This window comes from Osmia bicornis, chromosome 12 (assembly GCF_907164935.1).
Source record: "Osmia bicornis bicornis chromosome 12, iOsmBic2.1, whole genome shotgun sequence".
Lineage (NCBI taxonomy): Eukaryota > Metazoa > Arthropoda > Insecta > Hymenoptera > Megachilidae > Osmia > Osmia bicornis.
Window position 1 is genome coordinate 5,553,772 of NC_060227.1, and position 462,158 is coordinate 6,015,929.

Here is a 462,158-nt window from a genome sequence, read left to right on the forward strand (position 1 = left end):
TCGATGCTCGCGAGTCGCGTTTACGAGCGCGCTCGTAAAAACGCCCGCGTCCCCTTCGCGGTTGAATGATCTGCAATCTGCATGCATCGTATACTGTCCAAGTTCGCGTAGATCGATGAAAATTTCACGACTTTGCTAAACTTTCGTCCTATCAAGACCATCATCTAAATTCATCCTTATCAGAGGACTACCCTCTTCTATAGGAGTTGTTCGAAGAGTTAAATTTTCAATACTTAAAGAGTAATCCCTAAGAGACGATAAGAACGTAAGAAATGTTCTTTTATTTTTCACGCACTTTTGCATTACTTTTCGGAAGATCCTGGTATGCTTGTCACGCGGCTAACAAGGCCGATAACTCGTCGGTTTGTTCTTACTTTCGAAGGGGAAAAGTTTCCGAGGCTTCGAGGCCGACTGGTTTGAGCATCGCGTACCAACTTGGCACAAATCGATTTCGTTTCGACGAGCAACTTCCAACTTTCTCAGCCACGTGTCCAGCATCGAGATCAATCCATCGAATCTCGTAATTCTGCGTTGTCTGCCGCGGCTCGGATGCCGAGCACTTTAAAAGTTAACCACTGAGTAGATGCGCCTTTGAGGCGGATCAATTTCTAAAATTGGCAACGCTTAGCGAACGACCACCTCGCCTCGCCGTGAGATCAGCCCCGCTTCTCGTTTAGCCTAATTTTACGTAGCAGATCCTTGGATGAGAGTTGGCTGATCCCGCTTCTAAACGACGACGATTTTAACGAAGTTTCATTAGTGAAATTCAGGGGAATTATCAAGACTGAAAATTTCAGAGATGGAATTATTTCGTGGTATGAATGTAAGAGGGGAGATTATATCGCGATCAGAAATTCTGACAACACTTGACTCGAGAATAACAATTACCACGAACAGACAAGAAATTATTTAACATGTTAACGAATGGACTTGTATTAGCATCACCCTCGAAAGTAATGAAATTGAAAACCCTTCATTGTTTTCATACTCCCACGGGCAGACTTGAAATTTCATGTACAAAAGGTCAGGGAAACCCTGAAACTTCGCGGTGTTTCCTACGTACGTTTTAATTCTGTAGAAGAAGAAGAAAAAGAAGGAAAAAATGGAGAGGCAGCTTTCCCGATGTCGTGAGAGGTGCTCTACTAACTACCCAAGTTGAAGCCATAAAGTGTAGGAAGCCTGCTTTTCACGTGGCTCGCCAGCAAATTTGAAAGAGCGATTTAAAAACTTTCTACTTGGGGGATGAAACCCTTTTCGGAGGAAGTTGAAATCGACGAATTGTTCTATTATCGAATGGTGAAACAATAAACTTACAGAGTTTCGATCGCCACAGTAGAAATATCAGCGCATGGTCAGACAAGGAATAGGAAAAATTGAAATAGAATGAATGAAATTCGATTTATCATCGAAACACTAGACTTTTCCATCGATTACAGCATCGAACGGGTAACTTTGTGGCAACAGCGACGATCGCAAGGTAAACTTCGTTACATCGATGTAACTTTGCGTTGCCACGATGATGGAGCAGCAAAGTATCGTATTTCAAGCGAGAAGAAGATAGCGCGTATCCCCGAGGGACACATAAGTCACAGGATGAAGATAATTTAACAAAATAGGCAACGAAGCCTCAGCTTATAAGCAAAATACAGATATTCTAGAAAATCTTAGTTCGCAGTGTCGTTTACTTCCCCTTGAAAAGCGTCGTTAAATCGAGCTGGTCGAGTTTCAGTCTTACAAACAGACAGTGAGATCTCGTTTCCCCAAATTGCGGCCATCTTTTCGAGCCTTTACGACGAAACCCTCTTACAGAAATTAATTAACCCATTTGGTGGACTCTTTTTTCCGGTAATTCGAGGACTCCTAATGGTGACAGACGGTCGCGTTTAAAAAAGAAAACGTTGGAAAACAGGCAGAGAAACGGGTGAGAGAGCGTAAGAAAGTATTGGCAAGAAGGTGGACCACTCTGGAAAATTTAATAAACTTCCAGGAGCACCCTTGCACGGACGAAATCGACTTTGACGTAATTGCTAGCAGACCCTGGATTATATGGAATAATCCGATTGTCCGGTTGATCCATAAAAGGTCTTGTTATTCCAACGAGAAATATCCGAACGAGAATCGTCATCAATTTTCATCGTCTTGCGGATCTAATCTGTGTCGTAAAATCTCGATGTTAATCGTAACAACAGAGATCACCACATTTTAGTCGAATATTTTTCCTCTCGGACATAAAATCAGAACAATGTTCTAGTTTTGGACCAGTGCCACCAAACAGAAACACGAGACTCGGATCGCAAAAGAATTCCTGTAACCAGAAGTGATGTATGGCAAGTGGAATTCATCGAGTTCTCGAGATATCTCAAGATTCTGGTATTTCGTATCGCTCGAACGACGCGATTACGTTCAGAAATGAAAATATTGCGCGAATTCAAGATGCTGTCGCCGTAAATCGAACATCTGATCCGTATCCGACGAACGATGAAAAATTCCTAAGAATTTTATTTGTTAATCATACAGTTCATGTGATTTTCCGGGGAAAAACACGATGCTATTTTATTGACCAGTCAACGTCGAAGTCGTTTCATCCCGTTTACAGGATGCAGTCAATTTATACCGTCAATCTGTCGTCGATAAAACGCGATCGCGGCCTCGAACGCTCTTTCGCATAGAATCTTCGTCGAGAAATTCAATTTCTTCGTCGGATTATTAGGAAAAATTAATTTCGCTGGCTTGTTTACGCCACGATAACTGTCACATGGCCGGACGCCGTTACGCTTGTCTCCTCTCGCGGGTATCTGTCTTCTCGACTTATCGATTTCGCGTCTATCCTCCTTTCAGTTTCTACAAGGAACGGCTTTGACTGACTTTTATTAGCTCCGCCTGATGAACACTTCGTGTATCTACTTTTTATGCAGCCGTGAATTTTCATGGACCGCCTTTGCATTTTTTCCATCGAACGAAACTGCGTAATGCGGATGCAAATTAAGAGAAGATTTATTCTATAGGAAATTAAAAATGAACGAGATACAAAAAGGCAATCTTGAACAAGTTTTCCCTTTTTTTTTTTTTTTCTATAAAAGCATCCGAGTCGGGCATCCTGCATTTTCGAGGAGGCAAGAAAAATCTTTGCAATTTAAACTCGTTTCTCATGGGTTTAAGATTGCCACCCTTCTGGCACACGGGGCAAAGAAAAACGCAACGGTACGCGTACGCGTTCGCGATGAAAAATTATGTATTTGCTGGAACGTAAGTGGTACGCGATTACGAATGGAGAAACGATGGAAAACAAGACTGGGAAGTTGGTTTACGACGTATTCTATACGTCTTCATTTGGTCCCTCGATTTGCTTGCAAAGTTTCAACGTTGTACGACGCGTAATCGATTCATTTGTATCGGTTACAAGGCTCCCGACGCCGGCGACGCCACCGACGACGACGACGTTCGTTCAGGAGGTCATCGTTTCCGTTTTAACCAACGATTCGTGATATTACTCTTATTGGTAACGGAGTTGTTTACGCGGACCTCGCCGCTGTTCGAGAATTCTATTCAACAGGAACGGGAATTCACGCATTGTTTCATCAGGGATGAAGGAAACGGCGTGACGTTATTATGGTCGAATAATAACAATACGTCTCTGTTGGAGCACGGTTGTATATCATACACAAAGTGATACCAGCTAGTATAATAGGAAGGATTAAGCATTAAGCCGAGCTACCTAAACTACCATGCGTCAAAGGACACAGTAGGATATTTCATGGAGAAAATGAAATGAAAATTTTAATCACCGTCGTTTCGAAATACGTTTGAAAATCGGATGAAATTTAGCAAGGCGACGAGATGATTTAAATTTTGTTACTCTATAATGAGACAATTGCATTCTTTTTAGAATCAGTTGTACTATATTAGCACAGCAGTTGCTATTAATTAATACAAACAAACAAATTGGCACAGTTCATCCGAGTTGAAAAGCTTCGGATATCGTCGCATTAGTTCTCCTCTGTCTGCAAATAAACGAACGAATGCATTTGTTTCCATTCAATTACACGTATAATTACTCTTTGCCTGTACGATGGAGGACAAATTTCAATACGTGTCCCTCGGACCGAACTTTTCATATCCGCCCATCGGATCGATGGATCGAGAATTCATCGTGGACGGTGTAACGAGCGCGTTCGTGAAACATCCTTGATCAATATGCAAACGCTCGCTTTTATTCCGTCCTTCGGCCGCTCTAGTTTATCATGGCACATTTACAATCAATCGGAAGTTTCACGGTGTCGCGTCGGAGGGAATCGTTTCATCTACTTCAATCGCTCAAGGACTGTGTACCGAAGTGGCGACATCAGCCAACCCTGTACACTCTCCCAGTTTCTCTCGAGTTTCTACTTTTAGTGGCCGCTGGTCGCCGAGCTACGCTGCTAATTAATTTCACCGACCATCTCTTTCCATCCCTCTCGAGGGTGCCCTCTTTTTTTCCCTACTGTCATCTCCCTCCGTAACTTGTTTCATCTCCTGCACTCTAATGAAAGATACGGATCCTGATCCTTGAGCGACACGTGTCCAGTACTAGAATTCTTTTCTCTCGATAAACTTGAACGCGGATATTAAAATTCAAACTCCGCTTTATCGTTTGAAAAAGTGTTCTTTACTTACTTGCTGGACTGAATTGCGAAATCGTCGCTCGGTTCAAAGGAACACCATTCTGGCTGAATGGATTCGCAATTTCCAGCTGGATTTCAGTAATGTAACAAGCATTCATGAATTAAACCCGCGAGTAATATAGAATTAAATTTATCGAAACAACGTATGTATGCCTGTTCATCAGCTCGTGTGGATTGCAATAAGGGGGAACGAAATTTATTAGCGAAGCTCCAGTTAATCGCTCGTGTCCTCTGTCCTTTGCCATTTCGAACGCGTATTAAATCTAGGTGAACGCGAATTGTAAACTGGGATCCATCTTTCGGATGGACCGGTTTATTACACGCGATACTAATATGTTTCTCTGTCGGCTACGTGTCATTAAAAGCGCAGCCGGAAACTCGCAGGAGGAACGTTATTACTTGCAGTATTTTTCTAGCACGTGACACGCGTACATGGAGGCAATAAAATCCGGAAACGAAGCTCCTGCGCGTTTTTTCTTTTTTCTTTTATTTTCTACCAGAATAAAATTGGTAACTTTCCAACGTGGTGTTTTTATTTCGGGTGCAACGATTTAAATGCAATAACATCCACTACCGGTCAGAGTTTCCAGCAGTTTTATACGATTTTTGGTTGAAAAACATTGTTACTCTCGTGTCTTTGGATTTGATTAAAAAACAGGCTAGCTCCGCAGCTTTCGAACGTTTCGAAAATGTTTGCATCGTGCAGAAACGAGATAGCCACTTGTCGAGTTTTAATTATACGCGTTTTACTGATAACTCGAATTTCAATGAACATTTTGCAGAAAAATCGACGGCACGGTAATGTTTGAACTCACGGACGCGTTAAAACCGTGGATAATCTTTCGTATTGGATACCGATAATGATTCCCGTTTAATGAAACTCGGCAACACGTGGCGTACGAGTTGAACGAAAATATGGTGATACGTTTCCTGATTTTAAAAGTATAAGCTAATCACGTCTCCGTTTGCGATGATAATCGTGATATTCACGAAACTACCGTGATTGCATTTCTATCGAAGAAAAAGATCAAAGTATCCGCGTCGTCTATTAATAATAAACCTTTGAAACTGGGGATAACGAAATGAAAATCCTTGATAAATTTTAACGCCCTGATATATTTGTTAACAGTTTTCTAAGTTTGAAAAAAAAAAACGTTCTCATAATCGTAACAGGTGCTAGCAATTAAAATGCAAATATGCAAGTACGATAGAACGTTTAAAAGTTTCTCGTGCGGGTTATCTTCTGTTTGAACAAACTAGCATTACCCTCGCAGGGAAAAAAGTTTCGAGTTCGCTGATTATAGTTTTAAGGACACGCTGTGTAGTTTGCACATCGTTAAAAAAAACTTTGAACCAGATTCCCAAATGGAAAACACGTGCTTTGTTAGAGAAATCTGGAAACCAACACGGAACGGGCCGTAAAGGTAACGTTTTCCTTTGTATATTTTTTTTTCCATCGCCATATATTTACAATAGTCTGAATAAAATGTAGCTTCCGTTGTTTCCGCGACACAATGGTACGGAACAGATTGTTTTTAAACAATCGATTTTACCGAGGATAGAAAAGCATGAAAATAAATAACACGACAGAAAGGAATTTTAACTGTTAACTAGGGTGGAATTTTTTACCTTCATTGAGCTAGTATTTGTTCAATTATTATAAAAAGAAAATTAAGAAAAGTTAACTTGTGTCTTTCGAGACGAATAATAGAGTTTCCATTATTGTACTTTCCTAAGAAATATTTCCAACGTTTTCTGCCGTTCAAATAGAAGCTGAAGATGATTTATTTTCCCCAATCATCTTCCCAAAAGCTGGACACAATCGTGGCAATTTTTCCTGGAGAATCCCTCGAGAACCCTCGGGCAAAAGCTGAACAAAGTTGATTACTTTCTTGATCTCTCGTGTGAGGTTTTTGATAAGTTCTACCGATTGATGAAAGCAACACCGCAAAAAAGCGGACAACACCGCTATTCAAAGCAACATGGTTTATCGAAGGGACACGTATAGCCCTTTTCCTTCCACCGGGAGACGTTTGCGTTGTTCAAAGTGCGTTCTGTAAACAGTCGCGTACTTTTACAAGGTGGAGTTGACGAGTTTCTGAACTGGTGCACCGTTTGCACAGCTCGGTAACGCGCTTCCTGTAACGCAACGAGAGCTTGCGGTTACCTCAAAGCTTCCGCTCGTCTCGCTGGCTTTCACGGAACAACGCGGATCACCCTAACAGCTCGTTTCTCGGAATCTGCCCTTTCCACTCTCCATCATCCCCTTTGCTTACGCACTTAGCTTGTCAACAAGATTCTCGCTCCAGCTAGCCGACTGTTTCGCGAGAAATCTACAATTTGCTTTACGAGCAAACAACTCGTTTCCATCAGCATGAAATATTCATAACTTGATGAAAAGAAATGTTTCCAGCTGCAACCTCGTATAGCTAACAAATATTTGATAAGATTTAAAATAAAATCTTGCAAAGTTACGAGGCCGTATTATATAGAACTTTTCATTTAACTCGAAACTTTCATGTTAAATCAAGCGCGATTATTTGCCAGGGTTGCCTCCCTGGATAAAGTATCCCCGAAGCGAGATAAACTTAATAACTTTTCCCCCCTGAAAAGTATAGCCGAAAAAAAATGAACCGATGATATCGCACAAGTCAGCCGGCACAAATTGATTTTATTGTCCGCAATAATTGAACGGTCGCTGGTGTCTCATTTTCGAGTCTGTCGAAGCAGAAGGTTCTATCGTGGAAAATCGCATGGTCCGCGTTACCGAGCTCGGTAAATCCGGACATTATTCGGAGTTGGGCGAGCGAATGGAAAGCGCGACACTCGAGAACGCTCGAGAACGCTCTCGAACGAAGATCCACGGCGTCTAAGGAACTAGGCTAGCGACAGCGTTTAATCGATGCCGGGCGAACGGCCTCGAAGATGTAATCTGCACGGTAGCCGAGTATAATGGCCCTCGTTGACCCGTAAAAAGTCCAATCTTCAATCGGTCTGACGCGAGAGCGTTCCCGTTCGAGAGCGCGATCCTCTTCGAACCATGACTCTATCGCACCGTCTCAAAAGCCGTCTTTTATTCTGTTCCAGATTTCCTGCTCGCGAAGAAAAAAGAAGAAAGAGAATACCGTAAGAACAAGACGATCGTAATCGTTGGTAACTCTCGTCTTCCGGATTATCGCGTCGCCGGAAGCGCAATCGTTCGACGTTTGACGAAATGACGCCGACCCCATCCCCTGTATCGCCCTCGTCGACGCAGCAGACCTTCGTCTCTTCTCTGTTTCGCAATAAAATACGAGAAACGTGCATTTAACCGAATCGTGCCGAGACGATCGAAGCATCGCGACCCAGTGAAAGAGGATCCCTACTGAATAAATTCGAGAAAATTGCCCGATATCCCAGCGATCTTTCTACGCCGAGTGATCGCCTCCGGATTTCAGAAGTCGTTTATCCTTGATCCATCGCCTAAGAAGCTTCTCAGGCGGAGATAAACGCGAGAAAAAGAAGATTTACGACAGAATCGTCGAAGCAGAAGAAAGAAATACTCGAGGCACAATGAACAGCACGGTAATGAGCACCACCAGCGCTATCGATTACGCTTGGAAACTGAGTCAAGAGGACTCGACGATTCAGAATTGCGAGGCAGATCTGCCGATCATCTCGTTGGTTAATCAGATTCTCTATTCGGTCGTCTGTATCGTAGGCCTCCTCGGTAATACCCTGGTGATATACGTGGTTCTACGATTCTCCAACATGCAGACGGTGACCAACATGTACATCGTCAATCTAGCGATAGCTGACGAGTGTTTCCTGATAGGTATACCCTTTCTGGTTACCACGATGAGTTTGCGTAGCTGGATATTCGGCAAGATCATGTGTAAAGCTTACATGACCACCACCAGCATCAATCAGTTCACCAGTAGTATCTTCCTGTTCATCATGAGCGCTGATCGTTACATCGCCGTCTGTCATCCGATCTCTTCACCGAAGATACGGACTCCTTTCATCTCGAAAGTGGTTTCACTGACCGCTTGGCTTACCAGCGTCCTCTTCATGATCCCCATATTCCTGTACGCGAGCGCGATGGAATCGGAAAGAGGTATCAACTGCAACATCTACTGGCCAACCGACATAGGAGGTCACACCACCTTCACTTTGTATACCTTCATCCTGGGCTTTGCCATTCCTTTGATTCTTATCTTAATCTTCTACTTCCTGGTGATCAGGAAGCTGCAGACGGTTGGTCCGAAGAATAAATCGAAAGAGAAGAAACGATCCCAGCGTAAAGTTACGAAATTAGTGCTGACAGTGATCACTGTCTACGTACTATGTTGGCTACCTTACTGGTTGATGCAAGTGGCTCTAATTTACACACCGCCCAAACAGTGTCAAAGCAAGATCACTATTACCAGCTTTCTATTGGCCGGTTTCCTAAGCTACAGCAACAGCGCGATGAACCCGATCCTCTATGCATTCTTGAGCGACAACTTCAAGAAGAGCTTCCTGAAGGCGTGCACCTGTGCAGTTGGCAAAGACGTGAACGCCACCCTGCACATCGAGAACAGCGTGTTCCCACGGAGGAACAAAGCGAACGCGGAGAGGCTTCAAGCGAATAGACTAGCCGCTTCAGGCCAGTCCAGGTTGGAACTGGAGGACGAAGACGCCGAGAGGGGACTGTTGATCAGTAAAACTTCTACGACCACGGTGACCATGACGTCACGATCCAACATCACCATAGGGAACGACTCGAAAGATCAATCGCAAAGAGAGAAGGATTCCATGAAGAACGGAGCACAGCTGACTCTGTTGACCCAGGTGTAAAGATGCTACTTGATCATTCGACGAAATAGAAACAACGGGCTAAGAACGGCCTCTTGGTTTCACCCTCATTCTCAGCCTCGATGATCTTTCATCGAAATCAGAAGAGGGAGAACCTTTTTTAACGTTGATCAGTCCGAGATCGTGGATTCTCAACCCCAACATGATTGTCCATCGAATTTTTATCAATTCTTCGTGAGTTTCTTCAACCGAGTGTTGAACTGGTTAATCGCGAGTGTATGTTTTCTTCGATCTCCTGATTCATTTTGAGAGTCATAACTGAAAAGCAGTACGATCTTGGTAATCGTTCGAGAGACGAAATCGACGCTTATTTCATCTTCGACGAGGAAAATGGATGAAAAGCCTTCGACCCTTCGTTCGACCGGATCTGAACGCGATAGAAGGCGGGGAATCGTATGAAGACCTCGATGTTGACAAATGTACGATAACGAAAAGCACTTGTTCGGCCGAGGAAAAGATTAGAGTGATTGACTTTCTTATGAAATCGACGCGTGTGAAGAAGTAATCCTTCCAGAAGAGGCGTTGCCGAAGAGACCGGTCTTATTTTCTTATGGAAGATTCTTCAAACGCTCGTAATTAAATTTAATTGTAAGATATAAATTGAACCAAACAACGCGAAATATTGTGTGTGTACATAATTAACGATAATATTAATTATTGATTTGCTAGAAGGGCCAATTAAAAAAGAAATAATTAATTTTTATTGTAACTCCTCGAAATTCAAAGATCATTAACTAAATTATACAAGAATACAAATTTTTCCATTGCTAAATAATTGAATAAATAATAATTTTTCTATTCAGACATTCTTCTAGCAAATTAATGATGTACCAATTAAATAGGGTCAAAGCGTGGTTCACTGTGCCAAAGGCAAGTCGTTAGTGAACTGTTACGTTTCAGAAACGATAGTCTGTTTTCTTACAAATAGAAAAGGAATTGCTGTAAAGGATTCGCGTTATGATGAAGCAGAATAAGAAGAGAGGAAGTACAAAGATCATCTTACAGACGTTTCTTCTTCACCTGGAAGAGAAGAAGAACGAGCTTCCCCAGGGACTCGCGTCTACAATAATCTTCTCTCTTATCTCCTTGCTTTCTTAATTCCCTCTTCCACCCCATCACGACTCGCTCGAGATATGTTCTCACACGTGACGAACAGCGAATTCATTCCGAAAGCTCTTCAAGAAAAACACGATCCGTCTCGTTTATTTTCAAAAAATGGAAAAGTACTACTGGCTTCACCTTACAATCAGCAACGCTCTTTTATTACAACTTCCTATTTCATGGTATAAAATTTCAACATGAATGAAAGGTACTCGTCTTTGTTCAACATCTTCGAAGTCTTCGTCGAAGCTCTGTGTTTATTTGAAAAGTTTAGTTTCAAAATTGAGTTGAAATAAATAATTTGATGCACAAAACTGTCCAAATTTTCTACGGAAACGGAATGAAATTTCTAGTTCAATTTTCTACGGATCAATGTCTCAATTTATGAAGAGTGTATTAGATCACCGAAGAGTTTTCGGTTTATGTTGAAAAGAGTAATTCGTAAGAGTAACAGCGAATGGGTGATTCGGATTAAGTACCGACGAAACGCGTCGTTTCGTAAGCTCTTCTCTTTTTTTTTTTTTTTTTTTATGGCAACCTTCGAGCCAAAGGGAATTAGCTTATGGTTGTTCACACGTGCTCGAGAAATACGAGCTCTCCCTGCGTCACAAGCTACTTCTGTTTCGGTTCGCTAATTTCAGTCTACACATCGCGAAACACGAGCGAATCCGCTCGTTCGTAATTCCAAAACGAGAATAAAAGAAAGAAACATCGACGCGTGTGGTTGTAAAAAAGTACTTTCTCGAAATTGCGCCCGAAGAAAGAGGATTCTCTAATGATTCTCCGAACTTTAGCGTAAATCCCGTAAAAACACGATGTTATTTAGTCTGTGAGACTTTTCGATTTTTCATCTTGTTAGCGTTTGATTTTCTACTATCTCTTCCTTCTTTTAATTAAGCTCTAGATAATCATTACTTATCGAATCGTCGATACGAACGGGTAATATTGGAACGAAGTTTCTGAAATGTTCACTATTGATCCGTGTTGCTTCATAGTTCTATTTAATCCTTTTCAAACGCTATTGGCAACGTTATCTACGTTAGAAGATCTTTATTTGACAATTTAAGCCGACACGGTATTACGAGCATCGATAACGCGGAACTATTCGTAATCTAAAAAAATTAGACTCTTCTGATAGCGTGGATCAAGAGTGCAAGTTAAATAGCGGAACCACTCGAGAAACGAGAAGGAAGTTTTTCGAAAGTTTTCCTGCAGTCCTCTCGTCTTCCCATTGATCGGTTTCCAAGTCAATTTTATCCTAAGATATACATTGGACCAAGAAGGTATCGGTTCACCTTGCTTTTTCCAACGATACCGTGTTGCTTATCAACGTTTATTAAAATAAAAAAGTGAAATTTCTGTCCACCTTTTTCGAAAATTTCATGCAACAATGTATCAAGTTGTATAATCAAGCGTTAGAACTAAAATAATTAACGAGCGATAATAAAGTTTGTCAGACTCGTTAAGTGGAAGATGATATTAATGGTTCGCTAGGGTATCACCGAAATGTTACAACAACGATCGTAAACGACAAATATTTGTTATGTCCGTTAATCCAAGCCGAAGGTAGTACGATATTGTGCGAAGGATAATCTCATTTTACTTACCTCCGCTGGAGGTGTATCCTTGGTTGATTACAGTCACTGCTTATGGGGTTAAGCCACCTGGATACCTGCAACATTTATGATTTTCAATTTCCATCGGGTTCAGACAAGTTTCCAGTAACTTTTAAGCCAAACAATTACATAGTAAAATTGCACAGTTAATGAAACACTTGGAAAAACATGAAAACGCTTCGTGCAACAGCCAGTACTCGAGAAGGAAGATTAAACTTCTTTTTTATTACAAGACTCTGACATTCTGTTGTTGCATTGAAAATGCACCTTCGACGGCTTGCTATTTTCTAAAACTCAATTACATATTCCCTTTCAACGAGGTCGTCCAATTAAAACAGGAGCGCATACTAAAAAGCTGTATAAACCTGACGATGAGAGTAGCGTATCCCAAAGGAAGCGCGGGATGAACCGTTCAATACTGAATTTCCGAATAAAATTTCCGCGGTAGAGAGAAGAGATATAAGTGTTCGACGAGGGAAACAGCAAGCGTGTGCGCGGAGAAACATATGTACAATCTGACTGACGAATTAACGTTAATCACGTACGAGCAATTAACGCGTACTCGCTACAGAGGTGTGAATCGAGCAATCAAACGAACATGGAAATTTTATCGCCGCGGAAAACTTATTTCTCCGCTTCGTTTTGTTTCCCTCGATTCTTCCAATCGTTCCATTTCGCATTCATCCTTTCTCTAGAAAAAAAAGTATACTGTTCGCAGGAAATATAATTGCTATTAGAGAAATATTGAGAATTTTCATCGTTAGCTGTTTAAACGATCGTCTGCTTGATCGACCGGGTAAATACCGAGTCGAGTGTCGCGAATCGCATCAGCCAGGTGACGCGTATCGATGTATCGATGGTATTTGATCGTAACGAGTTAATTAGATTACAGGAGCCCTCTTAACGGTGAGGAAGAGGTGGTTTGTTAAAACAAGGCGAAAGGAGGCGCAACCTTGGCTACACGTTGGCCGTTACGGTCGTTAAGCAGCGGCTAGCGTGGAATTCCTATTTAATTTCGTTAAACGAAACTGCAGTCGCATTTAAATTTTAATGCTCACGATGCAACGTTACGTTGCAGACTACGAGAGCGGAACGTTTAATCGAGACGCTTTTTAATACCGGTGAAAGCGAGACAGGAAACGATCGTATAATTCCTTTTCGAGATTAAAACAAAGTCTCGTTTGCAAGGAAACACATTAAACGCGTCACGCGTTTTACGAGCGATAAACTTATCTTTCCAATTATGAATAATTTTATTGAATACTGGAAAGGTGATGGGGTGAAAGAATTTTCATTAAGGTAGTCTACCAGACTCGGTACTCTACATACATTTACTACCACAAACAGATAGTTATAAACAACATTTTGTGAATTTTGAAACGAGCAACGAGGGAGAAGCAGACCTCATACCAATCATGTAATAGAATGTTTAATAACAGAATGTTTACTGTAAGGAAACTGTTCATACGAGGCGTTTCCCTAAAGATTTTCACGCAATTTCCATGTAATCTCAAAGATCCGCTCTAGAACAGCTTGCTCACGGTCTCGGTAGGATTCAATCTTCACGTGGCTGCGATTAAATATCCTGCTGACATAAAGGTGGATCGTAATTCTCGGCAGCGAAGTCAAGTTTGATATTAAAAGTCCGTAAATCTGCTTCGAGATTCTCTAAGCTAGATTAAGTGGCTACGAAATCGGAATTTATTGTCAAGTTACGCCCAAAGTATCGTCGATTACCAGAAAGTGTATTAAACGAAAATCCGATTTCGTCTGACGCTTGGCACTCACTTAATTGTAGAAGCGAATGTATAAAATTGGAAGCTAAGGCGAACACCCACGCCAGGATCAGTTTAAAATTGTTTCTTTTTCTTTCACGCGATTGATATTGATGGTTTATTTTCGTTTTCAAGAGAAGATCGTCGTAATGTTCTCTTGCTGCCTTGGAGTAGTTAAAAAGAAAACAGAAAAGAAAGAACGTTACTTCTTTGAATAAATCAGAAAAGAATTTGTTGATTTTAATCAATGGATAATTTGTCTTCTAGATCAAATTGCAAGTGATGTAACCCTTTCTATGTTACCTTTCTATATGCTTTTAATAATGACATTGTTTGGACATCAATACGTTTCGTGAAATCAACTGAGAACACTTTGCCGACAGAAAGGAAAAAAGGGTCTGCTTCGATTTATCAAAGGAGCTTTCAACGACCTCCATTTCACCGATATTATGTGTTTACCGACACGTGTTCGTCCATATTTTCCTTTTCACAATTTGGACGCGACATTTTTCAACATGAAAACACAAAAACATAGCACCTTGTACCTGGACATACATATCTAAAATTTAATTAAAAAATCATTAATAACGTTGACACGATTAATATTGGCACGTTTCATTGAAAGGTTCGTTGATTAATCGAAGCGGAAAATGGCTAGGTGTTCCATTTTCATTCACAAAAACGACAATGAACTGTAGCTTGCCACGGTTCACCAGTGATTAATTCGCAATCAACACTGCCCCACGTACGGATCGGCGATCATTTCTGTTTCTTTCATCAAAGATCCCTTAAAAGCTCGCCACGGAACAATAGCGAATGAGAAACGTGAAAAAGAAACCGAGGCAGAAAACCACTGGGTACTCTATTTCTGTTTACGAAGCGAAGAAAAATACCTAAGTAAAGGTGCTTGGAATTGTATACAATTTTAAGTATCATAAATTTCAAGTGGATATAATCTTGAAAGATACATCTTTGCGGGGTTAATCTTTCGAAGAGATTCGATGAAAGATAAAAATAGACGAATGGAATGGTTCACCCTTCGGAGGAAGGAGCCACGTATTTCGAGCGATCGTCGATGCTTTCGGGACCATTTCGCCCAAGAAATTTCCCAGACATCTGTATCAATCTTCCGAGCGATTCCAAAAATACACCATTCGAATAATCTTCTTTCAATTGGGGAAGAATAAAATTTATGGGGTATTGATCGTGAAAGAAACACGAGTTTGCAGCAAACTAGAAAAATTTTCAATTCTTACTCGGTCTCGCTGTTTCTTGGGACGAGTTTCCGTTCGGACTACACAGGACTTATTTCCAGTAGAATTTCCTAAACCGGAAGGACGCGAAATCGTAGCCACGGTCACGTGAACGACCGTGCTGTGTCGAGTGTTGAGCAAACTGGTCGAGCATGACCGACTTTCCTGAACAAGGCGAATAGCATGGAACATATGTGCAAATAGCAAGATATATCGCGAACGCATTTGCTGGACAACTCGAGCTTGCAAGTAACTCGATTGGCCAATAAATAAATCCTTCTGGTTTTCCTGGAATATTGAAATCAGAAGTTCCTTAAGCTACTTGGAAAGGCAATCTTTACTCTTTGACGGTAGATTCTTCAAGAAGCGGAATTTTTGTTTCATAGTTCTCAATTTCATTTCAATTTTAGCACTTGAACTTTGATTAATATTTTTGCGACTAGAATAAATATCATTGCAAAATTCCCAAATTACCGCGATTCAATCAGCACAGAAAAATTATTGAAATCAAACGAGTTCGACGATTATTTTTACACCGAAAGGGAAATATTTTCTGAGGTAAGATTCATCGATTTTCTTTCCCTTCCTAACGGCATTGATCACCGGATAGCAGCGTGAATGAATAACTAAGCGAAACGATCCGTTCGGCTAATCCGGAGAAAGTTATCGGCCCTTTCTTCGAAATTCGATTACCGAGCAAATGAGATTCGGATCATACATATGCTGATTGCGGAATAATCAAGCTCGTCTTCTGATTACGGCCTGCTTTTATTCCAGAAATAAAGGGGAAGTTCCTGAATGGAACGACTCGATCAGATCTCGCCTGCCGAGTGACGAAAATGGGGAAAAGCTGATTCTATAAAAATAACTAACAGACGTATGTATATCGCGTGTTTGGTTAAACATTCTACGATAAAGTTCTTTCGTTAGAGTATAGGAGAAATCCTCCACGGAATTGAGAAAATCGATTTTCTTCTGCTACAGTAGGTTTAATCTTTTCCGCCGTGGATTTCTGTTTGAACAGTTGCTGTACATACAGTAAAATCAAGGAAAATTTCTTATGTATTTTGTTGATCAAATTTTAGAGACAGATTATGGAAATAGAGGGTACAGGTGCTCTCCAATTGCCACGACTGTTTGCCCAAAATTTGCCCCGACTACTGAATCGAACTTTCCTTGTCAGTGGTTTCAGCTGTCCCGGAACTGACTAATGCGAACTGCATTCAGAACTTGCTAATGGAGCGTTAACCGCTTTATCCGATTTCATTTACCGAGTCCGTTTAATTCTTGCTCATCGATGATTCCTTAAGTTCCTACAATCATTGTTATTAATCGGAGACAGAGTGGTCTCTTTTCTGTTGCTCGAAAAACAATTTCGTCATTCGTCTTAGAAGATGAATTTAGAAAAATTTTCAATTTTAAAGTCCAAAAAAATATATTCGAGACGATTACCCGCCGTTTAATAGGGAACAGAATGAACTCTAGAACTCTGTGAAACACGATCATTGACGTTGCGATTCATCATAATTTGTCTGGATAAATTGGTACAAGCGTCGTTTAATAACGAGTTACGTGTACGGAAAATCGACGAATACACGACAATTATCGTGTGACCGAGCTCTCATCGTCCATTCAACGAACGACATTGATGTTGATCCGTTAAACCCTCTCCGTTCGACGATGTAACGTGTAACGAGATCGTGTTGTCCTAATAGTATTGCATTGTTTCTCGTTAAATTTACGAACAATATCGATGCTCATATTCATCGATTAGTAATCACGCGACAAAGGGATTGCAATATTTTCTTTACTACAGTTCATCATTTTAATCTTAACGAAGCGTATCCAGAATGTCTTAGAGCGGATTCAAGCGGAAGGTATCGCGCGAACCAATTAAACGATCAATCCTAATGGGAATCGGTGCATAATTAATTCGTGATAGGATGCAGTAGAGCGTGTTTAGCGAGAACGAATCATCGAACCGATACCGGAACTTACGTTACGTTTCCCTCCGAATTCTAACCACATTCCTCGCACGAGCAACCCTCGGAATTCTCTCGAAGGAATGCGAATGAACCGGTAGTGAAATTCCAGAAATTCCATGGCTTCTGCTTCTGCCAACTCGAGTTCACACTCGTAGGTTTTCAGGCAAACTGCGGATACGGATGTTCAACGCGGGTTAAGATCTCCAATTCTGGTAGATCAATTTCACAATTCTTCATATCCAATCGTAAAAGCAAAATAACGAATTTATTTTCTATACCTTCCAAGATATCATGTATAGAGTATAGAGTACACGCAGCAATCCTTGAAGAATAAGGGACAGGGACACCGGAAATTGAACCCACGTCTCTTGGCGTTCCTAGCCGACTATACCGGCAGTCCATTATCATTCCTACTTCCACGATTTCTCTTCCTACGAGGGTTCTGTTCCGATGTATACGGTACAAGTAATGGATTTTTGTACCAGGAGATGATATAGATAGATCCATTAAAGAAATTAAGTTGTTTCTTCAAACGTCTTGCAAGGTTACACAAAGTAGCGACTGCTACAGTTACAAGTCGGTTAATAAATAAAAATTCTGGAATTTTGGAATCCTAAAATTTTAAGATGGTAAAGATCCACGTTTTTCTGGAGGGACCAGTCCAGATTTTTAGGAGAGCCTGGCCCACCCTGACCCTTGCCTAATTACACCAATGATGCTAATTGCCGTTCGTATCGACATTATCTTAATTTCGTTTCACTGTATTGAATAAATAGTGTGAAGTTAAGATTAAAAAATTTGCTAGTCTCTGCGAAAATTTGTAAAATGTGTGTATGTGTGTGTGTGAAATGGATACGAGTGATTTGTTTAGAGGACTTTAAATGCCTATTGATAAACCTGTATTGTAACTACTAACGTCATCTTCATCGAAATTGCCCAATGGCTTCTATCTTCTCGAGAAAACCCTTTGTTTGTGAAATCAGAACGAATAAGAAATGTACATTAATTATACGTTATTAATAAGTCGATCAATTGTGTATATGTGTAATAAGTGTACACACGTGTACGAGGCACGTGTTTAAACGAAAGAACATAATTGTAAGTTAATTATATCTTGTACAGCATTTAGGTATGAATCATTCGTGTTTATCTGTATCAATGAAAACACAGAACCAAGTTACCCAGCGATGTTTTAGAATATAAAGAAGATGAAATCGAGGATAACGAAGAGGATAATTGCGATTGTTCGCCAGAAATCCGATTTAATATAAACGATTGTAAATACATCTCGATGTTCCCTGTGCGAGTCCATCTTAATTTCATGTGTAAATTACGATTAACCATGATGTGGTACACAATTACAAAGTTTATCCCGACTTGTTCTAATTCGTTCCTTCAACCACTAAGAATTTCTTACATTTAAAAAACAAAAATTACCAAATTCCTTAATTTCTTAATTAAAATTCCTGTCTTCAGTTCGCCAAAATATTTTCTCTTCTTCAGGTGAGTATCTTGTATAATGTAAATTAGATGTAAGTTTATCTGATTAGAATCGTGTACTATGCAAGATTGAATTGGCTAACACAGATATTGGATATTAACATGGATGAACGAGGAAAGTTAGTTTCCTAACAATCAAGGATGCATATAAGTTTAATTATCTTCGACCATTGGATATAATCCAAATGAACCTGTTGCATAATCAATTTGATGTCATTAACCCATTTCAGCTGATTGTTCTCGTTCGAGGAGGATAACTCTTTTATTGTATTAACTAGAGCTGTATACTTGCTAATTAGGAGTAATATTATCACTTAAAATTTCGTTCTGTTAAATTTGCGATGCTGGTCACCAGGGAAAAATGTGTTAAACTATGAGATTATTTATTCAATAGGTTAAATTATTTCCTTGTTTGTATTCCAAAATGATTGCAACTGGCCAAATGAATACAGACGAGATAGAATACGAAATTGCAAACATAAACGAACAGCGTGCTTTTCTTCGCGGTGAAACAAGTATCGGGTGAGAAATATTCATCATTTTCATTCGACCTCGTTCTTCTTCTCGCTACCCATAAAACGTGGAGTTCCCGTGGAGCAGCAATATTCCTCGAGTACTTTCATACCGCTTATATTTATGTAAACTGTAATACAGTCCGGAGGAAACGCAATTGTTTCGTTTCTTCGATATTCAAATGGCGTTATAAGTAGAAAGCTGCTTGCGAGGAAACAACAGAAGAGAAGATGAAACAATCCTGTCGTTAATAATTTTATGAAAATGTTTCTAATTAAATTCTCGTCAATTGGAGTTTGGTCAAAAAGATAACGCTTCCTTTTCCCGTTTTCACGATCAGAAACATAATTAAATCGAAGACCAACCACAAGTTCTTCAGGCAATTAAACTTTCTCTTCTTCCCTTCGTTTGACCTGTTTCCCTCTCCAATAAAATTATTCCATTTGATAAAATCAAAATTGTTTCACGCAATAAATGTTTCTTAACGCGACAATTTAACTAAAAATTTTCGCAAAAGATAATTAAAATTATTACTCAATTTCTTTTTTTTTTCTAAGGAACGAAAAAAGCGATAAGTACATATTGGCCGCTCAATTTTCCTTGAAACTGTAATAAAAACGATTAAGGTCATAAGCAAAAGTTTGTAGAAATTTTCCTTAAAAGCTTGGCAAATATAAATATACGTGTATGTACACTGACTGCCTGCAATATCCACGTTGCGAAATAACAAACTTGCAGCTGCTCGAAACGCGTCGAATTAAACGACCAGTGAGTTTGATGGAGTTTGGTAAGTTCCGGCTTATATGCATAATTCGATGAGAGACAATATCGAAGAACGAGGATCCTCGTAAAGAAGCAACGATGAAACACAAGTAAACCGTTTGGCGCGTGTGTATCAACGAGAATCACACTTTTTGCAATCACATTAATCAAGTTTCGATGCATCTGCTGCAAAAAAATTATCAAACGTGAAACGTATAGAAAAAAATTATCAAATTTGTAATCTTTCAAAGTAATAAACTAAAGGTATTCGATTGCAAAATAATTATTCTCAACACTTTGACAAATTTTGCAACTTCACTGCATTAGAAGAACTCTAAAGTGGATCATCATCGAGTGATTCTCTTTCAATTACTGGCACATTGGTAACAGCGGGAGAGAAGAGCAAATAAAGCAGCACGGTTTACAAATCAATAATAGGGGCGCAAATTGATATGCGTCGAGCACGATAAACAGCGAATGCAATTCACGTTCGGATTAACACGTCGAGCAGTTTCTATCGGCGATCGAATGCATCGGGCTGCACACATATCGCTACGTAATCTATCGTCATTAGGCGGCAGAGATTCCCAGCAACGTGACGACACTCTTCGAGTCATGATTTTCATTCTACTAGCCGATGTGAGACAGAGAATCAGCTTGACAGCGAAACGGATCGACTTTCGATCGAGGACGTCGCGTCGGGACGCGGCGTGCATTCGAACAACGTCGAATTTCACTTCGATTCGAATCAACTGCCATTCGATCCGACACGATTCGACGTGTCGACGGATGCTTCTTAACATCTTAAAAATCGTGTTTCTCTGGTAAAACAAATCGAGGCGTCGATTAAAATTAAATTTCAAATTGGTGCCTATATTGTTCCTTCATCGATTTCAATCAAATTATCTACGGAACAAATACTATCAATTTGGTAAAATGTTTACAGAATTTACAGCTAACAAACCAGCTGCAGCGGTGTTGGTTTCATTTCCTGATCGAAACATGTAAACCGGATGGTCGACCAAAATAAACAACCCCGATCAATTACAATAGAAGAAATTGAACGATGCTTGGTCTGAATACAAAATAAAGGGAAACACTATCGAATTAGGTTCAACATTGAATTGCAAAGGATTAAAGAAAAAGGGCGTGTTCGATCGCACGTGTACAACAGCCTGGAAAGCTTGAACGATAAAGAAAGCAGGTTCGGCTGAAAGGGAAAACATGGCTCGTAAAGGAAAGAAAGTAATGGACCATAAAGTGGAGAGCTTTTAAAAATCCGTGAAACTTATTCATATTAATTTTTTACGGCGTAAATTTCTTTTGGACACAATAAAAACGAGAGATCGTAAAAAAATATGCGAGCACAGGTTTTCGTCCCCTGATCGAACCTCCCTTACCGAAAAACGGGCAATAAACGAACGGCATTGGACGATCCAGGAAATCCAGTCACGTAAAATTGGTCCATAAGCTTCTTAAAAAGCGTCAGCTCCCAAAAGAAAGAAGCGTTTAAAGGTTTCCACGAAGGGTGAAAAAGGTATACAAAATGAGAAAATATACCACTCTTTATTTTGATATTTGTATCGTTTATAATAGTGCTAAAATATACCTTGCATTCTGTAACAAGCATGGTTAAAAAATTAATTGTAAAGGACCGATTTCCTTTTACTCCCCTGAAAGGGAACTCACAAGACGGGGTGTGCGAAACAGGGTAAATCGGATAAATCGTTTTGCAAGAAAAGATAACGAGGGCTGGTACGTAAGTCAAGATTCAGCTTCTCGAACGGGAGGCAGCTTTTTCGAGGGGTTAAAGAGGGGTCACGATCGCTTTTTCGTCAAGGCAAGAATGTTTCGAGGGTTGGATACGAGTATTGATTTCCAATTACCCACCGCACACCGCTCTGTTCCAAGGGAGGGTGGTGGGTGGATAGCAGCGGATGGAATCGAAAAGGAAAGAAGAAGATACGCATAATTAATTAACGAGTCTCATCTCGACCGTGCTAATTTCCCACCACCGTGCTTCCAATCTCGATTCTTTAATCGCGCCCCTTGCTTTACCCCTCTGTAACGTAATTACAAATTTCTCTATTAGAAAAAGGGAAAAATACTTGGACACCCCATCCTCTTCTTCTGATTTTATCCCCCGGGTTACGAGCCGGATAAAATGTAAAGAGAAAATGTTCAAGTAATGCCTAACCTTCTTTAGCTTCCTTTATTTTTTCTCTAGGATGATTAAAACTTTCAATATCCTGTGTTTCACAAAATTTCCTCGTCAAAAGTCTCTTCTTTTATTGACCACTTTCTGTCACTATCAAGTAAGGCAACAAGTTTACGTAACAGCGTGGATCCAAAAAGTATTCAGCACGCCTTGCTATCTCTCAATTAATTTATTCAAATGAAGCCAATATCGTATTACATTACAATTTCAGCCACCAATAACCATCCTTAACAGTTCATGCGTTAATTATTATTCCCATCCATCGATTTCCCGTCAGCTCGCGTTAATAACACAAAATTATTCGATATTACGCAAACTGACGTTTATCACAATTTTCCTGGCAATCGTTGTTCAACGATTCTTCAGTTCGCCCTACAAATATTAAAGGATAAATGGCAATCGTACAGAGACATTGTATAAAGGAACAGGAACATATTTATCGTTCAGATGACAAGATAAGGAATACGGTTAATGAAGTTATGCGAACACGAACACGGTGACTTTTCTCTCGCTCTCAAACACGACGATTCTCAATTAATTGTTCTGTCCGACTGGCGTTTATAAAGATCTTGTAATATTGTTCGGTTCGGCCAACCGAGACGAAGTAATACTCATTACTAGTTCGTTCGAAGAAAGAAATCTTAACGAGGTGTCACTGTAATTAATGTCTCTGTTCGTTCGAAACGTTTGTAAATACTTTTAACTGCACTTTTTGTGTTATTATTGAGTCGATTTAATTTTTGGCATGATTCATTACCGACATTATTGCCTATTAGTCTTGTAACGCCTCTCATTTTAATGCGATCGAATAATTAATAAAAGATATGGAAAGACAAGTTTTGAACGCCATTGCTATTGTATTATAAAAGTAGATAATGTGTTGAAAGCTTTAAAATTGAAACTGAATTATTTCATTTCCAAACTGCTAATTTTTTAACAAAAATTCTCATAAAACTGCTCATCGAGTCTTACGGTTTCAAGAGCATTGAAGCTGATTCAATACGAGGCTCGTGGCGCCATCTTTCTTTCGGCTCGTAAACGTTCTTCTATTATCAATTTATTAGAGACTACCATTGCATCAATAACGCAAATATACAATTTTTTATTACTTTTTTCAGTAAACAAAATATTTCATCCTTTATCAAATACAATATCGAATTTCATTTTGATTCATACTTCTATTCAATTTTTTTAATTATATTGTCGTAAAATGCAAATAATTGAGTAATTACATATGCTCAAATATCTTTTCTTTAAACAATGCATCATTTTTTTGTAACATTTTCAAAGATGTTTAATAATTTGTAGTAATGTTATCATATATTTAGGACATTAATTTCATAGTAAAATCAATTGCAAACGAAATAGTTACCACGGGCTAATTAAATCCGACCCATCCTTTGAACAATCACCCATTTCGATCGATTTTCCGAACCGCGTATCGCCATTGTGAGTTAATCCTTATCCGCCACTAATTACAAATCGTTAGCAAATAGCATTACCAGTAGTCGGTAGGGTTGTCGCTAAATTACAGCATCGAGTTCATCGATTCCAGAACGATCAATTGTTTGCGAAGGATACGATTACATCTCTGTTTGATCCCCTTTGGAATTGCAGAGACGTTTAGTTTGCTCGAAAACGATTATCTCCTTCTTACAATTGATATAGATAATTAATTTTCGAATTGAAACTTTCAACTTCTTTATATCTCCCAAAGTAGTCAATGTAATAAATAGCAAGCTGTTACGAACACCGATAAAAATGAAATAACGTCGTCAAATGATAACTTACAAGTTCCTTTCAGCGAGGGTAAGATTTCTGAAATAATTGGAGCAAAACTTCGCGACCATTCGTAGAGGCATTCGTTTAAATTGAAACCCAAGAAAATGAAAGCAGAGCGATAAAGTAAATTTTAATCAAGCTCCTTGTCGGCTTCCGTTTCAGGAAGAAACGTTTCTTCGCGGAAAAATATAGAGACGCTCGAGGCGAAAGGTCGAATGGCAAAACGGGTGAAAGTTTTCAGCTCGCCATCAGCCAGCCGAACGTGGCCCTTATTAAAGAACTTTTGAAACTACGCGAACAGGAGATTCGAGGAGATATACAACCGTGATAAGGCTCGGAGCGTTTTATCCGTGTAACACGCGTCGAACGACCACGATCAAGCGTACCTACCATAGGTATACGTGAGCAGAAATGCGAAAGGGACGAGACGTGTAAGACGAAATGTATTGCCAGGTTATAATACAGCCGAAAAATTATTATCAATATACGGTCGTAATTTTCGTACAACACCGTTTACGGTGATCGCCGGCAGGTTACAATTATCCGGCTGAATTATTGGCAGCGATATTGAAAAAAATGCACACGAAAACTGGGCAATCGTGGCCAACGAAATTTTACTTCAGACATACGGGAGCAACAGGTGTCATTCAAGCGCCTTTTCAGCTACGATGAAATCAATAAAATCAATATACTATGTGTAATCTATTTATATAAAATAGAATTTCTATTTGTACATGCTCGATAGACACCCGAACCATTTTTAGAATAAATGTATTAAAATTCTAAGAAAACCTTGAAACTACACCCTCACCCTCTGATTTCATCCCTTATGCAAACCAGAACGTGTGTATCTAATTAACACTTAAACCCTTCCACCGATTTGGGCCAAATTTTGCATACTTATTTTCTAAGATTCCATGACTACCACGAGATTCGAACTTCCCCTAATTTCATCCCTTATGTAAAACAGAACGTCTTCCTGTATCTGTTCAATAAATTCTTGTTCAATTTGAGCCAAAGCATAAGCACCGTAGCGATGTTCGTTCTGTGCAATTGATTTGCCTGTCTCTCGTTTGGAAAACAGGAAAGAACGCAATACCGTAATGTGCTTTTCCCCGTTCTCTATGGACATATTTACCGCGAAACTTCCCCAGGAATACCGGCTACCGATCCGATCCGAGAAAAGAGCAGTTTCATATTTCGTATCTGGATGATAAAAGCAAGCGAGTTGGACGTTCGCCAGCGGAGGCTGCGAACAGTTGTAAATGACGAGAAAGTATCGGTAAAAAGGGCCGAACTTTTCGATGGTCACGTATTCCCCACGACACAATTCCTCTTATTTCTTCGCCGATACAGAGAGCAGAGTGGTATGTATCGGTGATCGGGAGTAATTTATGGTCAAAATGGCTGGACATGCACGCTCGCCACGGATAATCGGTGCAATTACGAGCGATCGGAAAGCAAGCCAATTCGGGTGGTGCATTAACGCGTGCAACGAAATTAACGCGAGTATTTTTACGTGAGAACGCTTCTGGATAGAGTTTATTCTTCATTTTTTTTTTTCACAGTTAACAACTTCATTGCGAAGGTTGCCAATCGATCTACGCGATGTACGAAATTCGATGATCGATAGCCTTTCACGTCATCCGTGTCGTCTTTTACAATGATTTATGACCGAGCTCATTATTGTTATTCTAGATTTATTTACATCTTTATTTGTTTTCTTGAATCTCCCCTGTATGATTTTGATGAAATATGGATCAATATGACGGAACAACGATAGCCGTAATAATAAAAATGATGAATGTTCCGTACGTGTCTGCGTTCCATAAATAAAATCAAAAAACAAATTAAAGATTTATGGTACCGTGTGACAGGATTGATCGTTTCCTGGTCGCTTCAATTATAAAGTAAACAGAGAAAAGAATAATGGTGGAACAAAGAAGATCTCGTGATGGCAAAAGTAAAGAGGGACGGGCATTAAAGTGCACTAAAAGGCAAAAGAAATAAGAGGATAGAAGCCGCCTTAATTACGAGGGGAAAAACAAACAAGCGGTGTACGAAGACGAAAGCGTCGCTATGGTGGTCGCATTGTCGCCGTTGTAACGAGATCCCATTGTCCGGACACGAGGACAGCAATTACACGGAATTTCCTCTTTTTTTCCACATATTCGACCGCGTTATCGGCACGAAAACGAGGCGTAACGAGCGTTTAATGGCCGGTCCCATCGCGATTTCGATTAACGAGCCTCGGCAAAAAGATTTAATTAACCGCGCACACGGGAAACTGGGTCGCGCGATAATGATTCACTAAACCGAGGGCCAGACGCTTCGCTGCTCAACGAAGGAGAGAAAAATCCTGAAGAATAGCTAAGTGACTGGAGAAGACGGCGATTACCATGCTAACCGGACGATTTGCCTCGTGATCGAGCGTGAAAGGGCGTGTTCTAGCTAATCCAGAGGAAACTTTCACACCCTCCGGATGATTGAATCCTTCTTCTTTCTTTTTTCTTTCTCAGTTACGCCACAGGCTGAACGATATTTCACGACATCGTTACGCCAGAAGGGAATTTCAAATGACTTTTTTTTTACTTGTCGAATTACGGAGACCTTCGACAGAAATTAGACACGAGCCCCCTCGAGCGAATTAACAGACGCCTGTTATGCTAATTATTCGGATACTTTTCTTCTACCAAGGATCATTATATTCTGATGGTCTCACGATGAAAATCGACTCACAGTCATCACTGTTTCTCTGTAAAAAAACGTCAATGGTTTCGAAGAAACGTTTCGATGGCAAGTTTTGCCTCGCGTCGCGACGCGACCAGCCACGCTTTTGTCCCAGTACGTAGAAGTACCTTTCTCCAAAGCAAGTCACGCGCGAGTTCCGCGCGTTCTTACGCACTTGCGTAATGCGTAATCGTCGGACTTCGCGAAAAAAAGGGTTATCCGAGTCTCGATACCGTATACCGTGTCCCTCTTTTCCCCTTCGCTGTCGATCTATCGCGAATGCACACCGGAGAACACCATAACCATACGATCGGTACCTTTCAATTCGGCAATGACAAGTTTTTCGTCAGACAATCGACTGACTGTCGAAAAATTATCGTGCCACTGGTCACCGGGGACTATCGATCAATCGTCTCGTTTTTTTTTTTTGTTTTTTTTTTCTTTAAAACAGAACGCCTTTGTTTAACGAGGTACATCGATAGGATAATTTATCACCTGTATGTACACCGACTGTTTCGACTTTGAAATTTTCAGTCTCTTTTGATCTAGTTTTTGTCGAGATCGAGTATACATAACGGCGCAACAGGGAACTGTCCCACGAATAATTTCATATTTGCACGTCTCTTTGCAACGGTGCTGGATTTCTTGAACTTTTGAATTATGTTGCACACCAGTGTAGATATTTTACTTGCAATCTCTGAGATAGAAGATTCCTCTGTCCCTGGTCGATAGCGTAATTCAAGATGCTGAATAAAGATAAGATAAAAAAGGAGAGCGAAATAAAGTTGATCAGACGTTGGTCCAAGTAGAAGTGTGAAAAGCTTCAGTAAAGAAAATAGCAAGGAAAAAGATGTAATAATCTTTTCCGGAAATAGAATCAATGTAATCCTCGTGCGAGGCTAAAATATTTCATGCCGATAATCCTTTGTCCCTGACTTATGAAAATTCTTATAAAAGGCGACCGTTCATGCATAACAAAATACGAAGGGAAAAATCCTTTCAGACATTTTACCAGGAAAACGTGGTGGAACGTGTGCGAAGGATCGATCCGTACATTTCTCGACGTAGCATGAAACGAGATTCGAAAGTTTTGCTTTTTTCAAGTGCCGATGCAAACGCGAGGGAGGATCCTCCATAGGATTAGATTATTTTCAAAGAACGCATAGCGTTCTCCAGGGAACATCCTATTCCTCTTACCCTCTGCTTCTCCTAAAGGGCCAAGAACGAGCCTCCTCTATTTCCACGACCCTTTAATACATGGTTTTATTTGTATTCGACAAAATCCCGGTGCTCAACGTCAGTACCATTTTCAAGAACGAAACGTTTACGAAAGCATCAGCTTGTATTATCCTGATGGAGTACGAATTTTTATTTCTTTGATCACACGTTCACCATCCTAAGAGCTTGGAAAATTTGCAAACTTTCCTAATCTTCTTATTGCATGAACGTTTATCTTAAGTACTTGCTACGAACATCTATTATACATTTTACATCTTACTCTACATTAACCATCCTCTGATATTCGAGTATTTCTCAAGGGAACCTTCAGCCCTTTGAACCTTCCGATAACGGAATTAACCTGAGGCACTTCCGCAAAAGGCACTTTCGTACCCGATAATTGTACGAATATTTATTGAGATATTTGAATGATCGAAGATCAGTGAAAGTAAACGCATTTCGTTACCAACAAATCCGACAGAGGATAGAAAAAAAATTCGAGAACAATCATACGAGTTAATTGTGTGTCCCACCTTTTTGAAACGTTTTCACGGCTAGTGCTCATGCGCCTGAGCAACGCATCGGTGCCCACGGAGTAGCGTCGGTGACTGTGAATGGAACGACGACGCCGACGGCGACGACGCTCGACGTACGAACGCTACGAGGGAAAGAGGACGAGCTGAGAGAAGTCAGTCTGGCCGCGCGCGCCTACGATCACTGTCGACCGCCGGTTTCACGTCGTTTTTGTCGCACCGGCGCGGCGGGACGATCGTTTCGATTTCAATCGTTCTCTGCTACCAATTTTCCACAATTTTCACGCGAGTTTCATCTAACTTTCGTTTCCATCATTTTCCAAGTTATCACAATTTCGAGCATTTTCATTATTCCCGTGCTAAGATAGACAGAACTGATGAAAGAATAAGTAAAAAGAAAATATAGTCGGCGTCGGTGGTTTTCATTTCTTTGATTTACCGTCGCGATTACGGGCCACATTCTTGCACGCTCTGTATCGCGTGGACCACGCGGCAAGCCGCGAATTTCAATTACGAGATTCTAGTTCGTTGCCACCAGGAATGTTTTAATTCCTTCACCGTTATCGCGATCGACGCCTGTTCCATTGCCGTTGTTGTTCCATGGGCAAGTTCTCGCCGAGAACTTTTCTAGGAATGAAATTCCGTGTGTCGGTCCAGTTGTTGGAGTTCGACAACGCTTGAGAGGAGGCTGCTCGTCTGGCAAGAAAGTAATTAAACGGGAATACAACGAACGAGGTAAGAAATAAGCTCAGACACGATATTTCAAGGGTGCAAGAGAAGTTAAATATTTTTTCGAAAACAGTATTCTTTATTTTTTATCAAATTTGCACTGGTAGACGTTTAGCGAATCGATGGAGCTCGCATCTTTGAAAATATTATTATGCTGCCCTGAACCTTCGAACTTTTAATTAGTTCGCGAAAGATAGTAGAATTAAAAGTAGGCCACGAAACAACGGAGACATGCGAGTGACTAGCCGAACAGTGTTTAGAGAGTGGCAACGTTCACTAGGCAGAGGATAAAAAAGAAAGCGAATCGAAGAAGACGATGAAAGGTGAAGGTGAAAAGGATTGTGGCGGGTTGTGAATGACTGGCGGTGAACAAGTGTTGCCGCCACGTGCCGACGAAAACTTGGCCCGATAAATCACGCTAGGGTCTCGTGAACGAAACAACTCGTAAACCGCGCTCGATTCAACGACCGAACCGTTCGAAAATCTCGAAACTCGAGGAACTGCTGTCAGCGATGGCCTATCGAGGATCGCGATCGACGCGTTCGATTAAACTTTATCGAGAAACGTGTCAGACGTTGAGAATACCACTTACCGCCGTGTCTCTTTTGGCGGACTCGTTCGAAAGTATATTAACCGAGTTCGACGCTCAAAGGATGTTTACGAGTATAAAACTGTATCTCGGATGTTAGATGGATCCACCTTTTTTCTTTAAAGGAAAGTTTCTTTCGACCGTGACACATCGGGTTTAATTGAGATACCCTTTATCTTTGTCATTAAGCCCGATACACCTGGTCGTGCTTTCGGCGAAATCCTTTTCATGCCTTCGGATAACCGACTTTAGGCTTAATGGCAATCGAGTGTTGATACCTGTTCTCGATACCTTTGCTTTTCTACCAGTGTCCGGGTATTAAGAAACGCGTTTCAGGTTGCAAAATTCAGTCGATGTTATTTAATTTATACGGTAATTATCATATTTTGCTTGCGAGATAAAGATCATGTTCCAGACCTCACAGGTTAATTCCCGTGCGTCGCCAACCTTCCGGACAGATTCTCGGTATATCTACATATAGAAGTACATGCCTTCAGGAGTACCTCCAGGCAGAGGAAACAATGTCTAAGTACCTATTTCGCTATCTGACGAAACAACAGTTGAAATCATAGTCCCGGAGTCAATAGCCGAGAAAAAGAATGTCAGATGGATGTTGAACTCGCGTCAAAGCAACGTTAACTGCGTGGGTGCACGGTGATTTAATACCTCGCGCGTAAACATAAAATAGAAACGCGTCAAGTTTGAACTACACGTTTATCGCGAAAACAAAGTATCGTCTCTGATGAGTCGTTTCTTTCTCGAAACGAATGATTCTCGTGTCGCTGAAGAGAGTTTCGCGAAGGTGTTGCGTAAAATGATAGAAAAAGACGAGCAAGAATTACAAGAAAATCCACTTCGATACAAGATGAGAAGAAATCAGGCAGCTTTAAAAGTTTCTCCAAGAGTAGATGGAATGATGTTTTGAAAATTACAACCAGACCTCGTGCAACGAGGTGTTCTTGATTGGAATAGAAACAAACAACGACCCAGTCCCCAAAGACTTTCCCTCTAGCCCGTCTACAAAAATAAACGGAACGTGAAATAACACGAAAATAGAGCATGTATCTCACGTATGGATGACCGCTATTTCGATTTGCACACAATCACCGTTGACACCTTGACACGACGATCCTGATAGACGATTTTTCCAATCATCTCCAGGACTTCCATTCGAGTCAACGTTTCGATGATTGATGCGTTCTCGACGAATGACACTGTTAATCGTGCTGCATTTAAGTGTTCTCTCATCAATTATTCTTCGTACGAGCTTCGCGTTTATCCGACGATTATGCGCGGCCGTTGATCGTCGACCATTCACCGTACAGTTACGTTGACTAATTAGAAAATGAACGTCGAATAGAAATTGAACGCATAGCCCGAGGTCCCCTGTCTGTCTCGGCGTTGACGCAACCGAAAAACCGAGGCGTGCCTAAAATTCTCTATGTAACATCATGTGACACAGATTCGAGATCACCTTTTTCGAAAGTCGGCCCCCATGATCGCGTTGAGTCACTTTCTGTTTCGCTGTGTAGCTGAGATCCCCTCGCGAATCGGCCCCCTCTGATCGCATACACGCGTGTTCGATTCGAAGTGAACGTACACGAAAGTACTCATTCAAATAGTATGTTTTGGAATAAGATATATCTATCTTTCTTTATTTTCGATAACGTAACGTTTGCGATGATGACATATCGAGGAATGTACGTATGTTTACACCTGTGTAACGTTCCGCTACACCTGGATATTCTTGAGTAATATTTGCTACATCGATTATAAACAGGTAATTTTGAATGGCAAAGGTTTTTGTAACTTGATACATATTTTTCTAACTAAATGAAAAAAGGATAGAGTCATATTCTTCCCTACGTCATTCGTACAGTTTCCTTCAAACAAGGACCAACAGGAATATACCCAAGGCTACCCAACAGCGTTCCTGGAAACTTTGTTACTCATTCTCATAAAAAAATGCTATGAAAAAGAAACGGACAAAAGAGATTGCTTGGTCCTGCTGCTCGATGGACCTTGTCAGATTCCATCGAGCTGCAACACAACGAGATTGTCGACATGCAAGCTATTCCATGAACCTTACGACTTGCTATTTCCATATATTCCAGAAGAAAAATCACGTTTCACCCTGTACGTAGAAACTCTAAATTCAACGTCAATTTAAAAAAATATTGAAACCGGGTTAATTATCAGTTCATTAGTCCTTTAAGTTGACACACGGAAGCGCATACGTACAAGTTCAGTGTCGAAACTGAATGTTGATCCAGTTGATTGACGAAGGACGGCAACGTGCTCGTCAACGTGCGTACACGATTGATTCACCGATGATTTCGCGATACGTCCACGTTTTTCCTTATGCACGGTTCACCGTGTAACGTTCGCCATCGAGAAACTTCTAAATATAGTGTGTACAACGTGTTCCACATATGTAATAGCAAGAGTGGCACATGTGTGCGGATAGAAAGAACATGGTGAATTGTAACACGCTGGAAGAATACCCGAGGCGATGGTGCCCCGAGGAAATATGTACAACATAGTATCACAATAAAAACGTGCAACCAACCATCGGATTGCTTTCTCTTGCAAACTTCGTAAAAGTCGAGTAGAATCGGGGACTTTGAAAAACCTCGGATTTTTCATTAATTACATTAATCACGAAGAAAAATGATTCGATTACTGCCGAATACTATCGTACATGTAGGATCTTCCGTTACTCGTTTCATGAAAATCCCGCGGGAGGAAGTTTCGATGGTATCGCGGTACACGTATGGCACCGCGCGATTATTCGTGATAAAGCACGCGTTAGGAGGAATACTTATTTAGAGAGGTGGGCGATAAGGGCGGGAAATTTATCCGGGACAAGCGGAAATACGCGGCATGAATACTGCGTCGCCGGTGTGGGCTTCCTGTACGATACATTTCCGTGTTCGTCTTTTCACGTTACACACCTGTCGCCCGCTAAATCATCTCGTTCGTTCCGCACGGTTTATCACGGCTAAAGAATTGGATACTCTGTTGTTTAGATCAAAGGATCCTCTTTTTTCAGGAAGAATTTTTGTTTTGAAAAAGCAATTAACTTGTTCAATTTTTTAATTTTTCAATCGTTAAATGTTTCTTCTGTTATGTATGTAGCAATAATATATCGACACCTCGATGCGATGCAACGCAAGATAAAATAAAAAATTTAAAATGCTTCAAAGATCCGGCTTTCAGCAATCACGAGTATCGACAACTGCTCCACGCCGCCATAAATCCGTTTCTTCAGCCTTTTAATACCGCCTTTCTTTATACTCGGCGTAAGCATTTCGCAGTTTCTTTCGCGCGCACCGAATCAGAGAACATCTGTATTTAACCGGGGTTATAAACAAAGTAAAATGCACGACGTACACTGGTGGATAACATATGAAAATCAGTCGGCTACGCAAGATTCACGTGCAACTCTCACGGCATGCACTTGTAGCACGGTCCGCAACATGCCTTTACGTTCAATTTAACGCTCGTACTTCAGGCTTCAAAAAAATTTAATGAACGGACATAATTCCATTCCGATGCAAGATTTGATTTCGGCCAAGCGATAGAAGAAAGGTGATAATTCCTTGTTAATCGAGGGATACGTAACGGTGGCAGAAATGAATGTGGGTTGCGATAAACGAGAACTGAGATATCGTAATAAGACGTCATGTAGCCGATTTAATTGATCCATACGTGTCTTCGCACGCGTTGCAATTGCACTCTCTTGTACGAATTAGTTCACGGTTAATTGGTGTAGGTGTCGTACGTTCCGGGTACTTGTTACCGCGAAATAATTACTGCCTTTATTTTCTAAAAAATGAAATCGTATACTTCAGAGAATCTGATCTAAACTTTTAATGAAATTCTACTTCCTACGTGAAAATGGTTTTTCATTAGATAATTATAATTTTAAATTAATCTTTCGTATGAAAATAGCTATATGACACTATGTAGAGAATATGCCGACCTAACTCATTGTTAGATACGTTTCAGCCAGAAAAGAGCTCTATGTTCATGTACATACGCCTTCTAGAAACGATGATCAGCAAACGGGACTCGTAATCCCGTACAAACCGACGTTCCCACGAATGGGAAAATAATCGTTTACACTCGGTTTAGATCGTTGGAGTAAAGCCGGCGTTATTTATCAATGACGATGACTCAAGGAATCGGTTTTCCTTTCTTCTTTCCCGACGCGAGCACGTCCTTTCCTCTTGTCAGCGTTCGTCTTCTTACGTAATTGCAGCCGAGTTTATTTAGAATCCTGCTAGGCTACCGTGTGTTTTTTGACGTATTATTAAAATAGATCACTATTAATAATAAGTCGAAGAGAAGAGACCGGGCGGTATTCTTGGAAGAGACATTTGTCGCCCCTGCGTTCAGTAGAATGAACTTTCTTCCCGTGTTTGACGGTGAAAATGTAAAATTCAATTGAATTACAAACATAATGCTGAAAATATTCAAATTGAATGATTGTGTAAAAGGTTAACGCAAGATTTTTGACAAGAGCGCAAGAGATAAAAGCGTTTCTCAGGCTCAATTTCAACACGATAATGAATCCATCGTGACTTTCGCTTCCCCATCGCTGATTAACGAGGTGTACACCTTTATTAAGTGCACGCGAAAAAAGATACGAGGCTGAGAAATTAATTTCGCCGAGGGTGAATCGTCACAGGTAGCGAACCGATCGATAATATCGCGCACCTTTCGAAGGAGTAAATGAATCGGTAAGCAGACAACGTACCCACGGCGTCGTACACGTCACATATCTCGATACGTCGCATAGTAATTAACGAGATTAAAATCTTGACAGGGTATTTCGTTCATGCGTCAGCTATGAAGACATCATTTTCCATATCGATGGATTTATCTCTTCTCTTGGAATGATTGCTCGTCAATCCTTCAATTTGTGTAACTTTTCATTATTTCTTAATCAATCTCATCAAAATATTATGAAAAAAAAAAATAAAAATTCAGTGACTCGAATTCGATTGAACGCTATTCCGGTATAACTTACAATTCGAATTACAATTCGAGGAAAGAAGAGAGAATTTTCTCGTTTGCAAGCTGTCGATAGCGTGCTCCATCATTCGGGTACACAATAGTTTACGAGAAAGTACGATACGTACTGGGATATAGTGGTCGATGAACGATGGAGAAACGTAGGAAGAGGAAGTGTTGAACACCATAGGAGATTGATGGTGTTTATTGCAACCCCGTCGAGTTTACCGCTTTCATCCATTACCTTCCCTATATCGTTCGCCCGCAAGTTTGTGCTTTTATTAGCTCGTGCTTGCAAATAAAAAGCACTGCACCAGACCAGCGGTACACGAACAGAAGATCGAGCGGCTTGTTCCATAAACGTGTTTCAAACGAACTTTTAGGGATTATCAATATAATAAAAAGAGAAAGTAATTATGCCGTGATGTTTGATTTCGCGAAGGTTTCGTGACTGGGCATGCTACTGGCAAACGCGGAGAGGGCTTGTCTGTTACTAACGGCGATCCACGTTTTACTCGGTGATAAGGGCACCGACGCGGAGACCTTCACCCTCGGCTACATCACCGGGTCGAAGAGACGTCCAGGGGACTTGGAGTATCAGCGTCCTGGTTACCGGATATCCGGCGCTATATCACTCGCCGTAGAAGAGGTAATAGAATCACGAATGCATCAGGTCGACCACAACTAGCACGGAAGTCGTTAATTAAGCGTAATTAAATTTAGAAATCTCCCATTCTTATCGCTGAAATTATCCTTAATAATGGAACAAAGAATCTGTACGTCTTCGGTGACAAAAATTCTAAGGAAAATTTCGCGAAAAGTTGCCTCGGCAAATTGTTAAATAGGACCCATGGGAAAAAATTGAATTTAATTCGTTCTGCGAGTTGAATTACTCGGTTTTCTCGACTTTCTAGGTGAACGCGGGTGAGCTAGGTCGACGCGGACACAAGCTCGATTTCCTGGTCGCGGAAACTTATGGCGAGGAGGAGACCAGCATCCTGATGACCGCTGATCTCTGGACGAAGAACGTCAGTGCTTATATCGGGCCCCAGGAAACCTGTGTTCACGAGGGTAGAATGGCAGCCGCCTTCAACATCCCCATGATATCTTACGTGAGTTAACTTATAGTATTAAATTTTCTAACAAACTTTTCCCCTTCAAATGATACAGATTCATTGATCGTACATCCGCGACGATTGGTATAAAGTGAAACATTTTTCTCCTGATGCTTCGAACGGACAAGAAAAATGCACATTCTTCTTGTTCTTTAGTGGAAAAGGCTTTCTCGGTTACGTAACCGTAGAAGCATTGCCTTAAGAACTTGTACGTTACGAGCGAATGCAGCCGGACGAAATCCAGGAAACCACCCCTTAGCGCTAGCCTTTTTCCTCCACCCCATAATGTGTACTCTAACCTCGGGAAACACACCCACTTCGGTCAGGTTACCGCGTGCATGCTTTTAGTTTGAAGCAACTTTTATTGCGCTTCCGCTACCTTAAGTCTACGTGGATCGATGAAATCGATCGTCCGGAAACACCGAAACTTTACCCCCTACCTGGTTAAGTCTCCTCTTAGATTCATCCCTTCCATATGCTACTCTACGAGAGATGGAACCAAATTCCATATCTACTCGAGAATCGGAATCAATTTTAGAAGAAAAATGTCGCCAGTTCGTTTCATTTAAACGGAGAACCGTGCACCTATGCGATAGCACAACCAGTACACCGTTCTTCGGCGTTTCGTTCAATCGTTTTTTTCGCTTGTTCCGACGTGATCTGGCGGTGCAATGCGCGTTTTAAACTTCCACCAGCAACAGACCCGACCGAGGAAATAAATTATTCGCCGACTACCGAGGAATACGAATGTACAGAGCCGAGGTTACGACACGTTTAACCCGTTCAACGTCACCGAGGGCTCGGCTACGCTAGACCTTCGACGTTTTTCTTCATTTCGCTAACCACTCTTGTTTCGATCGGAAAGTGATGAATAATTTCAGAATTTCGATGTTTCAATGTCCTCCGATACGTGATTGAATAATTCCTTTTACGTCTAGTCACGATAAAGTGGCTCGAAAAGAAGTATTTATAATCGACAACAGACAAGTCAGATAAATGAGAAGACTATTATTTCTGTCTGTGATTCATAAGATTTCTTTTAATCTAACTGGCTTGGAGACTGTGCTATCGGCAGAGGGAAACCAGGAAAAGAAACCATTTATCTTCCCAGCGAATTATCCGGATCATTGAATAATTTCCTCCTCCAAGTCGAACCATATCGACGAAAAATTACGGGCAATTCTGCCGTTTGCGAAATACAGCTTTCGAATCGAGCGGCGTGAAATTAATTGGTTCTCTATTAGAAATCAACGTAATGATTTATAAATTAAGCCGTTGATCATTATGATCATTATTAAATCCGGTTCGCGTATCAGTGAATCGGTAGGTATCCACCGTTTTCGTAGCACTTTTCCATCGGTTTTCCCTCGCCCGTTATATCACCAGTCCAGCTGACACACTAATCACGCACATTACGTGTACTAGGCTTTCCAGCCTAGTAATAGACCAACCTAGAAACCCGATGCAAATTTGAAACCGGCTCGTTGCGCGTTGTATATAATTTATCTTTACATTTATCTCTGCATCTCCCCTAAGATCAGGTGAAATACAAGAGACGAGGATGATCGCATTCAGGTCGCGAATCGCATTCGTATGCTTTCAGTTTTGCACTCATCGCGAGTCCTCCAACAAGAAAGAGTTTCCTACGTTTGCCAGAACCAGACCACCGGATACCCAAATCTCGAAATCGGTCGTTTCCGTGCTGATGGCATTCAATTGGACAAAAGTGAGTAACAAAATTCATTTTTTAAATACCACCTTAACTATCAAATTATAAATATAACGCAGAGTGTAGTCCGTTTCTAGGAGAAATTTTTGTCAAAATTAATTATTCAATCGTGGAAATCACTTTGATCAAATAAGGGTTATTAATTTGTATTATCGTATGCCATGGTAGACACGTGCGTTTCTACTGTTCCAATCAACGGGTTAATTGATTTTCACTCAACAACAGTTAACATCGAAACTCTGTTACCCAGCTTCCCTTCGACGAACCGTTAAATCAATGACCCGAGCTTACGTTTCGATACCGGAATGTTCAGGTGACGTTCATGTACATGAATTCTACGCTGTTCGAGTTCAATAAGATGTCCACGATCGCGGAGACGATTTTGTCGTCGTTCGAGGCTGCAGGCGTGACGGTAAACTTTCTTCGTTGTTGGGAAGAACCGTATCACGTCACACACATGACCAATCCGTTCCACGAGCACGTCAGCGAGACGTATCGAGAAACGCGAAGTGAGTAAATATATTTTACTAGACGTTTTTATCGACTTTATGAAAACCATCGGAATCTCTGTAACCCGCTTTCTCGACTTACGACAGTCGCGCGATAATAATGAAACAATCGTACAACCCATTATTTTGATGAATCGTATTCGTCGATTAATTTGGAAACAAGCCACCCGCATTTTCATTATTTCATCGAGGTTACAATGTTTGTACGAGCGTGTCTAGATAACCCGCATGCTTCGGTCGTTGGAATTCCGCGCGGTGAATAGATACTGCTCGTAATGTCCCTTGTCTATTTTCGTTTGTTCGTTTCGCTAAAAATAGCATCGCGATGACCCGTTTTTTTAACAGTTAAGATTGAAAATAATAAAAGGACGATTTGAGAAGTTGACTGGCTAGAAGGTGTACCGTTCTGTTGCAGTTTACGTGATTCTAGGCAATTATTACGAGCACATGGGCCTGCTGATGGCTTTGGACGAAAAGAAGCTATTGGAAAAAAGGTATAAATCTGCTGTAATCTAAACCAGAGAGCAGCGTCCCTAATAGTAGCTTAATTGAAACCTCAAAAATTCATAGGATTATTCAAACTTCGCGTTCGTTCAGCAAATCTTAGTAACGAGAGTTTAAAGAGTAACGAAATAATAACGAAAGAAATGAGATTATTGAAAAGAAATCAGCAGCTTGCTGTTACTTCACGCAAGTACCCTTAACGAGCTCATAGATTCCTCGTTAAGCTCTCGCTGTTTGAGAGAAAACATATCGCGAAAATTCTTGCTGCAGGGGAATACTGGGTGGTCGGCGTCGACATCGAGCAATACGATGAGAAACGACCGGACAAGTACTTCCGTGGTTTATGGCAGAAAAAGACAAACTCATCGATTTTGAGAGCGTATCAAAGCTACTTCAGCGTGGTCGCAACCGCGCCGAATTACTCCAAGAATTTCACCAGCCGAGTGAACGAGTACAGACAAAAGCCACCCTTCAACTTCAGCAACCCCCTCGCGAACGTCGGTGGAATCGTTCAGGTGACTATTATAATCGCTTGAAAATCATTTTCTCTACCAAACATAGTGGCTGCAAACGCGCAAAGTGTTCGGTATTCAATTTTTAAACGTAAAAATCGCGTTTTTCTGTTATAAGGCAGATCGTGCCAGAAACGGCGTATCTTTATGACGCGGTGCATCTCTACGAGAGATCGTTGCTGAAAGCCCTGGACGAGAATCGTGATCCACGAAATGGTCGAGAAATGGTGGCAACTCTTTACGGCGTTCATTATCGAAGCGCCATGGGGTACGTAAGAAATCGTAATGATCCAATGAAAATCGAATCGTTCTGCATGCTAATTTACTTCCATTACCACGCGAAATTGACCGATATAGTCAATCGTTAACGTCAATTCGAGCGATTTGTAATTTACATTAAGAAACTCTCGACAAAAAGAAATAAAAACGTGTAATATTTGAGGATATTTAATCATGGATAAGACTTTAAAATACGCGAGGCAAATAAAGCAGAGAGGAGGATCGTAGTAGTGACGCAAGCGTCTAGAATTACAATTGACCCGAGAAAATAATTAAGGCTTTCACGTTGCGAACATACTGCTATCCGTGATCTCGGATTCTAGCTCCCACGTAATCTTCTCCCGAGAATGATCGATACGTATCGTCGCGTTCAATGCCAATCGCGAATCTGTTATATAATATTCGTAATCATCGTTCGACGAGTGACGATTACCCGTAACGAAGGTAAGATGAATTACAATGAGCGAACGAGCGAAAGAAAAATGACGGGATGAAACAAAAAGGAATCGCTGGAAAATATACGGCCCGAGGAGTTACTTTGCGCAATTTACGAGGACGTTTTTGAAGGTGGCCGCAATAAGAGTACGTTACGACTGTTACGCTATTCGAAGATATATCGTCTGTTCAGGTACATGGTTTATATGGACGAAAACGGAGATGCTGAAGGCAATTACACTCTGATTGCGTTGGACAATCGGCCGACAAAAGGACACGGTTTATACCCTATAGCGTATTTCGTGGGGAAAGAGAACGGCACGAACCTGCCAGTAAGACATTAACTGCTTTTTCAGCTGGTCGAACCTTCCAGTCTGCTTATTGATTCTCTTTCTCTTACAGAAACTCCGATTGACCAGAGATATTTCGTGGGTCGGCGATGGGCCACCTATCGCGGAACCTCATTGCGGATACCACGGCGAGAAATGTAAATGTACGTACACCGATGTTTTACCCTTCTTGTTAACAATAATAAAGGATTGGTTTTCTAATCATCTACTCATAAGACTGTTTTTATATATTCTTATGACTGACACGTTTCTTCGTAATGTATGCTAATTTTCGCAGGGAATGAATACTCCTAGAAATTAATTAACTAGTTTTATAAATCTTAACGACTCTGTAACAAATGTCACTGACCATGAACGACACGAGATGGATTAAAATAAAAGTTAGAAAGCCTGAAGGTAATGTTTCCCCGATGGCCGAATATTATCCACGGTTCGTGGAAACGCGATCAGGGTAGGGACCATTCTCCTTCGAATTACCATTCGTCAGCTTTCTCCGGTACCTTTAAGGCCGGTCGTCGCGCGAACCGATCGTTCGAAAAGTACATCGTAAAGTTTGCCAGTCGACCTTAAAATTTACATATGTAAATGTTCGTAAAGGGGACCACCTTCCGCTTGTTCCCGCTGCCACCCTTTTCATTTCCCTTAATTGAGATCGAATACGAATTTCGTACCCAGCTAACCGTACACGCGATTACATATTACGCAACAACGATCGCCGATCGAGCTTCTGACCGATTTAACCGTCCTCAACACGAAACCTTCAACGGTAGGGTAGAATTAAAAAGGTACAGACAGAAATGGACATCTGCTGACCGAAATTTTTCGAATCGCTGCTTACGATCTATAAAATTCGAAATTTTTTTTCGTCTCGTTTCCATCGGCTTACCATCTACCGTAAACTCGGAATCAATTACATTGTAAGTTTCATTGAATCATTCAGCTCACACGGGAGAGATCGTGGGTGGAATAGCAGGAGGATTTCTACTGATCATCGCGACGGTACTCCTGGTGCTGTACAGAAACTGGAAGTACGAACAGGAACTGGACTCGCTATTATGGAAGGTGAACTACAAAGACATTCAGATCAAAGAGCAGAAAGACGATTCGGCTGGAGTCAACGAGGCGCCTACCAAATGCAATAGCAAGGTAAATGCTCGACTTCGTTGCTACATCCTTCGTATTTTTCTCCTCGATGTCTTGCCCTTTCCTATTTCCCTCGATTTCCTCCGACCCAATTGATCCTGAGACTTTCGGAGATTACGCTATCGGATGTTGAACGATGGGACGGTAATTTTATTCAATTTTTATTCAGGAAGCTTCTTATCGAGAAAAATAACATTTCCCTGAATGGTTTTTAGAAACGAGTCAACCTTCTTTGATTTCCCCCGATCTAGGGTAAAGAGGATTATTCGATAAGTTCCTTCTTGATCGAAAAATGATTCATTCGACGGATTAAACGTCACCCGCGTCCCCAAAGTAAGCCATGAAAATCTTATCTCTCGCAGACGACGACCCAGCCGATCGTGAGGACCAGCCAAGTCTCTCTAAGCTCAAATCCGGACGCTGATTTCCGATATTCTATGATTTACACGCAAATTGGCGTCTACAAGGGACGGATATTCGCGGTGAAGAAAGTCCGCAAGAAATCGATCGAGATCACCCGCGAGATGAAAAAGGAGCTGAAAGTGGTGAGTACCACGTGAGCACGAAGAACACACGAGACCCAATTCACGACACCAAAATTAAAGGATCGTTTCTCTAGATGCGTGACTTACGACACGATAATTTGAACGCTTTCATCGGCGCCTGTACCGACCCACCGAACATATGCATCGTGGTCGAATATTGTGCACGCGGCAGTCTCAAGGTAATCATCCGTACGGACAGTTTGTAATTAAGCAGACGGAATATCGTGTTCGAAATTCCCGTAATTTTCTTCCATTCTCTTTTTTTTTCCTTCATTTTCCTAGGACATTTTGGAGAACGAAGATATGAAGCTGGATAACATGTTCATGGCATCCTTGGTCGGCGATATAATAAGAGTACGTAAGACACTCTAGATCATAGAATTTTTTATCGTTTTTTTAAAAGAATATTTCTGTCCAACAAAATGTGTTAAACTCGAATAAAAATTTTTTCTATAAAAATCCGCGTACGATCGCGTAAACTTTATACTCGCTCGCGGAAATTCCGTCGAAACTTTAACCATGGAACGTTTCAAACTTTTCTACTTGGAAATTTTTCTCTACTCGAGAATGCTTGTTTCTTACAGTACCATTAGAGTCGTTCCTGAGATCTACTGAGTTTCAAACGTTTTCTAGGGTATGATCTATTTGCACGAGTCTGTGATCAAGTATCACGGCGCGTTAAGTACGTCGAATTGCCTGGTGGATTCACGATGGGTCGTGAAATTGGCTGATTTTGGACTGCACGAATTTAAAAAGGACGCTGAATGTGAGCCATGCGATGTGATGAAGAAATATCATGGTATATAACGAATATACACCATCGGTCAAAAGTTTCAGACCTATATTTTAAGCTTCTTTATTATTGCGATTTCCTGCAATGGTCTCAAATTTTTCACCAATAGTGTAATTCAAATACTTCGATTATACTAATTTAACTGAATGAAATTTCCTAGGTTTGCTGTACCGAGCACCCGAATTATTGAGATCCTCTAAAAGCCAAGAACCAACGGCTCGTGACTACCAAAGAGGGGACGTTTATTCCTTCGGGATAGTATTGTACGAACTTCAAGGACGACACGGTCCATTCGGAATTATGGAACTATCCGATTCGGAGATACTGAAGAAGGTGATCGCGAATGAACCCGACACCGAACCGTTCAGGTATTACGATTAAAGTCACGATCTGTCTACGGCAGAAGTTACTTAAATTTTATGTGCTTTTGTTTTCCACCCCTGTCAGCTACTCTGTTTTCCTTGAATTATCTCAGACCACCGTTGGGCCAATTGGAGAACTGTTTCCAATTCGTGCGGGATTGTCTGATAGAGTGCTGGGCCGAGGATCCTGAGGCACGTCCGGACTTCAAGGTGATAAGGAACAAACTAAGGCCACTGAGGAAGGGCATGTGAGTTTTCTATCAAAGATAATGCTATAAGAGCATTGTTAAATAATATTTTCAAATGCCACGACACTGTTTCAACCATCTCTACCCAGGATCTAAAACTTTTACAGTTTCTCTAACAGTTCCATTAAACTGACACGTTCGTTTCCAGGAAGCCAACATATTTGACAACATGATGGCATGATGGAGACAATATGCGAATAATCTGGAAGCGCCTGGTCGACGAACGGACGGACCAATTGACGGAGGAGAAGAAAAAAACAGGTCGTGCAAGCAACGTTCCGAAAGTCTGAACGAATTTAATCAGCCTCGCTATCGCGTTCCCCTTTCAATTATACTTAAACTATGCTTCGCCTTTCAGACGCGTTGCTTTATGAAATGTTACCACGATACGTTGCCGAGCAATTAAAGCGAGGACACAAAGTCGAAGCTGAATAATTTTCGACTGCGTCACCATATATTTCAGCGACATCGTCGGATTTACTCGCCATGTCCGCCGAGAGTACACCTTTTGCAGGTAACTTATCATTATAATTTCCCACGATAATTACTCAATTATTATTTCGATCGCTGTGATTATGGGTTCTCAGGTGGTGGACTTTCTCAACGATTTGTACACCTGCTCGATTCCACCATCGAGAATTACGACGTGTACAAAGTTGAGACTATCGGAGATGCTTATATGGTGGTACGTTAGATTTATTCATTTATTCGGACAATTTTTCATTCGATTTATTATACATTTCGAACGGTTTTAATCGCGGAGGAATCAATATTCTTCCATTTCTCGAACAGGTAAGCGGTCTACCTATACGAACGGTATTCAGCACGCGGGAGAAATTGCAGGTATGTCCTTGTGCCTGCTGGATGCCATTAAACAATTTACCATTCGACATAGGCCGCTGGATATAAGCTGCAACTTCGAATCGGTATACATTCCGGTAAGCAACCGACGTGAAAACCACAATACGATTTAGGATTACGCCTGTTACGGTTTGACATACTTTTACTTCTCGTACAGGCCCCGTGTGCGCCGGTGTCGTGGGTCTAAAAATGCCCCGTTACTGCCTGTTTGGCGACACCGTGAACACGGCCAGTCGAATGGAATCTACAGGTTCGCGTAAGTATTGCACTTTCGAAAAAGAATGCGAAACGAAAATGCCCAAAAGAATAAAATCGTACGGTCTTTTCGTCTCTAGCATTAAAAATTCACTGCAGTAGCGAAACGAAGCAGCTACTGGATCAGCTCGGTGGATTCAGGGTGATGGAAAGAGGCCTGGTATCCATGAAAGGAAAAGGCGAACGTCTAACCTACTGGTTGATAGGCGAGGATCCGATGTTGAGGGAAGAACGAACCAGAGAGCGGGAAAATCGACGGAACGGTTACGAAAGGAAGAACAGCAGCACGAATCCTCTGATACCGCGAAGTTCTTTAAAGAACAAGTCCCTAGTGAGGTCCACCTTCATCAGGTGTTCCAGTGAATCACCGAAACGTCTACGTTTCGCCAGCTCCGATCAGCTGGACCAGAAGTGTTCCCGAACGAACAGCCAATTAGAAGCAATAGCCGACAACAGTCCGTGCAAACCGAATATCTCTTGTGCAAACAGACTGTCGTGCGTGGAAAATTGGAGATCTTCCAGTAATTCTTGTCCGTGCGTGGAACAGTTGGGGGAGCAAGAAACACCGATAGACCCGAAGGTATTGACTCAAAATCGGTTTGCAACCAGACGTTAGAGATCGACCGCTTCCTAACAGCTGGGGTATCGGAAACGAGCCGTATTTCCCGCGAACGGGGGCCAAGAACTTCCGTCTTGGATCGAGCGGAATCACAGAGACAACTTGTCGTTCGGCACCCAGCAGTCCCAGACACAGTACTCTGATCTTAAATTGTCAGAAGAGAGCGGCACAGTCGAACGAAGAGATTGACGGATGGGATGCTACTGCACCACTGATTTATTATCCGACAGGACGATTGGATTAAGGAACTCTCGTCGGCTATTGAAGAATTTTATACGTTCATTTCGGCTACGACCTGCTCGTCTCAACCTTAGTCGTAGAACAGTGTTCATATTGATCATGATCAAATTACGGTGCTGGCAGATTGAAGGCCATCAGAAACAGTGAACAGAATTTTAGCTGGTGTGATTGTTTTGAACTTGTGATTGGTTTTTCAGTTCACACGATTCCTCGTTGATTAAGGAAATTCAAGGTAGGACGTATCGATTGGAATCTTATTATCTGGACGATCATAGTTCAATATCCTTCGATCGGAATGAAATCACACCAAGATTTTATTCCTAAAGCGGGGTTTACGTTAGATAAGCTTTGATCAGCTGCCCGAATGTAAACATCGCTTTAACCCTTTCGCTACTAAAAGGTACTCGCTACTGATCGAAGAAATAATGAATAAACTTAATTAAGTAGAATTTACTACTCGTAGGAATAATATCTTTCAATTGATATTATCATAGCGAAAGGGGTAATACGATCAATCGACTCGACAATCATTTTTCATACATCCATTCTGATCGATGTTTCATCGAACAATTCAACAGACTGCGATTGGTCAATTAACGAACGAACAATTAACCGGTGAGCAGCATACGATTTTAAATTATGACTTCCTCCTCGCTCGAAGTACACGTTGTACCAAAGCACACCGCACGTACAAACCAAGATACCTAACAGACGTATTTATATACATTATTTATAGCATATGTAACTTGTGCACTGAAAGCAGCACGTCGTAACGGTATATTCCACGCATTAGCTTAGACAATCAAGAAGGCTCGTGCTTTTTATTCTACGTAAGTGTCACTCTAGTCAATTTGTTTTAGTTCGAACGCACGGTTTTCCTTCGAATCGAAAAATGGAAAAATGAAAAAAAAAAAGAGAAATTTAATTGTCCTCAAAAATCATCCTAACTTACCCTATAGTATTTAACCATACTGTTTACCGCCGGCGTTTTTTTTTTTTTTAGTACTTAAGGCAATTATTTATAGAGTAATATATAACAATGACGATTTGAAACGTACTTATGAATCGTTATGAAACTATTTCACGATAATGTGTATCTTCCGCTTAAGAAAACCGATCTGTCGTAAACGCGACACCGCGGGGAAACATGTGTAAATTTAATTATCCATCTTCGAAATAAAGAAATCATTAACGAACCACGATTATTTTCCTATCGAGGGGTGAAACAAAGGTCCAAGATCATTGCGGTGCTTATGGTTCTTTTTCTCCCGTTCAAGTGCAACGTCTCTCATCGACGCGACGGTTGAAACGAAAGCACACGAGCACGATGCGTGATGAAACGGTGGTGATAACGCACCGAGGTTCATTAAATTATTAACAACGAAGAAATTAATTGAACGCCAGCCGAGAAACGCATCTTTCTCTCCTATGACCAGTTTATCTGGCGGTGCACGGCTGAATGGCGCGGCAACGCGAGGAGATGATCGTGAAAAATTGGAAAAAATCGATCAAAGTCGATCGTGTCTGAGAGTGTTGGACGATACACAAACACGAATGCCCGATTAAAATTTACCGATCAGTCTTTCCAGTCGTGGATCTTGTGGAACGTTTTATCGAGCTTAAACGTTTCGAACGATCAGTACCGAGCGCGTCAAAGAAAGTCTAGTTGCGGTCATTCAGGGATGTTAAAAAATCCGCTCGTATTTTAAACTCGGCGCGAAATCGCGTCACGTTCTGACAATCTGTCAAGTTTGTCTGTCGATTCGTGTTATAAATTAGATTAGAAAGTCCTAGCGTCTGGATGGAATAACAAAAGGGGAAGTAACGTTTAACGATCCCGGCATACCCGTCAACGTTCCATTCCATTTGAAACGCGTGACAGTACTGTTACGTTTATTTATAACGAACGTACGGGGTCGCGCGCCATCCCGATCGCGAAAACTATAACTAAAGCCGTTAGTGGCTCGACGGCTAACTAAACTCTTCATTACTTTAATTTGCACGTCTCGTTACGTGCGTGTTCGGTACACGTGATCGCTCGCGGTACACCGCGTTCGGTTCGAGCTACTCCGGTGCGAAACACTCGTGCAAATACGAGAATGACTTCTGAATTTATTGCGCAATTTACTATTCGAAGCCTTTTGCAAACGAGACGGAGCAAATGAGCGTTAAGTTTCGCGGAGAAAATTCATCGTTTCGTTTCCCTTACAATTATATCTCCGACGCTATAACGTTGAACGATGCTTTCCAAAATTTGCACCAGAAAATTGCGAACAAAACCGAGTTTTTACAAATTCGATAACGCAAGTATCCATGATTTTCATTCTATTATACCAGCAGAATCAAGCAAAGGGAAATATAAAAATCGGTAGTAGTTTAATAGAAGATAGAAGGAAAAATCGAGCACCCTGTATAACGAGGCGACTCTTATATACAGAATGGGGTACCATCTTATTTACGGTGAAGTGGTTGTCGGCCAACTTAGAGGAGCGGCCATCATTCAATCAAGCCGGACAATTTAAACAGCCTGATTCACGCAGCGAAATCATTTAATATTTGACGTCAAGCACGATTATCGTATAACGGTGCGTAATGGCCGATTGTTTATACAGGTTGCAAGCGGCGCCGCAATTTTCAAATGGTGTATCTGCCTCCTGAGAACGATGTTGTTGAACATCCTCGGCTCGGAGCAATGTTGCAAAATGATCCGTCGTTAGCGGCAGACACGAGTGACGAGTACAATTACTCTTCTCAACCAGTTGCTGCTAATGGTCGAGGAGGCTACGAGCGTGGAAGAAAAGTAAAAGAAACGAAACGAAATGAAAGAAGAAGCTTCTGGTTCGAGCTTCCCTGCTGCTTTTTCATTCATGCAAATCCATCCCCGTCGTAATTCCCGCTAATTCTGTAGGCTCGTATCAGCCGATCCTCGTGTTTTAATATTAATCGCCGCATCGCCTCGCCTCGCCTCGGTGTGGACGTTGTGTTCGTTTAGCGAGTTCGAGTTGAAACGCGTACACGGCCTCTCTAGAGCGTACTTTTATTGGCTTCTCCTTCTGCCAGCCGCGGCTCTATTTATAGAGTCGGAATTATCTTCATCCGCCGTAGAACAATGCGTACAGAGCGGTAAAAATTCTCGATACGGGAATGTTAATCTGTGCGGTTCATCGCCGTCAACCGTTTATGACAAGGAGTGGCTCGATCGTTCGGAAATGATATCTTTCTGACGCGATTAAATAGAGAGGTATAGAATCGATAGGCAAGTTTCACTGACAATTCGAAAAGAAATAATCATTTCCGATTCTGATTTAACGAGAAATCGAGAAATCGAAACGTTCGCGTTGCATCTCATCGTCAGCGTAACGCACGCACCTGCGACAGAAACGACCTGTTGTGTCCACGCTCGCACGCACGCGGTTATTTTACATAAGATATGCGCGAGCTTAGATCGAGCTGAAAATAAACTCGTCGTCGCGATTCGACGCGTTCGATCGTGACGCTACGCTAGTTGTCATTTAGCCTGATTTCCATCGACACGATTCGCGACTCGCCAACCGGCTGCTTCGAATGCTTCGCGTGCCTTTTTCCCCGACGTATCTCTTCCCTATGATCGCGAAATTCCTTGGTACATCGACACGACCGATCCATAGGAGCAAAAGAAAAATTATATAACAAGGGACAACGAATCTTCTTATTACGAAAAGAAATGGATTCCTGCTTCGATAATGTAACAAACAATAAGTACTCGATCGACAGCGATCGACAATTCGATCAACGGTCTATTTTCGATAAGGTGCCAAGGATGACTGGCATCGATGGACTTTTAACTCGCTCGAATCGGAACGATGGTTACGTTCGAGCAGAGAAATGATCCGCGAATGAGGTGGGAAACGAAGAAATTCTCTTACACGGTACAAAAGTTACACGCTCCGTGTACGTTACACATATTGTACAAGAAGCGACGAGTGTTGACACTCACGGGGAAAAAGATAAGATAGCAACTGTTTTAGCAGCCAATCGCCGCTTCTGTGCGTGGCCGTCTACGTCACTGTTGCTAACTGTGGTTGTGTACACACGAAGACCGTAGTAAATTCATATTTCTCCTTTTCTCAATAGTTCGATCCCCGATTCGTCCGCTGTGAACGCGACGACGCGGCGTTCCGGCAACGCGTGTTCCGCGCGAAACAAATCACGCCCGTGGTATTCGAAGTGGAAACGGACGATCGAAAATCGGCCGTCACCTTTCCATGGGAACGAGAAGGAATTTTATCACGAGCGCAGGAAAATTTATAGGAAGATAGCGAGAGGAAGAGAGGTACAAACGAAACCGGCCAAGAAATTAATTGAACGAGATAGGGAAACGATCGGATGCTCCGAGAAAGGAAGGTCTTTCGCGCAAGAAACCTTTCCTTTCGGTACTTTTTCTTTGTTGTCACAATGTCACATTTTTTCCAATGTATTCAAGCAGTGTTAATCGTTCTTTGTGACCCACCCTAATCATAATTGAAACATATTCGAACATTCGTAATATCAAAAGAAAAGGAAATTGAAAGTTCACCAGCTCGGAATGAAAAGATCGAGAGCTGAATTCTTGGAATTTTGATTTCGCTTTTATTATCGACTACCACTTCGAAACGTCGCGATTTGCATTATCATTCATAGCATTTGCGACGAGGTGCGCGTGCATTAGCAACGTACGTGCATAATAAAGGCATTCGCGTATTACCACGCTATTACATCCTACATTAAACGCGAATAATCGTGCGTTAGCATTATTGCCGGTTGTGCATTTGTTCGATGAAATTTCCACGGGTAGATGTATAACAGTGATTTATCGAACGTTATGACGGTTAATTAAGTCGATGGCGAAACGATGCTATTTTTTTTTTGCTTCTGGTAAAAAATAAAAAAGAGATGATAAAATAACGTATGTAGGTGCATGCATTCCTCGCTGATAAAACAGCTTTCACTATCAATCGCGGTTACCGTACGTAACAAGAAACCAAAGTGTTGGTAGAAATAAGTAAATACGACTAGATCTCTTAACTTCAACTTGTAAACAAGATCCCATCTAACAGATCCCATCTACGGACTTGCAAATAATTAGAATGTAAACAGCACCTTCGACGCGTTGTATCTTGTAGGTCGTCGAGTATACGCGTACCAATGTTTCATAAAATTCTGATTTTATTAAATTTCTAAATTAATTTCCAGATAATTGAAGGGACAAAGTAATAGAAATTATTTAAGAAACCATAAATATTTCAAAAGTATAAATTGCACACCTGTTAATTTTTTATTTATCTGCGTTATTTCATTGGGATAAAGGAAGACTTTTAAACGCGTAAAAATGCAGAACGACAAGAGGAATGTGATAACCGCGTGGTCGCGATAAGCCAAGAAACATTTGGCTTTCTAAAAATATCTTCAACTTGTCCCGACCGCGAACCGATGACGAAATTCACTTCTGTAGTTCTTGTCATTGCCCGAAGCTGTTTACAATACAATTTATTTAACCCATTACAATACTTTAGCTACTGACTGAATATCGTGGAACACACGCGACGCTTGTGTTTCCCTCCAAATGCAATACATTTTTTCTAACATCCGCCATCTTGGCAAATTTTCATGGACACGTGATTCTTACAAATTCTATTTTCTAAGATTTTCTTAACACCCAACACAATTAACAGTATGTTTCTTAATGATTGTAATAAATAGCTTGAATAGAAGCTTGATAATGTAGAAATAACATAATTTTGAAATTGACAAGATTTTAATCGATTGATGCAAAGAAATCATGCGAAAACAGTTGCAGTGCCACCTACGTACGTAAAAGAATTTATCATTCGACTAGATTAGACATCTTTTTGGCGGGAGATAACCTATACCGCTAAGAATGAGACAAATCACTTGTCACATATCCTACCTCCACAACGAATACAGGAATACAATTGTACAAGAATACAAATGAAATCAGCCATAAAATTCGATGATGTTCATAAATTATAGCAAATTGACTTACATTTTGTCGGTGAACAGGTGAATCTCGTGGTAGCGTCTGTAATAGGTTGACAGCAATGTTGCAGACACCACATAACTTGTCCTGACAGCGAACCGATGACGAAATCCACTTCTGTATTTCTTGTCATTGCCCAAAGCTGTTTACAATACAATTTAATTGACCCATTACGATACTTTAACTACTGACTGAATATCGTGGAACACACGCGACGCGTTTCCCTCCAAATGCAATACACTTTTTCTAACATCCGCCATTTTGGCAAATTTTCATGGACACGTGACTCTTATAAATTCGATTTTCTAAGATTTTCTTAACATCCAACACAAGTAACAGTACGTTTTTTAATGATTGTAATAAGTAGTTTGGATAAAAGTTTGATATTGTAAAAATAAAATAATTTTGAAATTGACAAAATTTTCATTCGATTGATGAAAAGAAATCATACGAAAACAGTTGCAGTGCCACCTACGTACGTAAAAGAATTTATCTTTCAACTGGATTAGACATCTTTTTGGCGGGAAATAACCTATACCGCTAAGAATGAGACAAATAACCTGTCACATATCCTACCTCCCCAACGAATACAGGAATACAATTGTACAAGATACAAATGAAATCAGCCATAAAATTCGATGATGTTCATAAATTATAGCAAATTGACTTACATTTTGTCGGTGAACAGGTGAATCTCGTGGTAGCGTCTGTAATACGTTGACAGCAATGTTGCAGACACCACATAACTTGTCCTGACAGCGAACCGATGACGAAATCCACTTCTGTATTTCTTGTCATTGCCCAAAGCTGTTTACAATACAATTTAATTGACCCATTACGATACTTTAACTACTGACTGAATATCGTGGAACACACGCGACGCGTTTCCCTCCAAACGCAATACACTTTTTCTAACATCCGCCATTTTGGCAAATTTTCATGGACACGTGACTCTTATAAATTCGATTTTCTAAGATTTTCTTAACATCCAACACAAGTAACAGTACGTTTTTTAATGATTGTAATAAGTAGTTTGGATAAAAGCTTGATATTGTAGAAATAAAATAATTTTGAAATTGACAAAATTTTCATTCGATTGATGAAAAGAAATCATACGAAAACAGTTGCAGTGCCACCTACGTACGTAAAAGAATTTATCTTTCAACTGGATTAGACATCTTTTTGGCGGGAAATAACCTATACCGCTAAGAATGAGACAAATAACCTGTCACATATCCTACCTCCCCAACGAATACAGGAATACAATTGTACAAGATACAAATGAAATCAGCCATAAAGTTCGATGATGTTCATAAATTATAGCAAATTGACTTACATTTTGTTGGTGAACAGGTGAACCTCGTGGTAGCGTCTGTAGTACGGTTGACAGCAATGTTGCAGACACCACACAACTTGTCCTGACAGCGAACCGATGACGAAATCCACTTCTGTATTTCTTGTCATTGCCCAAAGCTGTTTACAATACAATTTAATTGACCCATTACGATACTTTAACTACTGACTGAATATCGTGGAACACACGCGACGCATGTTTCCCTCCAAACGCAATACACTTTTTCTAACATCCGCCATTTTGGCAAATTTTCATGGACACGTGACTCTTATAAATTCGATTTTCTAAGATTTTCTTAACATCCAACACAAGTAACAGTACGTTTTTTAATGATTGTAATAAGTAGTTTGGATAAAAGCTTGATATTGTAGAAATAAAATAATTTTGAAATTGACAAAATTTTCATTCGATGATGAAAGAAATCATACGAAAACAGTTGCAGTGCCACCTACGTACGTAAAAGAATTTATCTTTCAACTGGATTAGACATCTTTTTGGCGGGAAATAACCTATACCGCTAAGAATGAGACAAATAACCTGTCACATATCCTACCTCCCCAACGAATACAGGAATACAATTGTACAAGAATACAAATGAAATCAGCCATAAAGTTCGATGATGTTCATAAATTATAACAAATTGACTTACATTTTGTTGGTGAACAGGTGAACCTCGTGGTAGCGTCTGTAGTAGGTTGACAGCAATGTTGCAGACACCACACAACTTGTCCTGACAGCGAACCGATGACGAAATCCACTTCTGTATTTCTTGTCATTGCCCAAAGCTGTTTACAATACAATTTAATTGACCCATTACGATACTTTAACTACTGACTGAATATCGTGGAACACACGCGACGCATGTTTCCCTCCAAACGCAATACACTTTTTCTAACATCCGCCATTTTGGCAAATTTTCATGGACACGTGACTCTTATAAATTCGATTTTCTATGATTTTTTTAACATCCAACACAATTAACGGTACGTTTCTTAATGATTGTAATAAATAGCTAGAATAGAAACTTGATAATGTAGATATAAGATAATTTTGAAATTGACAAAATTTTCATTCGATTGATGGAAAGAAATCATGCGAAAACAGTTGCAGTGCCACCTACGTACGCAAAAGAATTTATCATTCGACTAGATTACATGTTTTTGGCGGGAAATAACCTATACCGCTAAGAATGAGACAAATAGCTTGTCACATATCCGATCTCCGTAACGAATACAGGAATACAATTGTGCAAGCATACAAATGAAATCGGGCATAAAAATTCGATGATGTTCATAAATTATAGCAAAGTGACTTACATTTTGTCGGCGAACAGGTGTACCTCGTGGTGGCGTCTGTAGTAGATTGACAGCAATGTTGCAGGCAGCACACAACTGTCTTCGAAGTCGAATTAAGTTGCAAATACTATCCGTCCGCTTCCGAACTTGATTTCGCATTAATTTGAGGATTATTCTTACAGGAAAAACGAAAATTTTTTAGGAACTTTTTGAAGACTCCGTGGATGGCCGATTTCGATCGAAGCGCCGCTCGGGTGGCTCCATCTACTGGGCATGCGCAATCACTATGCACCGTCGGAATCATGTGTTCGCTCAGTATATTCCGGTCTCTGCTTGCGTACGGTCGTTTATAAAGTAACGATAGTTTTGCTATCGTGGTGGCGCGTTTAATAATCGTCAAATCGAGCCCGCGTTTCGTCGTCGATCGTGTATCACGCGTAATTAAATCGTCGAGTGGTGTTGACCGTGCGTTCCCCGGCGAGCAGTGCACGTACTCGTTCGAAGTAAAGCGGGGGAAAAATAAGAGAACGACGACGAGACACTCGGCTAAAATCGAAGTGCGTCTTGTTCGCGCCAGTAAAGGCGTCCTTCCGCGTTCTCTTATACACGAGTGTCGCAGCTCGTCCCGCGAGTGAGTGATATTTCATTTCCAACGAGCAGTGCCCCGAAGAGGAGGGAAAATAGCTGTTAAGTGAAGTTCCTCGACTTTTTCGCGATCGGTCAACGAGAGATCCGCGGGGATGACGAGGTAGCCCCCCATCCGAGGGATTGGATTACCATGCTGGACACGGCCACGAGTCACAGGTAACAGAGAACCGTGTGCGCCCCGTGTAAAGACTCCCCACTCGTTCTCATCTTTTCTTCTCTCCTCTTCTTTCTTTGCTTTCTTCTCTTCTCCGTTCCCTTGCTCCGTTTCACCGTACATACTCTGTGTCGCTCGACACGTTCCGTCTCTCTTTCTCTTCTTCTCGTACGAGAACAGAACCGGCGGGAATAGTTGTGCGGTACTCGCGAGCGAATAGAGTACGGTCTCTCTAGTAGGCATTGGCTAGAGTAAACGATTGGATGGACGCCAGTTGCAGAGAGGAAATTCCTTTGACAAAAATTCCCCGCTGTCACTCGTCTCGATCTACATGGCCGGGATTAGAGTTGGGTGAACGGCGAAGATATACATATATTAATGGTGGGATGTGTTTGCCGCGGCGGAAAGGTCGATTCCTTGCCGATAAGAAGGGCGCGTGTCAAATCTCTTACGTATGCGCATGAACAACACTAAAGCGGAGAGATAGCGCGCGAAAGCTGACGATTCGAGTAAAGTGCATCCACGGTGGCGATTCACAATGTTCCAGATGAAATTTTTCGTCGCATGACAAACGCGTTGTGATGGAAATCTGAAATATCTTTGTGCACTTGGTCCCTGCGGCGTGTATTTCCGGAACAACGTGCGTCGTTGACGTCTCGTTTTCCTCCGGCTCCGATTCAGGGACGACAATCTTAGTGATTAAAAAGAAAACAAAAAGAAAAAATGTTGAAATAAATATTGAGAATGTGAAAAAAGTTCGATGCATTAATTGTTCCTGTTCGTATCAGGGCAACGTCGTATTTTCGTCGCTTGGCTCTGATACACAAATCTCTGACGTACATATAGTAAAAGCAAACCAAGTGGAGCTGGTACGATGATGCCTCGGGTCCCGAGAAATTACTAGAGCGACAACGTCTGTTGTATCGCGCCAGGGTCCACCGTATTCTAACCATTAACCGTTTACTTAACGAGCAGATAAGAGAGCGCAGGGGAAAATTTCCATCGTTGCTTTCCGCGTTCAATTCTTCGTTCCCGATGCACGTCCATCCGTTCTTCTTCGTTCTCCTATTGGAGCAACGCGTTGTCTCGTTCCTCGAAGTCGGAGGAAAACGAATTTTCTTTTTCGATTCACACGTGCCTCGACTTCTCTACTAAACTCTAGTTTCTCTGTGTCGTTACCCGCGACAATTTGGCTGAATCATTTCTGATACTTTTGTACGTCAGGAAATTTCGTTCAGCTTCTTATCTCTGTTTGTGTACGGTTTTAGACAATAATTGTACGAGAGTCAAGGCAAATGTAAACAGTGCAAGTTGTACGATACGAAGGTTGTACAATCATTGATTGATTATTACGAATTTCCTGTACAGTAGGATATTGAATATTTCCTATTACAAGCTTGCAGGCGATATCTCGATAAATCTTCAAGAATCCCTGAAGTTAGAATTTAAATAAAATTCGAAGCGATTCGAGACGCCCGGGGATCGAAAATAGATCGATTATCGATTACCGAGTCTTGTTCGGTAGATAAGTGCATCTCGTTGGACAGGTTCCTTCACCGTGGATGCACGAATAAAAGAAGTAAGACGATTCGACGGAAAGTAGAAAAGCAAATTGTTAGTTGGAATCGTATGTAACGTGTCGCGTTGAATCGTGTGATTTCTTCTCGCGTTAGAACGGCATCGTGTACGTCGTTCGTAATTCGAGAAAATAAAATTCGCTCGCAGCTACGGAGCAAAGGTTGCCACGATAAATATTGTCCAGGAGAGATGCTCGCCGTTGTCGACGGCCAAACAATAGCTTTTCATCGTGCTCCGTTCAAAAGCGACTCGGTGGAACGACCGTACCACAGACGTTTAATGAACTTAATTATTCCGAACGTCGATGCTTAACCCCTTTGTTGACCGCTATACCACTGTTAAGTAGCAACATTGTTAGCTCTCGAACAGGTGGCTCCCCAACTACGTATCAGATTATTTTGTTTTATACACAAATTTCCTCTTCGTATCTCCGAGTCGTTATCAGTCAAGTTTCATTCGCAAGATTTCTTTCTCTAACAGTGGCTCATTTGCATACAAATAAAGCAATCTCGTCGGAGATAGATTAAAAAGCAAGACGAAGAAAAATAGGGCGCGTGTCGCTAGAGAAGGAATGGAGAACGATGATATGAATCGAGGAGAAAAACAGAGTAGGAGGATTACAAGAGGGAGACGCGCGAACAACACCTGTAAAAAGGCTATTTAACAGCTTTATTAAAGCTGACTTGCGCGGGTCTATCTCGCGAACAAACCGATCCTGTTCAAACGTGGAACTTGGTTGTCGTTAATGATGCTTGTGCTGGTGGGTACGCACACTTAGCCGATATTTTATAATGGGCCTCACGATAAAAATGCCACTTGTCGAGCCGCGACTGTTTTGCATAATTTCAGTTCAGGCTACACGCGCGTAAATTGCGCGCACCGCCAATAAATCTCGAGGGAAACCGCTACGCTTCAGCTACGTTCTTTTCTCTCTTTTTCCCTCCTTCGATAGCCAATGATAGCGAACACACACACGTATGATCTACGATACATCTAATGACAATTAATGCGAACGATCTAATATTATTGCTACTATTTATTTCACGAGATACGCTACTTTGTACACGTTTTCGCTCGAACATTGATGTGCTCCGATCGGATTAATGACGATAATTGTTTATCGAAGCGTAACACAAGGTTTTGTTTGATATTTTCTATCAGAGGTAGGCGCGATTAGTCAGCAGGACTGATTTTCTCGCGAAACGAGTAACATATCGAATCTCGTACCGGTATCGATTATCCGCGAGAACAGATACAACCGTAGAAATCTCGAAGAGGTTCAGCCACGATACGGCAGCGATCAAACTTGCTTTCTAATTAATCAGTCAAGTTAAGCATTCGCCTTGGTTAATGGTCGTAATTAGCCCTACATGCTTCGCGCGAGCACTGAAATTACACGATTGACCCGTGCCAGCCTGCTTCGGGGGAAATTAATCAAACGTTGGATGACTTAAGAGATCGTGATCGCCACGGTTCGCGCGAATCCTCTTTTCGAAGAAACGACACGTTTTTCAATGGAGACACGGTTACTTCGAAAGTTTCATTAGCAGTTCTCTAATTTATATCGCGAATACTATATTTAGTTTCCCTTGTTGGACTTTCGATTAGTACTTGTTGGCAATCTTTCACGATCGAGCTCTCGTGCGATAATCAAATTTTTGGCAAGAAAAATTTAACGCGAAATTCTTCGAAAGAACCGGGGAAGGTTGATTTGAGAAATCTTCTATCGAAGCGAAGCTATTTTGCTAAGTAAACAACTTAAAACCGCGGAAACTTTCAGGATGACCCGATAGAATTTTATCGTTATCAAACAACGTGGCTCGTTATGCAACACGGTATATTCATTTAATACTCGCACGTTTCGTTTACACTGTTTGAACGTGACACAGGTACATAATCTGGAAACGTCAGTCTCCTTCCTTGACGAAATTTATGCAAAACGTATGATAAAAATAAATCGTATTTAAAAATAAAAGAAGGTTACGATGAAAATAAGTTCCTTTTTAGATAATGGAATTTCAATCGAGCAAACATTTTTCCAACCGTTTAATTAAATCCGTGACAGTAAAAGAATATCGAATAGAGTGCAGGATATTTAAAAAGAACAAGGCTCAGAATTCGTGACTCGATTAATAAATATCCTGTTCGATTCCGGAAGTACCGACAGCTTTTCAAATATTATAACGAGAGCAGAGGTGTGTTTAATTTTCATTTTGGCGGCTCGCGTGATCCGTGGAATATCAAAGAGCGTTTTACTATGTGCAAGGGTGGTTGAGTAATGACTAACGAGTAATGCGCCGACATAAGTAAGCATTAAGTAACGAGTGCCACTTACACGTGCGCACGCAGCCCGATGGTACACTTGGCTGTGCAACGAGATTACGACTACGGTTGTCTCGGTTGATCATGATGTTCCTTTCATTCAGACCCCCGATTAACGATCTGCAGATGTATTTAACGAGTCTAAAAGCGGCACTACGGTTTACCGAGCTCTTCTCGATTCGTTTCAATCTCAACAAACCCGATACTTCTCTCATCATTGGTGGCGAAATTTTCGTAAATTTTTGAAAAATTAAAAATCGACCCGCACGATCCTGTGTAATCTCGTAATTGGAGTAGAAGATCAGCCCCAAGGTTCGGCAGGTAAATCCGGTCGCAACCCTGCGGGTTCACCGAAAGGTAGGGCTCTTTTGTCCGAGGAAGAAAAAAAGGGGCGGTCGGACGGGGGAGTTTCGAGGGAAAGGTAGGAAGACGAAGAGACAAAGGCAAAGTGGGAAGATCGGTGGTATCGGCGACGATCGCCTTGCTAGCCTGGAAATCCAGTTACTCCAGAAGGGAGCCTCGAGACAATGCTCGGAGTGCAAGCCGTGCAATGCCGCCTCGGGAGAGCTGGTTGGGTGAGCACGACGAAAATAACTCCACCAGGAGAATATTACGGCACTTTGCAATGAGAAGAGACCGATGAAAAGAGAGGAAGATGGGTGAAAAACAAAGATGCAACGCGTGGAGGAAAGAGGATAAATTGTAAGTGAAAAAGAGGGGAAGGAGAGAGAAGAATCACGTGGACGTGGTGTATGCATGTGTGGTGCATACACGATAAGGAGAGACGAGGAAGAAAAGGAGGGTACGAGAGGAGAGGAGAGGAGAGATGGTCGCCACGAATCGACTCATGGCGAACCATTCGAAACGAGCGACCGGCGGTCGTCTTCTTTTGGTTCGTGACGCGATTGGCCGATCGGCCAATGACTGCTTCTCTCTGCACTGGCCAATGTGCACTGCCCCTCCTCGCCGATCAAGTGCACTCGCGACTCGTGTACAGTGCACTTCATTGACGGCCGCAAAACTGGTCCATCGCGCGGCATAAAACTCCGTTAGAACCAGTTCCCTGCTAACCGGGCTTAACCCCTTTTACCCGTGCTCCTCCTCGGCCAAAGGGTTTTCGTCGAGGACATTCGGTAGGACCGCAGGAACCTCCTCGACGAATCATCGAGGCTCGTTAACGCTAATTTCTTGATCCCTTTCGTTCCTCTCACCTTCGACTTTCTGCTCCAAGAATCAATGCCACACGGAGATTTTCCCGATTTTCTACAAGATCCTCTAATCGATAACAGCCCTCTGTTACGACGATGTTAAGAAATCGTTTTCAAGAAGCATTGCTCCGCATCCGGTTCCAATGATTCGACCCGTAACACGGCGCAACAGCCGCGATCTGTAATCGGCGCGCGGCGAAACACGCTTTTCTTCTTCCCTTTCACGTACACCATTTAACTTGCACGAGTACCGGGAAATCCTGGTGCTGCCAGCATGTCTGCCAGTGAGATCGGCAAGAATCCGAGCGTTCACGGAATCCTACGAACGATTCCGATTCCGATTCCGAGTTTGTTAAGAGATGAACGCGCGCGAGCGCGAGGCCAGTCCCATAATACCGTAAACGTCGATTACGCAATGATGTAATATAATAATGGATATTGTCCCGGCAATGGAGATTCCAACAGATAGAGTTTCTTATTGCTTCAGTGAAACACGGTCACAATTGATACTTGACGGGAGACGGACGTCAGTCATGCTACGTATGCTTTTTGATTTCCATCCTTCTTTTTCTTGTACATCTAAGATTTTTTTTTTTTAATTATCATAATAGAAGAATATATTTTTACGCGGAGCATTGCATCGTTGTGTCACGCGTAGATAAATATTAACCCTTCTATTCTTACCCTTCATCACTTCAAAAAATTTCCCCCAAATCATCGGAAGGAATGCGTTATAAATTGCTGTTAAATTATAGCACTCGTTTCGAGGCTATTGTACAGCTTAAACGACACGAAAAGGGTTTACATTCCTCGGCCGTTTAAGAAGTAAAAACGTAACCGATAGGAGAGGCTTGTGGTTTGTCCAGATCTCGTAAAGATATGCTTATTCAGCCTAATGGTAGGTTGTCTACATGGGCACGCCTCTATCAAAGTCGTCGGTATCTACAAAAGAGGCTGTTGAAGATTTTCTTTTCGTTCCCATCGTGTTCTACCGCTGACGAGAGCGATCCTCACCCTGCCGTCGCGTCGTGTTGGTTGAAACGAAATAGGACGGGACTCACCACCAGCAGCGAGACACCTCTAATATTTCACGGAAGCCAGGTACACACCGTGGTCGATGTTATCGACTTTGCGGTGCGGAGGGTAGCGATTTTAACAGATACTTTTTGCTACGCCTCGATCTCGTGTTAAAATAAACAGCGCGCGCGGATGAAGTGGAGTAAAAAGGGGTAGAGAATAACGAGGACCGAGCGGTGGGAGATCATGAACGAGAAGGAAATGGAAGGAAGAAGGGAAGGCGCGGCAAAAAGAATGAAAAATCCGATGGAAAAAAGGAAGATGAAGAGAGGACGAAGAAAAGTGGCCAACCGGCTGGCCGCAACGAACTTGAAGTAAACCAAACCTACCGGTCCTACCGCTCGACAGCTACCACTACCACCTACTTACACCAGCTCTACATAGTCGTGTAATCAATTCTGTCCCTCAAAACAAAATATATTTTTTTTTAAATAAAATATATTGAAAATTGCTACTGCAAAAGAACTACGTCTAGAGTCATTAAACGAAACGTCAACCTTGCTTAGCATAGAAGCATCAGTCCGACTCTGTGTCTCTTATCTCTTATCAGACTCAAATCACCTTACCTTTCACAGCTATGTGGGTGTTCTTTGGTTGTCCCGCGACGATACTGATTCTCAACGGTCTCCGAAGCGTTGTAACGAAAATTGTTACGCTTCCTTCGTCAAGTTCCATCGGAAGAGAGAGATGGTTCGTTCAGAATCAAGATCGACGGGAGAGGGTCCGATGGTTGGCACTCTTAACGAGCTTCACGAAGAAAACGCTCGGATGCCTTTGAACGTCGTCGGTACAGAAGGAGGCACAAACTTCCTTGCTTCGGACAAAGGAGAACCGCGTTAAGAATATAGCAGTTTAAGAGCTGGACCTTGCTCTATTAGCTCTAGCTTGAAGTTGCACCGTGTTCGGTCCAGTTTTTGCTGGACCTTCAGCGCAACCAGAAGGTTACATCAAGTCTGTAGTTTTGCTGAAGTCTTTCTTCTTTGTGCTTCAACTTCTTATTCCACGTTGATCCTTTTAATCCACCGAGTTATTTAAGATCTTTTATGGTTTGTCTGTATTTATACTGTGTTAGCTGAATTTTGATTGGATCCGGGGATGGCTATCGCGCCCTTTCTAAAGGGTTGCATCGTCATTTTCTTTGCATTCATTCGATATCCTCCAGATATCACAGGACAATGTCGTACGAATGGTTGCAGATGGTAACCGCGATACGAATGAAGCTGTTAGCTAGCTGTCGCGGAGCGGAAATCCAGGTAATCTCGTTGATCCGCGTGTAAATCAAAGATGCAATCGAGCGATGCGAGTTTTTCTCATGGCCGCGCGGCGACGCAGCTGCTGCCATGCCGGTGTAATTAATACAAGATCTTCTCGATCGCGGTATTACGTAAATCGCGGACGAAAGAGAGAGGAAAAAAGAAAAGACAAGGATCGCGGGGAAAAATGAAATTGAAAACGAGCCGGCGCGCCGCGGCGATTCGATCGAGAAGCCGGCTTGGGTGTTCCTGTAAATCGATCGATTAAAATCGTCCGCGTGCCAACAGGTGACATAATCTGGCTCGCAGGCTGGCACTATTAGAAATCCGCGAATGTTACTTTAATTGACGGGATTACATTAGCGGGCAACTCGTCAACGTGACGTGTACGAAGTACAGGAATTGAATCGATTCAAAGTGATTATTGGAGAATCGGTAATTCAGAACGATCGACGGGTGGATTTTTTCAGCTTGTCGTCTAACGATTCGAAGAAGCGCGGGACGAAATAGCGTAGTTTGAAATTACTAGCAAATACCTGATGCTCTTAACTTTCGACGCTCTGTTTTTGCAGTTCAGCTGAAAATAAACGCGTAGCGAGAAACGCGATTGGAATTCCTTTTTTCAGGTTGCCTTTACTTTGAACCGTGTAGTCGTTTGTTTATCATTCGAACACTTTACTAACTTCTGAAGGTTTTACGATCCCTGGGAATAACTTGGTGCTTAATTAACGACTATGTCTAATGATAATTAAGAAATTACCGTATCGGTTGTCTCTTCTAACGCCGTCCTGCTGCTTAATTAACTCATCGTCTTTATGACAACTCGATTATCATGAGTTTATCAGTACATTCCGCTGGGAATATAGTAAGTGCTGTGCGTATGTTCACGAATAGGAAATTTATAATTATTAAATGATTATTCATTGATCGTTTGAAGATAGAAGATGATGATCTAAAAACCTGTATCTATACCCAGCAGAAATTAATTTCTTTAATAAAGTAATTAACATCATCGCGCGCTTCATTGGAGATAATAACTTATTTATGATTTTTTTCTCATAATTATAGATGGATTTTAACGTTATGTTTCAGGTGGCTGTCAGAAGTTGAGGCTGAAAGTGCGAAGAGTACAGATTGGGAGCAGCATGCTGGCAATATAGCGTTCAGACATCAACGATCTTCTCCGTAAAGTCACTCTGCCATGTTGCTTAGGTAAATTAATCCTTCCTGTTTCTAATCATCGTCATTACTACAAATTTCCCGTTTGTAGCACGCTTGTTGCATTGAAAACGCTCGCGATAAGAAGGTTGCAAATGTGATTTTTCTTCTGCTTGCAATAAGCGTGTAGTTACATGTAAACGACCTCTAGAGCGGCGATTAAAAGTTCCGTTTTATCGTTTTGTCGCGGCAGTACGCATGACAAACTGAAACTGATTTTTCACTTCTCTATTTCTCTCGTATCTTCTTCTGGTCGACGAGCAGAAGGGAAGGGTGTTGGCCGTTTGAATCATTGCAATTATAGAGAGAGCGCGAAGCGCGCGATTTAATATCGCGGCGAGGAACGACACTGCGGCAGATATTCTAAATACGTGTTATCGTTTGTTGGCGTACTATTTTAATGCGTTATCTCGGTCCACGTCCGCCATAGAACCGCAAACACGCCCGTTCTTGTGTCCGCGTGTTGCTTGCGCGTGCTTTAAAGCTCGCCTTAGCATCCTCTGCTTTGCGACCGTTCCCGCCGCGGAAAAAACACGCGATGTAAATGCAAAACATTTCTTTCTCAAATTTTATTCGTTGCAGACGGTGTAAATCATGTTTCGTGCGATCAGCGTGCCGGATTTTCCTCTTACGCCGTCATTCTTTCAAAAATTGCAACAGGTGTCGCACCGTTTTTTCCTTGTAAGTTTCATACCTCCGACGGTGTCAAGTGCATTTCCTTTTAACAGAAGATGCACCTGCGTTTCCCGAGTGCATCGTTGCACTTAGCTAATCCAAACATATTCCCCGTGCATTTTGCCAACAGCAAACGACGTGTATCTAAAATATTTGCTGCACAATAAGTAGCAGCGTTTATTTAGCCAAAAATATTATGAATCATTCCTGAAACTCGTGGAATTTTCACAATCCCAGCATTGCAACCTTGCCTGTTGCTATAACGTTTAACAAAGAACGACTAGCAGTACTCATTGTCTGCCGATAATATTTGTCTGGCTGTTTTTCCTTTCCGTCAAAAACATCGACGGCTCAGCCATGAAACTGGCTTCTTAAAATCGAAACGTCGCGTCGTAACCTTGCGTCGTGTTTCTAAAACATTTAGCAAGCAACCAGTTTTTCCTCTTCAGTGTTGTTCGGCTAAAAATATCGCGGGTCAACCGTGAAACCCGTATAATATTTAAAGCGCGATAAAAGGCATTAGGGTATTGCGATATCGTTGTACAGCAATCGTACGGCTAGAACAGAAGTTCGGGTAAACGGAATTCGAATAATCGAAGCTTCCGCTGCCGAAATACCCTCTCGCGGATTCGGATGCATTTCGCGTGCATTATGAACGCGTGTTTTCGCGCGATCGCCGCCGTCTGCGGTTTGCAGCGACGAGGTACGAAGGGCCCGAAGGCGATAAACGAACATTGTATTTACGCAGGGAAAACATACGATAGCCGTTTCTGCAGAATTCTGGCGTACGTCAGCGTGTGTATGCGTGTGCGTGGATTACACGGAAGCCCGGAACAATGCAATACCATTCATGGTAAAAGAAGAAGCGGTTGAATCACCGCCCTCTCCGATTCTACAGGCTTGTTCAGACGAAACGCGACTCCGATCGAAAACTTTGCCGCCGTTTCATTTACAGACGATTAAATCCCCTTTTCACCAGTGCCAGCGATTAGTAGGTATATCGGAGAGTAATTACAGGAAGCGTGAACGGTCTCGATCGAATCGTAACGATAACAGGCGAATTTATCGAAACGCCTCGAAGATTTCGAAGCAAATGAGTTCCCGATCGTAAAATTTCGCATCGATTCCACTTCTTAACGGTTGGATCACCTTTTTACAGATGCTATCAACTCGGTAAATGATTAAGTATTTCTGATCATTAGAGAAGGCATAAACCTTCGCAGTGGAATTATAACGATATCAAACGAATTCATCGATATGCTTGGAAAATTTCAAAACAAATTCTGCTTTGATCGTAAAATTTCATGATTTCCTTCCGTTACGATTGCATCTCGTTATCCGACGATACTGATTCATTTTATTGGCAACTTTTCGATGCATTTAGCGTCTATCTCGATGAAATATCGTGTTTATTGGTTCAGCAAGGAAACTGGAAAATCGCGAACGTATGCGTTTGCTCGGTAGTAATAACTTGTTGCGGTCTATGACTGAGAAGAGGGAAATAGTCGGGTATGTTATAAAGTTACGTGCTGATCGCGGTAACGCGATACACTGCACCAGCAACGGTAGGAACTGTAGTTAGAGATCTTGCGGGTGGAAAAAATGGCGTGGCGGTGAAAACGGCATATTGGATCGCTCGTGATACACACGTCCAGCTGTGGATGATAAAATTGCATCGCGCTCGGGAACGCTCGATTATGGGTTCTCCATTAGCCGCTAACGAGCCGCTGCTCGTTTCGCTACCGACTTCGAGATTCGTACTTTGGATCGTTTTCTCTTTTTTTCTCTCTTCTTATACTGCTCTCGATTCTCTCTGCCCTCGCCAGTTTTCGATACGAGATATTATTTTTAGACGATACCGTATGTATCGCAAATTTCTACCGATTACATTTGCATCCTCCGACTGTGATAACAATTCAACAACTTCATACTTTCGCGTTTGATTATCAAACGATTTTTTCATTCATTCGCGAGGGTAAAAGATTTTTCTACTCAAGTCACGAAATAAAATATATCCTGATATTCAGATGTATATTCAAGAAAATTGATTAATATGTATGTTAATCAACGCTCCAACTGCTAATCTAGCTGGTCTTGAACTCTTTCAGATTCGCTTGTATCGATAATAAAATGGTTCGAAAATTAACTAAAGTGGTGTTTGTAGAAAATTTTCTACTGGCAAACACGGAAAGACTCGTTATATAATTATTTAATCATTTTCGAGCGCCGTTCGTTTCGGAAGCGTTCAGTTTTATTTTTCTTTTCGTAACACGTGTAGCTGTTTCGTAATTGCACAGGTGCGTCAGGCATATGAAAGATTCAAGGCACTGCGGAAAAGCAACTATCGAGATCTATTAATAGAGTCGGTGGCGATTTTTCTATCCATCGATAGTACCGATTCCGAGTACATACGTAGCGCGCTATCGTTCGAGCTGTCAATCAGCTTTTGCGTTTAGACTTCTGATCTGTCCGTCGACTGTGTGTTCGATTCGATGGAATCGGCTGGCAATTAATCACTGAAAAAGTATTCGGTCCGACCACGTCACTCTGTTCGTTTTTAATTGTATTCGTCAGGCTGTCTCGCGGTGACTGATACATACACGTGTTTCGATCCAAGTACAAGACTACTCGTTTTGCCTTCTGCACGAAGCACTTGGGAAAACGCTGATAAAACGGCGATTTACGTAACTCGTTATGCGTAATTTATACGAAAGTGGAATTTCGATAGGCAAATTGAAATTTCAACCGCTAACTCGAATCGACGATTCTAAAGATAGAAGAACCGGAACATTTGAATTTCATCGCGATTCCGCTTGCTTTTCGTAAGCATTCCGAACGCCAACAATACGATTCGATCGAAATACGAATCTGCTTGCTTTCGTTACTCGCATAAACGGTGGTCAGTCGTGTAGAAGGTGAATAATTCCCTCCCGGTGATGTTGAATCGAAGGGAATTACGGACGCGCAGCGTGCAACTTTGGATTCCCGCCAACCGTTTCGCGGCCGAAACGAAAACGTGCTGGTGTGTAAGAATCCGTGGAACATCCATCGCGTCGTTTGTAAGTGGGTCGTACGAGGCGGATCGAAATCTCGGGGAAATTAAGAAAACACACGGGGAACGTTGCGGCGGATCCGAGTGGCGACCGGCCAACTATTTCCTGGGAACGCGAATGTTTATGGTCGCTTTGAGTCCTGTTCCAAAACTATTTCCTCGCTTTTGATTCGAGCATCGCGTTCTTTGAACGTACACCTCGCTTTCCTGCTGACGCGAAAGGTTCATTAACTAAATTAATTAAGCAGACGTATCGCACAGGAATTACGCACATTGGCTACCAATGTACAGTCATTAGCAACTCCATTTGTTATTATAATCCTTTCATCGTTTATTCTTGTTTTTCTATTCCATTCGAAAGATTCTAACGCGTTTGAAAATCGTTATTACGAAAACTGTATGGTGTCCCGGATGATTCATAAACGCCTCGCCATTTCTTTGATCTATTAGCAAGTGATAAAAGTTACGATATTGACGTTTGATGCATGGATACACGTAGAGTTTATATACTTGGCGTAACATGGTTAGTATAGAGAAACTTGGAAGATAAATTTATCCCATTTGGCTCCGTTCTCTACTGATTTTCACAGCATGTGTCGTACACATGCAATGGATGCCTATAACGTGCTACAATTTCGCTATCCCTTGCTGTTTGAATTCCCAGTTTCTAATCTGGGAAATACAATCCGGGTAACTATAGTTAATTTCCTTCGATTCATCGAATCGTGATCGTCTGACGAAAGATTCGTAATATTTACATGCTACAGAGTTCGTGGAAATAAATGTTATGATCTTATTCGAAGAAATCGTCATTCAGATAATTATAACTGGAAAAATGATAAAAGGATGACACAGTTGGTTATTCGTACATTCCAAGTTTAATGTTTAGCATTCAACGTCGTGGACGCAAGAAGAGAGTTCATGCCAGGATATCCATAGACAAAAAGCAACAAATGGAGATCGTTCTTTAAGTGCAGTGATAAAACGATTTTAAACACCATGCTTCCTGGTTTTATTGGAGATTTTGGAACGTAGCCAGTTGCTCGATGAGGATATGTATCAACTAGCTAAATCGGTTCTTTGTTTCGAAAACCGTGCGAACATTACACGTTTGAATTCTACGTTTGATCGTTTATTATCTAAGTACCTATTTCAGAATAATCTGAATCAAATTTTGTTAGGATTTATCAACAATTCGCAACTGAGACATTATTAATAATTCTTGCGAGAGTGATTAAAAAACAAATTGAAAAATTCAGTAATCTTTCAAGCTTAATTTGTGAAATTAACACCCTCGCCTCCACAGTAGAATTAGTAATATCCAGCGCGGTGTACTGGATGGAAAAAATTAATTTTTCAATTCTTAATAAGTGTTAATATTGCGTTAGTCACGCGAGGTAGCAAGTGGAAAGTTTAAATTGAAAAATGAAACAATCGCGTCCAGCGTACACGTATAACGTGTCTGACCACATGTCCGTTTTCACTGTGGCATGTGATACGTTCGTTAGCCCGAGAAGGGTGATCTTAGCTCCGCCAAGTTTTCGTGCAAGATAATTCTCTCTTAACAAGCTTGTTAGAACGATCAGTTTATTAAAGCAAATGCATCACAACAGTGTTACAGGAATCAGCTTCGTCGCACTGCTCGTGTTTCTGTTGGTCGTTGCATCCTGAAACTCGTGCGCAGGACCGTAACGTGAACGTAGCAATCTTGTAAATCATGCAATTTATAATGATCACCTCTGCACTACAATGTAGCATGCACCGCGTCGCTTAACATTTTGATTACCACCTTAGTTTTATAGAGAGATCCGACCAGGAAGCGATTTTACTTTCTAACAAATGTAATTTATCACCGAGGCGGAGGACGCGTGCTTCGATTCGAAACTGGACAACGTGTTATCATCAATGATGCTTTAACGCGTTAATTATCGCGGGAGTCATTGGTGATCCACGGGTTGGATTTTGTAAAATCGAATCATTAGTCAAAGAAATAGCTTTAGTATTACAGTAATATAAAATTGACATAATTCACTGTTAATTAAGATAAAATTGTAGCGTTAATAACTAATGATCATTATAAAAGTGTTGAAAGTACACGTGTGTTCGAATAGAACCGTATCGCCATAGTTGGTGACACTTTTTTCGCGATCACCTTGCGCTTAAAAATAGCTCGAGTATTTTTAACATTCATTAAAGTGCGCTACGTAACGTTTGCATCGTTGTCTTCTGGTTTGTCGGTCTTTCCGCGTAGTTGATCGTCGCTGTGTATTTGCACGCGATCACAAAAAGAGCACAGTTCCCGCGAACAACCGAGTACGCGTGTATGTCGTGTTCTCGTTGTGTAATCGCGTGAAATGACGGCACACAAATTGGCGGGAGTAGGTGTAATTCGGTAATCCCAGTTCCGATCCCCGTGTTTCCAGCGATTCTCCGTCGATGAAAAATCCAACGAACCGTCGATTCGCGTTGCATTTCCACGTAATTGCTAGGCGAGCAGTCGTGGAATCGTTGATCGCGAATGGGAAACAATGCGAACGTTTTGCATAGTGTTTTACATGACAGAATTTCCTTGTCATTCGAACGCGAACGGTATCTTTAGAAATATCCTAACATCGAACGTTTAACGTAGTTCCGATAGATCGATGCACAAAACTGTGCAATTGCACACGAAGAAAAGAAAAAAAGATGCAATCGTATCCTCGAGTCACATATTTAATTAAAGGAACGAGCATAGGAACAAAACCGTTGCCTTAGACATAGCAATTAGAGGCCTTCTTATTTCCTCATCCTTCCTGGATCTTTGCCTTTCTTTTCGAGCTCGTTACACGATCATCGCTGCCGTTTCTGATTTATATCCGCTGGTCTTATGTTAATGTCCGCCCATTAATGTTCGTATTTAATCTAACAGTCGCGTATCCTTCATTTATCCAGGCAGTTATCGGTCTCAAAAACATGTTCGCCTATCGTGGTTCGACGATCGCCATTGAATAATCACCGTTTTTCGTTGCAACATTCATTTTCTAACGCGACGAGCCAGGGAGAGAGACTTGTATCGGATATCGAGACAAAAACAGCGGGAAACGGTCTTGCAGGAAAGGTGACATCGAAGTAAATCGATGAGGACTGAATTAACACGGAACAGAGAGTCGTTAATTAATGTCTGCGACGAAAGGACGCTGTTAACTCGGTGTATTAATATTCCGTGCCTTTACGGAGCACTAATTAAACTGACGAGCCGAACCGTGCGTAGTCGCGAGATTCTTGCAATTTACACCTGACTATGCCGTACCGTCTCGAGCGTAATAGACGCACGCGTGCGTGCGTGCGTTCAAGGTAACCATCGTGCCACTTGAATTCGGAATCTCACAAAAATTAATTTTCACAAAAATGTGAAAAAATAAAACCGTTATTTAACCCAAAATCTCATCGAAATGACTACATAAACCCTTCGTTAATATTCAAAGCAGTATCACTGCGTTAACTATTGGTCAAACGAACCGTCTACTAATTTATACTTAAACTAACAGATAGAGAGAAAAAAAAAAGAAATCCGTATACAGGATGAATTGCAAATGATACACACACCTGTGAGGCTGTATCCTGTGGTAAGCAACGTAGCCACACCCCTGAACGTTTACAGTAGTAACGTGATATATTATATCGACACGAAACACTCTAATGTACTGTGTAGCTGCGATAATGACAATGCCCACGCGTGCACATCTTGTACTACATATACGCGTATCGTTCTTCAATTACCCCTCGTAACACGATATACATACCGTAGAGACGAGGCGCGTTAGAACCCGTATTACACGTATCACGTGTGGAAAACAAACTGTTAATACAGGATAACGCGCTTCGATCGGATGTTCAACCTTAACGTTTTCACTGGTCAAATTTCCCTCGTCGAATCAGTTCTCACGGCATGGACGTTCGATCTCTTTTTAGCAATCTATGTTTAAATTTAAGCTTTCCTCGCATATATAGATTGCCAAGAACCACTTCGAATAGAAGCTAAAGCTTTCTTCGAGTTCTAACATCTGGTCCCCTGAATGTCCGTATCAATTCGACGAGAAGGAAAGATCAGTATGTAACGAGCCCGGGACAGAGGAGCGAATTCCAAGCGGAGAATTATCACTGTTTATCTAAACGATATGCACCGCGAGTGTTGACCCTGGGTTGCGTAAACGCATGTCTGACTCGTACCGCTCACTGATCTCACTTCCTGTCTCGATTCTGACCGCGTCGCGGCCTGATCAGCTCGACGAAAAAGGCAGTGGAAACGCGCTAGAAAAAGGACCAGTTCCTCCTCGATTCCGAGATATGTACTCCATTAAGGAGAAAGGTCGGTATCTCCGTGTGTCATGACGGAAATAGCTGTTTCAAGGGTTTCATCGTTGTTTCCTTTGGCATCCCCTGACAGATGTTGACTGATACGCGTCGACCAGTTCTCAGGTTACTAACAACATGCTTGGATCGAGTGTTGATACTCGAGGGGATGAATTTCAAGAATAATGAGATTTTTGCTTTCAGGGTTATTCGATATCCGCTGATTCTGTTATCAGTGATTACCGAATATAGATAATAGAACAAATGGTTTTCTATTTCGTTAACTGTGACTTAAAATTGACAAAGCGCTTCAATGTTCTATATGTACTTATCAGTTTGAGTAGAATTTATCTCGGTGAACCAAAGGCAACGTCATTGACAAATGATGTAGACAGTTCCACGAGGACGACGCTATTCTTAGAGTTTTATCAGGCTGAATTTGCTTTAGGTATCAGGTCTGTGTTAAAAAGATCCTATTTGCTTTGACAATCTTTCATGGGAACATAATGGCTTTAAAGTGAAAATAAATTCGTCTATAAAAATTACACGAAAATTTTATTCTACTTTATCGTTATCACTGGCAATTTCAAAATTCAACAAATGCCTGTAGATTGGTTAGTTTGATGGATCATTTGTCTTGGATTATTGTGACACAAACTGTCAAGATTCAAGAAATACGATCTTTGTCCATAAATATAGGCGTGACTACGTTTACAAAACCGTAACCGTTCGTTTTAAAACGAAACTCTGTTACATTTTGCTATACCTAACTAAATATACTCTGTATCGATTACATACGATGATATCGGTGTTTGATTTAGTATTTGCGTCAAATGGTTAGCGGCTCGTAGAGTCTGTTGCTGGAAATTTGGAAAATTTTCATTAACCGGTGAAACGCGTTTGGAGCACGGGTTACGGGGAACCTGTTGCTACGCGTTAAATACGCTAATCGGATTGACAAACAACTCTAGAAATAAACAACACCGTGACGACGCGACGCGACGCGACGCGTTGTTGGTGAAAATTGTCCACAGAAGTTGTGTCTCTCGTTTGCAACGTCTCGACGATGTTCTTTGCCCGATCGAAACTGGTCCCGGCAGACACGATCGTCCAACACTGTTCTATCATTCGACGAGAAAAAAATCGGCGGGAGAAAGTACAGCTTGCAAATAAATGACACGTCGGAAGTATATTGATTAAAAAATTATTCAAGATCGTAAAGAATAAAAATTTGAATGTCCATCGTTGACCAGTTGAGAAAAGAGCAACCGGTATATGAATTTCAAACTACGAAAGGATTAACTCATCTTCTAATTCAGCATCCGTATAAACGAGGTAGAACGAAACGCGGAACAGATTTGTCGCGACAAGTATTAGCGTCTGACTACCGAGGACGGTGTCGGAGGGTGCCGTCACCTGGTGCTCGTTCCAAAGTGGCGTCCCTTTGACGTCGTGTTCCGGGCGTCAAATAAATCCGTCTCGGTGACTATTTAACGACACTCGGCCATAATTAAATGCGAGTTAGAAAGGTGGAACGAGTGGAAAGTTACACGGCTCGCTTAGCGAACGACGACAGCGTGCATCAAGCCGGGGAAGACGCGTTTATTGTTGCGGGCTAACGTTTAACCCGGTGTGTCGCCTACAGAGTCCGCGTACGACTTTGTTACGTAATTGCAACAGGTGTGTCGGTCCCTCGTTGGCCGGCCACGTGTTCCCGCCAAGTTTCTCGAGCCTCGAACACGGAATCGTTCCATTCGTTCCGTGAGACGACTACGTTATTTTTCTTCGGATTGATTGCAAAATTGCATCCGATATTGTTGTCGTTATATTAATCCTTAAGAGGCTTTGTCACGGAGTCATCGCATAAGCTATTCATCTACGAACGCAACGCAATTAAAAAGACGGAAATATTTATTTTTATTAAGATTAAAATAAATCGCGGATCTTGTTATGTCTCATTGCGCGGCGTTTCTCGAATGCTGAACATTATCGTACGCAAAGTTAACTTTCCATCGAACAGTGAATACCGATGGTAGCCTGAGGAATTTTAACATACCCGTTCTCCTTCCTGCTCGTCCTTTCACGCGTTACTCTCGAAGATCGCGTGGCCTCCGTGTAAGACTTCCTTAAAATCGTTCCACCAAGGTTGCAGCCGTGAAACAATAGAAAGCGAGTCGATTCCGCGTGCACTGAGGTCTTCTAGATCGACGTGTGCACCGTTGCGAATGAATTATATCGATGCCAGGAGGGGAAAATCATTCATAGACGATCGTGGCGAACGATCGATCGCAAATTGCCCACGTTTTATTCCGAGCCCTGCATTTCTGACGCAACGTTTCCTGGAGATCATTGATATCCGATTGACGAGATAATAGCTTAATGCGCAATGGATTCTTCGATGAACGATCTGACTCATTTCTAGCCTGGAATCTAAGAGCGAGGCTACAGGCCACGATTACATCGGAATACGCATCGTTAGCGGATAGATAATTAATCGCGATCGATTTAAGATAAACCGAAGGAAGGAATCGTTGCAGATCACGGCGTCGATGGCACGCGCGTTAAATATCGTACTCGAGCTGTGCTTCGCGCGTTCTATCGTTTTAGGGATATCAGTTATTATTAGCCTGGCGCAGATGGCACATACGATGAGTCAGAGGAATAAATGCCGACCGATGATAAGTGTATTCAGCCAGGAAGATAGCGTTGAAACGACACTTCTAACAATAAGTTAAGCGTTTTCTATCTAATTGCATAGCGGATTGAAACTGGTAAAAATAAAGTTAGATAAACGGCTAAACACACGCTGCAAACATCTTGATAACCAGTGATATCGATCTGGATGGAGAAACGAGAAGGAGGATTAACTCCGGTTTCCTTTTTTAAAATCGAATTAGTTATCACCTATCTAAGAATGACAGGAAATTTCTTCTCTGACATTCCTCACCCACGTGCTAACGAAGTAATGTGCTCGTAGAAAGCAATCAGCAGGTGACCGTGCTCCGAGGAAACAGTTCCTACCACGGTGCGAACAAAATGCAAACACGTTCGCTCGGTTGTTTAACGTCTCGGGCTTGGCACCTTCTATTTTCCTAGGTAGAAATATGTAGGGTTGTTTAAAGGGAAATTGTTTTAATTGTAGGTGAGCGGGAGGGAGGCGGTGCTGACCGGTGGCGGCGGCGGCCATGCGCCCCGGCCCGCCAGTACAGCCGAGCCGCCGCAGGCCTCCCCGTCGCCAGGAACTCCATCAGGAACGAAATCGACGGCACCGGCAAGATCAGCTGCAACCGCGTGGCCCACGGCCGAACGGGAGCAGCTCACGGGCCCTGCTGGTGTTGCTGCTGCTGGCCAGCAGCCCTCTGGTCCTGGGCCTGGCCGAACCGCCAGGATTACCCGGGGCCGAGTGGCAGCAGGCACTATCCAGGCAGACTTATCCGAAATCCACCTTCGGCAGAAGCATTCAACCGAGGAAGCAGCAGAATCTTACCATTGGATACCTCACGGCTATCAAGGGCGGCCTCAAAGATCGCCAGGGACTCGCAATTTCGGGTGCCTTCTCCATGGCCCTTGACGAGGTAAGTTTCTTAATTAGCCGCATCAACAGTTTGCGATTCAATTAAGCACGTAACGGTTTCTGTTTCATTTCGTTTTTAACTCGGTTCTTCGTTTTATCGATGCAATAACGATACCACGGTGACCCGAATGACGCTACTGGCGAATCGAGTGTTCAGGTTAAATCGAATAACAATTATGCAAGGTGTCCATTCGAAATCTAGACGGCAAAGTTTTCAGTCGTATCGATAGGTGTGTCCAGTAATCTTCCTCGACCATTTATCTAGGCACGCGTGTCTTTAATCTTCTTTACCAGCCGGAAGTTGTACAAAGAGATTATTAATTCACAACACATGTTCGAAAGATATTGTTGCAACGATACGAAGCTGCCCTCGGGGTCGGAATATTTATAGAACCAGAAGAATCTCTTATTTATCCCGCTGTACTTGTACGCATATTAGACGTATCAGTAGACGAAAATACGATAATTCTCCTTGATCCTTAAATTCGATTCTTCCGATCAAAGTAAAAAAGGATCGACGGTACATTTAGCTCGTTAGTTTCCAGAAGTATAGTTGGTTGCCGTTGGAAATCAGTTTCGAAAGGAGTAGTCGGAGCGTGTCCTCCTGCGAGTCGCCCTTAATTACGGTAGCGGTCCCTTCGGTTCCCACGTAGTCCGCGGCGAATCCTTGGCTCGCCGAAAAGTAAGGTCGGTAATATCGTGGCCCCTGTCTCGGGCTTTTTTCCTCCGGGCGGTCACCGTGCGGCGTGGCGTTCCACGCTCTGGAAGGCTCGATAATTCATTGGAGGATCGGCGCGTACGCGGTCGCGAGTGAGCGAGCGAGCAAGCGAGCGTCCTGGGACCGTGAGATCGTTTTCGCTGGTGGAGCTCGCCGGTGAGTCTCTGCCCGGTCGAATAAGAGAAGAAAAAGAGAAAGGTGCTCGCTGCAGCGGGAGCTGCAACGTGCAGAGTGACCCGGCAGATCTCTCCCCGGAGATGCCGATTCGTGCGAGGGTTTAAAAATACAAGACCGGCATTATTCGCCGGTCCGCCCACGCGTCCGCCGACGAAACTGCACTCTCGTCGCAACCGTGAGAAGAATTCGTTCGCGATCGAGAAACCTTCTTCGATCCCTCTTATGCACCTTCCTCCACCTCCTCCTCCTACTCTTCTTCTTCCCTCTTCCTTCTCCCTTTTTCTCCGAAACCTGCCTCCGCACACTGTTTTGCAACTTGCAACCGTGGCGCGGCTCCGGGCTGAGAAACCTCTGGGAATCGTCGAAATGACCGGCACACGATCGTATCGCTGCTACGTATCCGGTTCTACTTGGAAATAACAAGTTACGTCAAAGATGGATTGCGGTTGCGCCGATAATTATTCGGGGATATCGGTATCTCGCCGAGCCGATCATGGTAAAGCGGAGTCAACTGCCGAATTCGGTTTCAGCCGGTCTTGTTTTTCACGCGAACCGAACCGTCTTCTCCTCCTTTGAAATTGATAGCGATAGAAATATGGGATTTCGAAGCGATAAGTAGCGATGCATTAACTTGTCGAACACGCGTGCTCCGAGTTTATGAGAGATTACAAAAGGTCGGGGCAGTCTCGACTGCACAGTAGAAATGAACGTGTGTGGTCAGACACGTTGAAATTCTAATTAACACCTCGAGTATCGTTGGGTTGCCGGTGATTCGCGTAGGTCGTTGTTAATTTAGAAGAAGCGACAGATCGAGAGGAAGCGAGATTTTCAAATCGCTTCGCTCGGAACAGGTCGCGAGTGCTAATCGCGTAACGAACGAGCGGTGTGGTCGATGCAGCTCGAAAGGTGCAGGAAACGAGCTTTGCGCCCGTTTATTTGTGTACTTCGATATGCCACGCAAGAGTAAGCATCGCGATCGCAATGTCGGCCTCTGTGCTCGCAGTTAGCGTTAAGCTTGGCTCACACTCGACCGTAACAACGAAACGCTGCGCAGATATGTATTTTTACCTTAAACATAATATACACGGCTGGCGATCTCGTTTGGAACACGGCTATTTTCGTCCATGTTTGTCAGACAACGTTTTTCTTTCATATACCTTTTCAACGAACGACTGGTAACGAGAAAATAAATACGGTCTGTATTTTTAGCCGGTGAAAGTTTTTCCGTGATCGGAGACGTCCGTGTCGCGACTGTCCACTTCTAATGTATTCAGCGAAATATTGCTGATTTTCAAGTTTCACTTTTGAAAAAAATTAAGTGAAGAATTAATCTCTTGTCATTTGAAACCTTTAAATTTTCCTAATTATTCGGGAATTGCTTAATTAATCCTCCTCGAGGATTATTAATTGACCGAGAAAATCAGAGAGCGGGTGTGAATCGAGCTTTAGACGTTTACCTGGCCGCTCGCTTCAACAGTGTGTGCAGGTGCACGTTGGCCGGCTTGCTGCCGGCGATACTTGTTGAAGTAAAAAAAAGAAAAAATAAAGTTGGAATTTGCTATGACGCACTCCCACGATGTAAACTAGTTTGGCGCGTATACTTGTAAATACGACGCGAACAGTGATTGGCGATTTCGCGTAGTAAAGTATCCTCGAACCTTCCGTTCTCGAGTCAACAACGGATCATTTGCATTCGCGTGCGATATCGTCGATTGAGACCTTTCTTTTTATTTTTTTTTTTTCTCTCGACCAAGCGAATCGTAGCAAAGCGAGCAAAGTCGCTCTGATCGTCCCTGAAGGTTGCCATTCGTGCCTTTGCACAGCCTTCCACGACCGGACGCCCTTCAATTACTCGAAAATAAGCTGATTGGTGAAACCCTGCCACTCGTAACAAGCGCTGTTAGACGCTTCTGTTGTTGCATTGTTTCACGCTTAAACATCTCCCCAGAGAAATCAACGCGCATCGTTGTCGTGCATTTTTCCGTGTTTTTCCGGCTTCGTTCGCAGGATATAATAGAATTTTTTAGGAAAATTCATTTATATTCAACATCCTTGCTAAGCAGAAACCTGCGGATTCCACCAAATAAATAATTAAAACGCGTTTACAGCGAGTGTACATTATTATTTGCATTCCATGGAACGTATTCGGTAGCCGACGAGGCAGGTGCAAAATCAGGAATGCGAACCATCCAACGGGAAGAGCAATGATTTTTTATAACGTTCCTTCGAAACCGCTTTAACGGTTCGTGCGATCCGAGGCGAGGCTACGAGAAAATTCGCCCTCTTCCATATGAAAGTTGATTTTTTAATGAAATTTCTAATTGCATCGGCAGCTCCTTCGTAGAGTGTAATAACTATTTGCGAGAACAATAGCTAGAGATGCGCGAGTATAATTAAGCCACTGATTCGCGATCAGGTGTCGGCTGGAATACATTAAACCATCCGCAGAAAATAATTTTTCACGACGTCAGATCGAAAGGGTTAAATCGTGTACTTTTCTATCGAACAGGAGAGGAACGAGTTAACAAAGTTCTCTCGTCTCCGGTTCACTTTCAGTGGTATTTCTTTCTAGCATCGAATGGGAATGAATATCTGCCCGCCAGGAACGTCGATTAAAGTTCAATTCATAATGTTACTCGCGATGTCCTGTCCCGGTTCTTCGCGAGCGTTCCTCTAACTCTCGCGGCGTATCCGGCTCGGCTACACACATCATACGAGCCACGAGATTGCTTATTATGCAAATATGATTTCCAGCAAACAATACTTTTCCAAGTAGTCGCATTATCGTCACGTCGATTTACATGCTCGATGAAAAGCTTGCGCCCACTGTACAGATCCTTTCACGGATCGATCTCGTTCCGATAACGTTTACGAACAGGTGAATATCTTAGCGTAAAGATCGATCCTAATTGCGAATCGTGAGATTAACGGGTAATTAGTACGCGTCAAAATAAATGAACCGTTCCTTATTATGCACGCGAGGGGGGGCGAGGTGTTTTCTAATTGAAAAATGACTCAGTTAACAAGTTAACGATAATTAGGAAGACGTTCTAATTACCGACCGGTCGTTGTTTCATCGCTTGGTTATTGTTCTCTTATTGCCAGGCCATAGTTTGTGTATGTACATACACCGATGGTTGTCGACCAGAATGAATATTCATGACAGAAGTTATGGTAACGTAATTAGTTCCATTAAAGCATCGGTTGACCGAGTGTGCTGCGGAAAACAATTACACGAGATAAGTAGGTGAACGTAGTGTTTGTGTACGATGATCGCTGTCAGTATCTTGTCGCATTATTCTATCTGATCCTTATTATTCGATATTGTATGACAATATGGGACTCGGAATTAATTACGATTGGATTATAAAAATGAATTGAAAATGTTTGCAACCTTTTATTATGAAAACTTGAAATGTGTCGACTATTTCTTTCAGATCAACAACGATCCAAACATATTACCGAACGTAAAGCTGGTGATGCGATGGAGCGACACGAGGGGAGAAACGGTGGAAGCCACCAAGGCGATGATCGATATGATCTGCGACGGGGTCGCAGCTTTCTTTGGACCAGAAGGCTCGTGCTACGTCGAAGCCATAGTCGCTCAATCCCGCAACATACCCATGATTAGTTATGTAAGTACTTTTAACACTGTTTAAGATAACGCTTACTTTGCAACTGCTCGACGAAACAAGATTTACGTTATTTGCTAATATTATCAAGAAACGAAGATAATATTGGCCGAGAAACATTCTATTCGAAAAAGTATCTACCTTTCTTGTAACACCTTGTAACAATGAGTTAGCAGTACTGAAAGTAACAGCAATTGTTGCATCGTCAGTCAAAGCGAATTTTCGCCGATTATTCGATGTAACCTAAGAGACTTTCGTCCGTCGCCTCGTGAGAAGATCGAGTTTGCCAGGGTGACGAAGGTAGCGTCGAAGTTGTCGAAGGTGGATCGAGCCAGAGATGGTTAACGAACGCGGGGGAGGCGGATGTGTGCCGACAAATTGAACACCCGCGGCGTGACAATATAATTACAGGCTGCTTCCGCGTGCGAGTGTGTGCGTTACGTAGCTTTCGTACGTGCTATGTTAGGGAACACGCGATGCCTCCGCTTCGGGGCTTCGATCGACCGGCCTGAAAAATTAGCATCCAACCTTCTCTTTGGACCTTCTATCATCCGATCTTCCTTTTGGAAGGAGTATCGTGCCGATGCACTCACCCTCGCTTAGCTTCATTCGTCTTCATCGTGACTTTTAAAAGAAAAAAAATTTTTCTTCACTTTATTTATATCAAGATCAGAAAATAGTGTAGTGATAAGATTTTCTTTGAAATTCTACATAAGTTTATCGTCCTCAAAGGGTTAATATACGAACGCTTGTAAGACGTTAAAGAAATTCTAGCAACTGGCTCTACCCAAGGTTGATTCGTGTTAACCGCGTAGGTTGTGCCTTGAACCATGCTCGAGCTATCTTGGGTCGGACTTATCGCGTGCCCAAGATATTTTAAACAGCAGATTAACCTAGGTCTGAAGCTCGGCAACACGGTTGCTTGAACAGGATCTACAGAAACGCATTGATCACGGCCCGGTACTGAATCGAACCGGTTGTGCACTCGATCAAAGTGGACAAAGCACGATTTACGCGCAATCGGATCGGGTTAGATCTTCCTATGCCCGAATTGCTTCCATAATAGTTTCTTCCTTTCTAATCGCGGCGCGATCCTCTTGAATCGTCTTCGTGTCTATTCTAAGCCGCGTCAGTCCTAAGATTAGACCTCTGATCCCAATTAGGATGCTTCGCTCGTTGATAAATGGACGGTCCTGGTGCTCGTGAAATCGTACCACCGATGGAATGCACTTTTTTATAGAACAAGACGGTTCGTTCGCTTTCGTTCCGACAGGCTATTTTCGTGCACGCAAACGTAGCAGAATCATCATCCGATGCAGTTTCATTCGTTGTCACGGAATCACGAATACAACCACCTCATCGTTGTGCCGTTGATATCGCATATTCTTCCTTTATCGTTTGATAACAGGATTAAAATCGTTTTTCTTAAAATTACGTTTAAATTTTCGCGTCTGACCATCCGACGGTTAATACTACTTAAACTTCTATTACTATTCGAAGGATGATGGGAAAGGAAAAGAGAAGAACTCTCGAGTATTAGAGTGTCACGGGGTCAGGGAATAAACTACTCTCTCGTCAGGGTCGGGACGGAAATTTCGGTATCGTAGGTTATTTATGGACGAAATTATCAAGAAACGGAGAGTCGAACAGAAACCTCGTGTCTGGTGTGGTAGCAGTTTATAATAAAAACACATGTCACGAAGCCGCGCCTATTTTTAACCGGTTGATCAGAACTGCTCGTCTGCTTGTACGATTCGTTAATCGTCTGGAGTGTTCAGACCACTCGTTTGCGTGGAATTCGCCGTTCGAAAAGTAGCACGTTCGAATTTATCTGTCTTTCAACTTTCCAGTAATGTTTCCACTTGTTTATCGATCAAGAATTTTCGTTCATTCTAGAACAAATATTCGTTCGGTACTTCGTACAAAAATACCACAAGCATTAAACGCTTTCACAGTATCTGGATTTTTTCCTATCTGTATTTTTATTGCCACGTATCTTACTTGTTAATACGTCGACTACTGTAGTGAAAATGGACGGATGTGAAGACACCTTATTATATAATTCATATAGCTATTTTATAATTTGTTATCTATGCACATATTTTATTATAATCTATCTAATAGGGTGTCGCGCTAGATATGATTATTTCTACTGTAGCAATCAACCTTTTCATAATTCTTACCGATGTGAGTCACATATGGTTGTTTTCACTGCGGCAACCAGTGTTACCACGTTCACTGCCACAGTAGACATGAACACGTGTAATAGAACGTATCGGGGCTCTAATTATTAGGAGGGAAAGAAAAAGAAGAAAGAGGTAGAGCTACATATTTTCCACTATGCTTCCACGAAGCTGTAAGGACGCAGAGTCCGTGGAGGACTCTCGCTCGATTGCCGGATAATTCGAATATGAGAAAGTGGTACGCGAACGTAAAAAGGCCTCCAGACTAATTTATGTTAATTGGAGGTCGTAAGAAAACGAAACGTCCAGGCGAGAACGGCAATCGTTTCGCTGGCAGATGAGAAGGAAGGGATTAAAGGCACGCGGAGGAGGTGCGTTCGCGATTCGAGCGTAAATCGGCCCTTCTCTCGCGGACCGTTCCGCTGGACGTTAGCAGCTGCATATAAGCGTAAGGAGAGTCTACCCAGCTTCTTACTTTCACCTAGTTTCACTCGTTAACGGGCGCAGCGGAACCGCATCGAGCGGCGTCACGCGGCCACGCGTCGTTGAATTTCGTCGAGACTCGCGGTTTTTCCTTCCGCCGGATGTTTGCGTGGCTTCTATTCGCCTTTCCGTCGGATTGTATTCTGCCTACTGCTATAACGTATCAGTCGACCGTAACACGGTCGCCAGAAACCTGCTGTTCTTCTGTATGAATTTTTCAAATGCCCTCTTTTCGACCCGATATTTTTATCCATTTCTTCGAAGGAACACGCGAAACGCGTATAAATCCTGGCCGCGGCGGAGCTCGATGCTTTTCCGATGCACCGAGACGTCATCGTCTCGGGCGGCGCGCTGCAATCAACAGGTGGTTGCACCAACCACGATGCAGTGACCCGCGTGTGCGTGGACGAGCGTGCGCGCGGCTGTACACGCAAGCAGAGCCGAGAGAGTCCACTTATCGAAAGTTCCCACTAACTCGTGGTACCCGCATACGCTCGTTACGAGATCTTCGCCGTTGCATAGGTGGGCATTCAGGCTCTGCATCCACCTACAGCTATGCACCTAAATAGGTATTCTTGCTTGTACAGGGTGGTCCACGCAAACAGGCTCGATGCGATTTGCATTTCATTCGGTAAGCATCCGTTACTTCGTTCGGCTTTGAAATTCTTTGGAAAATAGTTAACATGGTACACCACTCTCTGACGCTAACAAGAAATACGCTTATGATCTTCGAAATTCTTGATGAAACCTTGCGAATTCCAAGGAACTCTCGTGGCTTTGATATTTCTGACGGAGAGAAATAGATTGCAATTCTTTCGGGATGAAAGTAGATTAGAACGTCGGTGGGTTTCAGGTAAACTGGAAGAATAATCACGAGTTCTGCTAGGAATCTGTGGCGAGATTGTTCGCAATTTCGCGCGCAATACTCCACGAGGGTCCGCGTTAACGGCTCCACGTCGAATTACCCTTTGAGACCTTGCGTAACTCGATTTGAAACGTTCACTACGGCATGTAGGATGCATTGAAACTCGAGAGGAGAATCGCGCGTGTAAACGGGTGAAAATGACTACTAGCCACGGTTAGACTGGCCATAAAGTCCATTTACCGTGCGGCAGCGAACGTATCGTTTCGACGGTAACGCGTCACCGTATAAAACCGACATTGTAACCAACTTGGACGACGAGTTTTATCGTGAAACGCGGAGATAGAGAGAGAGACGATATTCGTCGAGGCATTTAGTGTGTCATACTCTCCTGTGTTCACCTCTGCGCGGAAATCTCCAATTCAAATTGCCTGGCCGCTTCGATGATAAAGTATCGAGCAAAGGCACGAAGTAAACAACACGAATTACGAATACATACGCTGCTAGTCAAAAGTGTTGAACGACAATTCGAAACATTTTAAGAAATCATTCCTTTTCAACATTTCTCGCGAAAAGGACTTGGGTCACAGAATGGAATTTTCCTGACACTCTCGGCCAATTTTAGACTGGAGTTATCGTTGTAATACCGATCAGAGAGGCGTTTAATCCGTGGCTTACTCGACCAAATCTAAAACAGATTAAATCGTAACGATTCCGCAACTGGAAACCAACGAGAGTAACCAGAGCTCTGATCAGAGCTCTCCGCGAAAGGAGCAATATTATTCCATCGATGCCGCATTTGCATGAAAACTGCTGATTCCCCTGACCTTCGCGGTCTATTTATAGCCAAGCCTGTTGATGCCCCACGCACTCGAACGGACGCTTACCTGGTCCGGCTCTTGGTGTCAGTCCGTCGTTGTCCTACCTGGTCGACGACTGACACCGGTTACCCTTTCTTTCGGAAACTCAGCGCGATCTACCGTTCCTGATCGACCTCCTCATCTGTCGGTCCTCAACTTTCCTTCGTTTTGATCTTTGTTCATTTGAACATCTTTTATACTAGTGTCTTATCATTTTCTTCAAAGGAAAATGAATTTTAATTTTTGCAAATATTTTCCTTTGATTTTAATTAACGATACTGTCGTTGACACGGACTAATTATGCACACAAAGTAAACATAGAGTGATGGAAAATAGAAAAGATTAAAACACCCGGTATAATATGCACAACTATCGAACTGAAATTCTTATTATCTTTGAGTAATGAATATTTGCAATAAAATAAGGACTTTGAATGAAAAAGCATCTTAAAATGAGCTCCTGCACCGTCGTAACAGCATCAACTTCTTTATGGAACCCGGGGTGCATTTATCTGAAATGTTATTAACACATTCCATGGTAATGAAGACGTTCGAGATGCGTCTCGTCCTGTTTGATTCTGCAAAACGACGGTCCGCGATATTGGCAACGATTCATTTAATAGAATAATAACTCGAACGGGAATATAGAATTTTCTCGCTAGACTGGTCGGTAAAATGATCCAGAAAACTGTCATCCGAGACGAGAAACGTTCTCGTTGAGCATATAGATTTCATCGGGAGAACGTGTGCAGAATTCTCTTAACACGCTCGATCTCGATGATGTCCGATCTCATACGGATCGATCGGTCGTTGTTGAGATCGATAGAAATATCGTTGCGTTAACGTTCGAGAGTAGTGAATATAAATAAAAGATTTCGGCCGTACAGTCTCGCTTATCGAGGATCATCGTCGTGGCTTTCAGAGATTCCCTCGGATGTGTAGGCGCGAAATAGCATTGCGATACTTTCATCTTGTGCAATAACAGTGTAATAATAGCGCTTCTGCGGTAGCTATCGGTCCGGTAATAGCGGACGGTATGCCCGTTTCGCGTCTCCTATGCATTATTTATGTATACACGCGTAATACGTGACAGTTGTAAAAAGTCTATCACAACGATCGCAACGAAGAGTGACGTTCCTCCGAACGATTCACAGCGGAGATGACTTGTACCACTCAGGCCGTACGATTCGACATTTGTAGCTTCCATTTCATCGTCTCCCCCGACACCCCGACCCACATTATATCTTTACGTTTCGAGTGACGTTACGTGATTTCCACGATGAAGTAATCGTCCGGCTATCTTTAGCCACGCACGACCACCGATCATCGACTACCGGACCATTCTTCGTCCCGTCTGCCAGCGTTGAGCAACGCGTTCACGTGGCGTTAAATCGTGACTTTTTGCTACCGTATCAGGAAATACGTCACGATTTCTGACGTTTCTCAAGACCGCGAAGTCGCGTTTTACGCGACACTGGATTCGGTGGCTTCAACCTGCCGTTATCGAGCAATTTCTTTCACCTTCAAAGGGTAAAAAAGGATGAAACGAGCGTTGAGACGGCTGGAAAGCCGGTCGATTGCTAGCTAAATACGTTGCTATCTTTAGCAACGAGGAACGAACCGAACGGAGCGTGAGAATACCGGTTCCCTGCGAAACGATACGATTTGTTTGCCACATTATCGCCAGGTTAAATATATCGCGATAGCGTGAAGAATTTACGAGCGAGTGGACGCGCCATTGGCCGAGCCTGGCGTCGAGATCGCGTAAAAGCCACGATATTACGTAAAATTAACGCGGTGCGTGCGCGCACCGGTACCATTTTTCTTTTTTCTTTTTTTTTTTATCAGGGAAATACTTGCATGCGTTGCGATTAGCCGGCTCGGCTCGACTGCGATTACGCAAGATGAACACGGATGACATAACGTTGAGAAATACATCAATAATGATTAATCCGACTCGATTCGATGCCACTTATTCCTTCTTACATGTCGTATCTTGATTTCAATGATTTCCCCCGGCGACAGAGCAAGCTCGATGAGTTTGGGGTATCTCTTCTTTGTCTGTCTCTTAATTGGTATAATAACACTGATGAACGAGTAATTAGAGGATCGTTTACTCAACATTTTAAAGGCTTAATGTGCATACCACATTCCTCGAAGCAGTGATCCTCTGATTCAGAGAATCATTGTTGCTCTTATCATTATTGTGCCTTTATACTACTTAGGAGTGTCAATTAAGTGTTTCTCTCTGATTTTAATTAAACTTGGATTTGAAAAAATATTTTCGTCCGTTTCCTTTTAGGGGTGAATATATACGAATAGATACGAATCTAGGGGATGAAGTCACCCTTAAATTTATGGTAAGGGCGATGCTGAAGACTACGATGGTATTTTCGAGGGGAAGATACTAACAAATTTGATCCGACAGTACCACTGTCTCGACCCAATAAACCTAATGCTCCAATTTACAAACCACCCTCGAAGGAGGCAAGATCTCGGGGCCAATAACACGTTCACGTTTCTCGACAAGTGGGTCAATTGGTTTTTACATAACGAGAGAGAATAGAAGGAAGGTCTGATGTTCTGTTGAAGCATCGAGTAGGTGTATAGGTGTATTCTGTAATCCCGGCCGGTGGTTAAGAGAGGAGAGGCAACGGTCCATTCATCACGGACAGAGGAGAAACACAACGCGGACGTTTTTACTGGAGTAGACTCTATTTTTAGAGGCGGGAATAAAAGAGTGAATAGAGTGTGAGAATACTGGTTTAGCGGGCGAGCAAGTCCGACTCGTTTGCCCCGTCATTGGCGGCTCGTGTCCGCTTGTGCGCCAACAGCGGAAAAGAAAAAAAAGCCCAGGGTGCAACGTAATGGGTTGCTTTTCCATCGGGTCGCATATAAGTAATCTTGATCCTCCTCTGGGAAATTGCCACCCCGACTACAGAAGCGATCTTCTTTTCCCTTTCATTTATTTATTTGAAAATTTCAAATTTCTTTCCTCAATTCTTTTATCAATATTATTCCCTTTTACTTTGGCCTGACGCTCGATGACGCTTCTGGTCTCGGTGTCCCGGCTAGCTACTAGAGTTTCGTTCGCTATAAATTTTCCAGCCTGGCACAGCTTCTAGGCATCATTCTAGTTTTCCCGATTGTGTATCATCGTGTGATTCACGGTACACGCTTCGATCGAATCGTGACTAACGTGTTTTTTAACCTTGGCTCCGACACTTTGTCAGCGTTCAAGGATCGTTCTTTTCGAATTAGCCGCCACAGCAGCAGGTGTGGATGTAATATCGAAAATATTTCTAGCGCGCTGATAATTCCGGCTACACCCGGATGTCCCATAGCTTACGCACACTGATCGGCAACGAACTCTGATCTTTCGTTCGTTTCAGGACGATCGGTCCCGAATATTGAGAATATTCAAGACGTTCTTTCTACTTAAACTGCCTGATGTCTGCCGTTCGAAAATAGCTGTCGTTTAGAGTCAGCGATTCGCTCGTTCGTGTATACACAAACAACCATCGTGTAAAAGAGAAAGAGCAAGAGGGAGAGAGGGGAAAAAAAGAGGAATTCCTTAACGACACGCTGGAAACACGTGTCAGCACGCTGTTGTAAAGATCCAACATTCTCCACCTTTTTCCGTGCACCCGGCTGCTGCTTGACACCCATAAAAAGGTTAATGTACAGGGGATAAATCGATACACCAGGAATAATTATGTTCGTCGGGAGATCGGTAAAGGAGGAGACAAGCGAAACTCGATTCACAAAGTGGCGAATCCTTGGTAGACACCCGACGTTATTTCGACGATGCCGTTGCAGTTCGGTTTTAATGTGGGTGCCGCCTTAAGTAACGACGACGCGGCTGGTTTCAGGCTAAAATACACTCAATTAACCCTTAATTGGCCGGCACCAATTATGGGCCCAGCGTACCGACGCGTATTCATTCGGTCAACAAGAATGTATGGTCGACCGGCGTTGTTCTTCCCTCGTTTTACGACGACGAGCGACGACGACGACGACGTCGTTCGTGCCTCCTCTGGCACGCAGATAAACGAATTTCTTCTTCACTAGAGGAGCTTATCCGAAGATTCGAGCACGTGATCAGCACGTTTGATCATCTTGTCGCGTGGAAAGTTCGCGCGTCGACATCTACTACTATATTTATCTAACGTTTACAACTTAGACTACACATTTTTTTTTTTATCTTTTTTGTTGTAGGAAGTAGTATCTTTCGAAATGAACATATTATATTTGGAATGCGAACGTAACTGTCAACGAAGAAATATCTGGCCGTTAAGTCAGCCATCGAGATACCTCTGAGAATTAACGTTAAGGTCAAGTTTTACTGCTCGTACATCATCCTTTTCGCGATAACAAGATCATCGGACTTCCTAGTTGATTTGCCAAGATCGAGTATTTGCGAATAACTTGGTCGGCTTTCGTTTCTCTTCCGCCTTCAACCGCGCGCGTCTGTTCGCATTGAAAGAAAGCGCGGCAGAATCTAAAATCTGTTCGAGAAAAATGAAAAGTACGCGTTTTATCTTTCGAATGATAATCCTCGTGGTACGCCTCCGTACGATGGAGAACGGTTTGAATTACAAGTACGAGGATCTTGGTGAAATCTTGAACATAAGCCGTGCTTTCAAGTGGTCGTTTCCCGCGATACGCGAAGTGCGTGCGATTTAACGAGCTAAGACATCTTCGTCGCAATCGCCTTAATTTGTCGTTTGCTAAGCTCGTTCTATCACCAACGTTTAAACCTAATGTTACATTCTAAATATAATTTCCGTGCAACGAGGCCGATCATTCGCGGAACAAGCGGCTAGTTTCTCCTCTCTCGTTGGTGAACGACGGTGTAGAAAAACGAAGTAGAATTTCTGTTTATCCATTTGTTTTCATTCGTTTTTCATTCACCTTGGGAAACGAAAGAATGCTCGAATGACGATATTTATTGTTGCAAGGTATTTTTAAATGGAGAGTGTCGCCGCGTTTACGTGATCCGACAGGAATTTCGCTCGACGGTTTATTTCTGTGATTATAATTGCTCCGGATCGGAGAGGATTCAACGCGAGAGTTTGCCTCGTTATCTCCGACGACGTTCGTTCGTAAAGACGACAGAAAAGTCTCTGTTAATGGTGGGAGCCGAATATAAATTTCGCGACAAACGCGTCCTTATCAACTTGCTTGCTTGCTTCGTTGGTTACTTACCCTTTAAATTCGTGCACCGTTCTCTATCAGTGTCTGTCAATATTTGCCGCTAATCGGTCGACGAAAACAACGTAAATCATATAGTATTACGACGGTGTGAACGATATTACAGCAGCCGTATTACAACGACTATCCGTTATCAGTCGAGCATATGTCCAAGTGTCTGTGTTTATCGGTCCCGACTATATTTAGATCGGGTATTGCTTTGTCGAGCAACACGAATCGAATCAAGGAAGGAAAGTAGACAATTTATTCTCCTTTCGAACGAAATCACGAAAACGAGCCACGGGACCCGTTAATCAGACGCGCCGCGCTACAAACAACATCCCAAGGATTTACTTTTGCTCGAAAACCGTACAAAGTCGGCATTCTAATCGAAAACAGATACGAAATCGTGTGCGACGACGTATTCCCCGCGGAAAGTTCAACAGCTTCGTTACGCGTCATGCAATATTAATTAGCCATTACCATAAAACGAGCGTTAACATCGGCTAGAGCGCACCGGTCGAAAACGCTAATTACGTTTTAACACGCCATAACGACCATCCCAATTTTCACGTCGCACACTTTCATCGATTCGTGTACGTGGGCAAAATAAAAATGTCAATGTTTGGAGAAATTGAGATGGTATTTTGCAAACACTACCACGACGGGAAAGTACCTATTTTAGATTGATAAGAAATAAGGGGAAAGGCAGCGAACTAATTTACTCCGCGTTCGAGGGTTCGTTTGGGATTCACCGACCCTTCTGCTCCTTTTCGACCTGGCCGGGATTCTTGAATGGTTGTCAGGTAGGACCGAAATCCCACGGCGTTACAGGAGAGAGAGAAAGAAAGAGAAAGAGACTGGTGTATCCGGCGTCATTCGAGTATATCCAAGGATACCGACGCCACTATACACCGTGGCTCCACTAACTGCCTATGTTTATCGCCAGGCTATATTTAGCCTGGGCTATTGCTTTGCCAAGCGACAGACTGAACGAACCAGCTACAACCAACACGGGCAGCACCGGCATCGGCATCAGCATCAGCAGAGGCAAGCAGAGGCAGTTGCCTTCCCATCTCTTCGATTCCTCTCGTTCTCTCTCTTTCTCATCCTATCCCGTCCCATATACGAGCCTACACCATCCGTATGCTCGTCTCTCGGACTCCCAAGCAGAGTTGTAACCTCGTCGGCCAGCGACACCCACCGTAGAACCGATCTGCCTGGATCACGACGAGATCATTTCCCAACTTCACCGTCAGCTTTTCCGCGGTGGCGGTGCCGATTCGCGAATCCAAAGATCCACTCGAATCCGTCAGCAAACTCTACCGAACCGATACGACTAGTTGGCTCGAGGGAATTACCCAAAGATTGTGTGTCGCTGATGTTCGGAATGGAAAACTTTCCGGAGACGAGGATTAAGAAGGCAGATAATTATCGTAGACCGGGTGTCTATGACCCTGACCGAACGCGACCGGGCGCACCGCTAAAAGTTGTCCACGTGCTCGACGAAGAGAGTACACAATCGGCTGCCGCGGTGGTTCGTGTCTGATTTTTCATCGGTCCGCATTAATTTCCATTCGATTGTTTCGCCATTCAAGGATACAGCGTCGCGCGCACAACTATCGCTATTTGTCCGTTGGGTACCTATAAATAGACGCTGTTGATTTATGAATAAATGAAAGCACCGCCCTGTTTCTGTGCCCGCGCATCCCCCACCGCGGTTTCACCTAGCGTACGCGCATGCGTCCGCGCTATTTCCTCTAGTACGCATGCGCCCGTGCGTAAAAGAGTTGTGTACTCTCCCCACTCGGGCGAGTGGTGCACGCGTTCCTGGTGAACAGGGCCGTCGAGCAATGATTCTCCGGTTTAGAAATGTATTTTTAGATTGTGTACCGTTCGTTGGGGCACAATTTGAACACCTTTCTCGAATGATAAATCTTCCAGAGAGATAGCGCGCGGATTGCGAAACACAACCGACTCGACTCGATTCGACCCGGCCGTGTTTTAGGAACACAGCTTGAACTTTCTCTGGTTCGGTTCGGTTACACCAAAATATTGTTTCGCTTTGCAAAATTTTTACCATTTTTATTGCCGCTGGAAGCAGAAGGAGTGCCCTTGGTATATGTCTCCGTCTCTATTATAAAACCAGACGGTTACAACATTCTGCTTCTCATTCCTCAAATTAGAATGTATAATGGCGTCTTGAGTTAGTAAATACACTCTATTATGTGTTTATATCGGTGCTCGTGGTTGTATGCGCGGCACGAGGCTAAATATAAATACGTCGGATCTAAATATTGTTCAACACCTTTGATCTCTTCGAATGAAGTTCCATATTCAGTTCGTTCAATCGGTTATCTATACGTTGTTGTTTTTCCCCTTCCTTTAAGTTTTCAATCTACACCGTGATAAAGTTGCATTAATTCCTCGACGGTCGGAGAAGAAATCTCCCAGAAGAAATCAATTTCACTCGCTGGAATGAACGATTTGCTCGAACGATAACGCGTTTATCGTCGTATTACAAAAAACTATGTATATGTGAAAGAAGAGGAGAAAAAGCTTCTCTGGAACGTTAATCATAGCGTCATTAGCGTAAGATCGAATCAAACCTATCCTGGCGGTTAACGATTTCATAACAAGTTAATTAAAGCGTTTAATCCGCCCACTTTCTGATTGCACCCTGTTTCTCGAGCTCCTCGTTCATCCGCGTTAAACCTTTTAACGATTGCGTAAGATACAGAAAAACGATGTTATCACCGTGGTCGCGTTACGATTTCCACGGTCCCATCTTGTTCACCTGGTTGGCCGTTAATTATTCGCGTCTTCGGGCCAGTTTAATTGGCAGAAGGGACGATTGCCGGCGCGAAACACTGTCACCTAATAAAAACCGAACGATCCCGTGCGATGAAACGAAGCCGAAAAAACGAATCGTCCTCCTTCTTACTGTTTAACGAGCACCCTTATCGATCGACTGATCTTCGCCTCGCAATCCGGCTATCGACGATCATCCTGGAATCCAGAATATCGTTGCGTTAACGGTATAATTTAGGAAGTTATGGCCGATGGAAAGTAAGAAACGGAGCAAACGCGTCCAGGAACAACGACCGAACGAACGACCGACCGACACTCTCTTCGTAGGGATTAGCCGAGAGCGAGGGGCTTTAATTGGCGTAAGGCTGCGTCCCCCGTGGCTTCAAGTTCAATTATCTAATGGCGAGCTCGGCCGCTCCGCTCTTTCCCCGGCTGCTTTCTAATTCCTTGGAAAGAATTCGCTCGGTCAACGAGAGTCTCTCTCCTCGTCCCTTTTTTGGTCGTGTTCAGGGTATCGGGTCGGGTCGTTAACATCCCGGACAACGGTCGCGTTTTCACCGTGTCCCGCACGCACGGTATCGTGAAAGAAAATGTAACTTTTCATCGGGGAAAGGAAAAAGAAAGGGGCGACCAGCGAACCGTAACGTAGGAAAGAAGGAGAAAGAAAGAGTTAACGAGCCAAGAGGATTATCGATTGATATTCAAGATAAAGGAGGCACGGTTACGTTTCAACGGCGGAGACCTCCGAGAGGAACGAATTTATCTGCGACACGGAGCGTTGTCGTTTGGCAAGATCTTGGTGCACGTAAACGGTCTCCCTCGAGAACACTAATAGCCACCATTAACGGGCCAGGACGTGATCCGTTCACACGCTCGCGAATTCCGGGAAGCTATCTTTCCGTTCTGCCGTGTGGTAGCCAGCGTGTTGTATCGGGAAGGGAGGTATTTCTGGCACAACATTACCGTTGTTGCTTGTCACCTTCGGCCAGAGAGAAATGTCGCCTTGCCAGGCCGGCTGAAAAGCGACTAACCGGACACCGGGGTGAGGACACTGGCCCTAACGATTCCGTGTAACTTCTTCGATCCTGGAGCACGATAAACGTTTCGTTGCTTAAGATATTCAGATCTCGTTGATTAAGTCTGTAAAACGATCCATGGAAAAGTCGCGACGCGACGCCTCGGCTGTTCGGAAATCAAGGAGTCTAGATCCTAATCAATCATTTTTCACCGCTTCTGGAGCAGTTCTCGTAAACGATTCGCGACATTGTTGACATTCGCGATGCGACGCTGTCAAACGATTAAACGCTAAATCAATATTCCGACACGTTCTTAACTTCCTTTCGAGTCTTCCTCCTCAGGTGTGACTTCCGTCTCTGGCAAACACAGGAAGGGGATCGTAGAGTGCGATGAATAGAAGCTTGTTTTCCAGCCGAGCATCGCGATCGTTCGTGATTTCAGCAGGCCAAAGCGTTTGACCGGCGCGGCGCGACGATTTGCACGATTAAAGTGACTCGAAAGATACGTACAACGATTGCCCCATTGTTATTCAGCGAACACGACGATTGTCGATGCGCCGGGACGAGCAGCCGTCGCCGCGCCGCGCCGCGTCGTTCCACCACGTAAAGACGAGTTTAGAGGCATAATTTTGAGGGACGACGCGGATCACCGTGCAGAGGCGGAAAGATGAAATATCCACGAGTCATGTTTTATGGATGCGGCGAACAATTATGAGACAGTAGGACATAAATTTTAAAAAATACCGCAAAGAATTCGCGATGAGACGATGCTAAAATAATCTTGCCACCGGTCGCAACCGTTGTCGACACATTGTTAACTTGACGTGTAATCATTTTTCAGAAACTCTTTCGTTTACCGAGATATTTGCTTTCAACTTTACTATAACTCCGGAGTAACAGAATCTGTCTATGCATTCGTTGAAATAGTATCGTGGCTCTCTAAACCTTTCCAATCGGAACACCCTCCATAGTGATCACAACTTCCAGGGAAGCGTTTCAGTACAAGCATAGACTCGTGGAAAAGTTGAACGTCATCTTGAAAAAGTTGAAGAAAAACGGACACGAACAGGAATTCCTTGGTCAGCTTTTCAAAGGATCGCGACTTTGTTGCACAACTGTATCAGCGGATAGAGAAAAGGCTGGTGTGTAGCAGTCCGCGGAGAGCACTCAAGCTCTCGCGAGCTCCCTCAAGGTGGTCTCGTCTAAATATAGCCGGGTAGAGCCCAGAATAACAGCACGTCGCGAGCCGGCAATGACCAAAGCCCGCCTCGTTCACCAGAGGCAACAGAATAACCGACCAGGTTGGTCAGTTTTGTCTACCGGTCCGCGACTCGTTCTTCGGCCGAGCCCGGAGAAGCATCGCTGCCTTAAAACAATACAATTCTGGCCCTGTGTTCCCGACTGCCTTCTCCTTTGTTTGTTGGCCCCGGTTCGACAGGAACGAGGGGACTGGTTTCTAAGCCAGACCAGTTTCGTCCACCGGATCATCGATCACCGCGGGCGTTTTATGCAAAACCTGGGGACACGACACGTTGCGTCGTCCCCGCGTCTTAGTTACGTACGGTTGCATCCTTTGCCTCTGACGCATCCTTGCATCTCCAACCTTTCTTACCAGCAAATTCAGATTCACGTGAAGGCATCCTTTCCGAAAGGAAATTGCGAGAAGCCAAAGGTAGCCTCCTTCAACATTTTCGTAGCCAGTTGCATAAAAGTTCCATTGTTTGAAACTTATTATCAGTTCTCAGAAGAATCGCATTACTTAGAATGATCTAATAATTTTGTTATTCCTATGCGTCTCGATTGACTTCCTTCCGTCGAAGCGAAGCCGGATCTATTTCGTTCCTTCTTCCTTTCTTCAATGGACAATTACAATAAGCTTCGCTATCGTACGACGCAGAAGTCAACTTCCTTTCAGCGAATTCAATCGAACGAAGCCGTCGTTCCTTCGTTGGTCGTGCGACGCCAGACATCCGGTCTTCAGAGAGAATCCTGCTGAAAGAGGACTTCAGAATTTGCCTATGTTTTCCTTATTCTATCCGGTCTCGTCCGACTGGCTATTTCTACTCGAAATCCGGATCGAACAAGAAGAAAAATGAATAATCCTGATCAGATGAATTAATTGCCGATGATGGCGACTTCCTGGAATCGTGGGAGGACGGTCAGAGGACGTCGAAAAAACAGAGCGTTTATATCTTAATCCTCACGAAACTGTAATTAATTTTTAGGCTGAATAATTGTTGCCCTAATTACGAATCTAAGGAGGTCGATGTTGTAACGATAGGAGAATGGCAATGGAAACAGTCGCTATGAATTTCGTGGCTGTGCTGTTCGATCGAGCAGAACAACAAAAGGGAAAAGCAGTCGCCTTGGGAGGGGTAGACAGGGAGGAAAAAGCAACGGAAAGTAGATCGTGGCCTGGCGGTGGTCGCCACGGTTAAAGTAGAGCTGACCCCCAGTTGTCACGTTTAATTTATATGTTAATGAGCGCATGTCACATTTCAACGGTACGGTGCAACCGCCCCGCGTGCATTTCTGTGCAAGCACGAGAAGAGAGTTGCCCCGTTCATTCCACTTCTCCTCCTGCCCTCCTTCTTCGTGGTGGCTGCCACAGGTTTATATTTAACCACGCGCCACACACCATGGCACCCGGCGCAGCCCACTTTACTCTCTTACATTCTACTCTCTTTCGATCTCTTCTACTCTCTCTTTCCACCTACTCCTTTTCGTTTCTTTTACCCTCCTTCGTTCCCACCTTCCTTGAATATCCTTCTCCTCTTCTTCCTTCAATTTTTTCGCCTCTTATTCCTGCCACCCATTCTTTCATTCCGACGTTTTTATGCTACTTTTTTGTTCAACGTTGTACCTTTTGTTCGATGACTTCGAAAAGAGAATTCTCTGTATTCTGAGCTTTATCAGCGGGATCGTGGCTTCTAGTTTTCATGCCCCTATTTGATCTTGGAGTTTACCAAGGTCTCTTGGTATTGATCTGCTTTCATATCTTGATGTGCTGGGAGAAGCTTGATACACACGAGTTTGTTCAAACAATGCCATTTCTGTGTCTAGTCCCTTTCTGTTTATGGGGTAGAAGGTATAAGTTTGATTGGACGTAATGGAATTGCAAGCTAACCAGTGTCCCATCGAATATTAGAGAGTGGTCCAAGATACATAGATTCAAGGGATGAAAGTTTTAGAAAATTCATTTTCCTGAAATTTTCAAAGCTCGAGTCAGTTGGAGCACGAGTGGTGTTAACATAAAGGGAAGCTGCTAACTCGCATCGAATTCTCTGGATTGCAGAAATGCTCGGACTACAAGGCATCGAAGGTGAACACGTTCGCGAGAACCGAGCCACCGGACACGCAGGTGACGAAGTCGGTGATCGCTTTGCTGCTCCATTACGGCTGGAACAAATTCACCATCATCACGGAGAGCGCCTGGTCGACTGTGGCACGTTCGTTGGAGGAGCAGGCAACCAAGCACAATCTAACCGTGAACCATTACAAGACCGTGGAGGACCGTCACACGTGTTGCGAGGAGAGGCTACCGTGTTGTCAAGTTAGCGTATGGTTTCAGCTTATACAGGAGACCAAAAATATGACTAGAAGTCAGTACCTTAACTTCTTTTTTCGTTTCCTCCTGGAACAACCATCGCGTTACTAGAACGGTCCATTCAGTTTATTGCTTTTCCAGACTACCATTCGTCGACAGTTGGAACTTGTTCCCGTTTTGTTGATTCTGAATGTTCCTTTAGGAACCACTATGGGGTTGCAACGTGTGAAATTTCTCGGTTTTTTCAATTTGTTTGCTGAAACGATTTTGTGGTCTGAAGAGTACCATTCGAGTTAACCCGAATAGGAATTGATAACGCGGTGAAACGAAATTCTAGGACAATTAAGTCCAGAATTGAAAGTGACAGTTTTCAAGCGAACCAACAAGGATCATAGGTCGAGAGACATGTGCTTCTGGCAGTACCTATTTAAAAATTCCTACCCCAACTCGCGGGGATCAAGGTTCAACAATCGTACGGAACAGTTCGAAATTATCTAACGTCTAGGAAATCTACATCGACCCGAACAATTATAACTCGCTCGCGGACATATTTGTCGCGTTACGATCCAATAGTTTCGTCGAGTATTTTCGTGGGAACAGGTACATAAGTGGTTTCGTTCGATGATCTCACCGATAATCGTAGCAACCGTGTGTTTCCTCGATGCAATAAAATTAAAGTCGTGAAAGTACGGTGTCCGTTCTGGAAATCGGTCGGTGGTCGTTCCTCGACACCGGACGCTCGTTCGAGTCTAACGGAAGCTGTAAATCTCTCTTTCTTTAGTTTATATATTCCTGGGAACGGCTATGTCGCTGATCGACATGATGAACGCTATGCAAAATCAAAGGCTGTTGGACAACGGGGAGTACATGGTGATACACGTGGACATGATGACGTACTCGCCGCGCGAGGCGCAAAAGTACTTATGGAGTAAGTAGCATCGAAGAGAAACACCGAACGAACGACTCGTGAAATTCAATTGACCCGATTCCTGAACGCGTTTTTCGCGCCTCTGGCGTTCCTTGACCAACGAGCAACGTGTCTATGTACACCTCGTTATCTCATCATTTCCGTATCTAATCCCGGATTAAAGCGAAACGTCGTGGGTCAGGCTTGGCCCGGTTTCTACGATACCGTATTTTCATCCACGTTATTCTTTCACGAGTATCCGTAAATAAAAATCCTGATTTTCCATTCTGACGCTGGACACGATCGACTTACAGAACCGGAACACTTCGACCATCTAAAAAATTGTCTGGAGCCAAAGGACTTCCTGAAGAGGGCACGCTCGCTGATGGTGGTGGTGTCCACGCCACCCACGCAGAATTACGAAGAGTTCACGAAGAAGGTTCGCGAGTACAGCAGTAAAGAGCCTTTCAACTTTGTAATACCCGAACTGCTGAGGAAGTACGAGAAGGTAGCTGTTCCTCGCCTTGAACCCGGTCAACCTTGAAACGATTTTAAGTAATTGATTCATCCGATTGATTCTGCTTTCAGTACGTGTCGATTCACGCGGCGTATCTTTACGATTCCGTGAAACTGTACGCGAGAGCTTTGGACCAACTACTGAGGGATCAACCGGAACACACGCTCGAGGATATCGCCAGCAATGGCACTCAAATCATCGAAACGATTATCAGGAATCACACGTATCAAAGTAAGTAGGTCTTAATCTGGATGAGGATGAGAATTGCTTAAACTCTTGTGAAGTGGTACTCACTTGTCGATCCTTCGATAAGACTAGATCTGATTAGAAACAAGTGGATCAGACCTACTTTTTACATAATTTCGATCGTTTTCTATCTGTTACGAGTGACGATTATGAAATCGATCGATCGATTATAGATCGGAGACGTTCGAGGAGATGACTATATAAAAGAAATATCCCAAAGTATTTTGAACATTAATACCGACATTTTGATATGCAACGACCAAATAATTAATGAGCTTCACGAGACACGTTGCATTTGTGCAAACAGGTGTCAGCGGCGCGACGATCAAGTTCGACAAGTTCGGCGATTCGGAAGGAAACTTCTCGGTGTTGGCCCTGAAAAAGGATCCCTTCCGTTTCAACAACTTCTCCTGCGACTACCAGATGAAGCCTGTTGGCCAATTTCAACAGGGTGAAACTCTAGTGAGTGAGTTGTTTACAGCATTCGTGCAGATCCATTTTCTCATCTCTGTGTTCAGACAGCTGCACTGCGCCCAAAAGTGATATTAACAGATAATAACGAACGGTGGTTATCGATTATGCACAGGTATACAGACCGTCGGAGGCGATGGACTGGCCGGGGAAAAACAAGCCGGAAGCGGAACCAGGTTGCGGTTTTCTCAATGAACACTGTCCCAAAGACGATACTCATCTACGTAGCATCGTGGCCGCCGGTGTTCTGGCTGTTTTATTGTTCTGCGCTGCGGTGATCACGATGAGCATATATCGAAGATGGAAGATCGAACAGGAAATAGAAGGATTGCTGTGGAAGATCGATCCGAGCGAGATACACGGTTATCCTCATCTTGACAACATGATGTCCTCCCCTAGTAAGGTATGTCAATCACTCGTCCACTTTTCAATCAATATTTCAATATTTTGTGAATTAATAATGTACCAAGCTTTTAAGCTCTCTACCTTGAAGACCAAGTTGAAAATTTTCAAAGTGCAAACAATTTCATGCCAATATTCGTTCTTTTAAATGAATTACAGTTAAGCTTAGTTAGCGCAATGTCCTACGAGTCAAGATGCGGGGGCCAGGTGTTCGCGCAAACCGGACATTACCACGGGGTAGTGGTGAGGATAAAAGAGCTAAAGTTTTCAAAGAAGAAAGACATATCGCGGGACGTGATGAAGGAGATGCGTATCCTTCGCGAGATCAGACACGGTAACCTAAACTCTTTCATCGGGGCGTGCGTGGAGCCAATGAGGATATTGTTAATTACGGACTATTGCGCCAAAGGAAGTCTTTATGTACGTCACCGTAATATGCTCGGATAAACGTGTGTATAATCTGGTCGGGATATTTCATGGAATAATTGTGAACTGTACTCGTGTTTCAGGACATCATTGAGAACGAAGATATCAAGTTAGACGATATGTTCATCGCATCATTAGTTCACGATCTCATTAAGGTATGCTTATAATGTTTTGAGAGACGAATCGATGGCAAGCGTTACCGGTACGGTGAGAACGGGTTAAGAAAATGATTTTATTTCGACACAGGGTATGCTGTACATTCATGAGTCATCTGTGCTAGTCTGTCACGGTAATCTGAAGTCTTCCAATTGCGTGGTGACCTCGCGATGGGTACTCCAAGTCTCTGATTTTGGCCTGCACGATATGAGGCACTGCGCCGAGTCCGATAGCATTGGTGAACATCAGTATTATCGAAGTACGATGTGAAATTATATGAAATTTTCTCCTGTATTTTAAGATTCGTTTAAGTATTGTTTAATGGCTTTTATAAATAGAACGAATTCTAACGACATACTACACCGAGAAATGATCATTTATCATTTACAGACTTATTCTGGAAAGCGCCTGAATTATTAAGAAACCCCAATGCTCCGATCAGAGGCACGCAAGAGGGTGATATTTACTCGTTCGCGATTATATTGTTCGAAATGATTGGACGTAAGGGACCGTACGGTGGCGTGAATCTAGAACCCAAAGGTAATTACCCGTGTATTAGTATGTATGTAGATCGTGTTCGTTAGTGATGTGTCATTCGTTAATCGGCATTTGCCAAAAGGTATAGCTGCAGAAATATAAATATGAACGTTAACAAATTGACAGAAATCATAGACCGAGTGAAAAGGTTCCCAGAAGATGGTGAACCACCGTTTAGACCTAACATAGAGATACTGTCCGAGTCTGAAGCAGATTGTGCTGAGTATATAGTTACTACGATAACCGACTGTTGGGCGGAAAGTCCAGAACTTAGGCCCGACTTCAAAATGATTAGGACAAGATTAAAGAAAATGAAAGCGGGAAGGCATCGAAATATCATGGACCAAATGATGGACATGATGGAGAAGTATGCGAACAACCTCGAAGATCTAGTCAGTGAACGTACACGCCTTCTTTTCGAGGAGAAACAGAAAACCGAGGATTTGCTTCACAGAATGTTGCCTGAGTTAGTTGAATTTTCTCATTTTTAACAATTAAAAGTGATATATGTACAAATGTATTTACCCTTTACAGACCCGTCGCTAATTGTTTAACAAATGGAATCGGAGTGGAACCGGAAGCTTTCGACCTGGTCACTATATACTTCAGCGATATCGTTGGTTTCACTGCAATGTCAGCAGAAAGCACACCTTTCCAGGTACGATCACCGAACGATGTAGCATAATTTCTCATACTTACATTTATCATTCTATTTACAGGTCGTGAACTTTTTGAACGATCTCTATACGCTATTCGATCGCATAATCAAAGGTTACGATGTATATAAAGTAGAAACAATCGGTGACGCCTACATGGTGGTAAGTATTTATTGCACCTACTGACCACCAGCTGTTCCCTAATTTACATAATTATACAATTTATACATCGCTTCAGGTCTCTGGTTTGCCAATCAAGAATGGAAATAGACACGCCGGGGAAATCGCATCGATGTCTTTAGAATTACTTAATGCTGTGAAACACCATACCATAGCTCACAGGCCTCAGGATACTCTTAAATTGCGTATTGGAATCCATACAGGTAACGTGTCCTACGATACAGGCACCCAATAAAATCCGAAACAGGTTTCTATAAATGTTAGGAATAATGTTTTAGGTCCTGTGGTAGCAGGTGTTGTTGGTTTAACGATGCCACGATATTGTTTGTTCGGTGATACCGTGAACACAGCTTCGCGGATGGAATCTAATGGTGAACCATTGCGTATTCACATAAGTGAACAGTGCAAGGAAGCCTTGGACAAGATCGGTGGCTACATCATCGAAGAACGTGGACTAGTTCACATGAAGGGAAAGGGAGAAGTGAAGACTTACTGGCTCACAGGAGCCACCGAGAAAGCTATCCAAAAACGAGAAGTCAGTATATCGACGGATATTAATGCTTCTGCTTAAATCAAGTATATTACTTCAACTGATCATCCCTTTTAGGTCGACGTTGGTGATCTTCCACCACTCTTCTGTAGACCAAGAAGAAGTCCAAAATTAAATTCAGATTCCCGACAGGCTTCGTTACTAGGCGGTCTAGGGGGAGGAAGTCGCAGACAATCAAACGTTCCACGGCCAACTCCGGACGATTCGTCGTCTCAGTGCGGGGGATCTAGCCCAGTGCCAAAATCGTTGAATCCTCGAAAATTTGAACGATCTCCGTTGTACTTGACTGATAGCGTATCGAAAACAACACTGGAGAACATTGCCTTGCCGGACGACGTGGATAATCGTGCGGCTAATATCAAGATGGCACTCGATGACTTCTTCATCGACACCAGGCCAAAGTTTAGGAAAAACGCGAGGGTTCTATCGACGATCGCCTCGTCATCGTCGACGAGTGATCATCCGTTTCATAATATAATTAGAGAGTCTCGTTCTTTAGACCCGTTCCCCTTGGAACTCTATAGCAAAAGGTTCGAGTCACCGAATTTCTCGTGGAAGGAACCGAAGAAAAGTTTCAGGTCGTTGGAGAATTGTGAAAAGTGCACGAGGACGAACTCGAAAACTAATATTTCTGGTAAAGTGTTGAATAATAATTATCCTAACGGTAATGTGATAATAGTGCCCCACACCGATGAATCGCCTAACGAGGCAGAAACACCATTGCTAGGGGATGAAAGTGGCTGCATGGGAGAGATCGTGCCTGTTAAGCGATGGAGGTCTCTCGATCAAGTGGTATCGGTTCCTAGTACCGACAGTGTACCGGACAAAAAGTCTTCTGCGAGGAATTCGATCAGAAGTTGGCTAGTAAATTTATTCAATGGCAATGGGTTACGTAACAGTGATGTTTCTTTAAGAAGGGGTGTGATAGCGGGTTACGATATACAGTCAGAACGTGAAAGCATAGTTTAATACATCAGTTTTTTTTTTTTTTTTTTTCTCTCAAAGACAAAAGGAACAAGGAAAGAAACTTCTGCTATGAAACGTACGAGTGCACAAACAAACGTTATTACATTTATGAAGTCATAAGCATGATGATGATGTATTGTTGCCATTTTTTTTTTTAGCGTATAGATATGTACGTGGAACGTATGGGTATAAAAGTTACCGATCGTGTATATTTTTAATACCTAGATATTTTATAACTTGTACTAAAATACGCGTTGTATTTGACGGAAAATGATTCTTTTTTATTTACATAGTGCGAGATTTACGTGTTAAAATTTTTAACCCGAGAGCATAATGAGAATACGATAAACTATTTTATAAATATGATTCTAACCAAAGTATATAGAAAAGCAGAGGTCACACGAAGGTGTCTATCTCGAGTTAGCACAAACGATTCCCTGTACAATGCGAAAAGGAAAAACAAAAAGTTACAGTGTACATTTATGCAAGTTCAAATATGCTCGATTCAGACATATGTATGTATATACATGTATGTATGTATAATTTCTATACTTGTTCACTGAAGGAAAGCAAATTATCCGTATGGCTGTGAAAAGTGAACTAGATTGTACCTAAGGTGCTTAGTAATATATCATCTTGTCAAATGTATATAATTGAATAATAATATATCAATGTAAAGATAAAATGTAAATTAAAAGAAATATTATCTTCTATAAGAGCTGATTAAAGATTCGTCTTTCCAAATAATGTATAAATCGGATTTTCCTTTTTCTCTTTAAATAAACAGACAGATTTTGTTTCCCTTTCTTATTTTTATTTTATGATCAGCTTTTATACACACAATGTATACATCTTTTAGTAACTTATATTTTGTACATTAATTTCTTTAATTATCTACTACATTAATGCTATTAGAATTAAATACAAACTTCACTCCTGTCCTGTAAGAAATTTTGACATAAAATCTGTTGGCTTTGGTTCCCATGTTTCCTTCCAATAATTCATAACACTTCCATTCGTTTTCCATAACATAGCCATTTCTTGAAGATCCATTTGTCCCTATCATAGTAAATACGAAAATTAATACATTCATCAATGATAATTATACTTTTCATACATATTATTTTTACCTTAATAATGAGCATATCTATAACTCTTAAATCTCTAACAGTACTATTACGTCTGAACTCTTCTTTCAACTTTCGTTTACATTCTTCTTCTGTTTTTGGGATATCATAACCTAATTCTGAAAGGAAAATGCATATGTATGAGTTTCATCAATGCATAAAATAATGACTATTTTTGTCATAGTTAGGTTAGGTAACAATATACACCATTATCACCAAGGTGAAATTGTAAAATGTTTGAAATACATACTGATATATGGAATTTGTCGATACCATGCTTTATATAATGTTAAAGCTCTTCTACGAGCATCTGTTGGATTAAGTGACAAAAGAGGTTTGACTTGTTTTAGTGTTGCTTTCACAGGTGCAGCCATTATTACGCAGTACACTCAGAACCAAATCAAGTTTTCTTTAATTCAGTCAATGACTACAGATACAAAAAGATAGGACATGTTTCTGTTCTCGAGGGGTCACAAATACCCCGAGATAAAGGTAGGTCTGCATGTACAGAGCATAGTTGGTACAACAGTCGTGCCTGTTTTATCAGTCCCTCTTCCATCACACCTCGTAATTTCCGATTATAAATTGAAGAATTTATTTGTAGTTTATTTATTTTTCAAGATTTTATTTCCACCGTGCCGAAAACGGTACAGGTAGTACCATCTAGGGCTTTAACAAAGCCTTTAAATGATGAAGTATTTTTCTACTGAAGTGTTTTTTCTACTTTCTTTCCTATATTTTGGTGCCATAAGTCGAAAAAGGTAATCTTGACTTTATTTCAATACGGCATCGATAATTTTGAATGAACCTTTCTGTTAAAGTTTCGAAGCAATTTGAAGTTTCTACCAATAAGTGTGATTGCATTATAGGGTTAGTGTACAGAGTGTGTCAAAGCAGTGTATCAGTCCTTTTGGAAGCTTCGTCCGTTTTACACGCGTCTGTAAGAGGTGAGATAAAATTATCTCTTGATATTAAATTAATTTGTCTTTCAAGCGTTAACAGTACAAAAAACAGAAAGAAAAGTCGAAGAGAAGTCCCGATTTTTCATTTTTGACATTAATTCGGCGTTTTCTTCAAAAATATATGTATCGAAAATTTTTGCTCTTGTCGCGAATTCACAATGAGATTGGAATAACAGAATCTTAATCATTTATTCTGCGTTTATGACGATAATTTATTAAATATCATCAATATCTTATGCTTTTTTCTACTCTTTTTCCTATATTTTGTTGCTTTAAGTTGAAAAAAGTAATCTTGACATTATTACAATATGGCGTCAATAGTTTTCAACGAACCTTTTCCTTATTTTAGTATTACAGTTTCGAAGCAATTTAAAGTTTCTACCAATGGCTGTGATTGGTCGTCTGTTATTGCGTCTTACCATATCGACCAATCAGATTCATCGTTTAAGGGTTAGGTGTGCAGAGTGTGGTGGAGTGCATCAGTTCTCTTCGAAGCTTCGTCCTTTTGGCACGTGTCTGCAACAGGTAAGATTGAATTATCTTTAAATATTAAATTAAACTGCCTTTCAAGTGTTAACAGTACAAAAAACAGAAAGAACAGTCGAAGAGAAGTCTAGATTCTTAATTTTTGTCATTAATTCAACGTCTTCTCCGAAAATACACGAGTTGAAAATTTTTGCTCTTGCCGTGAATATACAATGAGATGGATCAGCAGGATCTGAATTAGTTTCCCTTTTATATTGCTAATTTCCTAAACATTATTAAATGTTTTTAGTACTGTTTCATACAATTTGCTGTTTTTAATTTAATAACGTTCTTTCTTGAGCATCGTAATATTACTCCTGTTTAAATCTGTTCGTGTACTTGCTTAGGTACGAGCCGATAGTGGAAAAGACCGAACATTGCCGAGCGTTGCCGAAGTGCCGACCGGTCTACGATGGAAAGGAAGGTCTCGCCATTGCTCTCTCGAGCGTCGAAGCAGTAAGACGTGTTGAGGGCGTCCTCCTGTACGGGTAGTTCATAGGTACACGCAGTTTACTATTCAAATATTTTGCATAAATTATGAAGCTCGATCATTTGTTAATCATAACTTTATTGCTGTTGGTTAAATTTCATTTACATAAATTTGTATTTTTTATTTGTTACAGATATTTCCTTGATATTGAAAAAATGCCATGGTAATTGATACTGGTTTCAAACACAATTTCGTAAAGAATTGGTAACGTTTTGATTTATTGTAATCAATTGGTAATATTTATTATTACTTTCTTTTTGTTGAGTCATTGTTAATTGTAACCATTTTTGATAATTAATTATTGGTACCAAGGTCAAGGAAGAAAAGATCAGAGGAATGTTTCTTTCTTTGATCAATTAATAGAAAAAGGATAATTAATTTTTCATTTTATTGAATAATTTTAACTAGTAGTTTCATGCATCTGTTAAAAATTAGAACAAAAATTGAAACGGTTTGTATTCTACTGCAGATAATTGCTTCTCTTGTGCAATTATTTAATTATATTTTGATTATTTTAAACAATCTGTTATCGTCAAATTGTAGTAATTGTATTATAATATACAGCTTTCGGTGCAAGTTTAAATTAAAATAGAATCACGTTATTAAATCTCATGCTGTTTAAGCATGGTTAATTATTGGACTTTGCTTATTGTAAAGAATTAGATAATTTATAAATTACGCCGTAATAGAATTTCCAACAATTTTTAATATGCTTACAATCTTAACAACAAAAATCCTCTGCTTTAATACAATAGTCTATTATCTTTATTACAACATGATTTTCTATCGATGTAATATTCATTGAAATAATTATCAACAATTATTTAAAACATTTCATTTCAATCTAGGATCAATATTCAGATTTAACAATATTTGTGCTCGTCGAATATATTTCACGAACATAGATATTTTCATTTACAAGCCATTAATAACAGTATTTCCGTTACGAACAGTCAATAAGAAGAATGTTGTTTTGTATATTTCCACCCAGCCCATCCCTGCTCACTAAGTTTTTCTTTCAGGAATTGTTGTGGCCGCGCGCAATGCGGTCGGTAGAGTCAGTGTTTGTACGAACATACTTCCAATGTTTTGATTTTTGCAAGGGCGAACTGGCCCTGAATAGAGTTGCGTTTGTATGATTAGGAATCACGCGAAAGTAGAGTCAATGTTTGCTGCGTATTATAAAATATTTTCTAGAGCATCGCGGCTCTGATTTTTCTTTTTCCATCGCGAAAGTAGATTCTACAATTGTTCGCCGGAAATTATTCACGGTCGCGTTACTAGTACTTTATATCTTTATTTTTATTTTTAATTTTTTTTTTTTATTGCTCGATATATTCGGTATTAGAGTCACGGCACCACTGAAGAGGAGTCTTGGGCGTTGCTCCACAAGGAAAGAGTGTAAGTATCTTATTACTTTATTTAATTAATTTTAATTCAAGTAGAATAATTTACAATTTCAACACTTGATAATTGAGAGTTATTTTTCATTGCTAATATTTGATAAAATCCAAATTTATATATAATTTTATTACAATCAGAATTGATAATTCTGAAAATTAACCGTGTTTCCTCTTTTTTTGTTACAGATGAATTTTTGAACTTTGGCGAGTTCCTGGACATTCCTGATGGCTTCCGTCTTCTCCTGTAAGGCAACCTCCTACCTGGTGTGCATCCTCCTACCTGGTGTACATCCTCCTACCTAGTTGTTGACTGTCGGAAGAAGAGTATATCTGCGAACGGTGAGTCGCATGTTTTATGGTTCCTCCGGTGCCCAGTCATGTCGTAGGACGAATGGTCCTAATCGACACGGGTAACTGGTTGTATACGTAGTTTGCTAGCACAGTGACCATGGGTATGATTATACTCATGAGGAGTAACATGTTTATTGTGTTTTATTTTATTTAGTTCAGGCTAGGTCTTCTTGTACGCCGCGTTTTAATATTATTTCAATTCCAGATATTCCAATAGATATTTTTGAAATATATGAATGATTTTAAATGTTTTTAAATGTGGAATATGAAATATTTTAATACCGAAACAATTTCATTTAGTTTGTTTGACTTAGCTATTGCGAAGGTTCAGAGCAATACAATATTGATAGTATTATGTAATATGTATACTGGATATACATATTAATGATGCTATTACATTGATTTAATTACGTTTTATACATTGTAAATTCAAATATAATTTGAGAATTTTTTACGCGTAGTAAAGTTCAATTACACGTTCATGAAAAATTGAACAATTTATGTGCAAGAAGACTATTCGCGACGGGTAGGTTTCCAAATCAGAGTAATCTATTTGAACACCTTTTTTGTATTGAAAATTTACTCTGAGGAGGGAGTCGCCCGAGGATGTTTTATTCATTGTCACAATAAATTCTTTTTTCATAATAAAGAATTTTTAATTAGAGACATTAAATTCTTTTTTATTAGAGATTTGCAATTATTAAATTAGTTCTAGCGCGAGAGTAAATATGACGATGCACTGACTAGTATTCGGTGGGAATCCTTTTGGTTTTTAAACTCAATCCAATGTATTATTTATTTAATGAAATTAGTTACAAGGATTCCGCGGCCTGAGACCGTGAACACCATCTCTGGGAGATATACCCATGCATTACTAGGCCTTTGCAGGCGCAGTTTTAGAATACGGAACATATGAAAATATGTTACCATATTCTAAACTGCCGTCCTTTTGTCTATACTATGGGCGTCCGTCAATCTGACACCGTTGGATGCAACGTGTTGGACGGGCGGGTAGCGCTCTTAGCGAAGGGGTGCACTCTGTCCTGGCGTTACGACGTCCAGGCGGGGTGGGTGGTATGTAGCGTCTGGCGTAAGACTAGGGGGCGTGAGACCCTTCGTTGCCAGCTGATATTAGCAGTGCACCATGTTTGTGTCATAGTTGCTCTATTTCGTTTTTCAGTATTTGTTCTTAAAGCTTTATATTTACAAAGTCGAGTCACTTTTATTAAATTAAAATAGTGAAATATTAGCCCGTTAGATGTTTATGTACTAATCATGTTTCTAGATCAGGATTTTCAGGTTTAACCCCTTCCGTGTTTATTGCCAAAGCCCGTTCACGTGCCCAGGTGCTACTTGGACGGGTAGAGGCAATGGGCACGATGACCTAGTTCATAAGAATAATAATTAATAAGCGGCTGGCATTGTGTTAGTATATCGTGCACGACGTAATTTCCACATATGGTGTGTGTGTTTTTAGGCTGTGGGATTGCGTCGGTTTAATAACCTTTTCAATTAAACTTTTAATTTGAAATAATATTTTATTCAATAAGATATACAATGAACATACAAACCAAATAGTATTATTACCATTACTATTACTATATTGCCATTACTATTACCATGATTATTACCATTATTATGAAATATTCTATATCAAAGTAGTTAATTAAATTTTGTAATTATCATTATACGCAATGATTGCTAGCCTTGCCAGACGATTTCAGTGAAAAATGGTACGTACCGTAGAGTGTGATGTGAGATGAAACTCGGGCGACGGAGGCGTCCCGGGACGTTCTCCCTAGTGTAGGCTCTGCGCCCGGGTGGAGTGTATGGGGGTCGTGGAATGAATTTTTGTGAGAATGTGATTTTGCCTTTTTTAAATATAGCGTTAGGTAGGTAGGTAGTATACCTTCTGGTGTGTGTGATAGATTGTAAGTAGGTAAGGCCGGGACAGGTTGTCACAGTCTCTTGGTCGGGTAGGCGCGATTTCGCGTGATCAACCTGTACCTGGAATATATTTGAAGAATTGACGATACGATCGATACGAATGGAGTATGCCGTTCGCCTTTGATCTATCTGTACAATTTTTCAAATTTTTGGCGACTTCATAAGTCGTCATACGCGATCGCGATGGCACGAAACGCACAAGTTCTGCTCGAGCACGGCACGTGTGCACGAACAACGACTTATATAAAGTCCTTTTTCGTCCACGTGTCAATTAGTGTTTCGCGATATTTCTTTTTTGTTGATGGTTTTTTTTTTGTTTTGCGAATTTGCAAGTCTCGAGCTTTAGATATAAGTTTCAGGTGGGTGGACCGCCCGAAGAAAGAAAAGGCTATATGCCGAAGCGCCCCGACAAACTGTCTTTCAAGAGGGGAACTACTAATGATTTTGCATCCTTTTGCAAAAAAGGATTCGAAATCATTATCGTTACTACTTTGTCACTGTGCTCGCCTGTAGTTGTAGTTTTGTAATTTCAGGACAAGAGGGGGCCCGTGACCCCCATGATTTTGGGCAAATCGCGTTTTTAATTTAGTGTTGCGAATATTGACCACGGTTCAATTTAGTGTTGCGAATGAATATCGATCACGGTTCAATTTAATGTTGCGTATGCATGATTATCGCGGTTTTCATTTAGTGTTGCAAACTTTAAATATCGCGTTTCTTTCTTGCATTGCTTTACAATAGAATTTAACTTTTCAATGTTGATTGCTTTAAGATTTTTGAGAGTTTTGCTTTTTAATGTTGATTGCTTTAGTGTTGCGAGTAAAAAATTCACGGTTTGAGAATCCCCCATTTTTGCATTTTAATTGCATGTCTCTTAAAGGTAGCGTTGCGAATGACATTAGCGCGATTGTTTCCCAGTGTTGCGACTTATAAATACGCGATTGCTTTGCATTAGTTTATAGAGTTCCCTGCTAATTAGTGTTGCGATAATGAATATTCGCGTTTTGCATTAGAGTTGCGATATATGATGAAATGCCCAAAAACGATCCAGTGGAGTTGCCATGGTCCATAAGGCAGCTATGGACCAGCTGCCGTGATACAGCGTTGGATTGGCTATACCCCTTTTTTAGATTAGTGTTGCGTCTTACAAAATTCGGTAAATTTGAGTAGTGTTGCGTTACAGTTCGCGTTTTCTCTTTTTTTCTTTTTTTCAGCTTAGTGTTGCGTATAATGGAGCAGCCTTCACGCGTACGCTTTTGTACATATTATATAATTAATGAAATTAGTGTTGCGAGTAAAAAATTCACGGTTTGAGAATCCCCCTTTTCTGCATTTTAATTGCATGTCTGTTAAAGGTAGCGTTGCGAATGACATTAGCGCGATTGTTTCCCAGTGTTGCGACTTATAAATACGCGATTGCTTTACATTAGTTTATAGAGTTCCCTGCTAATTAGTGTTGCGGTAATGAATATTCGCGTTTTGCATTAGAAATGCCCAAAAACGATCCAGTGGAGTTGCCATGGTCCATAAGGCAGCTATGGACCAGCTGTTGTGGTACAGCCTTGGATTGGCTGTACCCCTTTTTTAGATTAGTGTTGCGTCTTACAAAATTCGGTAGATTTGAGTAGTGTTGCGTTACAGTTCGCGTTTTCTCTTTTTTTCTTTTTTTCAGCTTAGCGTTGCGCATAATGGAGCAGCCTTCACGCGTACGCTTTTGTACATATTATATAATTAATGAAATTAGTGTTGCGAATGAATTCGCGATTGTTATTAAATTAGTGGAAGTAACTATGACTCACATTCGGTGGGAGTCCTTTTAAGGATTCCGCGGCCTGAGACCGTGAACACCATCTCATGGGAGACAAACCCATGCATTACTAGGCCTTTGCAGGCGCAGTTTTAGAATACGGAACATATGAAAATATGTTACCATATTCTAAACTGCAGTCCTTTTGTCTATACTATGGGCGTCCGTCAATCTGACACCGTTGGATGCAACGTGTTGGACGGGGGGGTAGCGTCCTTAGCGAAGGGGTGCACTCTGTCCTGGCGTTACGACGTCCAGGCGGGGTGGGTGGTATGTAGCGTCTGGCGTAAGACTAGGGGGCGTGAGACCCTTCGTTGCCAGCCGATGTTTTGTCATAGTTCAGAATGTTTGCAATTTTTAAATTAGTGTTGCGTGTGATTTCGGTTTGTTTTATAGGGTTTGCTTAGGGATTGCTCTTATGGGCAGTCAAACTTTTCTTTTCAGGTTCCCCTGTACCCTTCCTCCCACTGCCCGCCCCCATTGTCTTTTCTTCCCTTTTTTTAATTTTGAAAATTTTGAGCATTCGGTTGTCGGAAATACTGTTAAATAATATATGAATTTATTGTTTTCAGAATATTATTAAATACGATAAAGTTTTAAGTAGAGTTTTATTCAAAGTTTTATTTAAAATGAAAATTCATTTTATTTTGTGATTGGTGATAAATTATTTCAAAGAATATTTGTTCATTTGAAATAGCTTATTAGATTTTTATTCTGCTTTATTTAAACAAAAGTAGATGGTTGTTGTTGAAGTTGTTTAGTTTTGATTTTTGGTCGCGATGTTTCGTTTCAAGCTTACGGAGAAGCTAATTAAATTACTTTTATAAATTTTCAAATTCTTTTCCTGAAAAGCAAAGTCCACTCGTGATTTTCTCTTCAGTTTTTCCATTTACAATAAATTTGCATTGAAAAGTGTATCGAATAATATAATGCAATAAAGTCAAATAGAATCATGGTTGTACTTACGTATATTGCAGTAAAAGACAGTTGTTTCAATTAAAATTTTATATATTATTGGTTACTAAATGAACTAATGTTAAATATTATGCAATAAAATGAAATAATTAATGTTTCTAACTGAAATCACTTACTTAATAGCAATTTTTTTTATAAATCTTTTTCTGCTTTTATTTTGGTACTGAAATTCGTTTTTAATTAATATTTTGTGTCTAATTGATGTTTTCTTATTTGGAAATGACTCGTTAACCATTACTTTGATTTTTGTGAAATTTTATTGTTACTAATTTATCTTCTTTTCAGGTATTACATTTTTTTCTCTTTGTATGAATTCGATTAATGAGTTTCTGTTGCAGAGAAATATCTTTATAGGAAGTGTGAATTAATAATATCAGATAATAGAATGGAAGAAATGTAATATAAAATCTAGCATCTATAAATGGAATTCAATCTATTCAATTAAGTAAAACAAGGTGAAAATGATTGAAAAGGGGAAGTGATTCTGAGTGGTAATATCTGAACCGTATTATTTTCGAAAATTGTATTTAATCCTTTTTTGTTTATTTCAGGCAGGTTGTAAATTTATGATTATGGCTACATGAGCCTCATTATTTTCTTAAATTATGTTTAATCCTTTTCAGTTTGTTTGAAGAAGTATTCTGGCGAGGACAACAAAATCAACAAATTCAATGTACTTATTTATGTATATCCCTTTAAATTTTTATATAGACTATATACGACGTTATAATGACTTTATGGTGATTAAGATATAATCGTCAAACACTGCAGTGTTTAATTAGGAAGCGTTATGTTTAAGTGAATTTTTAACACTAAACGTATCATGACCGGTTGTAAACTTTTGATTAGAAAATTCGCATAAAATGTTATCGCTTTTTCACATTTGTCTTCATGACTTTTTCTATTAAATATATACAATTAATTTTACTTCATTTATTTATATTTTTGTTTGTTGTGGTACAAATAGGTATATATTAAATCTCGGTACGTTTAGTGTTAATATAATTACGAGCGCTCGTTTAAGTAGCCATTCTTAGTAATATAAGTATGTAGGACAAATATGCAATTGCATATTTATTAATTACAGATCTGTAACCAAAATCAAAATTAAAAAATGTTGCGATAGGAATAAAAAGCAAAAATAAAAAGTAGATATATGTATAGATAAGTAGATAGGTAGGTAATAAATAAAAATGATGCTCCTTTTGTTGTTCGTTTGCACAACAGTCAAAAACGTTTTGCAAATGTACATCAAGAGGATGATATTAAATGAAAATAAAAATTTGCATAAATGGAGGGTGGATGGGATGAGGTAGGGCGGGTCTCCAAACCGCAGCAACCTCCTCGTGGTGAGACCTGGGCAATCGTTATTATTTGATGGGTAATTAATAACTGTATCATTATTTCTATGGTACGTTTATTAATTATACAGGAAATAATACGAGCGAATTGGCTGCGAGGTTTGTAGGTTGTTTTTCTATTTTATTTCTGCTATATTTATCTGTTAATTTTTGCACTTTACATAACTGAAATGATAGAAAAGTTTAAGTCAATCAAATAAATAACTCAGTTGCTTCTTTAAAATGATTTATTTACCAAGGTGTATGGAGTGAATACAAGTTTGTGAAGCAATTGTAATAATAATTGTTCAGTCTTGTGCTGTTTTTGACTGGTTTCTAAAAAAAGAAGAATCAAAGAGTGAAAATTAGGTATTTTCGAATGTCAGTCTGCGGCGCGGTAAAAGAGGGACTGGTAAAACAGGCGCAATTATCATACAGGCTATGCTTTCTGCACGCAGATGGTAGCCCACCTTGGGGTATCTGGGACCCCGTAAATCATGTCGAGTCTTTTGTATCTGTAGTCATTGCTATAAGCAAAATTCTGAGCAATGAGTAGGTTGGAGTAGGTATAGGTATAACCTTCACATCCTACAAATGTTCATTCTAGATTTTAGCCGGTGTCCCATTCTGTCAGGGAGAGATTTTATTATTTATATGTATCTCTAATATTTCAATAAAATACGTAGGAAAAGCTTGTTAAACTGTGTGAAGTGAAGAATTTGTTGTAAAAATATACTTTTTTGCAAAACACTTCTATAGGAATTAATAACATACTTTAATAAAGTGTAAGAGTTTATTATTATTGAAAATGGTAGTCAGGAAGTATCAGGAAGAATTAAATTATTTAGAGAAAATATCTGATGTGTGTTGGAGAATAAAGAAAGGTTTTCAGCCTAATATGAAGGTAAATATTCTTGGTTTCAATAAATTACACCAAGTTTTGAAAGCATTCCGAACTGATGTGCATCTCTATTTGCAATTTTCATAGGTTGAAGGTGTATTTTATGTAAATGATACATTAGAACGTTTAATGTTTGAAGAACTACGTAATGCATGTAGGCCAGGTACAGTAGGTGGATTTCTCCCAGGTATGAAACAAATTGCTAATGTAGCTGCTCTTCCTGGAATTGTTTGGAGATCAGTTGGGTTGCCTGATGTTCATTCTGGATATGGTTTTGCCATTGGTAACATGGCAGCATTTGACATGAATGACCCAAAATCAATAGTATCACCTGGTGGAGTAGGTTTTGATATAAATTGTGGTGTTCGTTTGTTGAGAACTAATTTATTTGAAGAGGATGTTACACCAGTGAAAGAACAATTGGCTCAAAGTATGTTTGATCATATTCCTGTTGGTGTTGGGTCAAAAGGAATTATTCCTATGAATGCACATGATTTGGAAGAAGCATTAGAAATGGGGATGGACTGGTCTCTTAGAGAAGGTACTAACTTGTATGTTTATTAAAACGAATTTTTTATTAATATAAGATACCTTGCATAGGCTATATCTGGGCTGAGGACAAGGAGCACTGTGAGGAGTATGGTAGGATGCTTAATGCAGATTCTTCAAAGGTATCAATGAGAGCCAAAAAACGTGGTCTTCCACAGTTAGGAACATTAGGAGCAGGAAATCATTATGCTGAAATTCAAGTTGTAGAAGAAATCTATGATAAGTGGGCTGCTTGTAAAATGGGTATCGAAGAGAAGGGTCAAATTTGTGTTATGATTCATTCTGGTAGCAGAGGATTTGGGCATCAAGTTGCAACTGGTAATATAAATGTGGTGTGATTATCAGTAATCACAATTTGTTTCATTGTATGATGTATTACAGATGCACTTGTTCAGATGGAAAAAGCTATGAAAAGAGATAATATTGAAACTAATGATAGGCAGTTAGCTTGTGCTCATATAAAATCTAAAGAAGGTCAAGACTATCTAAAAGCAATGGCAGCAGCAGCAAATTTTGCATGGGTTAACAGAAGTTCTATGACGTTTCTCAGTCGTCAGGCATTTGCGAAACAGTTCCAAATGTCTCCCGATGATTTAGATATGCATGTTATATACGATGTTTCTCATAATATCGCGAAGATAGAGGAACATATGGTAGAGGGTAAACAGAAAACCCTTCTAGTACACAGAAAGGTAAATTAAAACGCGAGAGACATTAGTTCACTTTGTGTAAATATTTTTTAATCGCGTTTGCTGTAGGGATCTACAAGAGCATTTCCACCTCATCATCCTTTGATTCCGGTTGATTATCAATTAACGGGTCAACCAGTTCTAATCGGCGGTACTATGGGAACTTGCAGCTACGTTCTTACCGGTACCGAACAGGGTATGAAAGAGACATTTGGATCAACGTGTCATGGAGCTGTACGTATTTCAAAATTTACTCCTGCTATGATCGAGGTATTAATCTTCAAATCAAATACAAATTCTTCCTTTTAGGGGCGAGCTTTGTCTAGAGCTAAATCACGTAGGAATTTGGATTACACGGACGTACTAGAAAAATTAGAGCGACAAGGAATATCAATTCGGGTTGCTTCGCCTAAATTAGTGATGGAAGAAGCACCCGAGTCTTATAAAAATGTAACCGATGTTGTAAATACATGTCACGCGGCCGGTATCTCTAAAAAATGTATAAAATTACGACCAATCGCGGTTATCAAAGGATAATCACTTTTTCAGGAAATATTTCTGAATTGTTAATGATGACTGAATTGCTGCTTCGATTTACAGCATAACATCACGTTTATTTATTATTGAATTTGTATGATTTGTTACATATATTAAATACTCTTTACTTTTTGTAAATTATGTAAATGTAGGGAATATCTTATAATTAATTTGTAATAAAAATACCTGCAAAATTATATTTAAATATTTTAATATTTACATATGTCTAATTTCTACTTCGTTTATTTTTTAAGGAACTGCTAAATAATGGAGACCACTTTAAAAATATTACATTAGCGTTTTATTAGATAAAATGTACAGTTACCTACTATCGAAGTAAGAAAGCTATATTAGACTAATTCGTTCGACTTTACACGGAAATTAAATTCGCAGTGTTACGCTGAACAAATCCTCCAGTGACTAAAAGAAGTGGAGAACAGAACAGAACAGAACAGAAGAGAACAAAAGGTAAGGTACTTACATACATAGGAAGACAAGGTTTCTCGTGTACGTAGATAATGGAAGCAAACCATCACCATAAATAGTAAATATATCTATACGTATATCTATTTAGATCGAAAATTCAGAGTACAGAGTATACAGCAGCGAACATATTCGACGCGCTCAGATTGTGAACCCTCGAGAGAAGAAAAAGTATGGAAGACTAGTCGCTGGAGGAGTTGTTTACAGAAATACAAGACCGACCAGCTGGATGAAACTGGTCTGTACTGCATTTCATTGACAATTATAAAATTACGTTATAAAATAATAATTATCCTAGAAAACTTATGATAGATGATAGTCAGGAGATGGTTCAGCTACAGATTCAGTAGTGAACAATGGATTTGGGAACTCTGGTGGGTGTGGCAGTGGTCCAGCAGTCTTTGGCTGGCGACGATACGCCATTAGCCAGCAGGAGACAGCAATAGCTACAGCTACTAGTGCCAGCAGTGCTGTAATTACTAATGCTATCACAAAGCCGACCATAGATACACAAATGTCTTCCACTCTTTGAGCTGAAGCAACTGTAACAAAAGCAAATTCCATTTTAGCATACCAAGGTTCTCTTTTATTTTTTACTACAGAAAGAGTAATAAGTTATCTTACTTTCAGTTGGATCTGCTGTAAACCTCTCTTCTCTCCTTTCCAGAGTGAATATCAGATTCGACTGGATTGTTATTTCTTCTCGAAGTTGACCTTCGTAGTTGTCTGCGATGCTCAAAGAAGTGTCGTTCGTTTCGGAATCAACGTCTCGTCGGCGACGACCGAACGCATTGTATCCTCGACAGTTTACCTATAACATTCATTTAAGTATTATCATCTACCTTTCCTTCTTTGTTACTTCAGTGTACTTCATGGTAATTAATTGATACTTACAGGTTGACAGCGACCGAAGCATACACGGATATTGCACTGGAATCGAATATTGTTGCTGCTTGGGAACTTGAATGCGTTGAAGCTGGCCATCAGCGTCTGTGTTTCAGGGTTCTGTTCCCATTCGCCAAATATCGTTGGGTCTGTCGCACAACCATTCTCGTCTGTTACTATGTACTCGTTTTCCAAATTGTCTTCCATCGTTTTAGCCACGCAATTTCGAGCAAATCCACCGTAAATAGCTGGAATGTTTTAAGCAGGTGTTGAAGTTTTGAAAAACTCGTGAAATAATTTTTCTTTTTAATGTATACTTACTTGACGGCTGAACTTCGACCTGCAACATTAGGTTGTCTCCAATTTCGGCCGAGTTAATTTCGTTTCCATTTTGAGTGACGATCTTCATCAAACAGACTGGCGGTGGACCAGTATTGGCGATGGTTCCAGCGGTTGTTAACATGGAGACATTAAAGCCAAGAGTGACATTTTGTTCTCCTGTTTGATATATACATTTGATGTGATAAGCCTGGGTCTTGTATGTCATCAATTTCGGGTGCTTTTGTATGACCAGTACAAAGCTAGCTTGTCCCTGAAATTATATAATTTTGTGTTACGTATTGTAATTATATCTTCGATGAACGTTTCTAAAGATAAAACTTACGTTCACGTGTATCAATCCACAATTTCCAAATGCCACTTTGAATATCTCGGTCTTGTGCATCGTTTCTACAGGAATAGAAACAACTCTTCTGCATTGTTCGTCCTTACTATGACCTTTAACATATAGTACTCCATCAAACTCTTGGTCGTGAAGATGTATTTCGACCTGCACTCCATCCGACAAGCAGCTGACTACCATTTCTGGTTTTGGAAAATCGGTTCGCCATCGGTTTTTGTCACCTATTAAATAAAAATTTTATTCATTAATTTTACCGTTTATATCAAGAAATTCTTGTACGTAAGAACGATTTCTTACAGCATTGTTTGTAAGCATTTCCAATGTAGCCGTTGATGCATATGCAGATAGCTTGATGTCGAGTAGCATTGCAAAATGCATACGAGCCACACAGTTGGCTCATACAAGGATCTTCGCAGGTTTGACTGGTTTTGTCACAGAATCTATTGTCAGCACAGTCGTCGTCGTGTTTGCATTCAATTATGTCGGCTGTGAAATAAAGATACTATTAATTCAACAGATCCATAGAAGTATGATTGATATAAATATTAAATTTATCTTGCATCTTACCTAATTTACAATATCCATTGCCGTCTAGTCTGTATCCGTGTTGCGTTGGACAGACACACCGTCCATATTCGTCGATGATCATGCCATTTTCCAAAGCACACACGCAATATCCTTCGTTGTTAATGATCATTCCAGTTTGTTTGTGGCAAGGTATGCACACTTCGCTCTCGTCCTTAGCCGTTCCAGGTGGACAGATACAATTGCCATATTCATCAAGGATCTGACCCTTCTCCACTGGACATACATTAGCTAGAAAAGGAAAACGTACATTTAGATAGATTTCTACATCAATTCTTCCTTTTGGAACATGTTTAAGGACAATTACTTTTTTCACAATGAACAACCGCGTTTCCTCTGTAACCAGGAATGCACTCGCATATCATAGTCCTCACAGGAGTTGTATCCAGGACTTTGCAGTCCGCATTCACTCCGCAAGGCTCGATTTTCACGCAAGGATTAATACATTCGCCATTGAAGCAGGCGGTTTGAGATGGACACTCGTTGTCTGCCTTGCATTTCTCTGTCACTGAAATCAAACCAGTCGAAAATAAGCCAAAGTCTAATAGATTAAAAAGAAACTTAATAGATGAGCTTATTCTTACATTTGGTGCATCCCAGTTTGGCATCACCGATGTAACCAGGAGGGCAAGCGCACTCGACCACATGGTTGTACACGTTACAGTCCATGTTCCCGGTGCAAGGATTCACGGCACAAGGATTCTCGCATCGATTGTTGACGCAAGCCTTGTTCGTCGGGCAATCCGAGTTGGTCCTGCAACCAAGAAGAACACAGGCCGCTCTTGGATTACCTCCATAGCCAGGTGGACATTCACAGATGGCCTTGTGATTGATGCCATGACATTCTGCGCCTTTTCCACAAGTGGACAGGGACGGCGAGCACACTGAAACGCAGTTGTGCTGTATGCAAGCGTGTGATCCACTGCAATCTCCATCCGTGCGACATCCGGCGACTGAAAAAATAAATGCAAGTTCGCAATAAAGAGTAACAAGATCGTTCAACGAGTAAAATGAAGAAGAAAAGAAAAGAAAAATTAATCCTTACCCTTGGTACACACTACGTCAGGATTTCCATCGTAACCCAAAATACAAGAACAAATTGGCTTGTGATTCGCGACGCTGCATTCTGCGTTTGGTCCGCAGGCGCAAGGATTCTTACATACAGCGTTCACGCAAGATTTGTCCAATGGGCAATCGCTGTCTCTGGTACATTCGACCTCTAGAATCGGCTTGGTGGCCTTGCAGAGTCCACTTCCGCTGCTTACATAGCCACTAGGACACACGCAAACCATCGTGCGAACAGGGTAAGTCGGTAGCACCCTGCACTCCGATGGTTCGCTGCATGGTTGGATCACAGAGCATGGATTCTGACATTTGTTGTTAAAGCAGGCCAGCGAATCTGGACAGTCTCCGTCTTCCTTGCACTCTGGTCTCTCTTCCGGTTTGCAATTCACGTAAGGATTGCCTGTGTGCTGAGACGGGCAACGACAGATTGGCAGATGGTTGAAGACTCTGCATTCGGCACGCGGTGAACAAGGGTTGCTATGGACGCATGGGTTGATGCATTGCATGTTGATGCAAGAGTGATCGCCGGGACAGTCGCCATTGCTATAGCACCCTATCACTTTGCAGCGATCCAGAGCATTTCCGTGATAACCCTTACGGCAACGACAGTCGGCTTTATGGTTGTTAGGGTAACATTCGGCGTTCACGCCACAATTATCGGACACTAGGCAAGGATCGACGCAGTTGTTGTTCACGCAAATCTTGTCCAAAGCGCATTCACTGTCTCGTCTGCACTCTACGGAGTAGCAGGCGATGTCTGGGTTGCCTTGGTAGCCTTCCTCGCAAGAACAGATCGGTTTGTGGTTTCTGACATAGCAGGCAGCGTTGGTACCGCAGTTGCATGGGTTTCTGCATTGTCTGTTGATGCAGGCATCTTTATCGCTACACTCGTCGTTCGTTGTACAGCTACCGATGACTGCTATTTGAACTGAAACGAGGAAATAGAATATTATTCGAGTGAAATTGTTAGACTGTCACGTATCGAATTGGTCGTGTAATATTTTCTTACTTGGTCTGCAAACACCATCGATGTCAGTGGTCCAGCCTTCTGGACAAGTGCAGGTCATGGTCCTCACTGGAAGCGTATCAAGAACATTGCATCGTGCGTTCTCCAGACATGGTTTAATAACCGGGCATGGATCGATGCATTTGTTCTTGATGCACACCAGTTTGTCGGCGCACTCGATGTCGATTCTGCATTCTGGCTCGTCAAGTGGTGTCGTTGGACGATGCTCGCAGTAGGAATAGGGATTTCCAGCAGGGATGTTCTCGGGACAGCGACAAGTAGCCAGGTGATCTTGAACGTAGCAGACAGCATTCTGAGCACACGGTGAATCTTCGATGCACGGATTTATGCAGCGTCCGCTGCTGCAGGCGAGATTTCGAGGACAGTCGTAATCAGCGCTGCACTCGACCCTCTCGCAATGCACTTCCGGATTGCCGAGGTAGCCTGCACCGCAGCGACAAACGGCGCGATGCTTTTGACCGTAACATTCTGCATTGATTGCACATTTGTTCTCCAGAATACAAGGATTCACGCATTGGCCGTTGTAACAGGTGGCTGCGTTGTTGCATTCGCTGTCCGACTCGCAATCCACTATAAAGTGAAATGTTACGAAATTAAACGATTAGATAAAAATTTACATGGAATACTGTAAAGAGGTGTAACTTACGTTTGAAACAACCCAATTGAGGATTTCCAGAATATCCAGGTGGACAGGAGCAGGATGGATAGTGATCGACGACGTTGCATTTTGCGTTTGGACCGCAATTGCACGGGTTGATGCACAAGTTATTGACACATGCAGCATTGCCCGCGCATTCGCTATTCGAAGTGCACTCGGCCACAATTTCCGCTGCAAAGAATCATTGTTGGTGAATCGCGTAAAAGTTAGTCTAAATTTTTATTAATCCTCGTTTGAGCAACTTGATATCCATTTGATAATTTCTCGCCCTGTACTTACGTGGTACACAATTGATTCTCGCATCACCAACATAGTTAGCAGGACATCTGCAAACTGGATTATGATTATCCACGTAACACAAGGCATTTCTGCCGCAGGTGTCTTCAACAACGCATGGATTCACGCAAAGAGCGTTGATGCATTGTTTGTCATTTGGACACTCGCTGTTAGCGTAACATTCTGGACGAACTGGTGGTAGTGGCACTATAGGAACTAAACGTAGAGGTTTTATTATGCTTGTGAATGATCCGAAGTTAATTAGAATTCCTACGAGTTGAAACTTACGTCTGATGCACTCGATGTAAGCATTGCCGGTGAAATCAGACGAGCATTGACAGATTCCTGTGTGGGACGTAGATTTGCATTGTGCATTAAAACCACACTGAGTGGTAAGACAAGCCTCAATGCAAGTTCCATCGATACATTTATCCGAATCATTGCAATCCTGATCTTGATGACACTTGACATCTTCTAACACTGAAAGATATTTTTTATATCGTTTAAAAATATGTCCAAAAATGGGCTAAAATCATTGCTTCCCCAAAGTATCAATATTTACCAATTTTCTTGCACAGTCCATTGATGTCAGTGATGGTATTCGGTGGACAGCTACAAATCATTGTTCGAAGTGGTACCGTGTTCAATACCTTGCATTCTTGCTCACCAGTGCACATGTTCGAGGACAGACAAGGATCTTGACATTTTGTATTGATGCATGCCAAAGATGGTGGACATTCGCTATCCTCTTTGCACTCCACTTCGATGGCCACACCTGATTAAATGAAACACATAGTAGAATCATTGATTTTCCCAAATACCTCGATTACATTATATTTGTTAGCGGTTACTACTTACCAGTGCATTCGACGTAAGGATTTCCAACAGTTCCTACAGGGCAACTGCATCTCGGTTGATGGTCTCTAGCGATGCACTGGGCGGTTTCGGCGCAAGTGTCATCTTCGCAAACAGGTCGACAAACTCTGTTCAGTCTGTCGCAGGCTTCGTGATCAGCACAGTCTTCGTTGTAATGACAAACCGCGGAAATGCATGCGATTCGAGGGTCACCCTGGGTGCCTTTAGGGCAAACGCATTGTGCTCTGTGCGAAATTGCAATGCACTCTGCACCGCGACCACATGCAATGTCTCCGACCAAGCATGGAGTGACACAGTTGTTGTTCTGACAGGTCTTGTCGTAAGGACAGTCGCTGTCTGACTTGCACTCGGCTGAAAAGAGACACATAGTTTGTTGTAGCTTTGTCTCATTAAGATAAATTTTAAATTGATCATTATTGAGTACATACGTCTGAAACATTGCATTTGAGGATCACCGGCAAAGTTCTGTTGACAGTGACAAGTTGGATGATGATTGACAGTGATACATTCTGCGTTCAATCCACACTGAGTACTGACACACGGATTTTGACATAGTTCGTTTATGCAGGCCTCGTTGGGTGCACAATCGGTATTCCTTATGCACTCTGGGAACGAATCAGTGTCTGCGAAAGTTCAAACAATTTTATTCACGATACCTGTTACAGAAATATAAATCCATTATGTTACTTTCATTCGCTATTCGAATAGTTACCTCTGTAACAATTTACGAATGGATCACCGGCCGTTCCTCGAGAGCAATGACACTGACGGTAATGATTGTCAACAGAACAGTCCGCGTTCGATGCACATGGACTGATGATGCACGGGTTGATGCACCGCTCGTTCAAGCACGCCAAATTCGAAGTGCACTCAGTGTCAGCTTTGCAGATTGCTTCGATTTGTTTATCCACTGAAACATGAGAATATTAAATCAATTATTTCAAATTTGATTTCACTCGAAACTCTGTTCACTGTTGAATGCAATTGATCTTTACCTGGAATGCAAGCTACTGTTGCATCGCCAGCGAAATTCGGTAAACATTCACAGACCATAGTTCTCATAGGCAAAGTGTCCACTACAGAACATTTTGCACCAGCAATACAAGGTTTCGTTTCCATGCAAGGGTCTTTACAGATTCCATTGAAACAACCCAATTTACTGGGACAGTCTCCATCCACCTGACACTGAGGTTGTGGTTCTATCGGTTCTGAAACAATCAATTAACTTGTTAGTTAATTCTCAATATCGTATAATTAGGCCATATTTCTTGAAATTGAATTATTACCCATTAGACAAGACTTGTATGGATCACCAGTGTAACCTGGTGGGCATCGACACGTAGGACGATGGTTAATCACAGAACACTGCGCTGAAAGTGGACAGTCGCAAGGGTTCACGCATTTCAAGTCGCGACACGCCAATGAAGAAGGACAATCGTTGTCATTAGTGCACTCTGGTCTCTCGCATCTCTGATACGGGTTACCCAGGTATCCTTCAGGACAATAGCATCGTGGTCTGTGATATCCGTCGGACGAACAAAGTGCGTTGATACCACACTGTGTCACTGAGCATGCATCCAGGCATTCGTTGTTGATGCAGGATTGGGTCAATGGACAATCGCTATCACTGCGACATCCAACTGTAGAAACGAATATATAAGTGTTAACACTGAAATAAATTTTTTAAGTGGGTGAAAATAATAAAATTGTTTTATGAGACGTACGCTCGCGACAGTACTGTTGAGGATTGCCAGTGAAACCTTCGTTGCAGACGCATACAGCCCGGTGCAGTTGCACGTGGCACCGACTGTTATAGCCACAGGAATCAAGGGTGCAAGGATCGACGCATTTCTGATTGTAACAGGTCTTATCGTTTGGACATTCAGAATTTTGGGTACATTCCGGGGTCGGTTCTTCAACTGTTGGGATGGTGCACTGGATCCTAGCGTTGCCAGTGAAACCAGATGGACACGAGCAAACTGGCTTGTGGTTGACTGTCTGACAAAGCGAGTTGATTCCACAGGCACCGATGCAAGGATCCCTGCATTTCTGGGCGAAACAGGCCTTGTCTCGTGGACAATCAGAATTGATGACACATTCTGGATAAATGCATATTGCAATGCCGTTCTTAACTTTGCATTCACCGTTGTAAGTGCACGGTGATGGATTGCAGGGGTCAGTTTCTGGAAAGGAATCGTTAAGTTATAGCACAGCATGTTTCGATACGTAAAATTAAATAAATATGATTATGTTTTAAATACCAATTTTCGTGTAGCATTCTTCGAATGGATTGCCAATCAAGGGAGATGGACAGCTACAAAGTGGACTGTGATTGATCGCCTTGCAGTTTGCCTTGATTCCACAGACGTTCTGGGTGCAGGGGTTGATGCATTTGTTGTTGATGCAAGCCTTGTCTCCTGAACAGTCTGAACTGATCACGCATTCTGGGTGGCAACCAGTGATACTCGATGGGATTCCTTGTAGGCCAGGCAGACACTTGCACGCTGCATTGTCGCCGATCTTCTCGCAGATGGTGTTTGGACCACACGGTGACGGTGAACAAGGATCTCTTTCCTTTGGAACTGTGTTTCATTCAATTAATAAATTATGTGCCCAAATTTAATTTGTGTTACTTGAGTCAGATATTTTAATTAGTATTTATTACCTTCAGGGAGTGCTTGACAAAGGGTGAACGCATCTCCGATGGTAGGAGCAGGACAAGAACAGATAGGGATGTGATTGGATACAGTACAGATCGCTCCAACGCCACACGTGCCAGGACAAGGATCCTGGCACTTGGTCCTGATACAAGCTTGTGATTTTTGACAGTCGGTATTGACCAGACATTCCGGTTGACAACCTTCGTACGGATTTCCTCTGTAATCAGGCAGACACTCGCAGTATGCTGTATTGTACCTTTCCCTACAATAGGCGTTGATGCCGCAAGGTGAAGGACTGCAAGGTCTCGATGGCGTTGGTGGTGCAGGTGTGACTAGAATAAAATTACAAAATAAAATTAGTACCCCGCTTTAGACATCGATCTATTCATTAATTCACGAAACAGAGTAAAGAGTTGTTAATTTACAAGAAAGCTAGCTTGAAGACTATACAGAAGAGATGTACATGAAACTGAAGAGAATGAAGAACGTGTATGAACAAAATGTATGTTTGATAAAAATTCAAGAGTATCAAAATAGAAAGTAGAGATTCTGTTGTCTATAATTGACATGCAATCGTTTGTGTTTGGTACAATCTTTATATACAGTATTTACAGATGACTGAAAAATTCAATTATTATTCAAATCAGGCATCTCTGAATGTCTCTCCTTTTTTAATTGAAGAATATTTTTGTTTTAAAATTGCGACATGGGATATTCCTTACTGTTGGTCACGGAACAAACTGTGAACGGGTCTCCGGTGTATCCCTCGGGACACACGCAACGGATGTAATGCAGGGTAACTTGACAGAGAGCATTAGTGCCGCACAGTCCTGTACAGGGATCGGTACATCTCTGTCTAACGCAGGCTTGATTGCCAGGGCACTCGCTGTTCACGAGACATTCGGGTCTACAGGTGGGAGGAGAGCCTACGAACTCGGGCAAACAGGAACAGGAGGCTTTATTGTCTGGCGACACTGTGCATTGGGAGTTTGGTCCACACGATGAGGGTTTGCATGGGTCCTGGCTGGGTTCCTCGTCCTGCGTTTCTGTTTTTCGACAAACGTTCTCATTGGGTTAATATTATTTGAAAGGTATAACATGCGGACCAGTGCTGTCCAAGTTCTAAATATAATAAAATATGTCTATAAAAAATGAAATGGACTTTTATGGTTTATCAAGATACTTTGTATTTTCTAATTATGGACAGCACTGAAGTAGACTTCTTTGGGGTACTTACTCATAGGGAAGCAGCTGATGAATGGGTCACCTGAATACTGAGGAGGACAGCTACAAATGGGGTTGTGGTTTCGTACGGTACACAATGCACCCTGACCACAAGCGTTTTCGCAAGGATTCTGGCATTTCTCGTTCACACAGGCCCTGCTCTGTTCGCAGTCAGAGTTCACGAGGCACTCGGGTCTGCAGCTGGGTGGAGTTCCAAAGTATCCAGGGAGGCAGGAACAGGAAGCTTGCTCACCATATTCGCGGCAAATGCTGTTCGGTCCGCAGGGTGAGGGTTCGCAAGGTTTCACACGTTCTATCGTCACGTAAGATGGTTATTAATCAATTGAATTTTAAAGGAATTTTTGTTTAAAACTGGCTGACCAATGAAGGCTACACTCACTTCGGATCGGTTTACAGAGGGTAAATGGATCGCCTTCGTGATTTTCCACGCAACTGCACGTGGGGATGTGATTCACAACCATGCATTCGGCGTTCTGACCGCAGATTCCGGTGCAAGGGTTCACGCATTTGTTGTTGGAGCAAGCTCTGTCATAAGTACAGTCAGAATTTTGTACACACTCTGGTCGACATCCTTGATAAGGATCGCCATGATATTCGTTTATACAGCTACAGATTCCGTTCTGACATAATGCGTTTGGTCCACAGGGTGAGGGGTTGCATGGGTCTGATGGTACTGGAAGGATAGCTGCGATTCGTGAAAGCAAGGATAATTATTAATTATATGTATAATGGCCTAAGATGTCTTGATATCACTTAATTTCATGTATTCTTACGTGTGGGCATTGGACGACAACTGGTGAAAGGATCACCCGTGTAATCTCTGGGACAAGTGCAAATCGGCGTATGACTGATAACGTTACAGAACGCATTAGCTCCACAAGATCCTGGACACGGGTCTCTGCACTTTTCTCGAATGCATGCCTTATCGCTGGTACAGTCTGAGTTAATGGAACACTCTGGGCGACAGTTCGGAGCCGAACCGACGTAATTCGGTAGACAAGAACAGGAGGAAATACCTCCTATGTCTTGGCATTGTGAAAATGGTCCACAGGGTGATGGTACGCAGGGATTCGCAGGAACCAACGGAACCATGGCTAAAACGTAGTCTCAAGTTAAAGATTGATTGAAAATATATCAAGTAAAGTGGAGCAGGTTGATGAGTATTTCACTTACTGGTGACATCGAAGCATTTAACGAATGGATCTCCTGTCTGACCAGGATTACAGCTACAAATGGGACTATGATGGAAGGTCTCGCATCTAGCGCTTATTCCACAGACACCAGGACAGGGATCAACGCATTTTTGATTCACGCAAGCCATGTTGCTAGCACATTCCGTGCTAACTACACACTCTGGTCTGCACCTTGGAGGAGTGCCTCTGAACGTAGACAAGCAAGAACAGCTAGCTTGACCATTGACGTTGCGACATTGGCTGTTGGGGCCGCAGGGTGATGGGTCACATGGGTCGGTAGGATTTGGTTCGACTATTTAAAACGCAATAATGTTACATTACACTCTATCTAAATAGAATATAAATCCTGAAATTTTAGGACAACTTACAAGGCTGTTCAAACAGATTACAGTATCTGAAGGGATCTCCGGTGTATCCTAATTGACAGCTGCATGCTGGGATGTGATTAACGACCTGACATACAGCGTTGAATCCACACGTTCCTGGACAAGGGTCTTGACACTTGTTTCTTATGCATGCTCGGTTAAATGGACAGTCTGAATTGATGAGACATTCGGGTCTACAGTTCTCGTATGGATTTCCATAGAAATCGGGCAGACAAGTACAAATAGCTGAACCATAAGATTCGCGACAGACAGCGTTAGCCGCGCAAGGAGATGGCTGGCATGGATTTACTTTCTGTGGAATGTCTTCAACTACAAATGAAATTAAGAGATTACGTCAATCTCCTTTAACGTACCCCTACAAAGAAACTATGAACAAACAGTCTTACTTGGTTGAGGAAGGCACTGTATGAATGGATTCCCGGTGAAACCAGTGGCACAAGTACACATGGGAGTGTGGCTAATGGTTCTACATTCGGTGTTACTTCCACAGGAGCCAGGGCAAGGGTCTCTACACTTTTGATTGATGCAAGCCTGTTGTGCTGGACACTCGGTGTTGCTTACGCATTCGGGTTTACAATTTGGTGGATTTCCTATGAATTCAGGGAGGCAAGAACAAGAGGGAGCATTATTGTTCACCTGACACACGGCGTTTGGACCGCACGGTGATGGTTGACAAGGGTTCACAATAACATCTGGCTCTTTTGCTGAAAAAGAAACATGTTTATCATAACTGTAGCTCTCAATTAAACGTCCTCGTTAAATAAAGTCTGATTCTTACTGTATGGGACACATTGGACAAATGGATCGCCCGTGTACTGTTCGAAACAGCTGCACACAGGATTGTGATTAATCACAGCACACTGTGTTGATAATCCGCAAGCACCAAGACAGGGATCGATACACTTTTGGTTACTGCAAGCTCTGTCTCGTGGACAATCAGTGCTGACGACGCATTCTGGCCTACAGGAAGGTGGAGTTCCCTTGAATCCGGTAATACAAGAGCAAACAGCTTGGCCGCTGGAGACACGACAATGACTGTTTGGACCGCAGGGTGATGGATTGCACGGGTCAATGGTACTGATTTCTGTCATTAAAATATTTTTTCGTTAGTGTCTTTAAAAAGTGTCAACATAATTGAAAAATAAAAAGGCGAACCTTGTACAGGGTTACAGGATAAGAACGCATTGCCTGTCGTGTTTCTTGGACAACTGCACATAGGCAGATGGTTGATTACGTTGCACTCAGCGTTCACTCCACACGTGCCTACACACGGGTTTCTACATTTGTGAAGTATACAGGCCTCGTTTCGGGAACAGTCTGTGTTGATAACACATTCGGGACGGCAAATGGCGTAAGGATCACCTAAATAACCGGGTACACAAGTGCAAACACCGTTGTCGCACTGGGCGTTTGGTCCGCATGGCGATGGGTTGCACGGGTCTGACGGGGCTTCGGTTACTGGAACAAATGGACAATTGTATACGTTCGAAAATAACAGAGCAGTTGAAGGGATTATTGGTATTTTCTTCTTACTAGATGGTGAAGGTATCGGGGTACAGCTGGTGAAAGGATCACCGGTGTATCCTTCAGGACAAGTGCAAGCTGGTGTGTGATTCATAACTGTGCAATAAGCAGCAACGCCACAGGAGCCAGGGCAAGGATCTCTGCACTTTTCTCGAATGCAAGCTCTGTTCGCTGTGCAGTCTGAATTGATAGAACATTCTGGTCGACAGTTGGGGGGTACTCCGATGTAGTTGTTCATACAAGTGCAGACTGGCGTGTCTCCAACAGCCTTGCACATTGCATTTGGACCGCATGGGGATGGAACGCATGGGTCTTTCGGGTACCGGTCATCTGGTTTAGGTACTGTAGAGAAAACTCGTTAGAACAGATACGATTAAGAATAAATTTGAAGAATGTTCGGTATCTCAAAGTTAGCTTACTTGGAGCCGGGAAACAGTAAACGAATGGATCTCCTGTCAGGCCACTACCACAGCTACAAATTGGACTGTGATGGACAACTTTGCATTGGGCGTTACGGCCGCAGGTGCCAGGACAGGGATCTTTGCACTTTTGATTTATGCACGCGAGATTGGAATTGCATTCTGAGTTCACTACGCATTCTGGTCTGCAATTAGGTGGAGTGCCTATGTACTGAGGCATGCAAGAGCATACAGCTTGGCCATTGACGTTCTGGCATTGGCTGTTGGGACCGCATGGCGATGGGTTACACACGTCGCGTTCTTCTTCTTCGACTGTAAAACCTTGATTTTTAATAATTTGTTCAAACGAACAGGGAAAAAAATGAACAGATCACTACTCACGTGTTGGTATCTTGTACATGCAATTGACGTACGGATCACCGGTGTATTGAGGAATGCAAGTGCATACAGGTAGATGATTAACGACCTGACAGTTGGTGTTGGCACCGCAAGAACCGGGGCAAGGATTCTGGCACTTGGATCTTATACATGCTAACTGCGAAGGACAATCCGAAGAAATCGTACATTCTGGTCGACATCCTTCGTAAGGATTGCCGACGTACTCGGGCAAGCAGGTGCAAGAGCTAAGGCCATTTTGTTCTCGACAAATAGCGTTAGCTCCGCAGGGGGATGGTTGACAAGGTCGTGCTGGAATCATTGTTTCCGCTAAAAGGAACAATAGAATTATTAAATTCGATTAAATTCGATCACTGCACTTGATGCAGTCGTTGCTAGAACACTCACGTTGCTTAGCTGTGCACTGAACAAATGGATCTCCTGTAAAGTCCCTCATACAAGTACAAGATGGAATATGGTTTACAACATAGCACTCTGCGTTAGCGCCACAGGAACCTGGACAAGGATCTCGGCACTTGCGATTAATGCACGCCAATTGGCCACTGCATTCGCTATTACTGATACATTCGGGTCTACAATTTGGTGGTGTTCCAACGAACTCTGCCTTGCAAGAACAGGATGGAGAGTTATTAATCACTCGACAGTCTGCGTTCGGTCCACACGGGGATGGCTGACATGGATTTGTTGGTTGAACGGGTTCCTCCGCTTTAAAAAAAGTAACAATTGAATTGTTGCCATTGGACCATCTGAGACTAGAATAAATGACACCTACGTCTGGGGAAGCATCGCACGAACGGATCACCAGTGAATACAGGAGGACAACTGCAAATTGGGTTGTGATTCACCACTTGACAACGGGCCGATACTCCGCAAGATCCAGGACATGGGTCCGTACACTTTAGATTCACACAGGCCTCGTTTAACGCGCAATCACTGTTAACGAGACACTCTGGACGGCAAGCGGGAGGGTTTCCAATGTAACCAGGGGCACACGAACAAACTGCCTGTCCACCGATGTCCTGGCATCTACTGTTGGGACCGCAAGGTGACGGGTTGCAAGGTTCTACTACCACTGGGTCTGTAAAGTTAAGAACACTTGTCTGTATTCTGTCGCATATTCGAGACTTCATTTTTATTCCTGAATATTTACCTTTGGCTGGATAACACGCGGTGAACGCATTTCCTGACATGCCATCCGGACAGTTACACATGGGGGTATGATTGATTACCACGCATTCAGCGCTTTGACCGCAAGCGCCAGCGCAAGGGTCGAAACACTTGTTGCGATTGCAAGCTTTGTCCAGTGGGCAGTCTGGATTTTGGACGCATTCTGGACGACATCCGTAATACGGGTCACCGTGATATTCAGGCAAACAAGAGCACACCCCATTGCGACACAGTGCGTTCGATCCGCATGGCGAGGGGTTACAGGCGTCTTGAGGAACTGGTGGTGATGCTACAGAGATGAATTTATTAAAACAGTTCCGAACCAGCTGCTTGCGATACAGATATGATAATAAATGCTTACGAGGTGATTCTAAGAAGCAACTGACAAACGGATCGCCAGTGTATCCTTTTGGACATGTACATACAGCCATATGGTTCACGACCAAACACTGAGCTCCAGTGCCACAGGAACCTGGACAGGGATCCGTACACTTTTGCCTCAGGCAAGCTCTGTTGCTGGTGCACTCGGAATCGATGGTACATTCTGGTCGACAGTTCGGTGGAGTTCCTATGTAATTGTCCATGCACGTGCAGCTTGGCAATTCCGCGTTACCAAGCACACGACACACAGAGAAGGGACCACATGGTGATGGGACGCATGGGTTTACACTTTCAGGCATCGCTGAAGAAAGATATCAGTTATGAATCGAATTCCCTGGAATGAACTTTGAAGGTTCAGGACGAGATACTCACGTTGAAGTTTAAAACATCTCACAAACGGATCACCAGTGTGACCAACGTTGCAGCTGCAAATCGGACTATGATTGATCGCCTCGCATCTCGCATTGATACCGCAAATTCCGGGACAAGGGTCGACGCATTTACGATTCTTGCAAGCGCGATTTGTAGCACAGTCCGAGCTAACTGTACACTCTGGTCTACAGAATGGTGGAGTACCGACGAATGTGGGCAAACATGAACAAATAGCCTGTCCATTGGATACGCGACATTGACTGTTCAGACCGCAGGGCGATGGACTGCAAGGATCAGCTGGTTTCGCTAAAAGAACGTTCACGTTAGATATTGATTAACAATCGATCATCTTCGAAATCTTCAAGTCCCGAGGACTTACGTGCTTCTTGGACGACATTACACTGAACGAACGGATCACCGGTGTAACTGAATTGACAAGTGCAGAGTGGAGCGTGATTGACAACCTGACAGACAGCGTTGTAGCCACAGAATCCTGGACAAGGATTCTGACACTTGGAGTTAACGCAAGCCTGATCGGCTGTGCAATCAGAATTGATGATGCACTCTGGTCGGCAGCCTTCGTAGGGATTGCCGATGTAATCGGGAAGACATTTACAGGATGCAGCGCCATTCAGTTCGTTACACATCGCGTTCGACCCGCAGGGTGTTGGTACACACGGAGTAGGTTTCTCTTGAGTGTTTTCCATAGCTAGGGAATCGTTTGATTCTTGTTATAGGTTCGTTCATCTTTTCAAATGGAGGCATTAACACTGAAGCATCGCTTACCTGGTCTTGAAACGCATTGTATAAACGGATCACCAACGAAACCGTAGGAGCAGACACACATCGGTGTGTGACTGATCACTCGGCACTCGGCGTTTGCGCCACAGGAACCTGGACAAGGGTCACGACACTTCCGATTGATACATGCCAAATGCGTAGAGCACTCGCTGTTGCTGATGCACTCGGGTTTACAATTTGGAGGGGATCCGAGGAATTCGGGCAAACACGAGCAAGATGGTGAATTGTTTATGACTTGGCATCTACTGTTTGGACCGCATGGTGATGGGACACATGGGTTTAGAACTTGTGGTTCTTCCGCTGTAGGGGTGATCAAAAACATGTGAGTTTGATGATTACTAATCAATTTTTAATGTAATATTGAAATACTCACGTTTTCTAATGCACATCGAGAAGGGATCGCCTGTCAGATCGGGAGAGCAACTGCAGATCGGATTGTGGTTCACGACCATGCACTCGGCTCTGATTCCACAAGTACCTGGGCAAGGATCTACGCATTTCTGGTTGTTGCAGGCCATGTTTGATGGACAATCTGAACTGAGAATACACTCGGGTCTACAATTCGGTGGTGTGTCTAGATAACCAGGAATACAAGAGCAAACAGCTTGGTCGTTTATCTTTCTGCACTGACTGTTGGGTCCGCAAGGCGAGGGGTTGCACGGGTCTTTAGGTGTTAATACTGTTCAGAGATGGAAAATATGGTGAATTAAACGTTATATAATATAACTGGATGCAATTAAAATATCAATGATTCAATTATACCTTGAAGAGGAGAGCAAACTACAAATGCATTTCCGGATGTTCCTGGAGGGCAAGTGCAAACTGGAATATGATTGACGACAGAACACACAGCATTCTGGCCACAAGTTCCATCGCAAGGGTCGTTACATTTATTCATAATGCAGGCTCTGTCTCTGGAACAGTCTGTGTTCAGAACACATTCTGGTCGACAGCCTAAGTACGGGTCTCCCTGGTATTCCGGTAAACAAGTGCAAATTCCATTGAGGCACTGAGTATTAGCTCCGCAATTGGCACACGAATCCACTGGTCTCTCTTCTTGTACTAGATCAATGGCACGTTACAAGGAGTATTTAAAGTATGAAAATAAAACGAGGGATTTGATGAACGATAGATACCTGGAGCAAATGAACATCTAACGAAAGGATCGCCGGAGAATCCTTCAGGACATGTACAGATTGGAGTGTGATTGATTACTGAACACTGAGCACCTACACCGCAGACTCCTTCACAAGGATAACGACACTTCTTCTGAATACAAGCCTGATTGCTAGGGCACTCTGAATTTCTTATGCACTCTGGTCTACAATTTGGTGGGGTACCCATGTAATCTGCTAAACAGGCACACGAGGCCTGTCCATTTATGTTGCGACATTCTGAATAGGGTCCACATGGCGAGGGTGCGCATGGGTTCACGTACGATGGTACTGGTACAGGTTTGTCCACTACAATGAACATTTAAAAATTAAATCTATTTTCTCTTAAAACAAATCAGAATTTAGTAGATACACTCTGATAATGAGACTCACTTGGTATATCGAAACAGGAAACTAATGGATCACCAGTGAATCCTGGCTGACATGAGCATATTGTTCTATGATTAATCGTTTCACACCTAGTGTTGGAACCACACGATCCAGGACAAGGGTCGCTACACTTTTGATTGATACAAGCAAGATTGAAAGCGCACTCGGCGCTTACTGTACATTCGGGTCTGCAAGCTGGTGGGCTGCCTATGAATTCGGGTAGACAGGAACAAACTGATTGTCCATTGATTGCTCTGCACTGACTGTTAGGTCCGCAGGGAGATGGATTGCAAGGACGGCTGATTGCTTGACCGATTTCTATAAAGCATTAATCAGTGGGTATTGTCTTTAAAGTTGAAAAAAATTTCTCATTTTTCAGGAGTATAAAACGTACCTGGCTGAATAGGTGAACAAAGGACAAAAGCATTGCCTGTATGCCTAGGATAACACTCGCATACCGGCAAGTGATTGATAACGTGACATTCAGCGTTGCGACCGCAAGTTCCAGGGCAGGGATTTCTGCATCTGTTGTTCATACAAGCCTGATTCGAAGGACAGTCGGTGTTCAGGAGGCACTCTGGTCGGCATCCTTCGTAGGGGTTACCGATGTAATTTGAAAGACAGGTGCACGAGCCTGCGCCATTCAGTTCTTTGCAAATGGCATTAGAACCGCAAGGAGATGGGTTGCAGGGATCGACAGGTGTAAGTATATTTGTAGCTGTAAAGTTGAATGTTCATGATTCATATTATATCACGGTGTAGGCGAATAAATGTTTTCAAATTATAATATTCTTACGTTCTTTGAAGACACACTGAGTGAACGGATCACCAGTGTAACCACTCAAACAGGTGCACATTGGGGTGTGACTGACAACGTGGCAATTGGCACTAGCTCCGCAGGATCCTATGCAAGGGTCCTTACACTTCTGATTGATACATGCTAACTGGCTAGGACATTCGCTGTTGCTGACACACTCGGGCCTACAATTTGGTGGGCTGCCAGTGAATTCTGGCATGCACGAGCACGAGGGTGAATTGTTGATGACCTGACACTGGGAATTCGGACCGCAAGGTGATGGCTGGCAAGGGTCTACTACTGGTTCTTCCACTGAAATAAATAAAGGTGTCATTTCTGCGTTCAAGGAATAGCTGATGATCTTCACATTCGATGAATTATTTAAAAAGGCAGTGATTTCTTACGGAAGGGCATGCATTGGACAAATGGATCCCCGGTGTATCGCAATGGGCAACTGCATATGGGATTGTGATTGACAACGTTGCACTGGGCTCCAATTCCGCAAGTTCCTGGGCAGGGATCGATACACCTTTGGTTACTACAGGCCTCGTTTTGCGGACAATCTGTGCTCACTATGCACTCGGGTCTACACGTGGGTGGGCTTCCTAGGAATCCTCTGATGCACGAGCAAACTGCCTGACCATTCACAACGCGACATTCGCTGTTAGGTCCGCAGGGTGTTGGGCTACACGGATTGACGGGTGTCATATCTAATGAAAATAAAATCACGGAGTTATTCTTTGCTTTGGTAAAAAACGGTATGCAACAGATGATTGACTACCTTGCAGAGGGGTGCACTGACTAAACGCGTTGCCGGTCATGTTCCCAGGACAGCTGCACATCGGAACGTGATTGATAACTGTACAAATGGCACTGATACCACAAGTTCCTGGACAGGGGTCCATACACTTGTTACGCAAACAGGCTCGGTCACGAGAGCAGTCTGAGTTTAGGACACACTCGGGTCGACATCCTAGATACGGATTCCCTTGGAATTCTGGCAGGCAGGTGCAAACACCATTCGAGCATTCTGCATTGGGACCGCAGGGTGTTGGGGTACATTCGTCTTCTACTGGTGCTGGAGTGGCTGTAAAGGCAAATAACTTGTAATAATATTCTACAGGTTTTGTGTTGATACGGTACGGTAGATCAGGAGAGAGTGATGCGTTCTTACGTGTAGCTGGAAGTAATTGACACAGAGTAAATGGATTCCCGGTGAAACCTTCGGGACAGTTACACACGGGAATATGGTTAACGACAGCGCAAACGGCACCGGAGCCACAGGAACCAGGACAAGGGTCCCTGCATTTCATATTTATACAGGCCATGTCACTCTGACATTCAGAATTAATCGTGCACTCGGGTCTGCAGTTGGGTGGTTGACCAATGTAGCCTCCTAAGCAACTACAAGCAGCCGAACCACGGACATTCCTGCACTGCGCGAAATTACCACAAGGAGATGGTACACACGGGTCTTTCTCCACTGGGCCAGGGACCATAGCAGCTAAAAATTGGGACGAATCTCGTTAACCATCATCTTACTGGTGCAGACAATTAAAATATTATGTGCGACTGGTAAAACATTGTCCTTACGTGGAATTGGTGTACAAGTGGTGAACGGATCTCCACTATATCCTGGCATACAACTACAGATAGGACTGTGATTAACCACAATGCATTTGGTGTTGAAACCACAGGGGCTCGGGCACGGGTTCACGCATTTGTAATCCTGGCAGGCGAGTTGGGTGGGACACTCGGAGCTAGCTACGCACTCGGGTCTACAAGCAGGTGGAGTGCCAACGTAGGTGGGCAGGCAGGAACACACAGCCTGACCAGATACCTCTTTGCACTGGCTGTTGGGTCCACAGGGTGACGGGCTACAGACGTTCTCTTTCGGGACTATTACTGAGGAGCAAGGTGCATTTCGTTAATAATTTCCTCGAGGACGTAAGGTCTGTTCTTTTGGAGTACTGTTCTGACATTTTGTCAACGCTAGACTTTATTCAGAACTTAATAACTCTAAATTAAACACAAAGACGTTGAAACTATATTCCAAAAGAACTTGACCCACGAGCATTAACAATTAGACGTATAAAAGTGTTTCAGATTTTCAGGAAAACGTAATTAGACGTAGTTTCAGGCAAAACCGATTCAACTTACTATCCATGGTACACATGACAAATGGGTCCCCAGTAAAACCGGGTCTACAGTTGCAGAGGGGTTGGTGGTTAACGACTGCACACTCGGCATTCTGACCGCAGGTTCCAGGACATGGGTCTTGGCATTTGTTTCTGACACACATTTTGCTGGACGGGCAATCAGGGTTAATGACGCACTCGGGTCTACATCCTACGTAAGGGTTGCCAATGTATTCAGGGGGGCAATAACAGATCCCGACACCGTCTCGTTCTCTGCACAATGCGTTTGTGCCGCAAACACCTTCGGCGCAGGGTGAGGGTTCCGGGTCACGAACTAGAACAATGAAAAATTACAAAGATTAGTTTGTTACGAAGATAATTACGAGCACGCTTTATATTCTCCGGTTCCTTACTTATTACTGAGCAACGCGTGTATGGGTCGCCCGTGAAACCGGTCGGACAGACACAATTGGCTATGTGGTAAGTCACGTAACACTCTGCACTTTCGCCACAGAGACCTGGGCAAGGGTCCATGCACTTTTGTCGAACGCACGTTTGGTGGCTGGGGCACTCGGAGCTTGAGATGCACTCGGGTCTGCAGTTGGGCGGGTTTCCTTCGTATTCGGGCAGACAGGTACAGGACGGGATGTTATTTACCACTTGGCATTGAGAGTACGGGCCGCAGGGTGACGGTTGGCAAGGGTTCGTGGGCACTATTACTTCTTCTACGGAAAAGTAAATTTCCATCGTTACCAAGTGACCTATATATAATCTACAACGTTATTTGTTCGTCGCCTTACTGATCATTTCACATCTGACGAATGGATCCCCTGTGTAACGCTCTGGGCAAGAACACACGGGGTTGTGGTTCACCACCAGGCATGTTGCCTGAACACCGCACGTTCCTGGACACGGATCTCTACACTTCTGGTTTACGCAAGCCTGACTCTTAGGACAATCGGAACTAATTGTACATTCTGGTCTGCATAGAGGTGGTGTTCCAAGGTAATCTGGGACGCATGTACACACGGCTTGATCGTTCACTTCTCTACATATGCTGTTTGGACCACAGGGGGATGGATTGCATGGTCTAGTCGTCGTGGGCACTGCGATTCAATAATTTCAAAATTATCAAAACGTTTAAAATATGATATTGACTATGAAATATAATCGACGTTTAAGAAACAGGAAAGTAATGTGTACCTCGTACAGGCGAACATAGAACTAAGGCGTTTCCACTAGTTTGTGGAGGACAACTGCACATAGGCGTGTGATTGATGACATTGCACACAGCATTTTGTGCACAAGCTCCTGGGCAAGGGTTAACGCACTTGTTCCTGATGCAAGCTTTTTCGCTAGAGCAGTCTGTACTCAGCACGCATTCAGGGCGACAACCAACGTATGGATCTCCAAAGTATTCGGGTAAACAAGTGCAAATGCCATTGTTGCATCGAGCGTTTGGTCCACATGGAGAACTACTGCATGGGTCTGTCACGGGTTCTTCGACAACTGTTTAAATATCATAATTCGATTAACAAAACTGTCTAGGTTTTATCTTTCTTAAAGAAAGATAACTTACGCATTGGTTTGAGCTGACAAATATTAAAAGGATCTCCTGTATATCCCTCCAGACAGGTGCAAATTGGAACGTGATTATGAACAACACAGGCACTGTTCAAACCGCAGGATCCTGGACAGGGATCCTGACACTTCTCACGAATGCAGGCCTGATTTCTGGGACAATCGGTGTTGGTAACACATTCTGGACGGCAATTTGGTGGAACACCAACGTAGTTCACCAAACAGGAACACGAGGGAGAACCATTGATGGCGCGACATTGAGAATTTGGTCCGCAAGGTGAGTTAATACAGGGATCAACCGGTGTTTCGACAACGGCAGTGGCTAAAATGGTACAATTAACTTTATCTTTCTCAAATGTTTCGGTAATTGAAGCAACATAAATGTCGAAACATTGTGCTTACGTGGACTGTAGAAACAGTAGGTGAATGGATCGCCAGTGAACCCTGGCTTGCAACTGCAAACTGGGCTGTGGTTCACGACTCTACAGGTACTCTGTTGACCACAAGAGTTGGGACAAGGATCAACGCACTTATTATTCCTACATGCAAGGGTCAGTGGACAGTCAGAGTTAACACTGCATTCTGGTCTGCAATTAGGGGGTGTTCCAATATAATTTGGCATACAGGAACACGTAGCTTGACCGTTTGTCTGTCTACATTGACTGTAGGGTCCACAGGGTGATGGTTCGCAAGGATTGACAACGTTAGGTTCAGGCACTGTAATAAGGTTATCGATTACCAATCTGATTGATCATTTGTTCACGTTTAGATCGTTCTCATCGAATATTGTCTTACGTGGTTCTCGCATAGGATTGCAGTAGACGAAAGGATCGCCAGTGTATCGTTCAAAGCAACTGCAGGTAGCTGCATGATTGATCGCATAACACTGAGCATTCTGACCACAAGTTCCAGGACATGGGTCTCTACACTTGGATCTGATGCATGCTTGAGTGGATGGACAGTCAGAACTGAGGGTGCACTCAGGTCTGCACCCTTCGTAAGGGTTACCGATGTAGTCGTTCTGACAAGAACAAGAAGCTGAATTTCCTTGCACCCGACATATCGCATTTGCACCGCACGGCGATGGGGTGCAGGGATCCGGTCTACTGACTTGAACGTCGACTAGAAATATGCAAATGCCATATTAATATCTTGATCCGTTATAAAAATAGGAACGTTCAAAATGTAAAGATTCTTACATTGCTGTGGTACACACTGTGTAAACGGATCACCTGTGTAACCATTCGTACAAGCACACATTGGTGTGTGGCTAACTACGTTACAAACCGCGTTCAGACCACAGGAATTTACACAAGGATCTCGACATTTCTGATTGATGCACGCTTGTTGATTAGGACACTCGCTGTTGCTGACGCATTCGGGACGACAGTTTGGTGGTGATCCTATGAATTCTTGAAGACACGAACAGGATGGTTGATCGTTGACCACCTGGCACTGTGCGTTAGGACCACAGGGGGATGGTTGACATGGATCGATTGGTGGTTGTGGTCTCTCAGCTTCGAAGTTCAGAAAAATCTCATTAATCTTAGCGGAATTAAATGAAGCAATCTTTCAATATTACGTTAAAAAATTAATCCTTACGCATTGGATAACACCTGACGAATGGGTCACCGGTCATTCTTTCTTGACAGGTGCATACAGGATTGTGGTTAACGACATTACACGCTGCGTTAACTCCACAGCTTCCAAGACAAGGGTTTTGACATTTTTGGTTGGTACATGCTTCGTTCAGTGGACAGTCTGAACTAACTACACACTCAGGTCTGCAAGTAGGTGGTGCACCAATGTATCCGCTTATGCAGGAGCATACAGCTTGCATGTTGTTTTGTCTACATTGGCTATTAGGTCCACATGGCGATGGATTGCAAGGGTCACTAACCGTTGTTACTAAAAGCGATTCAAGAATATTTATGATAACGACCCTTTTGCTGACTTTTCGATTATATTCCAATAGTTAAGTTACCTTGAATGGGAGAACATAGCACGAAAGCGTTTCCTGCCATTCCCGAAGGACAACTGCACATGGGCACGTGGTTGAACACGTTGCACAAAGCATTCAGTCCGCAAACACTGGTGCAAGGATCAACGCACTTGTTTCGAACGCAAGCTCGCGTGGTTGGACATTCGTTGCTTAAGACACACTCTGGTCTACAGCCAGAAAATGGGTCACCAAAGAACTCTGGCAAACAGCTGCAGACGCCATTGTCGCAACGAGCGTTCGATCCACAAGGCGAAGATGCACATGGGTCAGTTTCGACTGGACGAACTGTAACATCTTGATGTTAACACGGAATTGAAACTTGAAATTTCGAAAAGAAGAAGGATAAATCTTACGTGGTTCTATGAAGCAGTTGGTGAAAGGATCTCCGGTGTAACCAGGAGGACAGGTACAAGTTGGTACATGATTGATAACACTGCACTGAGCTTGAGATGCACACGAACCAGGACAAGGATCTCTGCATCTTTGTTGCATACAAGCTTGATTGGGTGGGCAGTCTGAGTTAATGGTACATTCGGGACGACAATTTGGCGGACTTCCGGTGTACGTGGGTAAACAGGAACAAGATGGTACTCCACCAATGTCCCGACATTCTGAATAAGCACCGCATGGAGATGGAATGCATGGGTCTTTTGAAATGACGTCGCTTTGACCAGGAGGTGTTACTAAAATTGTTGATTATAATTCATTATCTCATCGTGGCTATTAATTACTGAATTAGACAAAATAAAACGAGCCATGTTACTTACGCGGAATGGGGAAACAGACGGTGAAAGGATCACCAGTGTATCCTCTCGAACAACTACAGAGGGGTGTATGATTGATCACCCTGCAATCTCCATTTTGTCCACAAGAAGATGGACAGGGGTCTTCGCATTTTTGTCTTTTACACGCTCTATCAGAGGCACATTCCGAGTTTGTAACACATTCTGGTCTGCAAGATGGAGGTGTACCCATGTAATTTGGCAAGCAAGAGCAAACTGCCACTTGATTTACTACCCTGCATTGACTATTCGGTCCACATTGAGCATTGCCACATGGATCAGTGACAGTGATATCAGAAACTGGGAAATATTCTTGATTAATTTTAACATTCGATATTCAATGGGTTGTTGAGAGTGTAACTCGACTTACCAACTGGTTGAATGGAACAATATCGATAAGGATCACCGGTGTAACTAGGATAACACGAACAAGACGCTCGGTGGTTGATTACGCGACATTCAGCATTGGTTCCACAAGTTCCTGGACAAGGATCGACGCATTTCGAACCGATGCAAGCTCGAATGGGCGAACAATCAGAGTCTAGGACACATTCTGGTCTGCATCCTTCGTAAGGATTTCCTAGGTAACTCGGAAGACAAGTGCAGGAGCCTGCGTTATTTCTTTCGATGCATTGTGCATTAGGACCGCAAGGAGAAGGCAAGCATGGATTCACTTTCATCGTGGTGTCTTCGACTAGAAATGATAAATGATGTTATCAAATAGTTTAATGGATACGTTCTGAAATTCTGAAAATAATAGTGTTCCAAAAATCTTACTGGGCGTGATGAAGCATTGGGTGAACGGATCACCAGTGTATCCTATATCACAGTAACACATTGGAGTGTGGCTGACTGTTCGACACTGAGTGTTTGTCCCACAGGATCCAATGCAAGGATCTTTGCATTTCTGATTTATACACGCTTGATGACTAGGACATTCACTGTTGCTGATACACTCAGGTCTACAATTCGGCGGGGTTCCAATGAAATCGGGTAAACAGGTGCAAGAGGGTGAGTTTCCTGAGATTTGACACTGAGCATTCGGTCCACAAGGTGATGGCTGGCAAACGTTTATGGGTTCTGGTGGCACTGGTGCTATAAATTTTATTATTTAAACAATTGAGTATCATTGCTAAATGATATCTGCGTGATAATAAAGGAAACTTACGAAGTGGAATGCATCTAACAAACGGATCTCCTGTGAATCCTTCAGAGCAATGGCATATAGGATTGCGATTTGCCACTGTGCAACGTGCACCTAGGCCACACGAGCCGATACAAGGGTCTCTGCACTTTTGATTGCTACAAATCTGATTGAGAGGACACTCAGAGCTAACTATACACTCTGGACGACAATTTGGCGGATTTCCTAAGTAACCTGGTACACAGCTACAGATCGCTTGGCCATTGTTTGCTCGACACTGGCTGTTAGGTCCGCAAGGTGATGGGGCGCACGGAGTAGATGGAAGCTCAGCTATCAAAAAATCATCAGATATAAAAATCTAATCTTATTCAGTCTTTTGAAACTTGACTGCCAAAGTGGTAATACAAAATGCTAAAATATACCTATAGCGGGACGACAGTATGCGAATGCATTCCCTTCGAAACCAACTGGACAGCTGCACATGGGTACATGATTGATCACGTTGCATATCGCATCGCTGGCACAAGTACCGATACAAGGATCTTCGCACTTGTTCCTGACACAGGCTCTATCACGAGGACAATCATTGTTCAGCACACACTCTGGTCGACAGCCAAGAGTAGAGTCTCCATAGTATTCGGGTAAGCACGTACAAATTCCATTGTCGCATTGAGCATTCGGTCCACAAGGAGATGGATTGCATAAATCTACCTCAGCTTCGGCTAATTTAAAAAGTTTCATACTATAATACATCGGAACAGCAATAATTAGAGATAAATGGTGGAACACAATTACTCACGAGGTCTAGTCTGTTGATTGCAATTACTGAAAGGATCTCCAGTGTATCCTTCGATACAGGAACACATGGGTACATGATTGAACACCGTGCATTGAGCATTAAAACCGCAAGATCCTGGACAAGGATCTCTACACCTTTCCTGAATGCAAGCCTGATTACTGGGACATTCTGAATTGATGGTACATTCTGGTCTGCAATTTGGTGGACTGCCACGATAATTTGGTAAGCAAGTGCATGCTGGAGTCTGGCCTACGTTCTGGCAAATAGCGTTGGGACCGCAGGGCGATGGTGAACACGGGTCTCTTGGCACTGCTGGCGCAGTTTCCACAGGAGCTTGTTGAAGAACATTGTTCGTTAATATCGTCAATTTTAATTATAAATCATGCATTTCAGATATAAGAATGAATTGAAGCTTTAATTCGTACCAGGAGCAGGGAAACAGGCGGTGAATGGATCACCAGTGAATCCATTGTTACAGAAACAAATGGGACTGTGATTAATAATCCTGCAGTTGGCGTTTACTCCGCACGAGTTGGGACATGGGTCGATGCACTTTTGATTCACGCAAGCTCGAGTCAAAGGACACTCGGTGCTGACCACGCACTCGGGTCTACAATTTGGTGGACTGCCGATGTAAGAGGAGAGGCAAGAGCAGACTGCTTGGTTGTTGTTCACGCGACATTCGCTGTTTGGTCCACAGGGTGAAGGGTTGCATAGATTTACTATCACATCCGCTTCTAACAAGTGATAGAAGGGTTATATATTTGTTAAGAACCACTTGGATTATTTAATAATGAAAAGAATCAATCCTTACGGTTCATTGGACTTAGACTGCAATATTTAAACGGATCGCCCGTGTATCCTTGAATACAAGTGCATACTGGTAAATGATTTACAGCATTGCACATAGCATTCTGTCCACAAGCACCAGGACAAGGATCTTGACATTTCGATCTCACGCACGCTAAATTCGCCGAGCAGTCGGAATTCACCACGCATTCTGGTCTACAACCCTCGTAAGGGTTTCCGATATAATCGGGTAAACAAGAACACGCGCCTGCATTTCCTGACACTCTGCAAACCGCGTTAGCGCCACAAGGTGTTGGCGTGCAAGGTGTGGGTCTTTCATCGGCAACTATACAGAAATGGTTCGCAAATAATGAACATAGTTATAAGCAAATTCAATGTTCAAATTAAATCAAAGGGAGAGAACTTACTTTGAAGAGGAGTACATTGAGCAAAAGGATCTCCCGTAAAGCCCGAACGACAAGAACACATTGGAGTATGACTGAACATGCTGCATTCAGCATTAGCTCCACACAAACCGGGACAAGGATCCCTGCACTTCTGATTGATACAAGCCTCGCGAATAGGGCACTCGCTGTTACTAACACATTCGGGTCTACAATTCGGTGGCGATCCTGTAAATTCTGGCAAACAAGAGCACGAAGGTGCTTGATTCACCACTTGACACTGAGCGTTTGGACCGCATGGTGATGGATAACACGGATTGATCGGTTCTGGAGACATTTCAACTACGGAAGAAATAAAATGATCAGAAGTAGTAGAAAATTTCTGAATCAAAATCAGACAGTTCATCTGTTAATTTTCTATCGACTCTCACCTATATTTGTGCAAGCAGCGAAAGGATCGCCAGTTAAACCTTGGGGACACCTGCATATAGGGTTGTGATTCACCACAGAGCACTCTGCTCTCAAACCGCAGGTTCCTGGACAAGGATCTCTGCATTTCTGGTTGATGCAAGCTTTCGATAATTCGCAATCAGAACTAACGACACATTCTGGTCGACACATAGGTGGATTCCCTGTGAAACCTTCTATACACTTGCAAACTGGGATTCCGTTCACTTCTTGACAATGACTGTTCGGTCCACACGGTGATGGGGAGCATGGATTCGTAACTACGTCTTCTAATATGGGAATAGAAGAATTAGATTAAATTAAATTCTTCTAAATCGTATCAAAAAATATGAAGAAGAAAATATTGTACCCTGTACTGGGGAACAAAAAACGAAAGCGTTTCCTGACATTCCAGCTGGACAGCTGCACATGGGAACGTGATTGATTGTTTGACACTGTGCGTTTTGTCCGCATGTTCCTATGCACGGATCAACGCATTTGTTTCTTATGCACGCCCTGTCACGAAGACAATCGTTGTTCATGACACACTCAGGACGACAACCACTGTAGGGATCTCCTTGAAATTCTGGAAGACACGTGCAAACACCATCGCGACAAAGGGCATTCGCCCCACATGGTGAAGGGTTGCAAGGGTCTGTCACTGGTTCTATGGCTGTAATTTCAGAAATTTAACTTCAGAATTTAAATTTGATATGTGATAAAAGCCAACAGGAAAAGAGGTCTTACGAATAATTGGTTTCGGCACACAACTGCTGAAAGGATCTCCAGTGTATCCCTCAGGACAAGAACAAATTGGTACGTGATTGAGAACAGTGCACCTGGCTCCGAAACCACAAGATCCTGGACAAGGATCCGAGCACTTTTCTCTGACACAAGCGAGTGCACTGGCACATTCAGCATTTATCGTGCATTCTGGTCTGCAATTAGGTGGAGCGCCAATGTACGGGGGTGAACAAGAGCAAGAAGGATTTCCAGCAATGTTTCTGCACTGAGAGTATGGTCCACAGGGTGATGGTAGGCAAGGATCTTGCTGAACAGGTCTTACTGCCTCTGGTGGAGGACCTGCAGAGTTTGAAAATGAATGCAAACAGTCCCAAACAACTCTCTGTTTCATAAAACACTCGTATAGATACACACGTGGAATTGGGAAGCAGATCGTGAACGCGTCTCCTGTGAAACCTTGCTGACAAGAACAGATTGGACTGTGATTGATGACATTGCAAATTGTATTTCTTCCACAAGGATCAGGACAAGGATCAGTGCACTTCTGGTTAACGCATACGCGATTCGAAGGACACTCTGCGCTCGTCACGCACTCTGGTCTGCATCCAGGTGGAGAGCCAAGGTAGTCTGGCAAACAGGAGCAAACTGCTTGTCCATTGTTTTCTCGACAGACACTGTTGGGTCCACAGGGTGATGGTTGGCAAGGATTTTTCACGCTTGGTAAAGTGACTGTCAAGTAAAATGAATTAAATATTTGCATAAATTTCGGATGTAAAGAAAGATTGTTCTCCACCAACCTATGTCTTCCTCTCTACAAAATCTGAAGGCGTCACCAGTGAACCTGGGCAAACAATTGCAAGTTGCCACGTGATTGATCACCTGGCAGACTGCATTCTGCCCACAGGTACCAGGACAAGGATCCACGCATTTCGATTGAACACAACTTTTACTGGGGATGCAGTCTGAATTTAGAACGCATTCTGGTCGACAACCCTCGTATGGATTACCCAGATATCCTGGCAAACAGGAGCATGCTCCTACACCGTTTCGATCACTGCAGATAGCGTTTGCTCCGCAAGGAGATGGAACACAGGGTCTTGGTACGTACATTGGTATAACTGTAAAGGGAATTTAGTGTAGTGAAACTTTTAAATTTATCAACTTTGAGTAACTGTAAAAGATTCTTACGTTGTTGCACGACACACTGGGTAAATGGATCACCAGTGTATCCAGGAGAGCAAGTGCACATGGGTGTATGGGACACTGTGTTGCAAATTGCATTCGTGCCACATGATCCAGGACAAGGATCTCTGCACCTCTGATTGATGCATGCTAAATTACTCGGGCATTCACTGTTGCTTATACATTCTGGTCTACAATTAGGAGGTGAACCAGTGAATTCTGGTAGACAGGAACACGATGGGGAATCATTGATCACTTGACATTGAGCGTTCGGACCACATGGCGATGGTTCGCATGGGTTTTGCTGTGGTGGTATTTCCAATGCTAAAATACAGTTTAAATGCAATTTAAATGCATTCAATGCATTACAATGCGTTTCCAATTCGAACCAATGATTATTCTTACGTTTTTCGGTACATCTCACGAATGGATCACCGGTCATACTAGGTGGACAATTACAAATTGGATTGTGATTAACCACTTGACAGGTTGCCCTGATTCCACAAGATCCAACGCATGGATTGCTACATTTCTGATTAATACAAGCTTCAGTTGGTCCGCAATCTGTGCTTACTACACATTCTGGCCTGCAAGTTGGTGGAATACCGACAAAGCCTTGGATACAAGTGCACACGGCTTGCCCGTTCGCTTCTCTGCACTGACTGTTTGGTCCGCAAGGTGTTGGATTGCAGGGGTTTGTCACGATAGGGTCTGATTAGGAAAGAAAAATCAATTAATGATCGTAAATCTTCTTCGATAAATTACAGGCTTCCTATCAGAGATCGTACCTCTAAATGGAGTGCAAGATACGAATGCATTGCCTGTCATTCCAATGGGACAACTGCACATAGGTACGTGATTGTAAACATTGCAAGTTGCACCTTGTCCACAGGTGCCAACGCAAGGATCAATGCACTTGTTGCGTAGGCAAGCTTGATTCAAGGAACAATCAGTGTTCAAAACACATTCTGGTCGGCAACCCACATAAGGATCGCCTTGATACTCCGCTAAACAGGTGCATAGACCATTGTTGCACTGTGCATTTGCACCACAAGGCGATGGGTTACACGGATCTTCGGGTACTATTGCTGCAGCTACAATCGTGATATCAGATGTTAATTATCGGAATAATTAAAGAATAATTTATATTGCAATATGGATATGAAAAATCTTACGTGGGGCAGGAGAACAACTGCTGAAAGGATCACCAGTGAATCCCTCGGGACAAGTACAAATTGGTAGATGATTGAAAACTGTGCACCTTGCTGACACACCGCACGATCCTGGACAGGGATCGGTACATGTTTGTCTGATGCACGATCGGTCACTGGGGCAGTCTGAATTCACCGTACACTCTGGTCTACAGTTCGGTGGGCTACCAAAGTAATTAGCTAAACAGGAACAAGATGGTGCACCACCGATATCCCGACATTCCGAATACGGACCGCAAGGGGATGGTACGCAGGGGTTTTGAGGTAGATCAGGTAACGTTGATTGAGCTGTAGAAATGATTAATTGTGTAAATGACTGTGTGTTTTATAGTGGACTCAAATTTCGTTATAGGAAACTTACGTGGAAGAGGGAAACATCTGGTGAAAGGGTTACCAGTATTTCCGTCTTTGCAGGTACAAATAGGACTGTGATTGACGACTAGACAATTAGTGTTCTGTCCACAGGGTCGCGGACATGGGTTCACACACTTCTGATTCACACAAGCACGATTCGAGGGACAGTCTGAGCTTACGACGCATTCGGGACGACACGAGGGAGGACTTCCGGTGTATTCGGGGAGGCAAGAGCATACGGGGTTTCCAGAGACCACGCGGCATTGACTGTTTGGTCCGCAGGGCGATGGAACACACGGGTCTATTTCATCTTCTATGTCTGGAGAATAAAATATAATAATGTCTTCAAAGTTGTTCACAAAGCTATTGCAAATTAAATTGCAAGCTACAGGTATACTTTACCAGGTTCTCTCGAAAGTTGACAGTATCTGAATGGATCTCCTGTGAAACCAGGAAGGCAAGTGCACATAGGTGAATGATTAATGACCTGGCAGACAGCATCCTGTCCGCAGGTTCCTGGACAAGGGTTCTGACATTTATTTCTTATACAAGCGAGGTTCGATGGACAGTCTGAGCTAACTGTACACTCTGGTCGACATCCTTCGTAAGGATTGCCAATGTATTCCGGTTGACAACTACAAGATCCAACTCCGTTTTGCTCTTTGCAAACAGCGTTTGAACCGCAGGGTGACGGTGTGCAAGGAGATGTTGGAATCGCTAGATAATAGAAGCAAAATTTATGGTAAACTGATTTCACTCGATGAAATCGATAAATTTAACTAAATTTCTTACATTCTTCAAATTGAACGCATTGCGTGAACGGATCACCCGTGTACCCATTGGAGCAAGCACACATGGGCGTATGGCTGACCACACGACACTCAGCGTTCGCTCCACACGAGCCAGGACATGGATCTCTGCACTTTTGGTTTATGCAAGCGTGATGGGCTAAACATTCGCTATTGCTGACACATTCAGGACGACAGTTAGGCGGAGAATTGATAAATCCAGGCATGCAGGTGCACGATGGTGAATCATTCACCACCTGACACAAGGCGTTAGGACCGCACGGCGATGGCTTGCATACGTTTATAATTTCTGGTTTCGTTTCCACTAAAAATTGTTTTACAAATAAATAATGGTCTAAGAAATACGTTGTACGGTGTGTTTATAAAAGAGAAATATTCTTACTGATGGGGTCGCATCTGAAGAAAGGATCCCCGGACAATCCTGCAGGACAACTGCATATGGGATTGTGATTGATGACCTGGCACTGTGCACGAATGCCACAGCTTCCTATACAAGGATTCACGCACTTCAAGTTACTACAAGCTTCGTTCCTGGGACAATCTGAGCTCACTGTACACTCTGGCCTACAAGATGGAGGGCTTCCAACGTAACCAGGTACGCAAGAACAGACTGCCTGTCCATTGACATTACGGCACTGACTGTTTGGCCCGCATGGAGAAGGATTGCAGGGTGTTTCCGGGCTTACTTCTACGAAAACATCAATCAGAAAATTACCAATATTGCTTGAAGCAATGATAAAAATATCTTTATGGAAAATCAGGTACCTTCCATCGGGGAACAAATCACGAAAGCGTTGCCACTGGTACCAGGTGCGCAACTGCACATTGGTATGTGATTGAAAACATTGCAAATAGCATTCTGTCCACAAGTGTTGATACAAGGATCGGTACACTTGTTGCGGACACATGCCTGATTTGTGGGACAATCAGTGTTGAGGACACATTCTGGTCGGCAGCCTACATAAGGATCACCTTTGTATTCAGCCAGACAAGAACAGATACCATTGTTGCATTCTGTGTTCGATCCACAAGGTGATGGATTGCAAGGATCATCAAGAACTGTTGGTTCTAGAAAATGGAGATAACGTGAGTATCGAATTGACTATGGAGTTAGGTTTAAAATATCAATGTCTTACGTGCTGGCGGTTTTGGATAGCAATTGGTAAAAGGATCTCCGGTGTAACCTTCTATGCAGCTACAAACTGGCAGGTGATTAAACACGCTGCACTGAGCAAAGATGCCACAAGAGCCAGGACACGGGTCCCTACACTTTTCTCTCATGCAAGCTTGATTAAGTGAGCAATCAGAGTTCACTGTACATTCTGGGCGACAATTTGGTGGACTGCCTATGTAATTTTGTAAACAGGAGCAAGAAGATAGGCCGTTGATGTCGCGACACTCTGCATTCGAACCGCAGGGTGAAGGCACGCAAGGATTAAACGGTACCATTGTTGGTAGAATTTCTAAAAATCGTTACATTTTAGTGAAAATAGCATGCTCTTGATTAACAGAAATTATTAACGATGATAACTGAGAATAGTTTTCTCACCTGGCATTGGGAAGCAACGTGTAAACGGATCACCCGTGTACCTTTGTCTACAGGCACAGATGGGACTATGATGGATGACGTTACATTCTGCGTTGACACCACAAGGTCCAGGACAAGGATTTTTGCATTTCTGATTAATACACGCGAGATTCGATGGACATTCCGAGCTAACCACGCATTCTGGTCGACATCCAGGTGGAGTACCAATATATTGCGGTAAACAGGAACAAACTGCTTGATCGTTAACAACTTGACACTGACTATTTGGTCCGCAGGGTGACGGGGAACATGGATCTCTCCTATCTTCAACTGTATGATAAAGAGAAAAGAGGTCATGAAATTTGTAATAGAAACTAAAATAATGTAAAAGAAGATAAAGTCTTCGTTTACCAGGCTGTGTAATTGGTTGACAAAATTGGTAAGGTTGTCCAGTGTAGCCAGGGAAACAGGTACAAGTTGGTAAGTGATTGACAACTTGACACTCGGCGTTCGTACCACAAGCTCCAGGACATGGATCCTGGCACTTGGAACGAATGCAAGCGCGTGTTGACATGCAATCGGAGTTCATGACGCACTCTGGACGACAGCCTTCGTAAGGGTTGCCAATATAGTCGGGTAAACAGGTGCAAGAACCCACTTCACCTTGCTCTTTACAAATAGCATTCGAACCACATGGGGTTGGAGTGCATGGAGTCGAAATAATTGGCTGTACATCGTCTAAAACGCATCGTTAATGAATTACCATGCTCTTAGAAAACATTGTTTTCAAAAAATTGAAATCTTACTTTGTTTCTGAATACACTGAGTAAAAGGATCTCCCTCGTAACCAACAAGACACATACACATCGCTGTGTGACTCACTACGCGACAGTCGGAATTAGCCCCACAAGAGCCAGGACAAGGATCTCTGCATTTGTTGTTCATGCATGCCAAATGATTAGGGCATTCGCTATTGCTGATGCATTCTGGTTTACAGTTTGGAGGTGTCCCCGTGAATTCAGGCAAACAAGAACACGAAGGTGAATCGTTCACCACTTGGCACATCGCGTTGGGTCCGCAGGGCGAAGGCTGGCAAGGATTGATAGGAATTGGCGGTTCTTCCGCTGTAATAAGGATGAATAACATTTTACAAAGATTGACAGACTAGATATCTATCCTTTCACTCTATCAATAAACAACTAAGCTCACGTTTTAGTTCGCATCTGACGAAAGGATCACCGGTGAAGCCTCCTGGACAGTTGCACACAGGATTATGATTTATCACTTGACACTGAGCCCTAACGCCGCAGGATCCAGCGCAAGGATTCATACACCTCTGATTGCTACAAGCCTGATTCTTTGGACAATCAGAACTGACAGTACATTCTGGTCTGCACGAAGGAGGTGTTCCAATGAAATTAGCCACGCAAGAGCAAACTGCTTGCTCGTTAACTACGCGACAGACACTGTTTGGTCCGCAGGGAGATGGATTGCATGGATCTTCGGGTCCTAGAATGGGTAGAATTTAAGCTAGATATCTTATTGTGGATAAACGCTCGTAGATACATACCTCTGCTTGGACGACAAGAAACGAAAGCATTCCCAGTCGTTCCAGGCAGACAGCTACACATGGGAATATGATTGTAGACATTGCACTGTGCATTCTGACCACAAGTTCCAGGACACGGGTCCACGCATTTATTGCGAATGCAGGCTTGAGGTAAAGGACAGTCATTGTTGAGAACACATTCGGGTCGACAACCAGCGTAAGGATCTCCTTGATATTCTGGCAGACACGAACAAGTACCGTCTGTGCACACAGCATTCGATCCACAAGGGGAGGGATTACAGGGATCAGCAGGTATCACTGGTTCTTCTATTGCTAAATGATTAATAGCTCAGTTACTATAATGATTAATATTGATCGAAATGAATACTCAAACAATTCCTTACGTTTGGGATAACAATTCGTGAATGGATCTCCCGTGAAACCGTCTGGGCAAGTGCAAGACGGTGTATGATTGATGATGTTACAGGTAGCTGATAATCCACAAGATCCTGGGCAAGGATCCCTGCATCTCTCGTTTATGCATGCCTGACTACTTGGACAATCGGAATTGATAGTACATTCAGGTCTACAGTTAGGTGGGCTGCCAATATAAGATGACAGACAAGAGCAGGAGGGTGTACCCCCAATGTCGCGACACTCTGCGTAGGGTCCACAAGGCGAAGGCACACAAGGGTTCTGTGAGACTGGGCCAGGTGCAGGTCCTGAAAGATTCACTTCGTGAAGCAACTGGAATATTCTTCCAGAATAGTGATCAAGTGCTTCGAGTTATCTTACTTGGTACAGGGAAACATCTACTGAAAGGATCTCCAGTGTAGCCCTGTTTGCAACTACACATTGGGCTGTGGTTCAAGACCATGCAGTTGGTGTTTGATCCACACGGTTCAGGGCAAGGGTTCACGCACTTGTTGTTAACACAAGCCCTATTAGTAGGGCATTCTGAGCTCACTACACATTCTGGTCGACATCCGGGAGGACTTCCAATGTATTCTGGTAGACACGTGCAAACCGGTTGATTGTTAACGACTCTACATTGACTATTTGGCCCACAGGGAGATGGATTGCATGGTTCTCTTGTAACTGGTTCTGGTATAGAAACAAAGGATGACATTTACCACTTGATTGCTCCTTCTACTAATTGAATTCTTGAATGAATTATGTAATTACCGGATTGTACGATAAGATTACAATATCTAAATGGATCGCCGGTGTAACCAGACATGCAGGTGCAAGCTGGCGAATGGTTGATCACTTGGCAGACTGCATTTTGACCACAAGTTCCTGGACAAGGATCCTGACACTTGGAACGAACGCAGGCCATATTGGACACACAGTCAGAATTCACGGTACACTCTGGGCGACAACCTTCATAAGGGTTTCCAATATAATCTTGCAAACAGGTGCAGGAACCTGCTCCGTTTTGCTCTTTGCACAAAGCATTTGCTCCGCATGGTGATGGTGTACAGGGTGACACGTTCTCGACAATCGTTGCTACAATGATACATTATATGCAAATCTTGACTTTAACATAATTGAATTTCTATTAGATCTATCTCTTACGTTGTTGCATAAGGCACTGAGTGAAAGGGTCTCCAGTGTATCCACTGAGACACACGCACATGGGCGTGTGACTGACCACACGACATTCCGTATTCGATCCACAGGCACCAGGACATGGATCTCTACATTTTTTATTCATGCAAGCTAGATGGGCAGGGCATTCGCTGTTGCTGATGCACTCTGGTCTGCAATTTGGCGGGGTTCCAGTAAATTCGGACAGACAACTGCAAGAGGGTGAGTCGTTCACCACACGGCACTGGGAGTTTGGTCCACAGGGAGACGGTTGACAAGGGTTCACCGGTACGAGTGATGTTTCAACTATTGGATTTTAGAATTAAAATTTCGAATTGAAGAATCAGAGAAAAATCACGAATAAAATTAAGGTCACTTTAATGGATCCTTACTTATTGGGTCGCATCTGGTGAAAGGATCCCCGGAATGCCTTGGAAGGCAGCTACAAATGGGATTATGATTGGCAACTTGACACTGTGTCCTTAGACCACAGGTACCTAGGCAAGGATCTATGCATTTCTGATTGCTACATGCTAGATTGCGCGGACAGTCGGAACTGACGACGCATACGGGTCTACAAGATGGTGGAGTGCCTAGGTATCCCTGGACACACGAACACACTGCTTGATCGTTCACCACACGACACTGACTGTTCGGGCCACATGGAGAAGGTCTACAATGGTCCGACGGTCCTGGGCGTGCTAGATCTATGAAAGGAGCATTAAATTGTTTAAAACAAAAGCGATCTATAGAAACTAAAGAAATATATGAAACAGGAACTGATTAGGTGATATGCACCTTGTAAGACGGAACAGATTACGAATGCATTTCCGGACATCCCAGGTGGACAGCTGCACATGGGGATATGATTGTACACGTTGCACACTGCATTTTGACCGCAAGTGTCGATGCAAGGATCTGCGCATTTGTTACGAATGCAAGCTCTGTTCATGGGACAATCGGTGTTCAGAACGCATTCGGGTCGACAGAGTTCGTATGGGTTTCCTTGGTACTCGGGTAAGCAAGTACAGACACCATTATTGCATTCTGCGTTTGGGCCACAGGGTGAGGGGTTGCAAAGGTCTGATGGAACGTTTAACGCTGTAAAATGATTAGAGTTCGTTTCGTAATAGTCTATAAGTAATTCGAAGCCTATTAAGGAATCAAAAAATATTAAACAAAAAGTAAATAATTAGAAGAAAACTTTAAATTAAAGAATCTTACGTTGAGGCGGCAATGGCTGGCAATTAGTGAAAGGATCTCCTGTAAAACTCTCGGGGCAAGAACACGCTGGAGTATGATGAACCACGTTACAAATTGCGCCAAAACCGCACGAACCAGGACACGGATCTCTGCACTTCTCATTTATGCAAGCACGATTGCTGGGGCAGTCAGGATTTATCGTACATTCTGGTCTACAATTCGGTGGACTGCCCATGTAATTTGGTAAACAGGTACAAGATGGAGAACCTCCGATATCGCGGCATTCTGAATACGGTCCACAAGGTGATGGTACACAAGGGTTTTCAACGGGGCTTGGCAATGGTTCTGAAAATAATTTGTAAGCTTTACTAAATGTTAGATGACTAGTCTGGCTATTAATTTTGGAGGGGAAAATTCTGCTTCAACAGGGTCAAGTTATTTTATTTGGGTAATTAGGGAATTAATTGGTAAACGAAGCTGTTCCATTAGCATAAAACTTGAACAATCAAACCATCAATGAAGTTATTCTTACTTGGTGTTGGGAAACATCTGGTAAATGGGTCGCCAGTGAAGTCCAGCTTGCAAGCACAGATAGGACTGTGGTTCATGACTCTGCAGTCGGTGTTGGTACCACAGCGACCGGGACAGGGCTCGGTACACTTCTGATTAACGCAAGCTTTGTCCAAAGGACATTCTGAACTGACTACACATTCCGGTCGACATCCTGGAGGGCTGCCTACGTATTCAGGGAGGCAAGAACAGACAGCTTGGCCATTTGTAACACGGCACTGACTGTTGGGCCCGCATGGCGACGGGCTACACGGGTTTCTTTCGAGAAGGGCTGTAAGTCGTGAACGATTCCTTTCAGAATTGATCTTATTCACACGTTTGAATCCCACTCTAAAGGCGTTACTCGTTGAAATTAGTGTGTTAATGGCAGGTACAATTGGCCCGTAGGCAATTATTACGATGGAAGCGACGTAATGAAGAAGCATCTCTAATATTATTTCTTCTCTATCGAGCAGCGTCCATGGTATGGCGATGACAATGATAAATGACCACATTGCTGAAGTATAAACTTACGAGTCGTCGGTTGAACGTAACAGTTCACGAAAGGATCACCCGTGAATCCAGCCAGACAAGTGCAGCTTGGTAAGTGATTTATCACCGCACAATCAGCGTTTTGGCCGCACGTGCCAGGACAAGGATTCTGGCACTTGGATCTTATGCAGGCCAAGTTTGAAGGACAATCGGAATTCACGGTGCATTCCGGTCGACATCCTTCGTACGGGTTTCCTATGTAATCCGGGACACAAGAACAGGATCCTGCTCCGTTTAGTTCTTTGCATATCGCGTTAGGACCACAGGGTGATGGTGTGCAGGGTGACTGCGGCGGGGATTGAATTTCAGCTAGAAAAAAGGGGTCACAGGGTAAGAATTAATGTTCATCAACACCAAATAATCGAATTCCCATAAATGTTAATGCGATTATACAACTACTTCAATCCTCGTGAGCGATACTACAAAACACCAGGATTAGGAAATTATTGTGTTCTTGTTGTGGTGTGTCTTTTTGTTCTTCTTTTTTCAATAAAAAATTTGTCTTCTGAAAATCTTACGTCGTTTCAGGAAGCATTGGGCGAACGGATCGCCTGCGTAGCCACTGAGACAGGCGCACATCGGTGTATGACTGACCACGCGACACTCCGCGTTCGAACCACACGAGCCTGGGCATGGGTCTTGACACTTTCGATTGATGCAGGCCAAATCGCTTGAACACTCGCTGTTGCTCACACATTCCGGTCTACAATTTGGCGGGGAACCGATAAAGTTGGGCAAACAGGCGCAGGATGGTTTGTCGTTGATCATTTGGAACACGGAATTGGGACCGCATTGACAAGAGGCACACGTGTCTTCCGGTGGTGCGCTCACAGCTACAGGGATAGAAGGAGTATCAACAATTTTACTTAACCGTTTAAACCATCTCTGAATTAATTCAGTAGGGAAATCGATAAGAGGGTCTTACTGATGAATTCGCATCTAGTGAAGGGGTCGCCTGTGAAACCAGATGGACAGCTGCACACAGGATTATGGTTGACGACTTGACAAAGTGCTTTCAGGCCACAAGTACCCAAACAAGGGTCGATACACTTCTGGTTGTTACAAGCTTGGTTCCTAGGGCAATCTGAACTGACCACGCACTCTGGTCTACACGAGGGTGGAGTACCAAGGTATCCTGGCACGCAGGAACACACGGCTTGCTCGTTTATTGCTCGACATTGACTGTTGGGTCCGCAGGGGGACGGGTTACATGGGTTCACCAGAACTGGTTCTAAAGCAGGAACAATATGAATATCCATCAACTCTTATCAATGTAATTATGGGCTGCGATCATTTTCCGTACCTTCCATTCTATCACAAGAGATGAACGCATTACCACCCATTCCAGGTGGGCAACTGCACATGGGTACATGGTTCAGGACATTGCATACCGCATTCCTGCCACAGGTACCTATACACGGATCCACGCACTTGTTGCGAACACAGGCTCTGTTCAGAGGACAGTCGTTGTTAAGGACACATTCTGGTCGACAACTGGTGTAGGGATCACCCTGATAGTCTGACAAGCAAGTGCACGCTCCTGCGTTGCACTGTGCGTTTGGTCCGCATGGTGACGGATTACAGGGGTCTGATTCAGGAGGTGGTACTGCAAGAATTTGTGTAAATTGGTACGGGAGCTGGCGCAAACGAGAAAAATCCTGATTAAAATCTTACGTTGGGGTGGTGTTGGGTAACAATTGCTGAAGGGATCTCCGGTGTAACCCTGAAGGCAAGTGCAAATAGGCACGTGATTGATCACGTTGCACTGGGTTGACACTCCACAAGATCCTGGGCAAGGATCCATACACCTCTGTCCTATGCAAGCTCTATTGCTAGGACAATCCGAGTTTATGATGCACTCCGGTCTACAATTGGGAGGGCTTCCCATGTAGGTGGGCAAACACTGGCAAGATGGACCACCATTAACTACGCGACATTCGGAATTCGGACCGCAAGGAGAAGGCAAACACGGTTCGACTACTGCGGGTGGTAGAGATTCTGTAAAATCAAATTAGTTGAAGAGGATATCCTTTGATCTTGGGCTAGCTTTTGTTACTGTGAAATACGAGAACTTACGTTGCATGGGAAAGCATCTAGTGAATGGATCCCCAGTGTACGATTCTCTACAGGCGCAAATCGGGCTATGGTTCCTGACCACGCAGGTAGAGAACGTGCCACACGAAGCAGGACACGGATTAGTGCATTTTTGATTAACACACGCGCGATCCTGAGGACAATCTGTATTCAGAACACACTCGGGACGACACATGGGTGGGGATCCTGTGTATTCCGGTAGACAAGAGCAAACTCCTTGCCCGTTTACTACTCGACACTGACTATTTGGTCCACAAGGCGAGGGTTGGCATGGGTCCTTGTATTTGGTTTCATCTTCTACGAAATTTTAACCTTCTTAATAAACTGTCTCGACATGTTCATCAAACAAAATGATTGAAAGAAACGATGTATATACCTATTTCGCGTATCAAAATACAGTATTGGAATGGATTTCCACTATATCCAGGGATGCACGTGCAGGCGGGTCGATGATTGATGACTCTGCACTCGGTGTTTGTGCCACAGGTGCCTGGACAAGGGTCTTGACACTTGGAACGTATGCAACTGAACGTAGGCGGACAATCCGAGTCGAGAACGCACTCGGGTCGACAGCCTTCGTAAGGGTTGCCGATGTAGTCGGGTAAACAGGAACACGAACCAACACTGTTCTGTTCCTTGCATATCGCGTTGAAACCGCACGGTGACGGTTTACAAGGAGATAGATCAAAGGGTACAGCTGAAAGTTCTCAATGCGATTAATCGAAGAACTTCTGCATTAATTGAAGAAGAATTCAGATATGTTTCGATCCTTACGTGGTCTGGGAGTACATTGAGTAAAAGGATCGCCTGTGTAGTCGTTAGGACAGACACACATGGGTGTATGACTGACTACGCGACACTCTGCATTGGCTCCACAGGATCCAGGACAGGGATCTCTACACTTTTGATTGACACAAGCCAAGTGGCTAGGACACTCGTTGTTGCTGATGCATTCTGGTCTACAATTAGGAGGAGAACCTGTAAATTCCGGCATACAGGAACAGGAAGCTTGGTGGTTCACGACTCGACACTGAGAGTTAGGTCCACAAGGGTTTGGCTCGCATACGTTTACCGGCAAAAGGTTCATGGGAGCTAAAAATATATCGTCAGTCAGAATCAATGATCGATCATATTGGTAAAATTAAATTTTGCGATGAAAGATCTTACGTCCTTGAGAGCAGTCATAGAAAGGATTGCCAGGGAATCCTGGCGGACAACTGCATACAGGGTTGTGATTGACTACGTTGCAAAGAGCTTTGAGTCCACAAGTACCAGGACATGGATTTATACATTTCTGATTACTACAAGCCTCTGTCAGAGGACAATCGGAGCTGACGGTACATTCTGGCCTGCAGGTAGGCGGTACACCCAAGAATCCTGTCACACAGGCGCAGACAGGCTGCTCGTTTATCTCCCTACAGACACTGTTTGGTCCGCAAGGCGAAGGTGAGCATGGGTTCCTCTTTACTGAATCTATGATCGTAACAATGATACAGGAATTCAGAAAATATAAATTTCGCGAGCTTAAAGGGAAGTGATAAGTAGTACCTTGAAGGACAGAACATCGAACGAAAGCATTTCCAACCATTCCATTAATACAACTGCACATGGGTATGTGGTTATGCACCAGACACTGTGCATTTTCGCCACAGATGCCTGGACAAGGATCAACGCACTTGTTCCTCACACAGGCACGATTCTGCGGGCAATCCGTATTCAGGACACACTCTGGTCGACAGCCTACGTAAGGGTTACCCTGATACTCGTCCAGACAGGTACAGACACCATTGTCGCAACGTGTATTAGGGCCACAGGGCGACAGGGCGCATGGGTCAGTGACAGCTGGCATAGCTGTTAATGGAACAAACGGATTAGCCTTGATTTCCTGTAAATTGAAAATTTATAAAGAAGGAGTAAATTGAGTCTGGTCCTTCTTACTTGGCTGGATGGGCAGAGGGTAGCAGTTACTGAAGGGATCGCCGGTGTATCCTTCGGGACAGGTGCACATGGGCACGTGGTTGTAAACCGTGCACAAGGAGGTGACACCGCAGGATCCTTGACAAGGATCTCTGCACTTCTCGCTGGAACACGCGAGGTTCATGGGACAGTCGGAGTTTACGCGACATTCTGGTCGACAGTTGGGCGGGGATCCGATATATCGTGGCAAACAGGAACAAGATGGAATTCCGCCGATATTCCTACACTCTGCGTACATACCGCAAGGCGATGGCACACAGGGGTCTCTCGGGACTGGGGAGCAGTCGCACTGAGGCGGTTCTGGAATTCATTTCTGAATATTATCTTTGAAGCTCTGATGATTATCTATGATGTTGCGAGGGTGATCGTTTCACGAGTGATGATAATAAATCCACTCAATATGCAATTGCTTAGAAAAGTCAATCAGTAGCCAGGGTGAAGCAGATGAAATGATGAAATGTTTGATGGTCAAGCTGATAGAAGAAGAAATATTCTTACGTGGAGCAGGGAAACATTTGGTAAACGGGTCTCCAGTATATCCAAGATTACAGATGCAAATGGGACTGTGGTTGATCACCTTGCATTGCGTGTTGATACCACACGAGTTGGTACAGGGTGACGTGCACTTCTGATTGATGCACGCCAGTTCCAAGGGACACTCGCTGTTCACCACGCATTCGGGTCGACAGTTCGGTGGATTTCCAATGAAATTCGCCAGGCAGGTACACACGGCATGGTCGTTCACGTTTCGACACTTACTGTTCGGTCCACAGGGGGAGGGACTACATGGTTCTGAAGGTATTAAATCTGAAACAGGGGGCGGAGTACAATACGCAAAGGGATCGCCAGTGTATCCAGGGTTGCAAGAACAAACTGGAAGGTGATTGATCGTTTCGCATCGGGCTTGCAATCCACAGGTTCCTGGGCAAGGGTCTCTGCACTTTAAGCCCATACAGGCCATCGTCTTGGCGCAATCGGAATTTTGGGTACATTCGGGTCTGCATCCTTCGTATGGGTCACCTATGTAGTCTGGCAAACAGGAACAGGAACCAACGCCGTTGTTTTCGCGACAAATCGCATTTGTACCGCATGGGGAAGGCTCGCATGGTTTCCTAAGGTCTGGGGGTGTATCTGATGGAAAGAAAAGAAATACTTTCTTCTTTAGTTTCACTGATCGTGCAACGGTGGTCGGTCAAAGCTTGTGCAGTGGCGTGAACTATTTCTTTGTTCAAAGTTTATGAATTCTTATGGCTCTGAAAAGCGGAAGCTTTCTTGAATGATTCCAGAACTGGAAATTCGGTAGTTCGATTGTAGCTTGCTCTAGTTTTTATTGTTAGAGTATTCTGATTCATGAGTGTGACTGTTCATGTTTCATTAATTGGGTTTAATTTCGTTAAGGGACGTTATGATAATTCCATTAATTTTCCATTAAGCGTGTTTTCGGGATTAAGATACATTTCTATAAGCATGTTTATATCCCCAGTTGGGGAGGGTCAGGTAAGCTGGTACAATATTCTAGGGGTTAATTATCCGTGTCCAGGTTTAACGAGGGTGCCTATCAAAGGGACGCAAAATACGTTCTACCTCCAGGCATGATTTGGGATGATCAGTGCGTGCGATGTTTTTCCTAATCAAAGGGTACTAGTTGGTTATCGGGTATCAATCAAGGGGTGAGTGCAATTAAGAGCCTATACTCCATAGGCCCCGCCACCATTCGTTCTTTCTCGGTTATTTTCGAGGGTAAGTACGCAAGGGGATTTCGAAGGCGTGCTGTTCTTAACGAACTCGTTAATCGCATGGGGTGATTCGTTTGCTACCGATTTTCATCATAAGTGCAAAATCATTTCTAAGGCCCCGCCACCATCGTGACGCTTTGTCACTTTGTTAGGGCCATTCGTTAATTCAATTCTCATTGACGACGACGATGGTTTCTTGTTAGATAACGCAATGAATGGGTTAAAAGAAGGTTGAGCAAAAGCACTTACCTGCGTTGCCCGCGTGCAAAGGGCAAATATTTTGCGCGGAAAAGAAAAAGAATAGCAAAAATCTGTTGCGGTTAACTCACCCTTGGTGAACGGCTCACAAACGCTGAACGGATTTCCGGTGTAACCTTCGACACAAGCACAGACCGCGTGGTGATTCACTACCGAACACTGCGCGTTCAAACCGCACAAACCAGCACACGGATCGCGACACTTTTGTTGCATACACGCTAAATGCGGAGGACATTCCGGATTGATCGTACACTCCGGTCTACAATTTGGCGGAACACCGATATAATTTTCTATACACGAACAAGCTGGACTGTCGCCTCTCACTTGACACTCTGCGTTTGGTCCACACGGAGATGGTTGGCATGGATTCGTTGGTACCGGCGGTGTCTCTGTAAATAAATCACAAAATGTTAACAAGGCGTTGAGAAACGTTGGGATCAAACTTTTATAATATTAAAGAAACTTACTGGGCATCGGATAACATCTGGTGAACGGATCGCCAGTATGTCCATCGTGGCAGCTGCATATTGGATTGTGATTGACCACTTGACACCTCGTGTTTTGACCGCAGGTACCAGGACAAGGATCCTGGCACTTGTTGTTGAGACACGCCTGGGTCAAAGGACACTCTGCGCTGACCACGCATTCTGGTCTGCAGGCAGGAGGACTGCCAATGAATCCTGGTTGGCAAGAACAGACTGCATGATCGTTCGCTACTTTGCAGACACTGTTCGCTCCACAGGGAGACGGGGTGCAAGGTTGTTTTCTTGGTTCTGAAGTAATGAACACTTAATTAATCATTTTTCTTTAAATTGCGCAAGATATTTCAATACGGTCCAACTTACCTTCGGGCAGATGCTGACGACAAAGAGTGAATGGATCTCCAGTGGTTCCTGGAGGACAACTGCACATAGGAATGTGATTAACCACATCACACCTTGCACTCGTTCCACACGTGCCAACGCATGGATCCACGCAGTAATGATTGACACAAGCTTTCACTCGAGAACAATCCGAATTCATAGTACATTCTGGACGGCAATAGGAGTAAGGATCGCCAAAGTAATTTGGAAGGCAAGCACAAAGTCCGTCGTTGCATTCTGCGTTCGGTCCGCATGGTGATGGGTTGCAACGATCTTCGGGTGTTTTTGGTTGTTCTATTATCTGCGAGCATAGCGTGAAAGGATCACCGGTGTATCCTGTCTGGCACAAGCAAACAGGAATATGATTCTGCACCCTGCAGTCTGCGTTCTGGCCGCAGGATCCGACGCAAGGATCTCGACATTTCTCTGAAATGCACGCTTGATTCGATGCACAGTCCGTGTTGACGACGCATTCGGGACGACAGTTCGGCGGAAGTCCGATGTAGTTCTTTAAGCAAGAGCAAGCGGCTTGATCACCGATTGCCCTGCACTCTGCGTACAGACCGCAAGGACTTGGTGTGCAAGGATCACCCGCTGGTGACATTGGTGTCACTAAATAAAAAATAAAGCATTGTAAAATTGTTTCTCGCTGAATAAAATGGAAACATTCTATTTCAACCTACCTGTATGAGGGTAGCACCTGGAGAAAGGATCCCCAGTCATTCCTTGAGGACAACTGCACAAGGGATTGTGATTGATCACCCGGCAATTGGCTCCCACTCCGCAAGTTCCAGGACAAGGATCGGTACACTTGTACTTATAACAGGCTCTATTTTGAGGACACTCGGAGTTCACGACACATTCAGGTTTGCAATTTGGAGGGGAACCAACGTAAGATTCCTGACAAGTACACACGGCTTGTCCATTAATGGCTCGACACAAGCTGTTCGGTCCACACGGAGATGTGTTGCATGGGTCAAAAACTGTGGGTTCCGTTTCCGGGCTTAGCGGCAGAGTACAACTGGTGAAAGGATCACCTACGTAACCAGGCTGACAGGTGCAGGTTGGAATATGGTTGATGACTGAACATTGAGCCTGGATGCCACAGACTCCTGGACAGGGATCTTCGCACTTGTTGCGAACGCAGGCCTTGTTGGTTGGACAGTCGGAACTGAGGATGCATTCTGGCTGACATCCTTCGTAAGGATTTCCGTGGTAGTCGTCGATACAGATGCAGGCACCAACATTGTCGCGTTGCTGGCAGATGGCATTAGGCCCGCAAGGTGATGGTTCGCATGGATTAATCGATTCCTCTGTAATTTAGAGTGATAATTAGTCAAAGAACACAGGAAGCAAACTTTGTAACGAAGGTCCAACAAACGCACCTTCCAACACGATGCATTGGACGAACGGATTTCCCGTGTAACCGGATGTGCACGAACACGTAACGGCGTGGTTCACAACCAGACACCTGGCGTTCTCCGCGCAAGATCCTAGGCAAGGATCTGTACACTTTGAGTTAATACACGCCTTATCGGTGGGACAGTCAGGATTGATGAGACACTCTGGACGGCAAGATGGAGGTGTTCCTATGTAGGAAGGAAGACAAGAGCATGATGGATATCCATTTGCGTTCTGGCACTGAGCGTTTGGTCCACAGGGTGAAGGTTTGCAAGGATCTCCCGTGTCTTTGCCGTCTGGCGGAACTGTGAACACGATTATCAGGTTAAGTAATTTTAAAGAGCGTATTTATATTAGAAATTTAATTGGTGAGTCTTACTTGAAATGTCATAACAACTCTTGAAGGGATCTCCAGTCTGACCAGGAAGACAACTGCAAATTGGCGAATGGTTGATCACTTCGCACCTAGCGTTTAATCCACAGGATCCTAAGCAGGGATCTGTACACTTTTTGTTGATACAAGCACGAGTTGGTGGACACTCCGAACTGACTACACACTCTGGTCTACAAGACGGCGGAGAGCCTAGGTATCCTTGAAGACAGGAACACACAGCATGATCCTCGATGTTGCGACACTGGCTGTTTGGTCCACAGGGTGAAACGGGCGAGCATGGATCTTTCGATGGTTGAGGAACTGCAACGAATTGCATAATTTAAGTATTGAAATCGTATCGATGTATATTTTGTAACACTAATCGTTGGCTGAAATATTTACCTTGTGGTTGAACTCGACAGCTGACAAACGGATCTCCAACGTAACCAGTCAGGCAAGAGCAAACAGGAATATGATTCACCACGTCGCAAACCGCGTTCTGTCCGCACGTTCCTGGACAAGGATCCTTGCATTTATTTTTCAGGCAGGTATTGTCGCGTGGACACTCTGAGTTAAGGATACACTCTGGTCGACAGGATTCGTATGGATTGCCGATGTATTCTGGCAGACATTCGCAATCGCCGTTGTTGCATATTGCGTTTGATCCGCAAGGTGATGGACTGCACGGATCACTAACAGGCGGTAAAGCAGCTGAAATAGAATTGAATATCATTACAGATCATGAAACCATTACTAGGCGATGTTAAAATTTGAATTGTTGTTTTACTTGGAGGAATGATTGTGCACTGCGTGAATGGGTCGCCGGTGAAGTCTTCCATACACGTGCAGACGGGTATGTGATTGAGAACATGGCACTGAGCGTTGACACCACACGATCCTGGACAAGGATCTTGACACCTCTGATTGACACAAGCGAAATGACTCTTGCATTCGGAACTCAATATGCACTCTGGTCGACATTCTGGTGGTACACCGATGTAATTTGGTAGACAGGAACACGCTGGGTTTCCGGATATGATATGGCATAAAGAATTTGGACCACACGGCGATGGAGTGCAAGATGGTGGTCTTTCCGTGGTCGAAGGGACGTCTAGAGCTATCGAAAAAACGATAAAAGATTAATCGAATTCAAAGGTGATCAGATATAAAAATACCTGGATAAATTATTCTTACCATAAGGAGAACATTGGGTGAAAGGATCTCCTGTAAAACCAACTGGACAGGTACAGATCGGATTGTGATTCTTCGTGGTGCATTGTGCTCTCAATCCACAAGTATTCGGGCAAGGATCAGCGCATTTCTTGTTCAGACAGGCTAAGTGAGGTGGACATTCAGCATTGACCACACATTCCGGCCTACAGTTTGGCGGAATTCCTCTGTATTCCGGAAGACAGGTGCACACTGCTTGACCATTCACTTCGCGACACTTGCTGTTGGGTCCGCATGGTGATGGTGAACATGGATCCAACGGAGGTACTCCTTAAAATTAATAAAAAAGAAGCGTGTATTCAAAACTGTATTTGTTTATGCTGGTATTGAATAAGGCATGATATTTACTTGTCATTTCTTTAATTTCACAAGCGTAGTATGGGTCTCCAGTGTATCCAGGAGGACAAGTGCACACAGGAACGTGCTGTTGAACTTTACAGATGGACAGTGTGCCACAGGTGCTCGGACAAGGATCTGAGCACTTGAATCCAACACAGGCTAACTGTGGAGCACAGTCGTTGTTCGATTCGCATTCTCTGTGGCATCCCCTTTCGTTGTCATAAGGATCTCCAATAAAGTCTGGTGGACAGGCACAAGCTCCTGCACCATTTCTCTCGCGACACTGTGCCTTTGGACCACAAGGATTCGGTGAACACGGATTCGATACACTTATATCTGTAGCTGAACAAAAAAATAACAAAAGAATTAGGTGAGAAATATGATACACGAGAGAATAATTTGATGTTAGAATAGAAACTTACTTGGTGGAGGCGCCAGGACGCAGCGGACACTAGCATCCCCTTCGTACCCTTCAGGACACGTGCAGATAGGTACATGGTTCTGAACCGTACACCTAGCCAGCTCTCCACAGGCACCAGGACAAGGATTCTTGCATCTTTGATCTATACAAGCAGCCGAGTGGAAACAGTCCGAATTATCTGTGCACTCTGGCCTGCAGTTTGGAGGTCGACCAACGAAGTTCAAGAGACACGAGCAGGCTGGCTGCGAACCGATGACTCTGCACTGTGAATTCGGACCGCAAGGATTCGGAGAGCAAGGATTTCCTAGATCTTTGAACGGTGGCTGGGACACGTTGAACCTGGTGCATTGTACCAATGGATTTCCAGTGTAACCGTTCGCACAGGTACAGATAGGGTTGTGATTGACCGTCAGACACTTGGTGTTCAAACCACAAGACCCTGGACAAGGATCCGCACACTTGTTGTCGATGCATGCTTTGTTTTGAGAACAATCAGAGCTGACTATGCACTCTGGCCGGCAGGTAGGTGGTACTCCAACGAATCCTGGTTGACACAGACACACTGCATGTTCATTGTGTACACGGCAGTTGCTGTTAGGTCCGCACGGCGAAGGCTCGCAAGGATTAACCGGCAATGGTGTTACTTCTATTCCAGTGCACGCGTTGAAAGGATCTCCGGTGTATCCAGGCAGACAGGAGCAGGATGGAGCGTGGTTGATCACTCGACAAGTGGCTCCTTGACCGCAGGTATCAGGGCAAGGATTCACGCATTTGTTGTTGAGGCAAGCCTTGTTACGCTCGCAATCGGTGTTTGTGACACATTCTGGTCTGCAACCTGTGTACGGGTCGCCGATGTATTCTGGCAGACACGTGCAAGACCCTACACCGTTTCGTTCGTTGCAAACAGCATTCGCACCACAGGGTGATGGATTGCACGGTGTACGAGGTTGTTCGGTCGTGGTGGGTTCTGTAAAGGAACGTACATTTTATAGAAGTTGAACCATTGAACTATCTAGACCGTAGGAGGTATCTTTTCGAGTGACAACGTACCTTCCAGTATTGGTACACATTCGGTGAACGGATCTCCAGTATATCCAGTGTTGCAAATGCAAACTGGATTATGCTTCACGACGTTGCAGTAGGTGTTCACACCACAGGAACCTGGACATGGATCCACGCATTGTTCATTCTGACAAGCAAGGTTTCCAGGACAACCCTCGTTGATTACACATTCAGGTCGACAATTAGGAGCTCTGCCTACGTAGTTAGGTGAACAAGAACATGCGGGGAATCCATCTATCACTCGACACTGAGAGTTCGGTCCACAGGGCGATGGAATGCATGGGTTGCCGCTTGGTTCTTTTCCAGGCTGTTTTGCTTCCGCTTTAGAGAACAACGTAAGTCTTTGTTAAAAACCGCATATGTTACATTAGATAAATCATTTTCATACGATTCTTACGTTCTTTAACGCATCCGAAGAATGGATCTCCAGTGTATCCTGACGTGCAGCTGCACACAGGATTGTGATTGATGACTTGGCAATCAGCGTTTTGGCCACAAGTGCCTGGACATGGATCCCTGCACGTTTGCGCAATACACGCCGTGTTTTGAGTACAGTCGGTGCTGACCACGCATTCTGGGCGACATTGCGGTGGACTGCCCACGTAGTCTGGTTGACAGGAACAGACGGCGTGATTGTCAATCACGCGACAATTACTGTATGGACCACACGGGGATGGTTGGCACGGATCACCTGGCAATGGTGTTACTGAAACGAAATATACAATTAATTGATTCTCTATAAGCAGTCAGTAGATTTCATAAAGTGCTAGACTTACCAGATGATATATGACAAGATTTTAGAGGATCCCCAGTGTAACCGGACAAGCAACTGCACGAAGGCTGATGATTAATCACTTGGCACTGAGCATTTATGCCACAAGCGCCTATGCACGGATCCTTGCACTTGTTGTTTATACAAGCCTTCGTGTGAACGCAATCAGAGTTCTGAACGCATTCTGGTCTGCATCCCTCGTAAGGATCTCCCGTGTAATCAGGCAAACAGGTGCACGAACCAGCTCCGTTTCGTTCTTTGCAGACTGCGTTTGCACCGCACGGTGATGGATCACAGGGTAATTCAAGAGGGAAAATAACTACAAAGATAATAAATAATAATGTTGACAATTCTAATTAGAAAACTTGAAATATTAATTAAAAAATTAGTATCGTTACCTTTGCTGCAGCCAGAGAAAGGATCCCCTTCGTAGCCCTGATAACACTGACACATGGGACGATGATTCTGTACAGTGCAGTTCGTGTTGAACCCACAAGACCCGGCACAGGGATCGACACACTTTTTCTGAACACAGGCCAGGTAATTTGGACAGTCCTGATGGATCAAACACTCTGGTCTGCAATTTGGTGGAGCTCCAAACATTCCACTGATACATGTACAGACAGGATGGTTCTCCTGCACGCGACAGTCCGCATTAGGACCACAAGGTGGAGGCAGACAAGGATTTTTTGGTCCTGGTAGTGGCGTATCTAATAAAGAAGATAATATCATTTTTCAGGGACCCGTTATAAGGGGTTAAGTTAACATCCTGGGCCAGCAAATTAACTTACCTTCCTTGACACAGTGGGTGAAAGGATCACCAACGTATTCCGGAGGACAGCTACAGATAGGGTTATGATTGACGACCTGACACAACGCGTTCTGACCGCACAAACCAGGACAAGGGTCTCCACATTTTTGCCCGATGCAAGCCAGGTGTGCAGGACATTCCGAGCTAACCAGACACTCTGGACGACAGGATGGCGGCGTGCCATGGTATCCTGGGCTGCAGGAACACACTGCACGATCGTTCATCACACGACAGATACTGTGCGGTCCACAAGGTGATGGCATACAAGGATTTTGAGGCGGAAGAGCTGGAAGATTCAATCAGACGTTCAGTTTCAGCAATGATCCATCGATTCCAACAAGAAGAATTTCATTTCTATAGATACTTACGAGACTTCTCGACTTTACAGGAGCTGAATGGATCCCCTGTGTAGCCAGGCAAGCAAGAACAGACTGGAATGTGTTCAACCACTTCGCATTTCGCGTTTGAACCACAGACACCTGGGCAAGGATCTCTGCAGTGCTGGTTGAAGCACGCCAAATGATTTTCGCAATCCTGGTTCACGATGCACTCTGCCTCACAGCCGTCTATATACGGATTACCAATGAATGGTGGCACGCATTTACATTTCGCTGCACCATCTTCTTCGATGCAGATTGCGTTCTTTCCGCAGGGCATCAGCAAACAAGGATCAGGCACATGGGCTGGTGGTGCTAAAAATGAACAAATTTTTTCCCATATTCCGGTGCTCTCCTTTTTACTATTAATGGAGTTGCCATTGTTTTAATGTTCCTTACCAGCACAGCTTTGATAAGGATTTCCAATGGTGTTTCCGGGACAATAGCATGGTGGTATCCTGTTCGCGTCGCATTTGGCTCCTGGTCCACAAGGATTAGGATCACACTGATCGGACTTTGGCACGCATCCTCTGATCGTGTTAGGACTTTCGATATATCCTGGCAAACAGGTGCATTTCGAAAGACCGTTGTTCAAAACCGAGCATTGAGTGTTAGGTCCGCATGGCGATGGCTCGCAAGGATTAGTAGGTAGCGAGCAAGGAGATTGAGGAGGATTTCCTTCGTATCCTGGCAGACAGAAACACCTCACTTGTCCTGATACTACTCGGCAGCCAGAGTTGGTACCACAAGGATTGCCTTGGCATTGATCACCCTCTGGAACTGGACAAAAGATTTTGAAATTAATTGCAAATTGTTCTGATCATAAATCCTTCAAGTTTATCGTACTTACTGCATTGCTCAAAGGGATTTCCGGTTAAACCTTTCGGGCAGAAGCATATTGGATTTCCGTTGTCATTCTCACACATGGCGTCCAATCCGCAAGGATTTGGAACACAAGGATCCGTAGATCCTTGAGTGCAACCAACGTGTGGATTCCCTTGGAATCCCGGCAGACATTTGCACTGTGCTTGATGATTCTCTGGATAACAGTTAGCGTTAGCACCGCAGTCTGTTTCCAGGCAAGGATCAATGCATTTCCTGTTCAGACGATCGCAGTACTTGCTCGGTGGACAATCTTCGTTGTATTGGCAGATGTTTTTGCCCTCTTCTTCTTCTAAAACCATCATAGAACATTGTGCATTGGTATTTCTAAGTAGTCGATCCATTTATAATTAATTAAAGATGAAGTACCTGGTGCACAGTAGGAGAAACCATTTCCGTGGTAACCATCCTCGCAACTGCAGTCTGCTTTGTGATTCGTGTTAACACAAATCGCGTTGTGGGCACACGGGTTCCAAACGAGACACGGTTCCTGACAAGTGCCCTCAATGCACGCCTCTGTCAGCGGGCAATCTTTGTGGCTAGTGCAACCCGCTAGAGAAAGATTGAGAAAGCCCATGTAGCCCCAAGGAAGTGTGCAAGGGTACAAAATATAGGGTGACAGGCTCGAGTGTATTATAAAACATAGTGTATCGTGTACGTGTGTCGGTGTGCTAAAGATTCAAGATCGTATCGAACAATCGTGTCGTCGAACGAGTTTCATACTCGATAATTGTAACAGTAAAGAGAAAACTATCGATAGTTAAGGCTCGGGATTCAGAAGAAATCGTGAACCGAAGAAATTCTCGATTGATACGTGTGGAATTGAAAGTGAAATTGCACGTTGTTGGATATATGTACAATATATATGTACATATTTACAGAATGAATATACGCTGTAAAAAAAGTAATAATGTGGAAGATGAGGTTGAAGATTCTTGAACAAACCTTTCACGCAAGTGTACGTCGCTGGGTCACACTGCATGCCTGGTGGACAGTAAGGGCAATCTGTATCGTTCGTTATATCTGAGAAAATTGAGAAAATTCCATTTTGGTAAATTTGCATCAATTGATTTTCTGTATATCTTTGATAATTTGTTTTTTACCTTTCACGCAAACGGGTCTGTGATCTTGAACATGACACACCTCCACGAAGTCACATGGATTGTGAACAGTGCAGGGGTTCAAACACTGTTGATTAATACAGGCCAATTGGGAGAGACAGTCGTCGTGCGTTGTGCATTTGGTATCTGATGAAACGAATGAATATTAGAAGCTCAAAATAACGATCCATAAATTTTTAAACAATTCTAAGTCTGACTTTCTACCAATATTCTATCACAATCTAATCAATTATGATTTACTTAATGATCCCTTTAAATTTTCAACAAAAAAAAAGTTCTTGAAATTATACACATATGTTTGATAAAAAATTATAATGTATTGTACTATACTAAACATAGAAAATAATATACACAAAATCCCCTAATTTCTAGAACATATATAATGGTTTCTGTGTTATATGTGTGAAGCCCAGAAACAGTTGTTAGTTGGTCCACTTATAAAAGAAACTCCATAATCCATAATTATTATTTAAAAGAAATGTACATTAAAATTATCAACCAAAACTAGAAGTTTCCTTTAGAAGTGGATTTCTTAAAGGAATTACAATTAATAGCTACATATAAGTCAAGCAAAAAGAGATCGTGCAGAAGCACAATAATAATATACAACATGCAAAGAGCGCTAATGCAGCAGGTCCATGTCTGCACTGGATTGCAGCAGTGTACTGTAATTTTGATAAACATTTAAATGTTTCGTTCTTGTATCGTTTCATAATTGAGACCATCCGATAAAATGGTCAATGATTGATCAAACGATAACTCTCCAGAATTGGTTGCCTCCAATTTTTATCTGGATACTGGATGATTGTCACAACATTGGTGAACACGAGAACATTTACAACACTCCCGACAACAGAAATCTTTACCTGGGAGTATGCTACAATTAGATGTACTCTGGTTGACTGTTAGGTTGAAGCACACGGGCCGATGATTCGTTACATTCCATTTAGTTTCATTTAAACATGGATTGGTATGGTTAAAACAGACTTTGCAGTCTTTACTGTCAATGGTTTCATTGCAACGTGTATATCCAGTTGTTTCTGTGGCATTTGTAGGTGTTTCTAGAGTAGAAGATTGTTCTGATGTTGGCATTTGTTCTGTAGAATATTGTTCAGTTGTTGAAGGCTGTTCTGTAGAATACTGTGTGATTGTTGAAGGTTGTTCTGTGAAATATTGTGTGGTTGTTGAAGGTTGTTCTGTGAAAAATTGTGTGGTTGTTGAAGGTTGTTCAGTAGAATATTGTTCTGTGGAATAAGATTCAGTTGTTGAAGCTTGTTCAGTAGAATAATATGTGGTTGTTGAAGGCTGTTCTGTAAAATACTGTGCAGTTGTTTTTTGTTGCTCAACAGAGAATGGCTCTGTAGAATGTTGTTTAGTATCAGAAGGATGCGTTGTTGATTGTTGTTCAGTTGTTAATTCAGTGAAATATTGTTCAGTCGTCGACGGTGTTTCAAATGTTGTTTCTTGTTCTAAAGGATACTGCGCTGTTACAGTGATCAACGTAACATCTTCCGTTGTCATCAAATTCGAACTTTCGGTAGTCAAATGCATTTCAGTCGAGCTGTCTGCAAATGTAACAACCTCAGTTGTACTCCTAGACATATCTATAGATTCAGTAACATCTGTTGTCGTTTCCGTAGTGTATTCTCCTACGTATACCGGTGTAACTGTAACAACATCTCCTGATGATGGTATCTTCTCCGTAAAATGAACATATGTAACTGGAGTGACTATTTGAACCCTATCTGTAGTAATACTTTTTGTACCATCATCATAGGGCACAGTTGTTGTTTCAAGGGTTGTATAACTGGTTGTTTCAATATCTCCTACCGTTGGAACAACATCCGTGCTTTCATCTGAAATGTCTTTAACGCCAGGTACCTCTGAAGAGATCAAGGTTGTAATTTCGTCATACGAAGTTGTATCAATATCTTTAACTGTTATAGCAGCATCCGGGAAAAGTGTCGTAGAAGTTTCTGAAGTATCAGTAACAACTGTTGTCGTCAAAGTCAAGTTGCCTTCCACAGACACAGAACTACTTTCTTCAGCAACAGGAGTTGTGGTACCCTCGGTCGAATACGAAATTGTTGAAGTTTCCTCGTGAATGGTGGATAAAGTATATGGTAAAGTATCAACGTTGGGTTGTGTAACTGTCGAAAATGGTTCATCGGTTTCGTGTGTTGTGTAATCAATTGTAGACGATGTTTGCGTTGTAGTGTATGTACAAGTGTCATCCTCGCAGCCACAAATTGGCCTGTGTGCTTTAACCCTACATCGAACTGGCAATCGACAATGATCGACGCAAGGATCAACGCAGGATCCATCGACACACGCTTCTGTGTCGCTGCAGTTGTCGTCGGACTCGCAGAAATAGTCTGGCGTGTAGTCGTGAACTGCTGCGGATACAATATAACATCAGCACAATGATCTCAGCCAAGAGAGAAATTGAACAGAACATGAGAAGGCTGAAAAAACGTTCAAGCGTCTGATTAAACTATACTACTGATATCGTACTGTTTACTCCAAGTAATCTACGAATTAATATTAAGATTAAGTTATTGGCATGCTCGCACGTATGATAAATAGACAAGCTATCAATCAGAAGTATCATCGAATTAGGTCTTTGCAGAGACAGATGTAACGGAGAAAAAAAAAATACTCGTCGAACAGTAAGAATATCGGCAGAGTAGAGGCGGGAGAGTATTCTAGGTTTCGAGGGGTGGTGAACAGTTGTATCTGTGGTATTGGAACCTGAAACGTTTTGTCATTCAGACAACGGAACTGTGCTCGATCATTCATTGACGCTAGGTATTAAAAACTAGATTACATTGGTAAATTGGTACTCTACCAATTTGATTCAGACTTCAAAGAGTTATCTCGGCGAACTCTGTATAGTTGAACCTTTTTGAAAGGATTCCACTGTCTGAATGGTCGGAAACCTGAAAAGTAGCAACTGGTATGTTTGGTGTGAGGCGGTAGAGGCGAGAAAAATATTGTACAGAGAGATACAATCGAGATATCGGTAAAAGATATCATCATCGGTGGCAGCTATTATCATAGTCGAGTGACAGGCAAACAGAGAGATACAGAGATACGTGAGAGCAAGAGCGAGATAGAGAGATAGGTGGTGAGAAATGGTGTTTACCTTTCATGCATCCGTATTTAGTATCTGGCACAAAGCCGGGGGGACAGAACTTGCAGATAGGCTTGTGCTCCTCCACGTAACAGGGGGCATCAGCCGGACAGGTGGAGTTTCTGCATGGGTCCACACAGCGATAGTTGCGGCACGCCAAGTCTGGAGAGCAGCCACTGTCTCGCAGGCAAATGGAGAGGGAGGGATTGCAATTTTGTGTGCATATACAGACGGGACGGTGGTCCAGGACATCGCAGGTTTTATCAGCCGGACACGGCTTTTTCTTTCTCACGTTACACGGATTCTGGCATTTTCCATTCACGCACGCGGCGTTCGACGGACAGTCGAAGTCCCTGGTGCATGTCAACGTGTCGGGGGCGCATGTCAGTTCACCGATCTCGTTCACGACGAAACCGTATTTGCATACGCACATCGGCCTGTGGTTACGCACCTGGCATCTCTTGTTCACTTCACATGCGTATCGAGAGCTTAAACACGGGTCACGACATTCGCCCGTTCGCGTGTGACACGACAAACTCTCTGGACAGTCGCGATCGGACGAGCAACCGATACTCGGTGTAGGTCTGGGATTGAGCGTGTCGCATTTAGGATCTGGATGACAGGCCGTGTGGGGCATACCGATATAGCACTGCGGACAGGAACATCGTGGCTTGTGCAGAACCACACGACACAGAGCGTTGATCCCACAGGCACCGCGAAGACCGCACGGGTCCACGCATTGCAGATTTATGCAGGCTTTTTCATTGGGGCACTCTAGGTCACTGGTGCATTCGCGCTCTATCTCAACCAAGATTTTCATGTTTTTTTTTTTTTTTTTTTTTTTTTTAATTTTTGAATCGTAGTGTCATTGGTGTAGAGTCGGTGGAACGGTGGGTGGTGGTCGTGGTGGTGGTGATGGGACAGGAAAAAAAAAGAAAAAAGCATATATAAGAACTGTGAAAAGAAACTTTCTCACAAATAACATAAACCACATGCTTTGTATTTATAATACGGAAATAAAATAGGGTAGCTCTTGTGAAGAAGTAAATAGAGAACTTTACACTCTTTTACGACAACACGAGGTACAACCCTTTGGTTGTCCAAAGAAATATATATACGTGTGTATATATATATGTATGTACCGTAAATTGGCAAGCAGCGATATTTACAACACAAGCCCCCATAGAATTCAACAAGAAAATAAGAGGAAAATAATGTAACAGTGGATAAATCCAGCAAAAAAATAACAAGCATGGGTATATGAGAATGTCCCTTTCGCAGTTCCCAATCTGTATCATTAAATCCTATGTCTAGAAATGGATCATCGGTGTTCACTGTGAATGTGTACCTTTTTTGTTGTTGCAATCAAATGCAGTCTATATGTCTCTTTCTCTCTTTCTATATATATATATATATACTTTCTTTTTCATTAGCATTTTGCTTGATAATACAGTTTCCTCAAGACAGATTGGATACTGAAATAAACATTCTACATATGAATAGTTATGTGTGAGACATGTGTGATACGTGTTTCTTCTTTGGACACATTATGTACAGTATGCCTAACTGTCTATATATGTATATATATATGTACAGGTATATATGTTGACCATTGTGAGTAAATCCAGTGTCGTATAATATAATATGTATAGAATCTGGTAACTGGTCCAATCACATCTGTCTCTCGATTGTTAACGATTCACTGGATTAATACATCTATGTATTACTTCAAGTCCTACTAGACGATACATGGTTATTCTACGGACCATGTTCCTCTGATCGTCAGTATTGCTCGCTAGTCACAAATGCTGTACATGAAATTAATAGATCTGCCCGGTTAAACAGTTAGTAGGTCGTCTCTTACCTGTGGTGCACTCAACGTCTGGAGATCCACTGGTACCAGGTGGACATCTGCATACAAATATTGTACCGTCACGGATGCACTCTGCACCCTTACCGCAACCGTTCGTGCGACAATCGCCTAAGCTCTTGTCTGTGCTACCTGTAATCGGAAATTAGATGTAAATTTAAAATGGAAATCTTCCAGACCTAAGAATGAAAGGAATCGTGGAAATTAGGGGTAAGGTAGCACAAATGCAATATCCTATGAAACAAAAACTTACAAGCATGCATCGGATCGCCAGATGGATAGTTGGCTGGGCAGTAACATTGGGGCTGGTTGTTGTAAATGCGACAGGCAGCATTCACTCCACAGCGAGCATCCTTGCAAAGTTCTCCTCCGTCGCAGATGCAAGCCTGATGAGGATCACCGTGACATCCAGGATCGCAAGTGCACTCGAATCCGTTCAAAGTCTCCCTGCATTTCGCGTTCACGCCGCAAGGTCTTCTCAGACATTCGTCTCCTCCTGAAACATCGAACGAGTCCTTTAGAGGTCCTTAAACATTTCGAGTAATCAAACTGCAGCTTTCAATACCTTTCTTGCAGTTGATCTTAGGGTTTCCATAGTGTCCAGGTGGGCAGGAACACTGAGCCTTCCTATTCACCACCCTACATTGTGCGTTGAAACCGCAAACACCGTGTTGCAGGCAAGGATTCGTACAAACTCCATCCTCGCTGCAACGTTTGTTCGCCTCGCAGTCGTCGTCTCGGTGACACTCCAATTGATAACATTCTTCACTTGGCTCTCCCTGGAAACCTTCTGGACACAGACACACTGCACGATGATTGGAAACGCGACAGAGTGCATTGATGCCACAAGGAGATCCGTTTGCAGAACACGGGTCCACGCACTGGCCACTCACACAGGATAGAGACGAGGGGCAGTCGGAATGAGTTCGACAACCGACGAGACACAGTCCTCCGTCACAAACGTAACCCTGGATTGAATGACAGTAAGTTAGGCCAAGTTGGGATCGTTAAGAAAACCTGAAATAAACCAATACTACCTTTGGACAGTAATTATTGATATCACACTTGATGCGACATTTTCCAGAATGACAAACTTCTCCACAGGAACATTGGTCCTGACTGGAGCAACTCTTTGTGCAGAATCCAATTTCATCGCATTCGCAAGAGCTATCGCAAGGAATCATAGACTTGGAACAGCTGATTAATGCATTTCCATAATAATTAGCTGGACAGCTGCATTGTGCTACATGGTTCACCACGCGGCACCCTGCACATTCTCCGCAGGCTTTGCCGCCTTCGCATGGATCTATAAGTAAAGCCATCAATTTTAGAATCAATTAATTTTCTAATATCAAGATCGTTATGCAGACGCATACTTCTGCACTTGTTGTTCACGCAGGACTCGTCGTTGGGGCAAGTATTGTCGCTGCGGCATCCGATATCGCACAATCTATTCTGACAGATCTGATTCGCTGCACAATGATCGTCGCTGTTGCAGATAGCCTTGCAAATTCCAGCGTCGCATCGTTCGTCGCTCAAGCAATTAGCATCGCTATAAAATGATTTACATATGGCAACCAGTTCGCGTAATGAACAACAAGATACGCTTCAAGGATTAATCGTTTTACCTTCTGCAGGTGGCGTAACAGGATCTGCCGTAACAAGTTTGGCCGGTCGCGCATTCCAGTTCCGTGTTGCAAGGCAGGAACGCTTGTTTGCATCCAATTAGCGGATCGCCAACCAACGGTGCAGGGCAAACGCATAACTTCCGATGATTCACGATCGAGCACTTAGCGTTCACTCCGCAGGCATCGGAGAGCAAGCAAGGATCTATGATAAGAAAAAAAAGGATGAACATTGAAGATGTCGAACCATAGATCAGAGTAATCACGCACTGTAAGATTCCAAAGATTTCTTACCCTGACATTGATTATTTAGGCAGGCGTAATTTTCCTGGCATTCTACGTCCGATCGACATCCAATCACACAGACGAGTCCCTCGCATATCTCTCCGCTCCTACAATCCTCGTCCCTCCTGCACAAGGATTTACAGATGCCAGAGGGATCGCAGCGTTCGTTGCTCAGACAATTCAAGTCCGTAGAGCAGACAGGTGTGCAGACACCTCCGATACAAGCTGTTCCAGTTGAGCAGTCCCTGCTCGCCTGGCAGACAGGTCCAGGTGATCTCAGGCAAGCCACTTTCGCAGTTGGATTAGGAATGAAACCCGCAGGACACGAACAAGTGGCTCGTTGATTGAAGACAGTGCACTTTGCGTTCGGACCACACGGAGTTGCTTCACAGGGATTGGTGCACTTGTTGGTAATGCAGGCCTCGTTAGCGTTGCAGTCCTCGTCAGCGCGACAACCGAAGGTGCACATGTTGTTTAGACATATGTGACCCAGGAAACAATCGTTGTCGAGTCTGCAGGTCAGCAGACAGTTGCCACGGATGCATTTCTCGTTGAACGCGCACTCGGTGTCGCTATCGCAGATCGGTAGACACACGTTGTCGCGACAGGTGTTTCCCTCGTTGCAATCGTTGCTATCTTTGCAGGACACCGGCACTGGAATGATCAAGTATCGTGGGATTAGATACTGAGGTAAGAATGGAGGATACTGGAGGTCGAGCGATAAAGATCGTGTGACCGAGAATGATAGTCTAGGAACTTACGTCTCACGCATTCCACTTCCGAGTTCCCAGTGAATCCCGGAGCACAACTGCACTGCTTGATGTGACTCCTTACGTTGCATTCCGCGTTTATTCCGCATGCGGCTCTTACGTTACAAGGATCCAAACACTGTCCACTCAGGCACACGTCCGATAGATTGCATTCCTCGTCGGATTGACAGAACGCTGGAGGAGTTTCAAATGAATTTTATTTGATTCACGGTTCGATGAGGGAACGATGCCCTGGATGATTAGATAGTACTTACGTCGACAGATTCCTTCGTAACAGTAAGTATTGGTCGAGCAATCTGTGGCTGATGAGCAACTTACTGGTTTCGGTCGACAACCTATACTTAAATTGTTTGGATCACCCTCGTAGTCGGATCTACACTGGCAGGCTGCTGCGTGATTAGTGGCAACGCAATCTGCGTTCGGTCCACACTGTGTACGTGAACAAACATCTGGAAAATACAACGTAGAAGCAAGATTAAATATGAGAAAATTTTTATTCGTACCATAGAGATTGCTTTGGAAAAACTACACACCGAAACACTTTGGTATATTGTTGACGTTTATGCATTTGGCAGTTAATGGACAGTCGTCGTCGTGTAGGCATTCGACTGGTGGTTGACAGCCGCTGTTGTACGGGTCGCCAACCATACCTTGTTGGCAGTGACACTTATAGGATCCTCGGGAATTCTCACACACAGCTCCGGGAGCACATGGTTCGTTCAAACAATAGTCGATCAATTGACAGCCATGCGTTGGTTCCCCTGTGTATCCTGGTTGACACGTGCAGATCTAAAGGATAATATAGAATTGTTGGAAATATAGTAATAGCGTGTAATATCTCTCTTATGAATTTACATGCCAGAATAGTTACCTGAACGTGTTTCTCTGCAGTGCAAATAGCATTAACGCCGCAAGGATTGTGGGCCAAGCACGCGATCCTACACTTGTGAGTATCACAGATTTTCTCTCCGCTGCAATCATCGTTACTTTCGCACTCGATGGGTTGACAGCCGATTTTGTCGTCTTTGGCGTTTCCGAAGAAACCAGCTTTGCAAGAGCACACCGCCTGGTGATCATTGGCTCTGCACTCAGCGTTGCGTCCACAAAGGACCAAGTCGCAAGATTTCTGGCATTCTGCTTGTCCAATGTTGTTTTTGATGCACCTTTCGTCGTAAGAACAATCGTCGTCGGATGTGCAACGCAATTCTTGTACGCAGATGTTGTTGTGACAGTACTGATACTCTGGGCAACTGGAATTACTCTTGCAGGTGGGTTGGCAGAGACCATTGATGCAAAGTTGGTCACCGATACAATCCCTTGTACTGCCACAGAGTGCTACAGAAACACGACACAGATAAAATATCGTCTTAAATTTAAACCACCCTGGTGTTGGTTCATTTCTTTGCAATTTTTATTCACCTGTACATATGCCACCGCTGCATGCCGAACCCGTTGCACACTGAGAATCCGACTTACAGTATTGAACAGGTGTACAACCTAAGTTTGGATCGCCTGTACCACCTGGCTGACAAGTACAGACAGCACTGTGATTCAGGGGTGAACAATCTGCTCCTTGACCACAAACATTCGATAGAGAACAAGGATCGACGCACTTGTGATTGTAACACGCGTCTGAAGGATTACAGTCACTGTGGTAGTTGCACTCCAAGTGGACGCATTCCACCTGAATTTGTAATTTTATACTTAAATAAGAGCCTCTGGAAGGGATTCAATAAAATTTATCTACTTACCGCTGGATTTCCAGTGGTCTGTCCAGGGCACTTGCAAAGGGGAACATGATCCTGAACGAAACACTCTGCACTCTTGCCACAAGTAGTCGAAATATCGCAAGGATTCTTGCACCTGTTGTCAACGCAAGCTGCAGAATTCGGACAATCGGTATCCGTGAAACAATCACCGGGTTGCTTGCAACCAGACTTGAAGGGATCTCCCACCAGACCATGTGGACAAATGCATTCGTACGATCCTTCTGAATTTTGGCAACTGCATACAAGAATGCACTATTATAATCAGGACCTCCAGACCTCATGATAAATGTCTCTATTTTACTTACACTGCAGAAGGGTGGCAAGGATTCTTCAAACACTCGTTAACGTCGACACAGATATCATCTGCCAGCACGAATCCTGGATAGCATTTGCATTTACTAGAGTGATCGTAGGCTACGCAATTACCGTATCCACAATCGACTTGATTACAAGGACCTAGACAATTTCAAACAGAATATCACGTCATCTTATAAAGAACCATCAGAAATTATTCAAGAATCTATAAATCCATCGCTTACCGCTGCATTTGTTGGTATCCTGGTTGCAATATTTATCTGTAGAACAATCGTTATTGGAAAGGCATTCCACCTTGAAGCACCCAGAGGAATCGCCGATGTAACCAGGTTGACACTGACAGGCAGCAGTGTGATCCAGTACAGAGCAAACCGTGTTAGGTCCGCAATCAACCAGAGAGCAAGGATCGGTGCAATTATGCTGGATGCATGCTTGTGAATCCGCGCAATCAGCATTGACGGTGCATTGATGAGGTATCACACAGCCAGATCCCACAGGATCACCGGCAGTGCCTAATGGACAGACGCAGCGATAGGATCCTTGAAGATTGACGCACTCCGCGCTCGAGTGACACGGTTGATCCTCGCACTCGTTCACATCCAAGCAACGTTCTGGACCAGCAACGAAACCGTGACTGCATTTGCATTTGTTGTTGATGCACACTTCGTTGTCCTTGCAGCCGACGTCGGAAGTGCAGCCCACTTCGCACACTCCGTCGATGCACAATTCGCCGGGCAAACAATTGCTGTCGCTGTAGCATATCTTAACGCAGATACCGTTCTTGCAGCGTTCTCCTTCAGCACAGTTGTTCTGTTCACTGCACTGGCATTGACAGAATCCAGAAACACAGACGTGCTGGCTGGGGCAATCTTGATGACCATCGCAGATGCCTGGTACTCTGACACAGCCCTGTTGCGGCGTGGGATTTCCGTGGAAACCAAGTGGACAGGTGCAGGTGATTGCATGGTTGGTGCAACTGCAGATTGCATTTGGACCGCAAACGTCTTTCCTTTTGCATGGATCTATAAAAAAAATAACTCGTATGAAACCATATCATAAGTTAAGGGACTATTTTTGTATTCTTGAATTGTGTACCTTGGCACTTGTTGTTGATACAGGACTCAGTTGAGGGGCAGTTCTTATTGCTCCTGCATCCCAGAATACAAACTCCATTGACACAGGCCTGATCATTCTGGCACTGATTATGAGTGACGCAAGGAACCATGCACTTATTGTTCAGACACTTTTCACCGATAGAACAGTCATCAGTCGCTCGGCAGACAGCTGTAAGGAACGTATTTCTTAAAAACAAGAATCTATATTAAATTCAAAAAACCATTAAAATATATCTTACCTATACACTGTCCATCTAAACATACGCTTTCATCGCAATCAGCATCGACGGCACAATAGTTCTTCGCCCGGACGCATCCATCTTGCGGTCCCTTCGAAGATGGAACGAATCTGTGAATGCATTTACAGGTCGGTTGTCCATTGACGAGCTCACATATGGAATTCGGTCCGCAAGCATCTTCACAAGGATTGACGCAACGATGGTTGTGGCAGATAGAATGAACAGGGCAGTCCTTGACGCTAGCACAGTAGCCTTCAGGTTGACAGCCATTGCCATAGGGATCGCCGACGAAATTGGATGGGCACTGACAGATAGGATTATTTGAAGGTCCTGGAACGCATATGGCCGTCTCGTGACAGGGATTCGGGTGACAAGCTTCAATGGCAACGCATTCTACGTCTGGCACAGGATTAGGTCGAAGTCCAGGTGGGCATTGGCAGATAGCTCTATGGTCGTCTGCGATGCAAACAGCGTTTGCTCCGCAGGCATTTTCGTCGCAAGCATCGTAACACGTGTGTGTTAGCCTGTTGCACAGTTGAGTAGGTGGACAGTCGATGTTGTAGACACAAGGAACAGTGCGACATCCTTTAACCACGTCGTTAGGATCACCGGCATAGAGACCAGGTGGACATTCGCAATTGGCGACATGATTGTGAACTATGCAGAGAGCGTTTGGACCGCAGGTAACAAAATTGCATACTGGTTGACAGGTCAGTAGTCCTTCCTCTGTGCTTCTGCAAGTCTGATCCTCCGGACACTCGCTGTCGGTTGAGCATTGATCCTTTCTGGGTGTCTGACAACCCTGACGATCATTTGGATTACCGATGAAGCCTGGTAGACATTCGCAGCGACCGTGATGTCGTTCGGCCACGCACTGAGAGTTGATCGCACAGGTAAAACTACGGCACACAGAGATACACTTTAGCACACCCAAAGCGTCAGGTCTACAGGCTTCAGTCGAATGGCAGTCATCGTCCGAGATACAATCGGGAACAGATGGTTTCTCGCAGGAGGACAATATCGGATTCCACTCGTATCCATCTTGGCACTTGCAGGTGGCATGGCCAGGGATTATGTCCGGCTCGCACTTCTGATGGGCACCGCAAACCACTTTGCTGCATGGATTCACGCACTCGCGAGTACCACTGTCCATGCCGATACAGAAAGAACCTTCCTGGCAATCGGAATCATGACGACATCCCGGTGTAATGACTGACTTGGATGGCTGACAACCTTCTACCAGGTTGCTGGGGTTACCCTGGTACCCGTCGATGCACAGACACGAGGACACATGATTCTGAGTGATGCACAATGCGTTCGGACCGCACTGCAGCTTGCTGCACGCGTCGACACACTTTCGAACACCTTTGCCAACTTGGAAACAGATTTGCTGAGGCTCGCAGTCCAGGTCGTTGGAGCAGTGGCCGTGAAGATGGCAGCCTTTGGTGAGGTCGTTAGCATTGCCGCTGTATCCCGGTGGGCAAACGCAGGCACCATCTTGACAAACCGATCTGGGACCACATTTCACGTCGCTGCATTTGTTTATGCACTTGCCTCCCACACAACTGTAGTCGAATGGGCATGGAACGGTGTCGCTGCAGGTACAGGTTGAAGGATCGGTGCAGGGGCCCACTTGGACTTGCTGACAACCGATGAACGGGTTGCCGAAGAAGCCTTCCTTGCAGCGACAGTCGTAGCTCCCGATGGTGTTGATGCAAACTGCATTGTTTCCACAAGCATTTCCATTGCATTCATTGATGTCTGAAACAATTAACGCGTGTGTTATACGTCGGTTTAAACATACAAGTTTGTCACATATTTGCTTATACCAACCATGACACTGAATGTAGGGGTTCCCTGCGTATCCAGGAGGACATAAACACTCAACAGCATTCGGTCCAGCGTTGCAGTGTGCATCTTTGCCACACGATGCGGTGGAACAATCAGACTTGTCTTGTATACCGCAACCGTGATACGGATTTCCAGTAGTTCCAGGATTACAGACACATTTTGATTCTTGAAGAGTATACTCGCAGTGGGCGTTAGAACCACAGCCGGGATCACAGACAGCAGGATTGATCGCTGCCAGATTATAGGTAATTAATTATTTTGTCTGTAAAAAAATTGTCAAATTGTCAAATTCTAATGGTACTTACGTGGCATACAGAGAAGATCAGGATTTCCAATGAAGTATGGATTGCAGACACATTTGTTCGTAGACGGATCGCAAGAAGCACCCACACCACAGACTACCCCTTCGCAGCGGCGTTTACACCTTCCACTTATGCAGACGCTTGGCTCAGCGCAAGGAACATCCGGTGAACAGACGTCCGGTTGGCACTGTCCACCAGGGAACGGATTGCCCATGAAACCTTCGATGCACTTGCAAGTTGGTCCGCTGTAGCTCACGATGCACTGTGCTCCAGAGCCGCATACGAAGCCATCGCATTCTATAAACAGATAAGTAATTTGTTAATTAAAAATCAGTTGAAATATTTTGTAATTATTTATATACTCACGAGAAACACATTCGTTGTTTTTGCCCTCCACGAATCCGATCACACATCGACACCAAGCAGCGTGCTTGTCAGGTTCGCAATAGGCATTTGGCCCACAAGGTATGTTTTCACAAGGGTTCACGCACCTTCCGTTTACACAAGCGAAAATATTATCACAGTCGTCGTTGGAAGAGCACTCGTTCTTTGGAATAGCAACTCCCGTACAACCAGCACCATAAGGATCACCCACTGTTCCCTTTGGACACTCGCAGATATGGTCGCCCTTAGTGTTGATGCAGTAAGCACCGTGTCCACAGGGATTGTTCGCACATTCGTTGACATCGACGCATCCATGTTGAGGATCTCCCTCGTACCCAGCCTCGCACATGCACCTTGGTGGATCGCTTGGGGTACACTTCGCGTTCATACCACATGGGAAACGATCACAGGGATCTGAAACATTCGAAAGGAACGTCAGTTTAAAAAATTTCTCGACCAACATATTGAACATTCCTTTTCATGAAATTTACTTTTACAAAGGTTGCCATCGAGAGGGTCTGAATAAAACGGTGGTGGACAGACGCATTCACCAGGTTGCACACACTTCTCGTTAGCTTTGCATTCGTTGTCACTTGTGCATCTTTTCTGGGCCGGAGAACAGAGACCGTTGTATGGGTCTCCACCATATCCATGCGGACAGACACACTGATGGGAACCAGGCAAATTGATGCACTCCGCTCCGTATCCACAAACTTGGTGCCCAACGATGCATTCGTTAATATCTGTGAATCAATGTCAATTAAAAAAAAAATGATATGTGAAGATTAATTTTAAGGTAAGATAGAAACGATACAAACCCTCGCAAGAACCATCAATTTTGGTAGTGTACCCTTTAGGACAGGCACAATAGCTGACTCCACCAGCGATCGTTATACATTCAGCACCACTGGGACATTTCTCACCCTTGGAGCACCCAGCCAACATACACTTACCATTAACGATCTTGTAGGGAGGCTGACACTGACATTCGATGCTGTTGCATTCTGTAATTAACGTAAATCAAAATTTACTGAGAATCTAACTCGAGGATTTTTTATGAATTCAGCATAGCACTGAAAGTGTACCTTCGCAAAGGGAGAAGGGGTTCCCATTGAACCCAGGTGGACACTGACATTCATAACTCCCAGGTAGATTCTTGCAAATAGCATTGACACCACAGGCAGGTTTCTCCCTGAGCTCCATACACTCGTTGATGTCTCTGCATTTACCAGTTTCATGGTCACGAGTGTATCCTCTTTGACAAATACACACACTACTGCCCACGAACTCATCTTTGATACACTGTTCCCCAGCTGGACACGGGGTGCTGGGTCCACAAACGTGTGGGGACTTAGATTCCTGGCAACCACCACTGTAAGGATCTCCAGTGGTACCGCTAGGACACTGACAAGAAAAGGAACCAGGCTCGTTGTTGCAAATTGCACCCTGAGGACACGGATTGATCGCGCACTCGTCGATGTCCCTGCAACCACCCTTAACTCCAGGCTTTCCTGTGTAACCACTGCGGCACAGGCAGGTTGCCACGTCGTTAGATAACATGCAATGTGCATTTGGTCCGCAAGTCAAGTCCTCGCAAGGATCTGAAAGAAACACATAAAAATTTTCATGAATATTATTCTCACGAAAGGATCCATTAAATTAGGACTCAGGAATTTTGAATGCTCACGTCTACAGTCATTTCCAACGTTGGGCTCCGGACACAGGCATCGTTTCTGTGGGTCGCAAATGGCATTTCCAGGACAGTCTCCGTCAACCTCGCAGGTAACTATACCGACACACTTGATGTAAGGATCAGGATCCGGTATGGTTTCTTCTGGACAAGTACAGGCGTAAGAACCTTCTGTATTTGTGCAGGTAGCACCGTGACCACAGGCATCGTGTCTGGTACACTCGTCTACGTCTATATTAAAACTCAAAATATTATCGAAATTGTCCAATAAAAAAAGAATTTTCTTTATTCATTTCTTATATACCTAGACATTGTTTGAAGGCATTTCCAGCGAATCCAGGCTTGCACTGACAACTGAAGCCACCCAGAGTGTTAGTGCAGATTGCGTTTCTTCCACAACGACCCGAAGGGCCATTTACAGCGTCACATTCGTTTATATCTAGTTGGAGGAACAAATTACTTATGTTGTCGCATAAGAAACGAATTGTCGATGTCATCAAGCCTTTCCTTACCAACGCAGCCAGCTGCAATGTCATTTGGATTGAAGGTCCAGCCATCCTCGCAGATACAGTACGCTTCGTGACCATCTGCCTTGCAGTACGCATGGTCTCCACAAGTTACTTCGTCGCAAGGTGCTGCCAAAATTAAATCACCCGTTCGATTATCTTTCTGCAATCAATATTCATCCCCAACTGCAGTCGCTTGATTTTAATTTACCTTTGCAGGGTATGTGCGGCGGAGTTCCAACAAAACCAGACTCACACTCGCAGTGATAACTTCCTCTGGTGTTGCTACAAATAGAAGCAGGTCCGCAAGGATTCGAAAGACACTCGTCCAGGTCCACGCACTCGGCTCCTACAGCCTTGAATCCATTCTTACAGAAGCATTGTCCTTCTATGCACTCGGCATTATTCACGCAGTCGAAGTTCGATTTGCAAAGTGTAGTCACATCGGTCTGTGACGAATTTTGTGTTAGATAAAATCATTTGGATTTAAAGTAATATTAATTACCTGTTCACAAGCAACTGTCGGATTAGGATTGGCACTATATCCCGTCGGACAGATGCAATTGTACCCAGGATCCGTGTTCTTGCAAATCGCGTATCTTCCGCAAGGATTCTCCAACGCCGTGCATTCATCGATGTCTAAGAATCATTAATATTAATGTCAATGGAAATGATCATTCAGAAAGGATTGTGTTCTCTGTTACCAAAATTTTTCATTATTCAACAATTTACGTTTCTGAACGCTATGCTTCTAAATAGAAGAAAAAGGAAGACTATGATCTTAATTGCTAACCGCTGCATCCCTTAAAAGGATCCCCAGTGTAGTCCGCCTTGCAACTGCATACGAAGCTGCCGATCGTGTCGCTGCACTCGGCGTTTTCGCCGCAAGGATTTCTCTCGCATTCGTTCACGTCTGTTAATCAACACGGTTAATCGCATGTTATCGTATGTTACTGGATTATTTACAATCGCGACAACTAAACAAGTGTTTCTTTTCTTTTACAAGAGTTAGAGAGGAGAGACTGACTTTCGCACAATGTTAGTCCTTGACCGATGAAGCCCTGGGGACAGATGCACTTGTACGATCCCGGCACATTGATGCATCTTGCATTCGCCGCGCACGCATCCGTCCGACTGCACTCGTTTACGTCGACACAACCGTGTGTGGAATCCATCTGATAGCCAGCACGACATCTGCACTCGAAACTACCCTCTGTGTTCACGCAATCAGCGTCCGCGCCACAGGCTGAACCATCCTCGCACTCGTTTACATCTGTTACCGCGATGTTAGTAATTTTACTTTCATTTCTCGATTAATCACAATCAATCATTAATCGTGTTATCCGATGAATTTTATTTAATTGTTAAACACAGACAATTATTAGAAAAATAATTTCAACATCTACTATGTTTTCTATATTTTTCTCTAAGACTTACCACACTGAGATTTCAGTTTAACGATACTTTCAGCTGAATGTTATAACTTGTGTACTAATGTTTCAGATAATTAGGAACGAAGTTACTCACCGTGGCAGCCGATCCAAGGATCGCCGCTCATTCCTTCCGGGCAAGAGCAACGGAAACTTCCGTGCACGTTTGTGCACTCAGCTGAACGACCACAAGGGCTGCGCGAACATTCGTCGATGTCCAGGCATTCCTCTTCGGGGCTGCCGTTGTATCCTTCAGGACACTCGCACTTGTGAGCACCAGGTAAATTCACGCACAAAGCACCCCTTCCGCAAGCACCCTCGTATTCGCATTCGTTGATATCGATACACTATACAAAGTCACGATTAAATTTACAAAAACTCGTGAAGTTACGAAGAAGATAGGGTACTTACACTTTCGTACGGGTCTCCCGTGAAGCCATCTTGACAAGCACAGGTGTAATTTCCAGGGATGTTATGACAAACGGTGTTGTCACCGCATGCACCAGGTATCGCACACTCGTTTACATCCTCGCAGTGCACCTCCCCGTCGCCGATATAACCGGATTTACACTTGCATAGGAAATTCGAGGGAAGATTACAGCATTCTGCGTTCTCCACGCATCTCGAGGCGAAAGCCGGGTTGTCGCACTCGTTGATGTCTGCAGATACGTATCAGCGAGCAATGAGGAAACGTGGAGGGAGCATGACAAACATACGTGAGAGAAAGAATTATTGCTGCATACCTTCGCAGTAGAAACCGTCGCCTTGATAGCCAGGGAAACAGGAACATTGAAAACTACCAAGAGTATTCGTGCAATGCGCGAATATATCACAGGGTCGGTACTTGCACTCGTTCTCGTCTGCAACGTGTTTCAGAATTGCATGATGCATTATCCTGCGTCGCTAAGCCATTAACCCTTCACGGACGATTAACCCGTACATATGTTCGAGCAGAATCGTCATGGGAAGTTGTAATTTTGGTTAATTAATTTTCTAATTTACTCACCTGGTACCTGACAATTACAACCACCAAAACCATCGTTGCAATGACAAACGGAATTCAAGCAGACACCGTTCAGACACCTGGTTCCGTCTTCCTTCGTGCAGTCATCTATTGTCGGAAGCAGAAGAGAAATCAATTCGTTATTTGTCGTGGGTAAACACAACACGAACCCTTAGTCATCGGTGAGAAAATACCGCGAGCCGTGTAAAAATGTTGATTGCGATGAGTAATTCGTTTCCCAGCGGGTTACGTAACGTGTTCATCATCGACGAACAAACGTTGATTACGATGAGAAGAAGAATAAAAAAAGATCAATGTCGATGGGATTAATTGCGCAGGAAGAACTTGATGGAAGAAAACACGACGACAACAGGGTGCGCTACTCCTAGTCGTTAAAATAATTAATAGGGATGGGATTCAAGTATCTTTGCTCGTGAATACTTTGGAAAAGAAAATCTAAAAGGGACAATCCTTCGTTTATCAGCTTGCATTTTTTGTTTATTGAAATTTATTGATTCAAAGTGATTGCTTTCTTATTACTAACCATCCTCCGAGTGAGGAGGAGGCGTAAACTTGTGTTGCGGTTTCGCGTGAGCTGCGGAGGAATCGCTTGGCTGGCGTAATCGCGTCAGGAACAACAGAATGACGTAAAGAAACAGTGGAGATCGTAACGGTAGCATAGTCGAGTCGTGGAACATGCGAGGAGAGCCTCTTTTCCTATTCGCCGCGCCTGCTCACACGACCGTGCAACTTTTCCGCCCGGTTTTCCTCGGCTGCGAGGAACTTACCTGTACACTTTAATCTGTCACGTTGCTCGTCCGTGCCCTGGTAACAATCGACGTGCTCGTCGCACAACTTGGACAGCTGGAGGAGCTGCAACACGTCCGTCGATTCGTTCACCTGGCAGCCGAAGTAGCCGTCTTCGAGGTTCAGGAAGAATACTTCTCTCCTCAATCCATGCCCGACCCCTCTGAGGGATTCGGCCTGGAACGCGTGTGAAAATATGGATCAAATCGTTGCGGATCGAATAGGAAATATAAAAAAAATAGAATTACATACTGGACACAGGAATAGAAGTATCCACACCACCAACGGCCGAAGATGTTTCATCTTGGCTGTAACAGAGGGGAACGAAATTAATCACTTTTTTAATTAACTAAAAATTTCAATTTTTTCAGGACCAACACACCCACGATTCTTCAACAATTACGTCGTTTATATTATATCATTTTATTGCGTTCCAAATAGATGTAACAGGATCTCTTTAATAGATTAAAGAACGTCGAAAAATCCAAACCCTTGTTTGACCATTGGAACACTGTCGACCTACTGCTGTTCATGAAACAAGGGAACTGATGCAGAAGCACCTGTTCGACCAACTTCCCGGTAACATGTCGGCATTTGCGACCCTCATTCCCGAACCTGACTGTATCAACTTACGGTTTAGCCCTGGCTCTAAGAACCCAGTTTCCTGGTTGCCATGGTGTTTTGAAATTTAAGAAGCACAATCAACTGCGAACACATGTTACCTACCTATCGTTTAACGAAAGATGAGAATAAAAGTGATAAACTGAAGAACACGGTGTAACAGAAGATAAGGATAATTAAGCAACTTGTAGTTTCCCTAATCAACTGAACATTGTCGGATTTAATGACACATCAAGAAAAATCCCGTGGGAAGAAATGTAACGCTAATTATCTGCTGAATTAACCGCGTTTTTTATCGAGCTACCTTAACATACGTATGTTACAAGCCGGTGCAAAGGTAGGGCAGGTAATTGAAGGTTAATTAGTTACCTTCGTGACTGAGGATCGTTAGATTCGGTTAGAAAACGAAAATCATAGATATACACCGTCGAAGAGGGAAAGAAACTTTGTAGAATTTGCTGGGAAATATTATTCGCAATTGAAGAATCGTAATCGACCGAATGAAGAGGGAGAAACGTTCGTAAAACGTTCGAGAATCGCCGTCGAGATTTCACGAAGCACCGGAAGTGGAATGTTCAAGGGACACCGGTGCACGCGATTCGCGGAAGACGTCTTTTACGTGCGCCGCAACTTATGGCGAACATTCATTCGAACGGACGCATTGTACGCGAGCACGCGGCGAAATGTTAACGACTGTACGTGCAGCCGGCAGGATTCACCGAGCAGGAAGAAGAGGAACGTAGAAGAAAGAACGACCGAAAGAAAATTAGAGGGACAATTAGAGGAACGAGCAAGAGGAACGCAGAAAGACAGCCTAGAAAAACGAGCCTTCGAGAAGGAAACTGTTGAGGGAGAACGTGTGGTCAGAAGGGAAACAAAGAAACTAATTGTAAGATAAGGAGATTTAAATAATAATTAGTTCCTGCTATTTCATGCATACGAAATAAGTGAAATAGAAAAGAGGTGATATGGAAAGAAAATAATGTAAGCATTTGAATAATTGCTCGAATGAGGTGCAAATTTCGGTTAATACTAAAAAATGATACTAAACATGTCTTCAACCCGTTACTAACGAGCGTAGAATTGTAGAGGAAGCAAGAGGGACGGAAAAGAGAAGGAAAAAAGACACCGAGGAACGTAATAAAGGAGGGCGTGCGAGTGCGATGCACCTGTGGCCCTCCTGCCCCTCCGCAACAAGTCGAGTCGACCATCAGTTCCTTCTTGTACCCTTAACTCGTCGCCGACTAACAGCTACACAGCTGGTCAGGCTATTTTGTCCTTGTGCTGGAATTTTCGTCACGGAAATTGGCCACCCTTGCCGCGTCCACGAATTTCAGATGCACCGACACCGCGCCACTTCCGCCATTCCGCTCGTTCGCGGAAGTAACTCGTGAATAGTGTGGCGTAACATAGTAATAGCATCGCAGGCTATTGATTTCGGAATTCGATCGGTTACTATCGAGTGAATTTCAATTAATTAAAGAGGGTACAGGGTGTGAAATGTGGGCTACTCTGGATTAATGACTCCTGCCGCAAACGATGATTAGTGCTTTCCACGTGAAGGGACTTCCCATGTACCTATTCTTCAGGGATGACCTCGAAATTAAAAGCATCTAACTCAAGCCGACTCTAATGATGGCTTTGTTTTTCTTTTTAATATCAATTTGATCTATGGTCGACAGGAAGGTCATCTTTTCAATCTTAATTTAATGACTCCTCGACGGTGATGAATTATAATGTATGTATCATCGAGAGGAAACTCTAATGATTCAAATATGATCTATCATCGGATGTTCACCTGCAGCCAGGATGTTGAATTAAGCTTCCTCCGCGTTTTAAGATCATTATGAAATGACGCTAATTAGCGTACGGTAGCTGAAACAATTCGCGACGAGAAACACCGCAAATTGCAGAAATTACCACGACGATTATGTTGGATCTTAACTGAAGTCAGGGTCATTGCTTTGCAAACAGTGATTAGTCAATTGTTAGAGATTAAATCATTTTAAATAATTAATAGGCTTGAAATCACTTTTAAGCAGCCTCGTTTACGGAGATGTTTTCTCGAATTTATTACCGAACAACTTTCATCTGCTGACGAAGTTTCACTTAATTTGCAAAATTTAAGATTCACCAGTGCACCGTTTTATGCGAATTCGTGTCCAGAATCCTAGACCGGTGATCTTTACGATGACCGTTATCTTGTTTCCTCGGGTACAGATTTGTGTCAACCAGTGACACGAAGTTCCAACGTAGCTGCATTTCTCTTTTCTTGAGATTCGTGCGAATCGGATTCCTTTTGCAAGAGAAATGCCTGGCCAAGGAGAGAGCCCCCTGACGCGTAACTTTTACCGCTAAATGGCACGTCGATTAATAAATATTCATTTTCGCGAACCATACCGCCAGTACATCCCACAGTTTACTCGGTGAAGAAGCGAACAGCTTAATAATTAAGACTCTGTTTCTAGCTTCACGCTTCTCGTTAGCCGGCTAACTGTATCTCAGAAATGCTTTTTCCAACAGAAATTGATCGCTGTCGGATATCGTTAAATTACAGTGTTGCGTTCGTAGCAAGGAAGAACTTCCTTCAATATACCAACTATCAAGTCCGTGAAAATACCTGTTTTCACATTTTTTTGCTTCGTAATTATTAATATATAAGATCACGATTTTTTGGAGTAACTTCGACCTTTCAATATCGCGAAACCGGACATATAACATTGACGTAGCATCGAAGGCATTAAAATTTCAAGAAAAAAATTTCTTTTCGACGTAAACATCTTAAATCTTACAAAATACGATGCGTGGGACGGTCGAAGAAGTATAATATAGAAAGCAAAAATGTAGAAGCTGTTGGGGCAAGATGTACCGTGACACATTCAAACGCTTTCACGGCGCTTAACAAATACGCTTCCATGAAACGAGAACATCGTGGGCGAGGCGAAGGAAAAATCTATGAAACTATAGTAACTATGCTGACGAGAATAATTATGAAGGTCCTCGACGGGTGCATGATAATTAATTAAATCGATTAGGTCATCAGTACGGGGTCTAGGAACACGTTCGAGGAATGTCGAAATCGTGTTTGCTTCGAACGTTCTTCGATAAATATGGAGGGAAACTTGAGGCAGAGGTGGGTGGTGATTGTGGAGTCCTCGAATTCAGATCCTGTCGCCAGGATCTCATTATACTATTATTAATAAACAACTTGTAATGAAAGCGAATATCATTCGAAATTGGGTGGTTTTTAATTGAAATTTCCAAAATGATGGCATGTTTGTTTAAAAAATTGAGAGGATTCGAAGTAGGCCAGCGAAAATGAGTTCAGCAAGCATCGCATTAATTCCTCCTTTCTTCTCGGCGCGTTTCGCAACGCGCATTGTGTGGGAGTTTTGCGTTATTGGTAGAACAGATATGTGCAGAGGCGCGCGTGTCAGCGAAGCTGGCGTGTGTACGACGCCGACTAATTGATACCTTTTGTCATCGTTTCCTTCTGTCTGCCTACCGGATGATATCATTGACACGGTAACACATTTCACGGCGATACCCTTAGCGAGCAACACGAGTTGCAGGGCATCGTTTGCATAAAATGAACGTTTATTGTGGCATCTCTGATGGCATGAAATATAGAGAGCGGTGTTGAATTACGCTCTCAATTTGCGAAGTTAGACACGGTATTATTGAACATCAGAGACGAAGGAAGAAAATCCATGGGATGCTCGTGCGAACCGAGCCAGCCTCGGTTGCAACGACGTTAGGAAATTCCTATTCTGAACACGATCCGACGTCCATCTTGCCCGCCTGTGGCAACATCCGGCATGAATCAACAAAGTATAAAACCGGCAAATGATTCGGGCCTAAAACTGACGCCCACCACAAGGCGAAACGAGAGAGCGGCGAACCAGCCAAGACAGAATATAATTCCGTTGCAAAGTGAAAGTTCTTTGGTGTTACCGTAGTAAGTTACAAACGAAACTGGCGTAACGCGTGGGTCTCTCATCGCCCATGCTCGAACATCGAATTAACTCTGACACCTTCATTTTTTTTTTGTTTATCTTAAAGATTGCCTCTTATGTTCTACTCCTAGTCGTTCGCACGGTGTCTTCACTTTCAAGGTTTTGCCAGCAATCAGTGGATCGTTGAAATTGAAATTTCTCTACAGTATTTCTCAGACGATTTAATCTACTCCTTTTTTATCCTGTCTCGGAATTAAACTGTAGGCTAATTTATATTTGCAGTCTGCCTCTTCCTTATGTGCATTTTTACATAATGTATCATTGGCAGAGGGGTTAATCAAAAGGCAGGAAGTTTATTGAATACCCCTCATTCGTATGCGAAGCATATGAACTCATAAGATAGCAGAGGCAACGAACGATTCCTGTACAACAACCCGAAGCTCCTACCGGTCGCGAAAGCTCGAGGGGAAAAATGTGAAAAACAGAGGCGCGAAATGAAACTCGGTGCGCTCATTGTCTGACGAGGTTTGCGTCATCGACGAATGCTAATGAAACGTTTATCTTTGCGTTGTTTCCAACGAATTAATTTACCGCGAACAGCCTTGAGCATGGAGGACGTGGATCGTCCGGTAGCTCCTCGCCAAAACGTAACTTGCTTCATCTATGAAAGTTACAGTTCCCTTTATACTTTTGCAAGGCCATAAATTCTACTGAAATCTTCGCGATTTTTCCCTCGTTAGAACTGAAACGTTAGACCTTACGCCACGCGAATCGTGGAATATAAATAAGGCTTGGAGAACAAGCTGCTAGCATACGCGAACACCCGGTACCGTTAAGTTTTCCACGGATTTCGCGCTGGCCCCCGTTGTTACGGATCCAGTGGAAAAGACGCCTGGCGTCGTAAAACGGCGTCTAACAGTAAAGGTCCCTCGTAACGCGAGCATCTTTCGCGGGAGAGGCAGAAACGGTTCCGCGAGGAACACCCATGTCGACGTCCTGCAGCGATCGAAATTCTCCCGGGTGCGTTCAACCCGTCACGAATAAAGAGACCGATCACGTCGACCTGCCTTTCCAGAAGGTCTCGTATCGATCACACGGTTACGTCACGGACGAGAAATATTGAGCGACAATAATGAATGGCCGACGCTAGGATTGCCATCTTTGGAAGAGACAAGGCGATGACGCGAGGTGAATTAGCGTGTCCAGGATGATTAAAACGGGTCGCGGGTGCGTAGGACGTGAGAAAATCGAAGGAAAATCGCCGATGCTCGATGCTCGCCACGCAAAACGAATGAGAGCCAAGGTTTTCGTGTCTGCGGCCTCGATCGAAAGTTGATTCATTTCAGCTGCAACTGGGTGCAATCAGAAACTACCATTCTTGATTCTGGTTCTCGTCGTTTTTATTCGCACAGCATAGTTTCTTTTCTATTAGACTATTATTTAAAGATAATTCAGGATTTTATCGAGGATGTTAATTTGTGAAAAGAGAACTTCACAGTCTGATTCCTTGGGAGATAATATGATTACAATTGAAATATTTTTATTAAGGATATTCGTTTTAATTTTCTAGTTCATTCATCCGTAGTTGAAGAAACGAGTACATTGCTCCTTCGATGCAGAAAGGATACGTCTGTGATTAATAATTCAAGATGTATCCTCGCACGAAACTTAACAACCCTTTCATGCATAATGATGAAGCTTATCAAGCATGAAAAACGTTTAACGATAAAACAACCGCGAGACGTTAATTAGCAAAAGGACGTGAAGCGTTAATTATCCACGTCGTAAACAGTCTCGACGAAATTCCTATGGGACTGTCCACGATGAAGACGTTATAATCGAATCGTATCGTTGCATGATTAGTTGCCAGCTAACTTTCCATTTACTTTAATCGTTGCACGATATTGCTCGGCGATCATGGCATCGCCATATTAGACGTAACAATTTTCTCGCGTGAGTCGGCCATTTTTTCCCACGCACGGTGATCTTGGTAACGGTATGGTGTTCTGGTTGTTCGATCCGTGAGAATCCGCTAGATAATCGCTAATAAAAATCTAGGCTCGTCGGTCGATTGATCATCATGAAATTTCATTGAACGATTTCGTAACTCGTTACGCGTTCATCGAATGAACAGAGATCTTTAATCCTCTTTAACCCTCGTAGCAGCTGAATCAATCGCGACCCAGACCTCTGGAACGGTGCATCAACTGATCAGACGGTGAAATTTTTCAATGATAAAAGAATAATAAATTCCCACCGTGAAAATTTACACGTTTTTCACCTTCGAAGGTTAATTCTAAGTTTCAAACGATTAATTTCCACCTTGGGAAATTTTTTTCTTTTAGCACGTGTTGCATGCGCAATCAGTTAACGGATGCTTTCCCTAAACATGGAAATACTGGTGACACGATTGTAATGGAGCACGACGTTGCGTGTGCTGTCTGTTGCAAGCATTGAACTCTCCGCTCGGCCACTTAAGGCGCACGATCTGTAAACGTGTCACTGGTTATTCGCACAAGGGGCACGATGTTGTTTCATTACCACGTAATACGGGTATAAATTCTAGTTTCTTTGTAATACAATCCGTACGATAAATCATCGCGAAATGAAATCATTTTATGAAATCCCTCCACGAGAATCTCGAACTGCCTAGAGAAAGTTTTTAAACGAGGCGCGGATAAAAGTAAAACTGTTACAGTTGTCTATATCAGGAAACGTTCTACTTATTAGTCGTATCGATTCGAAGCATTGGAACTGATAGTTATTAAATCATTAGGTTGGTAAATACATTCGCAGTATTTCAAATCAATTGCAAATTATTAAACAACCAATTATGGAGAAATAGGGAGAGGATACGAAACAAAATTTAACGGATAATAATTCGAATCATGGCTCGATGGACCATTTAAGGTACAAAAACGACGGCATTATTATCGGTTTGGAAGAACCGCGTGCGCACGCCTAGATGACTACTGCAAAATGCTAAAATTACAGCAATTTTCCTGATCGCCGTCTAACACGTGTTGCGATTGTTAACCGGACAAATTGATCGTTGCGAAAATTCACCGTTCTAACGTTTCTCGCGCCGCTGCTTATTTTTTTTCCCGTGTAAAACGCACCGCGCAGAAACGGGAAACGGAATTGACGGATAAACGGGAATTATACACCGGCTATCAGTTACTCGAGCCACCACGAAGTTCTTAACGTTGTTAAATCAGAAGGGTCAGTCGTTTCAATGATGGAGTCAAACGTCCATTTTACTTATCGTGCCTTATTTCGCCGCCATTTTGTATCTTTGGTAATGTGTTAATATTCGCGATCATAGATAAAGGTCTTTGCCGATTGAACAAAGCTGTGAATTTATTCGTCCGAGCGAAACATAAGCGGATAGTTTGCAAATGTTTTAGGCGTTCTAGAATACGCGCAACCTTGGCTGTTCCCCTTCAAATGATTTAGCTGGTGTAAGCATTTCATCATCGTCCAGCAATGGCTATACTTATAAAGTGCAGTTGCAAAAAAGTCGACTTGGAGAATAAACGCAGGCATAAAACATCATCGATGCGTTTCATTTTATACGCTTCTCGGAAAGTCCGAAGCTTCGCTGATTTCGAATTCCTCTCCTTTGGGAGGAGAAGGCAAGGTCAGAACGCGAATGAATATAAGGAAAAGACGAGGAGTTTCCTGGAGAACGACGAAAGGAAACCATCTCCTCGCGTAATGACTCTCATTATCGGCGTCACCGCACGCTCGCTCAATGAAATGATAAAATCATCATCGTAATGATACCGTACGTGCGTGTGCGAGCGTAACGGAACCACGGAAGGTGGCTTGAAAAGTAATTTGCACCGTGACCCGTGACACTGCCATCTCGAAGCTCGAATAATTGCACCATAACCGTTAAGGGGTGGAAGGTCGTCGACTAAGCATGTCTGCGACTCATCGAGAAGAGCCGTGTACGAGCGGGAAAGAAATATTATTGGTAGAAATTGTACCGTGAGCAAGCCGGCTGCCGTCTACGGTGGACATTCATCATGGCTCTTTATCATAAACAATCAATCGTTCTATAGACAGGCATTCCCATAGACGCGAACAGTTCTTAGATGCTCCGTGACGATGATTACAGGCTTTTGCTAATGTCTTCCGGCAAGCAAGCGAAACCAGGATTTAATGAATCCACTGTTTTATTTCTGTTCGCTGCAAATAGGATCGTCAATCGAATTCTTCGATACCGTCATCTAGGTATCACGACTATTTTTGTTCCTTCTCTTTTATGGAATTAGAATTCTAAAGGATTCAAAGAGATAATAGTTTTTCCTAGACTCTCCAAGTTCTCCCAAGACCTAAGAAAAATTAACCTGCTCATCATTCACCCCGTATATTTTCGTCAATGTTTGACATACTTTTTCTTTTTTACGTCCAGGTATTAATGCGTTCGCGTTTACACTGCCAATACAATTTACGTAACGCGTTCGACAACTTCGCCAACTATTTTACGCAATCGTCGATAATTTTATTATTGACACTGTTCAGTCACGTCATCGCAACGGTACAAATCGAACCTCGGTTAATGCATACACCGGTAATCAATACCGTAATTCTATTCTCACAGACGTTTAACATTTTTATACGCAAGGAATAGAGGTTTTTCAGGAAGATCACGTTCGCGAGATCTGGCTACGAGAGAATTCGAATAACAGGTTGTCGCGAATTCGTAAACAGGGAGAAGACGGATTTACGGTTAGGCAAATATCGGGCTAGAAATTATTCGCGAGTCAGGTACGGTCGACTTGCAGAAAGCTAACATTTGTATGCAAATTCGACGCATATATTTAGCCGTACGTTGATCACCCAGACCATCTGACTTTTTTACGACGTGCAACAGAGAATGTACAGTTCGCAATTAAACAACCGCTATTCTTTGTTTACAACGCTGACATGGTTTGTTTTAAAATTATGAAATTCATTGTTCTCGAAATAATATTTTGCACAAGGGGTTGAATAATTACGTAGGATTCTCTGGAAACGAATAAGAATTCGCGGTGCAAAAGGAATGTTTCCAGAGAACGATGGTACTGCAAGAAAGACAATTTATTATAATCCAGAGCGACAAGTTGCTCGCATGCTTCAGCGAATTTAGAAGAAACGTGACAAACGGGTTTCGTGGTTGACTGAGAAAAGCAAGAGTGACGCTTTCAGACGTGTCATCCCGGCTACGATTTACCAAGAATCTTCCAACAGCCCTCCATAAGTTCCACGGTAACCATGGTACGAAGGAACGAGGAAGGGACTGGAATAATCGATATTTATTAAATTAACTCGCGTTATTAACTTGACAGGTGTTCCTCAATTACGTACCACTTTGCTCGGGGATACGTGACGGCGTATACCTTCAACGAAGACAATGGCCATGACATTCTGACCCGAGGGGTTATTCAACAAGAAACGATTACCATGGAACGAGCAAAAACCGAAATCTCAATCGACGGCAGGTAAGGTCGGTGATTAAATCTGTTGCTGTTTTTTTCTTGCCGAATAATGGACTTTAATTCGTTGAAATTATAGGTACGAACGATCTACATATTATCATCCGGAGGATCTGGCAAGGTTTTAATGACTTCGATGGCCATATATTTTATAAATTCTATGGGCCCTCGGGTGTTTGACTTATTTTGATAATTTCCAGTGAAACGAGGATATAGTAGTAGTCAGTTCAGATTCCGAAAGACATAGGTTGAAAAATTAAAGTATTCACAGGGGGTTGATTTCTCCATGGCGGATGTGCACGGGCAGAAAAGTTCCTCGGAGCGAAAGCAACGAGGAGGGAAACGTGGTACGAACGTAACATGGAACGATACGAAAGCGATTCCCGGAGACAAAGGAAAACGTGTAGCTACACGCCTGGTTAAAAGGAGCGACCTCCTTGAGAACGGTCCTTGACTCGTAGAGACGGACAAGATAAGCAGAAGAAGGAGAAACGAGTAGTCGTAGAAGTAGAAGAAGAACAGAAGGAGATGGTACAAGAGGCACAACAGGATGAGCTGAAGAAGAAGAAGAAGAAGAAGACGAAGAAGAAGAAGAAGAAGAAAGAAGGGAGTAGGGAGACCCGGAGGCAAGTAATGGCGCCTACACTTGGTGGCCGCGAAAGGTCGAAGAATATTCTGCTTCCGAGGAGCCAACGGAATAACGTTGCTCGCATTCAGGCCAAGAGAAAGAGAAAAATGTATACAGTAAGAGTGTAACAATCATTTCTCTTCTCCCACGACTTTCTTTGTTAATTAAACAATCGGCCTGGGTTCCTTTGACAACGCGCAATGTACACACGGAATCTGTTAAATAGCAAACGAAAATTCATTTCTGAAAAAATCAACCGAAGCTTTGAAGTTACCTAACGTTATCCAACGATTCGAATTACAACAAGGTAGAAGGAATACTTCCTCGAGTTCGTTCAACTGCCTGCGCTAGCTTAAATAATTGACCCCCATAATTTCATTCAATTGCACACTTTTCCTCTCCGTACTCCGCCGAGTCATTAATATTGTTCTTGACGTCTGACCGTGTCGTTATTTTAATCGTCTACGGTATAGATTAACGCATTGACAGCCAGTGTGACATCTTCTATTGAGAAGCAATAATTATACGATTTATATATCTGTTTTATATATAAAGAAGAAGTGCCATCGAATAATTCATTTTCTTTTTGTAGTGAAAGAAGAGGAACTCGATATTCAAACAGGAACTATCCGGTCTCCAGGTATATACTCGAAGCCACGAGCAGAATGAGAAATGAGCAAACAAGAAGAGACGAATTCCACTGTATAGAATCCTAATATTTCCTCCCTTCGAGTTACAACTGCGCTCGAGCGACCATTTATAAAATTCTCGCTAGAATATCCGCGTGAGGCCGGACAGGAAGGTGCTATAAATTATAAGGTGAATCCTTTGAAAATTAACGATTCGATCCGGAGGATACGGTTTAATGTACACCAAAGTTCCTCCATCCTTCTCTTGAATGATACCTGGGATCATGCAGAAGGTCGTGGGGTGTACTCATTCGTGGCGAGAAAAATTCACCAAGGGAAAAGAAACGAAGAAGACCGGAGAAAGATACATCCTCGCACGTATGCTGTCCCGTCTACCTTTCTCTCTCGTAGACAACTTGGAAGAGGAAAAAGAGGAAAGAGAAGAGACGAGTGGCGTTTCGAGAAACGAAGGATGCCTATAATCGGCAATGGACGACCGCACCTCGCCACTTTCGCGTTGCTTGACGTGGATACCGGTCTCCACCGATCGATCGACCGATTTAATCATCCTCGTCTTCAGTAAGCGTTCTATCATCTGCATGCTCGCGTATTTATTATACGGTAGCCGAACGGTGATTTCGTGAGGGCCAAGGTCCAGCCCTCCGGACGGCTATGATTTAATTAACACATTAAGCGGCGCGTTAAGACCGTAGAAAATCATTCGGGGTAATCATTTTATTTTCAGATCTTTCCGCTCGACAGATCAACAATATTATCTGTAATTAGTCAAATGAGTGATAGAACCTTATGAAAACTTATGCATCACCTAAATGCAAAATGTTGAACTAACGATCGTCCTTGAACGTTGGAAGCAACTTTCCAATGGGGTTATCTGAAGAAAAGCGCGAGCATACGTTCCTTTGTCTTTTTTTGTTAATTTATTCGAGAAACGCTGATGCAAATCCTTGAGAAACACGCGAACCACTTACTTTTTTTCTTTTCTAGTTAAACGTTCATCGTACACCTCATCTCATCAGGCGTGCCCTCGCATTCGTAATAGAGAAGCACGGCTAAGATTGCAATTGGACCGAGGAAACCGCCCGGAGGATGCATAATTGAATGAAGTCCAAGTTGAATATTACTTGCGAAACTCATAAATATGCACTGATTACACGGCAGCTTGTTGTGCAGCTCGTATTCAGACCATCTTCTCAACACACTAGCAAAAAGACACTTCTATACCTGCTCAACTATGCGCTGTTAAGTTCCATTACACGAGGCAGACATTTCATTCTTTCTTTTCTAAACCGCGAATACCTGCGAAACCTTACGATCGAATTAAATTTCTTCTATTCGAAGAAGAAAATTACCTCAGAGTTATCGCGAATAACGATTTCCTGGTCATCTTGATTGAGTTCTCAGTTATGCGAACGTAGAATACAAGATGGAACACTGTATTCGAATGGAAAGAAGAGACATCGGTTTCGAATGATTGCAGGTTGCTACGACGCGGAGTCATGCGACAGAAGATCGCTAGTTGAAGCAATTTAATTACACTTTCTTAATTGTCGAGGAATTTTCACATGCGCTGTATCAACGCATCAGAATCTAGATTTCCCTCTGATAAACTCGCTTCCTATGTATCCTCCACCGTGAGAAGTAATATTTCTGCCCTCGTTAGAGACAAAAGTAAACCAAATTGAATTATTACCATTTTTCTAAGCGAACAGCGATGCCAATGTTCTCGGACAAATATTCCAGGCGATTGATCAAACGCTGTCAAGGATGATTCTGTATTATGCTCATTAATTAGTTCCAGTAGAAACGACGACCAGAACGTACCTGAATAACAGGCCTCGCGTGCGATACACATTTTCATTGCATAATCTGTCAACGTAAAGTTCGAACGGGGTCATAAACAGTGAATGAAAAAATTGCGGACGATTGAAATTTAATAATTTGTCAAATTAAGCGCGCCTCTCTTTCGGAAGGGATCAGATAAATATGACAAACGATTATTATTTTCATCTGAGTCTATACGAAAGGTGGCAATCTTCTGCTGCTAATTAATGACGACAAGTAATTTATTCAAACGAGAGAAAATCCTCAAGTTCCTCGACTCTTATCATCTCCAAGAATCTACAAGATGAAACCACTGATACGTCATCAGGTATATTGTCGTCGTTCAACCTACGATCTCAATCGAACTTGTCTCTCACTTTCATTCTGACAAATGTTAATTAACGATCCTCAGCATGTAAACTACGCATCTCTCGCGTTCTTCGTATCCTATCTAGAGCACGTAGTAACTAAGACCGAGTGATTAAGCAACATATCAACCTACATCGTTTCGTGTACCTACGCATTTTGCTCTAATTTCGATCGTTTCCACTTTGTAACCGGGAAAATGACGGACCTGTGCACCGTGACCTCAACAATACCTTTCCCTATCGATACAACTGGTCGCGCACCAGTTCGATCGGTGACATAAGAAACAATCACCGTTGAAAAATAATAGAGTTTTACTTTTCAACGCGCTTCTTCTATACAAGGTACGAGGGTTGACGATGTAACACGTGTGATTAACCATTCAGTATTGGAAATCACCTGGATTATCGACGTATTTTCACGTAAATGACGCTAATCTCCTAACAGCCCCATCGTTGAAATAAAATGGCTTTGCAAATTGTGTTATGAGTGGAACTCTCGCTTTCGAGAACTCACGTCGGCCTATTCGAAGAAGGTAAACGATGAACGAGCAAAAATATATTCTTTCGCTTTACCGCATAAAACGTGGAATTCGCTTGGCGATGTTTTAAACCCGGTGAATCGGCACGGGAAATTGCTAAAACAACGATCGCTCGTCGTATATAGCTTCATTGTACATCATCTTCGCGGAGCTAGAGGAATTCCAGGAAACCAGCCACCGGTAATCGATTTTAACCGGTCGCGAAACGTGAACGGATCACAGAAGCAAACGATCGTGTAATGTATTCGGAATACATTTGCAAGATAATGGCATCGCTCGTGAAAATAGGTTCTTCGGTACCGTCCAGAAGGAATCGTCTAAAATGCTGAATTGTGAAACAGCCTAACAAACAGCCTGCCCAATCGACGCTTTGTTCGGATAAAAAAAAAATATATGTTTAAGCTTCGGGCATAGTTGCCTTTCCATTCGTGCGGTGACGGTCTCAATGGCATTTGAATCAACCAAGCGAAAATAGGGATAATATCTTTACTATCACTCAAATGGAATTATATAATTTTCGCACGCAACACAGTGCCATTTTATTTTAATATCGATTCGAAGAAAAATTTTTGCTAATTTACAAAGTACTAAACATGCGCTGCAAATCTACAAATTGCCAAACCACCTGTTTAAGGTACTCGAGTGAAAATGACGCTGTTTTCCATAATTAGTACCGAGCAATCTTCAGCGGATTTACAATCTCGAACCCCTTAATCATCCGTATCTTTACATTCCCCACAGAACTTACGCAATGGCCGGCAGGTAGTTCGTTGGTAAAAATAGGTACTTGCGTTACATCCAGAGACGGTGACGCTGTCGAGGTCCATAAAAGTGCACCAAAGCAACACTCTCCCCTGTCACTGTTGCATATCCATATTTTTTTTTCTTTTTTTTCTTTAATCCATCAAACTGCTCACTCACTCACGACTCGCTGCACTCGCGACCCGTTTTCGCCGCATAATCCTCCTAGAATCCTTTTTGCACATCTCCTGGTTTCGACGTCCCGTGAAAGCACGCACTCGCGTCCGCAAAACCGGATTCAAGCAAACGAAGAAGTTCTATACTTGTCACAGAAAGTGTTCGCTCGAATTCACTGCACCTTGGATCACGTACGACCACGATTTGTACCATGAAACTTCCCTCGGTACTTTCAACCCGTCCCTCCTGGAAGGTATACTCGAATAGGATAAATGCCTATCCTTTAGAACGATTGACCTTTCAAATTAATAAATTTAGAAGAGGAGAAGCAAATTTTTTATGGTACGTTCATTATTTTCTGTCATCTATAATTTCATATACTCGATTTAAGTGTTTTGTAATTACAGAGGCCTTGAGATACTTATTTAGACATTTTTAAGGTGGTTTGAAACCACACTGGGTCCAAGGTTAAGAAAGTGGCTTTCAAACGAATTAGATGATAAAATCACACTGAATTCTAATAGCAAATCAATCGTTCTTCTCATGAGAGAAGAACATAAGGACAAATGATCATAATTGAATCCAACTTAAATGTGCAACGATACGATTGAACCTTTTAAGGGAAGCCGTTACGACTTTTACCTCGAGTACTTTCTAAAGTAGTTAACACTGACGCTGACGAAACCGGAAGTTGGTCGTCGAACGTATGAAAAGTCAGCAGGATGCAATCGAATTAAATGATCGCCAAATATATGTACGTGCATACAAAACGAAACCATGGAGGAAAGAAGAAAGCGCGAGGAACGGGAGGTTGAAACGTGACGGGCAAACGAAAATGGAGGATTCATTTTAGCGCGCAAAAACGCAACCGGTTCGCGTTACGCCCAGGTAGTCGCATAATTTCTGATCGGTACACTCGCACACCTCGTGCATATCCTTGACACCATCTGCCTAAAGGATGTGCTAAAGGTCGAAGCTATCATTGCGCTCTGACATAACGCCGTTTGATCCGACATCGGATAAAAAGCATTCCCTCCGAAACTGCATACGCGATCTATCCACGATTCTAACTATATTTTCAACGTTTTCACTGATATCGAGGTGTCTCGGTCCACAGAACGCGAGATGAAAGTGATGCAGCGTCAGCAACAGCGTTACACTTTTCCACGGAAGATCGAGAGGCAAAAGACTTTCGATATCCTTGGCAAACGCTTATAACAAAACGAAAGTCTCGGTAAATATACGGTGAAAATTATCCGCATCGTCGTCCGATCGGATTGCACCGACGAGCGACGGGTTTTCTCGAACGAAAGAGGACGTCCATTTTGGAGAACCGTGAAACCATTCGATCACCCTAATTGACACGTTTTTTTCGCAGCATCCTTGAAGACTACATAGTTTCAAAGTGACTCAGACTGATGAACACTCGCGAATGATCTTTCGAGTGACCTTGACTTCGGAGGAGACCAAACCCGTCCCCAGCATCCTCGACAGCCCAGAGCAGTATCCCTGGAATTTCACCGCCCTCCTCTCTACTTTATCGACTAAAATTGATACTTTCCGTCGAACCCATAAGATCAGCGATCTTGTAACAACCAGACAGACGGAAGTGGAGACCATCATCGGGTAATGTCAGCTGTAAACAGATCTCCGGTCTGTTTATCTTCTTAGAAAGAAGGAAGAGATGACTATCGAGGTAGCGAAAGGAAGAAGAGCTATCTGGTAATCGATCGAAGGGGTTAATATTATGATGATCAATGGCACGATGTTGGACGATGTTGAAGTATCGAATCCTCGAAGCAGACGGTTGGACCACCGGATCACTTACCCGTCCCCATGGCTGATAGCAGCCTCCTCCTTCAGCCAGGATCCTTCCTTCTATCCGTAGTCCAATGTTGACTGATTTCACTGGTCGACTCACCAAATAAAGAAAGAAATAATAAATAAATAAATAGCACCTCTTAGGGTGAAAACGTGGTGAAAAGGACGAACTTCTCGTCCAGCCGGGAGACCGCGGACGAACTGGTGGCTGGTGAAGACTTTTCGTGAGACTTGGACGTGAGACAACGACGACGTCATCGCCGGCCTGCTGTCTCATTGGTCGACGATCCTTCTCTTTGCTCGACTTGCCTCTCTCTTTTTACAAGTCTCCCTACTCTCCTTTTTCCTTCAACGAACACCTCTCTCACCTTCTCCTCATCTGCCCTCACCTCCGCCGTCTTCCTTTCATCTTTGTCTTTCACCTGGTTCCGACGCGATCAACGCTCACCCGCTCCGACTCGCTTCCATGGTTCACAGCTAGAGCTTTGCCTCTATACGTACGAGTCGCTCTCGAAAAGCTGAAACCGATCTACCTAGCTTGATTCTAGGTGTAGTGGAAAGGCTTGTACATGGTATACCCCGGCTATACTTAGCCAGGCTGTAGGTTAAGTATCTTAGAGGACAGATGATCCTCTTGCCAGAGGTCAGTCGAACCTGGTGAGCTGCAGTACGCTGGAATTTCGCGGGCATTTCGATGCGTTTGCGTTCGCCAAGGTTGATCACGTTTCAAGCGGGTCGGTAGAAAGGTGATGGTAATGAAACGAACTCGTGCAGCCTTGCTGATGGAGCTAGGGATGGTATCAAGTTCAATACAAACGATTTATTCCACTGAATTCGAATACCACTTAAAACAACGGGCAAAACTTCGGAACGAGCATACCCGCGTCGATCGAACGTTAGCTCGTGCATAATTCACGAGAAGAGGCGTGAAAGCGACATTCGTGTATTTTTCAACCGATCGAACCGATTTCCATAAGATTCACGAGCGCATTGAACGTTTGGCACGCGTTTTTTTCAAATACCATAGCAGGTTTTTCTTGGATCACAAATCAACATAAGACATCGAAGCGTTCCTCTGGTGACGCTTCGATTCGTTTCCACGCGCTATTTTCCTCTCTATGAATCGTCGCTGCCACGGCAGGCCGTAGATTAAGCGTAATGGTGCAAAGTATAGAGCTTCACGTCCGTGGATTCTTCTCGTGGCCTCCGCCTGTGAAGTGCCTCGAGGCAGCGGGGTTCAGCGACACCGATGTACCCTGGCTACGTAGTACCTAGTGTCATTAGACTCGTGCAAAACGCGTGTACCTGCCTGAACGTTTCCTTCAACGACACTGCACGTGATTTCACGGAATCGGTTGGACGTCTCTTTGATAGTTTTCCGGGTCGTTCAATGGGAATAAGAAGTATATACGGGATACAGCTTTTGATTTACGTTAATATTACAAGATAAGAGAGGAAACGTTTCGGGTAATAAAATAGATACGCGAGTTTCTTGTTGGGTACTTTGTCTACCGTTAGGTTGAATTAAAATAACTTGAAATTTTCTTGATTCTTAAATATATTCGGTTCATTTTTAACGTCAAGTATTCAGCAATCATAAGAGATGTCCAACAATGTAATCTGAAATCGATTTATTTGTCCATTACTCTGCAAATATTTGAGAACGTTTCACTCGACAAAACGGAAGATAAGATTTCTCGTCGACATCCTTGAAACAATTCAGTCCCCTGTTTTTCACTCCTTCCTGTCTTCGTGCGTTTGACGCACAACAATTCCCGTCGAGATTCCCGGATCCCATGAATTTTTCCTTCCGTCAGATCGGATCAACGATCCGTGAGCCACGATGCAATCTTTTAAAGCATCAGGCACCGATCCATGAGACCCTGTCGGGGAATCTGGCTTCCGTGAATCCAACCTATGATCCCTTCGCGATACAAAACGATTTTGACTGATTAAAAAGAGTAAACTTTGCCTTTCGCTTAGATCTCATTGTTTATCCCTGCCTCGTCCGTAACGAGGTTGCACAACAAGTGTATTGCGTTAATCTGGGATTCACGATTGCACGCTGAAAACAAGGATTTCTGAGATAATGTGGGTTCACAATTAATTTACATTTTTAATTTAACCCTCGACCATCGGACAGCATCGCGAGTGAACAGAGTGAATTTTATTTTTATTCGTTTAGAAGGGATTATTGTTCGTGAAATATAATTTGGACATGAAAGTTAACCATATCGGGGATTCTAAGGTGTCGTACGATTTTCCAGATGGTGGCACAGGATCTCAGACACCTTGGAAACACACCTTATACCTTGGAACTCGAGCTGGGCATAGTATAGGTAACGGGTTCGTGAGGGCACGCGTTCATTTCGTATTCTTTTCGACGATGCCGTCATCCGCTTGGCCAACTGCGGATAACTTCGATCGCCAGACCGGGGCGCGATCGATTGCTCGATCAAATTTCAAAAGATTCACCGTCAGCCAACCGAACCACCTTGTAATTAGCCCTTGTACATTTTTTTCGAACAAGTTCACAGCACCCCGTCCCTCCTGGGGTGACGAGAATGAATGCTGACACCGTTTCAGAGCCCGAACCCTTCGGTAATAAATACGTGCATGAAGATCTCTCTCTTTGCTACGTTTATTCGCTTCTCTTCTGAGAACAGTGATCTCTTCCTTTTTTTTCTTTTTCGAAAAATTACACTCTAGACTTTGAGACTTAAGATTTACAATTTGGTGAAATAGGAAATTAGAAATTCTTTAATTTACTCCTTGCAAGGATCCGTCCGAAAAGTCGGCGACGCACGGCTCTTTGCCTTTGAATCTTAAAACTTGTGTTAAAGATCAATAATTATAAAGATAGTTTAATCAGCAAGTGGATATTGTAGATATTAAGTGGGTGCAAATGGCTCGATTAAAATCGCCGGCTAATATAGTCGGAGGTCGTGGTAATTGAACAATTTGCGAGCGCACCAGGCACGTGTCGCCTGACGACGTGAATGATCGCCGTTCCCCGTTGATTCATCACCGGTTACATCACAATGCAACCGCACGCTTCGAAGGTCTGTGCGACATTCGATAATGTACATTTCCGTTGGGCCTCGTGTAAGAGGAATTCCTCGATTTGCTGGAGGTCGCGTAATCTCGCGCCTCCATGAATATTTCCCGTTGATTAGGCGCCACGTAAAAGTGTTTTCCTTGATTAACGGGATGGCTTACCCATGAAATAAAACGATCGACCGTTTTACTCGATCCCACCGTCTAATAGAAAGCATAAAACCGCGACGTGGCTCCATCCAGCATCGGTTTTCCTTTCCGTGCTGATTTCACGTGAAACCAAACGCAAACTTGCGTGACAGGAATTAACGAAAAAATGGAACGGAGTTTGTTTTGTGTGGTTCATTTACAGATGAAAGAAATATTGCTTGGGAAAACAGAAGAATATTATACTTTCTATTGGTGATAAATATTGGAGAAGAACTTGGAAAAGTGAGCCTGACTTTTTTCTTATCGGACTTGGACACTTAAAATGAATATAATTCCAGGATACAGTTTTTATTACTACGCTTCTCTTTACATCGTCTTTTTTAATTTTCAGAATATTGAAACCGGATTTTCTCTAAATTTATCATTTCTTCGACCTCGATGCTACTTGGAATCTCGAGGAACATGTAATCCAGCAAAACGCCTCGTCACGCCATCTTAAACATCATTAAACAGACTTTTCCATGCGTTGCGGATTTAATAAGCATCGAGAGGCAACGTCGAAGAGCCATGAACGGGAAACGAAGGATCCAGCGAGTTCGATCGATTTCAGACCGAACGTACCGCTTGTGCGGGCATTGAAATCACTCGAGTTACTGATCGCCGAAGGCGAACGACCGGCCAGCCAGTAATTAAACCTATTAAAACTCGTCTTTTTTGCATAGTACCTACACTGTTGCTATAAATATTATTTTTCCGATTATTTTAAACAACGAGTTTGTAATCTTATCGCGTCAGAGCATCAATTACCTAATGCCGTAATAACCTTGATTGTATAATTATTCGCAGGAGAAGCATCTTCCGTCATTTATTACACTTCTTTTTTCTATGCAAAAACGATTCCTCTGTGCTCGGTGGCGAAAAGGAAAACCTCCTCCGTCGTTGATGATCCTCCGCTACACCGCAATTACACGGAACGCTGATGGAAATCAAGGCCGCTCTTCCTGAATCAATCTTGCCTGTCAATGAGATGAGACAAGTTCAAGTAAACTCTTGTTTATTTTCTTTGATAATTAATTAGAAACTCGCGACATAACGACGCCTTTTGATATCACAAAATTAATTTCTAATATTATTACATATTTCAGCTTAAACTTCTCACTTGCTATCTTACAATATTACAGTAACGTCCAGGGTATTTAAACCTATTCTGTGCATCGTTCATTAACACAAATTCAAATTTGTCCTTTCATCACAGAAACAACGTTACTTTCGAAAGCATTTTCGAAAACCTTGGTATTTTATACTCGGATATTAACCGTGTGGGTGTGGTAGCGCATCCCACGCTCCGCCATCTCGATCGCACCAAATTCAGCATCGATATCTGGTCAAATAGGACCAGGAACCCTACACAAAAGTCCTTGGGAATATTTCCGTAGGTACACCCTTTCCGATTTGCAAAAAAGAACAGGTTATCGTGAATTTTAATGACAGTCGTATAATCGGTGTGCAATCAAAGAAGGAATCATTGGCGTAACCAGATAGAAACCAAAATAATTCTGATCTTCGGAATACAGACTAACCCTCTCCATCAACAATTAATTTAAATAAATAAAAGGATATTCGTTTACTGAAGAAATCTGATCTTAATGGAAATAAATTTGGATCAAATACAAAATAAAAAATATATAATAATCTTTCAAATCCCACATAAAAGACTTACTTACGCCAATGGATGGAACAACGATCAATTATAGACTAAAACCTGAAGAAAATACCAAGAGAACGATCGTTAACAGAATCATTTAAAGCCACTCGAAGTTTATGGCCGGCATTAAAGTTGCTCATCTCTGTCTAATTAAACTTATCCGTACATTTCCCTGGATCAAGTATGCAAGGATCGTCACTGATTTCCGCGGGAATAGCAAGGAATCCGTGGATCTAGCGAAGCAGAGCAACATGTTTAAGATTAGCCGGATTGCCACTCGAGATCGGTTAAATTAAAACGTTCTTAGACCGCAGGTTGCGGCCGTTAAAGGTTGCTCGTTTTAAGGATAGCCGTCGGAGATGGGCTGGAACAGGAATAGCAAGGGTGACGTAAGCACCCGAGTCTCCACACGAATGGTACACGGGTGTTGGTGACTTCACCGACGACACATCGGTTCAGTCACCACTGCAAATAGCCGAAGAAATCGATGCGAGCCGTTCCAGCTACGAACCACATTCACCGGTTCTCGCGAAAAACACTTTGGTCAAAAGAGAAATGCTCCGTGTCGATTTTCAAGGAACGGTCGATCCGTCAACTGACAGCAGAGAAACCGAAATTGCATTTTTACGCAAGAGACCTTCGCAATTTCGCGGTTGTTCGAATGGAGAACAATTTTTCCAAAGGGAAGCCATTTCCACGCTGATTTATCTTTTGTACATCGGGTTACGCAAAAACGTTGCAGCTGTTTTTTGTTACCCGTCACTTAATTCTCCACCGTTTTCAACCACCTCCGTAGCCAGTTTATTTGCACGTTATTTCGTTTCTTTACGAGCTATTTACAAGCCCGATCGCCATTATCAAAGACGTAGAATCAATCGCACGGAGTGGCAAGCGGTAAGGTTCGTGCATCGAATAGGAATTAAAGTTGTCTCGATGGTTGAACAGTAAAAAAATCGCAATCAAGACCACGTAGAAATCCTACGAATAACGAGGCAAACATTTACTTTCACGGTGTACTTTTGCTTTTACAACCGCGATGATGTCGCGTCGCTAAATAAACATTTTTATTTAGCCTTGAAATCCATGAATTTCTCTTAAGAGAATACTCTGGCCATACACGAACACTGGACGTATAATTGAATAGCAAATTTGTGTAAACATTCAGTGCCATACAAAAGTACATATTTCGCCCGCATCCGATTCAAAGTGACGCACCAACAATCAAATGACCGGATGCATCGATGGTAATTTATCCGCTGTTAAATGAATTTGTCCTTCGATGCTAGTTCATCTAGCGAAAGTCACGGGACTAATCAAAAACTCATTAACAGCCTGACTACCGAAATCGCTCTTGAATGGAGAACGTTATTGATTTAAATTCACTTGGGATCAGAGGACGACCTTGCTGGGTGGTCGTCTTAGAATTTGCAAGGAATTTTTTTTCTGAATATATCAAGTCGAAAAGACTGTCACGACAAATAACTTTCATGGGAGTATGCACGTACGGCGTTCGCGATTGCGTAGGCTAACTTGTGTGGGTAGACTGGCCTTCAAAGTCCTTCGCTGGAAAAGTAGGGACCAGGATGGTCGTATGCGTAGGCTTCCGGTAGGTGGGAGGACTGGATTAAAGGCATCTCTCCATTACGTGTAACTGTACCTACAGGCATCGAGAAAGTCAACGATTCATACTCGAATCTTCTCTTATTTATGCTCATCTATATTTGATAGATAATGATTCTTCTTCTTAATGTAACAGTAGGGTGAAATAGAAAACGATAAGATATATTACAATGTTAATTTATTGTTTCTTTTTTTTTTGTTCACATTTATTCCGCAGATTTAGCTTTCTTCTGTTTGCGTTCTTCTTTGCGTTTTTGCTTCTCTGAAGCATCATGAATGCGCCTCTTCTTGCGGAGAAGCCATACTTCTTTAGCCCTCTGCTCGCGACCTTTCATCATGCTTCTGTACAAATTCTTGTGTTTCTTCTTAACCATTCGTTCACGTAGTCGGTATTCTTGCCGCTCTTGTCGCTGTTTCTCCCATGGATCTTCCTTCGTCAACTCTCCGGTTTTTACTTTCATTTGCTTTTTCTGTAATTGCAAAGGTGAATTGTAAAAAATATTGTAACTTCAAAAAAATATAACCATCTCTGATGGTTGTCTACCTTGAGCAATCGATCCCGTTGGTGCTTTTGTTGAACTTCTGATTTACTTTCCTTTTCATCTTCTTCATTCATCTCGACTTCTTCGTCTGAATCTTCCTCCACATCTTTTTCTTCATCTTCTTCTTCTTCGTTTTCTGATTCCTCTTCAGACTCTTCTTTATCTAAAAAATGTAAGATACTTCAATGTCCATTTTTTACCATTTACTGTTGCTTTATTATGGAAAAACACTAATATATACCATCAGTCAACTTGAACTCGGGATCCATAAGCGCACGTTCCTCTGGTGGAATGTATGTTTGATCTTGACGATTGTCCGAAAATGGTGAAAGGTGCGGTGGAAGCACAGAGCCCATTAAATATTTTTCCACGGGTAACAATTCTCTGGCATTCACCGAATCAAACACCCACTGTGGCTGCACGTAGTATCTATAGAAATATATAATAATTAGAGAACAATTGGGAACAAATCGATAGTAAAATTAAAAAAAGATTTCGAAATATTACCTAGAAATATACTGTTTAGTCATACTAGGTCTATCCACTATCTGATGTGTTATCGTTTCGTCACTTTCATCAAACGTTGCTCCAACAAAAAGTAACTTATCCCAAGATACTTCAGCACCAAAACAACGCAGAACAAAAACTAAAGGTTCTCTTGGTACTTCTCTGTTTAAAAATACTTTCAAACCTTTAAACAGGGTTTTCAATTTTTTAACTTTTTCTGCCTCTAATCTGGCTTCTTCTAGTTTCGTGGCATCACCGTCCTAAAATAATTATATGTTATGTATCTTAAAAGGAAAGAACACGATATTACTCTTATGCATACATTTGTGAATTGATCCATTTCCATTTCTTCATCCTCTGCAACTTGGGTAGAGGGATCTAGATTAACTAGTGGCACATTTAGTGCTGCTATCCTTTCAGATACATATGTATCTTCATCCACAAGTGACTTCTCAATATTTTCTACATGTTAAACATTTATGTAATATCACGGTAAAATGGGTAATCTATATAAATATACAAGGAAAACATCTTACCAGCACTACTGAGTTTGGGTGGATAATATAAATTGAGTGTATGATAAAGCCTATAATTAACAAAACCTAACATTATGATATAAAATTCTACAAATATAGACATGAGTTTGAAGTCTACATCCATTCTTGCTTGGGGTTCAAAACAGAAATGATGGGGTACTATCCATGTTATTGTTTGACCCTTAATTTCAGCTTGATAGTAATAGCCTTTGATAGACACAAACACTTTTCTTAGAGCCTTGGCATTAATTACAGCATGTAAAAATTCAACTGCCAGTCTCCTACATAATAATGACTGATCTCTTGGTATATGGTTAAGAGATGGGAAAGTACTGAACAAGAAACACAGGGTCAAGCAATCATCTAGATCTCTGAGAGCATCAATAAATGTTGGATAACGTTCTTTGACAATATGATCTAGTTTCAAATTAGGATGATTACTCAGGTATCTCTTCATTTCTGAAAATTCTTTTAAAGCTCTTGCTCTTCCAACTTTTCTATTGAATATCTGAAATATGACATTTTATTAAATTATTCATTCTGTAACATTTGGTACCATGATAGTAATGAATTGATTTGACATACCTTGAAATCTCTCAATTTCCATATTATTGGTTCGTGCATTAAAAATTGAATATCTTTCTTGTGATACAATATTTTAATACCAGGTTCTCCTTTCTGTGCTCTTTTACGATTACGTGGTTCTCGAGGGTATATACCTTTTAATATACACAATCTACGAAAATCATTCAAGGAAAGCTGCAATTTCTTCAAAGCAGCTTTCCTTGACATAAACTGGGCCCCCTCTCCAGACTGATACTGCGAATTAAAAGATACAGTTTAATGATAATAATAATTGAAATAATATTTCATAGAATTAATACTGTAATATGTGCTGGAAATGTTTTTAACCTCAATGACATTACACAAGAATCGCTGTCAAAAAAATCGTAAATAATATTAATGAATACCTTCTTCTTTCCTATTACGACCATTTTGCTGTGCAACTTTTTACAATTAAAAATATGAAAAATACTTTAGCATATAATAAACAAATTGAAAACGAATCCACGTGCTCCTCTATGGTAGAAACACACTTGAGGAGACTGATCGCAACTGATCGTAGTGAAAACATAAAAAACAGCGCCACCTTATGTCATTATAACTAATTAACTTCATTCAAAATCAGCAAAGAATTCACGCGCTTGTATTTAGTATTAAGGATGGTCAAATTCAAACAAATTGGTTTTCAATTTCGTTATTAATATATTTTTGATTGCGCACAGCACAAATATATACAAAGTTGTATGTTAAAGTATTAATATCGCGTTTTTAATCATCGCTCTCTACATCGCTTTCTCCATCGCTTTCATCTTCTAATTCCGGCATAGGAAAACGTAGTATAGCTGCTATTCCAGTAATTTGTTCCAACTCTATATAAAAGGTAATTAAACATATAGTATACATGTTCGCAAAAATTAAAGACTGAATAAATTCCAAATGCTAACTTACGTTCACCGGATACGTGTAAGCTTGAAAAAATCTTCACTTCCCCGCCAGATTCTCTCACATTTTCGACTATTTCAACATATTCTTTTCTTGTAGCGACATCTTGACATCTGAATATGATTGTTACAGTAACAAATAAAGAAATCAAGTTTAATCGGAGGAAAATTTATTTACCTAAATAATTTATCTGAGATGAGTAAGGTTTCAATAGCTTGAGCTTCATTGGCTTTCTGAATATGCTTTTTCCCATAAAATGCTCTGGGAGGATCAGTCTGTAATATCGTGAAAAATGTTTCTAGAGCTTTTACTTCACTTGCTGCTTTTGTTTCAGAAATCCGGGAAACAACCGCAGGATCAGCCAAAATTTCTGTTACCAAAAATTATATAACGATGAGTTACTGTATTTTCTTAACTTATCTTAAAGCGCTTAATATACCTTTCAATGAATGTTTGAAACCAGAACTAGAATGCACAAGCAGAAACTTGCTTTTATTTTCGAGTATTATTTTGTTATCTGATTGAACGGCTTGCTGTACCATATAATCCATATACTGATCTTTAACGAATCCGGGACTAGCAAGAATAACACACTTCACAATATCAAAATTGATGTGTCTCAAGATTCCTTGCATAACACTTTCATAAAATCGTGTTAAACCCTAAAATAAGTTATATATTAATATCACGAAAACTTAGGAGAATTCGGTAAAAAATAGTTTTATAAATGAAACCTTTTCATGCTGTGAAACATTTCCTTTTCTTTTTCTAGGAATTACTTGATCTATTTTTGCACGGACTATTGTCATATTAGAAGTTATTAAACAAATATGTGCTATACCCTCTTGCATTACCACAGCAGCAACATCTGCATTCTAGAATCAAACAGTATTTTGTTGAAACAATTATTGTTATTTTTATCCTTACAATTTTACCTGTGTAGGATCACATGCTGTATCAACTCTTTCTAAAGAAATAGAATCCCATTTTGCTTTAGTAATTGTAAATTTTCTGTTCTGTTCAACATCCAGTGTGTGATATGCTCCTGTCTAAACAAAATTTCAGCAATATATTAAACATCTTTTTTGTACTTTACTGAATAATTCTAAATCAAATTACCTTAACATATTTATTTTCTTCTACATTTCTACCTTTTAATCTTAAAACACATGCCTGTGTATCAAAATCAATACCTTCTACACATATAGTAAGGGTAGTTCTAACTCTATAGCTATTAGAACTTCCAGTTGCAGATTCTGTTTGCACCTTCCTATAAAAAATGTGACATTAAATATGATATATGTTTTCTGATATTTGTTCCATAGTAACTGATTAATGATATTAACATATTTACCTTATAGTAGAACAACTAACAAAATCACCTTCACTAATAACATTATATGCATGCCACATATCTTCAGTATTCTCAGGGACAAGGGATACACTCCTAATAACATTTTAATTCAATATTTCATTATGTTTTATTTTTAATATTATAATTTACTATTGAAAATAAGTTTCTCACCCTTCTCCATCTTTGTCAATATTTTTTCCTACTAGCTTCATTTTTGCAATTTATTTTTATTTATTATTTCTAAAAATATAAAATGTTGAACTTAGTAATGTACTAAATTTGAGTAACATTAATTTCCACATATTTTAAGTAAATTGAATATATCTTTTCAGAATACAATATTTTTTCATAAACGATATTTTAAAATAATTCAAGCAATAAATGGAAAACAAAAAAGAATGCAACACATAGAAACAATTTATTTAATAAATCATTTTTACAAAACGTTTTATATACATGTTAAAGTTAACACCAATATCGTATTAGGTTAGGTTCAGGTTACGTTCAAATAACGTTTCATGATCTTCGACAAGAAGCATGTGATTACCTTAAAAAGAATTGCACAGATTTGTATTTTAAAAAAATCATACATTCCATGTTCTACGTTTAATTGGAATGATGTAAAAGGAGATATGCCATATGTCAAACATATCGACGGTCACACTCATGGTCGACAATGACTTCAGATCCAACAAGGCTGGACATATCTTTATTTTCGAGGAGTTATGAAGCCTTTGGTGGCGTCAGACGTTAATTATAAATTAATTGCAAAATTAAATTAATTGCAATTTTGACTTCCTTAGATACTATTTTTTAGAAATCATTCTAAATCAGTATAAGACTGAACAATGATTAAAATAATTGTTTGACAAACTTGTATTTTAAAAAGACCGCCATACATATTTTTAAAATTTGATCCCATCGCCATCTATACAAAAGTGGCGCAAACTACTCAACAACTTACCGATCCATTTCCCGGAACTGAATTATCAACTAGTAAGTTGTCAAGTAGTTTCCGCAGTATTTTAATAGATGGCGCTGGTGTTCCCAAATTCAATTGCTTTTCAAAAATCATTAAAATAATTGTTTAACAAATTTAACTTCAATTACTTTGGAAAATAAATCGTTTTAGAAAAGCAATAAATTAATTAAAGAATCGAAGAGTATTTGTAACTGTTATTATTGTATAACGTTTAATAACTATTTGATGAAAATCAAATTTATATTAAAACAATAATTATTTCTTAATATTGTATAAAAATTAAATAATTCAAACAAATTTATTAGATATCCATGTATAAAAGTTACAAAAATAATAAATTTCAATAGATATAACAATAATTTGATTAATAAATAATTGTAAAATTAAAAATAGTAATTAAATAAATTTTAATAGAATAATTAAACAAAATTTTGCAATATACCCACGCGAAAATGTAAAGAAATAAACAATTTCAATAGATATAACAATAATTTGATTAATAAATAATTGTAAAATTAAAAATAGTAATTAAATAAATTTTAATAGAATAATTAAACAAAATTTTGCAATATACCCACGCGAAAATGTAAAGAAATAAACAATTTAAATAGATATAACAATAATTTGATTAAAAAACAATTGTAAAATATAAAATAATAATTAAATAAATATTAAAAAATATCAGATAGAAATACTTAATTGTAGCTGGCCGCGGAACCGCTGAAGCGGAATGCTTGATTGGGCGCGCCGGTACCCTATTGTCAACAGCTCGACGAAGAGCGACCTAGAGAGGGGTTAAATCTAGTCAGTCTTATCGCGACCGCTGAAGGATACGGATTGATCTGTCAAACATATACCGGTACGGGTTGATACCATGGATATTCGTGCATGGATTTATTAGTGTGTTACTACATGTGTTAATGTGTGTGCCTATGGTGTTTCCTATGGTGTTTCCTATGGTGTTTCCCATGTGTTTTGAAATATTTATACGGATATATTAGTGCGTTTAATGGTGTGGTCACCCATGTACCTGCATGTGCTTTATTGTGTTTTATGGTGTGGTTCCCTATGTGCTTTGACATATTTTTACGGTTTTATGGAGTGGTATCCTATGTGTTTTGGCATATTTATACGAATTTATTAGTGGCTTTTATGTAGTGGTACCCTATGTATTTTACTATGATTTTGCAAATATTTTATGTTTTATGTGGGAGGTTGGGACTAGGTGTTAGGGTGGGTCACAATCGTAGCCACCTCCACGTGGTGTGACCTGGTAATCGGTATCGTCGTCTAAACATTTATCAGATGATAATTTTTAGAAAACGATATCGAGCTGAGCGCTACAATTCGGTTAACGGTTTTCGAGCGAACACGCTATTTTTTTATTCTGATTCTTTTCTTCTGAAAGATCTATCGATCCTTTAATCCCGATGTAGGTTCCAAGATTACCGTTCTTAGCAAAATTCAGATCTACTAGTATCAGCCATCTACTCCTAGATGGCTCAGCATTCCAATGTCCTATAACCACCCCTATTTCACACCGCATTGAAATATAATAATTTAATTATTGGTTTTAAGGTTTAAAATAAATTGTGACAATCGAACGCTTTCGAGAATTGCTATAGTTCGTAGTTTCTTCATTGTTCGAAAAAGAAATTTTCTTTTGGGATAATCTGTTTCGCTCACTGTTAGATGGCACCAATAGTACCATTTTCTTTGATATAATAAAATACAAATATTAGAGGTATCGGTTTCTGTGATCGATATTTTTATATTTATTCTATATAAACACTCACAGTGAGCACTGTGACCGGCTTGCTTAAATATGATTTAACATATATTCATTTATCTAATAATTTTGATAATTTCTTTTTCTCTAACTGATCTTTTTCTTTAATGGCTACAGAGAATGCCTGTAGCTCTTTTTCAACTGCACTTTGTAATGCAGGATCTAATCCAGTTGCTCTTCTTAAATCTTTAATAGCTTTTTCTTCATCCCAAGCGCCTATATATGCTTTACCTCTCCTATATAGTGCTTTAACATTATCTAACAATTACAGAAATATTAATATCTGGTTTTTTATGTATACAAAATGATGGATGTATAAAGCAACAAACCTGGATCATGCTTAAGAATTGTAGTACAATGTTCTATAACTGCATAATACTCCTTCTTAATTAATTTACATTGGGCATAATTTAAAAGCAGTGGAGTTTTTAACTTATTTAGAGCTAGCCATTCCTCTTCATTTGGTTTCTCACTGTAATACAGATGTATTGATTAACTAGTACAAAAATTATATCAATATGTAAAATACTAACGCAAGCATAAGTTGTTCCAATATTCCAATGCCTTTAGCATACATTTCACAAGCATCATCATATTTCTTCTCTTGAAATAATGCATTTCCTTTCTCTTTTATTTCTGGAATACTCTTTAATTTCTCATCTTCGGTCATTTGCCATGATTCTTTTTCATATTCATCTGGTAAAATTACTTGAACAAGTTCTAAAAAAATATAATTGTGGAGTTAAGAAAAATATTGTTTTAAAATATAATTATTTTAGATTGATTACCAATTGTAAATTCTAAATCTTGAGGATATTTAATAAGTTCATTCAAATCATCATATCCAATTCCTTCATTTTGCAAAGTTACACCACAACAATGATGACTACGTTTTTCTGATTGTGGTATTCCAACTTCTCTTAGAGTTTTAGACACAAAAGGGTATGCTGTAACTAGCTGAAGCAACAAGTATTATTAAGTATACATTCAACTGTATAATATACATGTTTATATTAATGTAAACATACGCTTTTATCAATTCTAAAGCATGCCACTTCATTTAATGCCATTTTTTGAACAATAACTTCCCAAACTTCTAGTTTGAATTTTTTGCCCAGGACCAATTCCATTGGTCTTCCCATGGTTTTGCTATCATCTATCACTGTTTTCTCTGGATCACATTTTGTTGTTTTAAAGTGAAATACAACCTAAAAATTGTAATTTGCTACTAACTACAATTATTAGATGATTAACATAAATTGAAATTTGTATTTAAACGAATTAGAATAAAAAATATTGAGAACAATCTATGCATACTTTGGTTCCAGGTACAAAATTAATGGTTTTTGTTCCTGCATGAATCACAGTCTTTACTATATATTCCGTGTTCTCCATTTTCTCACAATGCAAAAGGGTAGAGAATTTTAAAAATAATCTGAAAGAAAAGAAAATTTCTAAATTATTATGAATCATTAGGTATTAATATTTATTTACAACTAATAATTTTAAAAATCTTACCGTATTATTTTACGGACTAATTAGTCCATACATTTAAATATTTTAAAATATTTTCTTATACTATTGTTCATTGTCCATTTCATTCTTTTTTCTTTAATATTCTGTCATCTTTATATTAATAAATTAACGTGAGTGTGTAAAACACATTTCGGCTTCAACAGTTAATCACACATGAAATACAAAATAGTTTTATTATCCAATGCTTTTTTGTGTCTCGCATCTCAGGGGCTCTAGAGCTCCCTTATCATTTTATGTCACATCCTACTATACTGCTAAATTATCGTAAATCAAACTTTATGTAATTATTTATAAATCGACAACTATAAGAAAACTTGCAGATACTTAATAATTCTTATTGTTATTTTATAACACATTCTGTATTCTGATCATACAGAGTTAATATTTAGTAATATTGCAAGCAGTTTTGTGTTACAGTATTTGAGAAATTGTAACGTAGGAACAGAACTTACATAGAAACAATTAGTAAAATAATATAGGTAGGTGAAAATAAGTGACGTAAGATCACGTTTTTTTCAAAGTGTGCTGATTTTATAAAAATATTTAGCATTGCATAATTATTTGCACTTTGGTCTATCTAAATGACTGGCATCTTTGTAGCTTTACTGTATAAATTTTGTTGTGTACTTTTAAATTACAGAATATATAGAAAGGTAGGGTTATCTTTCAACCGAAATCTCGAAAGGATTTTTAATCATAAAATATTATTTCAACGTTAGACAAATGAGTATAATTAAGAAGAACAGTGCTTCCACTGAAAATATAAATGGACATAAAGCACCTAGTAAGCCAACATTTTATATTCTGATCTTCCACTGTGACATTAATTTATTATTAATCATACCAATTTATAGGTGTAAATGAAATTCAGATACCTGTGCCATGGGGTCACATAAGCGGTCAGTAAATGTTGTAATTCAATGTATTCCTTTTTGTGATTGCAAACATACACATCAAGTTATTTTTAACCTTCTACTTTAAAAGATTGTTCAAATTACCTTAGTATAATGATAATAAATTTAGGCATTTGGTGGGGACCAATGGAAGAGCAACCGATAGTGGCATTACATGGCTGGCAAGATAATGCTGGGACATTTGATGCTTTAATTACATTATTACCATCAGATGTATCCATTTTAGCCATAGATTTGCCTGGTCATGGTTTTTCATCCCACCTTCCTAGTGGACAATATTATTATATGTTTTGGGATGGGCTTTTTGCACTCCGTAGAGTTGTTAAACATTACAAGTGGAACAAGGTTAGCTAACAAACAGGAGTTATACAACGATCTTTACATAGTTTTAATTTACATATCAATTGTCACTCTTCTTATATTTGACAACTAATAAGTTTAATTATAATTTTGATACTCAATTAAAAATCTCCAGATGAAAATAATGATTGATAGTTATAAGCAGTTATAATAGGTATGAAACCATTCTTAAATTTATTTTGTACAAGGTTGACTGTTACACTCAGTATTACCCTCAATATTTCATTATTGTTGTGATTCAGATCATATTTCAAAATAAAATGTACAAATTGTTTTAATATCGTTGTATAACTATAAATTGGAGATGAATTTTTGAGATTACAACAAATTTTTGTAAGTCAGCTACAACTTTGTTTCATTTCATAAGAATTATTAATATTCATAGTGACATATTTAAAATGGTTATTATCAATCGTTTAGAATTTCTAAATAATCATTTCATCATAATATTGTCACCTTCAGGCAAATGGTGGGGTCCCACTGGGATCCAACCAATAGTGGCACTTCATGGACGTCAAGACAATGCTGGCAGTTTTGACACTTTGATTCCTTTATTATCTGATGAGATTTCAATACTTTGTTTGGATATGCCTGGTCATGGTTTATCTTCCCATTATCCAAAGAGTCAGTACTATTATGTTTACTGGGATGGTATTATTCTACTACGTAGAATTGTCAAGTATTTCAGTTGGAATAAGGTTAGCGAGTGGATTAAATTTTACCACTCCTTGTATAATTTAAATGCACTAAGATTTATTATAAGATAATGTAACAGTCACCCTTGAAAGTTTGCACTGCTTAATTATGCATCATATAAGAGACATACACGTGTAATGAAATTAAAATGTATAGTGTAAATTGTACTTTCAGTTCACTAGCACACAGTGATAATTTCATTGTAAGTGTCAATTACAAATTAATGGTATCGGAAATGTATGTTTGTGTTGAGAAATTAATTTAATTAATAATATCAATGTTTGTCCTAACACTTCATTACATTTTTTTTCAATTGAGCATATTTTATCACACAATTAATTATTTGTTACTGTCATAGGTGAAATTACTTGGACATTCTTTGGGAGGAGCAATATCATTTCTCTATGCTGCATCATATCCTGATGAAGTAGAGTTCATGATAAGTTTAGACATTGCAAGTCCGAGCGTAAAAGACATAACAAAAACTCCTACCATCACCGGTGACATAATCGATAAATTTTTAAAATATGAATTGCTGCAATCTGATAATATTCCGTCTTACACGTACGAAGAAGTGCTTGATATATTAGAACAAGCTTACAGTGGTTCTATAACTAAAGAAAGTGCAATGATACTAATGAAACGTGGTATACAGCATTCCTCTGTACCTGAGCGATACTTCTTTTCGCGTGATCCAAGGTTAAAGGTAACTATTTTACTGACTTACAATACATACATTATGTTTTATGTGTTTATAATATTATTCAGGTTTCTACATTGGGTACATTATCTTTGGATTTAGTACTTGCATATGCCGCACGAATAAAATGCGCTTATCTTAATATTCGTGCTGTGCCTGGAATGGAATTTGAAATTCCTGAAAGTTATGATCAAGTTTTGAATCAAATAAAAATAGGTGCTGAAAGATTTGAATATCATAAAGTGGAAGGAACTCATCATGTACATTTAAATAATCCTGAGAGGATTGCACCTATAATTAATAATTTTATAAGTACTTAATGATAGAGAAATTTAGATGAAAATCATAAAAGTAAACAACAGTTATGGTAAAAATTAGTTTCATGCAAGCTATATTAGCTGGTGGAAGTATTTAATTTAAATATTAATTATTTTAATAATTAATTTCGTATTTTGTATGTATTACATAATGTATTATATACAGATACTTGAAAGCAACAACATCTTATACTTTGAATGAACTAATTTAATTTAGCAAAAGTATATTAATTTATAATGAAATATTTTATACGTATGTTTAGAGTTAATGTTGATCATTAAAAATTATTTAATACAAATATACTATTTTTTTAAATAGTAATAAAATGAAAGTATTTTCAAATGCATCAACTTGTTTATTCAAAAGAACAACTTTACAGATATTTTAATTACAATATTGGTTTCTTTCTATTTTTTACTTCCCAATTTATGTGCTCGTCGCGAGTTACAAGCACCTCAAAAGAATTAATTAATCTTTTAAATGCTGTGTAAAAAACAGCAATGAAGCTTATTTTGTAATATTTATAGGTACATTATTGTTTTAATGGCTACTTCGTTCGGTTGACAACGGTGATAATACTATAATGACCTCGTAATGCAGCGCAGTAAACTTGTATCAGTTTATGCTTTCATACATAATTCGGTAGTAAATGACCTCAAGGTGAAATTACGCTATCGTTACGCTCTATTTTGTTGCAACTCTTTTCTGAAATATTAACAAAATTTATTTTGTACTTAATAATAGCAAGTGTGGAATTGTAATACGCCTAAGCATGAGATTGTTGTCTATAATTTATTACGACAAATTATTTATTGCAAATAAAAAAACATTTTACAAAACTTATTACTTCGGTTCTTCCCCTAAAAATGTTATTGTTAATTATAACATTTTTTGAGATTACAAAAAATAACGTTATCGCTCGGATTAAATGACAAAAGAAGTAATACACGAAAGATAAAGAAAGTATTGATACAGATGTTCATCGGATCCCTATAACGATCAAATCTAGAGTTACCAATGTCAATTTATTTATTCAATTGGTAAAATGATGCCACGTAAAAATATAAAGTTATGTAGCAGGACTTTATTCGTTGCAGCTGTTATGTATCAGTTCTTCTTAAATTTTTGATCAGTATAGTGTGATTGAGGGAGAGATTTATTAAAGTAATTTACAGTATTTTAAATATCTGCTGTGTTATATATTTTTTTTTGAAACGTTTTCGCATCATAATTGTCATCCCGAATGTTTCAATTTAATTCACAAAAAAAAAACGCGTTAAATGATACCAGTATATTTTAATATTTCCACAAAGGTCAAAATATAAATTCATGCTTGGCTGGAATATAACGCAGAGGTATTACATAGGTTTTTGACGAATTATTAGTTTAGGTCGTTATCAGGTAACTCCTGAACGAAGTTATCCTATCGTACATATACGGTCTGCGTGTCAGTAATTACGAGCGATGATAATGTCGTCACACGTAGAAAATGAACATGAATATTCCATTTCAACAGGTGAATACTGTTCGTACTTGACTACGTGTTCTTTTATTCTTTATTCTTATTAGAACTATTGTTCTGTACCATAGAAATTATTAGAATACCATCATTTTATTGTAAGTATGCAACATTCTTTATTCTATAAAATTACGTAACAATTCAGATAAAAGAATTTTATTTTCAAAAAGTTTATCGATCAATACAGATTCTTATATTTTCTTATTGTCAATCTAATGACAGCGTTTGAATTATCAGTCTGATCCATCGATCCTAACGATCAACAAACTTTTCACTTGAAAGTTTGTTCGTTCGGCTCGAGTTATCATATTGAAAGAATATTCTTCGCTTTTAATAAGAAGTTAATTCATTATTACGAGGTACTGAACTTCGGGATAGACTTCTGACAATATTTTCGGTAATCTGCTGCACGTTGTTGTAATTCTTGATCAGTTGGCGTATATGCAGCGTAAGTCCTCAACCGTGCTTTTGCAAACTCCAAGTCCTGTATTTAAAAACTGTTTTTAATTTGTAACATACATATTTAGTTATAATAGACTATCATTATGCTGATTACGTAATATATTTCATTTTCAGTTTAAAGCATACATGGTATACAAATATTTAATTTTAATAATCATATTTATACCTTTATAAATTTCTGATTACGAATCAATGATTCTGTTGAATTAATGTGAAAAATAGGCGTTAAACATCTTTTGTCGTTTTGTTCTTTCGAAGAGGTGTTATTACTGCTCGCCTGTATCGATGCCGCCATTATTTATGATTTTTAATATTCACGATTAATTAGTTTATGCATATTCATGGTGTATTGTAAATACATACACATCCGGTTTCATTCGTATGTGTATGATTATTGTCGTTGCATTAAATTGTCACATATTCTTCAATTTATCAATAATTTGATATAAAAAGAATGATTGATCCTATTCGTAATTTCAAAATTTGATAATCAGAACTAATAAATCCACTATTCTAAAGTTAAATACAATTATTTCTAGTAATTTTCAATTCTTAATTTACAGTATAATTGCAGATTTACATCTGTTTTCTTTTCTAAGCACGTATGTGTAATACAAACGACATTTTAACACTTTCTGAAAGTGTTGAAAGGGTATATACAACACTCCTTCTCTAGAAACGCATACCTGTTATTATACTAGAATGCGCGAATATTTGTAAATTTTAGAATAATATATTTATAGAATAAAAAATACTAATTATATTACTTACGAATGAATGATTATATTATATACTGAACAGCTGATTTTACGAACTTATCACATGATCCTGCATCTATATATGCTCACATAGACATGTTTGAAACGTCAATGTCACGATGACATTTTACGTTCTAAATGTTGTAGAATAATATACAAATTTTATTATTTATCGTTTAACACGTAGTAATATTAGTAATAACACGTAGGTGCGTTTACCCGACATATGAAATTAATATAATAATGTTAATGCAAAATTGCATAGGTTATTTAATTGTTGTTAACAACGTTTTTAGAAACAGTAGTTAATATGTAGTTACAAAACGATTAATTACGTAAGCGAATAAAAAAGGTATTACATATTTTCTAGAAATCATGTTTAAGTTTAACAGTTTGAATGGAAAATCATTTGTAAATTCCCTCTGTAGTCCATATGTGGACTTTGTGTATATAAAAAGATCTAAACATCAACTTAAAAAATGGTATCAAGCTCTAGAGGTTTCAGAAGATTGTGAAGATGAAGCATTAAGGCTAGCATTTGTTTATCTAGCAAAAAGATTTCATCCGGATAGTGGTACATCAGAAGCTAATGCAGCCAAATTTTCTGAGGTATAATATTTTGATTGAAAATCATGTAATGTAATGTAATGTAATGTAATGTAATGTAATGTAATGTAATGTATAATTCTGCTTTCCATAGATTGAAAATGCTTATAGACAGATCAGAAAAGCCAGAATGGAACAGAAAGAAAATAATGCACAGTTACCTGAAGTTGAGGAATTTGATATTAGAGTACGTATGTTATACTAAATCATGTAATTATTTCAGTATATAACATTAAGCGTATATGTACGTATTTGCAGCATACTGCACCGCAACATCGTCATTATTTAGCATATAATGTAGGGGTTGGAACCCCTAGTAAAAGACAAAAATGGTATACTATAGAAAAAGCTCAAAAAGCCGTCGATAATGTAATGGAACATAGATTAAAAAAATTACAAGCTGAAGAACGTAACACGTTAGTTGGGATGGATAAACAACGCGCAAAAGATATTAAAACACGTTTAGGTATGGATCGTCTGGTGGAAGATTTAATTCAAGAAGCAATGAATAAAGGTGAATTCAAAGATTTGCCAGGCATGGGTAAACCATTAAAAGAAAATATAAATACCCGGAATCCATACGTTGATTTTGTTACGTATAAATTGAACGAGGTATGAAAAGTTACTTGCTCTTAAAAATTTACAGACAATAATCCACATATTTAAATTACAGATATTAATAGAAAATGGATTCACTCCTGAATGGATACAGTTATCTAAGGAAATTAGAGAACAGATACAAGATCTTCAAAAACAGTTAGCAGAAGCGCGAAATAACGTGGGTCCTATTCCATTAGATTTTAAAGAAGAAGAAACTTGGAATAATATTCTAGATGAATTTAAATCTACAATAAAACAAATAAATAATAAAATTGATAAATACAACTTATTGGTGCCTGTACTTCAGAAACAAATGTTTCATATTAAATTAGACGATCTCGCGAAAGAAGCACTTGCTATAGCACCCAACAAAATAAAAAAGTATTCTTATTCAAAAAATAAAGATTCTAATTTTATTGCTAACAAAGATGGCAGCATATTTGGATTTATATTTTCAATTTTCAATAAAAAATTGCCTTAAACAATAGATTTACTTCCTAGAATTATGTTTGTTTAGCTATTTATCTTGAACATTTAGTCTTAATAAAAGTAAATAAATGAGTAAGAATTATTTATACTGAAATAATTAAACCAAGTTTTGAGTTTAGTAATTCCATACAATTGAATTATCTTCTTTCAATTGTATTCTTTCGTGAGCTAAATATTTTAAAGCAAGAGGAAAAATTCGATGCTCTTCTGTTTTCACTCGTTCTTGAAGAGATTCTACAGTGTCATCTGGTAATACAGGTACTGCTGCTTGCTCAATAATTGCTCCAGAATCTATATCAACCTGTAACAAATATTTTTGAATATATAAAGAAAGTATTTTACTAATATTGATCCTATTAAAAATGTTTCATACCTCGACGAAATGTACTGTACATCCTGAAATGCGTACTCCAGCTGCTAAAACATCTTCATGTGCATGAGCGCCTTTAAATGATGGTAACAATGATGGGTGTACGTTTATTAAAGCACCACGCCATCGAGTAACAAAACTGTCTGACAGAATACGCATAAAACCAGCAAGACAAACTATTTCAACTCCAGCAGCATCAAGTTCTACATTCATTGCTTCATCAAAAGCTTCTCTTGTAGGATAATCAGTATGTTTAATAACCTGTTATCATACATTAAACATAAATGGCATATGGATATTTTATAGCACAACATCAAAGAAGGTAAAATTAGAAGAATATTAATTACCACTGTCTTAATTCCAACTCTTTCAGCTCGTTTAAGTCCTTCTACATTTGGCTTATTAGATATTACTAGAACAATTTCAGCGCCAATATGTAGTGATGGATCTTGAGTCGCATCAATCAACGCTTGCAAATTGGTTCCGCTACCAGATATGAGAACACCTACTCTTTTTAAATGTTTACTTAATCTTGAAATGATGCCCGGTATGTATTGTTTCATTTCCAATTCTAACACTTTTTCAAAGTTCTTAACATTTACTCTGATTTTACTATCTGAAATATTTTAATACGCGTAATATAGATCAAATCATATTTAAATTATATCAGTTGAATCTTACCTTTGTAACTACTCGTGTATCCAATAACTTTAGGATTTTCTGTTTGTAATTTAAGTAAAACTTCATCTTTATTTTTATTTGAACAAATTAAGATAGCCCCAATACCACAATTAAATGTTCTCAACATTTCCTCTTTATTAATTCCACCTGAAGAAGAAGAATTTTGGAAAAAAAAAGGTATAAATGGAATAGTAGCTACGTAATTTACGGTACACTTTGAATAACTTCTCACCAACAGCTGCTAGCCAACCAAAAATTTGTTGAATCTTCCACGTTGTTGCATCTAACACAACTCCCATATTTTTTGGTAGAACCCTCGGTATATTTTCTGTAAGACCTCCACCAGTAATATGCGCAAACGCTTTTACTAAATTCGTTCGCAAAACAGGAATTACCCCTTTCACATATATTTTTGTCGGTTCCAACAATTCATCTCCTTTAATGCATAGCAAATATGAATAAATTAATTTTATGATTATGAGTTAAGGTACACTACAAAGAAGAAAAGAATAGAAAACAATACCAATTGTGCGACTATTTTTAGAGAAAGGTGCTCTGTCCGAATACTTTTTACTTGCAAACTTTAGAACTTTTCGCACAAGACTAAATCCATTGCTGTGTACTCCACTTGATGGAAGACCAATTACGATATCACCTTCTTCGATATCATCAATGCGCGGAAGTAAATCATTTCTTTCAACCGCGCCTACAGCAAATCCTGCTAAATCGTATTCTCCGGTAGAATACATATCAGGCATTTCTGCTGTTTCCCCGCCAATCTAAAAATATTTTTGTTTCTCATAGTAATTTTTATATTTATCTTTAAACAAAGAAACTATGTGTACTTACTAATGAACATCCAGCTCTCTTACATCCTTCACCAACTCCACTTATAACTTCGCGAGCTACAGAAACGTTTAGTTTGCCGCAAGCAAAGTAATCGAGGAAAAATAATGGTTCTGCATTATGTGCAAGCACATCGTTTACACACATCGCTACTAAATCTATACCTATCGTATCATGTTTGTTGCATTCAAATGCTATCTACAATTTGATACGTTAAATCAATCATAATTGTAACGATGTTTAATGTAAATATAAAATTACCTTTAATTTGGTACCAACACCATCGGTACCAGATACCAAAATTGGATCTTTATAACCAGCAGCTTTTACATCAAATAAACCACCAAAACTACCAATTGAACCCAATGTACCCAAACGCTGAGTCGAAACAGTTGCTGGTTTTATAACTGAAACTAATGAATCTCCAGCTTCTATATCTACTCCGCTACTTTTATACGTTAATTTGCCGTGATATAAGATAGATCTAAAAACATTGCTTGATTAACATTGTTTTTCATCTCGTATATAACATCCGCAACATACCTTGCGATTCCTTTATGTGCTATGTCGGTTCTAAATTGTTTCCCTTCAAATGATATGCTTTGTGCAGCATATGTTGCTGTTGCAGCAGCGGCAGCTAACGATGGTTGTACACTTACAGTAATTAAAACTCTTCCTCCTAATAAAAACAATCTTCTTGAATGAAAAATATTAAATCTATTTATACGTAATATCGATGAAATAGAGATGTACCATTAGTTAGCAATTTCCCTTCAGGAGAAATACTTGTTCCACTATGGAAAACAAAATGATTTGGTTTGCTCAAAATTTTATCGACGCCTGTTATAACTTGGCCTTTCGACGACGATGCAGGATATCCTCGAGAAGCCAAAATAACACCCACGGCAAATACATCTTCTTCCCACATAACTTGAGATTCGACTAAAGAACCCTCACAACAAGCCTGCATCAATATAAATTAAATTAATTTTGGCTAAAGGGTTTTATATTACAATATGAATTACCTTCATAATTGTAAATAAATCTGATTTCAGTAGCGGAAGTACTACTTGCGTTTCTGGATCACCAAATCTACAATTAAATTCTAACACTTTCGGTCCATTTCGCGTCAACATTAACCCAGCGTATAAGACACCTACATTTTTAACACAAATTTCTTGTAATGTTATAATTATTTTTTCAACTATACATATATATGTACTATATGTTACAAACCAACAAATGGTATTTGTTCTTGTCTAAGACCATCAATTGTTTTCTGAAGAACATTTGATTTCACAGAATCATAATCTGTTTGATTTAACAAAGGACATGGGCAATAAGCACCCATGCCACCAGTATTTGGCCCCAAATCTCCATCAAATATTCTTTTATGATCTTGTGCAGGTGCCATTGGTACAACAGTTTTTCCTATGGATTAAAAATGTTTTAATTTGACAAAGTCTGATCAAAAATTTATTTAAAGCTTCTACTATTATACCATCTGTAAATGCAAGTACAGAGATTTCTTCTCCTTCTAATAATTCCTCTATAACTATTGACTCCCCAGCAGATCCAAACTTTCTGTTTGTTAAAATTTCATCTATTGCATTGCATGCTTCTTGTTGATCTTTGGCTACTATAACACCTTTCCCAGCTGCTAAACCTGAAGCCTTGATTACAAGTGCTGGAAATTGTGCACTATAAGAAATTATTATACATGTACCAGCTTTCTTTTAAGAACATATATCTAAATAAAACTTCACATTTACTTTACAACAAATTTCTTTGCTTCCACAGCATCCACAAATCCTTTCCATCTTGCAGTAGGGATTTGATGTTTGTCCATAAACTCTTTTGCCCAATATTTGTCAGCTTCTATTTTAGAAGCTGCCTTTTGTGGGCCAAAACAATTAATTCCTACATCTTTTAATTCATCTGCCAATCCATTTGCTAAATATTCTTCTGGTCCAATAACTACTAAATTTATATCATTTTCTTTGCTCCATTTTGCTACTTCCTATAAAGTAGACAGCTTTTGTTGAACTTTAATGTAATTCATGTATCCATTCATGTTTCCATAATAATATGAAATGTACCTTATTATCCTTCACATTTAACTTTACTAAAGAAACCTTATTAACTAATGAGATTCCACTATTCCCAGGAGAAACATAGATTTTATTTACCTAAAAAAAGATAAACTTTAAAATAAAATATTATCAAAAACTATATTACTGTTGAAATTAACCTTTCTGTACATGTATATATAATACTTACATGTGGAGACTGTGAAAGTTTCCAAGCAATGACATGTTCTCTACCACCACCACCAATAACTAAAACATTATACTGCATAGTGTCTAAAAATACAAAACCTGCCATTAATTATAATAAAAAACATTATAAATCATAATATAATCAAAATTATTAACTTTACTGTAATGTTTACATATAAACTCAAACCATACATGTAGTACTAAAGGTACAAAACATTAATAAATAATTTAATCATTGTTAAACTATATTTAGCATATGCATATTCCAACAAACAGTATCTATTATGTAAACCTATAACCTCTGTGGTTATAATATTTCACGAAACTTGTATATTTTCTTGATATTAGGATTAATCGGTGTCTGTCCAGTGTATATTTTCTTAACTTCTTCACTTTGTTATAATAAATCACACCTGATACGAAATTTTCCGCGATTAAGTATGCTGTATTTAAATGATATACCTTAGCTGAAGCAACAGGTGGTAATAAGTTTAATTGAGATGAACAAACAGCTTTTACGTATGTTCATATATTAAAACGCAAGATTTTTAATAAGCAATTGATGTATTCCGATTCGCATAAAGAAAAGACTACTTCTTCGCGGGGGTTAATCCATTATATCCCATATACAGAGCGATAACTTTTGACCTTTTATATACATAGCACGATATTTAGAGTATTCTTTATCATGAAATAAGTAGTTCCACAATAGGATAAATATTTGGGAAAAATAAATATTTATAACGTTGATTTAAAAAAACATAAAAAGATTGTTTAATGCTGTATAACATACTTCATATTCAAATTTATTTTTGTAACTATTACTTACGGGTGTTGGGACAGTAAATACATGATAGAATTACTTTTGGATTGTTAAAGTTATTTATTAATACAATATTTCTCAATAATCTTCATAATATTTTACAAATTAATAAAACTAGTTATTCAAATAAAATACACAGATTTTACGGAACAAAAACAACACGAAGATAAATAACAAATTCTTTAAAAGAAAAGATAGCAGCAAGTGCTTATTATCATTGCAAAACTTCGATGTTATGCACGCGTATCAATTTATTTACGTCAGTAAACTTTTAGTATATCTGTTTTGCGTGAATTTTAACAATTTTAATTCATCAATACATCTTGCTAAGTTCTGAAATTACTAATTATCTTCATTTTCTGGCAGTCAAATCGTTCCGAATAACTATGAAGTTCTTTCGAAACGATGATCTTTTGTTTCTATCCTAACGAAGAATCATATGGTCATTTTAAAACGAAATGGTTGAGAGATTTGAAAAATGAAATATACCATTGTAGCCTGACGTGACATTTATGAAAGGCTTCTCATAAAATACTTTCTTATAAATATGTTTACCCACAAAATCGTCAGTCATGCGAGCCAATTTTGGTCTTGTACAATTACGTATCTCCGTCGAAGTAATGGTTATAGAAGTCATCGATTTTTGTCCAGCGCCGGAAATAAAGACGAGAAGCAGTTATCGGATAAAGGAAATATCATTAAAGCAGAAATGAAGAGCATGAAAGAATGCAAAATACCTCTAGATGTTAGCGATTATAAATGTGGTCTTCCACAATACCTACCTCAATACTTTTTCATTTTTCTATCCTTTCTCTTTGTTCAAATTTTTCGAACTTATTTAGGAGAATAAATATGTGTTTAAAAAATAGAATGACAATATCGGTTAATTTTTAGCAACGACTACCAAAGGAAAAACCAAGACTCCAGACTGTCCGCATATATCGTTGGAACCCAGAAAAAAAGAATGTGAAACCGTATATGCAACAGTTTAGTGTGGATTTAAATAAATGTGGTACAATGGTATTAGACGTGTTGACGTTGATAAAAGCAGAATACGATCCTACGTTGTCTTTTCGAAAATCATGTCGAGAAGGAATTTGTGGAATTTGCGCGATGAACATAAATGGAGTCAATACCTTGGCTTGCCTCACGTAAACCGAAAGAAATATCTTTACCCTTTTGATCAAGTTTCTTACAGTCATTTAGAAAAAAGTTGCAATATTAAAATAGAATATTGCTACCAAAGTACTTTTATCATGAAACCGTATTACTATCTTGCTTCTTTATTCTTAGAAAAGTGAAGGAATCGCCGAAGCCTATAGTCTTGTATCCTCTGCCCCACGCCTATATAATTAGAGACTTAATACCAGATTTGTCGCACTTTTTGAAACAGTACGAGGAAATCGATCCGTTTTTAAAGCGTCCAGGAGAAGAAAATTTCATCGGGTTACGGCAAATATTGCAGAGTCCAAAAGATAGAAAGAGGTTGGATGGCTTATACGACTGTATACTTTGCGGATGTTGTACGTTCGCTTGTCCACCGTATTGGTGGCTCGGTGAAAAGTTCTTAGGTCCAGCATCTCTTCTGCTGGTACTTTATGCAAAATATTGTGGAAACGTATTTCAAACTTTAATTGCTTAATTTGTTAATGATATGCATACTTGTTTCATTTAGGCTTATCGGTGGATAATAGATTCACGGGATATGGGTCACAAAGAAAGACTTACTAAATTGAGGGATTATTACTCGGTATATCGGTGTCACACTATTTTCAATTGTACCAAAACATGCCCGAAGGTAGAAAATATAAAACATTATATAAAGAATAAAAATTGCAATGGTTATATTTAAATATATGAATGATCTTTTAAGGGTTTGAATCCAGGAAAAGCTATAGCTCAAATAAAACGATTGTTAGCGGGACTTACTAAGAAAAAGAGACCGGAAATGGATACTTCGCTACCAAATCCTTGCCATGGTGACGAGATATACCCGTGTAGGAAGGAATAGACTCGAGGAAGAGAAAAAACTTGATTAATAAAACATTATTCTTGAAATGATTTGTCATTGTATATATATTTATTTTTCTTATTTTGTACAAGATCTTGTTTGTTTTAAGTAAACAAATTATCGCGACAGTCATTTTCCTGACACGGAGATTGCTACTTTTATCATACTAAATTTGCGTAGAAAAACATAACACATATTCACATATATATTTAACAAACGTTTAATACTGTTAGCGATTGAGAATGTGAAGTACAAAAATAATTCTTTTTAAATAACTATTTGAACAACATTTAGGTATACATTCATACTTTTTTTTACTAAATATCTTTACAATCAATAAGACTTAATTTTATCAATACCATAACTGCATTAGTAAATTAAATCAGTTTAAACTGTAATAACGTTTCATATCACTATCAATTAATCTAAAGAATTATAGCAGAGTATGTTATTTCTGATTTTATATTAATTTCTGTGTAATAAAACACATGTAACAAATAAATTAGAGCTCACATAATTTGAATAACATTCTTTGGAACAGATTTCTTTACAAAAATGAAAAACTTTACCATTTTATTTACTGAAATCAACCTGTAATAATTAACTTCAAAAAGGCAGCTCTTCAATTGTATATTACTTAATCTTATATATTTATACTTATAATTCCAATCGTGGACGTTTTATTAAACTTTGACACTGTTCATTTTTACGCTGGATATTAGCGAAATTATTTGCAGGTGCTATATTTTCATTATGTTCTTTTAAAATCAATGTATCCACGGTATCTCGAAGTTCACGATCTTGTAACCAAGGATGTAACAATACTTGCTTTATTGTTATACGTTTCCTCGGATTCGTCGTCATCATTCTCTTAATCTAAAAAATCATATTGTTAGAAATTAAAGATATTTCATATCGCAAAGTTAATAATATTGAGCTTATACCAAGTCTATAGCTTTTTCCGTAACGTCCCCAAATTTGGAAACAGGAAAACTATAATATCCTCTTTTTATTTGTTCCTGTAAACTGATATTTTTATTTTGGGCATTAAAGGGAACTGAGCCACTTAGACAAGCATATAATATTACTCCTAAGCTCCAAACATCTACCTGATAAAATCAAAAACATTATAAAATATGTAAGCTTTTCATTTTTGTTCACTTTTATGTGAATAAACATACTTGATTCGTGTAAGAACCACGTCCTATGGTGGATAATATTTCGGGTGCAACATACATAGGAGTTCCACAAAAAGTTTTCATCATAGTTTGTGCATCAACTAATTTTGACAAACCGAAGTCAGATACTTTCGCTAATGTAATATCCGAATTACAAGCTAATAATATGTTTTCTGGCTATATTTAAATGATAATTATAGATTATTTTTATTTTGCAGGAAAATTTTGTGCAAAACAGATTTTAACAGATACCTTTAAATCTCTATGAGTTATACCAGAGTCATGAAGATAATTAACAGCCAATACAACTTGATAAAAGATTAATTTTGCATGTTTTTCTCCCAGTTTGCCTCTGCTTTTTATTCTTTCAAAAAGTTCACCACCTTCCATTAATTCCAGAACTATGTACACTGCTCTTGGAGTATCCACAATTTCTTCCATTTTAATTATACAAGGCTAAGGGACAAAATATTTACTAATTACTAGTAATTATGATAACTTGAAATATATATTAACTTACATGTTGCAGAGCTTTTAATATTTTAACTTCATTTAAGATCTTGTCTGGATCATTTAATGGATGCCTTTGCCCATTTGTTGCAGTACCCATTTTCATGATAGTTTTCATGGCAAATTTTTTACAGCCAACTTTAGAAAAAACCATTTTCACCTCCCCGCATGCCCCAGATCCCAATCTACGTGAAACTGCATATTTATTTTTGAGTTCTAATGGTAAGTCATTATTTTCAAATGCTATTGTGCTCATGAATACATAAACTGTTATAAACAAGAACAAATATAATTAGAAGTTACACCATAAGTAAATATATTAAAATGTTTATATTGTACAAGAAATAACAAATGTATTTACCAGTAACTATTGGCTGTGCTAAAGATATAACATCATTACTTTCAATTACTACTTTGTTCCCACGTCCTACTTTTTCTTTATTAATAAAAGTCCCATTTTGACTTAAGTCTTCTAAATAAACTACAGCATCATTAGTACTACCATCAATAAATTCTCTAGTTATTCTGAAATGTACTTTACTCATTACACTAAGCCACTTCGGCTTCAACTCATTTTTGGTCACGCAAATATCACAGCTCTCTGAACGACCAAGTGTATAAATATTCTTGGTCATTTCTACAAAAGTAATTAGTTATGCGTTATACAAATTATGCTGGTAAATCATAATTAATGTAAAATGAATGTGTATATTTACCCACTGTTTTAAAGGGTAACTTAATGGGACATAATCTTCCCCATACTGTCATATTCTTTTTTTGTGATAATTCTTGTGATTGAGTCAAAAATACTGAATCCGCGTTTTGTGTATCAGGTAATGTCAAAACAACTTGTTCATCGATCATAATTATATCTTGGTTGGTTTAATACAAACCAAAAATCTTGAAATCACGTCAGAATAGGTAATAATACGGAAATAATTACAAAATGAAACATAAACCCCACTAACCATAGCAGAGCTATTTTGCTATTATTCTTAACTACAATATTGTCTAGTTTTTGTAAAAAAAAATTCAATTAGTATTGCAGGACTTTATAACGTACATATCTCACAACGTAAACAAGTTTTCAAAACTAAGCCCAATTCGCCGATAAAAATTTCACGTGCAGAGTATCGATAGTTTAGGTATCTACTATATCCATATATAGTTTCGAAATTTCAACAATAATGTATAAATTTAAAATTAAATAGCCATCATTATGATATTTTTCTGCGATTTACTATTAAATGTTTCATAATAATAGCTCCTTTTAGTATTAATGATTTCTTCTGTAAATTGGAAATTCAGGTTTTTCATAATCAAAAATTTAATTAAAAAAATTATGAAAGTAAACTAATATTTAACTTTAACTTTCATAAGATTATGTACAAGCAGATAAACGTTTATTAACCTTGGATATAATCATTAAATATTAACAGCATTACATAAAATTAAAGTACTGTTAAAAAATATGTGAGTAAATGATAATGTATAGGATTATTTTTATGTTTACTATCAAATGTTATTATAGTACAGAATCTTAACTTGTATACTATTACATCTTTCTTTTTATTCTGTCATTTGATATAAAAGTATTTAAATTCTTTGTATTATAAATACACTATGCATCATACTATGCAGAATATACACTAAGAAGAATTTTGATAATACAAATATTTGCAAAAGAAAAAAAAAATGAAGTAAAACAAATTTTATTTAAATACGTTTCATCTATTAAAAATAAAACATCATTACCTATTTATGTATGAGTAAATAATTAAATCACAGTATAAAAGAGGATTAATTTGTTCCAATAATTTTGAAGATTATTAACAATATTCTCTCACATTATGTAAGGTTTAGTGAGTAGTATTTTACAATTGTGTGAAAGTAGGTTCAATGTCAAGATAGTCGTTTGTCATATTGTAGAATTTAATTGACAATATGAAATTATACCTAGTTGGACAAAAAAATTCTTGAAATTTGAACGTATCTATAGTTCAGAACCGCAAGTTTAAATATCAACAAAAAAAATCACTCGAACAGTCACTTCACAAACTGGCACTGGTTTAAAATGTTCATAAAGTCTTTGTAGCAGTGTACGCAATTTCACGTTACGTTTACTAATGTAATTAATAGTATATTTCTAATAATAGTATCGTTATTAGTATTATTATCACTTTAATTAGAATTCGTTATTTTGGCAACTTACGGTTCAACGGAAATTTCATATATCTTTACATAGCCGCGATTGTACAGCTTATTCGACATTATGTTTTGTCGCAGTGTCACAGTTGATTCACATATATTTCGTTTCTATTTTTTACTGGCATTACATTTAACTTGACTTTACAAAAATTTATTTATATATATTTACGAAAGTAAGAAAATACGAAACGCCACTAAGGAATTATCGTTCAATGATAAACATAAACATTTCAAATTACAGGGCTTTTAGGTATGAAGGGTGGGGCTAGCTTTTGAGCAGGAGGAACTGGGAAGTTAAGTTCATAACTATCAATATTAAGGTAATAATCGTACAGATAATTTTTTTGCATTATGTATACGTGTAAATTAGTTTTTTAGTTTATTATGTAAAAGGTGAGCTGCATGTATTTCCTTTATGTTCTTCGTATCGATGGATGGTACGTCAGTGGCGGTGGTATAAACTTGATAGAAGTGTGTGGTTTTATCTTTTCTTTTCACACACACTCTGCCTCCCTTTTTCTGTTTAAGAATGGGTCAGGCTTTATCCGTTTTTAGTGGCACTGTTATCCATAAGCTTAATGCTGAGCATCGGTTTCTTTCTTACAGTGCTTACGGCATCCCTATACGAAATTGAAAAGTTTATTTAATTTCTATAGCATAAACATCTGACTTGACTTCGTATAAATAATTATAGAATTTACCAGAATTAAATAAGTCTTTCCATTTGAATAATTGTTCATCTCCTACAAACACTCCTCTTGGCTTTTTCTGACACACCTCGCCACCTTTCTTTTAAATTCTGTATAACTTTCCCTCCACTCTTTCTGCAGTAATAAAATTTCATATTTATATTACGTTTCAAGACTTGAGTAACTGACATCAATGCTTATAAATCCCTGCAATGCTACTTACGGCTGCATCCACATTAGCAGGACTTTCATCATTAGGATCTGCAAGCATACTAATAACGCTTATAAGAATGGTCTCAACTGTATGAACTGGTAACCACCGTTCTGATGCTTTTTCATAGCCCCACTTATCATCTCCAGGTTCATGCAAAATCGATATGCATACATTACCATTCTTCTCAACTAAAAATATAACACAGTTTTATATATAACTTTATTTTATTTTATTCATATAACAATTCATTTAAATAAAATACTTACTATTCGGGTGCCAAATCTCTGTTATGAATTTCATTCTTGGTGGCCTAAGTGGATATTCTTTTGGAAACTGTAAGTGTGCTTTGAAAAACCCACCCTCACTAAAATATAAAAGAATATTTATATACATTGTTCTCAATTAATGACTACTTAATCATGTCATATTTTATTACAATTAAATAAATTGATTTCTTACTATAATGTGTCTGGAGGTCCAATAATGAGTACTTCCCACTGATATATGTCATTGTCATCTATAAGGCCTGCTGAAAACCCTTCTACTGGGTTTTTATTTAATTCTATAGAAAATAAGAAAATTTCAATGCAATATTACTTGTATAATAAAACAACTTACATATAAGCAAATAAATTTAAAGAATTTCATAGTAGTTTAAGTTAAACTACAAACATATGTAACAAAGAGGATAATACAATATGAAAACACTGGATGTATTGCTCATATTAAAAAACACAGAACCGTTTGAACATATAATCAGTCATACTTTGACCCAATGACAATGAAAACATTCAAAGAAAACCGTTAACACAACGTTACATATTATTTCGAAAACTTTTGTCATTTAATGTTTATAGGTTAGGTTAAATCGAATCATTCAATAACCGTCAAGCACCGACAGGTTAATCGGCAAGTGCTAGAATATCACTTTCCATAAAATTAAAGCACAAAGCTTGATTATGAGACAAAAGGATGAAACTTAAAAGACTAAAGAAAGAAATTTTCAAGTATTTTGTTGCTTCGGTTATTGGACAAAAGTAATATAAAAGTTGTGGCCCAAAGACGGTTGACCTTCGATGGTCGTTGCACGGCATGGTTTTCTCTGTCTCTTTTTTTTAGTCGAAACCGCGTCGTATACGGTGACGCGCGAATTGCTATAAATAACGTTGCCTGCAATTATTTTCGGTAACAGCGAAAACGGCCTTCGCTGTACACGAAAACCACACACGAGACAAATCCAATTTAATTGGAGTATACGAACGGGTAAATGCGATACTGAATGCTAGGTTAAACTTATTCATGGGAGGCACACAACGGTTCCGTAGCCGTATTGATTTTCACGCCCTAATCAGGCGCAGGGCCAACGTGTGATAACGGTAGGTTTAATCGGTGCTCACATAAGGTTATAGAGGTCTCAAGAAACTGATATCTCAGGAGAAAAAATGTTCACAAAGCCAATCCCGAGAGTCGAAGCACGACGATGACGAGATCGCACGAGTTTGGAGTATAAGAACGGTTCCGGCTTTTCGTTGAGCCTGAATTTACGGCACGGATCACACTTAGCACTTATACTGTTTTTGCTGGGTACCTGCTAATTGTTTTCGTAGTAGAAGCGCGGACTGTGGCTCTGACATTAATAAAAGTTCCGTTAAATAAGACTAAAGCTGAAAACAATCACTTTTGCTTGACTGGAAAGATGGCTAGGTACGTCGCGGAAGCAATGATTGCGCATGCGTTACTGCTTAAACATATGTTCTTCCGTCTCTCCTATGCGCCGGTCTGATCAAACACATACGCTATCTGCTGGATATTTTGCAAGCATTAATCATTTCTTTCTATCGATAAACATTTTATGTATTTGTAGAAACGTAGATGGAAGGTCTATCCTCTACCTCGTTTGTGTTATCAAATCAAAGTAGAATAAGACAGTAGCGATATTGAAACGTTACGGATATTTCTTAATAACTGTCAATATTATTGCACGTTGTTTTATTCCATTTGTTACTTTCTTTATTGCTAGAATGAAACATGTTGGTATGGGGAAAGCAGCAGTTCTCAAAACTTCCAGTTGGGAACGACAAGAAACGAATGCATATACAATCATTTTGTTTGATAAAATTGAAATCGATGTATATAATTCTTTTTATTGCAGACGCCGACAACAGCCAAACTTGCTCCGGAATCTCGGTCAGGAAGTTGTCGAGCAGTTTCCGCCGTCTTTGAATAGATAGCGCAGCGGTCGAATTTCTGAACAAGGCTTCATCAGTGACTACAGATTCAACAAGATTGGATACGGTTTTTCATTTCGGTTGTTGTCAGTGTTTCAAGCTCAGCTTTACCATATTTCAGCAACAAAGGCATGTCCAATTTTGTTCGATCTGTAGTCGCCGAGGATTTTAAAGATATTACATGCCAGCAAGGGGAGAATGATCGAGATCACGGCTTCACCACCAAAAACCGGTGGGCCGGTTTATGAGCTTATCCTTATAGCATTGCATCCCTCACATCACTGTCTTCCTTACATCTCCGGTTCTTTTCCATCCCTTAATTCTTTACACCCCTCCATCCTTTACATCTCTGCATCCCTTACATCCCTTATGTCCCTGCAACCCTTATAGTACTGCATCCTTCACATCACTGCCTCCCTTGCATTTCCGTATCCTTTACACCCCTTAATTCTTTACATCCCTCCATCCTTTACATCTCTGCATCCCTTACATCCCTTATGTCTCTGCAGCCCTTATAGCACTGCCTTCCTTACATCACTGCCTTCCTTCTCCGTATCTTTTACATCCCTTAATCCTTCACATCCCTTCATCCTTTACATCTCGGGCAACCCTTGCATCCCTTATGTCTCTGCAACCCTTATAATAAATATATTACAAAAACTAGTTCGAGTAAAAATAAGTAAAGGTAAGTAAAGGTAAGTAAAGGTAAGTAATTTTTGAATTTTTGAATTTTTGAATTTTCAATTTTTGGCCCTCTAGCGGCAAAAATGTGAACTAAAATTTCGACCTCCGATCAGCGCCATCTGGTTTCCGAAAAAGGAACTAAATTTTGCAAATTTTTTGGCCCTCTAGCGGCAAAAATGTGAACTAAAATTTCGACCTCCGATCAGCGCCATCTGGTTTCCGAAAAAGGAACTAAATTTTGCAAATTTTTTGGCCCTCTAGCGGCAAAAATGTGAACTAAAATTTCGACCTCCGATCAGCGCCATCTGGTTTTCGAAAAAGGAACTAAATTTTGCAAAATTTTTGGCCCTCTAGCGGCAAAAATGTGAACTAAAATTTCGACCTCCGATCAGCGCCATCTGGTTTTCGAAAAAGGAACTAAATTTTGCAAAATTTTTGGCCCTCTAGCGGCAAAAATGCGAACTAAAATTTCGACCTCCGATCAGCGCCATCTGGTTTTCGAAAAAGGAACTAAATTTTGCAAAATTTTTGGCCCTCTAGCGGCAAAAATGTGAACTAAAATTTCGACTCCCGATCAGCGCCCTCTGGCGACAAAGAAAGGAACTAAATTTGTAACTTTTTCTTACTCAAAAACAGCTTACGGATATGACGGATGTGAAAGATATAAGGGATAAGGGGTTTAAGGGTTGCGGGGATGTAAGGGTGCAAAGATATAAGGAAAGCAGGGATGAAGGAATGTAGGGTTGTAAGGGATGAAGCGATGAAAAGAATGTAGGGATGAAAAGAATGTACGGATGTAAGGGATGAAGAGATGTAAAAAATGTAGGGATGAAAAGAATGTTGGGATGAAAAGAATGTAGGGATAAAACAATTGCAGGGATGTAAGGGCTACAGAGATGTAAGGGCTACAGAGATGTAAGGGCTACAGAGATGTAAGGGCTACAGAGATGTAAGGGATTTAGAGATGTAGGGGATGTAGAGATGTAAGGGATGTAGGGATGAAAGGAATGCTAGGATGTAAGGAATGCAGGGATGTAAGGGATGAAAAGATGTAAGTAATGTATGAATAAAAAGAATGTAGGGATTTAAGAGATGCAGGGATACGAAGAATTCAGGAATGTAAATTGCGCGATAGATTCTGTCTGCATATCTATATATCATCTTGGGGTGTCAGGGACCCCGAAGCACTGGTGGCAATCGTTGTGTACCGACCTGCTTCGATCCTGGGGTATCTGGGACCCCGAAGTACCAACGACATTGATTGCATACTCACATCATGGCAGTCGGGGTGTCAAGGACCCCGAAGCACTAGTGGCGCTCTTCCGTTTTGAAAAATCGATCGATAAATTGTCAATAAATTTCAATTGCTGTGACATGGGTATAATAAATGATACTAACATTTGATAAGTCGTTTTTGTTTTATTATTCTGTAATATAAGATACATTGTTCGACAAACGATTATACAGACGTACAATATCCAGTAATTCGTTTCCCCTCGTATTTTACAATGACGTCGAATTCGCTCCCACATCGTTCAGTGTTTTAGCTATTTACAAAGTATTAATTGATTCTTATATTTGTTACATGACACCAATTAAAACAATGGTTTTAAAACAATTGTTTTCTTTGTCTTTTTTTCTTTTACCCTTTTTCACACGTTTCCTCGGTTGCTTTCTTTATAATTTACATACGCTCTTCTTTTCCATTTTGTTTTTACATGTATTACTTCAATAAAAATCAACTATTATTACCTTAAAATTTCAATTATAGTGAATTAAACGATGTATTAACTCAATTAATAAAAAAATGAGAAACTAGAGTTAATGTAACATATCAATTTTCCTGTACAAAGATTTACATTTCATAGATAATACAGTTTACTCCTACAAAGTATGCCAGACTATTCTTTCAGAATATTCAGAGATAACAATTGATTTTCAAGAAATCATTTAATTTTGAATTCTCTCTTGATCTGTAATCCCTCACATCGCTACCTCTAGATAAAACCGATCAAAAGTGAAAATACAGAATCCATGATCAATGTTTCGAATAACATTCCTCTAACATTAAACGTGAATCGTCATTAATATCATACAACGTTCAATTCTATGTACAATGGTAGTATAGAAAATTCAAGTTCAACCAATGTCCACGTTTTCGGTGTGTCATTAATCAGCCATTACTCGTTCGATGATCTCTTCTAAGTTAATATTACACGGCATGCTCGAAGAATGAGTTACATTCGAGAAAATTACATTACGTTGCAATTTCGTATAGGATTCGCTGAAACGGAAGGACGGCAGAAGCAAATCCCGCCGATTCGACACAATTGTGAATACTGAATCAGCTCTACGCTAATTTTAATGATTTTACTCAACTGGTTGCTCAGGCAATCGACAAACGTTCTCCTTCGGATCTGCTTTCTCTTCAAATTTCATTCATAGAAGAAACATGAATTGTTACGTTCACCCGGTAGACATAGAATCGGTTAAGTCAAATTTCATGACATAAAAGTATCATCGAATAGAATGTACGATACATCAATTTGAAGCTTAAGATCTAAGGAAAATTATCGTGTAAATTATTTAACGATTGTTTTAATACGAAACGGCTGATGGATAATAGTAACGAGGCAAATGATACTTTGAAGAATTCGTCGTTTCGAATCGTACATTGTTTGTTACAATAAATAAATAGGTCTTCTCATTTGCAATAATTTAATAATAATTGTATCTGTGTCGATAATGTTTGTTTCGCACGTTGATATAAAAGTGTAGCTTAATTCTAATCGAAAAAGTCCTCTGTTATCACTCGAAAGTATTCTGCAATGTAATTGACATTTTATTCACCGACGTTATCACTGTTAAATTTGATTGTTGGTAGAAACGATCATGTATTTTAGATGTACAAAACGTTTAATTAATCGATGGAGGATCAAAATATTCTATTTTCAATCTGCGAAACATAAAGTTTTATCGATCTTTTCTCGCAAAACTGTCGCGCTAAAGTTTCCTTCTGACCGACCAGCGTTTTGAACTCTCTGATATTTCCCCGAGGAGGAGGCGAGCAGGAAGGGAAAATCTTAGGAAATAAGAAAACTCCAAGTCTTGGAGTTTTTGCAATGGGAATTCATATTGGAGCTAAAGGTAACGTTATACGTATGAAAAGGCTTCATTCCTCGGACCATTATATCACATTTACGAGTACACGAAACTTGATAATTAAATTTCCAACGAATTTCAATATTTTATGCCCTTTCTTTTATTTCAACGACAGGGAAGAAAAACGAAACAGCTGTCTTTTTATAGATCTATTATTAAGATCGTATAACCCTGGGAAGTAATATAAAAGCTTATTATTTTCGCTTTTTGCAAATGAAATTTTTCAATAAATGTCCCCTGTCTTACTGGTGTTAATACTTTTCCAAATACTAGAATAATTTTAATTTAAATTTCACTGCAAAAGAAAAATTGTTTCACGCCAGTCAGACTTTTTAAAAAAGAAAACTTTCCTGTTTCAGTGCCATTGCACGTTCATAATATCAAATGGTCAGAGGAATCGAAGAAAAGTTACAGGCGGTTATCCACAACAAATTGTCCAAGCGTCAGCTTGAAGGAACGTCTCATAAAATGAATGGAACGAGTGTGAGGAAGTTTGCTCGGTCAGCCCAGGTTGGATCGATGATTCGGATTGGTTGGTCGCAAGCAGGGAAAGTAAAGTTTGACTTGGCCGGTAGCCACGAGCCTCCATCGAATTGGCAACCGAGTGATAACGATAACTCTAGTAAATGCTCGAAGATAATATGGATTGTCATTAGACACCGTAGGAAATTCGCTTGCCTATTCGCGACACCATCGGAAGTAAACCAATGCACGGGTCAGAGCAACGTGTTGTCTTCTTTCATTTCTTCGTTCCTTTCCTCAGCGCAGCACTTCAGCCTTTCACCTTCCCTTATATCTTATGATATGTTACAAGAAACAGAAAGAAGGGACACTTTTTTTTGTTACGTCGCTACTGATCGTGGTTCTTTCCTCGTTTGTACAGAGCAGACCCAGTGGATGCACTTGAATGCACTTTAATTTTGTAATGTTTTTAGTTAAATTTTTTTTTTAACACAAATAAAATATTATTTTATATTTATATACCATCAGTCATGTAATACTATAATAATAAACAATATTTATTGAATTGTAAATAATTAATAATACTCAGACTGATAATATTGTAAAAATTTGATAGATGGATTATTTGTACATCTTTCATGTCATTACGTAATTGATAAGAACAAAATATGTATAATAATGTATGTATATACAGGGTGATTCTAGGGATAAAAATAAGACGAAAATCAAGAATAACGAAATAGCGTTTACGGCTTTGTTTCCCAGTTATTAACGTTTAAAAATTCGAGTAAAAAGCGCCAGAAACCTGCAACCCGCTCAGCACCGACGACCGAACGTCAGGTCAGCAGGGGTCGGTACAGTCATAATAAAGAGATCAAAATATGTACAACAGTTGATAACTTTTTATTATTTGAAGAAGAAAGTCCTGTTAGGTCTGCCCTATACTAAAGAGATCATTATTTTACAGCTAATTCACGACCATACATTACGCACCTCGTGATATCACGAAATACCGATATTAAACAATGTGGATAATTTTATATGCAACACTCTTAAAGATTAGTGCCTAGTCGCAACAGTAGTTTAGTTATTGTTCTTGAGCATAGAATTCGAATGTGATTTTTCTTTCACCGATTTTTGCGTCTAGCCAATGGACGTACACTTTATTACGAACAATTGATTAAAAGTGAGCCACGATATTGCTGTAGAAAATAATTTCTTACAAGAACGTTTTAATAGTAATCGATGATAAAAATAGATACATACAAAGATTAAAGTTATATTAAAACGTTGTAAAGATTTTCATTCTAGAAAAATTCACCGGTTACAAAATATCCTTACAAATGTTTTTTTTTTCATATTAAAAATTCATCTCGGCAGTGTCGTACTTTAATTCATAAATGTAATGTACAAAAAGAATGTTTGATGTACGTTCCATCCTACGAACTAGACGCAATAATCCACTTAATTAGATTACAGACAAGAATGTGTTTACCACGTGAGTGCTTAAATGCAGAAATATAAAAACTATTACAAGTTTCTATCTAAATAGGCGTGTAGAAACATTGAGTCGATCTCGTCGTTGGTTGAGAATGTCATTTCCAATATTCGCAAACTGAAAATAAATTATTTTAACACGATGACCGCCGTATTTACCATAGGAATTATTTTACTTACTTAATTATACTTCATCCAACGAGACAAGACAGTAAATGCGAAAAAATTCACGTGTTCGAAGCAGGCCCGGCTCACAGTACAGAAACCTCGACCGAACCGTTTGAAGAACTGGAGACAACTGAGCCCCGATTCGACCTTGCGTCGAGCGCGGGAATTTGTAAATATAACCTGACTCGTCTCATTGGACGGATTATAGGTACTTGAAATTATGAATAATTGATAAGATTTGTTAAAAATCAAATACATACCATTTGATAAAATTTCCAACTTCACCTTGGCAGTCAATGTGTTAAAAGATTATCGATATTTCTTAATTAGAAACGTGAAGTTTGTTTGATATTATTTTGTAATTATAATTTCACTGAAAACACAGATTTCGCGTTCTCGCGATACGGCGTTTATTAAGAGTAACGCAGGATTAGCGCAGAAATGTCTGCATGAAGTTCAGGACATTTAGGAGACGCTTCATATATCCTGGGAACATCTTACTTAGAAGTTGCGCAATGCCATTATGACTTAATCAAACAGGATATTCGTCGAAAGGGATTAAGTTTGTTTTGCTTTCCTATTATTTCGTTTTAATTAATTTACCGAAAGCAAGAAACTACTCTAATGATTTCCAATTAACGTCTATCAAATAATTTTCTAAAAATCTTCTAAAATCATTCTACATCGGAAACGACATTCGAACCGTTTTCAAATATATACTTTCTTTGAAATTTCCTGCCTCTCTTCTATTCGACGAGAATGTATCTTTATACATTTCAATTCTCACCGGTTAGCGTTGAACCCGGAAAACTACGCGAAAGTAGTCCGTTAATGGTTTACCTGTTCATCGGACTCTGTTACAACAAAAGATCTTTTCTTCGTTCATCGGTTCGAATTACAAAAAAAAGACACTTTATGAAAAGACATAGAAAAACTGTTAAGTCACTGATTCTCGACGCCTGAAATCGACGACGTACCGAATTGAAAAACGTTCTCTCAGTTTTCTCGTCGTTAATCGAAGCTTACACTGTGTCACTGCTTCTTCGTTTTGTAACACATACATATTCATCGAGTGTACCTATCAGGAACATATTCCTCAAGAACGTCCTCGAACCCATTCAACAGGTTCTTTCACTTCGTTACTTTTATCAAACATCAGACTTGGGGGTGGAACAAGGAAAAGAAAAAAAATAAACGATACAGTTTTACATTTCAGTGTTTTCTTCGGCTTCCTCGTCGACCTTCGGCAACATATAGACACCAGGAATCGGCGGTACGTGATCCTCGAGCTTCAAGATCGGCTTGCAGTCTCTAGTGACGTCCACTTGATTGAAAGAGTCCTTCAGGATATTGATTTCGTTCTCGTGGGCGAACAAGCTGGTCGGTGGTTCGGTTCCACATATGTCGTTCTCGTCGGTGCCGTTCCTGTGGCACAGGTTGCCTGATGGAAATTGTCACGAGGTCAACGCGAAGGGATCCGTGGACAGTTCGTCCACGCTCGAGCTGGCTTTAACTGGCTCCTGCTTCTCCGCCTGATGGCTCAGCCTGTGCACGATCTCGTCGTGGAGGATGTTGAAACACATAGCCGTCAACGCCATTCCGGACATTATGTAACAGGAGCAGAACCAAATGGTCTCGTTCCTGGACTCGTAGAGGCTGTGCCGTGGGTAGGAACCGGGTACCATGTCGCCGAACCCAATTGTGCTTAGGCTCATGAAGCAGAAGTAGCTTGCATCTAGAGTTGCATGAAATGGATAAATTTCATTATTAATTTGACGTAGTGAGGGGCTATTGAACCTGCAATTTGAAAATTTGAAAATTTGAAAATATCTCAATTTCCTTGATGTCTAATTTCTAATTTCCCAATACCCCAATTGTACATATAATTTCCAACACCCCAATGTCTGGATTTTTCAATCTCCTAACTCCTTAATTTCTAATTTTCCAATTTTCCAATTTTCTAATTAATGCAAGTTATATAAAATTAGCCTAGTATTCAAAGGGGTTAAGTGACACGCTTACAATAGCCTGGTCGATAGGCAGACCTTTTGGTAGAAATCTAGGATCTCTTTTGGAACGTACCCACAAAGGACCAGCCGTCAAACTTGTAGAGAGTAAAAGCTCCTGCCACTATGTAACAGAGCATCGTGCCCAAACAAATGCTGATTGGTGCGAGTATGGTAACGTTGGGTCTGTCACCGGAACCAAGACTCGACACTTCATCCTTCGGGCTGGCCTTAATTTCCACCGTGCTCGTGAACGTCGACGCGTTTGCACGCACGTAAAAGGGTTCCTGCAACTGCAATTGCTGCTGCTGTTGCGCCAATTCCTCCTGCTGTCTCTTCTTCCTCATTCGTCTTTCTTTCTCCTGCGTTCGCGACAATTACAAAGCAATTTTTAAGATCGATGACAGAAAAAGAGAATGACACCGTTTTATCTGACGCGTTATTTTCAAAAGCACGCCTTTGAAAATTTACTTTAAGATCGACGTGGATTTTTATATCCTTCCATCGGACAGAAAGTGGAAAACAATGGAATATTACAATCGTTTGCATTGAAAAATTATTAAAACTGTAAATACAGTACAGTGATCCAGGTCGATCTTGAAGTTGTGTTAGTGTTAATTACTCACCTCCATCCGTCTTTCGTCGTAGCAACAATAACCGCAATTCGAACAAAGACAGCAACAAAGAGCACGCGTGAAAACCCCTCTGGCACACCTGGATAAGAGGCCTCCGGCACTTGACAGGTAAACCAAAGTCAAGGGGATCCCCAGACTGGCGTAACCCATGGTTGCGATCTTACCCCATGTAGACTTTGGTGTAACGCTCCCGCAACCTGAAAAGTGTCATAAATTAGTTCAAATTGAATAAAAATCTGAAAATTCAAAAAATTTGATCAAGAAGTTTCTTTTCAATACCTGCACCACCGTGTTCATCGATGTTATATCAAATTTCATATTAATTAATTGTAGTATAATAGATACAAAAATATGTAACGTTTCGCGAAAGTAAAGAGAAGTGGGTGGTATTTCCCGATAGGGGAGAAACGACGGGGGAAAAAGGTGGAGGCGCGAATCGATCGGGTCGACACCGCTTAAGATAATGGATCGCCTATTGGAATTGCTCTGGACTGTGCATGATAGCAGCTTCGAGTGCATTGCCGATGGAATTGCGCTAACGGAAAGCTCGCGTTTTCCCCACGGAAACCTATTCGTCACTGTCGTTTCGCCTTATCGTCCACGACGGCGTGTGACCGCTTTCCTATCCGTTATTTGTTACCATTTATTAGGGTCTGCGGCAGATTGTCACCTACCGTTTTGTTGGTAAAATAGTGTTTCAAATAAAACATCGAAATAGTTCGAGGTCGGAATAGAGGACTTTGGATGGGGAACGAGGGAGAGCCTTTGGACGTCTAAGTTGTTAAAAGTTTCTTCTTAAAATTCTAATTAAAAATAAATTCTGGATCAAGTAATTCCCTTGCGGATTCATACGATCTATTGAATCTAATTTACTGAAAGAAATACTGGACCGAGAACTTTGCGCAATTAGAATATATTTACCAGCAGTTGCATATAGCTACTGTGAGAAGACTTCCTCCTGTAAACTCCGGAAGTTAAATTGCTGAAAGTTTCAATTTTAAATCGAGGAGTTTCGAAAGTGTCCGTAATTCTTAGTATCTTTAACTTACGAAAGAATTTTCAATGGGAAAGAGATTGCACTTCTAAAAAGTGCATATTATTCCAGATATTATAAACAGATAATGTGGATGAAGCTTGAAAGATTTTCCTATGATTCTTTTTTTTCTAATTATTCTATTTTCACTTTTCCTCTCGGTTTATCCATTAATAGGGATCCAAAGTAATCGCAGGGTAATCAGAAATACTGAAGAAACTTCGGGTTTGTTGGGCGGCGCATATTCATATCTGAATTTCTTAATGCAAACTCGATGCATACGAGATACCATGCATATTTATGCAGATTCTTGAATTATATTCGCGCAACAGACTTCACAAGTATGCCACAGCAAGGAGCTTGTGAAAGTTATAAAAACTCTTGTATCGCTATCGGTTCAATCCCTGTTTGTAGTAAAAATTTTTCTCCCTGAAATTTCTTGATAAATTCTAAATACGAAGAGGAAAATATTGTCTTTTAATTCTCTTTTGTTATTACATCTTTATTAGAAATGATATGCAATTAGCAATATCATATGTACCAACTATAATTTCACTAGTTCCCTGATTTGAATTTCTATTGAAACTATATTGTTGTAAAATAGAAAGTTAGCTGGAAGATCGTTTACAGTTAACAGAATCAGGCGTTAACGCGAGACTTGCGGATCCGAATTCGCTTCAAGTGAGACTTGGCAAACTCATTGGGAACATGTCCAAGTTTGACAAGCTGTCTTAGACCAAGAAACTTGTCCACAATGACCTCGTTACGCCCGAGTTGAACTCTCACCCGTTCCGAGATAATGAAGACTTCTCGTCCGACAACTACAAAATTGTGAGTATGGTTTGTTATATACAGTGCCATTCAAGTATAGTCCGAAATGATTGAATACTCCTCTAAATACTGTCAAGACTCACTAAGATAAAATTGTAAGGCATCCTGTAAATTACCGACGATGAGATCATTGCTGTTTGAAATTTCCTACATGAATCATTTCAACGTAATCATGTTTTACAAAATTGTGTTGTTACATTATTCAATGATGTTTAATTATTTATTTCGACCCAGAGAATTTATTTAATTTTATGGTAATCAAGGTTTAATTGGAGATCAAAAATCATTTATTCATACAAATTTAACACATAAATTGAATATGTTGTTTAATCGTGGTACTGATTACTTCTGATTGAAAATGATCGAACAAAGTGATATGAAATTATAATAGTCTTCAAAGATGAAACTGTGAAAAATAAATTACGTTCAGATGATCAATTTATTCTAGACGAAATATATGAAATTTCACGTGAAATCTAATGCTTTTTATTATAGTGTAATTTTGGGTAGCTGCGAACGAAATTATACAAAATGTACGTAGTAAAAATACCGGACCGTTGGTTTCATAAATATCATGTTGCTCATTACGTTTCCTCCTATTCAACGTTCTCTTAATTTTCTACACACGACAGTTTTATTCTCTTTTCATTAAATTGTGTGTCATTCAACGTAATACTACTGCAAAATGTTACACAGACACCCAGTCGTTTCTAATGTATTATTTAATAACCATTGAGAGCTCTTTTTCTAGGCGAAGTAAAAAGGACGAATCTCAGTTCCGAAATTACGATTTTAATTACTTTGAAAGTTGTACGATTTCATGGATTCTTTACGCTCGAAATGTTGAGTATAAAAAAAAAAGGAGAAAAAGAAAGAAATCGCCTTTGACGAGAACGTTTTACCCTTCCCATAAATGGAAAAGTGTTCGAAGGAGGCACGGTGATTGGATTTCGGGGCATCCTGCAGGATTTCCAAAAGTACGAGGAAACTTTAAGATGTGCTACTTAGCTAACCTGGCCGTCTACTTTCGGTTTTAAGTATAACTACCCGTGATTATTGGAAAAGTGCTGGTCCGTGAAACTTTCAACGACCTCTCTTCAACTTTTCAACGTTCGAAAATGAATCGCTTAATGTTAAGTTTAAGGAAGAAAAGAAATATAGAAGAATTCTTCTCTACCTTAAATAGAAAAAGAAAAATCAAGAAATTTCTAATTTTAACTTACCGATATATAAAACGATATCATTGACTACTACGGTAAGATTAAATTTAATTGATTAATCACTTGTTAATTACTGTTCAATAACTTTGCAGTTAACACTAAAACGATGCATGTATCGCGATTTTATTGCCCTTTAAACTGGCTCGAACCTATTAATGACACACCTATTTCACAATTATGGGGATAATAATCAATCATCTTAACAGTTTCTATTACCAGCAATTATGAATCTATCTTACCTATAACTATCAAAATCGAGTAGTAATATTCATAGATGTTTAGTGATAATTACTTTCATTGCATATCTAAACATTTTGAGAAATTCGTTTTCTCAATATTAAATTTTCATTAATATATTAATTAAATATTAATTTTTAGCCTTATAATATTTTTGTCAACTCTAATTCACTAATATAAAAATAAAAATAAAACCAGTTTCGAATAAAAAATATTTAATTTCAAAAGGTGTTAATATTTGATTAAAACATGAAATTATCCATTTACCAGAGTTCGTGTTAAAACTATCCACACTTCTCTAATTAACTCCATGACACGATTGAATACTGTGCTTCGCTTTTTCAAAAGGATTAATTAACGGATTATAAATTCTTAATTACTGGGAATGGTGGTACAACTTTTGAAACCATTCAGTGCATGTTATAGAGATACGATAACATCATGAACAGTTGTTTCGAACTTTACCTGGCAACATCACATCGTCCTATGCTTTCCACTATGTTGTCGGAGTTCGACTATCGGTGTACGCGTCGTCGTACAGGGTAACATAAAGACGTTTAATTGATTTCTCATCGCAAGTTGTTACCATCGACCAGATTTCGATGCCACAGCCCGAAACTACGTAGCTCGAACATTAAACTGGATTAAAACTTGCTTATTAATATACCGACCGCGTGCGTTATCGTGTAAAGGCTCCACTTTGTCTCCTTGCATCTGACGCGTCTAAAAATTCAATGTGAATGCTCTTCATAAAAAATAACGACGGATCGTTTATACAGTAGATTTTGTCAAACTTTAAGCTTTGAATTAATGTATCGCAAGTGCTATTTAGTAATACTTTTATGTCATGAAAATGTCTCCAAATACAACAATGAAGCTACATAATTGTTTCTTTGTTTCCAGCAGGAAACACAATGTCCTCTGTTCGTTATCAAAATATTCTTGCTCCGCTTTCGATAAACGAACAAACAACTTTTCATCCGTCGTTTTTTTTTTTTTTTTTTTCAAAGACAGTACACGTATGAATGAGAAAAGGGAACATGATGTTGAGACAAGAGGAAGGGGATAAGCCAGTACGATGTAACGAGATGACAGTATCGTGATAAAAAAAGGTAGCAGAGTAACAGACAGGAGACACACGAAGCGGAACGAAACGAGAAACGGAAGAGACTCCGGGGATTATTTATTTTGCACAGTGACCGCAATCCGCGGCTGCATTTTCCACGAGACGACCGACCAAACTGTCTGGAAAACGAGGAGAAATTACATCGGTAAAAATAATAGACGGTGGCCACCATTGGTTGGAGCCGTAACCGATTTACGCCAGCACGATGAGCAGCGATGCGATAAGGATGTTCTTGTTTCACGCCATAAGGGACGAGAAGACTCTTCATACTTTCGGCTTCATACTTTTTTCGACGAAAAAATTGACAGGGATCGACCCCGTTTCTAAAAATATTAATCCTTATCACTCTACTTTGCTCTTGTATTCATTTTACTTCAGTTAATAAATTATTATACATTACTCCGTTTCCAAAATTATTTTGAAAGTCTAATAATACAACATTGCCAAAACCCTAAGCATGCCAGAATATCATAAACCCGCTATAACTCCAACATCGTATCCACCCTTAAATGAGAAAATGAATTCCCACTTATATTTCCCTTTTTTATATCTTCCTTCAGTGGGAGCTTCATAATGAAGAAGTCGAATAAATTAGGATTACAGTCTCATCGTGTTGGGTATATACCAGGAGAAAGAGAAAGTGTCGTTGAGAGAACAGACAGAAGTCATTTCGTTTTGTGTAGACGAGATTACACTAGGGAGGAAAAGTTTAGGGCAGGGAATAATGCTTTAACTGATGAAACCTGATTCCAAACGGCGTAGCCTATTAGAAAGGTCGAAACCACTCGAATCATTAGGGAAAATGTATCCTGAAAATCTGTTTCCTTTTCCTATCATTGTCATTATTAAGCCTTATTAAGATACTTTCATTAGACGAAATAGATACATCAACGAATCAAGTGGTTTGAAACTTTTGAGTGACACTTTATCCGGCCAGCAATTTACGCCGTCGTAGCTTCAGCTGTTTAATTTACCGCTCGAAATAATTTGCATATACGGCTAGCACGGGTAAAGGGGTGCTTTTGGTAGTGCAATAACATCTCGAAGATGAGCCGTGTGCCACGTTAGGGTGAATGCATTCTATCGTGCGCTAGCCTGACTGGTATCCTGGGAGAGAAGTGAACAACCTCCTACTCTCTCGCCATCAGCCACCCAGCCCAGCCCACCCCCGTTTTCACCCCGGGCTTGTCGACGTCGTTCTACGGTGCAGGCTTGTCGGGATACCCGACGTAACCCCCGAGGTCGTAATGGTAAGTCTCTCTGCGAGAGGACCTGAAATTAATAACGCGGCCTGGCGCAAATACGGCGCACATAATTAAAGCGATATTACGATCTGGGACAGCCGGGCTGTATCGTCTAGCAGCCGGCTGCCGCCGCGTCCCGATGTTATTTAGCTGCGTGCCTTGTTTGCCGCGCGATTGAACCTCTCCTTTCACTCGTCATTTAGGTTTCACTTATTTCTGAGAATTAACAATTCGTTTACAACGATTGATAGCCATTAACGCGGCTTCTTCTGGATATAAATAAAAGAGAATTGCATGCAAAATTTATGAAAATTTTTCAGACAAACCGTAAAATGAATATTATGGAATCGAGACCCTAATAAAAAAAATCGCAAAAATAGCTGTTACAGTGGATTTAAAGTAGACATTCAAGATCACTTTTGTTACTTCAACCCCTATCTTTCGCGGATTTTTACAGCATCATAAATAGATATCAGTATCAGTGCGTTCGCAGGCCCTCTAATAAAATTTATTGCAATATTGATGAAATGTTGGAAACTTTTATAGAGGACACGGTTTATACCCGGAACCCTCGAATACTATAATTTGGTTAAAAGATAAATGTATTATGTTATATCGTGCAGGTTAAAAATCTCCTTTGAAAGTTGAACCGATTCCAGTGACTGGACTTAATTACCATTCAGGGCAATCAGGAAGAAAAGCAGAGGGTTCGGTGGGCATTAAAGGGCATTAAAGCAAAGGTGAACCGGATACTAAAGGTCGCATTCTTACCGCAATAAAGTGGTATTACCTTTACGAAGTAAAACCACAACCTCAGGAATCCAAGCTCTCCCTCCATTACGGTCACCGACGAATTTTAAACATTTAATGCCTCCTCGGTAAAATATAAAAATTATGGCGCGTTTAATTCGAGAAAAACTGAAAATTAACATCGGCGAACCGAGATGAAAATGGATAAATAAAATTGGAATCGAGGAAAACTGATAATAATATTCGTTGAAAAGAGAATAAAATAGAGAAAAATAAGAAAAACCGACGAAAAGATGGAGTAAAATGAAATAGAAAAAGGGATGCAGAGAATGTTCGAGGCTTCGTAGGGACGATGTATGTCTCTGATGTATGAGATATTTCTACAAGGTTGCCTCTACTACTCCCTCGTCAGGGAGATGTTTCTCTATAAAATATATCTCGCATGTTGGCTTATGCGAGAAGCAAGGCAGGCAGCCAGGCAGGCAAGATGTTTCTACTTCATGGAAACGCACATCTTCTGGGTGAACGTGTTGAAGGTGACACGACGAGGGATAAGGTCGACGATAGGGTTGGAGTATAAACCACTCGGGGGTTGTTCGATGCTTGGCTACGTTTCGCAGCTTCTGTGCCTGGGATTATCGTTGCAGGAAATTATTGACGGAATCTCGACGTCAGCGCGTAACCGCATCCTTTGTTGAGGATTATTTATGTTACATGGAGTTATGGCTGCTCTAGGCAAGATTTACATGGTTGATAGAAGGGGCTCAGGAAGATGAAGTCAAATAAATAATAGTAGAATTGATATAGACAATTTTAATACAATATTATTAGAATTAATTTATTAATTTTGTTTCCTTTTCTTTTTTGAAGCTTCTATGATTTCTATCTTTTCATCCCTAAAACGACCTTATTAATTTTGAAGTTATTTTCTTCAATTTTATCTGACTTGTGGCATTTCAGATTTTTTAATGGACTATCTGGTAGCTGCTTCCTTCCAGCTGTTTCATTTGATTAAATATCTTACAATCTGAAATTCCATCTTTTATATTTTCTCTGAACATAAAACTCCTCTTCGAACGTAAAAATATCTCTCTGATGAATCTTTAAGACTCTGTTTGCCTGCTGGTATACCTTTTCACAAAATCCTTATTTTATGCCTTGTAGATTTTATTAATAACATCATCGTTTCTTCTTCCGGAATAACAAATTGAACCTCGGAAGAAGGCGAATACTGGAAATTACGTAATACATTTGTACGAGAGGAACGGAACGAAGAGTTGATTGTATCTGCAGGATGATCCTAGAAATACGAATCGGTTCGGTAATAATTCCAGAGACATCGCGGGTATGTCGCGAAAATTTGGAAGCCGACCAAGAAAGTTCCCCGAAAGATATCGTGTTATACTCTATCCTATATTGAAACTTGCGCAGAGCCGAATCGTTTATCAGATTCAAACTTGGACCCTGTCCACGATTGGTTAACATGCAGTTTAATAAGGGGACGTGTATCGAGGACGATCTTATAGGAAAGTTCGAGAACGACGGGTGAAAGTGAGAAACTTTGTTAACCTCTGGAAACAGTTACGCTTTGATACTTAACGCGAGCATATCGGCCAAAGTGACGCATTATTCGGAACCGTTTCCATTAGATGTGTCACACGTGTTCGAAATGGCCACACAAGGGACCACGATAAAATTCCTAATAAAAGCTGGAAACGGTGGATGAAGCTCCGTACATCGGAAAGCAACAAAACTATTATCTTTTAAGAAAACTATAAATAGATATTATCGATTTTTATCATAGTTGTTGGAGGGTTAACTTTAGAAAGAATTCATAAGAATGAAAAATTCGAAGTGTCTTTCCTTTCGTATAACAATTTTAGGGATGGTTGTGCAGATATTAAACGACACCCATGAATTCTAACTCTATTTCGTTGAACGTCGACATTTCGTGAACTGTCCCCTTGCAATAAGAACCGTCACTGAATGTCGACAAGGATCCCGAAGAGTGCAGGAAAATTCCATGGGATCCGGGAAAAATTTATGGCCTCGGATGTTTACCGAGCTGGAATGTTCTCAAGCCTCTTCCAGACAGCGAGAGAATAGCCTGGTTCTACTTTGTCTCACTCCTTCACCCCTCATGGGATGGCTATTAGTAGTAATTACTGGAACAATAAGTCTCTGCCTAATACTTCGTTCGTGCACCCTTTCATCTTTCACCCAGCTGAGATGATACTCTCTTACCACCATCACCTTTCCTCCCTCTAAACTGTCCTCCACTTGTGTCTACCACGTTTCTGTATAACGTTTCTCTAAAACGTTCTCACGCGAATGGCGGCCATTTTAGATAAGGTTGAAATGAAATTGTTGCAAGGAATTATTGCTTGAAGCTCAGTGTCGCGTTAGTGGATTTGTTTGAAAATTTGTTTCAGCGAAAATCTCTTTCGCGTTTACTAATCTTTTTATCCCCTTTGATCGACATCGTAATATATCAATCGATATTCTGCCATATCAGAACAGAAGTTTTTGTTAAAATAAGAATAAATGAAACGTGAAGCTTTCAGTTCATCTTCTTCCCATCGTGTTCATTAGTCTCCGTCAGAAGCTGCTGTAAATACAGCTGTGGTAGTCGTCTGTCGATATTATTAATAGTAATGTCGATACAGTATCATATTACGTAAAAGTAATACTAAATTGTAATTTAATTAAGCACGGGCCATTGGTATCTTTAATCCCATATTTAAATATTATCACAGCTTCGAAATTTTCCATGTATTCAGTAATTAACGCATTTAAAGGTAAAGAGGATAATCGCATTTAAAAATAATTTAATTTCGGTATACAAATCGGCGTTACCTACCGATATACCGTCGGTTAATTGCACGCAATATCGGATTAATTCAACGACAAATTCCCGAACTCACGTTGAATTTGTTAATTTTTCATTTCGCAAAAGTCCCCAGTATAACGATCATAAAATTTCTGTGGAATAAATATTATTTTCGATAATACCACGTGTATGAATAGAAATTTATTTCACATTGATGTGTGAGAAAACCGTGTTCCCTTTTTCATAGGTGTCACCCAGTCTACGTTTCGTTGGAGGAAAATGATTTTCATCAATTTCGACAATGAACGAATTAATAGGTGTCAGAGTAAAATCAAAGTTATTCAAAGCGTCAATCATTTGTTTCCTTTTGTGAAGGTTTAATGAATTTTAAGGAAGCACGAAATTAAATGTCACATTATCAAGAGACCTTATTTCTTTGTATATACATGTATATAATTATTTTTCCTAGGAAAATTAATTGCGATTGCTACGAAATTCATTAATATCATGGTACAAGAAGTTCCAAGCGTAAAAGTATTAGTCATCTTCGACTGACATGAAATGTTTTTAACGAAAGCCAATTCACGATCGTTCTCAGGCAATAGAAGACCGGTATCGCGCACACGACAGTTTCCGACGCGAGGCGATTTCCGCATTTTCTGCACGGATGCTTTCTGCTATTGCAATTTTGCAATGTCACGTTCTACGGAACGGATTATAAATGTGTTTTCACGAACAGCACGATGACGCCATCTTTGTGCTCGCGGCATTGTTTTTATCGTACATTTTTAACTCTCGTACAAACCCCGTCCGCTATCCAATACAAGCTTTCACCGACAATTTTTATTGAAGAAGACGGCTATATTGTATAAAAAAGAAAGAAATTTCTTTTTCTGTTTTTCTAAAATTTAAATCAGCAGTCTCCGAGTATTTATAATGCCTGGAAAATAGCGTGGTTTTAATAAATGAATCAAGCGTGGACAAAATTTAAAACCACGGGTCATATTCATTTACACTTGACAAACTTTGTCCACTGAATTGTGTCAAAAATGGTAAATCATCTGAAAGATCTACAACCCTGAAACTAAGGGTCTAATGCTCATGACCTTGGATAATAAGGTCGTGACAGTGACCTAATGACCGTAGACTAATGATTCAATGAGTTCATATACTGATGCTCAGTATAGGGGAAAAATAGGGGTTGATATATTTTTCTTGTAATAAAAGAAGCTTCAAAATCAAATATTAATCTTAAATTGATTTTAAATTATTAGAAAATTATTTGTACGAAATCGGTTTCTCCGATCTCTGTATAGCCCGAGAGCAGTAAATATTCTTCAAGAGGCAGTAACGATCGTTTGTCGGTTTCCACGATTTCTAAGCCAATAAATATCGTCCGTGAACGTTTTCGCGTGGGAAATCGTTGATCTAACCCACTTCAATTCGTTCTTTAACGATCTTTAACGATTGAGAAGCAATCGTAGAAACTAATTCACCATTAGTGGTCTATCTTCATTACACGTACGAATCTAACGATAAGATAAAACGTATTTCTATTCGTTAATTAAGTCTGTTCGTGTATTACAATGCTCTCTACTTCTAAAAAGAAATAAAATACAGCCCCATGAATAAACCTGAGAGACAGATTTTTTTTCTACTTGCAATAATTCAAGCTCGCAATTCAAACACCGAATATATTGTTATCTTCTCACTATCTATTACATTCTCTCTTTCGTTCTTCTAAATTCTATCGCTTCCATCCCTCCACTTTTTCTCACGTTTTCATTTTCTCCTCCCCCTTTTATCTTTATGTATCGTTTTCTCGCCTGATTCGATTTCCTCGTTTTTCCGCTCTCGAAACGAGCTTCTAACCGGCTGTGCACACACTACCGATAACGAAAAGCTTCTACACACATGTACGGACACACGTGTGTAGGTGCGCGTACATCGGACACAAAGCAAATATTAAGCCTCTCTAAAACCATTGGCTGACGTCAACCGATATACCAACGAAGAAAATCCCTTGTCAAAGTTGATGAAAAGAATCGAGGAACACCTTTGCTAGTGAAACGAAATTTCATATGTGGCTGATAAACCTTTCGCTATGAGTCCACCAATACGTCTTTTATAAATGAATAAAATAATTCTAAGCATAAGTGATTTTGTTTTCTAATATTTCATATCGTACTAATATTTCTATTATTTCTAATATTTTATTTCGTATCGGCTATCTTGAAATATAATAATAGCGAAAGGGTTAAGAATTGATGAGTTATTCTTATGGCAACGAGACACCTTGAGTATTTAATTAATTTTACCTTCATTCGAAGCTTCTACTATTAATCACGATGTATATAAAACGAATGGCTATCTAATAACTCCCAGTAAGTCATCTTGGTACCAAACCTAAACGCATCGCACAAGTGCAATGGGCATGGAATGGTTTCTGGTCGAAATATTGGTTGGTCCTGCAGCCTTGATCAATCGGTAGGGTGCTCGAATTCGGTCGAGACCTGTGCTGTGGATTCTACTATACGGTTAGACCCCTTTCATCGGAGACTGGGAAGTTAATGGATTCTATCGCAGGGACTCACGGATGCGTCGTTTCGTAGCTGTCGATATTCTTGCTCCGACTCTGTCTCATGCCCTGGTAAGTCGCGATTTGACTATCCTTTGACCCAAAAGGGTTAGGACCACTTTGCCGAAGACCACTCTGGTCATTGATGGGTCGCTGGATAGTCGGTTCGCGTGGTAATTTCATTTAAGAATCAAAAAGGTAAATGATCTTTTTGGACAAAATAATCGAGAATGAATTTCTAGAAGGAACATCGACGTTTTGGTTCAGATTCAGGGTGTGTCAGACCTTTACCATATACGGTGGATAAATGTAACCATAAGTTTCTATCGTTACGAAGTTACGGGTTAAGGAGAGTCAAAACTCATCACTGAAGTTGCTAATAGTTCGACGATGGGCGGTTTGGGTCTGGTGATTAGGGTGGGTCACTTTCACAGACATCTTCTCGTGCTGTGACATGGTAATCGATACTATTTCCTAGAAATTGCAGAGAGGGAAATGTTTAACCCCTTTGCTGTAGCTATTTCTACCAGAAATAATAGAATAATAAAATTCTTCACCTATCGTACTTTTAACACTTAACAGATATCTGTTGGGTTAAAGAATTTAAAAGTCAAAAAAGAGGCGCGATAACTGGTACGTAATAAATCTGCTTGGTAGATGTATTTTTCACCGCAGTCACTTCGATACCAGGAATATTGTTTGTTATTTAAAACAGGATATCGAGTCCAGCACGCGTTACGAATACGGATCGAATGGAATTGATCATAAATTATTCCAAGGAAATATCAATCGATCCTATTTCCACTGGTGTTCCATAAACCACCCCACTGAAAAAGTTCCAGGACGAGTCAATTTAAAAAAAATGTGGTGAAAAGTTATATCATCTTTTGTTCTAATTTTGTTCTAATTACTTATTTTAATAATTTTCGACACAGAGTCCAAGGAACACTCTGTTCTCTACCTTATTATACAAACGCTTTGAACGTAACCAAATAGAAATTAATGAATAAATGAATAGTTCGTATTTTATTTGACTTCGCCTCTAACTTTTTGAACAGAGTAGCACATGTATGTACCTACATACACGAGAAAATGAAATGGTCGAGGAAGTCAAAGGGCTGCAATTTCAAGAGGAAACGTTGTGCAATGTCCAATGCTGGTTGATTTTCATTTGCTGACAAATCGTTTTTCTCGAAGGGTTGTTGAAATGTTTTCTACCTATTTGTATTTGCAATGCACTTGGGACACACAACGTTTTGTTTTTTTATGTAAATGTTGGTCAATTTGCATAAAAAGTGACACAGGAGACATTCGACAAACATTACCAAATAAAAAAAAATTATGCAAAACAGCCAAATTATTTAAATATGAAAAATTCTCCAAAGATAATTTTGCCAAAGATCTGCAGTCATTGCAAATAACGATTTTGCTATTCAGGTAGCAATTCCTACCTTTTCCCAAGCATGCCGAAATACGAGCACCAGTAGCAGCATCTATTTCATAGATTTTCCAGGAGAAAAAGCGCTAATTTGCGGACGGCTGTATAAGGTGAGCCATTTACCAATTAGTTCTCACCCCAGCCCCTGTTTTTTCATCCGTGCAGCACTGTACTGTCGGTACGTTTAATGCAAGTACCATCTGCATAATATCCACTCGTAAATCCAGGAAAAGCTTGCCCCGCTGTCCTGGCCGTCCTCTCTCTGTACATACGAGACCGGCCGGATGATCCCGGGGATTTTATTTTCTGGATCTCCCGGGGATATGGGGAACGATGACGTCGGGATAGCCGGCGAACGGGTGAGAGGTATAATAACGGCATTAATTATATCATCCTACGTGTAATAAGCAAACCGCTTTACTGCCTAATTATTTTGTGATTGGTCCGTCCCTTTCGAGATGCTAATGGCAACCGGGATATTACAAGCTGTTATACTTTCTCCATGCTCCTTCTAACGACCGTGTAAACACCTTTGATACATCATTTTTGTTTAACATCGTTCTTTTTACGCGTTGCCTCGGCTGTTCGAAAATATTTTATATTCGAATTTTATGTGCGAAATATTAACTCGTAATGATATTTTTGCGCGTTTCAACTTCCTCCAAGCGTAACAATTGACGGAATTTTATTGCAGGTACATTAATTTTACTTGACAAATAAAATCCTGGTATTGTAAAACATCAATAGTAATTAATATTTGAAATTCGTTCGTTTCAAAAAGCCTCTGTCGAATAATACTGGAATAACTGTCCGTTAACGATAAATATTGACGCGTTTTGTGCGGTAATAAAGAATGATGCATCGTCGGCTTTTATTTTTTATATTTTCAAAATAAATAAAAGAATATCGTGGCTAAATAAATAACTGGTTTTTCTACTTATAACTGCTTCGGACAGTTAACAACATTAATTAAAGTCTGTTGCCTCTGATGTGGAAGTTAGGGAAAAATCTTAATGGGAAACCACGAAAGTCGGGGCAACATGATTTTCTAAGGAAACCACGTGACACTGATCGATACCTAGAACTTGGTTAAAGTGTCGCGAAGCTTGAGATAATACGAATATACAGAGAGAATCTTCTTCGCCTTTCTCAGAACCAAGTTTTCTCCATTCAACCCCGTTGTCTAACCACGTGGCAGCAAGCTACCCTTCCTCGCCAAAAGTTTACTTATCCCCCTGGGACAGATCGAAATACGATCCAAAAAGGACAGATACAAAAGCTGGCAAAATATCGTTCGACTTCTCCAGAAGAAACGACTTTTTTCTTTTTCATTCAGAACCTGGAGAAATCCTTATTCAGCTATCTTAACAATGTAATAAAAAGGATCCTGGAAAATTATGAATCATTCAAGATTTATAGTTTGATAAGAGATTTCGATAACACTAACTGACTTGCATAATATTCAAAGGAGGAATATTTTTAAAACTGTCTTCTCTATAAAATCTTTCAAGAAGATTGAATAGATAAATTCATTACATTTGAATACCGTTTCCTTTTCAAACTAATATTTTCACCTCTTTTCATGGGGCTTTCTAGTAAATGCAAGTCACGCAGAAATTTTTTACCGACCTTTCTATATCCTGAAATATGCTGTCAGTCGAATTATGCAAATTCATTGCTATAAAAATATTACCCATTTACCATTTCGACACGCAGAAAATTACTGGACAAAGGGTGGTTTATGGAATCTATTCATGATTAATAATTTATATAGCATAATGGAAGACAATATTTGAAGAAAACATTCATCATGTCAATTGCTGTAATTTAATTAATTTTAATAAAATAAAAAAATAAAAATAAACGATAGATATTTAAACATACAATTATCTTCCTTGTTTAATTAAATATTTCAGTCGTAACCTGTTTTCAAATTAAATAATTCAGTTCACCCTTGGTCCAGGCAATATCCAACCTGTTAAATGGCATGCCCATTGATATTTAAACACCATTGGTCTACTGTACTGAATAAATTACCTCAGGTGAACGCATCTAACGAGAAGAAGGGATTGGGAAAAACGAGGGGAATCGTTCGTTGTACCGGAAGTACAACACAGAAGAGTTACGGGGCGAACGCGACACCGTTCGCTCAAAATCATTTCGACCCGTCCGGAAATTCGATTTGATCCGAAGCGTTGTTTGTTAGTTTTTATTTTTATTGCTCGCCTTCGCCGACAGTGTATTTGACACCGGCTGAGAAATGTGCACATCGCGCTACGAATTTTCCAATCTGCGTCGAGAGACCTGGTTGCCGTTTAATTCATCGAATTGAACGAGGCATTCCTTCCGTTTTTCCCCCCGTGTTGTATGGAACTCACCGTATGGTTTTGTGTAACAGCGGCCCATCAATCGTCAAATGGGCAAGCTTTAAGAAATAATTTAACAAGTTCCACTAACAGAGTGGAAAAGTTCGCGCGTAGTATAAAATTGGTGAAAAAAATTAATTCTCTTAGTAAAATTTAAATAAACATTACAAATTGGAAAATTACACATTCGTTCCTGAATGAAGCATGAATGGTTAACGAGTGCTTCTACATTTTTCAAGCAAGCATTAAACATTACACAGCTTAAGGAACAGCAGTTTCCGTGTCATTAAATATGTATGTGACAGAATCATTTTGGCTACCCCCGTGTCGTACATTTTTAAAAGATTCACTGTATTATTAAATTCAGGACAAACCTCATTTCCAGATCTCTTATTCAATTCAGCGAGTAAAAAGCTTAATTAAAATTGTTTAATGTCTTTAAATGCCTATGTAGAGGGTGTTCGATTAGGGTTGTAGTCTCACTCATAAATAAAAAGTAATCTTAATTAAGCTGTAAAACAAATTTCTAACATACTGAATCATCTTTTATATAGAACAAAGCATGCCAAATTATCTTAATTCGAGCAAGTAATTTCTTCTCTGATAACGTGCCATTGAAATCATTTTCATATTGCAACAATGTGGTCGACCGGTGCACGATGCACCACTACATTATAAATCACCGTCCACGAGTAATTTCCTTTCAAATTCCTCGGCTGCCGTTTGTACACGTGGAAGATCGCAATATTTCTCCGTTTTCCGTCGGAAACTTCACCGGACCGAAGGCAAAAGCTCGGCCGATTATTCTTCATCCTAGCGGCCAGGGGGATAGGTAAAGGAGGGAGGAAAGGGTGGAGCAGGAACTTATTATGCCACGTTGCTTTCTGTCGTGGTTTATTTGAATATTGCTACGTGACCGTAATGCATGTCAGTTGTCGGTGTGGGCGAGCGCGTGCCTGTAATGTTTGCACCACCATGAACTCGATATATAGGGTGTCGAGTAAATCATGAGTTTTCTATAACAATCGCGAAATTAATAAAAATCCGAAAAATCGCAAATTAATCTGTCTCTAATAAATATAGTAGAGACTACCAATAGGTAGATTTACCCAACTGGGCTTGATCAGCCCTATAAGGGTGACACTTGAATTTCTCTAAGAATTTGTTATCTATATTAATAGATATTTTTTCAGTTGCCTAATTAGAAATATTAGATACCTAAAATTATGCGTTATGGCATTTACTATCTCGAGACTTCGATTGGTACAAAATTCTAAATATTACATTTGTAATCAGAATTAGTTTTGTAAATGTTCACCCTCTATACGTGCGTACGGGAACTCAATAACACGGCAAGGAAAGCAAGGGGTTGAAGGGGAGGTTACGCGATTTGCGACAGTCAATAAACTCCGTGTATTTCTGGGGAAAAAGGTTTTAACCCCCGCGAGCTGGATGTGAAAGCTGGCAAATCTTTCTCTATTTCTCTCGTTCTGTGTCGCCCCGCGTGACAGCATGTCCGAATAATGGAGAAAGGCGTCCGTCGACGCCTCGATCGTATCGTTTCCGTTCGCCTTCTCCCCTGATTTATCGATGTTCCGTTCCCTCTTCCAATTGGCTTCGCGGAGGCAAGGTATTTTTGAGATTTCCGAGAGAAACGACGGTAAGGATCAAGGATCACGCGATGGATTCACGGAACGTTTGCATTCGACGAAAGACAATCGTATCGGACATCGACGCGTTTTCTACGCTCAACGTGGACGTATACGCGAACCAATCGATTCGAATGTCAAAGCCTGTCTTTTGGTTATCCCCGATGAAATTGCCCCGAGGATCATTTATCCATGTTGAAACTTCCGGTTAGAGGAAAAATTGGATTATATGGAAAGATATTATTATGCAGCTGTTTACTCAGTAGAAACTACATTAACTTCCTCTAAATTGATTTTAATATCGTGAAAATTAGAATTTCAAGAATTATTATTCCAACCTATTTTTAGCCTACAAAGTTCTCCAAATTTAAATAGCAAAAATAATTTTCCAAGGTTTATAATTTTGTCGGTACTGATCCTTCCATCGTTTAAATTGTAATTTTTAGAATATCGTGTACATAGAAGACATAAAAAAAAAGAGAAAAGAAGCGCACAGAAAAGAAACTAAATGCTACCTGTTCTGCATAGACTTCCCGCGAAAGGTGTATGTTTTTTCTTTTCAGAATGCTTGCACAGCAAGTTCGTGTTCCACTGTCCGAATAACGTACAACGCATAGTTACAACTCTACACCCCCCAGCCCTTGCAACACCCTAAATCTGCTTTCGGTTGTTCGCGTTCCGTGTTCCTGTCACTTTGTTTCTTTTTAAAATATGCGACGAGAAACGTTTTGAGAGCCAGCTGTTCTAGCTGCGCGAGATTCTAACGAAGAAACGGTATCCGAGCTTAAGATATTAACCCGATAAATTTTATCAACGAAATTCTTGTTTGACGCTATTGAAATTACACGCCACCTGTTACGTAATATATGAGTATCACCTCTCAACGAAAGAATTAAATAGTTGAAATTTATTGCTCGAGCCATCAGTTATGTTTCTCTAGCTGAAAGAATTTAATTTTCTTCCGGATGATCTTAGTTCATTAAAAGTTTCTTAAAAATGGACTCTTCTCGCGTGACTGTCCTATTAATCACGAAAGAAAGTTATTACAATAAAAGAGAAAACACTTTACGTCAATTATTCGCATGTAGGTATATTAAATTGTACGCGCCAGCAATTTTAATTTCACGAAGGGTACAGATATACAACAATTTCATCACTTTTTTTATTTTCATTCCATTGTTTCAAACTGGCAGCACTTTAACTCACGGATCGCGTTGAATTTAACACGTCATAAAATCAATATTACCAACACGTATACGGGATGTATTATGCAGGTGGTAGAGATCCGCGAGCACAAATGCGATTCAGTGAAAATGCATTTTCAACGAGCAATAGGCATGGCCCCGTTTTATCATCCAATAAGTTTTATAACCTTTTGCCGGAGTAATGGAGAACCAAAGGGACCTATAATATCAATAACCTTTTCTACCGAAGCTACTCAACCCTTTGTCTTTCCTGTTTCACCCCCTCGCTTCAGCCGCCCTTGTCACGCCTGTGGCTCTTTGACTCTCACTTTGATTTACTGGATTAATTTCCTCTCTGGCCTCCACTCTTCTCCTATACCTATACGTATAATCCTTATTTCGTGATATTTGATTTCAGAGTTTGTCAGAGGGTGATAAATTAATTTCATCGCGTTTCTATTAGCGCCTTTCTCTTTTTCCATCTCTACTGATTTCCGTTCCTTTGTATTCACTGACGGATCAATGCAAAGCTTTAGTTATTTAATTTGTTAATTTGAGAATTTAATATTAAAAATGAACAACTCGTTTTATTGGGTTGTCTTAATGATAGTTAAGAAAATTTTCAAAGTGCTAAAAAGATATATAGATATATATAGAAGCTTTTATTCATCCCCTTTTTTCGAATATGTAATTTGATCGAAATGAATATTTCGATATTTTTCATGGGCGAATAAGTTGAAAAGAGGGAAAGGATGATAACGTTAGGTACAGGTTGTTCTAGGTTCGCTCGTTTTACGCTATTACAACGGGGATGTTGCCACGGAAGAGAGAGCCACGAAACCCGTCGGGGGTTTTCCTGAAACGAGCCCCGTGGATTGACATTAATTTTTATGGAAATTCACGTACGACCCTCGGTTAGCTAGAAACCGGAGCGTGACGCGGCTGGGAAAGCGAAAAACACGTCGCTTACACATCGCTTCCGTGTTTCCTCGTGTCTCTGTTCTGATCGCGTGTAGTAGTGAGCACCCTTTTAACTTTTAGAGTGCTGCGAATGGATATACACTGTGTCCTGTAACTGATGGCTCAGAGAATAAATCAAATTTTTTTTTTTTTCATATGAGAATCCCTTTCTCGAAAACCAATTCAGAAAATTTCAATCCCGCTAGTAATATGGAATATCCATTTTATCTGTTGACCTACAAAGACTTGAAATAGTACAAAAATAGAGACGAATAATTCTAAGGAATTTTATGTGAATATAATTTTTCTCTAGGGTGGAGAAATTTTAAAAATTTGGAATTTTGAAATGTTGGACTTCTACAATTTTAGAATCTGAAATTTGCAAATTCTGGAATTATAAAATTGTGAAATTTTTTCATTTGTAAATTCTAGAATGGTGATGGGATCAGTCTCCATTTTTGAGGGGCTAAGCTTACCCTTATCTAGTTACACCAATACGAATTTACATAGGTGTGACGAATTTCCCGTGTCAATGCAACATTTTGCAATCTATGGCACCCGCGGTGACGTTCGTGGTCGAAAACCAACGGCAGATGAAACGAGAGGCGGCGTATTCAGTTCGAAAATAAATAATAGCATTCAACCGAATCGTGATCTATTTTCTTTGAATCCTAGCTACATTCAATACTCCTGTGAAAGATGGTCATCGCTTTGCTTTCGGTTTACAACCCCAATCACACTGTTAGCCATTGATTTCGATGGCTATGGCGACACATTCGTTACGATTTTGAGCTTTCACGTTTAGACTTTGGCTTATCGATAGCGATCCTGCAGTACTTCGGTCAGTTTCAATTTTTCAGCCGAATCGGTAGATTTAGTTAAAATAAAAATTCAAAGTAACTACTATGGATACAACATTTTCAAACTACTCTGTTAGGCAACGTTTAAACCGTCCTCTCTTGTTTCATTTCCACCCCTATATTTGATTTTGCGAATCGAACGTTTGCGGCACTCAATTGATTGCAATTTACGAATAGCACTTGGCTCAATTTCATTTGTAGACTGTGCACTTGGCACGACAGCCTCGTAATACCATAAGCCTTGAAAATCTGATGAAATAGCGTACACGAATCGTCCTTTGAATTTGTTTAAATTTGCACAAGCGAAAGTAGCCAATTGTAAATTTATTATTAGCTTTTTGAAAACTTTCAACATTCGAAGCGTGAAGTTATTCTAAAAAAAATAACGATGTTTGAAAAGAAAAGCAAACGAAGAAGTAGCTGGAAGCGAAACGTCGTTTTGCACAAACAGTGAAAATCCAAAGGTTTGAAGATTTCAAAGTATATCCATGATAAAAAGTTTCTCTACACGAGTTATATCGTTCAATCCCTTTTCATTCGTACGAAATGCTTTGAAAATTGGCATCAAAGTTAATGATTTCCGTTACTTTCTGCCCTTCTATTGAATCCGGCGAGCTTCGCAGATTCTAAGGATGCACAGGCCACACGTTCGCGTTCCCCAAAGCTTTAGAATCGGAAAGGAGGCGTCTGCCTTTGATAGCTGTTAAGGTGAAAAATATTTCTCTTGGCAACAGCATTTGGAAGAAGGATGCGTTCCTTTCGCCCCCCCTGCACGCCGTATATCTTTCGCCATTTTCATTTCCTTCGTTCGTATGACACCCAGAAAATTTCTTGGAAATCATTTAACAGGCACCTTCGTTCAGCATTTAAGCCAATTACAATTCAATCAATAAATAATTCAAAATCAATGATTTGTCAAAAATTTTCAAGTGAAACGACGAGTCCAAATATGATATCGCTTCTACTATTTTAAATTAGTCTGTCAATTTACAGGGATGTTAATCGATACTCATATGCATGCATCAAGATTAATCTCACGTATCATTCGTTGATCACATCTACTAGTGTATCAGAGGAACGACAAGTTAGCCGAACAGTCGAATTCGGAGGACTGTGTGGTCATTATTGCAGAGCAGAATTTATGTAGGCAATCGAATCGAAACGAGGAGGAAGGGGTATTCCGAGCAATAATTAATATATGCTGAGAGTCGCTTGTTGAACCTACCGACCGGTTGATTATGCTTGCCACTGTCGTAACAGGGAACAATGTTAGGCGAGCAGAACTGGTTTCAGTGTACATGCACTGGATGCTGCCAGTTCATTATAGCCTTAATTACTGAAATATATAACACTGGGCAAAGCTATCTATTCTGATTGGAACAAGAAGCGAAGAAAGAAATACAAATATAGACGAAGTATGCAAATAATAAAAAATTGAGGACAGGAAAATATTTAGAATTCTATGAAAAATATATTAATTATTTAAGAACAAATTTTTAATTATTCCTCCTTTTGGAATGCATAAGATTAACTGCAGTTTACATAGTAACTTACAGAAGAATGGAAGATGCTATGTAGAAAGTGTATCACTCTTTAGGGAAATCAAACGCCACTCTAAGGGGACTCGTTTTACGATGATGTATGACTGCAATGTTTAGAAAACTAGGTTTCAAGGGGTACATATATGTATAACAAATCATCTATTTGCACCTCTTTCTGCGATCGGGATGATAGTATTTAGAGGTGAATGTTCAAGCACGAGGTAGAGTTTAGGAAGAGAAGTCATTAAGGGAAAAGTTTGGAAAGAGGGTGAGGAGAGTTGAGTAAGAGGGTGAGGGTGAAGAAGTTGAGGGTGCGAGTTTAGTATCGTGTAGTAAAGAGCTCTTTGCGTCACTCAATTGTTATTATCTTCGTTTTACATATACAGGGGGATAAAATAATGGAAACCATGGTTTTCTTTAGTTAACACCTTTCTACAACCTTCTATTGATAAAGTTAACTGTAATTTTTAATTTTATATTCTACTACAATGATATCATTAGAGGTTAATTTTGAAAACTTCGGTTTAGACAATGTAGCAATTTAATTTACAACACTAGAACAGGATGTTCTGAGATTTCCCTGCCCAACTTTCCACTTTTTTTCGTGGCTTCATTAGCCTAATTAGGAAGCAGACCTCAACAAGAAAAGGAGGGGCAGACGCAAAGTGCTTGGTGACTTGTGAAATTCTCCCAGGACTCTTAAGACTTTGGAGTTTCTTGACGAATACTAAGGAAAAATAACTCTTTGATAGTAAAGACTACTAGTGTCGTACAGAGGCGACGTTTCTTTCAAATTCGAGAAATTGATATTTGGTAGAATAAAACAATTATTTGTTACGTTGATTTATAGTATCTACAAGCAACGAATAAAAATAACATCGATCGTCTATATAATAAATAAAAGGCTATACTATTTTTTTGTACATGATGCACCTGTCAAAACACTCTCCTCGGTTATTCAACTTTCCAGGTGGCGCGTATTTATCCGCCCCATAAATAATCACGAAATACCATGTCAGCATGGAAAAAGTTTACCGTGAGCGTTTAATTCCTGCATCGATAGCTCGCAAACAGAAGCGAATTTCTGATGCGAATGTATTGTTCAACGTTTAACCCTTTAGTTAAAAACGAGCAAGGAATTAATATACAGGATGGACATTTTAGAAATTTTTCTGTTAAAGGGTTATTCCGATGATAAAACGAGAAATTGGGTCAACGTCGATACGAAGGAGAATCATTCGAAGCCTGATTTCATGACACGGTCTCGACGAATGGGAAGAGGAAATAAGAATGGTTCCGCAATGCGCGCGCGTGCGTGGAGATCCGCCAAGATAATGAGCTACGGATAATTAAGCCCACCGTTACGGAATTTTCTTTTGTTCCCGGCAGTTTTAAAACGACGCGAAATGCGAACGAACCTCTGACACGTATTAATTTTCCCATTGCAACGCTGTTCTCGCCTTCTTTAAATCCCGAATGAAAAGCATCTAACGAGCTTGTAAAAAAATTACTTTCGCGCCTGCACATTTTTAAAATGTGCCAGATATCGCGAACGGCGAATCGTTCGAAAGATTTCTTTCCGAATGATAACGACGGTTGAAGCCCATTTAAAGCAGCAACGAAGCCAAGTGGTAATTAAAGCTGATAATGCAAATGCGCGTGAAACTGAGGGAAGAAGGAAGCGGGTCTGGAGATACTCCGTAGGCAACAGTGCCACCGGAAGTCCCGTAGATACGCTACTGCCGGAAATATCGTCGAAATATGCTAAGAGCCGACCTCGTGGTCTTAGCATAACAACGGCTTGGCATTCGGTGCAAAACTTTTGAATATGGAACAGGCCGCGCCGAAAGCCCGGAATTAAAACGAGATCCACCCTCGTTCGTTGCGTTCCACCCGCGAAATGTATCGACGGGATATCCTGTCTTACCTTGTCGTCGAATCTGTAGACATCTCCAGAAGAAAGTCTACTGCTTGTTTCGAATTTGTTTCCGCAGGCTGGTTAAACAGCGGATATCGAGTGAGAATAATTCCAGGTTCGTTCCACTGCTGAACTTCCGGAAGCTTTGATTCGAACGGAAGCAAACGGGACGGTGTTTGATGAATCGTTAACTCGTTTGACTCGATGTAACTTGTTTGACTCGTTTGTTTAACTTTACGGATCTATTTGAGATGAAACGTTTATTTTTTTAAGGGTTAGCCAATGACGTAAAAGTGTTGGTCTAAAAATCTAATTATGTTAAGGATTAATTGAGAGAATTTATACTCCATGCGTAGAAATTCACGTGCTCACAGCAGACCCGGCACGCAGTTCACAAACCTCGACCGAAACGTTCAACGAACCGGAAACAACTGAGCTCCGACCCTGCGTCGAGCGCGTGAATTTGTAAACATATCCTGATACGTCACGTTGGATGGATTATAATACTTCAGAATTATTCTTCTAATATATGTGAAACTTTTCGGGAGAATTATTTGATAAAATGAAAATTAATTTGGACAAAGATAAGACGAAAGTAACCAAAGGAAAAATTCTTTCTTTCTCAAGTACCATTCTTCTCCATCGAATTAGCATTCGAACTGGTTGAAATGCCAGCCGTTGGCATGTCTTTGACCGTAACAGAAGAAACGAGGATAAGGTGGCGAAAAGTTCTAGATAGTCGGGAGAAGAAGAAGTCCGACGAGGCTACGTGGAACCCACACCATGAGTTTGTGGCCATTAACATGGCAATGGCGATTGTTACGGCGCGCCGCGGCGTCGGTATGGTCGAACGACAACTTTGTCCTCGTCGACGGCTGTGGTTGCGAACACGAAGAACTTGTACACCCAGGGGAATACATTAACGATAATCTCAGCCTTCGTACTGGAAAATAGCGCCCTTCCATCCTGGCTATTGCATCGTCACGCTCGATTATCGTCAAACTAATGTTTCTTTATTCAGGTGAAAAAATTTCGTAGTTTTAACACTTTATCAATTCGGAAATTGTTTTTCTGCAGGATAGAACGAATGATGGATGAAATTTTGCTTTTACGAAGAAGACATTTTCTGTATTTTTCACGGTGTTCTTTGATTTTTTTCCATAGAAAGCACCTCGTTTTGTAAAACGTCTCCCTATTATGCGCTTCTGAAGTTTGACTCCGATTTCTTTAACACCTTGTATACATATCAGGGAGCAGGATGGTACATGGAAATGACATACTGAATAGAAGTCAGTCGAGTAGGTAGAAATGAGCCAATCTGGCAATGACACAATCCCATGGCGACGTTGACGTGCAATCACACATTGAAAATGCATTCTTTCCACGAGTTCAACATTTTTTATCGTCATCCATAGAACAGATCTAACGACAAATGCATTACACGGAACACCGATTGTCGGTATTCGAAATAAGTCCAACTCGCTTTTTTCATTATTTCGTGTTTTTAAAAATTTGAAAAGAAAACGTTCGAAATGTTTTCTTCTACAGATTCCGGGTGTTCCCTGTTTCATGAAAAATTCCAACGAATAATATTGTCGTTCCATTTCCTCCACTCCTTTAATGTTTCTTTAATGTTTCTATGGTACAGTTTCGAATGTATTTTTGATGCACGGCATGGTAAATACGAACGGGGATGGAGAAATTTCGTGGACTGCATTCGTAAAATATTTCTCATTGAAATAATACTTCTCCAATTTTAAAATACATTTTCCTTTAGGAAATTTCAACTTCCGGTTTAACCCATCGATACTTCAGTATTTGGTGCTCGCAAATTTTACGTAAATATTTGTAAAATATTGTAAAGAAATTTTTAATAAAATCTGATGATTTGAAAACAGAGGACAGTGTTTAATTTCTTAACAAAATACCTTGTTATTCATAGACTCAATGCTTAAAGCAACATGAACATTACATTTCAATATTATTACAAAGTAAATTCAATGGTTTTTAAATAAAATCAATACGAAAGGATTAATCAAAGCTCCTGAATTTAAATAGTAACATTTTTCAATCCATTTCGACGTTCCTATTAAAACAAATATTCTGAAATGAATATATTTTAAAATATTTCACGTGACTTCGTTTATCAAAGGGATTGTGTTATTTTTAAATGAAATATTTTACTGCATTTGTCATTTTTTGATGTAAAAAGGTATTATCAAGGAAAAATACATGTAACTGTGTAGAATTTTTAAAAAACGTCGAAAAGAATTTAATTGGAACATAAATATTGTACATTGCATATTGTTGCAAAATATTTGTTTTAATACGAATATTTTTCATTTATGTAATTAAAAGATTTTCTACTAAAATTAGTGACAGATTTCTATAGAAACATGTTAATATTTGCAAAAGAATTATATAAATTATTTTATTATCCTCCAAATAGGATTGGTTAAACCATTTCGTCTCAATGGATTGATCGATGTGGTGGATCGTTTCGTAGACGTGGACACAATTGGACAATCAACCCTCTAGGAGAAAAGGGTCGACGAGGGTATTGTAGGGACGAAGAAGGAGAAATTCTCGTAAAAATGTTTATGTGGAAAAAAGCTGCAAAGGACATGGGATAAGAGCCTAAGGTACTTAAACTGGACTGATTTACAACAGTCTGCAGTTGTTCATCGAAATTTACTGATAGAACTGATCTTTCTCGTTTTACGTCGGTAAAACTTAACGTCGTTTAAAGACAGTAAAGTTCTAAATTTTAACTTTCAAACCCAATAATAAAACTAATTAATCCTTTAGCGAAATACCTGGCACACTAATCGATCATACAATAATTTATATAATCTATAATTTTATTATTATTTCTTTGTATCAATTCAAAACTTTAAATTTCATTAAGAAAGCTATGTAACAAGAGATGCAATAAAAAGGAAAATCGAAATTTTACAAGAAAATCTGAAAAGTCAAATTGTCTCTGCTCTTATACTTTTATTTTCCTTTAACGTTTCTGATTTCGCTTTTAGGAACGTCAGTTTCTCGTCGATCGCCAGCGTTCCTCTGAAAGAGGTAACACTATCAACTGACACGGGCAAAGGTGCATCACCCTTTCAAAAGTGCTTCAATAATCCGTGGACGAAAAATCTGTACGATCGTGAAAGCACGCCGATGCTCGACTGTCGGAATAGCAAATCACGTGCCCTCTCGTCCACCGTTTGTTTTCGATCACGTTCGCTTCGCGTTGCCAGTCTTTTCGCTTTGACATCGATTTTGTATCGGACAGGTAATTACAGATTTCGAGTTATCTATGCGAATCCATCGGCAGAACGTGCCTGGAATTATTAGCACGCGTTTCGTCCCCCAACATCCCTCATCCCCCTGTTTGCCTGTCCATGCCCCCTGTCCACTTTATTCCTTGTCGCGAACCACGTTCACTTGCCGGACCGTTTCTCTGCTCGTTTATCGAAAGACGTATTACTTGTTCTCCTTCGATGGAGACATTTCGTTTTCTTCTTCTATTTCTGTCCGGCGACTTTCCGGAATTATTCTAACTTTCTAATAGAAATGCCAAATTTTGAGATCCATTGATTTTCGAAAATATTTAAAACCTAACGTTTGAAAATTAATTAATCACATTTTTTTCTAAGGTAATAGCAAACGTGTTAATGAACTTTACTCCTCTATTATCATATCTATGAATATCATTCTTTGTTTAACGAAACTAAATAGAGAGGAATTTTCGAAGACACTGGTAAGAAGAAGATAATACAGATATATCCTCGTGAACGAAACGCTGCTGGTAGCTCGATGTACAATAGGGGTGAGTGACCGGTCCGGTGAGAGTTGGGTGGTCCAGAGGGTTGGGCGCCATGGGTGCGGCGGCGAGTCACGAGAAAGGGGTGAGTTTATTTTCGCAAAGCCGTGATATACGTAACTTCCAGTCCGACGGTGTATCTCGAGCATTAAGGGAGCATTCGCCGTGAAAGTTTATCGGATAGTGGCATCGATTTCTTCGATCCCTTCAGCCTTTTCTAGATCGCGACCGGCCCGTGAACGGAATAAGAAACAGATAGGATATTTCTTCTGTTTCGCTTCTATTTTTAGTACAATTTATTCTTTCTTCTACGCTATCTTTTTTACTATTTCATAGTTCACACAGTTTCATTTAATTCTATTAAGAATGTGAAACTCGGACGGCGGACCATGAAGAGAGCCTCGATTTTAATTTGAAGAGAAAGAAAATCTCAGGTGATAGACATAATCGAATCGACCCCATAAACAAAAAGGCGACGAAAGGCGGAGGAAGAAGTGTCCGGTTGAAGACAGAAAGGTTTAATCTCGTTGTCGGTACAGTAATCGATAGCAGCAATTGAAGTTTCTTTGCTGCGTGGTGAAATGAAAAAGAAAAGGGAAACCGAAAGATCCGTGGGAAAGATAGTCGTATCTTATCAGCTATAGAAGAGGATGCCAAAGGCAGTTTTCATCCTTTAACGTCCGAAACGGATTACCGTGATAGATATAACGAAATTGAACGCTTCTTCTTTGCTACTTCATCCTTGATGCTACTTCCAACATCAATGATACGATTATTTCAAAGTACATATTTTGTATTTTCAGCAAAAGTAGTCTAATTTCAATTGGTTTAATTATTTGAAACCCTCAGAGATTCGTGTTCATTTCTCTCTAAATAATAATTAGCTATTATCAGATTTATAGATTTTTATAAATTCATTAGATCTCGTTTAAATGAAACGATTTTGATCCATCGAAATTCGACGGTGTCCCGTTGACAGTTACAATTTGTCGATGAATTTCGAACACGATCCCCCGGGATTACGGTCACGGATTGTTTTATTCCGTGTCGCGGATAGCTGCGTGGCCTCTGCGTGATAATAATTAATGAACGAGCCGTGCTTTGAACTCTGGTAATTACGTTATAATTGCATTAATTGTTCTGTAGAAATTCATAATGAGATTTGCTCGCCGGACTGGTCGCTAAACACTGATTGATTTACACCAATCCCGTCCATTCGGAATTATCGAACTATTCAAATCGGCTGCCAGGAGACACCTCCTATTGATTCTCTACTGTATCAGTTATATTATAAATCAGATTATTGATTCTACGCGATATTCCACCAATCACACCACGATCTTTAATTCAACTATGCAATTAAGGTGTCAACTATGCGTTCAAAAAAAATAAATTATATCGCAAACATAGTTGGAATAATTTACCTTTTCCTTTGATCGAGCAAAGCAGATTCTCGGTAATGTCAGAGCTTAAATATTTGTTGTATATTAGCTGTACCCTACGGAACTAGAGTAAATAAATTAACCGTCTAGTACTTGTACCGATTATTCCCTTAATTAGCGTCTTTACTGTGAAACATGTAAATTTGCTGAGTTCTAGTTACAAATATCAGTGTCTTAGTTATCTCAAACTGCATGTTTACTGTTGCGATTGTATCTATCATTTGAAGACGAATCTGACTCGAGTTTAACGACTTGTATACAGTTATTAATTACGTATTTAGAGACTGCGGATGTTTAAGCATAATTCGAGAACTTCAGTATGTACGAGGACTTTTAATAAATAAATTTCAATCAATGATACATTTATATTGCAAAGGAAATTTTTTACTTTCGGTAAATCAACTCATTCGGTCAATCATTTATTCATTATTGTGGATCTTTGTAAAGGATCGTCGGAACAACGTATTCAAACTCAGTCGACGATTTTAATTACCCTTAACGCGTCGTTTGCAAGACGAAACAAAGCTCGCATCGCGGTATTCTGAGAAGGAAACGAACGTGGAAATTTCACTGAATTTACATTTCCCTGAGTCCCGGTAGACAGGGAATATTACCGGGGAAGGGCGGTTCAGTTTGATTCCTTCTTTGCGTTTCGCAGCTCTGGGATTCCTCGAAACGATGATACGTCAAGAACTTGCCAGATATTTGCTCGTTGCAAACACGTCTTGACAATTTTCCTTCTCAAATTTTACACTACCGAAAGTCATTATTAAGCCTCGAAAGATGGTTGAAATGATTGTTATAATGACCGATGGAACTTTATGTCGTTCAATCAGAAATTCTGTATGAATTATGCTACATTGCTGTTTCCATGTTAGTCTTTTTTTTATAATTAAATGTTAACTTCATTTCACTTCACTTCATAAGTTTCCCTCTATTGAGGGTGGTGTAATCTAGGGACTTGGATCTATCCTTTTTTGCCTAACGAAAAGTTATCGGCCACGCGCATTATCGCGCCATTTTTAATTACATTATTTATGCTATATGCTTCTGTACTTTTAAATCTCACACTCTTTCTGTACTTTTAAGTCCACTCATCTTACTCGTTCCTTTACATCCCCCTTTTAGTCGCCTCTTACGACAGGCAGGGAATACCGTGGCCGTATTCTAAGCCCCCCGAGCCACAGGGGGTAAATGTTAACTTCGAAAACCAAATTTAGCAAATTATGGGGCCCTCGAAGATCTGATAGTCCTGGGGTTTCAAAAATCTTAATGCAGTCAACTTAAATAAATTTTCTATATTTTTGTCTATGACATATTGTGGCAAGTACAAGAATGTGTGATTCTTCAATTTAATCTTTCAACTGGCTACCTCATATTATTGGGGTAATATCAATGGTATTCGCTCCTTCTTTTTTCCGATTCTTCGATAAAATTAATTTCCCCATCGGTGGTTATCGAACACGCCCACCACGTTCAACGCGTTAAAATAATATTTCTCGAATACCAATGTAATCGAATAATTAAAAAAGAATGGAAAGATAAAAATGGATATGAAGTTACTCGAGAAAGTTACAGAGTATAATTCAGTTAATACCAGTAACCAATGGGAAATTCCATGGAAGGGGAATTTAGGAAAATAACGATTCTGGGCAAACAGGTACTTTAAAACAGATGGCGGTCGGAGCGAGCATTGCTTTACAGAAAAATTGCAAAGGGGTTGAATGATGTCTACGTGAGAAAGGAAAACTAGGATAGGTGTCTTTGATTAATGCGGCTCGCTTTTCGCGAGGAAACATAGAACCACATTTTCAGGTGAAAACACTTCCTGTTCCGACTATAATAAATTCCAAATTCTATTCCGAATACTTTTTCTCGATGTTACATCTCTTTCTATGTTCACAAAGTTATACCAAACATCAATCAAAGTGAGCTTTAATAAGCAAAGTGTGTCAGATATTATTTGCTATAATTGACAATTAATTATTACTCAATAATTTATGTAGTCATTTTCTTCGAACTTTAAGCTTTAAATTGATATATCATAAGCGTTATTTTATAATACTTTTATGTCATCAAATCTTAATAGTATCATAATAAACGTAGATCAGGGTAAGCTTCCTAATAATAACATAAATATGACGGCTTACCCAAGCCCGCATTATTCCGTAAAAATTATTACGACAAAATCCAGCAGGTCTCGCTTAATACCGCGATATATTCCATAAAAATAATCAGACTTGTACATGCACCATCGTACCTCGCCAAACACATTAACCATCCATCTGGATGCTTTATTTCTTCATATAATCTTCTGTGGTGGAAAAACTTAGCCGTGTAATCCGCCGTGTTCCCCTTAACGTTTCCCACAGACGGTGTGAACCCCTTCCATACCTTTTTCCCCGGGACATTTTCCCGAAGGATGGCCGTATAAATTCATAAACAATGAGCCAATACGGTCGCAGAGGAAAAACTCGGGGATGCGAAGCATCTGGACAGGAAATGTCGTCTGTCTTTGAGTAGTTTTACTTTTAGAAAGGGACTTTCACAATTTTTATTTCGCTTCTTTTCAAATAATATTTTCACCAACGTAAAACTTCTTTAATATTTCACGACCTCTTCCCCTCTATTTCTCTACAGTTAGCTTTCATTAATTTTGATTTGTTAAAAAGTAGGATTATTTTTAACGCGCTTTATGGGAACAGTTCGAGATTAATACTCTCGATGCTCTTTTCCCGAGTTCTACTTTAAGAAATAGGCTTACCGAAATACCCTGTTAATAATATGGTCGAAAATGAATTTCGTGGGAAATAAAATCATGGAGAACGTATTACAAAATTACGACTTTAAGAGGAGTTGATTTCACGCGGCTGACCACTTGGTTTATTCTGCTTGACCGTCTACCCATTGCTAAATCTATTCTCCTGAATTTTCTCCATGATTTAATCTTTTAACTGTGCATTTTATGGAATGTGTGACTCTATTAATCTCATGTTTTTTTTATACTTTGAAGGTCCTAATACATTTTCTGAAAATATGAAAGATTCTTTAACCCTTTTCACAGCTTACTTTTCAATATCTTACATTTCAGAATGATAAACAACTCTTTAAATTGGAGCTACTAATTTTCCTCGAATCCTGTATACAAAACACCATGGAAAGAAATTTTTTTCCTGTCCAAGGGGATGAAGAAAATAGAAAAAAATCATGCAACGTGGCTGAAACAGCACGAAACATGTACGTTTCCACGAAACAGGGAAAATTAGAAGAAATATATTTCTTCCTAGACGTTCGTTTCAGCTATTCAATATACAATTTATGAGGCACGATTCTTCACGGAGGAAACGCAATCGAAAAGTTATCTGCGGCCCGAAAATGTCGTGGAGAACGAAGAGAAACGTTAAGACGCGGGCAGAGGAAGGATGGGACAAGGAAACGAGATTAAAAAATATATCCTGCGAGGCGCACAATTCCACTCGAGCGACGATCGATCATTCCTATGTATCAGCATTCCCATGGTCGAACTACGATGGAACAGAGAAAGAGAAAATCCATCTTCGGCTGGCGTTTGACGTCGACATAGACGTCGAGAAAAGGGAAGGAAGATCTTGAAATTCCTTGAGACTATTCGAATGGAAAATAAAAGTGTCGGCTCCTTTTGAATTCGACCGCGTATCCAGTTCCCCCTCGCCCACGATTATTATCTCCGTTTTGGGTCTCGATAAGGTTATGCTGGGGATGAAGACCCACGGGGTGTATTTGGATTTTTTCAATTTATTCATAAAATGGAACTTTATTATAAAATATAATAATTTCAAACGATACTTCTGTTATTTTATTGCGAAGAAAGTATAAAAATCACAGTAGCTGGAAAATAAATCATGAAAACAGAAATTCTTTGTTACCGAGTGTAATCAAGGTGCAATCGGGATGATCTGGAATTTCGTTCGATTCGAATTTGAGGTTGTATCGGTTCGTTTGGAGGGTCAGAGAAGAGAGAAAAGGAAAGTAGTAATTGTACGTGGTAGCGAGAAGAGGAAAGGTGGAGAACGTCTTAGGAGGTTGACGTGCTGCAATGCTTGGAAGACGAGAAAAGCGAGAAATTCGAAAGAAAAGAGAAAAGAAGACAGGCGTGATTCGAATCCAACGAAATACGAAAAGAAAGAGTTAACCTCTTTAACATTTCGAGACTTCTCAACAACCTCCTTCAAACTCTTTTCTCCCTTTTCTTTTCTCTTCTTTATTCTACTTTTATTGAAATTGATTAATGCTTACGATTCCTGAAAACATACCAATAAAGTGAATCACTGCAAATTTCTCATAGTTCAACTCTTGAACGATAGATCACCGATACAGTGAAGATGAAAATTTAATTTTAAACCATATTTCATTTTCTCTAAATAAACCTGTCAATAGAGAAACGCGATCGGTTTTGTAAAAGAGGAGAAACGAAAGGATTGGAGTGTCGCGAAAGGTGGAAGAAAATTGCGATCAGTTCGCGAGCTGTTCTCGCCTAGCAATCCATTAACGGACCAGTGAAAAGGTCGAACGTCTCTGCTGGTCGTCTTAGAACCTACCGAATCCTCTGATTAAAATTCGCGAAACCGGCGAGAATGAAAGACCGCCTTTGGATTCAGGAACACGAACCTCCTGCTTCTTCATTCCCTTCGCGTTTCACCAAGTGCGAGTCACGAGAGTCGACTGAAAACGGCGGAAGAAATTATAGTGGCGGTACGAAAAGGGCACAATGTAGCCTGGCAAAAAAGAACGGGTACGTCGAGAAGAAGCTGACACCGGGAAGAAGACGAGAGAACGTGAGACTACCTTAATGGTTACACAGCCAGAGAAAGAACGAAGATTACGACGACACGTAAGTAACCATGCGAGATGATTAATGGATCGTTGTTCGAACTTCCTTTTTGACGGGGTCAAGATAAAACCATTCGTACACTACCCTGTTCGTTGTTATGTTAGGGGAAGTCGAAAGAATTTTTCTCTTGGACCTACTTTTGTACCTTCAGGAATAATAATTCTTTGCTTATATAATAGCTGAATTTGTGGAGTATTTAAAAAGAACATCTAATTTAAAAAAAATGAAAAGAATATTTTAAGAGCTTAAAATTTTGAGATGAAAAATTTTTAATACACCTAAAATGTTAATAAATTGCTCGGTTGGTAGTAAATGACTGGTAGCTGGTTAAAAATAGATAAAGTATCAGACACTCAAGGGAACCAAAGCATGAAATACCATGGCTCTTGAGGATCAAGCTGGATTTTATCCTCTCTAAGCTCCCGTATCACCTATTCATGTAGTTATTCCGCTGTATCTACTTAACTTGCACATTCTCCTACATAAAATTTCAAGCTTTTCCATTTTGAAATTTCCGATATCGCACAATTTCGAAAAAGTGTCTCTCCTATGTTCTGAATAATATTTCATCGTATTGAATTTATTACCTTTCCTAACTTTAGTTTCTATCCTTTTCGAGTATTATTTTTATTTCACCTAACTCTGTTAGAGATACCTAACTAACAAATTATTTCTTCTTTTCATCTTTATCAGTAATTTTCTACCCCTCCTACGTTCTTCCTCGCCAAAATACTTGTATCCTTTCTTCAAGAACACTTCCTTTATTCCAGAAGAGCGTTGTCTTCGAACGAGACAGATAATAAAAAGAATTTCTCTGCTACCAGGGTCTCGAACGTGCCTAGCGACTGCTCGCAGATCGCAAAATCCATCGACAACGGCATCTCTATTCCCATGAACGTATCAATCTTGCAGATAAACACGGTGCTTCCCGAGGACTTTGTCGTGCGCGTCCCATCGACGAAAAGGATAAAATATTTGATCCCGTGAAATTCCATATCCGAAAAAGCTCACCCCGATAAGGCGGGCTAAGAACGCGCGCGCACGTAGAGGCCAGGTGATATGGGAAGAATATTTCGCGAAGGGGATCGAAATCGGCTACGATCTTTCCGATCCTTTTTCTTATACTCTGCTTATACTCTTTTGGTACTCGTCCAGCTACCTTCTCGGACCATTTTCTTGAATACGTAACTTCGGCCTTGCGGAGAAGCAATCGGCCGAAATATTCATGCGACCTCATTTCATGGAATACAAAAGGACCAATTCGTGTCTAACGATACAGCGAAGTGGATTAGGTGATCGAAAAAATGGTATAGATTGCCTGGAAATGTGTGAAATTGCTGGACATCGATGATCGTATATACAGAAAGGATTTTGGAGAAGACATTTCAAGGAATCACCGTATTGAGATAAATTTCCTTAAGAAAAATGATAATACGAGAGAGGAGGACTCGTTACTCGTGTGTGTAAAAGTTTATTTCAGAAAATTCAGATTTTCAAGATAGTTTTCATAAACTACACGAATATAAAATGAGAATAAAACGAGTTGAAAGAACACTGATGCAAGAAATTCCAGCAAGTAGACTGGAAACGTGTCTAATGAAGAAAGTCGTCTACGCGTCAGAGGGTTGTTTGCATGTCGGTGCGCCTTTAATGGAATGTCAACGTCCTGTCGTCGAATTTCTTTCTTTTTTCTTTTGTCAACTAGACAGGACTTCTGTTCGTGTCTCGGATAATTACAGAAAATTCAAGAAATGCGACAAGAAACGAAAGGTTTCGTCTGGTGGATGCATTGTGGGCGCGGCTCGTCTTGCATTTTGTGGATCGATAAGCTGTCGGAATGAAACCCGTCACAGGAAGTAACGCGACCAAACCTTGTTTACGTGCTTTCTAATTCTCTTGATTGATTATCGATTAGGAAATTTTGATATTACAACTACCCTTCGAAAATTCTAATCCAAAGATTTTTTCTCTTCAGTCATAAAATTCGATAAAATAATTAAACCTTTCTCTTACAATTTAATTTGAACACCAAAAATACTATTTTTCTAAAAATAGTGAAATATTGTTGTTACACTTTAATTCATAGCATGCATTTTCCAATACCGTTTTTTAAAACTGCAAACACTTGACAAGATTTTTCTAACCAGTAAGAAAGTTGAATAATTACAGGACTTGTCATGAAAACTGATGTTATAACTTCGTCTATTAAATATAATTATAGTACCCTTCGTGTCGTTCCATTCGCAAAACGATCACATTTTTCGAGTGGAGTGGCGACCAATTAAAAAGTTTGTGTTCCACAAGAAGAAATAAGACGATACCCAGTCGCTCTTGTCGAAGCGAAGTTTCTATTTCAAAACTAAAAGTTCATTTTAACAGTGCGGTTACAAGGGCTAATAATTAACTGCTATACGCGAATGCTAATTGCTTTGTAGCGTTAATTGCGCGTTGCTTGTTCGACTCGATGTAATTTTCTCTTGAACGGCGCAAAAAATAATTAAAACTTGATTGCTGTTATTCGTAGTAATATACCGATCGGAGAACGAATCAAAAGATAATTTTCATTACCGTTGAAATTATACAGTAATAAGATGAAAAGAAGAAAAATTAAAGAAAATTTTATCAAGCAGTTATTTGAAGAATAAATGAAAATTGTCTCATCGAATAATTAAATAACTGCACAATGATCAGCGATATCAATTTATCCCAAACTGGTTTTGGATAGAAAGACGGCTGTTTTTCAATTGAGGACATAGACGAATGTATTGTACACGAAATGGTGTTGAGTTCAATCGACTATAAAACACGTACGCACAATGTTCACGCTGAATGATCTACGTTTTAAAAAAAAAGGGGTAGATTTTTGTTGTAGAGAGGGATGGTCGAAGCTGAATTGGTTCTTTGCTCCGCAATATCGGCGGGAACTATCGTTTTTGTAGTAATGGCGAACATTCAGTCATTGAAAGCACGCTGGGTTTTTTGTTTTTCGAATTTTTTTCCACACGCTTTTTAAGGCTGTTCTTTTCACAAAAATTCGCGTACCTTCGAACGCGAGTCGAAAGCAATTGAATAATTGCAAAATTAAAGATTTAAAATGTTACAAATTAATTTTAACGTTTCATTGTTTCTTCCGGAATTGTTTCTTTAAATCTCTCTTTTTCATTCTCTCAATTTTCTGTTCTTTTCGTCCAATCCTCTCCCTAACTCCTTTTTCAACTTTCTGTCAAACCTCCCTTTACTTTAATCCTTTCTCTAGCTCTCGCTTCAGTTTCCGTTGCTTGCTTTTCGAGATTGAAAGTAGCCAGACGTGAAATGGGACAAACTCGAGCTTCATCTTAAACTTTCCGAATAATTGTACGTACGTATACAATTTCAAAGGTACATACATTACACGTGTTCTATAAATTATCCATTGTATACGAACGTTTCAAGAAAGTTTATCTTTTGCTCGTTTTCTAATAACGAGAATGCGAGAAAAGAAAAAGAAAAGGATGAAAGTGGCGCAGAAAATTAATTCGTTTCCAGAATTCTCAGACTCAGTGTTTTCTACCTTCTTTCTCCTACCGTCGTCTTTTCTTTACAGAAAGCCACTCAAGTTCTTGTCAGCAACGACGAACATGTCCGACCATTTCTTCCTTCTCTTTTCCTACTTTTTACACTAGCTTCCACTTAATTACGAAAAGCATCGTCACGCTTTTCATCCGCTCGTTTGAGCAGCAGAACACCGCTTTCAACGAATTTTCTTTTCTTCAAACGTTCAACTTGAACACGAGGGTCAATTCGAAATGATTCTGAATGAAAATGCTAACTAATCGATTCAATTGTGATAATATAGATATTGAAATATCTATCACATAATTATAACTTTGGAAGACTTTAGAAAACTTTGAAATAAAATAATAAAATAGCCATCGAGTATAATTTCAGTTATTTGGAACAGGAATTATTCGACAAAAAAATCAATTCAATTTCCGGTACTGATTTCAGTCTATCATTTAAAGTATTTATCTCCTAGTAGTTTATAGTTCTAATAAAACGAAGCTGACTTTATCCAAGTATTAATGATCGATTTACGATCACGAAACAGTTAACTCCGTCGTACCGAATATTGCGTTCTCAGGATTAAACCGTACGTCAAATTTTTTACATTTTCCTCCCTCTCGCACACACGCATACGAGTATTAAGAGCATCGAAGCTGTTAGCGTGGTGAGTTTTCACGGCAGGAACAGAGAAATTGTCGATGCATTAGAAGGAAGGGAAGAAAAAACGAAGATAAAACGTATATTGCAACGATAATTCGATAAGCTGCTTCGTATTCCCTCGTTGTTTCCTCCTGTTCGTTTCTCGTCTCTTTTATTTATCCTTCCCTTCTCTCTCTCTGTCTCTCTTTTTTTTCTGTAATATCCACAAAACTCATAGACTTCCAATCTGTTTCAGTAATAACCAGAGTAAACGATCGAACGTGACGTCACTGGGTTCGAACGCCAGTAAGCCGAAAGGATTGATATTGTCAAGCTTTTGTACAGGTATAGCGAACCGTTTCTACATGTAAAACGGACAACAGAAACTCTCTCGACGCCACAGCCATTACACGTTAATGTTGGACTTTGTTTGCCTTGAAAATTGATGCCCGCTATACCAGCCACCCCTTCTGCTTTCACCCCTTTCGACCTCGCAACCACCGACCCTTGTTGCCTCCACGCTATTTTGTTTCTATCTTTTTTTTTTTTTTTTCATTCTACTCTTTTCGGTCGCGTATCTGTCGCGCGTTGCACGTTTTATCAGGCATCGTTCGAACGTAAAATTCAACCTCGTTTCGTTTTGCATTTACCGAACAGAGGTGGCTGGAAACCGCGATACCACGTTCGGAATTTCAATGTTTGCCGTTTCGATTAACGTCTGATCTGTCCAAGGTACCCTAGCCTGGACCCTAACGTTAACTCTAGCCGGAATTCCCTTTCGTGAATTCTGTCTACCATTTAACTACCGGGACACACTCGTTCGTTTATCAGCCGGATCTACCGTAATCTTGGACCGTAAGCAACGTTGTAGGATTCGTGAAACGGTTAGGTGGTCAGATTTAGGATTACGGTCAGGGTCTACAGGTGTTTCAGATTAGAATGTTATCAGCTGAGTGATAATTTCGATTGAAAAATAGTCGGAAACATGGTGAACGATTAATAATTGTCTGACGAAACGAAAGGATTCAAATGGAAAACTAAAAATTCATTTAAGTTTCTAGACTTCTACTTCTTCATTTTTCACCAATTAAGAAACTTTAACTTCTACGTGACCGTTTCCAAGTTTTAAAAGGGATCTGCACTTTTTTAATTGATTTTCACAGATATCATATTTCGTTTTGTTCCTTCCGTTTTGTCTCAATAAAGGAATCCTTCTGTACCGTTTCAAAGTTGAAATTGATTGCACTGAATACAGGTATCGCTTTCGGATAATTTTCGATCAGTCATCCGTATATTCGCAGCTGAAGGATTTATTTAATTGTTCCCGACACGATTTTCAGTCAATATAAAATTAGCAATTAGAGAATTTGCGTTTGATATTTTTCAATAAAGTTTAAACTTTAACTAATTTTGATTAAACTCGTCGAAATGATAGATCATAGAAATCGTTAATTAGAAATCAGTAATCACGATTCGAGTAAAGGATAATTGCACGTGTCTCGAAAGTAAGCATGCATCGAACACCGGCAATTTCAGCGTTAATTGCGAATTCCACGTGCAAACGGCATTAAAAAGTGAAATGTTAATTTTCATTAATCACTTACCGATCGTAGTCAGCACGGTGAGGGAGTACAAGAACGCTTTGGCAAAGTTCCACTCGTATTCCGGCACTCGTCGTTCTGTGACAGGGTCGCTAGCGGAACTTCCGACGTATGTTCCGGCGTTCTGGGTCGCCATCATATCCTCGGTGATCCTCTTCACCAGTTGATCCTGAAAACGTGCGATCTCCTGGGCGGCCAACCTCGTCCAGTTCTCACGGTAGAGGATGTTCAAACTCTCCGTGATTATCCATATATTCTCCACGGTCTTTGCTCGAGCCTCGTGATTAACCTTAACGTCACACGAATGCTTTGTTAAAAGATTCAAGGTACCATTTTGTGGATATATTTTGAGAACGGAATGAATTAAGATTGAGTCTCTCTCCATGGTCTGCCGTTCGAAAATTAAATTGCATAAAAAGTAATATATAAGCTCTTTTGTTACTGATACGATGAAAATAAGAAATACGTATTCTACCTGGGAAATAAAGAAACCAGAAATATCTCTTCGAAGCAGAAGACTCTATGAAACAGGTTTCACTTTAAAGAAACGGAGAAACTAGATGGGACGTACGATCGATAAAACTTCGTTGATACGAACGCCAACGCCAGAACGCACCGATAATTCGATTGACTTCGGGTTCACTGAGGTCATCTCAGCTAGAGGAAACCGGGATCAAGCCGGAGATGCGACGATAAATCGAGATTTGCTTCGAACGATACCATTCGTTCCTTTTAACCGATGGAAAAAAAAATGTCAAACACCTAGACGTATTTAGTGCGAACAGCAATTTCATGGTGACAGAAATATTTGGTCGTTTATCGAATGAAACTTTCATTTCGCAAAGGTATTCATGGATATCCTTTCTATAAATCATTATATTAAAAAATTATATGAAACTCACGTCCGAGAGGAACCATTAATTGATATACGATGTAAACGTTTGGAACAATGAAAAATAGATTGCAATTTTTACAGGCGATCAAAATTGAATCGGCTCGATATTAATTTGACTATCAATGAAATGAACATTTTCGTAATTTATATCTGTCTCCCTAAACGACAGAAGTAATATATTTTTCATATCTTTTAATAAAAATATACCATTAAAAATCTTTACTGTCCAGAATAAACAAAATCATCTACAATTTAATAAAACAATATCCTTTTGATATTGATCTCTAATTTAAAAAAAAAAACCACGGAGAGATCCCTAAATTTTGCCAAACGATTTTTGAAAGAATAACGTATCGACGAGTGCGTACTGTTCAAGTGATACCCGTTCGAAAAGAATGTAACAATAGAAGGTAAAGACGCGAAGAAGAATGTAACTGGTAGAAATCGATGCAAAACTCAGTTACCTGTTTCATCCAAGCGGTGGTGTTCCGTCTGGTAGGCTGATTCCCGGCTATTGTTGTGGCAAGTGTCCTTTGTTGTATCCCGACGTCGGCGCCGCTCTCGATGGCAAGAAAGATGAAGCTACCGAGCAAAGTATAAGCGACGAGAAGGGCGCATATACCGAGGTTTATAACAAAACCCTTCAAGAAGGAGTGCTGGCTAGCCTTGTCCGGCACGCCGCCGAAGCACAGGCACCTAACTTGTCTCGACGGATGCGTTTTCGAGCGATCCGAGGTGGACCTCTTCAAGGACGACGTATTCCCATTGTTCGCGGGCTTGAAGCCCTCGTAAGCTCTGTAATGTCTCGCGTTCTCTTTCTCCATTCTATCTCACTTTTTTCCTCCCCTGGATCACTCGAATTCTGCCTTTACTATTTGTCAGCGTCCTTCGATAGGATGAGCAAGAGAAATAGGGAGATCAACAACGGTGTCCCCGGTATTCTTCCAGCTCCCTCTGACCTCCAGTCACCAGCCACGATTTTCATACCAAGAATAATGCGGTCAACGGTAGATCCTTTCAGAGATCTGTCTCGTGAAGAGAAATCAGTGTTTCTTCAACGATGATCGCGAACAACCTCCTCGACGATCTTCTACGCGATCGTCTTCGCGATCTCTGCATCGCGGAACTACGACTCCTTGAAACACGAACCAGTCTTGAACACTCCATTGGACGGTGGAATGATTTACGTTCGAAAGGCCGTGTCACCTCTGGGAGCTTCCTTTTTCATAGACGCAGGCTTTCGATTATCCTTTCGGAAAATGCTGGCCAAACGCGAGCAGATCGCCGAAAGACGTTCCAGGATCGTTCGAGTATTCGATCGCCATCGGGGTCATTTTTCCAAAGGGCACTCGCGTTCACTGGAATTCTTTATTTTCTAGGATATTAATCCGTTCCTCGAAGATCTACGACTTTTCGGGGATATTAGCCTCCTCACGCATGAGTTGAAGAGATATTTATAGGCTTCCGGGTTGCTTTTATTAAACGATTCGTCGACGTAATGCTAACCATAATTCTGCTTTACGGCTTTCAACGAGGACACTCCAATCTCTGGATATTCCATGGTGAACGAGATTTGCGTAGATCGTTGGTTCGGTTAAACGTTCATTTTAGAGGTTCGTCGGTGAAGGAGATCCATCGATTAAGCCTCGATGCGCCGTCAGAGAGGTGAAGCACGTCACTGACTAGGCCGTAGCAGCACTTCCGCTTTTACCCCTTTCTTTCCTTTAGCGGGAAAATAGAAACTTAAGGAACGGTGCGGAGGGAATTTCAAGAGTGTCTCCATGAGTCACTTAAACTTTCTTCCGTACGATGTAAAGCTACCGACCTCCTTTTTCTTCTTCTTCTTCTACCTCTTCTGCCCGTTCGCGAAGAAAGAATGAACGAAAGAAAGAGATAAATGTAGCCGCGAGCGAAGCTGCAGGATGCAGACGGAAACGCGAGCGGTGAGCAAGTGGATGGCAACTTCAAGGCTTCATTCCAACAAACAGGATTTCCGGAATAAATGTTCCCGATGCAAACCGCGACTGCGTGCTTCGACGAACCCCTCGTACCCTCTTCGTTTGGTTGTTGCCGTTGCTTCGTCTTCTTCTCATTTCTCGCCGATCGAACTGGCTCGCAGTTCGCACGGAAAGCCGATTAACGCGGTCAGCCTGGATACACAGTAATTTACTCGAATCCTCCACACACGAGGCTCGTGTTTTCGTTTCAGAGCCTCGCGAATGAATCAACAGCTTCGAAGCGCGTCGTTTCTCTTCCGCCTCGCCGAGGTAATCTGTAAACAGAAGCGCGAGATGGGGGATTAGTATTCAAGTTTATACCTTTTGTTTTAATTTTCAGCCAGATGCGTATACCGGTTGGTATATTATTTAAACGAGAATCAATCAGAGTAATTTTTACCTATTTTCTTAACGATTATATACGATATAATAATTATTGAATTATTTGCCAAAGGATCCTTCCGCAGCGAAAAGGTTAACTCCATTGATTCATCGATAGGAAGAAATGACGAGAGATCGATAGAATTCTATGGACGACCATTTTTATCACTCTCTGGTCCCATGAAATTTCGAAAAGAATCCGAGATTCAACGAAAGAAACCACAATGGTCCCGATCTCTCGAGGAGAGACAGTTGAATCCAAGGTGGACGTAGGACGTTGAATTATCGAGCAACGTCCTCTGGGAAATCGTCTGGAGAAGTTCCATGGAGTTCCGAAGAGAATCTAGCGGCAGGGAGAGCCATAATCGACGATCATCCTCGAATCCGCTAATACAGAAGCCACGAAAATCGTAGAAAAGGAAATGCAACGAGGCCATCGGATAAAAGATCGAGAAACGTCGAACTCGTCGCGGAAGAGGAAATCGCAAGGTATAGCGTGTTCTTTTCGACATCCATAAATGCATAGCAAGATCAACCGTTTCAAAGCCGTGAAGAGTTCTCTATATCCGGGCGCGATTCAGAAATCGCGTGCGCCCGGCCGGATGTTCGCTGATATTTAAATTCGAAGATTCCAAGCCGGGAGATTTTGTACCGTATACCCCATCGTAGGAACTGAACGCGCGCCACGCCACTCGACCACGTCACAGTTGAAAACTGAAAACGCTCCTATGGTATTTTTAATATCGCCGTAACACGAGGCTATTGAAATTCCCCTGCAAGAGAGACCCGCAGACGTTTCGAATAGAGGCAAGAATAATGTCGTAGATTTCATTCCCTTTCCCCTTTTCTTCTAATGATCAATAGAATTTCAGATTTAACCCTTTAACAGTGGAGCCTGGGTAGTAATCTAAAGTTAAATGTATGATTTTTTAACGAAAGGGTTTCTAAAGAAACAATGTAAAATTTAGAAAATGATAATAGGGGCTTTCTCCATGGTCCGCGGTCCGAAAGTTAATAAGGTTTTAATTATTTGTAATAAATCTAATGCAAAAATAATGAAAAATATAAAGATAAAAGCTAGTATTTTTATCTACCTCCTCTAACGATTATTCAATTAAAATGACTAAATTAAGTAACCGGAAGAATAATTATCCTCTAAGAAGGTGAATCCAGGAGAATTCGATTTCCAGCAATAAAATTCCTCGTTTCATCGTTTCCCTTCATCCGCCTTGGTCGCGTTCGATAGAAGAATAACGTTTCCAAGGATTTATGGTTTCGCCGGGCGCCTTTTCACGTACACACCAAAGGCAGATCCACAAACATAAAGGAGAACAATGAATTTGAGCACGTCGAATACTAACTTGATGCTAATTTATCGTCCGTCCTGATCGATCGGAGCTCTCGATCCTCCTTTTCACCGGGCGAGAAAACGATCTTTTCGAACAAACTGGCCAACCGGGCTGAAGATCGTAAATCGGTTTCCACGACGGCGCCGCCGCCTTGGGTCTGACCTCTTCCACTTTCGTTCCAATTTTCAGCCCTTGTTTTCCACCCTATCCCTTTATACCTCGTTTACGAGCTCACGCGTATTTCCTCGTAAACGACCGACAGTTTCTCCCTCTATCTATTTTTTATTGTAAACAATCGAAGAACGACGAATTTGCAATTTACGACACGGTTTCTTGCTAAATCTTGGATCTTAAGAAAACTTTAACCGTTTCACAGATGTTTCGCTAGCTATTTTATATCCTCTACTTTTCGTACCATGCAAAGCTGCAGCACATTACTTCAACCGAATTGACGTTCATCTCCAAAACGACCTTACAATTGCAGCCTGCCTATGTCTCACCTCAAAAGCCATTTCCGCGAAGATTGCATACCAGCTGCTTCATGCATTAGCATTTATAACCACTTTCCAGCACGAATCGGGAGATAATTGTGCCAGAAGATCGAGCGTACAGAGGCGGAGGGTAGTTGTTGGTGGCACAGGTTTATGGGGGTTGGAAACGAAACGGGAGCCGACGCGAGAACGAAAGAAATGTGACGTTGACGGTGGATGAGGGGAAGGGGGGGGCGAATGCAAAGATAGAGGGTGGCGAAGGGTTGGGAAGGGGTGAAATGCAATTTTTCCGTTCGGCGCTTTTCTCGCTGGCGGGAGAACCACCTGTGCTCGTCTCAGCGACTTTTAAATTCGTACCATTGTCGGCTCTATTTGCTGAAAAATGTTTATTCAATTCCGTTTACCATCACTGCAAGATATTTACCCGGTCGCTTTTGCTCGAATAGCCCCGTCGCACCACTACAACCAATGGGAATTGGATGGGGACGAGATGCGAGCTGCTTGCTACGCGCGCGGGGGCGGTTGTGCAGTTAAAGAGAAGAGCGACAGAGAAATAGAGAGAGAGAAATTTCTCGCTATGCAAAGTGGAGCAAATTTTCCGGTAAATAGAGCACCGGCAGGTAAGTGTTAAAATGGTTTTGCTTTATGAGGCCATGATACGACTTTTTAAAAGCACTGTTTCCTGACTGAGTTGACTTCATATTGGGCCTAGTAATTTTCCCTTGGTACAGCGGAACCTCTCGTACCGTGAAATGGACAGAATATAAAACAACACTTTACATTTCGTATAAATGAAATAATTCATGAGAAATTTATTCCTCTAAATTATATGTGATCATAATTTAAAAAATGGCACGTTTTTGTTTATTCACCGATCATTGATTTTTCAATGAACATAAAATTCAGATGAATTTTTATTTTCACTGAAATTCTCTTGTTTTTCCAAAAATTGTATGCTGGATGTATTTAGCCTGCAGGTACACAGAATAGGAAAATGTATTTCGGAGGAAAATAGTTTTTATAACATATTTTCGTGTTTCATTTTTCAAGATATTTCGAAACATCGAATCGTTGTATATCTTTTCAAATAAAATTGGAATATTTCGTCTGCTTTTAATTTACTACCTTGAATGACTAGTGGAATTTGCATTTGGAAATTTCTCTCTCTATTCATCTTTCGATTGTCTGACTAATTGTAAATTAAATTTGTAATGTTGATCGCTGCTGACCCCGACGGCAGTCGATAATCTATACGGTGAATAATGCATGTGTTAATAATCCATATTATCGTGTACCGTATAAATTCATACTGATCTGTTACATGTAGATGCTTTGAAACGTGTATATCAGCTTATGCGGGATTTTATAGTATGAGAAGATTTAGTTGAAGTTCAATTTTGAAGAAACATTATTTACAGACGTTATGAATTTCGATGAAAAATAATGGAATATCTCTTTAAATTTTCTAATTTTCTAAAATAGAACTTGGCTAACTGTGAAGCAAAATGCTAGTCGTTAACTTGATATTGAAATATTATTAACAAAGAGAATTTCAATTATATGAACGAACAGTATGACAGATATTCTGAGACTAAGCAAAACAGAATGAAAATGATGATATATGTACTTCTCTCTCGATTTCCTCTCGAGTTTGTACGATTTCGTATATCAGCAAACGAGATCACAGTCCACGACAGAAAATTTATGGGAGTGTCAACACCATCGAAAGTTTCATTAACCTGGACAAGCTATGATATACAAAATCGTCCCGGATCGATGAAATACACTATCGCGATTTCAACCCATTTTTGCTTTTGAATCTGAATCAGTTACCATATTTTATGGGTCATTTTTTTTAAAGCAGTTGATATAATAGACTCAATATTTCTGAAATTTTTTTAACACCTTTCTTTTTAAACCATCATTAATTTCTTACTTATACCTGGCAAACAATTGCACCATCAAGCGTGCAGTATCAGAAGCAAGAAGATGATTGAAAAACTATGGGAAAATGTTATAACGAGAAGGGAATTCGATGTCAATTAAGCTTCCTTCGGGGATCCTCCCTTGTACACGTAGAGGAAGCGGAAGCACCTCGTTATTTCAAGCGCCTGCATTTGTAACTTTTTCTAAAACTTCGTTCGGTTAATCCTGCAAGCATTTCGTTAGACGTGGTTGGAAGGCAGTGCAAAAAGGAAGCACGCTCGGACAAATAACGACGATACGTTCCTCGCAGCTGTTTGCTAAACTTTATCACCATCATTTCTCTCCGCACGACCACCACAGTGTTCCTATACTCGTATGCACTGAGATTTCTTTCTATATTTTTTAATAATATTTTTCAAACCACTCAGACATTTGGAAATAGCCCTATAGACACCTGGTCGATAGTTCAATCAAATTTTATCAGCAATCATAGAAGTATTAAATGATAAACGATAAAATTAAAAAGAAAAAGAAAAAGAGGAAAAGGGATGAATAAGTGGAGGGATGCAGTGCAAAGTAAAGCTGATAAAAAGTGGTAAAATAGTAGAAGAAGAGATAACGACGTGAGATAGGACAAGGTGGTTGCAGAGCAACGAATAAAAAATAGTCTACGACATATGATATTCTTGCAGGATGTCGTGTCTGAGCGTCGCTCGTTGCACATCCTGCTATACAACGGGCCGATGTGTAGCGTTGCGAAATGGAACGAGGTTGAAATTTGTGCCCCGAGATGAAATTCTCCCTGTACACGGTATACGATATTCCCTAGAACGTACATACGTATCCGTTCGAGAGAGTCCTTTCGCAATTCAGCTTGTTAGAGAATGTGGTTACACGGTGGCTACGGTGCTCGAGCGTCCGTATTTTCCAGAATTAACGACGCAAGGGATCCGACTTACTGAAAATACCTTTTCCCTTTTCTATTTTTCTCCTCAATTTCTCGGCATCGTTTCAAAAAATTTCAACCATTAATATTACATTAGCTCTGTTAAACGCCAAGTGGAGAGTTGTCGTTTTCATCATTGAGAAAATTCATTTGATCAGTGTAGATAACGAAGTGTCAGTGTTAGAACAGAATAGAATGGTCATTCGAAATCCCAGTAGATTTATGGTCGATACGTGACAGGGGCAAATATAATAGAACATTGAACGCTAACAAGCAAGATGTCGATTTCTGTGCAAGTGGCACTACACGGCTGGTACATGGGCCAGCATCGGACTAATTAGAAGTTAATTGCCGGTATAAATGTTATACTATTTACCATCGACTCGGTGCATTACACACGGGTGTTAGGCTGTGCCGTGTAAACGGGATATTATTGGCCGACCACTCGTCGATGTGACATTAATGCACGTGGGATCTTGTCAAGCTACACCCGGCCATCGCTATTAGTTCTATTACAAAGAGTTGCCAAACCGCGCCGGTTTATCGTCCACGTTACCTCTATTTCCATCGATATACCCCGGTAACTGAATTCTGTTGATAAACGTTTCAACGGATTATTTGAGTATCGGATAGGCTGCAGTCAAAACCACTTAGCACGCTTATGATTGAGCCATTTCCAGAAGGTGCTTATAACAGAATCTGTTATGCATCACACCTGATACCCTATCTGTTCATTTTTTCAAATCAATCAACACCTTTTTTTAATAATAAAATTAGCTACATTAAAAAATTTTATTAAATACACCTAGAGAAATGATTAATTTTTAAATTGCAATTAGTATTTTGTATAATAGAAAAGTTTTAATTTTTTCGAATGAAACATTTCCAAGGTATCTTTTAACAAACGATCGACACGAAATTCGAAGAATCATCGCGTTGATTACAGTAAACAGAACGAACCAGAGGCGTTAATTAACAACCGAATCCAATCAATTAGTCTGTTTTCCAATGGAATAACGAACCCTATCAGAAATACGTACCAAAGGGGGCATTCGATTACCGGTTTTTTCGTTTAAGTGGTATTTCCCCGTTTACGGCACGGCCATTTCTGACGTAAAGGTAACACACACCGGGTTACTATAAACGGACCGACAGCGTTATTGGACGGCGTATCCAAGGCTCGTGGTCGCAATTGGTCCGAATCCTGGCCGTTTACGAAGACTCGGCAATTCGGTTCAGTTTATTAGCCGGCCATGCTCAATTATCGCCGGTATGATAATAATTTGCTCTCGTTTGCAGAGGCCGCTGCCAGCCGCGTGAACCTGCCGAATCAGCCGGTGGAATTAACCGAAGGAATTCGAATTGCACAGCACGTCGATCGATTTTAACCCCCCCTTCTATTCGCTTCGTCTATAGTCTATGCGTCTGTGTCTCTTGTTCGAATTATACTAACTGCAACATTGAGATTCATAAGCGTGCTATTATTTACATATACACAAAGGACGTTTCTCGGATAAAGTGCGTTAAATAAATAGAAATATGCCATCCCTTTACAACCGTCTTACCTCTTCGGCGGCCCCGAAGAGACTGACGATGCAGCGAAGGAGGTCCTCCTCCACCCACATGTAAGTCTGTGGCGGACCACCCCTTGCGCATACGCGAGAAAATTTAAATTAATATTTACTTTGTTATTCATACTTTTCAGTTATATAATAAATTTTATAATATATAATAATAAAGATAATAACTATTTTGAGTAATTAATTAAATAAATCAAATGAAATGTTTAAACAGCTCATGGTACTACTGGTTTGATAGATTAATTTAAATGGCACTCGGTAGATGCGTATTTTAACTAGCTGAGGTAAGCCGAATTACACAGGAAATTTATTAATTTGCTGTTACAAAATGGAAATTAATCAGATTTTCCTGCATTACGGAAAATCGCAACCGGTGATTGAGGAACACGGAGACGATAGACGTAGGAGTAAATCGGATTCAGTTTACGCTCGGTGGCGTTGTTAACATGGATTCAAGCTAGTTTGAATAACGGTATTAAGCATATCGAGTATTCTAATCAGATGTCTGCTAGACTATTCGCGAATTATTAGAAGCAGCAACACGTTAGATAAGACTGAACAGCTTGGAAATTGAAATTAATTTTTGTTCAAATACCTTTCTATTAAATAATAGTACATCTATGTTGTCATAGACATTTGAACGAATGAATGAAAATGAAGAAGATACTACAAAAATCAATGAAACAGTCAATACACAAATATTCCTAAGAATTGTAGAATAATTGATTGATTCGATAGCAGGCATCTTCGACTGAAGTTGTAACAGGTACAATATCCGTAACCGTCGATAACGATACACTCTTACTTCTTCCAACATAGAAGAGTAATGTTCTCCATTTCCTCGCTACTTCACTTTCAACGTCTGCACGATAGGTGGGAACGATTTCGAAATATCTCGAAACATTATCGAGGCTTTTCCGTTCGCTCGAAGCGGGGAAACCGTTGTACGAGACACTTGAACGATTTCACGCTGGGAAACTTTCATTTTGTCGTTCCAGGCCGAGAGTGGTGCAAAAATACGGGGAGAAAAAAGAAGAAAGAGAATTGAGAGAAAAATGGGGGGACAAGTTTCAAGGGGCGCGAGAAGAAGAGAAATTAGAAGTGAACAGTGTGAACCGTCGTCGCTTTCAAAAGGAACTTATAAAAAGTGTTCACACGAACGACGCAGACATATCATTCTTATTCAATAATTATAAAAAGTCTTTTTCATTTTTCATATCCACTGCGTTATTATTTCTTCACGTTATCGTTCATTCTATCGTTATTTTTCGTATTGGCTGAGAAGAAAATTGGATAATTCCAAAGAAATTTAATTTCGAATCGGTCGAAATGTTCCGTCATTCCGTCAGGCGACTAGTGGCGTAGAAAATATGAGCCAGGTGATTAGTGTATTGTTACCCGGTGTGTAATTAATCGGTGCACTTTAATCTCGATGTGCCTCCACATCGGAGCGAAAGTTAATGAACTACGAAGAGAGTAATTTGGAAAATAATTAGTGAAAATTTTGTGTAATAGCATCCGCCCTCGGACTATAAATAATCTTCGAAAAATAACGTCAGACAATTTTATCGAAATGAAGTTGTATTATTTTTGTTTAAATTCAACAAATCTTCCTGATAGGACGTTTAACAACACCTGTATCGACAGCTTTGCGCGCATAAGGGTATCAGTTTCAAGCACGGTTACCATCGATCAGCGTAAAACAAGGGGTAATTGTGCAACAAAAACATAAAAGTGGCGAGTATCGGTAGCGTTTCAGTGTTATTGCGATACAGGAGGCGTGGGCGGAGTTCGACGACGTTGACAGTCGCATGCAAATTGTCGCGGCGCGAAATGACAAATTAACGGCGCCGGCCTATTCATACGGACACTGATTAATTGCCATTTACTTGCAAATTTCCAGGGTGCGCGCGTTTACACGTTGCGCGGCTAACCCTCGCTAACACCCACTTCCGCCCTCACCTGTGACTGCACCCACTCCCATGGCGGCAAACGCAGACCCTGTGGCGGCTACGCCGTGTTGACGCAGCTTGTTGTTTGTCATTTGTTGCGGACTGCATTAACATCGACCGCACGGGAGCGTAACCGGCACTCCGGGGACGAAATCGCGATGGACATTGAAAATTCTGCCTTCAAATAGCAGCCCTCTGCGGTGTCATGGGAGAGGAACGAGCCTCTGCTGCTATTTTTGTTGCAGGTGAAACCTAGTGAAATATTAGTTTATTCCACCACCTTCCGCTCTTTTCTACCCCGATGTCGATAGGCATCGGTGTTAACCAAAGTCCATTAAATGGTTCGACAACCCCGGAAACAGGGTGTCGGTCGACAAACTTCCTTCGACTCGTCAAAACTTTTACCACGATGGGAAAAGCTCGACAGGGAGGTGCTGTAGCGTTCGAGTATCAGTTCTTGCGAACTTTCCTTACTATAATGCGAAGATGATAAACTATGAGGCGAAGTAATTGTATTGTATTGCAAATAAAGACATTAATAAATCATGCTTCCTTCTATTTCCTCCCTAAAATTGACCTACCATTCAAATTCTAAATATCAATCGTTGGGATCCATGTTTCCGGCTTAATATTCATAAGGGACTTAATTAAACAATCTAATATTCACACGATCCGTCGCGTATAATTGCACATTCCGTTCGCTGTTTCCACGCGAACGGGTACCTATCTATACCCTGCGATGGAAATACATCCGGTTAATTGAAGATGAAAAGTTTGAGATAATTGTTCGAGCATAAAAACGTCGGGCAGTTTCGAATTTCTTCTTAATTGACGAGAATCCCTGTACTAGTAGGATCGTCGAAGCGTGGAGGGTGAAAAAGAGGAGGAGGATGGAAAAGCAAGAGAAATGAGTGAGACTAGCCAGAAATATTACGTTAGGAATGCTAATGAGACAAAGAAGGGTACAGGAAAAGAAGGGAAGCTGGTTGTTCTCGTTTCACGCTACCTCCAAGTCCATTATCTCGATTCGTGGACAAAGCATGAAAAATGCTCGAAACGAGATACCGTAATTTCCAAAAGGGAAGCTTCAACGAGGAACACGTGGTAAATAATTTACTGTAACGTTAACTATTTCACAGTGATCGCGAGAAAAAACATTGTGTCACGCCTTAATTACTCGACGTTTCTTAATTGCTATTAGAGAAAAGAGTGCTGTTACGGATTTAATTAAAAACTACTCGAGGGGGATTCATATTTTCTTGAAAAAGAAAGAGAAAAAGTTAAGCGTAACGCCTGTCAGAGCTGAAATATAGGGGAATAATTAACGAGAAAGTGGAAGACTGCACACGCGATCCCTTTATTTTTCAAAAAGCCTTCAGGCATCGACGGACAATGAACACTTCGTTCAAGCTAACGCTCAAGAGCTCTCAGCTGTAGAAAACTTCAACCAGTCTTTCCCTCCTGGAACGCAAGTTTTAACGAAGTCGACGAGAAAAAATATTTTAAAGAATAACATGCAAGAGACTGACTGTTACAACATAGAGCATCGTTTATATTAAAGTGTACCACATAGTTTAAATAAAATGAAATAAAATAAAAATTCTGTCAAAAAGAAAAAAGAATATTGAAAATGAACATAGACAAGGATATACTGCGATAGGCAATTTTATGCTTGGATTAAGTTGGATTTATAAAAAATGCAAGCTCGTTTCATGGAACTGGAATTTTGATATCAACCGTGATATTTTAAACGATTTTTTTTCTCGTTTCGCGTATTTACTATCAACAAATTGCATATTTTCGTTTTTAAAAAATTTTTTTTTTAAAGATAACAGTTGATGATGTATTTGAATTTATATTGCAAAATAATGGATAATTTTTAATTAAATTCCAAGCAATCTTAGCACTTCTCCGATCTCTTAAATCAGACCATGCAGACATCGGATCGAATATTAATTAATGGTTAACCGGATAACCAAGAAGTTTCGCGTAGGCGGCACTAGACAAGGAAATCCAAATAACGTTGTAATTCGATTATTCGCTCATCCAACAGAGAATTGGATAACTGTGGCTAGTTGTTATTGTTTCGAGTACAAAGGATCGGCTTGCGGAAGGTGTTGCGCTTCCACGATTCCTCTCGTTACAAATGTATAACTGCCTCAAGGTGGCCACGGGCAAAGACAGCCTTTGGATTTATACTTGAACGCATTAATCTCGGTTTATTGCCAGTCACTAGCTTTGATCTACGTGGACGGTGTCCAATTTAATACCAATTACAAAAGCTAACGAGTGAACCTCTTAACTTAATGGCGGAATGTCAAATCACGGTCTCTGTAAAGTAATTAATTAGAAATACTCACGATTGAAGTTTGGAATAATTTTCATCGAGACGAATGCATTTGCATATTGAAATAACAAACATGAAACGACAAAAATATTTTGACATCGGTAACAAAAGCTATTGAATTCTTTAATATTCTCCACAAAGCGTATCTGTAAAATCGCGAATGCAGAGGGTAATTCAATTGAGAAATCGAAGGCTATTCGAGTTGCACGACCACAGTGCTCATAATCAAGAAGGCCAGGTACGTAATCCCGCGGAACCGGTGGCCAGGTCTCGCTCGGAACAAAGCATAAATCACAAAGCGCCGAACATTCGTTATGCGGTATGCGGACCATGAAATACGTGGACTCGCAGTTTCTCCTATGCGTTTGCGTGCATACTGCACACGTGTGCGAACGATATCCGTGTACACACAGTGTGCGTCACGCTCGACAAAGCAAATTCATCCGATTGGATTCAGAGTTATTCGTAACGGGGCAAAAGGAGGGACGCGAGGGATGTACGAGAAGAATGTTCCGTCGATTTTTCACGATTTCCCGAGAACAGTGAAAAATGGTGAAGGTGTTCCGTATAAACAAAACTAAATTGAAAACGGGATGGAAGGAACAGGGGATGAACGAAATGTTCCGTTCGCTTCGGTATCAAGAATCATGCCCCTTCAAAGGTTTACAATTTAATGGATTCTTTTTAATTTTGCCCAAAATTAACTTCCGTACTATCATTCAGCGAGTTCGAAGATAAATCGTAGACGATGTAGGGTAGAATGAATTTTGATTTAGCGGATCATCAATTTAAAATTTCACTATCAAATATTAAAGTGAAGGGAAAAGAAAATGCAAGATCAGCCCGCGGATGATAAGGATTCTTTTATGGAATCGATCGACTTTGGAGTTGATAATGAATCGCCAATCCGGATGGAATTAGTTAGAGTAGAAGTAATTCGGAGTGAATTTTTCGTGCGGAAGGAGATCGTACTCTCCTCGGTATTTGAAAATTTTATCAAGCTTCCCAGCGGTTCCAAGAAAATTGAGATTTCTAAGCTGCTACGTTACAATTTATTTCCTCGAATAGTAAGATTTTACCCGATACTTTCGACTCCGTTTCGGGACAAATTGAAATTTCGAATTTAATGAATTTTACTCTTTCAACAAAAAGTAAATTAACTATGTAATTTATAATTTACTTTTGAAATTTAGGACGAGTACAATCAATTTGTATTTAAATTTGCATTTAATCGTAGATTGGTCTTTCATGAAAGATTTTATCAAGAAATAATGTTCCATAAACGATGCAATTATTGTTTATCATTTTCCAATAACTACAATTTATTCCACTTCTCCCTCAATAATGTTCCACAATATTTCAATGCTGTAATACAATAAATCGTTACGTTGCCAATATTACAAGCAGAGTTTAGCACAATATATGAATAACCGAGGCAAAATTTCTGTTCAATCGAAACTCCATTTAACAGCACTTAACTTGTAAGTGGAATTAACACGTTCGTTACCAGCCCTCATTTGAAACCTCGTTCACTACAAACCGAGCAAAGACCCTCTCTTTACACAAAATACATAACAAAATAATATATTTTCAAGCTATGCACAATTGAACATCGAATAGTCGATAACTTTCCCTAATGTTATTTTTGGAAAATTAATTTCCCTCAATTATCAAGAATTCGGCGTTTCTTTGGTAAAAAGATGATCTTTCATAAGTCAAGGCTGGTTGTTATCATAGTCCTTCGTGTCTCAATGAGACGATAAATTAATCCACGAGCCGATGACGCTCTGGAAGTTGAAGATTAGCAAGTTTCTGACGAGTACACGGAAAGCACCTTAAAGGTTCGAGCGCAAGTAACCCATAAGAGGCGGGCAATTCCCCGGAAATTTTGACGGAGTGACCTCTTCCCCTCCCTCGCTTTTCTTCTTTTTTTCCCCACTCTTCGTCACCCCTTTCTTCTCTCGCTCTTCCTATAACAGGGGCTGTGAGCTGGTTCTTTTCCACTTCTATGGAAAAGTTCGTATGCCGAGGTTTCAGCCGCGCCGAGCGTTCGGCTATAATGAGATTTCAGGCGAACAATAGTGTCGCCATTTCCCTAATGCGATTCGCTACTTAAATATTTTAATAAAATTCCGTCTTCTTTCAGCAAGCTCCTTACTTAACTTTACCCTCTGCTCTCCGCTCCCACCACTTTGCATTCTCGGTACTTTTAATCTTTTTTTTCCCCCCTTTTTCCTTCTTTGACGACCCTCTTTCCCCATTTGGCTAAGCGAAGCGGAGTTATCGAAACGTCGCTGGCTCTTCTTTTTCTCTCTCTCTCTCTCTCTTTGCCCTTCACCACGCCCGTTTTCATGGACAGCGGGTCATTATTCTTTGGAGAACTTTCTATACCCTTTGGATACGACTTTTTGTATCGGAACGACCGCATTTGCCATCCTTTTGCAAATTACTCTTCGATTGGATCTTCGGCTTCAGCTTTTTCTTCACCGTTACACGGTTACATTCAGGAACATTACATTCAACGGAGAAAACTTCGTTCATAAAAATGTATTCATTTACTTTTAAAGAACTCGGTTTTCTAAGGTGATCAATTTTAATTGAAATTAGAGAAGAATTTCAATATTCCAACAAGAGGGGGTAATATTTGCAAATTCAAAAAACTGTATTTTTGAAATAAAATTGAAATTAGTGAAACGATGACTTAAACTCCCCCTAATTTCACGTGTTTTATATCATATTTCAATAGTCCATCTCATTGGTTATGCAATCGCGTGGATATACCCTCGACAGTCGAATTTCGCGAATGTTTTTTTTCCTATTTTCCAGGAACAAACTTCCCTTGATTCGACTTCCTCCTCCCGTTTTCTGCTTACGTTTGCCCCGGTTGCGGATACCAACGTCTGCTCCCTTCTTCCGGCGAAAGTTTCGAGCAAGTCGAGAGAAGAGGAAGGAAAGTTTCAGGGAAAATACAGAAGCCGTGGAAAGTTCACTGGTGATCGAGTGGACACCGGATATCTAAGAATCTTCCCCTGGATACGTGCTCGCGTTTGTACCGAAGGGATTCGCCTCTATGCATACACCTTCTCGGCAAGTTTTATTATTTTCCAAGCATCTCGTCTGTGAATAATTCCGTTATCGAATGCCATTTTTTCCCATCGGTATTCAAACGTTCCGTTAAATATAATCAAGCGTGAATTACGCAACAGTGGATTATTCTCATATTTCACGAAATAAAATGAGAGTTTAAAGATTTTTTTTCCTGAGCCGTATATAAAAAATAAAATTATTTCGTATCTATGCGAATGGAGATTTATCTAAACGAAGAAGAATACAACTATCGTATTTTTGACACGTCGTACATTTCGTAAAAGTTTTTAAGCCGAAGAAAAGAGACGAAAACTTGTGCAGACATCTATTTATACGTATTCTCTGGTAAAAACGTATCGCAGTGTCTAGCCGATAGTCGTATGTCGTGAAATCGTGTTTCTTTATTTTTCAAAGGAAGTTGGCCCAGAAAGTGGAAGAGCTGAACCGCAGCAACAGATAAATCAAAACTGGCCAGCGAAACTTTTCAAGTACCTGAAATCCGTGTCCAGAGAAGCACTTCTTACGGGAGTAACTCGTGAACCGTTTTCGACGAAACTTTATGGGGATGTAAAGTTACTTGAAACATGGATAACCTTGTATTCTATTCGTCTACACTCGCGATCGTAATTTTTCTAATTTCACAAATTTTTTATAATTATTGCAAAATTTGAAATATTCTCTGGGATTAAATAAATCGCTTTCTTAAAAAAAATAAATACTTTCAAATGAAATCTCATGTTTGGAAAATAATTTAACTTCCATCGCTCTCCTAGGAAAGTTAAAATTATTGTTGATGATTAAACTTTTCTGATTTATCAGAAGTCATAATTACTTTTCCAGTTTTCGTTCAGAAAACTTTCGAAACGTCGTTGCTTTGAGAAGAAATATTGAGAAATTTATTGGCTATAATTATATCCACTTCGAAGATGCAATCCTTTTCTAATATTAAAGACTTTACAATTTTTCTCATGAAATTTAATAAAAGTTTTGAACTTAAAAAAGACGTAATTATAATGACAGTTCATTTCAAGATTTTAGACGATTTTTCACAGACTCTTTCATTCACGATCTCGTTAATTATTCTACATTATAAAGTGTCTCAGGGGTCGTTTGCATCACAGAACAACACGGCAACTTACTTTCCGCACTTCGTAATAAAAGTTCTGCGAATCTTCTGTCATAGTTAACCGGGAAATTATTTCCTGGTAGGTACAAGCAGCCTTTTCTCGCTTTCAAACGCAACGCTTCGCCACTATCTGCTTCGCGGAACGAAACAAAGGGTCGAGGATCTTGTCGGTTTCTTTATTTCTCTAGAAAGCTGGAACTTCTTTGAAAGGTAAGAAACTTTCTCTGGGATACGAGAAAAGATTCTCGAAAATGATTGCAAAAGAAATACGGTTCAATTCGAGGCCATGGAAGTAACAGGCAAAAATTTTAATTTAATACGTTGATTGATATCAACTCCTAAAAATTGAATTAATTAAAGTTGCTAAATGAATGTAACTGAAGGTATACACTAGTAGGAGACATCGAAGGAAAGTTGTTGAAATGTTAATTTTTCAAGTTCGCGAAGGAATGTTCGAACTTGAATTGGCAATTAGTTCACAGACTAATCGAATATCGGGGTGTGAGGTGTACCATGGCTGGCCAACTTCCCTAATAATCCCCATGAACGTAATTGTGTTTGCGAAACTCAGCATTCCAACACTCGGCTATTCTCTCTCGACGAGTCAGCTGAATGCCGATGGATTAAGCAAACAGCACAACCCTGAACTGCTATTCCAATTGAAAACATTCTGTTTCGAATAATAAGGGAATATTTCAACGAATATCCTCGAAGGACCTCTTTAAGGATCGTTATTCCTGACAAGTTAGAAAAGATTCTACTATGCAACATTTATATTCTCGAGGAGCAGTGATCCAAAACTTTAACTTAAAGCAACAGATGATCCTTCATCGTTAAAGTATACAAAGTTCATGATCTTCTTTTTACTATCTTCTATCAAGACTTATTACTTCTACAAAGTTAAAACATATTAAGTTATCTGTGTCAGAGACGAGAAAAAAATATTAACAAATCTTTTGAAAAAGCCTATGCTTATGAAATTTATTATATTCAACGTTTTATTATTCAATTCCTCTTTCTTAATGGTTCATTTCATATAAAGCCGGGAATAGCACGGTGAAAGCTTTGATATTCAAGTATGCGGAATTTGAACACGAAAGCAAAGGTGGTAAGAGGGAATGCTAACATAAAGATGGAAAAATACACTGCTCGAGAAAGAGAATGTACTTGTATGAAAAGGGATGTACAGATTATTTACATAACGTGGAGAAAGGGTCGGGGTACAAGTGGCGAAGGGGGGGTGGAAAAGATAGGAAGGAAGGAAGTAAAGCAAGGGTGTGAACGTGTAACTCTCTGCCATTTGACCGCCTACACAAAAAGTCACTTTAAAGTTTTTTCCATAAACGAGAACGGTTGCCTGTTTAACGCGAAAAAGGTCCCTGAACTTTTCCACCTGAAACCTTACGAAATAATTCAACGTTCAGCAAACGAGAAGCATAATGAACCGGAAACTCGACCGGTTAATTTCTCACAAACTTCGTTCTACGAAACAGACGAACAATTTCATTAGCTTATTCCATATTAATGATCAATTTAGAAAAACATCTCGATGACATAAAAGTATCAGAAAATAAAACTTGAGCCACTATAAGTCATTCTGTTTTGTATGTACTTATTTCTTCGACGAATAAATGGAAATTTTCTGGGCGAGAAATCTAACACGTTTCCAATATTTTCAATATCCCTTAGCTTTTAATATTTTCTATATGGGAAATATAATATATTTTCGATATTTTTTACATGGAAACTGTAATATATTTTCAATATTACACGGTGATTTAATAAAATGCAATGGTTAAGATGAAAAAGATTGCAAGAAGAATTATATTTCTTTCGAGGGGAATAAGGGAGATTTGATTGAAAAATAGAAACTACTTCGGCGAAATTGTGTAGGTGTACGAAAAATCTATACACAGAAGGAATTGAAATATACGCGTTACGTAAATTGATTCGAGAGCAGCGGAAAGGAACATTCGAAGGGGAGTGAAATTTAAAATTGAAATACAGTTAAAATGTCAATGACGCTGGGATCGTTATCGTCTGAATTTTTCAAAGAGAATCAACTGAATTTTATTCCCTCCGTGAAAACCATACTCTTGGTTAAGCCGATTCACGATTCTGCATATCAAAGGGACATCGAATTCTCGAAAATGAAAATGAACCACTTTAATGCCCTCTAACTTATGTCACTTATTCAATAAATATTTCATTGTATTATAATACAACAACATTTAAAATAGAACTGTGCAACTTCTTCAGAATAAATGAAAAAATTAGTTGGAAAATTGATTTTCTTTTTGACATGTTGTTTCATCAAATAGTTTTTGATCTTCTATCGTCATTAGTCTACTCAATTAACAACATCATTTATTAACAGTACAATTATCTATAGAATGATAATTACGAAACCAATTAGCACGAGTAATTAATTTCGCCAGGATAACCCTATATTGATTAATGATGCAGGTCAAATATTACTAACAAGTTACAAAATTTACAAGATCACAGATCGTTTTATCAATGAATTGCTATTAATTATTAACGTATTCATGAAATGATTAAGGAAGAAGTTGACAGTCTATGCCGAGAAGAGAAACATTTTCAACGTTGTGAAAGGGAGAGCAAGGACTCGGTTGAGAGATTCTTTAAATGCGTTACACGAAACCGAATTTTCACTCGACGAACCAGCAAAGGTAAACTTTTTCCATCCTTTCTCGAGGAGGCGAGGTCGTTTACTTTTCGAGACCACCAGCTACAACTCTTAATCCTTCTTCGAGTTCGAAATACACGCGACCATGAACGACAAATTCGATTTCCCCCGAGTTTATGTCACTTCCATGGGGGTGAGGAATGAACCATACACCATCTTACAAATTCTTTCTATGCCAGGATAAAGGAAAGAAATTTGTAAAAATGTTGTATAAAATCATTTTCTCGTTGATCTTCACAATAGAAATAATCATAATTAATCAGACTATTTTACCTATTTTCATTTTTCACAACTATATCAACTTCTTATATTAATCTGACTAATGACATCAAGTTATTATGTTTAAATAACAAAGACATTCTACATCATAGCTTTTCATTAATAAATATTACATCAGAAGATTAATTTTAAGATTACAAGTTGTAATGCTTGTTCAAACTTCACCCCCTGAAAACTTTTCTGATCCCTCGATCGAACTTTTGAAATTCGTAATACCTCATGGAAATTCTAGCTTCAACTTAAAACTTATAAAACCATTTATCGTTAACTACATTAATATTAACAACAAAATCGACGAATGGCTATTGAAATTCTCATATCCTGACATTATGCGAATTACTCCAGGTAAATGAAATTTGTAATTAGGAAACTAGCATAACTTTTCGACACTGACGAGTGCACACTCCATTTATTACTCGTCGCAAATTCCGGTGGACCTCGTACAGTTGCCTTCTTTACGAGAGGGTTTCAGCCCGACTAATAACGTCCAAATCCAACGCTCTCCTTCTCTTTTTAACCATCCCCTCCCAACCTCCACCCCTTTATTACGAAAAGTTCTCAGCTTATTTCGTACGGGTCATAATTTCAGCGAATTGTATTTCCATGCTACGCGCAAGCTTATGGGGATTTCTACCTCATAAGTAAGTAGATTACATTCACTGTATAAATATGTATCCATGCGAGTAGTTTAATTTGATATGTAAATTATTATAATTTAAAATTATTTCACATAATAATTTACTATATTTTTGAACGTTTAATAAATGAAGGAAGAAGTTGAAAAAATATATTGAAGATGATATCGAAAACGATAAATCAGTGATAAGAAAAATGAGATCGAGCCCAAGGGACAGCAAGGAATTCAACAAATCTACCACGCGTCATTTATTTATTTTTTATTTATGTGCGATGCTCACGGCCTGATTTTCGGGATAACGAGGTTGTAAAGGCGGCCCCGGTAACAAGATCGGCCAAAGTAGCGTTGTGTATCAAGAATGATGCCTTCGTTATTTCGCCGTTATGGTTTTTGTTCTTCTAACGAGAGAAAGTAGTTTGCCAGCCTTTTCACCCTGTACCCTTCTCAAATCTATCTTCTACTTTGTTGCGTCAAGAAAGGGAATTTCGTATATTAAATTGAGGATCTTTTCAAAAATATTCCTATAATAGAATTCAGTACCAAGTGTTGCAATCTTCGAAATTAAAATTATTTCAATTCCTATTTATAATTCACTTAAAAGCCTATCAGAGAAACAAAATTTCGAAGTGATTCCTACCAAGGTTGGCGTATCACTAGCGAAAGGTGTAAGTACTTGACTCGTCCTTGTAACTTTGAAACAACCTCTTCACATTTCAAACAGAAACTCTCGTTGAGCTTCCACGCAACGGTGAACAACGCGATTCGATTTGACGCCCTCTTTAGGCGCGAAGTAATTAACCGGAAGCGTCAGATTCTGACTGCAAATTATGCCAATCATTCTGTTTCGTAACTACGTTGATGTTTCTCGTTTCCTTCCCGCTTCACGCAATCCCATCGCGCGAATAATTTAATTTCAAAGTGAACACGAATTCGTTAGATTCCTTCTTCATCAACGATGGATTTCTTGAAATTACGGGACAAAGGAAGGGTTTCTTTTCCAAAAGAACAAACGCGACGCAAGAATTTTGAAACAAATGAATTCGAATAAATTGTTTCTTCTAGGAAACACTTGTGACACTTGTTATATGTAATTGCTGATTATTTAATGCAACATTGTTCATTTAATCTTGGAAAAAGTACTAGATCACCCTTTGTCGTATATAAAAGTTGCAGCGGCAGGAAGACATTTCTCAGATATGTGGAACTGGCGCTAGTCCAGAAAAGCCATTTCAATTACGCCATTATTTTTGTGTTACAGAAAATGGTGCGCGTTTAAGAAAAATTCAAATGAAGGGACTATGAAAGAGTACGACCTGGAAATTTTCATAGGAATCCATCGTTCATATTTTAAGGGAAATATGTTAATGAATCAAAGACTTCCCTTTGAATAATCTCGAATCTTAAACGATCTTGGCCGATGTTCCTGATCCCTGTTCGAAACATCACGGAATCTCTACAATTTCCCGTGGAACTGTAACGGGTAGTTGTTGGCCGAAGTGCACGAAAGGTCGCGTGATTCTCGAACGGCCACGGGCCGCGTGCATGGTTCCTCGTAAATCCGCCCCGAGGATTTCGTTATTTAATCCGCTTTCGAATTGCCTCGCTCTGCGCTCTCGACCTTCCTCTATGCTCTGTCAACTTGTGCACGTAAGCGTCGCCAGGTCGGCGAAACTGGTAGCAGGAGAGGCAAAAGGAAACAACACGAACCGAGCCCCGGCTCCCACGTAACGTACATACAAAGGGGAAAAGAAAAGTACGGAGTACAACTATGGTTACAGTCATAGCCTTAAGCGGATCTCGCCTTGTACCGTACAAATTGCAGCGAATGTTCAACGTTTCGGAAAGGTTGCACGATTGCATCAACGTTATCGTCGGATAGCCGAAAGGAAAAGATACTCCCGAGACGAGCAGCTGGAAAAAGCCAAGAAAAGAATTTAAGGGAACCGGTTGCAATTCAACAGGATATCCAATCCGAAAACGCTTGTAATCTTCTATAGGGTGTAATTGAATCCACCGTATGGATGAAATTAATCCCTTTATATCGAGTTTGCAGCAGAGGAAAGTGATTCTTAGGTGCCGTTACGGGATCCGATTCTCCATGGGCCAACTTGTACCCCGATCGTTTGATATGGCTCCCGATGCCCGATTCAACGGGCAATATGGGTAATTTCCTCGAGACATCTCACGGGTTTTAATGGAACTTCCTGCTGTACGAGACTGCGCCATTTTGGTTGCATATTCTTAACACCAAAACGTTCCCATTAACCCCTGAATAGCGGAGCTGAATCTCTGCTCGCGTAATGTATAATTTAAAGTGCTCGGTAATTTCAAATTCATTCCGAATGAAATTTTCGAAATTCTACGCGATTTTAGATAGATTTCTTTTCTTCAGGCAACAGTGTTAACATGCTAATGAAACCGATATTAAATTCTCTGTCCGATGACGCAGTCACGGTGGGAAGAAATCGATTTCCCATTACTTGATTATTAATCAAACTGATGTCGATAACCATGCGACAGAGTTTCGACGACGAAAACCTAACTGGCTTCCAGCGTGATAATTACTCGCTGGCTTACGAGGAAACTCAAACGTCAAACGACAATGGAAGGGGAATTACATTACCGGTGGGAAGTTCTGTTTCCGTTTCGCTGTAATTGGTCAAACGATGTTAGTCCTTTGGGCCCACTTAACGAGACGAGTACAGCCGGAATCCAGTAATCAAAAGATATTTATATTTATATTTGTTCGTTCATTAATTTCGGCAAAATTATTCGGTTATGTATAAATTTGCATAAATTATCATTACAGTATTGTTTATCGCGTTCGATGGTGCCAGGTAATATTAAATTTCAATATAAATAGATTATGTATAAATGAAGTTATCGAAGCTTATTTAATTTAGTCATTTTGGCAAAATTTCATTTATCGTAATTAACTCTTCAACAGCGGAGCCTGGGTTAATTGCGACCCAAATTTTCAAAATATATACATAAATGTATAATTTCAAACAAAAGAGTTTCATATATTGCAAGATCATTAAAATTAAAATTAATTTGTGCCTCTCTCCATGGTCCGCCGTCCGAGGGTTAATAATAATGTAATATGGTAGTTAACGACTCTGCTCTTAAGGATTAGAGCGTTGACCGCTGAACGGAACAGACGTGTTTTGATCCGCTCTGCGCTAGCTTACAGTTTTGCTCCATAGTGTTGGTTACTTTTAGTGTTATCTTCAACTTTTCTTTTAGTTTATATATTCCAGTGTTCGTGGTTTTTTGTTTTTTATTATTTAATTTGTCGCAGCCTGGCTCCGCCGCCTAGGCGTTCCAGGCGAAACCTGAAAAGGGTTGACTTATTCAAACGAGCGCCGGGTCCGTTTACTGGACCGGCGCTCACTGCCGATCACATTCGGCTTCTTGCCAGTGTACCTTCCGAGGACGCTAAAAATGCAAATCAGTCGAAATTAAGTGACTCTTTTCTCGACCAAGTGCGTGACTCGTATCAGACTGTGCCTAAAACTCAACTGGATCTACGTCCAGCTTCTCCGACATTCTCTGTGGGTTCCGTGGAATCTGATTCTGCTGCTGCTGCTGGGGCTATGGGTGATAAATCCAATTTTAACAAAGTTTCATTAAGTTGTTCGCTTGGCCAGATTAACGTTTCTGACAATACAATGTCCTCACAAGCTAATGCAAACAACATGGATATTGAAACGATTCCTGCAGTCCCTGTATCTAATCGTTTTTCTTTGCTAGCAGCGTTCCAGCGTGCCGAGACGGCACAAGCTAGCTCCTTGAAGTCGACCGCTACTGTTGTTGTTGACACTTCTACTAGTAGCGCGAAACCCAGTCGTGCTCAACCAAAGATTATCAGTATTGATAATAATTTCAGTAAAAAGATCACTATTAAACCTCCTCCCATATACATTTCGAATTTCTCGTATAATATAGCTAAATTTGAACGCGAGCTGGCTGAAATATTCGGTAAAACTTTTAAAATTAAATTCCTTGGTACTAAAATCCGTATACAATTCGAAAAAGTTGAATCGTTTAAGCAATTTCAATCAACGCTTCGTGAGGGCAAAGTTCCCTTCTTTACGTTCACCCTTGACTCTGAGAAAGCCCTAAGTATGGTGCTGAAGGGATTGCCAGATACTCCTTCCGAGGAAATTTTGGAAGAAATCAAATCGAAAGGATTAAATCCGGTTTCGTGTCTGCAAATCCGTCGTCCTGGTTCCACGTCCAACAGGGACTTTGCTATTTATCGTATCAATTTTCCCCCCGGCACATCAGCTAATGATGTCAATAAAATTAGTTATCTATTCAGCGTCAGGGTTTATTGGGATAAATTTTGGTCCAATAAAAAGCATACTCAATGCTTTCGTTGTCAATCTTTTGGCCATTCAGCTTCCAACTGTAATTTCCCCCCTCAATGCGTTAAATGCGCTGGTAAGCATCACTCGTCGGAGTGTAAGAAGACGTTGAGCGAACCACCTAAGTGTGTCAATTGTGGTGGTGCTCATACCGCCAATTTTTCGAAATGTCCATCGCTTGAGGCATATCTTCAAGCTCGTCAATCTGGTGCCAGAGCTCCTCGCGGTCTGGCTTTTCAACGCCCTCCTGTTGCCACTGCTCAGGCATTTCCTTCCCTTGTCTCGGTCGCGCCTCCACCTGCTTCCGTTTCGCGTGGATCCTACGCGGATGCGGTTGCTGGTGTGCGTCCCCCGAGGTCCTCTAATGTCTCTTCGACTCCTTTAACAGGTGGGGGGATTGGCACTATGGTTGAGTTGGTTGAGGCCATGAAAGAATTGAACTCTTTGGTCAACATCGACCAGATGCTTAGTTTAACCAGAGCACTGATTCAGCAGCTCCGCGCGTGTAGTACCATGGCTGAGAAGTTTCAAGCCTTTTGGTCAGTGTTCCAAAATCTTAAATAATGTTCCCAAAGCTTCTTCTTTGGAATGCTCGTTCGTTAAGGCAGCGTCGGAACGAACTAATTCTTGCCATCGCCGATCTGCAGATCGAGATAGTCTTAATCACTGAGACTTGGCTTAAGCCCAACGATTACTTCTCAATTCCAGGCTATACTGTGGTCCGATGTGATCGAGATTCCCCCAGGGGAGGGGGGGTGGCCTTGATAGTCCATAACTCGATAGATTTTACAGTCATTGACAACCCGCATTCAGCTGGTTTTGAGGCTTGCTTCATTAGAGTTAGGTGCCCCAGTGTTGTGGTGGGGGTGGTTTACGCTCCTCCCGGTAGTCGCCTTTCCAACTATGACCTTAATGCTATTGTGCGAGTTGGCTCTCCATTTATTGTGGGGGGTGACTGGAACGCAAAGCACACTTCTTGGAACAATTATTCGTCAAATTTGGCTGGGGCAAACCTATATAAGCACATGTTGAAGTCAGACTACAGGATTGTTCATCCTGACACTTTTACTCGCCTTGATACCACCAGGAGACCTTCCACTATTGATTTTTTTCTAACCAATCATCATCATGATTTTGCCTGCGTCGCTGATGATCGCTTTAGCACTGATCATCTGTCCATTATTTTAACTGCCAAAAATACCTCTCGCCCTGGCGGGATTGACAGAGTAGTAGACTGGAATCTCTACTCTAGTCTTACCAAAAATTTTAAAATTGAACCTCGGTTTACTTCCACCCAGGATATTGACGACTCTGTTCGTACTTTAACGTCCTTTATGCACGCCTGTCATCGTCGTTCAACATCAAAAGCTGACAACTCTGCGACGAAACACTCACACCTTGTGGCAGATAGTGTATTGTTATCCCTGATCAGATACAGGAGAAAATTGCGTCGGCGTGGCCAAAGATATGGACGTGATTCTGTCGCTGATCTTATTCGCGACGCATCCAAGGCAATTAAAGGACGCATCTCTCACCTGCGTCATCTTAAGTGGGAGGATACTCTGACCTCCTTTCAACGCACTGACCCTACTTTTTGGGCAACATTTCGGGCTTGCAATTCCGGGCGTGAACCCCGGCATTTGCCCCCGCTGGATTCTGGTGGTGACATTGCGTGCTCTGACAAAAGTAAAGCGGAGGCTTTAGCCAAAAGTTTTGCCAACGTTCATGTGTCTGCGTCTCGATTACCCTCTCCTTACACACCTATGGTCGAGGATTTTATGGCTACATTAAATAATGATACTGATGGCATTCCTGGCGGGGCCTGGTTCTCCCCCTCCACAATTACTGGGATCATTGCTGGCCTGGGCAATCGCAAGGCCCCTGGTCCTGACAGGATCACTTCCTTGATGTTGAAGCATGCCTCAAAAAAGATCGTTCTCCAGCTGTATTATATTTTTCGTGGTTGCGTTTTTTTAACTTACTTCCCGCAGGCTTGGAAAGTGGCGAGAGTCACTCCTGTGCCTAAACCAGGGAAGCCGCCCGATCTGGTGTCGAGTTACAGACCGATCAGTCTCCTCTCCATCCTGGGCAAAATATTTGAGAAATGTATTTTTATCCATCTCACTAAACATCTCAATGAGAATAATGTCATAATTAATCAACAGTTTGGCTTTCGGCAACGTCACTCCACGATTCAGCAGGTCATTCGAATTGCACAGGACATCTCGTTTGCGCTTAACGTTCGGCGCTGCCTGGCGATGGTACTGCTTGACCTGGCCAAGGCCTTTGACACGGTATGGCATGATGCCTTATTGTTTAAATTGCACTGTGTCGGTCTCAGCCGTGGTTTTATCCGCTTAATGCGGGCTTATCTCAGTGACAGGCACTTGTTCGTGCATTATAATGGTTCATGCTCTGAATTTTATCTCATCCTTGCCGGGGTGCCCCAGGGCTCCATCCTGGGGCCAATCCTCTTTAACCTGTTCATCAATGATATTCCTTCTGCAATTAACTGTTCGCTGGCCTTGTTTGCGGACGATACCGCGATCTTTTCTATTTCCTCGCGATTACCAGCGCTCGTATTGAGGTTGCAGAATTATCTTAATCTTATTCTTAAATTTTTTTATTCCTGGAAGCTGGTTATAAATCCGGATAAAACCGAGGCCATTCTTTTTTCACGACGTCATTCTCGTTACAGGCTCAAATCATTATTTCAATTTTTTATTGATTCTCATCCTGTTCCATGGTCAAGCACCGTGCGTTACTTAGGCGTTGTTCTCGATGAACGCTTGAGATGGATGGCCGCTGTTAATGACCGGATTTCTAAGGCGACTAAAGTGTATGGCTTTTTATCGTCACACTTACACCATAAATCCTCCCTCAGGGTTGAAATTCGTATTAACATCTATAAAATGTGTGTTCGCCCGGTCTTAACCTATGGAGCTCAGATTTGGTGGCCTCTCATCCCCAGGTATTTGCGCAAACGGGTGCAAATTTTCCAGAACAAGATGTTAAAGATTATTTTAAATAAACGCAGGCGAACTCCTACTCTTGAGCTACATGAAATGGCCTCGGTTCCTCTAATTGAGGAGTTCGTCGTTAAACTGATTTCTGGCTATAATGTTGCCGACCATGCTAATCCCCTGGTTCGGCTTACTGGTTCCTTTCGATCTGATAATATTCCGTTTATAGATCGGGTCCCTTTCCCCATGCTGGGGGCTTAGATCGTGTTGTTTTGTTTAGTTTTGTTTAATTATGTTAATTTCATTTTCGTTAGAGCTTTTTTCATTTGAGTTTAATTTATTTCATTTTTCTTATGCAGTCACGGTTGATGACTGCCACGGTTGTGGGTGCATCGCTCATGCACCCTCTGTCCTGCTACTTCGTTTACAATTTCATTTAGTTTATTTTATTTTATTCCTTCCTTCATTTAACCGCGGTTTTTTTTGAAAATTTTTCCGTGGAAATCTCATCTTCGTTTATCACTTCATGTGGGTAATGCCATAATACTTTCTTTTTTTTTGTTGGTGAGTGGGCTTTCGCTCGCAGGTACAACTAAAGAGAGTTGGGTAGCTGGGCGAGGTTATCTTACTCTCACTTATCGTTATAAACAAAAAAAAAAAAAAAAAAAAAAAAAAAAAAAAAAAGTAGTTAACGACTCTGCTCTTAATACGATTATTATAAATGAAAAGTATGCACGCGAAAAAGAGATGGAATCCAGGCGCAGACACTCAGCCAGCGAATGGAAAATGAGATGAATATTCTCTTTCAAGCAGTGCTGACATCACGAAGGTATTTTCTCGCGAACGAAGCCGGATAAAATCCTCGATACATCGTGCGCGATAAGGAGAATCCCGTTGTGATTTACATGTACAATATCGCGTATGGTGTCTTGGAACGACGTCACAGCTTGTAGACAATTTTCTGTCGACCTTTTTGTCTGAAAACCTCCTTACAAGATCTTCCACGTATCTACACCTTTGTTCGTGAGTCGCAGTCCAAGTCAACTTGGACTGCAATCATGCATCCAGAAATTGCAATGCACTTTTGTTTTCACGGAAACTGTATCCTTTTTAAAAAAATTGATTTATCTAAGCAAGATCACATGTAAAAAAAGAAATCATCAGTTCCTGAATTATATTTGATTCAGAAGCAATCGAATTGCAGTCGTTTTATGGGAAAATTTCACTGATACGAAGCTTTTGAAATAACTGGAAAATAGTGTACACAAACCATGTCAATGGTTTAAGTGCTTTTGAATCAATACAGTCAGAATTTCCAATCATCCTGATAAACATCTAGATTAATAAACATTGAACACCCTGAATGGGTCATCGTGTTCTATTGACTTGGTAAATTGGACAGTCAATCTACTTACGTTCGATCTTCGATAATATCAAATCAGTTCTAAGCCACTGAACTGTTCTCGATAAATGACATTTGAAAATCATTCAAATATCTTACAGAAGATTTATTTAAAGACCAGATTGTAACAGATAAATGGAAGGGTGTGAAGGAACATTTAAAAATGAATTTTTAATTGTTCAGACTACTGATTAAAGTTAATCAACATCGAAGCACCAACATCTGGCGCACTAATGATTTTCCGCAGTTGTCTACTTAAGAAATAGATCTTGCGTACTTCGGCTCGAGATATCCTTTTAATTATGAAGTACCATTTAAAACTCGTACTTTAATTACGGAGCATTATTCTCGGCTCCCTTTTTATCTACTCCTCCGATTATCTGTATGTCTGACCTATTCACTCCTCATTCTACTCCCTCGATCTTTATCTATATCTTCAGTTCTAAGAGGTGGAGATAAAAGTGGTGAGAGAAGAAAGAAATTGATTGCAAATTATTGGATCTTTCGAGGATGCGACCTAATGCTGGTGCACTCTTAATTTTATGTTAATGATATTTAGCCTTCTCGTCGAAATTTATGATAAAATAAATTTAGACATTTTCTAAATTATATGGTTTTAGTATAAAAATAGGAAAGAATAGATTAAAACACAGTTATTTCATTCGAACGTTTCGTACCAATTACGTAGATAAATCTAACAAAGAAATTATACCGAACCGACATTAGCATTGTCATACTTAATTGGTCATTAAAACTTCCTAATTGAAAGCCTTAATGTATCCCCAGAAATGGATGTTGGCCGCTGATGAACGCTAATCTCAGTTTTAATAAAACGCGGAGAGAAACTGGGAGATGAAGAAACTCGCCTTAACATTGAGAAAATTAAATCTTATTTAAATAATTTCACCCTAAGAAGGTTGAAACACAAGGGGCAATTCATTTACACGAAAGACTGGCGTAACGAGCTCCTTACAATTAACAAATTATGTTAATAATATCAATTTTAAGCAACTTTTCCTCTCATTTTCATTAGATAAGATATTGAAATTTATGATAGAGAACAATTTTTCTTTATTAACTCTTTTCAACAAGATTAATGACCGCTCAAAAAAAACTTAAATTGAAAAAACAAATGTAACATTGTATCATTTTTTATTATTTTATATTTAGAATTTCACATCTGGAAGACGTTTGACATTTACAAGAAAATATAAAATCTTCTTCAGTATCATTTTTACCGTAGTTGAATATCTTTACGTCATTCGAACGACAGAGATACAATAACGATTGCATTTAGGTGTGTAGGTGTAGCCAGTAAAAACGCGACATCGTGACATCCTTCGTCTGAAAATGAGAGGAAAAAGAAGGAGGTCGACATCGGTGGTTTCGATAAATAAATGCGATTTCAATGGCACGTTCTACACGCCTTCCTCATTTTTCTCACGAACCTCTGTAATATTTCCATGTCAGAAGTTCTTTCCTCGTAACAGTTACCTACACCCGAAGTGTTTTTTTTCTCATCGATGTGTTCCTGGGAAACAGTCATCAATTTTCAATCATCGATCCGGGAAACAAGCATTTCAAGTCAATAATATGATTTTCCAACAATTTACAAAACACTTTCGTATGAAATCAATTGTTTTTGATTTTAAGTAGCAAATTTAGAACTGCATGAATTCGAATAAAATTTCGAAATGAACATCTCGATTAGATAAACTCTAATAAAAAGTTTATCAAAACCCTAGAGGTATCTCAGAAATAAAATATTATCGCGGTGGAACAGTAATTATCTGTCCGGTAACAATTTCAACGAAGAAACGTGAAAGAGGAAAGGATCGAAATGTACTGTATCGTTTGTCCTAGGGTAACCGGAAACGTCGTCAAAGAGGACAGAGTGGCGCGAGAGACGAGGTGATTTCTTGTACGAGGTCAAATTAAAAAGTTGCCGCACGAGGTAAATGGAAGAGGAAAGTGGAATATCCTTTTTACGGGAAACGAAACGAGATCTATACAGAGATGAAGAGAGGCTTTGAGAGAAAGTTTTTATTGGACGTACTAGATAGATACTACGATAGTTATCTCCGGTACTCGTACAGGTTATCCTGACTTTATATAACGCGGAACGTCGACTTCCGGTTTACTTGGAGACCCTTCACGTTGGCGCACGGGAAACTACGAAACGACGTGGAAAAATTGGTGGAAACGAAGCCGTGAAAATAAAAAGATCGACCGGAAATTGCGAACGTTTAATGGTCCCTTACAAGGCGTTCAATTTCATCTCGATCGTCAGGAATTTCTGAAAGGATAAAATCATTTATTCCATGGAATAAGTTAATTCGATGAATTTTTAACAAACACAAACAATTTTTAAGGGACAGGAATATTCTGCATGGAATATTTTTATAAAAATGTTAAGTTATATCCGTGAAATTACAAAGTTAGAAGGTTGAAATCGAAACACGGTTCAGTTCCTTTATAATACAGTGCTTTTATCCAGGCTGGTCGTTAAGAAGAAAGTAAGCAGCCAACGAATTGTCGCTTTCAATGGATTTTCTAAGTAGAACGAATAAGAGGATCTTGGCCAGCGGTGAACACTTAGCCCAGGCTAAACCAACAAAAAGGGCAACACTACAATATCATCGTTAAAATCTCGCGGTTCACCGCGAAGCTTAATGCTCGCTACCAAGTTGAAAGCATCGAAACGCTAAATCGTCAAATGAAAGAATCGGAACAATAACTGGTGAGCTTTTCATTTCTAATGTATCTTTTGCTCTTTTTTCACCGAACCTTCTTCGCTTCATTTCCGTTTCTATCGCCTTGCCTGATTCTTCTTTTTAAATCATTTTTCTGCTACCCTCTTATCGCTTTAAAGTTTGTAACTTTTTATTTTAGTACTCTTTACTGTTATCTAATAATTTTAATTTCATTCATTATTTTGTTTATCTACTTACAGCAATGCAATACGATGTAATCAATATGCAATATGGAAATGGATCTAGATAATTTACGATGGAATCATCTAAAACGTTTACAGCCTACAACCCTGTCTATTCGGCTGCTATTGCCTTCGTAAATGTACGCATAAGATTTACGGATCTGTAGACACGCACGTGTCTATTGTGTACGCATTGTTAGGGAAGTGTACGTACACTATGCATATCCTCACCTTCGTGTATGCATATATCAGTTTATGTGCCGTATACCATACCAGGAGGTGGTATTATTCCATAGGTATGTACAGTGAGCTGCATAAATATTCTCCCAATTATTAATTGGATGTGCATAATACTTTATCAGAAGAAATAATATAAAGTATGTTGAGTAATGAGAAGCTATTCATTAATATAAATTTCATTTACTTTGTTGATTCGATGAATAAAATTATTTTGATAATAAATAGAATATTTTCTCAATATTAAATGATAAAAGCTATTTCGAATACCTATTTTCGATAATCCATTGTTAAACAGGTCCTTTGTAGAATGCACTGTTGTGCAAACCATGAGGAGAAAGTCATGGTAGACCACATCTATAAACCAACCCCTATTGTGATATCGTCTGATAACCTAACCTACGAGCCCTGAAGCGGGACCATCTGAATTATCTTCACTGATTTAATTTATTACCAGGATATTACCGAGTGATATAGCCGGTAACCTGAGTTATGGTTACTTAGCTTTACAAAGGCCACTGGCTGTGACTGACTTACGGAAACTACTTGAGGTATGGTGATCTGGTATAAGCCGAAGAGTCGCCATCGAAGCAGCTCTCTTATCCTTAGCTTATCCTGACCACCAAACTCGAGGGGTAATAGTTATTAATGCGGTTGCTCTTTGATGTAACACTAAAGTTACAATCAAACCGAAACTATCATAATTCATACGAAGTTTCAATTATATTCCTAGCAGTTGATTAAAAATTCACACATTCTTCCTGAAATATTTTTTTCTTTCATTTATTTTAATATTAGAAAATAGTAAAATTTCTCAGTAACTTTTAACTGGTCGTATTAAGAATTCAAGAAGATGAATTTAAATTTAATTAAAAATGGGAAGCAGAGTTTAGGTGATTAAAATTTTTCCCCCCCAAAAAAACGTGCCGGGCGAAGGTGGATGGTAAACGAAGGCGAATAATTTAACGGGAAGATATTTTCCTCTCGATTAAAATTTCACAGGTTTCTATTTGTAGATGCAGGTAATTAAGGTACGGACGTAAATTGGAACGCTTTCACCTGTCTGAAGCGTTTCAATTAGACCTCTAGCATTTGCTTCTCGCCGGATCTTGTTCTCGAAAGAATTTGATCTCGGGGATGGTTTAATTCGACGCGTATCGGTGTGAACGATGCACGCTCGAGTACGCTTGATCGCTCGATTAGCAACGTCCCAACGCCTACGAATAGGCGAGTAATAGACATTTGTCACATAAATGGAGCGTGCTTCATTTGAATATCGCTTTAAAACTACCTCTATGCATCGCTAATTGTACATCACTTCACAAATTGAAATTGAAATTCTACGACAATTCGTTTCTTAAGTTTCAGACGAGAAATTAATTTATTTTCTTTTCTGAATTTTTATTTTTCTATATACTACATCTGCAATTAATTGGGAAGAGTTCCAAGTGAAATTAGATCAAATTTGTAGAGTGAAATATTACACTGCATAATTATAACCGGTGCATTGCAAAGTGCAATTGCACTTTTTTTAGAATTCAAAATTAAATTTTGCAGAAAAGGGAATAAAGGCAAAAATTAAAATATAATTAAATGTTACTAATAAATTAAATTTAATTGATAATATTCAGGAAGCATTTTCACAAAATGAAATGAATTTACTTACTTTCTGAATATGTACCTATATTTACACACTCGACGTCTGCCTTGCGTGAAATTCACCATGCTTTTCGCGTTATCTCACTTTATCACGATATGTAATTTAAGACCAACTTCCTTTAACAACTGTTGGCGAACATGTCTGACGACATGCTGGATAAATTAATCTCCTCTAACAAATGGGAATTTCACAAATTCATGAAATTTCCATTTCTAAGTTTATTTATGTGCTCTGTGACGGATAATTGTTATCTTTATCACGATAAAAAAATCACATAAAGGGTAATACGATTATGCAACATAATATTGGCTATAAAATCGATATCGGTTAGTCGGGAGTACGTAAACTTAATCGGAAATGTCGGCGACACGATTAGAAATCATCAGAGACATTACTGACTGGCAGGAAACACCTGTCTGCAGGTCGAGAGGCAATTTCCTGGTTAACCTAACCCCCGTTTACCAACATATTACGTTGGCCAGATTGTCAAGCGTCACGTTCAGATAAGGAATTTTATCAGTTAAATAAGGTTTCTAACTAATTAGCAATTACAATCTGCAATTATTCCTTTCCTCATTAACAATATTTTTATGAAACAAAGAAATTAAGAGAATTACGTTTAAGAGTGTTTTAAAATGATCAATTTTCAAATAATAAATAAACCATTAATTAAAATTAATAATTACATCATTTGATTATCACCTAAATGAGGATTAAAATATTGGTCGATTTTTATTAACCGTATAACGGTGTGAAATTCTTCGGTAAGGCGAGAGATTTTCAATAAAAATTGTCGTCGCCCGGGGACGACAGATGGTGGTCATAAAAGCGAATGCATCGCGCCGCTTTTGTTTGCTCGTTATTTCAAAAAGCGTCCATTAGGGGCGTCCAGGGTGAACGCGAGCAAGGGTTGGTGCCAAGAGACGAGCAACTTTTCCGGGGACAAATCGGTCCTCGTAAATCTGCCTGCTGTCCATCTTCCCTCCCACGATTTTTCCCTCTTTCTACCCCCTTTGAAAATATCGGCCAACTAAAAGTCGACGATAAGTCGAAGGTATTCAAATATTTTCTCACGACACGAACAGCAACAGGAGAATGTACCTCCGCGGAGACGATCGAAATCCTTATCTGTTATCCTGTCAATTTTTATTTTAGAAAATAGAAGAATATTTGACTATTCGTAATCTATTTATATTTGAAAAGTTTCCATTTTAAATAAGTTGCAATGCTTCTAACGAAAAATATAGATTTCTGTAATAGATAGAAATTGAAAATTCCTTCAAATAAATATATTTTATAGCGACATCGTAGATGATTCAGCTAAAGACTTGTTTTATTAACGCACACAAGTTTCACTTATCTAACTTAAGATTTACCGTTGCAGTTCCACCCAAGGGTACACGTTGTAGTCTACGTGTTTGTGCTTACGGTTGCCCTTTAATTAACGAATTTACGGAAACTTGGAATACGTAATTTAGTTTAGACAAGCAGTCGTGTAATTAACATAATTCATTCGTGAAGTTTTGTTTGTGTTACCTTACGTACGTCGAAGAAACACATTGTTGTGGCTAATGTTTAACGCGTTAATCCTACCGTAAATACAAACAATCAATTTAAATATTTCAACGGGTTCGATTCGTCGAAAGTGCAATTCGAGAATGAGAGAAACGAAAGAGTTCTATTGTGGAGAATAAATTTCAAGAAAAATCGTTGGTATTTTTCAAAGAGGTGTAAAGTAAGCTCAGAAGAAGATCGAAGTGTTCACAACGTTGCACAAGTGGCGAGAGGCCATTTTCTAGATTAACCGTAAGCACATCCGGAAATCCTGTCGGACGACCCTCTCATAGCGGTCAGTTGGCCATTTTATTATGGTTGTTACACAGCTTTCTTCCTCGAAGTGGTGGTAGCCAACAAATCCTGGCATTAGTGCCTCCAAATAATCTTTTGAGCTATGTACCTTCGTCCCCTACCTTGGTTCAATTCATTCGTATTTTTCACGATCACATTTATGTGACCATTTTTAAAGAAACAACTTCATAAAATGGAATGATATTTTATACGAAGACATAAATCTACTCGTCCATCAAACGAAGAATGTTATTAGAGCCTATAATTGTAGCAGCTTCAGTGACGTTTAAGGAGAGTTTAAACATGTCCAAGAGTGTCGTAAAGTTTAATTCTTTTTCCGTCACGTTCGTGGTACGTAAGGAAGGAAAAAGCTTCCAGAAGGGACGAAGAATTTTTACCGGCGATGAAATTTATATACTCCACGAACGTGGATTACGTTTGCAAAAGGAAGTACCATCTAGACAGTAAAACTTCCCTCGTCTCTCTCGTGGTTTTCCCTTTCGCCTGCATGCATCGCGTCAGTTTTTCTCTGTTCTGTTTTCCCGCCCCTACCCCGAAAGAAATGCGTGTACTTCGGATGAAACCTAGATACCCAGGTGCTCGTATTCAAAAATATACCTCGAGTTTTTCGTTACACGTGGCAGACCGTGTGTCTTCGAAATTCGCTGCTTTTCAAGAGTATTCCGTGCACTACTTATCTGAGCACTGGAATCTGAAATCTTTCTCGGTCGTGTTACAAATGGTGACCCAACGTAAAAAATTTCTTTTCAGGAAAATAGAGAGCAAACACTGAAACGAGAAATTTTCAGAAATTTTCTTTCACAATTTTCGTATTATCGATCAGATAAAATTAGATGAATTGATAAAAGCTCTGTTATTTCTTAATACCAAAGGATGTATTTGTAAATTGAAATATTCAAAATCAAAAGTTTTTAATTACGAAGGCATCCAGTGCCATACTGCCACGAACAAAGTCTAAATCATCGAACGAGTTCGATGGATCACGCAGAGCGTAAACCACAACTAGTGATCGAAACCACATCACTACGTAGTTTTCGTACCTCCTCGTTAGCCGAACGCGGTTATCCGGAGGACGAACTTGCTAATTAGTTGCTCGACGTTTTTGCTTGCGAACATCCAGCCGAACTACGCGCAGCTATTACGTTTATCGCGGCTGAAACTCCATAAACTGTTTCGCCACGCGTGTCGTTTATATTTTTTCAGAGGTGCCAACGATGTCAAAACTCGGCCAATTTAACGAAATTAGCTGTTCAATGAACGGAAACTTATGTTCTTTCGTTAAATATGTTCTTTAACCAATTCCCAGCCTCGCCTTTGATAATTTAGTTTAATTTATAAATTGCAACTCGCGTATCATTGCAGTTCAAAGGTTTATCTAGTTTATTATCATAATTTTCATGGTAGTCCCCCGTGAACCAGTTGACGAGTATCGCATCTCGAAGAACGGCTCGCAATAAAGGGAAAAAGTAGAAGGAAATGTTTTATGTCCTGCACACGAGAGCGGAAACTGGATTCTCCCCGGTGCTCTTTTTGTTCGCGCATCCGCGTACTGACTTTTTACGAGACCCGCGAAGAATGGTTTCCGCCGCGATAAAATTCACGCGTCTAGTTGTCCGTCTTTGTTTGCCAGAATAGGCATGGGTGTTATCATTTTCAAATTTTCCCTTTGTTTTCTTTTCACTGAGAATCTTACTAATTTCACTCTCTTCGGCCGACATTCGAATAGCTTCTCTTCGAGTTACCGTAAATTGCAATTGAATAAAAATTCAAGAAAATTCAATAAAATTCTAAACAGCGAGTGGAAATGTTTTCAATTGAACCATAATGGTACGAGACTTCGATCTTTCTAAATTTGTCATTTAATATGCAAACGTGCTTAAATTCCGCATTTAAAATTCTATAGCAAGGCTGAGAAAAAAAATAGAGTTTCGGCGTGGTTTTGTCCCTTTTTGGCATCGAATATTCGGATCGTTCGGTTAGGGTCGAAGCAGTCAAGATAATACCGAACGGTTGCCAGTTCCCGTGAATAGTTACACGTTCGATTGCCACGGCCATGAATGTCTATCGAATCGACTCCAGGCTCTCCCAGGATCCATGTAAATACCAGTATCAAGCTTTCGAGTAGGCATTAGAACGGTATTCAGTTTGCGTCCTGCTCGTTCGGCTACAATGCCTCGAAATGTCGGTTGAGTTTCACGCGCACCTATTTTCCCGACCTGGAGTCTATTGAACGCGAATAGAAGGAAAAGAAACATATCGGCCATGAATACAAATAGAACCTGTCCAAGATATGCGCCGATACGTTCTGCACGTGCTGTTACCATCTCGGTATCCGGCCCGATGGTCAATGGAATTTCGATCCTATTTCTGCACCAAATTTCGGGGTCAAAACGTGTACACGGTATCTCTAGATATTCTGTTTGCAAATAAGATAGGACTTTAAGTAGTTTCATAAACACCTCAAATTTAGTATAATTAAAATAATTAGTATGAAGAAAAGAGAAGGAAAATTTTGATAATTTTCTTTGTAAATGAACACGTTCGAACCCAGTCGGGTGCATCAGAGAGGAAGTATAAATAATCTAACTTTGGTTCGAAAAAAGAATTTCAATCAGTGAAAATTGGGAAACTCGAGCAGAAATTTTCTCGATTCGTATCTGGAGCGGAGAAAGTATCGGCACAGAAAGGCGACGAATGAAATTTTATTAGACGGTTCCCTCGGTAGATTGATCACAGGTCATGTGACCGTTTATTGTCCGTCGAAACAAAGTGAGATTCGGCCGCGGCGAAAGTAGAGCGAAGCGTGGATGACACGCTTCGCAGAGTGGAATAAATTCGAACCTTTTGATCGCTGCCGCTTCCTTCATTCGGCCGTTCGATCGTTAAGGCGGTCAATTTCGAAACGGACTTCTGCCTTTTTTTATTTATTTTTTTTTACGCGAAGTTTGTTAAAAATTTGATGTTCTAAAGAAAACCCGTATCTATCGGCTTCTATTGTAACCAATTTTTGAGAAGGGATTAAAAAATTTAGCGGAAAAATTGGTAGAGAAAATCTTGAAAAATACCTGAGCCTCCTTGGTCCGTAGCTAGCTTTCAGGGACAATGGAATAGTTGAGTCACGGGATTCACGGCGTACCGCAATGCCTCCAGTTATTTTTCAAAAGCTCCCATTTCCTGCCAGCCCGACTGGAAAAATACGAAAGAAAATTTGTTGTCTTCAAGCCTGCCTTTCATACACGCAATAACTCGTGCAATAAAAACCCCGGCCAATAACTCGGTCGTGTTGTTGGTACAAAGGAGGTTCAAGCCGAAGGAGCACCAAGGGGAAATGAGAGGAAGCATTAAACTCGATTCGCATTACAAGAACATGAGAACTGACGAGACCGCGATGGTGAATGAAATACTGTGACAGCTATGGTAATCGATACGATCGAGTGGAATCGGTTATAAATTTCCATTGCAATTGACGTTTTAATAAATATCATAATTTAACTCGTTCGATAATGGACAGAGTTATTTTAATTTAGGAAAATGAAGATTTGAATTTTTTTTTTTTTTTTAACTTAGACTTGAAATACGACATAAAAATTCATGTAAAACACGTTCTCGTAACATTCGCAATGTTTCTGGGAACGTGGTTCTATGAAGACCATTGTTTGCAACGAAAAAGCAATACCTGTCGAACACCTGGCGAAGGTTCGTTTGTGTCCGTGAAAAAGCACCTAACACGGAAATAACAGTAGGCTAAAAAAGGAAGGGAAGGAAGAAAAATAGAAAAGCGGAAGGTGAAAGGGCATGGAACGAGCAACAGGAGCCACGAAGCGTGAAGTTTTATGATATTTGAAAGAAGAAATGAAAAAGAAGAACGAATGACGGACGTGGGTAAAAGGTGGAGGAATATGAAAAAGATTCCACTGTTAAAATGCAAAATGCCTGTTTCTCTCTGCAAAACGATGCACCCTTTACTGATTTATTGTCAATGTTTTTAATATGGACTAAATGTTGTTGAAAAATTCCAATTTTGAAATAAAACATTCAATATGGATAAATTTTAAAATAAACCATTAATCGAAATTTAAATTGACGTTCACCTATATTCGCAGAAGGCGCATTGTTTTCAACGTACGATTACAATCAACGTTACAATGCAGGAACAAAAAAAAAGGAAATTCAAGAAAATATTCAATAAATGGTGTAGGCGAAAAAATGCACGTCACGAGCATAGAATTCACTCCGCTTCAGCGGAGAACAATACTCACGAATTTGTAAACAATTTTTAACGTTCGCCTGCGCGCATCGCGATATAAAAAAAAATAAAAACGAATTGCGGTGAATAGGATTTGCATTTGAGTTGCAGTTGGAGAAAAAAGGAGGCAGAAAAATAGACTGACACGTTGCGACAATATCTAATTTCCCAGAGAAAGGTCTTTGTCGAAATTGCGTGGATAAATCGTACGGCAATTAAACGAGGTCGTGGATGGAAATAGCGAAGAGCGATATGGGATAAATATGGAATATTAAAGCGAACTTTACGAAGCTTCGCGACAGCGTTGATTTAATTCAAGCGCGAATTAAGTCAACAGGCATGCGAGCAGGAAAGATTTGTGAATCGCGCGTTTAGCAAAATCTGCGGCATATTTCTGCAAATGGAATTACAGTTTTATTTAATTTATGCAACAGATTATCCGAACCACAGTGTCGGTGGCATCCTTTTAAATTTATAATAAAATCATTATTTTCTGTAAACATTTCTTTCAGAATATTTCAATAAATTAATAAAGTAGCGGTCATTAAAATTACCTTAATTTTCACGTTATTATATTACACCTATTTCAATTTTCCACGTTTCTCAAACCTTCCGTTTCCCATCATCTCATTCATGCGATTGGGTTACAAGACGAAATTGCAAGCTACACGAGCAAGGAGCAAGGCGCTATTGTTCCAGATAGATCTCAACAAGTTTCTAACCCGGACATATCCTCCCCAGTTCCACCCTCCGTAGACCGGAAGACGCATCGAACGGGACGTTGAATGTTAGCGTTGATCGTGGATCGCCACGGATCAGTTTGTTCTCTCATCCCTCTTTCTGGATATCCGCAGGAGCAGCCAAGACTGATTGTCCCTAGTGAAACTTCCTTAATTATCCCGCCGTTCGAGGAATAATTCGGCCGATTCGGACAGGCTGCTTTACAAATCTCCTCGACGTCTCGCGACGAACGGAACTTCAATTTTGCACCTCGTCATTTTCCCTTGGAACTCTTCGAAACTTTTTTTCCAAATCTGAACATTTCTAACACTCGAAATCTACCATTTGGAAAATAGTTTCTATCGAAGACCGCAAAGCAAAAGGATTAAAGACGGAACGTTTCCCTTGAATGCGACGATACGGATTTGCAAGCAGTTTGTCGAGTTCCTCGGTGGCCGGATGCCGGCAACTTTCAACCAAACTCGAGACGAAAGGTGACGACAGAGGGCGGGGTGGCGGTCGACAGGAAGCGGATAGTCGTATCTTGGCGATGGTCTAGGGGGGTTTGTGTTTTCCAGGCGACAGCCGGCGCTTTGGGAAAGTAAGCCTAAGAGGGTGTGAGACAAACGTGCCGTCGATGCGACGATGCTAACGATACTCGGACGGAAGAGGAGGGTTGGAACGGAATCTCGAATGCCAAGAGTGTCTCTGGCCGAGAGCTTCTGGTAAACGAGCAAAACGAGCATGCGACCAAGCTGAACGAAGTTCCTTTTGGCAAACGTCCTGAAATGGCGAGTCTTAAAACATCGACCGGCACCCTATTCGCTAACCCGAACATACCATTGCAAATATATTACAATTGTTTGAATTCTATTTTAATTACTTTACCGTCATAAGTAACATTCAAGATAGCTACTGAATTTAATGATCAAATTAAAAAATTTTTACCTAAAATTCTAATCTATATTTTATGAACTATGTCATCTTTTTAATATTCCCGTATTTAAAGATATTCCGTGGCTTTTAAATGCGCGAATAAAACACCTGCAACGCGACATATGGCGTATTATAAACTCGTAAAGCCTGTTCAAAATCCAATTCCAAATGCAAAATAGTTAGGAGAATTTTAATAAAGCGATGTTTGAAATATGTTCTGTGTGGGGATAAAATTTGAATATGAAAATGTATCTACATCAACGTAATAAATCCAGTTTCTTTTTTTTAAAATTGAAAAGGTATTTTTATATCATTAAATCACATCATTTCATATTGGTAGAAAAAAAAAGGTTTTCTTGTTCTAGGGCATTGGTAACTTTGCAGTTAGGCGTGGAGAGGAGAGATACTTATAATTGGGTGTTCTCATTTAAATGCTTCGTCATGTACGAAAGGTGACGTGACGCAAATGCGAAAGTCGAAATCCTAGCTTGTCTTCTTCCTCGTGGAATTAGTCACGGAAGATTAATTTGGCACGCGGACCTACGCTTTACGAGGCTACGTTGCCAGCCAACTCGTTAATTTTTTAAATCTCACCCTATCACAATGTTCAGTAACCCCGGTCCTAACTAACAAGAGCCTTGTTGACTGGATACTTGGATTAATAGTAACGATAACCGTGCTGAATTAAGCATCAATTTTCGAATATCATTTTCAGAGGTAATTACAAAGTATGAGATTGATAATTTAATTTCAATGTATAACATAATATTAGTTTCTTATTAATAAATCCATGTTGTACGAAGTTGGATTTCAATTAAAAAAAAAAATCAGACGATCCTATCGCGCAATTTTTTACCCGAAAATCGCTCGATTTCAAACCACTGATACAGCAGAATTTTAATGCTGATTTACGATTTGCTTCGAGCGCTTTATCAATCGGCCATAGTTGAGCATAAATTGGTGCTGGTATAATGCACTTTCCAGCGCGTATTTGGCTCTCCCTTGTCGCCGTTTATCAAAACGTTATTATTCAGATAATCGTTAATTGGACTGTAATACTCTTGAATGATTTGTTACCTTCTACCCGAAGATAAATATATAGATCTTTACTTTCATCGATCAGATTTTTTGAAATTTTCCTATTTTCTTATCCAGAAAATAATTACAAATTTTATTTATTGTATCTATCTATCTAACTCCACACAGAAGCCTCCACACAGAGGGAAACTTTCAAATCCTCAAATCCTAAAACAAATTTCTCCGTGCAACCAAACCAACCGCGAGATTATTCAACTCTCGGTATCGTTCAACCCTCCAGAGGAGGTGGCTACATCTTCCCAAAATCTCAGACTTAATATTCATACCAGTGCCGTGTCTTGCCACGATCCTTGAATCCATTACCGACTTTCACGGCACCGATTAGTAACGAGGCCAAGATTTCATCCGATTTCTAGAATAGTCTAGGAGCAAAAAGACCTGCTGTTCCACCCTCTTCGAAGGAACATTAATTCCACGAGAACTAATACTCAAGATGTTTCAACTATTCATTCGACGATCTTGAAAAACTTTTATTTTTCCATAAACCATAGAACATCTTAACACCTTAAACGTACAATACACGGAGGTATGGCATTCAAAGGGTTAAAGAAGCTGTCGGAAGCAAAGAATAATAGAAGAGGGTGAAAAACGGCTGACGAAGGAAAGGGGTCGGGTATGGTTGACCGGTGGAGGATTTATAATAAAACGGTCGAGTAAGCGGTAAATTCCACGATGGTTTCGTGACCGATTCCAGCGCAAGCATCACGAACGATACTCGCCAAGGGCCTATCCAACGCTTTTCGTTTCGCTGCTTTCCACCTTCTCCACGAAGTAGTTGTGCCTCGTTCGAGCCGTTCTAGACGTCACGTCTACCCCTAAGAAAACTGAATTGCTAAGGGTGTCACGATGGATCGTGACCTTCGACGAGAGCCGTCTCGAACATGATAGAACGGAAACCTATTCGAATATAGTCACGAAGAAGGACTGTGATTTTTCTCAGGAGGTCAATCTACCCCAACGAGTACGTGCTGAAGGATGAATACTGATGTACGGCTACCCTTTCGTCACCCGAGACACTTCGCAAACCCTTTTTCTCGTAATTTAGGGACGACGATTACTTCATCCGACTCTGTTCATTAACCCTTGAGGAGACTCGAGAGGTGAATATTCTTTAGCTTGATTACAGTAGCGGGTGAAGTATTATTTGGAAAAAAGAAATTGTTTGGAAAATTAGAAAAGCAGGAGAAAATTCTAAAAAGAATTTTACAGCGAAAATTCGCGAAGGAATTTTTAAGATCAGAGAAAGGATCGTTTATCATAGGACCTGTTAGCCGCTTCCATCCATCTGGGTGGCAGGATCGAGGTTGCGAATCGAGTAAATCCGCATTTACCAGGACGTGCGGGGTAGGAAATCCCGCGAATAGAAGGTAAGGGATGATCGTTGCGGTAGAAAGATCGAGTGAAATAGGGGAAAACTGACGAGGGTTGGCAAGTTTCGTAAAGACCCCGGATGCCACTTGTACCGGTTTTCACGTTGATTCGCGATATTTCCTAGCTAACAAGTCAGAAAAATCCTTAATTTGTTACTGACTTCGCGACCTCGTCTCGCCCTCGAATAATTTCTTATATTGCCCTTTTCAATTACACCCCCTCGTTAACTCTGCCATAAGAAACTTTCGATCTTGAAGCGCACGAAAAAGTTCTTCGAAGTTTCGAGTTTCTTCTGAATGGTTAATTAATTGATTATACAAAATGGAATAAAAAGAAAATTAATATGAAGTATGAGAGTAATATGGGCTATTTGGATTTTTGACTATAACAGTGTACAATGTAATAAATAAAATTTAACGAAAGATGAAACATTTTATCATGAAATTTTTACATTTGTAATATTTTTAAATAACTACCAGTTGGTTCATTAAAATGATGCTACGTAATTAATGTTTGTTGTTTGTACTGCAGTTGAAAGTTTATGCACGCTTCTGTTCAACAGTGATTCATACCGGTTTATTTTATAATTTTTCAAAAACAAAATATACAAATTATTCTATTAAATAGAAGGACAGACTGAAGAAAATCAACGGAAGTTTGGTAAAGTTAATAAACTGAAGTCGTATTAATTTACCTCCCTCTGTATTATAAGTTCAACTTGGAAGAAAGTTTGAAGAAAAGAATTTCGCTTCAACGATTCTCCCAGAAATCAAATTTTTATTTACAAAATGAACGAACCACTCTACTCGTTTCGACCTCTTTTATTATGCCCCTTTGAATCATAAAAGTGGAATCACAATAACGTAAGTGGATGATACTGTTTTCTGGAGGATAAAAGATAAAAACAATGTACAATCTCGAAAAGTATGAAATTTATCTTGAATTTTTTAAAAGCCACTTCACGCTTGCAATTTGATAAACTATGATTTCGGAAGAAATGAAAAATTCAACTGCCAAGAGTTTGCAAAATTTTCAAAGAGATTAAGATACAATAAAACTTACTCTAACACATTTGTTAGTAGTATCGATCAATGTTGCAACATATTCAAGATGAAATTCAGTTCGCGTGTGTTCGAATTTAGCATACTCCTGACACAATGCGATTCAGCACGTGGGGGCTCGTCTCAAGGGTTGCACCGGCAGATGCAACCAGTACATTGCGAATATTCCCTTTCGTATGTGAAACACACGTACAAGTAACTACACGCATTCTGTACTAATACTCGTTTGTACGAGCCCAACTAGTAATAACTCCCAACGGTGTACATCGAACAAGGCGTGCCACGAGGGCATGTATTTACTCGATACCGAATATAATGTCACCAACGATGCACAAGTATGCACGCGTGTGCAGCTGCAACCGAAAGCAACAACCACTGGAATTTCGTTTAAAACGTCCAATTCAAATATCACGCAGAGAAATGTATCTTAATCATTCTCAAATATACTAATAATTACAAACAGCAAAAAACTGAATTTTTAATTGTTTAATTTCAACCCTCCAATCCTTAATTACTCTCCATAAAGAAACTTCAAAACGTATTTTCCTTTTTCTTCTCTCATAAAGAAGAACACGTGTTCGCACGAAGAAACTAAAAACCATCCAAAGCATAGAAGCAAGAGAAAATAAAAACGAAACGAGAAGGGTTGCAGAAAACATTGAAACACGCTTGTAAAGAGAATCCAGCTACCTCAATTTGCAGAAGGGTTAAGAACGAATAAAACAGACCAGGGTAGATGGAAATAATACAGAACCGCGTTGTCCAGGTAACGCGACGAAAATGGAAGGCAAAGTTAACAGGGTAGAATAAGAAAAACGCGATGCTAGGCTATCGTTATTCGTTTCGTTTTATCCTCTTTCTCGTCGAAGGTAATCCTCTTTCTTTGTCATCGTACGTTACAGATGCATATTCCAAAGGGTTGGAAAAAAGTGTACTGCAGCAGGACGCTTTATAGAATATCAGTTTCCATACGAGGAGATTGAACCAGGCTGAAGCTTCTCTCCCTTTATGCGCCTTTATCAGTCTTTTTCTTCTTTTTTTTCTTTTTTATCGACCTTGTACTACCTGGTGCATACTCTACGCACGTAAGCTCGTTCGATCAAAGCCCCCTCATCGAATTCCGCGCTGTTAATTATTTCGGGATTATTCGTGCTTAGAACCCCCTTACGAAACCATGGAATTTTGATCTTTCATCGGTTCTCCGGTGAAGATTCTTTGGAAAATTTCATTAATTAACCAACTGAGGTAATTTCTTCTATGGATTTTTATATTCTTTAATATACACTAATAAATTGTTTTAGTAATAGGGGTGTGATCGAAGAACATACAAAAGGAAAAGGAAATTGAAAATTCGTATCAATCATACAAACTTATAAAGTTCAATCATAATTTCAATATAGAACCGCACATAAATTCCCTACGGTTGTTCGTTGCCGGAGCCATTAAAAATCTCCTTAAATCAATTGCCATCGAACAAACCGCAGCGAAAGGAGTTTGAATTGCTCTATAAATCGAATCGTACCACTTCGACGTCTTAATAAAACTACTTTCGTTATATCGTCGTCTATTATCCCGACACCAGCAAATACTTCTGCCGAATCCCCGAGGAAATCGTGCCGTTACAACAGTTTTATTTATACCCTCCGCCATGAATTCTCCAACTTCCTGCAAAGAGCTACGAACCCTTTTATAATCTTCTGTTAAAACAAAGAAATGAAAAAAACATTTCTCTTAGACAATATCTCTATTGTTTCATATTTTTTCAACATTTCTGCTTTTATAGGTAGCAATGCACTTTAGTCACCGGTCTGTTTAGCTTTTATCAAAAGAAGAATAGCATAGAAATGACTTTTCAGATTTTTACTCGTCGACCCCTGAAGAGGCTACGCTATAATAATTTAATGCCTCTTGCGTTCTTGTTAAATATTACACTAAAATATTAATATTAGCAATATTTTTCAAATATTTGACCTAATATTAAATTATAGGTATTCCAAACGAGTAAATTCGTATATTCAGTAAATAAATAAAGGAATCGAGAACTACCCGTATCGTTCAATTTAAAAGCCATCAGCAACCCTTTTAAAGAAAATTGATCCGAAAAATTTGTCTAAAAATCCCAAAGCAACATTCTCTCTTTATGGTGGCAAGATTCCGTTCGCGGGGGTGGTCACGTTTCGGCGGGAGATTCGAGGGTGACTCATGGGAACCGGCTGAATATTAAGCAAGATTCTAACGGTCCCCGACGAGGTGAACGCGCGGAACAAGCCATTGGGGTTGCGCTGTAAATTTCACTTTGCGGAACTTAAGGGCGTCTGGGATGGAAGAAGGGTTGCTAGTGCGAGCAAGTTACTAGTTCGACGACGTCGCGAGGGTGAGGCGGGGCGGAACGAGAAGAGAAAAGCGGTTGCGGGATTCCCGCGTACACGGTGCAAGTCCTGCGGGAGAAACAGGATGTAGCAGACACTAGCCACCTACTCTTACCCTTCTGGACCAAACAGTTTGTGCTGCGCCAATATTAGTAGGACGGATAAGAAAGCACAGTCTCTTGCGGAAGAGGCAACCTTACGAACGGTGGGGATAGTCTGGGTCAGGTTAATCCATGGATCTCTACAGTTTGCCGGTCGAAACGACGACGGTTTGTCTTTTCTCGGCTAACCTCATCCGGTACATCCTCGACCGCAATTCGTTTAAGACCTGGGTGATTTACTTCACTCTGTGGCCCCCGGTATAGGTTCGCTGCACCCGGTCCAAAGGTTCTGTTTGATCTGTGCTCTGCTTCACTTGCACAACCCTTGTCGCTTCGCTCCTTGATCTCTCGAAAAGTCCTGAATCATTGTTCCTCGAGTGGGAAGTTGATTCGACAAGTTTCCCTTGGACACAAGGTCGCTTTCTACTCGGTGTGTGTTTCATCACCTTAAATATTTCGTTTCGACGAAACGACGAACGATGTCAAAATGGGAAAGGTCCAAGTACTTAAGAATCGCCGGGAGGGCAGGAGTTAGACCGGTTGTTCCCGGGGTGCTGGTAGATCCGGAGGGATAGCAATTTGCATGAAGATTGCCTAGATGAATCCTCCGGCTCCGGTATACGTTCTCGCAAGCCACTTCGGTAATTGCGACGTTATTAAATCATACAGCCTCTTAATTAATATATCCTTTAAAACGACGCCGCTGATAAAGAGAAGGCCGGCTTCTTTATCACGCTCCTCTTCGTCTTTGGCCAGCTCTAATTCCGCTTCTCCTTCTATCAACTTCCACCTTTATCATCCTCCTTTTCCTCCACCTCTCTTTCTCATCCAACTTAAATAACTCGTTTGGCAGACCGCGCTGAAGGCTCTCTAATAAGATCGTCGACGCGATATCCGTTCATCTTCTGCTTCGTTCTTCTTGCGTTTTCTTTCGACTCGGGGCATTACTCGCCTACGGCCATCTCGTTCCTCCTCTTGCATAGCAATCCCTTGTCTCCATCCTCCTCTTTCCGACGAGTTTTCGATCTATCCGACCATCTCGCCCCATCCCATTACCGAGAGCCTCGGCTAGTCAAAGCTCGATTAAATTCTTCGCTCCATGATTCAGGGAAAGAAAGCTCGCGGTCGTTGCGTGAAACGTGAACATCCCATCTCTGTTACATCCCATTAACGATTCCTCGTTTCGGATAATAAATCTTTAACTCTTTGGCTAATTGATAAGTCATTCATTATAAAACTAATGCTCCATTTGAAATAATATTACGAAACGAAATTTGTCAAAAATTATTCACGTTTAAGATTCTTGATGAAAAATCTTATTTAAGACCTTTATTCAGTTATATCCCAGGAAATCGACGAAACAGGATCTCGCGATGTAACGAAACGAAGAGGGGCTTTCAATACGACAAATTGAACTGCAAGGTGAAATTGAATATCACTGTTATAAGGTCCTTAATAAACTAAAGAAGTACCCTGGAGAAAAAAGAATATCAGCCCAATCTCGATCGCAGTAGGCAGCTTTTTATTCAGGATCTGATTCGTAGTCGCGATTGAAATCGTGTTACAGCTTTCAGCGACATTTCTTGGAGAAATGTAATTTCTTTGTGGCATCATTCCACTGCTCTGTAATCCTTTTCCTTTCGCAGACCTTCACCGATGTAGCTTAAACGAACCCTTTTCACGTTTCTCGCGTATCAAACTGCGTTCAATTTATATTTTTGTATGAAATATTTATAAATTATATAAAGTTTTGAACATTAAACTGGGCGAGATTGTGGGGTAGCTTAAAAATCAATCAATAAAAATAACCCATATCTCAATATCGTTCTTCCTGATCGAACTTTCATTCAAGCGAGAGGCATATTGGTAACAATAAAACGTGCCTCGAACGACGGTAAATTGATCGTGAAATAGTAACAACGGTATCGTCGATGACACTTCAATCGGTCTTTCCGTCGAGAGTCAATCAACCGATAATTTGTCACGACGAGTTTCCACGTCATCGGTCACGGGAAGATCGTCAATACGTGAAAATTGAATCGAATATAGAGAAGTTATTTCGCGAACCATCGAAAATACACCACGACCAGAAGGTCAATGATGATAATACTTGTCTAATCCATGCCAATGCTTAGTTACGGACACGTTAATGACACCAAGTATGTAAACCTCGTGTAATCTTGCGAAGATCATCGATAGGGTTCGAACAGCATCTATGTCAATACCTATGATAGTATAACATTGAACACCATGTTTTAGTAGAGACAGGGTGATTGGTTTGATCATTAATTACGAAGCTCTAATTATTAATACAGAAGAATCTTAATAACTTTTCTCTCGTTAATTTTCTGCTGAGTTCTATTACCCTCCATATTTACTTACACTAAAAATATTCATCTGAGCTTCATCTGAGGTCGTTGGAGGATCATTGAAACAAGTTGCATGATACGACTCAAACTCCAATCAACATTATCAAATTGCTGACTGGAGATGGACGTATCGTTGGAGCAACAACTATAGTCAAGCTGGAGAAGGGTTCGAGCTAGTTCAGCAGGGATAATGGTGTTCCAGTTACACGAATCCGTTGGGATAACGCAAACGCAATTACACGGAAATCCAGGAATCCTGGATGCTCTCTGGATTCGACTCGCGATACATAAAGCTGCTGCTTTTGTCGCGACTAATTGTAAGGCTAGTTTTGCGGACGCTCGGAGAGATCGGGATGGCACAACGCGAATCCATTCCGAGCGACTGCAACATCCGTGGAGAGCTATGATGGTTACTTTAATGGTTCTCGTGGGTTGTTGCAGAGATTTGTGTTTGCTGATGGTTCGCACGTTGTTCGGGCTCTACTGAGCGAACTTGAACAATTATTCATGAAACTGAACGTATTTGTTTAAGAATTTAAATTTAAAATTCCTCCTTTCTCGACCATTTTTGTATTCTTAGGTATTTAATTTTATATCATTTCATTTCCTTAAATGCTTGCAGTATTTGATGCGAATTTGCGATCATCTTTAGAATCACCGATAGAAGAACTTGAAATATTTCAAAACCAAAAAGAATACCTACTTGTAATAATCTACCCTTAAATTTTACTGTATGGAGTACTTTTTTAAAAATATCCAACTTTATAGAAGCACTAAGTGTATAAAGAAATCTTGTGAAATTTCCAAAAATCTGTTCCATCAGCCTTATCCTGGTACTTTAATCCGATCTCAGATCACCGCATTTCTCTTGGATCGTCCAATAAAACCTTTCTCGTTCGATCTAGCACGATAAAACGTATAACGATCAAGCATCGAGGACTCTTTCTCTCTCATCTGCATCGAGGAGGAGGCAGTGAAACCAGGATGGTTCCACTTTTCTAGAGGGAGTTGGGGTTCGTAAAGAGGGTCGTTCCTTTGACGAAGGTAACTTGGCATCGACACGTAGTCGTCGTTAAAGTTCTGCTATGCCTCTGATAAACTCTGGTGGAATGGCTCGCGGTGGAGGAACCCATAAGGATCCATGGATATTCCTCTCTAACGGAGATCAGCCTCGCGAGAATTATGGTCCATTCGTCGACGGTTGGTGAAACGGGGAGGCTTATCCAACGACTGGCACCTGTCGCTTCGGGAATAGTTGGAGAGCCAGGCTGGCTGACGATGAATAGTGACGCGGTAGGAGTTCCAGTTAAACGTAGTCCACAGGACCGTACTGGAACGGAACACCTAATTCCCTTAATCAGCCACGGAATTCGCCTCTGTCCAGTGCTACCGTTCAACGCTGCTAAGTCTCTTAGCAGTAGAAAGCAAGAGAGAGAGAGAAAGTTCCAGGTACTCGTTCAGGCGTTAACATTTTGTCGGTCCAGGGAAAGGTATTACTTGGAGCGAAGACATCATTGGAATTGGATTTTCAACGAGCTTTTCAGAAATAGTCTCTGATAAAATTAGCATTCATTTGACCGATTTTAAGTTCCGAATAAAACAGTATTTTAAATAAAAAATCAATTCTCGACATCGCAGCTACCGAAGTACCGAGAAATATTATTCCTTTTTTCAATTAATTCATTCTCAAGATTAAAATCTTCCATCTGAAAAGCAAATTCCTAATCCCTCGATCCTAGCACGATTTCCTCGCGCTCAAAAATAAACCCCTAAACCTTGAAAGCAATGCATGTGTAAGCAACGCGGCTCCACGAGGTAAAGGAGGATTCAGCGAGCAGAAAACTTCCTGAAAGAGTCTCTCAAAGGGCTAAGGTTAGAAGCGTGCTAATAAAGAAAGAAGACGTTTTGAAACGGGAAGAAGGAAAATAGTTCGGACCGCAAACGTTCGTCATGTCGAGTAATAGCCGGGTAAGACTTTCTAAATGTCTGTTTCAGGAACTTGGTAACGACGAACTTCGACTGGAAGCTCGCGAGCCACATATTCCTCTAAGAAACGGGACTTCCGTTTCGGAGTAGGTTAAGGTAAGCACTTCAAACGGGCTGCATCGTTATTACGGATTTAAGCGAACGGCTAAAGAAAGGGAAGCCGAAGAGAGGGCGGAGAGGTTGGCTAAAGGATCGAAAAATAAACGCCTAAGAAACGGGTCTGGCTGTGCCAGCAGAACTTTCTGCTGCAACGCCCCTGCAGAATTAAGGAGACGCAACTGGGAGGGGTGCAGGAGTTAGGGTGGATCATCAGAAACCGAGTTTCGTCTGGTATACGTGAATGTTTGATAAAGTTTGCTACGGAACCCGAAAGACAAAAATTTTAAAATTTTTATCATTTTTATCATTGCGCCAATTTGACCCTAATAATTAAGTTGGAAAATTGAAAGCCTAAATATAAATAATAGACTTTTCTCGAATTAATATAAATAATTTAAAGCTCACAAAATATGTAAAAGAAATTGGAACAGTTACGAAAAAATTTAATGTCTTTTACTTTCTTCTTTTTTTCTGTATCCTTGTCACGCTTGATAGGGTAAAACAGTTGAGATTGTTCTGAAGGGAAAAACACGTTAAAAGGGTGTCGCAAAGGAGACGACGTTGTTCAATTATTGTACATCGTGAAACCAAAATGACCGTGTACGAGATAAAGGAAACAATAGCACGGTAATAGAATAATACTGTTTCTCGGTTGCGAAGTAATCTCGGATTAATCTCAAGCTCAGGTACGAGTTAAGTGGTTTTGTAATTTAATTACGTTGAGTGTATATTCGTTAGTTACCTGAGAGAGAAATTTTTTCCTCTTTTACACATACATGCATACGCCCTCAAAGAGGCTGTTTCAAAACCTCATATGTGTAGTTAACTAGCATTGAAATCTTTTTTGAATCATTCCAAAATTATTTTCCACTCTTCTTCTGGATCTTTTTCTTTTTCATCTTTTTCATTTTCAATAATATTGCAAATTTTCTTTTCTTAGTTTGGAAATATCTAGTTGAAACGAATTCATAGCAGCAAGTTGTAGTGAACGTGTTAGAAAAACAAATGTCGCACAGTTAATAAACTGGTGCGTCCCGTTGTAAAAGGGAATCGCAAGGGTCCTCTCAACAATTCGTCGATATATTTATCATCCTGACCGTATACAGGACAATGACGAATAGAGAGCTTTTACAGACGATAAATGAACTCTGCCTACCGACTGTCTCGTTCATATTAATTCCAATGACACTTCTGCTACTCTGCTACCATTTCACAGCTACCAATGAATTTTTTAGGGATATTATAACAGTCGATAGTCTGCATTCAGAATACAGAAACTGTCAAACGAATTTCATCAGCATTGTAGAAAACTAGAGAGCGAGAAATAACATCGTTTTTACCCCAGATTGATCGCAAACTCTATCGAAATGAACATCGTCGGTGTTAATTGATAAATTTTGTACAATGCCCTCGTTGATATATTACTTTATCATTGGGATTCATGTTGAAAATTTTCAATTCGAAAAATTTCACGACAAGATTAATTAAATCGCATCTTTAATTAAATTCAATATTGCTAGTTAGTGAAACAATAGGAGAAAGAAAGAAAAATGTTTGAAGAAATAAGAATGGAAGCCGATATAATTCATTAATATCCTTTATATTCAACCGACTTTCCATTGTCCTTGTACGGAGAAAAGAGTGGAAGGGTTAAAAAGGAGCCGAGGTAACAGCGTAATTAATGCCGCAAACGAAGAACAAGGCGTTTACAAGAATGAGAAACGAGGAAAGAACAATCTTCGTCTGACCTGATTAGTCCCTTAGACAACATCGTTTATCTGCTTTTACTTCTGTTTGAGTCACCCGCTTTCTTTCCTTCCTCCTTTCTTTCGAACATACCTTACGACCCTCTAAAACTTTCTTTTTCGTTGGAATTAAGAATCGTCCGTGAAGATAAGCTTCCAAGTAGTTCAATGAAATTTTTATCGTATATCCTATGTTCAAGTGATTACAATTTTCCTTGTCAAATTTATTTTTCGGATTAAAACCTAGAATAACGCTGTAAGTCACAAATTCAGCAAATCTAAAATAAATTGAAATCTTTTATTATGTTAATCGGAGGGGAAGGTGGGGGTGTTAATATCGAATTAAAAGTTCACTATTATAGATCCTAAGGAAAGCGCCATAACATAAAGAAGTAAGAGAAATGGTGCGGAGAATTCGATTATTCCACGGTTTTACCACTTTTTCGACTGCAGTCGTGTTCGGCTAAGGAAGCCGGAAAAAGCTAGACAAGCAGCATCGACCGTGAGAAATAAGGAAGTTCCGTCTCGCGAGCGGAAAGACGTGGAAAAACGTGTACATAGGCGGATTTCTGGACTGCCTCCAGTGACTGCTGGATCCAGACTATACCTAATGAATCCCCAAGAGTTTCCACGGAAGATTAACGACGAACGTAACGTTGCTAAGACGGCGAAGAAAGTGGTATAGCGAATCTTCTAATGGCGTGTGAAACGCGCGTGATTTCTTTTCAAATAAATAACAAAATTTTATAAATTACAATTTTCAATACAGATCAGCTCTGCGTCGATTGATAATCTTTTGTCATATTTATTGGAAAAAAAGTCAAACAGTCTTTTATGTTTCTATAGTTTTCTTTTCCTCTGCCACGACCGATTGATAAACCTACCAACACAAAAGAAAGCGTTCACAATCCTCTGTTCAGTTCTCGATTCGATGGAAACCGCTTGCAGCCAGCCGGAATGCGTGATAAGAACAGAAAATGTGGTCTTTCAGTACGCGGAGTTCGGTTATCATCCAGATAGAATTGTGAAAAGGTGGTCATTTGGAATTTAGCATGCAATAAACGATAACCGATTCCATCTTGATATCGAAAGGTATACCTATTCATCGTCATGGAGAATCTTGAAAATTCATACACTTGCGTAAGGAAGATTCGTATTTGGATGCAATACGGTTAGATCTAGGTAGAATTAAACACGCAACATAAAACGGAAAGGCAGACAACTTTGTAATCCCGAACAATCGTATTCTTTCGCGCTTGTAAGGAACCGTCTGCGACCAAGAACCGGGGATAAGAAACTTGTTCGAACGCAAACGAGAAGTTAGTAAGTTTACTTCCCAAGACACGAATAATTTTCGTTCAAGTTCCAGCACCGTGGAAATTCAAATTCGAATGCGTCTCCCCTTGAAAATTTATTTGCACCACTTCCGTGTCTCTATCTCTTCTTCCCATCTAGACGTACACATTCATTAATTTTTAAGTATATTAGAATGAAGAATATAAAAATTGCAAAAATAAATCACAAGTATTGATCATTTGAATTTAATCCTTGAAAAACCATGTTACACTAATCTTGGGTGTCTCTCCAGGGTCCGTCATCCGAGAATTAATTTAAAAGCTAATGATAATTACTAATTACATACCCAGTACAAAAGCATATCTGTTTGTTTTTAATAAAAAATGTTTAAATAACAAGTATAATTTCAATAATATTAAAATTTGTTTCTCTTCGTCGATAAATATTTGATTTCTTTCTTAATCGTCACGTAAAATAGCACAGAGTCTAAGCCCGAATAACTTATGTTATAGGGGTTATAATTGCAAGTAAAAGTTGAAATTAATTATTCTCTTTGTCCCCGCAGAACATGTCTCAGTGTTATCAGAAAAATTTATAGTCCAGCTTTACCGAGTACAGAGCAATTTAACAAGAAGAGATAACCACGAAAGAAGTTGCCGAGAAAAAGAGTAATTCGGGCACAGTTTCCTACATTAACGATTTCACCGCAACTCGTAAAAAGAAAGTTCAACGTCGGAACACCGTTGCATCCCCAAACGATGATAAATCGATCCGAAAGAAGCGGAAAGGACCCGTGTAATTATCGCTTGGCAGTTGCATCGAGCGAAATTCACTGCTTTCCGAAACGTGCTATGTTTCCTAATTAATTAATCCTCTAAACTTGGTTCGCACTTCGATGTACTATTCCGAGTGAAAATTACAATTGATCGGAAAAATAGAAAGAAAGAAGAAAAGGTATCTTTACTTCTGAAAATCCACGGTCGTCTTATTAAAAACTTTTTCACAGTGCAAATGTGTAAGAACTTTTAAATAATACAGAAATACCTGTTTAAGACATTCGTTTCCAAAGAATTTTCCTCCTTTCAGATCGTTTAATATAAAGCGAGAAGAAGTTAACATTAGAGGAAATTAAATTAAGCAGGGGGTTTCGAAGGATGTTCGTTGCAGTTCAGAACTACATTATTTGTGCGAAAAGGAAGTAAGAAAGTTCGTCTTATTAATTAAGAAACTTGAAAGGCATTGTCGAGATTATTAAACAGTAGTTTTCCTAGCCTTTGCTTATTAAATTCAGACAAGAGAAAGAGATAATTACCTGTTTTCGTCTGATCTAGCTTATGAACGCTTTCTTCGATCCTTACCAGTTAGAAAGACATTTTAAACGGACAAGTTAATTAAACGAGTAACTTACGTTCGCATTAGCACAAATTAGACAAATAATTTTGAGAATTTGTAAAACTTTGAAATTTTTCCTTATCACCCGGAATTAATAGAAAAATTTCTTCTTTTTCTTTTTTATTGTCGTTTCACCGAAGTTCTGGCAACGAGTAAGAAACATGATAAATCTTCGGGCTTACGAATTGGCAGTTTCGAAAAAAGGATCCGGCGAAAAAATAAAGTTTCGAATGAAAAAGTGTAAGCATCGGCTGTTTTCAATCCCGGCAGATTTCACCGGTCCGAATAAATAAATCGTGGCCAACGTCGAAACTTTAAAGGCATCTCACAACGTTCCGGCATTACTGGAAGAGGTTTGCTGAAGAAACGCGCGGAATGCCACTTACCCGTTCAAGTACCAGCAAAGTCTCGTTCACTTTCCGAACTATCGCGACTACGCGACCGTGATAGAATGTTATCCATGCTTTTCGCGATCGTTTTCCTTCAGGAAGTACGGCAGTTTCGTAAATCGGCCTAGCTGCGCTGAAAAATTTCACTTCTCGACATTTTTCACTCGCCCAATATGCCTTTCATCCCCTCCGGCTAATGCATAATACGCCTTCGTTCGAATACTTTCGAAAAATATTCAGGAAAGGTATTAAAAAACATTTTACCATTTTATTAACATAGTTCAATAAATTTCTAGTAAATCGATATGTGTAAAGTGAATCTAAACATCGCGATTCATTTCCTGGAATTAATGTCCTGGAAACAACGTACGTTTGCATATTCGTTTCGCAATAAAACAATTTTGATTTGTATATTGGATTGACCCGGGTAGAATCCGTGATCGTTACATGGACAAAACAGTCAACATTTTTATTTATTACTAGGACAGAAGCTTTGTTAGAATTTTGTTTGAATCGGTTCGCCGACGGCCTGACTTCCGGCGGAGTTTCGACAAAGCTTTCCAGCAGCGCAAACCGAATTCCCTTGTAACAAATCCATCGACATCGACGGTTCCAACGGCACGTATACCGCTGTTGGTTGGTTTCGAACTTAGTTTCGAGCACGTTCCACGTATAACTTTAAAGTAGCCGCTATTAATATAGGGTTCGCTCGTTTTTCAAATGGTTTCCCTACCCCCGCTCATGAAAGTCGCGTGGAGCGTTTCGGTGCGTGGAAATGAGAGTTTGCGAATGTTGAACGTGTATCAGAAATTATTCGTCACGTTACTCGACGTGACTCGTGGTTTCCGGTATAAATTTTAGACATTAGTTTCCACTAACGTAAGAATAGGGGCTCTCTCCATGGTCCGCCGACCGAGGATTAATTAAACGTCAATGCTTGGATATCTTCTTTCAGGTTAAAATCAAATTTAATTGGTAAAACGAAAAGACAGTTGGAGTTGAATGACGTGGAAGAAAGTCAGCTTAATCGGTAAGGGATGAAATCTACGTAGTACGGTGCCAAAAACGTCGTACTAGGAAAAAACTCGACGTCGCGACAGCGTCAAGCTTTTTCCGCACGATATCCGGGAAACCGGAAACGGACAGAACGCACGTACAACTCCTAGCCAATTTTTTTTATGGACAGATAAGAAAAGAGCGACGAGGCGATAGTGTGTGTCACGAGAAAAATGAACGAGGGAAGAAGAACGTTATTCGCAGACGACAAACTTGACTGACTGAGAAAATGACATTATTTGTAAAATCTTCGTAGTTTACAGCTTTGTTCGATGATGAATAGTTTCCAAGATATTTCGTGAATACGTTTAAATAACATATCTTATTCACTGTATAAGGGAAAAAGCGACAAAGCGACCAACTAAAAGAAGAAAAAACAGCATTGAATAAGCGGATGGCTGTAAATCAATCGAACGTGTAACAAGCACGACCCAGTTTTGGAAAATGCTTTGAAGAAAGCTTTGTACTATACTCGGCTTCTTTCGTATTCCTTGGCTGTAGTTGTTCTTTTGAATCCATTATACTATTCCTCTTCCCGTGAAACCTCCACTATTCGATACAAAAGAAAATGCTTAGTTTATCATACCACTGAAAATGTTGTGAGAAACCCTTTAAATTTGGAGCAAAATAAAAATTTTACTCTTCAAAGTGAACAAAAGTAAATAAAAAGTAAACTCCTAATTAGTTGTAAAATATTAACTTTATTATGTTTAATTGATTCGTTCAAAACTTACGAATATTTTTTGATGAAGAAGACCTCAGAAGAAAGATCATTACCTTTTTATCATTGAATATATTTTACCTTCGATAAAATATATCTGTGACCCAATTAGTACGAGAAAGGTTAACGAATTAATGGGATTCGAAGCGTGAAAAATAAATTAATTCTCGAAGAAGCAGAGGTCGTTATTCAACAATTAACGCGTTTCGTTTTCTCGATGATCCATGAAAATAATTGGTTGAATTCGTTCAATCCTATCGCGTTCGAGGACTTAATTTTTTTATCTCTGACGTATCACAGACCCGAACATAATTAATACATACCACTGCTTGCTAATTAAATGAATATGTGTCATTATTCCGCGGGTTAATCACAAATGAAAATTCAAAAGAATAATTTATATTAACAAAATTCTATTTTCTATAGACTTCGATTTTCAGAAAATTAAATTTTTTAATTCTCTAAAATATTATGGAGACCTCCACATATAAATGGATATATCGTGAGCAATAATTACTTAAATATCATGGTGTTTGAATATTAATACGAGCCACTGTAGTTTGATTAATCGCGCATAAATAAAATTGCTTTGATTGGGCCGATCCTTTGCAAGAGAAACGATTCGTTGATTGCGTTTCACGAACAACAACGTTCTGTTCTGTTTTCAAAATTATCAGCTGCACTCATCTGGGCGGGGGCGTAATAAATGTTAATTGAAATATCGTATTTTCAATGGTACATATGTACATACGTAGTAGGACTTCATTTCATTGCTTCACGAGCAGGTAAACGTTTAATCAAAATTTAAATTTCACGGATGAAACTTCGGGTGGATTTGCAATGCACAGCTCTACGCACTGATGCACCCTAAAATCGGTAAATTTTCAAATTTTCATTCGTGCCGTGAAAAACACAAATATTTATGCCTATGGGAAAATTCCTCTCGGGACAAAAGTGTTCGTTATGTGAAAAATTCTCGCCCAATTAAACATTTCAATTGTTTCACGGTATTTTCGACTGCTCTTGGTTAAATTAACTAATTACACGCAGATTTTTGCATTTAGTGTCAAGTTTCGTATATTCATTTTTTTGAATTATTCTTTTCAGTGAATTCATGAAATCAACAAGAAAATATGAATTTTCCTCTTTTCCAGTATACACACAATTTAGAATTAATTTTGCACTGCAATTTGTAATATTTTTATATTTAATTTCCAGTCCAATTGGATGTGTACACGTTTATGATGAATTTTACGAAGGTATAATTTCAATAACAAATATTATAAAGATAATATTATACGATGTCTGCAAACAAATGTACAATTTTAATAAATCACGTGAAATTTCACAATTATTCATTTACTCTCGAATTTAATGAAATATAAGGTACAACTAAATTTAAATTTTTAATTGGCATCCATTGAACCAGTCTGAATATTAAAAACTAACAAAAGAATTAATTCTGGAAACCTTTTGAAAAAAGTTAATGAATATTTCTAGAAAGATTTCTAAAGATAAAAGTCAATTTCCAACGGCAGGGAATTTATTTAATTGAACTGTGTGAAGGAGATTTCGCTGGACAAGAGAATTCTTAGTAAAGTTTTGTTTGGCAGAAAGAGGCCACATTGGTAGCGATAAAGTCGAACGAACATTGACAGACGAAAGGGGCGGAAGGAAAATTTAAGAAACGCCCGCAGGAAGAACAGCCAAAGGACGTAGCTTCTCCTCGGTTCCCGACTCACGTCTCGAATCGTGGTGATCATTTCACGGGGACGTGCTTCCGGTCGCTGGAGTTCCGCCTAGCGGCACGAACAATTCCGCACACGGAATGTCGTAGCCTCTTCGACTGCAGTGCCAGCAACGTATCGAGCTAGCAAGGAGCTCTGCTTGCTCTTTCCAGCGTTTGCAATTCTCTACCATTCGGTTTCAAGCTGATCCTTCTATAGTAACAGTCTTGCCTCGTTTACGATTAAAGGCTTAATTAGACTGACAATGAACCGGCGAACTAACAAACATTTTATACTCATTTTGTCTACACTATTCAGAAGTTTATCCCTTAACAAAATTTAGAATTCATGAGTTCTATGTAAAAATTTCAGTATGCCAAAACTGCTATTATTTCTATCTAAAAAGAATTTAATATCACATCCCTTCCCTTTCTGAAAAACAATTTTGCATATAACCTTCTTTCCCGCATAATCAAGAGTTTTTTAGTATTCCTATTTCGAAACGAATATTAAAATAATTTCACATGCATTTTTCCCCTTTCTCATGCACGTGAACTAGTTTTCAGCACAAAGCTTTTGCATTCAAAGTTCCTGAAAGTTAAATATGAAACTGTATTAATATACTCCGAATTTCACGTAATGAACACGCGATCCTAGTTTTTAAACTGCGACAGACCCTATTATAATTACAATGTCAAATTACAATATTCATCCGAAAAGTTAAACAAATATTAGACATAATTAATTTTGAACTTTCATTTCGAAATTTCCCCTTTGATGTATAACAGAGTTTCGAAAAATTTCTCAGGGCATATTGTAATGAGAAATGAGGGGGATCAAGATAAATCAGGAGCCGGTTACATCGATAACGAGCGGAATCGCGAATATAGTCAGCGACAAATTCACTGGGAATAATTCAAAAGTGGACGCGTCAGCCATGGGCGGGTGGCACGACGGTGTGACGTTATCGCGGCAAAATTAAATGTCAAATTAATGGAATGATAAATTTGCGTCGTCGAACGAACGCGTCGGCGAACGGAGGCCCAATTTACGGTGCATTACCTGAAATTTAATTCGACGACAGTCGAAACGCGCCAAGAGGACCGATAAGAGGATGGAAGCAGAGGATCCGACTGATAAGGGAACCAACCTCGTCTGCTTCTGCCATTTCCGTTATAATAATTCAAGGGAAATTCAAAAATTCTTACAATCGCACGAAGTGAGAAAATATTTCATCATTTGTGATAATTAGAAAATTCGAAATTATCCTTCGGTCATTTTCTCCGGGACTGTACAGAATGAAAAGATGAACACATCAGGCAAGAAGAGGATTAAAACGGAAGAACAAATAAGATAAAAAGATGAATATACGAAAGACTGAAAGGTGGAAAAACGAAGATAGATAGAAAGAAAAGAGAAGAGAAAAAGGAAACGGGAAGCAAGCAAAGGGAAGCATAGAGAAATGGAATAGCGAGAGGAAAAACACGAGATGAAGAGAAGAGGAAGGTAATTCAGAGCGCAGAGATGTTAAGTGTCTGACGTGCTGATGTATAACCATGAAATCCTCGCGATTTCCTTCTTCCAGATTCCGTAGAAGTTTAACGGTATGGTATGAAGCTGTATCGTCGATTTCCTTGTTTTATTAGACGGTTACCAACGTTTCCGCTGGCGTGTTAGCTTACATTAGGTATAAATGTTCTTAGCACCAAGGTAAACGAGAAAAAGTATGCTTCTTATAAAACGTAACAAGGATTCAGAATTTTATGCTGAGAATAAATCGTTTTAATGTACAGGAGTATATTTCTTCATTTAGAATTTAAAAAATTATAAAAGTGAGATCATTAAAATTGCACCAACGATATTATATAGCAAACTGAAGCATTGTATTGTGAAAAATTGATTTTGAATATCCTTAATAATTTGTTTGATTACGTGGCTGACTAGATATTGACTAGTACTACTGCGGAAACTTAAATTTACCCTCACCGCGGCAATATAACGAGAGACTACTGTAATATTAATATTAGCTGTAATTTTGGAGAGATCGTACGACTTCCAGTGTAATGGTAAATGCAAAAATTGTAAACTGCGAAGTATAACAAGGGTTTTGTTCCTCTAATTCCAAGTGTATCATTTCCCCAGTGGCTAACGCCATGGACTTAAATCTTCTTTCAGCAGAATGAATGAGTTTAAAGTAGAAGCTTCCCAAATGAAAGCAATCGAAATTGCACAAAATTATTGAACAAAAAAAAAAAAGCAGGAGTTGACCATAGAGATGAAGAACGAAGGGCAGGGATGATGAAAAGGAAGGCAGTTTGAAAAATCGAGGCCAAAAGCAGGCAACTTTTGCCGCAACCACGCGGCCAGTTGAGTGCGCCCATTGTCGGCGGATCTGGGTCAACCCGGACCGTACTTCCGGTGTAGGTAGAAGGAGAAAGAGGCAGTCGAATAAAACGTTGAAGGGAAAAGAAAGGACGAATGTAAGAAACGTAGATGATAAGGGTGAGAATAGAAGAAAGAGCGAGCAGATAACGTCGAGTCAACACCGGAAGGACCGAACGTCGTCGCTCATCGGCTTTAAGGGGTTGCTTCCTACCGAACACAACTTGAACCGGAGGAATTCCGTTAGGGGAAACGTCTTAACCCTTGTAATTGCCAACGCTGCGTGTAATTTCAACTGCTACTTCCGCGATGAGAGGCTGAAGATAACGTTTCCTAATAAACGAGCTTCTATTGTGAGCGTTGATTGAAATTAATTAGAAGCATGCACTTGAAAACATGGAATGAGAGATATGGATCAAGTTTCGAGGAACTTTCGGATAATCGATATATCTTGTCGATATTACTGAATATGCGATGGAATAATAATTATTATTGACAACACACTGTTCTCTTAAAAAATTTTCATGTAACTTTAGTTTCTCATAAAATATTCTACCATTTTTAATATAAAAAATGTGCAATATAAAGTAATTCTAACTTCCAATAACCACCTATTCTTGTTTCTTTAATTTATCTGTTATTTGTCTCTCTTTTTAAAATAAACAAAAATCTACATTTTGTATAATAATGGAAATTTATAGTTGCAGAAATCCAAACGTAAATTTGTCTCAATTTTGATGCTTCAAATGCAAAAATGTCGCATGTTCCTTCACTTCAGCCATCGGATATCCAGGCAAAGTGTAAATAATGGGAACGGAAATGCATCGACAAGATATTGTAACGTCCATACGGATATTCGACATCCCCTTCAACCCTTGGGAGAAGTTAGTGTCGCTAATATATAACAATTGGCAATTTAGAGGATCATCTGGGAATACCACGTTACAAGATAATTAATGACGATAATCATTAATAAATTTTGACCAGCATTGGCAAATACCAAGATTTCCATTTGATTTGATCTGAATGGAAATTAATTTAAAAATTAAATACCACATTTTCTACGAAAGTTTAACTTCATGCAAGAGGAAAAATGAAAATTAACGTGACATCGATAGCATGCATAAACACGACGTCCTTCAGAGAAGCAACGAGGCTTATTACGTTTACAAGACTCTGTCAAAGAAATATTGTTTGCGATTAAACTCGAGTTAAAAGCTTTGCTGTCTTCAAAGCGGAAAATTTACAATCGCTGAACGTTGAAAGCTGAGTCTTTGTTTCCAGTACAACGTAAACGCGAGTGGAACATCTTAATTTCGAAGAAAATTTATCTCCAATTTTTCTTTGAGATGCTGCAGAGAATTAAAAAAAAAGGCAAATCAAGAAGCAAAATTATTTACGATGAGATTAATTAAACGAAATTTATATAAAAATAAAAATTTCTGATTACTGTATTTAATAAAACTTATTTTCAGCATGGACCGAATGAAATATTCCCTTATTATATTCGCAAAATGATTATGGACTCGTGACAAGAAGTTTGATGAAAGCTATCCATGCAAGTTGAAGGTAACTTCGAGGTCCAGAAATTAACCTACTTAAAACTACTAACGACGGATCGTAATTCTTGCTTTCTCAAAGTAACGCCCTTCCTAGTGAATATAAATTTCTTCATTAATGCGCGTCATGCTTGCGCATACATTGATTAACGCGAGCGTAAAGCCAACAGAATGGCCCTGCTGGAAATTTTTATCTCGCGAAAACTATAACGAAAAATTAAAAAGTATCTCTTCTCGTATAATAAAAACTTTCAAAACATTATATAATTGTTAAATTTTTTAAACAGAGGTGAAATCGTTAATGATTCATGAAATAACGCGAGAATGGTTTTAATTCGAAGCGACAGTCGACGCGTTTCATTATGCAAAATTAAAGGAGTTCGTTGGTCACGGTTGAAAAACAGAAAAAAAAAGAAATTCCTTCACGCAATGTTTAACGGGCGACAGGCTTTCCGAAGGAGGTAACGCGTACTACTAGTTCCGGCATGGCTCGAAACCACTTTAATGTCCTCGTTAAAGTCCCAGCCAGTTGGAGGCGACCCTTTATGAATTAAAGCCTCGTTACTTCGCGAAATTAAAAACCTTGCAAACTTACCATTCCGCCAGTCCATTAATCCTCCCTGCATGCAGCTACGACAGCGATCTGAAAAATCATCAAAAAAATGATCGGTTAATAAAAATCAAGTCATCGAACGTCAGCAGAAAAATGAATTGACAAATGGATCTATAATAATTAGAAATAGCCGGTGTTAAACGCGAATTCGTTCAGCATGTGTAATAGCCGTCGGATGCGACTTAATTACACTGCTAGCCATAAAGCTGCGCTGAATCATTGTCACAATCTTCCTCGATTTACGTCGCGCGACACCGCGACCGATGAATTACCACCGTCCATTCCTATCGCATGATTTACAGGTCAATGTATTTTGCATTCCGCTACCGTGGACGTTGGAGAAAGCGTGAAATGGTACACGCTAATCCTCCGGTTCAACCGCTCCCATCCATACATTACTCCTTATTTGTACGGGTGTGACAAGTGTCCAGCCACTCTTTTTCATTATGCCGTTTCAGCATTGTCGTTTCAGATTCACGTGTAATCGTTTCACTTTCCATAAGTGGATCATAACGATCGCAAATTTTGATTTAATGAAAACTTCTGATGATTTTGAGTGAAATTAATGGAAAGTAGGGTAAATTATTTATCCGAGGATCGAATTTAGTTTCCTCGTATATTTCAGCAATAAATAGTTTCGTGGAATTTGCATTCTGAAACCTTAACACTGGCAAACTTTATCCAATATGTCGGGGCTTATATTTTCGAAGCAGTAATCTAAAGTTGTGCAAACATCAGAGACTTCATCGGGTAATTTTTGCTTACCTTTGCGAAAGAATTTCAAAACTTTTCCTCCTCGTTCCACGATTACTTCTTCATTAACTTTTACGTAACATCGATCGAACAAAGTTTTCTTTGAATATAGAAGTACTAGATTATTTCGAATACTCTGATAAATTCATAATTGTATAAAGAATTGTAAATAATAGCTTATGAATTATAATGAATCTTAAGATATTATCGAACCTAGCTTAGAGAACGTAATATGTAACTCAGTGAAATAAATTCTAACTACCGACTGTATCAGAGAACAACTACATCATTAATTACCACACAATTACCATTAATAATTGATAGTTCAACCACAGTACAATTTCTGCGGTGTAGTTTATTATTCTGATTAACAGGACTCTGTGATCAATAATATCGATCCTCGGATGGCGGACTATGAAGAGACATTGCATTTCATATACCTTTTTAAATTTCCAAATAATGGATAATAGATTAAGTTCTGCCACAAAAGTTTGATAAATTTTTAAGAAAGATAAATAACAATAAAAATTGCAAGCTACAAAAATCAGCAAAGATATTTTTTATCAACTTAAACGAGGAGGTTAGTACCTCACACAAATGGATTATGATACCCTGTAGCTTCTAACGTTGTCTATTACAGTTTACCTTTGCTGTCTGTTTACTTCATTAATCTCAGTTTCTAGTTTAGTCGACAGTATTGTTTACCTTCATCCCTTGTTTACTTCATTAATTCTGATTTCAAGTTTATGTACTCGTGTGGAAAAAAAAGAAAAAAATTCCAATTTTTCATGCATCCTATTTGATTCTGTAATGATTTTACTTAGACATACATGGCATCATTGAACAACCTAGTAATTAAAAGTTTTCAACACAGGCTTTTGATAATTTTCGATGGGTCTATTAAATTCACGCCCGTGTAAGTGATCCCTGTAAGATCAACGCGATCACCTGTGAATACAACCTGCTAAATGATCTGATGTGTTTGAAGCCATGCTACCAAGGATTAAAGCGTTTACCATGTTCGATCGTGTATACACTAGGCACGTGTTAAGCGGACTTTGGTAATTAACAGAATACGCGGAATTGATTAATTATACAATCCGAATCATCAGAGAAATTCTCAGAAAGAAATAATTAATATTTTGTATCATATTTTGCAACAGTCTGGAGAAATTATTTATGAAATGAAAATCTGAACGACAGCTTGTTTCGTTTCTGTCCTAATTTTAAAAGGAAAATATCCGTGTCTGTAGCACAGATTTCCACGGTTGAAATATGGCGAGATTTTCTACAGAGACAAAGCTAGGAAGAGCGAAGGTCCTGAAATAACAAGAATACGATTGCTTTGGACGGTCGTGAAATAACAATCGTAAGGACACACTCGACAAGCTTGGGCTGCGCCTTAAATCCTGCAGACCCAGAAATATCTGAAAAGCAGTACGTTGAAAGAGCATAGCAACTGATGAACAGCGGTACCTTCCTTTGAAAAAATTCTAAAGAAATCAAGGCAACCTTGCAAAACCCTAGCGAAACCATGAGACTTGAAACAATATTTCATCTAAGGAAGATTTGCATATTTTTAGAGAAAAATATTTTTACTTCACTTTCAGTGCTTTTGTAATGTATTCTGTGAAAAATATAACTTCAATAGGAAAAGTAAAATTTATTACGTCCACTAATGTACGAAGAGAATACACGTACAATAATTAGAAGTACTAACGTGCAAATGATTTTCAAGTATAATTGAAATGGTTATGACAAGCTTCTAACGATGCTCAAACGTGCAGGACTTCGTTCCATATTAAATAGGTAAACTTTGCTTAGGAAAATATTTCTACAACTGGAAAACATTAAAGTTAGCTTGGCCGCTAATTCAGCTAACACAAGCGTTTCGAAAACATTTTCAATTAAGTTCCGTACAACACGAGCGAAAACTTTAATTTTAATTAAAATTGTAAAAAAAAACACACCACTGTGTACTACCTGTTAACAACTTTACCTACTGTTTATATCAAAATTTCTGCTTTATCGTCAAATAATATGATAGTCACAAACTTTTATAATACACTGTTCAGAGTAATTAGAGGTTCTGTTGCCCTAATGAATTTATTGATTGTTCAAGTAATTTTTTTAATGCTCCAAACATTAAGAATAGAAATCTAACTTGTTATAGTTGTATTATATTAACATTAATTTTGTATAATTATAAGAAAAATTAAAATATTGTTTCAACAGAGATACTAGTTTCTAACAAACTATCATAAGCTCTTGTAACGTTCCATTTACCTCGATTTTCCAAAAACCCACAATTCAGTTACAAACTTTACAACTCCTCTACCTCTAACACAATTATGTCAGAACTCTAAAATGGTCCTACCATTTGCAGTTCCCTACTTCTCACTTTATCCTTCAAGCTTCAATGACTATCTATGTTAAAACAATTTAATCCATAACATAATTAATTTATATCGTTGACTATTATCATGATACAACCTAGGATTATTCTAAGAAACAGGAAGTTATCGAGCCTCAATGGTGAAAAATGTCAAGTGGAAGATTGTTATGAAATAACAAAGAAGACCGGAAGAAACAAGCTTAAGCAAGGAAAATTGAGGAAAACTCATTGCACTCATTTTTCATCATAGGAGGGAGTAGAGCGTAAATTCAGTTCGGCGAATGGTCGTCACTGTACAGAAATTACAGGTGAATGAAGAAGAAGAGAGAAAATAGAAGTGAATAGAGTCGTCGGATGGTGGAGACAGCTGAAAGTGGTCTGTGGTATTCCCGCGCTACGGCGAGTATTTTGTTTCAGGACGGTCGTTATCAGCGGAACTGTTGTGTGTTTGTTTCATCGCTCACTTTAGGCGAGACTGTTTTCGAGGCATCGGTTTTGTTGCGGCCTGACACCGAGCGCGAACGCCAACAGTTACGCTTCGCTCGCTTTTCCTCGTTTTTGTTGCGAACCGGAGGCTCTTGTATACTCGTCGACCGACCACCACTGTTCTGACCCCGCAAAAACTCTGTCAATTGCGGCGATCAACTCCATGGAACCTGGACCGCTTGGGAAACTTAACGATATCGCATTTAATTGCATCGTTTAATTTTTTTTTCTTCTAATCAAATTTCTTTTGAGGCGAAGGGTTCCGCTTAGGTATATCTACCCATAACAATGCTGCATTTTAGTGGGCTTGAATGTGTCAGATACCATTAACGAATTGATACATTAAAAATTTTAATGGCTGAAATTTTTCTTTAAAATAACGAGGGAACCTAGCAAGCTGCAGTAAAGATCCATCAACGGATCCGACGTAATATAGCTCGCAGCTGCAGCATCGCTAAACTTCCAGGGCGACATCCAGCCGTTATTATCAGCTACCTCGGAGACAGCGTTGATGTACAATAGGGTGTGCTGCTTCAGGGTGTCGCGAACCTAATCGCCTCGTAATAGAGCTTAACTATTTTAATGAGCAGCTATACCTGCCATGGTATGCTCGCGTTTTCGGCCATCTCCTTCTCCTTACGCGAGTACACTCAATTCACCCAAATAAACTACCCTACCTACCGAAACACAGTGCGTCAAATTAAACCGGCAAACAGTGGTTAACATTCGACATAGATTCCTCTGCGGCATAGCTCGACCGCAGTCTTTTAAGATTCAACACGCAACTGGCAACGGTTTGGCTCGGTGAATTTGCAACTGCCCTGTTTATACCGTTCCCGACGTCGTTGCTGTTTGTTAATTATACAACGGGCTGTACTAAGAGAACGACTGCCGGAATAACTTAAAGATAATAAAGACAGTTCGTCGTGGAAGTTTCTCTTACGCGTTGAACAAGAGGATTCCGTAGCATGAATTCAACTTTCAATAAAATCCTGTATCGAAATTTGAATGAAGTGTCTAAAGCATTTTACGAGAAGTCTAATTAGGAGATATGTAATCGTTCAATGATTACATGAATTGCAGTGTAATTGAGAGTATAGTACAAACGAAAGTATAATAATTCGACGAGTATAAAATTGCTAGAAGTATTGTTTTATTGATTGTATATAAATTTCTTTTTAAATACCTCTATTTTTATCGATATTTTATAAATTGGTATTTTTAAAAGTGCTTTAACGGTTGGGTCGATCAGATTTCTCGATATTTCAATTGTACTCGATAGCAACATCAATATTTGCAATTACATCCAACGATAGAAACATCGACAGAAACCGATTGCATTCAAGCGATACACGAAACAACGTTCAAACTATTTGAATAATTGATTTCGATCGTTGTCAAGCTAACTTCTATCAGTTTTAAACTAATCAACGATGAGATGTTCAATTTCCAAGAATATCTCCGTGAAAATTCAACAGGATTCGTTTTACTTTCTACGGGCTCCAAGTGCCATTGTTATTTAGTTAGAAACTACAGAACGGATTTAAATTGCGACGCGATAAATAGCTACGGAGTTTCATATTTTCTTCGCGAGATGCAGATTTTCTCAAGAATTTGGATATGTTCTAACTTCCGGAGTGTACTGCTTAAAATCCGTACAAACATTATTCCAGACTTAATTAAATGGTAATTGTTTAATGAAATTAAAATGAAGAATGTTTGTACTTCAATTTACTCCTCGCGAGTAATTCTGCAAGTAGTATAAGTAAACCATTAAAGGGTCAGACATACAAAACGATTCTAAAATAAAATATATATTTGAATTTACTAACGATGGAGTATTTTTTAACGTTTCTTAAAAATCTCTTTTCTTATCTCCTTATTGTCCAGGAGTCGATCTTTACGGATTCATATCGAATGCCGAGCACAACACGGAATAGTCGGACAAAAGAGAGGGTGTGCTCTCGGTCGAATGTACCGTCAAGAAAGGTGCATTCGAAGGCGATAAACGAATCGTAGCAAACGCGATGTAATTCGATTTTCCTTCGTGCTCGATGAAGCGGTTTTCTCGTCTTTCTATTGGACCGTGTTTCCTGTACAACGATCTGTGTACACACCGATATCGACCCTCTCGTAACTCATCGTTACGACCTACCAGAGAGAAGATAACTCTAAAACTCTCGTTTATGCTTACGCGACCGATTTGCCTGGTGAATCATGGGTAATTTTGATAAACACTGGCTGAGTGTATTCCCGCGATAACAGCTTTGATTGGTGTACTTTTACTGCCCTGATCGATCACGTTCATCTGCGTTTACACCGTTTGTTAAACGCTGTAAAAAGTGAGAATGGAAAAGAATCGAGATTTTTTAAATCACTTGTCTCTGAAATCGTCTACTTGTACTACTGACGCTCTCCATCCTCGCCTCTGTAATCGTTTACTTATACTACTGACGCTCTTCATCCTCGCCTCTGTAATCGTTTACTTATACTACTGGCGCTCTCCGTCCTCGTTCTCTGTAATCTTTTACTTATACTACTGAAAGTATTATTCTACCTACAGAGTTTTTATTCACCACAATGTAAGCTCTCTCTCGTTAGTGAATTCCACGTTATATTTTATTCTCAAGCACAAAGGCCTCTCTTTCTTCTTTGTAATCGTCTCTTGCGCGTAATTCTCTATTCATTTACGTTTACCATTTAAGGGGTTAGAGCGCCTTAACCACATTTGTATTTTATAAATACCTTACATTTCGTTACTTAAATTTTGAAAAGATAGTTATTTTTGAACGATCGAACGGTAATAAAGAACTGACGGATGTGAATGTGGTATCCACAATGGAACAACAAACCATCTTTGATATCTTCCGCTTCGCTGTATCGATGCACGCGAACCAAAAGAAGCTTACAACTTGTTAGTATCTTCTGCTGCTCTGAATAGCAGAGAAGAACTCGGAATCAAGAGTTCTGATACGTCACTGATACGTTCATAATGTATCAACAATACGGAAGAACGGTATCGATGAAGCTTTTCAATTCTATCTTTGATAATTCTCTCATCGATTCGTTCGGCTTGCTCCATTTCTTTCTTTGAAAACGGAAGGAAACCGGTGATATTTGGAAAAATTTGACGCGAACAGAATTATTTAACTCTAGATAATATTCAAAATTACCTTTCGATTTTTCTCTGTTAAAGTTTGCCTTATTTCAGTTCTCTGTTGTAATGGTAAATCAGAATCATCGCGATAACTTCAGCGAATCAAAAGCAATAAAAAATTTTAAAAAATTGTTCAGGTGAAATTCGTTAAACTTTTTCCCAGCAGCCATCGTGTAATTCGTTACACGCGTCGGTTATTGTTATAAACAGGATTCACAGTGAAATTCGGTTGGAACTGGTAAAAGTTCGGTAACGTGAAAGGCGAAACAAAAAGTAAATTGAACGCGGAAACGTGTAGAGGTGTGGAAGAGGGGTGGTGGTTTCGGGGTGTACACCCGAGGATTGAAAGCTCAGAGATACGCTGATTTATAAAATAGCCGAGTAGAACCGACGCTGTTCTCTACCGTTGTTAATGGTTCCCGCTAATTTGTATAAATTGCCATGAAATTTATGTTTTTCCGTCGGTTCACGACCGGGGAACGCTTTATTTTACCGAACGAAAACTCATTTTCCCGGTACACAAGCGGTTTTTCTGTTGCTCTTGCTTATCATTTATCACTGTTCTACCGATATCAGTTTATTAATCAAATGAAACGCTAAAGAATCAAATTATATAAATCAATGATAAAGAATTTCGAAGCATTAGAATTTTTAATTTATAAATTTCATATCCTTCTTTATTTAATTTTTCTCATACTCTATAATAATAACTGACCGTATCTGAGAAATTTTTTTTTCGACGTTTCAGTTTCACCAGAGACCTAAACAACAGCGTCGTCTCGAAAATAGAGAATTTCAGAAGCAACGTTAAAACATCAAAGCGAGCAGCGTCAGTGAAACGTGGCAAACTTTTCAAGCACGCTTCGCCTCGACCAGCGAAAATTCGGCAATAACATTTTAATTCACGGTACACGAACACGGGGCTGTCGTTACGCTCCCGTTCGTCGACATTTTAACCACGCCAACATGGCGGATAGCTGGGCGAAAATGAAGGATATGCACTCGTGATACAGGTTGCAGTTTTTCAAACCGTGCCTCCGTATGACAGCCGACGTGGCATCGCTTTGAAATTTATGTGGAGAACACGAGTCCACCTGAATTCACCGCGTATAGTAAGCTTACATCTACCGATGCATAACACACGTATACGTGTAGATGTAGGACCTTAGATGACGCGTATCGTGTATACAGGGTATCTTCAAAAGTTGCAATCATGTGTAAAATTTAATCATCCTGATTCAAAAAAATCCTAAGTCTAAATAGAAAATAAAGATCTAAATATTTAAACAAGGTTCGAGTACAGAATAAATTATTGCGTTTTGGGATAGAAATTTGGAGAAACCAATTTTTATTCTCCTATGACTAGTGTATCAATTTGGCTAGAAGCTTAACGAACACCCTGTATATATCAGGTAGCCAAGCGGTGGGTTGTTGGAGTATCGGTTTTGCATTTTTCAAGCCGATAATTTATCAATCTCGTCCACCCTCGACTCTCGTCCCTCGATCACCATCCCCGTCGACGAGCAGAGGGGAGAGAAAGAGGAGAGCGGTAGGGTGGTCGAATTCGACTAGGAACGATCGTTCCTGGCAGGAAAATAATGAGACTCTTTAAAGGGCGGAAGTTTTCGTCCGCAGGAAGAGCGAGTGGAAGGGGGGGGTATGGAAAATCGATTTTCGCACTTTGTCGACCGCGCTCTGTCGGCTCTCGTGTTTGTCCAGGATGAATTTATTCCCCGATTGAAAGGTGAAACGACGGAGTTACGAGCGGAACAAACGATTATAGATTTTTAATTGACTTGGGAAATTAAAATACTATTGCTTTGTGTACAAAGCTCGATGATTTTCTAGCTAAAGTTAATTACCCTTCGAACAATTATTCCGAGAAATTGCAGTTAAATTTTCTTCAATGTATCGTATTTCCCTGTACGCTTTTAACATTCTAATCGCATCTTTTATTAGAGGGCTGATGATTTAATAATTCTATATAGAAAAGACAATTTGAACAATGATCAACTCTGATACCTATCGATACCGAAAATGAGCAATTTTTCTTTTGCGAGTAATAAAAATCCAGAATTTCTCTGAAAAATGACAGAGTACCTCGGAAACCATTACGAAACGATAATGTATTTACACAATTCTTAAAGCACCATTTAACACGAAACGTATTATTCGTCGATATGAAAGCATTCAATTCCATTGGCAGAAGATAAATGGCAAGACTGTCCTTGCCGAAAGCCATTCTTCACTTTGGTCCAGCTTTCTTTTCCTGCCTGTTGTTCTCTGCAACGAGACAGGGATCTTGTTCCCTGGAAATAGGTGAACGTACACGAGCGTCTCGATTGGTGGAGGAAACGAGCCAGAATTCCTGGGGACAGATTTTTAAAAGGAAGTACCGTCACGATTGAACGGAAAATCCTGCACGGTAAAAGACGCTCATCTTGCACGGAACAGCGATCCGAAATTATTGGGTCATCGCTCATCGGCAGAGCCGTTATATTATTCGAAGGTGTGGCTTCGCTGCGAGCGTGTCTTGTTCCTGGAATCATTATTTAACTTCGTCCTCGGCTTATTCAGCAGGACGAAAAGCAGAGGATGGTCGATTGCCCGATCGAGCGGAAGATAAAGTTCAAGTAGACCGTTTTTAATATCCAGCCCGGCGTGTTCTAACGGAGGAGAAAAATCGATCCTTAAGATGAAAAATTTTGCTGTAAATATATCACGTATTTTGGCAATATTCAGAAGAAAAGAATTCAAAGTCTCATAACAGTTTGTTAAGAAAATCGTGAATTTCTAATACGTCGAGGGGAAGAAAAATGAATCTTTTCCTTCCTTTGAAATCGAAAAATGCACACGTAACTGTACACGTCTCGCGAGTTTCACGGAGAATTCTCAATTGCTTTGGCGAAACTTTAAACACGGTATGCAAGTTTCAACCGTTTTTCATAGTTAAGGAGTCGCGGACTGTGTTGGTCGGACTTTCAAGTAGTAAAGAAGTGTATAGGGTGAGCCGCACCGGCAAAACTATGCCAGTTCCCTGGAATACCAGAGATCTTTACGAGTCAAAGTATTTTTCCAGCCGGCTAGACCTTCGCTGGACCAGCCAATAAAATTTGATATCGAAGCATTCCGTTGATAGCAAGAATTTTCGATCGAACCCCCTGTATAAACAATTCCAATAAGATCCACTTCGACCAACCAATTTCCAGTTAACTTCTCTCTGCAATATAACATCCTCATAAATGAATATATGTATAAACCTAAAAATATCTGAAAAATCTACCTGTATCTACACTGTATATCGTTTGAAACGAATATTCATGAAGGGGTTAAGAGTAGAAGACATTTAAGACGATCAAACACTGGGAAGTTCGTTTATACGAAATACCATAATTGTCTGAGAAAATTCTATTCTTTCGTCTTTCAGGAGAGTTTGGACGGGCAAACTTGTTTCTAGCGTCGCTAATGGCACCCCTTATCTTATACAATTCGCGCCTTCCATCAGCCGCTCTTTTATACGATGCAAATCGCTTTTTTGTTCAGCTTCGCTGAAGGACGAGCCGGGAAATTGCTCGTGACCTCTTGAAAGGATTCCTCTGGCGAAACGGAGGACAAAGGTAGCCACGGTTAGATCTAGCCCTTTGTCGTGGGCCGATAATAATTGTCCCTCCGTAACTCGTGAGATGCATTCAGGAGTGCGTTAAAGTGTATCACGGTGTCCCAGTGTTTTACGTAAACCTTCAGCTGTGTAACGTCGAGATACCGAACCCAGAGGGAATTTATTATACGGCACCGGCTTCCCTTTGAACGGAAATTAAGATCTCGATGGCACTGCCAGAAGACTGTGACACGATTTCACAGGGTACAACGACGTGGCGGATGTAAATCGTTCAAATAACTTTATGAGCTACTGGAGGGAAGCACCGATGCAAAAGTTATGAAATCCTTCACACCTCTTGCAGATTTCTCACGAATCACCGAGGAAGAAATGCTATCACCATTTTTACCTTATTTTTTCTTAACCGAGGAAATTCTACTAGGTTTATACAGGAACTAGAAATTTTGCGAATAAAAAAGAGCCATTTTCCCTGATCGTCAGAAAGACTCATTCTCAACTGCTCGAAGCATCACTACCTTCGAATCATCGCAGGAGAGTTTTTTCGTTTTCAACGACGAGTATAACGTGGCTGAATCACCTGCAATTAGTGCCGTTGAATAGAACTATGGAAACAGGGACAACGGATTTTCGGTATAATGATAATTAGATCGTTTTGCACGTTTCGCCCGGTATACTCGTCCCCATTGATCGCGAAACTTAATTGCTTGGAAAAAAAAATTTCCCTCGAGCACCGTACAGTTACGTTACAGACTAATCACGGAACAATTACGTTTCTGTGCGATCTAAAATTCGAGAAAGTCGTGATTCATTTCTATTAAATATGAAAGAACGCGTGTGAAGAAAGTTGAATTGTTTCACTAACTTTTCTATTATTTAGAATGAAAATTCTTATCTTTGAGAATGATTGAAAAGAAAATTTAAAAAATATTTTCTGGGACAGAATACCCTCGCTACCTTCAAAGAATATAAAAGAAGATATACGATTCTACTTGAACAAATATTTAGGTGGGAAATCTCGAAAATAATAATAAGGAAATTTTTTTCTCCTGGTATCGTACTCTACCCCTCAACCATATATCTTCTTTCTTAGTAATATTTTCATATATCATCAAAGAATAAGAAGCGGATGTATTCCTTCGGATGACTTGTGCTGTATATATTTATGAACCCTCTGTCAGACATCATATGTTACCAGTTTCAGTTTATTTTTTAATTTACGAACGCGTCCAACTTTCATCGAGTTCCCGTTTCAAACCGTAATTATACATAATGATAGGTAATAAGTAAGTTCATTAACAAGGACTCTGTTAGAATTGATAAATAAAAAAATTCTTTTAAATAAAGCAATTCATTCTTTTTAATTATCCATCGAAATGAACCATTAAACTGTCTGAAAATAAATAAATAAAAAGGAAGAAATGTTCGAGACAGCAAGTGTTACCTTAATGCCGAATGCAAGGATAACAAGCCCAAGGAATTAGGCTTGGTAGAAATTAGAGGTAGGATTGGTACAAGGGAGAGCAACATCTGGGGTTGACGTTTCGTCAATGAAGCACCGGAAACCAGTGGGCTCTCTTCGTTTCCGATGGAGAAAGTGAGAAGGAAGCAGGTGACAACGGGGTCGAGGGAACGGAACATCGAGAGGAGCAATCCGTAAATCGAATCGTTCGAAGGGGGCGGGGTACACGTATACACGGGCAACGATTTCCTAGGGGCCGATTTCGGCTGAGGTTGTCGTGTGATTTATATGAGAACGATTTCGCGCCTGACGGCACGGCTAATCGCGCGATCATCGCCGCTTGTAATTGATTGCCGATTGCTTCTGTCACTTAATCCTCTCTGCTTCCTAGAAAATTGACGAGACCGTTATACCTATACCTCGATATCGAAAATATTGACGAATATTGAATGGACGAGATGAAATATAATTCGCCGTTATAAATAGAATAAATGTCAAGTGAATTAATAGTAAATAATAATTAGAAGAATCATTTTTAATGTAACAATTTTTACGTTTCTTTTTTGTCTATGTTCGGTCGGACTAGGTATTGATCATTACTACTGAACGCCGCGCCGCAGTAGTATAAGTCAGCGCATAGTCAGACAGATACAATAAAATGCAAATTACCAAGATATGCAGGGCTAATTCCTTAATATAATGCTTAAGTGTACATTTCTAAAAGTTATTAAACATAAATAATTTTTATTTAAAGTGATATTTAGAGTGCCTCTTGCAGACACCTTAATCTAATGAAAATAGTAATAGTTTTGAAAAATCATTTGCTTGAAAAAACGATTTCTTCCGGATCGAACTGGTCAAATGGAATATCTCGCGGGAAAATTCATCAAACCGGTATTGTTTACCAAATAACTCGTCGTGACGTGTGTATACGCATCTGGTTGATGGTAAAAAGAAATGTGAAGGCGTACGAATCTCGCGAAATTGCAATTCCGTCGACGAAATGGAGTTCCGGTATTTTATCTGACGTCCGGCCTCGTCCACGTGTTCGAGGTGGAAACGGATGAGGCGAACTGTACATGTACATACATACGTACGTCCGTCATTTCAGGAAACAGGTAGATGCAGTTTTGGAAAAATTGCAAACGACGATAGCATTCGTCATGAGAAACATTCCGGCACAGTTTATACGAAACTTGTTGTCTTTCTAGATTTCGGGATGAGAAAATTTATGAGACGGGTGAAATGCAATTTTTGTCTTCGCAGCAATAAATTTATGTAAAAATGCAGATAGCTACGCGTGACATTTTTTTTCTTCTTTTTTTCAAACCACTTATGGCATATCAATTTAAAACTCGACATTTTATGTAAACGACTACATAAATGTTTTATCAAAATTCTTAACACAAGATGACTGACTTTTAGTCTGTAAGCTACTTACGGTATTTTGCATTTTTAGAATATACTTTCATTAGCTACTACCATAAGCATAATTTACAATTTCTTTATACTTTTGAAATTTAAATTAACGATGATTCCCCGACAAAGTTTCATCTTAAAAAGTCTTTAGACCTTGTATTCACCAACCACCGCGTCTGTCATTCATTACTCCACGAAATGGATCCTTTTTCTTTTAAGAGAAAAATATTGTCCGAAAGTAAAATCTTATAGCAAAGTGTTCCCGAACGGCGTGATTTCGGTGATGTATCCAGGGGTGAGATAATTTTATTGAAAAACGACTCTGTGCTGAAATGTCGTCCCACGAATACATTTCGCGACGAAAGTTCCGTTCGCGAGGGTATGGTAATGGAGGCGCAATAAAATCCAGCGAGCAACGGTTGTAACGTCATGAAAACACGTTCCCTCCCTGCTGTTTCTTCGAAAACACACTTTCCCGTTTGGTTGTTCGTCGAAAAGGAACATACGATTCCCACAAAATCGCGAGCGAATCATGGGATTACGCGTTTCTACTGTTGCTTTCAAACGCGCCTTACGATACCATAGCATTACCATTTAAATCGCGCTTCAAGTTCGTAAAATGGAAATATATACCTTTCCAGGTTCATTTCGTGTCGAGTAAAGAAAAAATAAAGAATGAAAAATGGTGTCTTGAACAAATGGAGGCAAGTTTTTTTTTATTTCACTCTTCCGTTGGAAAAAAGTTACTCTATTTTAAAGGATGGACCAACGTCTAATAAGGAGGTGATATCCTTCCATAGCTTCGTTATTCCATTACCTCGAAAATCCTGAAGGAATTCAACGATTCGGCCGGGGTATCTACGAGACGGTGGTCGTTCAAAAAGCGAAATTACACGCGAGTTCCCGCATAATTTCGTGTAACGAGCAGAAAGTAGTAAAGAGGCTTTGATGTGAGGGGAATAGCGCGAGCCAAGAGGTATCCAGTCCACAAAAGGAATGAAAAGAGCAAAGTGAAAGAGAGAGGGGTAAAAGACTGGTAAGACTTAACCCTTATGTTAAGTTTATGAGGGGGCATGGTTGCAGGCTTGGAAATAGCTAGCGAGCTTCAGGGAAAAACGCATAGACGGTGGCGGAGAACGGACGAGAGTTAAGCTCGTGTAAGCTGCCTACGAAATTATGAGAGGGATAACGCTCGAGATCTCTTCCCGTTGAGATAGCCACGACTGGAATGTGCCACGTGCCACATACTTTTTCCGCTTTGGACAATAAACGGAAGTAGAATTTATTTTCTAACATTATTTCGTCCAGACTCTTTTCTCACTGTCGCGCATTCCCATGAATAAACCACTTGCTTCCTCTATTCTATTCTATTCTATTCTACACCCGACCGTTCCAAATCCTTTTGTACTCTTTCAAAAAAGTGAAAAGGAAAAATATTTTGTCACCCCTTTGATTAAATTTCGAAATATCATTAGTAAAATTAAACTGGTCCAGACGAACGGTTCATAAATGAAAATGTTCTGGAATATGACACGGTTAATTGGTGGACCTTCTACTTTCTCCGGGCAATAGAATGAAATTTTCATATTCTCCCGGCAAATCCTGTCGTAAAGATTTGAAAGGGTGTTACAGGTGCGCTTTATCTTCCGATTCTAATTGGTATTCACCAGTGTCACATTCAAATTCGAGCCGCTCATAGGTCGGAAACGCAGGCGGAACGGTCGATCGTCGAACAGTTGGTTTACGTTCAACGAGTTAGTAGTCTGCGACAGCGCACTTCCAAAGTGGCTCGTATTTTTTTGCTGGCCATATCAATGCCTGCCATCGAAAAGGGTGCAGCACCTTGCGGCAATAGCCTCGTAAATCGCGTTCATCGTTTCGCGGTAACACGTTGCTGCGATCGCAACGGCCTTTATCTAACGGATTCAAGATGTCGATGCTGGCGGTTCGTGGAAGCCATTATAAAGTCCGCAACTCTTATATCTACCGATAAAAATTCCACCTTCTATACCAAATTTTCGGATATTTATTATCCAACAAAGAAAATAAGTCATACATGGATGATCCTAGTACTTACACATGTACATATTCCAGACATTAGTCTGCGTACGTGAATCGACTTAGAATCAGACTTTGATTAATGAAACGATTATGCGACTAATCGTGTCAAAGGGAGAAACCATGTATCGTTAGTGTGCGATTGTTATACGATTTCAAAGCGTGCACCTGTAGGGAATCTGCTTGACTGAATCAAAGACCGTAAAACAATCTCCTTGTTCGTGGTTGCATGCATGATTAGAAATATTTGTATACAACGCGCCTGTTGATATACCTATCATTTCTGTATCTTTGAAAAATAAAAATTCCAAATTTTAGGATATTTTGTTTTCTAATGAAAAAACAGGCACAGATAAGAAAGTAAAAATCAAGAAGGCATATTTGATTTCAAGCGAAAGAGAGAGAAGAGAAAATTCTGTGTATTTTAGGCCAGCCATATTCAGGCTTCACCCCAGCCCGTTCGCTTATTTCCCGCCTCCTCGTTATGTATTTTATTCCACAGTGGGTAGAGCTCGCAAACGATTTCCCGGGTAAGTGGCAATTTGCATAAACGAACACCCCCGAAACGTATTTCTGTCCGTTTCCATGCCACGATTCGTCATCTCGACCAACTTTCCGCTGCTGTAACATCGTTACATCGCCGCCATGATAGAAACACCTGCTGAAAATCCGTCTACACTCCGTTCACGATGGTTTAATCGTAAACTATCGGTGAACTTTTCCCGGGATTCGCGATGGTTTATGCATCAATCCAAAACTCTTAACTCCTCGCCTTTCGTGTACTACAGCCTTCCGCTTAACGATTTACCAACCGGAAGCTTATTAACTAACTTTCCGACGCCTCTACTTATCGACTGGAAATTGATTAACGGTTAAACGATTCATTTATTACGCGATCAAAGTGTTCACGCTAGAGTAACTAGAAGTTTACTTAAGTTTTAGAGGGAAAAATCGAATGAAAAATAAGCCTCGAATTTCGTATCACAAGATGCTTTCTAAACGTTACGGATAATTAATCGACGCTAAAGGTTCTCTCATGGCGGACAGAAATAGATGAACCTGGTACAGAGGTTAATAAGCCGCGAACGATTTGGTCAAGGACCGGTCGAGATTCCTCTAACTACCTGACTCACTGACGGATGCTTCGCGTGTGACTTCCGGTTCCATCGTTCCGCGTCACGGACGCCCCATCCTTCCTCTGTTACCAGCAGGGAGTGGTTTAACCCTTCCATGACATAATACTTTTAAATATAATACGTTCGCGATCCTTTAATTAATTTTTATAACTTTACTAAAAGCACGTCAAATCATTTGTTAATTAATCATTAAAATATTAATTAAGCATCGACGTTCGTTTGAAAACGTCTATGTCAAAAGCGATGAAAGAACTCGCAACATAGTATTCGAATCTGCTAGGTACGCGGAAAACAATTTCAATTGCACGCGTATCCCGAGGGAAAAACGCCGCCGGATTTACATCGCGCTTAATTATTTCATTTGAATGTTTATGCAGTGTCAAGCGGGCTAAATACGTGTGCCTGTAGCGTATTTCAAATAATTCAGTTTGGGCAAATATAGGCCAGCCTAGTTTATTTACGTTCATTTGCACGAAGGAGATAAACAAAGGGTAGAGAAGTTAATATTCCACTTTATATTCATGCGAGTGGTCAATAAATTGTTCAAAGGTGAACGAATCGACAGAGAAAATTCAATTTTTCCTCTTTTCATCGACATACCGTGACATATCAATTTATATTTCATTATTTTCTAGAAATTTATAAAGCAAGAAGTGTTGTAAATTATAAAGATATTTAAATGAAACTTGCAATCCTTGTTGCAATAATCGATCGTTAAACAAGATAGTAAAAGTGAGTGGAAGACTCTTCGAACGAGATTTCTCTAATAACACGAAACATTCGAAATTTCTTTGAGGATGAAAATCAAATAGAACAATTGAAAACACGGGCCGAAGGGTTCGTTTATTAAAGGCCAATTATTTTTGTTCAGCCTGTTGGAAAAGCATTCGAGTTTCTGGTGATTCGCGAGACCTCTTGATATCGAGGTGACATGAAAGATTGTCGTTTGAAAAAATTCTAATCAATATTTCTTTCTGCAAACCAGCTTTCTGGGTCCATTTATTTATTTTAGACTAATAATCAAAATTCGTTGAAATGCAAAATAATTCCTTGTAAAAGAACAGTTCAAGCAATTACAGTTTCATGAATCCAGAGGAAGTTTATTAGAACTGTTCGTGCAGGGATTGGAAGCCGCACTCTTAATTGAGGAAACTGGGCTGCAATTTCGGATTTCGAATCAACGTTCGACGTTCTCATGGACTTATGGTACGTCAATCATAATACATCATTCGTGATATGTCAATTATGATACGCCACGATGAATGGAAAGCAGAAAGTTACTGTAAACTAATGCAACTTCTGATCAGCCCCTGCTGATACTTCTACAAACAGATGGTTTGCTAATTTAAAATTTCGAAAAATTATACTTTTCCACTACAAATTGTTTGCGTATGAAAAACTTCGAGGGGCTACATTTCTCGATATAAATTGCAACAAAAAGTGGATCAAAACATGCAACATTTTATTGGGTAACGTTGTCTGGCGCTAACCAAAAATGTTAATCGCGTTCGTGGGAATATAGTGTGGCCGCAACGAAATTTATTGTTGCTACTTGAAAGCTGGAAACCCACGCGATAAATAATCAGATATCGGCGAATTAATTGGTAGAAAATGTATCAGTTTGCCGGTGGATATTTATTGCGAAATGTCGCTGACTAATTGTTCGTTCTTTTCAACGCGGTCATGAATCTCTGTCAACGTTCCATGGATTTCTACTGCAGTTCGTTCCGCTCGGTATCTCATTTACTGGATGTATTTCACTCTGCGCCATTGAAGAAAATATTTCTACCATCGGACCGAATGATTTATGTGGCAACTGTACATATTGAATTAACAAAGACCATCCTGTAACATCTTTCCAATGCTTCCTCTGTTAAATCAAATTTCCAAGATTAAACAAGGAAATTGCTATCATATTACGAGTCAAAAATGTATGAAAAATTATAAAATGAAGTTAAATTGATTTTTTCTTTATATATTTAATACCCCCCTCCTAACACCTAACCCTTTCGCCCATCCGTCGGTATCGGGCCGGTAGAGCCGACGGAAGGACTGGACAACGACGCTGCAACCCCAACCCCGAGGCCGACGACGACCCAACAGCCCCACGAAAGGAGCGTCTAGCTAAGAAAGCGACCCAAGCTGTGATTTTGGAGAGAGCGTTCGACTTCCAGTGTAATAATAGTAGTAGAAATTGTAAATGATTAGTTAATTAGATATTGGAAGTCGGGAACCCGACATATTGGTCGGGCCGCACAGTACTACATGCTAGGCAAAGAAATGAGAACAGAGCGGCTCGAAGAGAAAAATCGAACGACAACGAAAAGCACGAGGAGTGACGAATGTGTTTCACCGCGATAAACGACGCACCCGTTTCCGGTGAAATTACGCCACTAACTACCAACCCCTTGAGAGTGAGCCGCAGCATCGATCCTCCGTCGGGAATACGCGACGTAATGCATCGACGTGCTGCGTCGAGCATGGCGGATGCTTGACTTATGAAGCCGGTTTATATTTTCGATTTCTGCGTTCGCTCCACTCTCCGTCGCATCGTCGACCGAGTTTCCACGGCTCTTCCGTTTCCGACCGACGGTGCACACGCCGATTATTCGTGTTTTTGTCGGCGGGTTTCCGTTCCTCTGTCAGGTTACGGCTTCGGGCAACGAATCGACCGTTTCAACGGAGACGGATGCAAGTTTTTTTTTTTTCTATTAAGATCCTTTCATGATCTCCACACCGCTGATCGCTTATATGCGAATGACAATGGCATTGTTGAAGCGCGGATTTTTATGCATTTATTATGCCACCAGATACGTGAAATACGTGGATAAAGTATAATTGAATTTGGAAAATATAAAATTAGATGAAAAACATATTTTCCTATATTTTAAATTAACAATTTTCATTTAAACTAATGAGAATTAATTTTTGTTTCATTTTCTATAAAAATGAAAGTATACTTTTTCCAGTAGATCCAAATCCAACACCTTCGAATTATATTTTTCAGATAATAAAATACCAGAAAATTTCATTCTATATAGATGTTGCATAAAAGGATCGTTTAGAAATTGCAAGATAAACACGAGAACACTTGTAACGAAACATTTACACGTACAAACGTATATTGAAACGCGAATTCGGTGAAACGAAAACTATCCAAGGTGTATCCGAACGAACATTAAAAGCATTTTATCTCATTACAGTTGGTAGGAGGGTAGGAAAAATCCATTAACTCGGAACCCCGCGATCGAAAATAAATCACTGAGAAACATCCACCGACTAAATCCACCATAAAATCCAGTGGGTATTAACAAATCAGGGAAGTACTTTCTCGGTCTTCCCTTTTTCACTCAACGGGCTTAAGAGAATTTAGGAACTGGTCGACGTCATTCCGTGTTCGTAGCGACGCTTAACTATACGTTACTAACCTCTCACGTTGCGATGTTTTCTCTCTTTGGAAACTTTGCACTGGGTTTACCATTCCTTTCCCACCGATTCTATGCTTCCTTATTGGTTACATGATTAGAAATATTTGTATACAACACGACTACATGATATGAAAAGTGGAATGGAAATAGTGTGAATAATCAGTCAAGTAGAATAAGGTAAGCAGAGGCAGCGGTAGTCAGATAAGTAGTACAAATCAATGGAAAGTCAGACATGTAGAATATTACATCGCATAGTGAAATAATACATAGGATATGATGAAATAATTTATGTGATGGGTGTAATAAGTGATTAAAAAAGTTAAAGAAGTAACATAGGCAATAAGTAGTCAGACAAGTAGAATAGGTCAATATATCGTCAGACATGCGCAGTCCCTGGCAATCAAATCGAAACTGCTCATCATTCTCAACGTTTCTTATATTTTCCACGGAAATTCTGCAAGGAAAATGTGCGTTCGTGAAAAAAGGAACAACCTAACGAAACTAACCACTGCTCAAGTCGAAGCACAGCAACCATTGAACGTCCAGAACATGGTCAGACACAGGTGCACCAGATACCGAGGTCAGAGAAATCTCTACCTTTTTTCTCGTCTACTCCACTTCCTTTACCTACGATTTCCTCTTTCTTCCTTTAAGCCGTTCATTTTCTGGCTGTACGGGAAAAGAGGAACGCGGCAATGTGCCGAAACCTTAACTTCATTATACCGGGGCTGTTTTAATTTTACCAAGCTGCGTTGGACGAGGAACCAACAAGATGAAAGAAGGACGAAACGCGAGTACACCGCGATAACGAGTGTTGTTGCGTACAAACCAGCTAGCTGGCCAGAAATAGAAGAGAAATTCGAATTACCTGGCCACCGTTTTTCAAGCGTACCTACATATTTTTTTTTCGCCGCGAAATGCGTGTTCTTAAACTAAGACGGTGGAATTTCAGTAAGCATGGAATATAATATTCTTAGGGAATTTCACGTTCGTACTGTTCCGACGATAAATAAAATATTACAGATCAATAAAAATACAAATAATAAAGTTAAAAAGTAGATGAATGGAATAAACGCAATATTCCTTTTGCGAAGAACTATGCAAACCCAGTAACAAATGGGGTAGACTTCTTCTTCAGATAAAACAAGAGATTCTTCTACACACGTATCACCCGTATTGCATAATCCATAATGTACACATCTAGAGACAGACTAGTTTTCACGGAGACGAGGAACGTGCAACCTTTGGAATATTCCTTTTTATCTTTCGAAAGACCCCGCGTGTCAGAACGCAGAGCACATTCGAAATTTCGAAGATAAATCATAGCGAGGTACAGGCGAGAAATTGAATAAATAAAACTTGCTCTTAATTACTCCCGACTCATTAATCAGACGGAACGAATCACTTGGATAAATGGTGGAAAACTTTGAACAAATTAAACATGTCTAAAGGTAATTATCTGACCTTTAAACGGATGAAAATATTTGATGAAACAAACAGAATTAAAATTAACTCGAAGGCGGTCGAGTTTCTTCCGTAGTGAATGAAGAAAGTTGTTAATTGAAAACTTCGTTTATTAGAATGAAAGAGGAAACAATGTAGAAGAATTTTTAAAGAAAATTGAACGGTGAAAGAAGTTTCTTTACGGGGAAAAATTTAATACACGTACCAAGAAGAAAAGTACATATTTTTAACAACAATCTACAATCTTTAATAACATTTAATTTTATCATCAAAGGAAGAAGCTCTTCGTGTTCGTTACTTTTAATTTTCCTTTCTCTTTTTTTACTATATTTTGTATAAGAAATTCTGTTAAAACTTTTCAGTTTTCAACAAGTTCAAATAGAGACTGTTAACAGTCGCTACTCTTAAGCTGCCAATAAACTTCTTCAGTTTACGAGCGCGGTGGATCTCGCAAGAAAACGTGACTCGGTTTACTCTATGCAATTTTCTTGCCACGCAATTTTTACTCCGCCAACAGCAACGCATTTTTCCACATTTAATGAATCACGATAAACATCCCTTCCGAACGGTGAGCTAAGGAAAGCTTCGCCCGCGTTAAAATACTGCCCTTACTTTCCGCAATTACGTTTCGAATAATTCTGACTCTCTAGCTCGACGAAGGCAACGTACATTTACAAAGTTAATTAAATTCTTAATTAAAAAACAACTTTCGACCGCGATACGTGTTAAATTATTGAACTCCTTTTCTCACCAGCTAGAAACTTAACAACAAATTACACTTTCCATTTCGAAAAGAGCAAAGTTAAAAAAGAAAAGATATTAATTCTTATCAATGACTCGTGCAATGATTTTATTCCTTCCATGAATCCTCGATTAAATAATTGATCGAGCAACTTTGTAACGCCTAATTAATTCTACCCCCTTGGACAGTCGAACGATTAATGGAGATAAAATGATCTAATAAAATTACTTGAAAATCAGGGCAATAGCTTCTGATCAAAGTGGCACAATTATGGGGGCCATAATGCGACCGATGTTCCATTCTATTCTATCATGGCTGCTCCTCTACGAGCCGTTCGAAGCAGGATGCGACCGTTTCTCGTGTGCAACAAAAGGGGACTTAGAGCTTAATCGCGTTGCTTGCAGCCCACCAACTAATGCACCATGGAATCTGATTTAACCTCGTATCATTCCGTTACCATGATTACATTCCTTACGATCGAACCTGTCGAATAAACACGATCGCCTTTAGAACAATTTAATTGCGTTCGTTTCACCTGAGACAGGTGACACCTATCGTTGCTTCGGAAAGTCCCTGTCGTTACGGTAGGATTGCAATGTAAAAATTTAATTAAATTGCGCGTGAATACGTTTTTCATTCGCTCTACCCATTTTGTTGCAAGAGGAAATATAATAACGGTTCGTTGTGCAGAGAAATGGCGTAACGAGCAAAGGTTGTCCCTTGAATGTATTTCACGTGCTTCAAAATTCGTTTCACATCAACAAAGTAGCTTTAATAAGCAACCTGCATGAAAGTCGAATCGAATTATTCTGGCTTGCGAGCTTTGAAGCCCGTTTACGTGAAATTGCCAAGCTTGAATCACATCAAGCTCTAAAAAGGAAATTGTATTATGTTTCTTCTGTGTGTAGTTGTTAATTACGAGAAAGCATTTAACTGAAAACTGCATTTGGCTGTCGTAAATTTGAATATTAATTGGAATTCTCTACTAGTGTAAATAATAAATAAATTTCACTCAGGCAAATATTTGAATTCCGGCCAATATTTGCATACACTATATTATATCATCTTTCTACCAAGAAAAGAACATATTTGTACAGAATACAAACTGTTTATCTATTGCCATTTTTCTTACTACAATAAAATACGGATTTCAAAGAGTCGTAAGTTGTTACCAAAGAATAGAGAAAGAGCTTAACTTTTAACTTATGAAAAAAAAAAAATAGTGGATTACTCATTGGTACACCTGATACATTGTAAGGTTTCAAGCTCATCTAGGTTCAAAGTGGCAATTTGCATTCAGCAACGGTAAGCTTTTATGAAATGCGAGACAATCGTCTTCTGTGCGCAACTCGCTCGTAGCCAGTTATGATTCCATTACTTTGTGCGAGCCATATCGTTGCATTTCGGAGAGTTCCACGAGAAACAACCTTACCAAAAGCTTCACCAACTCCGGAGGAAAATTTATTAATTTACCCCCGGTGCAAACTAACGCCGAACCTCGCCAATTTTCCACGGCCATTGTTAATGCCGGTATCTTCAATTTCTAAGAGAATAAGCTATCGATTTCACGATAGCGATGCATTCCTGAATTAATATTGTGTAATTAATTAATGGCGAGCATCAGGTTTCGGGGTGGTAACAATTACTCACGAGCAACACGCGTTTATCTTGAGATAAATGAAAGGGTTTTCATGCACATGTGCGCCGACTCTGAATACAAGGGATTTGAAAAAAAAGATTTATAGTAAATTATCGCTGATATTTTTCTTCCAAGATATGCTGAAAGAAGTGTAAGAAAAATCGAAAGTAAATCAGATAGAATAAAATGAAACTCGTAGCACAGACTGTACCTACAGTTAAAGTAACCAGTTCAAAAGCGATTCTTACAACTTCTCCTTTATTCTTACAATAAAACGAGACGCGACTGCTTTCGTCGCGTTTCGAAGCTGAAGCAGCGAAAGCGGAACGGAACAATCGTCTTCGGGTCGCGACAAAAGGGAGGTGAATCCTGAAAACGTGTAGCCACGCAATAGCAATTGCAAAACCGCCAACCACCACCCTGGAATTCGCACTAATGCCATTCACTTCGCTAGTCTGATAGCCTCCAGTCCCTTGCAACTAGTAGTCATAGCGGCCGGCCATTGGTCATTTTCTGGCTGCAATATGCTTTCAAGAGCGAACCCGTAAATCCTCGGGAATATTTCAGAGATGGATAGATTTTACCATACACAGAGATGTTACGAAAAAAAAAAAAAGAAAAAAAGAATAGTGAACAAGATGTGGTGGAGCGGTAGAAAAATTAAATCCATTAACTAAATAACCCCGAAGATGATACAAAAGTAAATATCCATAACTTCTGGAACGTTGCATGACAGAAAAATGAAAGCGTTATATTTTGTCGATTTTCTTTATCGCATATATCCCTCGTTCTCGAGGGAGCAAACATTTTTATTCCAAACATTCCAAGGAAAAAACACATGAAAACCTCATCCCGGTGAATTTCACGTCTCTGCAGAACTAATGATAAATACCATCATTACTCTCTCGAAACACCTGATGCAAGATATCCACATAGGTACTTTTGCCGTGAAAAGAAAAACAGAAACATTTACAGAGGCGTTTCGTCCCTTCATCTTTGTGAGATATTAAGAGTCTAACTGACCAGAGAGATATTCAATTTGTGATTAAAGAATTTCTACTTTGAACTTGAAAAAAGACTATTTTAATGATAAATATCTCATACGTCTTACTTATCGTAAAGCTGAATATATTCGAAGGTAATTAGTTTGTTCGTATTCCATTTGAAACTAAAATAGATTATTTAGTCCGAGGTTACCGGCGCCGATTTCCATTAAATTCGAGGGAAACAACGCAGTCCGTGTCGGCCTATAATCCGTGAAAACATAGTCGAACTATGAACAACGTATAGCCAGGAACAATTCGAATCCGTTTAAATGGTAATTCGGCAAGCTAGTTGCCACCTAAAGGCCTTACGATACCGTCCCCGGTTACATCGTATTTAAACGAGCCAGGCTTGAATCACCATGTATATGAATAACAATTTTTTCCTCTTCTCTCTATGTTTTTGCATCTCTGATACACTGAAACAAATGTTTCCCATAAAATGCCGAGAAAATAAACGGAAGAGAAAATATCGCGTTACACCAATCATTTCCTTTGGTATGATTTTTCAGCAAATAGTGAAACGAAAAGGAATAAAAATGAAATAGCAAATTTTGAAATATACAGAATCCATTTCATTTTTCTCCTATTATAATTTAATAGGAAATTGAACATTCCTTGATTGATTGATTAATCTGTCGACCTCGATCAGAGTTATCGATGACCAGCGTTATGAATTTAATTTAGTAAAATAATTGAAATTGGAAGAAGAAAGGAACTATTAAATACTGCTGAAATTGCACAGTTAATTTAATATGTTACCCATAATGTTTCTTACTATTTTGTTCACTACCTGACATGACTGCTTTTACTGTCTTTTATTTTTTTTTTCTTTAAAGTCGTGTCTATGATTATTGTAGCGAACACAGCAATTTCCTAGAGAACACGGTAGAAGTAAATATAAATTTGAGCGAAAAAAGCAACCTCGAATACGATCTTCAAATATCAAAGGGGTGGTATTCCTTTTATTGGAAAACGATTCGCTATAAAATTTCAAAGCAACGTAAATAAATAGCTGCCGCGACTAGGGAAACGTGAATAAACGAATTGTTCGTAAATTGATAAAGCGATAGACAACATCAAAGGCACAACAAAATTAAAATTCACGATTTTTTTAAATAAAAACAAGATCCGCGTACAAGAGTTGAAATATAACTTCGCTGTTATTAATATTCATTTGATGTTTTCTGTTACCATCAGGTTTGAAATAAAAGAGAAAAAGTATTTTTCAATGAATTTTACTACCTGTGATCTAAAAATATTTTAATTAAAGCGAATGAATTGTAACCTTTCTGTTCATTTTACATTTCAGTCATTTGTTTTGTTCTGTTCAGTAAAATTGAGTGAAAAAGAAAAAAGAAAAATTATTGAGTTATTGTAATTTTAAATAAAAAATATCACTATGCACTTTGGATTTATTTTTCCATGTAGATTTATCATTTTTTTGGTTATAAGTTCCCAGTTTGGAAACAGCCTGTACATATGAATGTAAGCAGAATTTCGTTTGCGAAGTGCCCGTCGCCGAGCCAAATCCCGTAAATTTCGAAAGCTATTAAGTTTATCGTGCCACCGTAAGAAGCTGCTAAGTTTTATAAATGGCATCCTACGGTGGCCACCGTCTTCGATGCAATCTACGAAAGAAGCTCGTCCCTCATTTCACTTAATTCTCGTGGCCGTGTGCCGAACGGAAGAACAAAAGGATTTTGCAGGGACTTACCAAGTACCAGTACGATTGATATATCGTAATAGAAAACGATTCGTTCGTCTTAACGTCCTCTTCCATTTACAATCGCCAGCCACTCTCTATTTAGCTTCGAAAGGTATTGAAATCTTTCAGACAATGGGGCCGTTTAAATGGCTGGACCTCTTGAAATGGCGAACCTATACTTTCTTCGCAATTTCAATCTTATTTGATACTTTTCTGAATAACCAATCTCTTATTCATGATTATTCTAAGATTTTGCATATTTATTACTTATCAAATGTTAAATCTTGCAATACTTCAACTTGACAAATTTAAAAAATAACAATTGTTTTCTATTCGACAAAGGATACTTTTAATCATAATCACCACAATTTAGTTGTATATTATAAAATTCACAAGAATGATGAACCTAATCGTACAGTAGGTATCAAATAACAAAGTTACTCTTTAAGAATCACGGTCGATCGAGTTACAAATGATCAGCAACGCAAACAGCGTTCGCCAAACTAACTGTGGGTGAAATTAAAGGTGAACGAGGTTTTACGAATCGTTTCGTCTTCTGTGATCCTACGTTAGAGCTGGTCAACTTCCTTTGACTTTTCACCGACGTGATTTTGCGGGAAGGGATCGTGTTTGACTTGATGGAATTGGAAGAGGGCAAAGGTAATTTAGCGAATCTCAAGGCAATGCGATTTGCACGATCTAATTCATCGGACACAGGGAGGAAATAGTGACCCCGGTGCCTTCTTAGTATGCCATACTCGACTCCCCTTCTCAACGCTGCTTTTACCTGTAATTATCGATTACCTAGATTTATACACTCTACCGATCTTTTACCCTCTAATTAAGCTGGGAACAGTGTCATTAAATGATATCGGCTTCATTTACTTCGAATCCTTTTCTAATAATTACTAGCTAAGTGGTAGTTATTTTATTTCCCAATAAAATTGTATGCTGAAATTTCCCTTTCTATTTAAAATATTTTCTATTTGATATTTCAAATTATTCTTAATAGACGTACAAATAGAATACAGAAAATATTTCATAAATAAAGCTTATCAAAAAAACAAAGTTTCAATGCAAGATTAAAGTGATACAAACTATGAACCATTGTAACAAAATAAAACAAATCGAACAAAATTTTACTCCACCGAAATTCCAACTAATTTTCACATACATCAGATATATTTAACTCCGTAACACGTAGCTCAAACTAATACGAAATGGAACGAAAGCTTTGAATGATTCTAAACTCTGCCAAAATTACTCGTCTAAATTGCTTGCTTCGAAAGGGTTCCTCTACGTCACAATTATCACCTTGAAACCACTCACTTGTCGTTTAACCTGTCCCTCACCCATATTCGTCCCGTAGTTTATGTAACCTATGATCTTGTTAGTAGTGGATCCTTTGGTCTGACGAAGGTCTTGAATAGCGGACACGATTAGAGCAGCAATTTTCATCGGTTTCACGTTTCGAACTTTTCTCCTCGACAATTTCTTCGTCACCCTTCCTCTTTTTCGAGCCATTACCGAACGATTAAACCGTCTACCTTCCACGATCAGAATAATTAAAACTTGAAATTTTTGTCGACTAGTCAGCGACAATCTTTAAACATTTTATATAAACGCCGAGAATTTACCACGTTAATGGATGTCGAGAAAAAACTTTTGATCGATCATTCGTTCATTTGTTTCGATCAATGTTTCGAACTGAAGTTACCTTTTAATTCAACGAGTAATTGAGCAAATTTCAGTAGACTGTGGATTTTTAATTAAATTATCAATTTAACAGAAGGCAAATAATATTTTTTCGCGATCAGAATATTTACAAAATTTTAATTGCTGTTTGAGGATTAAAAGTCCCGTTTCGATCTCGCTCACAGAAACACAGAGAAAAGTGCAAATTTACCGTGACGTTTATTGATTCCACGCTAACAGTCGTTTCGATGCCAATGAAAGGTACGGTTTAATCGTAATTATCTACCACTGACAATGGATAATAATTAGCGACAACAGAAGTTGCATGCGATCGGCAACGAATTACAGACAACCGACACCCGGACAGTTCGTTCCCGCAATTAATTCAAAACAGTCTTTTGAGCTGTCGCTATTCCGAACGAGAATTTCACATCGTTATTTCTCTGTTGATTGAAGTCATTTTCGATACACCACGCGTATAAAATAACGTCACTGGTTACTCTATGTATTGTACTTTTGACATGTTTACAGGGAATGTGATGTTTTATTTGAAAATTTCAAATGTAAAATTTTATCAAAAATTTTGACAAATAAAAATGAATTTCTCTATATCAAGAAAGTCTGACGTCTTTTTCTTCAGCCCATTCCTTTCTTTCCATTGCAGCACGTTCGGTCAACTTTACGATAGGCATATTACTTTTTCGCCGGTGAAAAAGTAAAAGGTCTTGAATAATACATTGCAGCATGCAGATGCACTCCGCACTGGTATCAGTTTCAAGGAAGCGTAATCACCCTTTTACTGGCACCCAGGGTGCTCCGATAAGACCGGCACACGGTTACGTGCAAATTAGTTTCCGTCAGTGATACGTGGCACAGCTGTTGATACGCGAGAACGTCGTTACGATGATCGAGTGCAAAGCCCCTATCAAACCGCTAATAAAGAATGGAGCAAGTTTATCCGAGCCTCGCGTGTGTCATTTCAATTTGTCCGACTCGAAATTGATACGAAAGTCCGTGTTGGGTTTCCTCTATGAACACCTCTCCGTAAGGAGAAATCGCGAGGGGATTACTCAAAAGGACAAGCTTATCCTCGGGGAGAAAATGACACTCGTTTGGTTAAAATATGATAGAAATTTCATTCAGAGAAATTGATAACATTCGAAGAATTTTTTTAAAAAATTTCCAATCATTTTCCAAATATTTTCCAACAATTTTCTGAGATGTATGGGCACAATCATCGATAGAAAAGAGAAATTACTCTGTTTTATTATGTAAAATTCAGGAACTGTTAGACTTTGCTGGACAGAATTTTTCTTTCAGTTTATTTAAGCAAATCTCGGCCCATAAAACGGGGGATAAAATTAAAAGAGAAAACTCGAGTTGGAGATAAGGCACGTAGCTGCAAGACTTCTAGAAATTCTTTCAAACGTTAAGTATTACAACGACTGGTAACAAGAAAAAGGCACGAGATTACAAGCGACCCCTGTGGCGTGAAAGAAACGATAAAGGATTATTAAAATGGAACCTGGTAAACGTTCTGATAAGAAACATTGCATGCTGTGTTAAAAGGGTATTATAATACGTGATTGATGAAAGAACAACGTTATCCGTAACTATAAATCAATGTTCCCTTCATGAGCATGTTCACGTTGCTAGCTTCTAAATACCAACAAAATCATGCTATTTTAGTTAATAAAAAGTATTCTTTTCTAAAAATTAAGTTGGAAAATTTCTCCCAGTGCCAGATAAAAATCCTAGTCACACCAATGAAAATATCTCGTACAAATAAAAATTCTAAATAAATCTAATCGACTTTTAGACCTGCTGTAAGATTAACCATAGGCAGCTTTCGAGCATCCGGTTCGCGAATGACGCGATAATTATCCAGAGCCAAGTGTAATTAAGTCGTTAAAACGTGGCTGTCCTTTTCTTAACGTTGCGTACGATATTTTACAGAAAATTTATCGGAGATCAAAGCGACAAGAGGCCAGTGCCAGTGGACACGACCAACAGTTATCGGCGGTAAAGCTGGCTGGGTCGGTGCTTTATCGTTTAATATTCTAAGTGGTCGTAGTACGAAGTGGCGTTATTGCCCTCGTTAAATCTAACGGACCGGGCTAATTATGCAGCCGGCTGAATTATTTGCGTCCTCCTTTATCGCATGCATTGCAGAAAGTGTTGCCCAGATGGGAACAAAATTTTAACTGCATTTTGTTCGCGGACGAACAATTAACTGTTCATCGCGCTCTTAATTCCTTTCCACCCACCCTTTGAATATATTTTCCACGAATGCCGGCCATTTCAAGAGCTTTACATCGGAAATGTTAATACGACAAAGTGTACGGAGCGTCTCTCGCGTCTCTTGTAAATGGAAATTGTTTTAGCCAAGCTTAAACGATACGCGGTAACGTGCAAAGAATAATGTAAAATAACAGTGTGTTACATGAACAGTATAATAAATGTAAATATCATTTTAAGTATCACGAGCTAATAAAATTAATGAAAAACTTCATAGTCTCACGATTGCACATAATTTTCATTTAATCTACAGATTATATCGAGTTCATTATGTCAGCTCCTATCTTTTTATTAAATCAGTACCATCTACTGACAGGTAAATGTTATTTTGCTTTCATCGATAAGCGTACTCATTGTGACGAAAATAATTGGTGTTCCGAATGACGTCGTTAAAAAATAATTACCTATTTATATCTTTCCCTCTTAGTTTTGCAATATTATATTCCCGAGTAATAAGAATTTGATTGACTAGAATAATCTTGATTCTGCATACTATCTCTATGAATAATTATCATGTTCATAATGTACGGATGTATATTTAATAGCAATGAAAAGCGTCTGATCAGCAATATTCCCCTTTCTCGCTCAATTCGACCGGCTCTGTTCTAATGATTCTCGACATCGAAACCCCATGACTCGACGTATATAAATCAACCGACAAATCGAACTTGAGAAATGGATCCTTCGCTTCGCTTTGTCTTCCTCGATCAAGCTATAGTATAACGCCATTCGAGAGCGGTGGTCTGTTGGAATCCAGTGGAGATAGAGAAAGGTCAATTAATCTCTCTGGGGATCAATGAAAGATCGAAGAATTTCATGTCGACTCGGAAAGAAGAAGAGGAAACAATCTCACCGATCTGCGTCGTTTCGCAAAGCACAGTGTTCGGCGAGTGGCTCTCCAGTCTGTTTTATCCGAGACATGATCGCGGGGAACAGAAAAACTTTCAATTATATTCGTATTCAATTACGACACGCTGCGCTGCTTGTTCAAACGTGGTTTGTCGAGAAGCCCACTCATACCGGATACAAGCGCTATCGTATACGCTCAGTAAATAAGTTCAAAGAAACGGGAGCTTCTGTGGGTCAACATCGCGAAAGGGTATTGTGTTGAACGTCAACGAGTTATACACAGGTTTGTATAGTGTGATTCAATTATTATACGCCCGGCACCGGGAAGATTCCTTTTAATTTTCCTAACTATAAAATTTTCGATTCTGACATTTCGAATTTTTCATAGACGTTCAGTCTTATATTCTTCTAAAATTTCTTTTTACTTCTTTTTACTCCCCGACACATCGATTACAAGATAACTAAAGACATTAAGCAAAAGCAAGTGCAAAAAGTATTTAATCAAACAGTCGTGTCGCGTTCGTAAATCTAATGTCAACAATAACGACGAACTGAGGCAAAAAATCAAAAAAATCCTAATTTCAACGCACATACAGTTAAACCGTAAAACAACTCGTCCGGGATTGCATCGAACGAGCGTCGATCGAACACAATTATACTCTTCAATAATTCATAGTCCCGCATCCGAGTAAAGCGCATTTCCCCGCCTCGGAGCGTCTGTTTATTCATATGCAGGGAATGGATCTCAGCAAATAGGAACAGTTCGAACTTTCCAACGTCCAATATCGTGGGGGCTAGGATGAACGATGCTGCAACGGGTGTGCATCAAATCAGTATCACGATGATATGTGATACCTCAATCCACCGTACCCGTAGAGATTTGAAATTTCTAATGCAAAAATATGAAACGGAAACTTCTTCAGATAATAACTTTATACTGACGTATGTATATTAAACCATCAAGGGAAGTTAACTTGAATGGAGTGGAGTGACACCCCAACTGACTGCTTCAAATAACATACCGCCCTTATTTGTTTGGATTAGAAGAGGAATAAGTATCAGAGCAACCTTTCAGAGTAACACGATACTCTGATACTTATATCGTAACTCAAAAAAAGGAAGGCGCCACCGGAACATTCCCTTTTAATTAGCCAACACAAAGCACTCTTGAGTAATCTTGATACTTTTATGATCGTTTAAGTCAGTAATTGATTGGAACCACAAAGTATTCCTTTGTAATATCATCTTTGTGTCTTTGTAACGTAACACGTTGCTCTGATAGAATGTATCGATGTTCCTTCCTAGCCGAAAGCAAGCGATCTTCGGCAGCCACTGAGATATCGAAGGCAGTCGTGAGAAATGGCACACCTTGTATTTCGACGCGGTTCCTATGTCGGTCGATCTTTAATAGCAACGAGTATCCGTCGAAACGAGGATCGTTTCGCGAGCTCTGGCCCGAATGCAGCGAGTGGAAAGTGATCGATCCAGGAGGGAACGAAAGCGGACTCGCGAATCGAACACTCGGCCAGTATGCAAGCTGGAACGGCGGAAGCGCATCCTAGGAATTACCGGCATTCCGTTGGATCGTACTAGGATTGCGCAGTTTCCACGCGACCCCGTAATCACCGATAGGACTTACTCGAATGCAATTGATCCGCGGCTAATGGTTGTACTCGCGATAATACCATAACAGTCGTGCATCAACAGCGTCTCTGATCCTACTATAGATTAAGGGTGAAACTTCTATAGTCACACTTCCTCGGATGAGTTTCCTTATACAGAATATCTCAAAATTAATGTATCATCTTGAAAATTCTTTGACTATGTAGGTGGTGATTGATTTGATGGTTAAGAATACCCAAGACCTGTCAGATCCCATAAGACATCAACTAGCCTGATAATTCAAATTTAGCCGTATTTTAGCCAATTTGGAGGATAAGTTCGATTGGCCATTAACAATTCTGGATAACAGATAAGCCTAACTGCCGCGTAGACGAGCTCGAGATCCCAAGAATTCACGATGCCATGGCAAGCTCATAAAGAATTCACGTCCAGCCAGCCTAGTCAGCTTGGGGTTAGGTAGCAAGAGAAACCCTTCTCCATTGGCTACGAAACTAGTTTCTACCTGTCAGTATCTTATCTGGCAAGAAGACCCACGAGGAAACGTCGTGGCTCGTTAATACTTTAATTTCGTGCTCCTTTGTGACAGAGCCACGGGCCCCTGACAAACGGAACTCGTGCGCCAACTTTCCGAGCTTAATTGTTTGCTTACCGAATTGTTGTTAGTTAAAGTGGAAACTTGCTGATAACTCGGGCTACGGGAAAACGAACGAGAGAGATGGATACGCGAGTTGGCGCAAATGGAAAGGAGAGAAGGAAAAGCATTAAGCGAATGGATTCTCTCGCAGCCGAATAGGAACTGCCAACAAGAAAGTGCTACATCATCCGACCTGATCGTGCTGAATCATCTTAGCAAAACGTTTGGAATTTAAAAATCCTTGGATTGTTTCATCAACGCGTAAGATTGAATCGTACGAATTGAGGTTACCGATTGAAACTGATATTTTTCGAATATCAATCGAAACTCATTGAAATCTCTTCGATATCAAATATTTTTTTTAACCAAATAATTATTGGAAAGCAATTCGATCTACATGCAAAGGTAATGGATTTTTATAAATCTTCGAGAAAAGTTTACTTATCCGTCTGAGGGGAAAAAGTGAAGGACGTCCCATGAAAATTCATAGGCCATAAAAGACTGATGAGGTGCAACGGAAAGGAAGACTCAATTTTAGGATCTACGCATCCAGACCCGTAAAAATAAGCAGAGAGAAAGTTCAGCTTCTCTCTCGGTGTATTTTCACGTAAGCTGGGCTGAATGCCAGACCGAAGGTATGAAATTTTTCTTCGTTCCACCATAATTTCCTATCCCTAACCCTTAACCAACCGCACCGTTCCACCGATGTTCCTTCCGCTTGAACTCATGCCAAAATAATACGAAGAAACATAACAGGATCCGATTAGAACCTTATCTAGGTAACGTTTAATAACTTTCTGTGCCAAACCTCCAACAAGGTAGCCTCTTCAGCAACAAAAAGATTGTTTTACAAGACTTTAAGCCCTTCGTTTCTTCGTTTTTCTTGGAATCTGAAGTTTCAGCTTTGAAACACCGATGAAAAATAATATTTCCAAGCTCGAAGTTAATACCAATTATTTCAACAATTTTCTCGGACCATCTTAGCGGACTTCCACTTGTAGGAAACATCCAATGCTAACGGTATATCTCAAGGTATTCTACGACTAACACTTTCCTGGCGGGTCGTCGACGATACCGGTGACAGTTCGACGAACAATTTCAACGCACCGACCGGCACTAATGTTGCGAATACATTTGCAAGTGTAAGCCCAGTTCGAATACCAGACGAATGGGTGCACAGTGATGCTGTAGCATCGACTAACTGGAACGACTGGAAGTACCAGTTGGAATCCCCGACGATCGACTCGCGAATATGTACCATTCGCGATTCGAATTCCTGCTTCACCAGGCTGCCTGTCCATTGGGACGATTACCCATCGCGCTACGTTTAGAGGAAATCCGGTCAGTCCGCGGATACATTGTTATCCCTGCTATCGATCAGACTGACGATCAGATGATAACTCTGACAACGATTGACGAACAATAGTTTGGAATTTCAAAGTGTCTCTTAAGCGAAAAAGAACGACAAGTATCGTGATCGAAACTTTTCGAAATCAATTTCTGTAGTATAATGGCGCGAAATAAATCAACGATGATCCTTCATAATATACAAAGCGTGGTATGCAAAGTTTCCATCGATCTGAGACAATTTTCTTCGTTAAAATTTCATAAATGATGTAACACTTTGATTAAAATATCTTCTGTCATAATCTATCATTCTCTTCCAGCTCTCGCTGAAAGATGAATATCAAGATACAATCTGTGATGTTAGAATTAATTTAAAAAACCTTGTACGTACGTTTCTATCTGTGTGTAAAAATTAATTATGTATTTAATAAATAAAAGTGAAACAAGTGTTGTTATTGAAAGGCATCAATTTGAATACCTTTTCCCACTTTACTTCTTACACACTTTTCAAATAGACCTAAACACGTGTGTCCATTGAAAGAATCTTTTCTGACCGACCCTATAAAATGTAATTTCGAATAAGCTCCCGTATCACTGACCGATACTGACGGGATACACGTACGTGACTACGCTTAACACGATTCATAAACCTCCTCTATTTACTTTCCCCGATGTTTCCATTCACGAAGAATGGTCAAGCTGGCAAACCGTAACTCTGTTCCCTGATCGAATTGAAGGTTCCTCGGTGGCGATTCACACGGGAATAGGAAGCGTGGTATATCCACGGGATCAGAGACCAGTAGCGAGGAATCTTCGTCATCCATGGGAAAAAGTTTCAGCTTGCTGGACACGTGTTACGAGGCAGACAGACTTTTTGAAAGTTTCCTTTCCCGGAATCGGACACTGCTCGACAAATGAAGAAACTTTTTGCCTTTCCTCTGACGGATAGGTCTTCCCTACCAGAGGCTTATCGAACCCTCTCTCTGCATCTCTTTTCCCCTTTTTCCATTCGTTTTTCCCATCATTTGCCGTTGCATCCCGCGACAAAATGATATTCGCGTACATCCACCGCTGGTTCTTTTTTCTCTTTAACGCGAAATTTCCCTGTCCGGCGCCCCTTTTTATTCCATTCCACCCCGTAAGTGAATAAAACCACGATGGAAAGTTTACGAACAAAAGTAGTGTACCGTTTGAGGCGGATAATCTCTTTCGTTGGTACGAGCTGCTTTTATGGGAGAAGAGTGTATTATGTTTTAGTTACGTGGCTGTTTTCTTTGGGGGATAATTATGGATCGTAGGTTTCAGGGAATTATCCGTATAATAATATACGGATTTGTATGAAAAGATTATGACGTGCTGTTTTAATCCACCGACAAGCTGATTTCTTTTAGCTTGCGTAAATTCTGAATTACGAAATTACTTTGAAGTTTATTCGTCGGTGGGTCTGGATTACGCGAGAAAAGGATACGAACGCTAAGACGAATCGTAACGAAGCGGTGTAAAATCGTGGAAGGAATCGAAAAGGATCCCACAACAAAGGTAGACATACCCTTTGAAAGACCTACTACGGTTCTGATCCGTGGAACAATTAGTCGAGGAAAAAGGGGCGCGGAACGGCGAGGCCGGCAACGCGAACGTCTATTGGAGAAGAGGAAGACGAGTGTAAGGACCAAGGGAAATTAAATCTACCTAGTTCCAGTGTCCCCATCCACCCTCATTATCGTGGAAAAGCGTAAAGATCCCGGCGAGATGAGGAGACATTGTTATACGGAACGAGCAACGAGGAAATCCACGTTTCCTGTTTGAGAAGTTCCCTTTGCTCTGTTCACCTGCTCGCGTCTCGTGTTACACGCGTCGGCGAGCATCGTCGCCTGGACGTGAATCGTTCTAACAATAAAACCCGACTCTTCGGGGACTCGATTCTTCGACCCGATGCTTCCGATAATTGCTAATCGAAATCGTGTCAACACCATTCGCGTAAACTAGGTCGAGAGCCTGATCCCTTAACGATTTTCGAATTCTACCATTCTATCGTAACATTTTGAAATTCTAATATTACTATGATATTTTGAGGTGTACACCGAGCGTCAGTGTAATCCAAATCATGTATGGAATAAATGGAGACGCTTTAAGTATTAAGCACACGTAAATATAATGCTCGTACAAGCACCTAAGCGGATTACACCCGGAAGAAGTACAGAATATTAAATTAGAATACAGTAGATAGGAGGGGCTAAAGAGATTAATCTTTTACCACATTTGATCCCTGTCAGAATCCGAGGATTATCATACTCCACGCGATCGTACGTAATCATTCTAATTAAGCGCATGATCTTCAACGATTATGCAAATATTGTCAATTTTAATGGATTACCGTATTTAACTATTAATTGTTCAATGCTAATTTTCGAGCAACGAATGATGATCGTTCTGAATAAACAAGTACGATATCATCGATTGGAATGCTAATCTAATTTCAAAGTGGGCAGAGACAGGTGGCGAAAGTGGCTTGACAATTCCGGACACCCCCTAGTCGTGATTAGGTTTATTTGCGGCTGACCACCGAGAGAGCATTGTCCAACATCCTGAAAATCAATGGCTCCTGTATAGTGAGTACGACAGGATCGGCACAAGAGGAAGGTAGAGCGGAGGAACAGTTAGATAGGCACAAGATTGGAGCTGGTGAAACAATAGATCCACCTCGACGGACGGTTGATTACCAGAGATAATTACAGATACTGCAATGATTTGTATTAATGGGCTGCGTGTGATACTTAGCGCGTGAAGCAATTCATCATTTCAAATGTATTCACTCTGCTTCATTAACTGACACAATTTATTCAATGCATACACGTTTTCCAATTGTTTAAGAAATTCATTTGTCAAAATTACCATTTTGGAATGGATATTGTTATTAATATTCTACTGTTTTCCATCAAACGATACACCGAATAAATATTACATTTCAAGAATACTGAATTCAATATAGAAGTGATTATTCGTCAAACTTTTATTTGAAAATATTGCACCACTTACGTTTTATTTTATAGTTAATCAAAACTATGTTTTATGGCTTCATTTCTCTGGATTGATTTTATTGAATAGAACAATAAATTCTACAGAATTGATTTTGTCGTGTTGCGAACGTGTATATCTTTTTCAGTCGTTTCTGTATAGAAATACAATCTACTTTCCAAATTACCTGTGGAAGCGAATTATAACAGAGGAAATTTCCAAATATATTCCACCGCAAATTTCGTTTGAGGCTAACCAACGAATTCAACACTGATTACCATGAATAATTTCACGTGTTTAATTAATTATGCTGTAATTATAAAATTTCTTTGCAAGGTTTCATAACAACCTGACTGAATGAAACTTTTTATCCTATTATGATTCTAATTTCAAAATGAAATTTCTATCACTGTTAATTAAATACTATTCACTTATATACATATAAGTAATTAGAATTCATTTCTGAAGTAAATAGGTATGACATATTATAAAACGTAATTGAAATTTCAATTTAAATGTGATATAATAAAGTAAACATCGTTGAGAATAATTAATTACTAACAAAGGTGGATAAAATTATCAAGTTACACCGGTATGGCCACAAGCTGTATACTAATTACAATCCCAATAACAAGATTCACATTCAATTATCGAACAATACCAGCGATGGTAATTTTCTCATCATGAAAATGAGCAAGATGATGCATAGCAATAACCCTTTATCGTAATAATGAAAACAATAACTAGATAAGAGTTGAAAAAATTGCCAATCAAATGTTCGCTTTATTATAAAAATGAAATGAATGTTCCTATCGCTAAAAAATAACGAACGGACCAACAAAGTTACTTGAAAATCCTGTTTCCAATCTTTTGTCGAGTCTAAGTGGAATCATTCAAACATATCATGATTCGACCAGCATTTCGTCAAACGTCGAAAGCAATCGTGTTGGCAAACGACAGGTATCTTGGCAGCACCCCGTTTCCCAGTAACGAACGATAAGTTTTCCCCAAGATAGATAGACGAGAAGGATATTTTCCGGTGGTTGGTGAGCCGACTGGATGGATCCCTACGGACTCGTTTCGATTCTATAGAGACGGTTGACAGTCTCGAGAAACGAACTATGGAGTTGTGAGAAGAAGACAGAAAAAAGAAAAAGAAAAATGTATATCTTGTCTGAAATCTATTGGCGAGCTCATCAATAAAAGTACCAAGGAAACTCTTAACCCCTTCTGTGTCCAATAAAATACATTTCAGAGATACTTATTGGTATAATTTACCAATGGAAGTTTAATTTATTTTAAAATAGTGAATCGATATAAAAGATGGAGATTCTCTCTGACGAAGACTTGCAATGATAAATTTACCTCACATAGCCTTCTAAGAAGAAGTGAAAAACATGGATGAATTTCAAAGATGACCCTGTTCCGTCAGAAGACAGAATTTTTCCCGAATTTTTCAGTGTCTTCTGCCTCACAAAACTGACAATGTGTCCAACAAGAGCAACCTCTTTAACCCGCTCCACTGACGCTATAACCGTCCCGGGGGTTGATTCTCGTTTAGCCCGATGGAGAAGTCCTTCCCGTGTCCATTTCCGGCGTCCTCGAGCGTGCTCGAGAAATGCTTCTCGAGGTCAACCGTCCGCTCGATCTTTCCTGATCATCCGGCTCGGCGAACAGAATCTTGCCGGATCCTTTTTCTTCCCGACCAAATGTCTCATGCCGCCTCTTTCGCTAATGACGCCTCCGTACCGGTTCGTCATACTTTACGACCGCGTCGTTCAACGTTATCGAACTTCCTCCAAGGAAATGCTCGAGCATCTTCGATCATGTTGAAGAACGAGCGAGCATGTAGCTAGCTAGCGTTGCTAAGTTTCTTCACTTACTAGACGTTTACGAGAAGCTGTCAGATTAACCTGTTTCTCAACTAACTTCCGGTTAAACGGCGACCCGTCGGTTGATGAGGAATGAACCTGATGCAATTTACCCTTTCTATTTTCACGTACATCGACTTTTTAATTATAATCAAATTTTCCAAGAAAAATGATTCTGATAAGTTTGTTATTTTCTGAGAGTGAAGAACTTCGGATTCATTAATAAGAAGATGCTAACGGACAAGCTGGCTGCATTATGGAAATTAATTTTAAGAATTATTAGGATAGATGGTGCATCGAAACGATGAAGAATTGGATAAAATTAATAAGTGTTGGATATTTTTCAAATTGGAATTCAGAGACAAGGAAGCATATGTGAAAAGAAAAATTTGAGAACAGTGCAAAGTTCGCTAAATTTAGTTAAACGTTAACGTACAAAGCTAGACACGTAACACGCTCGGCTAGCATAACTTTTGAATTATGCGTTCTATGAGTTATCGTTGTACAGAGAAGTTGTACGGTTTCAAGAGGAACATTCCACAACGTATCAAGTTTATTTAAAGCTTTCTTCCTGAAAGATGTACAATACGTTTTCACTGAAAGCGTATCGCACCATGAAAAATCCGTCGTTTTCACTTTGAAAGGAAAGTTCGCCACGAAACGTAGCTTTGTGGTCGCGAAATCGATAAGTTAGGAACATTCGACGTGCAAGGAAATTTAATTAACAGGATACAAGTCGTAATTTAGCTATTGTACTGGCCGACAGCAACGGACGTTCCATTAAATTGTCCAATTAAGTCGGTACCGTGGAGTCGCGTAAAACAGCAAAGCAAATCGCTCGCTGTACGCAACCAATTCGACGTTTGCCGACAGTTTGACGGGGCCGTTTCATTCGTGGCGAAAGTATAATTGGCTGTTCGAATGAAAGCTCGTAAAGAGCTTCTGCTGCGCGATTTCGAAAATCCAGCCAGAACCAACGCCCAAGCTGGCTCATAAAATAAAACAAGCACGATTCGAAAGCTATTTGATCGTTCGCAATAACGCTATTTCGTTCGACGCGATACGCATAGTTCAATATCGAACAAAAAACGCATATTGATGTGGTTGACAACAAATTAAAAAATTAATTAATTAGCAGAACTATATAATCGATGAAAGAAATTCTTAAAAAACTTTGCATTCCCATGTGCTGGAAAACAGGAAACGGTTTCTTTTCCTATCTTCCTCTGAAATTATGAAATTGATGAAAATATATTTTCTAACTTCGTTCGAAACATTTCGGCTACGCTGTTAGCAGTTTTCAACTTTCTACGGTTAAAAATGTGAAACGGTTGTTGGCTTCGTTCAAGGATTCGAAATTCGGCCCCCACTCGTACACGAAAACGACTTCCCGTGCTCGGACGTTTGAAATTTCCAAAAAGCTTCGAGTACTCTCGGTTACACGGCTGTTCCATTATGTCGCAAACAAAGTATCAAGGGTTTCACTGTATTAGAAGTCACTTTAGCTACATTTTAACCGTCGGGCCAGCGGTGTTTACCTTTTCCACGTCACACGACTACCGTAGCCAAGCCTCTACGAAAGAGACAATTTGAATCACAAATTCGCGTCCGCCCGCCAGCACTTTACCATTGTCACACGCTTGCCAAGTGGCGCGTATCCATAATAATAACTCACTAAATTCGAGAATGTAATCGTCGCTAATGTTACGGCCCCGCAGAAAATCATTTCAACCGTAAACACTCCCGTACGCGAATAATAAATTAATTGCTCGCAGAAACATTAATCGACCTTTCTCATTAAAAGCATTGCTTCAAAAAGATAATTGAAACATTTACACCTTCCCAATACGGTTATTTCAGAAACGAAAATTCATTTAATCGATGATGCCTTCGACATTAATTTTATCAATGACTTCTTCCATACATGAATATCCAATTAAACTATAACATTGTATGTTTAACCCCTTGGGTATATTTGATGAGAGAGATTGATTATGCATTTCTTCTACTAAAATCCAGGTTAATGAATGTAACACGTCGATCGATTCGAAACAATACTTAGTAAATTTAAACGATGCACGTACTTGTTCATTTTGAAATGTTTAATGAGATCGTTATCACTTGAAACACAGCAAATAATTACAGTATTTCAATGAGATACAGTCCCGTAGTATCGAGAATAGCATCGAATATATTTTATTGAATAAAAACTTTCTTTTATAATCGCAAGATATCCTTTTTATATTTCCGATATCAAAATCTATTAAAACATCCCCTTTCGAGGATGCGCTATCTCGAAACCGAGGAAACGTGTGCACACCTTATCCTCGCCAATTTTCCGCGCTGAGAGCGTCAGACAGAAAAGCGATAAGAGAGGAACGACGTATAAAGCATCATTCGCCTAACCGTCCCCTGACAGAGACGATAAACAATGCTGTTTCTTCTCGCCGGACACTATTTCCCGCAGGTTACAATAGAAGCCGCGTATACACGAAACGAGAGAGGCAACCGTGAGATAACTGTGCTTGTTTACGAGGCCGTAAATGCTTGGTAAGTACTTTTAAAAATTATGCGTGTAACAAGGTTGCACACGCGTGCGTTCAGACCTCGGCGTGTACGTTCCGTGTGGCGGCGGTGAATTAAGTGTCGGGGGCCAAACGAGATATCTTGCGATTTACCGTGCCGAGAATTATGTTCATGCAACCCCCACAGCGGTAGCGTACTAACGTAAGATTTGTTTTAGCCCTCGTGGATATATCATGCATGCGAATCGGGTACGGGGAAACCGCACCATACACCCCTTACTCCAACCGGGTTTGTTAGGTCGACGCGTGGATTAAACCGTGCTTGAAGACTAACGCGGACCAGCGTAATTTGTTTTGTTAAAGAATCGGCTCTGCTTTGAATAACTGCGCTGGTCTATGGTAAATATGGGAATGGAAGAATTATACAGCGAGTGGAAATGTAATGCCAGAGAAATATAGCGCGGAAATGTTGTACGAATGTGAAAATGGAAAAATATCGAAGCGTGAAAATATAGAGAGTAGAATTATGAAAGAAAAAAGAAGCAGAAGAATTAATGACTAATTTCATCGTGAGATATTATTATCAGAAACACCTCTGTTAGCGCCATTTTCAAGTATGCGCCTCGGAACCCCCGAACACTTAACCCTTTCGTGCTTGGAATTCATTAACGCTTAGACAATTCTACTGCCAGACAATCCTAATTATAACGCCGAATGAAAGCCAGACATATCCTAGAATCAGTGAATACAAATGTAACTCTGATTCGACGTCAATAACGAAGCACTTTTTCGATGAACCGTGAATAGAACTTTGATATACAGTTGCTTTCAATGCAAAAGACTGAGAATTTAATTAAAATCGATACATGGTTTACTACTCTTTTAGGTATTTACGGAACAATGTTCGTCATTCGACAAAAAGAGACGGTAAAAGAAACATATTTCGCATGGTTCCACGAATTGCTGTCAGATATTACTCGTTGGACCGTTTGCGCTAGATTTAATAGAACGTTTTGCGCGATACACCGATGCAGACATCATTTTATTGCAACGCGTGCAATAAAATGCATTTTTATATGCCGTATCGTGTGCCATTCGTCGCACACCTCTAAATAATTTCATTTGCAAACGTTATTCGAGACAACGAACATATTTATATCACCGGTTTCAAAATAATATTGAGTCAAACTATATATTTGAAATTCGATTAGAAATAGAATTTCGTTCGCTTAGAGTAAGATATAGTGGGAAGGATAAAGGAGAATTCAATTTCAAAGGCGAGTTCGCGATGCAAACAAGCAAACGCGACGGTTCGTGTCTTGAAAATTAGAATTTCCCTTCTCGGCAAATGCTACGAGACATTTATGGGATTTGTCCGGTTCTACCAGGGGCGTATTACAAGCGGTGACCGTAGTGTCTCTATAAAGCCGACTGGTCATCCCTCCTAAGCCTGTAACCCCGTGATCTTATACCAGCGACGTGACAGTGGCCGTGCTAGTGTGTGTTCGTGACAAACCATGCACTGATATCCGGACAATAAATTGTCCATATCAGTGGGAGACAGTAACTGTCTTGCTGAGCGTAGGGACAGCCCTTGGAAACTTGATCTTACAATTAGTCGTGTCCCACTGACGTTCGACTTAGCTTTCCTTGAATGATCGCTAAACTATTTTGTAAAACATTCTAGAGTGAACTATGCTAATTTGGGGATTGCATTAATTACTGGTACTCTCAATTTTTGTAAAAATTCATAAGAATTTTTATCTTATAGAGAAAAATTTTAACACTTGAATAGAGGACCATGGAGAGAACCCACATTTTAATTTAGTTTTGTATTTTATATTATTATCATCGTTTTTTTAAAAAACATGGTTTTGAAAAAAGACAGTAACTTTCATTTCATAGGAACGATTTCGTAAAATGTTCGATTCTTGTTAATTGAACGGTGCAATCGTAAGTTGAATGTTTTCGAGTTAATTGTGCCTGGCACAATTATCGTGTACCGTCCATTCCGCACGCGTGATTAAATAATTGCTTATTCGAACGATTCAGTCGACGATTGGATCAGCTGCACGTAGCTATGTTTTCATGAAGCTTATCGGGTTCTATGGGAAACACTCGTGTAATTAATTGAAATACAACATCGGTTGCTGCGATTTTCAACTTACAGATCGTTGCGACCAGAATACTGCTATATTTCGTGCAATCCCCCTAATTACTCGTGGATGAATTCGTTCGAATATAAATATTTGGATAGCGAGTACCGATGGAAGAACTGATATCACTATTTCTGATGAGATTCAATAAGAAAAAAAAAAAGAAAAAAGTGTTAGAAATTTCTTCATTTCACTTTATGAACATCGTCAAAAATTGAACATGTTGAAATTACCCTTGGATAAATTGTCATACTAAAAGGAAAATAAACAACGAATTAGCCCCTTTTCACGCAATTTAACGAAACCGTTCGATTCGAGCGTAAATGTAAAGCACTCGACCGAGCTGCACACCAGGTCTACGTGAATAATAAATTAACGAAAGCTCGGATTATCGTCGGTGCTGGATTACATCGGGTCCATAGGATTATTGAACTTTTATCGAGAAGACGTAGGCGAGAGGGAGAAAGAAGATAAAAGAAAAGAGAAACGAAACGAACTGGTTGAAACGAACGAGCCGAGAAACGGGCAAGAATTGGAAATGAAAGAGGGTCCTTCAGCGAAGAGACGCTTGGCAATTCGCCGATCCGATAAACTCAATCAGCTTACTCATCTACCTACATACGTGTAGCTGCGCGTCTACTAATGATGCTTAAATCCGGCCAATCTCAATCGGGCTTCTCTTGTGTCCTGATTGCTACCTGTACAGACGCAACGATGCTACGGATTATCCTTGAAATGCTTCTTCTTTCCGATCCTTAAGGATCGTGATTCAACCTCGTGCTCGAAACGAGATGGAACTCAATTTTCACAAAATCACTCGTAGAACCGGTGTTTTCTATCGCGAGCAAACGAGAAATTCTCGATGAACAAATCGTCCAACTGCGAGATATCAAAGAAACTGTGATCCTATTTTTTAAAATAAATTTTGTTAAAAATACAAACATCTTTGAAAGGTAGAGTTGCAGTCGTAGATATTTAAAATTCCCAACAATCGCAATGAGAAAACGAAAAAGGAAAAATTAGGAAAATCGTGCTGTAATTTGTTAATTGCGTGGCTCGATAGGTGAATTTGCATATACCGCGACGAAACAATCACTCGAAACCGGATGCCATTGCTGACGTGGCCGCTCGCGTAGCCAACAAACGGAAGGACGAAAAAAGAAGTAGGATATCGTTCCATTAGCCAGAAATTGCAACACCGGCGAGAACCATTACTTAAGTGGAAAAGGAAGGAGAAAGCCGGCTAGGTTTTCGCGGGGCTGCTCGAGAACAATCGTTTTCAAGGGGTCGAAACTTCGGACTGGCGACGATTCTTCGACGAAGCCTCTCCTCCTAGCCCTTCCATCATCCTAACGTTGTGAAAACAATGAGAGAAACGGGCCACCGGTAAATCCCCTCGCAAAGCCACACCGCCAAGCTTGCTTTCGAAAGTTACTTTGCAATGAAAATTTAGGACCACCCTGTCAAGAAGTGAGAGGAGTTTTCGGTACCTTCCCGGGCAGATCTTGATAATCTCTTTCTATTTGTTTTTCACTAAGAATCTTGATTATTTTAACGCCTTAAAAATTACATAAATGTAGCATAAATTTTCAAGAAACTATATAAGAGATGATCCTACAGAAACGAGTACTTAGGAAATGAAAAATAGTCCTCCCTGAAACTCGCTGTTTGACGATTCAGTACGCGACGAAACATCCGCGAAATTGGAAACAGTTTCCACGCGAGGAACATTTCTTTCCTTCCTTCTGTTCCTGTTCTCTTTCCTTTTTTAACACCGAAAGAATTAACATCGTCTCGAATTTTTCGGATAATAATAGAAACTGGCTGCAAACCCTTCACCAGAAGTATCTGGTAAGAAGGTTTCCTTCGACCGAACAATGGGGTGGGTTTACACCCTGAAGAATGACCGCGAATATAGAGAATTCTTTTTGGTTCGCCACGGTGTTTTTCAGCGCGCGAGACTACTCGGAGGTGGAAAAGCTCGGTGACAGATGCGAGACATTTTCAAGCAGCCTGTCTGCCGCTTAATCAATCTAAGGTGTCGGAACGTATTACTAGACTCGGGTCAGCGAGCTTTTACCACGAGCACGGCCCAATTCACAGTCTCTGTATACGTCTACCTGCACAGCTATTTCTCAACTTTCCAAGCGAAACGTGCATGGAAATTGCATGCACACGTGAACGGAGACGAATGAAAATTAATCGTCCTCTGTCCACGGTCATTTCACGGATAATTTCTGGTGTAACGAGAAAGGACTCGGCCTCGTGAAAATGTTCAAGTTTGATGGTTAATGTTCTTGTATTTCCTGCTAGTGTGAAACGTGCGACAGCGAGGGAAAAATAAGATTGATGAGAAGAGAAGCATCCATTTTCTTGTTTATAAAGAAAGTAACTGATGTGCTTTATCTTTATCCGAGTCTAGATTCATTTTACGTATGATTTAGGTATCGTCAGAAGATACTGTCCATATTTCTTCGTGTAATTAATATTTAATTAAGTAATTAAAGTGTAATAAGTGGGACAAGTATCTATGCATTTAAACGGCTCGGAGGTGAAACATGGAAGCATCTCTTCGAATACCCTGGCTAGGATAATATTATTAATTTATGATCTGCCGGCAATGACCCTTGAACCACCCTTTATGCGAAGGGTCCAGGTAGCAAGTACTATAAGTCCACCGCTAATTGATTTTGAGGCTATAGACTATAGATCTTCTGGAACGTATATGACGTTCGTTGCCTGACTCGACTAAATTCATTTCCTCTCATAGAATTATCTATATGGAAATTTCATTCCATATTTGAAATTTGAAAAATTTCGAAAATTCTTCGGCTAAATTTGATCACTGCTCGAGTCTTTCAAATATATACTTACTTTTCTCAGAGGAACCTTCTTACACTAAAAGATTCGAAATGAAATATTTTTCAAATAGACATTCAGTCTGTCATCAAGCTCGTATATTCGAGTTTTCTAACACTCGACGTTTTGCTTCTTTCGTTTCTTGCAACCGCTCGCACGCCTCCAACTTTCTTCTCCCTTACTGTCACATTTCATTACACTTGGACATTCGAAATTGCCACTATTCTAAAGTAACGCTTCTCTTACTTCTTTATACTTCGTCCCGATAATAAAACGCTCAATAAGACGTCTCCTCGCGTGACAACGTTTTACTTTTGTAAAAATTCTTCATGCGAAACGACGTTTCTTACCTCCCTATCCACCTAACCTTTCACCCAAGAGTACTTTTATTTCAAATGACATTTCCCTCTTAAGGGGAAGAAAATTTTACAAAGAGAAACAGAGGGACGAGAATGGATAAATATTTCCAAGAAATTTCTCGCTAAAATTCTTTTTGATACAGCAAGAAGAATGAAGGACAGTACAAGCGCATTCTGATATCCATTTTTCGAATTTTTAAGCGAGAATAGTTAGGTGTCGTTCGCGTTCCACCCACCGCTCGGAACTTTCTTAAACTTCATATTTCCCTATCCGGAAGTTTATGCAAGTATTATGATATACGACAAGAGCTAGAATGCGAGAAAGTTGCGACTTCATTCTCGGGAAACTAGTATCACGTATATAATTGCAAATTAATCCGCCGGGATTTTCGAGGAACGGAAGAAACATTTTCGCTAAGTGTTACCTTCAATCTAATTACAGGGATAAGTCGACAAGTTCCAATGAACTTCTGAATCCAGTTTCCACCCTCTTCAATGAAAATCACGAGTTTTGACTAATGAGCTTTCTTGACTAATTTTGCTCACTAATCTAATAATAATAATATAAGTTTCGAACAAACCCCAGCATTAAATAATTATAAAATTATTTGAAATTCTTCGAGATTCTTTAAATTTGGACATTTTCTCGGTTCAACTTCGATACTTTCAATAACGCCACTCTACCGGTAATAGAATTTACAGAATTTACAGAACGATGCACGGAAAAACTGTGAAAGCAACGTCGAGGCGAGAGAGCGTTTCGTACTTGTACAGTTGGTTCGTCGATTAAAGAAAACGAGCAATCGAAGGGACCGGTGTGCAACGAGTAAAGCTGAAAAGGGAAGCGTTCACGAGAGGTGTAAGCGAAGGGTGGCGAGAAAGTGGGAGAGCGCTCGTTAGGCGCATTTTAACGCTATCAGAAATTCCTCGTGCAACGGTGGCCCCTTTTCGACGGACCAGACACCTGGCAGCAATGAATTTACACAGTATTTCCTTCCGAGTTTTAATCTCGTTTCACTCGATTCCGCCTCTAGCCTCGGCTTCGCTTCTTAGGTCGCGGTAATGAGTGAACATGCTTCGAGGAACAGCTACGTCTCGCGGTATATACCCTATACATATATATGTGTGTGTGTGTATATATATATATTCTAGATGCTAAGGCTAAAGAGGAATGGCGTGCTCGTCTTTGCTAAATTACACCGTGATGCGCTCGATAAATCAGACACGGTTATTTCCAGCAGAGAGAAAACGGCTTTGAGATTCTTTCGGATGAATCTTTTTCACCAACTTACCCCTGTCATTTTGGTACATTGGGATAAAGAACCGTTTCTGCAGGTCTTAACGTACGAAATTGCCAAAATTCGATGAACGATTTCAACTTCCTACAACCCTCGTAAATCCTTTCAGCTTGAAATTCAAAGAAGAAACTGCATTGCAAAGGGAAAGGTAAAAGATTTTTCCAAATGTTATATTCAGAACAATATCAAAACGAAATTTTCAAAATTCCCCTTATTTTCTGTATGTACTTTACAAACAGTTTCTTCTTCCTTCGAAATGACTCAACGAAAATCCCATTGTCGTAATGCAATAAGGCCAGAATCAAGAGAATTATTAATTCAATCCAAGAAACGAGAAGCATTGTTCGTCGTCGACGACGCTGCTCGAATTCAGTTCGACGGAAGCTCTCGTACAGCTCGGATGCACAACATAATTAATCATTTTCTAAGCGCATAAAGACGAACAATGTAATAACGTAACTGGTACATTTCCAATGGGGAAATGTTGTTCTTTTGTGTTCGCGCTAATTCAGCACCGTTTTAAGCCCGCTCTGGAAAACAATGCTCGCGTACGTGGCAACTAGATATCGACAGAAATTCAGCAGGAATTTCATTACACCGCGGATGCATCTTGTCTTCCCGCGATATTGCCTGCAGGATCGATTATCCTTTGTTCAATAATTATTTTCGCCTCGTCTTCTCATCAATTACGACGCATTATAATAAACGAATATAATAATCAATTTTTCATATTTGACTCACCACATCGTCACCACCCTTCAGGTATATAGGCTGCTTCCAAGCTCTGCACCAAATACAATTTCTATAAAAGATAACAAACTTATCGTTAGAGGTATATTAAGAAGTTAATGCGCGAGAACGTCAGCTCGCATAATCGTTTACATAATTTTAAATTTTTAGAAAAGTGGTGATATTACAGTTTACAGTGAATATTAAAACACAGACACACGCATACACAGTAAAGTTATAGAGTTTTCATGCTGTTACTAGCCACCGTTTATCTCGAAAAATGGTAAGTACCTACATGGAAGAAATGAAAAAGGAAAAAGTTTCTTATATCCAACGTAGGAATACATTTAAGTTCGTTGCTGTTTGCGATATTTTTCGAGAAACGTAGCGTAAAATATTATCATAAATATTGGAATATTTTTTGAAAAAGATCACTTCCGGTAGAAAGACGATTGTGTAACCTTTCTCACGATAAAAGAGGCCACGACCTCGGCGGGTTAAGCGACTCGCTTAAAGCGAGGAAGAAAAACGCGAGGACAACACGAAACTCGACATGCATTACTTATAACGCGGTCTATTTTCCACGACCAACAGGGTGAACCTCCCCGGAGACGTTCAACGGAGGTAACAACGTCAAATCCGTGACAAAAAGCGAAACTTGAATTCAAGATGGACGTGACCGGCCGTGGGATGAAGTCACGAGCGAAAGAAGAGGGAAAGAAGAAAAAGGAAGACGGTTGTTGGAGTTCGAGTTAGTTGGGGGGGTAGCAAGGAAATGAATTGAATAATTTAGTAGGTCAGAACGAAAGGATGAAACGAGCAAGTTCGAACGTATGTTACCCGGAAGGAGCCTGCGAAAATTCTAACTATCTTGTCCGGATTTCCTCATTTTCCAAGAGTTTACATTCCAACATTTCTATGGTGTTTACGACGCGTTGAAGATATAAAAAGACAATGTTGAAAAATAATAAGGAAAAGAAAAAAACAGAAAAGAGATGAAACCCTTGTATATACAAGAGAGATTTTAAAATAATTTTTTGAAAATTGATCGATGGGTAGTATAATATATATTCGTCGGAGTGATCCTTAATTTTGATCGATCTTATGTTGGATATGAAAGACACGATAATTTTATGGGGTAGCTGGGTCGTGCTCGCTAGGAATGGCTGACGGTATGCACTTGAGAATAAGGTCAGTTTAGGGTGAAGTATGATGTGGAGCTTGAGAAAATTAACCTGCAAGGCGAGGTCATGCCTGTTGTGAAAATGAGAGAGGTGTTGAGTAATACTGTATAATACATGTTTACGTTACTATCATGCTTCTGGTTCATTTATCATATCGTACTGTATTAAAGCAATAAACGATCTACCGGAGAAAATTTTTCATAATTTCTGTAAAAAATATCGTTGCATGAATGTTAAAAGAAAACGTATAGCTGTGTGCATAAATTTGCACAAGTTAGTAAATTCAGGTAATTTAAAGTAATAAACATTGAATGATACATCAAGCCGATAAAGACACATTATTAGGTACTTACGTTAAATCGAGAAAATTGTTCAAAAATTATAGTAATTTAGATCTATCCACGGATAATACTACGTGGCGTCACTTTAAAGGGATATTAACAAGAGTTAATAGCGGAAATTTAGGAAAGTGAACATGTTCGTGCAAAAATCAAGCGTACATGATCCAAAGTACAATATCGTGTTCCACAGGAATGAATCATTTAAGGAGGGGTACTATTATACCCGCTCGAAACACGATACTGGCTTTCTATAACAATCTAGATATCAACATAATACTTTTTGTCTGTCAGAAATCACAAGAAAATTGCATGAAAATTTCAAGACGTTATTCGAAACTTATTAAACTAAGATGCCTACAAGAATTGTTAAATATGTAAGATCGTATAATTTGTAAAATTACCAAATAAACGACTATGAGTGTATAATACTAAGAAATAAAGTTTCTAAGGCAGTAAATAAATCATGTTTTTATTTAAACACACATATATTTTTCAAGCTATCGTGAACGAAAGAAATTCCTCCTAGTCGCATGTCGATACGAGTTTCGATATGAAGCAATTAGCAGCACGACAGGACGAAATAAAGGATTTTAACGACTTTCTTTTAGGCCAGCACAGATCCTTTGATACGTGTCGAACACGAACGATCTCGTGCATAGGAACCTTTTTCAATTTACAACTCAACCATAATTGCATTCGAATTTCCAGCCGTAATTTCAGCTAGAAATTACATGGAATTTAAATCATCCACCGAAAAAAGAGAAAATGATATTTTAAGGGGAGAGAGATCGTTAGAAGTAAAAGATATTCGTTGAATAAAATATGAAGTGGTGAAAGCAAGGAAAGTCTGCTAATAAAAAGAACAAAACCCTTTCACGTTGGTACATTGCCAAAAATTTAGATGCAACCAGGCGATCGTAGCTAGTACTTCGACAAAGGATAAACAGCAAGGAGTAGGGTGGAAAGCAGGAAAAGGGGGATGGAAACGAGAGATTCGCAGGCAAAGCGGACAACACAAAGACTACTCAAAAATTGTCACCGAAGTCGCAACTAGAACGATAAAACTTGGCTGTGAAGCGAATGCAACCGGAACTTCGCACCATTAGATCCAGCCGCGTTGTTGCGTTACTTCGAACAACAGACACTGAGGTCTTTTGCACAGACATACATGTAATATTTTCTTCTTTCTCGACACGTAGTCGATACTGTTCCTTTTTTATTTATTCACACCCTTCGATGCCAAATCTTTCTATTCTGCACCTCATCTTCTCAACAATATAATTTGCATCGGGGTTCTACTTATTTTTAGAATCTAACAATGCTTCTATAAAATTTTTCATTAGATTTAACAAATTTTTTGACATTTATCAAATTCAAATACAAGATTATTTGAAGTAGAAAAAATTTATTAGATAAAAATGTGAATTGTTTATCTCAGCTAATTTTCCCCTTTCTCAAGTAAGGAAACCATCAAAGCTTTCTAAATTCACAGCTCGAATTCAATTTCATTCGAATCTCGTTCCCGCAATTACATTTCTCTTCATCATCAGTGACATTCGCAATCTCTTTTCGACACCTTTTACCCGACCGATCGTAGCGGTGATATTCGCTTGGAAATTCGCACGTTACGCGTCGATGAATCGTCATTGTCTACCGCTTTCTACCCCGATTTATTTCTCTTTTCCCCTTATCCATCGGCATCCCCATCCCCTCGATTCATCCCTCGATTCAGCTAGGTCACGTCTCTATTTTGTATTCCATCAAGCTCGTAACTATCGCTGCGCTAAACAATGGAGAGTAACCCGTTCACTATCTTCCAACCACCGTAACTTCAGCCTGATGAGTTTCAATGAAGAACAAACGTTCGAAAGTTCTTCGAAGAAAGAAAATTTTTCACCAACAAAAATACATCGCACTCGATCGCGTTCGAAAGCTCGTTAAATGCTTCTTCAATTTCAGAAGAAACGTCTAAGAGGAAGGCAATTAAGGGCGTTATCTTAACGGGCGAAGGAAGCGTCAGAGGCAAAGCTTCGAATTCGTTAGGGATAAATCATTTCTTGGGCGTAAGCATCGCGTGAGATTTTATAGTTCCTGGAGACTCCGGGATGCTGCCTGTTCCCTGGAACCCTCTTCACCGTCTAACTTTTAACTGCCTCGACAAAGTTCTCTCTTCCCGTGGTAATCCCGACGATAACATTCCAAAATCGTTAGTTCTACCTCGTACGTTCGCGCGCTAATAACGGCCGGCTTGAGCGCAACTTCGACTTCTGGCAAACAATAGCGCCAGCCACCTTAACACCGCGTCTTATCGGTGGAACAATGGGGATTCGCGTGACGGGAAATCGTGAAACTGCAACTGGTTTGTAGCACGAAAATAAAGACGCTAGTGTATTGCTGTTTCTCTACCAAATATCCTTAGCCAGCTTGGAAAGTTCTGACCATCGCCCTCGATATTGGTATCGGTGTTGCTTAAATTTCAATTTAAGATCTTTTCTTTCTAAATCTCGTAGAATATAATTTTTTATATCAGTTTTAAAATAAATAGATTTTTCTGAATTTTCCTCGCAGGAGGTTAATCTACTTTCTGTACAAAGGTGAGAGTCTAAGTAAATGTAATATAATTTCAACTTTAGCTGCACAATTTTGCTCAGATGTCGTCCGCGTGTAGTCGAAAACGAGCGTCTACCCCTTTCGTTCGCCGGCAACCATCCCTATTTTGTTTCGACCATAATGTGTATCGCTGGGGGCCCGCAACGACGGAGATCCGGTGGCCGCTGGTTTCGAACGGTAAATGTATGCCGTATGTAAATGTTATCCGAGGCGTAGGGTAATCTGGAATTTGCTGGTAGCGGTTCGGAGACAAGCGTACCGAGGTAAGCGTAGGTTTATGGCACGATTGATACAACACACCGCACAACCCCGATGCTTCTACGCACGGTTACACGTGCTAGATTGTCAATGCTGATGAATGAGGATAATCGAAAGTAATGGTTTGTGATATACAGTAGTTGGCTCCGAAATTCATTTCTACTATTCGTATCTTCGAAGCTCATTTGTTGGATAGAAATATTCATAATTGCAAAGTGAAGATTAATGAATATCAAATGATGGATTTGACAAGATTCGATGAAAATTAAATTCTTCGATACTAATCTTCAAGACACAAATGAGAATAAATTATTTTTTAGCTAAGAAAAATAATATGATCTGTGCAGAGGCTGATTCATTAAATTTCAAATTTCAATCAGCAACGACAACCATAAAAATTGGAATTCTTTCGTTAATTAGCGACGAGACTAATTCTAGCCAACGCTCATCTAACTCGCCGGTATGTTCTTGAAAAACAACGCTAGGTAAAAAATAATTGAATAACGAAAGCGCCGGCTAATTCAGCCGCCAGTATTCCTATCGTTCCTTTTACCGCTGGTATCGTTCCCTATAAAATGGCTGACCCGTATACTACTTGAAAGGTTAACAATACACGTTGCTTCTTCTGCAACAATGCAAAAACATCGAGGAATTTTGTCCGGTTGGTTGAAGCTTGTCTACGAGAAGAACAGTTGAGAGTCACTGAAACGTGGAATCGGAAAAATTGTGCAGACTGCGCAGGAAAAAGGGAGCCGGATAGTTTAGAATTTAACTTAGGATAAAAAGAAACGAGTTACTTTCCGGCCTTCCCACTGATTATCCGAGAATACTCGAAGAATCTACTTGCGCATGCAGAAATCATCAACCGTTTCTATTTCGAGAGGTATCGGGTCGAGAAATCGGGTGAATTCGCAAAAAAGAGAAATGCAAAGCAATGCGTTCGTCGTTTGGAAAATTTTCTGAAGCTCGAAGGGAATTTCAGATGCACATTTTTGTTCAAGTTATCTTTTGATAACGAAGCTGTATTTGCATTCAACAGAAAACATTCCCGGTAATAATGATAAAGTATCAAGTAGGAATTAAAATGATACGTGGCAAAAATATTCGGTTTGCTGCGTTCCTCCCTATACCCGACAGTGGAAACTATGAATCTCTAACTTTATTTGAAGAGTGCATTTCTACGAAACGAATCGTACAGGGACACGATGCAATGTACATTTCCAGATAGACGGGTGCAGTGCAGGTATCGCGCTTTAAAGGATTCGCTAAAATTACGGGCATAAAGTAATAAAGTTGCACGGATCCATGGAAACGACGTTAACTCCGTTGCCTTCCAAATAAAACCAACTGAAAAGCATCGCTGGACAAAATTTATTTGTCCGCGTAACGCTCGTTAAATAAATGCTACAAATTGCGATGAAACAAAGGTGTGTTTAAATTTTCTGAAATCCGGGCGAAAAAAAAATTGGATATTTTTTTCAATTTGAAATCCTACGAAAAAAATGTCACGGTATTAAAATACTAGGAAAACTTTAATACTAAACTAATCACGGTCCATGCGATTTCGGGTAAAACTAAAACCGATATTTGTTTTTCAATTCTGAACCATTCGCGTACGGGTAGAAATGAAATTTTTCGTTCTGATGGAAATCTATAGCGATAATTCTATAAACACTTTTTTTTTATTTAAACCCATAGTGCGCAGCAGGACGCGATATAAACAAATATAAGTGCATTCGACCGTTCAACCGCAGGCAATACCGGAACCGTATAACTAGAATAAATGTAAGTTTTATCAGTTCGCGGTATGCGGAAGTAAAGCGATTTAAAAAAGTTTACAATTTTAACCGGTATACTGTGAATATTAATGTTTATACAGCTTGAAGGCATAACTAATGTAACCGGTTAAATATCATACGAATATGAAATTAAATTCATTAATAAACCTTTACACAATTATCCAGGGTACTTAAAAAATCGTGTTAACCGTTCGCACAAAGTCGCGTATTCACTTTGTCACGTTTTAAAACGCATCAGAAGACTTGCGCTCCCGCGAAAAAAGAGACAAAATTTTAAACGCCCTCTCGTAGCACTCGAGAGGGTCACCACTTTCATCTACGAATCTCAGACCCTTTGAAACATTCAACAATCCGTGCATAGAAAAAAGAAACGTCCCTAATTGCTCGAGTATACTTTTAAACGTGACAACGATGTCTCCTTTGGCAATTTCAAAAGTCAACGGCCAAGAAGTTTAGAATCGAAGAATCACCTGGACGGAACGGGAAACAGAAACCGATAAGGTGCTGTTAGATTTATCGCCAGCTGTACGAGTTACAAGCACTCAGCCAGGTGTAATAAATTCTCTTTGAACTGAAGATAACATACACGCATAAATATGCAGCTGAATCTGAATCGTATATAAGCGCAACGAGAATAATCTCTCCTGGGATGAATGAACGGGATTAAGTTGAAGATATTGCTTGAATTTCAGAAATACAACAAGGTAATCCTTGCAAATTTCAAGTCTTCTGGCACTGCAATTTTCACCACTGGCTGTGAATTCATATATTTATCATTTTTTATCTTTCTACTATGCCGTAAGTGTGTGTGAAATAAATGATATGAAAAAATTCTAAGGTATTCTAAGTCTTGCTCTTATAATCACGAATAACAGAATTCATACGAACAATCGGATACTTGGAGGATGATGGAAAGGTATCACGAACAATTGATTCGAACGAATGGCTCGGGTAATTCCCGTGCGACGGCAATTTACCTTCTTGCATGATGAACAACAGAAGCGTGAATAACGATCACTCGTTTGTTCGCGCGATTGGCGCGACGACAGGCGCGATATGACGCGGAACAAACTCCCGAAGCGTACGCGTGGATCCGTGCGCGATTGCAGCTGCATTACGATGGCTCGTTAGCAGCCGGTGTATCTAACCCAGTTGTCGATTTGTACGGCTTGTTTCGCGTGTATCGTGTCGCGCTAAAACACAGCCGGCATACAAATAAAGCTTTCCCGGCTAGCTGGGAGCGCGATCCTTTCCAAGTCAAACACGAGCAACGGGCTTTAATAATATTCCTAGAGGAAGAGAACCCGGTCGCTCTGCGGCACGGATAAATAAATAAAACTTGTCAGAGTTCGTGGAACCGGCTGAGAGCAGCCCAATGGCTGGATTCGCAATTTCACGGAAATATCGCGAGCCTCGTCCCGTTTAAACGAGCACTCGTCGATCGAGCGCCGCGACGCGACGCGCCGCACCTTCAAACTTTCCGTCTCATAGACGTCGCGGGAAAGATTAAGAAAAATATTCCTGCCTCGTATGGATCGAATACCACCGTCGTCGCGCCCTGTTCGAAGGAACCGTTACCGTTTCCGCTTGAAATTGTCCCTGCCACCTGGTGCTCGATCCGACACGGTTATCGGTTACCTCAATTTTCTTCTTTTCATTCTTGCCCCCCTTGCTACGATTTAAGGATTCATTCGAGCGTATCGTCGTGACGCGATTTGACTCTCGATAAAGGAGGTCAGTTAGCAAATCTTATTTGTTTTAAGAAATACCGTGACTTATTGGAAGAAGAATAGAAAATTTTCAAATGTCATATTAAAAACTTTCAACCTGCGACATCCACGTCATTCAAGCTACAAATGCAAGTAACTAATTCACCTGTTCTAAGAAACTTCCAAGGAAGCGAGCAAAGAAAGAGGAGAACAGATAAGACTTATCGTTAAACAAACTTTGAATATTCGTAAGTAACGGGGCAAACGTACCGGTACCTTGGGCGAGCTCGTCGAGGAGCAATTATTCGGGGAAGAAACTTTGAAAAAATTGTGCGTTTGCACTTTTTTAATTAAATTTCCCCGCGGTCCCGCGACCACGTCGCGGCCACGCGGTGGACTTGAGAACTTTCAGGAATTTAATTGAAGCCCTGGCATCCTGACCGACCCCCTTTTGTCGACGGGAAAGAGTATTCCTCGGCAAATTTGCGGAAAATTCGCTGCGGAACGATGCCCGGCCCAACGATACTTTTCCACGGGAAAGAGTCGCTCGTGTCCGAGCTGGCAAAGAAAAATATTTAATGAGAAGTGGCTCGGACGTTCTGACGTGTAATTTAAGAGATGAACGAACCACGGAAAGCTGTCGTTCAAAGCGTAGGTAGCCAAAGGAGGAGAAGCAGTAGGAGGGTAAAAACTGCTTGTGTAATTGAACGAAATTCAGACTCGAGGATGTGTAAGAAGCACGTAAAGGCCGATATTAATTTAATATGAAAACTGAACCTCGACCTACCTTTCGAAACGTTAAAAAGTTGGTAAATGTACCACGTTGCGAATTTGTGGATACAAGAGAGAAACCTTGTGAAACGTGTACGGATAAATATAAAGTGTGATTTAACGTGCGAAACCATATTTAACATGACACAGGATATTGCGAATTGAAAATATTCAAAATTATGATTTTCCTGTAAAATTATTATCGTGATCTTGGTGGGTATTCAGAAACAATCTCAATTAATTATTGATTATTAAATACCATTTCGCAAAATGTTTCCTTTAATACGTTTCGAAATTCAACAGAGAAATTCACGTCAAGCTGACGGATAAAAGTTTCAAATAACAGAAAGCAATGAAAAGTGATGTCCCATCTCAGGATCCGAAGAATTATTGCCAGCGGAGGTTTTCTCGAATCGCGAGAAACGGCAACGGTGAAACGTCTGATCCGACATCGCGAAAGTCGGCTTTTGTAAAAGGGAAACGGAACGGTGTGAAAAGAAAACGAGCTGAAGAAGAGAAGGCAGACGATGCGGCTCCCATAGAATAGCGATGAGAGTCGAGAGGTTAAGCGTCTTATGGGACCCAGGCGAATTCAAGGGGCTTCGTGGGAAAAGTGGCTTTTATGCCGACGTGGGTGGCGTGCGAGTTGCGCGAAAATGTGCCATTGATTTTTATCGATGAAAAATAGCCTCTCGCGATCGGTTATGAAGCGAGGAAAGGAATATGGTAACGCGTAAGCGGGTGTATGTACAAGTTTCGGGGAAATTGAAGAAACAGAGCAAGGATGAGACACGAAAAAAAAGAAGGGAAGAGCTTCGATTTCTGCCTCTGCCAACAGACAGACGGTCGTGGGAATTTTTAGTGGCTTCGATTTCCGATAAAAAATAAATGTTTAATAGGACCTCCGTGTTTTCACGAGAAACACACCTGCTACTAGTTTCCCTTTACAGCTGAAACAACGTGGTGTTATTTAAAAGGATATTCCGTTTCACCGTATTGGCTAAAGTACGTTCGTTTACATTTCAGAGCGAGTGATTTTTGGACAAAAGAAATTATTTTGCAGTCTATGATATGAATATATTCGGGTCACCGCACACGAGCTGCGTTACAAATTCTCATTACTACTGAAATTACATTAGTAATTCCAAATAGCAAATGAAAGCTTTAAACAATTAATCCTTGATATCCTCGATAATCCACATTATCCTATCGTACTAAACGCGACAATTTCTACCGTACCGATTAAATAATTAATTGCGTGAGAACGCGTCTAAATAGAACCAAAAACGCGTTAAACGAACAACGATCCAGCATTCAAGAGCATTTTATCCATTAAAGTCGCATCTTCGACGCTTTTATCCTTTGACATCGAACAAAGAAAACCTCGTTCTACCGTTCTATTGTTAAAACAAAATCGAGCACAGGGTGCAGCTGTGTCACGCGATTGGCTCGACATGGGGCGCGATGCGAGCGTAAAAGTTCGATTAAAATACAGATACATACGCGCGAGCGTAGAATCGAATTAACCGAGGCGACCCGGTTTTTTTCCATTTCCCAAACGCTTTGTTTTCCCGTCGTTCGCCGCGAAAAGCAAGCTCGCCAACAACGTGATCGGAATGTTCATTGGTAATTCAGAGTGGCTAGCGGCGGAGCGGATCGCCGTAGGGCGTCGAAGCGAGATGAAGATAGGAAAAGTCGAGGCGAAATCGCTTCAAGATCACCGACCCCGGTGAAACGAAGCAAGGTGAAGAGCACGGCCGGAAGGAGAATAGAAAATGAGAGGATCGATCGATCGAACGTAGGGTTCCGGGGTGGATTGCGAAAAAGTATCGAGGATTAGGAAGCTGCGCGGCAATTGCGATCCGCGTGAACGACAACGAACGAGGATAGAGAAAATGAAGCGGAAAGGGAACATGGGAAATGAAAGGGGGTGCAAGGGTGTCTTTCCAACTGAAATTAAGAATAATGACCGGTGCTGAGGGTACGGTGAACGTTAATTCAACCCTTTCGCTCGGGTATTAATAAAGAAAGTTTACGCAAGCGGAGAAACGTTTTCGATTAAGGGTTATAACCTCTACCCTTTTATGGGGAGAGTTATCGATATAGAAATCGCGAAGATTAATGCCAGAAATATGAAACAAGTGCGTGGGTAGTTCAGTAAAGTAATTAAATTACTTGCAGATCCGTTCTGCAAGATCTTATATTTTATTTACCATTAATCAAATTGATGAAAGCTGAAATCAATTCTTTCCGAATCAATGAATATATCTCGTTTTAATATTTATGTTTGTATCATCTGAATAAATAAATCAATGAAACAACAGAGTGACAAGATTCTGTTTAAATACGCATCGTTCCTATAGTAAATGAACGTTGTTTGTCATTTTTGGATATTTACAAAAGCTACGTCCTTCATCGTTATTTCCGCGAATTACATATTATCGTAATATACGAATAATTCAACTCTTCTATATATAACATACATTTGCTCAAATTAATACGCTGATCGTAATGCTTCATACGGTCCACGATAATATATGGATTATTACGTATCAATCCCAATCTCGCGGTTTAATTTGCTATTTTGAATAGTCGGTGTAATTTTATTCTCTCTTCGCATTCCTATTATTTAATTAAATTTCATTTATAGCGTTTATTAGAGCTCTATGAATTTCATTATCTTATCAGCGAGTACCGAAAACATTACTAAACCCGAAAACTTTAAATACACGAGTGAAAAAATGTGCCATTAACCGTTCAAATATGGTGTGAAATATATTTCTAATGAAACAAGGGAAATTCGTACGGACGGTAATTCGTTAATTACTAAATTGAGATCAAGTTTTAGGTGAAGCGAGAAAAGGTGAGGTGCAAAGAATCAAAGACACACGATACTGGAAAAAGAAACTTGATCTTACGAACGTGAAAAGCGCTTTCGTCTGTCAAGAGCCGGTCGAAGCTTTGGAACCGAGGACTTGGAACGCTTGGCATTTTATATTAAAATCCTTCCTCTCATGTCAGCCCGATATCACCCCAGACCCCGTCTTCTTTCACCGTTATTCTCCAACACATCCACCGGCATTACCACCCTCATCCCCTGTGTTGGTACATGTTCGTGTAACCGAAAACTTTTCCAGAAATTCGCCACACTTCGATTCTTCGCGTTCGCTCCCAATTGCACGGAGACTAGATTGAATTTCACCCTGACTCGTTACTTATATAATATTCCCAAATTATTCAGAAAGAAACTAATGTCGGAATTAAGGAAAATTAGTACTGTATTCAGAAGCAGCCAGCCATCGTCGTTTTCAAAATTATGTACGTATCATTATTCTGCAGCCGCATTGTGCATTGTGCAACGCGTTGTGCAGCCAGAAAATGCAAGGAAGAAAAACAAAAACATGTTTTATACGTGGAACATGCTGGGGGGAAACCTGGACTACTTCTGGAGAGACGTTTTTAATGGAATTAAAACAATATATGAATAAGCTTTTATGCATTAATGTATACCAACACTGATTATTATTTGGTCATCATTAAAAATATTTATGTTTCCATGTACTTTTTGAATAATATGAAAAATAATGCATCGTATGTAAAACAACGGTCGCCATCATGTCGCTAATCTTGGCTAGAACGTTTCCACGAAGTAAGTTAAATGAGATTTATCGCGGGGGTTGAAAACAATGTGCCATCAGAAGTGGTGAGAGGCTTTTAAACGTTTGCACGGAGGTCGAGACAGATAAACAACTCGAGGCTGTTCGTCAATGAGCCGCGGCTAGGTTCGAAAAGCTCGAAGCTGAACAGCGAAGCGTGCTCGAGAAGCTTACTAGCATCGTTTCTCGCTCGAATGGAAACGGCAGGCAGGGAAATTCAAAAGCGCATGTTTGTCGTCCACTCGGTAACCCTTCTGGAAATTGGCCCGGTGTCACTCGAAAATTTCACGACCCTTTCGTGCGGTATAGCAACCCCGCCACCGAGAGACACATACGGGCGAAATGAAATCAAGCCCTGTTCCTCCTCTTTTGTCCTGCTGAAAGCCACGAAACAGCTATTACCGTATACTTGTTACACGATCCTTGCGCAGGACAAATATAGTCAGCTAATTAAATTCGAGACGAACGAAGGTTGCCATCAAATTATTACCAGCTTTGCACAATTTCGTCGCATTAACGTTTCAAAGCTTTGAAGAACTTTTATACCGGACGAGTAGAGACGTAAAAGAAATCTATGTACAACTGTTTCTTTTTCAACGGATTTGCATCAATAACGCAAAACTATTCGATTCGATTATTCTCGGTAGGAAAGTGTGACGAGAAGAGCAATGTTGAGAAACTTTGAATGGCCCTCGAAAGCATCTTGGACGGTGAGTGTGAGGAAATGGAACGTGAAAATGAATACTGGATGCGTCTCTATAGTGTCGCTTCTTTGCCATATCTCACGCGAATGTTTCACCTCGCGAAGAAATGCTCCCCGTTCCTCGGGGGGCCAGACGAAACTAAAATATTCGCGCCTCGTCGGAACTTTTCTTATTATGCGACGAAATAAAACGCTTACGGTTTATTGAATTCGAAAACGTACGCGTACAGTCGCGATCGAATCAGACTCCTCTAAGGAAAACAACTATATACAAGTCATTTTGTGTAATTCAAACGTTGATATCGAGTTTCTTAGCCGAATTGGAAACTTTACCAACCCTTCGAGCATCGAAGCAAACGATTGAAATAAAATTCTTATCCTGGAATCGTATATCGCGCGAACCCTGCTCTCTTTAGCAATCGCCTGGTTTCCGGCAAGCAGGGATGGCGTAAGGTATATCCGTTGGACAGATTCCAGTACGCGGATACAGCAGCTTTCAGGTCGGAATACCACGATGGTCGCATGCTTGGTATTACCGATATTAGCGTCGCCAGTAACTCTTTCGAAATAGTCTTGGCACGTTCTACGCTTCGATCAGTACACGGTTCGCTTCCTACACCTTTCTCGAATCACGCTTCCAAATTCCGCGTATCCGCGCCACTTTTAACGCTTTCTATTATTTATCCTCCTGACATCCTCCTAATCATATTATGTACTCGGTCAAATGTACTTTCGAAACAGACCTCTGTTGGTATTGTTCGTTTCGAACGTCGATATTCTACGAATTTTATGTTCTTTTTTCGAATTTTCACGCGAACAGTGGATCTGGATTTGAAAGGATTAATTTATTAAAAAGAACTGCAATAATATTTTAATATCGTCGTATTTCATGAAAAACAGCTTCGTTTTTCAATTCATCCGAGTGAAGACCTCTCAAAGATTTTCTTGCAAAAAGAAATTTATGACCATTAAATGGAAAGCTCAGGCTTGCTTAATTATTCACCCTGCGTGCGTTTACTTACTTCCCTTTTTTTCACTTAGAATTCACTCATTTCGACTCGTATTTATGAAATGCAACTAATTAAGGTCACATTAACCTAATTTTAAAGGACTTTCGCTAACAAAGGGGCAGTGATAAACCAAGAGACAGTATGGAACATGAACAGTCTCTCGTTCGATTCCCTTTAAAATGAGACACGAAAAAAAAAAAAAATGAAAAAAATCCCTATTCTATAGAGCCGATGGTAAAATGGATTTTATACGTCTCCCGAGTCATGAATATTTCACGCATTCGATCGCAATGAAAATCGTCTTGAAGCCGTGTCAAAAATGTAGTCGAGGTAAATCGGAAACGTATTTGATAAAAACTCGATATTTTATTTCCTTCTATTTTTTTTTTTTCTTTTCGAAACACCTGGGATCAACGTGTCCGTGGAAAACGCATCACGCTTACGCTTTGAAATTTTGCATTTTTATAAATTTTTCCGTCGATCAGGGGGATGCTTTTTTGAATTTCCCTTTGTCACGGTATTGGTTGATTGAAATGTCCGTCAAAGCTTGATTTCACGCCTTCCTGGCGTTTCCATCGCATTAATTTTCAACATTTTTCTATTCGTGTACGAAAGGAAAATATAATCGATCATAATAAAAAAAAACATGAGTATCTTGTATCAATTGGAAATACTGAGATTTATGTGAATAAAACAGAAACGAAAAGTATTTAATGAAAGGATTGCTGTGTAAACTATTAAAAAATAAAGCTGATCATTCGTCAGTGATATTATTCAATTTGTTGTATAAAGTGTATTAGGTGTTGCAAAAGTTTTTAATGAATACGAATTATCACTGGACCGAAAAAGGTTAAATTCCTGTGGTATATAATTAATGATACCCAAGAATTATAATAAAGTACCCTTGCTTTCAATTGCTTTTTAATTACAGCACACATAACTTGAATTATTTCAGCTGAGTTACAGATGGATCAATAATAATCAAAGGTTTATTAATTGGTTCTCAATCAACAACCGATGGTATCGGAAAGCCTATTAACACGTTAAACACCGCAGTGAAAATGGATATATGTTACACGACGCACTATAATTACAATTAATCAAAATACGATCATTTCATTTTCCAATTTAAACTTCCCATTTTCTACCTTACAAAATTATTATAACATTAATGCTACTTCTGTTAAAATTTTCTTTCAATTATTCGATTATGTTAAATTTCTAGTTCAACGTGTGAATAGGTTTTTGGTAATTAGAGTATTAATTCTAGCCATGCAACTTACAAACTAGAATCTATTTGCATTTTTTCGTAACTTATAAATGAAAAACTGTTCTCTTATTCGATGTGAACTAGAACATCCTACCAATTGTTCGCAAAATCACCAATTAAAAAGAGAATTCCATCAAATAAATGACCAATTAAATAAATAATTCTGTACTCACCGACTGCTGAACGTTGATGAGGTTGAACGGTCCACCGGTTTGCAGACGAATGTGTCCTTGTCGATCGATTGCCTCGCAGCACAGAAACACGTTCGGTAACAAAACAAATTCCTCGAAGGGTGTTTTTCATTCGCGGGTCTGGTTCTCGCACTTCGCTTCACATCATAACACTGACACACTGGAAGATTATCAAGAGACGTTTGTTTACATCGCGTTACCTTTGCGTGTTTCGTCTGTTACACGAACAGTTATTTAGAAGTAAATTCAAAGAATATTAAATCATTAATACATTCTTAGAGATGGAAAATTTTCAAATACGAGGACGTTATTTGAATTGTCTACTTGAACTTTGTACTGATTTTTAATTGTCTAATGCTTGATGACGCGGTCAATTAACTCTATGTGAAGGTTTAAGTAATTAGCAAAATAATAATTAAAGAGTTAGAAAAATAAAATCTAACTACAAAGTTTAAACTCTCGATTTTAAATCTATAATGAAATCTAAATTTGAAATTGGAATTAAATCAAGATTGAAGCTGTAATGAGTTGAAAACAGAAAAGAAGGTGATTTTACAAATCTATTCATTGAACCACATTTATACTCCATAATTAGATTCTATACAAAAGAACAGACTAGCTACCCCGATTCCAATTATTTATACAAAATAAAATAAATGAAACTTCATTAATAATAACAGAAGCTTGTTTTATAAAGCTTCGAATAGAATCAGTTCTACAGTTATGCCGTAGCGAAACAAAGCAAAGGAAGAACAAACAAGCTCCACGTCCAGCTCAACATTTTTTTTTTTTACGCTTTTCGTGTTCTGCACCCACGCGTCGCAACACGTTCACGGTCTCGTTAATTCACGTACATTCTGCAGGTTATTTTTCGTGACGATTCGAAGCGTTAACGCCCAGAAACGCGTTTATTACGTGGCTTTATTAATTGCAATGGTTAAGGAAAAATAAACCGGAACGGTCAAATAGACATGAATATTTTAAAATTTAAAACGGAAAAATTCATGATACGAAATATCCTACTGCTTTCGTTACAATTTTAATTGCAAATTTTCATCGTTTCATCGAATGACTCATCTTAATCGAGCAGAGAACGTTATTTTAATTAAAGTGGCTTTTTATCGAACAATGTTATCTCATCGCGACGACACGTTAATCAACCGATTTAATTGCAAATTAGCTGTGAAATTGCATATCCGAGGGTATCTCGTATTTTTCTTTTATTTAAATATACGCTGCTACAGGGAACAACATTGCTTCCTTTTGCAAAGAATTCAGAAAGAAGGTATTCGTTTAAAATTTTTAAATATTTGCACATAGGAATGAATATTCAAACGTATTACATTAGCATTATTTGCACGGAACATCTCTGAACAAAGAATTTCGTTCTCAAGAATTGTAACTCTAAAATTGTAAAAGAATAATGAGAACAGTATGAAAAAAAAAAAAATGATACTGGATTAACTAGGACTTCTAGAAAGAAGATTAAAATTATTTTCAATTTTAATGATGTATTCAGTTTGGATGATAAATCGTAAAACAAAGCGAACTCGACGAAAAGGTGATAGGAGGGACGTTCGAAAATAACGAGCAAAGATTAATTAAAATGAACTTTCACGCGCGTCGTTTGAACTACACGGCTGCTTTGTGCGTCAGGCTATGCGTAGAGTTGCATCACTGAAAAAAGCGCTTGCTCGTTCGACTTGTCACACGTTACGCATCACCTTTAATTAACGTGATTTTTTTTTCTTTCACGAGTATGCTTACAATACACAAAGGCTCGCGTTGGAATCTAACTAAAACCAATTCATACTCTATGTACCAGTGTTTCACACTCAACACGTGATCCTCAAAGTACGTCGACCGCTAGCGGTTAACCTAACTTTTGCCCTCGACCTCTGACCGAACCACACTATTATACGCGAGAAAAGCCTTGAAAAATACCTTTTGTCGTTTGAATGCACTTCTCTTATCCTTATCCTTTTTGTCATTCACATCTACCTCGATGCATTAAACTGTACGAATCCCACTGGTAAAATAGAATCGGAGTACTTGAAATTCGTCGAACTTTGTCACTGTTCAATTCCAATAACGTTTCGAGCCACGCGTCACATTCGGAGCGTCTCCTTGCAACCACGCAATATACACTTGTATCACACTTGTATCTGTCGAGGAACGGTCGATTGCACCCTGGATCGTTAACCCCAGAAACGATTAATTAACGTGGATAACACGCGATACACGTCGAACGGCGGGCACACACGAGAAATGGCGCGCCGATCGCGCGCACCGGGCGCTGAACTACGAATGAACGTAAGCGCCACGGCCGAAAGTTCGCGAGCCCCACCGCCCTTTCGGCGCTTGCGAAGTTACGCGCGAAGTCGACCGATCGCCACCGAACACCACCGAACACGCACGAAGATCGATGGGGACGGGGTTCGCGGTGTCGCTACAAGATAATTAATCGCTGGAAATATAATGCTCAATCGTGGCTTTAACATCGCTACTTCTGTTTTATAAAACTCGTTTCCCTCGGACGTGCTTATAAAAGGATCCTCTGGTATTATGTCGATCGTCCGATACCTTTTTTTGCGCTAACCGCAATGGCGTTAATAAAAGTTTTTCCTACCCTTCCAACAGCTTCGTGCGCTTTTCTACCTTTCCCAACCCCGCACGTCATATTCTACTTAAACGTTCTTCTTACACGGAAACGATTTGAAAGATTACGATAAAACATCGATTGTTTGAAACAGCGGAGATGAGTTGTTTTTACCCATTGCTATTTTCTGCAATCGTTTTCGAAGAATAAAATTTATACCCTTAGAATTCTGTTCAGTATCATAGAATTCTTTTGCTTTCTGTAAATAATTCATAGACTTTGAAGTTTTTCATTTTAGTACTATTTCCGGTTCTTTTTTCATTAGTTTTTGTTTTAGATAGAAAATAAACGGGATAAAGACAACAGAAAATCATGAAACAATGAAAGGTCGAATTTTCAGAATAGAGAAGACTGATAGAAATTCACAGCTAGTATTTTTGGTTTCAAAAAAAGAATGAGAAAAAACTTGAAATAAACGTTGAAAATGGAGTATGGTTTCTTCCGATCGCTTTCTGTTTTCATACAGAATAAAGTAGCGAATTGGGCGATGATATTTTATCGTTGCATAAAATTCATTCACGCTTGTTCTACCAACGAATTTAAGTATCATCGACGATGAAACCAGAGAAAGATTGCTGTTAAAATTTAATGAAACATTATTCATTCGAATTTTCTGTTGAATTTTAATATTCACCAGTATGCTTGCAATGGCAAATGAAAGCTGGTCTGCTGATGCGACATCAACCAGGCAAAGTGTGAAAAGCAAAACGCAATTTACTGAAATATGAGGGTGTAACCCAACCTACCATCTCTTTTAACTTTTTCCGAAATACCTTTCACAACGAAAGAGAACGACAGTGGGGTGCTTGACTGCGACACAAGCTTTTCATAATATGAAAGCGAAAATGTACATGTTAAAGGATTATCGATAACGATTAAAGCGCAAATTACAGGGAAACGCTTTTAAACGCTGAAAGTTATGAAGCACACGATGAAAAATGTTGATATAATGAGATGGATGGTCCTTTGACGAGGCAGATTTTAAATTATTGTATAAAAATACCATCGTACTATTTTTGTAACTGAATAAATTCTCTACAGTGTTATTTTAAATATATTGCAACTGTTGAGTGGAATAAAAAATTATTGTTACACAGAACTTTTCAGTAATTTTAACTAACCCTTGACAATAATTATATAAGTGTAATTAATCGACAGAATACTGCAGTAGTAAAACCATCAACTTGATTCACAGTGAAACTTCTTGCTGTTGTATTTATCACCTTTAAGCACATGCACAAAATGTGCTACATTAGTGTATTTAGTATTTATGATGATTAAATTTCTCTTTAGTTCAAAGTACAACAGTATTACAACTCGAAGGAAACTGTAACAATCAGAATAACAAATAATAGCGTCGTTTCTCCCCCAACCTCAGATCCTATCACTTCCTCTTATTAACTAAGATTAAAAATAACCTTAAAGGTCGTCATTTTCCTACAATCGGAAAGAATCAGAAGGTCGTGACCGAGCAAATGAATCCACTAAAGAACGAAGACTTTCAGCGTTGCTCCGAGGAATGAGTAAAACGTCTCCATCGGTGTAACTGTTCTCAGAGGAACTATTTTCAAGGAAATCATTTTCATTCAGTTGTGACTTTAAATTAATACAGCCATGGGTCCTTTTCTCTAGAAAACTTCTTCATTACTCCTCTATAGCGAGCTTTAACAAAAATCTGACGCAGAAAGCTCTTTTCAAATAATCCCTTCGACAGATGAAGAGAATCAATCGAGGCAACAAACGTACGCGTAGTAACGAGAAGGAATGATGTCACAGACAATAGCGGGGAATGGAACGCGTGAAAAACGAGTTGGACAGAGGTTTTGACAGAGGCACGAATCGACAGCAGATGCGTTCTTCAGCGGTCGGATGATTAAATACCGGCTAGCTGTGCAGGCTTTGATCCCTCCAATCAGCGCACTGTACCACGTTCGAGTAAGCTACGCGACCTTTGTACACTTCAAAGTCCTCCGGTTCTGGACGTTCATAGAACGACCTGGAACGAACGGACTCTGAATGTTTAATGTCCAGACACCTGTGCGTTCAACCTCCGCGACACTCTATTTTGTTTTTTTCATCCGTCGCTACTTTGAAGTCTGCCATTTATTTAATTAACGAACAACCTGACCGCTAATTAAACGCACTTTCTATTTGCAGTTTGTTCGCACTCATCTCTGCCAGTCTGGATGACTTAATCAAAAGATATCGATACCAGCAATCAAAAAAAGTAATTAATGAAACAAGTTGATCTTTACTGTTTTGATAGTTGAAATAATTACTCCGAAAAGTGTGCTACTTTTGAGTCAAGTAATTATGCATTCGGAAAATTAATATTAAATTAAACGATATTGAAGATAGGTACACAGTGATGCGAAGAAGAAGATACCTGATCTGATGAAATATTTTTCACCTAACCCTGTCTCCAACCTGTACCTGATGCATCGAAGAGGATCAGAAGGCTCTTGTGTGCCAGCATCACCTAGAGTAAATATTTGACAAGTAACTCCGCTATCGTGGCAATACTGGCCCTGATGAGGGCTGCTCAACCCCGCCTTCGATGTTTCGCCTTCATCTCGTGAAACGTTGTTGTGTCACTTTGCAGAATCAAAGTTCTTCGAAAAAAAGGAACAAGCTGATTCGTTCGCAAATGCAAAGATCGTGGAAACGAACTTTCAGTTTGGATTTACATGAAATATTTAATGAAACCTTGCAGTATCTGATATTAATTCCACATGATTGATTTACCGAAAACCGTGATTAGTTGCTTAATTATTACGGGTCAGTAATTATATCGTAACACGATTCAAACAAAAGCCTAATTAAGAGAATATCGCATCGCGATAATTACCCAGTAATTAAGTAATAATGAGAAAAATAAATAAATGTTTTAATTGTTCCCGGTTACAATAAATCAAGTTGTTAGATTCACGTAGGATAATTAGCGAGCGATAATGGACTGTTTTCCAATCTAATTGTTTACATTCTGTTACAATTATACTCATGTTACACTGGACCAGTGGAGAATGGTATATTGTTGACTACAACTGCGCAGTCGTAAATAATTGATGAGCAGTAAGAGTTAACAAGCTGTTGCTTGTTGGAAATGCAAATGAAAGGCAATAGCTGGGTCAATGGTGACCCAGTCTTACGGAACATGTACAACGTCTACTATAAATAGATATTGTAGGTATTATAGACGAAACTATCTAATTCGTAAGAGTATTTTCGGATATTCACCTTAAAGGCAACACTACTGCCGCACGATTATGAGCCTTGCGGGAGAAACAGATGTAAATGCTCCAATTAACTTGCGAATCTGTGGTGAATACTAAAGTGCGAGAACCAAAGGCCGTGCGTGGCAGCAGTAAACTTGCGGAAATCGGATCCGATTGCAAGGATACGCCCATAATTAATTGATATCGTCTTTTGAGCGATGCCATCGGTACACGATATCGGTAAAATCTCATTACCGTACCGCTGATGGCGTAGACAGAGTTACGCCGATATCGCATGCACAGCTCTTTGCTACCAAATGTCAACGGAAACAGATCACGTAAATAAATACTGTTACAACAGTTCTAAAATATTTTAAACAATTCTAAATTTAACAGTTTCAACATATTTGAACCATCGCATAAACTATCTGCGGTTTGTACAAAGTTGTACCAGACAGTTGGTTATTAGTCAAAAAATGGTCAGACCGCAAAGGGTTAAATTCCTTCCAGCGTATCGTTTCCGTTGAAAATGCGTGCCAATTAAGCGAACAACGATTCCAACGAAGATCGATGGATTTAAAGGAAAGCGTTTCAAATTTCATCCCTACAAAACTACCCAACGCCAGTGTACAATACCATTCAAAAATCTTCGAATATTTATGGATATTTCTAGATTGTAAAACCGTATTTTATAGATATTTAAAAAAATTTACAGCAGTTTTTCTTTTTTGCAATGTTAAAAAAATAAATTCCCAAAGATGTGATATTTTTTCAACTAGCCAAGATGATCAGTCCCCTTCAAAAGGAAGACGTTCCAGGAACTATGTAAATCACCCTCCTGCATAAAACTTCCAAGTTTCATTAAATATACCCTATTCTAAGACTTTTCAAGGGTAGTGTACATTTAGCATTTAGAAGATGAGCTTTACACACGGAGAACAGTGAAGGATACTAGTAGTCGGGGGTCGTTAAGGGGATGGTGGTGGCAGCACGGGGTTACCCTGGCCGGTTCCCCGTGACAGAGAAGCAGACTATTCGGGGAGGGTTCGTATGGCCCTAGGGGTTAATAGATGGCCGATGTCCCCGCACCAGGGTCAGACACTGTGTCACCTTCCACGTTCGTCATTACGAATGCAGATTGGACCTCCCGCCATTACCCTGGCGCCTATCTAATCGTCGTCGAGGCTGGCCACGAAACTTCTCGTCTCGACGGAAAATTGCCCATTGTGTCCGAGCACCGGCTGCTCTTTTCGCGCTTACCATCGGCAACCAGACAATGTTAACCTACGACACCGAAAAAAGTCGAACTTCTGGCACCCTGAATCGAACGCTATGTTTCTGAACTCTCCAGAAGCCCAGAGGCGCCAAATGGGTTCAGCTGCATCGAGAAATTCACAGTAGAAAATACCATTAATTTTACCAGCTAATTATTCCCTCCTATTACATATGCCACAGCGACACGAAAGAGATTTTGCTTTGTTACTTAACAACATGTCGAATTTTGATTGGATGGAAAATTAGTTGGAAGAGAAAGTTTCGTTCGTTGAAAAGCGTGTTACTGAAAGTACGTATAGTAGCCAATGGGTACATGGTATGGGGTGATTTACGCATGCAAAAGCCTGTAATAAATATTTTATCTCGCTGGTAGATGCGTGTTTTAAATGCAAATTACACTAGAAATTGACAGGGGAAATACTTTGATAAAAACAGAAACAAAAACAGTCCATGTGATATGGAAAAATAGTTTTAACTATAATTCAGAAATATACACGAATGTAAAATAATGTAAGATAATCTAAATGTTAGATGATAAACTTTTAGAATTTTCATGGTTTTATAAATTTTCGATACGTATACGTATTTATTACCATGATATTTGGAAAATATCTCGGCTCGTATTCGTTGAATATCATGCTGGATTCTGTCTATCTAATTTACGCTTCAGTAGCTTGACAGAATTCAGATTCGGCAACTACACCTGTCAATACAATATTTCCTAACGCGTTTGCTTGTTCTGCTGGATCTAGATATCTCCTCTATGCTTTAATGCTCTGAACTACTATTTCGTTGTGGCTGAAAATCCACCTCAAAGAGTGGATCATTTTGTTGATGTACAATATTTCTTCTAAATAAATGATGCTTTTTCTAGCATTTCAGATGAAAATAAGTTTCCAAAGAATCTATGAATAACCCATAAAAATTGATTATCAGCTAAGATAAGTTTCTCTTAAATTAACATCATTTAAACTGGATTCTTAATTCTATAATTACACGGAAAGAGCAGATGAAGACATTCAACCACAAGAATTCGACTAAGATTCAGCTTGCAGTACACTTTCAAATCCGAAACCATAAAGGACACGCGGTCCTGTAGAACGACCAGGACAATGGGGTCGCGATTCTCCAAGTATTGTCCTCTTGACGTTTACCAAGGATAAAGGAGTTAATTAAGCAAGTCGAGTGAGCACAAGCTGGACATAATCATGTGTAATGACCAGTTTCACCCGAACATTGTTTTCCTTTTCGTACTTTGCTCTCGACTACGCCGGAAGAAATCGTAAAGGACGTCTCGGTTAAGGACCCTAGCCAAACGGGCGATAACTTTGCTCCTTCGAGATTAGTTCGACGGTAACTAGCCCTGCAGATCGCATCGAATTAGCCTGAATTTCATGACTGTGCCAAGGGTTCAAACTAGAAATCTAATTGTAAGACTATCATGGGTTGAATGTTATCGTTAAACCTGTAATTCCCTCAGTTGGTGCTGATTACTACTGGCCCATCTACCATTAAATGTTTTAATTTTATAACTCAGGTATATTTAATAAAGAATAGAGATAGAAACTAATTAAAGTTAGTTTTTTAACGGTTTAATGGTTGATGAAAATCAATATATCCGACGTAGCATCGAGACCTATAGGCAACTCTGCATCGTTATCGAAGTTGTATACTATCGGATACAGGACAGGTACGGTTGCATCCCCTTTCTAGGGAAGGCACGCCGAGGGTGGAGGGAGATCAGGAGCAATTAGACTTTCGGAAAGCAGTCGTGCAGTTGATAGAATCTAAACTACTACCAAAAAGTTTGGAAAAACTTTCATTTAGGACAATTCTGTTAATGTTTCCAATATCTCCGTGCATCGTGTTCTTCGTCGATTGACATTTTTTGATACCTTTGATCGTTACACAAAAGCACAGAACAGCTTGGTAAATAAACGAAACGTATCCGTTTCGGTAGATTGTATTTCAATTTTCATGATTGAGGAACTTGATTCTTCCCATCGTTAAATAAATAAATTTCACTCCATTCATTCGTCAAACTACAAGATGGATCAAAATGTGCCATAAAAATCTCAGCAAATTTTGTATAATAAATAAACCAAGAGTGTGGGTGATTATAAAACGGCTGGAGTTGAGAAAAAAGAAAAGCAGCCAATGGCGAGAAAATAAAAGGCAGAAAAGATGCATATCGATTCAACGTAGTTTAACCTGTATCACTCCGTTTTGCATATATTATTGTATTTCCATAATTTCGCCAGTTTTTTTCATTAGATCGAAATACCCCTTTCGTTGAACGGAGATCGTCTCGTTCTCGACGCCTATGGAACCACCGTGGAACCGTTCTTGTTCCCGCTATAAATGGATTTTTCTATGCAATTTCTATTAGCATAGTTTTTACATAATTGCACACGGCCAGGCCGATGTTCGCGGCTAGCCATTTTGCAGGAGATTAAATTCTGCCACCGTGTATACAACGAGCAAGGGGATAGCCGTGAAAGAAAGCAAAGGGAGAGGAAAAAAGGTGGATCAAGGGGGACGAGCCCTAAGAAAAAGAGACAAGAACGAAGAACAATGGCAACGTGCTATGGAAAAACTAACGACCACCATGCTGAACATCGATATAACGTGTATACGTTTAACGATTTTACAATACTGGTCACTCAGTGAACACTGATGAACGTTTATGAAGAAAATTGCATCACGGTGATTACGACAACAAGGACCGATATAGCATAAAAAAAGTGTAAAATCAAAAATAAAATAAGTAAAGAACGTGCATGACCGTTCTTTTTATTTAAACCCTTAATGGCTGTTTTAGAGATTCGAGATTTCCTCAATTTTGTTTATTTTAAAAACTGATCACACGAACTCTTCGTTCAATTTTTTCATATAAAATGGCTGACTGCCAGTGTGCAGTTTGTAGTTATGAATAAAACATGTTCAGAAATAACAGCAACTGATTTTATTACATTTGATTTGATTATTTATACAGTTCTCTGGGCAATGAATTTTAATCAATACTCTACAATTTGTTTCGAAGTTCTGCTTTTTAATTTTGACTATAGAGAACATTTTTATTGATGTAAATTATTTGGAATATCTATGGAGACTTTTTCTGTCAGGCTAATATTTTTCCATTACTTTTAGCTACAAGGTACACTGTCACAGGTTGATCGTTATAGCAAATACTTCAGGTATAAGAGGCACTGCCATACTCGTGTGTTTTAGAGCAATAACATTTTTCATTTTACTCTAACAAACCACCCTTTCAATATAGAAACACCCTATAGAGTAAACGAGGTTTTTACCCCATGTTACGTATTTCTTGTGGCTGCAAGACTAAACAACTTGAACGTCGCGTACACCGTGGCATGGCATGTTTCTTTTGAACAACACTTTGTAATAAATTACTATAAGATGAAACTCAGCAACGTCGTTGGAACTTTTGACGAAGAAACATTAATATCGTTCCAACCCTCCCTAGATACGGTTATTCGCGAACCGAATGTAAGAAGAAAAAAAGAAGTGAAGAACGTATTAAAAAAATATACGGAGGGTACAAAAAGCTTTGTAATTATTGGATCCTTCTAATGACGTAGACATCGCACGGAACTCGTCTCATTTAGCGCAACCTATATTGCCACGTCGGATTCAATCGTTCGAATTAATCGTAATGGGTAGTTTGCTGTGAGTAATTATTGAGCTTACCACGAAAATTTAAAGGGGTTCGCCGCGGTGAAGAAGCGAAAACGTTTAAATAGAAATTTAAATTGAAACCAGGACCACGTCTCTTATCGGTCATTGTAAAAATTCTAATAGATAGTAAAAATAATAATAGGGACTATTTATCTACTTTTCGTTTAATGAATTCATTGAAATATTTTCACACGATTAAAATGATTTTCTTCTCTGTTAGTCTCAATTTCATTTTGATCTTGAAATTAAACATAAAATAGAATATTTTATTAAAACATTTTAATTAAAGAGCCAATCGTAGAAATGTTAAACGCTCTTCACTGTTTTGTATTTCATTAACTTTTACTTAATTAACTCTGAATAAATAAATGTGTGAAATGAAAGAAGATTTTAGCAAACGAACTGTGAATAAAAATGAATCACGTTTTCCGGACGATCAAACGAATGAATTCATTAAATTTACGATATACATCGTTTCCTATTTGAATTATTTTCTATATACCGTGCTGAAATTTAGTTTGAAACCCATTACCAAAATGTCGTTGCAATTGTTTCGTAGCTTTGAAAATTGATTGTCTGGCGAAACGAATATTCACAAACCTCTTTCATTTAATTTGAATTGCAGAAAAACGTCGTACAATTAATAATCAATATTGTCCATGTCTTAACAAACTCATTTCTGCAGTTTCAAAAAGTAAAGAAATGAATTACTGACCTAGTATAATAACAATCTTTCATAATTAACTATTAAAATTAAATCTACAAACCATCATAATGAAACAATTCAACGACCCATTTGAAACTGTTATCATTCACCAAACGATGGAGTAATTTCGTGAAATTTGTCTGAAAATCGTATCATCTCTAATTGAAACGATTTCACCGGTCTGTAAGAGGGATGCAAGTTTCTGTAATTGTCACGATGCTATGGTGTCCCCGTTTCGCTTAGGAATTCGTTAATTCGCGAACGGGATTTTGTGCCGTAGCATGATGAGGAGAATCCTCGTAAAAGTAGACGTAAAGGGTGAATATCGCGTCCCATAAACAGGAGTGCAGCGAAAGTGGTGAAGAAAGGAGGAGATCGAGGGTCGGTGTGTGGTTTACGGGACGCCATAAACGTGGCGTATTATCGAAAGCTGTGGTGCTTGGTCCTCGAGGCTGGATGATTAATTTAACGTCACGTTACATAGCCGTGAGTAATTTTCGCGATGCTCGCGAAACCGATCCAACCAATCGACGATGCCTCATTGCATCTTTTATTTCATTCGCGCGAATCCACTTTCAAACGTTCTTTTATTCCTTGTTACGACAGTAATTTATGCGAGTATTTTCTTGTTCTTACGAAGGAGAAACTAAGAATGTAGAAATATAGTACAATAACGCAGAAGGAAGTGAACTTCTTTCAGATAACCTCTCAAGAGGGACGACTCTTTAAGAAGTAAATCCGCTTTTTACAATATTTTATCCGATGGAAGATAGTCATATATTTTGCGTTTTAAGCTTTATTACGAAATGGGGGATAATGGATTAGGTTACTATAAGGATTTCTGGCAAGTTTCAAAGTTGCATTTATTAATTGTATTATATTCTTCATCGAAACAGCTATCAGACAGTTTTTATAAAATATAAGTGCATATAATTTCTAAACACATCAGCTTTTGCTCGAGCAATAAACGCGATTATCACGGTTAATTTAATCCAGCCCCATATTTCCCTGCAAGCGAATTACCATCTTCCATGGGATATTAAATACCCAGAAAGCTTATTTGAAAACTTAATGGAACGGAATCAACACTTCGATATGAAGAGGAGAATAATCGGAAAAGAAAAGGACCGGACAAGACATACATATACATGGACAGATGCGTGATTTATTCCCGTGGGAGAGGGATGGAGGAGTTGGTACCATGATAATAGAGATAATAAATGGCCTGGAATCACCCTCTGAAATTCACCCTTGGCCCGCTTCGTCGAAGGGCATGCATCTAGACAACGCTACAATTTCCGTAGCCGATAAACTCTATTTTTATTATTAATAGGAACGTGTCTTGAAGAATTCCGAATACAACGTTTATCGAGAGATTACTCGAAGATCTTCAGAACGGTAATTTAACCAACCTATGTACAATTGCTTTTGCAAACAACCAAACCTTGCGATGAAGATTCCTCTTTCATCAGAAAAGTTTACCTTCAGTAGAATAGAAGGAGACGAAAAGAAGGGACGAGGAAAGATAAAGTACTAGCAGAGGAAAGTCGTGGAAGGGTGAAGACGATTCACACCGTTTGCACAATTTGTCAAAGTGACGATTTTCGATTGCAGAGGAAACGTCCTGTGAGCAAGTTATTTCGTGTTATCCCATACAGTTTGATGCAAGCTCCAAAGGTTTCGCGAAAATCTCTCTCTAAATGGAAATCCTCTGTTACGAAGTTTCCCTCCGCCGCCCTTCTATATCCACGCTTTCGAATGTTTGTTCTAGCCAAGGCTGATGAACGTTGGAAACGATTCCGCCAGCAAGTTCGTCCAAGTACAGAAAGAGGTTTAGATAATTCCTCGCGAACTTGCCACGTCGTTCCCTTTAATTCAAAGGCTTAATCCGACCGGCTGTCGTTCCATCCCTTTTATTCCCCTCTGTATCAGCGTTCACGAAGGATCTGCACGGCGCACCCTACCCGACCGGCTCATCAAGCCATTGTAAACACACTGTTTCAACTTCGATTTTATAATGAACCACTTGTAAGCATGAAAATCACGACTAAATAAGATTACCAGTTCTTGCGAAGGCATTCGTTATCGCCCCGATAAGTTCTATAATTAATTATCCTTTGAAGGAAATGTGGTTGATTGTAAATACAGATGAGACGATTTTGTAACTTAGTTTTCTAATTTAATAAGTAGTATTGCAATGGAAATGTTTCATCACTTACCTTATTTATCCATGTTGCGAGCACAGGATGTCCTAGGTGAAAAATTTTTCTCTCTATTTTTCCTCTTAATCAGAAGAAGTTCACACAGCACCCAGGTACACTGTAACAAAAAAAAAATATGCAACCGTTAGTTTAATTATTTCAGTAATCAATAATTTACTATATTATATTATTTTCCAATTCAACAGGATTCAAAGGACGCATTTGTTCAACAATTTCGAAACTGTAATAACTGTATTCTCCTATCCTAATTACACTGTGATTAATTTATCCGAGCGCAAGCGATTCAGAGTTTGAAAATAAAAGGCAGAGCAGAGGATAGCCGCGAGGCAGCAGAATATCGGGATTTTCAGCATAAATGAAACCGTAAGTTTCGATTCGCCGTTTGATATCGGTGTTCGACTTTATTAATAATAAAGCTTCGAACAGCGTGCGATCGATGCGAGCGTATCGCATATGTTCTGTACGAAACAAGATTACCGGTATCGCAAATGAAACGTTCGTAGCCCGTGAAAGTCCTCTCTTGTCGTGAAACTTGCCTCGTTCTGGAATGAGAGTGGGCAAACAATGGAGCGTTGCGAAGCTCGACAATGCGTCGTGTATCTCTGGCTGACAAATGTGCATTGAAGAGAACGACTAGTTTTTACGGCGGTGATTCTAGCACTCCAAAATGTATACACCTCGGCTCATCTCGCCCCCGCGTGGAAACGGAAGAACATAGACGACTCTTGTTACCCCTGGTATATCGACGATATTAAAGATTTATGTTTAGGTTTATACGACAATAATTAACATAGTAGATTAATTAAATAGAAACATCTTATTTTTTCTTCCACCCGGACGATGATAAAGTAAGAAATTTTTGGCCTGATATTTTACTAAATTTCTCTTCTCAAATTTTGTCGAAGAAATAAATAATTTTCCTAATTGTAGAGAATCAATTTTAAAATGAAATTCCAAGACTTATAGATTGCAATGCAAGGCCAGTGTCAATGGACGCGAGATGCAAGTACGATGCACCGGAAACAATTCTTTTTCCTGTTCTTTCCCTTTCTTCTCGCCACAGTCTCGTTTGCAACGGGAAATTCTCTTAGGGGTTCGAGAGCTTGCAACGGAAAAGTCTGGCAAAGTTGCCGATGAATAATGGATCTTCTATTTCGGCGACAAGATTCAAGAACAAAGTCCTCAAAGAAAGCATGCATCGTTGATGTCACCGTCGAATCTATTCTTCATCGTCAAAGAAGCGCGTACTGAATTGTGATTATCAAGTATCTTCAACTACGTGTCCTTAAAGAACTTCACGTTCGAAGAGACAAAGGATCTAACTTTCCAAACTTTTCAAAGTTTCAAATTTGTCAAATTTTAATCGCATTTCCTTTTTCAGTATTAAATTTCATAAACATATATTTATATTAAATTTGAAATTTAAAAGATACAGGTGTCTCTTGAAAAATATTATTTCATAAATGATAAACTTCAGCTGGATAAATTTCAAATATTTCCCAGATAAAATGTGTAATACTTGAAGAGAAGTGTGAATTATAAAATAAATTAATTATTTTTTACTTCCATAAATTTTTCAAAATTTATGGAGAGAAATGTATAAAAATGAGAATGTTTAAATTTTTCTTTTATAAAGAGTTTGACAGTGATTTTTGTTTCGTTTTAATCCAAAGCGGTGGCATTTTTTTTCTACCATATGGACGCTGCTAGAGAGACGTTCTTTTACTCTGAAACGAAAATTTGACACGACCAACGCACGCGTCTATTCATATTCGAGAAATTAGAATTTTCATTTACAATCCTATGCCGTAGGACTTCATCAAGCAGCAATTTTTTAATCATGGATGCACCTTTTTTGAAGTGAGCACCTTTCGCTCCCAAAACCCGAAAATGGCACCCAAAGCCCGAACATGGCTCCCATACCTCGAAAATGACACCCACACCCCGAAAATGACACCCGCGAGAGTCCCACACATATTTTTTTGTTTAGACACACGTTACTTTATGAATTCGAGATGTATACATGGAAAACAGGATGTAAAACATTCGCATGTACCACCGAAACGATTTCTTCTGTTCTGAATAAGTTGTTCAATTCGACAACTTATTCGCGTCTCGCAACTCAACTTTCTTTTCTTCTTTCCCGGCAAATGCACTTTCCCAACAACTCGAACGATTCTGACCCCCTTGTTTCCAGACACGTTTTCCTTAAGCTTTTTAAAACATTCTGTGGAAATAATCAATAAGAAAAGAAAATGAGTTTCAGGTTCATCTAAAAATATTAAAATTTCAAAATCTAAAATGAAACACAGCAACATTTTCGCAAAATTTCCCAAGATTGCGTGCCTCGAATCCTTTCGTCTTATACCTAAGAATCACGAGTATGAAATTCCCAGAATATACTATTATAATAAAACAAAATATCAGCCCTTTTTTTCTCCTTTCTTCCTTTAGATTGATTTTAATCGCGTGGCTGTTGGTAATTACAGTAACGAGGAATATAACGAGCGTAAATCAAAGTCAAATCTGCTTTCGATTATATCCTACCGGAGCGGAGATTTGGTCGATTTCTTACCCCTGTCCTGGTTTCAATTTTGTCCCGGAGATCCATCGTCGGTAGGAAGCAATTCGTAGTTTTCCAATCAGAAAACGAGACAGCCGTGCTCATTTTCCGAGTAGATACGCGACTTGCATTATATCTGGCAACCGGAAGTAGTCGATCAGAGAAGACCGCAACGGAGGAAGTCTGGAAACGGAGTGGAAGACCCTCACGTTCTTCCTTCCCCGTTTTACTTAGCCGCGGAAACGCTATTCGCGATATTGTCTCTATTGTTCCTTTGATCGACAAAATCAAGGCTATTTTTGGCATACCGATTTTTATTAGCATTTTCAGAAAAATTTCTTCCCTGTAATTTTCCGCGTTACAACGAAACAGACGAGACTGTTCGTTTCTTGAAAATATTCTTCTTTCCGCTATATTCGTATTTTCAATACGATAGAATTTAGAAAGAATCTTTCTATTTTATTGCAGAATAATATTTCTTCATTTCTCAAGTAAAGATAGGCAAGTCAGAAAAATTCTTTTTCCATTGTTCAGCACCGGTAAAGACAAGAATCTCCATTGTCTCCCTTTTTTCTGTCAATCCCTCGTCACGATGATTCTGTCAGCGGAATCGATTTCCAGCTCATTTCAATCGATAAAGGAACTTCCGAACGAATAATCGCAACTCCATATATAACTATTATATCTACGGTTTGATAACATCTTTGTAATTTCACGCTCGTATTTCTCTTCGACGTCTTTTTTTCTCAATGTTACAAGACGTATTGATAGTTTTAGTCAAAGGAAGTTTCGATCGTCTAGCGAGGTGTTCAAAGTTTTCAAAGTATAATATATCTTCGTTGGAAGTTGTGCTATTTTATGAGGAACATTTCGCGCTGCAAGTATTTTCACTTTAAACGAAGCGATTTCAAGATAAAACCTTCAATTTCTGTCTACGTTTCAACGTTAAATAAACGAAAGATTGAAAAGATTCAAATTCTATGAAATCACAAATGCAAATTAATCTTTCACGCTGTGATTCCTGTTAAACTTACTTATATAAAAATTAGAAGAAATCAGAAAGTTTATTAGAAAAATAATAATAACCAATTTGACCCAGCTCGTGAAGTAACGAAAAGAGAGATCGAAGGTTTACCGTGAACCGGTACGAATTCAGGTCGGCTGGATAAATCTTATCAAGAATTTATCGATTTCAGCTTTGTCGCCGATAAAACTTTTAGGGGTAAAGTTTGCCCTCGTAAGGGGGTAGGTCCATAATGGAGGAGGAATGAAAGAGTGAAATAGGTGAAACGAATTTCTCTGACGTATATGTACGCTGTAGTACGATATAGTAAGCTTGGTGATAAACGCGTTAGACAGAAGCAATTGGAATCCAAAGTGTTCGGTGCCATCTGAGTTCGACGGGGTAACCTCGTTTCCGGAGATAATGTGTGGCTTGCCTTTCGACTATTCTGGAAATTGTCGTGTATCGTGCACTGATCCTAGCTCGTAGTTCCTCGAATAACCATTGTGGCCGATCGGCAGTGTACGCGGAATTTCCTAGTACACCGATCCCTATGGCTTTTCATCGGTTACTCTCAGAAATGATCGGGTTCGCTGTTAACAACGAAACGGAATCACTTTAGTGAACCTATTGTCGGATCTCTTGAAAAATAGGGACAATGTTGGCGACCGTCAATCGAATCCTGAATCCTCTACGTTCTAGCTGGCTACCCTGTTCAATACGCTGCTTGGCATCCCTATTATTAGATCTACGAGTACGGATTTCACGTTATTAAAGGATTTATAATAAGGGCACCGTGTAAAATTTCAAATCATAAGAAAAGAAATATTAAAAATAAAATATTCTGTATCATTTTGTTGTATCAACTGTGTCTAACACTCGGATGACGGACCATGAAGAGAGCCCCAATGATAATCTAATTTTTAATTAGACGAATGACTCAGACTCTGTTGTTCAAGGATCAATATATAAAAAATCCTTGACAGTTGCTAGAAGATTAGCGAAGTAATTTACCAGGAAGGGTTAATAGTTTCGCAATAGGGTTTAACGGTTCTTGCTTTGTCTCGTGGCTTTCCCTGGTGTTTCGCTCGTTATCATGCAAATTAATGCGATCATACCGACGAGCTTTACTGGCTACAACTCGGCAAAAAATAGATCGCTTAACTGAGAAAATCGGCCACTTTGTTTCTTCCGAGGCTGCCAATAAACATCACCGACCATTTCCTTGGATTACAAGGATCACAACGATGCCGCGAATTCTTCGATTAATTGGAAGCGTTTTATTTACAATTATTGCATATCGTATCTTCGATGCAATTAGCGACGTGGATTTTCATCAAATCTGTATAAATTTTCTGCAATTATTGGTAATTTTGTTATACATCTCTCGTGGATAAAATTACACATTTATCATTGCGAGCGTAAATGAGCTTTAAAATTTCATATTCTTATGCATATGCAACGACTGTTAAAAACCGATATGTTTGAAGAATTTCAAAAGCTTCATTTGTTCTCCTGCTTCGTACATAAGCTATTTGTTAATTAACAAGGGAATCTAGAATAATGCTGGAAATTACGAAGGAGAAGAATATTCTGATAACAAGAGAGTTTTATCGTGGTGTCTGCTTCATCGCATAAATTCTACTAAAAGAAATAAAATCGTTACTTTAAATTTTATAGTATTTTTAGGTCATGAAATTGCATTAGCTTTCTACGCCTCCAAGTTCACCATTTAACACGCAACAAATCCAATAATTGCAGAATATCAAATGATTGAAGGATAAGCTTGTTTCACGGAAATTTCCTTCTCATGACGAATAAGATTCAGAAATTGAATTTCTAATTAATGGCGTATACAGGTAGCAACATTGCGACGTAATGCGTCCGACGTTGAAACGCATTCCTCAGTTTGTATTCAAACGTGTTTCGACGGCTGCGTGGTAATTAATAAGCATAGCTTCGACTTACTCGAGCGAGACTCGGTAACGTGTTAACACCATCTACGGATATCCTCGTCGACGTGGAAAATCTTCTGGAAACTCTGTTACGTGTTCAAAGGAACTTGCGAATCTCGCTGATGTCGTAGGAAATATTGTAACATTTATCAGAGATGTAAAGATCATTAAATGAATAATGAAACATTGGGAATTAAATAAAAATTAGATATTAGTTATCCAAGCGATAAATAATTTGATGAAACATTTAGAAAATGAAACCTTGAAGAATACAGCGAAAATGACAAATATCTACATCCATTTTAAACGTGAACTATTTTTCAAATACTTTCATGACGAATCTTCCACGCTATAAATAACAAGGGAATCGTTCGTTATTACAAGCATTTCGACACGCTTTGTAGGCATTCGACTCGCAGCCCCTCTCGAGAATTTATATTTCTTCGGTTGTGGCAAACATAAGTTAGCCCCGCAGAAACTTGGCCAATAAATAATTCTTCGCTAAGGTGTCTGCAACTCGAGATCCGGCGACGAGGGCGAAATAGGAGGGCAAACAGGGGGTTGAAGGAACGACGAGGGTGTGTGGAAGATAAAAGGGAAAGGAAGAGGGAAATAAGAAATTCGTGGCAGCCCACAGCGCAACAGCAATAAACATACCGATGGATTCTATCTCTGAGCTTTAGGGTTGCTATTGTATAAATAATACAAAAAGGACGAACAGGTGGAATGTTGCTCTTGAAATTGAATTATAAAATTCCATAAAATCAAAAGTAGCTGTCTAATGTTTAAAGCAGAGAAATTTTATGTATGCACCTTGAAACAGACGCATAGTGATGGGTTAATGTATGAAAAGCAAAGTAAATTAGTAGAGAAGAAAGGGTTTCAGGGGGATGCTCGGCAATGAAATATTTGTGTTGCATTGGTCGTACTTGAGAAGCTCGTGCAAAAGACGAAGGACGTGAATGGGAGAGGAACGGTGCTTGTAGCAGCTGCTTCATGAGCTGCTGAAGAGGATTATGACGCTGGGCTGATGAGGAAGAGGGAGTCAGAAATACCCGACGCAAGCACGCGCGATGACACAAGCTCATACGCCGGATTAAAGTAGCTTATAAAACCAACCCTACTCGTATCTGGAAGCGTGCATATGCTTCAACCTTGTTGTAGTTAAAACGTGATAAATCCTTGTTACTTCAAATCGAATAACAGCTGAATATTTCACGCAAACAACAAACAGTAATTACATTCTGTCTATTCTGTCTAGGAATAACATTATTATTTGTAATATAAAATTGAAATTTAATTTCTTTTTTAATTTTTATAAATACCTGCTAGTTTGAGAATTTTAATTTCAATTTTTCATTTATTTATCACAGTTAATTGGATAATTGAAAAATAATCCTCTGGTATAAAGATAGTAACGCCACTGGTTCGATAGAAAATATTTGATAACAATCTGTTAAATTAAACAACGTCGATTCCAACAATTTCAGCCTGTAGCTAAGCAAAGATCGAGTCTAAACGTTGTATAATAACAGAGCACAAAAGATTTTCCTACATAAATTCTTCAACAATTTCCTTCATTTCTAGCTCCCATCGGAAGCTCTTTCTCTCCCCTTCCGTTCTGCGGGCCGACCTTTTTTCTTTCGCGCTTTCGTCTCCGTCGGAAACAGAATGAAAGAAAGAAAGAAAGAAAGAAAAGAAACGGGCAATAAGGTCAAGTATAAAAGTTCCAACTGAACAGAAGAAAAGCTTGAGAAAAAGCGGCCCTACACTCAGATAGGTCATAACTTCAACTACCTTGTGCCATTCGATTCTCGATACGAGCTAGAAGACTCTCGAGTTACACGATACGAACGAACGAGCCTCTGATTTAAAACTGCACGATATCGTCAACCTGCTACCTTTCATGATTAGAACTAACCTATCATTATCTGATAAGAGTGTAATTTTTCCATACGTCTACTTTTCTTTCTTTACATCTCTACTGATGTTTGTAAATGCAAATGAACGTTCATTACCAGTTCTGTGTACATTAGAGAAATGCGGGTACCCGATTGCACGTATGTATCGGATACCTGGTCGAGTCCGCCCGGGCTGAACAACAGTATAGTGTACATACAAAAGTTCTTATCGAGTGTAATATTTCTTTTTACTCTCGAAGATCTGAGCTCGGTATGTAGTGTACATTAACCCTTTCGCTATTACGGGTGATTAGAACCACTTGCCACTAAATGATCGTTAAATACGATATAAATTTCCAAGTGGCAATCAAATGTACCTCGTGATAATAAATTCGTCCTTAAAAAAATGGATAAATATTTCATCTATAAATGTGTTTCAAATTCCAAGTAACTTGGTAGCTTCTTAATTACAAACGAGGTTCATTCGACGTGCTCATTTTTGCCTGGCAAATCCGATCGGCTTTGCATTCGGCATTATTCCCGATAAACCGTACCCTTTCCTGGACCGATAACGGAAGTGTACATTGGGAACGGCATCCGGCTATAAGCTAGCGGTGAACAGAGGAAGGGCGCAATTAAAGTTAAACTACTATAACGAGACATCGATAGGCCAGGCGCTAGATCGCAGTGCGAGACTCGAAAACGATTAGAAAACGGGAAAGAGGAGGTACAGTGAGGGAGGAAAAGAGAGAGAGAGAAACGGTTGAGATAGGAAGAGAGGAAGATAGCTAGAAACTGGCTCGAGTTCGTAAGTTTTAATTGGCAGAGAGCACCACGACCTCCTACCATTTTACCTTCACCGTACCTTTGGCCACAGTTTCACCTCAGCCCTTTCTCGTCCGCCGCTGCGATAATAATTATAGTTACTCTTTGTTTTATAAATTAACTCTGGCTCCCTGAGCCCGCACCTTCGCGACTACTGCGATCGAGGCGGAGGCAAACTGTAGATACTTCACATTCACTTCAATTAACCGGTAATGGATTAACTGCTTATCTTCCCTTCGGGTTTCGCTCGCCGCGGCGGCCAACATCACCCTTTGCTACACCCTCTTCTCGCCTCTGAAGTCGCGTTTAAAGCCGATCGAACTTTTCACTTCCCTCCATTCTTTTACTTTGAAATCATCTGATTTTCCCGCCTTCCACTTCGTTCAGAAACCAAGAACACCTTCCGATCGTGACGTTAACGAGATAAGGTTTCACCATTCAGAGTAGCACCGGGAAAATGAAACTAACTGATTCAGAAGAAGTATCCTTGGGTAGGAGTAAATTTTAACTAACGCTTCTCAAAGGAATTAATACTTGTTTATAAACATAGACGTAGCTTTAAATTGCTGTTAGATATAAAAGGGGAAAATGTCTTTGCTTCGCGCAATAACGTTCGAGTAGAATATTCATTTCTCTCGTTTATTGTCCCCATAAAATTATTCTTTATTTCATTGCCACTTCAAACGCCGGGAACAGCGATGTCCAAGCTGATGATACCCGTTAAACGGTTTCCGGTGCTCGTCTGCCGCAAGCAAATGGCCTGGCCCGTTGGAAAAACAAGCCGTAAAAGAGCGATCTTAACAGTGGAAAGTTTCAAGCATTCGCGTAGGAAACTAGTTGAATAAATAATGAAACGCGTGACGTCATAAATAGGTGAATTCGATAGACACGAATTGAGAAAGGCAACGACAGCTTCTAAAAAGAAATGAATAACGAAGGCGGAACTGATAGAACCTTATGGACGTCGACGAAAAGCCCCGATACTCCAGAAACGTTTCTCTCGTAAAAAGCAATTGTTTCGACTTTATACTACCCTGTTCAAGTACACTTCCGGCACTGTTAGTATCGCGGCAAAGAAGTACATACACACTTGCGGTTGCGCCGATCGAAACGGGAACCTCTTTCGATGGGAATGTTTGCGTCCAACCTGGAACGCGAAAAAGTTTCTTAAATTCCTGAAACGAATGGCCCCATACGAAAACCTTCGAAATTGGCACGACCTAAAACAAGCTTTTAGGAGATGCTTTCTCATGAAGCCGATATGTCCCGCAATAGATTCGTTTATTTATTACTATGTTCAAAAAGTTTCCGACTGAATCGTATAAAGCACCAGATTATTCGTTTATCCAGCGATATTTATTTGGTCCCTTTCAAAGTAATCTTTATTGCTCGCAACGGTGTTCCACTAAAAATTGATCACTTTTGACCTCGATATCAGGGATTTTGTTCCAAATGAAATACTTATGATATGGTGTATGTAAAATTGAGGGGAGTTTAAATTATATAATAAAAATGTACAGCTCTTTGAATTTTGCAATGTTTGCCTATATATTTTTTTTTTGTTTTAATCTAGAAAAGCTGTTTTATTGTAATAATATTATTTGCAAAGAAATATTTAACTTTATCCAAGCATATGCCTGATAAAAAGGTCCGTCTCTAAGCCAATGTCACGGAACTAATGTCCGCTTCTTTCTCCTATCAAATTCGTTTCCTCCTGTCCCTTATCTACTTCCTTCCTTTATATCAGCTCTCGTTGCAATCCATCGATGACACTTTGCCTTCTTTTTCCCATATCGCCACCTCCTTACCGTTCGACCTTAGTAACTCAAGACTCACCTTCGGATCCTTTGTGTCTAACCTAGCCATCTAACGAAATAGGGCCATCTTCTTTTCTCCAACAACGTATCCTTTCATCCGAACTACAAGAAATTTTTCCCCCCCGTCTCGTTCAAACGAAATTAACGACAAGTGGTAAAAATGAGTGCAAAGTGCTGAAGAAGAAAAATGATTCCTTGATTCATTCCTTTTAAAAGTAAATTGACCATTATTGAATAAAAGAGAATTCTGATAATTATGGATCATGTTCTTTGATCTGAATTTTAGAAGATATACAATTATATTAAATTATTAATAACTGCTAATCAATTATAACTTTGTTACCAGTACTTTTATGTAAATGTTAAATTAACAATTCTAAAAGTCTGGTATTTTTTTATTAACCTCTGACATTTACTTCTATGTAATATTTCCAGCAATATCTTTAGTACTCCTTACTTGTCCGACTTCTTTGTAAGACATCTGAATATCATCATGCAAGATATTCAAAGCACAGTAACCTACTTTTACAGTTGAAAGTACAGTTTCATTCAAGACATTCAAGACTTTCAATTGCAACAATCTTACAAAATGTTCGGATATTTCTGAAACTTCGTTTCTAGCCTGAGGGTATCTTAAGAATATTCGAATGTCGTCGCAGTAAACGGATGGTAAATTTCGAGAAAAGAAGAAGAAATTTCACGGGAATGAAACTTGTATTGTATAAATTTTCCTCTTCTACTTTTTCTTTTTTTTCTTCAGCCCCTTTGCTTTGAGGTCGAGATAAATCCGTGGCTCATAAATAAGACGTCGAAGGTCTTAGGTATGGCATTATACGAAGTTACATACATTGTTTCATAGATGTGGAAAAAGGGCGGTGGTGAAAAGGAATCGCGAAGACGATCCTTATTCGTGTTATGACTACGTAGCACCGCTTTTCCTAGCCTAAACAGCAATAAATGAGCAATAAAAGGTGTTTTACGACAGGCATGGGAGTGATTCTTCTTTGACCCGTCACGGATTTAATATCGAAAAGGTCGGAACAAATAATCGTTGTCAGAATGGAAAACCGCGAAACTGATCTCCCCAAGAAATTCTCTTTCCTTCGATACATTTTTACGACTTGTTTCCAAGAAATATATGAATTTCTCTGATATACAATATCTGGTTGGAAATCAAAAACAATATTACCTATGAAAACATCGAGAAACCAAAATATGGAAATTGAGAAGCTAAATGTTTCACCGACCTTGTATTATTACACATTAATTTAATTATTAACTAATTATTGAATCACTCTGATTGAAATTAATTCATAATTTCGTGCAAAATATTATTTTAATGAGGGAAAAGAAATTAATTGTATTTTTTCAATGTAATTCGAAAAACAAATGCAGGAAACAAGGTTTATTGAAAATATTTGTACGATAAAAAGGTCCTCTGATTCGTAACAGTCAACAAAATTGAATATTTGATAGTAGAAGTCACATTCGACGCTGCACCTAATAAATCTTAATCGGATTTCACTAACGCAGCATTAATCACATCGCTGCAATAATAAGATTATCGTATTAATAACGTAACGTGCAAGTATCATCGCATATAACGTGCATATAATGTTACCGCATTAATATCAAAAAGCGATTCCATTCGATACACGTGTCTAACTGTATTATAAATTTGACGGTCAAATTATTATTATCGCCTTTTAAATCCTTTAACAAATTACCTTCATCGATGAAAATTCAAATGATATCTGATATTTATTAGGTGCAGAAATTAATAGGAAATTTTTGAATTTTTCCTTGAAAATTTATCCGATTCACCTCTCTTATATTCTTATTAAACAGTAAACGTTTATAATAAACGATGATAGAGTGTAACAGAGCGATTAATTAAGAAGACTGAACCCATGAATCGCTGTTTTCAAGGAATACAGCGTAGCCTGAAATTCTAACAATAATTCTTCGTTAGCACACTTTTGCATAATAAAACATCGCGCGCGCCTCATTTCCATTTACGACAGCAAAAACACTTGGATATTTGCATGTCTTCTGAACTTCCCTTACATACCCCATTCATTTCACAATGTTTACTACGTTTTGGAGTTGAAATTCGAACATCTGTTTACATTACAGGATCAATGGTAATAGAGTTTGGTTTACATCGTTTCCAGTTTTACTAATGAAATTCTTAAAATTCATGGCTTCGATTTCTAATTAATTTATTCGCTCCATTTTATTTTTGTACAAGGTTTCGATTCCATTTACCTCGATTTTAAGGAAACAATTGCTCGTTTATTCGATAAAGCTTATCGAACCTATCCACGAATTCGTGTCAAACTTCACAATGATCAGTTTCATTGAGAGAAGGTTCAAGAGAGCGGGCAGTGAATGGCCATCGCCTCTTGTACCGAGCCACGCTAACAGTAGCCCGCGTAATGCGCATCGTGTGTCAGGATCAGCCTGTCCATAACGCGCACAGGATATCCGGCCTTATCAGAGCTGTGTATCTGAATGAAGGATCGACCAGGATCAAGGGGATCGAAATGCCGAATCAGAGTTGCGCACCCCCTTTAACCAGCATTCCCTGCGTTTGCCAAGAAACGTATTCAACAAACTCACAATTTTGCTCGGTAATTTTGAAAAATCATTATTACCTTCACATTTAATCGAAAAATTAGAAAAGTTAATTATACGCGTTAAATCTATTTAATTTTCTGACAAATTTTCCGGAGGACCTGTAACTATTTATGGAGGATTAAACGGGATGCATTAAACAATACAGCCTCATAGGCAGGCTATTTAATGCGCGGTCGTAAAGCGAACCTTTATACCGGTTTATTATGTAATAATATGGAAATAAACGAGCGATGTAATGTTTCAGGATTACTTGTTATATATGCTGAAGTGACAGTGTTAAGCGTGATTTTATACAGAGAACGAATAGCGAATAAACTATTATTGTTTTTTCAATTATTCGTTAACATTTTCACTGTCACAATAGAAATGTCAAATGTGTAATTAGGTATAGGATAATTAAAATCATTGACACTTATAAATAATAGATCATGATATCAAGTGACCCACTCTAACAAACATTTATACATACTTCTTTTCTGCTTTTAATAAAAATACAGAATGTTTTCGAAAGTTTTAATAGATAGCTTTAGCGATTAAATATTACTAATTGTAAGTAAAATAGAGTAACTGGGATAACTGCAAGGGTGCAGCCCTACGGTAAAGGCACGTGAAGCAGAAACATGTCGTGCAATTAGTGTGACAACTGCCTTTCAACTCGCCTCTCAGATACCACGCTGAAATGATACTTCGCCTCCCTCGAGAAATATCCTCGACTATGAGGCGTAAAAAATTAAGTGCTGTTTAAAAGCCTATTAACCGAGGGAACAGAGGGTAGCAAAGCACGGAACTGCTCGCATGTAGGCCATTAAATTCTGAAAACCTTAATGACAGCTGTTGGTCCAATAAATCTTTTCAACGATATTTATTTTTCTCGTCTATTCGTCGAAATACAATTATCAACTAAAAACGATGAAATTCTTTTTCAATTCAATCTTTTCAACTAATTACCTTAACCTAAATATCGAATTATACATCAATGAAGCATTAAAGTGTAGGTAGCGTTAAATTGTGCCTGACTTAATCCCAATACCGTTAACGAGATTGAACTGATTAGAACGTGAATTTGCGGTGAACAGGGCATCTTTTGATGGACGAACATGGAAGGGCGAGTAGAGAGGTTGGATGGTCGCTTATAAGAAGTAACGGTTAGCTAAATACAAAGCGGAATGGAACGTGCGTCCCGCTATTAATTCCGTCGCCCCTAAGACAGACCCGTTCCCTTTCTAGCCGGGCTCTCCGGGCTAGAATAATTGTTAGTAGTAACGATATATCTCGGCTTTAGGTATGTGAGAATAACAGCGTCTACGTGCACCTAGCCGGGGGTATGCTTAATTAAACGTTCGTGTTAATTGCTGGGACTTCGCGTCAACCTCTCGACCCGCGCCATTCTAGCGAACGCTGCACGAAGAACTTCCGCTTTCCATCGGCTCGAAATGGAACGGCAGACATAAAATCATCCTTTGTTCCAGCCACGCTTCAGTCAGCACTTATTACTCTTTCCAAAGTCGTACGCTTTATTGTCGAACCTCTGTTTCGCACACGACATCGAAATGTGGTAATTGTTGAAGCTGCAATTATCCTCCCGACCAATTGTCGGCCATCAATTATGTGCAGGAGCAATTTTTTTTTTCCTTATCGATTGGCAGATTGTATCGTACACAATAGCAACAATGAGCATCCAATTTTTCTTATCTCGTACTATTGACTAATTGATAGTAATTAATAGTGATACTATTAGCAAAAGACAAACGATATTTAGATAAAAGACACGGAACAAATGTAAGGCAGAAGCAACAGTTAGTGTCATTTCAGAATTGAGTTTACAGTTCGATCGGAAAATAATAGTCCCCTGGAAAGACGTCCAACAAAGGAACAAGTGAAATTTGATAAAGATGTATTACAAACGTCGATCAAGCAGAATTTCATCGTAACTATTGAGAAGTGAACCGAAGAACTTCGATCGATTCATTCTGCAGTCCATCGGCATCGAAAAAACACTGGAAAAATGTTCAGACACAGACAATGGACGCCCGGCAAGTTATACAGAGTTATTTCCCAACAAAGGGTAACTGTAGGTCTCTTTTTCCTTTCTTTTAAACTAAACAATAAGGGCTTTGATGAATTCGATTATACCAAAAGAAACAGATAATGAATCTTTCCAGGTTTAAACTGCTACAAAATACGTATTAATTGTTACGTCCCCTAAATATTTATCCGATAATAAACCAAAGGAAGAATCCAGGATTTTTCCTCGATGAATCTCGTTATTTCAACCACGAAGAAAGGTGGATAAAGGAAGCGAAAAGAGGCGCAAATTAATTACACACCGTAGATTAAAGTACAGTTTCATTTCGTGTGACCCTCTGTCGACATTCAACCCCCAATCTTGTCATCGCTCAAAAAGCAATCAGCAGCAATGAAAATTCCCAAGGATTAGCGGGATTTCTCGTTTAAACAGCGAGCGCGTGGGAATTCTAACGCGTATCCTCCGCGACTACTAACACCCTTTACCCGCTTATAAATCGCGACGCGGGCTATGTACCTATGAACACGGAAACACCTATAAACGTTGCCGGGGCTAAAGTCCGTGGCCAAACATTTAGGCAGAACGATAATAAATTAAGCTCAACCGGAACTCGGAATTGAATCAAACGCGATAATCTCAAACGCAATTGATTCCGGCATGCAAGCGACCCCCTTGAACACCGGCATCCGATGCTTCAAACGATTTTCAGAAAGTGATTAAGAGAGGATAACAAAGTAAAAGCGAAACTATCAATCTTCGGATCAAGTAATAACGAAGGCCAATATTATTTTAGAGAAAAGTAAATTTTGAAAGTTAGTTAAGAAACTTCCCAAATTAGTATAAAGAACCCTTGCAATTTTGCGAACAAACTAAAATTTTATAAATTCCTCGAAAACTACCTGCATAATACTTCGAATATTGTTATTCATAACATACGCACTAAATCAATAATGTTTTATAAAATAAAATATATACGTGTGACATATTTTTTCTGTTATATTAAGGAAGATCGATTAAACGCCGAATTCAGTTTTTCCATTCTTCTTTTAATTATTAAAACAACGTCGAGCAGAGTAATAAATTGTTCTCCGTTATACTTGACGAATTGGGACACGGTATTTGCGCGAATAAAACAATGTCATACATTTTTGTCAGCAGCAATTTAACAAACGCTGCTTTTGGTCGCGGCACATTGATCGGGAATTCGTTATTTCCAAGATAATCCTTTTCCAATTCGATACAGCACGAAAATTGAATGGACGCGTTGCGCATTTTGCTGCACAAGATCTGTAACTTCTCATCAAGGAAAATTTCATTTACCCTGAAATAAACGGGTGAAAAACCGCTGTATGGAAAACAAGCTATATTTCATTTAAATAACAATTTCTCGATAGCTATTATTTTCAAATTCTCTATGTATCTCTAAAAGGCGAATATTAGTATGAAATATAATACAAAAAATTATTGTCAATTTACTGCTACTTTAAAGAAAATTAAATTAAAATGTCACGTCGACTAGAACAGAATTTCAAGAGGGAAGCTCGTGTATCATGGTTCGTGCAAGAGTCTCCAGATAGAAACGCTTCGATGGTCACTCATTGTGTCGACCAAAGAGTATACATTCGCAAGCAGACGATGTGCATCGTGGCTCAGAACGCGATACCTCTCTACACTTTTCACTGCTTGCACTTGTCAGCTTGCAGCGATACAACTACCGTTCCACTAATTAGAGTTTAATTACGAGCTCGTACGAGAACCTAAATGCACCTCGGTAAAGGCATGTAACACCGAGGAATCTCGAGATAAAGGAAGACGATGGAAGCAGCAGTACAACCAAGGATAAAATTTCTAAACGAAGAGTTATCGATATAATATCAATAGCTAAATTGATTTCAGTGATCAACACTGCAAATTAATAATTAAAAAATATTATTTTGGATAGCAAAATGAATATCTTGGGATATGATATCGAAGAAATGGAAAATACAACTGAACCTTACAATTTCTGAGGTGTGATTAATTTTGAGTGCAACACGTTCGTATAATCATCCTGATTCAATTAACCTGAAGTAACGCGCTTCTTGTTTGCTCAATAAATAGAAGGTGAAAGCAACTCGTTGATTGCAAAATTGTAACTTGATTCATAAAGCAACAAGACGCGATATGTTTATTACAGATCTGACAATTATTTTGTTCAAACCATACATCGAATTGAAGTAATGTAAATGAAAATTAACGTATAATATTTAGTAGAATGTTACAAAAATGGAGGGGAAACTGAATGGAGAATTCCTTGAGGAAGTACAACGGTTTTGGGAGTTATAAATACATTCGGTTTTAATACCGACAGTTGAGGATTACTTCGCTGCTTCGTTGCTTCCTACCTTGCTTCTATATCCATTTCTAATTGAAACCTACTCTAAACGCGTTGCTGGCTCGGAAGCCTAACCAAGACTGTGTTCACTCACAATCGGTGTACGAGGATTTTAATTATGAATAGAGAATAATCCGGAAGGGTTTATCTTCCAGTGTGGCTCTGTTTCATCTTACTCGTTAGATAAGACGGATGGAACATCATGGTACAGTCGAGTAAAAAGTGACCTAATTCTAATTTGAAGAATATTAAAATTAGGATAAATTCGGGCGATATACAATTTGTATTTTAATACAAATTTTTTATTTGAAATAAGCAAATGGAAATACTTTCAGAAACTATTCTGTTAACAGAAATTACAATAGTTATAGCTATTGTATGTAGATTGGAAAATATTTGACCGATCGGATTTCTGGATCGTTTATTTATAGATAGTGAGGATAAGATTAAATCTAATTCCATCTTTTATGTGGCTGCAGATAAGCGTGTATTTAACGATGTCTATGCTCTACTTGTGCTGTATGACTGCTTTTAACGTCAGCTTCCATCTTTTCATACCAGTAATTTATGGTAATATGAAAACGAAACCAGGCTAAAGCATCAAAAGCGCTTCACTGGTATGAAAAAAAAAAAAATTTAATATATGATGCATAACTAATAAGAAGTTTAGTTTCATAAAAGTATCTGAAATAAGCCGAGTAATATGAAATCATGAAATAAATTACTGTTACTTCAGCCGTCTACAAACATGAAATCACTGTAGAAATTAATATTAATTGGCATCAACTTTGAAACGGTGTCAATACACACGACAAGTTACTTGCTGAATATATCGTTGAAGTATAAAGTACAACTGAACTCAACAACTGCTGAGGTGTAACTAATTTCCTTGAATGCTGAAGTGCAACACGTTCGTGTAACGATTCTGATTCAATTAACTTGATGTAACGCTCTTCTTGTTTGCTCAATAAATGAAACGAGAAACCAACTCGTTGATTGTGGAACTGTAATTCGATCTATCGACTGACAGGATACGGCTTGTTTGTTATTCAAATTTGACAATTACTTTGTTCAAACCTCTCATACGCGATAAAAAAATAATTATATTAACCCTTCAGCTATTATAGAAAAATTTTAAAAATTTTTGTTACCGACACAAGTTTGTTATTTAATTTGACATAAAACTGAGCCATTGTTTTATCAAGGATCCTTTCGCAGGCCTAAAAATCAATTAGAAGGAAAAGAGCGGCGTCGCGTAGGTTTACGAAATCCTTATGCGAGAATGATGTCGAATGGCGCATTACGACAGACCGATATACATACATGCACACATAAGAGGAGGCGAGAGAATTTCTCGAGTGTCGGGGACCTAAGCTCAGCCGCGTGTTTTGTTACTTACCGAAGATTACCGGCTTACAAGAAACCCAACGGCGGTGGGAGCAATCTACCACCCAACGACCCCTCCTACACTCGGCCCCATTCCAACTCTCCTCCACACCCGTTATCATGCCCGCCTTCCGCCTTTCGCCTTCCGTCTTCCGCCACCCAACACCCAACGCTCGACGCCCGACGTCGGCCGCCCTTGCGAAACAGCAGCCTGGCAGAATGCACCGGGCCACCGGGCTGCGGAGAGCAAGAGATAGAATAACGCCCCTAAGTGTACTTACTGCAAAGACCCGAAATTGGGGAACGATGTAAATCACTTACGAGATACACTCGCGCCTTGCCGCCCGAGGAAAAGCAAGACGCGCCGCCATTTATCGTTGCTACGATAATTCCCGTGGATTCGCGCGCACGAGTTTCCCCAGTCCTGCGGGATAGCAACGAAGGAGAACGGACGTGGGTTTACGAACGCGGATTTCTCTTACAGAACAAATGAAAAACGTGCTACCTTGGGGATGTTTGCTAATCAGGGGGATTGAAAGAGGTACGAATTTGTTGAGAAGAAACAATGGCCCCCTCGTTAATATTCAGGAAAGAAGCTCCATTGAAAGTATCGTTAAATAATTGTTTTATTCTTAACAGATCTAATCTTTCGTACCTATTATCCGTTATTTATGACCGTAACGAAATGTTGAAGATTCTACGACGAGGAAGTTAATTTCCTGATAATACCAGTAACATCGTTAAAAATAAAGTTAACTAAAGTCGTTTCCAGTTGAAGTTTCTGCGCCGTTAAACGATTTGCAAAAATGTCATAAGCCGACAATGGAGCTTGGAAAAAGGAAGCAACACAACGAGATACACAAGGTTCCCTTTTAACGCCTCGGTACAACCCCCCCCTGTCTCGACGTTTGTTTCTCGTTTCCCTTATCTTACTATGCTTTTTTTCCGTCCTACTTCGCGTTGCGTGGACGGAAAGGACTTAAGTTGCCACTTGCTGCTTTTATTATCTTAAGCAGTAGCAGCCACCAAGAAATACGTCGCGAGGCATTTAAAATTGCAAAAACAGAAGAATGGTCCTCGCTGTCTGGGATCTCTGTGACAAATTATCGCCAGCTTTTCCCACTTTCAACCGCTTCGCGAGCAGACCACGGGAGAAATATTTTCTTCTGTACCGAAAGAAGGGGACCGAAGCTACGGTTGCTCGAATTGTGGCGGAAATAAATTGAATAAAGATAACAATGGAATAAAGGTAGTACGACGGAAGTGATTGTTAAAGGTGTTTATAAATGAAAATGGTAGAAGGTTCGATTCTTTAAAACTCATAGACAGCAAGTTGCTAAAATTATTACTCTGCGGGTGCGAGTTCGAATATTCTTTTAATCTTTCACTACTTTTCGAAGCAACCCTCCTGGGATGTAATTCAACTTCCGTTGCGGGGGATCTCGGTTAACCGGTCATAAAGTGGGCAAACGCATCGCTGGCCCGTTCAAATTTATTCGAGTATCGGCACAATTGAAAGAGAAAAGTAACCAGGTATGATTTAGTAGCCCTCACACTTCTTTCTTTTTTTTTTTTTTCCTTTCCATCCCCCTTCTCGTTCGATAGCGAAACGTTTTCATTGCCTCGAACGAAGCCGAGGGAGCTTTTCAGAAATCGATAACTCTCGGCGACTATCGCACGCTTGACCCGGCTGCCTCATTGTTCCCGGTGCACAGTTTGAAGAACGTAGCTGCACACCATCGTCCCTGGTATTTACCCATATAATTCCGATTATTAACGGCGCGCGTCTCGGGGTGACGCGCTTTTGCTGTCCAACAAATCCAAACAGTGGACGTACTCGTGAAAATCTCGTTTAATGCTCTGTCACATGTTTCCGTTTTAACGCTTTCAACTTTGCTCGGTAGAAGTTCAATTTATCATAGTAATTTGCTGGGAAAATAATATGCACGTATATTCCCCTTCAAAGGTCATCAGACATTTAATAAGTTTCATAGAAGTCTAAAAATTTAACTGGACCTATGCATCAGCATAGGTGTTGAAGATAAATTATTATCAAACTAATTATTTTGATTTATTGCATCAGTATGATTTTCGTTTAATTTGAAAAATTGTTTGCTATATTATAAACTAAATAATTTTGAATATGAAAATTGAACGTCTACTTGAAAATTATGCAACCACGTTGTAGATATTCTTCCAACATTCCTCGATACCTAATCTATGGATCAGGTAACAATTCTATTAACAGGAACTTGGCAGCTGTTTCCGACCATAAATTCCCAACCGAGTTATAAATCTAAATCAGTGTACTACAATCTGAATTCATACCGAAATCTATCTAACTTTGGCAAATTAATAAATTCTTGTCTGCACTGCGTTCCGCGCAACCATAGAAACTGCTTTAATAAGGAAAGAAAAATGCGGTGGAAATTCCGATCGGACAATATCGAGGCTCGTAGGTCGGGGAATTTCATCGAAATTTAAATTACCATCCAAGGAAAACGTCGTTATCGCGAAAACAACAGGTAGAAGGGAACTCTGCAGGCTTGACATTTGGGATCGAGTTGGTAATTCGCGGTGGACTCCTGAACTGTGTCCTCTAACTTGTTTAACAACCACCCACACTTATAGGTGAACCCAGAGCTCCATGAACAGTTCGGAGCGGAATAATAATGCCGGTATAATCGTATCACATGTTGTAACTTAGCTGTGAAACAATTCTCGATACTATGTGCTGTACATTCGACCCTATCTTTTTCTTATCACCCTGTCGTCAAAATGTTCTAACTGATAGCTACTTCAAAAGTAAAAATAATAAAAATTCATAGAAATTTCTATTATTTTGTAACCCTTGATTCTACAAAAGAATCTAATAAAATAAAATAAATATTGAGTAGTAAAATGTAGCAATGTTGCAATAATATAAATCATTTTATAGTTCAATATCGTGCTCGTATAACTGGCTAAAACACTTTTCATAATGCTATCGAACACGTTTAAATCTCTGACAAAGATCGAGGGTTGACGATGCCAGCCAGTAACGTGGCACTTTTTTATAGGCCATCGCTCTTCTATAACTCGCTAAAGGCCGATAAAGGGCGCACACGACACGTCTGAGGATGTCTCGTGATTCTCTAATGTTCTCATAACTGATTCAACATCTGTGTAAGCGCAAACTCTGCAAAATTTTGTAATATATGCACGTGGTGTGTGACACGTATCCACTGATGTGTAGAGACAAAATTTCACTATCTTCGCTATAAACTTTTTTATTTTCTATGTGTTTCGTATTCACCACAGTACACCCTGTCTCTTCTTCTTGGCTTACAAAGCATCTCCAAAAAAGACAAAAAACAAAGGAACAATTTCTTGAACCGTTCAATCAAAATTGATCCAAAGCTTCGCGGAGTTTATTGAGAAAATTGTATTCAAGACGAAGGGTAATTCTGAAAATCACGATGGCAATGCTCGAGGATCAATCTGGCTCTGACATGGTTCACCGTTCTTCGATTCGTCAAGAGCCGTAAAATTCGTTCGTTCCTTGCGATGGAAGAACTTAATCCAAATTGAAGAATAATATCGTCGGTTAATCCTGGCCCGAGGAACGGAGTTTCGCGAAAGAAAACCGCGAAAACGTCGACCTGGAATTGTCCGGATTTAAATATTTCGAGCAAGAGTTCAACTCTCTTTGCTCTTTCTCGTTATTCTGCCCCATAACATTCACCATTTTTCTGCGGCTCTCACCGCGGCTATTTAACGAGAGTCTACTGTAATATTAGTATTAGCTGTTTTCCGAACCGACCCGAATAGTCGAGCCGCACCGCACTAATGTACAAGGTAAGTTCTCCGTAAGCGCATCTATTGCATACATTGCATTAACACCCAACAAGTCGGGACCATGGTAATCCAGGCATTAGCGTCATTGATTTACGAGGGAACGGTGCCAAAACTTTTTCACCCGGTTAACGTTCCATCCAGACTGTGCCAAAATCGAAATTTCGAAAAATTCCAACACCGTTTTTCTTCATTTTCTATTTACTTCCACTCGCTTTTATTTTTCATCTTTTTATTAACAAGCCAAATTAAAAAACTGTCGGAATCGTTGTAACGAACGTTTCATAACGTATCCTTAATAAACCTGGCAAATTAATTAAAACACTTGCTTCGAGCAAATGCAACAATGTTTCCCACAGTTTTCCACGTTGAAACCGACGCGACGTTTCATCAACGGAGTACATTTTTGAAAAAAGGTTAGTAAACGTACTAAAATAGAGAAAAAAGGGGTAAAAAGGGAAAGCATAGACGTTCAAAGCGATGTCAAAGAAAATCGTTATTTACGAGAATACACGGTGCACGGACGACGCATCCCTTGACGAAAATTCAATTTTCATTTAAAAGAGATATGGTAAACGAGCCTTTGTCGCGCAGATTATCGCTTTCCGAGTTGTTCAGTTACCAGCATGTTGGTACAAAAGCGCTTTTTTTCCTATAACCATGCAAGCGTTCGCGTGTAACGACTAACAATTTTCTCCCCTTCTACTTTCTCCTGAAATATCGCAGCCTGGCCAGATTATAAATCACAAAGTTACACCATTTATCCGTGCATCGAATTCTATTACGCGAAAACCCCTGAATAGAACGCTTTTG

The 462,158-nt window shown here is 39.9% G+C and overlaps 21 protein-coding genes across 39 annotated transcripts; 7 read left to right on the forward strand and 14 right to left on the reverse strand.

Moving 5' to 3' along the window:
- The first annotated feature begins 7,758 nt into the window (after positions 1-7,758).
- LOC114873955 (somatostatin receptor type 2-like) lies at positions 7,759-9,479 on the forward strand. Its single transcript, XM_029182768.2, has one exon. It carries the CDS (start codon positions 8,214-8,216, stop codon positions 9,477-9,479), a length of 1,266 nt encoding a protein of 421 aa, XP_029038601.1. The 5' UTR covers positions 7,759-8,213.
- A 2,726-nt stretch (positions 9,480-12,205) lies between these two features.
- On the reverse strand, positions 12,206-54,146 carry LOC114873956. Its single transcript, XM_029182769.2, has 6 exons — positions 54,006-54,146; positions 53,339-53,474; positions 52,672-52,808; positions 52,007-52,142; positions 51,342-51,477; positions 12,206-12,270 (listed from the first exon to the last, which is right to left on the reverse strand). Exons 1-6 carry the CDS (start codon positions 54,141-54,143, stop codon positions 12,246-12,248), a joined length of 708 nt encoding a protein of 235 aa, XP_029038602.2. The 5' UTR covers positions 54,144-54,146; the 3' UTR covers positions 12,206-12,245.
- On the forward strand, positions 28,676-46,454 carry LOC114873953 (guanylate cyclase 32E). Its single transcript, XM_046288037.1, is given in 30 exon segments — positions 28,676-29,218; positions 35,263-35,469; positions 35,735-35,932; positions 37,539-37,661; positions 37,978-38,173; positions 38,589-38,664; positions 38,946-39,192; positions 39,312-39,457; positions 40,097-40,235; positions 40,306-40,396; positions 41,194-41,399; positions 41,759-41,941; positions 42,016-42,120; positions 42,224-42,295; positions 42,575-42,740; positions 42,895-43,102; positions 43,210-43,348; positions 43,493-43,555; positions 43,557-43,605; positions 43,703-43,776; positions 43,779-43,826; positions 43,828-43,853; positions 43,928-43,962; positions 43,965-44,029; positions 44,137-44,152; positions 44,155-44,249; positions 44,252-44,282; positions 44,363-44,461; positions 44,541-45,057; positions 45,098-46,454. Coding segments are annotated over 29 exon segments (3,831 nt in total). The 5' UTR covers positions 28,676-29,218; positions 35,263-35,277; the 3' UTR covers positions 45,324-46,454.
- On the forward strand, positions 49,447-103,317 carry LOC114873952 (receptor-type guanylate cyclase Gyc76C-like). Of its 2 annotated transcripts, XM_029182764.2 has the most exons (21): positions 49,447-49,631; positions 54,167-54,788; positions 63,317-63,436; positions 74,644-75,076; positions 79,408-79,605; positions 96,305-96,611; positions 97,338-97,484; positions 97,778-97,971; positions 98,052-98,211; positions 98,534-98,688; positions 98,813-99,100; positions 99,259-99,519; positions 99,609-99,680; positions 99,772-99,940; positions 100,072-100,221; positions 100,345-100,684; positions 100,753-100,876; positions 100,938-101,036; positions 101,113-101,257; positions 101,333-101,589; positions 101,662-103,317. In XM_029182764.2, exons 4-21 carry the CDS (start codon positions 74,687-74,689, stop codon positions 102,571-102,573), a joined length of 4,368 nt encoding a protein of 1,455 aa, XP_029038597.1. In that variant the 5' UTR covers positions 49,447-49,631; positions 54,167-54,788; positions 63,317-63,436; positions 74,644-74,686; the 3' UTR covers positions 102,574-103,317. The 2 variants fall into 2 exon arrangements, with proteins under 2 accessions (XP_029038597.1, XP_029038598.1); XM_029182765.2 differs by lacking the exon at positions 54,167-54,788.
- A 45-nt stretch (positions 103,318-103,362) lies between these two features.
- LOC114873957 (NADH dehydrogenase [ubiquinone] 1 alpha subcomplex subunit 6) lies at positions 103,363-104,119 on the reverse strand. The gene is made up of 3 exons (XM_029182770.2): positions 103,948-104,119; positions 103,701-103,816; positions 103,363-103,629 (listed from the first exon to the last, which is right to left on the reverse strand). Exons 1-3 carry the CDS (start codon positions 104,069-104,071, stop codon positions 103,501-103,503), a joined length of 369 nt encoding a protein of 122 aa, XP_029038603.1. The 5' UTR covers positions 104,072-104,119; the 3' UTR covers positions 103,363-103,500.
- Positions 104,120-114,051: 9,932 nt separating this feature from the next.
- Positions 114,052-116,321, forward strand: LOC114871693 (RNA-splicing ligase RtcB homolog). The gene is made up of 6 exons (XM_029177892.2): positions 114,052-114,401; positions 114,486-114,939; positions 114,999-115,265; positions 115,329-115,639; positions 115,706-115,870; positions 115,946-116,321. The coding sequence occupies exons 1-6, from the start codon at positions 114,306-114,308 to the stop codon at positions 116,171-116,173; spliced, it is 1,521 nt and encodes a 506-aa protein (XP_029033725.2). The 5' UTR covers positions 114,052-114,305; the 3' UTR covers positions 116,174-116,321.
- A 121-nt stretch (positions 116,322-116,442) lies between these two features.
- Positions 116,443-189,802, reverse strand: LOC114871745. Its single transcript, XM_046288230.1, is given in 164 exon segments — positions 116,443-117,198; positions 117,281-117,467; positions 117,551-117,789; positions 117,863-118,133; positions 118,206-118,444; positions 118,521-118,709; positions 118,791-119,039; positions 119,116-119,316; positions 119,393-119,761; positions 119,854-120,801; positions 120,883-121,470; positions 121,547-121,729; positions 121,838-122,050; positions 122,123-122,314; positions 122,397-122,609; positions 122,693-123,061; positions 123,139-123,333; positions 123,423-123,620; positions 123,706-123,918; positions 123,997-124,350; positions 124,435-125,292; positions 125,376-125,702; positions 126,093-126,416; positions 126,608-126,907; positions 126,995-127,300; positions 127,389-127,709; positions 127,789-128,100; positions 128,177-128,503; positions 128,581-128,898; positions 128,973-129,278; positions 129,350-129,652; positions 129,728-130,060; positions 130,138-130,449; positions 130,519-130,842; positions 130,921-131,238; positions 131,306-131,611; positions 131,684-131,989; positions 132,062-132,382; positions 132,454-132,759; positions 132,833-133,162; positions 133,240-133,554; positions 133,628-133,933; positions 134,017-134,316; positions 134,391-134,717; positions 134,802-135,116; positions 135,193-135,516; positions 135,595-135,906; positions 135,999-136,304; positions 136,376-136,681; positions 136,769-137,098; positions 137,188-137,499; positions 137,755-138,066; positions 138,146-138,457; positions 138,533-138,838; positions 138,936-139,241; positions 139,312-139,635; positions 139,716-140,030; positions 140,109-140,435; positions 140,513-140,830; positions 140,916-141,221; positions 141,298-141,600; positions 141,669-141,998; positions 142,083-142,397; positions 142,468-142,791; positions 142,875-143,192; positions 143,266-143,571; positions 143,664-143,963; positions 144,041-144,373; positions 144,466-144,777; positions 144,855-145,175; positions 145,258-145,575; positions 145,665-145,970; positions 146,051-146,353; positions 146,428-146,763; positions 146,839-147,153; positions 147,222-147,542; positions 147,613-147,930; positions 148,012-148,317; positions 148,395-148,700; positions 148,782-149,105; positions 149,179-149,490; positions 149,574-149,888; positions 149,964-150,284; positions 150,363-150,668; positions 150,746-151,048; positions 151,117-151,443; positions 151,530-151,838; positions 151,920-152,246; positions 152,315-152,632; positions 152,718-153,017; positions 153,079-153,390; positions 153,462-153,779; positions 153,853-154,161; positions 154,243-154,566; positions 154,636-154,953; positions 155,040-155,354; positions 155,446-155,748; positions 155,872-156,195; positions 156,383-156,691; positions 156,934-157,260; positions 157,470-157,784; positions 157,877-158,557; positions 158,626-158,949; positions 159,028-159,342; positions 159,422-159,742; positions 159,820-160,137; positions 160,213-160,518; positions 160,594-160,896; positions 160,984-161,322; positions 161,521-162,153; positions 163,088-163,405; positions 163,484-163,789; positions 163,862-164,491; positions 164,563-165,192; positions 165,265-165,585; positions 165,660-165,974; positions 166,056-166,364; positions 166,441-166,770; positions 166,848-167,153; positions 167,232-167,564; positions 167,645-168,610; positions 168,694-169,026; positions 169,103-169,411; positions 169,482-169,796; positions 169,876-170,187; positions 170,269-170,574; positions 170,657-170,980; positions 171,065-171,445; positions 171,516-171,839; positions 171,917-172,099; positions 172,493-172,570; positions 172,651-172,794; positions 173,535-175,064; positions 175,814-176,599; positions 177,666-177,803; positions 177,925-178,167; positions 178,237-178,639; positions 178,709-178,977; positions 179,048-179,223; positions 179,300-179,501; positions 179,591-180,235; positions 180,343-180,525; positions 180,606-180,800; positions 180,885-181,140; positions 181,223-181,686; positions 181,771-182,035; positions 182,103-182,355; positions 182,426-182,576; positions 182,660-183,457; positions 183,531-183,719; positions 183,790-185,550; positions 185,623-185,871; positions 185,946-186,239; positions 186,309-186,740; positions 186,818-187,069; positions 187,145-187,330; positions 187,412-187,927; positions 188,014-188,247; positions 188,321-188,455; positions 188,529-188,651; positions 188,734-188,971; positions 189,028-189,161; positions 189,316-189,435; positions 189,550-189,802. Coding segments are annotated over 164 exon segments (55,194 nt in total). The 5' UTR covers positions 189,698-189,802; the 3' UTR covers positions 116,443-116,959.
- A 324-nt stretch (positions 189,803-190,126) lies between these two features.
- LOC123988360 (fibrillin-1-like) lies at positions 190,127-191,635 on the reverse strand. The gene is made up of 6 exons (XM_046288163.1): positions 191,500-191,635; positions 190,959-191,063; positions 190,696-190,812; positions 190,364-190,611; positions 190,220-190,299; positions 190,127-190,130 (listed from the first exon to the last, which is right to left on the reverse strand). Exons 1-6 carry the CDS (start codon positions 191,633-191,635, stop codon positions 190,127-190,129), a joined length of 690 nt encoding a protein of 229 aa, XP_046144119.1.
- Positions 191,586-208,748, reverse strand: LOC123988379. The gene is made up of 3 exons (XM_046288231.1): positions 208,575-208,748; positions 192,015-192,070; positions 191,586-191,939 (listed from the first exon to the last, which is right to left on the reverse strand). Exons 1-3 carry the CDS (start codon positions 208,582-208,584, stop codon positions 191,673-191,675), a joined length of 333 nt encoding a protein of 110 aa, XP_046144187.1. The 5' UTR covers positions 208,585-208,748; the 3' UTR covers positions 191,586-191,672.
- Positions 208,749-215,260: 6,512 nt separating this feature from the next.
- Positions 215,261-217,816, reverse strand: LOC114871692 (pescadillo homolog). The gene is made up of 8 exons (XM_029177890.2): positions 217,656-217,816; positions 217,270-217,503; positions 216,685-217,192; positions 216,471-216,610; positions 216,149-216,408; positions 215,883-216,070; positions 215,644-215,804; positions 215,261-215,569 (listed from the first exon to the last, which is right to left on the reverse strand). The coding sequence occupies exons 1-8, from the start codon at positions 217,677-217,679 to the stop codon at positions 215,306-215,308; spliced, it is 1,779 nt and encodes a 592-aa protein (XP_029033723.1). The 5' UTR covers positions 217,680-217,816; the 3' UTR covers positions 215,261-215,305.
- Positions 217,817-217,926: 110 nt separating this feature from the next.
- LOC114871752 (protein pelota) lies at positions 217,927-220,249 on the reverse strand. The gene is made up of 10 exons (XM_046288307.1): positions 220,092-220,249; positions 219,716-219,784; positions 219,545-219,637; positions 219,310-219,460; positions 219,126-219,239; positions 218,925-219,065; positions 218,630-218,852; positions 218,368-218,560; positions 218,197-218,303; positions 217,927-218,117 (listed from the first exon to the last, which is right to left on the reverse strand). Exons 2-10 carry the CDS (start codon positions 219,754-219,756, stop codon positions 218,017-218,019), a joined length of 1,164 nt encoding a protein of 387 aa, XP_046144263.1. The 5' UTR covers positions 219,757-219,784; positions 220,092-220,249; the 3' UTR covers positions 217,927-218,016.
- A 1,881-nt stretch (positions 220,250-222,130) lies between these two features.
- On the reverse strand, positions 222,131-223,913 carry LOC123988390 (aryl-hydrocarbon-interacting protein-like 1). Of its 3 annotated transcripts, XM_046288290.1 has the most exons (7): positions 223,834-223,913; positions 223,633-223,750; positions 223,344-223,523; positions 223,104-223,272; positions 222,849-223,035; positions 222,645-222,787; positions 222,131-222,573 (listed from the first exon to the last, which is right to left on the reverse strand). In XM_046288290.1, the coding sequence occupies exons 2-7, from the start codon at positions 223,708-223,710 to the stop codon at positions 222,368-222,370; spliced, it is 963 nt and encodes a 320-aa protein (XP_046144246.1). In that variant the 5' UTR covers positions 223,711-223,750; positions 223,834-223,913; the 3' UTR covers positions 222,131-222,367. The 3 variants fall into 3 exon arrangements, with proteins under 3 accessions (XP_046144246.1, XP_046144247.1, XP_046144248.1); XM_046288291.1 differs by lacking the exon at positions 223,834-223,913 and having other exon boundaries at positions 223,344-223,547; positions 223,633-223,720; XM_046288292.1 differs by lacking the exon at positions 223,834-223,913 and having other exon boundaries at positions 223,344-223,543; positions 223,633-223,707.
- A 65-nt stretch (positions 223,914-223,978) lies between these two features.
- Positions 223,979-227,678, forward strand: LOC114871750 (probable serine hydrolase). Of its 3 annotated transcripts, XM_029178057.2 has the most exons (7): positions 223,979-224,330; positions 224,492-224,504; positions 224,571-224,635; positions 224,706-224,750; positions 224,875-225,110; positions 226,180-226,527; positions 226,590-227,678. In XM_029178057.2, the coding sequence occupies exons 3-7, from the start codon at positions 224,575-224,577 to the stop codon at positions 226,839-226,841; spliced, it is 942 nt and encodes a 313-aa protein (XP_029033890.1). In that variant the 5' UTR covers positions 223,979-224,330; positions 224,492-224,504; positions 224,571-224,574; the 3' UTR covers positions 226,842-227,678. The 3 variants fall into 3 exon arrangements, with proteins under 3 accessions (XP_029033890.1, XP_029033887.1, XP_029033889.1); XM_029178054.2 differs by having other exon boundaries at positions 224,492-224,635; XM_029178056.2 differs by lacking the exon at positions 224,875-225,110 and adding an exon at positions 225,588-225,823 and having other exon boundaries at positions 224,492-224,635.
- A 771-nt stretch (positions 227,679-228,449) lies between these two features.
- LOC114871751 lies at positions 228,450-229,681 on the reverse strand. Of its 2 annotated transcripts, none has more exons than XM_029178059.2 (3): positions 229,592-229,681; positions 228,987-229,284; positions 228,450-228,842 (listed from the first exon to the last, which is right to left on the reverse strand). In XM_029178059.2, the coding sequence occupies exons 2-3, from the start codon at positions 229,113-229,115 to the stop codon at positions 228,711-228,713; spliced, it is 261 nt and encodes an 86-aa protein (XP_029033892.1). In that variant the 5' UTR covers positions 229,116-229,284; positions 229,592-229,681; the 3' UTR covers positions 228,450-228,710. The 2 variants fall into 2 exon arrangements, with proteins under 2 accessions (XP_029033892.1, XP_029033891.1); XM_029178058.2 differs by having other exon boundaries at positions 228,987-229,492; positions 229,592-229,680.
- A 14-nt stretch (positions 229,682-229,695) lies between these two features.
- Positions 229,696-231,271, forward strand: LOC114871748 (dnaJ homolog subfamily C member 28). Of its 2 annotated transcripts, XM_029178051.1 has the most exons (5): positions 229,696-229,787; positions 229,949-230,187; positions 230,279-230,371; positions 230,443-230,796; positions 230,858-231,271. In XM_029178051.1, exons 2-5 carry the CDS (start codon positions 229,954-229,956, stop codon positions 231,263-231,265), a joined length of 1,089 nt encoding a protein of 362 aa, XP_029033884.1. In that variant the 5' UTR covers positions 229,696-229,787; positions 229,949-229,953; the 3' UTR covers positions 231,266-231,271. The 2 variants fall into 2 exon arrangements, with proteins under 2 accessions (XP_029033884.1, XP_029033883.1); XM_029178050.2 differs by lacking the exon at positions 229,696-229,787 and having other exon boundaries at positions 229,942-230,187.
- On the reverse strand, positions 231,169-236,298 carry LOC114871746 (trifunctional purine biosynthetic protein adenosine-3). Of its 4 annotated transcripts, none has more exons than XM_029178046.2 (17): positions 236,279-236,298; positions 235,451-235,533; positions 235,270-235,359; positions 234,943-235,190; positions 234,672-234,871; positions 234,407-234,601; positions 234,196-234,326; positions 233,924-234,134; positions 233,714-233,849; positions 233,432-233,654; positions 233,174-233,368; positions 232,848-233,103; positions 232,557-232,760; positions 232,325-232,471; positions 231,991-232,259; positions 231,647-231,904; positions 231,169-231,574 (listed from the first exon to the last, which is right to left on the reverse strand). In XM_029178046.2, exons 2-17 carry the CDS (start codon positions 235,526-235,528, stop codon positions 231,389-231,391), a joined length of 3,027 nt encoding a protein of 1,008 aa, XP_029033879.1. In that variant the 5' UTR covers positions 235,529-235,533; positions 236,279-236,298; the 3' UTR covers positions 231,169-231,388. The 4 variants fall into 4 exon arrangements, with proteins under 4 accessions (XP_029033879.1, XP_029033878.1, XP_029033877.1 ...); XM_029178045.2 differs by lacking the exon at positions 236,279-236,298 and adding an exon at positions 235,912-236,171; XM_029178044.2 differs by lacking the exon at positions 236,279-236,298 and adding an exon at positions 235,642-235,712.
- A 28-nt stretch (positions 236,299-236,326) lies between these two features.
- On the forward strand, positions 236,327-238,291 carry LOC114871749 (succinate dehydrogenase [ubiquinone] iron-sulfur subunit-like). Its single transcript, XM_046288289.1, has 6 exons — positions 236,327-236,531; positions 236,639-237,017; positions 237,167-237,423; positions 237,566-237,863; positions 237,948-238,070; positions 238,146-238,291. The coding sequence occupies exons 2-6, from the start codon at positions 236,820-236,822 to the stop codon at positions 238,281-238,283; spliced, it is 1,014 nt and encodes a 337-aa protein (XP_046144245.1). The 5' UTR covers positions 236,327-236,531; positions 236,639-236,819; the 3' UTR covers positions 238,284-238,291.
- Positions 238,292-238,330: 39 nt separating this feature from the next.
- LOC114871747 (ovarian-specific serine/threonine-protein kinase Lok-like) lies at positions 238,331-241,124 on the reverse strand. Of its 2 annotated transcripts, none has more exons than XM_029178048.2 (7): positions 240,688-241,124; positions 240,333-240,608; positions 239,982-240,238; positions 239,714-239,917; positions 239,465-239,638; positions 239,228-239,392; positions 238,331-239,159 (listed from the first exon to the last, which is right to left on the reverse strand). In XM_029178048.2, exons 1-7 carry the CDS (start codon positions 240,833-240,835, stop codon positions 238,941-238,943), a joined length of 1,443 nt encoding a protein of 480 aa, XP_029033881.1. In that variant the 5' UTR covers positions 240,836-241,124; the 3' UTR covers positions 238,331-238,940. The 2 variants fall into 2 exon arrangements, with proteins under 2 accessions (XP_029033881.1, XP_029033882.1); XM_029178049.1 differs by having other exon boundaries at positions 240,692-240,781.
- A 761-nt stretch (positions 241,125-241,885) lies between these two features.
- On the reverse strand, positions 241,886-244,821 carry LOC114871726 (ubiquitin-conjugating enzyme E2 G1). 4 transcript variants are annotated; one of them, XM_029177965.1, is made up of 6 exons: positions 244,671-244,821; positions 243,542-243,644; positions 243,349-243,446; positions 243,092-243,270; positions 242,881-243,003; positions 241,886-242,799 (listed from the first exon to the last, which is right to left on the reverse strand). In XM_029177965.1, exons 1-5 carry the CDS (start codon positions 244,714-244,716, stop codon positions 242,923-242,925), a joined length of 507 nt encoding a protein of 168 aa, XP_029033798.1. In that variant the 5' UTR covers positions 244,717-244,821; the 3' UTR covers positions 241,886-242,799; positions 242,881-242,922. The 4 variants fall into 4 exon arrangements, with proteins under 4 accessions (XP_029033798.1, XP_029033801.1, XP_029033799.1 ...); XM_029177968.2 differs by lacking the exon at positions 244,671-244,821 and adding an exon at positions 244,480-244,627; XM_029177966.2 differs by lacking the exon at positions 244,671-244,821 and adding an exon at positions 244,344-244,427.
- Positions 244,822-250,574: 5,753 nt separating this feature from the next.
- On the reverse strand, positions 250,575-427,534 carry LOC114871724 (TWiK family of potassium channels protein 9-like). Of its 5 annotated transcripts, none has more exons than XM_029177960.2 (10): positions 427,190-427,534; positions 425,228-425,405; positions 409,756-409,816; positions 359,962-360,009; positions 333,809-333,929; positions 294,964-296,771; positions 293,608-293,893; positions 253,916-254,121; positions 253,366-253,651; positions 250,575-253,018 (listed from the first exon to the last, which is right to left on the reverse strand). In XM_029177960.2, exons 6-10 carry the CDS (start codon positions 295,321-295,323, stop codon positions 252,738-252,740), a joined length of 1,419 nt encoding a protein of 472 aa, XP_029033793.1. In that variant the 5' UTR covers positions 295,324-296,771; positions 333,809-333,929; positions 359,962-360,009; positions 409,756-409,816; positions 425,228-425,405; positions 427,190-427,534; the 3' UTR covers positions 250,575-252,737. The 5 variants fall into 5 exon arrangements, with proteins under 5 accessions (XP_029033793.1, XP_046144060.1, XP_046144062.1 ...); XM_046288104.1 differs by having other exon boundaries at positions 425,228-425,625; XM_046288106.1 differs by lacking the exon at positions 409,756-409,816.
- Positions 386,952-388,009, reverse strand: LOC114871725. The gene is made up of 2 exons (XM_029177964.1): positions 387,815-388,009; positions 386,952-387,272 (listed from the first exon to the last, which is right to left on the reverse strand). Exons 1-2 carry the CDS (start codon positions 388,007-388,009, stop codon positions 386,952-386,954), a joined length of 516 nt encoding a protein of 171 aa, XP_029033797.1.
- Positions 427,535-462,158: the final 34,624 nt, after the last annotated feature.

Excerpts from the sequence above, each read along its gene's own strand:
- LOC114873955 (XM_029182768.2), top strand. The coding sequence starts at position 8,214 with ATGAACAGCACGGTAATGAGCACCACCAGCGCTATCGATTACGCTTGG.
- LOC114873956 (XM_029182769.2), bottom strand. The coding sequence starts at position 54,143 with ATGCGAAATCAAGTTCGGAAGCGGACGGATAGTATTTGCAACTTAATT. Across the intron at positions 52,809-53,338 it reads CACCTGTTCACCAACAAAAT|CTTTGGGCAATGACAAGAAA; the intron begins GTAAGTCAATTT and ends TATTGTAAACAG. Across the intron at positions 12,271-51,341 it reads CACCTGTTCACCGACAAAAT|GTATCCAGGTGGCTTAACCC; the intron begins GTAAGTCAATTT and ends TAAATGTTGCAG.
- LOC114873952 (XM_029182764.2), top strand. The coding sequence starts at position 74,687 with ATGCGCCCCGGCCCGCCAGTACAGCCGAGCCGCCGCAGGCCTCCCCGT. Across the intron at positions 99,681-99,771 it reads TAGTTCACGATCTCATTAAG|GGTATGCTGTACATTCATGA; the intron begins GTATGCTTATAA and ends ATTTCGACACAG. Across the intron at positions 100,222-100,344 it reads CGTGAATCTAGAACCCAAAG|AAATCATAGACCGAGTGAAA; the intron begins GTAATTACCCGT and ends ACAAATTGACAG.
- LOC114873957 (XM_029182770.2), bottom strand. The coding sequence starts at position 104,071 with ATGGCTGCACCTGTGAAAGCAACACTAAAACAAGTCAAACCTCTTTTG. Across the intron at positions 103,817-103,947 it reads TCGACAAATTCCATATATCA|AATTAGGTTATGATATCCCA; the intron begins GTATGTATTTCA and ends TTTTCCTTTCAG. Across the intron at positions 103,630-103,700 it reads TAGATATGCTCATTATTAAG|GGACAAATGGATCTTCAAGA; the intron begins GTAAAAATAATA and ends TTACTATGATAG.
- LOC114871693 (XM_029177892.2), top strand. The coding sequence starts at position 114,306 with ATGGTAGTCAGGAAGTATCAGGAAGAATTAAATTATTTAGAGAAAATA. Across the intron at positions 114,940-114,998 it reads GGACTGGTCTCTTAGAGAAG|GCTATATCTGGGCTGAGGAC; the intron begins GTACTAACTTGT and ends TACCTTGCATAG. Across the intron at positions 115,640-115,705 it reads CCCTTCTAGTACACAGAAAG|GGATCTACAAGAGCATTTCC; the intron begins GTAAATTAAAAC and ends CGTTTGCTGTAG.
- LOC123988360 (XM_046288163.1), bottom strand. The coding sequence starts at position 191,635 with ATGCTACCGTTACGATCTCCACTGTTTCTTTACGTCATTCTGTTGTTC. Across the intron at positions 191,064-191,499 it reads TCCTCCTCACTCGGAGGATG|ATGACTGCACGAAGGAAGAC; the intron begins GTTAGTAATAAG and ends TTCCGACAATAG. Across the intron at positions 190,300-190,363 it reads CGGGAGACCCGTACGAAAGT|TGTATCGATATCAACGAATG; the intron begins GTAAGTACCCTA and ends GACTTTGTATAG.
- LOC123988379 (XM_046288231.1), bottom strand. Across the intron at positions 191,940-192,014 it reads TACTTCTATTCCTGTGTCCA|GCCGAATCCCTCAGAGGGGT; the intron begins GTATGTAATTCT and ends CACGCGTTCCAG.
- LOC114871692 (XM_029177890.2), bottom strand. The coding sequence starts at position 217,679 with ATGGTCGTAATAGGAAAGAAGAAG. Across the intron at positions 217,504-217,655 it reads TCGTAATAGGAAAGAAGAAG|TATCAGTCTGGAGAGGGGGC; the intron begins GTATTCATTAAT and ends TTTAATTCGCAG. Across the intron at positions 215,805-215,882 it reads CGAGTTCAAGTTGACTGATG|ATAAAGAAGAGTCTGAAGAG; the intron begins GTATATATTAGT and ends TACATTTTTTAG.
- LOC114871752 (XM_046288307.1), bottom strand. The coding sequence starts at position 219,756 with ATGAAGCTAGTAGGAAAAAATATTGACAAAGATGGAGAAGG. Across the intron at positions 219,066-219,125 it reads CAGCATGTGATCCTACACAG|AATGCAGATGTTGCTGCTGT; the intron begins GTAAAATTGTAA and ends GTTTGATTCTAG. Across the intron at positions 218,853-218,924 it reads ATGTTTCACAGCATGAAAAG|GGTTTAACACGATTTTATGA; the intron begins GTTTCATTTATA and ends AACTTATTTTAG.
- LOC123988390 (XM_046288290.1), bottom strand. The coding sequence starts at position 223,710 with ATGGAGAACACGGAATATATAGTAAAGACTGTGATTCATGCAGGAACA. Across the intron at positions 223,273-223,343 it reads GCTTTAGAATTGATAAAAGC|CTAGTTACAGCATACCCTTT; the intron begins GTATGTTTACAT and ends TTGTTGCTTCAG. Across the intron at positions 222,574-222,644 it reads AATTCTTAAGCATGATCCAG|ATAATGTTAAAGCACTATAT; the intron begins GTTTGTTGCTTT and ends TGTAATTGTTAG.
- LOC114871750 (XM_029178054.2), top strand. The coding sequence starts at position 224,575 with ATGAGTATAATTAAGAAGAACAGTGCTTCCACTGAAAATATAAATGGA. Across the intron at positions 224,636-224,705 it reads AAATGGACATAAAGCACCTA|GTGTAAATGAAATTCAGATA; the intron begins GTAAGCCAACAT and ends ACCAATTTATAG. Across the intron at positions 224,751-224,874 it reads GCCATGGGGTCACATAAGCG|GCATTTGGTGGGGACCAATG; the intron begins GTCAGTAAATGT and ends TAATAAATTTAG.
- LOC114871751 (XM_029178059.2), bottom strand. The coding sequence starts at position 229,115 with ATGGCGGCATCGATACAGGCGAGCAGTAATAACACCTCTTCGAAAGAA. Across the intron at positions 228,843-228,986 it reads GTAATCAGAAATTTATAAAG|GACTTGGAGTTTGCAAAAGC; the intron begins GTATAAATATGA and ends TTTTAAATACAG.
- LOC114871748 (XM_029178051.1), top strand. The coding sequence starts at position 229,954 with ATGTTTAAGTTTAACAGTTTGAATGGAAAATCATTTGTAAATTCCCTC. Across the intron at positions 230,372-230,442 it reads TTGAGGAATTTGATATTAGA|CATACTGCACCGCAACATCG; the intron begins GTACGTATGTTA and ends ACGTATTTGCAG. Across the intron at positions 230,797-230,857 it reads TTACGTATAAATTGAACGAG|ATATTAATAGAAAATGGATT; the intron begins GTATGAAAAGTT and ends TTTAAATTACAG.
- LOC114871746 (XM_029178044.2), bottom strand. The coding sequence starts at position 235,666 with ATGTTTTGTACCTTTAGTACTACAT. Across the intron at positions 235,191-235,269 it reads TAAATGTGAAGGATAATAAG|GAAGTAGCAAAATGGAGCAA; the intron begins GTACATTTCATA and ends TCTACTTTATAG. Across the intron at positions 232,761-232,847 it reads TAAAAATAGTCGCACAATTG|GAGATGAATTGTTGGAACCG; the intron begins GTATTGTTTTCT and ends TATGCATTAAAG.
- LOC114871749 (XM_046288289.1), top strand. The coding sequence starts at position 236,820 with ATGTTTACCCACAAAATCGTCAGTCATGCGAGCCAATTTTGGTCTTGT. Across the intron at positions 237,424-237,565 it reads AATACCTTGGCTTGCCTCAC|AAAAGTGAAGGAATCGCCGA; the intron begins GTAAACCGAAAG and ends CTTTATTCTTAG. Across the intron at positions 237,864-237,947 it reads GTCCAGCATCTCTTCTGCTG|GCTTATCGGTGGATAATAGA; the intron begins GTACTTTATGCA and ends TGTTTCATTTAG.
- LOC114871747 (XM_029178048.2), bottom strand. The coding sequence starts at position 240,835 with ATGATCGATGAACAAGTTGTTTTGACATTACCTGATACACAAAACGCG. Across the intron at positions 239,918-239,981 it reads TATTAAAAGCTCTGCAACAT|CCTTGTATAATTAAAATGGA; the intron begins GTAAGTTAATAT and ends TTTGTCCCTTAG. Across the intron at positions 239,160-239,227 it reads CGGAAAAAGCTATAGACTTG|ATTAAGAGAATGATGACGAC; the intron begins GTATAAGCTCAA and ends ATGATTTTTTAG.
- LOC114871726 (XM_029177965.1), bottom strand. The coding sequence starts at position 244,716 with ATGTCAGAGCCACAGTCCGCGCTTCTACTACGAAAACAATTAGCAG. Across the intron at positions 243,447-243,541 it reads GGACCTCCAGACACATTATA|TGAGGGTGGGTTTTTCAAAG; the intron begins GTAAGAAATCAA and ends TTTATATTTTAG. Across the intron at positions 243,271-243,348 it reads AGAGATTTGGCACCCGAATA|TTGAGAAGAATGGTAATGTA; the intron begins GTAAGTATTTTA and ends TTATATTTTTAG.
- LOC114871724 (XM_046288107.1), bottom strand. The coding sequence starts at position 295,323 with ATGGAGAAAGAGAACGCGAGACATTACAGAGCTTACGAGGGCTTCAAG. Across the intron at positions 293,894-294,963 it reads CCACCGCTTGGATGAAACAG|GTTAATCACGAGGCTCGAGC; the intron begins GTAACTGAGTTT and ends TGTGACGTTAAG. Across the intron at positions 254,122-293,607 it reads CACCGTGCTGACTACGATCG|GTTGCGGGAGCGTTACACCA; the intron begins GTAAGTGATTAA and ends GACACTTTTCAG.
- LOC114871725 (XM_029177964.1), bottom strand. The coding sequence starts at position 388,009 with ATGGCTCGAAAAAGAGGAAGGGTGACGAAGAAATTGTCGAGGAGAAAA. Across the intron at positions 387,273-387,814 it reads AGGGACAGGTTAAACGACAA|GTAAAAGCAGCGTTGAGAAG; the intron begins GTGAGTGGTTTC and ends CGATAATTACAG.